The sequence below is a fragment of the Ambystoma mexicanum genome, chromosome 4p, assembly GCF_040938575.1.
Source record: "Ambystoma mexicanum isolate Mex_15411 chromosome 4p, UKY_AmexF1_1, whole genome shotgun sequence".
Lineage (NCBI taxonomy): Eukaryota > Metazoa > Chordata > Amphibia > Caudata > Ambystomatidae > Ambystoma > Ambystoma mexicanum.
In genome coordinates this window covers 502,728,152-503,304,867 of record NC_090927.1, presented here as the reverse complement: position 1 = coordinate 503,304,867, position 576,716 = coordinate 502,728,152, and the positions used below count along the sequence as shown (strand labels likewise).

Below are 576,716 nucleotides of genomic sequence, written 5' to 3'. Positions count from 1 at the left end.
AGGGAGACACCTGCCAAAGAGAGAGATCTAACCCCACACTATGCTTAGAGAAACATCTGATCTGCAGAGATGTGGAACTAGAGGACTAAAGGGCTATAGCAGGTAGGCATTTAGGGAGAAAGAGTTGGATGGAGCTTGGTCTCAGGCCCCAGACAGCCTTTAGAATGATGACCAGGGTCTTTACTTTGATCCTTGCAGCCACCAGGAGCCAATTGAGAGATTGAAGGGCTGGAAAGAAGCAGTCCCTGGGCTTGAGGCCAAGGATAAGTCTTGCAGTCCTGTTCTGGATTAGTTGAAGGGGCAAAGAGTAAAGAGGTAGATTGAGGAAGAGGCTGTTGCAGTAGTCCAGCCTAGAGAGAACCAGAACTCTGGAGACACTGAGTTTCTGGGGGAAGGAAAGGAAGGGGAGGAGGTTAAGCTGAAATTGGGCCTTCCTGGCATGGTCCGTGATGTGAGGGGAGAAGGAGAGTGAGAGGAGCCAAAGATAATACCAAGGTTTTTGCCTTGCTAGATGGTGAGGGGACTGTAAGAAAGGCATGGTATTAAACAGTGAAGACAGACATAATTGATCACAGTTCAAGGGTGTAACTTCAGTGGGTTGAATGAACGCCTATCTAACCCTAAATCTAAGGATGGGAGCAAGCTACAACCATCAACGTAAAAATAACACAGTCCTAGTGGAGTCTTGTCAAAATAAAAAGGGCCTATACTAATAAACCTATTGCCAATCCTTACTTCTAAATACAAATGGTGTGGGAAAATGAAGTATGCAAAAGAAAAATAGTTCAAAAAACAATGTCAGAACAGCTGGATGATTAGCTTCCCTTCCATGAATTTTCAGCACGGGGCAAGGTGGAACACTGAAGCTTAGGACAAACTCTAGCTTCTCCAGCATGAGGATGCAGTTCAGGATACAAATATCCAGGCCTTCTGCGCCAAAGTCTCTATCCCTTCAAAAGTTTCTTATTCTCAGAATACCTGGCGTAGCAGCCAAAATATCACAGTTCTCTCCTCTTCAAGATTTCCTCCTTCACAAAGTCTTTGGGTGTACTGTTCACCCTGAGTCTCCCTGAGTCGAGCTCGGACCCCCTTTTATACACTTTCGCCGTTGGTCTCCCTCAGTCGGGCTCGGGCCACACACTATAACTTTTACTGTTATTCTCATGGAATCAAAGACTTTTGAATGTGCAAAGGATTTTACCATAGACCCAGCAGCTTGTTTGTCTCCTCCCCCCCTCCCTCACCTGTTTTTTCCTCCCTCTCCCCCACAAGCCCTATCTGAAATGTCATCAGGCCTAGTACGATAGTTGCTTGTTTTGTTCTTCCTTCTTCCTGTTCTCCCCCCCACCCCCCAGCTATTATTAAATTCCGGCACTACCAGAATTGTCGTCAGGCCTAGTAAAGTAGCCGCTTCCCACCCCCCTCCCCTCCTTATCATTGTCAAAAGCTCTTGCACTTTCTGAAATGTCACCAGGCCGGGTATGATAGTTAGTTTCAAGGACTTGTAAGAATGTCACTGTATTCTCCCTTGTTCCCTCCCTGCCTTGAAGCACTTTGAAACACATTGTATATAGGTGCTATATAAATAAACAATCAATGAAGCAATGACCACTTTGATGTTCTTGCTTAACAATGTCCTCTACTTTACTTTCCTTTGATTCCAGCCACTTCTCTGTGGCTTAAACCCCCACTAGAGACTTTTGATTGAGCTCCTTCGCGGTGTCGGACCACTCCATTGTCTGGGGCTTTACTGCAACAATTCACATCAAAGTTAAAACAGTCCTCAGCAATTAAGCTTTACTCATGTCTTTCATTACACGCGGCAAAGTTAATCTCTCTGTATACAATGTTGCTGCTTGCAACCTTCGCTTCAACACAGTCCCGTCTGGCATCGGTTCCCCAACTCACCGGCTGTGTTGATTTCTTTGATCGAGGAGCCAAGGACAATAACACAGGGACTTCTGCTCCTCCCCGACTTGGTCAGTCCTGAAGAAGGGCCCTGGGTATCTTTGACACACAATGCAGCATTCTTCGGTCTTATTTCCTTGCTTCATGCAAATGGCTTTGAAGTCCTCTGGAGAATAACGCTTTCTCTCCGAAAGTGTCAAAGGCCTTTCCCTCCTCACTTTCCCTTCTCAGTCTCCTGCATTTCTCCTGTGACTTAGCTGCTGCCTGGAAAATTCTGCTCCTCTGTGTGCTTTGCCTCGCTCACAGTGTGCTCTCGTGTTCCACCTTTTATCTATGTGGGGAAGCTTAAAGGAAGTCAGGTGTGAGTTGTCTAAAGTAATTGCCTGACTTTGCCTGACCATAGCAGTGGGACATGGTTTATAGTCATAAAATTGAAAACCAAAATGTCGAAAGTCAAAAAATCGAAAAAATAATGTTGAAAAAAAAGTCAAATTTCTTTTTTGTTATGTTTTTTTATCCGAAATGGGGGGGTTCCCCTCCAAACCCCCCCCCTTTTTTTTTTTCTTTTACCTTTTTTTTTTTTACATGCGGGACCCAAAAAATAAATATAAATAAAAAAAATAAATCATTCGACTTTTTTTTTGACATTATTTTTTCGATTTTTGTGTAATTCGACATTTTTTTTCTCGATGTTATGACTGCACACCGTGGGACATATCTGGTGCATTGCTCGGGTATGAGTCTGTTTTCTCCCAGAGCGGGCTCTGTGTATGAAAGTGTTTGTGTAAGGTAGGAGGGGGGGGTAAAGTTCCCAGGTATCCTACCTGGTAGGATGGGGTGAAGGTGTTACGGGGGGTATACTGCATCTTGCAATAAGGAGTCCCACTCCCCGAAGACCCCTCACCCAGGTGATCCTTCCACACTGGTCTATCCCCACAGTCTGGATCCAAAGGCGATGGCCGTGCCCTGGCCACCTCAGAGAGATATCCCCATGGACTAGCGGGTGAGACACCCTCCGGTTTCTGAAAGCACCCAAGGGGGGCAGCTAGAGAGTGGGAGGGAAGCAGGGAGCATGGGTCCCTGCTCCGATGAGAAGGACCTCAGTCTTACTGGCAAGAAGACAGAGATCATTAGCTGTGCACCATGCCTAAATGGCTTTCAGACAGACAGGAATAAGAGAGGAGGAGGAGGAGGTAGAGGGCGGAAGCTTGAAGGGGAACTGAGTGTCATCAGCATAACACTGGAAATGAAGAGAGGAGTGGGCCAGGGGGACAAGTTAAATGTTGAAGAGCCGCAGCGATAGAATATAGCCCTAATGGACACTGCAGGTAGAGAGTGAGGTGGAGGAGAGGAAGGGGCCAAGTTGCACCTGGAAACGTCGATTAGAAAGGAAGGAGGTAAACCATTCCAGTGCAAGGTCCGAGATACCAAGGGTGTGGTGGAGCCATTTTAACCGGGTGGCATGATTGACCGCATCAAAGGGAGAAGAGAGATCAAGGGGGATGAGAACAGAAGGAGAGTTGGAATCTTTTGAGAACAGGTCTTCCAGGGTGTTCAGGAGAGCAATTTCCATGCCTCTGGATGCTATGAAGCCAGCCTAGTGGTCATGGAGAGAGCCAACAGATTCAGTGTGATGGATCAGTTGGGAGAAAACCAACTTTTGCAAGACTTTGCCCAGGAAGAGGGTAGTGGAGATAGGACAGTAGTTAGCCGGGCAGTAGGGGTCAGCATGCTGCTTTTTTAGCAGAGGGTGCACAAGGGAGTGCTTGAGGGAAAGTGGGAAAGAACCAGTGGCAAAGGAATGGTTACAGAAATCGGACAAGGCGGGAGCGAGAGCAGAGATGTCCTTGATAGTTCTGGAGGAGCAGAGGAATACCTGTTTGGAGGAGACTTTCATAGAGCGGACAACTTTAGAGACCTTTTCCTGTGTTGTGGGCGAGGAGGAGGAGGGTATAGGGGCGGGAAACAGGGGCACCAAGGGAAGCCGAGGGAGGACAGAGAATAGGTGGGGGAGTAAGAGAGGGTAGAGGAGAGCGAGTACATGATGTCCTGGGTTTTGGCAGTGAAATGGGAGGCCAGTGCAGTATAGTGGGCATGGGATTTGAGAAGAGGTGGAGACTGCAATAGGATTGGTGAATTACTTACAGATTTTTGAGTTCAGCCATATTGTTGGTGGCCCCAGAGATGCGGGCTTGGATATGGGCCGTCTTCTTGGAGTGGATGGAGAGATGGTATTGACTTTGTAGCAGGCCACAGGCCAGTTTGTGAGAGGATGTGTTTGAAGCTTGCCACTTTCGTTCATAAACTCTGCACTTGTGTTTTAGAGAGGCTAGGTCGGTTTCATGCCAGCTGTTGTATTTGGAGGTAGGCTTCATACAGATCCTCATGATGGGGGCGAGGGTGTCAAGGGTGTTGGAGATGGAGAGGTGAAGGTTATAAAGGGCTGTGTCAGTTGGAGAGTCAATGGCGGTGGTGGGAGGTGGGTTGAAAGTGGTGGCGAAAGCAGCAACTGACACTCGCTTCACTGGTCGAATGACGGAGAACAAGACTGGCAGTGCGTGCAGAGGCTTGGCCAGGGAGTCCAGGTGCTCCAGATGAGAGGAGAAGAGGGGAAGGTCAGACCTGGAGAGAAGTGTGGTGTGAGGGTTGGAGATAGGGATGTCAGTTGAGATGAATGCATCCAAGGTGTGTCCAGCTAAGTGGGTCGGACCAGAGGGAAGAATGGTGAGAGAAAGAGAATCAGAGGTCGGCCAAGAGTACAGTGGCAGCTTCATGGGAATCAAGATCACCAAGGAAGAGAAGTGTGGAGGTAGAGGTCGTGAGAGAGGAGGTGAGGTCATTCCATTCAGGGAGGAAAAGGGAGAGTGGGCCAGGGGGCTTTTAGATGGTGGCAAGAGTATGCGAGAAGGTAGGATAGATGCCAAGCCTGCAGATGAGGGGTTCAAAGGAGGAATATGATTGAATGGGTATGCTGGTAGCAGGGACCCACACAGGGAAGACCAAGGCCACTACACCACCAGTCAAGTTGGGCATGGGTTTGGAGAACATCTTGTAGCCCTCAGGTAGAAGAGTGTCAAGAGCAGTGACAGAGCTGTTATTGAATCACATCTCAGTGAGGGCGAGAACATCAAGGTCAAAGGCTTAATGAAGGCAACAGGAAAAGTATTTACTGGCAGAGCGAGCATTGAGAGCAGCTAAATGAAACTAATTTCCCCTGTTGAAGGTTTTCCTAAGAGGGTTTCAGGGATGTGGTCCACTCATCCGTGGTGGAGAAAGGGCCAGGGGGTTGGCAGAGGGAGGAATGGCAGGAGAAGGGAAGAAATTAATGAGAGACAGAATACCGCTATCAAGAAGGAGGAGGTTGGGTCGAGAGACCTGGGTCATGACAGTGCCATTTTAAAAGACATTAATGATACGCCAGGGTGGGAAGTGTACCAAGAAAACGTCCAATCTGGTTCCACCATTAATGGGCGAGGAAGCCAAAGGAAAGAGGATAAAGATGACATGAGGTGTCCATACCTCTGGAGAAGGGGAAACAAAGAGGATGTCAGTAATAGTCTGCATTGAGGAAGCATTGCCGTTGGTGTCAGCAATTGGCAGGCCTGGGTGGGAGACCAGGAGTGTTATTTTAAACTTTTTCTTTCTAGACATTAAGAGAGAAGTAGGATGGGTCATAGAGCAGCAATTAGGATAGATAGGAGAGATGGAGAGCACTGTGGTAGCAAGGGGGGAAGGGAGAATGGACAGAAGAATGGACAACGCATGAGGAAGTCACCAGACGGCCTAGCAGCAGATCAGGGAGGACAATTCAGATGAGGAGTAAGTCAGGCATCAGGGGGGTAAGCAGTCCAAGTAATAGTAGAAAGGCCTCATAATTTAAAAAAAGCAGCAGTGTCTACAGAAAGTATTTGGATGTGACTTTCAAAATAAAGGTAAAAAGACCTACGTTTGAACACAGCCAGTAGAATTGAAAACACCTAGATTTGATTTTCAAAATAAAGGTTAAAGTCCTAACATTTGAACACAGCCATTTGGAAAAATTCTAACATTTGAACACAGCCAGTAGAGTTCAAAACACCTACCACAATATGGTTATGCCTGTGCCGCCAAGCATAGGTTAACAGTAATTTCTGGCTGTGATAAACTACTGAAACTTCATCCGATATTAGTGCAGGAGCGTTTTTGGAAATAATGATACCGAAAGAAGAAGTAACAGACATCTGGCAAATAGCACCTCACCATAGAAAATGATATGAGTGGTATGCTATCCATCTAAAATGGCAATTTCCAAGGAATCTGTGGAATCCACTGGAAGGAAAGGAAGTTATGGACACTTGAGGAAACCCAATGTCATGGTCTAGGAGCTCACTATCCTAACACAGAGGGTTTCCAAGGAGGCACCCAGGCCAGTGGGTCACCTGATGGCCATACCCACACCTATCAAACATGCCCAGCTTTGGGAGAGCGTACATGACAAAGTTGCAGCTGTGTCTGTTTACCCCTGTATCACCAAAGACATTAAAAAGGGGAGGGATGACCTGAAGAGTGGGGTATGCAGCATCATATCAATTCACAGACAGAAATGCAAGGCCATTGAAGGGGGCTGAGTGCCAGACCCAAGCATGCACACTTGGGAGGCAAAGGCTGCCACCATGATGGCTATCCTGTGAACCAGTGACAGAGAGAATGAGGAAGGACTAGATGTTGGAGTTGGCGTTTGTAAGGAAGACATGGTATCAACAGTAAGACAGACACAAGTGACTACAGTTCAAACGTGTTTATTGAACTTCAACAAGGGTGTGATAAATGCCTATCTAATCCTAAATCTACAGATGGGAGCAAGCTATGATCATCAAATAATAATAATGCAGTCCTAGTGGTGTCTTGTCAAAATAAAAATGCCTATACTAAAAAACCTATTGCAAATCTTTACCTCAAAATACAAAAAGCTTGGGCGGGTAATGTTACAAAAAGAAAGATGTGTTCAAAATGATAGGTCAGGATGGTCAGTCCGTTGGCCTCCCTTCACCACGTTTTTAGCACTGGGCAAGGCAGTTCAATCGAGCGTAGCACAGTGTCTGGATTCTTTAGCACGAAGATGTAGTTCAATCATTAACATGGGGATCGTCTGTATGCAAGTCTCTTTACACCTCAAAGTCTCTTCATTCAGAGGGTCTGATGCAACCAAACAAAAATGATAAGTTCCTTTCCTCTTTGGAGTTCTACAAGTATTCACTTTACATGATTCACTATTCATCCGGATCACCCTCAGTCGGGCTCAGAACTCTTGAGTACACTGTTCGCAGGATATTCTTTGGGCGACTCACAGTTCACCCTGGACCCCCTCAGCCGGGCTCAGATCTCCTTTTAAACACAATTAGTCTCCGTCAGCCGGGCTCGGACCAATTTTAATCAAGTATCGAAGACTTTTGAATGAGCACTGGGTTTAGTTTGACCCGTTGCAGGACCACTTAGATTTTACAATTCCTTCTCTTTATAATTGTCCCCTTTGGGTTTGGATACCTAACAGAGACTTTCGAATGAGCACGCATGTGGTGCCGGACCACTCTTTTTACGGTATCTATCTCTACTTCAAAGTTCAGTCACTCATTTAGTGCATTAATTATGTTCGTATCACTTGCCACATATGCTTCATGCACTGTCCTCTTTAAATTCCTTCATGCAATGTTGCTGTTTACAACCTTGGGTTCCGGACAGCCCGAGTTAGTATCAGTCTCCCAAACTCACCGGCTGTGCTGCCTTCACTGGCTTTTCTTACTTGTAGGAGCCAAGGACAGTACCACAGCGACAAACGCTTCTCCCCGCCTTGACTATCAACGTGGGAGAGTCTCGATGCCTCCGACACACAATGTAGGAGTCTTCAGCTTTGATTCCAGGTCTTGCGTTTTCTATTCTCAAAGGCTCATAAAAGTTAATCATTTGGTGAAAAGGTCAAGGGCACTTCCTTTGTATTCCTCTTTGGCCTCACCGTCTTTTGCCTTGTATTAAACTGCCATCTTGAAACTGCTGCTTCCTTGTGTGCTTTCCCTCGCTCAGAGTGTGCTCCTGTGCTCTTCCTGTGCTCTGCCTTTTATCCATTTGGGGAAGTGTGATGGAAGTCAGGTGTGTGTACTGATCAGTAATTGCCAGACAGACAGTTTCAAAATGGCATACAAATCAATTAATAAAGTGAACCAACAATAGACTGGAGAAGGAAAACAAGCTGGTTAAGCAATTGGCAGAATACTGGGCCCCTACCACTAAGCACAGTTCTGTGTCAGGATCCCCCCATCTGGGCAACCTTTGAATAATATAATAAACCACCAGCCCAGTCCATATATTGTTCAGCAGTCTTATTTCCCTCTAAAAATGTTCTTCTACCCCAATGTACATGGTTTAGCAGATTTTGACGTTGAGTGGTCTACAGATCCTTCTTGAGTGAACTGCCTTTAAGGAAGAAAAGGGTGAACAATGGCATTGAGGCAGCAGCTTCGGTCCTGGCAGTGATCGTCGATGATCGATCGTAGACGTCTTGGGAAGATGAGGCGTGCGTTGCACCTCGACGATGATAGTTAATTGCTGCAAAGAGTCAATGAAGAACTTTGGCCCAGCAAGGGCGTCGGGTCGTAGGCATCTTTGTGGTCTTCAGGTGGCGGGAAACCCACCAGCGGATTTTCCTAAGTTTGTCGACGACCTTGACTTTCTCCGGCGAGACAAAGCGGTCGACGGTGATGAGCAAGGGAGTCCTTGATTCAAAGTGTTTTTAGGCAATGGAGCGTATCGGCTCCGGTCAGCGGCGGCACGGCGTCAAGCTGTCCCTGCTTCTGGGCAAAACGGCTTTGACGGGCCTCCAGTGGTTACGGCGATCCTCCGAACCCTGGACGACAGCAATGGACTTCGATGGTCTCGATGTCTGGGCGCTTCTCTTCAGTTTCCTCAGCGGTCCCCATCTCCGGTCAACAGTCTTTCGAAGGGTTGCTTCCAAGGCGCTTCGGCAAACGTTAGCGGTCTGCACAATGTTCCCTCGTAGCTCGGGAAGAGGTCTCTTAGCCAAGTCCTCTTTTGGATCAGTCCTCAACGGTACGGCAGCTTTCAGATTGCTTCGAAGGTAACATCAGTCAACCTTCTTCTCCTGACTAGGCTTCGAGAATAAGCATCAAGTTTCGACTTCATCTTCTGAACAATGTCCATCAGTGAGAGGTCCCGAGATATACTGTTTGGTCTCTCATTCACTCTGCTGGGTCACACTCAGGCAACCAATCATTCAGAAGGGCATTCAGGCAGGCAGGTAGCCAGTTAGGCTCACAGTGCATTCAGGCCATTCTTCTCCATCCAGACACTCAGAACAAGGAATGTGGATTGGGACAAGTAACCAGCCATTCAGCACTCCACACTGCATTCATACCAGTTTCGGGCAGGGCTGTCTCAGTCTTTGTGTTCCATACCAGAAACCAGGCACCCACAACATGAAATGCATATTGGTCACACACTCCATTCACCCAGGTCCCACCCAAAGGGTGTACCCAAAACATACATTTATTGGGAAGGCTTCAGCGAATCTGGCTTGGACTTCCCCACAATACCATATATGGAACTTCCACCCAAAAACCAGTCAGTGGAAGGGTCAGAGTCAGGGCTTCCCAGGACTTTGGGAAAATAAGGTAACAGGCAATAGAAAGGAAGAGGCCACAGGGACCATCTTGTCTCCTATCAAGAATCAACTGATTCCAATGGCAGGGACTGGGTATCCCAAAATGGAGGATACTCAGAGCACCTGTCAAATTCAGCCTGGAGCTGCCACCAGCCCATACCCTGCTCTGTGGGCCACACACAGGTGTGCCATAAGGGTATCCCACATGGACTCCTGTGCAGAAAATAACATAGACAAGGACTACAGGACAAAGACATGGAGACCCTGTCCTTCCAATGCATTTCCAGCATCACAGTCGCCCAACCCAGACTGGGGTTAGGGTGTTCTAATCGACCACGAGATTCACACCCTCATCCAGTTGGTCAACATACCTTCTGAAAAGGCCATCCGCCTTATCATGACTCTTCCCTGGCCTATGCTCAATGGTGAAGACTAGACTTTGCAGCCTAATGGGCCACCTGAGCAGTTTCAGGTTTCACCCTTCATCTGCATAAGCCATTTTAAGGGTTTATGGTCTGTTTGGACCTTGAATGTAGACCCCGTAAGTTAGGTCCTAAAACGCCAAAGGCTCCAAACTATGCTAAAACATTCCTTTTCAACAGTAACCCACCTAAGTTCTCTACCCTTGAGTTGTCTACTGATGAATATGATAGGATGGTCTCTCCCTTTGTCATCTAACTGGGACAAGACAGCTCCAATTACGGTGTTGCAGGCATCTGTCTAAACGATAAAGGGCTTGCTGTAATCAAGCGCACACAACACAGGTGCCCTACACAGACATTCCTTCAAGCCATCAAAGGCCTTCTGACAGTCTTTGGTCCAATTAACTTTCTTCAGTTGTTTGGGTGAAGTCAGAGCTGTCAGAGGGGCGCTATGGCTCCATAGTCCGCCATAAAGTTACGGTAATACCTAGAGAGGCCCAAAAAGGCTCTCACCTGGGTTTGAGTAGTGGGAGTCTCCCAGTCATGTACATCCTGTAACATACTGGGGGGAGGTTGGATTCAACCCCCTCCTACCTCATGACCAAGATACGTGACTTTCCCCTGAGCTATCTGGCACTTGGTGGCCTTGATAGTGAGGTTAGCCCTTTTTAAGGCCTGCGCCACCTTATCCAAATGAGTCTTATGCTCTTCCCAGGTGGAACTATCGACAGCAATGTCGTCTAAGTAGGCCACACAAAAGACCTCCAGCCCACTGAACGCATGATTGACTAATCTTTGGAAGGTGGCAGGTGCATTCTTCAACCCAAAAGGCATGACTCTAAAGTGGTAGAGCCCCTCAGGTGTTGAGAATGCAGTCTTTTCCTTGGCATGGTCCGTCAGAGCTATTTGCCAATAGCCTGAGGTAAGCTCAAAGGTGTTCCCAAATTTGGCAGCACCTATGGTGTCCACGAGCTCATCAACCCTGGACAATGGGTGCGCATCAGTTTTGGTGACGGCATTGACCCCTCTGTAGTCCAACAGAACGGCCAATCCTTGGTACCTGCCTGAGAACTTGCCTTGGGGACAAGGACCACTGGACTGGACCAGGGACTGGTTGTGGGTTCAATAACACCCAGAACATCTTGGCGACCTCAGCCTGCATGTGGTTCTTTACAGTGTCTGACATCCTGTAGCTTCTGTTTTTGACAGGCACAGTGTCACCAGTGTCAATTTCGTGTCTGCACCATGGGGTGAGACCTGGTGTCAGTGAAAACAGAGCGGCATACTGCCGGAGCAAAGTCCTGCAGGCCCTCTGCTGCTCAGGTGTAAGATATGGAGAGAGATGCACTCCCTCCACTGAGCCATCCTGAGGGCTGCTATGCAGCAAATCAGGAAGGGACTCACTCACATCTTCTTCTTGCCCTGAAGCTAGCAAGAGACATGAGACTTCTGCTCGCCTATGGAAAGGCTTGAGCCTGTTGACGTGGAATACTTGAGGGGCTAAGCCAAGGACTCCCATGTCAACCAGATAATTGACTTTGCCCATCTTGGAAATTATCCTGAAGGATCCAGTCCACTAATCTGCCAAAGCTCGAGGCTTGGTAGGCTCCATCACAAGGATCTCCTGTCCTGGAGTCCAATCTACTTGTTATGCTTTAAGGTCATGCTAGTATTTGTTCAATTCCTGGCTGGCCTTAAGATTCACTGTCGCCTGGCCCATCATCTGTGTCATCTTCCACCTGAGGCCTAACAAATAGTCCCTCACTTGTTTGGCAGGACCTGGAGGGGTAGCTTCCAAACCTTCGCTGATCAAGGGAAGGGGCCCCCTCACGGGATGTCCAAAGAGTAACTCAAAGGGGCTGAAACCAACACCCCCTTGAGGTACTTCTCTGTAAGCAAACAGCAGGCATGGTAGGAGAAGATCCTATTTCCTCCTTAGGGGCTCCTCCAAAGCACCCAGCATGCCCTTGAGAGCTTTGTTAAATCTCTCAGCCAGACCATTGGTATGGGGATGGTATGAGGTGTAGAACTTGTAGGTTACTCCACACTCTTTCCACATCGTTTTCATGTAACTCAACATGAAGTTGGATCCTCTGTCATAGACAACCACTTTAGGAAATCCAACTCTGGTAGAAATGCCCAGGAGAGCCCTGTAAACCACCTTGGCAGTAACAGTCCGAAGAGGTATAGCCTCAGGGTACCTGGTGGCATGATCTATCAAGACCAGGATGAACCGATGTCCACCTGAAGTGGGAGGGTCAAGGGGGCTGACAGTGTCGATGCCCACCCTCTCAAAGGGTGTGCCAACCACTGGCAATGGTTGCACTGGGCTAATGACACTGCCCCCCATTTTTCCAGACAACTGACAAGTGAGGCAGGTCCTGCAGTGGGACTCCACTTCTGCTCCCATCCAGGGCCAGTAGAAATGGGCAGAGAGCCTTTGCTTTGTCTTCTTGGTCCCAAGATGACCAGCCATGGACATCTCATGCGCCAACTGTAGTAGGAAGGACCTGTAAACCTGGGGTACCACTATCCTCTTGAGGGCACCAGGTTCAGGTTTAGTGGGCTCATTGCAAAGGAGCTCACCCTCCCAATAAATCCAGTTAGACCTAGGCGCTTCACCTTGTGCATGGGCCATGGCCTGTTTCCTCAGACCCGAGAGAGAGAGAGAGAGAGAGAGAGAGAGAGAGTGGCACTCTCTCTGACTCTTACAGAAGTTGCCCCTAGAGGGCCCATCTCCAGCCAGCAGGCATTGATGGTCGGGGTGATCCTTTGGGTTGAGCACCTCTCCCGTGGGATTGTAGCCAGTACTTCTGCATACTGGTCCCAGGCCCCAAGGGACACTAGGGAAATCTCTACAGGAGCACCAAATGTGATTCGTGTAGAGGAGGGGGGGACAGTGTCCTCCACCTCAGGCATGGGGTAAGGGTAGATCAGGCTGACAGCCTGGACTCCAAGTGCCTTACCTTTACACTTGGGGTCACCCTGTTACGGATTTCAATCAGGCAATATACCCTGGTCTCAGCCTAGTATGCAGTGCACAAATGAAATACTTATTTTATTATGTCTATAGGTTTGAATATTCTGAGTGATATACCACTCATATCACATCCCTTCTCAAAATACCCCCAGGTCACAATGGACCAGGAATCAGGCTGGTTGGTAAAAGTAATATTTATTTATTTATTTATTTATTTATTTAAAATTCAAATCAAAAATGTTTTAATATATGGGGCAGCAATCACCAATGTGGTGACAATACAAATAAAAAGGTATGTAAGGCAGTTAAATTCACTTTTAGCAACACAGAATATAAAACATTAGAGAAAAGACAATTTTGGCTTGTTTGGAAGATAGCACTTAGGTTAGGATTTCCCCCTGCAAAATTATCAACCCACAAATAAGCAATTCTAAACAGATGTGAGGAAGCAGCAGGCATTCAGGAATAAAGAACAGTCACCAGAATTTGAACATAACCTTCCCTCCTCAAACAAGAGAGAAAAACAGTTTTAAAATGACATTTGAAAATGGCTTATCAAAACACTGAAAAGTGTGCAAAAATCATTAAATCAATATACATTTCTATGGGAGCAACATGGGAAAGATGCTAACAATAACAATAAGCTATAGTCTTTATTTTTTTAACTTTATTTTTGTTATTTTCCAAACAAAAACATACAAATCCCACAACAGTGGGTAAACAGTAACAGTTTGTCTCTAGATTCCTTTGCCTGGTCCATCTCCTCCCCTTCCCCCGCTCTACACTGATTTTAGGCCATTTACAAGTAGCGTGATCGATGTGGTGTAGTTCTTTTACCTTACGAAAGTTCATTATGTGACCGCTTCCTCTTCGCTATTCTGATGTTTGTGAAGTAGGGTTAGTTGGTATAGATAGCAAGTATGAAACATAGGGACCCCATATATCGGGGCGTTGTGCATGTAGGGGCAGGGTTTTAATAAATTCTGATCCACTTCCTGGCAATACAGTATATCCTTTTCCCAACCTCCCTGGCTGGGGGCAGACCCCCGTCCCCATGTCATTGCAATCTTCCTACATGCGAGTACCAGCAGGACCTCTGCAAGCTTCCTCTTTACCGCTGGCAGCTGCTTTGTCAGTCCTAAAAGGGCGACGGCTGGTGTGGGAGGCGGCTCCTCCCCGATGATCGTGGCCGTTATTTGGAGAACTTGGGACCAGAACCGGGCCACCGCGGGGCAGCTCCAGGCGAGATGGAGAAAGTCAGCCGCCAGCGTCCCGCATCTTTCACATGCAGCTTGGAAATTTGATAGTTGTCTACATTTCTTAACTGGTGTGTAGTAGGTTTGGTGAAGGAAGTTGAAGTGTACCTGCTTAAGATGAGTGTTTAGTGACATCTTTTGTGTCTGACGAAGGATATATGACCAGTCCTCATCAGCTATCGTGGTTTTCAGTGTTTTTTCCCAGCGGGTCTTCGTGCGGTCACCCAAATTTGTGGTGTCAGTTAGTAGGGCCGTATAGATTTGGGACACCAGTCTACCCTCGCCTTCCACCCGGATCATGCCGTGTAGGAGGTCCCATGTGGGTGGTTGTTGTGGGAATGATGGGGACAGTGTTTGCAGTGCATGTCGAAGTCTGAAGTACACGAAGATGTCAGGGGGTGCGTTACCTCCTTTCTCCTTGGCCAACTGGGGTGACATAAACACGGATTCTTGGAATATATCCCCCATGTTCCTAATGCCCAATTTATCCACCCATTGATGGAAGACTTTTTCTGAGGTGAGAGGGACACCTGGTATGAATTTGATTGGTAGTATGGGAGAGAACCTAATTTGAGTCCCGTATTTCTGCGCAATCCTCTTCCAGATTGCATATGTGGACAGGATTATATTCATCGTGTTATGTGGTACTGTCATATGACCGATGATAACTGCCCTTAACAGGTAGGGGGATGCCAGGGCGCGTTCTACCTGCACGTGGGGGCGAATGAAGTGTGTAGCGTACCAGTGACTCAGGTACTGTACCTGGGCTGCCCAGTAGTATCGTTCTAAATTGGGGAGCGCAAGGCCCCCTTGGGGTGTTGGCATTATGAGTGTCGTGTATGCTACTCGTGCAGGTTTACCCTGCCATAGAAGTTCTAAAATTAAGCTCTTGACCCTTTTGAAAAAAGAGAGCGGTAATAATATAGGTAAGTTAGCAAACAAATAAAGGAATTTCGGGAGAATCACCATCTTAATGAGCGAGGCTCTGCCCCAATGCGTCAATGGGAGGGTTTTCCATCTGGCTAATCGCTCCTGAAGTGTACCTATTGCTACTCCATAGTTGTCCCTAAATACATTGTGATGATTGAGGGACATAAAGATTCTGAGATATTGCACGTGGGACTGTTCCCATTTGAACCCGTAGTCATCACTAAAATAGTTGGTTTTCTGTGTAAGGGGGAATACTACCAATTTGGACTGATTAATCTTCAGGCCTGACATGGTCACAAACTTAATGACTTCACGCATAATGGCATTCAGGTTCTCCTGGGGATCTTGGACACAGAGTATGACGTCATCAGCATACAGGGAGACTACCAATTTATGGGGTCCTAGTGTAAGGCCCTTGTGCAGTTGCCTGGCGCAAAGGCCGGAAGCTAAGGGTTCCATGATTAGTGCGAAAATTAGGGCTGAAAGTGGGCATCCCTGTCTAGTTCCCCGCTGTAAATAGATGGGAGCTGACTTTGTGGTACCTAAGGTGATGGTAGATTGTGGGTTGTGGTATAGTAAGGAAATGAGTTTGACAAAGTAGTTCCCCAGGCCTAGGCCTTGTATTACCACGAATAGGTATGGCCACTCGACTGAGTCAAAGGCTTTTTCTGCGTCTAGCAGAACTGCCACAGCCTGACTCGCTGGGTCAAGAGCCTCAATGACTCCAAATAGCCTTCTGATGCCGAACGATGTGTTCCGTCCAGGCACAAACCCTGACTGATCGCCTAGTACCAAAGCTGGCATAAGGGGCAATAGTCTGGTTGCTAGTATTCTCGCTAATATTTTGTTATCGAGATTTATTAATGAAATTGGCCTATAAGAGGCACATTCCTCGGGGGGCTTGCCGTCTTTGTGTAGAAGGATCTTGGGCCTCATTACGAGTCCGGCGGCTCGGTTACCGCCGGACTCGTATTACCATTCCTCCTCCGTGTCTCCCGGAATTACCAGGGCATTACGGCCCTAGTGTCCCGGGAATTCCGGAGGTTGAATTCGGTAAATACCCATTCCCATTGAGTCCAATAGGACTCAATGGGAATGGGGAAGTGGAAACACCGGCACCATCTCGTGATGGTGCTGGTGTTTCCACGTCCGCCTGCAGGTGGGAGGTGTTAAACCTGCCAGGTCAGACCTGGCGGGAATGCCACCTCCCGCATGCAGGACTCGAGATCGGGCATTCCGGAATTAACAGTGGCGGCGGGTTTACCACCACTGTTATTTCTGGACCGCCCGACCCATAATGAGGCCCAATGTTTGCCTCACGAAGGGTCAGTGGCAGTTCCCCCGTTTCTAACGCCTCCACGTAGACCTGAAGCAAAAGTGGGGCCACTATGGTTGCGAAGGCTTTATAAAATTCCCCTGTGAGGCCATCGGGACCGGGGGCTTTCGTGCTAGGAAGTTTTTTTATGGCGTCTAAGATCTCTTCCAGCGGAATAGGTGTGTTCAAAGGCTCACAGAGACTTTGTTCTATCCAATAGAGTTCTATATTGTTTAAGTAGGCCTGGAGCATGTCAGGGTGTGTGGTGAGCTGGGAGCTATGAAGGTTTTGGTAGGTTGAATGGAAGGTGTCGACGATTTCTTCTTGTGTGTACGGCAGTGTGCCGTGAGCATTACGTATTCTTTCTACGTTGGTAGGTTTCCTATCAGCTCCTATAAGGCGCGCTAGAAGGGCGCCTGATTTCTGACCCTCACCGTATTGTCAAATCTGGTGTCTGTGGCCGAGGAATTTAAGTCCCCTTTCCGACGTGGATTCGAATTTCATGAGTTCTTCCATGAGGCTAGTTCTGGTGTGTGGATTATTCGAGTTTGCGTATTCGGATTCAAGTTCTTTTAGGCGGGTTTCGCTGGCATCTAGTTTGCGTCTGATCAACCTGAGGATCCCATTCTCTTTTGCTACACATACTCCCCTGATATAGCATTTTAATGTCTCCCATAGTGTTCCCGCTGAGGTGACGGAGTCTTGGTTGCACTCTAGAAATGTGGTGCTCTCCTGTCGAAGCTCGGTTGCGAACACCACATCAGATAATGATCCCGATTTGAATCGCCAGTGGGGAGGACTCCGCTTATTGTTGAGAAGGTCGAATTCCAGTGTTACCATTGAGTGGTCAGAGAAGGTTCTGGGAAGTATTTGGCTCGTTTTCCACTGGAAGGGACCCCCCCATGGACACCAGGAGATAATCAATGAATGAGCTGGTGTTGTGGACTGCCGAGTGGAATGTATAGTCCTTAGCCTCCCAGTTAGATTGTCTCCATATGTCTATCAGGTTGTGCGCTTGACAGATTTTCTTGACCTGGAGGCTTGCTTTGGATGGTTTCTAGTGTACGCTGTTTGACCTGTCCATTTGAGCTTCCTGCGTTGTATTTAAGTCAGCGTCCCAGATGATGGTGGTAGGGTTGAGTCTGCTGAGGCGAGATTGGATCCAGTTGAAGTTGTCCGGGCCATCTACATCGGGCCGCATGAATTTGCGAAGACCACCCACCATGATTCCTCTTACCAGGAGTGCTCTACCTTCTGTGTCCTTTTCGGCACCTATTAGACTAAAGTTGGCTTTTTTGTCTATCAGGATAGCCACCCCCTCGCATATGAAGAGTACGAGGAGAAGTACTGGTGGCACCCCCATTCGCGGGCCCACCGGTTTTCCGACTCGGAGGAAGGTGAGTCTCTTGAATTAGGGCCACTTCTATCTTATGCCTCTAGAGGTATTGTAGTATCTTGCAGGTTTTTACTGGTTTATTGCCCCCTCTAATTTTCCAAGTGGCTACTGTGAATTTACCGGTTTGTCATCAGAATGTCGCTGATCTGGGGCTCTGATGATTGCCGTGGTTGATGTAAGCTTGAGGCAGAGCGCAGGGAGCGCATTGTCAATCTGGATTCTTGGTGTGCATCATTACGGCTTTTGGTTAACAAGGCACCTAGAGTGGCGAGGTACTGGGTCCCAGAGGCGTATTCCCACTTTACTTGCAAAAAAAGAATAAAAACAGGCTCGAGCAACCCCCTACTGGCCCGAGAAGAGACCCATCCCCCGAACTATAATTTGTAACAAGGCAGCGCTTGAGGCGCTAATGGCTTTTCAAGAAATTACACTCCTCTGTTTTTATCGGTTTTGTGTACCATTGGTGGTAGGTGATAGATTTGCAGGTAAACTGTTTTCATTCGTGGTACGGCCGCACGACGGGTTCCTTCTCCCCAGATCTCTTGGCAGCGCCCGTGAATTATTGTTGGGGGGGTCTGCAGCCAATTTTGTCGAGGAAGATGTTGGCCACCTCCGGCGAAGCAAAGAAGTGGGTCTTCCCTTCATGTTGAATCCGAAGTTTAGCCAGGAAATCAGACCAGTTTATTGTCTTGCAGCCTGCCTTTGACCCCTGCAAAGGATCTTTTCTGTGTCTGGACTGCCGGGGAGAGGTCAGGGTAGATTTGAATGGTGTCGCCGTAAAGCTGTAGGTCTCCCTTCTTCCTGGCGAGGCGCAGGATTGTGTCACAGTCCTTGTAATTAAGCAGTTTGGCGATAATTGGTCTTGGGGCTGTTCCTGGAATTGGTCTGGAGCTTGGTATTCTATTGGCCCTTTCCACCACAAATAGTTTAGACATCGCCTCGCTTCCAAAGAGTTCGATACAAATCTTTTCCACGTGGTTCTCCATTTTTACTTGCAGTTGTTGCTCTCTGACCCCGACTGATCTGATGTTATTTCTTCGAGAGCGACCCTCTAAATCTTCGTTCTTGGCACTTACTGCCTTCATCTGGCTTTCTAATGTGGAGACCCTAGCCATCATTGCGGTCGAATTGTCGTCTAGATCAGAGACTCTTTGTTCAACCGCATCCAGCCTGTCCTCATGCTTGTCTAGGCGATGCTGGAGCCGGTCCACTTTAGAGGACAGGGTGTCAGTTTTTTTGCCTATTTCGGATTTTAACTCAAGTAGGATCTCCCTAATGTCGAATGGTTTGAGGGGCTGGGGGGGGGGGGGAGTCTCTTTTTGATGTTCGGTTTGTGTTGGGGAGCCAGGCGCACTGTTTGATTTGGGTGTTTTGGAGTCGGAACCTCATTCAAAATTAAGTTTCCGCAGTGATTTGTCTGCTTTTCCTATGTTGGAAGCTGGGGTGGGGTCAGGAGTTGGGTGCCAAGGGTGCACACCTCTATTGGGCTTGGGAGCGTGTCTGGGCCAATCTGGTTGTCTTTGATGTCTCCGCCCGTGTTCGGGACCTGATAAGGTGGAAGCTGGTAAATACTGGACTTTTCCGGAGTACCAGGTATGGTCTGTCGTTTGATCGCCCTGCCTGTTATTGGTAGTAGTATGCGGCCGCCCTGGGCCCCCACTGTGACTGGCGGCAGTCAAATGTCCTTTTAACTCTACCTCCCTGGCCCAGGGGGGGACCTCACTTCCCGGCAGCAGATTATGGAGTCTGGTGTTCAGCGTTATGGTGGGCCTCAGTTTTGTTTGTAATGTAGGCCGTGGAGTTCGTGCGGGCGCCCTGCGGTTTCTAGCGCTGTACAGCATGACCGGGCGGTGCTCTGCTGTATTTTGCCTGGGTCTCGGCCAGCCACCTCGCCGCGGTGTATAGGCCCCCTCGGGTGCCCCACGCTCGAGGGCCACCGTCCGATCCAGTGCGTCGCGCACTGCACTTATTCAGGGTTGTGGGGGGGCCCAGTAGTCACCCGTAGATATGCCGCCTCTAAGCCTTCCAAGTGCTGAGCGCCGCAATTCTACCTGATGGGAGGAGACAAGCAGGGGGACCATTTACCAGCCACCCCCTTGTGTCCTTACTGCAGCAGCTGGAGCCGGTCTCAGCGATTTTCGGAGTTCGTTGTTGTCCATACTTCTTCTCCCCAGCCAGGCTCTTCCCACACCTCCGCCCCAGCTCTGCGGGAGGTTCCGATCCCCCTATGCTCCTCTCACAGGTACCGGGTCTTCGAGCTCCATGCAGTTCGGGAAAGCAGCGTCCGGGTTTCTGCCGCACGATCTTATTACTCTGTCTGGGGATCGTTGTTTGGAATTATCAGGTTGCTGACGCGTGGCTCTGGCACTGCGTTTGGGGCCTTCACTCTCTGTCCCTTGCCCGTGTCGAGACGCCCGTCTCTGGGACCCGGCTGCTCGTGAACCCGACACCCCCTCACTACAGAGTCTTTGGAATGCGTTTTGGGTCTGCATCCATCCGATGGTGCGGCGATTATTCAGGATTTATGAGGAGCGCTGTGGAGCTCAGAAGAGAACCTCCATCTTGGTCAGCCCTCTAGCGCCCCCTAATCATAAGCTATAATATGAGAAAAAGTAAATACTTTGGATCTTAATGGAAGTTTGGAAATAATTTAAAACAACAATCACACGTGTAAAACTTTGCAGAAATGCGAATTCCTGCCTAAATTTTACTAAACGGTTTTTAAGAAACGGATGCGGTTTGTGTTGGGATGTAGCTACTGGTCTTATGTATTAGTCAGAGTTGAAATGAAGTCTCTAGCTATTAAATTGAGGGAGTTATGCAATGTTGAATGAGAGGTGTTTTTAGGAAAATAGAACAGAGAAAAACAGAAAATCGGTTTTAAAATGACATTCATTTTACTTAAACTAGATTTAATGGCTAAGAAAAAGAGAATGCCACCCGTGAATCTCCACAGTTACACGGCCGTTGTAACCCTTCACGTGGTGGATACCCCGTTTTCTTTGTGGAACGTACTTTATTTAATCCAAATCACTAATGGCTTATGTTCTAGTAAAACAAAAATGAAGAGAAAATCGGCGCTAACACTAATCACAGACAGGGTTGCAAGAATGGTTGTGACAATATTACAGGTTCTTAAGGTAAAGATAAGATGGTTTAGAGATTGGGATAGGACAAGGCAAGGCAAGATATGCTATGGTTTACTATGATTCCTATTAATACTTACAATCCACTTTAATTTAAGATTTTGGACCGTCAAGGGTTCTGGTCATCACACGGATCGGGTGTAATAAAGGAGAGCAGGGCACTTCTGGCGGAATAGGTCAGCTGCGCGGTTCTGGTCACCTGGAATGGCACCTCGGACTGGAGACTGCACTGGACTGCACTGGTTACTGGAGACCGGAGATCAGTGGGATGGCAAGTTTGGAGCAGGCAAGCATTTAGTGGTAGCAAGCCAGACTGGATCAAAATGCTTCCCCTAGGTTTTTGGGATGGCTTCAGAATTTGGGCCTATCTGAAAAGGATTTCAGCAATGCAGAGGCCTTGGCTTTGCAAAGTAATCTGGAATCAGGAGTAAAGATGGAGAATTCAGGAACAAGGCGCCACACAGAAAATCAGGATTAAGTCAGGAATCAGTGTCCTTGTGTGCTGTGAGGTTCCCTTATTTATCATGCCAAATGACATCACTAAAGTTTATGGTAGGGGCTGACTTATTTTCCACACCCCCACTGCTGGGATTGGTCAAGAGCACAGTTTCCGCCTTGCTTTTCGCTGATTGGATGACAGAAAAAGGATGTCATGTTTATGGGATGATTTTTTACAATGACTAGAACTTCCCCTAGCCACTGGAACCAAAATTTAACTTTCCCACAAATACATATTTATGTAGTTATGCCCTCTAAGAAAATCAGATACATAAGTTACATATTTTGTGGGTCACATTTCAATCCAACTCCCAAGTCTGTGGGACTTGGTTTAGTCTTTCTGTTGAATTTTGGCAATTTTATCCATCAAAGGTTTGGCCACCCATTCCCCAATTCTGTACATATATGCGCAATTACCCCTATAATATCTGTACACAATGTTATGTTTGCAACATGAATACTTTCTGCGCAATTGGTTATTCTTTATAACTTCTGTTCCTTACGCAGCAAGAAATTCTACCAAGTTTTCAAATGAATAGCATAAATTCAGATTTAGATGTATGCACTTTTCATATTTTTTCTCATTCTTGCTGCCAAGTTAAATGTCTTGAAGTTCAATGGCAAAATAAGCATTTTAAACCCAAAAGTCACATGTCTGTTTTTTTTCTTTTTCCCAAGTGTAAGCAAATGTCAAATCCTTTGAATTTGAATGAGGGGCCTCTCCCTTGAGAGTTAAGCTTCCTGCCCCTCTCACTGGAAGGGTGAGTGTCCAAGCCTTCTATTGTCTTTGCCTGGGGCAAAGACGAATGTCTAATGCAGTCCCTTTGTCTTGAGTATTCAAGGCCTCCCAGCAGCAATTAGCCTTTCCTGTGCCAGCAGTGGAGGTGTCAACCTTTCTCAGGGCTAAGAACTGACAAAGCAGGTTTTTTATATAGTTGATTAACTCAGGCTGGGTTTAGCTTTAAGTTTCACCTTTTAAATCTTTCCTTTAAACATATAAAATTAAAACAGTTTATAGGTGGATTTTTAACATTAGCAAATCCTTTGACATTCTTAAATAATTAAGCCTATACACAAGAATATACTTTAAAAACAGGCGATGTTGCTCTTCATTCATGAAAAAGCAAATTACACTTAATTCTTTAAATCCGGTTTTCATCTGCAGCAAATACATATTTTATTCAGTTCTAGTTCTTCCCTTGAATGCTGGAGTTGTTTGCAGCATGACTAAATGTATCCAGCATTTGTTTATAGTCTTTCTCTACACAGCTGATCTTGATACTTGTTGCAAAGAAATAGCTGCGTTTTTCCCATGGAAAATTAAAACAAGGGTTTCTGGTTTGCTTCTTGAAAGATACTCTGTAGGAGCTGTCATTCAAATGAGGCTCGGTTCCTCTGAGACTCAATGAATGATCCTGAGCATTGCAGAGCCCTTTAATCTCAATGATTCAGTAGTAATTAATGGATCTGGTGCCAAAAACAGCACTTTTTAAGATTAGGAAAATTAAATTTTAAAAGGCATTTTGGGGTTTTCAGCACAATGATGCTGTTTCATTCACTTTACTCCATGCTGACTGTGGCAGAGCCCACTGGCATGCTCCTGCAGTGAGGACTCTGTTTTCACCCCATATGAACTGTGTGTGGCTGGGTGTGCAGCCTTTTTCTGGTTGTGACACAAACGCAGTTCTAAAGATTTTGGCACGCACAGGGGTCAGCGCAGTTATTTTGGGCAGTTTCCTTCACCATTGCAGTAAAGTGATGTAGTGAGGCACATTGGAGTGGGTCAAAATATCCCACAACCCTTCTTGTGGTCCAGAACCCCACAGTCCCAACAAGTGCCAGCAATGCGGGGTACAGTACTGGAGCCACTGGGAGCCTGCTTTCCAGCAGGAGGACCACTACTCTTACTCCCTCCCACATTGGACTTATCGCCAGTAGATCTTTGGGTCTTAGGAGGGGTAGGTTTTGGTTTACCCGACTGTGACTGCTTTTGGGTCTCCTCAGACGTCTGAGAGGCCCCCCTTATCTTTGTCCTTGTCCTTCCCACTGGGTTCCTTAGGGGACAACCGCTGGGAGACCCACTTGTCAGCCAGCCTGGCCAGCTTAATGGGATCTAAAATGTTCTGGTCAGCAACATACTGACTCAGCTTTGGGGAACATGCTTCAGAAAAATGCTCAAAAAACAGGTGGGACAATTCAACAGATGTTTTCACCTTGTAACCATCAATCCACCCCATCATGTTCATATGTGCAGCACCCACCCAGTCAATCCAAGACACATTCTCTCTTTCCTTATATTCCCTGAACCTTTTAAGATACTGGGTAGGTGTCTTGCCAAACTTGGCAATCAAAGCAGATTTCATATACTCATACTGACCCCTTTCTTCCACACTCAGTTTCAGAATACCGTCATAACCAGTCTGAGGCACTCTACTTAACAAACACTTAGCCCAATCTCTTTTATCAACATCATGGATTCCACAAGCCATTTCAAACACTTCAATCCACTGGAGGATATCAGAACCCTCCACATACACACCAACAAAATCTTTCAACTTGGTGGCAGGGGACCTGATACTCTCAACTGGTTTGGCTGAAGTCTCCACTCTAGCTTTCTCCAACTGGATCCTTTAACATCCAGTGTCCCTATCTTTGAGTATCACTTCCTATGCCAACTCCTCTTTCTTAAGTTCAGCTTCTGTTTCCAACTTTGTTTATTCAAAGGCCAACTTCATCCTTAATATTTCAAGTTCCAAGGGATTCCCTGAAGAAACATTGCTGGGGTTCAGAATAGAGGCAGCCGGAGTGGAGGCACAGAAACAGATTCAGTAACAACCCCAGGGGCAGGGGCCTCAAGGGTTATACCCCCCTTTCAAGAGCTTCACAATCAGTCTGGTAGTCCACCAGGGCAGCTATCAGCTCAGCCCTAGAGTTATCCTCAAAGTCTAATTCCCTGGCTTCACAAGTACTCTGGAGAGCCTCTAAGCTCATCCTAGTCAATTTACCATTTGCAAAAGATTCCATTGCTTGTAATGTAGTTATCTTAGTACACAACTAACCCTCAGTTTAACAAAGTGTGGATATTTTGTAAGTGGCAAGGTTACACACTGATTCTTAAAACCATAAGCATCCCACCACTGCCACCAGTGTAAAGACTGGAGGGGGGTATCTGTACTCCTGCTCTCTATATGGCAGAGTAGAAGCACAGAGCACCCCAGCCAAGATTCTCTATTTGGTAACGTTGGACGAGCAATTAAGTCTTAAACTCTCAGGGGGTGATGCAGGCTGGTTCCTAAGTACAGTGTAGTCCCCAAGCACCCACAAAGGAATGTCCACACACCATGTTAGTGAAAACGCAGTTCTTTATATAAATAAGGCTTTGATGATGTACACATACAATAACACACTTCGTGCTCATGTAATTCTAAAATTATAAATATATACAGGGTCTATGTGGTGCTAGAATGACTTCTTTGATTCCATTAAAATGCATCAACTGTAGACAGTTTCAAAATGGCATACAAATCAATTAATAAAGTGAACCAACAATAGACTGGAGGAGAAAAACAAGCTTGTTAAGCAATTGGCAGAATACTGGGCCCCTACCACTAGTAACAGTTCTGTGTGAGGATCCCCTCACCTGGGCAACCTATAAATAATATAATAAACCAACCCCACCCATATATGGTTCAGCAGAGTCTTCTTTCCCTCTAAAAATGTTATACTACCCCAATGTACCTGGTTTAGCAGAGTTTGACGTCGGCTCATCGACGGATCCTTCTTGAGCGAATTCCCTTTAAGGCAGGAGGCACAGATCTTCGAGATCCCTTGAAGAAACGGGTGAACAATGGCATTGAGGCAGCAGCTTCGGTCCTGGCGGTGCTCGTCGACAATTGATTGTGGATGTCCAGGGAAGATGAGGCATGCGGTGCACCTCAGCAATGATAGTTTGTTGCTGCAAAGAGTCAATGAAGAACTTTGGCCCAGCAAGGGTGTCGGATTGTCTGCATCTTTGTGGTCCTCGGGTGGCAGGAAACCCACCAGCAGATTCTCTTCGGCTCGTCTGCGACCTTGACTTTATCCGGCGGGACAAATCGGTCGACGGTGATGAGCAAGGGCGTCCTTCATTCAAAGTGTTCTTAGGCAATGGAGCGTTGAGGCTCTGGTCGTCGGCGGCACAGCATCAAGCTGTCCCCGCTTCTGGACAACACAGCTTCAACTGGCCTCCAGCGGTTACGACGATCCTCTGAACCCCGGTCGATGGCAATGGACTTCGATGGCCTCCATGTCCGGGTGCTTCTCTACAGTTTCCTCAGCGGTTCCTGTCTCTGGTCGACAGTCTTTCGAAGGCTTGCTTCCAAGGTGCTTCAGCGAAGGTTAGCGGTCTGCACGATGTTCCCTTATAGCTCGAGAAGAGGTCTCCTAGCCAGGTCCTCTCTTGGATCAGTCCTCGACAGCAAGGCAGCTTTCAGATTGCTTCGAAGGTAACAGCAGTCCACCGTCTTCTTCTTCCGGCTCGGTTTTCGTGAACAAGCATCACGTTTCGACTTCAGTTTCTGAACAATTTCCATCAATGAGAGGTCCCCAGATGTACTGTTTAGTCTCTCATTCACTCTGCTGGGTCACACTCAGGCAACCAATCATTCAGAAGGGCATTCAGACAGGCAGGCAGGTAGCCAATCAGGCGCACAGTGCATTCAGGCCATTCTTTTCCATCCATACACTCACAACAAGGAATGTGGATTGGGACAAGTACCCAGCTATGCAGCACTCCACACTGCATTCATACCAGTTTCGGGCAGGGCTGTCTCAGTCTTTGTGTCACATACCAGAAACCAGACACTCATAACATGAAGTGCATATTGGTCACACACTCCATTCACCCAGGTCCCCACAGCATAGAGTTATTGGGAAGGCTCCAGCCAGTCTGGCCTGGACTTCCCCACAATATCATATATGGTACTTCCACCCAACAGCCAGTCAGGTGAAGGGACAGAGTCAGTGTTTCCCAGGACTTTGGGAAAACAAGGTAACAGGCAATAGAAAGCAAGAGGCCACAGGGGCCATCTTGTCTCCTCTCAGGAATCAACTGATTCCAATGGCAGGGACTGGGTATCCCAAAATGGAGGATACTCAGAGCACCTGTCAAATTCAGCCTGGAGCTGCCACCAGCCCATACCCTGCTCTGTGGGCCACACACAGGTGTGCCATAAGGGTATCCCACATGGACTCCTGTGCAGAAAATAACATAGAACACACATAATAAAAGTACTACAGAACAAAGACATGGAGACCCTGTCCTTCCAATGCATTTCCAGCATCACAGTCGCCCAACCCAGACTGAGGTTAGGGTGTTCTAATCGACCACGAGATTCACACCCTCATCCAGTTGGTCAACATACCTTCTGAAAAGGCCATCTGCATTATCACGACTCTTCCCTGGCCTATGCTCAATGGTGAAGACTAGACTTTGCAGCCTAATGGGCCACCTGAGCAGTTTCGGGTTTCACCCTTCATCTGCATAAGCCATTTTAAGGGTTTATGGTCTGTTTGGACCTTTAAGGTAGACCCCGTAAGTTAGGGCCTAAAACGCCAAAGGCTACAAACTATGCTAAAACATTCCTTTTCAACAGTAACCCACCTACGTTCTCTACCCTTGAGTTGTCTACTGATGAATATGATAGGATGTTCTCTCCCTTTGTCATCTAACTGGGACAAGACAGCTCCAATTACGGTGTTGCAGGCATCAGTCTGAACGATAAAGGGCTTGCTGTAATCAAGCACACACAACACAGGTGCCCTACACAGACATTCCTTCAAGCCATCAAAGGCCTTCTGACAGTCTTTGGTCCAATTAACCTTCTTCAGTGGTTTGGGTGAAGTCAGAGCTTTCAGAGGGGCCGCTATGGCTCCATAGTCCGCCATAAAGTTACGGTAATACCTAGAGAGGCCCAAAAAGGCTCTCACCTGGGTTTGAGTAGTGGGAGTCTCCCAGTCATGTACATCCTGTAACTTACTGGGGAGAGGTTGGATTCAACTCCCTCCTACCTCATGACCAAAATACGTGACTTGGGCCTGGGTATCCCAAAATGGAGGATACTCAGAGCACCTGTCAAACTTTGCTCTGTGTGCCACACACAGGTGCCCAAAAACATACACTAGGGGTACAGGGTTGTGCCCCCACCCATGAGTGCTGTAAGGGTATCCCAATGGTCTGTTCATCATGACCAAAAGAGTATGAGATGCACTGCCAGGAGGCCTACATGGCCTCCTGTGCAGAAAATAACACAGAACACACATGATAAAAGTACTAAAGGACAAGGACATGTTGGCCCTTCCCTCCAATGCATTTCCAGGATCACGGTTCAATCCCTAAGTATCCTACCTGTTAGGATGGGGTAAAGGTGTTATAAGGAAGGGGATACCCCATCTCACTGTCCGGTGTCCCCCTTCTACTCCCCGAAGACCCCATCCAGGTCATCCTCCCGCACTGGTCCACCCCAAGGAACTGGATCCAAAAGCGATGCCCATATCCTGGCCATCTGGATGACAGATCCCCGCAGACTAGCGGGTGAGGCACCTTCAGGTTTCTCATATAGCCTCCCTCTATGTGCGGTGGATATGACTGGTCTTTGTCCAGGTTCTTCAAGGACTCTCTGACAAACTGGTCTGTAGGGATTGACTCTGGTCTAATGAGTTCCTTAGGTCCTGAGGGAGGTTCATGGGATTCCGCTTTATCCCAGTCCCATATTGAAGAGTTTTGGGAATAGTAATTAATGGCAGCAGTCTTGGGGTTAAAACTCTCTGAAGGGAGGCAGGGGTTTCTGCAAAAGAGTGGAAAATGTAGGGAAATCCGGTCCCACAATGACTTCTTCAGGGAGCCCAGGAAAAATGCTGAAGATATCAGACATGACTTGCCCATGATGTTAATATACACATGTATCTTGTGGTATATTTTGTTATCCCTGTGTACATAGGTAACTCTAACTAGGGCAGCATTCTCAAGGTCTGTTGTTGTGACTAAGTCAGCCCTTATGGCTTTTTGCTTGCTACCTCCAGTCCATTAACGCTTTAACTTGTTTCCCATTTACCCAGGCCTTTTCATATGTGAAGTCAGTAGAAGACTGACATAAATATATGCTGAAGGTTTCCAGATCCTCTTCTGGTTGTTCCCACCCTTCATACTTTAAACAGCGTATTTCCATAGGCTCTGCTTTTAAAATGTTCGGGCAGTGTCTGGACAGATTACCGGTTTCTCTACATGAGAAGAGGATAATGGGGTTGGGGGATTCTTTTATGTTATTCCCTTTTACTTTCTTCTCTACTTCTAGAGTCAGGTCTTTTGGCTTCCATTTTTTCCTTTGGTATCCATTCTTTGATTTTATAGGACCTACCCGGTTTATCTACTACCTGGTGGTTAGGTTTGTAATCTTTCCACTTTCCATTCCTCACCTGAACGTACTGAGTGGAAGTGTTTGGCTGCATCAAACTGATTTTGGGCAGTTTCAGTGGACATGGCTAGGGTAGGTTGATTTAATTGTAATACTGCTTTTTTGCAGAAAAGTGGGTAAAGAATTTATTTGTGAATTGTTCTAAAGTAATCATTTCTACCAATGCTTCCATGGTTTTGTTATTAATCCAAAGAGCGATGGTGTTTTTAACACGTTCTCCCATTTCAAGGGGGGGTTTCTCCAGGATTTAACCGAATGGCCCTCAATTTTTGCCGATAGTAGTTACAAGGTTGTCTATTCTTTTCAACAGCCCTTCTTTTATTAATATAAAGGTGGCTCCCTGTTAGGGAGAATTCTCCTTCTAGGGCTAATTTCCCTCACTTAGTGAGTCCTCCAGCAGCTTTGCTGGATTTCTGGAGTTTATTTTTTCCACCTGGTAAGAGTGTATATCTTTTTCTCACTCTTACATGTGTTTTGGCCTATGTGATTTTACTCATTGTGTGATCTTGGGCACTGGAGCACACCACTCCAGGAGCCCCTGTTCTTGTATGGGTTACACCGCACCCTCAGTGTAGTAACCCAGGGTTGTCTTTTAGACTTCCCTCTGACTCCATTTCGCTGGGGCTGACTACTGTCCCCCAGAGAAAGGTAAAGTTGCCATTTACTTTACATAGTCATTTTTACCACAGTCCCAGTACACCCCATTTTACATGGAGTACTGGAAAGGGCTAATCTGTACCCCTTTTCTGTCTGTACCTCCCTGAGCATTGTTACGCTCTTTTAACATTTAGACTTGGCTGGTGGCAGTGGTATCTACCCTAACTTTTCTACCACGATTATATTAGATAAACGTGGTAGTGTTCTTGGCTATTATATTAGCCTCGAACATAAACCCGCTTGACCAAATCGTCTTTCTTTTGGCTCCGATTGGGTTTATTCACCATTTCTTTTTGTTAAAGTCCTTCTTGTGTTTTACTTTGCGCGGCAAACTAGGTTCGCCTTCTTTGTAAACCGTCTTTTGGCAGGCTTCTGGGTGTCTAGGTGGGCTGAATGTGAGGGAGGGGTGTAGTCACCCCCTGCACAGGGTATCCTAGGAAACCCAAGTCGCATGATTGGCTGAGGTGGTTGTCCCGGCTGGACAACCCTCCTGCTGCGTGATTGACAGCCAGGCTGTGTGAATGGGGGTTGTTGCGCATAAAAGGCAGGTCTCTTGGGCTAGTAGTCAGAGTTGCCTCTGGAGCTACAAGGAATCGAAGAGCAGCAGAGAGAACAACGGCTGCTGCAACTACCCTGTCCCGGTCAAACCCTGCTGCAGTCCTAAGCTATCTACCCTTCGACGACTAAGAGGAGATCCAGTCTGGAGTTTTCTTCCCTTGTGCCTGGAGGGGATAAACAGCTCATCTTCTTCAGCCAGAGATCTCCGCCGTGGTCGAGATCGCTGCACACTGCCGTAGTGGTCCGGATAGCCACCTGCCGAGCCTCTCCTGTTTTTATGGAGCGCACCTTTTATTCGTTGTCACTGCTGCTGCAAGAATCGTGGGTCTGCGGGAAACCAACAGGAACAACTGCCAGGGCACCAGCTGCATCATTGGAATAAGGTACTGCGCTCTACTCGAGGAAACTGCGTGAACCCCCTTTTCTTCATCCTCAAAGCTCGTCCTTCTCTTCCCTCCTTCTTATAACTTTTGCTTCCGAACATTGACAATATCAAAGTACTTTTGGGCTATGCTGAATCGTGAACTGTCGAACGGTGTGATCGTCGGCAACAGGTCTCCGGTGTCACTTAACCCTGGCTCCAACCCTTTGACTTTTGAACTCCTGTTTCTGAGTGTTTCTCGATACTGTCTGCCTAACCTAAATATTGGCTGTGATTTTTGCCTCCAACTCCCTCTGGTTATCTCGGGTGCTAAGTGTGTTTTTGCCCCGGTAGCATTTCATGTCACGGATACGCATTTATTGAGTAGACCGAACTGTCAAAAAGTGATCGCAACCGTATCCACGGTATCGTGTTTTGTTCATAATACCGGTTCATTCAAACACAGGGTACTTACCTTGAGACATACTGTACAAAGTTAATTGGTTAGTTGTAGTATATATAACGTGTGGTTTTGTTTAAAGTTCAATAGAAGTGGTGTGTTTATAACTGATGGTTTAAAAGTAAATGTACTTATATTTTTTACCTGAAACCTTGAGTCAGTGTTTGCTTGACCCACATTAATTGTGGTCCCTTTGTGAAATCTCTGCTACTGCTCATATACTCTTGAGATAGGTCTGGCTGCTCTGCTACTGCTACCACTATAACTTAGTAGTACAGGCTTGTACCAAAGGTAAAACTTGTATTGCCACCTGTAGTCTTAATTGTGTGTAGTGGTCCCTAAGGGCACTGCACAGGATTCTGCCTAACACTCCCTGGGCAAGATTAAGTAGTTGGTAGGCGGTCTGTAGTTCACCTTTCAACAGAGGCCCTAAGTAACATCTTTTCAGATTTTCCTCTAATCCTAACTGCTCAGCTAATCATTCAGATTTCAGAAAGAAGTTCCCTAGATATTTGCATTCTAAGTGTGGTTGAAGTATCCCCTGGGGTAATAGGCGTCTGGCTTGCAACTCGACTCATTTCATCACGTTTTCTTGGGGCCTAACTTTGGCCTGAATTTTATGGGTAGTCAACTGTGCCATGACTGCTGCTAGGTCAGCCATTTCGTCCCGAGGGGTAATGGTTCCTTCCGTGTTTTTTCCTGAATCAGAAAAAAAACAGGGTTTACCTCCTAGGATAGGGTTTCGAAGTTGTCTGAACCGTCTGAGTCTGATTCTGCCTAAGGGACTGATTTGGATGGGTTGATCTCTAGCCCTGGTGGAGCTGGGACTGATGGTAACTTGGTACCAAAAGAAAAGGCTTGGGGGAGGGAGGTCTAATTAAGGTATAAGCTGTCCGTGTTTTTAATATTATTCAAACCCACTGTTGAATATTATAATGAGAGAGTGTGAGGGTGTCTAACAACACTTGAGCTTTAAAAAACAAGTCTTGTTGGACATTTGGGATGTGCAGCTGAGCGAATAAAACCTCTTTGAGAGTGGATACACGATTAGAGTCGAGGAGTTAAGCTATTCTATTTTCCTCTTCTGGTGGTATAACAATTATCAGCATGAATTCTCAATCTTTATCAATTGAATCAGATCCAACCCCCGTCACCATCTGTAAGGAAGGCATTGTATCAACAGAAAGACAGACACAAGTGACCACAGTTCAAGGGTGTTTATTGAACTTCAACAAGGGTGTGATGAACGCCTATTTTATCACAAATTTACAGATGGGAGCAAGCTACAACCATCAAATAATAATAACGCCATCCTAGTGGTGTCTTGTCAAAATAAAACGGTCTATGCTAAAAAACCTATTGCCAATCCTTTCCTCTAAATACAAACAGCGTGGGGGATAATGTTACAAAAAGAAAGAAGTGTTCAAACGGAAAGGTCCGGATGTTTCCCACATTTTTTAGCACTGGATAAGGCGGTTCACTTAAGTGTAGCACAGTCTCTGGCTTCTTTAGCACGAGGATATAGTTCAATCATTAACATCGACACTGTCTGTATGCAAGTCTCTTTACTCCTCAAAATCTATTCATTCAGAGGGCATGATGAAACCAAACAAAAATTATAAGTTCCGTTCTTCTTTGGATTTCTACAAGTATTCACTTTCGGTGATTCACTATTCACCCGGATCCCCCTCAGTCTGCTCAGATCTTTTGAGTACAATGTTCTTTCCCTTTTGATCCCCCTCAGTCGGGCTCAGATCTCTTTAATACTATGTTCGCAGGATATTCTTTCGGGTGACTCACAGTTCACCCCGGATGCCCCTCAGCTGGGGTCAGATCCCCTTTTAAACACAATTAGTCTCCCTCAGCCGGGCTTAGACCAATTTCAATCAAGTATCGAAGACCTTCGAATGTGCACAGGGTTTAGCTTGACCGGTTGCAGGACCACTTTGGTTTTACAATTCCTTCTCTTTACATTTGTCCCCTTTGGGTTTGGATACCTAACAGAGACTTTCAAATGAGCACTCGTGTGGTGACAGACCGCTCTGTTTATGTATCTATCTCCGCTTGAAAGTTCAGTTACTCATTTAGTGCATTAATTATGTTCACATCACTTGCCACATATGCTTCATGCACTGTCCTTCCCATATTCCTTCCTACAATATTGCAGCTTGCAACCTTGTGTTCCAGACAGCCCGGGTTGGTATCAGTCTCGCCTCCCCCCCCCACCCTTCACTGGCTTTTCTTTCTTGTAGGAGATAAGGACAGTAACACAGCGGCAAACACTTCTCCCTACCTTGACTATCGACGCGGGAGAGCCGGGTATCTCCGACACACAATGCAGGAGATTGCAGCTTTCATTCCAGGTCTTACATTTTCTATTCTCGAAGACTCAGAAAAGTTACGATCTTTCGGTGAAAAGGTCAAGGGCACTTCCTTTGTATTCCTCTTTGGTCTCGCTGTCTTTCGCCTTGTATTAAACTGCCATCTTGGAACTGCTGCTTCTTCGTGTGCTTTGCCTCCCTCAGAGTGTGCTTGCATGATCCGCCTTTTATCCAAGTGGGGAAGTGTGCTGGAAGTCAGGTGTGTGTAATGATAAGTAATTGACTGACGCTGCTTGACCATCGTGTTGGGAAATATCAGGTATACGGCTCAGGTGTTAGTTCATTTTCCTTTACAGTGAGTTGTCTGTGAGAAAGTGTGGGGTAAAGGTGTTATAGGGATGGGGATACTGCGTCTCAACATCTGGTTTTCCAATGCCACTCCCCGAAGACCCCCATCCAGGTGATCCTCTGGCACTGACCACCCACAGGAACTGGATCCAAAAGCGATGGCCCTCTCCTGGCCACCTGGATGACCTATCCCCAGGGACTAGCAGGTAAGACACTGTCATGTTTCTCACACATTAAATCATTTCTTGTAAATTACCTACCTTATGGCCTGGAATGCAAAGCCTCATTTATTGTGAAGTGGAGGACCACATTGGCAAATAGAATAGGATCAGATCACTTCTCAGAAAAGATTGACACAAACATGTATGCAACTCCAACAACATACACCCATCACCTTATCCCACAGACCCCTGGTCCAGGAGTCATCAGCCTGTGCGCCAAACCTTGCATTCATACACTCGACCAGTATTCAATCCACAAATGATTCCCAAGCACATAGACAGGGATATGACATGGGAACACCGCCCAAAAACGGACGAAAAGGGGCAGTAATTCCACCAAAAACACAGTGCAGTTAGGTCCACCTAAAAGGTGGAGGTAAATGCATACAGATGATGGAAATTAAGCCACAAGTGCACCATATCCACTCAGGAAGGGTACATAAGGCCCACACCTTCCCCAAACACACTACCAACATCATGTTGCCACTGTCAGTGGTGAATTCGAACATGCAGCTGCTCCTGCTCAACACTGAGCTGCACAGGATGGAAGAGCAGAACAGGGTACAGGGTCCAGAGAGGAGTAGGTGATGATGCCATTTGAGGCCAGCACCCAGACCCTGGGTCAGGCCTTCACCCTGTACCTTGACTGACAACTAGCTAATCACCCTGTACCAACTGAAAAGGAAGATCATTGCTGAGCTGCTCACCCTGATCCAAAATGACAGAGAGCAGGATCAACATTAGAACAGCCTTCCCCTGCTGCTGAAACTTGTGTCAGTCCTGCTTTTCTTGGCAACTGGCACCTTCCAGCACACCGTGGCATACTTGCCAACATTCTGTGACCAAAAAGATGTAGGATTTTTCAAGTTTCAAAATTAATAATTCGCATAAAAATGACATCACAGGAAAATACAAAACATGCATTGTTGGCACCATTGAAGCATTCTAAAATACACAATACCGGCAAGAGTGCAGTACAGAGTCATGTAGCTGTCAAGTCAGTGGATTGGTCTGAGCCCAATCAAAGTAATCACCTACTAGCCTGCCTTAGAGTCACATAAAGTACCTGGCAGTGTAAAAAGCAGTAGGATCTGTCACCCAAATCTGTAGGTGGTAGGACTGCTTACAAAGCTGTAGCCTACTGCCTAAATCTGTAGGGTTGGCAAGTATGCCGTGGGCATGCTGCATGGCATGTCCCAGCCCAAATTTTCTAATGTGCTTGCGCAGGTGCTGGAAGCACTCCTGCACCATGTCTCTCGGCACATCTCCCTGCCCACCACCCTGGAACTTGAGAATGCCATGAAGGCATGTTTTTATGGAGCAGCCCACATGCCCAACATGATTGCCGCTCTGAACTGCAACCATGTGGTGTTGGTGGCCCCCCAGGCATCTGAAGAGGTATACCACAACAGTAAGCAGTATCACTCCATACATGTCCAGATCACTTGCAATCCTAACCATCTCATTACACACTGCTGTCCCTGCTTCCTTGGTTCCACCCACAATGACATGGTCCTGCGGAATAGCACACTGCCTGGATACATGGAGAGGCACAGAGGGCAACGAACATGGACATTAGATGAGTACAAGTGCCATCACACAAACTGATCTCACAGCACCAGTGAAATGCCCTGTGAGAGGGGGGCATTACCACAACTGCACAATGCATGCCCTGTCAAAGCCCTGTACATGCAGGACCTGCCATTTTACCCCGCACATGACAGCCTACATCCCACAGGCCCAAGCATGCATATCTGTGCATGTTGCCTGTTGGCCTGCCAAGGTCGGTCGTTGTTGTGGATGCTCTGGGGGTTCACTTGCCAACATGGACTATCATGGCACACATGGGTGCTTCCCATGTTTCGGCATGTACATTTCACCTACAGTGCATGTTGTGAGAAATCGGACGGTACTCTCACATCTACTCCCCATGGATCTTCTGTTCAAGTGGCCAGGGAAGGGCCATCGCTTTTGGATCCCGACCCTGGGGTTCGGCTGGCGAGGGAGGATCATCTGGGCGGAAGGTCCTTGGGCATTTGGGAAAGATTACCAGAAGGCGAGACATGGTATCCCCCATTTGCATGACAGTGACATAATTCACCCTCTCTCAGCTTTCATAGGATATTGTAACTCTTATCCTATTGATTCCCCTGAAGTGAAGTCCAGCACTGGGAAGAATAAGAACATCCCAAGAGTAATTCAGGTTACCCATGGAAAGTACCATTATGGTATTGGGACGAAGAAGAGGAAGCCTAAGAATGCAGATCTAAAGGCCAGGCACGTTCCAATAATTGACCTAATGGGAGTCAGGCAAATACGGAAAGTGGTGTACACATGAAAGCCCTTGAAGGGGCACAGGTGTATATAAACAGAGACCTGAGAGAAGGAAGAAAGCAGAAAGCAAGCAGAGAGAAGGTAGAAGGAGAGGCGAGTGCTGCAGTCCGGAGGGGCACAGGAGGCCAAGACACTGGAAGGAGACATTGCCAGGTGGAGTGTTGATGTGTGACGAGGGAGCAGTGTCTCCAATGAGCCGGAGTGAAAGAGGGAAGGGATCTGTGGAAAGTGGTGGTCCCCTTCGCTGTGCTTAACGATTGCTCGCTCACCTGGGAGGAAACGTCCTCCAGGAGTGCCTGAGGGGCAAGCAGTAAGACCCTAACCTCAAGTATCAAGAAGCTGTTGAACGGAGAAGAGAATGCAGCAACCAGCCAGTTTCATAGAACTGTATTGAAACCCGGCACACATATAAAAGCAAAGAACTTTAAAGGTATTACATTGTACCGGAGTGGTTGCATGCAGTCGGCATGTTGTCGAAAGCCTCCGATAGAACTCACTTGAAAAGGCTTGAAGTTCTGAAAACTACTATAGTGAAAGAAACAATGTTGCTGGGAAACAGAACACTAGTAGAGTAAATGCGCAGCAGAGGGGAGCTAGCGAAGTGGGAGCAAAATGTTGAAGAAGCTCCTTTAACATTCTTACACTAAACCAGAAGAGTGAAGGCTTTTGTAGATAGCCAAGGAGGAATATTAGAGGAACAGAAAAGCCCAAAAGTTACTAAACAACAAATAGCCTACCATTTTTTGAACAACTGTGAATTTGTGAGCATGAAAGAATCGCTGAGGTGCCTGAACGTAGTGCAAACCACACTGTTTGCGTGACCTGTAATGGGTGGGCCATGTGGCCAGTTGACTGCAACTAGACCATGGGAAGGAATTCCAGCTTATTCAGATGAAGGCTGGTAGCTTGGGGAAGGGAGCCTGTAAGCTACTAAGAGATATTTGTTTTGTGTGACTTCAGACTGGAATCCAAGCCATCTAAACAATCCAGTCTGCCTCTCTGTGGCATCTAACAACTTCGCCAAACTCTTTAAAATCTGCAAGGAGATGGCCAATACTGCTGCAGTCTCTACCTCTTCCGTCCCCTCCCAGCCCCTTTGCACGGATCTGGCTTCTCATTTCATCTCTAAAACTCAGGACATCCTGTCCTCTGTCTCTTCCTCTCCATCTGCCCACTCTACTCCCTGCTCTTCCTCTGGCCCTTTTTTTTCGGCCACCTCTCCTCCCTCCTCTGCCTTTCCCCTGTTCTCTCAGATGAGGTTTCTAGACAAGTCCGATCTATGAATGTCTCGTCAAAAAAGGGTTCACCCCTGCTCCTCCAAAACCATCAAGGACCACATTGACACCTTGGCCCCTGCTTGGTCTGACTTCTGGAACCACTCCTTCGCCACTTGAGTCTTCCCTTCCCCCCTGAAGCACTCCCTTGTGCACCCTCTTCTTAAGAAACCCTCTGCCGACCCGTCCTGCACGGCTAACTATCACCCAATCTCAATCACTCCATTCCTGGTCAAACCCCTGGAAAAGCTGGCAATCGCCCAGCTAAATCTTCACACTGAATCTGTTGGTTGTCTCCATGACCATCAGTCTGGCTTCAGAGTTGCCAGAAGCACGGAAACTGCTCTCCTGAACATCTGTGAAGACCTGCTCTGCAACCTCGATTCCAACACCCCCTGTGTCCTCATCTTACGTGATCTCTCTTCTGCCTTTGACATGGTCAACCATGCCATCCTGCTCAACCGCCTCTGTGATAACCTGGGTCACCTCTTCCTCTCTGGTCGACCCTCCCAGGTCCAATTTGGGTCCTTCTCCTCTATCTCTATCTCTACCTGTGGTGTTCCCCAGGGGTCTAACCTCTCTCCCTGGCTGTTCAACCAATACCGCACACTTCTTGCCCACCGCATTGCTGCTTTCTGCCCCAAATTTCAGTGCTCTGCGGATGACACTCAACTCATTTTCAGACTCCCTTCCGCCACTTCTTCTCCTTCTCTCATCTTTGTCTGTCTGCTATCCAGGAGTGGTGTGCCACCAATGATATCTGCCGTAATGCCAGTCAGACAGAGATTCTCATCATTGGCACACCTGCTCCCTCCTTTCCTGTCACTCTCTGGCCGGCCTCCCTTGGCCCTCTTCCTGCCCCCACCTGTGAGGCTAAAAACCTTGGGGTCATCTTCGACTCCACACTCTCCTAGTCTCCTCACATCTCTGACATCTCTAGGAAGTTACACTACCAGCTGCACCTCCACAGAAGTATTCTTCCTTTCCTCTCCTTCCCCCAGAAGCTCACTGTCTCCAGAGCTCTGGCTCTCTCTAGGCTGGACTACTGCAACAAACTCTTTCGAAATCTGCCTGCTTCTACTCTCCGCCTTCGGCAACTCATCCATAACAGGACTGCAAGACTTGTCTTTGGCCTCAAGCCCAGGGATCGTATCTCTCTAAGACTGATATCTCTGCACTGGTTCCCAGTGGCTGCGAGGATTAAGTTCAAAACCCTCTGCATTGTCCACAAGGCCTTCTGGGGACTGGGGTCTCAATACCTTCAACTCTCTCTTCCTAAATATCTCCCTTCTCGAGCTCTTCGCTCATCCGCCTCCAACTCCCTCAGGGTCAGTCGCTTCCGAGCAAGGAGTTCATGGTAGATCTCTTTCTTTGGCTGGGGCCTCCCGCTAGAACAGCCTCCCTGCCTCTCAGAAACTTGAGGAGAACCATCTCTGGTTGTGTAAGCACCTCAAAACCTTCCTCTTTGCTTCTGCTTTCTCTCCTCCTCTCCCCTGCTGAACCCCTGGATGAAACTGAACCTGCACTGGTCACCTGGCCACCCTCTGATCTCGGGCTCAGGTCCCCTCCCCTGCCAGTTGCACACCTGCACTGCCTTCCTGGAAACCCCCGCACTTGAGGACTGTTTTCTGTATCCTTACAGTCCCCTACCAGCACTTGACACCTGATGTCTGCACTTACCCCTGCACTTGCCAGCAGATGGCCGCACTTTTTACTTATTGCTCTTATTTATTCTATTTATTTGTTGCTGTCGATCCGATGTAGTGCACTGCTCTTTCACCCTTTGCCCCCGGACTTTTCCCCTTTCCCAAATCCCCTGCACTTACGCGATCTCAATGTCACCTGGCCTAGTAAGATTATTGTCTGTCTACTCTCTGTTCCCCCTCCCTTGCCTCATCGCGACTTAAAACACTTGTGTATAGGCGCATTATTAATGCCATACCATATCATATTACATCATCCAGATAAAAGCTGGAAGCTTGGGGAAGGGAACCCCTAAGCTCTTTTGTATTTGTGAACTATGATTTGAAGCTTGGGGGGTGTGGCTAACCAGCCATGGAATAGAACGTGTCTCCTTGCGCCGCTCCTGCCGATCCGACAATGATTCTTGAAACTACACATCAAATTAACCCAGGTGTTCCAGAAATGAAGGATTGAGCAACAGAACTAACGCAATGCAATAACCTTTACAGGCGAGTGCATTGAGCCCGGCATCCAGGAGAAAATAGAATGTAAAGCGGGCGGCCATGTGGAAACATTGTCACCAAGATGGCAGACAACAAAGGGATTGTGCCCGCAGCCTCAGAGGAGACCGAGGGAAGCTGAGCTGCTGGGCAGAGCAAGAGCGGTGAGCCGCTGCAGAACGCGCAAAACTTTGCCTTTGCAGCTTGCTCCTGCTGCTTCCTTATGGCAACAATGTGGCGGAACTCCGGAGCCTGAGCGTGTGAGCTGATCGGCATAGAGGCAAAAGTTGCCATGTCACGAAGATGGGCGGCTGGTGCCTACGCGGCTCCTTGCCGCTCACGAAGGATACTGCGAAAGACACAGACTGCAGGCGGCAGCGAGGTCTGTGTGTGAAATGCTAGCCGCTTATGGAACATTGCAGCGGAGCGCCGGCTGACTACAGAATGTAGTAAAAGATAACGAAGCACCCGCAAGGGTAAAGTGAATATGCTAGCCGCGAGCGGCTTATGGATAATTGCAGCGGAGCCCCGGCTGACTACAGAACAAAGTAAAAGATAATGAAGCACCGCGAGCGTGAAGCGAATAGGTGCTGGAAGTGAGCTGGGCACAAACAAAGGATGGTGGCGAACCGCATTGGATAAATTATAATAAACATCCTGGATGTGTAGTGAAGCACAAAACTCTTACTTACTCTGCAGCCCTATTGCAATGGTAGTTGGGAGCTGTGTCCCTATGGACAGTTGTGACACTTTAGCACCTGCAGGCTGCCGGAAGCCTGCTCCTCGTTGTGAGGGGGCCTAGGAACCATATTACCACGGTGGGCAGTGAGAGCACCTAGAACTTGCACGAGGAGACTGGTAGTGCACCCAAGCACTGCCAGGTAAAATGGATGTTCATGTGTACTGCCATTTCGGTAGCAAGAGCAGCCCATGTGCTGGCTCCTCCTGGACATTTTCCGGATGCTATGATAGTTTTGAGAGAGGTGGCGGGTATTGAAGCGCACCGGTAGCATTGGACATGGTAGCGCAGGAAGAGGAGCACCCAGCGACCTAAGGAAATAAGCAAAAGGAGGGCCGGCTACAGCAGCCAGAGAAGATACGTGGGAGGACACCGCCCACTCAAGGGTTTGGGAGATGTAGCCAAGCCTGTACGACACAGGAAGGACCACAGCGGAAATAAGCAGTGGCGTGAAGAGCACAGGGAACCCAAGAGATGGGTGGTCATGCTGGTAGTAGAAAGTAGTCTCCAGGAAGCAGTAAGATAATTGGAAACGTGGGAGGACACAACCCACCCGAACACACAGCTTAACAAACACAAACTTATACAGGGGCTCCTCAAGGAAAACTGCCCTGGGCCTGGAGTGACACAGAGAAGCAGGATTGATACGCCATAGACCAAGTAACCTCAGACACATAAATGAGAGATGGCGGGGTGAGGAACCGTGAGCAAGAGCAAAAACAAACAATCCACCATGGAAGCATTTGCATTTGCCAAGACGCAGCAGTCTCCTGCGGCGACAACGCACATTGGCGCGACGGCGCCTGCGGAGAGCGCCTTAGCGGTGAAAACCACCAGAATCTGGTGGCTATAACTGAGCTGAGTGACTCGTGGGGGATAGCGATGGCGGACCTGCGAACATCCTTGGAGGCCAAAATTGACGCAGTAGGCATAGAAGTCACCCTGCAGCGACAAGATGTTAGGACGCTGGCAGAGAGAACGAACAGCCTGGAGAGTGCAGTGAAAACCAACACAGACACTAGCACCAGCAATACAAAGGAGGTTCACATACTGAAGCAACAGGTGGCTAACCTGGAGAACCGTGCGGAGGAAGCTGAAGGGAGGGCAAGAAGGAACAATATCCGCGTGGTCGGACTACCGGATGGGGAGGAAGGCCAAGACCCTACACACTATGTGGAGAACTTGATCCTGCAAGAAATTGGGGCCAACAAACTCTCACAGGGATTCACAGTGGAGCGAGCACATAGAGCCTTCATGAGGAAACCGAAGCCTGGGGCCCCCCTCGTGCGATAATCGCAAAGATACTGAACTATAAAGATTGCGAGAAGATTTTGGAGTTCTTTCGTGAAGGGGGAACGATCGAAAGGGCCTCGAACACCATCACAGCGTATCCTGACTACACAATGTTGGTCCAGAGGCAACGGTACAGCTATATGGCAATCAAGAGGAGGTTACGCATGGCTGGAATCAAATACATGCTCCTGTACCCCGCGAAACTGAAAGTGTTGCACAAAAGCAGAATGTTCTTTTTTGACACCCCAGAAGAAGCAGCGGCATGGCTGGATCTACAAGGTTGCCCGGAACGAGACGCGGAGAAGGCCCAGGAGGAGCACATAAGTGATTGGGATATTATATGCATATTGAAATGACGCAGTGCGTGTACCCCAGTAGAAACTATGATAGTGATAAGATAAAGGGGTGCGAACGAGTAATGCTGATGTTTGGCAGGGATATCTGTGACTTTGTTGAACTTAAAGGACTAGAATATAGAAGATTGAGTACATAAGTAATCGAGAAGCAATGTGTGGTTGAATTAAAGCGAACAGGAGCGGCAGGACGTGAACATCGGTCGCCAACCAAAATTAAAGAGATTCGCAATGCAATGCAAGGGAGGCGGGGGTGGCCGGACACCAAACTTCCTCCCCGTCTGCCTGTGATAGCCCCAATTGAAAATATTGTTTTAAGGGAACACCGGTCGCTGACCAAAGTTAAGAGGATTCATAATACAGGAGCTAAAACACGTACCGTGTTTAATATGTTTCAAGCCAAATTGAATAACAAACCAGAAGAATTGGTGTGCAAAATTAAAAAAACAAAGAATCAAATGAAAGCTATTTCTCAACCAAAATAAGTGTTAAACAATTTGTTAAACACGTCTTACCATCTGCATGCACACGAAGTGGGGGAAATAACATTGTTCTTAATAAATATAAACATATCGCCAAAAAAAACCTCAAGGCCTCCAAGGAAAAGAGACCATGGCTTCCAAATTATGCCCCCTTGAATGCCTTGATAGCGGCCATTGCAGGGATGGGGCGGCAGGATAAGAGCGAACAACGAACCTCTAATTTGTAATCTGGTGGAACCGAGACACCATGTAAAATAACCAACACACCAGATGCGCTGCACCCACAGAATGTGAAGGAGATAGTCTCCCACGCGGCGGCTAGTATCACATCCAAAGTTAGCCCACCTCAATCTGAGAATGGTCCCCACATCAAGGACCCGAATATTGCTAGAGAGATTCTACCGCAGATTAAAGCAGTGATTCAATCGTTGATTGAAGAATTTTTCACATCACAAAATCGGAATACGCTAAGGCCTGAGGAAAGGTTTATACCTAGAGGCGCCAGGTTCGCGCAGCTTAGCGAGCGTGACTACTTTAACTTCCCATCTAAATACCAAACAGTCCCTTGGCATAGAGTAACCTGTTTTGCCGCCCAAAGCAGGCTAAAATAATTATTGTTTCATAATGAAATGCCGGCCAACTCCATTTCTGGCTTATGATCTAAACAGAGTTATAGTACTAGCCATTTTTGAAGAAGTTTTTAGTTTCCAGGACATCTCTTCAGCTGACATCACGTAAGTCGAATTCTTAAATGATAACAACCTCACTATAGTGAGAATTTGGCTAGCTTCGAATTTCGGGAGAAATGTTATTTGGCTAGCAAAAATTGACCTGTTTACGTTGGTTTTGTTTTGGCGCAAGACCCCACTCAATTTAAAGGGGAAGCATGGAACGGACCTTCGAAGAGGGTGCAGCCAGGCAACCCCAAAAGAATACCTCAAATTTATAAACCAAACCATGATATTGAAAGTGCGAATCCAAAAACCACCAAAATGATACATCTCTGTAACTAAGTGAAAGTCAGACTACAAAAGTAGTCTCTCTCAAGCTGGAATACATGCAGGTCCACTCACTTATTTGGCCCAAGTGCTTCGATTCTTTTATCATTTCAAATAATAGCATTACAAGAAACCTGGTTAATTAAGCAACCAATGCGGAATGGGTATGAAATCATTCTCCACTCAGCCAAGTCTAATGGTAAAGGTCGTCCATCCTCGGGCTTGCTGGTTGCGGTGGCTAGTAATAAGGGTTTCGAGATTTTTCCTTGGATAGCTCCCAATTTTTACCTAGAGATGGTAAGAATCAACTATCAAGGGCGGGGGCGTGGCTTGGGCAGCCATGGGATAGGGAGCGGTATCCATGATCCGAGAGCTATATCCTTAAAGCTGGGTAATTAACAGGAAGAAACCACTGAAAAAAGACACAGCGGAGTCTAAACATCTGAGGGTCCATGGGCCGTGACCGTGTAAGGAACTGGACCGCATACCAGCTGGAAGGAGGACCGGAGAGAGAGCCACGCCAATCCACAATGCCGGGCAAGACTCATGAAGCATCCCGACGGTGAGCAGGTGAAGGTGCCGCAGAAGGGGCGCAGGAGGCGGGGCGCATCCCAGCGCTGGTAGGTAGCAAGAAACCATAAGAAGGGGGAATTTACCTTCCATCGACACAAGAAAGAAAGGAGTGAAGAGACCATCACCCCTGATGTTTGTCCTGAAGAAGGTCGATTGAATATCCTGCCACTATTGACAGCCTATATGAATTATCTTTGGACTTGTGTATAGACTGAGAATTCATTTTGAAATACCACTAATTATTAAAATTGGGTATGTTGAGTGAGAGGGAGCACTATATGAGTTATGATCTTCCCCCTCATTGACTAGTGTGAGTAAGTGGACCTTTGTTGGTATATATGTGGATGAAAGGTGGAAGAGTTTCTTGGTAATATGAGTTATGATATTGTGTATTTTATATTATTTTGAATAGCAATTGCATTGAATATATTTTTTTTAAGTAAATTATATGAGTAATGTAGTAATCTAGCCTCACCATTACGGTTCAACTGTTTTGATTTACAAATTGATTCTGTGCCATGATAATTCATGTCGATTCTATAAAAACATAGATGAAGAAGAAACACTGTAACATTTATCAGTGGATTGTGAAGCATTCACAGTAATGCGTATACAATATTTAAAAGTGTCTGTTAAAGAGTTTAGAGATTTATCGGCAGATCTGCTATGGCAATTAATATTCTGTGGGCGTATGACATCACTCAGAATTGGTTTAGTTCGATTGTTATACGCATTGAAGCGGGACGATAATAACTTAAGCAATTCATCGAAATGCAAATGATACAGGAAAATCTTTCTTTTCCCTCTTAGTTTTCTTTGGTTTTCTTCTTAGATAGTGTTCTTATTTGTTACATTTATAAGATGAAAGTTTTTTATTTATATAGATAGGCATGTCAATCAATTTATTGTATGTAAGAGTATATGTCATGCCTACATTTATGTGTTTTTATGTGTTTGTTCTTTTCAGAATGTTTGAAAATGTTTCTATTTGGTTTTATTTTTCCTGTTTCTGATGAACAAAACATGACATTGTAAAGTTGATTCATTCAGCTAAATCAATTCAACAAAAAAAAGGCTCCACTGCTGCTGGACTTCGCTTTTTCAATTTATTTATCGGTTGTTTTTTACTACTTTTCTTTTTTCCTTTTGCTGCCTCTGTTTTTGCTGGGAGAAAGTCTACCCTGTCGTCTTCATGCTTTCATCTTTCTTTTTTTTTTGTAAACATTTCACAAATCTTCCGGTCAGATTTATCATCAGCTTATCTCTTTGTTTTTTCCGTGTCATGTTGCATCCCCCTGGGCTCTATTGCAGTTTCTTCGAGGTGGTTTAGGTGTTGTTCATTTATTTGTTCTCTGTTTTTTCCCTTTGGCACTCCTTCCTTGGGGGGAGCTAAAACATTCGGTTGGTGTACGGAAGTAGCTTCCCCCTGCGGCCCGGAGGCGAGAGCTTGTTCGGCCCTCTGTAATATATTTGTTATATCTTTTGTACAATGGTTGGTTTGTTTGTAATTTAGGGCAGAACCTCCTCTAGATCTTATGGTCAGCTCTGCATTTTCACAGCTTCCAGGCACGATAAAGTTGACTACTTTTGCATTTATGTCAGATTGATCCTGAGTTCAAATTCTGGGGGCAGAGTTCCTGCTCCCACTTATAGTCGTGATAGTCTCCTGTCACTTTTTTCTTTCATGATTGGATCTAATATGTCGTGGAGTAATTTTGCCACTCCTGCCAAACTGTTTTCCATATTACTTTGGATGGCGGTTAGAAAGCCTTCCACAAAGATCATTTTTGTATGGACCATCGCCAACATTGTGGTGTGGTCCTTTAATGTTCCTTCCATAGACTCATGTAACTTCATGAATGGGGCTAAGATAGAAACTAAAGTTGAGACAAGATGAATCTCATTGGGCCTGATTCATGGAAGTGTTTTATAATGGCGCATTCCCATAGAAAAATGTTCCCTGAATCAGGCCCTTTGTCTTTTAGAGGATTCTTTCATTAATTAGCATTTCTCTCTCGGTTCACAGTTACCATCATTTTCTCTTAGGGTTTGCATACTTTGGGTCTTGTTTCCTTCCAATAGAATGTTTTTTTTAAAAATCTGACGAACTGCCTTTGTTATATTTCAATAGCCTTTACGTTTTCAATTTCCATGTTGATTGAATTTCCCAATAGGATGTGATCCGGTATTTCTATTTCGTTCACTGATCTTCGTAATGTCGTTTCATCCTTCCCACATTTCCCGTTCGTTGGTCGGGGTGTGTTAAAATAGAATCGTCACCCCGTAGGTCATCCCCTATGGCCAATCTGGCAGGTTTCCAGATGTTTGATTCTCGTGTAAAGTGGTTGAATAAATTCTTAGCTGGTGTAGCAGATTTTTCATCTCTAGCCCACAAGCTAGTCTTTCCTTCTATGTTCCTCATGACATTCTCGTCCGGGTTTTTATTCCATTTTGATTTTTTTCTGCATGGGTTTAATACAGATGATGTTACGGGCTTCTCATGTGGCCCCGTGTGTTCAGAAGTGCCGGTCGCGGTTCTCCTTTCCCCTTCCATGCAGTTTTTCCTTTTTGCTATGGCTCTTGCCTCAGCGAACATATTCAACAGTGTACTGATGATGGGCTCAAGAGAATTTCTCAAGTGCCTGTCTGTAACTCCTTCCTGCTCGTGGCTCTCTGTTGGTTGTTGTGGTTGCTGTGTTTGAGCCACCACCGCTGTTTCCTCCGCTAGGGTTTCTTTTCTTACCCCTATTTGCTCGTCTTCAGCTTTATTATGTGCATTTAATTTCTCATGGAAGAGCGGATCGCATTGTGCGCCCTTACAGGCGCATCCCCTTGGTCCCTGCACCTGCACCGGGTCTTCACAATTCTCTCCTTCTATCATTTCCTTTGGGGGAAGGTTATCGTTAAATAGAGCAGTGCTCACCCCAACTTCTACTATGATGTTAAAGGGGCAGCCAATATTTGGTAAACTGCTGCTTGCCCTTTTATCCCCATTGACTTAATTTTCTTTAGTTTTATCAGTCATTTTTTTGCTCACAATGGTGCCCGCCTCTCCTCCGCCTCCGTTGTGGGTTGTCGGGTGTATTAATAGGAATAAGGTGGCAAGGGGGGGAACTGGCTTGTATCGTCGGTTCACAGTGTTTACCATTCCCCACCTCCCTTCACCCCTCATCTGCTTACTCCCTCACAGTAGTAAATGCAGCGTGCCAGACTTGCCTGGTAGGATCAAGAGGAACTAACCTCGCAATCTCCTGTCAGGCCGTCAGGTTGTCAATCTAAGACACACTCAATAGCTCTTACAAGGGGGGGGATTCAAATGCCACAACGTTTCAACATTTCAAACCAGTAAAATATAAGGAGGTCTGTGGTCTTGTGATAAGCTTATCATGCTTTGTTCCTCATTCAATTAAAGCACGCTTGAAAGGTCTTAATTCATTTGATCTGGTGATCAGCAGTTGGGGGTATAACAGGGTAATGTAGCAACAGGGGATATAACAGCTTTGCAAAGCTGCTGCTCACTGCTCGCCTCGACCCGCTCAAGGCTCAAGACTCAAGGCTTTGCACTCCGCTGCAACCAGCACACTACATCAAGTACCTTGATTACCTTAATTCAATTGAGGATCTCTGGGCCGTTGACCGCAGCATAGGAGCACAGGTTCACAGAGTCTCAACGCACGGCTTCTGTCCTCCGTCCTTGGACGTCCGAAGGAGCTCTTCCGACGAGGCTTGCAAGCTTCACAGGGAGTTATAGGGGGTTAGAGCAAAGTACCACAAGTCAAGCCGCACTGTGCACAGTAGCACTTACAGGCACCCTATATTCCGAGAGTTCCCCAGTCAATTTACTGGGTAGGGACCTGCTCAGTACGTTTTTTTTTTATATACATTTTATTGATTTTTACAACAAACAAAACATAACCAACACACCCGACATTTCCGGTTACAAGATTATTAGCATACATTTACATATTATTTATTACTGTCTTCCCCACTCCCTCCCCTTTAACTCGAGCTTCCACCTCAGTTCCTCGGATTTCTCTTCTCTTCGGGTTAATCCTCTTCACCGTTCTCGGACGTGTCATTTTCACTGGATTCTGCATGGGAGGATCCCGACAATGTGGCTACCATTTGTCTCCATGCTATTAGAGGTCCTACTTCATCATCCCCCCTCTGCTAGCTGCCTCATGCCATGCTACTGTCTCGGCATCTGCCCATTTCAGGAGATCGTTCCACCATACCTCTAATCTGGGTCTGTGAGCTGCTTTCCAGCCCATGGCTATTCTCCTTTTGGCCAAAATGTAGGCCAGGTCCTTGAGTTTGCAAACATGTTTCAGGTTGCGTGGTCTGGTAAATCCCCCCATCATGCAGGCCCATACAGATTCCACATCTAGCTTAATTCCCTTTTCAGATAGTCGTAGCTTGACTTCCTCCCAGAATTTTTCCACCTCTGGGCACGCCCAGAACATATGGATCATATTGGCATCCACCTCCCCGCACTTGGGGCATTTTTGTACTTCTGTGCTCCCGAATCTGGCGATCTTTTGGGGGGTCATGTATGTCCTATCTGTGACATATAACTGAATCTGCTGCAGCCTCACATTCCTAGACACCTTTTTATGATATCTCTGGGCTCTTTCCCACTACCCGTCTTGCATAGGTTCTCCCGCTTCCTCCTCCCTGTCTCGTCTCAGTTGGAGCAACTCCTTACCCACTCTGGACATCACCAGTTCATAGATCCGGGATATTTCGTGCCCTCCCTCCAAGATATCATACATTGTTTCTATGGCAGTGTCAGGTTGTTCTGCTAGTGCTACCTCAGACCACGTTTCCTTCACTCGTTTGATTATTTTAGTATATGTGATATATTGCCCCGTATGTACCCCAGTTTCATCCACTATCGTTTGGAAGTCCAGTGCTTCCCCTCTTGCCATATATCTCCTAAGGTCGCTAGGCCCACCGGCTCCCAGTGTTTGCAGATCCCTTTCCTCAGTTGCTCGTCCACCCCGCATAGCGCCACTAGTGGCGCCTCTGGGGAGCATGGGGTCGGTTTCCCACGTCTTGGCATTTTTTGCGCCATTTCTTCCAGCCCAGTTCCAGCAATCTCGATCGCCCACACAGCTCTGGTTTGGGTAGCCATATCAGTTCTTTTAGGAAGTAAGGGTCGCATTCACCCCTCAGCAGTCTAGATTCTGCTGTCTCATCTTCTGACAGCCACCTAGCAACATATTGTAGCTGCCCTGCCAAGTGGTATATCTCAAAGTTTGGCAGGTTTATACCTACTCTGTCATAGGTATTCTGCAATTTCCATAGGGCTACTCTGTTTCTAGAGTTGTGCCATAGGAAACCTCTACATAGGCTCTGGAGTTTAATAAAAAAGTGTTTGGGCAACATGTGTGGGATATTTGTGAAGAAGTGTAGTAGCCTAGGCAGGACCACCATCTTGAGCAAGGCCACCCTTCCCTCCATGGCTAGAGGGAGCTTTGCCCAGAACCCCATGCTGTTCTTGATACCTTCCACTGCCCTCTCCATGTTGTGTTTGTGCTCGTCTATGATCGTGTGGTATATATTTATCCCCAGGTATCTGAATTTTTCTGGTCTGCCAGGGTATCTGCAAGATAGGACCTGCTCAGTAAGTTAAACATGACTATTTTCTTCACAGATCATGGAGTAGTCTGTTCCACGCCTGGGATGTGTGCTGTACCGGTGATGTTGATAATCCACATGATGACAAGAGAGGTGGTAGTCTCTGGGATTCCTGTGGACCCGGAAATGTTTATCTATGGTATCACTGGGAAGGCGGTGGCCCAGATTGCCAGACAATGCTGGCGAGTGCCCACTGATTTTATTTTTTGCCCAGTTATGTCGCCTGAGGTGGTGGCAGGAATGATACTATCTCTGAACCTACAGGAGTTGTTGGTTTTGGATAGAATTATCGTCCTATTAGCCATAGACAGGGATGGGTGTGAGTGGCGCACACTGCTCTGTGTAGACCAAACAGTGCAGCTAAAGGAGGTGATGGGTGATGAACTGTTTGAGAATAACAACAAAGAGGGGGAAATAATACTGGAGATTTGCATCCCATGTGACGTAATGATACAGTATCGAAGAGTGAAGTACCCTTTAATGGCTGCAGTAACTCCATGCCCATTTTTCGAGGAAGATTTACAGCACGTGCTCTCTCAGTTGTGGACTACAAATCCACATGACGTAGGATTATTGAAAGATATAACACTTGTGCATATAACCCTGAAGCCAGGTGCCGTGTTACCCATGGTAAGACAATATCCACTGTCAAAAGAGGCAGTAGAGGGCATTAGAAAAACAATACAGGCCCTACTGGACCAGGGGATTATTGTGCCATCTACGTACCCGTGCAATATGGCAATAAATCTGGTTAAAAAATTAACAAGGGGCAATTGGAGAATGATACAAGACTTGCGGCCCCCTAAATTATGTGGTACAGAGTTTCCACAAGTCCCGAATCCTGTGACAATTTTATGTAGCATCCACACAAAAAAGCCACATACTTCACTGTAGTGGACTTAAATGCATTCTTCTCAATTCCACCTCATCCGGAAGTCGAGGTACCTTATGGCATTTATGCAATGTCAGATGAGATTTGCACACACTAGATTACCTCAAGGGTACTGTGAGAGCCTGAGTATATTTGACAGAATACTGCATGCCGATCTTTGGAACATTCAGGTGCTTAGCATGATTATCCAGTACGTGGACAATCTGCTAGTGTGTAGTGACAGTGAATAGCATTGCCAGAGGGATACCATGCAATTGTTAGTTTGTAAGGGGTACAAGGTCGATAACGCAAAATTACAATAGTGCCAGCAGGAAGTAATCTATTTGGGGCAGTTTATATTGGCAAATGGGAAAAGCATACTACCCAACAGGGAAGCGTTGGTACGTGCCACCCCCAGACCCACCTCAGTTATAGGGATGCAGATGTTTCTGGGCCTGTTTAGTGCAGGGCCTGGATTCCGGATTATGTGGCATACATAAGGCCACTTTTACAGGCTCTGAGGGAAGCACAAAAGACAAAGGACCACAGGTTACAGTGGACGGTAGAAATGATCAAACAGTTTGATGACTTAAAAGATGTCATTAGTTCGGCACCCATACTGGCAACCCTGGATTGCACACAGGAATTCTATTTGTTTTCACATTCTGAAGGTCAGTTTATGACAGCAGTGTTGTTGCAAAAAGCACTATGGGCCAAAAGCCATTGACCTATTATAGTGGCACTCTGGATGCAGTGATGCAAGGGCATTTCGCGTGCGAACAAACATTAGCAGCTGCTGCCTTTGCTATAGAGGGAAGTTCTCCGATCATGATGGCGTGTTCAGTAAGGTTGTATGTGGAACATTCTTTGTTTGCCATTTTAGAAAATCTACCCTGACTACACAGAGGTCATCGGCATATGAGATCATTATCTCTAAACCTCATATTCATGTGGTTAGGTGTAAGACAGTGAATCCGGCCACCTTTTTAACAGATATGTCTACTGCAGAGGACCTGACTGCACACTATTGTCCCACAAATTGAGGGGGGGAAGAGGGTGATTCCTCCAAAGCAAGGGATTGTGCACTGACAGAGGGTGAGATACTTTTCGTTGATGAGTCATTTACAATTGACCAGGAGGATGGGCAGAGATGTACAGGGGCTGCAGTGGTACAACTTGAGGGAGGGGAGTACAAGACGGTGGTCATAAGAAGGTTACCAACACACTATTCTGCATAAAGCGGCAGAACTTGTGGCGCCCATTGACTGAGAGCGTCGCGTGGGTGTCATGTTACGATATATTCTGACTCGGCGTATGTGACCACAACAGTACACACCGCTCTCCCTGTTGGAAGAGGAGGTGTTTCGGAGGGCGGATGTGTCTCCAGTGCAGCATTAGAGCTATTAGAGATGCTCATAGAAGCGTTATCACAGCCATCTGTTGTGGTGGTCGACAAGTGTGCCGCCCATACTCACCGGACAGACAAAATCTCAAAGGGGAACGCAGCCAATGTGGCAGCAAAAATGGCGGCGTATCTGTCAAATGAAATATCCATTGAGTATGTTGTGACTGTCCCACCGACAAACGAGTGTCCAGTGGCTTATACCACATTGCCCATTTCCCAGGTTATTGAACTACAAGGAAGGGTGCCCGAGAGGGAGAAGGAGTTGTGGGTACGGAGAGGGTGTAGACAGTCTCAGATAGATCTGTTATGGAGGCAAGAGAGCTCTGGGAAGACAGTGATGCCCCAGGAATTGCTAGAAGTAGCATTTGAACAATTGCACTACCCGTCTCACAGTTGGAAATAACATATAGCCGCAGACTTACAGGAGGACTGGTTCATACCAAATATCCAGGGGAGCATCACAGGTATCGTTGTCCGTTGCACCACATGTCAAAGTTTTAGTACAGGGATGACACTACAAACGTTATGGGGCACGTTGCCCCGTCTACTGGGCCATTGCGTGGATTACATATAGATTAAACTGATATGGGTGAGCGTTGTAATGGATTTAGGTACCTCATTGTAGTGGTCTGTCCTTTCTCAAGGTAGGTGGAAGCAGGACCCTGTGCACATCTGGACGCCAAGTGTGCTGCAAGTTTTCTGGTGCGGGAAGTTTTCCCAAGCTGGGGTGTTTGTGAGGTTTTGAGGTCAGAAAATGGCAAACACTTCTTTAATGAGTTATTCCATTATATTATAGATATTTATGCTCCATTACTCACGAGGATAGTTAATGCCTCTTTTCATGACAAAGCAGTGCCACCTAGCATTAAGACAGTAACCATCACCCCCCTGGTGAAGAAACCTAATTTAGATCAAAGAGATCCAGGTAACTAAAGACCTATAACTAAATGTAACTTCATCTTTAAGGTGATGGACAAGGTAGCCACAGCTCAATTGCAGTCCTACGTCGAGGTAAATGAGAGCCTCCACCATCAACAGTCTGGCTTCCGTGCAGCACACAACACAGAAACTGCTATGCCGGACTTACAGACACACATGCTGAGCATTAAAGATAAGGGAAAGACAGGACTCCTCATTCTCCTTGACTTAAGCACAGCATTTGATGATGATCTTTTTTTTTTTTACTTTTATTTACTGGTGAACGTTCCAGGCAGATACACACAGCAAGCATTGCTTAATCAATTACATAGAAACAGTTCATCACACAGTTATGGATAGTACATACAAGTATGTTTGCTTAACACAGGCTAGTTAGATGACTTCATATTTTAGATTAGTCCTGCAAGGCCGGCGATACGGGGGACTCAGGTTCTCCTTTGGCGTGTCTGTTATGGTAACTGCAAAATGCCATCCACATATTTTTAGGGCGATAATGCGCGGGGAGCGAGTTGACGTATTCCTCTTCACAGGTCTGTGTCCAGGTGAGTGCATTCAGCCACATTTTAAAGGTCGGGGGAGAAGGGCATTTCCAACATTGCAGTATGCATTTCTTGGCCACCATGCTCCTTACATTAAAAAATGTAGACATTTCCTTGGCATCATCCTTGCTCCATACCCCGAACAACACACCAATCGGATCTGGGTCGACTTCAGTTCCCACAACCTCAGAGAGAGATCCAAGGACCTCTCTCCACAACTTATTTAGTGTGTTACATGACCAGAACATGTGCATATGGTGTGTGCTTTCAAAGCGGCATCTGGACAGGCGTGTATCTGGCTCTGGCTGAACTTAGTCAGTTTATGTGAAGTGTAATATAATCTGTTCAGCAGCTTGTATTGCATGCAGCGAAGCCTAAAGGTAAGTGAAATGCTGTGCGTATGGCAGCACAGTTTCTTCCACAAGCCATCCGCAATCTCGAGGCCAAGCTCACCAGCCCATTCATTGTTAGAGGGTTGGTCTGGAGATTTTGCAAACAGTATTTTATATAGAGCGGATACTACCCCCGGCTATTACTAGAATTGGCTATGTAATATATCTCGGGTGTATCTGGGGGCTCGTCCGGATAGAATGACCACATCGTACAAACTGCAGCTCAAAGTCTGTAGTATCGCAGCATTTCCAGTGCTGATCCGGATTGACCACGACGCCACGTCTGTGGAGTGATAAATTTCCCTTCAGGAAATAGATCAGTCATTGCTTGATATCCCAATTCTAGCCAACGCTGAGAGAGGAACTTGTCATGCGTGGGTTTGAGCCCGGGAAACTCCCAAATGGGGAGCCATTTGTAGTAGGGGCGCACTTCAGGCATCTCTTCAAGTAATCAATCCTGGACATTACATTAAAGAGCGGTCTGATGTTAAGGGCCGTCGACCGCCCAGGGACAAAACCGCTCTGGTCCTCGTGAACGAGATGTGGCATGATCGGGAGGAATCTGTTCGCTATTGTCTTGGCGAATATCTTTGTGTCTATGTTCATAAGCGATAGGGGTCTATAGGATTCACAGTTGTCGCTGGGCTTGCCGGGTTTAAGAAGGACGGTTAGAATTGCTTCACACAGAGAAGGGGGGAGAGTAGATTTGCGAAGTGATTCGGCCCAGACCTCAAACAGCCTCCGCACTAGAAGTGCCAAATGCTCCTGGTAAAATTCTGAAGTAAGTCCATCCGGCCCAGGGGCCTTACCCCTTGGAAGATCAACGATGGGCTTGACTATCTTGTCCAATGTGATCGGGGTGTCGAGCTGTTCCCTAGTGGATTGGGCTATGTACGTCATGGGAATTTGGTCGAGGAGTTCACGCATATCTTGTATACTGTGCTCATGGAGTGGCGTGTACAGGTCGGTGTAGAATTTAGAGAACATTTCAAGTATTTGTTGATCTGACCATTGTTGGATGCCCTGTGTATCCCTGATGCATTCAATCTGGGTTCCAACCCCCTCCGCCCGTACCAGTCTGGCAAGTGTCCTCCCCGGTCTGTCGCCTTCTACATATTTCCTCGCCGGGCGGTTGAAGTATCGTATCTCCCGCAGGGCGTGTGACTCAAACGCTTCCAGTTCCTCCCTTATCTGTGCTAGTTTAGGGGGGGTAGCTGCTGTCACGCATTCTCATTCCAGGTCCTTAAATTTGGACTCGGAGCGGTACAAATCATTCCTTATGGCTTTTAATATTCCTGCTTCCCTTGAAATGGACATGCCCCTTATGTACACTTTGAAGGCCTCCCTCCCTTGTTGTGCATTGTATTCGAAGAAGGTCTTTATATCTGAGAGGATCTCTGCCTTGAACACTATGGCCCTCATTACGACCTTGGCGGAGAACCATGGTGCTATTAGCACCATGGTCCATGCCGCTAAGGTTGCAATTCCGCCATGGTGGTTGGCGGACTTACCGCCCCATTCCGACCTTGGCGGGGCAGTAAGTCCCCAATCCCCATTTACCCTTCCCCATTCCCATTTTTGCCCCATAGGGCATAATGGGAGTGGGGAAGGCGTTAATTACGCCACCGTAAATTACGGTGGCGTAATTAACTCCATGGTCCCTTAGCGCCATGGATTTTAACACCTGCTAAAAGCAGGTGTTAAATCCGCCATGGCGCTAAGGGAACTCGTACTCAGGCGGTAAGGGTCGGCGCTGTTAACGCTGGCGTAAACCCCTTACCGCCTGGGTCGTAATGAGGCCCCATGTCCCGCAGTGATTCCGACTTGAAGCGCTAGGTGGTTCCGGCAGGTGGGGCGGACCTCAGCTCCGCCAACACCATCACTGGGGCATGGTCACATAGCGTGCAAGTGAGTATCTGAGTATCCACTACCTTGCCTATTAGTCCGCCTGTAGATAGAAACAGGTCGATCCTGGATGAGCTATCGTCCACCGACGAGTAATAGGTGTATTCTCGCACTTGGGGGTGGAGGGTCTTCCAAACGTCCCGCATGCCCCGTGATGTAATGTGTATGTGTAATCTCCGAGCTGCACGGGAGAGGGCCCTACGCTCTGCCCCCGTCCTATCAAGCTCATTGTCCAATATCAAATTCATGTCTCCCCCCCAAATGATTGGAACCCCAACGTATCCCATAAGTAAGGTAACCACAGTTTCGAAAAATTCAGGGGTATCAACATTTGGACCATATGTGTTGTCCACTAGGTACTTCCCGTTCTCTATTGCACCGTGTAGGATGACATATCTGCCCTCAGAGTCTATATGGTTCTTCTACAAAACAAATTTAAAAGATTTCTGCAAGGCGGCCCAGGGCATGGGTTTCTTGTAATAGGAGTATCTTCACCCTGTCTCTCTGAGCATAAGCTGGAATTCTGCAGGCCTTCGTGAAGTTGCCTATCCCACGGACTTTCTATGTCATTAGCCAATAAGCCATGTCGCTACTTCATGGGACATCCCAACAATCACGCCACCGTGCATATAGCACTGCGTAAACAGTGGCACCATGTTGCTCGCTTGTCATGTACAATGCCTCGTCCCTTCCGCCATTTTTGATATAACATTCCCCAACATTTCCACCCCCCACCCTCACTGCCCTTACCCAACCAGCAGTGTATCTTCCCCCCCTCTCAGACCACATTCTTGTGAGCCGCCCCCAACTTGGCCCACACGAATCACGGGCCCAATAGGGGCTTGTGCACAACAGAACCATCAGAGTAACCATTGCAGCCACAGTGGGGTGCCCTGCTGCCGTGTGACCAAAATCTTAGGATACGTGGTGTATACCACTTCATGTTGTATATTGTGGCGATTTGCATTCCCACATTGCAAAGTGAATGTTTGAAAACAGGATAGCAATCCTCAGAGGCACAGACATTAAGTGGAGCGCTCGCTCTGGCAAAACTTTACAGTCAACTCAAAATATGACGAGTGAAAGGTAAGAGCAAGTACCTTGTATCATCTGAAGGGTAGAGGGATTACAGAAGCCTACAAAGAGGCATTGCAAAGTGCGCAGCTACTTCCGCTCATTAGTGCAATGTTCAATATAACAGGCAGATTACAGTTGCCTGAGGTACTAGCAACACAACGCGCGGTGAGCTCGCTCCACAGCGAAGAAGGGAGACAGTTCAGGGTTATCCAGTAGGTCTTTAAGCAGATTTTCAGTTGCCAGTTCCATACGTCCCTTAAGTGCATTCTCTGGGACCCCAATAAAACAAATGTTGTTCCTGTGCGATCTGGACTCCAAATCGTCACATTTTGCTTTGACAAGTTTCATTTCACGGGCTAGGATGGCCACTGTGTCCTGCAGTACATTTATTTATTTATTTGCATTTTTAAAGCTCTCACTCAGCCTGTGGGTGTGGAGGTGCTGTTACAGGAATATGTCTTAGTTGCGTATTTATAACAAGCTTAATAGCCAGGTTTTTAAGGGCGGATCTGGGGATCGAACCTGTGTTGCTTTGTGTCGTCTTGTATCCAAGGCAAGAATGTTGCAGCTGAGCTATCCTCCCGGGACGTACATGTATTCCATCCTCGTTCGCCCCGATTCTGGTTTCAGCCTCGGTGATTCTGGTGCCTTGCTGATCCAGTTTGGACTTGAGTGACGCCACATTTGCATTTATGTCATCCAGCTTTTCATGGAAGGATGCAAAATTCTTGGCCATGGATTCCATCATACTGGTTAAGTCGGGAAGTGGGATGTCCACCGGCATGGCCGCGTCTTCCTGACTGGTCGAGGATTGTCCCTGTTCGGACCTAGGTGTTGCCTTGGCGAATTCATCCATGGCGCCGACCTTGTTTGCTCCACGGGATCTATTAGACATTATGCAGGTAGGTAAGTGTCTTCCTCAAGATAGTCGGGTGGTATCTGGCCTCCGTTGGTTCACACGGTCATGATGATCGTGTAGTATCTCTGACCCGGAGTTTACAGCTGATGTAGCAGTACCTATTGGGTCCCCCAGCGCAGGTCGGGAGTGCTTGTTCGCCTCGGGTTCCTCAGCTGGTGCCACAGTATAGTCAAGATAGAGGGAGGTTGTGTAGAGTTCCGCAAGGACGTCCTCATGAGGGCCGGAAGTCCGCTAGGCGATAAATCGGAAGCTAGGGGTGTAGGAGGGAACGTCGGGCCATGTGTTGCCCTCCCAGCACCCACGCGCCTTGCCCGCCCGAGCCCCTTAAGACTGGTGGCAGCAAACCATCCAAGTGGCGGGGCACCCCATCGGTATCACAGACGCAGAGGGAGCTATCCATTCAATGTGGACCCTGGTGTCAAACGTGAGCGTGTCCAATGTGTGCATCAGTTGGCAGTGGATATTTTGCATGGATGAGTGGAATCCAGGTCCAATGAGTTCGGCCAGGCCGTGGGTGACACAGGGATATAACCGCAGTGGTGCCCAGATGTAGGTCCAGGGGGCGTGGATAACAGGGGCAGCACTAGGTGGTCGGTGTCTAGGAGTAGAACCTCAGCTGTGATGGTGGTGGAGCGGCCTGCTATGGTTGCCCACCCCCAGCATTTAATTTTTGTCCGTCCCTCCAGCAACTGGTGCCGCACCAGCAAGCTGGATTGTGATAATGGGGCAGTGAAAACGAATATAGTTGGAGTCCAGACTGCTAGTTTGGGTTGGCATTGCTTAGTGTACCGTAGGTAGGGATCTGCACTCAAGGGCCGGAATCCCGGCTATGGCAGCAAGTCAGGCCTGCACTGGGCCAATGTTTCTGCTGAGCAGCAGGTTGCCTCCTCGTTAGCAGGATGAGGTCCTCAGTTCACCACGGTGGCTACCATGGTCCGGCCCTAGCCCAGAGGCCAGACCATGGGCCACCCGGGTCGCGCCTCAGCTGGTACACTTACTTGCTGTGTCCCTGGATCATCTTGTACCTCCTCTCCAGTCGTGAGCTGCTGCATTGCGTGGGTGGTAGCATGAGTCTTTCAGGCACCTCAAGGGCCGCACCTCCGCTCCCTCTCATCTGCAGCTGCAGCGCAGTGGCCGAGCTTGGGCAAAGGCGCAGAGCTCACCCTACACCATTTGTGGCAAGGCAGGGATCAAGGCCGCCCCACGGCCTAGAGGCCTCCCGATGGTTAAGGCTGTGCGGCTAGATCCAGGGTATTGGTGCAACAATGAGGTGTAGGTGACCAGGCGTCACAGGACTCTTCACAGGCGGGCCGAAGATGGCTCCATGCAGTCACAGCGTTGGGGTCCCTCCTCCTCTAGGCGCCTGTGGGAACCAAGATGACGGACACCAATGGTGCCTGTGTAGCCGGTGGGATTCAGACCGTTCTCGCAGCCCCCAGCATGAGCAGCAGAGCCGGCGGGGGTCGGGCGAACAGCTAGGTGCGCCACTCCCAGACCGCTCACCAACCCAGGGCTGAAGGCATATTCCAGCTGCAGTGTGGGTGCAGTCAGTCCAGGCCTCCAAGACGCTCCACAGACCCCCCTGCTCCAGGTCCCCAGCTCGGGCCACCTCCAGCCCAGGCAGCACAGCAGCAAGGAAGCCTAAGACCCCACACGGCCATGGGGTAGCAGGCACCAGGTCATGGTGTCAAGCGCAACCCGCTGCCCAGCCCAGACAACGTAGCGCTCTCTCAGGACAGTGCACGCCGCAGCCCCCAGGGCAGTCACAGGCAACTCACTGCCGCATGTAGTGTAGTCAGCCAGTTCTTCACACCAACATAACCATTCTGCCCAGGATTTGGATCGAGGATGGCCCACGCCCTCATTGATATGTGTTCTGCTCCCCAAGATCAGTAGCTCAGGGAAACCGCCATTCGAAGCAGAATTCCGTCGGTGGTACACAGAGCTGAAAGGCTAGGCACCATCTTTAGGCTGCTCAACAGCGCTGCCCCAGCATTTGATCTTCTTGATCATGAACTGATCCAAAGTGCATTGGAAAAGGTTGCTAATTGCTCAAAGGAGGCAATCGGCTGGTTAACATAATTTCGAACTGAAAGGAAATCCAAGGTGCACTGGGGAGACAAATTCTCCTATGGAGCTCACATGTTTTGTGGCGTGCCACAAGGAACTAGTTCATCTCCACAACTCTTTAATTCATACCTATGGTTACTCAGTGAAGTCCGTGATATCACCAATGCCTACTTTGCTAATTACGCTGACGACACTCAGCTGGTGGTGGAGTTAACTGGTGACTATATGAAGGACGTGACACAGTAAAGGCACTGTATAATACCTTCAAATCATGAATGGATCACAATTGGATGTGCCTTAACGGCAATAAAACCAAGCTGATGGTTTTTGGGTCTCACCAAGCTCGTGCCAAACTAAACCTACTATACAAGTCCTTCTTTATCAAGGACATTCCAATACAGGTAGTGATAAAGTAAAGACACTGGGAATGATATTGAAAGCCTCTATGAGTGCTGAATCCCAGGCCGTGCATGTGAGTAAAAATTGCTCACACTACCTCAGGCTCCTAAGAGCGATTAAACCCTACCTGAGCGAAGAGAACTGCGCTACTGTCCGGTGTCTTTTTTTTCGCACCCCGATGCCTGCAGGCTTTCGGGACGTACAAACAGATAAATAAAATAAAAATAAACACGTCACAGAGCTACTTGGCATCAAGCATCGGATGTGCTTGATTTTTCACCCACATGTCAATGGCAATGTGGAGAGGAGAAACGGCCTACTTAAGAACAAATTGTCTAATCTAAATTGTGCACCACATTAAAGGAAAACTGGGTGTACTGTCTGTCACTGGCCCTTTTTAGTTTGCACACACAGCCAAGTAAAGACCATCATTTGTTACCTCACGAGGTGGTCACTGTTTGGCGAATGCATACCCCCATAACCCCTGTGAGAAGGGTTTGTGATGCACATAGGACTGCAGCAGTGTTAGGAGAGGAATTCAGGGAGTATTTGATAACACTAACTCATGCCATTAAATGTGTCTCCCGACAGATTGAACCTCCTAGGTTAGTGACTACAGAGACGCCCGAGGCTGCACAGACAAAGGGGACAGATCCGGAGCATATAACAACTAGACCAATATTGCCGGGGGATTACGTCTACATTCGCAATTTTGTGCGTTGTTGAACAATCCTCAGTTTCAGGGACCGTACGAGGTGGCGTTTTGTACCCCTTTCGCAGTCAAAGTGAAGGAGCTGAGCTACTGAGTCGACCTCTCTGACGTTCATAGAGCACCTCCAGAGATCAAAGTGGCGTGGCGCATCAGTTGTCTTAAAGAAAAGGATGATCGTACCTGTTCCCCGAGTACCTTACTGGCCTATCTAGAGGAGACACGGGTGTGGTGGCACGTCCAAGTGGCAGGCCAAAGCTCAGCTGCTAGCTCTGTACTTTTCTTTTTCTGGGAGCGCTTTCTCTAACCCTCTCTCTTTTTCTCTCTCCTTCTCTCTCTCTCTCTCTCTGCCTACCTCTCCTCACTTTCCCTCTTTCTCTACTGCTCTCTTTTTCCCCTCTTGTTTCTTTTCCTTTTATGTGCAGTGTACGTCATGTATGTCTCTTCCTTTTTTCGCTGTCTTGTGTGTCTGTGCTTCTATTTCAGGAAAGAAGATGATGGACGCAACTAATGTACATAGCTTGTTAAGTAGGGACCCAAGGCGTAGAGACACGAATGAAAGATTGTGGACATATATCTATTATTTTGGGTCAGCAATTGCTGGTGGATTGTGTCTTATTGCTAGTACTATTGGGAGTGTATTGGAGGAAGGGTATTATAAGAGGAGGACCTATAAAATGGTGGGAATGGGGGAAATAGGATTGTATATACGATACATGTAAATGTTAATACCACGAGTAGGGTTGCATATATTAGGGAATCATACAATTACTACGCTGGGTTTACTACGCTGGCCGAAAATGCTGACTTTGTTATTTTTTTTTAACCCCATTTCTCAGAATATATGTGTGGGAGATGGAGTAAAGTAAATAATTAATGTTGGGGGGAGTATGGGGATTGCAGGGAGTATCCCCCCGCATATATAGTCTGTGAAAAGGGGGTCGAAAAAAAGTCGGCATTTTCAGCCGGCGCAGTAAACTGGGTCGCAATAATCACATAGATCCTACATCAGTACTAACGTGAATATGAATAATAATATTGGAAACAGATTCAATGACTCCACTATGCAGGTTACCTCTGCGAAGGGACCAGAGAACAAGGTGTTTACAATACGTAGGGGATTGTCTGCCACTATGGAAAGATCTGTGGCATTTTGGACAGTACTACTAAAGCAGCCATCCTCGAGAATGTGTATAGACTAATGAAGAGAGAAGTACGATGAAAGTATGGTAAATATCAAGGGTTGGGTGGTGATGTGATTGGGGATATACAACACCCCAAATTCTCTGATTCATGGTACTCTGATATGAGCGGTGTGGGGAGAAATGCTGTGAATTGGTGCTTTTATGTGTGTTCACTCATTGCACACATGTCCTGGGGCTCCCAAGTTGTTAGTGCCACAAGCAGTCCCAATTATGGAGGCACAAGGCATGGTTCATCTTGCGCTATGCAGAATGAAAGGAACGTTCCAGGCACATGGTGTGGAACTGCAAATGGTGGGTCCAGATTTTGTAAAATGCACCAATGACCCAAGAAACATCAAGTTTGTGGAGTTCCCGTATCTGATGGTGAAGTGGCGGAAGTATATCAATAATAATTGGCAGGACAGCACACTACTTTGCTTGTCAGAAGGACAGGTAACGTATAGGAAGGAAAGTATAGCACGAGAGGTGAACTTCTGTGCACAAATCTGGACAGAGCATATCCAAAGCTGATGTGAATTGCAACAATGGAAAAGCCAGTGCAAGTGCGCAAGGAAGAAAAATATAGACTCTGTTTCTGCAGCAAGGGTACAGTCTTTGTCTGCACAAATGAACATTGTAATAAAACTCTCTTGAGCTGATGAAAGGAACGGCAGCGCTGACTTATTACTGCTGGATCAGTGGTCGACAGGCTTAGCTGCACCTCCCAGCGTCATGGAGGGGCTGTTGTTTGCTGGTAACATTGCATTCAGCGTTATTAGTAATCCCAGAAGAACACATGAATGGGGGAGTGCTGTCTGCAAGGGGGCCAACGAGCTCCCCCACAGTGCAAACTGAAGATAAGAGCTTGGTGCCCACGCAAGAGCCCCCCCATCCGGCTAGGAAAACGGTTTCAACAACCACAAAGGATGAAAAGATCAAACTATATTTCTGAAGACTCTTCCAAACTGCTTGATGAAATGCCAGAGGAATATAGGCTTGTTACTTCAGCAGAATCCTTTTTCGCCTCTTTACTTTTGCCAGGAGTGCAGACTGCAGCTAATGCCAAATGACTGCAAATCGTGAGGTGGGAACTAGTCCAGCTCTCAAATGATACAGAGAATGGGTTCAATGTGATCACGTTCGAGCTGTGGCATTAAGACTTATGACAATGCAGAACCGATATGTGCTGGATATGCTAACAGCAATGGAGAGTGTTTTTTTTTTTTAAATGTGGCGATTCATGTTGCATGTTCGTACCTCCAGAAGACGCGGAAAAATGAATCATTATCCCACATCATTGCAGCTGTCCATGGCCTGGGTGTTCGCGTGAAGCAGGAGGGAGGAATTCAGGACAGCGATTGGCTGACAATGACATTTAACTGGGCTCCATTGTGGCTTGGAGCAATCGTGAAAATGTTAATGCCCATCATTGTGTTTATCCTGGTCATCTTTTGCACTTGTCAGCTGTTTTTTTTTTGATGCTGTGCTTCTGTGGCACCGGGTAGCGCAAGAATGATGTTATCAATTGGGGTTTTCGAAAGCACCTTGCAAAACAAAAAACATTGAGGTATAGACTGATGTCCCACAGGGTGGCCCGAAGTATGAAATGTTCTCCATCCCATTTGCAGATAAAGTTGATCCTCTATACCACTGTCTTTTTCCCACCCCCTAATCCAGAGAATTACACAGAGGTTTGGGGTGGACCTGGCAGGACTTTTTGGGGGGGATGGATTTACATGACTTGCTCACCTGAAGAGTACGCGCGAGGGGGGGAGTTTGTGATCAGTGTGCAGGGCATAGGTGCCAGTAAAGAGGAATAAGCCATATGTAGATAGAGAAACTGAGGAGTGGAAGTGCAGAACTAGTACAGAATTTGTTACTGTAGAAGTAACAAAAAGGGGGAACGTTCGGAAGGAGGCAGCACTGTCCCCCATCTCCTCCAGGTGTTTTAAAGTAAGGCAAGATACATTTGAGGTACTTTGATGGGCCAGGTGTTAGGGGGGACAGTGAAAGGGACGCCTTCCCATCCAGCAAAACCCTATGCTAATATAATCAATTATAGTGCATTCATATGTTGTGGCCGGTATCACTATTTTGCGTAGATATTAATAATCCTAGATAGTAGAGAAGGCTTGCTCTGTAAATGCGGCAGTACATGCACTAGGTCCAAATTCACGAGGTTAGAGAAATCTCCAGTCATGATTTGTATTGTGAGGTGCTGGGAGGGATAAATTATAGTTCAAAATGAGGGCGGAGTCCTGGAACCTCCTGTGTGTCCGTCTAAAGGCCTGCCAAGTGCAAAGCATGAGTGATAAGTAAGCTGTATAATAGGAGTATAATTCATTTGTTTTCTGACCTTCAACGTGAGAAGATGAGCCCTGCAGCACCCACGTGATGGAAGACAGACGGACTGGGCTGGGACCAATAAACTGCCAACCCATATGGATAAGGGCAGCACTTGTACATGCTCCATCCAATCAACCACGCAGGTTTTTGCTATATGTTGTGTCACTATGACTCTGTGTACCTTTAAAAGTTTCTGCTTGTACATCTCTTTGGCAGAACATTCTTTTCAGCAAAGTTCTTTGTTGTTGCTCTCATCGGCACATGAGATTAAACTTGTTATCCTTATAAGATCGACTTGGGCCTTTCTTCCCTAGCGGGTTGTATTCTCTCTGGCGTGAGCAATTAGGGGCTTGCTTTCAGGTCCATATTGACCCTTAACTAACCATGTTAAAGTCCTGGATGGCCTTTACCTCTCACTGTATGGTTTAGCCCATGCTTGCCTATAGAGGAATTTTACTTCTTTATCTGTGATCTTGTAAGTCTCACCAAATGTTGCTTATATGTTTGCCAGCAGTAAAGTGTCACTAGGCTCTGCATAGGCTACCTCCAGCTCGCTGCTCCATCTCTAGCATATAGTATCTACCCCAAATAGACTTTAACACACCTGCCTCATTAGAGCGTCTGATGCCACATTTGAACACTTTGAAGCTCTCCCATATTATTATCTTCAACCTTAGTGAGCCCTCATTACATTAAAAAAATTACCCAATTTCTTTTTGAAGGGTGTTGCAAAATGCCAAGTCAGAGAGACTCCTTGGCACAGTACCCGGGAACCACCACCAGAGAATGGTCTGACAATGTGCCAGACAATAGCTGACAGCCTATGACCCAACTCTTTGCATATGCTGACATCAAGAATAAGTCGTTTTGTGACCAAGCATCATGAACTGCTGACCAAACAAAAAAACTCCTTCTCACAATGTCGTATGCACCATACAGCTACCAAATCTAGCTGACTCCTATTGGACAATTGGTCCTGAGCCAAACCAGATAAAGTGTGTGAAGCAGACATGGATCTATCCATATCAACTTTCAATACAGTATTCAAATTACCTCAACAGACAATAATGAAATCCATGAAATCCATCAACTGTTTTGTAACCCAATTGTAAAACACTGGGGAGCAAACTTGAGAGAATACACCTTAACTGGCTGGAGTTTATGTGCCCAGATTGCCACCAAGAGTGTCACCAGGGGCAACCTTCCCTGATCATCTGTTTGCACCATGTGAACCTTAAAATTCTGTGTCCAATTATGGCTTCTCAAAATGCCTGAGAGGAGAGGAGAAGTATCTTGGACATTCCCATTTCCCTGCAAAGATGCCATGACAATGGACTGCCAAATATGTTTCCTAAAGCGGAGCAATGTTAGCATGGTGTCTTTGCATACAAGCTAAGACCTTCCTAGCCTTGATCAAATGATCCAAGTCCTGAACATTTCAAAACATAATCCTAAGAGTTGGTGACCTCTTCCCATGCACATACTGAAACCAGCCATGTCTGACATCTGTCCTCCCATCCTCCTATCCCACCGCAACCAGTAACATACCATTAATAAACCTATTTCACTGCAAAACAAACGGGCCCCAACTAATCCCCTGACAACCCTCCACCCTCACTGAAGAAGCAAACTGGTCCGTGACCATGACTCCCTCCATCCTCCCTAGCAACATCTATAGTCAGACAAAAATCAAGTGGAGCCCACTGGCAACTGACTAGAGACACGTAGGCATCCCAGCCAAAATATTCAATAGTTAAGAATAATGCAGCACCTGATTTTCATATGGTTACCAACAGCATCACTCGGATCATTCCTACTTGTATTCCTACATGTAGACATCCCACAAAGTGCCATCCCTTCAGGATTCGCCCCCAAGAATCAACCAGAACTCCCCATCTTACAATCTCAGTTCCCAGAGCATGGGAAGCACTTTTGGCAAGCCGATGAATTCTGATCCCTCCTTCCCAAGGGGCGGGGGTTATCCCAGAACTCCAATGCTGCTTACCGCATAAGAAAGAAGAGGGTTGAACCATCATTCACAAAATGCAACTTACCCAGAAACATCACAGCATACTGGATTTGCTTGTCCTTCAGCTTTTTTTAAAACCAAGAAATGACTTTTTCATCTGACTGGACTGAGATTTAAAAATATGGAAAGAAAGAAATCACAGGGAGGGTGCTTGAGATCCCAGCTAAGATGACTGCTCATTAGTGAGCTCTGCAATAACCCTCATAAATCCGGAGTATCTTTCCTGGCATCGGCCATGAAACGATAAAATCCTCAGAGAATTCGAGAATGGACACTGTGAGGGACCAGGGGTGAGCATCCCCCGTTTGTAGCAGATGTGGTGATAGTGGGTGGCAGGGTCAGGTCCTCCGGCAGGAGCATCGGATGAGTTGGCACTGCTGGACAGGAAGTCTACCCCGGGTTTTGATCAGTGTCGGCTGGAGGCTGTGGAAGTGGAGTGAAGGGCCGGTGAAACTGCTCAGAACTGGCCTGGCCTGAGATTGAGGCAACTGGCTGCTCCCACACCTTTACTGAGAGTGTGGCTGCGGGCGCCCAACTCCTTGGCGGTGAAGCGAGAAGAGTGACACAAAGACACTGACGGGGTGAGCAGCGAGCCTGGGCTGCTGGCTGGAACTTCTTACCCACCCGGATGCCTGTGTGTGGGAGAGACCTGGCTCTGGCGTGGAGCACAGGTTGCCAGGAGTGAGAGCAGCGGACACAGTCAGGGTAGGGTTGTGAAGGAGTGGATAAGGCCAGGACCTGGGGTCCATCGCCCCAGTGAAAATCAACGTAACACACTGATGATGCCCTGCAGCAGATGGTGGGGCCTGACCTCCAATTTCCGTGGCCCTACAGCCATTGAGCCCTGGTATAGCTGAAGAAGACAGTGGAAGGACATGAACAGTGGTATCCTAGTACCAGGGTCTCTGGGATGCGGTGGAGGGATCTATGTGATTATTGCCACGGACGAAAATGCCGACTTTTTTTTTAGACTCCATGCAGGCCACCCATATTAATATTATATTCTATACCCCCCCATATATATATATAGGTGGTGTAAGTGGGGTCCATAAAAAGAAGTCCGCATTTTTGGCCGTCGTAATTGTGAGGGCGACATTTTGGTACGATTTACGGTAGAGCGCAAGGTGATATGAGTGGAGTGAGCGTGAACACAGGTATATGCAGTGAGGAGAATAATGACCTAGTGGAGTGCGGGGCCTGCCAGCTGCTGGAAGAAGAGGGGGCTGAGATCATTCTGGGAGTCACTAGAATCCCTGAGGTGTACGCCAGAGATCACTAGTGTGGTGTTCTATGGTGTAGGAATACATGGAGCGGAATTGTCTGCACAGAGGCACCAAAGGTTAGTGAACGGATTGATTCTGAAGGGTAACTGGGCACCCAAGTATATTTTTCATAGGCCTGTGTGGCGTCCTCTGGATCAGGGGACAGCAGGTGACATCTGAGGAGCTGGTGGTGGATGGCACAGGGGGCTCTTTAACAGGGCTAACCGGATACAATAAGGGTGAGCCAGGCTCTATTCCCACTGTTTGGGGGAATCCAACCTGTGTCCTTCAGATGCTCATATACCCTTGGCACAATAGGAAAAGCAGACAAACATCAGTCCAAGCTCCCCTTTGAGATATTGAGTTCAAGCAGAAAAGGGAAGACAAGTGAGACAGCGGCCTCAGACTGACCCAACGGACAATCCAATCCAAATCTGAATGCAATGAATGACATCAAGGACATGTTTGTACAACTGCAGGCCGGCAAATTGGACTGGAAGAACATGGACGAACATGGCGACTGTCTTGACGAAGCATAGATGAGGAAATCAGCAGTGGAGGATGTGTCCACGAAAACGTCTGGGGACATGATTCGGGTCAGGAAAGCTTTGAAAGAGTTGGCAGATAAGTAGGAGTACCTGGATTCACGATCAAGGCACAATAACCTGAGAATTGTGGGAGTGCCGAAGTCAACTGAGGGAGGGTCAATGGAGCTGCTGGTGAAATCCATTTTACAGAAAGCTTTGGGACTGGAGGGCTTTTCTGCTGCCTTGTGTTGGAGCGGGCGCATTGCATACCGGGGAAGGGGCCTGTTCCTGGACCCCCGGCCAGACCTATCATAGTGCGCCTGCTGAGCTATAGGGACGGGGAGTTTGCCCTCAGGCACTCCTGTGAAAAAGGGTTGCTGACGTACATTTTTCCTGACTTCTCTAACAGAGTGCATGCCTCCAGAAAGTGCCTATTCCTAGCGAAACTGCGGGTGGTGTATAAGGGGAAGACACTGTTTTTTCAATCTCCGGACAAAGCTGGGAACTTCCTTGACTCTCTCCCGCGGAGATCTCCATTACTGGGGAGAGACTGCTATCTCTCAAGTTCATGAAAAGGATTGATGTGACGTGTACTGGCTCCTGTGAGATGACGGCATCTGTACACATGTGTGTTCATGGCTGATAGCAACAAATTATCTGTTTATGAGGGGGCTGGGGCCCAAGCCACCGCTGAGGCTAATGCACATACCTGGTGGAGGTGTTTGGGGCTAAAAGATTTAATAGAATATTGAGGTTGCTGGTGGCGTGGGCAGAGGGCGGTAGGGAGATGACAGGTTGTGGGTATGTTTACAGTGTTATTGTATGTTCAGGCAGCATGTGTGGCAGACATGAAGCATTCATTTTATGCTGATTAGTTATATTAACAGGGTCAGGCATAGTGGATGGTCGAATACACATGGGGGAGCCAGCTGGAAAGTAATCGGGGATTAATGGGCGAGAAGGCTAAAGGAGTCCATTTTATTACTTGGAAGATCACAGGTCTCAACTGCCCATCAAAGGCAAGACAGGATTTGTTAAATTTTGCCAGGTACCTCACAGAGATCACGTTTGTGCAAGAAACCCACCTGACATCCACTAGTGAGTCCAAATTTGCTGGCAAGGGCATGTCATTGAAATTTTGACTCTTACTCAGCGTATGCAAGGGGAGTGCGCACCATAAATCCTTGGGTTTTCGGCTCCTGGAGGTAGTGAGCGAGGAGTCGGGTAGAGCCCTGCTATTAATGGGGGCGATTCACAATTGCACTATAACATTGGTCAACTACTATGGTCCCAATACGGATGCAACTGACACGTTGGAATGGATAGAATGTCAACTACTTAAATACACTGACAACATGATAGTGTGGGCAGGGGACTTTAACACTGTCTTAGACCCTGTTTTAGATCAAGTGGGGTGTGTAGGTCAATCTCCAGGAGCACGGAAAAACTACATCAGCTTTTCACACAGCATGGCCTAATAGATGTTTGGAGAGATAGGCAGCAAAGACCGCAAGAATTTACCTTTAGGTCTTTGGTCCATGGTACATTCATCGTAGCTGTATACACCTGTTGGTTTTTCGTGCGCCCTTTTTATGCATTGTTTTTAGTGACGCTTACACCAGCTTTCGCGTGGCGGACGTGTTTCCGGATTTGCGCATATTTTTCCGCGCGTCGTTGAGCCCTGTTCGATTCCATGAATATGCGTTGTTAGCGCGCGTGTGGGCGTTCCAAGTATTTTACATGGTACTTCCCACGTAACGCCCACATTTACGCTTGCTGTTCCCCATTCCAGGTGTTCCTCCGCCTTTATGGGTGACCGCGCAAGGCGGTATACGCCTTTGCTGGAAGTCTCACGAAAGGCATTCGTGGTGTCGCAGTGTTGTGTTGGATCCGCTGGGATTCAGCGCAAGTCTCGGGTAAGCCCCGCGCATTGTGTTTCATGAATCGCAAGCTCCCCTTTTTTGGCGCAAATTAATTCCATGAATCGGGCCCAATTTTTTGCGGTGTGCAACACTTGTAGTTAGTATTTTATTCTGTCTTATTAGGAGAGTACACCAGGCAGAGACCCTTGTGGTATTAGTCCTGGAAGGTGAGTGGACCAGGTGGACGTCCTTTAAAAACTGTGGTGTGGTTAAAAGTCAATCTTGAAGAAGAAGTGGCAGGACCACTAATATGTTTTATAAGCTGATACAGAATCACCCTGACAAATTAATATTGCTGTGTGAACTGCTGAAGAAACATCTAACATTGTTAAAACAAGTGCTTGGTGCACTGTTGCAGAAGTATCTTTACAAAGACATTTTTGTTAATCCTGATGAACAATGAAACATCTTGTTGATGAGAAGTTGTTCTGAGTTATTTTGTCTCAAGTGGAAGGAAGAACATCTTGTTGATAAGAAGAAGTTGTTTTGAGCTATTTGTCACAAGTAGAAAAAGGCACACCTTATTGAAAATGTTTCTGCTGTTCGTGCATTCATGATGGAGCTTTTTATTTTACTGTCAAGTTGGAACCAAAAGAACTGAAGTGGAACTTTGTTAATAGGCAGGATTTCATTATCCTTTTTTGAACTGTTGAATGTAATCCTGCTGGAATCTGGGGAAGGGTAATTCACCTAGATTAAAGGAGAGACAGTTATCAGAATGTGAACATAACTGGTATATTTGTTTGTTTGAACTGCCAAGTGTGAGGGACAGACACCTTTTGTTGGAGTGTTTCCTTTCGGATTTTTTAGGAACGGAAATCCTCATCATGGTAGGGCTAGTGAGGTGTGTATCCAGCCTTTTGAGTTAATAAAAGGGCATCTTTTGAAAAATATTCACAACGTTGTCCACCTCACATTTCTGACCCCTCACACTACTTCACCCAGTGTGTTGTCAACCAATCAATGGAGCCAATGTATCTTATGAGCCAGTGGATCCCTTTGCACTGTAATTATTAAGGAAATAGCTCTAACCTGTTCCTATATCCCATACTTTCTCAGCCTATCACTACTCCTCTATTTGTCCACTTAGCTCAAGCTCCACTTGAAATCTCTCTGCTGTTCTCGGCACTTGCTGTGCTTCCTCCCACTGCTTCTGATCCAGCGCCTTACTTTCCTCTATCAATGGAAATTCCTTCCCAACAAATTAAAAACGCCAACTGCATCCATGCATTGAAATTCCACCCCCTTCTCGAAATGCACCTTCATTCCCCCAAATCATCTCTCCCCACTGCATTTTCTTGAATATGTCAGTTACATGTTTGTACTTTCTCTGGCGATGTACTGCCCCTCACCAGTAGGTGTATACGCCATGCTAATATCCTACTATAAAGGACCTGTATCCACAATTGCACTGATTACTCACTTTCACGTGTCTTTCTCTGAAATGCATGGTTCCAAATAAATAAACAACTGCACATACAAATAAAAACCAAGCCCAGGCAGTGTTATGATATGTGAATGCCTTGATCTTGAAAATGAGTCAGGAGAATGCACGTGCACAGGTGTCGTCGCCAACAGTGCTGGTTTTTCCCAGGATTCAGTTGGAGTATTTGTCATCTATTGGCTTAGGATATGTGGAAACCAGAGATTACCTTAGATAATATCTGACCTTGAATACAAGGATCAGATGACACCTGTGCCCAAAAGTGACACGGTACTGTAAAATCTTTTGTGTATTTAATCAAATATATAGTTAAAGTGCATCCCCAAATTTAACACCCCCTGGTATGCAATCCCACTATGCAATTCTGGGACAAATAACAGGCTGTATTTAGGGGTAAAACTCAAATTTATTTTAATAAAAAATCCATGGTGGTTCCCAAGCTTTATGCAGGGGAAATAACCACAGTAATATATGTGTACAATGGTAGCTGGTTTACATAAATAACAATTGTTGTGCCTGTGCAAGTTTCACTAAAATATAGTGCACACAATCAATCACACAATAGACCTAATTATAATTTGTCTCTATATCTGTGATAAAACAGTCCAATTTCTTTTTTCTTTTTTAAAGGTACACACATTTTATTTTTTCATCACTTTATGTACTTTGGAAAATGCATTTGATTTGTTATATCAATAACAAATGTTTGTGAAATATTGCATGCTGCAATACCGGAAATGTGAATATTTCCAAAAGATGGCACTTCTTAGAAAAATCAAACACTACATATTCTTACTGTTCCTTCCCCATCTACCAATACAAGCAACTGATGTAATGTCCAAAGGTCTGACAGTCCAATTTCTAACACCACAGTCTAAGTCTATAATTACATCTCTGCATATCAGCCAGTGGGTTCAACTACTTCAAATAATGCTTACATTGAGCAAGTCTTCTTTGATAAATGGCATATCAAAATGTTATGTCCTTCAATATCTATAGCAAGTGTAGGTATCAGGCAATGGGCACACAGAAATACGACATTGAGTTTGGGGATGCTCTGCAATCAATTTTGAATGCACAGCCCATTGATTTAGCTACACTATGTAGCCACCCAACATCATGATTTTCTGAAATGACAACAATATCCCCCCGATTCCCTGGGATGATTTGGGTGTATATAGTTTCGGGCCCTCTCACTTCTACCCAAAATCATAGGTGACATTTAAACTATTCACTTGAAGATGCATTTTTCCTGTGGGAATGGAAATGCCCTGGCTAAGCTGCCTTCCATCTCTGTATGTCTCGTTTTAGATGACTAGGCCTTCACAGGTCTTTATTTATCAATCCATTACTAAGCATTTTGCACGTGTCGATAGCGCCAGTCTTTTATTATGCCCATGAAATGACACGAGTCAATTTATTTAACAATGATGTACACAATTCTGCAATCTCTGCAATGCTCTCTGTTTTACATTGCACACACAGCTGTGATGAATCCTGTGGAGTCATCACTGATTCCCCCACAAGGATCTCCCCCTATTTAGCCCGGGGACAGCAGTCGCTACCTGATTCGGACCCTGGAGGTGGTATTATGAGGGAGGATCACATGGCAGGAGACGGTTGTGGGGGAAAGGTGGTGACCTCATCAAGAGAGACATAGGGCCTCATTACGACCCAGGCGGTAAGTTACCGCCTGGGCCGTGACTTTACCACCATGGCGTAAACTACGTTTACGCCATGGTGGTTGGCGGATTTACCACCCCATTCCAACCTTGGCGGGGCGGTAAATCCCCATTTTCCCATTTACCCTTCCCCATTCCCATTTTGCCCCATAGGGCATAATGGGAGTGGGGAAGGCGTTAATTACGCCACCGTAAATTACGGTGGCGTAATTAACTCCATGGTCCCTTAGCACCATGGATTTTAACACCTGCTAAAAGCAGGTGTTAAAATCTCCATGGCGCTAAGGGACCTCGTACTCAGGCGGTAAGGGTCGGCGCTGTTTACGCCGCCGTAAAACCCTTACCGCCTGAGTCGTAATGAGGCCCATAGTATTCTTCCCTTTCTAGAGAGGAAGCCCTCATAATTCCTAAATTCTCGATCACTTGTTGTCACTGTATAAATCCCTCTCATTATAAAACCCAGAAACCCCTTCCTAATTATTACTCTAGTCAAGATACCATTCAGACCTCACATACACATAACAAACACTTAACATCTCCTATCGCTAAGGTTTTTCGAAGTAAAGGTTCTAAACAATATCACTTTCAAAATCATAGAAATTCTATGGACTCCAACTACCATAAAGCCTCTAGGACTGAGACGAGGAAGAGGAAGAAGGAGTTGTTACAGATTGAGAGAAACACCAAGCTGAATATGCAGACTAGTTGTTTTGATGAATTAAGAGCAAGCAGGACATTTAAAGATGTTATCTGCACTCGAGAGGAAGGCAGCGCCAGATGGAGAAGTGGCACAAGAAACGATCGTGCTGGAGGTGATCGAGAAAGCAGACAATTCCAGACGCAGCTCGCAGTTGCAAGAGCTACATACCGGCATTGTGCGAGACAAGGAGAGCTGCTGTGGGCATCATCGAAGGACATTCGGAGCACCGGCAGAAGCAGCAGAGCTACCAGAGATGCAGATGTGCTAAGAAGCAGCAGTCTACTCTCCCAGTCGCAGAGAGAAGCCGGCGGGTGAGCGTGGAGCTGCCGCGAGAGCTGGTGAAAGGCCTGCAGTGCAAAGGAGGCCGTCCCAGAGAGGAAGCTTCATCGCAATGACGTATTACGTAATATAAAATATCCTAATAGTCAAATTCTTACGGCATGTAATGTGCGTTCGTTTCCAGGCCAAATTCCACAATTAATGTCTATTGGTTCACAATTACTAAGCAGCAAAAAGTACCGTATTCATTTAGGGGCCGATTCATGGAACAAACGTGCGCCAAAAGTATTGGTGCAAGCTGACGCATGCGATTCATGGAAGTCCCTGCGCGTGTCTCCCTCTGGATGTGCGCCAAACCCGTGCGTAGCGCACACGGGCGCACACGTCATTGCAACATCCCGAACGCCGTGCGCGACGCGCACAGGAAAAGCGCACAACTTCGGCGCACACACCAAAAAGGGGGCGGGACACAGGGCGTAACACGCGGAATGGGGAACAACGCATGAAAAAGAAGGCGTAACTGGGGAAGTACTGCAGGGAAATACATGGAACACCCACACGCATGCGAACTACACGTATTTATGGAATCGAATATGGGAAACCCGCGCACGCTAAAAGACGTGCATAGGCATCAACATGTCCGCCACATGAAGGCAGGCGGAAGCGTCCCCGCGCACAGTATAAAAGTGCACGCAAACAACAAACACGTATATCCAGCTACGATGAATGCCCTGTTTGTTGCAGCACTGATCGTGGGACACCGCAGGAGGAGGAGAATAGCCATGTCCCGCATTTTTTTTCCCCAAAACTAGCCTTTTTGGGCTGCCTGACGACCAGGTCTATGGCAGGTATAGGTTTCCACACTGTATCATCCTAGACCTGGTCAGGGAGTGGGAAGATGACCTTACATCACCCACCCTGTGCTCCCAAGCATTGAGCCCCTTGGAGAAGGTGCTCAATGTCCTGCATTTTTTGCCCACTGGGTCATTTCAGCTGACACTTGCCATAGTGGGGGGGGGGGTCTCACAGGCCACGCAGTCACGCTGCCTACACCAGGTGTTGGCAATCATCACTGCGCGCCCCTCAGTCCGCAGGCACATATACATGCCTAGAACACCTGCAGACAGGCAGGCCGTGGTCCAGGAATTTTACAGGTTGGCACACTTCCCCAAAGTGCTCGGTGCCATAGATTGCACCCATGTGGCCCTACGGCCACCTAGGGCCACTGAGCACATCTATCGAAACCGCAAGCAGTGGCATTCCATCAACCTGCAGGTCCTATGCGATGCAAAGGGAATCATCAACTATGTCTATGCAAACTACCCTGGCTCTACCACAGACAGTTTCATATACAGAATGTCCGCCCTGAGCCGGGCCCTGGAAGCTGGGCAGCATGGCGACACATGGCTCCTAGGTGAGTACAAATGCCTGTGCACATGCATGCATGTCACACACAGCCAAATACACAAACTCCAATAATCACAACCATTATCACCTCCCCAGGGGACAGTCCCTACCCTCTGAGCAACCATATGATGACACCAATCCGGAACCCCACCACACCACCCCAGGTAAGATACAACGCTGCCCATATTGCAACCAGGGGCATAGTGGAGCGCACATTCGGAGTGCTCAAGTCACGCTTTCGCTCCCTTGATCGCTCTGGCCGCCAGCTACTATATGCACCCCCAGTAGTGTGCAGGATCATTGTGGAAGCATGTGTCCTGCACAATGTTGCAACACGGCAGGAGGTACCGGTGGACATGGTGGGGCCCCCACATCCCCGACCACAGGCACAGGCGCTGCCCATGGTGACAATCGATGATGACAAAGAGACAGTCAACTGTCACAACCTTACCACCCTGAGAATGTTGCCACGGAAGTGCTACATTGTGTGCATCCCTAGCTACTGAAACATAACCAATCCTGTGTGACCAAAAGGAACACATGCAAGGTGTGTATCACCACCCCCCGCAAAACAGACCATCACAATCCCTGGTATGTCTCCCAAACCCTCCCAACCCACATCACCCTTGTCTGCCACACCATGACATGGCAAGGCCAACACATGACCAATAAGATACGAAGTGACATGTCATAAATAAAAACCGGCACAAGACAATGATGCCTGACATGCAATCAGATGAAATGACTGACCAACAACCTCCCCTACATACAGAGTCAGACACAAATGCTTTCCACCAGTCGTAGCATGAACACAACACTGAATGCCTGTTCACATGCACATTGGGCATGCCAAAATCCCTAGTCCCAAACCAGTGTGCTGTGTGTGTCTCCTGCATCACACTGCTCAGCACACAGCACATTGAGCAGCCATTGTGTTGCAGATACACCTTGAGCATCACATGAAAATGACAAATCAAATCATTAACCAAATGACGCATGTACAGGATACCCAAATGGTAATAGATCATGTGCTGCAGGGACACAGCGGGCCCGAGAATGCAATCTGTGTGCACCTGTGGCCATGGAAGGGTGGTTGTATGTGTGGTGGATCATTGTGCAACTGTGTGTGTCATTAGGGACATGCACTCAATATATGCATGTGAAATAAAGTGATCCTCAGTGTCCTGTACACATCACATGTGAACATTGCTCATGTGAACACCCCAGCATGTCAAACCACACCAATCCCCTGACACCTGAAAAGTAAAGACAACACAGGAACAGGCATTGACCAGCATAACACATCATGTACATAGTACCCCACAATTACAATGTCAGAGTGCCCAAAACACTCCAGCCCAAGCCAACTATCCAACAACAAAAGGCCCTCCCTCATTTACACATCACTGTGACCTTCTGAACAACTGTGTCTGGGGTATGTAGCCTTCTTCCTTCAAGTCTACCTGGCTACAGGATCACCCTACCCCTTGGTCTCCATGTTCCACCTTGCGTTTAAATAGGGTCCAGCCCCCTCAGAGGCCACCTGGACTGGTAAATATACCAAATCGCAGAGAACTCCAAGGAGCCAAACCCACAAACCAGGGAAAAAGCCTGTAGGCACCAAAAAACCCAGGAAGAGTCTCCTGTAGATGACTTGAAGTAGCAGGAAATGTCAAAGCACATGTACAAGCACAATGATAGAACAACCAAGGTAGCACAGTTGAACAATGGTCCTACAGGATGTGTACCATTTACGGTACATAACATACAATGAGGATGCAAGAACTGATGGGTAGTGTCACAGCTCCGGTGTCCAGGCGCAGGAGTGGCACGAACCAACCACCCACTCCATGGTCTGGGCGCCTGCAAGGCCAAACTTACACAGGCCTCTGAGACCCCGGCGGGGAAGGAGGGTCAGGGTTTTGCTGTTTGGACAGGCATTGGTATGCAGGATAACTGGAAAGAGGGGCAGGAGAGGGGAGTCGAATTGGCAAGGGAAAGTAGTCAAAGTACTAAAAACTACAATTCACAATAACACAAACTCAATCTGAGAAAACACGTTCATCATGCACATTGTACCAAATTAGTCAAATGCAAGCCAAAGAGAGACTTACACACACACACACCACCATCCATGCCCCAAAGTAAGTGACTCCTCCACAAACAAACACTCCTGCCTGCTGCTTTGTACTCATACGTTAGCTTGGCCCCCTCATGGTTCATACACTGTCAATGCAGTAAGGCAGGCTCATGTGGGCGCGCGGGAAATGGAAGACCGATGCGTCAAGAATCACACATGATGCAATGGTTCCTGGGTGAGGTGCTACACTCGTATAGCGAGGGGAATCTTCAGAACAAGTTGTGTTCTGGCAGCCGCCGGTTTCAATAGGTAGTGCAGGTGGCAATTTGCACATGCAAATGATATGCCCTGCACACAAGTCTGTGCCTCGCAGAGTGTTCCTGTGCGCTTTATCAGTTTCTGGCCTTGCCTGCTGGGCCTAGAGACCCAAGCTACTCCTCACTGATGACGCCCAACAAGGCTGAAACATGTCTGGGGATGCTTGTGGTCTCGTGCAAAAGGGATGTGACCTAGCAGTTCGGGCTGGACTACCCCTTTGGGGGTGGGACCAAACCTGATTTGCATTTGGTTTTTCCCCTTTTGTAATGGCTTGGCAGGCGAAGAGCGATGGTCTGGAGGGTTGCCCAGAGCAATGCCAGAGGTCAAGATGTATTCTAAACCTTCCAGCCATCAACTCTTTTGTTTTGCTATTGTCACCCTGAGTGGGAAGGGTATGCCCAGACGTGGGTCCCTTGCCTGCTGGACCTACAGACCCAAGCTACTCCTCACTGATGACGCCCAACAAGGCTGAAACATGTCTGGGGATGCTTGTGGTCTCGTGCAAAAGAGATGTGATCTAGCAGTTGGGGCTGGACTACCCCTTTGGGGGTGGGACCAAGCTTGATTTACATATGGGTTTTCCCCTTTTGTAATGGCTTGGCAGGCGAAGAACGATGGTCTGGAGGGTTGCCCAGAGCAATGCCAGAGGTCAAGATTTATTCTAAACCTTCCAGCCATCAACTCTTTTGTTTTGCTATTGTCACCCCGAGTGGGAAGGGTATGCCCAGACGTGGGTCCCTTGCATGCTGGGCCTAGAGACCCAAGCTACTCCTCACTGATGACACCCAACAAGGCTGAAACATGTCTGGGGATGCTTGTGGTCTCGTGCAAAAAGGATGTGACCGAGCAGTTCGGGCTGGACTACCCCTTTGGGGGTGGGACCAAGCCTGATTTGCATATGGTTTTTCCCCTTTTGTAATGGCTTGGCACATGGGGCCTGGTGGGGGTAGTACCACAGGTGCAAGTGGTGCAGTCCAGGGCCAGGGGCAGGAGGCAGCACAGGTCACCGCGGAGGGGCCTGTGCATGTCACTGTTCCTGACCCTGTGACTGCACCACCATGCACCAGCCCAGCAGGGATGCCCCGTCCCAGGCCCGTCCATAGGCATGGGGGAGGCCCATGTCATCTGGCACTCCACTACCTACGGACAAGGAAACCCATGACCGTACAGCGTCCGTCCTGATTGGTGTCGCGTTGCGCCGCGTGTCATTCGTGATGACGTGCGTGCTTCCTGGGGGGACCACGCACGCCATCACAAAGAGCTGCGTGGCAACGGGGCACAGTTGGGAGGGGCCATGGTCGGAGGGTTCCTACATGTGTCGAGCACTCTGGCGGCCCTCTCCTCCTCTGTGGAGACTATGAGCAGTCGTTCTCCCTGTCGTCTTCCGGCCCAGATTCCACCAGACCCCCCTGTGGACCTGGCCCGACCAACACAGCCAGCTTGGTTGAGATCACATCCCTGCCACAGTCAGGAATCAGAGATCCAGCATGTGTGGACACCCCACCAACTGGAGACTAGCAGATGGAGGATGTGCCGGCATCATCGGGCAGGGCACATGGACAGCAGCAGCAGGCTCAAGGTGGGAGCGATGATGGCTCGGGCCATCAACATCAGAAGGGCAGGCATCGGCCGGAGGGCAGGAGGACCCTGGAATGGCAGTGTCTTCCGTGTGGCAGCGGTTGGGCCAGCGGATAGATGCAGAGCGGCGGGGGGCGGAAGAGGCACGGCTCACCATGGTCAGGGCAGAGTTCTCCATGCGCAGGGCATCGAGGCAGGCTGAGTGCCTCAAGGCAATTCACAGGGAGTTGGAACTGGCCATGACTGCATCCCTGCAATACCTTGGGGCCAGGGCAGAGGCCCGCCTCCAGGACATCGACATGGGGTTCGATGATGCCCTGGCCCGGGACATCACAGAGCAAGCCCTAGGACTTGCCCGCCGCCATTGTATATAGTTAGTTAGTGTTAGGTTTCCTTTCGGTTTTTCTTTCTGTTGGGGCGCTTGGACAATGCCCCACCTTTTTGTATATAGTTCTTCATTAGGTAGGGTTTTTTGTAGGTTTCATTTCAATGGTTGGGCTCATGGACCCTGGATTTGTACTTTGTAAATAGTTCTACACTGGATTTCACTTCTTATTTTTTATTTTTCCATGGATCAATGGTTTTGTCTTGTTTTTTCACTTTGGATTTGTTTTGCCGGACTGACACTTTGGGGGTGCAGGGACATGAGTCGGGGCCTGCTGGCAGGTGCCTGTCACTACTTGAGTGGGTGGGGGGACATGAGTCGGGGCATGCTGGCAGGTGCCTGTCACTGCTGGGTGGGTGAGTGGGTGGGAGAACATGAGTCGGGGCCTGCTGGCAGGTGCCTCTCACTGCTGTCTGGATGAGTGGGTGGGGGGACATGAGTCGGGGCCTGCTGGCAGGTGCCTCTCACTGCTGGGTGGGTGAGTGGGTGGGTGGACATGAGTCGGGCTTGCTGGCAGGTGCCTCTCACTGCTGGGTGGGTGAGTGGGTGGGGGGACATCAGTCGGGGCCTGCTGGCAGGTGCCTGTCACTGCTGGGTGGGTGAGTGGGGGTGCAGGGACATGAGTCGGGGCCTGCTGGCAGGTGCCTGTCACTGCTGGGTGGGTGAGTGGGGGTGCATGGACACGAGTCGGGGCCTGTTGGCAGATGCCTGTCACTGCTGGGTCGGTGAGTGGGTGGGGGGACATGAGTCGGGGCCTGCTGGCAGGTGCCTGTCACTGCTGGGTAGGTGAGTGGGTGGGAGGACATGAGTCAGGGCCTGCTGGCAGGTGCCTCTCACTGCTGTGTGGATGAGTGGGTGGGGGGACATGATTCGGGGCCTGCTGGCAGGTGCCTCTCACTGCTGGGTGGGTGAGTGGGTGGGGGGACATGAGTCGGGGCCTGCTGGCAGGTGCCTCTCACTGCTGGGTGGGTGAGTGGGTGGGGGGACATGAGTCGGGGCTGCTGGCAGGTGCCTGTCACTGCTGGGTGGGTGGGTGAGTGGTGGGGGGACATGAGTCGGGGCCTGCTGGCAGGTGCCTGTCACTGCTGGGTGGGTGAGTGGGGGTGCAGGGACATGAGTCAGGGCCTGTAGGCAGGTGCCTGTCACAGCTGGGTGGGTGAGTGGGGGTGCATGGACATGAGTCGGGGCCTGTTGGCAGGTGCCTGTCACTGCTGGGTGGGTGAGTGGGTGGGGGGACATGAGTTGGGACTTGCTGGCAGGTGCCTGTCACTGCTGGGTGGGTGAGGGTGCAGGGGGACATGTGTCCGTGCTCACTTGTGCATGGTGACATGTGGGCTGGCTGGGGGGCATGGCCAGGGTGGACGGGCTGCCTGCGGGGCATGGCCATGGGTGCAAGGTAGTCCCCTGTGTTGTGGGCTGCCTGCAGGGCCTGGGGAGAGGGGAGTGGGCACACCTGGGAGGACACACACTGCCAATTCGCGTTGGGGCATCCCAGGAATACACGTTCCCCTCCCGTGGCAGTGAAAACACGTGTAAAACTCCCCGCACATCCCTCTGAATACACGTAACGCGCTCGGCCAAGGCCTATCACATGTAATACGTCCCGCGCACCCCTCAGAATACGCGTACCCCGCTCGCACAAGGCCTATCGCGTGTAAAACATCCTGCGCACTCCTCAGAATACACGTACCCCTCTCGCACAAGGCCTATTGCGTGTGATACTTCACGCGCACCCCCCAAATACACGTATCCCACTTGCACAAGGCCTATCGTGTGTAAAACGTCCTGCGCACCCCCAGAATACAAGTACCCCTCCTGCGGCAGCAAAACACATGTAAAACTCCATGCGCACTCCTCAGAATACACGTACCCCACTCGCACAAGGCCTATCGCGTGTAACACATCCCGCGCAGCCCCAGGATACACGTACCCCGCTCGCACTAGGCCTATTTTGTTTGTGATACTTCACGCGCTCCCCCGAAATACATGTACCCCCTCACACTAGGCCTATCAAGTGTAACACGTCCCGCGCACCCCCAGAATACACGTACCCCGCTTGCACTAGGCCTATCGCGTGTAAAACGTCCAGCGCACCCCAGAATACACGTACCCCCCCGCAGCAGCAAAAACGCGTGTCAAACTCCACACGCCCCCCTCAGAATACACATACCCCGCTCGCACAAGGCCTATCATGTGTAACACGTCCCGCGTATCCCCAGAATACACGTACCCTGCTCGCACTAGGCCTATCGCGTGTAAAACGTCCCGCGCACCCCAGAATACACATACCCCTCCTGCGGCAGCGAAAACACTTGTCAAACTCTACATGCACCCCTCAGAATACACGTACCCCGCTTGCACAAGGCCTATCACATGTAAGACTCCCCGCACACCCCTCAGAATACACGTACCCCTCCCGCGGCAGCGAAAACGTGCGTGAAACTCCCTGCGCACCCCTCAGAATACACGTACCCCGCTCGCACAAGGCCTATGTCGTGTGATACTTCACACACACCCCCAAATACACGCAGGCACCCCATGCACCCTGGGCATTCCCCACAGGCATCCCACGCCACAGGGGGGTGATTTTTCTACGCTATTTACCTGGCGCGAGCGGGGTTCGTGTATTCAGAGGGGTGAGCTGGGAGTTTTACAAACATTTTCTCTGCCGCGGGAGGGGTATGTGTATTCTGAGGGGTACGCGGGGAGTTTTACACTCGTTTTCATGGTTGGGGGCTGTATGCTGGTCCACTGGCCTTTGCACCTTGTACTGGATTTGTGTGCTGGTCATGGTGCACGGGGCGGGGTTGGGGGCGATTCTGGCGCTGCTGCAGGGTCGCTGCACCACTCTGCGCCATGGCTGCTTATGGATGTTGAAATCCATGAATACGCTGTGTGCTGAAATGGGTTTTGACGCACACGGGTGGCGCAGACTGCCGCACGCGCACACTGTGTGCCAGCCGCATGCACCACTTGTGCGCCGAATTCTATGAATTACCCCCTTAGACTTTTTTACATGGAGGTTTTTTTTATTTTCCTCCTTTCTCATTTTCTTTAATTCATCTTCATTTCTCAGATTTAAGAGTCATAATTTTCCTCAACATCTTTCTATACATACATAACGTTTAAAGGAGGCAACATAAAATCTGTGACTTCTGTGAACAAAAAAAGGAAGAAGCGTGCTTTGTAGCTCAAAAATTAGATAGACTATACAAAATATGTACTAAAGCAGATGGACACAGCTCACAGTGTGTGCAAAGGACATGAAAAAAACAATAATGCATACCATGGGGACAGTAATAACCATTGACAAATAATGTGGTCCATGTGTCCATATTATGAACTAGTTACTACTACTTGTTCATGTAGATTTGTGCTCCCAACACATTTCTTCTGGGAGCTTTATGGGTCATCGCAATGACGTGCCATGGGTTAGGAGCGCTGCAAAATACCGGAGAGTCTGCTCAGAGCCATTGGGGACCCTAGGGCGTAACGACAGGCATGTTAGCCAATAAAACCAATATGAATATTTGAATATCGAACAAATAAAGCTCAAAAGCAGAACTTGAACAAGTTCCCACATATGAGATGTCAATGAGGGGGACAGCTGGAGCAAGTGTAACCCTAAACAAATGAATGCTAAATAAATAAATACAGCAGCAGATCTTGAACACGTCCCCATGTATGAGATGTCAATGTGGGGAAAGTTGGAACAAGTAATACCTCAAGCAAACAAAAGTAGAAACACAGTGAAGTAATAACTGTGCTATACTAAAGGTCAGTGAAATTGAGAAGAAGTCCTGGTGAAAGGAACACATCAGGCAGTTAACATTTTAGGGAAAGATACCTGGCAGGGGAATATACCAGGGGATCTACAAGACCCCAGAAAGGGATTCCTGGCAGGATAGTATATAAGCTAATCCACTTAAAGTATATGGAAATATAAGACATTGTGACAAGATACCTGGCAGGGCAGTATACCATGGCATCTGAAGAACCTGCTGGAGGATTCCTGGCAGGGGAATATACCAGGAGATCCATTAAAGTTGTATAAAGAAACGTACTTGCTTTACAAAACACATGGTAAAGAAGCATACCAGAGACTCACAGAAGCACATGGAAAAGATCCTGATGAGTAAATGCATCAGGCATTCAAAGTTGTAAAGTTGAACAAAGACGTTTTCATTTTGAGAACAAATTATCTGTCAGAGGGGTATACCAGGAGACTTGAAGAGTTAACAGGATGATTCCTGATGGAGGAGCATATCAAGTAATCAGCCAAAATACAAAATAGGTTAAAGAAACCCTTATATGGAATTTCTCATCTGAATAAGATCTTCCTTTTGTGATCTCAGTGCAAAGAAACCTAGGAAGAGCTAAATGTTCTGGAAAATATTGTGAAGAGGAAGTGCCAAGTGTCATCCACATTCCAGTCACCCCCTTCGTAGTACCCAGTACTTTCACGCCAAAGTATGTGATGTATGAAGAACAAACCCGCAAAGGGCAGCGGTTGGGCTCTGGCCAGTGCCTATTAGAATAACAGCACCTATTGAAGTACCGACACCTAAGAAAACCTGGACAGTAAGGTACCCATTGAGAAAACCATATCTACAGTCAAGACAAAATGATGATTGTCAGAATGGAATACCCAAAGAAGCCAAGATAATAAAGGAAGACGAATGGTGACGCATAAGACATCGGACGGACACACCGTCTCTAGTCTTATAGATGATATAAAACTAGAGAATGCTGATGGAAAACGGATTCAAAAGGAGATATTATGGATAAATGACATCTTAAACCCAAGATGAAGAAACGTATGCCATATACACGATGAAGATATTCAGTTAGTTTAAGCGTGTACAGATGCAAGAAACCGCAAGAAGCAAAGAAATCGTGAAGCTTGCTTATGCTTAATAGTAAATAGATTGCAGCAAGCGCCAACATGTACATATATATATATATATATATATATATATATATATATATATATATATATATATATATATATATACCTCAAAAACACTTTATACATGAGTATAAATCCACTACGCACATGAGCAGTATCAAACAAAGGTTACTAAAGGTCTTGAGAGGAGAGTGTTGCAGCAAACAAATCGAGAATTAAGACGGAGCGAAACTCAGCTGAAGGTAACTATGCCAAGAAGCCAAGGTCGTATCTGGTTGGAAAAGGCTGACAGTGGATACAATTAAAGAGGAAAGAACAGAGTATCCTGTTCAGAAAGGTCAAGATAAGCCACAGATGGTAGAAGACTGGCAGAATTAAATCAAATACACGAAAATACATGAAGAAGAGGCCAATTTCATGGTGTCCTAGTCACATGACAAGGCAGGCTGGAAGAGTGAGACTTTCACACCTACGCATGAATCTCCGCCATGCCCATACTCCTTAAAAAGTCTCAGACCAAGAAGCAGACTCGAGGCCAAACTACAAAGCAGTAATTCACACATTACCACTGGTGATGATTGATTGTAACAAAAAGGGAAGGAAGCTGGGGTGCAGACTAACTCCCTGTACCTGGCTGGTCTTTCTGCATGCTGCTAGACGCAAGTGGAAAAGTATGAGTGGGGTTGATGTGATGCCAACCCAATCATAGTGGACCGTGTAATCTAGAGTGCTATAGAGAGTAGAGCCAATGGGACGTCATACTTTTAGTGACGTTCATATTGGCCATTTTGAAGGGAGGGCTTAGTTGCCTCACCTGACATTGATTATCCAATCCCCTCTCCCCGTTACCACATACAGATATAGTACCTATGATAAAGTTATCTTCCTATGACCATTCACGTTGCATGTTAGGTTTTTAAGATTGCACGTCAATGATGATGAGTTTTTGCTATAAATACTGTGTTTTTTTCTGAAATTAAGTGGAGTTGGAAGAGAGAGAGAAGATCGAGCGTTTGCTGATGTTCATTCTACTTCCTGTTTTATGTACTTGTCATTAAACGTACTCCCTTTGCCAAACTATTGAGTTGTCATAGTTATTTGATGCATGAGTATGAATCTGCATCCCCATCTATCTCGAGGGTAATGCTACTCATTTTAAAGGTCTGGCTGGAGACCATCCAGTTCAATTGTTTGGAGAAGAACCTTCTGAACTGAGTATAAAGAACCAAAGGAACTGTTGTTTGAAATAAACTTTTTTGCCATCCTTAAGATACTGTGATTTGAAAGAAACACTTTTGCCATCCTCAAGAAACTGTTGTTTGAAAAAGACACGTTTGCCATCCTCAAGAAACTGTTGTTTGAAAGAGACAATTTTCCATCCTACCTAAATATCCAGAAGAAGGGAACTACCCTCTGGATCCAAGGAATTCTCCTTGGAAAACACTACTACTGTTGGATTTGTTTAGTTGTTTTAATTATGAACACTCTTTGCCAAGCCTAAATCAGAGATATTTCCTTGCACCCTTAGTTGATCATTTATAGTGTGCGGGTCTGATTAGTATGTTTTGGATACAAGGACAGTTTATATATTTGACAACTAGACCGATCTTTAGATTTGGTTTCCTAGGTAGAGAAACTCTATTTAGGATAGCGACAGACAGGCCTTCATCCTTTTTGCTTTAATAAAGATTGCTGATAGTGAGAATATTACAACTTTGTGGCCGCCTCTCATTTCTGACCCCTCACACAGCATACAATGACGAACATACTATTTGTTCTTATGTAAATATAATCCCTCTCAACTTTAAATACAGTGACAGCAGGATATAATTCAGCGCTGTGCGCAGAAGAAATTGTATGTGTTCTACAATAAATCAGATTTCACTTGACTTTAATATAGTCAAAAATCAATGTTGCATTTCACACTGAAATGTGAAAACATTCTATTTGAAATTAATTCCCCATACCCCTTAGTGACAATCCCTCTCAGTCACCTGCTTCCATGACTTAGTAGAGATATAGCTATTGAGGTCCTATATCTAATTACATTTGTGGAATCTTCTGACTCCCTTTTGAATAATTCTTCAATGCACAGAGCCAGCAAGGACAATCAACTGTTTCTAGTCAATTTCATGTCATTTAGGCCCCTCTGTTTGTTACTCTCCCCCTAGAAAACCAGGTCTGCGTCAGGTAAAATCAATAGCAGGCGTCTTAATGGATAGGGCCCCATCACCTCAAGATAACATCCAAGCTCAGCAATTATACATATTGTAAGAGATGTTCCCTTTTTATATGCCTTCAAATTTCTCTCTTAAATTGTTGTGTGTTTCTGCTTATATATTGGGTAATATCCCTACACTATGTCATTGTGACAACACACTTTTTATTTGCTTAAGTCTTTGCATTAGTTTGCTCAATAGGCAGACAATCCCAGAGAGTACACCCCTTAATATTAATAGATTGATCGTATTTCTGAACATTTGTCAGGGAAATGTCTGTATACTTTGGACAATTTTGATCCCAAATTCATATTTGTTCTATTTCTTCTTGTAGCAAAATATCACATTGATAAACTATGGATTTCTAGATTTCTACAATCCTCGTGGTTCCAAGGACATGCAACATGAATTTGGGTGATAACATATGACTTAGTTATTAAAATGTATGATGGTATTATGAATACATCTACAAATATCATGTTATGACTCATTTCTATAGCAGAGAATCTCATGGGTTCAAAATACATTTCCTTTCAGCTTGATCAAAGTCATATGGTTGTGGAGTCAGATCCAAAATAGTTTTTGTTTAAGTACATGAATAATGCAAATTGAAATTCCCCATTAAATGTAATGTTTGTGTCAGCACAATACCATGTGAGCAATTCTCAGAGGTTCCTTTGTAAAACCTTCAGTCATTGATTAATAGACATGCCTACTTTCCAGGCGAATAGGCTATCCCTTCCTCACCTCCTCTTCTTCTCTTCTCTCCTGTCTACCTTCCTTACTCTGCTTCCGCTCGTAACCTTGGTGACAATTTCCACCCTTCACACCACTGCTTGCTCTTCGTCTACAAACATGCCACTGCAGCCTCAATATCAGAAACATATGTCATCTTCCTGTCAATACTGCTAGACAGCTAATCTCCTCCTTAGTTCTTTCAAGATATGACTACTGTGCCAGTCACCTTTAGGGCCTTCCCAACTATGCTTTTTCACCTGTGGCCAAAGTTCTCAACTTTGCGGTCCAAACACTTTTCAGCCTTTTTTGCTTTACCTCTTCCTTCTCTGCCCATTGCCAAATTGGCTGACTATCTATGAAACAAAGGGCTAGGTATAAACTTCTTCTCATCATCTTCCAAACTATCCATGGTCTCTACACCCTACCTATGTGCTCATCTCACTCCGTACTATTCTCTTTGCTCGTTAAGATCATTCTCACTCACTTTCTTTCTCAAGAATCTGTTTCCTAGCTCTATACGCTACAGCATCACCCTATTTTCGTCTCTCCCAACCCTTCGTGGACACACCTACAACACTTTTCCATCACCCCTCCATCCTTAATTCAGCACTTTCTCCAACATCCCATTCCTATGTCATTTTGTCCTGTCCTTATCCCTGGTTTATGTTTTCACCTTCCCCTGCAACATCTGGTCTTCAAGTAATATTCTCTCAGCCGATTGTAAAGTTCCCATGTCCTCCACTCTGTTATCAATGGCAAATTCTGCACGTGTGTTTGTGCCAAAAATGCATTGCTTTCTCTGTGATTTATATTAATAAATAACTAACTAAATGAATACATTCTTTGAGTTGCCATAAGTACTGCAGCTTCTTGATGTTATGGGGCAAACTAACTTGAAAGCAAAGCTATATGCCATGTGCTCAGTTTAAATGTTGTCTCTTGATAGGACGATAGGTTGTAGTCAAACTGGATTGTTTTTTTCCAAGACTATTACTCTTGAGATGGGCCTATGTGTGTTGAGGCATCTCATTACTTAGAGGCTCTGAAAAGATGGGTTTTTGTTAAAGGGAATGTAATGTTTCTTTTATGGCTTTAATTATGTAGGTCTGTTCCTCTTAAGAGGACCAGCAGATCTCCTGGGACTTCAACCCTACCCCAATTAACAATGTATACAGGGGTAAACAAAATAGGTGTGTTGTAAGATCTCCAGGAAGTATCAGCAAATCTTACATTGCCAAAACCACACTAGAACACATATTTGGCATGCAGATTTAAACACTAATGTATTCCATGTGTGAAGTCTCACATATAACTATCACACATGGTGTATTTACAATAGGCATCTATTTGCATTTACATATGCATCAGTCTTTTTTGGGCATATATTCTTAACAGGATAGTCTATTCAATGTTGCGTATTGTTGGGAAAAGAAACTCATTGGGCCTCATTACGACTTTGGAGGTAGCCATGGCGCTATTGGCGCCATGGCTGCCTTCAAAATCGGGTCTGGGTTCCCTGAATGGGAAATTACTGGGCCATTCCGATTTCGGAGGGCCCGGTAATTCCTCCTTCAGGGAACCCGGGCCCGGACCTTCCCCATTCCCATTGAGCCCCCATAGGGCTCAATGGGAATGGGTTCGGGAGCTAACAACGGGCCGATTACGACCAGCCCGTTGTTATCTCCATGGTCCCCTCGTGGAACCCACTCTGGACGTCTGGTTAAACCAGACGTCCAGAGCCGGTCCCGCGAGGGGACCTCGTAATATTGTGGAATGGGTTTAACGGCGCCGGCACCATTAGCAGCGCCGTTAAACCCATTCCGCAATAGTTATAATGAGGCCCATGGTATTTTGTCTCATGAAATTACAAGTGAATGCATTAAACTCTTTTTAAAACTTAACAATGTTTTCATGTGTAATGATGTTTCTTTTATGCTTGGTCACATTTCTGACACAGTATGTAGAACCTGACACTGGTTTTCCTTATCCTTTCTCACATTTTGCTTCCATTATTTCTATGGAGAAATGCTATTATTGATTAGGTGCAATGCTGCCTTGTATTTCACAGACTCTGCATGTCTTATTTGTAAAGTTCTATACAGTACATTGTACTGTAATGCAGTAAGGTCCAATTTTCCAGATGAAAGTAGAAAGTTTTATTTTGAACAGATGCTATCAGCATTTCTTGTTGTCAATTTAATGTTTGTTAAAACCTAGTCATTGGGCCTAGTCATTTTTGCTTGTGCAGTTCCAATATTGATTTACAGTTTGTGGGGAGAAGCAGCATAATTTATCTCATGCTCTCTCAGGTGAGTGGGTACCTATCTGCATTTTAAAGTAGTACCTTTTTGTAGTGTTTGAAGAAAAACACAGCACATGTGAATGAAGAAAGGTACCATTGAGAAATCTTGCGATTTAGACTCATCCAATCTCCATTTTCCCTGATAGTACGAATTATTGTGATTAATTTGGTCAACCAGGTATTAACTGATCTTTATTGATCAGAACATTTTTGGTTTGTAAGCCTTGCGGATTTACCATGCATATTTGGTGATGGCCTAATGATTCTATATGGTCGTTATCTGCAATGAGTTTAAAACTTAAGATACTGTCATACTGTCATACTTGATTTTAAAACAATAATTCTTGCAAATCCAGAAGAAGCTTACCACGATTAATTGCAACTACAATATTACTACACCTTGCTTCAGACATTGGTCAAATCTTGTAAATAGTCTGGCTTTCTGTAAAATCTCCAACACCCAAGGCATTATTAAAATAAAATGTAAAATGTCAAAGGAAATTTCACAGGCTAATGTGGGCCCTGAATATTATCTAAGGAATCCTAAATTAACAGTCTTTAGTAAATGAATCAGTTGATCCAACCTGCGTGAATGGGACATTTTTAGTTTGTGTGAAATTATGGGTGAAGGCACCATTTTTAAATGTGTGTGAATTTATAGTAAGTAGATCATACAAAGCATTCACTAATCACAGGCAGTGTATGATGTGCCTCAGTAGGTGAAGCTTGCCTCGATCAAACCATTGCTTATTTCCTGTCCCTAACACAATGTTCATCAATCCTCTCACCTTCTACACCTCATAGGAAATGCTCTTGCCTTAACAACTTGATTTTAATAGTTGCATATGAAAATGTTAAATGAAATAAATAATGTGTGCAATTCAAGTTCACCATCAGAACGCAGTAGATTACCATATTGTGAAGGGTTCTGCAACTGTTTTCAATTTCTCATTTTCATGAATGCACAGTGCATTTGGAAGTGCATTTTACAGTTACACATTGTTGAAATCCTGAATTTTAAAGTATGAAATTTAGCTAAATGTTTCACTTTACTGTTTACACAATAAAGATACTTATATGTGTTCTATATACTTTTTGTACAGGCTCCATCTGTAGAAAACATTGTCGTCCATTCCGCAGAAGGATGCTGCTGTACGCCCATCTGTGATGAGAGAAGACATACAAGAAAAGAGAAATGTTGTAAAAAACAAAGCATGAAAAAAAGACAGAGTAGAGCAGAAGTGATGGCCTATGAAGATAAAGAGTGTAATGAAGTGAAGACAGAAACCTTGGTACGTAAGCCATTCACTTAGGAATCTTTTTTGGAAATGAAACAGAAGGCCAAACCAAGAGTATAGGTGAAAGTATAGTGCCCTGCATGCCATGTGGTATTTTGGGGCATTATTACTGGTTTTGTATTCATTGGTGTCATTGTCAATGTGATGCTTTGGACAGGAGGTTCTTTTAGGGAGCACAAGAGTGCCAGAACCAGCAAGATAATGTGTGGGGCAGGCACTGATACATTTAGGGTAGGGGTGGATGACAGTACTTGTAACATTTTATGTTATGCTCTTTCAAGTAAGCTGCCAATGGTGGGCCATGGACATTCTCTTACCTTGTGTCTGGTAGTAGACTCACGTACATAAGGGCGGTCGTCCCTGAAACCATCTTGGTTTTGAGAACACAAAACAACAAGGTGACCAGGGGGACAGTAACTCCAAGGCAAAACCCTGGACACCACTGAGATGGTGATAGCCTCAGACCTCAGACCTCCTAGCCACACACAACATCCACCAATATGCCAACGACCTACAGCTGTACTTCAAAATTGACTCCATCAAGGACATCCATAGGTTAAAAACGTGCCTCTCTCTGATCCAGTTGTGAATGTCCTGTGCATACTTTAAGCTTAACCCCTCCAAGACCGAATTCCTACGCCACACCTGCCAGGTCCCAGGTCGCACGCAGAGGTAGCACACACTCGTGCCTCCCACCAGGGGTCTTTTGGCTTCTGCGCTAGTGCTTACACAGATTGGCTGCAACCCCATGAGGAAACAGGATTAGGGTCCATGGATTTGATGGGTAGGTGGTTTTAGGGTAACTGGGTAGAGGGTAAGGAAGAGGTTATGGATGGGTATGGGGAAGTTGGGGAAGGTGTGCTCCTTGGCTCTTGCTTTGCACGTTGTGCTCCTGTCATGCGCTCATACATTCAGCATACACATGCACACGTGTCAGCCTAACCAGTGGCTCTGTAAACAATGCAGTATGATGCACAGAGATGCTTTGGTAATGCACCCCCTGACACACACATACCCCAATAACCCAGTTGCGTCACTGGGCAACCACTAACATCCCAGTTGCTTCACTTGCTACTTGATAGCCATCAACATACTAGCAGAACAGATATGCATGAAGAGATTAGAATGAATGCACTCAGCTTTGTTGCTCTGACTTTGCCCCCGTTCTGTTATACAAGATCTGCGTTGTCTCTGCAAGCAGATCTGTGAGCACCGAGCCGGCATCTATGAGTCTGCAGAAAATAACACAATAAGACACTGCGGGATGTTCGTGTGCAATCGAGCGATTGCTCACTAAGCTGTGGTTAATGCAGTCAAAACCCGATGTACGGGTAATTAGTTACAATCGCGTACAAGTACAAAGTTCCCACGTTAGCATGACTGGTTTCCCCATGTAATCCAAGTTAGTGCCCCCATGCAGTTAGAAGGGTTCCCATGGAGTGACTAAACGGTTGTGCCGTGGTACTTAGCTTTTGCCCTGCGGGACCTGTATGTAGGATCAGGCAGGTTGCAACCCTGCAGCAGGAAATGAGTTGAGGGCTGTGGCAAGAGCTGGGGCTGAAGCACAGCGATCTGTAGGACCTGATGTCCAAGTCACACTGTGAATATTTCCCAGGTTTGTTTTTAGCCTCCACCAAGTCACAACCACTGTCAGTGGTTGTGACTTGGTGGAGGCAAAAAACAAACCTAGCTGCACCCGGAACAACCCCTGTTTTTTTAACTTTCCCACACTCTGTCTAGTACCAAGTATCTTTTAGACAAATGTTATGGGTTGTTATTTGTTTGTCTTCACTTAAAAAGCTCAACCAGATAGGTAGTGGCAGTTACATTTCCTCCCTGGCATTCCTTCTGTGGTTTGAGCCATTAGTTCTTAAGCGAGTTACCCTAGGACCATTCAGCCGTTCTACGGTATATTAAATCATTATGTATCCGAAGTAGAAGGCTGACTTTTTTGCCTTCGGTGTTAACCCTTTTAACACTCTTCCGCCCATATCCACCCCTTAGGATACCAGTGGCCTGGGACAGACAGGGGTATAACAATTTTCGGATAGTTATTTTTCTTCAAAAATGATTTCTCTTTATCTTCTTTTCTTGTCCCTTTTAGATTTTTTTGGGACTAGGTAGGGACAGTGAGCTATTCGATCTATCCTCCTGTCTTTGACACTGACCCTGTAACTCCCAGGCCACTGTATTTCTGAGACCTTTTGGTATAGGGATCATTCACTGCATTTTTACAAAATCACACACAGTTGTGTGTTGCCCTCCGTTTTGTGATAATACACCTGCCTGTTAGGGCATCACCCTGTATACTGTTTTTTCAGTGCCCCCTGCTTTGTGACTATGTGGTGCAGTTGGTCCCTGGTGTTTTTGCCGTCTCCTTTGCCTGCCCTTCCCGTTGCTGCCCTTCCCGTTGCTGCCCGGTGCTGGGGAGGTGGCCGATGGTGTGGATCTGGAGGTCTGGCCATGGGAGGCTGATGACCCTTCCCCCTCCTCCTCCTCCTGAGTTGGCTGCGACCCTGTTGAGTGAACAATGACATGCTGTCAGTCAACATGCATACTGGTTCGTTGGCTTGTTAGACACACATGGTACATCTGAAGGACATCCCACACATGTGGATTGTAGCGCATGGTTGTTTGCAGGCCATTGCCTATGACCACAACAAGGTGGGTGTAGTGGCTGCTGAGGGTGTACACCCCACTGACAGGTGACCTTTTCCTCTTGTTCTGCCAAGGTGGCCATTCTATGAGCTGGGCTGTAGGGGTCCATTATGTCATTTGGCCGTTCTCAGCACACACGTGTTTTTTGCCGGGTGGAATTACCGTTATCGTCAATGGTGTGTGCACTCTCCCAACAGGTTGTAATGAAGCAGTAATTCCACTAGACACCACAGCGGTAACGGTAATTACGCTCAGCAGAATTACCACTGTATTACCGCCAAACTCATAATTACCTTTGCCTACTCGATATCAAGGCTCTGCACATTCAGCATCTTCACACACTGCCAGCCCTGAATTTACTATGATTGGTGGGTCTCATGGCATCCTGCATTCATCTGATGCCTGAGGCCCAAATGAGAATGAGGTCACTTCAGTGGGCCCCCCAATCTCAGTGGTCACAGTTCTCAGGTAGCAGGACAGACCTACTTCTGGTCCTGACAAGGGTCATGCATGACCTCCTGTGGTAGGCCCGCAAAGAGAACTTGATGGTGGGAGAAGCTTTCAGTCAATCATGGCTGGGGGTGACTGTGGTTACAGACACTTTCCTGAAGGGCTTGGGCCCACACCTGAAAAAGCTGATGGTGAGCGTGTTGTGGTTCCCTACAGAGGGCTATCAGAATGTTGCTGATGGCCTTCTGCCCACGTTATAGTGGGAAGACAATCCTGATCATGATGGACAAATGTTGGCCATGCACTAAATCACCAAGAGAGGACTTGTAGGGTCACTCACCCTGTGCAGGGAGGCATGCAGCTAATTTTTGTTACAAATCGTGATCTCCTTTTTCGCACTTCACCTTGCAGGAATGGAGAACATGACTGCGGACACCATGAGTATGCATGGCCCTGTCTCCCATGATTGGAAGTTGTGTCAGGAAGTTCTTCTGAAGATATTCGTCCTCTAGAGAACCTCACAAGTGGATCTGTTTGTTTCTAGTTCCAACAGGAAGTGCAAGCTGGGGGATGCGTTTGTGGTGGACTGGAACTTTCCACCTCCATATGCATTCCTGTCGATCCCCTTCATCCTGCAAGTCCTCAGGATTTTGAGGAGATGTGGGGCAACCATGATCCTGATTGCTGTGGTTTGGGCCAGGAAGATGTAGTTCCCATACACCTCTAGACATGCCCATCTGCCCTCCTCATCGTCTTCCTCAGAGAGTTAACCTACTTTCCTAGGAAGGATGCCTGGTTCTCCACACAGCATCAACACCCTCAACCATCATGCCTGGTTACTGAGAGGTTGAGATACAGAAGCTGGGATCTCCCTGAAGATGTTATGGAGGTGTTTCTCTCAGCCAGAAGACTGCCAACAAAGGCTCTGTGCAACTGCTGATGGAAGAAACGTTGCAGCTGGTGCTGAACTAAGGAAATTGATCCTTCTTTGTGCGATACTGTCAGAAGGCGTATTCACCCCTGGTCAGTATGGGATAGATGGAAGCGCTACGCCCCAACCAACAGATGTGTTTCCAGATCCCTCCAGTCTTGCCAACCGCAAGATCGTCGTGATGTTGGGAACATCACGGCACGTACCGGGAGGAGGTGCCTCTCTCCATTCACAACAAATAATGCTTTGAACTTGTTAGCCATGCGTCACAACTGTCCTCCACTGCACCGGCGCTCGTTTCCCATTTCTCTCTATTCCCAATTCTCCGATCCACTCTGCATTCTATCCTTTTGCTCTTCATCCAAGCTAACTGTTCTTTGCCATCCTCCCTTCTTGGCGTCCTACTGCAGCAAATTCAGTCTTCTGATCATGGGAGTGAAACCTTGCTGCTGCTGCTGCTGTTTCCCTTGTACCCAGCTTTTCCGGTAGTCTGGGCACTCTGTGCAGTCAGATATCCCTAGCTGTTAGAGAGGACAGGCCCTATCCATATGAGACAAGGACATCTCACAAACCACAGGTGCGGCAGTGCGTTGAAAAATACATGCAAGGTACTGTCTTTCCTTTTGAACTTTGCCCATCAGTGGTTACTGGTCACTACAGTCTAGGGATATTTAGCTGAAGCTCTCCAGCTTCGAGCGCATGCCAGAGCAAAGCTTACACTTTACGCTGTCTATTGCTATCCAACTTCTAAAAGGACTAACAAATACACCCCCCACCTCCTGACCCCTTTGTGGTGCTGGACTGGGACCTAAATGTAGTATTGGCTTTCCTAATGGGAGCCCCTTTAAGCCGCTACATTCAGGCACCTCACATGGAAAACTGTATTTTTAGTAACAATCACTACCAAGTCCTTATTAAAGGTCCTACCGGACATACGCCGCTTCAAAACTTAAAGGACCAGAAAACAAGCCTCTGTCTATGCCTCTAGACTATGGAACCTCCTCCTCGTCAGCATCAGACTCGCCCCCACGCTCCTACAATTCAGAAAAGAACTCAAGACCCACCTCTTCAAGAGTCTCTCCTCCACAACACTTCGGCCATCACGCCGCCCCTCTCCTCCCTGCTACCTCGTACAGCTATACCCCTCCTCTGTCCCCCTCTGTATCCTACCGCCCGCTGTACATATGTTCAGTTGTTACTGTTGAAAAGTGCTCTGTTAGCCATCTCTAATATGGTACACCCCTGTAAAGCACTCGGTTATGTATCGGTATTGGTGTTTGGTGTATACCTCTGTAAAGCGTTCCATTGCTTCTCAAAGCTAGGTTCATGCTCAATAAATATCATAATAATAATAATAACAATAACAATAATAATATCATAATAAATGGCATAAAAAATTGAAAGTTTTGCTGTAATGAAAATCTAAAGTTCTGAACATTTTCCAGTGAGTTCAGATTTAAATGTTTTTTTTTGTTGCATTTCTGACATGCAACTATTGCCAAAGGTGGTTAGTACTAAATGGATTTCCCGGGGTATATGCTATCAAGATTTCTCTTCCCTGTGAGTTTGTTTTGGAGCAAGTTAATTTGTGTTTCTCTCCATTTTGGGCCCGAACACTGTCCTCAGACTTTGGGACTTAAGTCTGCTTAGTGCTATCCATATAGCAAGTTGTCTACCTGTGGACCTAACAATGCAACTGCGGCTCAGGGAAATGGTTGGATAATGGTGTTTAATATGCATATTATTCCCAGGGGAGCTCAGCAACCACCTAAAAGGATCCCTGTGTCTCCAACACCCCAGAAATACTAAAAGGGTTGCTGGCAGCTCCAAATGACTGCTCGGGCATCAGCCTCATGGTTGCGTCCTCTGCAGGGAACCTATATACGGAAAGCCATCCTAACCTAGAAGTGTCTTCACGGTCACCCACATATCCCTACTATATAACTGGCTATTTGGAGCTAGGAGACCTTTCATTGCTGATGATATGGCGCACTGGTGCTTACGTTGTTGGTTTGTAGCCTGAAAGATTCCCGACCCACTGCTAGGTGCTCTGAGGTGGACCTACTGTGCCATAAAGCACATTTCAAGCAACAAGCGTTTCGGAGCCTTATAGTAACAGACATATAAAACATGCAGCCCCTTATGCAGGAACCATAAGCTGTGCATCAATTCCACTTGCAGACAATATTGTATCTGAATATTCCCCATCTTTCTGAGTGACAGGCATGAAACATATCCTAGCATGTGTTCGCAGATCCATAGAAGCCTATGCTACCGTTAAATCTCTAACCACAATCACCTTTTACAAAGTCAAGTCCAGACTTAGTCACATCTGGCCTCCTAACTATGAAAGGTACTCCTGTGTTCAAGAGTCACTATGATGTAAATGGGCGTCTGGAGCATATCTTGAGCCTATCATGCAACCAAACGACATAAGCCTTTTGACAATTTGGCAGGACAACACCTGGATATTGACAGCGTGATAATTACTATTACTGTATGCAGTGATTTCAGACATTCAATGTATTTATTTTTATTTATAGAGTATTTATAAGGCGCACTGTATAGCAAAAAAAATGTAGACGCCACAAGGCAACAAGTGAGGAGGGACAGGGGATGTGAAACAACAGTAACGGTCCCATTAGGCCTTGTAACATTCGGATCGTGTAAGTGAAGAAAACAAAGTGCAGGGGGTGGGGAGAGGAAAGGTTCAGGAGGGTCAGAGGGGCATAATGCAAGGGCATAAGATGCAGGGAGTATGGGGGTGGAAATGGCCTGGCCCAGGGGCCAGACAAGTACTCAGGGGGAAAGGGGGATGAGTGCAAGGGGGGTGGATGTGGAGGACCACCATCTAAGTGCGATGGAGTGGGGGGTGGACCACACTCAGGGTGGTCAGGGACTGGACCCAGGAGGGAAGTGCTGGTAGGGTGGTGCTGGTTGAAGACTGGTCAGGGAGGGTCTGGAGCTCTATATGACTCATGAGTGAACCAGGCGGCCAGTCGAAACAGCAGGAGGGGCAATTAGTAAGGGAGGGGGACATGTGGAGAAGAGAAGGGTCTTAAAGCTTTCAGAACTTACGGAGGTCTGGATCAAGTCTGAGAGGGGCAGGGAGGCCATTCCAGAGGGAGGCACCTGCCAAAGAGAGAGATCTACCCCCACACTATGCTTAGAGACACATCTGATCTGCAGAGATGTGGAACTAGAGGACCAAAGGGCTATAGCAGGTAGGTATTTAGGGAGAAAGAGTTGGATGGAGCTTGGTCTCAGGCCCCAGACAGCCTTTAGAATGATGACCAGGGTCTTTACTTTGATCCTTGCAGCCACCAGGAGCCAATTGAGAGATTGAAGGGCTGTAAAGAAGCAGTCCCTGGGCTTGAGGCCAAGGATAAGTCTTGCAGTCCTGTTTTGGATTAGTTGAAGGGGCAAAGAGTGAAGAGGTAGATTGAGGAAGAGGCTGTTGCAGTAGTCCAGCCTAGAGAGAACCAGAACTCTGGAGACACTGAGTTTCTGGGGGAAGGAAAGGAAGGGCAGGAGGTTAAGCTGAAAGTGGGCCTTCCTGGCATGGTCCGTGATGTGAGGGGAGAAGGAGAGTGAGAGGAGCCAAAGATAATACCAAGGTTTTTGCCTTGCTAGATGGTGAGGGGACTGTAAGAAAGGCATGGTATCAAACAGTGAAGACAGACACAATTGATCACAGTTCAAGGGTGTAACTTCAGTGGGTTGAATGAACGCCTATCTAACCCTAAATCTAAGGATGGGAGCAAGCTACAACCATCAACGTAAAAATAACACAGTCCTAGTGGAGTCTTGTCAAAATAAAAAGGGCCTATACTAATAAACCTATTGCCAATCCTTACTTCTAAATACAAATGGTGTGGGAAAATGAAGTATGCAAAAGAAAAATAGTTCAAAAAACAATGTCAGAACAGCTGGATGATTAGCTTCCCTTCCATGAATTTTCAGCAAGGGGCAAGGTGGAACACTGAAGCTTAGGATAAACTCTCGCTTCTCCAGCATGAGGATGCAGTTCAGGATACAAATATCCAGGCCTTCTGCGCCAAAGTCTCTATCCCTTCAAAAGTTTCTTATTCTCAGAATACCTGGCGTAGCAGCCAAAATATCACAGTTCTCTCCTCTTCAAGATTTCCTCCTTCACAAAGTCTTTGGGTGTACTGTTCACTCTGAGTCTCCCTGAGTCGAGCTCGGACCCCCTTTTATACACTTTCGCCGTCGGTCTCCCTCAGTCGGGCTCGGGCCACACACTATAACTTTTACTGTTATTCTCATGGAATCAAAGACTTTCGAATGTGCAAAGGATTTTACCATAGACCCAGCAGCTTGTTTGTCTCCTCCCCCCCTCCCTCACCTGTTTTTTCCTCCCTCTCCCCCACAAGCCCTATCTGAAATGTCATCAGGCCTAGTACGATAGTTGCTTGTTTTGTTCTTCCTTCTTCCTGTTCTCTCCCCCACCCCCCAGCTATTATTAAATTCCGGCACTACCAGAATTGTCGTCAGGCCTAGTAAGGTAGCCGCTTCCCACCCCCCTCCCCTCCTTATCATTGTCAAAAGCTCTTGCACTTTCTGAAATGTCACCAGGCCGGGTATGATAGTTAGTTTCAAAGACTTGTAAGAATGTCACTGTATTCTCCCTTGTTCCCTCCCTGCCTTGAAGCACTTTGAAACACATTGTATATAGGTGCTATATAAATAAACAATCAATGAAGCAATGACCACTTTGATGTTCTTGCTTCACAATTTCCTCTACTTTACTTTCCTTTGATTCCAGCCACTTCTCTGTGGCTTAAACCCCCACTAGAGACTTTTGATTGAGCGCCTTTGCGGTGTCGGACCACTCCATTGTCTGGGGATTTACTGCAACAATTCACATCAAAGTTAAAACAGTCCTCCGCAATTAAGCTTTACTCATGTCTTTCATTACACGCGGCAAAGTTAATCTCTCTGTATACAATGTTGCTGCTTGCAACCTTCACTTCAACACAGTCCGGTCTGGCGTCGGTTCCCCAACTCACCGGCTGTGTTGATTTCTTTGATCGAGGAGCCAAGGACTATAACACAGGGACTTCTGCTCCTCCCCGACTTGGTCAGTCCTGAAGAAGGGCCCTGGGTATCTTTGACACACAATGCAGGATTCTTCAGTCTTATTTCCTTGCTTCATGCAAATGGCTTTGAAGTCCTCTGGAGAATAACACTTTCTCTCCGAAAGTGTCAAGGGCCTTTCCCTCCTCACTTTCCCTTCTCAGTCTCCTGCATTTCTCCTGTGACTTAGCTGCTGCCTGGAAAATACTGCTCCTCTGTGTGCTTTGCCTCGCTCACAGTGTGCTCTCGTGTTCCACCTTTTATCCATGTGGGGAAGATTAATGTAAGTCAGGTGTGAGTTGTCTAAAGTAGTTGCCTGACTTTACTTGACCATAGCAGTGGGACATGGTTTATAGTCATAAAATTGAAAACCAAAATGTCGAAAGTCAAAAAATCGAAAAAATAATGTTGAAAAAAAAGTCAAATTTCTTTTTTGTTATGTTTTTTATCCGAAATGGGGGGGTTCCACCCCAAACCCCCCCCCCTTTTTTTTTTCTTTTACCTTTTTTTTTTACATGCGGGACCCAAAAAATAAATATAAATAAAACAAATAAATCATTCGACTTTTTTTTCGACATTATTTTTTCGATTTTTGTGTAATTCGACATTTTTTTTCTCGATGTTATGACTGCACACCGTGGGACATATCTGGTGCATTGCTCGGGTATGAGTCTGTTTTCTCCCAGAGCGGGCTCTGTGTATGAAAGTGTTTGTGTAAGGTAGGAGGGGGGGTAAAGTTCCCAGGTATCCTACCTGGTAGGATGGGGTGAAGGTGTTACGGGGGTATACTGCATCTTGCAATAAGGAGTCCCACTCCCCGAAGACCCCTGACCCAGGTGATCCTTCCACACTGGTCTATCCCCACAGTCTGGATCCAAAGGCGATGGCCGTGCCCTGGCCACCTCAGAGAGATATCCCCATGGACTAGCGGGTGAGACACCCTCCGGTTTCTGAAAGCACCCAAGGGGGGCAGCTAGAGAGTGGGAGGGAAGCAGGGAGCATGGGTCCCTGCTCCGATGAGAAGGACCTCAGTCTTACTGGCAAGAAGACAGAGATCATTAGCTGTGCACCATGCCTAAATGGCATTCAGACAGACAGGAATAAGAGAGGAGGAGGAGGAGGTAGAGGGCGGAAGCTTGAAGGGGAACTGAGTGTCATCAGCATAACACTGGAAATGAGGAGAGGAGGAAATCAAGTGGGCCAGGGGGACAAGGTAAATGTTGAAGAGCCGCAGCGATAGAATATAGCCCTGATGGACACTGCAGGTAGAGAGTGAGGTGGAGAAGAGGAAGGGGCCAAGTTGCACCTGGAAAGGTCGATTAGAAAGGAAGGAGGTAAACCATTCCAGTGCAAGGTCCGAGATACCAAGGGTGTGGTGGAGCCATTTTAACCGGGTGGCATGATTGACCGCATCAAAGGGAGAAGAGAGATCAAGGGGGATGAGAACAGAAGGAGAGTTGGAATCTTTTGAGAACAGGTCTTCCAGGGTGTTCAGGAGAGCAATTTCCATGCATCTGGATGCTATGAAGCCAGCCTAGTGGTCATGGAGAGAGCCAACAGATTCAGTGTGATGGATCAGTTGGGAGAAAACCAACTTGTGCAAGACTTTGCCCAGGAAGAGGGTAGTGGAGATAGGACAGTAGTTAGCCGGGCAGTAGGGGTCAGCATGCTGCTTTTTTAGCAGAGGGTGCACAAGGGAGTGCTTGAGGGAAAGTGGGAAAGAGCCAGTGACAAAGGAATGGTTACAGAAATCGGACAAGGCGGGAGCGAGAGCAGAGATGTCCTTGATAGTTCTGGAGGAACAGAGGAATACCTGTTTGGAGGAGACTTTCATAGAGCGGACAACTTTAGAGACCTTTTCCTGAGTTGTGGGCGAGGAGGAGGAGGGTATAGGGGCGGGAAACAGGGGCACCAAAGGAAGCCGAGGGAGGACCGAGAGTAGGTGGGGGAGTAAGAGAGGGTAGAGGAGAGTGAGTACATGATGTCCTGGGTTTTGGTAGTGAAATGGGAGGCCAGTGCAGTATAGTGGGCATGGGATTTGAGAAGAGGTGGAGACTGCAATAGGATTGGTGAATTACTTACAGATTTTTGAGTTCAGCCATATTGTTGGTGGCCCCAGAGATGCGGGCTTGGATATGGGCCGTCTTTTGGAGTGGATGGAGAGATGGTATTGACTTTGTAGCAGGCCACAGGCCAGTTTGTGAGAGGATGTGTTTGAAGCTTGCCACTTTCGTTCAGAAACTCTGCACTTGTGTTTTAGAGAGGCTAGGTCGGTTTCATACCAGCTGTTGTATTTGGAGGTAGGCTTCATACAGATCCTCATGATGGGGGCGAGGCTGTCAAGGGTGTTGGAGATGGAGAGGTGAAGGTTATAAAGGGCTGTGTCAGTTGGAGAGTCAATGGCGGTGGTGGGAGGTGGGTTGAAAGTGGTGGCGAAAGCAGCAACTGACACTCGCTTCACTGGTCGAATGACGGAGAACGAGACTGGCAGTGCGTGCAGAGGCTTGGCCAGGGAGCCCTGGTGCTCCAGATGAGAGGAGAAGAGGGGAAGGTCAGACCTGGCGAGAAGTGTGGTGTGAGGGTTGGAGATACGGATGTCAGTTGAGATGAATGCATCCAAGGTGTGTCCAGCTAAGTGGGTCGGACCAGAGGGAAGAATGGTGAGAGAAAGAGAATCAGAGGTCAGCCAAGAGTACAGTGGCAGCTTCATGGGAATCAAGATCACCAAGGAAGAGAAGTGTGGAGGTAGAGGTCGTGAGAGAGGAGGTGAGGTCATTCCATTCAGGGAGGAAAAGGGAGAGTGGGCCAGGGGGCTTTTAGATGGTGGCAAGAGTATGCGAGAAGGTAGGATAGATGCCAAGCCTGCAGATGAGGGGTTCAAAGGAGGAATATGATTGAATGATTATGCTGGTAGCAGGGACCCACACAGGGAAGACCAAGGCCACTCCACCACCAGTCAAGTTGGGCATGGGTTTGGAGAACATCTTGTAGCCCTCAGGTAGAAGAGTGTCAAGAGCAGTGACAGAGCTGTTATTGAATCACATCTCAGTGAGGGTGAGAACATCAAGGTCAAAGTCTTAATGAAGGCAACAGGAAAAGTATTTACTGGCAGAGCGAGCATTGAGAGCAGCTAAATGAAACTAATTTCCCCTGTTGAAAGTTTTCCTAAGAGGGTTTCAGGGATGTGATCCACTCATCCGTGGTGGAGAAAGGGCCAGGGGGTTGGCAGAGGGAGGAATGGCAGGAGAAGGGAAGAAATTAATGAGAGACAGAATACCACTATCAAGAAGGAGGAGGTTGGGTCGAGAGACCTGGGTCATGACAGTGCCATTTTAAAAGACATTAATGATACACCAGGGTGGGAAGTGTACCAAGAAAACGTCCAATCTGGTTCCACCATTAATGGGCGAGGAAGACAAAGGAAAGAGGATAAAGATGACATGAGGTGTCCATACCTCTGGAGAAGGGGAAACAAAGAGGATGTCAGTAATAGTCTGCATTGAGGAAGCATTGCCGTTGGTGTCAGCAATTGGCAGGCCCGGGTTGGAGACCAGGAGTGCTATTTTAAACTTTTTCTTTCTAGACATTAAGAGAGAGGTAGGATGGGTGATAGAGTAGCAATTAGGATAGATAGGAGAGATGGAGAGCACTGTGGTAGCAAGGGGGGAAGGGAGAATGGACAGAAGAATGGACAACGCATGAGGAAGTCACCAGACGGCCTAGCAGCAGATCAGGGAGGACAATTCAGATGAGGAGTAAGTCAAGCATCAGGGGGTAAGCAGTCCAAGTAACAGTAGAAAGGCCTCACAATTTAAAAAAAGCAGCAGTGTCTACAGAAAGTATTTGGATGTGACTTTCAAAATAAAGGTAAAAAGACCTACGTTTGAACACAGCCAGTAGAATTGAAAACACCTAGATTTGATTTTCAAAATAAAGGTTAAAGTCCTAACATTTGAATACAGCAATTTGGAAAAATTCTAACATTTGAATACAGCCAGTAGAGTTCAAAACACCTACCACAATATGGTTATGCCTGTGCCGCCAAGCATAGGTTAACAGTAATTTCTGGCTGTGATAAACTACTGAAACTTCATCCGATATTAGTGCAGGAGCGTTTTTGGAAATAATGATACCGAAAGAAGAAGTAACAGACATCTGGCAAATAGCACCTCACCATAGAAAATTATATGCGTGGTATGCTATCCATCTAAAATGGCAATTTCCAAGGAATCTGTGGAATCCACTGGAAGGAAAGGAAGTGATGGACACTTGAGGAAACCCAATGTCATGGTCTAGGAGCTCACTATCCTAACACAGAGTGTTTCCAAGGAGGCACCCAGGCCAGTGGGTCACCTGATGGCCAAACCCACACCTACCAAACATGCCCAGCTTTGGGAGAGCGTACATGACAAAGTTGCAGCTGTGTCTGTTTACCCCTGTATCACCAAAGACATTAAAAAGGGGAGGGATGACCTGAAGAGTGGGGTATGCAGCATCATATCAATTCACAGACAGAAATGCAAGGCCATTGAAGGGGGCTGAGTGCCAGACCCAAGCATGCACACTTGGGAGGCAAAGGCTGCCACCATGATGGCTATCCTGTGAACCAGTGACAGAGAGAATGAGGAAGGACTAGATGTTGGAGTTGGCGTTTGTAAGGAAGACATGGTATCAACAGTAAGACAGACACAAGTGACTACAGTTCAAACGTGTTTATTGAACTTAAACAAGGGTGTGATAAAGCCTATCCAATCCTAAATCTACAGATGGGAGCAAGCTATGACCATCAAATAATAATAATGCAGTCCTAGTGGTGTCTTGTCAAAATAAAAATGCCTATACTAAAAAGCCTATTGCAAATCTTTACCTCAAAATACAAAAAGCTTGGGCGCGTAATGTTACAAAAAGAAAGATGTGTTCAAAATGATAGGTCAGGATGGTAAGTCCGTTTGCCTCCCTTCACCACGTTTTTAGCACTGGGCAAGGCAGTTCAATCGAGCGTAGCACAGTGTCTGGCTTCTTTAGCACAAAGATGTAGTTCAATCATTAACATGGGGACCGTCTGTATGCAAGTCTCTTTACACCTCAAAGTCTCTTCATTCAGAGGGTCTGATGCAACCAAACAAAAATGATAAGTTCCTTTCCTCTTTGGAGTTCTACAAGTATTCACTTTACGTGATTCACTATTCATCCGGATCACCCTCAGTCGGGCTCAGAACTCTTGAGTACACTGTTCGCAGGATATTCTTTGGGCGACTCACAGTTCACCCTGGACCCCCTCAGCCAGGCTCAGATCTCCTTTTAAACACAATTAGTCTCCGTCAGCCGGGCTCGGACCAATTTTAATCAAGTATCGAAGACTTTTGAATGAGCACTGGGTTTAGTTTGACCCGTTGCAGGACCACTTAGATTTTACAATTCCTTCTCTTTATATTTGTCCCCTTTGGGTTTGGATACCTAACAGAGACTTTCGAATGAGCACTCATGTGGTGCCGGACCACTCTGTTTACGGTATCTATCTCTACTTCAAAGTTCAGTCACTCATTTAGTGCATTAATTATGTTCGTATCACTTGCCACATATGCTTCATGCACTGTCCTCTTTAAATTCCTTCATGCAATGTTGCTGTTTACAACCTTGGGTTCCGGACAGCCCGAGTTAGTATCAGTCTCCCAAACTCACCGGCTGTGCTGCCTTCACTGGCTTTTCTTACTTGTAGGAGCCATGGACAGTACCACAGCGGCAAACGCTTCTCCCCGCCTTGACTATCAACGTGGGAGAGTCTCGATGCCTCCGACACACAATGTAGGAGTCTTCAGCTTTGATTCCAGGTCTTGCGTTTTCTATTCTCAAAGGCTCATAAAAGTTAATCATTTGGTGAAAAGGTCAAGGGCACTTCCTTTGTATTCCTCTTTGGCCTCACCGTCTTTTGCCTTGTATTAAACTGCCATCTTGGAACTGCTGCTTCCTTGTGTGCTTTCCCTCGCTCAGAGTGTGCTCCTGTGCTCTTCCTGTGCTCTGCCTTTTATCCGTTTGGGGAAGTGTGATGGAAGTCAGGTGTGTGTACTGATCAGTAATTGCCAGACAGACAGTTTCAAAATGGCATACAAATCAATTAATAAAGTGAACCAACAAAAGACTGGAGAAGGAAAACAAGCTGGTTAAGCAATTGGCAGAATACTGGGCCCCTACCACTAAGCACAGTTCTGTGTCAGGATCCCCCCATCTGGGCAACCTTTGAATAATATAATAAACCACCAGCCCAGTCCATATATTGTTCAGCAGTCTTATTTCCCTCTAAAAATGTTCTTCTACCCCAATGTACATGGTTTAGCAGATTTTGATGTTGAGTCGTCTACAGATCCTTCTTGAGTGAACTGCCTTTAAGGAAGAAAAGGGTGAACAATGGCATTGAGGCAGCAGCTTCGGTTCTGGCAGTGATCATCGATGATCGATCGTAGACGTCTTGGGAAGATGAGGCGTGCGTTGCACCTCGACGATGATAGTTAATTGCTGCAAAGAGTCAATGAAGAACTTTGGCCCAGCAAGGGTGTCGGGTCGTAGGCATCTTTGTGGTCTTCAGGTGGCGGGAAACCCACCAGCGGATTCTCCTAAGTTTGTCGACGACCTTGACTTTCTCCGGCGAGACAAAGCGGTCGACGGTGATGAGCAAGGGAGTCCTTGATTCAAAGTGTTTTTAGGCAATGGAGCGTAGCGGCTCCGGTCGGCGGCGGCACGGCGTCAAGCTGTCCCTGCTTCTGGGCAAAACGGCTTTGACGGGCCTCCAGTGGTTACGGCGATCCTCCGAACCCTGGTCGACAGCAATGGACTTCGATGGCCTCGATGTCTGGGTGCTTCTCTTCAGATTCCTCAGCGGTCCCCATCTCCGGTCAACAGTCTTTCGAAGGCTTGCTTCCAAGGCGCTTCGGCAAAGGTTAGCGGTCTTCACAATGTTCCCTCGTAGCTCGGGAAGAGGTCTCTTAGCCAAGTCCTCTTTTGGATCAGTCCTCAACGGTACGGCAGCTTTCAGATTGTTTCGAAGGTAACATCAGTCAACCTTCTTCTCCCGACTAGGCTTCGAGAATAAGCATCAAGTTTCGACTTCATCTTCTGAACAATGTCCATCAGTGAGAGGTCCCGAGATATACTGTTTGGTCTCTCATTCACTCTGTTGGGTCACACTCAGGCAACCAATCATTCAGAAGGGCATTCAGGCAGGCAGGTAGCCAGTTAGGCTCACAGTGCATTCAGGCCATTCTTCTCCATCCAGACACTCAGAACAAGGAATGTGGATTGGGACAAGTAACCAGCCATTCAGCACTCCACACTGCATTCATACCAGTTTCGGGCAGGGCTGTCTCAGTCTTTGTGTTCCATACCAGAAACCAGGCACCCACAAAATGAAATGCATATTGGTCACACACTCCATTCACCCAGGTCCCACCCAAAGGGTGTACCCAAAACATACATTTATTGGGAAGGCTTCAGCGAATCTGGCTTGGACTTCCCCACAATACCATATATGGAACTTCCACCCAAAAACCAGTCAGTGGAAGGGTCAGAGTCAGGGCTTCCCAGGACTTTGGGAAAATAAGGTAACAGGCAATAGAAAGGAAGAGGCCACAGGGACCATCTTGTCTCCTATCAAGAATCAACTGATTCCAATGGCAGGGACTGGGTATCCCAAAATGGAGGATACTCAGAGCATCTGTCAAATTCAGCCTGGAGCTGCCACCAGCCCATACCCTGCTCTGTGGGCCACACACAGGTGTGCCATAAGGGTATCCCACATGGACTCCTGTGCAGAAAATAACATAGACAAGGACTACAGGACAAAGACATGGAGACCCTGTCCTTCCAATGCATTTCCAGCATCACAGTCGCCCAACCCAGACTGAGGTTAGGGTGTTCTAATCGACCACGAGATTCACACCCTCATCCAGTTGGTCAACATACCTTCTGAAAAGGCCATCCGCATTATCATGACTCTTCCCTGGCCTATGCTCAATGGTGAAGACTAGACTTTGCAGCCTAATGGGCCACCTGAGCAGTTTCGGGTTTCAGCCTTCATCTGCATAAGCCATTTTAAGGGTTTATGGTCTGTTTGGACCTTGAATGTAGACCCCGTAAGTTAGGGCCTAAAACGCCAAAGGCTCCAAACTACGCTAAAACATTCCTTTTCAACAGTAACCCACCTAAGTTCTCTACCCTTGAGTTGTCTACTGATGAATATGATAGGATAGTCTCTCCCTTTGTCATCTAACTGGGACAAGACAGCTCCAATTACGGTGTTGCAGGCATCAGTCTGAACGATAAAGGGCTTGCTGTAATCAAGCGCACACAACACAGGTGCCCTACACAGACATTCCTTCAAGCCATCAAAGGCCTTCTGACAGTCTTTTGGTCCAATTAACCTTCTTCAGTTGTTTGGGTGAAGTCAGAGCTGTCAGAGGGGCGCTATGGCTCCATAGTCCGCCATAAAGTTACGGTAATACCTAGAGAGGCCCAAAAAGGCTCTCACCTGGGTTTGAGTAGTGGGAGTCTCCCAGTCATGTACATCCTGTAACTTACTGGGGAGAGGTTGGATTCAACCCCCTCCTACCTCATGACCAAGATACGTGACTTTCCCCTGAGCTATCTGGCACTTGGTGGCCTTGATAGTGAGGTTAGCCCTTTTTAAGGCCTGCGCCACCTTATCCAAATGAGTCTTATGCTCTTCCCAGGTGGAACTATAGACAACAATGTCGTCTAAGTAGGCCACACAAAAGACCTCCAGCCCACTGAGCGCATGATTGACTAATATTTGGAAGGTGGCAGGTGCATTCTTCAACCCAAAAGGCATGACTCTAAAGTGGTAGAGCCCCTCAGGTGTTGAGAATGCAGTCTTTTCCTTGGCATGGTCCGTCAGAGCTATTTGCCAATAGCCTGAGGTAAGCTCAAAGGTGCTCCCAAATTTGGCAGCACCTATGGTGTCCACGAGCTCATCAACCCTGGACAATGGGTGCGCATCAGTTTTGGTGACGGCATTGACCCCTCTGTAGTCCAACAGAACGGCCAATCCTTGGTACCTGCCTGAGAACTTGCCTTGGGGACAAGGACCACTGGACTGGACCAGGGACTGGTTGTGGGTTCAATAACAACCAGAACATCTTGGCGACCTCAGCCTGCATGTGGTTCTTCACAGTGTCTGACATCCTGTAGCTTCTGCTTTTGATAGGCACAGTGTCACCAGTGTCAATTTCGTGTCTGCACCATGGGGTGAGACCTGGTGTTAGTGAAAACAGAGCGGCATACTGCCGGAGCAAAGTCCTGCAGGCCCTCTGCTGCTCAGGTGTAAGATATGGAGAGAGATGCACTCCCTCCACTGAGCCATCCTGAGGGCTGCTATGCAGCAAATCAGGAAGGGACTCACTCACATCTTCTTCTTGCCCTGAAGCTAGCAAGAGACATGAGACTTCTGCTCGCCTATGGAAAGGCTTGAGCCTGTTGACGTGGAATACTTGAGGGGCTAAGTCAAGGACTCCCATGTCAACCAGTTAATTGACTTTGCCCATCTTGGAAATTATCCTGAAGGATCCAGTCCACTAATCTGCCGAAGCTCGAGGCTTGGTAGGCTCCATCACAAGGATCTCCTGTCCTGGAGTCCAATCTACATGTGATGCTTTAAGGTCATGCTAGTATTTGTTCAATTCCTGGCTGGCCTTAAGATTCACTGTCGCCTGGCCCATCATCTGTGTCATCTTCCACCTGAGGCCTAACAAATAGTCCCTCACTTGTTTGGCAGGACCTGGAGGGGTAGCTTCCAAACCTTCGCTGATCAAGGGAAGGGGCCCCCTCACGGGATGTCCAAAGAGTAACTCAAAGGGGCTGAAACCAACACCCTCTTGAGGTACTTCTCTGTAAGCAAACAGCAGGCATGGTAGGAGAAGATCCTATTTCCTCCTTAGGGGCTCCTCCAAAGCACCCAGCATGCCCTTGAGAGCTTTGTTAAATCTCTCAGCCAGACCATTGGTCTGGGGATGGTATGAGGTGTAGAACCTGTAGGTTACTCCACACTCTTTCCACATCGTTTTCATGTAACTCAACATGAAGTTGGATCCTCTGTCATAGACAACCACTTTAGGAAATCCAACTCTGGTAGAAATGCCCAGGAGAGCCCTGTAAACCACCTTGGCAGTAACAGTCCGAAGAGGTATAGCCTCAGGGTACCTGGTGGCATGATCTATCAAGACCAGGATGAACCGATGTCCACCTGAAGTGGGAGGGTCAAGGGGGCCGACAGTGTCGATGCCCACCCTCTCAAAGGGTCTGCCAACCACTGGCAATGGTTGCATTGGGCTAATGACACTGCCCCCCATTTTGCCAGACAACTGACAAGTGAGACAGGTCCTGCAGTGGGACTCCACTTCTGCTCCCATCCAGGGCCAGTAGAAATGGGCAGAGAGCCTTTGCTTTGTCTTCTTGGTCCCAAGATGACCAGCCATGGACCTCTCATGTGCCAACTGCAGTAGGAAGGACCTGTAAACCTGGGGTACCACTATCCTCTTGAGGGCACCAGGTTCAGGTTTAGTGGGCTCATTGCAAAGGGGCTCACCCTCCCAATAAATCCAGTTAGACCTAGACGCTTCACCTTGTGCATGGGCCATGGCCTGTTTCCTCAGACCCGAGAGAGAGAGAGAGAGAGAGAGAGAGAGAGAGAGAGAGAGAGAGAGAGAGGCACTCTCTCTGACTCTTACAGAAGTTGCCCCTAGAGGGCCCATCTCCAGCCAGCAGGCATTGGTGGTCGGGGTGATCCTTTGGGTTGAGTGCCTCTCCCGTGGGATTGTAGCCAGTACTTCTGCATACTGGTCCCAGGCCCCAAGGGACACTAGGGAAATCTCTACAGGAGCACCAAATGTGATTTGTGTAGAGGAGGGGGGACAGTGTCCTCCACCTCAGGCATGGGGTAAGGGTAGGTCAGGCTGACAGCCTGGACTCCAAGTGCCTTACCTTTACACTTGGGGTCACCCTGTTACGGATTTCAATCAGGCAATATACCCTGGTCTCAGCCTAGTATGCAGTGCACAAATGAAATACTTATTTTATTATGTCTATAGGTTTGAATATTCTGAGTGATATACCACTCATATCACACCCATTCTCAAAATACCCCCAGGTCACAATGGACCAGGAATCAGGCTGGTTGGTAAAAGTAATATTTATTTATTTATTTATTTAAAATTCAAATCAAACATGTTTTAATATATGGGGCAACAATCACCAATGTGGTGACAATACAAATAAAAAGGAATGTAAGGCAGTTAAATTCACTTTTAGCAACACAGAATATAAAACATTAGAGAAAAGACAATTTTGGCTTGTTTGGAAGATAGCACTTACGTTAGGATTTCCCCCTGCAAAATTATCAACCCACAAATAAGCAATTCTAAACAGATGTGAGGAAGCAGCAGGCATTCAGGAATAAAGAACAGTCACCAGAATTTGAACATAACCTTCCCTCCTCAAACAAGAGAGAAAAACAGTTTTAAAATGACATTTGAAAATGGCTTATCAAAACACTGAAAAGTGTGCAAAAATCATTAAATCAATATACATTTCTATGGGAGCAATATGGGAAAGATGCTAACAATAACAATAAGCTATAGTCTTTATTTTTTTAACTTTATTTTTCTTATTTTCCAAACAAAAACATACAAATCCCACAACAGTGGATAAACAGTAACAGTGTGTCTCTAGATTCCTTTGCCTGGTCCATCTCCTCCCCTTCCCCTGCTCTACACTGATGTTAGGCCATTTACAAGTAGCGTGATCGATGTGGTGTAGTTCTTTTACCTTACGAAAGTTCATTATGTGACCGCTTCCTCTTCGCTATTCTGATGTTTGTGAAGTAGGGTTAGTTGGTATAGATAGCAAGTATGAAACATAGGGAACCCATATATCGGGGAGTTGTGCATGTAGGGGCAGGGTTTTAATAAATTTTGATCCACTTCCTGGCAATACAGTATATCCTTTTCCCAACCTCCCTGGCTGGGGGCAGACCCCCGTCCCCATGTCATTGCAATCTTCCTACATGCGAGTACCAGCAGGACCTCTGCAAGCTTCCTCGTTACCGCTGGCAGCTGCTTCGTCAGTCCTAAAAGGGCGACGGCTGGTGTGGGAGGCGGCTCCTCCCCGATGATCGTGGCCGTTATTTGGAGAACTTGGGACCAGAACCGGGCCACCGCGGGGCAACTCCAGGCGAGATGGAGAAAGTCAGCCGCCAGCGTCCCGCATCTTTCACATGCAGCTTGGAAATTTGATTGTTGTCTACATTTTTTAGCTGGTGTGTAGTAGGTTTGGTGAAGGAAGTTGAAGTGTACCTGCTTAAGATGAGTGTTTAGTGACATCTTTTGTGTCTGACGAAGGATATATGACCAGTCCTCATCAGCTATCGTGGTTTTCAGTTTTTTTTCCCAGCGGGTCTTCGTGCAGTCACCCAAATGTGTGGTGTCAGTTAGTAGGGCCGTATAGATTTGGGACACCAATCTACCCTCGCCTTCCACCCGGATCATGCCGTGTAGGAGGTCCCATGTGGGTGGTTGTTGTGGGAATGATGGGAACAGTGTTTGCAGTGCATGTCGAAGTCTGAAGTACACGAAGATGTCAAGGGGTGCGTTACCTCCTTTCTCCTTGGCCAACTGGGGTGACATAAACACGCATTCTTGAAATATATCCCCCATGTTCCTAATGCCCAATTTATCCACCCATTGATGGAAGACTTTTTCTGAGGTGAGAGGGACACCTGGTATGAATTTGATTGGTAGTATGGGAGAGAACCTAATATGAGTCCCGTATTTCTGCGCAATCCTCTTCCAGATTGCATATGTGGACAGGATTATATTCATCGTGTTATGTGGTACTGTCATATGACCGATGATAACTGCCCTTAACAGGTAGGGGGATGCCAGGGCGCGTTCTACCAGCACGTGGGGGCGAATGAAGTGTGTAGCAGCGTACCAGTGACTCAGGTACTGTCCCTGGGCTGCCCAGTAGTATCGTTCTAAATTGGGGAGCGCAAGGCCCCCTTGGGGTGTTGGCATTATGAGTGTCGTGTATGCTACTTGTGCAGGTTTACCCTGCCATAGAAGTTCTAAAATTAAGCTCTTGACCATTTTGAAAAAAGAGAGCGGTAATAATATAGGTATGTTAGCAAACAAGTAAAGGAATTTCGGGAGAATCACCATCTTAATGAGCGAGGCTCTGCCCCATAGCGTCAATGGGAGGGTTTTCCATCTGGCTAATCGCTCCTGAAGTGTACCTATTGCTACTCCATAGTTGTCCCTAAATACATTGTGATGATTGAGGGACATAAAGATTCCGAGATATTGCACGTGGGACTGTTCCCATTTGAACCCGTAGTCATCACTAAAATAGTTGGCTTTCTGTGTAAGGGGGAATACTACCGATTTGGACTGATTAATCTTCAAGCCTGACATGGTCACAAACTTAATGACTTCACGCATAATGGCATTCAGGTTCTCCTGGGGATCTTGGACACAGAGTATGACGTCATCAGCATACAGGGAGACTACCAATTTATGGGGTCCTAGTGTAAGGCCCTTGTGCAGTTGCCTGGCGCAAAGGCCGGAAGCTAGGGGTTCCATGATTAGTGCGAAAATTAGGGCTGAAAGTGGGCATACCTGTCTAGTTCCCCGCTGTCAATAGATGGGAGCTGACTTTGTGGTACCTAAGGTGATGGTAGATTGTGGGTTATGGTATAGTAAGGAAATGAGTTTGACAAAGTAGTTCCCCAGGCCTAGGTGTTGTATTACCACGAATAGGTATGGCCACTCGACTGAGTCAAAGGTTTTTTCTGCGTCTAGCAGAACTGCCACAGCCTGACTCGCTGGGTCAAGAGCCTCAATGACTCCAAATAGCCTTCTGATGCCGAACGATGTGTTCCGTCCAGGCACAAACCCTGACTGATCGCCTAGTACCAAAGCTGGCATAAGGGGCAATAGTCTGGTTGCTAGTATTCTCGCTAATATTTTGTTATCGAGATTTATTAATGAAATTGGCCTATAGGAGGCACATTCCTCGGGGGGCTTGCCGTCTTTGTGTAGAAGGATCTTGGGCCTCATTACGAGTCCGGCGGCTCGGTTACCGCCGGACTCGTATTACCATTCCTCCTCCGTGTCTCCCGGAATTACCAGGGCATTACGGCCCTAGTGTCCCGGGAATTCCGGAGGTGGAATTCGGTAAATCCCCATTCCCATTGAGTCCAACAGGACTCAATGGGAATGGGGAAGTGGAAACACCGGCACCATCTCGTGATGGTGCTGGTGTTTCCACGTCCGCCTGCAGGTGGGAGGTGTTAAACCTGCCAGGTCAGACCTGGCGGGAATGCCACCTCCCGCCTGCAGGACTCCAGATCGGGCGGTCCGGAATTAACAGTGGCGGCGGGTTTACCGCCACTGTTATTTCTGGACCGCCCGACCCATAATGAGGCCCAATGTTTGCCTCACAAAGGGTCAGTGGCAGTTCCCCCTTTTCTAACGCCTCCACGTAGACCTGAAGCAAAAGCGGGGCCACTATGGTTGCGAAGGCTTTATAAAATTCCCCTGTGAGGCCATCGGGACCGGGGGCTTTCGTGCTAGGAAGTTTTTGTATGGCCTCTAAGATCTCTTCCAGCGGAATAGGTGTGTTCAAAGGCTCACAGAGACTTTGTTCTATCCAATAGAGTTCTATATTGTTTAAGTAGGCCTGGAGCATGTCAGGGTGTGTGGTGAGCTGGGAGCTATGAAGGTTTTGGTAGGTTGAATGGAAGGTGTCGACGATTTCTTCTTGTGTGTACGGCAGTGGGCCGTGAGCATTACTTATTCTTTCTACGTTGGTAGGTTTCCTATCAGCTCCTATCAGGCGCGCTAGAAGGGCACCTGATTTCTGACCCTGACCGTATTGTCAAATCTGGTGTCTGTGGCCGAGAATTTTAAGTCCCCTTTCCGACGTGGATTCGAATTTCCTGAGTTCTTCCATGAGGCTAGTTCTGGTGTGTGGATTATTCGAGTTTGCGTATTCGGATTCAAGTTCTTTTAGGCGGGTTTCGCTGGCATCTAGTTCGCGTCTGATCAACCTGAGGATCCCATTCTCTTTTGCTACACATACTCCCCTGATATAGCATTTTAATGTCTCCCATAGTGTTCCCGCTGAGGTGACGGAGTCTCGGTTGCACTCTAGAAATGTGGTGCTCTCCTGTCGAAGCACGGTTGCGAACACCACATATATAATGATCCCGATTTGAATCGCCAGTGGGGAGGACTCCGCTTATTGTTGAGAAGGTCGAATTCCAGTGTTACCATTGAGTGGTCAGAGAAGGTTCTGGGAAGTATTTGGCTCGTTCGTTTTCCACTGGAAGGGACCCCCCATGGACACCAGGAGATAATCAATGAATGAGCTGGTGTTGTGGACTGCCGAGTGGAATGTATAGTCCTTAGCCTCCCAGTTAGATTGTCTCCATATGTCTATCAGGTCGTGCGCTTGACAGATTTTCTTGACCTGGAGGCTTGCTTTGGATGGTTTCTAGTGTACGCTGTTTGACCTGTCCATTTGAGCTTCCAGCGTTGTATTTAAGTCAGCGTCCCAGATGATGGTGGTAGGGTTGAGTGTGCTGAGGCGAGATTGGATCCAGTTGAAGTTGTCCGGGCCATCTACATCGGGCCGCATGAATTTGCGAAGACCACCCACCATGATTCCTCTTACCAGGAGTGCTCTACCTTCCGTGTCCTTTTCGGCACCTATTAGACTAAAGTTGGCTTTTTTGTCTATCAGGATAGCCACCCCCTCGCATATGAAGAGTACGAGGAGAAGTACTGGTGGCACCCCCATTCGCGGGCCCACCGGTTTTCCGACTCGGAGGAAGGTAAGTCTCTTGAATTAGGGCCACTTCTATCTTATGCCTCTAGAGGTATTGTAGTATCTTGCAGGTTTTTACTGGTTTATTGCCCCCTCTAATGTTCCAAGTGGCTACTGTGAATTTACCGGTTTGTCATCAGAATGTCGCTGATCTGGGGCTCTGATGATTGCCATGGTTGATGTAAGCTTGAGGCAGAGCGCAGGGAGCGCATTGTCAATCTGGATTCTTGGTGTGCATCATTACGGCTTTTGGTTAACAAGGCACCTAGAGTGGCGAGGTACTGGGTCCCAGAGGCGTATTCCCACTTTACTTGCAAAAAAAAAATAAAAACAGGCTCGAGCAACCCCCTACTGGCCCGAGAAGAGACCCATCCCCCAAACTATAATTTGTAACAAGGCAGCGCTTGAGGCGCTAATGGCTTTTCAAGAAATTACACTCCTCTGTTTTTATCGGTTTTGTGTACCATTGGTGGTAGGTGATAGATTTGCAGGTAGACTGTTTTCATTCGTGGTACGGCCTCACGACGGGTTCCTTCTCCCCAGATCTCTTGGCAGCGCCCGTGAATTATTGTTGGGGGGGTCTGCAGCCAATTTTGTCGAGGAAGATGTTGGCCTCCTCCGGCGAAGCAAAGAAGTGGGTCTTCCCTTCATGTTGAATCCTAAGTTTAGCCGGGAAGATCAGACCAGTTTATTGTCTTGCAGCCTGCCTTTGACCCCTGCAAAGGATCTTTTCTGTGTCTGGACTGCCGGGGAGAAGTCAGGGTAGATTTGAATGGTGTCGCCGTAAAGCTGTAGGTCTCCCTTCTTCCTGGCGAGGCGCAGGATTGTGTCACAGTCCTTGTAATTAAGCAGTTTGGTGATAATTGGTCTTGGGGCTGTTCCTGGAATTGGTCTGGAGCTTGGTATTCTATTGGCCCTTTCCACCACAAATAGTTTAGACATCGCCTCGCTTCCAAAGAGTTCGATACAAATCTTTTCCATGTGGTTCTCCATTTTTACTTGCAGTTGTTGCTCTCTGACCCCGACTGATCTGATGTTATTTCTTCGAGAGCGACCCTCTAAATCTTTGTTCTTGGCACTTACTGCCTTCATCTGGCTTTCTAATGTGGAGACCCTAGCCATCATCGCGGTCGAATTGTCGTCTAGATCAGAGACTCTTTGTTCAACCGCATCCAGCCTGTCCTCATGCTTGTCTAGGCGATGCTGGAGCCGGTCCACTTTAGAGGACAGGGTGTCAGTTTTACAGTCTAAATTGCCTATTTCGGATTTTAACTCAAGTAGTGTCTCCCTAATGTCGAATGGTTCGAGGGGCTGGGGGGGGGGGTCTCTTCTTGATGTTCGGTTTGTGTTGGGGAGCCAGGCGCACTGTTTGATTTGGGTGTTTTGGAGTCGGAACCTCATTCAAAATTAAGTTTCCGCAGTGATTTGTCTGCTTTTCCTATGTTGGAAGCTGGGGTGGGGTCAGGAGTTGGGTGCCAAGGGTGCACACCTCTATTGGGCTTGGGAGCGTGTCTGGGCCAATCTGGTTGTCTTTGATGTCTCCGCCCGTGTTCGGGACCTGATAAGGTGGAAGCTGGTAAATACTGGACTTTTCCGGAGTACCAGGTATGGCCTGTCGTTTGATTGCCCTGCCTGTTATTGGTAGTAGTATGCGGCCGCCCTGGGCCCCCACTGTGACTGGCGGCAGTCAAATGTCCTTTTAACTCTACCTCCCTGGCCCAGGGGGGGACCTCACTTCCCGGCAGCAGATTATGGAGTCTGGTGTTCAGCGTTATGGTGGGCCTCAGTTTTGTTTGTAACGTAGGCCGTGGAGTTCGTGCGGGCGCCCTGCGGTTTCTAGCGCTGTAGAGCATGACCGGGCGGTGCTCTGCTGTATTTTGCCTGGGTCTCGGCCAGCCACCTCGCCGCGGTGTATAGGCCCCCTCGGGTGCCCCACGCTCGAGGGCCACCGTCCGATCCAGTGCGTCGCGCACTGCACTTATTCAGGGTTGTGGGGGGGCCAGTAGTCACCCGTAGATATGCCGCCTCTAAGCCTTCCCAGTGCTGAGCGCCGCAATTCTACCTGATGGGAGGAGACAAGCAGGGGGACCATTTACCAGCCACCCCCCTGTGTCCTTCCTGCAGCAGCTGGAGCCGGTCTCAGCGATTTTCGGAGTTCGTTGTTGTCCATACTTCTTCTCCCCAGCCAGGCTCCTCCCGCACCTCCGCCCCAGCTCTGCGGGAGGTTCCGATCCCCCTATGCTCCCCTCACAGGTACTGGGTCTTCGAGCTCCAGGCAGTTCGGGAAAGCAGCGTCCGGGTTTCTGCCGCACGATCTTATTACTCTGTCTGGGGATTGTTGTTTGGAATTGTCAGGTTGCTGACGCGTGGCTCTGGCACTGCGTTTGGGGCCTTTGCTCCGTGTCGCTTGCCCGTGTCGAGACGCCCGTCTCTGGGACCCGGCTGCTCGTGAAGCCGACACCCCCTCACTACAGAGTCTTTGGAATGCGTTTTGGGTCTGTATCCATCCGATGGTGCGGCGATTATTCAGGATTTATGAGGAGCGCTGTGGAGCTCAGAAGAGAACCTCCATCTTGGTCAGCCCTCTAGCGCCCCCTAATCATAAGCTATAATATGAGAAAAAGTAAATACTTTGGATCTTAATGGAAGTTTGGAAATAATTTAAAACAACAATCACACGTGTAAAACTTTGCAGAAATGCAAATTCCTGCCTACATTTTACTAAACGGTTTTTAAGAAACAGATGCGGTTTGTGTTGGGATGTAGCTACTGGTCTTATGTATTAGTCAGAGTTGAAATGAAGTCTCTAGCTATTAAATTGAGGGAGTTATGCAATGTTGAATGAGAGGTGTTTTTAGGAAAATAGAACAGAGAAAAACAGAAAACCGGTTTTAAAATGACAGATTAATTTTACTTAAACTAGATTTAATGGCTAAGAAAAAGAGAATGCCACCCGTGAATCTCCACAGTTACACGGCCGTTGTAACCCTTCACGTGGTGGATACCCCGTTTTCTTTATGGAACGTACTTTATTTAATCCAAATCACTAATGGCTTATGTTCTAGTAAAACAAAAATGAAGAGAAAATCGGCGCTAACACTAATCACAGACAGGGTTGCAAGAATGGTTGTGACAATATTACAGGTTCTTAAGGTAAAGATAAGATGGTTTAGAAATTGGGATAGGACACGGCAAGGCAAGATATGCTATGGTTTACTATGATTCCTATTAATACTTACAGTCCACTTTAATTTAAGATTTTGGACCGTCAAGGGTTCTGGTCATCACACGGATCGGGTGTAATTAAGGACAGCAGGGCACTTCTGGCGGAATAGGTCAGCTGCGCGGTTCTGGTCACCTGGACTGGCACCTCGGACTGGAGACTGCACTGGACTGCACTGGTTACTGGAGACCGGAGATCAGTGGGATGGCAAGTTTGGAGCAGGCAAGCATTTAGTGGTAGCAAGCCAGACTGGATCAAAATGCTTCCCTTAGGTTTTTGGGATGGCTTCAGAATTTGGGCCTATCTGAAAAGGTTTCAGCAATGCAGAGGCCTTGGCTTTGCAAAGTAATCTGGAATCAGGAGTAAAGATGGAGAATTCAGGAACAAGGCGCCACACAGAAAATCAGGATTAAGTCAGGAATCAGTGTCCTTGTGTGCTGTGAGGTTCCCTTATTTATCATGCCAAATGACATCACTAAAGTTTATGGTAGGGGCTGACTTATTTTCCACACCCCCACTGCTGGGATTGGTCAAGAGCACAGTTTCCGCCTTGCTTTTCGCTGATTGGATGACAGAAAAAGGATGTCATGTTTATGGGATGATTTTTTACAATGACTAGAACCTCCCCTAGCCACTGGAACCAACATTTTACTTTCCCACAAATACATATTTATGTAGTTATGCCCTCTAAGAAAATCAGATACATAAGTTACATATTTCGTGGGTCACATTTCAATCCAACTCCCAAGTCTGTGGGACCTGGTTTAGTCTTTCTGTTGAATTTTGGCAATTTTATCCATGAAAGGTTTGGCCACCCATTCCCCAATTCTGTACATATATGCGCAATTACCCCTATAATATGTGTACACAATGTTATGTTTGCAGCATGAATACTTTCTGCACAATTGGTTATTCTTTATAATTTCTGTTCCTTACGCAGCAAGAAATTCTACCAAGTTTTCAAATGAATAGCATAAATTCAGATTTAGATGTATGCACTTTTCATATTTTTTCTCATTCTTGCTGCCAAGTTAAATGTCTTGAAGTTCAATGGCAAAATAAGCATTTTAAACCCAGAAGTCACATGTCTGTTTTTTTTCTTTTTCCCAAGTGTAAGCAAATGTCAAATCCTTTGAATTTCAATGAGGGGCCTCTCCCTTGAGAGTGAAGCTTCCTGCCCCTCCCACTGGAAGGGTGAGTGTCCAAGCTTCTATTGTCTTTGCCTGGGGCAAAGACGAATGTCTAATGCAGTCCCTTTGTCCTGAGTATTCAAGGCCTCCCAGCAGCAATTAGCCTTTCCTGTGCCAGCAGTGGAGGTGTCAACCTTTCTCAGGGCTAAGAACCGACAGAGCAGGTTTTTTTTATATAGTTGATTAACTCAGACTGGGTTTAGCTTTAAGTTTCACCTTTTAAATCTTTCCTTTAAACATATAAAATTAAAACAGTTTATAGGTGGATTTTTAACATTAGCAAATCCTTTGACATTCTTAAATAATTAAGCCTATACACAAGAATATACTTTAAAAACAGGCGATGTTGCTCTTCATTCATGAAAAAGCACATTACACTTAATTCTTTAAATCCGGTTTTCATCTGCAGCAAATACATATTTTATTCAGTTCTAGTTCTTCACTTGAATGCTGGAGTTGTTTGCAGCATGACTAAATGTATCCAGCATTTGTTTATAGTCTTTCTCTACACAGCTGATCTTGATACTTGTTGCAAAGAAATAGCTGCGTTTTTCCCATGGAAAATGAAAACAAGGGTTTCTGGTTTGCTTCTTGAAAGATACTCTGTAGGAGCTGTCATTCAAATGAGGCTCGGTTCCTCTGAGACTCAATGAATGATCCTGAGCATTGCAGAGCCCTTTAATCTCAATGATTCAGTAGTAATTAATGGATCTGGTGCCAAAAACAGCACTTTTTAAGATTAGGAAAATTAAATTTTAAAAGGCATTTTGCGGTTTTCAGCACAATGATGCTGTTTCATTCACTTTACTCCATGCTGACTGTGGCAGAGCCCACTGGCATGCTCCTGCAGTGAGGACTCTGTTTTCACCCCATATGAACTGTGTGTGGCTGGGTGTGCAGCCTTTTTCTGGTTGTGACACAAACGCAGTTCTAAAGATTTTGGCACGCACAGGAGTCAGCGCGGTTATTTTGGGCAGTTTCCTTCACCATTGCAGTAAAGTGATGTAGTGAGGCACATTGGAGTGGGTCAAAATATCCCACAACCCTTCTTGTGGTCCAGAACCCCACAGTCCCAACAAGTGCCAGCAATGCGGGGTACAGTACTGGAGCCACTGGGAGCCTGCTTTCCAGCAGGAGGACCACTACGCTTACTCCCTCCCACATTGAACTTATCGCCAGTAGATCTTTGGGTCTTAGGAGGGGTAGGTTTTGGTTTACCCGACTGTGACTGCTTTTGGGTCTCCTCAGACGTCTGAGAGGCCCCCCTTATCTTTGTCCTTGTCCTTCCCACTGGGTTCCTTAGGGGACAACCGCTGGGAGACCCACTTGTCAGCCAGCCTGGCCAGCTTAATGGGATCTAAAATGTTCTGGTCAGCAACATACTGACGCAGCTTTGGGGAACATGCTTCAGAAAAATGCTCAAAAAACAGGTGGGACAATTCAACAGATGTTTTCACCTTGTAACCATCAATCCACCCCATCATGTTCATATGTGCAGCACTCACTCAGTCAATCCAAGACACATTCTCTCTTTCCTTATATTCCCTGAACCTTTTAAGATACTGGGTAGGTGTCTTGCCAAACTTGGCAATCAAAGCAGATTTCATGCACTCATACTGACCCCTTTCTTCCACACTCAGTTTCAGAATACAGTCATAACCAGTCTGAGGCACTCTACTTAACAAACACTTAGCCCAATCTCTTTTATCAACATCATGGATTCCACAAGCCATTTCAAACACTTCAATCCACTGGAGGATATCAGAACCCTCCACATACACACCAACAAAATCTTTCATAAACTTGGTGGCAGGGGACCTGATACTCTCAACTGGTTTGGCTGAAGTCTCCACTCTAGCTTTCTCCAACTGGATCCTTTGACATCCAGTGTCCCTATCTTTGAGTATCACTTCCTATGCCAACTCCTCTTTCTTAAGTTCAGCTTCTGTTTCCAACTTTTTTTATTCAAAGGCCAACTTCATCCTTAATATTTCAAGTTCCAAGGGATTCCCTGAAGAAACATTGCTGGGGTTCGGAATAGAGGCAGCAGGAGTGGAGGCACAGAAACAGATTCAGTAACAACCCCAGGGGCAGGGGCCTCAAGGGTTATACCCCCCTTTCAAGAGCTTCACAATCAGTCTGGTAGTCCACCAGGGCAGCTATCAGCTCAGCCCTAGAGTTATCCTCAAAGTCTAATTCCCTGGCTTCACAAGTACTCTGGAGAGCCTCTAAGCTCATCCTAGTCAATTTACCATTTGCAAAAGATTCCATTGCTTGTAATGTAGTTATCTTAGTACACAACTAACCCTCAGTTTAACAAAGTGTGGATATTTTGTAAGTGGCAAGGTTACACACTGATTCTTAAAACCATAAGCATCCCACCACTGCCACCAGTGTAAAGACTGGAGGGGGGTATCTGTACTCCTGCTCTCTATATGGCAGAGTAGAAGCACAGAGCACCCCAGCCAAGATTCTCTATTTGGTAACATTGGACGAGCAATCAAGTCCTAAACTCTCAGGGGGTGATGCAGGCTGGTTCCTAAGTACAGTGTAGTCCCCAAGCACCCACAAAGGAATGTCCACACACCATGTTAGTGAAAATGCAATTCTTTATATAAATAAGGCTTTGATTATGTACACATACAATAACACACTTCGTGCTCAGGCAATTCTAAAATTATAAATATATACAGGGTCTATGTGGTGCTAGAATGACTTCTTTGATTCCATTAAAATGCATCAACTGTAGACAGTTTCAAAATGGCATACAAATCAATTAATAAAGTGAACCAACAATAGACTGGAGGAGAAAAACAAGCTTGTTAAGGAATTTGCAGAATACTGGGCCCCTACCACTAGTAACAGTTCTGTGTGAGGATCCCCTCACCTGGGCAACCTATAAATAATATAATAAACCAACCCCACCCATATATTGTTCAGCAGAGTCTTCTTTCCCTCTAAAAATTATTTTCTACTACCCCAATGTACCTGGTTTAGCAGAGTTTGACGTCGGCTCATCGACGGATCCTTCTTGAGCGAATTCCCTTTAAGGCAGGAGGCACAGATCTTCGAGACCCCTTGAAGAAACGGGTGAACAATGGCGTTGAGGCAGCAGCTTCGGTCCTGGCGGTGCTCGTCGACAATTGATTGTGGATGTTCAGTGAAGATGAGGCATGCGGTGCACCTCAGCAATGATAGTTTGTTGCTGCAAAGAGTCAATGAAGAACTTTGGCCCAGCAAGGGTGTCGGATTGTCTGCATCTTTGTGGTCCTCGGGTGGCAGGAAACCCACCAGCAGATTCTCTTCGGCTCGTCTGCGACCTTGACTTTATCCGGCGGGACAAATCGGTCGACGGTGATGAGCAAGTGCGTCCTTCATTCAAAGTGTTCTTAGGCAATGGAGCGTTGAGGCTCTGGTCGTCGGCGGCACAGCATCAAGCTGTCCCCGCTTCTGGACAACACAGCTTCAACTGGCCTCCAGCGGTTACGACGATCCTCTGAACCCTGGTCGATGGCAATGGACTTCGATGGCCTCCATGTCCGGGTGCTTCTCTTCAGTTTCCTCAGCGGTTCCTGTCTCTGGTCGACAGTCTTTCGAAGGCTTGCTTCCAAGGTGCTTCAGCGAAGGTTAGCGGTCTGCACGATGTTCCCTTATAGCTCGAGAAGAGGTCTCCTAGCCAGGTCCTCTCTTGGATCAGTCCTCGACAGCAAGGCAGCTTTCAGATTGCTTCGAAGGTAACAGCAGTCCACCGTCTTCTTCTTCCGGCTCGGTTTCGTGAACAAGCATCACGTTTCGACTTCAGTTTCTGAACAATTTCCATCAATGAGAGGTCACCAGATGTACTGTTTGGTCTCTCATTCACTCTGCTGGGTCACCCTCAGACAACCAATCATTCAGAAGGGCATTCAGATAGGCAGGCAGGCAGCCAATCAGGCTCACAGTGCATTCAGGCCATTCTTTTCCATCCAGACACTCATAACAAGGAATGTGGATTGGGACAAGTACCCAGCTATGCAGCACTCCACACTGCATTCATACCAGTTTCGGGCAGGGCTGTCTCAGTCTTTGTGTCACATACCAGAAACCAGACACTCATAACATGAAGTGCATATTGGTCACACACTCCATTCACCCAGGTCCCCACAGCATAGAGTTATTGGGAAGGCTCCAGCCAGTCTGGCCTGGACTTCCCCACAATATCATATATGGTACTTCCACCCAACAACCAGTCAGGTGAAGGGACAGAGTCAGTGTTTCCCAGGACTTTGGAAAAACAAGGTAACAGGCAATAGAAAGCAAGAGGCCACAGGGGCCATCGTGTCTCCTCTCAGGAATCAACTGATTCCAATGGCAGGGACTGGGTATCCCAAAATGGAGGATACTCAGAGCACCTGTCAAATTCAGCCTGGAGCTGCCACCAGCCCATACCCTGCTCTGTGGGCCACACACAGGTGTGCCATAAGGGTATCCCACAAGGACTCCTGTGCAGAAAATAACATAGAACACACATAATAAAAGGACTACAGAACAAAGACATGGAGACCCTGTCCTTCCAATGCATTTCCAGCATCACAGTCGCCCAACCCAGACTGAGGTTGGGGTGTTCTAATCGACCACGAGATTCACACCCTCATCCAGTTGGTCAACATACCTTCTGAAAAGGCCATCCGCATTATCATGACTCTTCCCTGGCCTATGCTCAATGGTGAAGACTAGACTTTGCAGCCTAATGGGCCACCTGAGCAGTTTCGGGTTTCACCCTTCATCTGCATAAGCCATTTTAAGGGTTTATGGTCTGTTTGGACCTTGAAGGTAGACCCCGTAAGTTAGGGCCTAAAACTCCAAAGGCTACAAACTATGCTAAACCATTCCTTTTCAACAGTAACCCACCTAAGTTCTCTACCCTTGAGTTGTCTACTGATGAATATGATAGGATGTTCTCTCCCTTTGCCATCTAACTGGGACAAGACAGCTCCAATTACGGTGTTGCAGGCATCAGTCTGAACGATAAAGGGCTTGCTGTAATCAAGCACACAAAACACAGGTGCCCTACACAGACATTCCTTCAAGCCATCAAAGGGCTTCTGACAATCTTTGGTCCAATTAACCTTCTTCAAGTGTTGGGGTGAAGTCAGAGCTTTCAGAGGGGCCGCTATGGCTCCATAGACCGCCATAAAGTTACGGTAATACCTAGAGAGGCCCAAAAAGGCTCTCACCTGGGTTTGAGTAGTGGGAGTCTCCCAGTCATGTACATCCTGTAACTTACTGGGGAGAGGTTGGATTCAACCCCCTCCTACCTCATGACCAAGATACGTGACTTGGGCCTGGGTATCCCAAAATGGAGGATACTCAGAGCACCTGTCAAACTTTGCTCTGTGTGCCACACACAGGTGCCCAAAAACATACACTAGGGGTACAGGGTTGTGCCCCCACCCATGAGTGCTGTAAGGGTATCCCAATGGTCTGTTCATCATGACCAAAAGAGTATGAGATGCACTGCCAGGAGGCCTACATGGCCTCCTGTGCAGAAAATAACACAGAACACACATGATAAAAGTACTAAAGGACAAGGACATGTTGGCCCTTCCCTCCAATGCATTTCCAGGATCACGGTTCAATCCCTAAGTATCCTACCTGTTAGGATGGGGTAAAGGTGTTATAAGGAAGGGGATACCCCATCTCACTGTCCGGTGTCCCCCTTCTACTCCCCGAAGACCCCATCCAGGTCATCCTCCCGCACTGGTCCACCCCAAGGAACTGGATCCAAAAGCGATGCCCATATCCTGGCCATCTGGATGACAGATCCCCGCAGACTAGCGGGTGAGGCACCTTCAGGTTTCTCATATAGCCTCCCTCTATGTGCGGTGGATATGACTGGTCTTTGTCCAGGTTCTTCAAGGACTCTCTGACAAACTGGTCTGTAGGGATTGACTCTGGTCTAATGAGTTCCTTAGGTCCTGAGGGAGGTTCATGGGATTCCGCTTTATCCCAGTCCCATATTGAAGAGTTTTGGGAATAGTAATTAATGGCAGCAGTCTTGGGGTTAAAACTCTCTGAAGGGAGGCAGGGGTTTCTGCAAAAGAGTGGAAAATGTAGGGAAATCCGGTCCCACAATGACTTCTTCAGGGAGCCCAGGAAAAATGCTGAAGATATCAGACATGACTTGCCCATGATGTTAATGTACACATGTATCTTGTGGTATATTTTGTTATCCCTGTGTACATAGGTAACTCTAACTAGGGCAGCATTCCCAAGGTCTGTTGTTGTGACTAAGTCAGCCCTTATGGCTTTTTGCTTGCTACCTCCAGTCCATTAACGCTTTAACTTGTTTCCCATTTACCCAGGCCTTTTCATATGTGAAGTCAGTAGAAGACTGACATAAACATATGCTGAAGGTTTCCAGATCCTCTTCGGGTTGTTCCCACTCTTCATCCTTTAAACAGCCTATTTCCATAGGCTCTTCTTTTAAAATGTTCGGGCAGTGTCTGGACAGATGACCGGTTTCTCTACATGAGAAGAGGATAATGGGGTTGGGGGATTCTTTTATGTTATTCCCTTTTACTTTCTTCTCTACTTCTAGAGTCAGGTCTTTTGGCTTCCATTTTTTCCTTTGGTATCCATTCTTTGATTTTATAGGACCTACCCTGTTTATCTACTACCTGGTGGTTAGGTTTGTAATCTTTCCACTTTCCATTCCTCACCTGAATGTACTGAGTGGAAGTGTTTGGCTGCATCAAAGTGATTTTGGGCAGTTTCAGTGGACATGGCTAGGGTAGGTTGATTTAATTGTAATACTGCTTTTTTGCAGAAAAGTGGGTAAAGAATTTGTGAATTGTTCTAAAGTAATCATTTCTACCAATGCTTCCATGGTTTTGTTATTAATCCAAAGAGCGATGGTGTTTTTAACACGTTCTCCCATTTCAAGGGGGGGTTTCTCCAGGATTTAACCTAATGGTCCTCAATTTTTGCCGATAGTAGTTACAAGTTTGTCCTATTCTTTTCAACAGCCCTTCTTTTATTAATATAAAGGTGGCTCCCTGTTAGGGAGAATTCTCCTTTTAGGTCTAATTTCCCTCACCTAGTGAGTCCTCCAGCAGCTTTGCTGGATTTCTGGAGTTTATTTTTTCCACCTGGTAAGAGTGTATATCTTTTTCCCACTCGTACATGTGTTTTGGCCTATGTGTTTTTACTCATTGTGTGATCTTGGGCACTGGAGCACACCACTCCAGGAGCCCCTGTTCTTGTATGGGTTACACTGCACCCTCAGTGTAGTAACCCAGGGTTGTCTTTTAGACTTCCCTCTGACTCCATTTCGCTGGGGCTGACTACTGTCCCCCAGAGAAAGGTAACGTTGCCATTTACTTTACATAGTCATTTTTACCACAGTCCCAGTACACCCCATTTTACATGGAGTACTGGAAAGGGCTAATCTGTACCCCTTTTCTGTCTGTACCTCCCTGAGCATTTTTACGCTCTTTTAACATTTAGACTTGGCTGGTGGCAGTGGTATCTACCCTAACTTTTCTACCACGATTATATTAGATAAACGTGGTAGTGTTCTTGGCTATTATATTAGCCTCGAACATAAACCCGCTTGACCAAATCGTCTTTCTTTTGGCTCCGATTGGGTTTATTCACCATTTCTTTTTGTTAAAGTCCTTCTTGTGTTTTACTTTGCGCGGCAAACTAGGTTCGCCTTCTTTGTTCACCGTCTTTTGGCAGGCTTCTGGGTGTCTAGGTGGGCTGAATGTGAGGGAGGGGTGTAGTCACCCCCTGCACAGGGTATCCTAGGAAACCCAAGTCGCATGATTGACTGAGGTGGTTGTCCCGGCTGGACAACCCTCCTGCTGCGTGATTGACAGCCAGGCTGTGTGAATGGGGGTTGTTGCGCATAAAAGGCAGGCCTCTTGGGCTAGTAGTCAGAGTCGCCTCTGGAGCTACAAGGAATCGAAGAGCAGCAGAGAGAACAACTGCTGCTGCAACTACCCTGTCCCGGTGAAACCCTGCTGCAGTCCTGAGCTATCTACCGTTCGACGACTAAGAGGAGATTCAGTCTGGAGTTTTCTTCCCTTGAGCCTGGAGGGGATAAACAGCTCATCTTCTTCAGCCAGAGATCTCCGCCGTGGTCGAGATCGCTGCACACTGCTGTAGTGGTCCGGATAGCCACCTGCCGAGCCTCTCCTGTTTTTATGGAGCGCACCTTTTATTCGTTGTCACTGCTGCCGGCTTCATCCCTGTGTGGTGCAGACCCCCTTCAGACGTCCTCCTTCACAACGAAGCTCCAAGAATCATGGGTCTGCGGGAAACCAACAGGAACAACTGCCAGGGCACCAGCTGCATCATTGGAATAAGGTACTGTGCTCTACTCGAGGAAACTGCGTGAACCCCCTTTTCTTCATCCTCAAAGCTCGTCCTTGTCTTCCCTCCTTCTTATAACTTTTGCTTCCGAACATTGACAATATCAAAGTACTTTTGGGCTATGCTGAATCGTGAACTGTCGAACGGTGTGATCGTCGGCAACAGGTCTCCGGTGTCACTTAACCCTGGCTCCAACCCTTTGACTTTTGAACTCCTGTTTCTGAGTGTTTCTCGATACTGTCTGCCTAACCTAAATATTGGCTGTGATTTTTGCCTCCAACTCCCTCTGGTTATCTCGGGTGCTAAGTGTGTTTTTGCCCCGGTAGCATTTCATGTCACGGATACGCATTTATTGAGTAGACCGAACTGTCAAAAAGTGATCGCAACCGTATCCACGGTATCGTGTTTTGTTCATAATACCGGTTCATTCAAACACAGGGTACTTACCTTGAGACATACTGTACAAAGTTAATTGGTTAGTTGTAGTATATATAATGTGTGGTTTTGTTTAAAGTTTAATAGAAGTGGTGTGTTTATAACTGATGGTTTAAAAGTAAATGTACTTATATTTTTTACCTGAAACCTTGAGTCAGTGTTTGCTTGACCCACAGTAATTGTGGTCCCTTTGTGAAATCTCTGCTACTGCTCATATACTCTTGAGATAGATCTGGCTGCTCTGTTACTGCTACCACTATAACTTAGTAGTACAGGCTTGTACCAAAGGTAAAACTTGTATTGCCACCTGTAGTCTTAATTGTGTGTAGTGGTCCCTAAGGGCACTGCACAGGATTCTGCCTAACACTCCCTGGGCAAGATTAAGTAGTTGGTAGGCGGTCTGTAGTTCACCTTTCAACAGAGGCCCTAAGTAACATCTTTTCAGATTTTCCTCTAATCCTAACTGCTCAGCTAATCATTCAGATTTCAGAAAGATGTTCCCTAGATATTTGCATTCTAAGTGTGGTTGAAGTATCCCCTGGGGTAATAGGCGTCTGGCTTGCAACTCGACACATTTCATCACGTTTTCTTGGGGCCTAACTTTGGCCTGAATTTTATGGGTAGTCAACTGTGCCATGACTGCTGCTAGGTCAGCCATTTCGTCCCGAGGGGTAATGGTTCCTTCCGTGTTTTTTCCTGAATCAGAAAAAAAAACAGGGTTCACCTCCTAGGATAGGGCTTCGAAGTTGTCTGAACCTTCTGAGTCTGATTCTGCCTAAGGGACTGATTTGGATGGGTTGATCTCTAGCCCTGGTGGAGCTGGGACTGATGGTAACTTGGTACCAAAAGAAAAGGCTTGGGGGAGGGAGGTCTAATTAAGGTATAAGCTGTCCGTGTTTTTAATATTATTCAATCCCACTGTTTAATATTATAATGAGAGAGTGTGAGGGTGTCTAACAACACTTGAGCTTTAAAAAACAAGTCTTGTTGGACATTTGGGATGTGCAGCTGAGCGAATAAAACCTCTTTGAGAGTGGATACACGATTAGAGTCGAGGAGTTAAGCTATTCTATTTTCCCCTTCTGGTGGTATAACAATTATCAGCATGAATTCTCAATCTTTATCAATTGAATCAGATCCCACCCCCGTCACCATCTGTAAGGAAGGCATGGTATCAACAGAAAGACAGACACAAGTGACCATAGTTCAAGGGTGTTTATAGAACTTCAACAAGGGCGTGTTGAACGCCTATTTTATCACAAATTTACAGATGGGAGCAAGCTACAACCATCAAATAATAATAACGCCATCCTAGTGGTGGCTTGTCAAAATAAAACGGTCTATGCTAAAAAACCTATTGCCAATCCTTTCCTCTAAATACAAACAGCGTGGGGGATAATGTTACAAAAAGAAAGAAGTGTTCAAACGGAAAGGTCTGGATGTTTCCCACATTTTTTAGCACTGGATAAGGCGGTTCACTTAAGTGTAGCACAGTCTCTGGCTTCTTTAGCACGAGGATATAGTTCAATCATTAACATCGAGACTGCCTGTATGCAAGTCTCTTTACTCCTCAAAATCTCTTCATTCAGAGGGCATGATGAAACCAAACAAAAATGAAAAGTTCCGTTCTTCTTTGGATTTCTACAAGTATTCACTTTCGGTGATTCACTATTCACCCGGATCCCCCTCAGTCTGCTCAGATCTTTTGAGTACAATGTTCTTTCCCTTTTGATCCCCCTCAGTCGGGCTCAGATCTCTTTAATACTATGTTCGCAGGATATTTTTTCGGGTGACTCACAGTTCACCCCGGATGCCCCTCAGCTGGGCTCAGATCCTCTTTTAAACACAATTAGTCTCCCTCAGCCGGTCTTAGACCAATTTCAATCAAGTATCGAAGACCTCTGAATGTGCACAGGGTTTAGCTTGACCCGTTGCAGGACCACTTTGGTTTTACAATTCCTTTATTTTATTTATTACATTTGTTATACGCCCAGACCCGGAGGTATCACGGCGTAGTTACAGACAATGGGATAATGCAATCTTAGAATAAACATAGAGGTGTAAAAGTATAACAATCAAAAATGTACAATAATAGGAATCAATAATATACACTAATATACAAAGCAGTCAGGTAAAATAGTTGATTGGAGGGGATTAGTGCACTGGTTCAGTTAGAACTTGTTGAAGAGCCAAGTCTTCAAAAGGCTTTTGAATTTGGGGAATGAGGTTTCATTCATAATGTGGGTAGGTAGCGCATTCCAATGTCTGGGGGCCAGTGTTTTGAAGCTGCTGCCCCCTGCTTTCTCTCTTTTGTATCTGGGGGTTTCAAGGAAGGCGTTTTTGTTGGACCTGAGGAGTCTGGTCTGGGGCTTCATCATGACTGTGTTGTTGAGGTATTTGGGCGCTTTGTTAGCCCTGCATTTGTGGGTGATGCTCAGGGTTTTAAATAGAATTCTGGCTTGTATGGGGAGCCAGTGGTGGTCTCTTCTGGTGTTGGATATATGTTCAGATTTTTTGATGCCTAGAGCTGCTCTGAGGGCTTTGTTTTGCATGAGTTGAAGTTTAGCTATGTTGGCTTTGGAGGTGCCAAGGAATAGGATATTACAATAGTCTAGCTTAGACAGTATGAGTGCTCTGGCTAGAGTAACACAGTTGTTGGTAGAGAGGAATTTACGGCTGAGGGAGATGAGTTTAGAGGTGTAGGAAGTGGATGAGGCTAATGTGTTTACTTGTTTAGACATGGAAAGTGTGGCATCTAAGTACACGCCGAGGGTCTTGACTTGTTTAAGAACAGGGATTATGGTTCCATCGATGGTGAATGATTTAAAGGCGGGCTCAAGGGTGTTGATTTTGCTGGAAGAGCCTAGTATGAGGAGCTTGGTTTTGTCGTCGTTGAGACAGAGGCTGTTGTTAGCCATCCAGTTTTGGATGAGTGAGTAGATTTGGTTAACCAGGAGGGAGTCTTGTTCATGGTTGCCTGTGAGAGGAATGAGGATTTGGGTGTCATCGGCGAAGTTAGTATAGATGACACCCAGAGCATCCAAGGCTGCAAATAATAGCTTGGTGTAGGCATTATACAGAGTGGGGGATAGGCAGGAGCCTTGCGGTACACCTGCAGGGACAGACACTGGGTCTGCTGATTCTTTGCCGATGGATACTCTGGAAGTTCTGTCAGCCAAGAAGGATTTGATCCAGTTGGTAGCGTTCTGAGCTAGGTTGAAGTTATTTGCTAGAGTGTTACAGAGTTTGTCGTGGTCAACCAGATCGAAGGCCGCCGAGAGGTCCAAGAGCATCAGAAGGCAGAGTTTACCTGCTTCTCTGGTGGCATCCATTTGGATCTTCAGATCAAGGAGGGCTGTCTCTATGCTATGGTTGGGACGGAAACCTGACTGGCGGTCTCCTAGTAGGTGATGTTGTTCCAGGTGATTCTGAATTTGGCAGTAGGCTATTTTGTCGATTATTTTTAGGAGAAATGGGACCGTTGTAATGGGTCGGTAGTTAGTGGGTATTGTTGGATCCAGGGAAGGTTTTTTTAGAAGTGGTGTCACCCAAGCTTTTTTGATGCTGGTGGGGACTGTGTTTGTTAGGAAGGAGGCGTTAATGAATTCAGTGATGATAGGTGAGAGAGTGGGGGCGCATAGTTTCACTAGATGGGATGGGAATTGGTCTTCCTTGCAGTTGGAGGCTTTGAGTTTCATTATAGTGTCGAAAACTTCTTTGTTAGTCACTGGTGAGAATTGGAATGGGGGACCAGTAGTGGCGTTTGAGATGGTCGTTGATATGGTGGGTGGAGTTTTGTCAGTTAGGTGTGTTTTTTTACTATCGATTTTGTTTTGTAGTAGGAGGATTTTGGATGAGAGTGCGTTTTGAATGGTGGTGCACCAGTCTTTGCTAGCGTTTGAAGGTGCTGAGATTTGACAGGGGTTTTCGAGCTCTCTAAGAATGGTAAAGAGTTCTTTGCTGTCTGAGGACGCGTTAGCAATGCAGAGGTTGAAGGCATTGGCTTTTTGAGTGATTATTGCTGATTTGTAAGTTTTGTTGGCTTCAGCGAAGGCTGATGCCGATTCTGGGGTGTTGTTTTTCTTATGGAGGTGTTCAAGTGATCTTTTAGTGCGTTTTAAGGCTATAAGTTCTTCATTAAACCAAAAGCAGGAGCGTTTATCAGGTCTACGGGTTTTAGTGGTGATGGGTGCAAGTAGGTCGATGGTTTGGGTGAGGCATTGTTGGTATTGTTCTGCTAGATAGGAGGGGTTGTTGGTGCCTAGAACCATATGGGCAAAGGAGGCACACAGGGCTGGAGTGAGTTTGTCGGAAGCTTTTTGATATTTCTAGTCTCAAATGTTTCTGGTTTTTTAGGGGTGATGTGTTCGGTACTGGCATTGTCTATGGTGAAGTTAATTGCATAGTGGTCTGACCAATTGAGTGGTAGGATGGAGTCAATGGTGACTAGAGAATTAAGGGTGAGAAGCCAGTCTAGGGTTCTTCCTTTTGAGTGGGTGGGTTTATCTACCAGTTGTATGAAGTTCATCTCTGACATGGCTGTATAAAATGTAGATGCTTCTGAGGAGAGGGGGTCATTGTATCCTAGGTTAAAGTCACCGAGGACTATGCATTTGGTTTTAGGCTTGATGAGGGGCGTTAGGAGTAGTGGGATGTCCAAGTCAGGGTGTGTGTTTTTGTTGGGTGATCTGTACACCACTGGTAGGTTGGTGGTGCTTTTGGGGTTGGAGGTATACTTGACTAGTAGGAGTTCATAACCTTGTATCTGTTCTATTGGGCATGCTCTGATTTTCAGGGTGGTTTTGGCTATTATGGCAACTCCGCCTCCTTGGGTATTTATCCTGTCTGTTCTCAGGATGCTGAATCCTGGGGGAATAGCAAGGGCTAGAAGTGGTCCTGCTGCTGGGTGAAGCCAGGTTTCAGTGACCACCAGCATATCAAGGTGTTGGTCTACAATGAGGTCATGGATATCTATAGCATGGGCACCTAGTGAGCGGGCATTGATGAGTGTAGTTTTGAGGGTGGAGGTAGGGGCAGGGGGTGGTGTGCTATCTTTGATGGGGGAAGAGTCAGCGGTTTTGTTATTGGTTAGGTGTTTGAGTGATGCGTTGTGGAATCTTATGTGTTGGGAGTTGGTGGGCGTGGTGTTTGGTTTGATCAGTGTATTGGGTGAAGTGGTGAGGGAGTTAGCTCGTAGGGACATTTGGGTTCTAGACATGAGTCTATTGAGTCTTTCGATGCCCAGGATGGGTGTGGTTGTGTCATTAATGCAGATGGGTATGGTGTGATTGTATGTAGGCGGGTTGGGACTAAGGCACGGGATGTCTGAGGCTGCTGCCTTCTTGATGGTGATGGGCATGGTGTGGGCCTGAGGAGATGGTATGGGGAAAGGGGGGAGTGTGGGGAGGAAAGGGGTGGGGCAGAGGATGGGGAAGTGGCGTGGACAACCTGGTCTAACTAATCCATCGCCAACCTTGATGAAGTGTCCTCTGGTGCATGGTGTGACATTAGGGACTATGCAAAAAGGGAACATGATGAATGTGAGGAGTGCTAGCATTATATTAGTGGGTGCTGGGTGGGTAGAGCTAGAGTTCAGTGAGCTGTCTAGGCACCTGGACCGGGAGTAATAAACCAGTGCAGGCAGGCAGTGCTCTAATGCAAACACAGCATCAGCCTGGGTAGCTAGTAGGGTGCGCGGGCAGTGGGTCATCTAAATTTGATTATAGTAATCAGGGCGCAAGCGGGGTGCACAGGCAGTGGGTCACCTAGATTCGATATTGGCAATTCAGGCACAAAACATAGCAGGGTGCCCAGGCAGTGGGTCACCTAGATTCGATATTGGCAATTCAGGTACAAAACATAGCAGGGTGCACAGGCAGTGGGTCACCTAGATTTGAAATTGGCAATTCAGGCACAAAACATAGCAGGGTGCACAGGCAGTGGGTCACCTAGATTTGATATTGGCAATTCAGGTACAAAACATAGCAGGGTGCACAGGCAGTGGGTCACCTAGATTTGATATTGGCAATTCAGGTACCAAACATAGCAGGGTGCGCAGGCAATGGGTCACTAGCAGAATGCATAGGGGGTGAATGAGTAACCTAGAGTCGAGTTTAGTTAGTATAGTGAGGAGTTGCATTATGTGTGGGAACAAGGAGGTATAGGGTTCCAACTAATAGTCGATTATGCGGCACGGTAGCAATAGTAGCTTACCTAGAGCAGGGAGGGCAGAGGTGCGGGTCCCATGCTCCTTTGTGCTGATCCAAGGCTGATTTTCCACACTGTCGGGAGTGGGGCTGGTTCCGGGAGCGCCGCAGAGCGCAAACAGGAGCAAACAGGCTCGACTGGCCTTAAGAGGCCTTCGGATGGCCGCCGGCTCTTCCGCCTGCCGGCGGATGTTTGTATTTAAATAAGAATACAAACACGCGTTGCCTAGCAACGTGGAGGCGTCTCAGCCTCGTGGTGGCTGCAGGTGGGGGGGGCAGGCTGCTGCGTGGATGCAGCGTGCTCCGTGCAGGGACCTCCTCGCTGGGTCCTCGTCGCTGTGTCCTCGTCGCTGGGTCCTCGTTCCTGGTGGGTGGGTGTGGGGGCTCCTGCCCTCTCCACTGGTGGGGAGGTAGTTACATTTACATTTGTCCCCTTTGGGTTTGGATACCTAACAGAGACTTTCAAATGAGCACTCCTGTGGTGACAGACCGCTCTGTTTATGTATCTATCTCCGCTTGAAAGTTCAGTTACTCATTTAGTGCATTAATTATGTTCACATCACTTGCCACATATGCTTCATGCACTGTCCTTCCCATATTCCTTCCTACAATATTGCTGCTTGCAACCTTGTGTTCCAGACAGCCCGGGTTGGTATCAGTCTCCACCCCCCCACCCTTCACTGGCTTTTCTTTCTTGTAGGAGATAAGGACAGTAACACAGCGGCAAACACTTCTCCCTACCTTGACTATTGACGCGGGAGAGCCGGGTACCTCCGACACACAATGCAGGAGATTGCAGCTTTCATTCCAGGTCTTACATTTTCTATTCTCGAAGACTCAGAAAAGTTACGATCTTTCGGTGAAAAGGTCAAGGGCACTTCCTTTGTATTCCTCTTTGGTCTCGCTGTCTTTCGCCTTGTATTAAACTGGAACTGCTGCTTCTTCGTGTGCTTTGCCTCCCTCAGAGTGTGCTTGCATGATCCGCCTTTTATCCATGTGGGGAAGTGTGCTGGAAGTCAGGTGTGTGTAATGATAAGTAATTGACTGACACTGCTTGACCATCGTGTTGGGAAATATCAGGTATACGGCTCAGGTGATAGTTCATTTTCCTTTACAGTGAGTTGTCTGTGAGAAAGTGTTTGTGTTGGAAAAGGGGAAAATGGGGTTGAATTGCTAAGTATCCTTCCTGATAGTATGGGGTAAAGGTGTTATAGGGATGGGGATACTGCGTCTCAACATCTGGTTTTCCAATGCCACTCCCCGAAGACCCCCATCTAGGTGATCCTCTGGCACTGACCACCCACAGGAACTGGATCCAAAAGCGATGGCCCTCTCCTGGCCACCTGGATGACCTATCCCCAGGGTCTAGCAGGTAAGACACTGTCATGTTTCTCACACATTAAATCATTTCTTGTAAATTACCTACCTTATGGCCTGGAATGCAAAGCCTCATTTATTGTGAAGTGGAGGACCACATTGGAAAATAGAATAGGATCAGATCACTTCTCAGAAAAGATTGACACAAACATGTATGCAACTCCAACAACATACACCCATCACCTTATCCCACAGACCCCTGGTCCAGGAGTCATCAGCCTGTGCGCCAAACCTTGCATTCATACACTCGACCAGTAGTCAATCCACAAATGATTCCCAAGCACATAGACAGGGATATGACATGGGAACACCGCCCAAAAACGGACGAAAAGGGGCAGTAATTCCACCAAAAACACAGTGCAGTTACGTCCACCTAAAAGGTGGAGGTAAATGCATACAGATGATGGAAATTAAGCCACAAGTGCACCATATCCACTCAGGAAGGGTACATAAGGCCCACACCTTCCCCAAACACACTACCAACATCATGTTGCCACTATCAGTGGTGAATTCGAACATGCAGCTGCTCCTGCTCAACACTGAGCTGCACAGGATGGAAGAGCAGAACAGGGTACAGGGTTCAGAGAGGAGTAGGTGATGATGCCATTTGAGGCCAGCACCCAGACCCTGGGTCAGGCCTTCACCCTGTACCTTGACTGACAACTAGCTAATCACCCTGTACCAACTGAAAAGGAAGATCATTGCTGAGCTGCTCACCCTGATCCAAAATGACAGAGAGCAGGATCAACATTAGAACAGCCTTACCCCTGCTGCTGAAACTTGTGTCAGTCCTGCTTTTCTTGGCAACTGGCACCTTCCAGCACACCGTGGCATACTTGCCAACATTCTGTGACCAAAAAGATGTAGGATTTTTCAAGTTTCAAAATTAATAATTCGCATAAAATTGACATCACAGGAAAATACAAAACATACATTGTTGGCACCATTGAAGCATTCTAAAATACACAATACCGGCAAGAGTGCAGTACAGAGTCATGTAGCTGTCAAGTCAGTGGATTGGTCTGAGCCCAATCAAAGTAATCACCTACCAGCCTGCCTTAGAGTCACATAAAGTACCTGGCAGTGTAAAAAGCAGTAGGATCTGTCACCCAAATCTGTAGGTGGTAGGACTGCTTACAAAGCTGTAGCCTACTGCCTAAATCTGTAGGGTTGGCAAGTATGCCGTGGGCATGCTGCATGGCATGTCCCAGCCCACATTTTCTAATGTGCTTGCGCAGGTGCTGGAAGCACTCCTGCACCATGTGTCTCGGCACATCTCCCTGCCCACCACCCTGGAACTTGAGAATGCCATGAAGGCATGTTTTTATGCAGCAGCCCACGTGCCCAACATGATTGCCGCTCTGAACTGCAACCATGTGGTGTTGGTGGCCCCCCAGGCATCTGAAGAGGTATACCACAACAGTAAGCAGTATCACTCCATACATGTCCAGATCACTTGCAATCCTAACCATCTCATTACACACTGCTGTCCCTGCTTCCTTGGTTCCACCCACAATGACATGGTCCTGCGGAATAGCACACTACCTGGATACATGGAGAGGCACAGAGGGCAACGAACATGGACATTAGATGAGTACAAGTGCCATCACACAAACTGATCTCACAGCACCAGTGAAAAACCCTGTGATAGGGGGGCATTACCACAACTGCACAAGGCATGCCCTGTCAAAGCCCTGTACATGCAGGACCTGCCATTTTACCCCGCACATGACAGCCTACATCCCACAGGCCCAAGCATGCATATCTGTGCATGTTGCCTGTTGGCCTGCCAAGGTCGGTCGTTGTTGTGGATGCTCTGGGGGTTCACTTGCCAACATGGACTATCATGGCGCACATGGGTGCTTCTCATGTTCCGGCATGTACATTTCACCTACAGTGCATGTTGTGAGAAATCGGACGGTACTCTCACATCTACTCCCCATGGATCTTCTGTTCAAGTGGCCAGGGAAGGGCCATCGCTTTTGGATCCCGACCCTGGGGTTCGGCTGGCGAGGGAGGATCATCTGGGCGGAAGGTCCTTGGGCATTTGGGAAAGAGTACCAGAAGGCGAGACATGGTATCCACCATTTGCATGACAGTGACATAATTCACCCTCTCTCAGCTTTCATAGGATATTGTAACTCTTATCCTATTGATTCCCCTGAAGTGAAGTCCAGCACTGGGAAGAATAAGAACATCCCAAGAGTAATTCAGGTTACCCATGGAAAGTACCATTATGGTATTGGGACGAAGAAGAGGAAGCCTAAGAATGCAGATCTAAAGGCCAGGCACGTTCCAATAATTGACCTAATGGGAGTCAGGAAAATAAGGAAAGTGGTGTACACATGAAAGCAGGATCAACATTAGAAGGGGCACCTGTGCTCCTTGAAGGGGCACAGGTGTATATAAACAGAGACCTGAGAGAAGGAAGAAAGCAGAAAGCAAGCAGAGAGAAGGTAGAAGGAGAGGCGAGTGCTGCAGTCTGAGGGGCACAGGAGGCCAAGACACTGGAAGGAGACATTGCCAGGTGGAGTGTTGATGTGTGACGAGGGAGCAGTGTCTCCAAGGAGCCGGAGTGAAAGAGGGAAGGGATCTGTGGAAAGTGGTGGTCGCCTTCGCTGTGCTTAACGATTGCTCGCTCACCTGGGAGGAAACGTCCTCCAGGAGTGCCTGAGGGGCAAGCAGTAAGACCCTAACCTCAAGTATCAAGAAGCTGTTGAACGGAGAAGAGAATGCAGCAATCAGACAGTTTCATAGAACTGTATTGAACCCCGGCACACATATAAAAGCAAAGAACTTTAAAGGTATTACATTGTACCGGAGTGGTTGCGTGCAGTCGGCATGTTGTCGAAAGCCTCCGATAGAACTCACTTGAAAAGGCTTGAAGTTCTGAACGCTACTATAGTGAAAGAAACAATGTTGCTGGGAAACAGAACACTAGTAGAGTAAATGCGCAGCAGAGGGGAGCTAGCGAAGTGGGAGCAAAATGTTGAAGAAGCTCCTTTAACATTCTTACACTAAACCAGAAGAGTGAAGGCTTTTGTAGATAGCCAAGGAAGAATATTAGAGGAACAGAAAAGCCCAAAAGTTACTAAACAACAAATAGCCTACCATTTTTTGAACTACTGTGAATTTGTGAGCATGAAAGAATCGCTGAGGTGCCTGAACGTAGTGCAAACCACACTGTTTGCATGACCTGTAATGGGTGGGCCATGTGGCCAGTTGACTGCAACTAGACCATGGGAAGGAATTCCAGCTTATTCAGATGAAGGCTGGTAGCTTGGGGAAGGGAGCCTGTAAGCTACTAAGAGATATTTGTTTTGTGTGACTTCAGACTGGAATCCAAGCCATCTAAACAATCCAGTCTGCCTCTCTGCGGCATCTAACAACTTCGCCAAACTCTTTAAAATCTGCAAGGAGATGGCCAATACTGCTGCAGTCTCTACCTCTTCCGTCCCCTCCCAGCCCCTTTGCACGGATCTGGCTTCTCATTTCATCTCTAAAACTCAGGACATCCTGTCCTCTGTCTCTTCCTCTCCACCTGCCCACTCTACTCCCTGCTCTTCCTCTGGCCCTTTTTTTTCAGCCACCTCTCCTTCCTCCTCTGCCTTTCCCCTGTTCTCTCAGATGAGGTTTCTAGACAAGTCCGATCTATGAATGTCTCGTCAAAAAAGGGTTCACCCCTGCTCCTCCAAAACCATCAAGGACCACATTGACACCTTGGCCCCTGCTTGGTCTGACTTCTGCAACCACTCCTTCGCCACTTGAGTCTTCCCTTCCCCCCTGAAGCACTCCCTTGTGCACCCTCTTCTTAAGAAACCCTCTGCCGACCCGTCCTGCCCGACTAACTATCAACCAATCTCCATCACTCCATTCCTGGTCAAACCCCTGGAAAAGCTGGCAATCGCCCAGCTAAATCTTCACACTGAATCTGTTGGTTGTCTCCATGACCATCAGTCTGGCTTCAGAGTTGCCAGAAGCACGGAAACTGCTCTCCTGAACATCTGTGAAGACCTGCTCTGCAACCTCGATTCCAACACCCCCTGTGTCCTCATCTTACTTGATCTCTCTTCTGCCTTTGACATGGTCAACCATGCCATCCTGCTCAACCGCCTCCATGATAACCTGGGTCACCTCTTCCTCTCTGCTCGACCCTCCCAGGTCCAATTTGGGTCCTTCTTCTCCTCTATCTCTATCTCTACCTGTGGTGTTCCCCAGGGGTCTAACCTCTCTCCCTGGCTGTTCAACCAATACCGGACACTTCTTGCCCACCGCATTGCTGCTTTCTGCCCCAAATTTCAGTGCTCTGCGGATGACACTGAACTCATTTTCAGGCTCCCTTCAGCCACTTCTTCTCCTTCTCTCATCTTTGACTGTCTGTCTGCTATCCAGGAGTTGTGTGCCACCAATGATATCTGCTGTAATGCCAGTCAGACGGAGATTCTCATCATTGGCACACCTGCTCCCTCCTTTCCTGTCACTCTCTGGCCGGCCTCTCTTGGCCCTCTTCCTGCCCCCACCTGTGAGGCTAAAAACCTTGGGGTCATCTTCGACTCCACACTCTCCTAGTCTCCTCACATCTCTGACATCTCTAAGAAGTTACACTACCAGCTGCACCTCCACAGAAGTATTCTTCCTTTCCTCTCCTTCCCCCAGAAGCTCACTGTCTCCAGAGCTCTGGCTCTCTCTAGGCTGGACTACTGCAACAAACTCTTTCGAAATCTGCCTGCTTCTACTCTCCGCCTTTGGCAACTCATCCATAACAGGACTGCAAGACTTGTCTTTGGCCTCAAGCCCAGGGATCGTATCTCTCTAAGACTGATATCTCTGCACTGGTTCCCAGTGGCTGCGAGGATTAAGTTCAAAACCCTCTGCATTGTCCACAAGGCCTTCTGGGGACTGGGGTCTCAATACCATCAACTCTCTCTTCCTAAATATCTCCCTTCTCGAGCTCTTCGCTCATCCGCCTCCAACTCCCTCAGGGTCAGTCGCTTCCGAGCAAGGAGTTGATGGTAGATCTCTTTCTTTGGCTGGGGCCTCCCGCTAGAACAGCCTCCCTGCCTCTCAGAAACTTGAGGAGAACCATCTCTGGTTGTGAAAGCACCTCAAAACCTTCCTCTTTGCTTCTGCTTTCTCTCCTCCTCTCCCCTGCTGGACCCCTGGATGAAACTGAACCTGCACTGGTCACCTGGCCACCCTCTGATCTCGGGCTCAGGTCCCCTCCCCTGCCAGTTGCACACCTGCACTGTCTTCCTGGCAACCCCCGCACTTGAGGACTGTTTTCTGTATCCTTACAGTCCCCTACCAGCACTTGACACCTGATGTCTGCACTTACTCCTGCACTTGCCAGCAGATGGCCGCACTTTTTACTTATTGCTCTTATTTATTCTATTTATTTGTTGCTGTCGATCCGATGTAGTGCACTGCTCTTTCACCCTTTGCTCCCGGACTTTTCCCCTTTCCCAAATCCCCTGCACTTACGCGATCTCAATGTCACCTGGCCTAGTAAGATCATTGTCTGTCTACTCTCTGTTCCCCCTCCCTTGCCTCATCGCGCCTTAAAACACTTGTGTAGAGGCGCATTATTAATGCCATACCATATCATATTACATCATCCAGATAAAAGCTGGAAGCTTGGGGAAGGGAACCCCTAAGCTCTTTTGTATTTGTGAACTATCATTTGAAGCTTGGGGGGTGTGGCTAACCAGCCATGGAATAGGACGTGTCTCCTTGCGCCGCTCCTGCCGATCCGACAATGATTCTTGAAACTACACATCAAATTATCCCAGGTGTTCCAGAAATGAAGGATTGAGCAACAGAACTAACGCACTGCAATAACCTTTACAGGCGAGTGCATTGAGCCCGGCATCCAGGAGAAAATAGAATGTAAAGTGGGCGGCCATGTGGAAACATTGTCACCAAGATGGCAGACAACAAAGGGATTGTGCCCGCAGCCTCGGAGGAGACCGAGGGAAGCTGAGCTGCTGGGCAGAGCAAGAGCGGTGAGCCGCTGGAGAACGCGTGACACTTTGCCTTTGCAGCTTGCTCCTGCTGCTTCCTTATGGCAACAATGTGGCGGAACTCCGGAGCCTGAGCGTGTGAGCTGATCGGCATAGAGGCAAAAGTTGCCATGTCACGAAGATGGGCGGCTGGTGTTTACGCGGCTCCTTGCCGCTCACGAAGGATACTGCGAAAGACACAGACTGCAGGCGGCAGCGAGGTCTGTGTGTGAAATGCTAGCCGCTTATGGAACATTGAAGCAGAGCCCCGGCTGACTACAGAATGTAGTAAAAGATAACGAAGCACCCGCAAGGGTAAAGTGAATATGCTAGCCGCGAGCGGCTTATGGATAATTGCAGCGGAGCCCCGGCTGACTACAGAACAAAGTAAAAGATAATGAAGCACCGCAAGCGTGAAGCAAATAGGTGCTGGAAGTGAGCTGGGCACAAACAAAGGATGGTGGCGAACCGCATTGGATAAATTATAATAAACATCCTGGATGTCTAGTGAAGCACAAAACTCTTACTTACTCTGCAGCCCTATTGCAATGGTAGTTGGGAGCTGTGTCCCTATGGACAGTTGTGACACTTTAGCACCTGCAGGCTGCCGGAAGCCTGCTCCTCGTTGTGAGGGGGCCTAGGAACCATATTACCACGGTGGGCAGTGAGAGCACCTAGAACTTGCACGAGGAGACTGGTAGTGCACCCAAGCACTGCCAGGTAAAATGGATATTCAGGTGTACTGCCATTTCGGTAGCAAGAGCAGTCCATGTGCTGGCTCCTCCTGGACATTTGCCGGATGCTATGATAGTTTTGAGAGAGGTGGCGGGTATTGAAGCGCACAGGTAGCATTGGACATATTTACTGGTAGCGCAGGAAGAGGAGCACCCAGCGACCTAAGGAAATAAGCAAAAGGAGGGCCGGCTACAGCAGCCAGAGAAGATACGTGGGAGGACACCGCCCACTCAAGGGTTTGGGAGATGTAGCCAAGCCTGTACGACACAGGAAGGACCACAGCGGAAATAAGCAGTGGCGTGAAGAGCACAGGGAACCCAAGAGATGGGTGGTCATGCTGGTAGTAGAAAGTAGTCTCCAGGAAGCAGTAAGATAATTGGAAACGTGGGAGGACACAACCCACCCAAACACACAGCTTAACAAACACAAACTTATACAGGGGCTCCTCAAGGAAAACTGCCCTGGGCCTGGAGTGACACACTGGTGTTACATCACGACAGAGAAGCAGGATTGATACGCCATAGACCAAGTAACCTCAGACACATAAATGAGAGATGGCGGGGTGAGGAACCGTGAGCAAGAGCAAAAACAAACAATCCACCATGGAAGCATTTGCATTTGCCAAGACGCAGCAGTCTCCTGCGGCGACAACGCACATTGGCGCGACGGCGCCTGCGGAGAGCGCCTTAGCGGTGAAAACCACCAGAATCTGGTGGCTATAACTGAGCTGAGTGACTCGTGGGGGATAGCGATGGCGGACCTGCGAACATCCTTGGAGGCCAAAATTGACGCAGTAGGCATAGAAGTCACCCTGCAGCGACAAGATGTTAGGACGCTGGCAGAGAGAACGAGCAGCCTGGAGAGTGCAGTGAAAACCGACACAGACACTAGCACCAGCAATACAAAGGAGGTTCACATACTGAAGCAACAGGTGGCTAACCTGGAGAACCGTGCGGAGGAAGCTGAAGGGAGGGCAAGAAGGAACAATATCCGCGTGGTCGGACTACCGGATGGGGAGGAAGGCCAAGACCCTACAGACTATGTGGAGAACTTGATCCTGCAAGAAATTGGGGCCAACAAACTCTCACAGGGATTCACAGTGGAGCGAGCACATAGAGCCTTCATGAGGAAACCGAAGCCTGGGGCCCCCCTCGTGCGATAATCGCAAAGATACTGAACTATAAAGATTGCAAGAAGATTTTGGAGTTCTTTCGTGAAGGGGGAACGATCGAAAGAGCCTCGAACACCATCACAGCGTATCCTGACTACACAATGTTGGTCTAGAGGCAACGGTACAGCTATATGGCAATCAAGAGGAGGTTACGCATGGCTGGAATCAAATACATGCTCTTGTACCCCGCGAAACTGAAAGTGTTGCACAAAAGCAGAATGTTCTTTTTTGAGACCCCAGAAGAAGCAGCGGCATGGCTGGATCTACAAGGTTGCCTGGAACGAGACGCGGAGAAGGCCCAGGAGGAGCACATAAGTGATTGGGATATTATATGCATATTGAAATGACGCAGTGCGGGTACCCCAGTAGAGACTATGGTAGTGATAAGATAAAGGGGTGCGAACGAGTAATGCTGATATTTGGCAGGGATATCTGTGACTTTGTTGAACTTAAAGGACTATAATATAGAAGATTGAGTACATAAGTAATAGAGAAGCAATGTGTGGTTGAATTAAAGCGAACAGGAGCGGCAGGACGTGAACATCGGTCGCCAACCAAAATTAAAGAGATTCGCAATGCAATGCAAGGGAGGCGGGGGTGGCCGGACACCAAACTGCCTCCCCGTCTGCCTGTGCTAGCCCCAATTGAAAATATTGTTTTAAGGGAACACCGGTCGCTGACCAAAGTTAAGAGGATTCATAATACAGGAGCTAAAACACATACCGTGTTTAATATGTTTCAAGCCAAATTGAATAACAAACCAGAAGAATTGGTGTGCAAAATTAAAAAAACAAAGAATCAAATGAAAGCTATTTCTCAACCAAAAGCTATTTCTCAACCAAAATAATTTGTTAAACATGTCTTACCATCTGCATGCACACGAAGTGGGGGAAATAACATTGTTCTTAATAAATATTAACATATTGCCAAAAAAAACCTCAAGGCCTCCAAGGAAAAGAGACCATGGGTTCCAAATTATGCCCCCTTGAATGCCTTGATAGCGGCCATTGCAGGGTTGGGGTCGGCAGGATAAGAGCGAACAACGAACCTCTAATTTGTAATCTGGTGCAACCGAGACACCATGTAAAATAACCAACACACCGGATGCGCTGCACCCACAGAATGTGAAGGAGATAGTCTCCCACGCGGCGGCTAGTATCAAATCCAAAGTTAGCCCACCTCAATCGGAGAATGGTCCCCACATCAAGGACCCGAATATTGCTAGAGAGATTCTACCGCAGATTAAAGCAGTGATTCAATCGTTGATTGAAGAATTTTTCACATCACAAAATCAGAATACGCTAAGGCCTGAGGAAAGGTTTATACCTAGAGGCGCCAGGTTCGCACAGCTTAGCGAGTGTGACTACTTTAACTTCCCATCTAAATACCAAACAGTCCCTTGGCATAGAGTAACCTGTTTTGCTGCCCAAAGCAGGCTAAAATAATTATTGTTTAATAATGAAATGACGGCCAGCTCCATTTCTGGCTTATGATCTAAACAGAGTTATAGTACTAGCCATTTTTGAAGAAGTTTTCAGTTTCCAGGACATCTCTTCAGCTGACATCACGTAAGTCGAATTCTTAAATGATAACAACCTCACTATAGTGAGAATTTGGCTAGCTTCGAATTTCGGGAGAAATGTTATTTGGCTAGCAAAAATTGACCTGTTTACGTTGGTTTTGTTTTGGCGGAAGACCCCACTCAATTTAAAGGGGAAGCATGGAACGGACCTTCGAAGAGGGTGCAACCAGGCAACCCCAAAAGAATACCTTAAATTTATAAACCAAACCATGATATTGAAAGTGCGAATCAAAAAACCACCAAAATGATACATCTCTGTAACTAAGTGAAAGTCACACTACAAAAGTAGTCTCTCTCAAGCTGGAATACATGCAGGTCCACTCACTTATTTGGCCCAAGTGCTTCGATTCTTTTATCATTTCAAATAATAGCATTACAAGAAACCTGGTTAATTAAGCAACCGATGTGGAATGGGTATGAAATCATTCTCCACTCAGCCAAGTCTAATGGTAAAGGTCGTCCATCCTCGGGCTTGCTGGTTGCGGTGGCTAGTAATAAGGGTTTCGAGATTTTTCCTTGGATAGCTCCCAATTTTTACCTACAGATGGTAAGAATCAAATATCAAGGGCGGGGGCGTGGCTTGGGCAGCCATGGGATAGGGAGCGGTATCCAGGAGCTACCGCATGATCCGAGAGCTAGATCCTTAAAGCTGAGTAATTAACAGGAAGAAACCACTGAAAAAAGACACAGCGGTGTCTAAACATCTGAGGGTCCATGGGCCGTGACTGTGTAAGGAACTGGACCGTATACCAGCTGGAAGGAGGACCGGAGAGAGAGCCACGCCAATCCACAATGCCGGGCAAGACTCATGAAGCATCCCGACGGTGACCAGGTGAAGGTGCCGCAGAAGGGGCACAGGAGGCGGGGCGCATCCCAGCGCTGGTAGGTAGCAAGAAACCATAAGAAGGGGGAATTTACCTTCCATCGACACAAGAAAGAAAGGAGTGAAGAGACCATCACCCCTGATGTTTGTCCTGAAGAGGGTCGATTGAATATCCTGCCACTATTGACAGCCTATATGAATTATCTTTGGACTTGTGTATAGACTGAGAATTCATTTTGAAATACCACTAATTATTAAAATTGGGTATGTAGAGTGAGAGGGAGGACTATATGAGTTATGATCTTCCCCCTCATTGACTAGTGTGAGTAAGTGGACCTTTGTTGATATATATGTGGATGAAAGGTGGAAGAGTTTCTTGGTAATATGAGTTATGATATTGTGTATTTTATATTATTTTGAATAGCAATTGCATTGAATATATTTTTTTAAGTAAATTATATGAGCAATGTGGTAATCTAGCCTCACCATTACGGTTCAACTGTTTTGATTTACAAATTGATTCTGTGCCATGATAACACATGTCGATTCTATAAAAACATAGATGAAGAAGAAACACTGCAACATTTATCAGTGGATTGTGAAGCATTCACAGTAATGCGTATACAATATTTAAAAGTGTCTGTTAAAGAGTTTAGCGATTTAGCGGCAGATCTGCTATGGCAATTAATATTCTGTGGGCGTATGACATCACTCAGAATTGGTTTAGTTCGATTGTTATGCGCATTGAAGCTGGACGATAATAACTTAAGCAATTCATCGAAATGCAAATGATACAGGAAAATCTTTCTTTTCCCTCTTAGTTTTCTTTGGTTTTCTTCTTAGATAGTGTTCTTATTTGTTACATTTATAAGATGAAAGTTTTTCATTTATATAGATAGGCATGCCAATCAATTTATTGTATGTAAGAGTATATGTCATGCCTACTTTTATGTGTTTTTATGTGTTTGTTCTTTTCAGAATGTTTGAAAATGTTTCTATTTGGTTTTATTTTTCCTGTTTCTGATGAACAAAACATGATAGAGCATTGTAAAGTTGATTCATTCAGCTAAATCAATTCAACAAAAAAAAGGCTCCACTGCTGCTGGACTTCGCTTTTTCAATTTATTTATCGGTTGTTTTTTACTACTTTTCTTTTTTCCTTTTGCTGCCTCTGTTTTTGCTGGGAGAAAGACTACCCCTGTCGTCTTCGTGCTTTCATCTTTCTTTTTTTTTTGTAAACATTTCACAAATCTTCCGGTCAGATTTATCATCAGCTTATCTCTTTGTTATTTCCGTGTCATGTTGCATCCCCCTGGGGTCTATTGCAGTTTCTTCGAGGTGGTTTAGGTGTTGTTCATTTATTTGTTCTCTGTTTTTTCCCTTTGGCACTCCTTCCTTGGGGGGAGCTAAAACGTTCGGTTGTTCGGAAGTAGCTTCCCCCTGCGGCCCGGAGGCGAGAGCTTGTTCGGCCCTCTGTAATATATTTGTTATATCTTTTGTACAATGGTTGGTTTCTTTGTAATTTAGGGCAGAACCTCCTCTAGATCTTATGGGCCCTCATTACGACCCTGGCGGATTTTTTCCGCCATCGACGGACTTTCCGGCCATGGCGTAAAGTCCGTTTACGCCATGGCGGATGGTGGATTTACCGCCCCATTCCGAGGTCGGCGGGGCGGTAAGTCCCCATTGACCCATTTACCCTTCCCCATTCCCATTTCGGCCCCATAGGGTATAATGGGAGTGGGGAAGGAGTTAATTACGCCACCGTAAATTACGGTGGCGTAATTAACACCAAGGTCCCATAGCGCCATGGATTTTTACGCCCGCAAAAAGCGGGCGGAAAAATGACCATGGCACTATGGGAACTCGTAGTTGGCGGTAAGGGGTCGGCGCAGCTAACGCTGGCGCAAACCCCTTACCGCCAGGGTCGTAATGAGGGCCATGGTCAGCTCTGCATTTTCACAGCTTCCAGGCACGATAAAGTTGACTACTTTTGCATTTATGTCAGATTGATCCTGAGTTCAAATTCTGGGGGCAGAGTTCCTGCTCCCACTTATAGTCGTGATAGTCTCCTGTCACTTTTTTCTTTCATGATTGGATCTAATATGTCGTGGAGTAATTTTGCCACTCCTGCCAAACTGTTTTCCATATTACTTTGGATGACGGTTAGAAAGCCTTCCACAAAGATCATTTTTGTATGGACCATCGCCAACATTGTGGTGTGGTCCTTTAATGTTTCTTCCATAGACTCATGTAACTTCATGAATGGGGCTAAGATAGAAACTAAAGTTGAGACAAGATGAATCTCTTTGGGCCTGATTCATGGAAGTGTTTTATAATGGCGCATTCCCATAGAAAAATGTTCCCTGAATCAGGCCCTTTGTCTTTTAGAGGATTAATTCATTAATTAGCATTTCTCTCTCGGTTCACAGTTACCACCATTTTCTTTTAGGGTTTGCGTACTTTGGGTCTTGTTTCCTTCCAATAGAATGTTTTTTTTAAAAATCTGACGAACTGCCTTTGTTATATTTCAATAGCCTTTACGTTTTCAATTTCCATGTTGATTGAATTTCCCAATAGGATGTGATCCGGTATTTCTATTTCGTTCACTGATCTTCGTAATGTTGTTTCATCCTTCCCACATTTCCCGTTCGTTGGTCGGGGTGTGTTAAAATAGAATCGTCACCCCTTTAGGTCATCCCCTATGGCCAATCTGGCAGGTTTCCAGATGTTTGATTCTCGTGTAAAGTGGTTGAATAAATTCTTAGCTGGTGTAGCAGATTTTTCATCTCTAGCCCACAAGCTAGTCTTTCCCTCTATGTTCCTCATAACATTCTCGTCCGGGTTTTTATTCCATTTTGATTTTTTTCTGCATGGGTTTAATACAGATGATGTTACGGGCTTCTCATGTGGCCCCGTGTGTTCAGAAGTGCCGGTCGCGGTTCTCCTTTCCCCTTCCATGCAGTTTTTCCTTTTTGCTATGGCTCTTGCCTGAGCAAACATATTCAACAGTGTACTGATGATGGGCTCGAGAGAATTCCTCAAGTGCCTGTCTGTAACTCCTTCCGGCTCGTGGCTCTCTGTTGGTTGTTGTGGTTGCTGTGTTTGAGCCACCGCCGCTGTTTCCTCCGGTAGGGTTTCTTTTCTTACCCCTATTTGCTCGTCTTCAGCTTTATTATGTGCATTTAATTTCTCATGGAAGAGCGGATCGCATTGTGCGCCCTTACAGGCGCATCCCCTTGGTCCCTGCACCTGCACCGGGTCTTCACAATTCTCTCCTTCTATCATTTCCTTAGGGGGAAGGTTATCGTTAAATAGAGCAGTGCTCACCCCAACTTCTACTATGATGTTAAAGGGGCAGCCAATATTTGGTAAACTGCTGCTTGCCCTTTTATCCCCGTTGACTTCATTTTCTTTAGTCTTATCAGTCATTTTTTCGCTCACAATGGTGCCCGCCTCTCCTCCGCCTCCGTTGTGGGTTGTCGGGTGTATTAATAGGAATAAGGTGCAAAGGGGGGGAACTGGCTTGTATCGTCGGTTCACAGTGTTTACCATTCCCCACCTCCCTTCACCCGTCATCTGCTTACTCCCTCACAGTAGTAAATGCAGCGTGCCAGACTTGCCTGGTAGGATCAAGAGGAACTAACCTCGCAATCTCCTGTCAGGCCGTCAGGTTGTCAATCTAAGACACACTCAATACCTCTTACAAGGGGGGGGATTCAAATGCCACAACGTTTCAACATTTCAAACCAGTAAAATATAAGGAGGTCTGTGGTCTTGTGATAAGCTTATCACGCTTTGTTCTTCATTCAATTCAAGCACACTTGAAAGGTCTTAATTCGTTTGATCTGGTGATCAGCAGTTGGGGGTATAACAGGGTAATGTAGCAATAGGGGATATAACAGCTTTGCAAAGCTGCTGCTCACTGCTCGCCTCGACCCGCTCAAGGCTCAAGACACAAGGCTTTGCACTCCGCTGCAACCAGCACACTACATCAAGTACCTTGATTACCTTAATTCAATTAAGGATCTCTGGGCCGTTGACCGCAGCATAGGAGCACAGGGTCACAGAGTCTCAATGCACGGCTTCTGTCCTCCGTCCTTGGACGTCCGAAGGAGCTCTTCCGACGAGGCTTGCAAGCTTCACAGGGAGTTATAGGGGGTTAGAGCAAAGTACCACAAGTCAAGCCGCACTGTGCACAGTAGCACTTACAGGCACCCTATATTCCGAGAGTTCCCCAGTCAATTTACTGGGTAGGGACCTGCTCAGTACGTTTTTTTTAATATACATTTTATTGATTTTTACAACAAACAAAACATAACCAACACACCCGACATTTCCGGTTACAAGATTATTAGCATACATTTACATATTATTTATTATATTCTTCCCCACTCCCTCCCCTTTAACTCGAGCTTCCACCTCAGTTCCTCGGATTTCTCTTCTCTTCGGGTTAATCCTCTTCACCGTTCTCGGACGTGTAATGTTCACTGGATTCTGCATGGGAGGATCCCGACAATGTGGCTACCATTTGTCTCCATGCTATTAGAGGTCCCACTTCATCATCCCCCCTCTGCTAGCTGCCTCATGCCATGCTACTGTCTCGGCATCTGCCCATTTCAGGAGATCGTTCCACCATACCTCTAATCTGGGTCTGTGAGCTGCTTTCCAGCCCATGGCTATTCTCCTTTTGGCCAAAATGTAGGCCAGGTCCTTGAGTTTGCAAACATGTTTCAGGTTGCGTGGTCTGGTAAATCCCCCCATCATGCAGGCCCATACAGATTCCACATCTAGCTTAATTCCCTTTTCAGATAGTCGTAGCTTGACTTCCTCCCAGAATTTTTCCACCTCTGGGCACGCCCAGAACATATGGATCATATTGGCATCCACCTCCCCGCACTTGGGGCATTTTTGTACTTCTGTGCTCCCGAATCTGGCGATCTTTTGGGGGGTCATGTATGTCCTATCTGTGACATATAACTGAATCTGCTGCAGCCTCACATTCCTAGACATCTTTTTATGATATCTCTGGGCTCTTTCCCACTGCCCGTCTTGCATAGGTTCTCCCGCTTCCTCCTCCCTGTCTCGTCTCAGTTGGAGCAACTCCTTACCCACTCTGGACATCACCAGTTCATAGATCCGGGATATTTCGTGCCCTCCCTCCAAGATATCATACATCGTTTCTATGGCAGTGTCAGGTTGTTCTGCTAGTGCTACCTCAGAACACGTTTCCTTCACTCGTTTGATTATTTTAGTATATGTGATATATTGCCCCGTATGTACCCCAGTTTCATCCACTATCGTTTGGAAGTCCAGTGCTTCCCCTCTTGCCATATATCTCCTAAGGTCGCTAGGCCCACCGGCTCCCAGTGTTTGCAGATCCCTTTCCTCAGTTGCTCGTCCACCCCGCATAGCGCCACTAGTGGCGCCTCTGGGGAGCATGGGGTCGGTTTCCCACGTCTCGGCATGTTTTGCGCCATTTCTTCCAGCCCAGTTCCAGCAATCTCGATCGCTCACACAGCTCTGGTTTGGGTAGCCATATCAGTTCTTTTAGGAAATAAGGGTCGCATTCACCCCTCAGCAGTCTAGATTCTGCTGTCTCATCTTCTGACAGCCACCTAGCAACATATTGTAGCTGCCCTGCCAAGTGGTATATCTCAAAGTTTGGCAGGTTTATACCTACTCTGTTATAGGTATTCTGCAATTTCCATAGGGCTACTCTGTTTCTAGAGTTGTGCCATAGGAAACCTCTACATAGGCTCTGGAGTTTAATAAAAAAGTGTTTGGGCAACATGTGTGGGATATTTGCGAAGAAGTGTAGTAGCCTAGGCAGGACCACCATCTTGAGCAAGGCCACCCTTCCCTCCATGGCTAGGGGGAGCTTTGCCCAGAACCCCATGCTGTTCTTGATACCTTCCACTGCCCTCTCCATGTTGTGTTTGTGCTCGTCTACGATCGTGTGGTATATATTTATCCCCAAGGTATCTGAATGTTCTGGTCTGCCAGGGTATCTGCAAGATAGGACCTGCTCAGTAAGTTAAACATGACTATTTTCTTCACAGATCATAGAGTAGTCCTTCCACGCCTGGGATGTGTGCTGTACCGGTGATGTTGATAATCCACATGATGACAAGAGAGGTGGTAGTCTCTGGGATTCCTGTGGACCCGGAAATGTTTATCTATGGTATCACTGGGAAGGCGGTGGCCCAGATTGCCAGACAATGCTGGCGAGTGCCCACTGATTTTATTTTTTGCCCAGTTATGTCGCCTGAGGTGGTGGCAGGAAAGATACTATCTCTGAACCTACAGGGGTTGTTGGTTTTGGATAGAATTATCGTCCTATTAGCCATAGACAGGGATGGATGTGAGTGGCGCACACTGCTCTGTGTAGACCAAACAGTGCAGCTAAAGGAGGTGATGGATGATGAACTGTTTGAGAATAACAACAAAGAGGGGGACATAATACTGGAGATTTGCATCCCATGTGACGTAATGATACAGTATCGAAGAGTGAAGTACCCTTTAATGGCTGCAGTAACTCCATGCCCATTTTTCGAGGAAGATTTACAGCACGTGCTCTCTCAGTTGTGGACTACAAATCCACATGACGTACGATTATTGAAAGATATAACACTTGTGCATATAACCCTGAAGCCAGGTGCTGTGTTGCCCATGGTAAGACAATATCCACTGTCAAAAGAGGCAGTAGAGGGCATTAGAAAAACAATACAGGCCCTACTGGACCAGGGGACTATTGTGCCATCTACGTCCCCGTGCAATATGGCAATAAATGTGGTTAAAAAATTAACAAGGGGCAATTGGAGAATGATACAAGACTTGCGCCCCCCTAAATTATGTGGTACAGAGTTTCCACAAGTCCCGAATCCTGTGACAATTTTATGTAGCATCCACACAAAAAAGCCACATATTTCACTGTAGTGGACTTAAATGCATTCTTCTCAATTCCACCTCATCCGGAAGTCGAGGTACCTTATGGCATTTATGCAATGTCAGATGAGACTTGCACACACTAGATTACCTCAAGGGTACTGTGAGAGCCTGAGTATATTTGACAGAATACTGCATGCCGATCTTTGGAACATTCAGGTGCTTAGCATGATTATCCAGTACGTGGACAATCTGCTAGTGTGTAGTGACAGTGAATAGCATTGCCAGAGGGATACCATGCAATTGTTAGTTTGTAAGGGGTACAAGGTCGATTACGCAAAATTACAATAGTGCCAGCAGGAAGTAATCTATTTGGGGCAGTATATATTGGCAAATGGGAAAAGCATACTACCCAACAGGGAAGCGTTGGTACGTGCCACCCCCAGACCCACCTCAGTTATAGGGATGCAGATGTTTCTGGGCCTGTTTAGTGCAGGGCCTGGATTCTGGATTATGTGGCATACATAAGGCCACTTTTACAGGCTCTGAGGGAAGCACAAAAGACAAAGGACCACAGGTTACAGTGGACGGTAGAAATGATCAAACAGTTTGATGACTTAAAAGATGTCATTAGTTCGGCACCCGTACTGGCAACCCTGGATTGCACACAGGAATTCTATTTGTTTTCACATTCTGAAGGTCAGTTTATGACAGCAGTGTTGATGCAAAAAGCACTATGGGCCAAAAGCCATTGGCCTATTATAGTGGCACTCTGGATGCAGTGATGCAAGGGCATTTCGCGTGCAAACAAACATTAGCAGCTGCTGCCTTTGCTATAGAGGGAAGTTCTCCGATCATGATGGCGTGTTCAGTAAGGTTGTATGTGGAACATTCTTTGTTTGCCATTTTAGAAAATCTACCCTGACTACACAGAGGTCATCGGCATATGAGATCATTATCTCTAAACCTCATATTCATGTGGTTAGGTGTAAGACAGTGAATCCGGCCACCTTTTTAACAGATATGTCTACTGCAGAGGACCTGACTGCACACTATTGTCCCACATATGAGGGGGGGGAAGAGGGTGATTCCTCCAAAGCAAGGGATTGTGCACTGACAGAGGGTGAGATACTTTTCGTTGATGAGTCATTTACAATTGACCAGGAGGATGGGCAGAGATGTACAGGGGCTGCAGTGGTACAACTTGAGGGAGGGGAGTACAAGACGGTGGTCATAAGAAGGTTACCAACACACTATTCTGCATAAAGCGGCAGAACTTGTGGCGCCCATTGACTGAGAGCGTTGCGTGGGTGTCATGTTACGATGTATTCTGACTCGGCGTATGTGACCACAACAGTACACACCGCTCTCCCTGTTGGAAGAGGAGGTGTTTCGGAGGGCGGATGTGTCTCCAGTGCAGCATTAGAGCTATTAGAGATGCTCATAGAAGGGTTATCACAGCCATCTGTTGTGGTGGTCGACAAGTGTGCCACCCATACTCACCGGACAGACAAAATCTCAAAGGGGAACGCAGCCAATGTGGCAGCAAAAATGGCGGCGTATCTGTCAGATGAAATATACATTGAGTATGTTGTGACTGTCCCACCGACAAACGAGCGTCTAGTGGCTTATACCACATTGCCCATTTCCCAGGTTATTGAACTACAAGGAAGGGTGCCCGAGAGGGAGAAGGAGTTGTGGGTACGGAGAGGGTGTAGACAGTCTCAGATAGATCTGCTATGGAGGCAAGAGAGCTCATGGAAGACAGTGATGCCCCAGGAATTGCTATAAGTAGCATTTGAACAATTGCACTACCCGTCTCACAGTTGGAAATAACATACAGCAGCAGACTTACAGGAGGACTGGTTCATACCAAATATCCAGGGGAGCATCACAGGTATGGTTGTCCGTTGCACCACATGTCTTAGTTTTAGTACAGGGATGACACTACAAACGTTACGGGGCACGTTGCCCTGTCTACTGGGCCATTGCGTGGATTACATATAGATTAAACTGATATGGGTGAGCGTTGTAATGGATTTAGGTACCTCATTGTAGTGGTCTGTCCTTTCTCAAGGTAGGTGGAAGCAGGACCCTGTGCACATCTGGACGCCAAGTGTGCTGCAAGTTTTCTGGTGCGGGAAGTTTTCCCAAGCTGGGGTGTTTGTGAGGTTTTGAGGTCAGAAAATGGCAAACACTTCTTTAATGAGTTATTCCATTATATTATAGATATTTATGCTCCATTACTCACGAGGATAGTTAATGCCTCTTTTCATGACAAAGCAGTGCCACCTAGCATTAAGACAGTAACCATCACCCCCCTGGTGAAGAAACCTAATTTAGATCAAAGAGATCCAGGTAACTAAAGACCTATAACTAATTGTAACTTCATCTTTAAGGTGATGGACAAGGTAGCCACAGCTCAATTGCAGTCCTACGTCGAGGTAAATGAGAGCCTCCACCATCAACAGTCCGGCTTCCGTGCAGCACACAACACAGAAACTGCTATGCCGGACTTACAGACACACATGCTGAGCATTAAAGATAAGGGAAAGACAGGACTCCTCATTCTCCTTGACTTAAGCACAGCATTTGATGATGATCTTTTTTTTTTTACTTTTATTTACTGGCGAACGTTCGAGGCAGATACACACAGCAAGCATTGCTTAATCAATTACATAGAAACAGTTCATTACACAGTTATGGATAGTGCATACAAGTATGTTTGCTTAACACAGGCTAGTTAGATGACTTCATATTTTAGATTAGTCCTGCAAGGCCGGCGATACGGGGGACTCGGGTTCTCCTTTGGCGTGTCTGTTATGGTAACTGCAAAATGCCATCCACACATTTTTAGGGCGATAATGCGCGGGGAGCGAGTTGACGTATTCCTCTTCACAGGGCTGTGTCCAGGTGAGTGCATTCAGCCACATTTTAAAGGTCGGGGTAGAAGGGCATTTCCAACATTGCAGTATGCATTTCTTGGCCACCATGCTCCTTACATTAAAAAACGTAGACATTTCCTTGGCATCATCCTTGCTCCATACCCCGAACAACACACCAATCGGATCTGGGTCGACTTCAGTTCCCACAACCTCAGAGAGAGATCCAAGGACCTCCCTCCACAATTTATTGAGTGTGTTACATGACCAGAACATGTGCATATGGTGTGTGCTTTCAAAGCGGCATTTAGGACAGGCGTGTATCTGGCTCTGGCTGAACTTAGTCAGTTTATGTGGAGTGTAATATAATCTGTTCAGCAGCTTGTATTGCATTCAGTGAAGCCTAAAGGTAAGTGAAATGCTGTGCGTATGGCAGCACAGTTTCTTCCTCAAGCCATCCGCAATCTCGAGGCCAAGCTCACCAGCCCATTCATTGTTAGAGGGTTGGTCTGGAGATTTTGCTAACAGTATTTTATATAGAGCGGATACTACCCCCGGCTATTACTAGAATTGGCTATGTAATATATCTCGGGTGTATCTGGGGGCTCGTCCGGATAGAATGACCACATCGTACAAACTGCAGCTCGAAGTCTGTAGTATAGCAGCATTTCCAGTGCTGATCCGGATTGACCACGACGCCACGTCTGTGGAGTGATAAATTTCCCTTCAGGAAATAGATCAGTCATTGCTTGATATCCCAATTCTAGCCAACGCTGAGAGAGGAACTTGTCATGCGTGGGTTTGAGCCCGGGAAACTCCCAAATGGGGAGCCATTTGTAGTAGGGGCGAACTTCAGACATCTCTTCAAGTAATCAATCCTGGACATTACATTAAAGAGCGGTCTGATGTTAAGGGCCGTCGACCGCCCAGGGACAAAACCGCTCTGGTCCTCGTGAACGAGATGTGGCATGATCGGGAGAAATCTGTTCGCTATTGTCTTGGCGAATATCTTTGTGTCTAGGTTCATAAGCGATAGGGGTCTATAGGATTCACAGTTGTCGCTGGGCTTGCCGGGTTTAAGAGGGACGGTTAGAATTGCTTCACACAGAGAAGGGGGGAGAGTAGATTTGCGAAGTGATTCGGCCCAGACCTCAAACAGCCTCCGCGCTAGAAGTGCCAAATGCTCCTGGTAAAATTCTGAAGTAAGTCCATCCGGCCCGGGGGCCTTACCCCTTGGAAGATCAACGATGGGCTTGACTATCTTGTCCAATGTGATCGGGGTGTCGAGCTGTTCCCTAGTGGATTGGGCTATGTACGTCATGGGAATTTGGTCGAGGAGTTCACGCACATCTTGTATACTGTGCTCATGGAGTGGCGTGTACAGGTCGGTATAGAATTTAGAGAACATTTCAAGTATTTGTTGATCTGACCATTGTTGGATGCCCTGTGTATCCCTGATGCATTCAATCTGGGTTCCAACCCCCTCCGCCCGTACCAGTCTGGCAAGTGTCCTCCCCGGTCTGTCGCCTTCTACATATTTCCTCACCGCGCGAGGGCGGTTGAAGTATCGTATCTCCCGCAGGGCGTGTGACTCAAACGCTTTTAGTTCCTCCCTTATCTGTGCTAGTTTAGGGGGGTAGCTGCTGTCACGCATTCTCATTCCAGGTCCTTAAATTTGGACTAGGAGTGGTACAAATCATTCCTTATGGCTTTTAATATTCCTGCTTCCCTTGAAATGGACATGCCTCTTATGTACACTTTGAAGGCCTCCCTCCCTTGTTGTGCATTGTATTCGAAGAAGGTCTTTATATCTGAGAGGATCTCTGCCTTGAACACTATGTCCCGCAGTGATTCCGACTTGAAGCGCTAGGTGGTTCGGGCAGGTGGGGCGGACCTCAGCTCCACCAACACCATCACTGGGGCATGGTCAGATAGCGTGCAAGTGAGTATCTGAGTATCCACTACCTTGCCTATTAGTCCGCCTGTAGATAGAAACAGGTCGATCCTGGATGAGCTATCGTCCACCGACGAGTAATAGGTGTATTCTCGCACTTGGGGGTGGAGGGTCTTCCAAACGTCCCGCATGCCCCGTGATGTAATGTGTGTGTGTAATCTCCGAGCTGCACGGGAGAGGGCCCTAGGCTCTGCCTCCGTCCTATCAAGCTCATTGTCCAATATCAAATTCATGTCTCCCCCGCAAATGATTGGAACCCCAACGTATCCCATAAGTAAGGTAACCACAGTGTCGAAAAATTCAGGGGTATCAACATTTGGACCATATGTGTTGTCCACTAGGTACTTCCCGTTCTCTATTACACCGTGTAGGATGACATATCTGCCCTCAGAGTCTATATGGTTCTTCTACAAAACAAATTTAAAAGATTTCTGCAAGGCGGCCCAGGGCATGGGTTTCTTGTAATAGGAGTATTTTCACCCTGTCTCTCTGAGCATAAGCTGGAATTCTGCAGGCCTTCGTGAAGTTGCCTATCCCACGGACTTTCTATGTCATTAGCCAATAAGCCATGTCGCTACTTCATGGGACATCCCAACAATCATGCCTCTGTGCATATAGCACTGCATAAACAGTGGCATCATGTTGCTCGCTTGTCATGTACAATGCCTCGTCCCTTCCGCCATTTTTGATATAACATTCCCCAACATTTCCACCCCCCACCCTCACTGCCCTTACCCAACCAGCAGTGTATCTTCCCCCCCTCTCAGACCACATTCTTGTGAGCCGCCCCCAACTTGGCCCACACAAATCACGGGCCCAATAGGGGCTTGTGCACAACAGAACCATCAGAGTAACCATTGCAGCCACAGTGGGGTGCCCTGCTGCCGTGTGACCAAAATCTTAGGATACGTGGTGTATACCACTTCATGTTGTATATTGTGGCGATTTGCATTCCCACATTGCAAAGTGAATGTTTGAAAACAGGATAGCAATCCTCAGAGGCACAGACATTAAGTGGAGCGCTCGCTCTGGCAAAACTTTACAGTCAACTCAAAATATGACGAGTGAAAGGTATGAGCAAGTGCCTTGTATCATCTGAAGGGTAGAGGGATTACAGAAGCCTACAATGAGGCATTGCAAAGTGCGCAGCTACTTCGGCTCATTAGTGCAATATTCAATATAACAGGCAAATTACAGTTGCCTGAGGTACTAGCAACACAACACGCGGTGAGCTCTCTCCACAGCGAAGAAGGGAGACAGTTCAGGGTTATCCAGTAGGTCTTTAAGCAGATTGTCAGTTGCCAGTTCCATACGTCCCTTAAGTGCATTCTCTGGGACCCCAATAAAACAAATGTTGTTCCTGTGCGATCTGGACTCCAAATCGTCACATTTTGCTTTGACAAGTTTCATATCACGGGCAAGGATGGCCACTGTGTCCTGCAGTACGTTTATTTATTTATTTGCATTTTTAAAGCTCTCACTCAGCCTGTGGGTGTCGATACGCTGTTACAGGAATATGTCTTATTTGCGTATTTATAACACGCTTAATAGCCAGGTTTTTAAGTGCGGATCTGGGGATCGAACCTGTGTTGCTTTGTGTCTTCTTGTATCCAAGACAAGAATGTTGCCGCTGAGCTATCCTCCCGGGACGTACATGTATTCCATCCTCGTTCGCCCCGATTCTGGTTTCAGCCTCGGTGATTCTGGTGCCTTGCTGATCCAGTTTGGACTTCAGTGACGCCACATTTGCATTTATGTCACCCAGCTTTTCATGGAAGGATGCAAAATTCTTGGCCATGGATTCCATCATACTGGTTAAGTCGGGAAGTGGGATGTCCACCGGCATGGCCGCGTCTTCCTGACTGGTCAAGGATTGTCCCTGTTCGGTCCTAGGTCTTGCCTTGGCGAATTCATCCATGGCGCCGAACTTGTTTGCTCCACGGGATCTATTAGACATTATGCAGGTAGGTAAGTGTCTTGCTCAAGATAGTCGGGTGGTATCTGACCTCCGTTGGTTCACACGGTCATGATGATCGTGTAGTATCTCTGACCCGGAGTTTACAGCTGATGTAGCAGTACCTATTGGGTCCCCCAGCGCAGGTCGGGAGTGCTTGTTCACCTCTGGGTCCTCAGCTGGCGCCACAGTATAGTCAAGATAGAGGGAGGTTGTGTAGAGTTCCGCAAGGACGTCCTCATGAGGGCCGGAAGTCCGCTAGGCGATAAATCGGAAGCTAGGGGTGTAGGAGGGAACGTCGGGCCATGTGTTGCCCTCCCAGCACCCACGCGCCTTGCCCGCCCGAGCCCCTTAAGACTGGTGGCAGCAAACCATCCAAGTGGCGGGGCACCCCATCGGTATCACAGACGTAGAGGGAGCTATCCATTCAATGTGGACCCTGGTGTCAAACGTGAGCGTGTCCAATGTGTGCATCAGTTGGCAGTGGATATTTTGCATGGATGTGTGGAATCCAGGTCCAATGAGTTCGGCCAGGCCGTGGTTGACACAGGGATATAACCGCAGTGGTGCCCAGATGTAGGTCCAGGGGGCGTGGATAACAGGGGCAGCACTAGGTGGTCGGTGTCTAGGAGTAGAACCTCAGCTGTGATGGTGGTGGAGCGGCCTGCTATGGTTGCCCCCCCCCCCCAGCATTTAATTTTTGTCCGTCCCTCCGGCAACTGGTGCCGCACCAGCAAGCTTGATTGTGATAATGGGGCAGTGAAAACGAATATAGTTGGAGTCCAGACTGCTAGTTTGGGTTGGCATTGCTTAGTGTACCGTAGGTAGGGATCTGCACTCAAGGGCCGGAATACCGGCTATGGCAGCAAGTCAGGCCTGCACTGGGCCAATGTTTCTGCTGAGCAGCAGGTTGCCTCCTCGTTAGCAGGATGAGGTCCTCAGTTCACCACGGTGGCTACCATGGTCCGGCCCTAGCCCAGAGGCCAGACCATGGGCCACCCGGGTCGCGCCCCAGCTGGTACACTTACTTGCTGTGTCCCTGGATCATCTTGTACCTCCTCTCCAGTCGTCAGCTGCTGGATTGCGTGGGTGGTAGCATGAGTCTTTCAGGCACCTCAAGGGCCGCACCTCCGCTCCCTCTCATCTGCAACTGCAGCGCAGTGGCCGAGCTCGGGCAAAGGCGCGGAGCTCACCCTACACCATTTGTGGCAAGGCAGGGATCAAGGCCGCCCCACGACCTAGAGGCCTCCCGATGGTTAAGGCTGTGCGGCTAGATCCAGGGTATTGGTGCAGCAATGAGGTGTAGGTGACCAGGCGTCACAGGACTCTTCACAGGCGGGCCGAAGATGGCTCCATGCAGTCACAGCGTTGGGGTCCCTCCTCCTCTAGGCGCCTGTGGGAACCAAGATGACGGACACTAATGGTGCCTGTGTAGCCGGTGGGATTCAGACCGCTCTCGCAGCCCCCAGCATGAGCAGCAGAGCCGGCGGGGGTCGGGCGAACAGCTAGGTGCGCCACTCCCAGACCGCTCACCAACCCAGGGCTGAAGGCATATTCCAGCTGCAGTGTGGGCGCAGTCAGTCCAGGCCTCCAAGACGCTCCACAGACCCCCCTCCTCCAGGTCCCCAGCTCGGGCCACCTCCAGGCACAGCAGCAAGGAAGCCTAAGACCCCACACGGGCCATGGGGTAGCAGGCACCAGGTCATGGTGTCAAGCGCAACCCGCTGCCCAGCCCAGACAACGTAGCGCTCTCTCAGGACAGTGCACGCCGCAGCCCCCAGGGCAGTCACAGGCCTCTCACTGCCGCATGTAGTGTAGTCAGCCAGTTCTTCACACCAACATAACCATTCTGCCCAGGATTTGTATCGAGGATGGCCCACGCCCTCATTGATATGTGTTCTGCTCCCCGAGATTAGTAGCTCAGGGAAACCGCCATTCGAAGCAGAATTCCGTCAGAGGTACACAGAGCTGAAAGGCTAGGCACCATCTTTAGGCTGCTCAACAGCGCTGCCCCAGCATTTGATCTTCTTGATCATGAACTGATCCAACGTGCATTGGAAAAGGTTGCTAATTGCTCAAAGGAGGCAATCGGCTGGTTAACATAATTTCGAACTGAAAGGAAATCCAAGGTGCACTGGGGAGACAAATTCTCCTATGGAACTCACATGTTTTGTGGCGTGCCACAAGGAACTAGTTCATCTCCACAACTCTTTAATTTATACCTATGGTTACTCAGTGAAGTCCGTGATATCACCAATGCCTACTTTGCTAATTACGCTGACGACACTCAGCTGGTGGTGGAGTTAAATGGTGACTATATGAAGGACGTGACACAGTAAAGGCACTGTATAATACCTTGAAATCATGAATGGATCACAATTGGATGTGCCTTAACGGCAATAAAACCAAGCTGATGGTTTTTGGGTCTCACCAAGCTCGTGCCAAACTAAACCTACTATACAAGTCCTTCTTTATCAAGGACATTCCAATACAGGTAGTGATAAAGTAAAGACACTGGGAATGATATTGAAAGCCTCTATGAGTGCTGAATCCCAGGCCGTGCATGTGAGTAAAAATTGCTCACACTACCTCAGGCTCCTAAGAGCGATTAAACCCTACCTGAGCGAAGAGAACTGCGCTACTGTCCGGTGTCTTTTTTTTTGCACCCCGATGCCTGCAGGCTTTCGGGACGTACAAACAGATAAATAAAATAAAAATAAACACGTCACAGCGCTACTTGGCATCAAGCATCAGATGTGCTTGATTTTTCACCCACATTTCAATGGCAATGTAGAGAGGAGAAACGGCCTACTTAAGAACAAATTGTCTAATCTAAATTGTGCACCACATTAAAGGAAAACTGGGTGTACTGTCTGTCCCTGGCCCTTTTTAGTTTACACACACAGCCAAGTAAAGACCATCATTTGTTACCTCACGAGGTGGTCACTGTTTGGCGAATGCATACCCCATACCCCCTGTGAGAAGGGTTTGTGATGCACATAGGACTGCAGCAGTGTTAGGAGAGGAATTCAGGGAGTATTTGATAACACTAACTCATGCCATTAAATGTGTCTCCCGACAGATTGAACCTCCTAGGTTAGTGACTACAGAGACGCCCGAGGCTGCACAGACAAAGGGGACAGATCCGGAGCATATAACAACTAGACGACTATTGCCGGGGGATTACGTCTACATTCGCAATTTTGTGCATTGTTGAACAATCCTCAGTTTCAGGGACCGTACGAGGTGGCGTTTTGTACCCCTTTCGCAGTCAAAGTGAAGGAGCTGAGCTACTGAGTCCACCTCTCTGACGTTAATAGGGCACCTCCAGAGATCAAAGTGGCGTGGCGCATCAGTTGTCTTAAAGAAAAGGATGATTGTACCTGTACCCCGAGTACCTTACTGGCCTATCTAGAGGAGACACGGGTGTGGTGGCACGTCCAAGTGGCAGGCCAACGCTCAGCTGCTAGCTCTTTACTTTTCTTTTTCTGGGAGCGCTTTCTCTAACCCTCTCTCTTTTTCTCTCTCCTTCTCTCTCTCTCTCTGCCTACCTCTCCTCACTTTCCCTCTTTCTCTACTGCTCTCGCTCTCTTTTTCCCCTCTTGTTTCTTTTCCTTTTGTGTGCAGTGTACGTCATGTATGTCTCTTCCTTTTTTCGCTGTCTTGTGTGTCTGTGCTTCTATTTCAGGAAAGAAGATGATGGACGCAACTAATGTACATAGCTTGTTAAGTAGGGACCCAAGGCGTAGAGACACGAATGAAAGATTGTGGACATATATCTATTATTTTGGGTTAGCAATTGCTGGTGGATTGTGTCTTATTTCTAGTATAATGGGAGTGTATTGGAGGAAGGGTATTATAAGAGGAGGACCTATAAAATGGTGGGAATGGGGGAAATAGGATTGTATATACGATACATGTAAATGTTAATACCACGAGTAGGGTTGCATATATCAGGGAATCATACAATTACTACGCTGGGTTTACTGCGCTGGCCGAAAATGCTGACTTTGTTATTTTATTTTACCCCATTTCTCAGAATATATGTGTGGGAGATGGAGTAAAGTAAATAATTAATGTTGGGGGGAGTATGGGGATTGCAGGGAGTATCCCCCCGCATATATAGTCTGTGAAAAGGGGGTCGAAAAAAAGTCGGCATTTTCAGCCGGCGCAGTAAACTGGGTCGCAATAATCACATAGATCCTACATCAGTACTAACGTGAATATGAATAATAATATTGGAAACAGATTCAATGACTCCACTATGCAGGTTACCTCTGTGAAGGGACCAGAGAACAAGTTGTTTACAATACGTAGGGGATTGTCTGCCACTATGGAAAGATCTGTGGCATTTCGGACAGTACTACTAAAGCAGCCATCCTCGAGAATGTGCATAGACTAATGAAGAGAGAAGTACGATGAAAGTATGGTAAATATCAGGGGTTGGGTGGTGATGTGATTGAGGATATACAACACCCCAAATTCTCTTATTCATGGTACTCTGATATGAGCGATGTGGGGAGAAATGCTGTGAATTGGTGCTTTTATGTGTGTTCACTCGTTGCACACATGTCCCGGGGCTCCCAAGTTGTTAGTGCCACAAGCAGTCCCAATTATGGAGGCACAAGGCATGGTTCATCTTGCGCTATGCAGAATGAAAGGAACGTTCCAGGCACATGGTGTGGAACTGCAAATGGTGGGTCCAGATTTTGTAAAATGCACCAATGACCCAAGAAACATCAAGTTTGTGGAGTTCCCGTATCTGATGGTGAAGTGGCGGAAGTATATCAATAATAATTGGCAGGACAACACACTACTTTGCTTGTCAGAAGGACAGGTAACGTATAGGAAGGAAAGTATAGCACGAGAGGTCAACTTCTGTGCAGAAATCTGGACAGAGCATATCCAAAGCTGATGTGAATTGCAACAATGGAAAAACCAGTGCAAGTGCGCAAGGAAGAAAAATATAGACTCTGTTTCTTCAGCAAGGGTACAGTCTTTGTCTGCACAAATGAACATTGTAATAAAACTCTCTTGATCTGATGAAAGGAACGGCAGCGCTGATTGATTACTGCTGGATCTGTGGTCGACAGGCTTACCTGCACCTCCCAGCGTCATGGAGGGGCTGTTGTTTGCTGGTAACATTGCATTCAGTGCTATTAGTAATCCCAGAAGAACACATGAATGGGGGAGTGCTGTCTGCAAGGGGGCCAACGAGCTCCCGCACAGTGCAAACTGAAGATAAGAGCTTGGTGCCCACGCAAGAGCCCCCCCATCCGGCTAGGAAAACGGTTTCAACAACCACAAAGGATGAAAAGATCAAACTATATTTCTGAAGACTCTTCCAAACTGCTTGATGAAATGCCAGAGGAATATAGGCTTGTTACTTCAGCAGAATCCTTTTTCGCCTCTTTACTTTTGCCAGGAGTGCAGACTGCAGCTAATGCCAAATGACTGCAAATCGTGAGGTGGGAACTAGTCCAGCTCTCAAATGATACAGAGAATGGGTTCAATGTGATCAAGTTCGAGCTGTGGCATTATGACTTATGACAATGCAGAACCGATATGTGCTGGATATGCTAACAGCAATGGAGAGTGGTTTTTTTTTTTTTAAATGTGGCGATTCATGTTGCATGTTCGTACCTCCAGAAGACGCGGAAAAATGAATCATTATCCCACATCATTGCAGCTGTCCATGGCCTGGGTGTTCGCGTGAAGCAGGAGGGAGGAATTCAGGACAGCGATTGGCTGACAATGACATTTAACTGGGCTCCATTGTGGCTTGGAGCAATCGTGAAAATGTTAATGCCCATCATTGTGTTTATCCTGGTCATCTTTTGCACTTGTCAGCTGTTTTTTTTATGCTGTGCTTCTGTGGCACCTGATAGCGCAAGAATGATGTTATCAATTGGGGTTTTCGAAAGCACCTTGCAAAACAAAAAACATTGAGGTACAGACTGATGTCCCACAGGGTGGCCCGAAGTATGAAATGTTCTCCATCCCATATGCAGATAAAGTTGATCCTCTATACCACTGTCTTTTTCCCACCCCCTAATCCAGAGAATTACACAGAGGTTTGGGGTGGACCTGACAGGACTTTTTGGGGGGGATGGATTTACATGACTTGCTCACCTGAAGAGTACGCACGTGGGGGGGAGTTTGTGATCAGTGTGCAGGGCATAGGTGCCAGTAAAGAGGAATACGCCATATGTAGATAGAGAAACTGAGGAGTGGAAGCGCAGAACTAGTATAGAATTCGTTACTGTAGAAGTAACAAAAAGGGGGAACGTTCGGAAGGAGGCAGCACTGTCCCCCATCACCTCCAGGTGTTTTAAAGTAAGGCAAGATACATTTGAGGTACTGTGATGGGCCAGGAGTTAGGGGGGACAGTGAAAGGGACGCCTTCCCATCCAGCAAAACCCTATGCTAATATAATCAATTATAGTGCATTCATATGTTGTGGCCGGTATCACTATTTTGCGTAGATATTAATAATCCTAGATAGTAGAGAAGGCTTGCTCTGTAAATGCGGCAGTACATGCACTAGGTCCAAATTCACGAGGTTAGAGAAATCTCCAGTCATGATTTGTATTGTGAGGTGCTGGGAGGGATAAATTATAGTTCAAAATGAGGGCGGAGTCCTGGAACCTCCTGTGTGTCCGTCTAAAGGCCTGCCAAGTGCAAAGCATGAGTGATAAGTAAGCTGTATAATAGGAGTATAATTCATTTGTTTTCTGACCTTCAACGTGAGAAGATGAGCCCTGCAGCACCCACGTGATGGAAGACAGACGGACTGGGCTGGGACCAATAAACTGCCAACCCATATGGATAAGGGCAGCACTTGTACATGCTCCATCCAATCAACCACGCAGGTTTTTGCTATATGTTGTGTCACTATGACTCTGTGTACCTTTAAAAGTTTCTGCTTGTACATCTCTTTGGCAGAACATTCTTTTCAGCAAAGTTCTTTGTTGTTGCTCTCATCGGCACATGAGATTAAACTTGTTATCCTTATAAGATCGACTTGGGCCTTTCTTCCCTAGCGGGTTGTATTCTCTCTGGTGTGAGCAATTAGGGGCTTGCTTTCAGGTCCATATTGACCCTTAACTAACCTCGTTAAAGTCCTGGATGGCCTTTACCTCTCACTGTATCGTTTAGCCCATGTTTGCCTATAGAGGAATTTTACTTCTTTGTCTGTGATCTTGTAAGTCTCACCAAATGTTGCTTATATGTTTGCCAGCAGTAAAGTGTCACTAGGCTCTGCATAGGCTACCTCCAGCTCGCTGCTCCAGCTCTAGCATATAGTATCTACCCCAAATAGACTTTAACACACCTGCCTCATTAGAGCGTCTGATGCCACATTTGAACACTTTGAAGCTCTCCCATATTATTATCTTCAACCTTAGTGAGCCCTCATTACATTAAAAAAATTGCCCAATTTCTTTTTGAAGGGTGTTGCAAAATGCCAAGTCAGAGAGACTCCTTGGCACAGTACCCGGGAACCACCACCAGAGAATGGTCTGACAATGTGCCAGACAATAGCTGACAGCCTATGACCCAACTCTTTGCATATGCTGACATCAAGAATAAGTCGTTTTGTGACCCTGCATCATGAGCTGCTGACCAAACAAAAAAACTCCTTCTCACAATGTCGTATGCACCATACAGCTACCAAATCTAGCTGACTCCTATTGGACAATTGGTCCTGAGCCAAACCAGATAAAGTGTGTGAAGCAGACATGGATCTATCCATATCAACTTTCAATACAGTATTCAAATTACCTCAACAGACAATAATGGAATCCATGAAATCCATCAACTGTTTTGTAATCCAATTGTAAAACACTGGGGAGCAAACCTGAGAGAATACACCTTAACTGGCTGGAGTTTATGTGCCCAGATTGCCACCAAGAGTGTCACCAGGGGCAACCTTCCCTGATCATCTGTTTGCACCATGTGAACCTTAAAATTCTGTGTCCAACTATGGCTTCTCAAAATGCATGAGAGGAGAGGAGAAGTATCTTGGACATTCCCATTTCCCTGCAAAGATGCCATGACAATGGACTGCCAAATATGTTTCCTAAAGCGGAGCAATGTTAGCATGGTGTCTTTGCATACAAGCTAAGACCTTCCTATCCTTGATCAAATGATCCAAGTCCTGAACATTTCAAAACATAATCCTAAGAGTTGGTGACCTCTTCCCATGCACATACTGAAACCAGCCATGTCTGACATCTGTCCTCCCATCCTCCTATCCCACCGCAACCAGTAACATACCATTAATAAACCTATTTCACTGCAAAACAAACGGGCCCCAACTAACCCCCTGACAACCCTCCACCCTCACTGAAGAAGCAAACTGGTCCGTGACCATGACTCCCTCCATCCTCCCTAGCAACATCTATAGTCAGATAAAAATCAAGTGGAGCCCACTGGCAACTGACTAGAGACACGTAGGCATCCCAGCCAAAATATTCAATATTTAAGAATAATGCAGCACCTGATTTTCATATGGTTACCAACAGCATCACTCGGATCATTCCTACATGTATTCCTACATGTAGACATCCCACAAAGTGCCATCCCCTCAAGATTCGCCCCCAAGAATCAACCAGAACTCCCCATCTTACAATCTCAGTTCCCAGAGCATGGGAAGCACTTTTGGCAAGCCGATGAATTCTGATCCCTCCTTCCCAAGGGGCGGGGGTTATCCCAGAACTCCAATGCTGCTTCCCGCATAAGAAAGAAGAGGGTTGAACCATCATTCACAAAATGCAACTTACCCAGAAACATCACAGCATACTGGATTTGCTTGTCCGTCAGCTTTTTTTAAAACCAAGAAATGACTTTTTCATCTGACTGGACTGAGATTTAAAAATATGGAAAGAAAGAAATCACAGGGAGGGTGCTTGAGAGCCCAGCTAAGATGGCTGCTCATTAGTGAGCTCTGCAATAACCCTCATAAATCCGGAGTATATTTCCTGGCATCGGCCATGAAACAATAAAATCCTCAGAGAATTCGAGAACGGACACTGTGAGGGACCAGGGGTGAGCATCCCCCGTTTGTAGCAGATGTGGTGATAGTGGGTGGCAGGGTCAGGTCCTCCGGCAGGAGCATCGGATGAGTTGGCACTGCTGGACAGGAAGTCTACCCCGGGTTTTGATCAGCGTCGGCTGGAGGCTGTGGAAGTGGAGTGAAGGGCCGGTGAAACTGCTCAGAACTGGCCTGGCCTGAGATTGAGGCAACTGGCTGCTCCCACACCTTTACTGAGAGTGTTGCTGTGGGCGCCCAACTCCTTGGCGGTGAAGCGAGGAGAGTGACACAAAGACACTGACGGGGTGAACAGCGAGCCTGGGCTGCTGGCTGGAACTTCTTACTCACCCGAATGCCTGTGTGTGGGAGAGACCTGGCTCTGGCGTGGAGAACAGGTTGCCAGGAGTGAGAGCAGCGGACACCGTCAGGGTAGGGTAGTGAAGGAGTGGATAAGGCCAGGACCTGGGGTCCATCGCCCCAGTGAGAATCAACGTAACACACTGATGATGCCCTGCAGCAGATGGTGGGGCCTGAACTCCAATTTCGGTGGCCCTACAGCCATTGAGCCCTGGTATAGCTGAAGAAGACAGTGGAAGGACATGAACAGTGGTATCCTATTACCAGGGTCGCTGGGATGCGGTGGAGGGATCTACGTGATTATTGCAACGGACGAAAATGCTTTTTTTTTAGACCCCATGCAGGCCACCCATATTAATATTATATTCTATACCCCCCCACATATATATAGGTGGTGTAAGGGGGGTCCATAAAAAGAAGTCCACATTTTCGGCCGTCATAATTGTGAGGGCGACATTTTGGTACGATTTACGGTGGAGCACAAGGTGATATGAGTGCAGGGCCTGCCAGCTGCTGGAAGAAGAGGGGGCTGAGATCATTCTGGGAGTCACTAGAATCCCTGAGGTGTACGCCAGAGATCACTAGTGTGGTGTTCTATGGTGTAGGAATACATGGAGCGGAATTGTCTGCACTGAGGCACCAAAGGTTAGTGAACGGATTGATTCTGAAGGGTAACTGGGCACCAAAGTATATTTTTAATAGGCCTGTGTGGCGTCCTCCGGATCAGGGGACAGCAGGTGACATCTGAGGAGCTGGTGGTGGATGGCACAGGGGGCTCTTTAACAGGGCTAACCGGATACAATAAGGGTGAGCCAGGCTCTATTCCCACTGTTTGGGGGAATCCAACCTGTGTCCTTCAGATGCTCATATACCCTTGGCACAATAGGAAAAGCAGACAAACATCAGTCCAAGCTCCCCTTTGAGATACTGAGTTCAAGCAGAAAAGGGAAGACAAGTGAGACAGCGGCCTCAGACCGACCCAACGGACAATCCAACCCAAATCTGAATGCAATGAATGACATCAAGGACATGTTTGTACAACTGCAGGCCGGCAAATTGGACTGGAAGAACATGGACGAACATGGGGACTGTCTTGACGAAGCATAGATGAGGAAATCAGCAGTGCAGGATGTGTCCACGAAAACGTCTGGGGACATGATTCGGGTCAGGAAAGCTTTGAAAGAGTTGGCAGATAAGTAGGAGTACCTGGATTCACGATCAAGGCACAATAACCTGAGAATTGTGGGAGTGCCGAAGTCAACTGAGGGAGGGTCAATGGAGCTGCTGGTGAAATCCATTTTACAGAAAGCTTTGGGACTGGAGGGCTTTTCTGCTGCCTTGTGTTGGAGCGGGCGCATTGCATACCGAGGAAGGGGCCTGTTCCTGGACCCCCGGCCAGACCTATCATAGTGCGCCTGCTGAACTATAGGGACAGGGAGTTTGCCCTCAGGCACTCCTGTGAAAAAGGGTTGTTGACGTACATTTTTCCTGACTTCTCTAACAGAGTGCATGCCTCCAGAAAGTGCCTATTCCTAGCGAAACTGCGGGTGGAGTATAAGGGGAAGACACTGTTTTTTCAATCCCCGGACAAAGCTGGGAACTTCCTTGACTCTCTCCCGCAGAGATCTCCATCACTGGGGAGAGACTGCTATCTCTCAAGTTCATGAAAAGGATTGAGCTGACATGTACTGGCTCCTGTGAGATGACGGCATCTGCACACATGTGTGTTCATGGCTGATAGCAACAAATTATCTGTTTATGAGTGAGCTGGGGCCCAAGCACCCGCTGAGGCTAATGCGCATACCTGGTGGGGGTGTTTGGGGCTAAAAGCTTTAATGGAATATTATGGTTGCTTGTGGTGTGGGCAGAGGGCGGTAGGGAGATGACAGGTTGTGGGGATGTTTACAGTGTTATTGTATGTTCAGGCAGCATGTGTGGCAGACATGAAGCATTCATTTTATGCTGATTAGTTATATTAACGGGGTCAGGCATAGTGGATGGTCGAATACACATGGGGGAGCAAGTTGGAAAGTAATCAGGGATTAATGGGCGAGAAGGCTAAAGGAGTCCATTTTATTACTTGGAAGATCAGAGGTCTCAACTGCCCATCAAAGGCAAGACAGGATTTGTTATATTTTGCCAGGTACCTCACAGAGATCACGTTTGTGCAAGAAACCCACCTGACATGCACTAATGAGTCCAAATTTGCTGGCAAGGGCATGTCATTGAAATTTTGACTCTTACTCAGCGTATGCAAGGGGAGTGCGCACCATAAGTCCCTGGGTTTTCGGCTCCTGGAGGTAGTGAGCGAGGAGTCGGGTAGAGCCCTGCTATTAATGGGGGCGATTCACAATTGCTCTATAACATTGGTCAACTACTATGGTCCCAATACGGATGCAACTGACACGTTGGAATGGATAGAATGTCAACTACTTAAATACACTGACAACATGATAGTGTGGGCATGGGACTTTAACACTGTCTTAAACCCAGTTTTAGATCAAGTGGGGTGTGTAGGTCAATCTCCAGGAGCACAGAAAAACGACATCAGCTTTTCACACAGCATGGCCTAATAGATGTTTGGAGAGATAGGCAGCAAAGACCGCAAGAATTTACCTTTAGGTCTTTGGTCCATGGTACATTCACTGTAGCTGTATACACGTGTTGGTTTTTCATGCGCCCTTTTTATGCATTGTTTTTAGTGACGCTTACACCAGCTTTCGCGTGGCGGACGTGTTTCCGGATTTGCGCATATTTTTCCGCGCATCGTTGAGCCCTGTTCGATTCCATGAATATGCGTTGTTAGCGCGCGTGTGGGCGTTCCAAATATTTTACGTGGTACTTCCCACGTAACGCCCACATTTACGGTTGTTGTTCCCCATTCCACGTGTTCCTCCCCCTTTATGGGTGACTGCGCAAGGCGGTATGAGCCTTTGCTGGAAGTCTCACGCAAGGCGTTCGTGGTGTCGCAGTGTTGTGTTGGATCCGCTGGGATTCAGCGCCAGTCTCGGGTAAGCCCCGCACATTGTGTTTCATGAATCGCAAGCTCCCCTTTTTTGGCGCAAATTAATTCCATGAATCGGGCCCAATGTGTTGCGGTGTGCAACACTTGTAGTTAGTATTTTATTCTGTCTTATTAGGAGAGTACACCAGGGCAGAGACCCTTGTGGTATTAGGCCTGGCAGGTGAGTGGACCAGGTGGACGTCCTTTAAAAACTGTGGTGTGGTTAAAAGTCAGACTTGAAGAAGAAGTGGCAGGACCACTAATATGTTTTATAAGCTGATACAGAATCACCCTGACAAATTAATATTGCTGTGTGAACTGCTGAAGAAACATCTAACATTGTTAAAACAAGTGCTTGGTGCACTGTTGCAGAAGTATCTTTACAAAGATATTTTTGTTGATCCTGATGAACAATGAAACATCTTGTTGATGAGAAGAAGTTCTTCTGAGTTATTTTGTCTCAAGTGGAAGGAAGAACATCTTGTTGATGAGAAGAAGTTGTTTTGAGCTATTTTTCACAAGTAGAAAAAGGCACACCTTATTGAAAATGTTTCTGCTGTTTGTGCATTCATGATGGAGCTTTTTATTTTACTGTCAAGTTGGAACCAAAAGAACTGAAGTGGAACTTTGTTAATAGGCAGGATTTCATTATCCTTTTTTGAACTGTTGAATGTAATCCTGCTGGAATCTGGGGAAGGGTAATTCACCTAGATTAAAGGAGAGACAGTTATCAGAATGTGAACATAACTGGTATATTTGTTTGTTTGAACTGCCAAGTGTGAGGGACAGACACCTTTTGTTGGAGTGTTTCCTTTCAGATTTTTTAGGAACGGAAATCCTCATCATGGTAGGGCTATTGAGGTGTGTATCCAGCCTTTTGAGTTAATAAAAGGGCACCTTTTGAAAAATATTCACAAAGTTGTCCACCTCACATTTCTGACCCCTCACACTACCTCATCCAGTGTGTTGTCAACCAATCAATAGAGCCAATGTATCTTATGAGCCAGTGGATCCCTTTGCACTGTAATTATTAAGGAAATAGCTCTAACCTGTTCCTGTATCCCATACTTTCTCAGCCTATCACTACTCCTCTATTTGTCCACTTAGCTCAAGCTCCACTTGAAATCTCTCTGCTGTTCGCGGCACTTGCTGTGCTTCCTCCCACTGCTTCTGATCCAGCGCCTTACTTTCCTCCATCAATGGAAATTCCTTCCCAACAAATTAAAAACTCCAACTGCATCCATGCATTGAAATTCCACCCCCTTCTCGAAATGCACCTTCATTCCCCCAAATCATCTCTCCCCACTGCATTTTCTTGAATATGTCAGTTACATGTTTGTACTTTCTCTGGCGATGTACTGCCCCTCACCGGTAGGTGTATACGCCATGCTAATATCCTACTATAAAGGACCTGTATCCACAATTGCACTGATTACTCACTTTCACGTGTTTTTCTCTGAAATGCATGGTTCCAAATAAATAAACAACTACACATACAAATAAAAACCAAGCCCAGGCAGTGTTATGATATGTGAATGCCTTGATCTTGAAAATGAGTCAGGAGAATGCACGTGCACAGGTGTCGTCGCCAACAGTGCTGGTTTTTCCCAGGATTCAGTTGGAGTATTTGTCATCTATTGGCTTAGAATATGTGGAAACCAGAGATTGCCTTAGATAATATCTGACCTTGAATACAAGGATCAGATGACACCTGTGCCCAAATGTGACACGGTACTGTAAAATCTTTTGTGTATTTAATCAAATATATAGTTAAAGTGCATCCCCAAATTTAACACCCCCTGGTATGCAATCCCACTATGCAATTCTGGGACAAATAACAGGCTGTATTTAGGGGTAAAACTCAAATTTATTTTAATAAAAAATCCATGGTGGTTCCCAAGCTTTATGCAGGGGAAATAACCACAGTAATATATGTGTACAATGGTAGCTGGTTTACATAAATAACAATTGTTGTGCCTGTGCAGGTTTCACTAAAATAAAGTGCACACAAGCAATCACACAATAGACCTAATTATAATTTGTCTCTATATCTGTGATAAGACAGTCCAATTTCCTTTTTTTTTAAAGGTACACACATTTTATTTTTTCATCACTTTATGTACTTTGGAAAATGCATTTGATTTGTTATATCAATAACAAATGTTTGTGAAATATTGCATGCTGCAATACCGGAAATGTGAATATTTCTAAATGATGGCACTTCTTAGAAAAATAAAACACTTCATATTCTTACTGTTCCTTCCCCATCTACCAATACAAGCAACGGATGTAATTTCCAAAGGTCTGACAGTCCAATTTCTAACACCACAGTCTAAGTCTATAATTACATCTCTGCATATCAGCCAGTGGGTTCAACTACTTCAAATAATGCTTACATTGAGCAAGTCTTCTTTGATAAATGGCATATCAAAATGTTATGTCCTTCAATATCTACAGCAAGTGTAGGTATCAGGCAATGGGCACACAGAAATACGACATTGAGTTTGGGGATGCTCTGCAATCAATTTTGAATGCACAGCCCATTGATTTAGCTACACTATGCCACCCAACATCATGATTTTCTGAAATGACAACAATATCCCCCCGATTCCCTGGGATGATATGGGTGTATATAGTTTGGGGCCGTCTCACTTCTACCCAAAATCATAGGTGACATTTAAACTATTCACTTGAAGATGCATATTTCCTGTGGGAATGGAAATGCCCTGGCTAAGCTCCCTTCCATCTCTGTATGTCTCGTTTTAGATGACTAGGCCTTCACAGGTCTTTATTTATCAATCCATTACTAAGCATTTTGCACGTGTCGATAGCGCCAGTCTTTTATTATGCCCATGAAATGACAAGTTTCAATTTATTTAACAATGATGTACACAATTCTGCAATCTCTGCAATGCTCTCTGTTTTACATTGCACACACAGCTGTGATGAATCCTGTGGAGTCATCACTGATTCCCCCACAAGGATCTCCTCCTATTTAGCCTGGGGACAGCAGTCGCTACCTGATTCGGACCCTGGAGGTGGTATTATGAGGGAGGATCACATGGGAGGAGACGGTTGTGGGGGAAAGGTGGTGACCTCATCAAGAGAGACATAGTATTCTTCCCTTTCTAGAGAGGAAGGCCTCATAATTCCTAAATTCTCGATCACTTGTTGTCACTGTATAAATCCCTCTCATTATAAAACCCAGAAACCCCTTCCTAAATATTACTCTAGTCAAGATACCATTCAGACCTCACATACACATAACAAACACTTAACATCTCCTATCGCTAAGGTTTTTCGAAGTTAAGGTTCTAAACAATATCACTTTAAAAATCATAGAAATTCTATGGACTCCAACTACCATAAAGCCTCTAGGACTGAGACGAGGAAGAGGAAGAAGGAGTTGATACAGATTGAGAGAAACACCAAGCTGAATATGCAGAGTAGTTGTTTTGATGAATTAAGAGCAAGCAGGACATTTAAAGATGTTATCTGCACTCGAGAGGAAGGCTGCGCCAGATGGAGAAGTGGCACAAGAAAGGATCGTGCTGGAGGTGATCGAGAAAGCAGACAATTCCAGACGCAGCTCGCAATTGCAAGATCTACATACCGGCATTGTGCGAGACAAGGAGAGCTGCTGTGGGCATCATCGAAGGACCTTCGGAGCACCGGCAGCAGCAGCAGAGCTACCAGAGATGCAGATGTGCTGAGAAGCAGCAGCCTACTCTCCCAGTCGAAGAGAGAAGCCGGCGGGTGAGCGTGGAGCTGCCGCGAGAGCTGGTGAAAGGCCTGCAGTGCAAAGGAGGCCGTCCCAGAGAGGAAGCTTAATCGCAATGACGTATTACGTAATATAAAATATCCTAATAGTCAAATTCTTACGGCATGTAATGTGCGTTCATTTCCAGGCCAAATTCCACAATGAATGTCTATTGGTTCACAATTACTAAGCAGCAAAAAGTACCGTATTCATTTAGGTGCCAATTCATGGAACAAACGTGCGCCAAAAATATTGGCGCAAGCTGACGCATGCGATTCATGGAAGTCCCTGCGCGTGTCTCCCTCTGGATGTGCGCCAAACCCGTGCGTAGCGCACACGGGCGCACACGTCATTGCAACATCCCGAACGCCGTGCGCGACGCGCACAGGAAAAGCACACAACGTCGGCGCACACACCAAAAAGGGGGCGGGACACAGGGCGTAATACGCGGAATGGGGAACAACGCATGAAAAAGAAGGCGTAACTGGGGAAGAACTGCAGGGAAAAACACGGAACACCGACACGCATGCAAACTACACGTATTCATGGAATCGAATACGGGAAACCCGCGCACGCTAAAAGACGTGCATAGGCATCAACACGTCCGCCACATGAAGGCAGGCGGAAGCGTCCCCGCACACAGTATAAAAGTGCACGCAAACAACAAACACGTATATCCAGCTACGATGAATGCCCCGTTTGTCGCAGCACTGATCGTGGGACACCGCAGGAGGAGGAGAATAGCCAGGTCCCGCATTTTTTTTCCCCAAAACTAGCCCTTTTGGGCTGCCTGACGACCAGGTCTATGGCAGGTATAGGTTTCCACACTGTATCATCCTAGACCTGGTCAGGGAGTGGGAAGATGACCTTACATCACCCACCCTGTGCTCCCAAGCATTGAGCCCCTTGGAGAAGGTGCTCAATGTCCTGCCTTTTTTGCCCACTGGGTCATTTCAGCTGACACTTGCCATAGTGGGGGGGGGGGTCTCACAGGCCACGCAGTCACGCTGCCTACACCAGGTGTTGGCAATCATCACTGCGCGCCCCTCAGTCCGCAGGCACATATACATGCCTAGAACACCTGCAGAAAGGCAGGCCGTGGTCCAGGAATTTTACAGGTTGGCACACTTCCCCAAAGTGCTCGGTGCCATAGATTGCACCCATGTGGCCCTACGGCCACCTAGGGCCACTGAGCACATCTATCGAAACCGCAAGCAGTGGCATTCCACAAACCTGCAGGTCCTATGCGATGCAAAGGGAATCATCAACTCTGTCTATGCAAACTACCCTGGCTCTACCACAGACAGTTTCATATACAGAATGTCCGCCCTGAGCCGGGCCCTGGAAGCTGGGCAGCATGGCGACACATGGCTCCTAGGTGAGTACAAATGCCTGTGCACATGCATGCATGTGACACACAGCCAAATACACAAACTCCAATAATCACAACCATTATCACCTCCCCAGGGGACAGTCCCTACCCTCTGAGCAACCATATGATGACACCAATCCGGAACTCCACCACACCACCCCAGGTAAGCTACAACGCTGCCCATATTGCAACCAGGGGCATAGTGGAGCGCACATTCGGAGTGCTCAAGTCACACTTACGCTCCCTTGATCGCTCTGGCCGCCAGCTACTATATGCACCCCCAGTAGTGTGCAGGATCATTGTGGCAGCATGTGTCCTGCACAATGTTGCAACACGGCAGGAGGTACCGGTGGACATGGTGGGGCCCCCACATCCCCGACCACAGGCACAGGCGCTGCCCATGTGAGGGGAAAGGGCACATGGCGAGGCAGCCCAGACCCATCTTGTGGCCACATTTTCCACCTAATCTCACACCCCTACGGAGTGCACACAGGCCTGGCACATACCAGGTGACAATCGATGATGACAAAGAGACAGTCAACTGTCACAACCTTACCACCCTGAGAATGTTGCCACGGAAGTGCTACATTGTGTGCATCCCTAGCTACTGAAACATAACCAATCCTGTGTGTCCAAAAGGAACACATGCAAGTTGTGTATCACCACCCCCCGCAAAACAGGCCATCACAATCCCTGGTATGTCTCCCAAACCCTCCCAACCCACATCACCCTTGTCTGCCACACCATGACATGGCAAGGCCAACACATGACCAATAAGATACGAAGTGACATGTCATAAATAAAAACCGGCACAAGACAATGATGCCTGACATGCAATCAGATGAAATGACTGACCAACAACCTCCCACACATACAAAGTCAGACACAAATGCTTTCCACCAGTCGTAGCATGAACACAACACTGAATGCCTGTTCACATGCACATTGGGCATGCCAAAATCCCCAGTCCCAAACCAGTGTGCTGTGTGTGTCTCCTGCATCACACTGCTCAGCACACAGCATATTGAGCAGCCATTGTGTTGCAGATACACCTTGAGCGTCACATGAAAATGACAAATCAAATCAATAACCAAATGACGCATTTACAGGATACCCAAATGGTAATAGATCATGTGTTGCAGGGACACAGCTGGCCCGAGAATGCAATCTGTGTGCACCTGTGGCCATGGAAGGGTGGTTGTATGTGTGGTGGATCATTGTGCAACTGTGTGTGTCATTAGGGACATGCACTCAATATATGCATGTGAAATAAAGTGACCCTCAGTGTCCTGTACACATCACATGTGAACATTGCTCATGTGAACACCCCAGCATGTCAAACCACACCAATCCCCTGACACCTGAAAAGTAAAGACAACACAGGAACAGGCATTGACCAGCATAACACATCATGTACATAGTACCCCACAATTACAATGTCAGAGTGCCCAAAACACTCCAGCCCAAGCCAACTGTCCAACAACAAAAGGCCCTCCCTCATTTACACATCACCGTGACCTTCTGAACAACTGTGTCTGGGGTATGTAGCCTTCTTCCTTCAAGTCTACCTGGCTACAGGATCACCCTACCCCTTGGTCTCCATGTTCCAGCTTGCGTGTAAATAGGGTCCAGCCCCCTCAGAGGCCACCTGGACTGGTAAATATACCAAACCGCAGAGAACTCCAAGGAGCCAAACCCACAAACCAGGGAAAAAGCCTGTAGGCACCAAAAAACCCAGGAAGCGTCTCCAGTAGATGACTTGAAGTAGCAGGAAATGTCAAAGCACATGTACAAGTACAATGATAGAACAACCAAGGTAGCACAGTTGAACGATGGTCCTACAGGATGGTACCATTTACGGTACATAACATACAATGAGGATGCAACAACTGATGGGTAGTGTCACAGCTCCGGTGTCCAGGCGCAGGAGTGGCACGAACCAACCACCCACTCCCTGGTCTGGGCGCCTGCAAGGCCAAACATACACAGGCCTCTGAGACCCCGGCGGGGAAGGAGGGTCAGGGATTTGCTGTTTGGACAGGCATTGTTATACAGGATAACCGGAAAGAGGGGCAGGAGAGGGGAGTCGGATTGGCAAGGGAAAGTAGTCAAAGTACTAAAAACTACAATTCACAATAACACAAACTCAATCTGAGAAAACATGTTCATCATGCACATTGTACTAATTTAGTCAAATGCAAGCCAAAGAGAGACTTACACACACACACAACACCATCCATGCCCCAAAGTAAGTGACTCCTCCACAAACAAACACTCCTGTCTGCTGCTTTGTACCCATACGTTAGCTTGGCCCCCTCATGGTTCATACACTGGCAATGCAGTAAGGCAGGCTCATGTGGGCGCGCGGGAAATGGAAGACCGATGCGTCAAGAATCACACATGATGCAATGGTCCCTGGGTGAGGTGCTACACTCGTATAGCGAGGTGCAACTTCAGAACAAGTTGTGTTCTGGCAGCCGCCGGTTTCAATAGGTAGTGCAGGTGGCAATTTGCACATGCAAATGATATGCCCTGCACACAAGTCTGTGCCTCGCAGGGTGTTCCTGTGCGCTTTATCAGTTTCTGGCCTTGCCTGCTGTGCCTAGAGACCCAAGCTACTCCTCACTGATGACGCCCAAGAAGGCTGAAACATGTCTGGGGATGCTTGTGGTCTCGTGCAAAAGTAATGTGACCTAGCAGTTCGGGCTGGACTACCCCTTTGGGGGTGGGATCAAGCCTGATTTGCATATGGTTTTTCCCCTTTTGTAATGGCTTGGCAGGCGAAGAACGATGGTCTGGAGGGTTGCCCAGAGCAATGCCAGAGGTCAAGATTTATTCTAAACCTTCCAGCCATCAACTCTTTTGTTTTGCTATTGTCACCCCGAGTGGGAAGGGTATGCCCAGACGTGGGTCCCTTGCCTGCTGGGCCTAGAGACCCAAGCTACTCCTCACTGATGACGCCCAACAAGGCTGAAACATGTCTGGGGATGCTTGTGGTCTCGTGCAAAAGGGATGTGACCTAGCAGTTCGGCTGGACTACCCCTTTGGGGGTGGGACCAAGCCTGATTTGCATATGGTTTTTCCCCTTTTGTAATGGCTTGGCAGGCGAAGAACGATGGTCTGGAGGGTTGCCCAGAGCAATGCCAGAGGTCAAGATTTATTCTAAACCTTCCAGCCATCAACTCTTTTGTTTTGCTATTGTCACCCCGAGTGGGAAGGGTATGCCCAGACGTGGGTCCCTTGCGTGCTGGGCCTAGAGACCCAAGCTACTCCTCACTGATGACACCCAACAAGGCTGAAACATGTCTGGGGATGCTTGTGGTCTCGTGCAAAAAGGATGTGACCTAGCAGTTCGGGCTGGACTACCCCTTTGGGGGTGGGACCAAGCCTGATTTGCAGATGGTTTTTCCCCTTTTGTAATGGCTTGGCAGGCGAAGAACGATGGTCTGGAGGGTTGCCCAGAGCAATGCCAGAGGTCAAGATTTATTCTAAACCTTCCAGCCATCAACTCTTTTGTTTTGCTATTGTCACCCCGAGTGGGAAGGGTATGCCCAGACGTGGTTCCCTTGCCTGCTGGGCCTAGAGCCCCAAGCTACTCCTCACTGATGACGCCCAACAAGGCTGAAACATGTCTGGGGATGCTTGTGGTCTCGTGCAAAAAGGATGTGACCTAGCAGTTCGGGCTGGACTACCCCTTTGTGGGTGGGACCAAGGTTGATTTGCATATGGTTTTTCCCCTTTTGTAATGGCTTGGCAGGCAAAGAATGATGGTCTGGAGGGTTGCCCAGAGCAATGCCAGAGGTCAAGATTTATTCTAAACCTTCCAGCCGTCAACTCTTTTGTTTTGCTATTGTCACCCCGAGTGGGAAGGGTATGCCCAGACGTGATTCCCTTGCCTGCTGGGCCTAGAGCCCCAAGCTACTCCTCACTGATGACGCCCAACAAGGCTGAAACATGTCTGGGGATGCTTGTGGTCTCGTGCAAAAAGGATGTGACCTAGCAGTTCGGGCTGGACTACCCCTTTGGGGGTGGGACCAAGCCTGATTTGCATATGGTTTTTCCCCTTTTGTAATGGCTTGGCACATGGGGCCTGGTGGGGGTAGTACCACAGGTGCAAGTGGTGCAGTCCAGGGCCAGGGGCAGGAGGCAGCACAGGTCACCGCGGAGGGGCCTGTGCATGTCACTGTTCCTGACCCTGTGACTGCACCACCATGCACCAGCCCAGCAGGGATGCCCCCTCCCAGGCCCGTCCATAGGTAGGGGGGAGGCCCATGTCATCTGGCACTCCACTACCTACGGACGAGGAAACCCATGACCGTACGGGGTCCGTTCTGATTGGTGTCGCGTTGCGCACGCGTATCATTCGTGATGACGTGCGTGCTTCCTGGGGGGACCACGCACGCCATCACGAAGAGCTGCGTGGCAACGTGGCACAGTTGGGAGGGGCCATGGTCGGAGAGTTCCTACATGTGTCGAGCACTCTGGCGGCCCTCTCCTCCTCTGTGGAGACTATGCGCAGTCGTTCTCCCTGTCGTCTTCCGGCCCAGATTCCACCAGGGCCCCCTGTGGACCTGGCCCGACCAACACAGCCAGCTTGGTGGAGATCACATCCCTGCCACAGTCAGGAGTCAGAGGTCCAGCAGGTGTGGACACCACCAACTGGAGACCAGCAGATGTGCCGGCATCATCGGGCAGGGCACATGGACAGCAGCAGCAGGCTCAAGGTGGGAGCGATGATGGCTCGGGGCCATCAACATCAGAGGGGCAGGCATCGGCCGGAGGGCAGGAGGACCCTGGAATGGGAGTGTCTTCCGTGTGGCAGCGGTTGGGCCAGCGGATAGATGCAGAGCGGCGGGGGGCGGAAGAGGCACGGCTCACCATGGTCAGGGCGGAGTTCTCCATGCGCAGGGCGTCGAGGCAGGCTGAGTGCCTCAAGGCAATTCGCAGGGAGTTGGAACTGGCCATGACTGCATCCCTGCGATACCTTGGGGCCAGGGCAGAGGCCCACCTCCAGGACATCGACATGGGGTTCGATGATGCCCTGGCCCGGGACATCACAGAGCAAGCCCTAGGACTTGCCCGCCGCCATTGTATATAGTTAGTTAGTGTTAGCTTTCCTTTCTGTTTTTCTTTCTGTTGGGGCGCTTGGACAATGCCCCACCTTTTTGTATATAGTTCTTCATTAGGTAGGGTTTTTTGTAGGTTTCATTTCAATGGTTGGGATCATGGACCCTGGATTTGTACTTTGTAAATAGTTATACACTGGATTTTACTCCTTATTTTTTATTTTTCCATGGATCAATGGTTTTGTCTTGTTTTTTCACTTTGGATTTGTTTTGCGGGACTGACACTTTGGCGGTGCAGGGACATGAGTCGGGGCCTGCTGGCAGGTGCCTGTCACTACTTGAGTGGGTGGGGGGACATGAGTCGGGGCATGCTGGCAGGTGCCTGTCACTGCTGGGTGGGTGAGTGGGTGGGAGAACATTAGTCGGGGCCTGCTGGCAGGTGCCTCTCACTGCTGTGTGGATGAGTGGGTGGGGGGACATGAGTCGGGGCCTGCTGGCAGGTGCCTCTCACTGCTGGGTGGGTGAGTGGGTGGGGGGACATGAGTTGGGGCCTGCTGGCAGGTGCCTCTCACTGCTGGGTGGGTGGGTGAGTGGGTGGGGGGACATCAGTCGGGGCCTGCTAGCAGGTACCTGTCACTGCTGGGATGGGTGAGTGGGGGTGCAGGGACATGAGTCGGGGCCTGCTGGCAGGTGCCTGTCACTGCTGGGTGGGTGAGTGGGGGTGCATGGACACGAGTCGGGGCCTGTTGGCAGATGCCTGTCACTGCTGGGTCGGTGAGTGGGTGGGGGGACATGAGTCGGGGCCTGCTGGCAGGTGCCTGTCACTGCTGGGTGGGTGAGGGTGCAGGGGGACATGTGATGGACCCTGGATTTGTACTTTGTAAATAGTTCTACACTGGATTTCACTCCTTATTTTTTATTTTTCCATGGATCAATGGTTTTGTCTTGTTTTTTCACTTTGGATTTGTTTTGCCGGACTGACACTTTGGGGGTGCAGGGACATGAGTCGGGGCCTGCTGGCAGGTGCCTGTCACTACTTGAGTGGGTGGGGGGACATGAGTCGGGGCATGCTGGCAGGTACCTGTCACTGCTGGGTGGGTGAGTGGGTGGGAGGACATGAGTCGGGGCCTGCTGGCAGGTGCCTCTCACTGCTGTGTGGATGAGTGGGTGGGGGGACATGAGTCGGGGCCTGCTGGCAGGTGCCTCTCACTGCTGGGTGGGTGAGTGGGTGGGGGGACATGAGTCGGGGCCTGCTGGCAGGTGCCTCTCACTGCTGGTTGGGTGAGTGGGTGGGGGCACATGAGTCGGGGCCTGCTGGCAGGTGCCTGTCACTGCTGGGTGGGTGGGTGAGTGGGTGGGGGGACATGAGTCGGGGCCTGCTGGCAGGTGCCTGTCACTGCTGGGTGGGTGAGTGGGGGTGCAGGGACATGAGTCGGGGCCTGTAGGCCGGTGCCTGTCACAGCTGGGTGGGTGAGTGGGGGTGCATGGACATGAGTTGGGGCCTGTTGGCAGGTGCCTCTCACTGCTGGGTGGGTGAGTGGGTGGGGGGACATGAGTTGGGGCTTGCTGGCAGGTGCCTGTCACTGCTGGGTGGGTGAGAGTGCAGGGGGACATGTGTCCGTGCTCACTTGTGCATGGTGACATGTGGGCTGGCTGGGTGGCATGGCCAGGGTGGACGGGCTGCCTGCGGGGCATGGCCATGGGTGCAGGGTAGTCCCTTGTGTTGTGGGCTACCTGCAGGGCCTGGGGAGGGGGGAGTGGCCACACCTGGGAGGACACACACTGCCAATTCGCGTTGGGGCATCCCAGGAATACACGTTCCCCTCCCGTGGCAGTGAAAACACATGTAAAACTCCCCGCACATCCCTCTGAATACACGTAACCCGCTCGGCCAAGGCCTATCGCGTGTAATACGTCCCGCGCACCCCTCAGAATACGCGTACCCCGCTCGCACAAGGCCTATCACATGTAAAACATCCCGCGCACCCCTCAGAATACACGTACCCCTCTCGCACAAGGCCTATTGCGTGTGATACTTCACGCGCATCCCCGAAATACACGTATCCCACTTGCACAAGGCCTATCGTGTGTAAAACGTTCTGCGCACCCCCAGAATACAAGTACCCCTCCCGCGGCAGCAAAAACACATGTAAAACTCCACGCGCACTCCTCAGAATACACGTACCCCACTCGCACAAGGCCTATCGCGTGTAACACATCCCGCGCAGCCCCAGGATACACGTACCTCGCTCGCACTAGGCCTATTTCGTTTGTGATACTTCACGCGCTCCCCCGAAATACACATACCCCCTCACACTAGGCCTATCACGTGTAACACATCCCGCGTATCCCCAGAATACACGTACCCTGCTTGCACTAGGCCTATCGCGTGTAAAACATCCTGCGCACCCCAGAATACACGTACCCCTCCTGCGGCAGCGAAAACACATGTCAAACTCCACACGCACCCCTCAGAATACACGTACCCTGCTTGCCCAAGGCCTATCGCGTGTAAGACTCCCCGCGCACCCCTCAGAATACACGTACACCTGCCGCGGCAGCGAAAACTTGTGTGAAACTCCCTGCGCACCCCTCAGAATACACGTACCCCGCTCGCACAAGGCCTATGTCGTGTGATACTTCACACGCACCCCCCAAATACACGCAGGCACCCCATGCACCCTGGGCATGCCCCACAGGCATCCCACGCCACAGGGGGGTGATTTTTCTACGCTATTTACCTGGTGCGAGCGGGGTTCGTGCATTCAGAGGTGTGAGCTGGGAGTTTTACAAACGTTTTCTCTGCCGCGGGAGGGGTATGTGTATTCTGAGGGGTACGCGGGGAGTTTTACACTCGTTTTCGTGGTTGGGGGCTGTATGCTGGTCCACTGGCCTTTGCGCCTTGTACTGGATTTGTGTGCTGGTCATGGTGCACGGGGCGGGGTTGGGGGCTGCTGCAGGGTCGCTGCGCCACTCTGCGCCATGGCTGCTTATGGATGTTGAAATCCATGAATACGCTGTGTGCTGAAATGGGTTTTGGCGCACACGGGTGGCGCAGACTGCCGCACGCGCACACTGTGCGCCAGCCGCGTGCACCACTTGTGCACCGATTTCTATGAATTACCCCCTTAGACTTTTTTACATGGAGGTTTTTTTTATTTTCCTCCTTTCTCATTTTCTTTAATTCATCTTCATTTCTCAGATTTAAGAGTCATAATTTTCCTCAACATCTTTCTATACATAGTGACAAAAAACATACAACAATATACAAAACGTTTAAAGGAGGCAACATAAAATCTGTGACTTCTGTGAACAAAAAAAGGAAGAAGCGTGCTTTGTAGCTCAAAAATTAGATAGACTATACAAAGTATGTACTAAAGCAGATGGACACATCTCACAGTGTGTGCAAAGGACATGAAAAAAACAATAATGCATACCATGGGGACAGTAATAACCATTGACAATAATGTGGTCCATGCGTCCATATTATGAACTAGTTACTACTACTTGTTCATGTAGATTTGTGCTCTCAACACATTTCTTCTGGGAGCTTTATGGGTCATCGCAATGACGTGCCATGGGTTAGGAGCGCTGCAAAATACCGGAGAGTCTGCCCAGAGCCATTGGGGACCCTGGGGCGTACCGACAGGCATGTAAGCCAATAAGACCAATATGAAAATTTGAATATCGAACAAATAAAGCTCAAAAGCAGAACTTGAACAAGTTCCCACATATGAGATGTCAATGAGGGGGACAGCTGGAGCAAGTGTAACCCTAAACAAATGAATGCTAAATAAATAAATACAGCAGCAGATCTTGAACACGTCCCCATGTATGAGATGTCAATGTGGGGAAAGTTGGAACAAGTAATACCTCAAGCAAACAAAAGTAGAAACACAGTGAAGTAATAACTGTGCTATACTAAAGGTCAGTGAAATTGAGAAGAAGTCCTGGTGAAAGGAACACATCAGGCAGTTAACATTTTGGGGAAAGATACCTGGCAGGGGAATATACCAGGGGATCTACAAGACCCCAGAAAGGGATTGCTGGCAGGATAGTATATCAGCTAATCCACTTAAAGTATATGGAAATATAAGACATTGTGACAAGATACCTGGCAGGGCAGTATACCATGGCATCTGAAGAACCTGCTGGAGAATTCCTGGCAGGGGTATATACCAGGAGATCCATTAAAGTTGTATAAAGAAACGTACTTGCTTTACAAAGCACATGGTAAAGAAGTATACCAGAGACTCACAGAAGCACATGGTAAAGATCCTGATGAGTAAATGCATCAGGCATTCAAAGTTGTAAAGTTGAACAAAGACATTTTCATTTTGAGAACAAATTATCTGTCAGAGGGGTATACCAGGAGACTTGAAGAGTTAACAGGATGATTCCTGATGGAGGAGCATATCAAGTAATCAGCCAAAATACAAAATAGGTTAAAGAAACCCTTATATGGAATTTCTCATCTGAATAAGATCTTCCTTTTGTGATCTCAGTGCAAAGAAACCTAGGAAAAGGTAAATGTTCTGGAAAATATTGTGAAGAGGAAGTGCCAAGTGTCATCCACATTCCAGTCACCCCCTTCGTAGTACCCAGTACTTTCACGCCAAAGTATGTGATGTATGAAGAACAAACCAGCAAAGAGCAGCGGTTGGGCTCTGCCCAGTGCCTAATAGAATAACAGCACCTATTGAAGTACCGACACCTAAGAAAACCTGGACAGTAAGGTACCCATTGAGAAAACGATATCTACAGTCAAGACAAAATGATGGTTGTCAGAATGGAATACCCAAAGAAGCCAAGATAATAAAGGAAGACGAATGGTGACGCATAAGACATCGGACGGACACACCGTCTCTAGTCTTATAGATGATATAAGACTAGAGAATGCTGATGGAAAACTAATTCAAAAGGAGATATTATGGATAAATGACATCTTAAACCCAAGATGAAGAAACGTATGCCATATACACGATGAAGATATTCAGTTAGTTTAAGCGTGTACAGACGCAAGAAACCGCAAGAAGCAAAGAAATCGTGAAGCTTGCTTATGCTTAATAGTAAATAGATTGCAGCAAGCGCCAACATGTACATATATATATATATATATATATACCTCAAAAACACTTTATACATGAGTATAAATCCACTACGCACATGAGCAGTATCAAACAAAGGTTACTAAAGGTCTTGAGAGGAGAGTGTTGCATCAAACAAATCGAGAATTAAGACAGAGCGAAACTCAGCTGAAGGTAACTATGCCAAGAAGCCAAGGTCGTATCTGGTTGGAAAAGGCTGACAGTGGATACAATTAAAGAGGAAAGAACAGAGTATCCTGTTCAGAAAGGTCAAGATAGACTGGCAGAATTAAATCAAATACACGAAAATACATGAAGAAGAGGCCAATTTCATGGTGTCCTAGTCACGTGACAAGGCAGGCTGGAAGAGTGAGACTTTCACACCTACGCATGGATCTCCGCCATGCCCATACTCCTTAAAAAGTCTCAGACCAAGAAGCAGACTCGAGGCCAAACTACAAAGCAGTAATTGACACATTACCACTGGTGATGATTGATTGTAACATAATGGGAAGGAAGCTGGGGTACAGACTAACTCCCTGCACCTGGCTGGTCTTTCTGCATGCTGCTAGACGTAAGTGGAAAAGTATGAGTGGGGTTGATGTGATGCCAACCCAATCATAGTGGACCGTGTAATCTAGAGTGCTATAGAGAGTAGAGCCAATGGGACGTCGTACTTTTAGTGACGTTCATATTGGCCATTTTGAAGGGAGGGCTTAGTTGCCTCACCTGACATTGATTATCCAATCCCCTGTCCCCGTTACCACATACAGATATAGTACGTATGATAAAGTTACCTTCCTATAACCAATCGCGTTGCATGTTAGGTTTTTAAGATTGCACGTCAATGATGATGAGTTTTTGCTATAAATACTGTGTTTTTTCTGAAATTAAGTGGCGTTGGAAGAGAGAGAGAAGATCAAGCGGTTGCTGATTTTCATTTTGCTTCCCGTTTTATGTACTTGTCATTAAACGGACTCCCTTTGCCAAACTATTGAGTTGTCATAGTTATTTGATGCATGAGTATGAATCTGCATCCCCATCTATCTCGAGGGTACTGCTACTCATTTTAAAGGTTTGGCTGGAGACCATCCAGTTCAATTGTTTGGAGAAGAACCTTCTGAACTGAGTATAAAGAACCAAAGGAACTGTTGTTTGAAAGAAACTTTTTTGCCATCCTTAAGATACTGTGATTTGAAAGAAACACTTTTGCCATCCTCAAGAAACTGTTGTTTGAAAAAGACACGTTTGCCATACTCAAGAAACTGTTGTTTGAAAGAGACAATATTCCATCCTACCTAAATATCCAGAAGAAGGGAACTACCCTCTGGATCCAAGGAATTCTCCTTGGAAAACACTACTACTGTTGGATTTGTTTAGTTGTTTTAATTATGAACACTTTTTGCCAAGCGTAAATCAGAGATATTTCCTTGCACCCTTAGTTGATCATTTATAGTGTGAGGGTCTGAATAGTATGTTTTGGATACAAGGACAGTTTATATATTTGACAACAAGACCGATCTTTAGATTTGGCTTCCTAGGTAGAGAAACTCTATTTAGGATAGCGACAGAGAGGCCTTCATCCTTTTTGCTTTAATAAAGATTGCTGATAGTGAGAATATTACAACTTTGTGGCCGCCTCTAATTTCTGACCCCTCACACAGCATACAATGACGAACATACTATTTGTTCTTATGTAAATATAATCCCTCTCAACTTTAAATACAGTGACAGCAGGATATAATTCAGCGCTGTGCGCAGAAGAAATGGTATGTGTTCCACAATAAATCAGATTTCACTTGACTTTAATATAGTCAAAAATCAATGTTGCATTTCACACTGAAATGTGAAAACATTCTATTTGAAATTAATTCCCCACACCCCTTAGTGACAATCCCTCTCAGTCACCTGCTTCCATGACTTAGCAGAGATATAGTTATTGAGGTCCTATATCTAATTACATTTGTGGAATCTTCCGACTCCCTTTTGAATAATTCTTCAATGCACAGAGCCAGCAAGGACCATCAATTGTTTCTAGTCAATTTCATGTCATTTAGGCCCCTCTGTTCGTTACTCTCCCTCTAGAAAACCAGGTCTGCGTCAGGTAAAATCAATAGCAGGCATCTTAATGGATAGGGCCCCATCACCTCAAGATAACATCCAAGCTCAGCAATTATACATATTGTAAGAGATGTTCCCTTTTTATATGCCTTCAAATTTCTAGAGAGCTCTCTTAAATTGTTGTGTGTTTCTGCTTATATATTGGGTAATATCCCCATACTATGTCATTGTGACAACACACTTTTTATTTGCTTAAGTCTTTGCATTAGTTTGCTCAATAGGCAGACAATCCCAGAGAGTACACCCCTTAATATTAATAGATTGATCGTATTTCTGAACATTTGTCAGGGAAATGTCTGTATACTTTGGACAATTTTGATCCCAAATTCATATTTGTTCTATTTCTTCTTGTAGCAAAATATCACATTGATAAACTATGGATTTCTAGATTTCTACAATCCTCGTGGTTCCAGGGACATGCAACATGAATTTGGGTGATAACATATGATTTAGTTATTAAAATGTATGATGGTATTATGAATACATCTACAAATATCATGTTATGACTCATTTCTATAGCAGAGAATCTCATGGGTTCAAAATACATTTCCTTTCAGCTTGATCAAAGTCATATGGTTGTGGAGTCAGATCCAAAATAGTTTTTGTTTAAGTACATGAATAATGCAAATTGAAATTCCCCATTAAATGTAATGTTTGTGTCAGCACAATACCATGTGAGCAATTCTCAGAGGTTCCTTTGTAAAACCTTCAGTCATTGATTAATAGACATGCCTACTTTCCAGGCGAATAGGCTATCCCTTCCTCACCTCCTCTTCTTCTCTTCTCTCCTGTCTACCTTCCTTACTCTGCTTCCGCTCGTAACCTTGGTGTCAACTTACACCCTTCACACCACTGCTTGCTCTTCGTCTGCAAACATGCCACTGCAGCCTCAATATCAGAAACATATGTCATCTTCCTGTCAATACTGCTAGACAGCTAATCTCCTCCTTAGTACTTTCAAGATATGGCTACTGTGCCAGTCACCTTTAGGGCCTTCCCAACTATGCTTTTTCACCTGTGGCTAAAGTTCTCAACTTTGCGGTCCACACACTTTTCAGCCTTTTTTGCTTTACCTCTTCCTTCTCTGCCCATTGCCAAATTGGCTGACTATCTATGAAACAAAGGGCTAGGTATAAACTTCTTCTCATCATCTTCCAAACTATCCATGGTCTCTACACCCTACCTATGTGCTCATCTCACTCCGTACTATTCTCTTTGCTCGTGAAGATCATTCTCCCTTCAACTCCTTGCCACCACCTGAGCCCCATGTGCTCCCTCTTGTTTCTGTTGTCTCTCTCTCCTCACTCCCCTACTCTGGCATGTTCTTCCTCTCCCTTCCCGTACAACTCCAACCCTACTACTGTTTAAATCCAACATCAAAGCTCACTTTCTTTCTCAAGAACCTGTTTCCTAGCTCTATACACTACAGCATCACCCTATTTTCGTCTCTCCCTACCCTTCGTGGACACACCTACAACACTTTTCCATCACCCCTCCATCCTTAATTCAGCACTTTCTCCAACATCCCGTTCCTATGTCATTTTGTCCTGTCCTTATCCCTGGTTTATGTTTCCACCTTCCCCTGCAACATCTGGTCTTCAAGTAACATTCTCTCAGCCGATTGTAAAGTTCCCATGTCCTCCACTCTGTTATCAATGGCAAATTCTGTATGTGTGTTTGTGCCAAAAATGCATTGCTTTCTCTGTGATTTATATTAATAAATAACTAACTAAATAAATACATTCTTTGAGTTGCCATAAGTACTGCAGCTTCTTGATGTTATGGGGCAAACTAACTTGAAAGCAGAGCTATATGCCATGTGCTCAGTTTAAATGTTGTCTCTTGATAGGACATAGGTTGTAGTCAAACTGGATTGTTTGACTTTTTTTTCCAAGACTATTTCTCTTGAGATGGGCCTATGTGTGTTGAGGCATCTCATTACTTAGAGGCTCTGAAAAGATGGGTTTTTGTTATAGGGAATGTAATGTTTCTTTTATGGCTTTAATTATGTAGGTCTGTTCCTCTTAAGATGACCAGCAGATCTCCTGGGACTTCCACCCTACCCCATTTAACAATGTATGCAGGGGTAAACAAAATAGGTGTGTTGTAAGATCTCCAGGAAGTATCAGCAAATCTTGCATTGCCAAAACCACACTAGAACACATAATTGGCATGCAGATTTAAACACTAATGTATTCAATGTGTGAAGTCTCACATATAACTATCACTCATGGTGTATTTACAATAGGCATCTATTTGCATTTACATATGCATCATTCTTTTTTGGGCATATATTCTTAACAGGATAGTCTATTCAATGTTGTGTATTGTTGGGAAAAGAAACTCATGGGGCCTCATTACGACTTTGGAGGTAGCCATGGCGCTATTGGCGCCATGGCTGCCTTCAAAATCTGGTCCGGGTTCCCTGAATGGGAAATTACTGGGCCATTCCGAGTTCGGAGGGCCCTGTAATTCTTCCTTCAGGGAACCCGGGCCCGGACCTTCCCCATTCCCATTGAGCCCCTATAGGGCTCAATGGGAATGGGTGCTGGAGCTAACAACGGCCCGATTACGACCAACCCGTTGTTATCTCCCTGGTCCCCGAGCGGAACCCACTCTGGACGTCTGGTTAAACCAGACGTCCAGAGCCGGTCCCGCGAGGGGGCCTCGTAATATTGTGGAATGGGTTTAACGGCGCCGGCACCATTAGCAGCGCTGTTAAACCCATTCCGCAATAGTTATAACGAGGCCCATGGTATTTTGTCTCATGAAATTACAAGTGAATGCATTAAACTCTTTTTAAAACTTAACAATGTTTTCATGGGTAATGATGTTTCTTTTATGCTTGGTCACATTTCTGACACAGTATGTAGAACCTGACACTGGTTTTCGTTATCCTTTCTCACATTTTGCTTCCATTATTTCTATGGAGTAATGCTATTATTGATTAGGTGCAATGCTGCCTTGTATTTCACAGACTCTGCATGTCTTATTTGTAAAGTTCTATACAGTACAGTGTACTGTAATGCAGTAAGGTACAATTTTCCAGATGAAAGTAGAAAGTTTTATTTTGAACAGATGCTATCAGCATTTCTTGTTGTCAATTTATTTTTTTTTAAAACCTAGTCATTGGGCCTAGTCATTTTTGCTTGTGCAGTTCCAATATTGATTTACAGTTTGTGGGGAGAAGCAGCATAATTTATCTCATGCTCTCTCAGGTGAGTGGGTACCTATCTGCATTTTAAAGTAGTACCTTTTTGTAGTGTTTGAAGAAAAACACAGCACATGTGAATGAAGAAAGGTACCATTGAGAAATCTTGCGATTTAGACTCATCCAATCTCCATTTTCCCTGATAGTACGAATTATTGTGATTAATTTGGTCAACCAGGTATTAACTGATCTTTATTGATCAGAACATTTTTGGTTTGTAAGCCTTGCGGATTTACCATGCATATTTGGTGATGGCCTAATGATTCTATATGGTCGTTATCTGCAATGAGTTTAAAACTTAAGATACTGTCATACTGTCATACTTGATTTTAAAACAATAATTCTTGCAAATCCAGAAGAAGCTTACCACGATTAATTGCAACTACAATATTACTACACCTTGCTTCAGACATTGGTCAAATCTTGTAAATAGTCTGGCTTTCTGTAAAATCTCCAACACCCAAGGCATTATTAAAATAAAATGTAAAATGTCAAAGGAAATTTCACAGGCTAATGTGGGCCCTGAATATTATCTAAGGAATCCTAAATTAACAGTCTTTAGTAAATGAATCAGTTGATCCAACCTGCGTGAATGGGACATTTTTAGTTTGTGTGAAATTATGGGTGAAGGCACCATTTTTAAATGTGTGTGAATTTATAGTAAGTAGATCATACAAAGCATTCACTAATCACAGGCAGTGTATGATGTGCCTCAGTAGGTGAAGCTTGCCTCGATCAAACCATTGCTTATTTCCTGTCCCTAACACAATGTTCATCAATCCTCTCACCTTCTACACCTCATAGGAAATGCTCTTGCCTTAACAACTTGATTTTAATAGTTGCATATGAAAATGTTAAATGAAATAAACAATGTGTGCAATTCAAGTTCACCATCAGAACGCAGTAGATTACCATATTGTGAAGGGTTCTGCAACTGTTTTCAATTTCTCATTTTCATGAATGCACAGTGCATTTGGAAGTGCATTTTACAGTTACACATTGTTGAAATCCTGAATTTTAAAGTATGAAATTTAGCTAAATGTTTCACTTTACTGTTTACACAATAAAGATACTTATATGTGTTCTATATACTTTTTGTACAGGCTCCATCTGTAGAAAACATTGTCGTCCATTCCGCAGAAGGATGCTGCTGTACGCCCATCTGTGATGAGAGAAGACATACAAGAAAAGAGAAATGTTGTAAAAAACAAAGCATGAAAAAAAGACAGAGTAGAGCAGAAGTGATGGCCTATGAAGATAAAGAGTGTAATGAAGTGAAGACAGAAACCTTGGTACGTAAGCCATTCACTTAGGAATCTTTTTTGGAAATGAAACAGAAGGCCAAACCAAGAGTATAGGTGAAAGTATAGTGCCCTGCATGCCATGTGGTATTTTGGGGCATTATTACTGGTTTTGTATTCATTGGTGTCATTGTCAATGTGATGCTTTGGACAGGAGGTTCTTTTAGGGAGCACAAGAGTGCCAGAACCAGCAAGATAATGTGTGGGGCAGGCACTGATACATTTAGGGTAGGGGTGGATGACAGTACTTGTAACATTTTATGTTATGCTCTTTCAAGTAAGCTGCCAATGGTGGGCCATGGACATTCTCTTACCTTGTGTCTGGTAGTAGACTCACGTACATAAGGGCGGTCGTCCCTGAAACCATCTTGGTTTTGAGAACACAAAACAACAAGGTGACCAGGGGGACAGTAACTCCAAGGCAAAACCCTGGACACCACTGAGATGGTGATAGCCTCAGACCTCAGACCTCCTAGCCACACACAACATCCACCAATATGCCAACGACCTACAGCTGTACTTCAAAATTGACTCCATCAAGGACATCCATAGGTTAAAAACGTGCCTCTCTCTGATCCAGTTGTGGATGTCCTGTGCATACTTTAAGCTTAACCCCTCCAAGACCGAATTCCTACGCCACACCTGCCAGGTCCCAGGTCGCACGCAGAGGTAGCACACACTCGTGCCTCCCACCAGGGGTCTTTTGGCTTCTGCGCTAGTGCTTACACAGATTGGCTGCAACCCCATGAGGAAACAGGATTAGGGTCCATGGATTTGATGGGTAGGTGGTTTTAGGGTAACTGGGTAGAGGGTAAGGAAGAGGTTATGGATGGGTATGGGGAAGTTGGGGAAGGTGTGCTCCTTGGCTCTTGCTTTGCACGTTGTGCTCCTGTCATGCGCTCATACATTCAGCATACACATGCACACGTGTCAGCCTAACCAGTGGCTCTGTAAACAATGCAGTATGATGCACAGAGATGCTTTGGTAATGCACCCCCTGACACACACATACCCCAATAACCCAGTTGCGTCACTGGGCAACCACTAACATCCCAGTTGCTTCACTTGCTACCTGATAGCCATCAACATACTAGCAGAATAGATATGCATGAAGAGATTAGAATGAATGCACTCAGCTTTGTTGCTCTGACTTTGCCCCCGTTCTGTTATATAAGATCTGCGTTGTCTCTGCAAGCAGATCTGTGAGCGCCGAGCCGGCATCTATGAGTCTGCAGAAAATAACACAATAAGACACTGCGGGATGTTCGTGTGCAATCGAGCGATTGCTCACTAAGCTGTGGTTAATGCAGTCAAAACCCGATGTATGGGTAATTAGTTACAATCGCGTACAAGTACAAAGTTCCCACGTTAGCATGACTGGTTTCCCCATGTAATCCAAGTTAGTGCCCCCATGCAGTTAGAAGGGTTCCCATGGAGTGACTAAACGGTTGTGCCGTGGTACTTAGCTTTTGCCCTGCGGGACCTGTATGTAGGATCAGGCAGGTTGCAACCCTGCAGCAGGAAATGAGTTGAGGGCTGTGGCAAGAGCTGGGGCTGAAGCACAGCGATCTGTAGGACCTGATGTCCAAGTCACACTGTGAATATTTCCCAGGTTTGTTTTTAGCCTCCACCAAGTCACAACCACTGTCAGTGGTTGTGACATGGTGGAGGCAAAAATCAAACCTAGCTGCACCCGGAACAACCCTTGTTTTTTAACTTTCCCACACTCTGTCTAATACCAAGTATCTTTTAGACGGATGTTGTGGGTTGTTATTTGTTTGTCTTCACTTAAAAAGCTCACCCAGATAGGTAGTGGCAGTTACATTTCCTCCCTGGCATTCCTTCTGTGGTTTGAGCCATTAGTTCTTAACCGAGTTACCCTAGGACCATTCAGCCATTCTACGGTATATTAAATCATTATGTATCCGAAGTAGAAGGCTGACTTTTTTGCCTTCGGTGTTAACCCTTTTAACACTCTTCCGCCCATATCCACCCATTAGGATACCAGTGGCCTGGGACAGACAGGGGTATAACAATTTTCAGATAGTTATTTTTCTTCAAAAATTATTTCTCTTTATCTTCTTTTCTTGTCCCTTTTAGATTTTTTTGGGACTAGGTAGGGACAGTGAGCTATTCAATCTATCCTCCTGTCTTTGACACTGACCCTGTAACTCCCAGGCCACTGCATTTCTGAGACCTTATGGTATAGGGAACCTTCACTGCATTTTTACAAAATCAAACACAGTTGTGTGTTGCCCTCCGTTTTGTGATAATACACCTACCTGTTAGGGCATCACCCTGTATACTGTTTTTTCAGTGCCCCCTGCTTTGTGACTATGTGGTGCAGTTGGACCCTGGTGTTGATTGCCGTCTCCTTTGCCTGCCCTTCCCGTTGCTGCCCTTCCTGTTGCTGCCCGGTGCTGGGGAGGTGGCCGATGGTGTGGACCTGGAGGCCCGGCCATGGGAGGCTGATGACCCTTCCCCCTCCTCCTCCTCCTGAGTTGGCTGCGACCCTGTTGAGTGAACAATGACATGCTGTCAGTCAACATGCATACTGGTTCGTTGGCTTGTTAGACACACATGGTACATCTGAAGGACATCCCACACATGTGGATTGTAGCGCATGGTTGTTTGCAGGCCATTGCCTATGACCACAACATGGTGGGTGTAGTGGCTGCTGAGGGTGTACACCCCATTGACTGGGGACCTTTTCCTCTTGTGCTGCCAAGGTGGCCATTCTATGAGCTGGTCTGTAGGGGTCCATTATGTCATTTGGCCGTTCTCAGCACACATGAGTGCTGCACAGGGTTGGCCATAGCTATGATGCCACCCAGGGCGATGTAACCGTGTTTTTTGCCGGGTGGAATTACCGGTCCGTCAATGGTGTGTGCACTCTCCCAACAGGTTGTAATGAGGCAGTAATTCCACTAGACACCACAGCGGTAACGGTAATTACGCTCAGCAGAATTACCACTGTATTACCGCCAAACTCATAATTACCTTTGCCTACTCGATATCAAGGCTCTGCACATTCAGCATCTTCACACACTGCCAGCCCTGAATTTACTATGATTGGTGGGTCTCATGGCATCCTGCATTCATCTGATGCCTGAGGCCCAAATGAGAATGAGGTCACTTCAGTGGGCCCCCCAATCTCAGTGGTCACAGTTCTCAGGTAGCAGGACAGACCTACTTCTGGTCCTGACAAGGGTCATGCATGACCTCCTGTGGTAGGCCCGCAAAGAGAACTTGATGGTGGGAGAACCTTTCAGTCAATCATGGCTGGGAGTGACTGTGGTTACAGGCACTTTCCTGAAGGGCTTGGGCCCACACCTGAAAAAGCTGATGGTGAGCGCGTTGTGGTTCCCTACAGAGGGCTATCAGAATGTTGCTGATGGCCTTTTGCCCACGTTATAGGGGGAAGACCATCATGATGGACAAATGTTGGCCATGCACTAAATCACCAAGAGAGGACTTGTAGGGTCACTCACCCTGTGCAGGGTGGCATACAGCTACTTTTTGTTACAAATCGTGATCTCCTTTTTCGCACTTCACCTTGCAGGAATGGAGAACATGACTGCGGACACCATGAGTATGCATGGCCCTGTCTCCCATGATTGGAAGTTGTGTCAGGAAGTTCATCTGAAGATATTCGCCCTGTAGAGAACCTCACAAGTGGATCTGTTTGTTTCTAGTTCCAACAGGAAGTGCAAGCTGGGGGATGCATTTGTGGTGGACTGGAACTTTCCACCTCCATTTGCATTCCTGTCGATCCCCTTCATCCTGCAAATCCTCAGGATTTTGAGGAGATGTGGGGCAACCAAGATCCTGATTGCTGTGGTTTGGGCCAGGAGGATGTGGTTCCCATACACCTCTAGACATGCCCACCTGCTCCTCATCGTCTTCCTCAGAGAGTTAACCTACTTTCCCAGGAAGGATGCCTGGTTCTCCACACAGCATCAACACCCTCAACCATCATGCCTGGTTACTGAGAGGTTGAGATACAGAGTCTCGGATCTCCCTGAAGATGTTATGGAGGTGTTTCTCTCAGCCAGAAGACTGCCAACAAAGGCTCTGTGCAACTGCTGATGGAAGAAACATTGCAGCTGGTGCTGAACTAAGGAAATTGATCCTTCTTTGTGCGATACTGTCAGAAGGCGTATTCACCCCTGGTCAGTATGGGATAGATGGAAGCGCTACGCCCCAACCAACAGACGTGTTCCAGATCCCTCTAGTCTTGCCAACCGCAAGATCGTCGTGATGTTGGGAACATCACGGCACGTACCGGGAGGAGGTGCCTCTCTCCATTCACAACAAATAATGCTTTGAACGTGTTAGCTGTGCGTCACAACTTTCCTCCACTGCACCGGCACTCGTTTTCCATTTCTCTCTATTCCCAATTCTCCGATCCACTCTGCATTCTATCCTTTTGCTCTTCATCCAAGCTAACTGTTCTTTGCCATCCTCCCGTCTTGGCGTCATACTGCAGCAAATTCAGTCTTCTGATCATGGGAGTGAAACCTTGCTGCTGCTGCTGTTTCCCTTGTACCCAGCCTTTCCGGTAGTCTGGGCACTCTGTGCAGTCAGATATCCCTAGCTGTTAGAGAGGACAGGCCCTATCTATATGAGACAAGGACATCTCACAAACCACAGGTGCGGTAGTGCGTTGAAAAATACATGCAAGGTACTGTCTTTCCTTTTGAACTTTGCCCATCAGTGGTTGCTGGTCACTACAGTCTAGGGATATTTAGCTGAAGCTCTCCAGCTTCGAGCGCATGCCAGAGCAAAGCTTACACTTTACGCTGTCTATTGCTATCCAATTTCTAAAAGGACTAACAAATACTCCCCCCACCTTCCGACCCCTTTGTGGTGCTGGACTGGGACCTAAATGTAGTATTGGCTTTCCTAATGGGAGCCCCTTTAAGCCGCTACATTCAGGCACCTCACATGGAAAACTGTATTTTTAGTAACAATCACTACCAAGTCCTTATTAAAGGTCCTACCTGACGTACGCCGCTTCAAAACTTAAAGGACCAGAAAACAAGCCTCTGTCTATGCCTCTAGACAATGGAACCTCCTCCTCGTCAGCATCAGACTCGCCCCCACGCTCCTACAATTCAGAAAAGAACTCAAGACCCACCTCTTCAAGGAGTCTCTCCTCCACAACACTTCGGCCATCACACGCCCCTCTCCTCCCTGCTACTTCGTACAGCTATACCCCTCCTCTGTCCCCCTCTGTATCCTACCGCCCGCTGTACATATGTTCAGTTGTTACTGTTGAAAAGTGCTCTGTTAGCCATCTCTAATATGGTACACCCCTGTAAAGCACTCGGTTATGTATCGGTATTGGTGTTTGGTGTATACCTCTGTAAAGCGTTCCATTGCTTCTCAAAGCTAGGTTCATGCTCAATAAATATCATAATAATAATAATAACAATAACAATAATAATATCATAATAAATGGCATAAAAAATGAAAGTTTTGCTGTAATGAAAATCTAAAGTTCTGAACATTTTCCAGTGAGTTCAGATTTAAATGGTTTTTTTTTTGCATTTCTGACATGCAACTATTGCCAAAGGTGGTTAGTACTAAATGGATTTCCCGGTGTATATGCTATCAAGATCAACATTTCTCTTCCCTGTGAGTTTGTTTTGGAGCAAGTTAATTTGTGTTTCTCTCCATTTTGGGCCTGAACAGTGTCCTCGGACATTGGGCCTTAAGCCTGCTTAGTGCTATCCATATAGCAAGTTGTCTACCTGTGGACCTAACAATGCAACTGCGGCTCAGGGAAATGGTTGGATAATGGTGTTTAATATGCATATTATTCCCAGGGGAGCTCAGCAACCACCTAAAGGGATCCCTGTGTCTCCAACACCCCAGAAATACTAAAAGGGTTGCTGGCAGCTCCAAATGACTGCTCGGGCATCAGCCTCATGGTTGCATCCTCTGCAGGGAACCTATATACGGAAAGCCATCCTAACCTAGAAGTGTCTTCAGGGTCACCCACATATCCCTACTATATAACTGGCTATTTGGAGCTAGGAGACCTTTCATTGCTGATGATATGGCGCACTGGTGCTTACGTTGTTGGTTTGTAGCCTGAAAGATTCCCGACCCACTGCTAGGTGCTCTGAGGTGGACCTACTGTGCCATAAAGCACATTTCAAGCTAGAAGCGTTTCGGAGCCTTATAGTAACAGACATATAAAACATGCAGCCCCTTATGCAGGAACCCTAAGCTGTGCATCAATTCCACTTGCAGACAATATTTTATCTGAATATTCCCCATCTTTCTGAGTGACAGGCATGAAACATATCCTAGCATGTGTCCGCAGATCCATAGAAGCCTATGCTACCGTTAAATCTCTAACCACAATCACCTTTTACAAAGTCAAGTCCAGACTTAGTCACATCTGGCCTCCTAACTATGAAAGGTACTCCTGTGTTCAAGAGTCACTATGATGTAAATGGGCGTCTGGAGCACATCTTGAGCCTATCATGCAACCAAACGACATAAGCCTTTTGACAATTTGGCAGGACAACACCTGGATATTGACAGCGTGATAATTACTATTACTGTATGCAGTGATTTCAGACATTCAATTTATTTATTTTTATTTATAGAGTATTTATAAGGCGCACTGTACAGCAAAAAAAATGTAGGCGCCACAGGGAGGAGGGACAGGGGATGTGAAACAACAGTAACGGTCCCATTAGGCCTTGTAACATTCGGATCGTGCAAGTGAAGAAAACAAAGTGCAGGGGGTGGGGAGAGGAAAGGTTCAGGGGGGTCATAGGGGCATAATGCAAGGGCATAAGATGCAGGAAGTATGGGGGTGGAAATGGCCTGGCCCAGGGGCCAGGCAAGTACTCAGGGGGCAAGGGGGATGAGTGCAAGGGGGATGGATGTGGAGGGCCACCATCTAAGTGCGATGGAGTGGGAGGTGGACCACACTCAGGGTGGTCAGGGACTGGACCCAGGAGGGAAGTGCTGGTAGGGTGGTGCTGGTTGAAGACTGGTCAGGGAGGGTCTGGAGCTCTATATAGGACTCATGAGTGAACCAGGCGCCCACGCGAAATGGCAGGAGGGGCAATTAGTACGGGAGGGGGAGATGTGGAGAAGTGAAGGGTCTTAAAGCTTTCAGAATTTACGGAGGTCTGGATCAAGTCTGAGAGGGGCAGGGAGGCGATTCCAGAGGGAGACACCTGCCAAAGAGAGAGTTCTACCCCCACACTATGCTTAGAGAAACCTCTGATCTGCAGAGATGTGGAACTAGAGGACCAAAGGGCTATAGCAGGTAGGTATTTAGGGAGAAAGAGTTGGATGGAGCTTGGTCCCAGGCCCCAGACATCCTTTAGAATGATGACCAGGTTCTTTACTTTGATCCTTGCAGCCACCAGGAGCCAATTGAGAGATTGAAGGGCTGGAAAGATGCAGTCCCTCGGCTTGAGGCCAAGGATAAGCATTGTAGTCCTGTTCTGGATTAGTTGAAGGGGCAAAGAGTGAAGAGGTAGATTGAGGAAGAGGCTGTTGCAGTAGTCCAGCCTAGAGAGAACCAGAGCTCTGGAGACACTGAGTTTCTGGGGGAAGGAAAGGAAGAGGAGGAGGTTAAGCTGAAAGTGGGCCTTCCTGGCATGGTCCGTGATGTGAGGGGAGAAGGAGAGTGAGAGGAGCCAAAGATAATACCAAGGTTTTTGCCTTGCTAGATGGTGAGGGGACTGTAAGAAAGGCATGGTATCAAACAGTGAAGACAGACACAATTGATCACAGTTCAAGGGTGTAACTTCAGTGGGTTGAATGAACGCCTATCTAACCCTAAATCTAAGGATGGGAGCAAGCTACAACCATCAACGTAAAAATAACACAGTCCTAGTGGAGTCTTGTCAAAATAAAAAGGGCCTATACTAATAAACCTATTGCCAATCCTTACTTCTAAATACAAATAGTGTGGGAAAATGATGTATGCAAAAGAAAAATAGTTCAAAAAACAATGTCAGAACAGCTGGATGATTAGCTTCCCTTCCATGAATTTTCAGCACGGGGCAAGGTGGAACATTGAAGCTTAGGACAAACTCTAGCTTCTCCAGCATGAGGATGCAGTTCAGGATACAAAAATCCAGGCCTTCTGCGCCAAAGTCTATGGGCCTCATTACACGGAAGGCGGTGAGCCATGGCCCTATTAGCGCCATGGCTCATGCCGGTAAAATACCAGCACCGCCTTGGCGGAAAGGGGATTTACCGCCCCATTCCAAGGTTGGTGGGGCGGTAAATCCCCCTTCCGCCATTGCCCTTCCCCATTCCCATTTCTGCCCCATAGGGCTCTATGGGAATGGGGAAGGCGCTAATTACGGCACCGCAATTTTGCGGTGCCGTAATTAGCTCCGAGGTCCCTTAGCGGGTTGGTTTTTAATGCCTGCAAAAAGCAGGCGTTAAAGCACCAACCCGCTAAGGCACCTCGTAGTAAGGCGATAATGGTTAACGGTCACCGTTACCATTAACGGTGGCCGTTAACCATTACCGCCTTCCGTGTAATGAGGCCCTATATCCCTTAAAAAGTTTCTTATTCTCAGAATACCTGGCGTAGCAGCCAAAATATCACAGTTCTCTCCTCTTCAAGATTTCCTCCTTCACAAAGTCTTTGGGTGTACTGTTCACCCTGAGTCTCCCTGAGTCGAACTCGGACCCCCTTTTATACACTTTCGCCGTTGGTCTCCTTCAGTCGGGCTCGAGCCACACACTATAACCTTTACTGTTATTCTCATGGAATCAAAGACTTTCGAATGTGCAAAGGATTTTACCATAGACCCAGCAGCTTGTTTGTCTCCTCCCCCTCTCCCTCACCTGTTTTTTCCTCCCTCTCCCCCACAAGCCCTATCTGAAATGTCATCAGGCCTAGTACGATAGTTGCTTGTTTTGTTCTTCCTTCTTCCTGTTCTCCCTCCACCCCCCAGCTATTATTAAATTCCGGCACTACCAGAATTGTCGTCAGGCCTAGTAAGGTAGCCGCTTCCCATCCCCCTCCCCTCCTTATCATTGTCAAGAGCTCTTGCACTTTCTGAAATGTCACCAGGCCGGGTATGATAGTTAGTTTCAAGGACTTGTAAGAATGTCACTGTATTCTCCCTTGTTCCCTCCCTGCCTTGAAGCACTTTGAAACACATTGTGTATAGGTGCTATATAAATAAACAATCAATGAAGCAATGCCCACTTTGATGTTCTTGCTTCACAATTTCCTCTACTTTACTTTCCTTTGATTCCAGCCACTTCTCTGTGGCTTAAACCCCCACTAGAGACTTTTGATTGAGCACCTTTGCGGTGTCGGACCACTCCATTGTCTGGGGCTTTACTGAAACAATTCACATCAAAGTTAAAACAGTCCTCAGCAATTAAGCTTTACTCATGTCTTTCATTACACGCGGCAAAGTTAATCTCTCTGTATACAATGTTGCTGCTTGCAACCTTCGCTTCAACACAGTCCGGTCTGGCATCGGTTCCCCAACTCACCGGCTGTGTTGATTTCTTTGATCGAGGAGCCAAAGACGATAACACAGGGACTTCTGCTCCTCCCCGACTTCTTCAGTCTTATTTCCTTGCTTCATGCAAATGGCTTTGAAGTCCTCTGGAGAATAACATTTTCTCTCCGAAAGAGTCAAGAGCCTTTCCCTCCTCACTTTCCCTTCAGTCTCCTGCATTTCTCCTGTGACTCAGCTGCTGCCTGGAAAATACTGCTCCTCTGTGTGCTTTACCTCGCTCACAGTGTGCTCTCGTGTTCCACCTTTTATCCATGTGGGGAAGCTTAATGGAAGTCAGGTGTGAGTTGTCTAAAGTAATTGCCTGACTTTGCCTGACCATAGCAGTGGGACATGGTTTATAGTCATAAAATTGAAAACCAAAATGTCGAAAGCCAAAAAATCGAAAAAATAATGTTGAAAAAAGTCACATTTCTTTTTTGTTATGTTTTTTATCCGAAATGGGGGGTTCCCCCTAAACCCCCCCTTTTTTATTTTTCTTTTACCTTTTTTTTACATGCGGGACCCAAAAAATAAATATAAATAAAAAAATAAATCATTCGACTTTTTTTTCGACATTATTTTTTCGATTTTTGTGTAATTCGACATTTTTTTTCTCAATGTTATGACTGCACACCGTGGGACATATCTGGTGCATTGCTAGGGGATGAGTCTGTTTTCTCCCAGAGCGGGCTCTGTGTATGAAAGTGTTTGTGTAAGGTAGGAGGGGGGGGTAAAGTTCCCAGGTATCCTACCTGGTAGGATGGGGTGAAGGTGTTACGGGGGGTATACTGCATCTTGCAATAAGGAGTCCCACTCCCCGAAGACCCCTCACCCAGGTGATCCTTCCACACTGGTCTATCCCCACGGTCTGGATCCAAAGGCGATGGCCGTGCCCTGGCCACCTCAGAGAGATATCCCCATAGACTAGCGGGTGAGACACCCTCTGGTTTCTGAAAGCACCCAAGGGGGGCAGCTAGAGAGTGGGAAGGAAGCAGGGAGCATGGGTCCCTGCTCCGATGAGAAGGACCTCAGTCTTACTGGCAAGAAGACAGAGATCATTAGCTGTGCACCAGGCCTAAATGGCATTCAGACAGACAGGAATAAGAGAGGAGGAGGAGGAGGTAGAGGGCGGAAGCTTGAAGGGGAACTGAGTGCCATCAGCATAACACTGGAAATGAGGAGAGGAGGAAATCAAGTGGGCCAGGGGGACAAGGTAAATTTTGAAGAGCCGCAGCGATAGAATATAGCCCTGATGGACACTGCAGGTAGAGAGTGAGGTGGAGGAGAGGAAGAGGCCAAGTTGCACCTGGAAAGGTCGATTAGAAAGGAAGGAGGTAAACCATTCCAGTGCAAGGTCCGAGATACCAAGGGTGTGGTGGAGCCATTTTAACCGGGTGGCATGATTGACCGCATCAAAGGGAGAAGAGAGATCAAGGGGGATGAGAACAGAAGGAGAGTTGGAATCCTTTGAAAACAGGTCTTCCAGGGTGTTCAGGAGAGCAATTTCCATGCCTCTGGATGCTATGAAGCCAGCCAAGTGGTCATGGAGAGAGCCAACAGATTCAGTGTGATGGATCAGTTGGGAGAAAACCAACTTTTGCAAGACTTTGCCCAGGAAGAGGGTAGTGGAGATAGGACAGTAGTTAGCCGGGCAGTAGGGGTCAGCATGCTGCTTTTTTAGCAGAGGGTGCACAAGGGAGGGCTTGAGGGAAAGTGGGAAAGAGCCAGTGGCAAAGGAATGGTTACAGAAATCGGACAAGGCGGGAGCGAGAGCAGAGATGTCCTTGATAGTTCTGGAGGAGCAGAGGAATACCTGTTTGGAGGAGACTTTCATAGAGCGGACAACTTTAGAGACCTTTTCCTGTGTTGTGGGCGAGGAGGAGGAGGGTATAGGGGAGGGAAACAGGGGCACCAAGGGAAGCCGAGGGAGGACTGAGAGTAGGTGGGGGAGTAAGAGAGGGTAGAGGAGAGTGAGTACATGATGTCCTGGGTTTTGGTAGTGAAATGGGAGGCCAGTGCAGTATAGTGGGCATGGGATTTGAGAAGAGGTGGAGACTGCAATAGGATTGGTGAATTACTTACACATTTTTGAGTTCAGCCATATTGTTGGTGGCCCCAGAGATGCGGGCTTGGATATGGGCCGTCTTCTTGGAGTGGATGGAGAGATGGTATTGACTTTGTAGCAGGCCACAGGCCAGTTTGTGAGAGGATGTGTTTGAAGCTTGCCACTTTCGTTCAGCAACTCTGAACTTGTGTTTTAGAGAGGCTAGGTCGGTTTCATAACAGCTGTTGTATTTGGAGGTAGGCTTCATACAGATCCTCATGATGGGGGCGAGGGTGTCAAGGGTGTTGGAAATGGAGAGGTGAAGGTTATAAAGGGCTGTGTCAGTTGGAGAGTCAATGGCGGTGGTGGGAGGTGGGTTGAAAGTGGTGGCGAAAGCAGCAACTGACACTTGCTTCATTGGTCGAATGACGGAGAACGAGACTGACAGTGCGTGCAGAGGCTTGGCCAGGGAGCCCAGGTGCTCCAGATGAGAGGAGAAGAGGGGAAGGCCAGACCTGGAGAGAAGTGTGGTGTGAGGGTTGGAGATAGGGATGTCAGTTGAGATGAATGCATCCAAGGTGTGTCCAGCTAAGTGGGTCGGACCAGAGGGAAGAATGGTGAGAGAAAGAGAATCAGAGGTCGGCCAAGAGTACAGTGGCAGCTTCATGGGAATCAAGATCACCAAGGAAGAGAAGTGTGGAGGTAGAGGTCGTGAGAGAGGAGGTGAGGTCATTCCATTCAGGGAGGAAAAGGGAGAGTGGGCCTGGGGGCTTTTAGATGGTGGCAAGAGTATGCGAGAAGGTAGGCTAGATGCCAAGCCTGCAGATGAGGGGTTCAAAGGAGGAATATGATTGAATGGGTATGCTGGTAGCAGGGACCCACACAGGGAAGACCAAGGCCACTCCACCACCAGTCAAGTTGGGCATGGGTTTGGAGAACATCTTGTAGCCCTCAGGTAGAAGAGTGTCAAGAGCAGTGACAGAGCTGTTATTGAATCACGTCTCAGTGAGGGCGAGAACATCAAGGTCAAAGTCTTAAAGAAGGCGACAGGAAAAGTATTTACTGGCAGAGCGAGCATTGAGAGCAGCTAAATGAAACTAATTTCCCCTGTGAAGGTTTTCCTAGGAGGGATTCAGGGATGTGGTCCACTCATCCGTGGTGGAGAAAGGGCCAGGGGGTTGGCAGAGGGAGGAATGGCAGGAGAAGGGAAGAAATTAATGAGAGACAGAATACCGCTATCAAGAAGGAGGAGGTTGGGTCGAGAGACCTGGGTCATGACAGTGCCATTTTAAAAGACATTAATGATACACCAGGGTGGGAAGTGTACCAAGAAAACGTCCAATCTGGTTCCACCATTAATGGGCGAGGAAGATAAAGGAAAGAGGATAAAGACGACATGAGGTGTCCATACCTCTGGAGAAGGGGAAACAAAGAGGATGTCAGTAATAGTCTGCATTGAGGAAGCATTGCCGTTGGTGTCAGCAATTGGCAGGCCTGGGTTGGAGACCAGGAGTGCTATTTTAAACTTTTTCTTTCTAGACATTAAGAGAGAGGTAGGATGGGTGATAGAGTAGCAATTAGGATAGATAGGAGAGATGGAGAGCACTGTGGTAGCAAGGGGGGAAGGGAGAATGGACAGAAGAATGGACAACGCATGAGGAAGTCACCAGACGGCCTAGCAGCAGATCAGGGAGGACAATTCAGATGAGGAGTAAGTCAAGCATCAGGGGGGTAAGCAGTCCAAGTAACAGTAGAAAGGCCTCACAATTTTAAAAAAAGCAGCAGTGTCTTCAGAAAGTATTTGGATGTGACTTTCAAAATAAAGGTAAAAAGACCTACCTTTGAACACAGCCAGTAGAATTGAAAACACCTAGATTTGATTTTCAAAATAAAGGTTAAAGTCCTAACATTTGAACACAGCCATTTGGAAAAATTCTAACATTTGAACACAGCCAGTAGAGTTCAAAACACCTACCACAATATGGTTATGCCTGTGCCGCCAAGCATAGATTAACAGTAATTTCTGGCTGTGATAAACTACTGAAACTTCATCCCATATTAGTGCAGGAGCGTTTTTGGAAATAATGGTACCGAAAGAAGAAGTAACAGACATCTGGCAAATAGCACCTCACCATAGAAAATGATATGCGTGGTATGCTATCCATCTAAAATGGCAATTTCCAAGGAATCTGTGGAATCCACTGGAAGGAAAGGAAGTGATGGACACTTGAGGAAACCCAATGTCATGGTCTAGGAGCTCACTATCCTAACACAGAGGGTTTCCAAGGAGGCACCCAGGCCAGTGGGTCACCTGATGGCCAAACCCACACCTACCAAACATGCCCAGCTTTGGGAGAGCGTACATGACAAAGTTGCAGCTGTGTCTGTTTACCCCTGTATCACCAAAGACATTAAAAAGGGGAGGGATGACCTGAAGAGTGGGGTATGCAGCATCATATCAATTCACAGACAGAAATGCAAGGCCATTGAAGGGGGCTGAGTGCCAGACCCAAGCATGCACACTTGGGAGGCAAAGGCTGCCACCACGATGGCTATCCTGTGAACCAGTGACAGAGAGAATGAGGAAGGACTAGATGTTGGAGTTGGCGTTTGTAAGGAAGATATGGTATCAACAGTAAGACAGACACAAGTGACTACAGTTCAAACGTGTTTATTGAACTTCAACAAGGGTGTGATAAATGCCTATCCAATCCTAAATCTACAGATGGGAGCAAGCTATGACCATCAAATAATAATAATGCAGTCCTAGTGGTGTTTTGTCAAAATAAAAATGCCTATACTAAAAAACCTATTGCAAATCTTTACCTCAAAATACAAAAAGCTTGGGGGGGTAATGTTACAAAAAGAAAGATGTGTTCAAAATGATAGGTCAGGATGGTCATTCCGTTGGCCTCCCTTCACCACGTTTTTAGCACTGGACAAGGCAGTTCAATCGAGCGTAGCACAGTGTCTGGCTTCTTTAGCACGAAGATGTAGTTCAATCATTAACATAGGGACCGTCTGTATGCAAGTCTCTTTACACCTCAAAATCTCTTCATTCAGAGGGTCTGATGCAACCAAACAAAAATGATAAGTTCCTTTCCTCTTTGGAGTTCTACAAGTATTCACTTTACGTGATTCACTATTCATACGGATCACCCTCAGTCGGGCTCAGAACTCAAGGGCCTTTCCCTCCTCACTTTCCCTTCAGTCTCCTGCATTTCTCCTGTGACTCAGCTGCTGCCTGGAAAATACTGCTCCTCTGTGTGCTTTGCCTCGCTCACAGTGTGCTCTCGTGTTCCACCTTTTATCCATGTGGGGAAGCTTAATGGAAGTCAGGTGTGAGTTGTCTAAAGTAATTGCCTGACTTTGCCTGACCATAGCAGTGGGACATGGTTTATAGTCATAAAATTGAAAACCAAAATGTCGAAAGTCAAAAAATCGAAAAAATAATGTTGAAAAAAGTCACATTTCTTTTTTGTTATGTTTTTTATCCGAAATGGGGGGGTTCCCCCTAAGCCCCCCCTTTTTTTATTTTTCTTTTACCTTTTTTTTTACATGCGGGACCCAAAAAATAAATATAAATAAAAAAATAAATCATTCGACTTTTTTTTCGACATTATTTTTTCGATTTTTGTGTAATTCGACATTTTTTTTCTCAATGTTATGACTGCGCACCGTGGGACATATCTGGTGCATTGCTCGGGGATGAGTCTGTTTTCTCCCAGAGCGGGCTCTGTGTATGAAAGTGTTTGTGTAAGGTAGGAGGGGGGGGTAAAGTTCCCAGGTATCCTACCTGGTAGGATGGGGTGAAGGTGTTACGGGGGGTATACTGCATCTTGCAATAAGGAGTCCCACTCCCCGAAGACCCCTCACCCAGGTGATCCTTCCACACTGGTCTATCCCCACGGTCTGGATCCAAAGGCGATGGCCGTGCCCTGGCCACCTCAGAGAGATATCCCCATGGACTAGCGGGTGAGACACCCTCCGGTTTCTGAAAGCACCCAAGGGGGGCAGCTAGAGAGTGGAAGGAAGCAGGGAGCATGGGTCCCTGCTCCGATGAGAAGGACCTCAGTCTTACTGGCAAGAAGACAGAGATCATTAGCTGTGCACCATGCCTAAATGGCATTCAGACAGACAGGAATAAGAGAGGAGGAGGAGGAGGTAGAGGGCGGAAGCTTGAAGGGGAACTGAGTGCCATCAGCATAACACTGGAAATGAGGAGAGGAGGAAATCAAGTGGGCCAGGGGGACAAGGTAAATTTTGAAGAGCCGCAGCGATAGAATATAGCCCTGATGGACACTGCAGGTAGAGAGTGAGGTGGAGGAGAGGAAGAGGCCAAGTTGCACCTGGAAAGGTCGATTAGAAAGGAAGGAGGTAAACCATTCCAGTGCAAGGTCCGAGATACCAAGGGTGTGGTGGAGCCATTTTAACCGGGTGGCATGATTGACCGCATCAAAGGGAGAAGAGAGATCAAGGGGGATGAGAACAGAAGGAGAGTTGGAATCCTTTGAAAACAGGTCTTCCAGGGTGTTCAGGAGAGCAATTTCCATGCCTCTGGATGCTATGAAGCCAGCCAAGTGGTCATGGAGAGAGCCAACAGATTCAGTGTGATGGATCAGTTGGGAGAAAACCAACTTTTGCAAGACTTTGCCCAGGAAGAGGGTAGTGGAGATAGGACAGTAGTTAGCCGGGCAGTAGGGGTCAGCATGCTGCTTTTTTAGCAGAGGGTGCACAAGGGAGGGCTTGAGGGAAAGTGGGAAAGAGCCAGTGGCAAAGGAATGGTTACAGAAATCGGACAAGGCGGGAGCGAGAGCAGAGATGTCCTTGATAGTTCTGGAGGAGCAGAGGAATACCTGTTTGGAGGAGACTTTCATAGAGCGGACAACTTTAGAGACCTTTTCCTGTGTTGTGGGCGAGGAGGAGGAGGGTATAGGGGAGGGAAACAGGGGCACCAAGGGAAGCCGAGGGAGGACTGAGAGTAGGTGGGGGAGTAAGAGAGGGTAGAGGAGAGTGAGTACATGATGTCCTGGGTTTTGGTAGTGAAATGGGAGGCCAGTGCAGTATAGTGGGCATGGGATTTGAGAAGAGGTGGAGACTGCAATAGGATTGGTGAATTACTTACACATTTTTGAGTTCAGCCATATTGTTGGTGGCCCCAGAGATGCGGGCTTGGATATGGGCCGTCTTCTTGGAGTGGATGGAGAGATGGTATTGACTTTGTAGCAGGCCACAGGCCAGTTTGTGAGAGGATGTGTTTGAAGCTTGCCACTTTCGTTCAGCAACTCTGAACTTGTGTTTTAGAGAGGCTAGGTCGGTTTCATACCAGCTGTTGTATTTGGAGGTAGGCTTCATACAGATCCTCATGATGGGGGCGAGGGTGTCAAGGGTGTTGGAAATGGAGAGGTGAAGGTTATAAAGGGCTGTGTCAGTTGGAGAGTCAATGGCGGTGGTGGGAGGTGGGTTGAAAGTGGTGGCGAAAGCAGCAACTGACACTTGCTTCATTGGTCGAATGACGGAGAACGAGACTGACAGTGCGTGCAGAGGCTTGGCCAGGGAGCCCAGGTGCTCCAGATGAGAGGAGAAGAGGGGAAGGCCAGACCTGGAGAGAAGTGTGGTGTGAGGGTTGGAGATAGGGATGTCAGTTGAGATGAATGCATCCAAGGTGTGTCCAGCTAAGTGGGTCGGACCAGAGGGAAGAATGGTGAGAGAAAGAGAATCAGAGGTCGGCCAAGAGTACAGTGGCAGCTTCATGGGAATCAAGATCACCAAGGAAGAGAAGTGTGGAGGTAGAGGTCGTGAGAGAGGAGGTGAGGTCATTCCATTCAGGGAGGAAAAGGGAGAGTGGGCCTGGGGGCTTTTAGATGGTGGCAAGAGTATGCGAGAAGGTAGGATAGATGCCAAGCCTGCAGATGAGGGGTTCAAAGGAGGAATATGATTGAATGGGTATGCTGGTAGCAGGGACCCACACAGGGAAGACCAAGGCCACTCCACCACCAGTCAAGTTGGGCATGGGTTTGGAGAACATCTTGTAGCCCTCAGGTAGAAGAGTGTCAAGAGCAGTGACAGAGCTGTTATTGAATCACGTCTCAGTGAGGGCGAGAACATCAGGGTCAAAGTCTTAAAGAAGGCGACAGGAAAAGTATTTACTGGCAGAGCGAGCATTGAGAGCAGCTAAATGAAACTAATTTCCCCTGTGAAGGTTTTCCTAGGAGGGATTCAGGGATGTGGTCCACTCATCCGTGGTGGAGAAAGGGCCAGGGGGTTGGCAGAGGGAGGAATGGCAGGAGAAGGGAAGAAATTAATGAGAGACAGAATACCGCTATCAAGAAGGAGGAGGTTGGGTCGAGAGACCTGGGTCATGACAGTGCCATTTTAAAAGACATTAATGATACACCAGGGTGGGAAGTGTACCAAGAAAACGTCCAATCTGGTTCCACCATTAATGGGCGAGGAAGATAAAGGAAAGAGGATAAAGACGACATGAGGTGTCCATACCTCTGGAGAAGGGGAAACAAAGAGGATGTCAGTAATAGTCTGCATTGAGGAAGCATTGCCGTTGGTGTCAGCAATTGGCAGGCCTGGGTTGGAGACCAGGAGTGCTATTTTAAACTTTTTCTTTCTAGACATTAAGAGAGAGGTAGGATGGGTGATAGAGTAGCAATTAGGATAGATAGGAGAGATGGAGAGCACTGTGGTAGCAAGGGGGGAAGGGAGAATGGACAGAAGAATGGACAACGCATGATTAAGTCACCAGACGGCCTAGCAGCAGATCAGGGAGGACAATTCAGATGAGGAGTAAGTCAAGCATCAGGGGGGTAAGCAGTCCAAGTAACAGTAGAAAGGCCTCACAATTTAAAAAAAGCAGCAGTGTCTTCAGAAAGTATTTGGATGTGACTTTCAAAATAAAGGTAAAAAGACCTACGTTTGAACACAGCCAGTAGAATTGAAAACACCTAGATTTGATTTTCAAAATAAAGGTTAAAGTCCTAACATTTGAACACAGCCATTTGGAAAAATTCTAACATTTGAACACAGCCAGTAGAGTTCAAAACACCTACCACAATATGGTTATGCCTGTGCCGCCAAGCATAGGTTAACAGTAATTTCTGGCTGTGATAAACTACTGAAACTTCATCCCATATTAGTGCAGGAGCGTTTTTGGAAATAATGGTACCGAAAGAAGAAGTAACAGACATCTGGCAAATAGCACCTCACCATAGAAAATGATATGCGTGGTATGATATCCATCTAAAATGGCAATTTCCAAGGAATCTGTGGAATCCACTGGAAGGAAAGGAAGTGATGGACACTTGAGGAAACCCAATGTCATGGTCTAGGAGCTCACTATCCTAACACAGAGGGTTTCCAAGGAGGCACCCAGGCCAGTGGGTCACCTGATGGCCAAACCCACACCTACCAAACATGCCCAGCTTTGGGAGAGCGTACATGACAAAGTTGCAGCTGTGTCTGTTTACCCCTGTATCACCAAAGACATTAAAAAGGGGAGGGATGACCTGAAGAGTGGGGTATGCAGCATCATATCAATTCACAGACAGAAATGCAAGGCCATTGAAGGGGGCTGAGTGCCAGACCCAAGCATGCACACTTGGGAGGCAAAGGCTGCCACCACGATGGCTATCCTGTGAACCAGTGACAGAGAGAATGAGGAAGGACTAGATGTTGGAGTTGGCGTTTGTAAGGAAGATATGGTATCAACAGTAAGACAGACACAAGTGACTACAGTTCAAACGTGTTTATTGAACTTCAACAAGGGTGTGATAAATGCCTATCCAATCCTAAATCTACAGATGGGAGCAAGCTATGACCATCAAATAATAATAATGCAGTCCTAGTGGTGTTTTGTCAAAATAAAAATGCCTATACTAAAAAACCTATTGCAAATCTTTACCTCAAAATACAAAAAGCTTGGGGGGGTAATGTTACAAAAAGAAAGATGTGTTCAAAATGATAGGTCAGGATGGTCATTCCGTTGGCCTCCCTTCACCACGTTTTTAGCACTGGACAAGGCAGTTCAATCGAGCGTAGCACAGTGTCTGGCTTCTTTAGCACGAAGATGTAGTTCAATCATTAACATAGGGACCGTCTGTATGCAAGTCTCTTTACACCTCAAAATCTCTTCATTCAGAGGGTCTGATGCAACCAAACAAAAATGATAAGTTCCTTTCCTCTTTGGAGTTCTACAAGTATTCACTTTACGTGATTCACTATTCATACGGATCACCCTCAGTCGGGCTCAGAACTCAAGGACCTTTCCCTCCTCACTTTCCCTTCAGTCTCCTGCATTTCTCCTGTGACTCAGCTGCTGCCTGGAAAATACTGCTCCTCTGTGTGCTTTGCCTCGCTCACAGTGTGCTCTCGTGTTCCACCTTTTATCCATGTGGGGAAGCTTAATGGAAGTCAGGTGTGAGTTGTCTAAAGTAATTGCCTGACTTTGCCTGACCATAGCAGTGGGACATGGTTTATAGTCATAAAATTGAAAACCAAAATGTCGAAAGTCAAAAAATCGAAAAAATAATGTTGAAAAAAGTCATATTTCTTTTTTGTTATGTTTTTTATCCGAAATGGGGGGGTTCCCCCTAAGCCCCCCCTTTTTTTATTTTTCTTTTACCTTTTTTTTTACATGCGGGACCCAAAAAATAAATATAAATAAAAAAATAAATCATTCGACTTTTTTTTCGACATTATTTTTTCGATTTTTGTGTAATTCGACATTTTTTTTCTCAATGCTATGACTGCGCACCGTGGGACATATCTGGTGCATTGCTCGGGGATGAGTCTGTTTTCTCCCAGAGCGGGCTCTGTGTATGAAAGTGTTTGTGTAAGGTACACTGTTCGCAGGATATTCTTTGGGCGACTCACAGTTCACCATGGACCCCCTCAGCCAGGCTCAGATCTCCTTTTAAACACAATTAGTCTCCGTCAGCCGGGCTCGGACCAATTTTAATCAAGTATCGAAGACTTTTGAATGAGCACTGGGTTTAGCTTGACCCGTTGCAGGCCCACTTAGATTTTACAATTCCTTCTCTTTACATTTGTCCCCTTTGGGTTTGGATACCTAACAAAGACTTTCGAATGAGCACGCATGTGGTGCCGGACAACTATGTTTACGGTATCTATCTCTGCTTCAAAGTTCAGTCACTCATTTAGTGCATTAATTATGTTCGTATCACTTGCCACATATGCTTCATGCACTGTCCTCTTTAAATTCCTTCATGCAATGTTGCCGTTTACAACCTTGGGTTCCGGACAGCCCAAGATAGTATCAGTCTCCCAAACTCACCGGCTGTGATGCCTTCACTGGCTTTTCTTACTTGTAGGAGCCAAGGACAGTACCACAGCGACAAACGCTTCTCCCCGCCTTGACTATCAACGTGGGAGAGTCTCGAAGCCTCCGACACACAATGTAGGAGTCTTCAGCTTTGATTCCAGGTCTTGCGTTTTCTATTCTCAAACGCTCATAAAATTTAATCATTTGGTGAAAAGGTCAAGGGCACTTCCTTTGTATTCCTCTTTGGCCTCACCGTCTTTTGCCTTGTATTAAACTGCCATCTTGGAACTGCTGCTTCCTTGTGTGCTTTCCCTCGCTCAGAGTGTGCTCCTGTGCTCTTCCTGTGCTCTGCCTTTTATGCATTTGGGGAAGTGTGATGGAAGTGAGGTGTGTGTACTGATCAGTAATTGCCAGACAGACAGTTTCAAAATGGCATACAAATCAATTAATAAAGTGAACCAACAATAGACTGGAGAAGGAAAACAAGCTGGTTAAGCAATTGGCAGAATACTGGGCCCCTACCACTAAGCACAGTTCTGTGTCAGGATCCCCCCATCTGGGCAGCCTTTGAATAATATAATAAACCACCAGCCCAGCACATATATTGTTCAGCAGAGTCTTATTTCCCTCTAAAAATGTTCTACTACCCCAATGTACATGGTTTAGCAGATTTTGACGTTGAGTCGTCTACAGATCCTTCTTGAGTGAACTGCCTTTAAGGAAGAAAAGGGTGAACAATGGCATTGAGGCAGCAGCTTCGGTCCTGGCAGTGATCGTCGATGATCGATCGTAGACGTCTTGGGAAGATGAGGCGTGCGTTGCACCTCGACGATGATAGTTAATTGCTGCAAAGAGTCAATGAAGAACTTTGGCCCAGCAAGGGCGTCGGGTCGTAGGCATCTTTGTGGTCTTCAGGTGGCGGGAAACCCACCAGCGGATTCTCCTAAGTTTGTCGATGACCGTGACTTTCTCCGGCGAGACAAAGCGGTCGATGGTGATGATCAAGGGAGTCCTTGATTCAAAGTGTTTTAGCAATGGTCAGCGGCGGCACGGCGTCAAGCTGTCCCTGCTTCTGGGCAAAACGGCTTTGACGGGACTCCAGTGGTTACGGCGATCCTCCGAACCCTGGTCGACAGCAATGGACTTCGATGGCCTCGATGTCTGGGTGCTTCTCTTCAGTTTCCTCAGCGGTCCCCATCTCCGGTCAACAGTCTTTCGAAGGCTTGCTTCCAAGGCGCTTCGGCAAAGGTTAGCGGTCTGCACAATGTTCCCTCGTAGCTCGGGAAGAGGTCTCTTAGCCAGGTCCTCTTTTGGATCAGTCCTCAACGGTACGGCAGCTTTCAGATTGCTTCAAAGGTAACATCAGTCAACCTTCTTCTCCCGACTAGGCTTCGAGAATAAGCATCAAGTTTCGACTTCATCTTCTGAACAATGTCAATCAGTGAGAGGTCCCGAGATATACTGTTTGGTCTCTCATTCACTCTGCTGGGTCACACTCAGGCGACCAATCATTCAGAAGGGCATTCAGGCAGGCAGGTAGCCAGTTAGGCTCACAGTGCATTCAGGCCATTCTTCTCCATCCAGACACTCAGAACAAGGAATGTGGATTGGGACAAGTAACCAGCCATTCAGCACTCCACACTGCATTCATACCAGTTTCGGGCAGGGCTGTCTCAGTCTTTGTGTTCCATACCAGAAACCAGGCACCCACAACATGAAATGCATATTGGTCACACACTCCATTCACCCAGGTCCCACCCAAAGGGTGTACCCAAAACATAAATTTATTGGGAAGGCTTCAGCGAATCTGGCCTGGACTTCCCCACAATAACATATATGGAACTTCCACCCCAAAACCAGTCAGTGGAAGGGTCAGAGTCAGGGCTTCCCAGGACTTTGGGAAAATAAGTTAACGGGCAATAGAAAGGAAGAGGCCACAGGGACCATCTTGTCCCCTATCAAGAATCAACTGATTCCAGTGGCAGGGACTGGGTATCCCAAAATGGAGGATACTCAGAGCACCTGTCAAATTCAGCCTGGAGCTGCCACCAGCCCATACCCTGCTCTGTGGGGCACACACAGGTGTGCCATAAGGGTATCCCACATGGACTCCTGTGCAGAAAATAACATAGAACACACATAATAAAAGGACTACAGGACAAAGACATGGAGACCCTGTCCTTCCAATGCATTTCCAGCATCACAGTCGCCCAACCCAGACTGAGGTTAGGGTGTTCTAATCGACCACGAGATTCACACCCTCATCCAGTTGGTCAACATACCTTCTGAAAAGGCCATCCACATTATCATGACTCTTCCCTGGCCTATGCTGAATGGTGAAGACTAGACTTTGCAGCCTAATGGGCCACCTGAGCAGTTTCGGGTTTCACCTTTCAAGCCATTTTAAGGGTTTATGGTCTGTTTGGACCTTGAATGTAGACCCCGTAAGTTAGGGCCTAAAACGCCAAAGGCTCCAAACTATGCTAAAACATTCCTTTTCAACAGTAACCCACCTAAGTTCTCTACCCTTGAGTTGTCTACTGATGAATATGATAGGATAGTCTCTCCCTTTGTCATCTAACTGGGACAAGACAGCTCCAATTACGGTGTTGCAGGCATCAGTTTGAACGATAAAGGGCTTGCTGTAATCAAGCGCACACAACACAGGTGCCCTACACAGACATTCCTTCAAGCCATCAAAGGCCTTCTGACAGACTTTGGTCCAATTAACCTTCTTCAGTTGTTTGGGTGAAGTCAGAGCTTTCAGAGTGGCCGCTATGGCTCCATAGTCCGCCATAAAGTTACATTAATACCTAGAGAGGCCCAAAAAGGCTCTCGCCTGGGTTTGAGTAGTGGGAGTCTCCCAGTCATGTACATCCTGTAACTTACTGGGGAGAGGTTGGATTCAACCCCCTCCTACCTCATGACCAAGATATGTGACTTTCCCCAGAGCTATCTGGCACTTGGAGGCCTTGATAGTGAGGTTAGCCCTTTTTAAGGCCTGCGCCACCTTATCCAAATGAGTCTCATGCTCTTCCCAGGTGGAACTATAGACAGCAATGTCATCTAAGTAGGCCACACAAAAGACCTCCAGCCCACTGAGCGCATGATTGACTAATCTTTGGAAGGTGGCAGGTGCATTCTTCAACCCAAAAGGCATGCCTCTAAAGTGGTAGAGCCCCTCAGGTGTTGAGAATACTGTATTTTCCTTGGCATGGTCCGTCAGAGCTATATGCCAATAGCCTGAGGTAAGGTCAAAGGTGCTCCCAAATTTGGCAGCACCTATGGTGTCCACGAGCTCATCAACCCTGGACAATGGGTGCGCATCAGTTTTGGTGACGGCATTGACCCCTCTGTAGTCCAACAGAACGGGCAATCCTTGGTACCTGCCTGGGAACTTGCCTTGGGGACAAGGACCGCTGGACTGGACCAGGGACTGGTTGTGGGTTCAATAACACCCAGAACATCTTGGCGACCTCAGCCTGCATGTGGTTCTTCAGTGTCTGACATCCTGTAGCATCTGCTTTTGACAGGCACAGTGTCACCAGTGTCAATTTCGTGTCTGCACCACGGGGTGAGACCTGGTGTCAGTGAAAACAGAGCGGCATACTGCTGGAGCAAAGTCCTGCAGGCCCTCTGCTGCTCAGGTGTAAGATATGGAGAGAGATGCACTCCCTCCACTTAGCCATCCTGAGGGCTGCTATGCAGCAAATCATGAAGGGGCTCACTCACATCTTCTTCTTGCCCTGAAGCTAGCAAGAGACATGAGTCTTCTGCTCGCCTATGGAAAGGCTTGAGCCTGTTGACGTGGAATACTTGAGGGGCTAAGCCAAGGACTCCCATGTCAACCAGATAATTGACTTTGCCCATCTTGGAAATTATCCTGAAGGATCCAGTCCACTAATCTGCCAAAGCTCGAGGCTTGGTAGGCTCCATCAAATGGATCTCCTGTCCTGGAGTCCAATCTACTTGTGATGCTTTAAGGTCATGCCAGTATTTGCTCAATTCCTGGCTGGTCTTAAGATTCACTGTCGCCTGGCCCATCCTCTGTGTCATCTTCCACCTGAGGCCTAACAAATAATCCCTCATTTGTTTGGCAGGACCTGGAGGGGTAGCTTCCAAACCTTCGCTGATCAAGGGAAGGGGCCCCCTCACGGGATGTCCAAAGAGTAACTCAAAGGGGCTGAAACCAACACCCTCTTGAGGTACTTCTCTGTAAGCAAACAGCAGGCATGGTAGGAGAAGATCCTATTTCCTCCTTAGGGGCTCCTCCAAAGCACCTAGCATGCCCTTGAGAGCTTTGTTATATCTCTCAGCCAGACCATTGGTCTGGGGATGGTATGAGGTGTAGAACTTGTAGGTTACTGCACACCCTTTCCACATCGTTTTCATGTAACTCAACATGAAGTTGGATCCTCTGTCATAGACAACCACTTTAGGAAATCCAACTCTGGTAGAAATGCCCAGGAGAGCCCTGTAAACCACCTTGGCAGTAACAGTCCGAAGAGGTATAGCCTCAGGGTACCTGGTGGCATGATCTATCAAGACCAGGATGAACCGATGTCCACCTGAAGTGGGAGGGTCAAGGGGGCCGACAGTGTCGATGCCCACCCTCTCAAAGGGTGTGCCAACCACTGGCAATGGTTGCAGTGGGCTAATGACACTGCCCCCCATTTTGCCAGACAACTGACAAGTGAGGCAGGTCCTGCAGTGGGACTCCACTTCTGCTCCCATCCAGGGCCAGTAGAAATGGGCAGAGAGCCTTTGCTTTGTCTTCTTGGTCCCAAGATGACCAGCCATGGACATCTCATGCGCCAACTGCAGTAGGAAGGACCTGTAAACCTGGGGTACCACTATCCTCTTGAGGGCACCAGGTTCAGGTTTAGTGGGCTCATTGCAAAGGAGCTCACCCTCCCAATAAATCCAGTTAGACCTAGGCGCTTCACCTTGTGCATGGGCCATGGCCTGTTTCCTCAGACCCTTGAGAGAGACAGAGAGAGAGAGAGAGAGTAGCACTCTCTCTGACTCTTACAGAAGTTGCCCCTAGAGGGCCCATCTCCAGCCAGCAGGCATTGATGGTCGGGGTGATCCTTTGGGTTGAGCACCTCTCACGTGGGATTGTAGTCAGTACTTCTGCATACTGGTCCCAGGCCCCAAGGGACACTAGGGAAATCTCTACAGGAGCACCAAATGTGATTCGTGTAGAGGAGGGGGGGACAGTGTCCTCCACCTCAGGCATGGGGCAAGGGTAGGTCAGGCTGACAGCCTGGACTCCAAGTGCCTTACCTTTACACTTGGGGTCACCCTGTTACGGATTGCAATCAGGCAATGTACCCTGGTCTCAGCCTAGTATGCAGTGCACAAATGAAATACTTATTTTATTATGTCTATAGGTTTGAATATTCTGAGTGATATACCACTCATATCACACCCCTTCTCAAAATACCCCCAGGTCACAATGGACCAGGAATCAGGCTGGTTTGTAAAAGTAATATTTATTTATTTATTTATTTAAAATTCAAATCAAACATGTTTTAATATATGGGGCAGCAATCACCAATGTGGTGACAATACAAATAAAAAGGTAATGTAAGGCAGTTAAATTCACTTTTAGCAACACAGAATATAAAACATTAGAGAAAAGACAATTTTTGGCTTGTTTGGAAGATAGCACTTAGGTTAGGATTTCCCCCTTCAAAATTCTCAACCCACAATAAGCAATTCTAAACAGATGTGAGGAAGCAGCAGGCATTCAGGAATAAAGAACAGTCACCAGAATTTGAATATAACCTTCCCTCCTCAAACAAGAGAGAAAAACAGTTTTAAAATGACATTTGAAAATGGCTTATCAAAACACTGAAAAGTGTGCAAAAATCATTAAATCAATATACATTTCTATGGGAGCAACATGGGAAAGATGCTAACAATAACAATAAGCTTTAGTCTTTTTTTTAACTTTATTTTTGTTATTTTCCAAACAAAAACATACAAATCCCACAACAGTGGGTAAACAGTAACAGTTTGTCTCTAGATTCCTTTGCCTGGTCCACCTCCTCCCCTTCCCCCGCTCTACACTGATGTTAGGCCGTTTACAAGTAGCGTGATCGATGTGGTGTAGTTCTTTTACCTTACGAAAGTTCATTATGTGACCGCTTCCTCTTCGCTATTCTGATGTTTGTGAAGTAGGGTTAGTTGGTATAGATAGCAAGTATGAAACATAGGGACCCCATATATCGGGGCGTTGTGCATGTAGGGGCAGGGTTTTAATAAATTCTGATCCACTTCCTGGCAATACAGTATATCCTTTTCCCAACCTCCCTGGCTGGGGGCAGGCCCCCGTCACCATGTCATTGCAATCTTCCTACATGCGAGTACCAGCAGGACCTCTGCAAGCTTCCTCGTTACCGCTGGCAGCTGCTTCGTCAGTCCTAAAAGGGCAACGGCTGGTGTGGGAGGCGGCTCCTCCCCGATGATCGTGGCCGTTATTTGGAGAACTTTGGACCAGAACCGGGCCACCGCGGGGCAGCTCCAGGCGAGATGGAGAAAGTCAGCAGCCAGCGTCCCGCATCTTTTACATGCAGCTTGGAAATTTGGTTGTTGTCTACATTTTTTAGTTGGTGTGTAGTAGGTTTGGTGAAGGAAGTTGAAGTGTACCTGCTTAAGATGAGTGTTTAGTGACATCTTTTGTGTCTGACGAAGGATATATGACCAGTCTTCATCAGCTATCGTGGTTTTCAGTGTTTTTTCCCAGCGGGTCTTCGTGCGGTCACCCAAATGTGTGGTGTCAGTTAGTAGGGCCGTATAGATTTGGGACACCAGTCTACCCTCGCCTTCCACCCGGATCATGAGGTGTAGGAGGTCCCATGTGGGTGGTTATTGTGGGAATGATGGGAACAGTGTTTGCAGTGCATGTCGAAGTCTGAAGTACATGAAGATGTCAAGGGGTGTGTTACCTCCTTTCTCCTTGGCCAACTGGGGTGACATAAACACACATTCTTGGAATATATCCCCCATGTTCCTAATGCCCAATTTATCCACCCATTGATGGAAGACTTTTTCTGAGGTGAGAGGGACACCTGGTATGAATTTGATTGGTAGTATGGGAGAGAACCTAATTTGAGTCCCGTATTTCTGCGCAATCCTCTTCCAGATTGCATATGTGGACAGGACTATATTCATCGTGTTATGTGGTACTGTCATATGACCGATAATAACTGCCCTTAACAGGTAGGGGGATGCCAGGGCGCGTTCTACCTGCACGTGGGGGCGAATGAAGTGTGTAGCGTACCAGTGACTCAGGTACTGTCCCTGGGCTGCCCAGTAGTATTGTTCTAAATTGGGGAGCGCAAGGCCCCCTTGGGGTGTTGGCATTATGAGTGTCGTGTATGCTACTCGTGCAGGTTTACCCTGCCATAGAAGTTCGAAAGTTAAGCTCTTGACCCTTTTGAAAAAAGAGAGCAGTAATAATATAGGTAAGTTAGCAAACAAGTAAAGGAATTTCGGGAGAATCACCATCTTAATGAGCGAGGCTCTGCCCCATAGCGTCAATGGGAGGGTTTTCCATCTGACTAATCGCTCCTGAAGTGTACCTATTGCTACTCCATAGTTGTCCCTAAATACATTGTGATGATTGAGGGACATAAAGATTCCGAGATATTGCACGTGGGACTGTTCCCATTTGAACCCGTAGTCATCACTAAAATAGTTGGTTTTCTGTGTAAGGGGGAATACTACCGATTTGGACTGATTAATCTTCAGGCCTGACATGGTCACGAACTTAATGACTTCACGCATAATGGCATTCAGGTTCTCCTGGGGATCTTGGATACAGAGTATGACGTCATCAGCATACAGGGAGACTACCAATTTATGGGGTCCTAGTGTAAGGCCCTTGTGCAGTTGCCTGGCGCAAAGGCCGGAAGCTAGGGGTTCCATGATTAGTGCGAAAATTAGGGCTGAAAGTGGGCATCCCTGTCTAGTTCCCCGCTGTAAATAGATGGGAGCTGACTTTGTGGTACCTAGGGTGATGGTAGATTGTGGGTTATGGTATAGTAAGGAAATGAGTTTGACAAAGTAGTTCCCCAGGCCTAGGCGTTGTATTACCACAAATAGGTATGGCCACTCGACTGAGTCAAAGGCTTTTTCTGCGTCTAGCAGAACTGCCACAGCCTGACTCGCTGGGTCAAGAGCCTCAATGACTCCAAATAGCCTTCTGATGCCGAACGATGTGTTCCGTCCAGGCACAAACCCTGACTGATCGCCTAGTACCAAAGCTGGCATAAGGGGCAATAGTCTGGTTGCTAGTATTCTCGCTAATATTTTGTTATCGAGATTTATTAATGAATTTGGTCTATAGGAGGCACATTCCTCGGGAGGCTTGCCGTCTTTGTGTAGAAGGATCTTGGGCCTCATTACGAGTCCGGCGGCTCGGTTACCGCCGGACTCGTATTACCATTCCTCCTCCGTGACTCCCGGAATTACCAGGGCATTACGGCCCTAGTTTCCCGGGAATTCCGGAGGTGGAATTCGGTAAATCCCCATTCCCATTGAGTCCAATAGGACTCAATGGGAATGGGGAAGTAGAAACACCGGCAACATCTCGTGATGGTGCTGGTGTTTCCACGTCCGCCTGCAGGTGGGAGGTGTTAAACCCGCCAGGTCAGACCTGGCGGGAATGCCACCTCCCGCCTGCAGGACTCGAGATCGGGCGGTCCGGAATTAACAGTGGCGGCGGGTTTACCGCCACTGTTATTTCCGGACCGCCCGACCCGTAATGAGGCCCAATGTTTGCCTCACGAAGGGTCAGTGGCAGTTCCCCCTTTTCTAACGCCTCCACGTAGACCTGAAGCAAAAGCGGGGCCACTATGGTTGCAAAGGCTTTATAAAATTCCCCTGTGAGCCCATCGGGACCGGGGGCTTTCGTGCTAGGAAGTTTTTTTATGGCCTCTAAGATCTCTTCCAGCGGAATAGGTGTGTTCAAAGGCTCACGGAGACCTTGTTCTATCCAATGGAGTTCTATATTGTTTAAGTAGGCCTGGAGCATGTCAGGGTGTGTGGTGAGCTGGGAGCTATGAAGGTTTTGGTAGGTTGAATGGAAGGTGTCGACGATTTCTTCTTGTGTGTACGCCAGTGTGCCGTGAGCATTGCATATTCTTTCTACGTTGGTAGGTTTCCTATCAGCTCATCAGGCGCGCTAGAAGGGGGCCTGATTTCTGACCCTCACCGTATTGTCAAATCTGGTGTCTGTGGCCGAGGAATTTAAGTCCCCTTTCCGACGTGGATTCGAATTTCATGAGTTCTTCCATGAGGCTAGTTCTGGTGTGTGGATTATTCGAGTTTGCGTATTCGGATTCAAGTTCTTTTAGGCGGGTTTTGCTGGCATCTAGTTCGCGTCTGATCAACCTGAGGATCCCATTCTCTTTTGCTATACATACTCCCCTGATTTTAATGTCTCCCATAGTGTTCCCGCTGAGGTGACGGAGTCTCGGTTGCACTCTAGAAATGTGGTGCTCTCCTGTCGAAGCTCGGTTGCGAACACCACATCAGATAATGATCCCGATTTGAATCGCCAGTGGGGAGGACCCGCTTATTGTTGAGAAGGTTGAATTCCAGTGTTACCATTGAGTGGTCAGAGAAGGTTCTGGGAAGTATTTGGCTCGTTTTCCACTGGAAGGGACCCCCCATGGACACCAGGAGATAATCAATGAATGAGCTGGTGTTGTGGAATGTATATTCCTTAGCCTCCCAGTTAGATTGTCTCCATATGTCTATCAGGTTGTGCGCTTGACAGATTTTCTTGACCCGGAGGCTTGCTTTGGATGATTTCTAGTGTACGCTGTTTGACCTGTCCATTTGAGCTTCCAGCGTTGTATTTAAGTCAGCGTCCCAGATGATGTTGGTAGGGTTGAGTCTGCTGAGGCGAGATTGGATCCAGTTGAAGTTGTCCGGGCCATCTACATCGGGGCCGCATGAATTTGCAAAGACCACCCACCATGATTCCTCTTACCAGGAGTGCTCTACCTTCCGTGTCCTTTTTGGCACCTATTAGACTAAAGTTGGCTTTTTTGTCTATCAGGATAGCCACCCCCTTGCATAAGAAGAGTACGAGGAGAAGTACTGGTGGCACCCCCATTCGCGGGCCCACCGGTTTTCCGACTCAGAGGAAGGTGAGTTTCTTGAATTAGGGCCACTTCTATCTTATGCCTCTTGAGGTATTGTAGTATCTTGCAGGTTTTTACTGGTGTATTGCCCCCTCTAATGTGCCAAGTGGCTACTTTGAATTTACCGGTTTGTCATCAGAATGTCGCTGATCTGGGGCTCTGATGATTGCCGTGGTTGATGTAAGCTTGAGGCAGAGCACAGGGAGCGCATTGTCACATCTGGATTCTTGGTGTGCATCATTACGGCTTTTGGTTAACAAGGTACCTAGAGTGGCGAGGTACCGGGTCCCAGAGGCGTATTCCCACTTTACTTGCAAAAAAAGAATAAAAACAGGCTCGAGCAACCCCCTACTGGCCCGAGAAGAGACCCATCCCCCAAACTATAACTTGGAACAAGGCAGCACTTGAGGCGCTAATGGCTTTTCAAGAAATTACGCTCCTCTGTTTTTATCGGTTTTGTGTACCATTGGTGGTAGGTGATAGATTTGCAGGTAGACTGTTTTCATTCGTGGTACGGCCTCACGACGGGTTCCTTCTCCCCAGATCTCTTGGCAGCGCCCGTGAATTATTGTTGGGGGGTCTGCAGCCAATTTTGTCGAGGAAGATGTTGGCCTCCTCCGGCGAAGCAAAGAAGTGGGTCTTCCCTTCATGTTGAATCCGAAGTTTAGCCGGGAAGATCAGACCAGTTTATTGTCTTGCAGCCTGCCTTTGACCCCTGCAAAGGATCTTTTCTGTGTCTGGACTGCCGGGGAGAAGTCAAGGTAGATTTGAATGGTGTCGCCGTAAAGCCGTAGGTCTCCCTTCTTCCTGGCGAGGTGCAGGATTGTGTCACAGTCCTTGTAATTAAGCAGTTTGGCGATAATTGGTCTTGGGGCTGTTCCTGGAATTGGTCTCCAGCTTGGTATTCTATTGGCCCTTTCCACCACAAATAATTTAGACATTGCCTCGCTTCCAAATAGTTCGATACAAATCTTTTCCACGTGGTTCTCCATTTTTACTTGCAGTTGTTGCTCTCCGACCCCGACTGATCTGATGTTATTTCTTCGAGAGCGACCCTCTAAATCTTCGTTCTTGGCACTTACTGCCTTCATCTGGCTTTCTAATGTGGAGACCCTAGCCATCATCCCGGTCGAATTGTCGTCTAGATCAGAGACTCTTTGTTCAACTGCATCCAGCCTGTCCTCATGCTTGTCTAGGCGATGCTGGAGCCGGTCCACTTTAGAGGACAGGGTGTCAGTTTTACAGTCTAAATTGCCTATTTCGGATTTTAAATCAAGTAGGATCTCCCTAATGTCGAATGGTTCGAGGGGCTGGGGGGGCGGTCTCTTCTTGATGTTCGGTTTGTGTTGGGGAGCCAGGCGCACTGTTTGATTTGGGCGTTTTGGAGTCGGAACCTCGTTCAAAATTAAGTTTCCGCAGTGATTTGTCTGCTTTTCCTATGTTGGAAGCTGGGGTGGGGTCAGGAGTTGGGTGCCAAGGGTGCTCACCTCTATGGGGCTTGAGAGTGTGGCTGGGCCAATCTGGTTGTCTTTGATGTCTTCGCCCGTGTTCGGGGCCTGATAAGGTGGAAGCTGGTAAATACTGGACTTTTCCGGAGTACCAGGTATGGTCTGTCGTTTGATCGCCCTGCCTGCTATTGGTAGAAGTATGCGGCCGCCCTGGGTCCCCACTGCGAATGTCCTTTTAACTCTACCTCCCTGGCCCAGGGGGGACCTCACTTCCCGGCAGCAGATTATGGAGTCTGGTGTTCAGCGTTATGGTGGGCCTCAGTTTTGTTTGTAACGTAGGCCGTGGAGTTCGTGCGGGCGCCCTGCGGTTTCTAGCGCTGTAAAGCATGACCGGGCGGTGCTCTGCTGTATTTTGCCTGGGTCTCGGCCAGCCACCTCGCCGCAGTGTATGGGCCCCCTCGGGTGCCCCACGCTCCGAGGGCCGCCGTCCGATCCAGTGCGTCGCGCACTGCACTTATTCAGGGTTGTGGGGGGGCCCAGTAGTCACCCGTAGATATGCCGCCTCTAAGCCTTCCCAGTGCTGAGCGCCGCAATTCTACCTGATGGGAGGAGACAAGTAGGGGGACCATTTACCAGCCACCCCCCTGTGTCCTTACTGCAGCAGCTGGAGCCGGTCTCAGCGATTTTCGGAGTTCGTTGTTGTCCATACTTCTTCTCCCCAGCCAGGCTCCTCCTGCACCTCCGCCCCAGCTCTGCGGGAGGTTCCGATCCCCCTATGCTGCCCTCACAGGTACCGGGTCTTCCAGCTCCAGGCAGTTCGGGAAAGCAGCGTCCGGGTTTCTGCCGCACGATCTTCTTACTCTGTCTGGGGATCGTTGTTTGGAATTATCAGGTTGCTGACGCGCGGCTCTGGCACTGCGTTTGGGGCCTTCGCTCCGTGTCCCTTGCCTGTGTCGAGACGCCCGTCTCTGGGACCCGGCTGCTCGTGAAGCCGACACCCCCTCACTACAGAGTCTTTGGAATGCGTTTTGGGTCTGTATCCATCCGATGGTGCGGCGATTATTCAGGATTTATGAGGAGCGCTGTGGAGCTCAGAAGAGAACCTCCATCTTGGTCAGCCCTCTAGCGCCCCCTAATCATAAGCTATAATATGAGAAAAAGTAAATACTTTGGATCTTAATGGAAGTTTGGAAATAATTTAAAACAACAATCACAGGTGTAAAACTTCACAGAAATGCGAATTCCTGCCTAAATTTTACTAAACGGTTTTTAAAAAAACGGATGCGGTTTGTGTTGGGATGTAGCTACTGGTCTTATGTATTAGTCAGAGTTGCAATGAAGTCTCTAGCTATTCAATTGAGGGAGTTAGGCAATGTTGAATGAGAGGTGTTTTTAGGAAAATAGAACAGAGAAAAACAAAAAATCGGTTTTAAAATGACAGATTAATTTTACTTAAACTAGATTTAATGGCTAAGAAAAAGAGAATGCCACCCGTGAATCTCCACAGTTACACGGCCGTTGTAACCCTTCATGTGGTGGATACCCCGTTTTCTTTATGGAACGTACTTTATTTAATCAAAATCACTAATGGCTTATGTTCTAGTAAAACAAAAATGAAGAGAAAATCGTCGCTAACACTAATCACAGACAGGGTTGCAAGAATGGTTGTGACAATATTACAGGTTCTTAAGGTAAAGATAAGATGGTTTAGAGATTGGGATAGGACAAGGCAAGGCAAGATATGCTATGGTTTACTATGATTCCTATTAATACTTACAGTCCACTTTAATTTAAGATTTTGGACCGTCAAGGGTTCTGGTCATCACACGGATCGGGCGTAATAAAGAACAGCAGGGCACTTCTGGCGGAATAGGTCAGCTGGGCGGTTCTTGTCACCTGGACTGGCACCTCGGACTGGAGACTGCACTGGACTGCACTGGTTACTGGAGACCAGAGATCAGTGGGATGGAAAGTTTGGAGCAGGCAAGCATTTAGTGGTAGCAAGCCAGACTGGATCAAAATGCTTCCCTTAGGTTTTTGGGATGGCTTCAGAATTTGGGCCTAGCTGAAAAGGAGTTCAGCAATGCAGAGGCCTTGGCTTTGCAAAGTAATCTGGAATCAGGAGTAAAGATGGAGAATTCAGGAACAAGGCGTCACACAGAAAATCAGGATGAAGTCAGGAATCAGTGTCCTTGTGTGCTGTGAGGTTCCCTTATTTATCATGCCAAATGACATCACTAAAGTTTATGGTAGGGGCTGACTTATTTTCCACACCCCCACTGCTGGGATTGGTCAAGAGCACAGTTCCCGCCTTGCTTTTCGCTGATTGGATGACAAAACGGATGTCATGTTTATGGGATGATTTTTTACAGTGACTAGAACCTCTACTAGCCACTGGAACCAAAATTTAACTTTCCCACAAATACATATATATGTAGTTATGCCCTCTAAGAAAATCAGATACATAAGTTACATATTTCGTGGGTCACATTTCAATCCAACTCCCAAGTCTGTGGGACCTGGTTTAGTCTTTCTGTTGAATTTTGGCAATTTTATCCATGAAAGGTTTGGCCTACCATTCCCCAATTCTGTATATATATGCGCAATTACCCCTATAATATGTGTACACAATGTTATGTTTGCAACATGAATACTTTCTGCGCAATTGGTTATTCTTTATAACTTCTGTTCCTTAAGCAGCATGAAATTCTACCAAGTTTTCAAATGAATAGCATAAATTCAGATTTAGATGTATGCACTTTTCATATTTTTTCTCATTCTTGCTGCCAAGTTAAATGTCTTGAAGTTCAATGGCAAAATAAGCATTTTAAACCCAAAAGTCACATGTCTGTTTTTTTTCTTTTTCCCAAGTATAAGCAAATTTCAAATCCTTTGAATTTGAATGAGGGGCCTCTCCCTTGAGAGTGAAGCTTCCTGCCCCTCCCACTGGAAGGGTGAGTGTCCACGCCTTCTATTGTCTTTGCCTGGGGCAAAGACGAATGTCTAATGCAGTCCCTTTGTCCTGAGTATTCAAGGCCTCCCAGCAGCAATTAGCCTTTCCTGTGCCAGCAGTGGAGGTCTCAACCTTTCTCAGGGCTAAGAACTGACAGAGCAGGTTTTTTTTTATATAGTTGATTAACTCAGACTTGGTTTAGCTTTAAGTTTCACCTTTTAAATCTTTCCTTTAAACATATAAAATTAAAACAGTTTATAGGTGGATTTTTAACATTAGCAAATCCTTTGACATTCTTAAATAATTAAGCCTATACACAAGAATATACTTTAAAAACAGGCGATGTTGCTCTTCATTCATGAAAAAGCACATTAAACTTATTTCTTTAAATACGGTTTCCATCTGCAGCAAATACATATTTTATTCAGTTCTAGTTCTTCCCTTGAATGCTTGAGTTGTTTGCAGCATGACTAAATGTATCCAGCATTTGTTTATAGTCTTTCTCTACACAGCTGATCTTGATACTTGTTGCAAAGAAATAGCCGCGTTTTTCCCATGGAAAATGAAAACAAGGGTTTCTGGTTTGCTTCTTGAAAGATACTCTGTAGGAGCTGTCATTCAAATGAGGCTTGGTTCCTCTGAGACTCAATGAATGATCCTGAGCATTGCAGAGCCCTTTAATCTCAATGATTCAGTAGTAATTGATGGATCCGGTGCCAAAAACAGCACTTTTTAAGATTAGGAAAATTAAATTTTAAAAGGCATTTTGGGGTTTTCAGCACAATGATGCTGTTTCATTCACTTTACTCCATGCTGACTGTGGCAGACCCCACTGGCATTCTCCAGCAGTGAGGACTTTGTTTTCACCCCATCTGAACTGTGTGTGGCTGGGTGTGCAGCCTTTTTCTGTTTGTGACACAAACGCAGTTCTAAAGATTTTGGCACGCACAGGAGTCAGCGCCGTTATTTTGGGCAGTTTCCTTCACCATTGCAGTAAAGTGATGTAGTGAGGCACATTGGAGTGGGTCAAAATATCCCACAACCCTTCTTTTGGTCCAGAACCCCACAGTCCCAACATGTGCCAGCAATGCGGGGTACAGTACTGGAGCCACTGGGAGCCTGCTTTCCAGCAGGAGGACCACTACTCTTACTCCCTCCCACATTGGACTTATCGCCAGTAGATCTTTGGGTCTTAGGAGGGGAAGGGTTTGGTTTACCCGACTGTGACTGCTTTTGGGTCTCCTCAGACTTCTGAGAGGCCCCCCTTATCTTTGTCCTTGTCCTTCCCACTGGGTTCCTTAGGGGACAACCGCTGGGAGACCCACTTGTCAGCCAGCCTGGCCAGCTTCATGGGATCTAAAATGTTCTGGTCAGCAACATACTGACGCAGCTTTGGGGAACATGCTTCAGAAAAATGCTCAAAAAACAAGTGGGACAATTCAACAGATGTTTTCACCTTGTAACCATCAATCCACCCCATCATGTTCATATGTGTAGCACCCACCCAGTCAATCCAAGACACATTCTCTCTTTTCTTATATTCCCTGAACCTTTTAAGATACTGGGTAGGTGTCTTGCCAAACTTGGCAATCAGAGCAGATTTCATGCACTCATACTGACCCCTTTCTTCCACACTCAGTTTCAGAATACAGTCATAACCAGTCTGAGGCACTCTACTTAACAAACACTTAGCCCAATCTCTTTTATCAACATCAGGGATTCCACAAACCATTTCAAACACTTCAATCCACTGGAGGATATCAGAACCCTCCACATACACACCAACAAAATCTTTCATAAACTTGGTGGCAGGGGACCTGATACTCTCAACTGGTTTGGCTGAAGTCTCCACTCTAGCTTTCTCCAACTGGATCCTTTGACATCCAGTGTCCCTATCTTTGAGTATCACTTCCTATGCCAACTCCTCTTTCTTAAGTTCAGCTTCTGTTTCCAACTTTTTTCATTCAAAGGACAACTTCATCCTTAATATTTCAAGTTCCAAGGGATTCCCTGAAGAAACATTGCTGGGGTTTGGAATAGAGGCAGCAGGAGTGGAGGCACAGAAACAGATTCAGTAACAACCCCAGGGGCAGGGGCCTCAAGGGTTATACCCCCCCTTCAAGAGCTTCACAATCAGTCTGGTAGTCCACCAGGGCAGCTATCAGCTCAGCCCTAGAATTATCCTCAAAGTCTAATTCCCTGGCTTCACAAGTACTCTGGAGAGCCTCTAAGCTCATCCTAGTCAATTTACCATTTGCAAAAGATTCCATTGCTTGTAATGTAGTTATCTTAGTACACAACTAACCCTCAGTTTAACAAAGTGTGGATATTTTGTAAGTGGCAAGGTTACACACTGATTCTTAAAACCATAAGCATCCCACCACTGCCACCAGTGTAAAGACTGGAGGGGGGTATCTGTACTCCTGCTCTCTATATGGCAGAGTAGAAGCACAGAGCACCCCAGCCAAGATTCTCTATTTGGTAACGTTGGACGAGCAATCAAGTCTTAAACTCTCAGGGGGTGATGCAGGCTGTTTCCTAAGTACAGTGTAGTCCCCAAGCACCCACAAAGGAATGTCCACACACCATGTTAATGAAAATGCAGTTCTTTATATAAATAAGGCTTTGATTATGTACACATACAATAACACACTTCGTGCTCAGGCAATTCTAAAATGATAAATATATACAGGGGCTATGTGGTGCTAGAATGACTTCTTTGATTCCATTAAAATGCATCAACTGTAGACAGTTTCAAAATGGCATACAAATCAATTAATAAAGTGAACCAACAATAGACTGGAGGAGAAAAACAAGCTTGTTAAGCAATTGGCAGAATACTGGGCCCCTACCACTAGTAACAGTTCTGTGTGAGGATCCCCTCACCTGGGCAACCTATAAATAATATAATAAACCAACCCCGCCCATATTGTTCAGCAGAGTCTTCTTTCCCTCTAAAAATGTTCTACTACCTCAATGTACCTGGTTTAGCAGAGTTTGACGTCGGCTCATCGACGGATCCTTCTTGAGTGAATTCCCTTTAAGGCAGGGGGCACAGAGCTTCGAGATCCCTTGAAGAAACGGGTGAACAATGGCGTTGAGGCAGCAGCTTCGGTCCTGGCGGTGCTCGTCGACAATTGATTGTGGATGTCCAGGGAAGATGAGGCATGCGGTGCACCTCAGCAATGATAGTTTGTTGCCGCAAAGAGTCAATGAAGAACTTTGGCCCAGCAAGGGTGTCGGGTTGTCTGCATCTTTGTGGTCCTCGGGTGGCAGGAAACCCACCAGCAGATTCTCTTCGGCTCGTCGGCGACCTTGACTTTATCCGGCGGGACAAATCGGTCGACGGTGATGAGCAAGGGCATCCTTCATTCAATGTGTTCTTAGGCAATGGAGCGTTGAGGCTGTGGTCATCGGCGGCACAGCATCAAGCTGTCCCCGCTTCTGGACAACACAGCTTCAACTGGCCTCCAGCGGTTACGACGATCCTCTGAACCCTGGTCGATGGCAATGGACTTCGATGGCCTCCATGTCCGGGTGCTTCTCTTCAGTTTCCTCAGCGGTTCCTGTCTCTGGTTGACAGTCTTTCGAAGGCTGGCTTCCACGGTGCTTCAGCGAAGGTTAGCGGTCTGCACGATGTTCCCTTATAGCTCGAGAAGAGGTCTCCTAGCCAGGTCCTCTCTTGGATCAGTCCTCGACGGCAAGGCAGCTTTCAGATTGCTTCGAAGGTAACAGCAGTCCACCGTCTTCTTCTTCCGGCTCGGTTTTGTGAACAAGCATCACGTTTCGACTTCAGTTTCTGAACAATTTCCATCAATGAGAGGTCCCCAGATGTACTGTTTGGTCTCTCATTCACTCTGCTGGGTCACACTCAGGCAACCAATCATTCAGAAGAGCATTCAGACAGGCAGGCAGGCAGCCAATCAGGCTCACAGTGCATTCAGGCCATTCTTTTCCATCCAGACACTCACAACAAGGAATGTGGATTGGGACAAGTTTCCAGCTATGCAGCACTCCACACTGCATTCATACCAGTTTCGGGCAGGGCTGTCTCAGTCTTTGTGTCACATACCAGAAACCAGACACTCATAACATGACGTGCATATTGGTCACACACTCCATTCACCCAGGTCCCCACAGCATAGAGTTATTGGGAAGGCTCCAGCCAGTCTGGCCTGGACTTCCCCACAATATCACATATGGTACTTCCACCCAACAGCCAGTCAGGTGAAGGGACAGAGTCAGTGTTTCCCAGGACTTTGGGAAAACAAGGTAACAGGCAATAGAAAGCAAGAGGCCACAGGGGCCATCTTGTCTCCTCTCAGGAATCAACTGATTCCAATGGCAGGGACTGGGTATCCCAAAATGGAGGATACTCAGAGCACCTGTCATATTCAGCCTGGAGCTGCCACCAGCCCATACCCTGCTCTGTGGGCCACACACAGGTGTGCCATAAGGGTATCCCACATGGACTCCTGTGCAGAAAATAACATAGAACACACATAATAAAAGGACTACAGGACAAAGACATGGAGACCCTGTCCTTCCAATGCATTTCCAGCATCACAGTCGCCCAACCCAGACTGAGGTTAGGGTGTTCTAATCGACCACGAGATTCACACCCTCATCCAGTTGGTCAACATACCTTCTGAAAAGGCCATCCGCATTATCATGACTCTTCCCTGGCCTATGCTCAATGGTGAAGACTAGACCTTGCAGCCTAATGGGCCACCTGAGCAGTTTCGGGTTTCACCCTTCATCTGCATAAGCCATTTTAAGGGTTTATGGTCTGTTTGGACCTTGAAGGTGGACCCCGTAAATTAGGGCCTAAAACACCAAAGGCTACAAACTATGCTAAAACATTGCTTTTCAACAGTAACCCACCTAAGTTCTCTACCCTTGAGTTGTCTACTGATGAATATGATAGGATGTTCTCTCCCTTTGTCATCTAACTGGGACAAGACAGCCTCAATTACGGTGTTGCAGGCATCAGTCTGAACGATAAAGGGCTTGCTGTAATCAAGCACACACAACACAGGTGCCCTACACAGACATTCCTTCAAGCCATCAAAGGCCTTTTGACAGTCTTTGGTCCAATTAACCTTCTTCAGTTGTTTGGGTGAAGTCAGAGCTGTCAGCGGGGCCGCTATGGCTCCATAGTCCGCCATAAAGTTACGGTAATACCTAGAGAGGCCCAAAAAGGCTCTTACCTGGGTTTGAGTAGTGGGAGTCTCCCAGTCATGTATATCCTGTAACTTACTGGGGAGAGGTTGGATTCAACCCCCTCCTACCTCATGACCAAGATACGTGACTTGGGCCTGGGTATCCCAAAATGGAGGATACTCAGAGCACCTGTCAAACCTTGCTCTGTGTGCCACACACAGGTGCCCAAAAACATACACTAGGGGTACAGGGTTGTGCCCCCACCCATGAGTGCTGTAAGGGTATCCCAATGGTCTGTTCATCATGACCAAAAGTGTCTGGAATGCACTGCCAGGAGGCCTACATGGCCTCCTGTGCAGAAAATAACACAAAACACACATGATAAAAGTACTAAAGGACAAGGACATGCTGGCCCTTCCCTCCAATGCATTTCCAGGATCACAGTTCAATCCCTAAGTATCCTGCCTGGTAGGATGGGGTAAAGGTGTTATAAGGAAGGGGATTCCGCGTCTCACTGTCCGGTGTCCCCCTTCTACTCCCCGAAGACCCCATCCAGGTCATCCTCCCGCACTGGTCCACCCCAAGGAACTGGATCCAAAAGCGATGGCCATATCCTGGCCATCTGGATGACAGATCCCCGGAGACTAGCGGGTGAGGCACCTTCAGGTTTCTCACATAGCCTCCCTCTATGTGAGGTGGATATGACTGGTCTTTGTCCAGGTTCTTCAAGGACTCTCTGACAAACTGGTCTGTAGGGGTTGACTCTGGTCTAATGAGTTCCTTAGGTCCTGGGGGAGGTTCATGGGATTCCGCTTTATCCCAGTCCCATATTGAAGAGTTTTGGGAATAGTAATTAATGGCAGCAGTCTTGGGGTTAAAACTCTCTGAAGGGAGGCAGGGGTTTCTGCAAAAGAGTGGAAAATGTAGGGAAATCCGGTCCCACAATGACTTCTTCAGGGAGCCCAGGAAAAAATGCTGAAGATATCAGACATGACTTGCCCCTGATGTTAATGTACACATGTATCTTGTGGTATATTTTGTTATCCCTGTGTACATAGGTAACTCTAACTAGGGCAGCATTCTCAAGGTCTGTTGTTGAGACTAAGTCAGCCCTTATGGCTTTTTGCTTGCTACCTCCAGTCCATTAACGCTTTAATTTGTTTCCCATTTACCCAGGCCTTTTCATATGTGAAGTCAGTAGAAGACTGACATAAACATATGCTGAAGGTTTCCAGATCCTCTTTGGGTTGTTCCCACTCTTCATCCTTTAAACATCCTATTTCTATAGGCTCTTCTTTTAAAATGTTCGGGCAGTGTCTGGACAGATGACCGGTTTCTCTACATGAGAAGAGGATAATGGGTTTGGGGGGATTCTTTTATGTTATTCCCTTTTACTTTCTTCTCTACTTCTAGAGTCAGGTCTTTTGGCTTCCATTTTTTCCTTTGGTATCCATTCTTTGATTTTATAGGACCTACCCTGTTTATCTACTACCTGGTGGTTAGGTTTGTAATCTTTCCACTTTCCATTCCTCACCTGAATGTACTGAGTGGAAGTGTTTGGCTGCATCAAAGTGATTTTGGGCAGTTTCAGTGGACATGGCTAGGGTAGGTTGATTTCATTGTAATACTGCTTTTTTGCAGAAAAGTGGGTAAATAATTGGTGAATTGTTCTAAAGTAATAATTTCTACCAATGCTTCCATGGTTTTGTTATTAATCCAAAGAGCGATGGTGTTTTTAACACGTTCTCCCATTTCAAGGGGGGGTTTCTCCAGGATTTAACCTAATGGCCCTCAACTTTTGCCGATAGTAGTTACAAGTTTGTCCTATTCTTTTCAACAGCCCTTCTTTTATTAATATAAAGGTGGCTCCCCTTTAGGGAGAATTCTCCTTCTAGGGCTAATTTCCCTCACCTAGTGAGTCCTCCAGCAGCTTTGCTGGATTTCTGGAGTTTATTTTTTCCACCTGTTAAGAGTGTATATCTTTTTCTCACTCTTACATGTGTTTTGGCCTATGTGTTTTTACTCATTGTGTGATCTTGGGCACTGGAGCACACCACTCCAGGTGCCCCTGTTCTTGTATGGGTTACACCGCACCCTCAGTGTAGTAACCCAGGGTTGTCTTTTAGACTTCCCTCTGACTCCATTTCGCTGGGGCTGACTACTGTCCCCCAGAGAAAGGTAAAGTTGCCATTTACTTTACATAGTCATTTTTACCACAGTCCCAGTACACCCCATTTTACATGGAGTACTGGAAAGGGCTAATCTGTACCCCTTTTCTGTCTGTACCTCCCTGAGCATTGTTACACTCTTTTAACATTTAGACTTGGCTGGTGGCAGTGGTATCTACCCTAACTTTTCTACCACGATTATATTAGATAAACGTGGTACTGTTCTTGGCTATTATATTAGCCTCGAACATAAACCCGCTTGACCAAATCGTCTTTCTTTTGGCTCCGATTGGGTTTATTCGCCATTTCTTTTTGTTAAAGTTCTTCTTGTGTTTTACTTTGCGCGGCAAACTAGGTTTGCCTTCTTTGTTCACCGTCTTTTGGCAGGCTTCTGGGTGTCTAGGTGGGCTGAATGTGAGGGATGGGTGTAGTCACCCCCTGCACAGGGTATCCTAGGAAACCCAAGTCGCATGATTGGCTGAGGTGGTTGTCCCGGCTGGACAACCCTCCTGCTGCGTGATTGACATCCAGGCTGTGTGAATGGGGGTTGTTGCACATAAAAGGCAGGTCTCTTGGGCTAGTAGTCAGAGTCGCCTATGGAACTACAAGAAATCGAAGAGAAGCGGAGAGAACAACGGCTGCTGCAACTACCCTGTCCCGGTGAAACCCTGCTGCAGTCCTGAGCTATCTACCCTTCGACGACCAAGAGGAGATCCAGTCCCGAGTTTTCTTCCCTTGAGCCTGGAGGGGATAAACAGCTCATCTTCTTCAGCCAAAGATCTCCGCCGTGGTCGAGATCGCTGCACACTGCTGTAGTGGTCCGGATAGCCACCTGCCGAGCCTCTCCTGTTTTTATGGAGCGCACCTTTTATTCATTGTCGCTGCTGCCGGCTTCATCCCTGTGTGGTGCAGACCCCCTTCAGACGTCCTCCTTCACAACGAAGCTCCAAGAATCGTGGGTCTGCGGGAAACCAACAGGGACAACTGCCAGGGCACCAGCTGCATCATTGGAATAAGGTACTGTGCTCTACTCGTGAACCCCCTTTTCTTCATCCTCAAAGCTCGTCCTTGTCTTCCCTCCTTCTTATAACTTTTGCTTCCGAACATTGACAATATCAAAGTACTTTTGGGCTATGCTGAATCGTGAACTGTCGAACGGTGTGATCGTCGGCAACAGGTCTCCGGTGTCACTTAACCCCGGCTCCGACCCTTTGACTTTTGAACTCCTGTTTCTGAGTGTTTCTTGATACTGTCTGCCTAACCTAAATATTGGCTGTGATTTTTGCCTCCAACTCCCTCTGGTTATCTCGGGTGCTAAGTGTGTTTTTGCCCCGGTAGCATTTCATGTCACGGATACGCGTTTATTGAGTAGACCGAACTGTCAAAAAGTGATCGCAACCGTATCCACGGTATCGTGTTTTGTTCATAATACCGGTTCATTCAAACACAGGGTACTTACCTTGAGACATACTGTACAAAGTTAATTGGTTAGTTGTAGTTTTGTTTAAAGTTTAATAGAAGTGGTGTGTTTATAACTGATGGTTTAAAAATAAATGTACTTATATTTTTTACCTGAAACCTTGAGTCAGTGTTTGCTTGACCCACAGTAATTGTGGTCCCTTTGTGAAATCTCTGCTACTGCTCATATACTCTTGAGATAGGTCTGGCTGCTCTGCTACTGCTACCACTATAACTTAGTAGTACAGGCTTGTACCAAGGGTAAAACTTCTATTGCCACCTGTAGTCTTAATTGTGTGTAGTGGTCCCTATGGGCACTGCACAGGATTCTGCCTAACACACCCTGGGCAATATTAAGTAGTTGGTAGGCGGTCTGTAGTTCACCTTTCAACAGAGGCCCTAAGTAACATCTTTTCAGATTGTCCTCTAATCCTAACTGCTCAGCTAATCATTCAGAATTCAGAAAGAAGTTCCCTAGATCTTCGCATTCTAAGTGTGGTTGAAGTATCCCGTGGGGTAATAGGGGTCTGGCTTGCAACTCGACAAATTTCATCACGTTTTCTTGGGGCCTAACTTTGGCCTGAATGTTATGGGTAGTCAACTGTGCCATGACTGCTGCTAGATCAGCCATTTCATCCCGAGGGGTAATGGTTCCTTCCGTGTTTTTTCCTGAATCAGAAAAAAAAACAGGGTTCACCTCCTAGGATAGGGTTTCGAAGTTGTCTGAACCTTCTGAGTCTGATTCTGCCTAAGGGACTGATTTGGATGGGTTGATCTCTAGCCCTGGTGGAGCTGGGACTGATGGTAACTTGGTACCAAAAGAAAAGGCTTGGGGGGGGGAGGTCTAATGAAGGTATAAGCTGTCCGTGTTTTTAATATTATTCAATCCCACTGTTGAATATTATAATGAGAGAGTGTGAGGGTGTCTAACAACACTTGAGCTTTAAAAAACAAGTCTTGTTGGACATTTGGGATGTGCAGCTGAGCGAATAAAACCTCTTTGAGAGTGGATACACGATTAGAGTCGAGGAGTTAAGCTATTCTATTTTCCCCTTCTCGTGGTCCAACAATTATCAGCATGAATTCTCAATCTTTATCAATTGAATCAGATCCCACCCCGTCACCATCTGTAAGGAAGGCATGGTATCAACAGAAAGGGCCTCATTACACGGAAGGCGGTGAGCCATGGCGCTATTAGCGCCATGGCTCATGCCGGTAAAATACTGGCACCGCCTTGGCGGAAAGGGGATTTACTGCCCCATTCCAAGGTTGGAGGGGCGGTAAATCCCCCTTCCGCCATTGCCCTTCCCCATTCCCATTTCTGCCCCATAGGGCTCTATGGGAATGGGGAAGGCGCTAATTACGGCACCGCAATTTTGCGGTGCCGTAATTAGCTCCGAGGTCCCTTAGCGGGTTGGTTTTTAACGCCTGCAAAAAGCAGGCGTTAAAACACCAGCCCGCTAAGGGACCTCGTAGTAAGGCGGTAATGGTTAACGGTCACTGTTACCATTAACGGTGGCCGTTAACCATTACCGCCTTCCGTGTAATGAGGCCCAAAGACAGACACAAGTGACCACAGTTCAAGGGTGTTTATTGAACTTCAACAAGGGTGTGATGAACGCCTATTTTATCACAAATTTACAGATGGGAGCAAGCTACAACCATCAAATAATAATAACGCCATCCTAGTGGTGTCTTGTCAAAATAAAACGGTCTATGCTAAAAAATCTATTGCCAATCCTTTCCTCTAAATACAAACAGCGTGGGGGATAATGTTACAAAAAGAAAGAAGTGTTCAAACGGAAAGGTCTGGATGTTTCCCACATTTTTTAGCACTGGATAAGGCGGTTCACTTAAGTGTAGCACAGTCTCTGGCTTCTTTAGCACGAGGATATAGTTCAATCATTAATATCGAGACTGCCTGTATGCAAGTCTCTTTACTCCTCAAAATCTCTTCATTCAGAGGGCATGATGAAACCAAACAAAAATGATAAGTTCCGTTCTTCTTTGGATTTCTACAAGTATTCACTTTCGGTGATTCACTATTCACCCGGATCCCCCTCAGTCTGCTCAGATCTTTTGAGTACAATGTTCATTCCCTTTTGAGCCCCCTCAATCAGGCTCAGATCTCTTTAATACTATGTTCGCAGGATATTCTTTCGGGTGACTCACAGTTCACCCCGGATGCCCCTCAGCTGGGCTCAGATCCCCTTTTAAACACAATTAGTCTCCCTCAGCCGGGCTTAGACCAATTTCAATCAAGTATCGAAGACCTTCGAATGTGCACAGGGTTTAGCTTGACCAGTTGCAGGACCACTTTGGTTTTACAATTCCCTCTCTTTACATTTGTCCCCTTTGGGTTTGGATACCTAACAGAGACTTTCAAATGAGCACTTGTGTGGTGACAGACCGCTCTGTTTACGTATCTATCTCCGCTTCAAAGTTCAGTTAATCATTTAGTGCATTCATTATGTTCACATCACTTGCCACATATGCTTCATGCACTGTCCTTCCCATATTCCTTCCTACAACGTTGCTGCTTGCAACCTTGTGTTCCAGACAGCCCGGGTTGGTATCTGTCTCCCCCCCCCCCCCACCCTTCACTGGCTTTTCTTTCTTGTAGGAGATAAGGACAGTAACACAGCGGCAATTACTTCTCCCTACCTTGACTATCGACGCGGGAGAGCCGGGTACCTCCGACACACAATGCAGGAGATTGCAGCTTTCATTCCAGGTCTTACATTTTCTATTCTCGAAGACTCAGAAAAGTTACGATCTTTCGGTGAAAAGGTCAAGGGCACTTCCTTTGTATTCCTCTTTGGTCTTGCTGTCTTTCGCCTTGTATTAAACTGCCATCTTGGAACTGCTGCTTCTTCGTGTGCTTTGCCTCCCTCAGAGTGTGCTTGCATGATCCGCCTTTTATCCATGTGGGGAAGTGTGCTGGAAGTCAGGTGTGTGCAATGATAAGTAATTGACTGACGCTGCTTGACCATCGTGTTGGGAAATATCAGGTATACGGCTCAGGTGTTCATTTTCCTTCACAGTGAGTTGTCTGTGAGAAAGTGTTTGTGTTGGAAAAGTGGAAAATGGGGTTGAATTGCTAAGTATCCTTCCTGATAGTTTGCGGTAAAGGTGTTATAGGGATGGGGATACTGCGTCTCAACATCTGGTTTTCCAATGCCACTCCCCGAAGACCCCCATCCAGGTGATCCTCTGGCACTGACCACCCACAGGAACTGGATCCAAAAGCGATGGCCCTCTCCTGGCCACCTGGATGACCTATCCCCAGGGACTAGCAGGTAAGACACTGTCATGTTTCTCACACATTAAATCATTTCTTGTAAATTACCTACCTTATGGCCTGGAATGCAAAGCCTCATTTATTGTGAAGTGGAGGACCACATTGGCAAATAGAATAGGATCAGATCACTTCTCAGAAAAGATTGACACAAACATGTATGCAACTCCAACAACATACACCCATCACCTTATCCCACAGACCCCTGGTCCAGGAGTCATCAGCCTGTGCATTCATACACTCGACCAGTAGTCAATCCACAAATGATTCCCAAGCACATAGACAGTGATATGACATGGGAACACCGCCCAAAAACGGACGAAAAGGGGCAGTAATTCCACCAAAAACACAGTGCAGTTACGTCCACCTAAAAGGTGGAGGTAAATGCATACAGATGATGGAAATTAAGCCACAAGTGCACCATATCCACTCAGGAAGGGTACATAAGGCCCACACCTTCCCCAAACACACTACCAACATCATGTTGCCACTATCAGTGGTGAATTCGAGCATGCAGCTGCTCCTGCTCAACACTGAGCTGCACAGGATGGAAGAGCAGAACAGGGTACAGGGTTCAGAGAGGAGTAGGTGATGATGCCATTTGAGGCCAGCACCCAGACCCTGGGTCAGGCCTTCACCCTGTACCTTGACTGACAACTAGCTAATCACCCTGTACCAACTGAAAAGGAAGATCATTGCTGAGCTGTTCACCCTGATCCAAAATGACAGAGAGCAGGATCAAAATTAGAACAGCCTTACCCCTGCTGCTGAAACTTGTGTCAGTCCTGCTTTTCCTGGCAACTGGCACCTTCCAGCACACCGTGGCATACTTGCCAACATTCTGTGACCAAAAAGATGTAGGATTTTTCAAGTTTCAAAATTAATAATTCGCATAAAAATGACATCACAGGAAAATACAAAACATACATTGTTGGCACCATTGAAGCATTCTAAAATACACAACCCATCAAACAGCACAACATGGAAAGATGTTCAAATGTTAAAAATGAATAATTCTGAATGGTAAGTTAACATCAAATTCAATTACAGAGGAGGTAATCACACAGAGCTGGTAGGCAACATTTGCCAGTGCTCTGTAGTAGCAGCCTGGGCAATACATATGTATTCCTGCAGTGCAAGATGAACACCGAATGACATGGAGACTGATACCCCCCCAGTCTGATAGGCAGATGCTGTGTGATGGTGTTACGCTCTGCCACTTGCCTTCACTAGTGGTTCACCTAAGGTTTTTACCGGCAAAAGTGCAGTACAGAGTCATGTAGCTGTCAAGTCAGTGGATTGGTCTGAGCCCAATCAAAGTAATCACCTACCAGCCTGCCTTAGAGTCACATAAAGTACCTGGCACTGTAAAAAGCAGTAGGATCTGTCACCCAAATCTGTAGGTGGTAGGACTGCTTACAAAGCTGTAGCCTACTGCCTAAATCTGTAGGGTTGGCAAGTATGCCGTGGGCATGCTGCATGGCATGTACCAGCCCACATTTTCTAATGTGCTTGCGCAGGTGCTGGAAGCACTCCTGCACCATGTCTCTCGGCACATCTCCCTGCCCACCACCCTGGAACTTGAGAATGCCATGAAGGCATGTTTTTATGCAGCAGCCCACATGCCCAACATGATTGCCGCTCTGAACTGCAACCATGTGGTGTTGGTGGCCCCCCAGGCATCTGAAGAGGTATACCAGAACAGTAAGCAGTATCACTCCATACATGTCCAGATCACTTGCAATCCTAACCACCTCATTACACACTGTTGTCCCTGCTTCCTTGGTTCCACCCACAATGACATGGTCCTGCGGAATAGCACACTGCCTGGATACATGGAGAGGCACAGAGGGCAACGAACATGGACATTGGACGAGTACAAGTGCCATCACACAAACTGATCTCACAGCACCAGTGAAATGCCCTGTGAGAGGGGGGCATTACCACAACTGCACAATGCATGCCCTGTCAAAGCCCTGTACATGCAGGACCTGCCATTTTACCCCGCACATGACAGCCTACATCCCACAGGCCCAAGCATGTATATCTGTGCATGTTGCCTGTTGGCCTGCCAAGGTCGGTCGTTGTTGTGGATGCTCTGGGGGTTCACTTGTCAACATGGACTATCATGGCACACATGGGTGCTTCTCATGTTTCGGCATGTACATTTCACCTACAGTGCATGTTGTGAGAAATCGGACGGTACTCTCACATCTACTCCCCATGGATCTGTCATGATGCCTACCCCCGGAGCATCAGGCCAGGCCCAGCACCCCCAGAAGCAGGCATCATGCCCTCGGGTAAAAGCCCAGCGGCCCCTTATAGGGACTCTTTGGACTCAGTCCTGGCGCCTTTGGCGCCAGGCTCATGTTGGACATCAGTCCTATCGCCATAGGCGCCAGGCTCATAAAGGGAGGTGTTTTATGCACTTACCTGATGCAGACCATGCTGCACGTTTCAGGCCTCCCTGAGACCTGAAAGGGACTATTTTTTCATAGGGACTATTTTTTCACTCGGGTGTGGCCATGGAAGGATACATACCTAGTTGGGGAAGGGTACATACCTGGGACTTCTTTGGAGGCTATTTAAGCCACGCCCAGACAGCAGCTCATGCTTCGCGTTGTTCTGCTTCCTGCAGCTTAACGCTCACCGTGTCTGCTCCTGCTCCTGGACTACAGCCACGCCCGTCTTGAACCTGGAAGACCTGAAAGGAAGGAAGAGAAGAGAAAGGTGAAAACCAAGGATTATTTCAAGCTTCTTACCTGCATCTGGAATCTTCTCGCCAGCATCCCTGAAGGAAGACTTCAATTTAAAAGCATTGCGTTGCTCGCTGCAGCGCCACGCTTCACTCACCTGTCCTGTCCTCGAGACATCTCCCGGCTCCATCGCGGCTGTCAGCATTGGACGCCACATCTCTGCACCTAGGGGAGAGAGGAAGAAACAAAAGGTGAGCAGAAGGACACACAGAAGGAAAGCCTGATTAACAGCCATAATACTTACCGGCTTTTCTTCCACATTTCGGGTCGGCGCCGCCCCGTTGGCAGGTACCGTAACCCGGCCCCTATGGGGAAAGGACTAGAGACATTTCAGAGGAATGATAAGGACATCTAGAGGGATCGCCCTCATTACTACTCACCTCGGCAGGTTAACCCCTTGACACATCGCCTTCATTCTGCACCTGAAATAAAGGACAGATCACAGGTGAGAAAGACAGCATAAAGGGGGCCTCACTTGAACTTTGAACTTTCATACTTACGGCGCAATTCTCAGGAAAGTCAAGTGGATTTTGCCAGCGCCATTCTGAAAACCAGTGAAGTAACTGGACGAACGCGCGCCCCTGCACCAGAAGCAGGATGGAGAGTTCAACCTTCCAAACCATAAGGTGAGCTTAAACCGGGTTTGGAGGAATAGAGAGGAACGGAGGGGGGAAGGGGGGAGCTAGCACACCATTCTGCAGACTGTTAATCCCCTTTCTCATCTGCAGAAGGATATTCCTACAGGCCAAGGAAGCACGATTTGGAGGTCCTGTCCAATCGGTGTTCCGGGTCCTGTGCATCACGCTAGAAGAGGCCGCAGTAATCCAGACTAGATCAGCACCCCCGTGGGAACCAGGTGGGCGTTACAGATCTTCTGTTCAAGTGGCCAGGGAAGGGCCATCGCTTTTGGATCCCGAAACTGGGGAGGGAGGATCATCTGGGCGGAAGGTCCTTGGGTATTTGGGAAAGAGTACCAGAGGGCGAGACATGGTATCCCCCATTTGCATGACAGTGACATAATTCACCCTCTCTCAGCTTTCATAGGATATTGTAACTCTTATCCTATTGATTCCCCTGAAGTGAAGTCCAGCACTGGGAAGAATAAGAACATCCCAAGAGTAATTCAGGTTACCCATGGAAAGTACCATTATGGTATTGGGACGAAGAAGAGGAAGCCTAACAATGCAGATCTAAAGGCCAGGCACGTTCCAATAATTGACCTAATGGGAGTCAGGCAAATAAGGAAAGTGGTGCACACATGAAAGCCTTTGAAGGGGCACAGGTGTATATAAACAGAGATCTGAGAGAAGGAAGAAAGCAGAGAGAAGGTAGAAGGAGAGGCGAGTGCTGCAGTCCGGAGGGGCACAGGAGGCCAAGACACTGGAAGGAGACATTGCCAGGTGGAGTGTTGATGTGTGACGAGGGAGCAGTGTCTCCAAGGAGCCGGAGTGAAAGAGGGAAGGGATCTGTGGAAAGTGGTGGTCCCCTTCGCCGTGCTTAACGATTGCTCGCTCACCTGGGAGAAAACCTCCTCCAGGAGTGCCTGAGGGGCAAGCAGTAAGACCCTGACCTCAAGTATCAAGAAGCTGTTGAAGGGAGAAGAGAATGCAGCAACCAGCCAGTTTCATAGAACTGTATTGGAACCCGGCACACATATAAAAGCAAAGAACTTTAAAGGTATTACATTGTACCTGAGTGGTTGCGTGCAGTCGGCATGTTGTCGAAAGCCTCCGATAGAACTCACTTGAAAAGGCTTGAAGTTCTGAACGCTACTATAGTGAAAGAAACAATGTTGCTGGGAAAAAGAAAACTAGTAGAGTAAATGCGCAGCAGAGGGGAGCTAGCGAAGCGGGAGCAAAATGTTGAAGAAGCTCCTTTAACATTCTTACACTAAACCAGAAGAGTGAAGGCTTTTGTAGATAGCCAAGGAAGAATATTAGAGGAACAGAAAAGCACAAAAGTTACTAAACAACAAATAGCCTACCATTTTTTGAACTACTGTGAATTTGTGAGCATGAAAGAATCGCTGAGGTGCCTGAACGTAGTGCAAACCACACTGTTTGCATGACCTGTAATGGGTGGGCCATGTGGCCAGTTGACTGCAACTAGACCATGGGAAGGAATTCCAGCTTATTCAGATGAAGGCTGGTAGCTTGGGGAAGGGAGCCTGTAAGCTACTAAGAGATATTTGTTTTGTGTGACTTCAGAGTGGAATCCAAGCCATCTAAACAATCCAGTCTGCCTCTCTGCGGCATCTAACAACTTCGCCAAACTCTTTAAAATCTGCAAGGAGATGGCCAATACTGCTGCAGTCTCTACCTCTTCCGTCCCCTCCCAGCCCCTTTGCACAGATCTGGCTTCTCATTTCATCTCTAAAACTCAGGACATCCTGTCCTCTGTCTTTTCTTCTCCACCTGCCCACTCTACTCCCTGCTCTTCCTCTGGCCCTTTTTTTTCGGCCACCTCTCCTCCCTCCTCTGCCTTTCCCCTGTTCTCTCATATGAGGTTTCTAGACAAGTCCGATCTATGAACGTCTCGTCAAAAAAAGGGTTCACCAAAACCATCAAGGACCACATTGACACCTTGGCCCCTGCTTGGTCTGACTTCTGCAACCACTCCTTCGCCACTTGAGTCTTCCCTTCCCCCCTGAAGTACTCCCTTGTACACCCTCTTCTTAAGAAACCCTCTGCCGACCCGTCCTGCCCGGCTAACTATCACCCAATCTCCATCACTCCATTCCTGGTCAAACCCCTTGAAAAGCTGGCAATCGCCCAGCTAAATCTTCACACTGAATCTGTTGGTTGTCTCCATGACCATCAGTCTGGCTTCAGAGTTGCCAGAAGCACGGAAACTGCTCTCCTGAACATCTGTGAAGACCTGCTCTCCAACCTCGATTCCAACACCCCCTGTGTCCTCATCATACTTGATCTCTCTTCTGCCAATGACACGGCCAACCATGCCACCCTGCTCAACCGCCTCCATGATAACCTGGGTCACCTCTTCCTCTCTGATCGACCCTGCCAGGTCCAATTTGGGTCCTTCTTCTCCGCTATCTCTATCTCTACCTGTGGTGTTCCCCAGGGGTCTAACCTCTCTCCCTGGCTGTTCAACCAATACTGGACACTTCTTGCCCACCGCATTGCTGCTTTCTGCCCTAAATTTCAGTGCTATGCGGATGACACTCAACTCATTTTCAGGCTCCCTTCCGCCACTTCTTCTCCTTCTCTCATCTTTGACTGTCTGTCTGCTATCCAGGAGTGGTGTGCCACCAATGATATCTGACGTAATGCCAGTCAGACTGAGATTCTCATCATTGGCACACCTGCTCCCTCCTTTCCTGTCACTCTCTGGCCGGCCTCTCTTGGCCCTCTTCCTGCCCCCACCTGTGAGGCTAAAAACCTTGGGGTCATCTTCGACTCCACACTCTCCTAGTCTCCTCACATCTCTGACATCTCTAAGAAGTTACACTACCAGCTGCACCTCCTCAGAAGTATTCTTCCTTTCCTCTCCTTCCCCCAGAAGCTCACTGTCTCCAGAGATCTGGTTCTCTCTAGGCTGGACTACTGCAACGACCTCTTTCTAAATCTGCCTGCTTCTACTCTTCGCCTTCTGCAACTCATCCATAACAGGACTGCAAGACTTGTCTTTGCCCTCAAGCCCAGGGATCGTATCTCTCCAAGACTGAAATCTCTGCACTGGTTCCCAGTTGCTGCGAGGATTAAGTTCAAAACCCTCTGCATTGTCCACAAGGCCTTCTGGGGACTGTGGTCTCAATACCTTCAACTCTCTCTTCCTAAATATCTCCCTTCTCGAGCTCTTCGCTCATCCGCCTCCAACTCCCTCAGGGTCAGTCGCTTCCGAGCAAGGAGTTGATGGTAGATCTCTTTCTTTGGCTGGGGCCTCCCGCTAGAACAGCCTCCCTGCCTCTCAGAAACTTGAGGAGAACCATCTCTGGTTGTGTAAGCACCTCAAAAATGTCCTCTTTGCTTCTGCTTTCTCTCCTCCTCTCCCCTGCTGAACCCCTGGATGAAACTGAACCTGCACTGGTCACCTGGCCACCCTCTGATCACGGGCTCAGGTCCCCTCCCCTGCCAGTTGCACACCTGCACTGTCTTCCTGGAAACCCCCGCACTTGAGGACTGTTTTCTGTATCCTTACAGTCCCCTACCAGCACTTGACACCTGATGTCTGCACTTACCCCTGCACTTGCCAGCAGATGGCCGCACTTTTTACTTATTGCTCTTATTTATTCTATTTATTTGTTACTGTCGATCCCATGTAGTGCACTGCTCCTTCACCCTTTGCCCCCGGACTTTTCCCCTTTCCCAAATCCCCTGCACTTCCGCGATCTCAATGTCACCTGGCCTAGTAAGATCATTGTCTGTCTACTCTCTGTTCCCCCTCCCTTGCCTCATCGCGCCTTATAACACTTGTGTATAGGCGCATTATTAATGCCATACCATATCATATTACATCATCCAGATAAAGGCTGGAAGGTTGGGGAAGGGAACCCCTAAGATCTTTTGTATTTGTGAACTATGATTTGAAGCTTGGGGGGTGCGGCTAACCAGCCATGGAATAGGACGTGTCTCCTTGCGCCGCTCCTGCCGATCCGAGAATGATTCTTGAAATTACACATCAAATTAACCCAGGTGTTCCCGAAATGAAGGATTGAGCAACAGAACTAACGCACTGCAATAACCTTTACAGGCGAGTGCATTGAGCCCGGCATCCAGGAGAAAATAGAAAGTAAAGCGGGCGGCCATGTGGAAACATTGTCACCAAGATGGTAGACAACAAAGGGATTGTGCCCGCAGCCTCGGAGGAGACCAAGGAAAGCTGAGCTGCTTGGCAGAGCAAGAGCGGTAAGCCGCTGCAGAACGCGCGACACTTTACCTTTGCAGCTTGCTTCTGCTGCTTCTTTATGGCAACAATGTGGTGGAACTCCGGAGCCTGAGCGTGTGAGCTGATCGGCATAGAGGCAAAAGTTGCCGTGTCACGAAGATGGGCGGCTGGTGCCTACGCGGCTCCTTGCCGCTCACGAAGGATACTGCGAAAGACACAGACTGCAGGCGGCAGCGAGGTCTGTGTGTGAAATGTTTGCCGCTTATGGAACATTGCAGCGGAGCCCCGGCTGACTACAGAATGTAGTAAAAGATAACGAAGCACCCGCAAGGGTAAAGTGAATATGCTAGCCGCGAGCGGCTTATGGATAATTGCAGCGGAGCCCTGGCTGACTACAGAACAAAGTAAAAGATAATGAAGCACCGCTAGCGTGAAGCGAATAGGTGCTGGAAGTGAGCTGGGCACAAACAAAGGATGGTGGCGAACCGCATTGGATAAATTATAATAAACATCCTGGATGTGTAGTGAAGCACAAAACTCTTACTTACTCTGCAGCCCTATTGCAATGGTAGTTGGGAGCTGTGTCCCTATGGACAGTTGTGACACTTTAGCACCTGGAGGGTGCCGGAAGCCTGCTCCTCGTTGTGAGGGGGCCTAGGAACCATGTTACCACGGTGGGCAGTGAGAGCACCTAGAACTTGCACGAGGAGACTGATAGTGCACCCAAGAACTGCCAGGTAAAATGGATATTCAGGTGTACTGCCATTTCGGTAGCAAGAGCAGCCCATGTGCTGGCTCCTCCTGGACATTTGTCGGATGCTATGATAGTTTTGAGACAGGTGGCAGGTATTGAAGCGCACAGGTGGCATTGGACATATTTACTGGTCGCGCAGGAAGAGGAGCACCCAGCGACCTAAGGAAATAAGCAAAAGGAGGGCCGGCTACAGCAGCCAGAGAAGATACGTGGGAGGACACCGCCCACTCAAGGGTTTGGGAGATGTAGCCAAGCCTGTACGACACTGTAACGCTCACCTGATTCCCGAAGAGGCGCCGGTCTTGACTGGGCGTATACTGTATCTTCAAAGGTGATGTGTAACACACGGCTGGCTCTTTGGGCTGGACCTCTGTGCACTGTATGTCTGGCTCGAAGGGTAAGTTGTCTGCAGATAGAAAATGTGGGATTACTGAACTGGGTTATTGAATGTCTCTCTCTTCTTCCCTTTCTCTTCTCCTGTAGAACCCCAAAGGTTAACGCTCTCACCTTAGGTAAGTGAACGCCGTGCTCTCCATCTGCCTCGAGGCAGGGTGCTGTAACCAGTTTCTTCACTGGATAAGGGGAGCAGGCCTCTTGACTTCAGAGGACTGCTGTCCGTCGTTTACTGCACGAACGGTAAGTTTCGAGTAATTCTAATGTCTTTAAAGTCTTTAGTAATGATGTCTCTTGTTTTGCAGGGTTCCGGCGATGGCGGATGGCGGGCTGAAGTGAGTTGAAGATGGAGCCCGTGTGATGAATAGAAGCGCCTGGAAGCACGTAAGTAAGCGCTTGTTGCCTGCTTCACGATGCGCTCTAACTGTCTTTTTATTTTGCAGGTACAAGTTCGGGGCGGCTGCAGGGTGCCGGAATACCCACTGGGTTAGATGTGGAAAGGAGTAATGGCACGTGAGTATTAAAGTTCCCCAATGTCTTTAAACGCACCTTGTTTTGTCTTTCAGATGTGGGATGCAGCGCCGAAGGCCTCCGGAGCGTGCAAAGAGCTGGTAAGCTTTTGTCTTTCAGATGCCGGAATGCAGTGTGAAGACCTCCGGAGCGCACGAAGAGTAGGTAAGCCTTTGTCTTTCAGATGCCAGAATGCAGCGCGAGGCGTTGGTGACAGCCGATGGACCAGGTAAGTGAAGAGCTGTCACTGAAGACCGCAATGCTAACCTGTTCTTTCTTGTCTTTATAGGTGTTGCTGAAGACTGGATTCAGGATGGTAAGCCTTTTCCTTAGGCCCAGGATCAGATGCAGAAGACAAGATGAGCGTTCTGCTGCTGAGGATGCAGAATAACGCAAAGCAAGATTCATCCATCGGGTGTGGTTGAAATAGCCTCCTGTAGTGCTTAGGTGTCTCCTTCCACAGCCACGCCTAGGTAAGAAAAGAGTTCCTGCTTTCCAGAAGAGTTCCAGTGTTCTGAATCTAGGGAGTGGCTCCTGCCCCACCCAACAGGAAAAGTAGTTCCAAACAGAAGAGGATCAGAGACTCAACTGGCAGGCAAGTAAGCAGCATGGTCTGCTGCAGGTAAGTCCACCCAAGCATTATGAGCCCGGCGCTTCCAGCGCTGGGACTGGGCATATTTATGAGCCTGGTGCCACTGGCGCCAGGACTGGGTCCAAAAGGTCCCAATTGGGACTGGTTGGCACTCGGAACCTGGGTTATGGATCTGCTTCCAAGGGAGTTGGGAAAACCCTGACCTTTTGGAAGCAGAGATCATGACAGTACCCCCCCTCAAGGCCCCTCCCAAACTGGGCTTCTCCGGGGGTTTTGGCTTGTCAGGAAATGTTCGGTGAAATCTTTTTATTAGGCGAGGAGCGTGGACATATTCAGCAGGTTCCCAGGATCTCTCTTGGGGGCCGTAGCCTTTCCAGTCAATTAGGTAGAATAGTTTAGATCTGGAGATCTTGGAGTCCAGAATGCTTTTGACTTCAAACTTGAGTTCTCCATCAACTAGGATAGGTTTTGGAGATTTGGTTAGTCGGGTTTGAGGTTGCACGGGTTTTAATAGAGAGACGCGGAAGACCGGATGTATCTTCATGTGCGGGGGCAAGTCCAACTTGACCGCTACTGGGTTTACTATGGTAGTGATGGAATAGGGACCAAGGTATCTTGGGTTGAATGTGCGTGGCCCTTTTAGAGGTAGATATTTGGTGGATAACCAGACTTGATCCCCTACTTGATATTGAGGGGCTTCCTTCCGATGTTGATCTGCTCCTTTCTTGTATTGTTCTTTAGCCCTTTGAAGGTGAGAAACAGCTTCCTTAAAGGCTTGGGTGATTGTAGAATGCAGGTAGTCTACTGCTGGTGTTTCAAGATCTCGGAGGACATACAACTCCGAGGTTCGAGGGTGACTGCCGTACAAAAGAAAAAACGGAGTTTTCCCAGTTCCCGAATGGACAGAGTTATTGTAGGCATATTCGGCTATCCAAAGGATGTCTTTCCAAGTTTTTCCAGTTTGTTGCAGCATGCAGCGTAAATACTGTTCCAGAGTTTGATTGGTCCTCTCGGTTTGTCCGTCGGTCTGAGGGTGGTGACTGGTCGGTAGTCTCACATCAATTTGAGCCGACCGACAGCAACTTCGCCAAAAATGAGAAATAAATTGACTACCTCGATCCGAAATTAGAACCGAAGGAAAACCGTGCAGTCGGACGATGTTTTCGAGAAATTCTCAGGCCAGAGTTGCTGCTGTTGGCAAGCCTTTGAGCGGAATGAAATGCGCCATCTTGGAGAATAAGTCCACGATTACTAGAATCGTATTGTATCCGGAGCATGGAGGTAGATCGGTGATGAAGTCCATAGAAAGCGTATGCCAAGGGCGAGGTGGGATGTCAATAGGGCGTAAGAGGCCTGCTGGTCTTTCCTTTTGACTCTTGTTTTGGGCGCATACTCCACAGGACATTATAAAGTCTCTGATATCTTTTTTCCAAGACGGCCACCAGAAGTAGCGCTTGATCTTTTCTGAGGTCTTGGCCATACCGGGATGTCCTTCCATTAAAGAATCGTGATAACAAGAGATTACTTTTTTCTGTAAATCTGTGCTGGGTAGGTATAATCGTTCTTGGAAATACAATAAGTTGTCCTTTACTGCAAAGTCCTTTCCCTGCAGATGCCAATTCTGTATGTCTGCTGGAGTTACAAGTTGCCTGGCTTTATCCTTAACTTCCTCTATGGATTCTGTGGCGATTACACCCAGAATTCTTTGTTCGGGAATGATTGGTACAGGTTTAGGGTTGATCAAGTGTTCTTCCACTCCCATCCGAGAAAGGGCATCAGCTTTACCGTTTTTTGTACCAGGTCGATAGGTAATTATGAAGTCAAACTCGGCAAAGAATAATGCCCAACGGAGTTGTCTAGAGGATTGGGCTTTTGCGGTTTTCAAATATTGCAGGTTTCGGTGATCCGTAATCACAGTAACGGTGTGTCGGGCCCCCAGCAGATAATGCCGCCAAGCCTTAAAGGCAGACTTGATAGCCAGAAGTTCCTTGTCAGTAATCGTGTAATTGATTTCAGGAGGCGAGAATTTGCGGGACCAAAATGCCACGGGATGCAACTGATTGGTTACCGGGTCCTTTTGTGATAGAACTGCCCCCATGGCAAGGCTTGAAGCATCAGTTTCCACGATGTAGGGGAGTTCGGGGCGAGGGTGTTTTAAGATTGGTGCAGAGATAAATTTAGTCTTCAAATCCTGGAAAGCTTGTTCCGCCTCGGTAGACCATTCAAAACGTTTGTTTTTCTTTAACAAGGCAGTGATGGGCTGGACTATTCGAGAGAATTCGGGGATAAACCTGCGGTAAAAGTTAGCGAAGCCTAACATGCTTTGCACACCTTTTACGGAGGATGGTGATGGCCATTTGAGAACTGCATCGACCTTCTTTGAATCCATACGCACTCCGCCAGGTGATAATATGAATCCCAAGAATTCAACTTCAGTCACGTTGAAAACACATTTTTCCAATTTAGCGAAATGTTTGTGTTGACGCAATCTTTCGAGGACCATTTTCACGTGTTTCCGATGTTCAGATTCCGATGAAGAATAAACGAGGATGTCGTCAATGTAAACAACAACACACACATCTATGAGCTCTCTGAGGACATCGTTCATAAAATATTGAAAGGCGGCCGGGGCATTACAAAGTCCGAAGGGCATGACCTGATATTCAAATAGTCCATACTTGGTCCGGAAGGCCGTCTTCCATTCATCGCCCTCTTTTACTCGTACCAAGTGGTAAGCTCCTCTAAGATCCAGCTTTGTATATATGCATGCTTTTCTGACTTGGTCCAGGAGTTCAGGGATCAAAGGTAACGGATATCTATTCTTAACGGTGATCTGGTTCAGGGATCGATAATCTATACAAGTTCTAAGGTCTCCTTCCTTTTTTTGAAGAAGCAGGGGACTTGGAAGGACGAATAAACCCATTTGCCAGGTATTGATCCAGGTATTGTCGAAGGTGAAGGTTCTCAGGCTCGGTGAGGGCATAAATTCTACTACAAGGAGGAGTAGATCCAGGTATCAGGTCGATCTGGCAGTCATAAAACCTATGAGGAGGTAGAGAGTTAGCCTGATCCTTCCGGAAAAACATCTTGGTATTCTAGGTATTCGGGAGGTAACTGGGGAGTCTCTGAAGAAATTGCTGCCAGTGCAACACCAGGTGGAGGGTGACAAGTAGAGACACATTCTGGAAACTGGACCGCTCTTGCTCGCCAATCGATCAGAGGATTGTGTTTCTCTAACCAAGGTATTCCTAGAATAATCTGAAACTGAGGGGCCTTGATCACATCGAACACGATCTTCTCATGGTGTCCATCTTGACTTACTAGCGTCACTTCTTGAGTGGTATGCGTTACTGGCCCAGAGGCTATCTCCGTACCATCCACCGTAGTAATGACGTCCTTTACAGCCTTGGGACAAAGAGTTAGATTCATCCTCAAAACCATTTCATGATCCACATAATTGCCGATGGCACCACTGTCGACGTAAGCTTCAATTGCATGTAATCGATCCGGATTATCAGGGCTAATGAGGACCATAGGTATCACGAAATGCGAGGTCACGGAACTGGTTTTCACGCTCGGCAAGAGGACCTCTATTCTTGTCGGGCGAGGTCGTTTCCCTGCTCAGAGTTTGTAACTTTGGTAACTGCAGCTCCTACTGCCTTCTTGGCAGGTTTCACCGGACAGTCTCGAAGAAAGTGCCCTGAGTTTCCGCAATAGAGGCATAATTGCAACTGTTTTCTCCTTTCCCGCTCCTTTTGTGTTAGAGGACCTTTCAGACCCCCTATTTGCATGGGTTGCCCGGAGTCTACACCTTTGGAAGGAGTTGGCGGTTTGGAAAATACTCGAGCATCAAACTTGGAACGATCGGCCTTCCTGTTCTGCAGTCTGTGATCTATTTGAACGACTAAGTCTATATAGTCCGAACAATCTTGTGGGGGATTCACTACTTGGGCTAACACATCTTGGAGCTCTCCGCGTAGACCTCTATAAAATAGCGTAATCCTTTTGTCCTCAGGCCAGTGAGTTTCCACTATCAGTCTGTTGAAAGACGAAATATAAGCCAAAAGGTCTTGATTACCTTGTCGCAACGAAAGAAGCTCATTGTCCAAGGCCTGCCCCTGTGAATGTCTTGCGAACAGTTTTTCCATACTGAGCTGAAAAGCTTGAAAATCATGGAGGACCGGATCATCTTGATTTACTAGAGGGATCGACCAGTCTGCCGCATTGCCACTAAGGTACGAAAGCACGAAAGCTACTTTAGCTTGATCAGTTGGAAAGGCTGCTGGCCGGCATAAGAAATGCAACCCGCACTGATTGATAAATACTGCAAACCTCTTTGGGTCACCAGAAAATCGTTCGGGCGGAGCCAGAGGTACATTCCCAGGTAGGTTGATCCGCACTGGATTCATAGAGGATGTAGAAGGAAGATTTCCCCCAGATGCGGGTAACGGGGTCTGTCCGGCTTGTGACTGTAGCAATTGTCTAGCGAGATCATCTGTTCGCTCCTTAGAAATAATCAGTTCCCTTCTTAGAGCGTTCGTTTCCTGACGGGCTGCATGCACTTCTGCCCTTAGTTCCCCAAGTAACTGGGCTAGCTGGTCGGTATCCGAGGTTTCCATAGCGCCTGGACGGGAGTTTTGGTGGGTGGCTTTGCGTTCTGTAACGCTCACCTGATTCCCGTAGAGGCGCCGGTCTTGACTGGGCGTATACCGTATCTTCAAAGGTGATGTGTAACACACGGCTGGCTCTTTGGGCTGGACCTCTGTGCACTGTATGTCTGGCTCGAAGGGTAAGTTGTCTGCAGATAGAAAATGTGGGATTAATGAACTGGGTTATTGAATGTCTCTCTCTTCTTCCCTTTCTCTTCTCCTGTAGAACCCCAAAGGTTAACGGTCTCACCTTAGGTAAGTGAACGCCGTGCTCTCCATCTGCCTCGAGGCAGGGTGCTGTAACCAGTTTCTTCACTGGATAAGGGGAGCAGGCCTCTTGACTTCAGAGGACTGCTGTCCGTCGTTTACTGCACGAACGGTAAGTTTCGAGTAATTCTAATGTATTTAAAGTCTTTAGTAATGATGTCTCTTGTTTTGCAGGGTTCCGGCGATGGCGGATGGCGGGCTGAAGTGAGTTGAAGATGGAGCCCGTGTGATGAATAGAAGCGCCTGGAAGCACGTAAGTAAGCGCTTGTTGCCTGCTTCACAATGCGCTCTAACTGTCTTTTTATTTTGCAGGTACAAGTTCGGGGCGGCTGCAGAGTGCCGGAATACCCACTGGGTTAGATGTGGAAAGGAGTAATGGCACGTGAGTATTAAAGTTCCCCAATGTCTTTAAACGCACCTTGTTTTGTCTTTCAGATGCGGGATGCAGCGCCGAAGGCCTCCGGAGCGTGCAAAGAGTTGGTAAGCTTTTGTCTTTCAGATGCCGGAATGCAGTGTGAAGACCTCCGGAGCGCACGAAGAGTAGGTAAGCCTTTGTCTTTCAGATGCCGGAATGCAGCGCGAGGCGTTGGTGACAGCCGATGGACCAGGTAAGTGAAGAGCTGTCACTGAAGACCGTAATGCTAACCTGTTCTTTCTTGTCTTTATAGGTGTTGCTGAAGACTGGATTCAGGATGGTAAGCCTTTTTCCTTAGGCCCAGGATCAGATGCAGAAGACACGATGAGCGTTCTGCTGCTGAGGATGCAGAATAACGCAAAGCAAGATTCATCCATTGGGTGTGGTTTAAATAGCCTCCTGTAGTGCTTAGGTGTCTCCTTCCACAGCCACGCCTAGGTAAGAAAAGAGTTCCTGCTTTCCAGAAGAGTTCCAGTGTTCTGAATCTAGGGAGTGGCTCCTGCCCCACCCAACAGGAAAAGTAGTTCCAAACAGAAGAGGATCAGAGACTCAACTGGCAGGCAAGTAAGCAGCATGGTCTGCTGCAGGTAAGTCCACCCAAGCATTATGAGCCCGGCGCTTCCAGCGCTGGGACTGGGCATATTTATGAGCCTGGTGCCACTGGCGCCAGGACTGGGTCCAAAAGGTCCCAATTGGGACTGGTTGGCACTCGGAACCTGGGTTATGGATCTGCTTCCAAGGGAGTTGGGAAAACCCTGACCTTTTGGAAGCAGAGATCATGACAGACACAGGAAGGACCACAGCGGAAATAAGCAGTGGCATGAGGAGCACAGGGAACCCAAGAGATGGGTGGTCATGCTGGTAGTAGAAAGTAGTCTCCAGGAAGCAGTAAGATAATTGGAAACGTGGGAGGACACAACCCACCCGAAGACACAGCTTAACAAACACAAACCTATACAGGGGCTCCTCAAGGAAAACTGCCCTGGGCCTGGAGTGACACACTGGTGTTGCATCACGACAGAGAAGCAGGATTGATACGCCATAGACCAAGTAACCTCAGACACATAAATGAGAGATGGCGGGGCGAGGAACCGTGAGCAAGAGCAAAAACAAACAATCCACCATGGAAGCATTTGCATTTGCCAAGACGCAGCAGTCTCCTGCGGCGACAACGCACATTGGCGCGATGGTGCCTGCGGAGAGCGCCTTAGCGGTGAAAACCACCAGATACTGGTGGCTATAACTGAGCTGAGTGACTCGTGGGGGATAGCGATGGCAAACCTGTGAACATCCTTGGAGGCCAAAATTGACGCAGTAGGCATAGAAGTCACCCTGCTGCGACAAGATGTTAGGACGCTGGCAGAGAGAACGAGCAGCCTGGAGAGTGCGGTGAAAACCAACACAGACACTAGCACCAGCAATACAAAGGAGGTTCACATACTGAAGCAACAGGTGGCTAACCTGGAGAACCGTGTGGAGGAAGCTGAAGGGAGGGCAAGAAGGAACAATATCCGCGTGGTCGGACTACCGGAGGGGGAGGAAGGCCAAGACCCTACAGACTATGTGGAGAACTTGATCCTGCAAGAAATTGGGGCCAACAAACTCTCGCAGGGATTCACGGTGGAGCGAGCACATAGAGCCTTCATGAGGAAACCAGAGCCTGGGGCCCCCCTCGTGCGATAATCGCAAAGATACTGAACTATAAAGATTGCGAGAAGATTTTGGAGTTCTTTCGTGAAGGAGGAACGCTCAAAAGGGCCTCGAACACCATCACAGCGTATCCTGACTACACAATGTTGGTCCAGAGGCAACGGTACAGCTATATGGCAATCAAGAGGAGGTTACGCATGGCTGGAATCAAATACATGCTCCTGTACCCCGTGAAACTGAAAGTGTTGCACAAAAGCAGAATGTTCTTTTTTGAGACCCCAGAAGAAGCAGCGGCATGGCTGGATCTACAAGGTTGCCCGGAACGAGACGCGGAGAAGGCCCAGGAGGAGCAGATAAGTGATTGGGATATTATATGCATATTGAAATGACGCAGTGCGGGTACCCCAATAGAGACTATGATAGTGATAAGATAAAGGGGTGCGAACGAGTAATGCTGATATTTGGCAGGGATATCTGTGACTTTGTTGAACTTAAAGGACTAGAATATAGAAGATTGAGTACATAAGTAAATTGAGAAGCAATGTGTGGTTGAATTAAAGCGAACAGGAGCGGCAGGACGAAGGCACCCTACACCCCTAGTAGTAGTAGTAGCAGTCGTAGGATAGCCATTAGGGCGACCTCACCCTGCTGAGCTGCGAGTACAGGCTATTGCAAGAAAGAGCTAGATGCAGGCGTACCTGAGATCCATGGATGGAGCTGGGCAACAGTTGGGGGGGTGATGTTGGGGATGGGAAGGGAGGTGGGAGGGGGGTTATCGGGGAGTTTGGTGTGTTTTTGGTTAAGGGGAGTTTAAACTGGGGAACAAGCCTATATAGAATGAGATGGAACTTAGATTTAGACTGCATCGGTGGGGGGCGGAGAGGAACTCTAATAGGCCATGGGGGACCTTAAAATAATTACCTGGAATGTTAGGGGGCTCAATAGTTATTAAAAGAGGAACAAAGTAATGCTGTACCTGCGTAGGCAAAAGATAGACATTGCACTGCTGCAGGAGACTCACCTGACACAGGAGAAGATGGATATGATTGCTAAAAAATGGAAGGGAGTTGTGGTGGGCTCATCATATTCTGCTTACGCTAGAGGAGTGCTTACCTGGGTGGTGCCGCATGTCCCATTTCAGTGGCTGCAGGAGATAGCTGAGGCGGATGGGATGATGGCTAGACTGAGGGGATTGGTGGAAAATAGGGAGATAAGCATTGTAAATCCGTACGTCACGAACCAGAACACAGCGGCGTACATCAGAACATTGTGTACTAATCTTAGCATGTGTATGGGGAGCGCGTTGATTTGGGGAGGGGACTTTAACTGTGTACTTAACCCAAGGGTAGATAGATCGGATGGGAAGATGGATAGACCCGCCCTAGCTTCTAAAGCGCTGCAGACTTTGCTGGGTGATTTTGGTTTAGAAGATGCATGGAGAATGAGACACCCCCAGGAAAGGCAATATTCGCATTATTCTGCACTGCAGCAGTTACACATGAGGCTGGACTATGTCTTTACTACGCCTGAGGTAATAACAGAGATTACAGAAATAGAGTATAAAGCAAGGCTCCTTTCGGACCACTCGCCTCTGATCCTCAGATGGCAATACTGCCCCCCGAGAGCAAGGATTCCGACAAGGCGCCTACGGGCGGAGGCACTGAGAGACCCCTTTTTTAGGGAAGATATGAGGGAGGAGATTATAAACTATTTTGAGACAAATACTGGTAGTCTGGACTCAGCAGGAACACTGTGGGAAGCCTTTAAGGTGGTGATGAGAGGGGTAGCCATAGCAAAATCCAAAGGTCTGCAAGGTGGGATTCTGGCTGACCTACGGGAAACGGAAGACAAACTAGAAAAGGCATTGAGAGGTGGAAGTGGGACTAAGGAGGAAATGGAATTGATACTCACGCTGCAGCAGAAATGTGCAGAGTACTGGGATATATTATGTAACCTCAACTATAAAAAATATGTAGAGAGACAGCATGCGGGAGGAGATAAACCAGGAAGGCTCTTGGCGTGGCTATATAAGAGCGAAACTCCTAGATCCATGATTGAAACAATAACAAGGGAAGATGGCAGTGTAGCAGACACTCAAGAGGGAGTCAACCAGGAGTTTGCAGACTATTATAGGTTATTATATGGAGACGATGGTAAGAGTAGTTGCGCGGCGATAATTGAACATTGGAGGATATAGGATTGCCAAAGATAAGTGCGGAGGAGAGAGAGGAGCTAGACACACCGATTACCTTGGAGGAGCAAGGGGAAGTGGTGAGACAGTTGCCCACTAGTAAGACCCCTGGGGCAGATGGATTCCCAAGTGAATTTTATAAAGTATATAAGGAAGAGGTGCTTCCCCCTCTGTTAGAAATGCTAAATGAAGCGTTTGAGCTGGGAAGATTGCCAGAGTCACTTAGAGAAGCGATTATAATAACACTTCCCAAACCTAACAAGCCTGGGCATAGCTGCGGCTCCTGTAGACCCTTGTCGATGTTGAATCAAGACAGCAAGATACTGACGGCTGTTTTGGCAAACAGACTGAAGAGGGTTATTAGTAAACTAATACACCCCGATCAGACGGGTTATGTCCCAAACAGGAATATATCTAACCATCATAGACGACTCCAACGAGTTATTGAGTTTGGGAAGGAAAACAAAGGTGAAATGGCAATTGTGTCCTTGGACGCAATAAAGGCCTTTGATTCGGTCAATGCCATGGCTGCTGACGGCCCTGGAGTGCTATGGGTTGGGGCCTGGATATGTACGGTGGGTGAAAATAGTGTATAGTGAACTGCTGGCTAGAGTCAAAACGGGAACAGTGATATCGGAAAGATGGCAGCTTTGCAGGGGTACTAGACAAGGATGTCCGTGGTTTCCAATGCTCTATATATTGGCCCTGGAACCCCTAGCAATATACCTGAGACAGCAATAATATTATAGGCATTGAGGTGAAAGGGGAATGACATCTGATCTCCCTATATGCAGATGATATGCTGCTGTACTTGCGGCACCCGGAAGAAAATATCCAATATATTTCAGAAGTGATGGAGATATATGCGGGGTTGTCTGGTATAGCGGTGAACCCTCAGAAGTTCAGCATGTTCCCATTGGGTGGATACAAAGGGATTCTATTGGAGCAGTTACCGGTATTACAGATACCATGGGCGGTTAGTACATTTTGGTATTTAGGGATAGATATATACCATACAGTGGAAGAAGAGCATAGGCGCAACACGGAGGTGGCCATTACAAAAATTTAAAACAGCATGCGATTCTGGGTGAATTTGCCCTTAGCAGTGATGGGACGTGGGGCAATGCTGAAGATGGTGGTCCTACCTAGGCTCCTGCGTTATTTTGGAAATATACCATACCTAATATCCAAGATGTTCTTCACCAAATGTGAACAGTATGTGCAGGGATTCCCTGTGGCATGGCACGCGACACAGAGTGGCGCTATGGAAGCTACAGAATTTTTACGAGAAAGGGGGGATAAAACTGCCTAACTATGAGGTTTATTATGTAGCGAGCCAACTACATTATGTTGCCAAATGGCTCTCTGACAAAGGGACCTCCAAATCCAGGCTGTTTGGATAAGATTGTGCTCCATTTTACTTGAAAGAGATGATGTGGTTATCCAAGGCGGAAATGAAAGGGAGTCCCAAGATGATGATACTGGGGTAGAAGATGTGGTGTAGGGCATGCCAGATGATGGAGAACCTGTCTCCATGCTCACCGCAGGTACCACTAGTTGCATTAACAGGAGGTGAGGAACAACTAAGGGTGATAATTAGGAACCACTGGGAACCGGTTGGGTTGGCGACAATGGGAGATATCTGTCGAGAGGGATCTATAATAGACTTTGAGGGGCTGAGGGAGTTAATTGGGTTACACACAGGCCAATATATTACGTATTATAGAATGGTGCAGAAAATTAAGAGAATGTGGCCCGAAGTTATATTGGAGGAAGAGCCAGATGCTACCATAGACATAATATACAACATAGCGGAGGGGGGACATGAGCTATCTAGAATTTACAAGATAATGATGTCTAAGGTAGGGAAGGAGGTCACACAATTGAGACAAGATTGGGAAGCGGAAGTGGGAGCCCCGATGGAGGACGGGTTGTGGGAACGGGTTCAGGGGTACCCTAAGAAGGTATCGAGGAATGCGAGATTAAAACAGATACAACTGTATATTACGCATAGGGCGTATATGACACCCCAGAGGATATTGAGGTTTGAAAATGCAGGACGGCAAGCATGCCCTAACTGTGATGAGGGGAAAGCGGGTATGGTGCATATGTTTTGGTCATGCCCGGTCATTGAACGCTTCTGGAGCGAAGTGGGGCAGAAAGTAGCGGAGAAGGGGGTTCAAGATTATATTGGATACAGTGTGGGCCTGTTTGTTTGAAACTAATAAAATTGTTTTTAAAATAAACTATGATTTGAAGCTTGGTGAAGATCCCTGAGTCCCTTTGGAACTTTGTTGATTGTGCATTAGAACTTACAGCTTGGGGAAAGATCCCTTGGCTCCTTAAAGATATTGGGCCTCATTACGAGATTGGAGGTAGCCATGGCCTCCAAACTCTGGTCCGGGTTCCTTGAATGAGGAATTACCGGGCCATTCCAACCTTGGAGGACCCGGTAATTCCTCATTCAATGTACACCCATCCCCATTCCCATTCGAGCCCCCATAAGGCTCAATGGGAATTGGGGTTGCCAGGGCAACTCAGTCCAGGGTGCCTAATCCCCCTCCCACATATCCTGTTGATCCCAGACAGAGTGGCACCATTTGGAGGGCTTCGGTGGAGAAGCCTGCCAAAAAGTGGAACAAAGGGCTCGACTTGGGTTAGAGTTTCAGAGGGGAACACAAATGCCATTTTAAAACCGAGTCCTGGCAAAAAGACCCAACCGGGGAATAAATATTAAATAAATAACCCAGCGGTATCTTTAACATTGCACCAAAAAGTGGTGCGTTTAAAATGAATGGGAAATTCCCATAGGAAATATTCCGGTGGAATATTTTGCGTGGTATCCACTGCTACCAGCCAGAAACTCGACAACGGGGGACTGGACAGTGCCCCCTTGTAAAACAGACCCAGGGGCAATCGAATTACCCCTACCAGTACTTCCACGATATGATGGTTTGTACTGGTTCTGTTCACAATTTAAGACTAGTAAAGCCAATGGTGACTTTACATGCCCTGGGAGACAGTAGTCAGTCCCAGGGTATGGAGTCTATGTTTGGGGGTCACTATGACACCCCTGTGTTACTGCACTGAGGGTGCTGTGTAACACATATACCAAAAACACATGCAGCCCTATGGAGTAAAAGACACCATAGCCCATAAAACACATTACATAGTCAAAGGACATTCTCAAATCATGCCTAAGAATGGGAAAAAAAGAGTCTCACTCTTAGCAGGATAAAAAAATAAACCCCAAAAATCCAGCAAAGCTGCTGGGGGACTAGGTTTGGGAAATTAGCCTTAACAGAGAATTCTCCCTAACACTTGCCTTTCCCTTCTCCTGCGTATTTTATAACAAGGCCGACTAGGCCCAGGCCTGGGGCAGCAGATTGCCAGAGGAGCGGCATTTTATTGCTTGTCAAATATTCAGACAATTTTGTTTTTCTAAATCGGGCTGATCCACAACACTGTGAATAAATCTGAGCTGTTAGCAGTCATTCCACTCTGACAGCTAAAGTCTTTGGAGGTCATTACAACCCCGGCGTTAAGGGTTAACGATGGCGTTAACCCTTAACGCCGGATTCCCACTTTAACGCCTGCTTTTGGCAGGCGTTAAAGTCCATGGCGCTAACCCGCCATGGTGCTAATTACGCTGCCGTAATTTACGGCGGCGTAATTAGCGCCTTCCCCACTCCCATTATGCCCTATGGGGCAAAAATGGGAATGGGGAAGGGAAAATGGGAAATGGGGATTTACCGCCCCACTCACCTTGGAATGGGGCGGTAAATCCGCCATCCACCATGGTGTAAACATAGTTTACACCATGGTGGTAAAGTTGGTGCACTTAGCACCAAGGTTGTAATGACCACCTTTGATGGCCAAACTTGTATATATGCTTGATATTTACAGAAGCTTTAATGTTGGGTGACGTCTGTTTAAAAAAATAAATAAGAAAAAAAGGAAATGCGTACCAAACTCAGCATGCTTTAGGTATTTAGTGATTCTGTCATACAACTCTCACAGGTAATAGAAAAATCAGGCCAAATCCCCAAATTTTTTGTTTACGAGGGACCAATTCTCAAAAAGGGATGAGTAAACGTATGAAAACAGGGGTGCCTCGAAAGGCATTGAGAATTGATTACCCCCTCACTACTTCGGCTCTAGGAAGGGATTGAACAGTTATGGTCACACACAATCCAACATACAACAAGATATTTACAGACAATCAACAGTGCATGGTATTGTATTCATAAATCACAGAACACCCTACTCTTTTACACTCCTTTCTGGAGTGGTTGAATAATCATAATCAACACATTAAGTTGATTATGATTATGAAAATCTACCGGTTGGCCAATTTCTCAGAGTTAGGAGAAACTGCTCTGAGTTCGGAGATTTTATCCGAGAAGGTAAAGACCTCAAACAACGGCTTATTACCTGCGGTTATCCCAAGAAATGTATCAACAGAGCTTATAAGAGAGCCAAACATGCGAATAGGGATAGATGCCTCCATCCAGAGCCAAAAACTGTTGAGGAAAGAATCACAGGCGTAAGTACCTTTAGCCCAATCAGCAATGCTTTACGCAGAACCATAAAAAAACAGTGGCATATTCTGTCCACTGAAGATTTTTGTCCGGCACAACCAAGGTTTGCCTTCAAACGCCAGAAGAATTTTAGTTACATCCTGGTTCACACTTCCCCGAAAGAATAAACTTCTTTCAAACAAACCACACTTTGGAACCTCCCACCAGTTCTCGGTCATTACAAATGTGGCCATTGCTCAGTTTGTCCTTTAACCACTAACTGTACAACACTAGAACTTAATGGCAGAACATGGAACCTTCGTTCTTTTTCTAACTGTGCCTCGGACTAGTTGATTTATGGTATAAAATGCCCGTGTAACTTATTATACATAGTCAAAACAAGCAGAGCGATAAGACAAAGAATATGTGAGCATAGGTCTTGTCTTAAAAACCAGACCGATAAAAAACCACTTGTTGCGCATTATATAACAGCCAACCATAAGTACACAGATCTTCAGTGGTTTGTAATTCAAAAAATACCTCCTTTTAGAGGTGGCAACAGAGATCTATCACTAAGTTTAGCAGAACAAAGATGGATTTATAATCTTAATACAGTAAATCAAGGCTTGAACTCTTCGGTCGAATGGAACAGCTGGCTTTCATGAGTTCCGTTCTTGTATAATATATCTGTTTTGACACCAGCAGTACCATCTTTCTCTATAGTCTCTGTAGGAATCTGCCGCTACACGTCTTCAGCAACGGACACTAGTGAGTACACTATGCTAATTACCCAGGCATAACATAGCTATTTAGTCATACATTTCATAATATTGTGTTCATCTCATTTCGTGAGACCCTCACATTACATAGCGATCTGGCATTTGGTCTCCTTCTTGTGTCTTGTGCTTTAAGACAACATTTGCGTCTGTGTTACGAAACTTATACTCTTCATATGGATATTTTAGACTACATATGTAATTTTGCCCCAGGTGAACATGCAGCAACTTGGTTTTGGCAATATTAATACCCCAGTCGTACTATATATTCACAATACTGTGTCATATACCTTTAAGAAAAAAAGCTCTGCGGTTGACCAGAAAATCACGTGATTCTAAGGCCCCTTGACGCAGGGCTCACGCCCGAATGCCAATACGCATTTATACCGGGTTTATCTCCGTCCTCTTCCAACCGGAGTGGAGCTGGTAGTCGCACCAGACGATGTCTCTCACGCTCCCGTGTCATAGAGGTAAGCTCCTTTCCTCCGCCTGGATCCGTTTCTTTTGCGTTTGTGGTCTTCTTTGCTTAGATCCTTGAACAAACCATTTCTCTTTCACTTGTGTTTACAATAAGTGAAGACACATCATTCTTGAACTTACCCTCGGCAAATTATACTGGCATTTTGCACGGCGAGCTTTTGCTGCCGCGTCCTTTTTCGATTCAGCCTGCCTTTCTAATGAACACCACGAAAAACGCTAGGAGCTACCGTATCTTTCTCTGAAACAGAAACTCAGCTCCCTAAGGTACTTACACTGAGGCTCTTTAGATGGAGGGTTTTCTATGTAATCCTTAATTCTCTGTGCACATGACGCGTTTTCTTTTGCTTACTCCACCTGTTGTTCTATTGTATTCACTCCATTTAGGGAACAATCGCATCGTTATCTGCAACAGAACAGCATTGCTGGGCCCCCTATCCTTCGTATCTGCGCCTGGTTTTGCAGCACATGCAGAAATAAACTACCAGCACTCATCAAATAGCGCTGATTCCTCAAAACTATTAGTAAGTTTTCCTTAGGATATTTATCTTTGTAACTTGTCCTTTGTACCTTGATGTATTCCGAGCTTGCCCAACACTTAGGGTGATGCATGAACCTGGTATAATTAATGTGGACTACTCAAATATATTATTGAACCAATTAACCAACCTTTAAGTTTTTTCAAACAACTTCTTTGTACCCAAAAATAAAATGAAAATTGAATTCTCCGTTATGAATAGGTTAAGGAGCTTTTTGCCAGAGAATTTATGTTCTTTGCTACCAACGTGTTTCTAGATGTAAGCTTTGCACATTGCAAAACGGCTGATTCTTGCACCGTTATTTAGCACACTCGACCTAGTGATAACAAGTAAGAGATTGAACGTTATTATGTGTCACCTTTTGTCATGTCATTTGTTTGTTTGATTTTGAAATTGTTTTCTTTGACCTCATCTTTTAGAAGATAACCAACATATTATTAGTATATTGGTTTCCATTCGTTTGTCTATAATAGAACAGTGTCATATTTTGCTGATATAACCTAAAGGCACATCTGCTGTAAAAATGAACTTGTTAAATAGCTTTGGGTTTTGTGGTTTGATTTCTTGACTCACAAGTTAATCAATTATGTATACATTTTTGTAGATTTATGATGTCCTATTTACATCGTTCATAGGGCCTTTTGTGAAGAAATCATCTGTCCTGAAGATGGCCGCAGTACCGACTTATGTATGGACACTTGAGATAATGTCCAATCCATCTTTTGGCCGAAACATGTCGACACCTTACATCTCAAACAATGTCTAAACTTAGGCGTTTTATGCAATAATTTTTAGGATTATAAGGTGTATTGATTTACCCATTCCTTTCTTTTTCTTTTCCTATGCCTTCTCCTTTTTTTAGTTGTAATAACTAGACACAGCTTCTTCTGTTCTTTCTTTGGATACATTGATGTATGAACTGTTTTTTAGCCTTTTTTAACATTTATATGATTTAAATTATATTTCAATCTTGTCCTTTGTGTTTTGGGCTAATTTTGGTTTTCTGTGATTTATGAATACCATGCACTGTTGATTATCTGTAAATATCTTGTTGTATGTTGGATTGTGTGTGACCATAACTGTTCAATCCCTTCCTAGAGCCGAAGTAGTGAGGGATAATCAATTCTCAGTGCCTTTCGAGGCACCCCTGTTTTCATACAACTCTCACAGACATATATGACAGATATAAAGCTCTTTGGGGATTCTTATCTTCCCAAAAGGCTCTTTAATATGCAAAACAGCCAGAACTTCATTGGTTTTATTGGTGCCACTTCACATTATCTCTGGGGTTCTTTCTAATCAATTTACATATACACTATGTTAAGCAATCACTTTTATATACAAATACACTACATGCTTTTTTTAAACAGTTGCAAAAATGAAGGGGTTTTCTTCAAAAAAGTAAAGGTTAAAAATGATGCATCATTTTTCTATATTTAATGCATGCCTACGTTTAAGTCTAGCACAGAGTTTCCACAAGTGGCACTAAAATGATGTTCAGAAGCAAGCAGTAATTTCCCTCCCCGCCCCCACATTTCAGAGTTCTGTGGCAGGTGCAACCATGAAATAGATCATGAAAATGGCAAAGAGTAAATCTGAATGCGCAAGAGCATCAAGAAACCTGTCAAAGGAAGGGTGAGAACAAAAACTGTGTGCCAAAGGTACACACTGTTTCACAGCTGTAAAGCTGTCTTGTAAAGATATACATTCAGCCATCTTTATGGAAGCTGCTCGTGCTAAGCAGGCAAATGGCATCCCTGCTGGGTTTATTATGTGTCTTTGATGACATTCTGCTGCACGCTCAGTACTACTAGGAGAACCAACTGCAAAGTATGTCACACAATGCATAACTGTGATGTTTATAAGTAATCTTTACATTATATTTTAAATGCAAGGTAATACTTTTACTGTGAAACAGTACTTTAAATGACAGTAGGACATCTATATCTATACCCACAAATCTCTAAATGTTCATATGTTGTGTACAGTCCAACCAACTCTACGGAGTTAACAAACATTTTAAATTACCTTAAATGTAAGCTAGCAAGACCCATAGCCTAAACCACACCCATAAAGGTAATATTGTGCTGGAACGCCCAATCCGTTGCTCAATTTTACTCTTGGAGTTAACTTTGTCTTCAAGTTTCTAATGCGCTCAACCTCCTGTTATCGTGGTGGTGTGGATGTGACAAATAGTCTGTCATACAGAATACACTGTCCAAAAAAATATTCATGTGGTAACAAAATGTATTGATTCATGTGTCAATCTTATGAGCCTAAAGTAAACGGAGCCAAAGTACAATAGGTCTAAGCCGACGTTCACTGATCCAACACGTGTTTCGAGAACTACTTCTCTTCTTCAGGGCGCTGAGTATAAATGGTATAGCTCTACATAACCGACCATAACAATATTTTTTATGAGTGATTTTAGTACTGTGTGTAATTTGTACACGATTTTTATGTTACTGGCATCTGCCAGTTAGTTTACAACTGCTGTTAACATAATCACACACCACATTGTAATGGAAAAAAGAAAACCATATGGATGATTAAGCAAATATTAGATAAATATTAGATAAGGTTATTAACTTATTCTGTGAACATCACTAATGGTCAGTTTAATAAACTTAAATGTACGATTTACCTCAGTGGTGAAAAAAGTTGCTTTCCCTTTGATTCCCCATAGCCATGCTGTGTCCGAGTGCTACCAGAGCATGTATTAGCATATCCATGTAGGTGAACCCCTACGGTGGGTATTTGTCAGCTTACGTTTAAACATGCCAAATTATTAACAGTGAAGGTGCACCTTTAGCTTTAACCTAGGTGTTCTAACCGCCACCATCCAAGATCGCTATGAAATATCCAAGAGTGTTGAATAGAATGCAAGTTGTACTAACCATGCGTTGGGAGATGCCACGTTAATGTATCAAGAGTCCGAATTTCTTCAGATTAGTAGATTGCTTCTGAACATTAGCCTGCTGCACGAAAAATAATAAAAGAGCATAGCTTTCGATGTGCTAAATTACCTGTATATAGGGTTCTAAGGAAGCTAGCATAGTTGATTTATGTCACTCATGTTTGTGCGAAGTGATGAGTGCTTATTTTCATTTGCATGTTCTTATTTGAGAAACTGATCCATAAGGAGCTTATTATCATTTGCGTATATCAAGTTATCGAAGTGGATCCATGAGGTACTGTTCAGTGCGTGAAGGTATCTGTCCAATTATAGTATTCAAAGTACACAGTCCATGGCTCATACACCTGCTAACGTTGAGCGGAAAATATCTAAATGTGTATAATGTGAACTAAAACCTGTGCAACAGCGTTATTGCACGCTGGTTTTGTAGACCATCTCAATTTAAGTTTATCATACATCGCAACCAAAGTTAGTGTACTTCTGCGAACAATAAATAATTCCAAGCTATAATGAGAAGATTTAAGCCTTGTTGGTTTTGCTTAACTACCTGATGGACAGCCCAGTTTCCTAGTGTCTCTTCCTCACTATACAAGCGTGCCTGACACAAGCACATGATATATTTCTTTTTGGGTTGTCATGGGGATGCATATGGTGAAGAACGAGGAAGTTCTCTCAGCATATGTGTTCTTCCCTGCTTTAATCAGCAGACGCCATCTTAGTACCCTCGCGTTTAATATTGTCTCATGCGATATGAAGTGCCTGCATCTATTTCTTCATGATGAAGTGATACTTTAATTCTTGTCTTTTTCTAAACTCTATGAGACATTAGTATTATTATTAATTGTGAAAAGCAGATCAAGCATATGGCGAAATCTGGTGAACTTGTGTCAAATTCAAAATGGGTGTCACTATTAATGGAGATAGTGTAGTTCTACTCATACTGATGCCATGTGGACTAATGACAACATAGAGGAATACTTAACATAGCATATTAAATATAGCTCTCATTACTGTTATTGGAGAATAAAAAATCCTATTCATATTGTTAGGATCCAAGCTGGTGACGCCTTTCTAGGATATAGCCTTGGATTAGTCCCAAATAACAGTTGGGCGATACAAATTAATAATGGGAGGACAGCTAGATGGTTCAGGTAGGTTGACATTGTTTTTTATTCAAGAATTTTCATAGCAAGCCCATACATGCCAACATTGCGACATACCTGGCAGGGAGATTTCCTCAAGGAAATCAGGAGACATGCATTTTCCCATAGGAATACATTGGGGCTACGGTTATTTTAGGCAGGAGACCGTGAAAAATAGCAATATTTTTCACTGAAAAATTGGGACTCTCCCGCCTAAATCGGGAGGGTTGGCATGTATGCAAGCCCCCAACACGACCTCCCACTTCAGCTCCTACTCTCAACTGATTAGCTCAGAACAGAGAGCTTTGTTTGCCCATATACATTTTACCCCAATGTTCCACCCTGAAAGCTATGACATCCTTACATTCCATCCTGGGATTCCCAAGCCTTTAAAACATATCTCCTTTCCTTTTCTCAACATCTCCAAGCTTTCACAATTTGCCCCCCTCTTAGTCTCACAGCACCATCCATTATACATGCCAAGCCTCCCGATTTAGGCAGGAGACTCCCGATTTTTGAATGAATAATCGGGCTATTTTTTACTGTCTCCCGCCTAAAATAATTATAACTCCAATGCAATCCTATGGGAAAAATACTTTCTCCCGATTGCTGTCGTGAAATCTCCCTCCTAGGGCCTGACGAATGTTTGCATGTCTGCCATCCATAACCTTTTCCACCTGCACAGGCTCTGAATATAATGCGTCCCCTTTCTTCCTCACAACCCCATTCTTAATTGGCACCCAGTCCCCACACTGTACCTTGACGTTACTTCCACTCCTGTTCTCAGACTCTTTCTCAAACCATTTATCTTTCTCTTGGTCAAGCTTCCTTTTCAAAACCCCCACCACACAATCTGTTTCTCTAGCTCTTCCCTACCGGGGAGGCACAACTACACCCCAGCATCATCTCAAATGAACTAACATCAGTAACACCGCTAGTAGACATTCCCATGGCATAGATCCTGTCCTGAATCACAAACGTCTTGTCCTTTCTACATACACCCGCCATCCGTATAGGCTCCATAATACACCTATTCATTCTCTCCACTGTGCCATTACTTTCAGGGTGATGTAATGCTGTTTGCTTGTGCTGAATACCACATTTATTCACATACGCTTGAAAAACAACCACTACAAATTACGTTCCATTGTCGGTCAACAGACTGCAAGGCAATACTTCCCTTGAAAATATCTCCTGTAAAAGTCCAACCACCACTTCTCCAGTAGCTTCCATTACAACTTTATATTCCGCCCATCTAGACAGTTGGTCCACCAGAACTAAGACAAAGTTTCCTAGACCACTTCCCAAATCTACAGGTCCGAGGACATCCATGACTAATTCTTCCCATATACCCTTAGGCACCTCCATTTTCACCAAAGGCTGCCCATCGGCACACTCACCCTTCCCTGTCTGACTCCACTTAACACAAACTCTCAACCTCCTTTCCACTTCATGGTCAAAACCCAGCCACCAATACTCACTTCTGAGAACAGCTCTGGTGCATACCACTCCCTGGTGGCCTTGATGTGCCAAATCAACAACCTTTTTGCATAACGATCGGGGAACTATCACACCTTCCTATTGATGTAATATTCCTCCCACAAAGCTCAACTCCTCAAAGACTTTTCAAAAGCTCCTCTCATCCTGAGACAGTCCTAATCTTCTTGGCCACTCTGTCCCCATATATTCCTTTACATGAAGCAATGCCTCATCACCTCCAACCATTCCTTGATTACAAAAACCAAGTCAGTAACCTTCTCTTTGTAATCTTCCTCTGTCTGACCACCCAATCTTGATAAATGATCAGATAAGACATTATCGTGGCCAGAAATTACTTCCATGTTAAACGTACGACTTTGCATCCTGTTGACCCAGCTTGCCACCCTTCGGGACACCTTACTCAAACCTTTAGACTCAAAAATGCTTTTCAGTGGTTTATGGTCCGTCCTAATGACAAACTGAGCACCCCACACAAAAATGGCACATTTCTCAACTGCCCAATGACATCCTAGCCCCTCCATTTCCAAAACAGATTAGTTTTTCTCTGGCCCTCTGAACACATTGAGGCATGTGCCACAATCTCTTGAGAACCGTTTTCATTGTACTTTGGCAATACTGCTCCAAGCCCATTATCACTTGCATCCACAGTGATGATACTTTACCTTCTAGTATCAAAACTCTTCAGCGCCTTTGCCAAATAAATGTCCTCCTTTATCCTTGAGAATTCCTCCCCACAAAACTTGTTCCGCTTAAAGCCAACACCCCTTTGAAGCAACCTCCTCTTCTCCTTCACTTTGTCAGCAAAATCATGGACACGTTTTTGATAAAACTCTACCATCCTCAAAAAGATACAAGCTCTCCCTTTGACTTGAGAGTCCCAACTTTCTTTATTGTATTTACCATCTCACTCTTGGGCTTCACTCCTGATCCAGATATCTCAAGACCCAGGTAGTCTATTCTCTCCCTTCCAAATACCACATTTCTCCTGCCTCAAGGTAATACCCCTCTCTTCCAAAATACTCAACAAGTGTCCAAAGATGGCATCATGCTCCTTTTCATCTTTTCCAGATACAAGACATCACCTTGAAAACAAAACACACCACTCATTCCTTTGAACAATCTATCCATCACCTTTTGGAAGACAGAGGAAGCCGACACCAGATCAAATGGCATTCTCCTGAACTGAAAACTTCTGTTGTGTGTTATAATAATAATAATATTTTATTGTGACATGATCCATAATTTCGACTTTAGACAACATATAAAATGCTTAACATATAACAAATCAGAAAAATAAATACAGTATGTGTGAAATGCAGTAAAATGCAATGTAACAAACGTAATTCCCAGTATCCAAATGGGATAAAATAAAATAAGATAATGATAAAACTAACACTAAAAATAAAAATAAAACTAAGATACAATAAAATACAGTACAATTTAGCTTCAAATCAATGCTCAATGCCCAAATTCATCAGACATTTGAATGGAGGAATACAGGCAACTCAGGTAGAAAGGCAAAGTCTGAAGGCACTGTGACGTCACCGCACCAAGGGGTACCAAAAGATACCAAAAAGAGATACCCCCTGGTGCAGGAATCACAGTATCATTATTCCGGTAATAAGGTCTGAACGTGCTGCTATACCCTACCTAAATAAGGCAAGCTGCACTGAGATGGAGCATGAATTCAGACAATAGTTCCAAAAAGAGTGTGCAGTAATTGCCTCATAAGAGTGGACCAATCTGCCCAGCATACACATACATAAGGGCCCCAGATCAGCGCATTGGGAAAGGACATGCTTAGCTGTCTCCAATGGGCCAGGTTTGCCGCAAATTCGACATGTCCTATGTTCCAAGAATACCCCCAGTCGGTGGCCTAGAACAGCCATTACAGGTAGTTGGATTGTGTGCAGTTTTAAAAGAAACTGCCTAAATTCAGGGGTCGGGCATAGCAGCAAATAGGGTTGTACCTTACGATAACGATGTACTACGTGAGACACTGCCTCATACCCTTTTAACTTAGAGAGATGGGTATAATTTTTACACCAGTCCCATCTGTTGAATTTGTGTTCAAAAGATTTTTTCAAGTGCGCATACAGGAGATCTCTCTTTTTGTCAAAGGGCCAATCAATCTCTGAGAAAATGGTTTCATTCAGAGTTTTATAATTAGACCCTCGTAGGACCATCTCAGTCCGACTTATTATCTCCAACCAGTGCAAGTAACTTGCAGGTAAGGTTGACACAGGATTTTAGATAGAAAGACCCTCTGGCTCGGAGGGCCATGCCCCTCAATAATGTTAGGCCTAACTCTAGGCGGAGGTACTCCATATGGCACAAGGGACCTAATCCCAAAACTGTTCACCAGTAGTGGCCCTAGAGTTTGTATAGCCAGGTTAAATCCTGAATGGCCAATGCATCCAGGACATAGAGAATGGCCAGGACAAAGCATTGCTGGTAAAGCTTAAATATCCCGGCTATACTATAGCCTGCAGTGCCCCTGGCGAACTTACAGGCTTGTAAAGTGAGTAATTTAACTCGTCTCTTTTTATTGAGAATTATCAGTTCGTAATTGGGGCAAGCATCAAACTCCAAGCCTAAATAAGGGTAGGATTGGGTATAGTCGATCGTGCCCATGGAAGTATCAATTCTAGTCCTGCTGACCTTATTTCTTGCAATCAGTATTATGTTAGTTTTTTCCAGGTTGATGGTCAAACCCAACAGGATGCATAGCGGGCCAGCTCATTAAGTATATTCTTTATCCCAGATATAGTCCTGTTGAATAGTATTAAATCGTCAGCGTAAAGCATACCCACAATAGGCCGATCTCCTATTTTAGGTGGGCAATTCGATTTAATAGCCATTCGGGGAAGGAGGTCAGCAATGTACAAACTATAGAGCATAGGGGCCGCCACACACCCTTGCTTGACCCCCAGATTTATACATATAGGGTCAGACACTTCCCCATTGTTCAATCTAACGCTGGCTTAGTTGTCACCATGCATCAGGATTAGGATGTGTAAGAGCCAGCTGTGGCAATTCAAGACTCTGAGCTTTGCCCACAGCGTGTACTTGTTCACCTGATCAAAAACGCTGCGGAAATCAATAAAGGCAATGTATAAGCTGGCCTCCTTTCTGCTGAGTGTGGTATTATTCAGCTGGTCCAAACACTCTGATGTTATGTGTGGTGGCAAAACCAGGCCTGAAGCCTGTCTGCGCAAAGCTAAGGACCTGGTTAGTCGTGGCCCAGGTTTCCAATTCCATGAGTACAAGTGTCATAAAGATCTTGCTTGTAACGTTCAACATGGACAGCAGTCAGTAATTGGACACATTGGACCGATCCCCCTTTTTATACACTGGAATAAGTACCGACTGCCGCCATGTTGCCGGTACAGAGCAAGACCTACATACTCGAGAAAAGAGGGTTAATAACACCTGTGCCCAGTTGTTCGGGTCCGTTCGGCCCCAGCACATTGGATGACTTAAGTTTCAGTATAATATGCTTCACGATTCTATGACTCAGTGGTAGGGGCCAAAAATCTGGCAGGGGGTTAGTCATAAACGGGCACGGCAGATTGATAAAATTGTAAAATGTGGCCCTTATGTGCTTGACTCATTATTCCCCGGATATGGCATTAAGAACTCAATATTGTTCACCCCCAGCTTGGGCCAAAATACGCCATATTTTACGGCTATCCCTGCTACACATTACCTCTACAAACCTCTGCCACGTCACTTTTTGTTGGCACTGCCGGTAATGGCATAGCCAAGAGCAAAATTTCTGCTTTATGGCTTTCATGCCGAAAAAGGTCTTAAGCATATCAGCAGGGTTAGTATCAGCCAGCCTATGTCCTCTAATGGCATGGTGCATGAGGCATTTTTGGTCTCGAATATTGATATCAAAGGTGTTACCCCCCCATCTTCCACCTTATACTGGGTGCGGAAACTGCCTGAGTTAGATGTCGTATCCATCCTTCAATTGCCTCCTGGTTTTTACCCCTCAGTGCAAGGTCTACCCCGAAATCTTCCGGAAAGGTGATAGAAATCATTAATTCGATGTTCTTCTGAGTCCATCGGATCCTATTCCCTATATGATTAAGTATCACACCCCCTGCCCCCCACCAATCATCAGGGTAAGGGTGGCACGGTCACTATAGGTGTTCAGGGAGACTTGTAATTGAAGAAATGGATCTAATAGGCACTCAGATACTGATGTAATCCTGCATTGCACACTTTTCCCCCACTAACCAAGACACTTGCCCCGGTTGGCCACCTGTAGTTTGCCCATTTAATATGGAACAATTACATTCTTTCAAGAAATCCAGCCACTACCTCTCCTTGCCATTAGATTTACCTGTGGTCATGATGCAGTGCTCAAAGACATTTCCATATGACCCACACCCAGCCGGGTCCATACATTTAGCATTCAAGTCTAGTCTCCACAAATAACCACAGGGGTACCCTCCACCCCTATATGCCGAGTGGAGAGAATGGAGTCCAATCGATATGATATGGTATGATATGGCATTTATAACGCGCCTATACAAAAGTGTTTCAAGGCGCGACGAGGCAAGGGAGGGGGAACAGGGGGAAGACAGACAACAATCCTAGTAGGTCAGTGTCATTCAGATCGCGCAAGTGCGAGGGAAGGGCGGAGGGGACAGTGCAGTCCATGGGAAAAGAATAAATAGCAATATGTGACAGTAGGCCAGCAGGTGGCAAGTGCAGGGGTAAGTGTAGGTATCAGGTGTCAAGTGCTGGTAGTGGGACTGTAGGGATACAGAAAACAGTCACCAAGTGCAGGGGTTGCCAGGAAGGCAGTGCAGGTGTGCGACTGGTGGGGGAGGGGACCTGGGCACTGAGTTCAGAGGGTGTGCAGGTAACTAGCGCCGATTCAGTCAGGAAGTCAGCAGGGGAGAGGAGGAGAAAAAGCAGAAGCAAAGAGAAAGGTTTTGATGTGCTTCCGGAGCCGGAGATGATTCTCCTCAAGTTTCAGGGAGGATGTTCCAGATGGAGGCCCCAGCTGAGGAAAGAGATCTCCCACCAACTCGTTGCTTAGAGAAGCGACTGACCCTGAGGGAGTTGGAGGCGGATGAGCGAAGAGCTCTAGAAGGGAGATATTTAGGGAGAGAGAGTTGAAGGTATTGAGGCCCAAAACCCCAGAAGGCCTTGTGGACAATGCAGAGGGATTTGTACTTGATCTTCACAGCCACTGGGAGCCAGTGCAGAGATTTCAGTCCCGGAGAGATACGATCCCTGGGCTTGAGGCCAAGGACAAGTCTCGTAGTCCTGTCCTGGATGAGTTAGAGAGTAGAAGCAGGCAGATTTAGAAAGAGGCTGTCGCAATAGTCCAGCCTAGAGAGAACCAGAGCTCGGGAGACGGTGAGCGTCTGCGGGTAGGAGAGGAAAGGAAGAATACCTCTGAGGAGGTACAGCTGGTAGTGTGACTTCTTAGAGACGTCAGAGATGTGAGGATGTGAGGAGAGAAGGAAAGTGTGGAGTCGAAGATGACACCAAGGTTTTTTCCCTCACAGGTGGGAGCAGGAGGATGGCCAAGAGAGGCCGGCCATAGAGTGACAAGAAAGGAAGGAGTGGGTGTGTTAATGACTCAAATCAAGCATTCCCACTAAGTCAGTGCCTTGTCTGGGATTGCTCAAGGGAAGCCCTTATTTATATATTTTTATGACAAGTTATAATCTGGATGATGAACCCTTGTATAACGCCCCTCTCTTAGAATCCCCCCTGACCCCACTGAGCCAAGAAGTAGGTTTGTTTTGCAAATTAAAAGATTTATTTGAAAAATTAAACAATAGATATATATCACACTTTTATAATAAATTCATATTTGATATCACACTTAGACATATGACAGTGGGTGATCAACAATGGATGATGTGATACTAGCGCACTGGTTTAATTACTTAGGAGTAGTATATAGGATAAAGTAGCTGAGAGTGCTTTATATGGTACAAGGAAATGCAAGGTGGAAAAGAAGCAACACAGGAATAAACTTGATATGATTTCAACAAAAGGTAATAGAATCACTTTTCCCCTTTTGGCAATTCACCCCCCCTCTATGCAATGTAAGGAGGTGGAAGTAACACACACAGTCTTCAGGAATACAATCACAGTACAATACAAATTCAGTTCCCCCCTAGCAAGCTTAGAGAAACAGGGAGGATTTTAAACACAGGCAAAATACTTTCAATGTGGTAAACAAAGAAGGGAAAAATATGCTAAAATGATTTTAATTCCCTCTAGAGGTTCAGGGTGAGTGAGAGATACTTTAAATCAGTTCAGGCCAGCCCTATCAATGATTCAGGGATGGTTACCAGGTTGAAAACGGAATTCCGTAATGGAAGCAAAAGACGAATATTTTTGTGGCTGAAATTAAGCAAAATGTCAAATCGCGGCAATTTAGTTCATGCGTCGAGCGCAATTACGGAGGAAGTATAAGGAAAAGCAAGTCGGTTTAACGCTTGTTAGAAAGTTTAGAATCTCAGCTTTAAAATAAAAGTAAAAGCACGCTTCTATCACAAACGGTTCAAGAGATCCGGACGATTTTGTGAAGGTAGTTTTTCAGAAATGAAATTTTAAAGTTTCAGAATGACAGATGACAGTTTTGCAGCTTTGAATCAAAAGAAGGGACACGATTTCTATGATGCAGTTCCCAATAGGTTAAAATAGTTTGAATTCGATTATTTTAAACTAAGAGATTGGTTTTGCACAGTTCTGGCCGAGTACTCACACTATATTAGGGACAGGAATGCGACTTCGTCACGGATCGGGTCAGGATTGGCTGCGGTTCTCTCGCCACTGGGTACTGGTTCTGCGCACAGCGATTTGGGTCAGCTCTCAACGATCTGGTCTGGGTCTGGTCTCTCTGGATCTCTGGTCTCTCTGGATAATTCTGCCTTTTGGGTCTGCTACTGGTTCTGGCAAAAGTTCTTGGCAAAGAATTCAAACAGCTCGCCCGGCTGTTGAATAGTTTGCAAATGATTTGGAGGCCTGCTGAAAAACGATTCAGCTTGTGGATTCAGGCCCCTCTGCTACAAGTTCTGGAGTTAAGTTCTGGTCTCTGGAGATTGATGGATTTGAAGTCTGGAGTCTCCCGGTAAAGCGTCCCGCAAGAAAGTGGAAAGTGAATGTCCTGTCTGGCTTCCAGTGGCTCTTTCTATGTCTTTAGAAAGTGGGTGTGTGCGTAGCATAACTGAGCCTGCCCCTCTCAACTTATCATTGGCCCAGTTCTCCTTTCTCCCTTGATTGGGGGAACTGAGTTGTGAGTCAGAGTGATGAGGTAGGTTTATGGTCAGAGGATCCTCCCCTTGTCAAATTGCACACAAATCTATTTCTGATCCAAATACATATTTCCCAGCTACACAAGTGTTTGACATTACATGTAAATATTACAGATTACTTATGGTACATTCTGTTCCAACTCTGATGTTTCTAAGAGCTTGCATTCAAAAATGACAACTTATTTTCGTTTTTAGTTGGTTTACCAATATCGGACGTTTACCAAAAATGGCACACATGTACACCGCCTTTCTACACATATTCCAGTAACTTTTCATTTTTCTAGCATGAATCCCGTGTCTGCAATCTCCATAATTCATGGGGTTTTGCCTCGGAACATGGTACAGAGTTCTAACACCTTTTAAAATGTGCACAGATAAATCACAAGAATGATGATGTTATTTATATAATTTTTACAAGGCTGCACTATGAATTATCCATCTTTTTAAAATTATGATCTGGCCCAGAGGGGTGTGGTTTTCCAAAGCACATGGTGGAATTTCTGGTTTATCCACTTCCCCCAAGCTCAGCTTGCTCACAGATGCAGTGCCCCCCCGTTTCCTTCTAAGAGGAAGCCATTTACGACCCCCCTAATTTAACATTTGCCTGGGCCAAGGACAGTGCTTTGTTTAGTTTCCTGCAGTCCCCAGGTGCCACTCCCCTAATTCAATCAAAGAGTTGTCATCTCCTTTTGGCAGGGGCAGCAGAATGCAGCCAGGCCTGGGAACACAGCTGCTGATCAAGTTTCAACTCCTGTCGGGGGTAGTTGCCGGGCAGAATTCACTCTCTTCAAGCCAGGCTTCAGCCAAATGTCACTTTTGTTCCCAGTTTTCTACATTCAAACCAAACTTGCAATTTTTACACATGCTGCTAGAACACTGATTCTAAGTTCAAAACTATAACATTTAACAGTTGCAAACTATGTGACACTCCACAGTAGGTCACTCATTTATTTTAAACATTTATATGTTAGCGTCTTTCAGTCCAATTTAACTTAGGCTGCTGACATCCACAGCTCAGCCAGTTTCATTATGAACATTATTTTAGGCTATTTCTCTTTCCAGATTTTGTATGCACACAAGTCTACCTTCTGCCAAATGTCTGCTGGTGTTCAGTGAGATTTTTGAATATCTTGCAATGTTTAAAATAGGCATTTTTAGCTTGCATTTCAGAGAAACAAAGGTGATTTCAAAACGCTTTCTGAGCTAACCGGCACTGCTGTTTTTCCTTTGGCACACATTTCACCCATGGCACTCCTGGCCCATCACGCTCGCACTGGTGGGTGGCAGGTCAGGGGACCATTTTGTTGTGCACAAAGACTGCGCGGTTCTCCCGGATTCTGGCGCAAATGTGGGCTTTTCCGCCCTCTTGGATTTCCTAAGCCCACAGCACCAAATGTTGCAGCATAATAGTCCAAACGTGGGTCAATACCCCTGAGAGGTGTGCCAATCAGGAGAATCTCGGCCTTACTGGCATTGAGGCAGAGATCATTGGCGGCACAACACCTGGATGGCGGACAGTCAGACAGAGATGAGTGAGGGACAAGAGGTGGCTGAGGGATAGCCTGAGTGTCATCAGCATAGCACTGGAAGTTGGGGCAGAGCGCCGCAATGCGGTGGGCAAGAAGTGCCAAGTATTGGTTGAAAAGCCAGGGAGAGAGGTTAGACCCCTGGGGAACACCACAGGTAGAGATAGAGATAGAGGAGACGAAGGACCCAAGTTGAACCTGAGAGGGTCGATCAGAGAGGAAAGAAGTCAGCCATGCTAGGGCCTGACTAGTGATCCCCAGGTTATCACGGAGACGGTTGAGCACGATGGCATGGTTGACTGTGTCAAAGGCAGAAGAGAGATCAAGTAAGATGAGGACACCGGGGATGTTGGAATCGAGGTTGGAGAGCAGGTCTTCATGACTGTTCAAGTGAGCAGTTTCCGTGCTTCTGGCAGCTCTGAAGCCAGACTGATGATCATGGAGACAACCAACAGATTCAGTGAGAAGATTGAGCTGGGAGGGCCAGCTTTTCCAAGAGTTTGCCCAGGAAAGGCATGATGGAGATTGGGCGACAGTTGGCATGGCAGGAAGGGTCGGCAGTGGGTTTCTTAAGAAGAGGGTGCACAAGGGAGTGCTTCAGGGGGGAAGGGAAGACTCAAGTGGCAAAGGAGTGGTTGCAAAAGTTGGCCAGGGCAGGAGCCAGGGAGTCAATGTGGTCCTTGATGGTTTTGGAGGAACCGGGATGAACCTGTTTTGACAAGACTTTCATAGATCAGACTTGTCTAGAAACCTCGTCTGGGGAGAACAGGGGAAAGGCAGGGAAGGAGGGAGGAGAGGTGGCTGAGGAAGGGCCAGAGGAAGAGCAGGGAGGAAGGGGAGAGGAGGAAAGTGAGGACAGGATATCCTGAGTTTTAGTGATGAAATGAGAGGCCAGTGTCATGCAGAGGGCCTGGGAGGGGACAGGAGAGGTATAGACTGCGGCAGGATTGGCCAGTTCCTTGCAGATTTTAAAGAGTTCATCTGAGTTGTTAGATGCCGCAGAGACGCAAGCTTGTATGTGAGCTCTCTTCTTGGTGAGAACAGAGAGCCGGTATTGCCTTTAGAGCAGGCGGCAGACCAGTTTGTCAGAGGATGTACATGAAGCACACCATTTCCTCTCAGCCACCCTGCACTTGCGTTTAAGGGTGACGAGGTCTGAGCCGTGCCAGGAGTTGCACTTGGCTTTGGGCTTCAGGCGGATCCTCATGACAGGGGCAAGAACATCGAGAGTATCAGATATAGCAGAGTGGAGCATGGAGAGGACTGTGTCAGGGTGTGAGTCAGCCAAAGGGAGAGAGTCTGTGAGAAAGTGGTGGCGAAAGCCTCAACTGACACCCGCTTTATGGGTCGAATGACTGAGAAGATGGGTGGCAGTGATGGAGTTGGCTTGGCTTGAGGTGTAGAGAGGGTGAGCTGGGTGGAAAGGAGAAAGTGACCACTCCAGGAGAGAGGAGTGGTGAGAGGGATAGAAAGGGGAAGTTCTGAGGAGATCAGAACATCCAGGGTATGCCCTGCAGAGTGAGTCTGGCCAGAGGGGAGAATAGCAAGTGAGAGAGAGTCACAAGGGTTGCGAAAGAGTGCAGAGGAAGGACAGGAAGAATCCAGGTGGATGTTGAAGTCTCCAAGAAGGAGGAGTTGAGTGGTCGAGACCAGCAGGGAAGAGGAGAGGTCTGCTCACTCAGAGAGGAAGGAAGTGATCGGACCAGGTGGCCGGTAGATAGTAGCCACAGTAAGGGAATGGCTAGGAGAGAGAGAGAGCCTGCAGATGAGGTACTCGAAAGAGGAGTAGGCCTGCGTAGGAATGACAGAGGCAGGAATCCACTCAGGGAAGGTCAGGCTACACCCCCTCTGGATCATTTGGACCTGGGCGTGGAGAGGATCTTGTAGCCTTCGGGGAGGAGAGTGTCAAAGCTTGTGACAGAGCTGGCCGTGTACCATGTCTCGGTGCGACCAAAGACATCGAGGTCTAGTTCCTGCTGAAGGTGGCAGATGTTGGAGGAGTGTTTGACAGCTGAGCGAGAGTTAAGAGTGGCAATATGGAGAGGGTTGCCGTCCTTGAAAGACTTCCGGGGAGGGGTACAAATCAGAGGTATGCCCTGCAGAGGTGTAGAGGAAGCCTGGGGGGGGGGCAGAAGAGCAAGGAGGAGAAGGCAATGTAGCCAAGGAGGAGACAGCAGGGTGAGGCAAGGAAGCCATGGAGGAAGAGAGGGGACACCAGGAGAAGAAAGGAAACTGATAAGGCGCGGGAAGCTTCTATCAAAGAGGAGAAGGTTGGCCTGAGGTCCTTGGACCAAGATGATACCATTCACATACATATTAATGATGACCTTAGAGGAGTGGAAGGAGACCAGGATGGCCTCCCACCGGGTGCCACCATTAATGGAAGAAGAAGGGAAAGGAGAGAGCACAGAGACCATATGTAGGGTCCATTGGTCTGGTGAGAGTACCACAAAGAGGATGTCGGTGAAAGTTTGCCTGGAGGAGGCACTGGTATAGGTGTCAGCAATAGGGAGGCCTGGGTTGGAGACCAGGATGTCCTTTTTACACTTCTTCCTGCCACATTTAGTGAGGAGAGCGGGATAGTCGATAGAGAAGCAGTTACAGAAGATAGGAGAGACTGAGAGCACCATAGAGTAGGGGGAGGAGAGAAAGGAAGGGAGAGGGAGGCGAGAACACTAGGGAGGGACAATGGGCAGGATGCAAGCAGAGGAGACAGTCAGGCGACACAGGATGAACAGTAGGACAGGACGACAATCAGATTTTAAATACTCTTACAGTGCAATTTTAAAACAGGAGAAAAACACGTCTAAGTTTGAGAATCCTAATAAGGGAAAAAGGCCTAGGTTTCACAATGCAATTTTAAATACTCTCACAGTGCAATTATAAAACAGGAGAAAAACACATCTAAGTTTGAGAAACCTAATTGGGGGAAAAGGCCAAGGTTTCACAATGCAAGTTTAAATACTCTCACAGTGCAATTTTAAAACAGGAGAAAAACACATCTAAGTTTGAGAAACCTAATAGGGGAAAAAGGCCTAGGTTTCACAATGCAATTTTAAATACTCTCACAGTGCAATTTTAGAAACGCCCTGCAAGGTAGACAGGGGTATGATGGGTAGAGTGCGGGTCACCCCTGGCGGATGGCTGGCCACTGGCTTCACCTGCCGACACCTGCAGACACAGCCAGGAGCCGCTTCAATAGGAGCCGCCCTTTGCCAAGAGGCCCTTAGTCACAGGGGGGCTGCCAGGCGGGGGGCTGCCCTAGGTGGGTCAATAAGAGCAGCCAGCCTGCCAATCAGCGGGTGTGGGCTTGCAGGGAGGGGGGATGGAAGGCAAGGGGAAGTGGATGCAGGGGAGGGAGGGTGGGAAGAGGAACACAGAGAGTGCTCGTAGCGGGAAATCAGGCAGCAAACAGAGAAAATAAAAACAAATCCAGAAGGGGCTTTGCAACCCTTTCCCCACCTGTGGGCAGCACAAAGAAACTAACGAGTAATTGATCACTTATAGTCTCAGTAAGACTAATACCAGGGGGGTCGTAAACATTGACTATCAAAATATCCTTATAACCACCCCAGCCACACGGGGGAGATATTTCAATAGCCAATATGTTACCTCCTGGGATACCCTGATTAATTATTCTCGGGTTAAGGTAGGACTTGGCACTGATCAGTAGGCCCCCAGCAGGTCGACCCCGCTCACCCTTAGTGGCCACAGTCTGAAATATGACATAGCCGTCAAACTTAATGACAAAAGTATGGCAAAAGTAACCCACGTCTCTTGAAGAAGGAAGAGCTCACTAGATACAAGCACTTCACGAGAACCTCCCTCGTTGAGCCAATGGTTGAACCCCCTCATGATCCAACTATGGATGGTGGTATTTCACTCTGAGGGCTTCTTATGTGGGATCATTCCCACCCTTGGTCATCGCTGAACTTGACCGATGATTGAACTTGCTTTTTTGTTGGAGTCCTAGTCTGACAACAATTACACTTGGAGCAGCCGTCTAAGCTGGATTTCGTGGGCTGGGGAGCATCCAAAATTTAGCTATAATGGGCAAAGAAGACTGGTGCTGTAGTATGAGAGACGCTGTTTCAGGTAGGCAGCAATGGATGTTTCGTGGTTTTAGTCCCAGGGAAGCGCAGTGGTTCAATGAAGTTGAAATCACACGAATTCAGAATCCGGAGAGAAGAAATCTTATAAAACAATGCCAAAAGTGTTGAACGATTCAGTGGGCGACTGGGTTTAGAGCCATGGCGAGATGATACGTTTTTTTTCATCTATTTCGGGAGGAGGTACCACCTTTAAGTTAACTTCTTGTGTAGAGACTGGTGGCTCAGGGTGCAGTCGATTATGGTCCCTTTGTGCATTTACCGGGCTAGCCGATGGGATGGGGGCTATGCTCCCTGTAGTAGGCCCATTTAATTCTGCCATCAGAGGGGGGCGGTATCCGGAGCCTCTTCAAGTAGCCAGCTTGTCAAAGTGCCCAGCGTCTGTGCCAACCTCCTTTTACGACCGGCTGCCCTTTTCCATTGTTTCTTGGATATATTATTACATCCTGGTCGTAAAGAAGAATTCAATGGTTGGGATTCTACAAGCGGATTTTCCTCCAATGGGGGTAGGCCAAGTTTAGGCTGAGTTAGGGCCTTTGACCGTAATCTTCTTGCCATCTCTGCTGTTTCCTAGACCGATGGCCAGTGGCAGGGATCACCTCCGTGTTGTATTTACTCGAGGGTATCGTGTTGTATTTACTCGAGGGTATAGTCTAAACAACCCTGCCTCTGTCCTTGTTTGAGGTTGCCTCGCAAGAGGGTGCTTTCGATAAGGCTTGATTGCCTGTGCGGGACGCTTAGTCCCATAAGTCAATTATGGGGATCATTTCGGTTGGTTTTTGGAGGTCATCATTTTATACATTGAAGCTATACTAGCCCCCTGGATCGTCAGATCTTTGTGCACCACGCCACAGAGTTTCAGCAACATTTTCATTGCAAAATTTAATATTCCATGGCGCTGAGCCGTACTTGTTGTATCATGGGTGCCATAGCCTTTCTCGGCCGAGCCAGATAATGTAGCTGCCGATGCATACAGCAAATTCGGGCTCGCAGAAATTCGAGGGGCCAAAGGTGGTATTGTATGGTCCCGGCCCACCTGGAGTGGGGGAGCAGCCCAAGAGGACAAAGAAGCAGTATGATTTTTTTTTTTTAACTTTTTTATTTTAAAATGTTATATACAAAACCATAAAATCACAGGATACTCCAGAAGACAATTATTCCAAATTCATGAAAACAGTATACGAAACAACTATATACATTACAAGATAAACCCCCAATCAAATTCCAACAACTCATATTCACCCCCTTTACACCTCTATATACACAAGTACAACACCAAGTCTAACATAGCTGAAGAAATTTACCCCAGATCCTCTCAAATAAACTCATTTTCCCTTCTCTTCTGTAAAGTGACTTTTCCATAGCTGCCAAATCTTCCATCTCAATCATCCACGTCTCAACATTCAGAGTCAAAATAGTCTTCCAGTTTCGCAAAACAATCTTCTTACCAATCATCGCCCCACGGAACAACCACTTCTTCTGACTCAAAGTAAGTTCCTCCAGAGACTCATCATCCCCCAAAATCATCATTTTGAAGTCCAAGGCAGGTAAATTCTCAATCACCTCACCACATACTCGACCAACCTCATTCCAGAAAACAAAGGTTATGGCAGAGAAAGTCACAAGTCCACAGCGCTTGTAAAGTAATTAGAAGGATTAAACATCAAGGCTGCGGGTATCTGGGCGGTGTGGGTGTACTGCTAATACACATCCACTGGAGAAATTGAAGAAAAACGAGATGGTTCCCAGTCTCACTGCGCCAAGAAGTTGAAATTCATTGTTTGTTCAAAAAGTAGCCTGACACGTGTTTCAAGCTGTGTACAGCTTTTCATCAGAGGCTTAGGTTACAGCAATTAGTGCTCCAAGTTTAAAGTAGGACAGTGCCAGATATAATTCTCAATTCGCCTCGCAATTGCGGAAAGCGTGGTCAGCGAACGTTTCAGTCTGCTCACATTGGGCTTGCACGTGAACAACCTTACCAACCTACAGTCCCACAACATATGCTCCAACGTACCTTCCGAATGAATACACGTCCAACAATCCAAACTCTTCGACATCCCCCTACCCGCCATTCTCTCTGGCGTCAAAAAAACCCGATTAAGTATCTTTATCTGTCTCGACTTCTCCGTAAGCCCCAAAGAACACAACTTAACATTTTCACACATCCGGCACCACAAATCCTCAGAAATACCCGAGCCTATCCTCCTACCCCACTCCTCCCTTAATAAGTCATTACCACTGTAATGCGACACAATCTCCTTATACACTCGACTTGCCAGTAAACAAACTCAGATCAATTCTCCTTTCAAAATCCACCACCCTAATCGCCTTTTTTAGCTTCACATAATCAGAGATCCTAAAATTATCAATGTCAAAGCGCTGTTGCAATTCCCTTGCCGTCATCCAAACACGTCTTTAAACAAATCAGCCACCCACCGCACTCCACCCAAAAACCAATCCACCCAAAAAACTACATTACCATTAATCCTAGTAGCAGGATTAAGCACAACGATGCACCAGGGTCTCTAAATGCATCCACCTTCAAGCATTTGCAAATACTTTTCCATGAACATCGCAAATTCTCAACCAGCGGATCTTTTCCACAATTATTTCTTGAAACCGAAGTCAAGACTGCACGTGGTGTCAGTGGTCCAACAAAACTAGTCTCAGTCTCGACCCATACATCTCGTTGCTCATCCACAAAAGGTACCAAAAAATCCGACATGAAGGCCAAGTGGTATGCCCTGAAATTAGGAACCCCTAAACCACCCTCATTCAAAGGCAGTTGCAATTTCTACAACTTTAATTTTGGTGGCTCTTATCCCACAAACATTCTTGAAGCATCCTGTCTAAATCCTTCCAAAACGAAGATGGTAACACCAAAGGAAGCATACTCATAACATAATTAATTTTTGGGGCCGAGACCATCTTTAGGGCATTCAGCTTGCCCCAAAGCGAGAGATTCAACAAACTCCATCTATCCAGCTCAACCCTCAACCCACTACACACAGATTTAGTATTTTCCAAGATCAAATCTCTAATTACAGGAGACAACCACACCCCCAAATACAGCATCCTATCAGGACACCACCGAAATCCCAGGTCCACCATAAATCTCCTGTCCACAAGATGTGTCAACAGCATAACCTCCTATTTGGTCCAGTTAATCTTAAATCCTGAGCATAGTTGAAAATTAGCCATCAACCTCATAAGCGCCGGAACAGACCTCTCCAGATCAACCAGAACCAACATATCATCCGCAAACATCCAAATCTTTTGTTTCAATCCCCAACTCGTAAGCCCCACCACCTCGTCCGCTTCCCTAATAGCCTCAGCCAATGGTTCCATGGCAATCACAAATAATAGCGGCGACAAAGGACACCCTTGTCTAGTCCCCCTCTCCAGCACGAACTTCCCAGATCGCAAACCATTAGTGATAACCTCAGCAGTCGGTGCAGCGTATAGCAGCCTAATCCAAGAAACACATTTCTCACCAAAGCCCATTCTGGACAAAACAGAAAAGAGAAAATCCCAATGTATTCTGTCGAAGGCTTTCTCAGCATCCAGCGACAACATAGCACAATCTCCCTGATATCCCTCCGACTTTGAAATAGTATTCAATATCTTTCTAATGTTACTAGATGTCTTCCTGCCTTTTACACATCCTGACTGGTCAACATGTATCAGTTTCGGGAGCAAATTTTCAATCCGAATCGCCAGCAATTTCGCCAGAATTTTGTTATCAACATTCAAAATACTAATAGGTCTATAACTCGCAGGCTGAGTTACATCCTTCCCCTTGTTTAGAAAGACCAAAATCATGGCATGTCTAGTAGAATCAGGAAGGATACCAACATTAAACGATTCCAAATACATATCCCTCAAGAGCCTAAGTGCTGATTGCGGCAACAAACGATAAAATTCAACTGGGAACCCATCAGGACCAGGGGATTTCCCCACATTTAATTTACCAATAGCTGTTTCAATCTCTTCAACCGTAACATTCGCCTCTAGTGACTCCGAATCACATACTCCGATCCTCGAGAAATCCAAACCATCCATCAAAGCCTCACCCCTCCCGGTCACCTCTGGCTCATTTTTGTACAGATTCACATAAAAGTCCTGAAAAACCTTATTTATTTCACCAGGATGATATGTAACTCTGCCAACCCCATCACAAATCGCCAGAATGGCCCTTTCAATCTCCTTCTTCCTCAGCCTATAAGCCAACCACCTATCACATTTCTCGCCCTTCTCGTAGTAAGCACATTTAAGAAAAAAGTTATTTCGTTCTGCACGCTCATCAATCAACAACTTCAACTCCCTCTTCGTCTCTTTCAATTCTGCCAGCACTTCAGCTCCAACCGGGCCTGCCATAACTCTCTTCGACAGGTCCTTCAACTTTCCCGCCATCAATGCCTCCCTGTCATCAGCCTGCCTTTTTAGTCCACTAGAAACAGCAATCAAGTGCCCTCTCATTGTGCACTTCAGAGCCTCCCAAACCATACCAGGACAAACTTCCCCCGTATGATTAACTTCCACAAAACAATCAATCTTCTTCCGCAACAAATCCACCACATCATCACTGCGTAACAAGCCAACATTCATCCTCCAGGAATTACGCCCCTTCAAGGCATACCTCAACTGCAACTGCATAATCACAAGTGCATGGTCAGATAGCAATATTCCGCCTATTTCGCTAGTCTTATAGGATTCTGTCATCTTTCCGGCCGTTAAAAACATGTCCAGCCTGGAATATACTGAATGCGCACCCGAAAATAACTATATTTTCGAGAGGTCGGATGCTCCATCCGCCAGCCATCCTTTAGATCATGTTCCAAAAGTAAATCCTCCAATGCCAGGTGTTGCCTGTCAACTCCCCCCTTAGCTGATTGCCACTCCTGTCCATACTGGAATCTAATACAATATTAAAGTCACCACCCAAGACAATGTTCCGTGACCCCATGTCTTGTAAGGTCTGTGCCACTTTTCTAAAGAAAGTCCCGTCATCCACCGACGGCGCATAAATATTACAGATCGTCACTAATCGACCCTGTACATCCAATAGCAGAGCCTCCATCCCCCCCTCTCTATCCGTCATCTCTTTAAAAACATTAATAGGTGTGTTCCTTCTAATCAATACTGCCACCCCGCTAGATCTTGAATTAAAAGAGGCACCATAAACTTTCCCAACCCAGCCCTTCCGTAGTCTTTCAACCTCCTCTTTCATCAAATGAGTCTCCTGTAGGAAACATACATCCGCCTTCATTTCATCCAAATAATGCAACACTTTCATCCTCTTTTTAACATTATTCAAACCATTTACATTCCATGTCACCAGTCTCAAATCATCACCCATCTTCAGCACACCAATCCAATCCCAACACAAATCCAAAGACCCTATTAACAACTCAAAGTGTCCTGGAAAACTATGTACACCCACACCCCATAAACCCAACCCACCCCTTCTGAAACCGATGCAGAGAGCAAACCACAACGCAACAAAACAAGTCAAAAAATACATTCTAAAGTCCCAGTGTCCCGGCCCACCCCCAATCAAATTGAACCCTAATACCAAATCAGTAAAATCAAGCCAAATACGCTAAAAAATCCTCCGTCCCCCACCACTGATGCACACACCCCTATTATTCCCAATACCTCATAATAGACTATCGCAGCTGACCCCCCACAAACTACAAACAAACATATAGGTATACACAGTCCTCAACCGAACACCAAAACGCCCCATCACAACCCACCTCCTGCACATCCCATGAGCACAAAATACCTGATAAAGCAAGGCAGCACGAACAGCCGCACCAAGCAAGCCATCTCCCATAGTCATAATCCATCAACCCCCCCCCCGAGATGAAACACATCATAAACCCCACATCCCCACCACGCCCCCATCCCCGATAACACACTACTTAGACTCTGACAAACCAGAAACAATGAAGCAAAACCAGACCTTCGCCATATCTCAATGTCTTGACACAATTAAACACCAAGGTATATCAGCTACAAAAATACATTGCCAAGACATATTCAAAGCCAAGTAAGAAAGACACGATAGAGCCCACACCATGGGGACCATGATATATAATTACCACCCCTGGCAGATCCTCCACAGATGATTTACAATGAGACGCAAATACCATAGAAACAAAAATAAAAAGACATAGAAAGAATACAGTCCCAAAATTACCCAAGGCAAAACACCCACACCATGACCGGTAAACATAGTAATCTTAGAAATGTATCCAACATATAACTTGACATATCCCCCCCCCCCCCCACCACCATGGGCTCAATTAATAGCAGTGACGATAAACCTGAGTCTAAAAAAAAAAAAGAAAACACTGATCTAGAAGCACAGAATTGACCACAAGGACCCAATACAAAACCACTGGCATTAAACCAAAACTTCTAAGCCAAAACAACATCATCAACTCGCTGGATCCCCAATGCATGCATTTTAAATGAGAACATTTCGTTCTGGATTGTAGCTTAAAATAGCAGGAATCAGTGAATAACTAAGGGGTTATGTCCCGCAGGACCCCAATGCATGCATTTTAAATGAAAACATTTTGTTCTGGATTGTATTTTAAAATAGCAGGAATCAGTGAATAATTATGGGGTTATGCCAGATCTGGCGCGGAAGTCGAAAACAGCACTCTAAAAAGGCAAATTCATCTTCAATATCCAAACGCTGGCAGGGGTGATGATGATGCCCAGGGGCGATGTCAAAAATAGCTACTCCAGACATACTGATGGCACCATCCGCTAGGCTTGCATTCTGGGGCGCGTAGACAATGAAAGTCAGCAGTATGATTAACAACCACACTAGGGTAATCCAGACGTGGACCCCTTGCTCACTATTCTTAGAGAGGCACAGATCCACCCTACTGATGAGGTCCAACCAGACCGAAACACATGTCTGGGGTTTCTGTTGGTACTCTTGTTCAGAGGAGAATTGCCTTGCATTTCGGTGCTGGACTGCCCCAGGGCAGGACAAAGACTGATATGTTTGGGGTATTTCTTCTCTGTGAAAGATAGTGAGCTAAAGACTCTGGGTAAGTCTCTCGCAACCAGGACTAATGTCTGGCAGAGGGACTCCCAGGACCCCCCTTGTTAATTTGCATATTTAAGTAACTTTGGGTCTCACCCTAAGTTACTAGGGTAATCCAGACGTGGACCCCTTGCTCACTATTCTTAGAGAGGCACAGATCCACCCTACTGATGAGGTCCAACCAGACTGAAACACGTGTCTGGGGTTTCTGTTGGTACTCTTGTTCAGAGGAGAATTGCCTTGCATTTCGGTGCTGGACTGCCCCAGGGCAAGACAAAGACTGATATGTTTGGGATATTTCTTCTCTGTGAAAGATAGTGAGCTAAAGACTCTGGGTAAGTCTCTCGCAACCAGGACTAATGTCTGGCAGAGGGACTCCCAGGACCCCCCTTGTTAATTTGCATATTTAAGTAACTTTGGGTCTCACCCTAAGTTACTAGGGTAATCCAGACGTGGACCCCTTGCTCACTATTCTTAGAGAGGCACAGATCCACCCTACTGATGAGGTCCAACCAGACCGAAACACGTGTCTGGGGTTTCTGTTGGTACTCTTGTTCAGAGGAGAATTGCCTTGCATTTCGGTGCTGGACTGCCCCAGGGCAGGACAAAGACTGATATGTTTGGGATATTTCTTCTCTGTGAAAGATAGTGAGCTAAAGACTCTGGGTAAGTCTCTCGCAACCAGGACTAATGTCTGGCAGAGGGACTCCCAGGACCCCCCTTGTTAATTTGCATATTTAAGTAACTTTGGGTCTCACCCTAAGTTACTAGGGTAATCCAGACGTGGACCCCTTGCTCACTATTCTTAGAGAGGCACAGATCCACCCTACTGATGAGGTCCAACCGGACCGAAACACGTGTCTGGGGTTTCTGTTGGTACTCTTGTTCAGAGGAGAATTGCCTTGCATTTAGGTGCTGGACTGCCCCAGGGCAGGACAAAGACTGATATGTTTGGGATATTTCTTCTCTGTGAAAGATAGTGAGCTAAAGACTCTGGGTAAGTCTCTCGCAACCAGGACTAATGTCTGGCAGAGGGACTCCCAGGACCCCCCTTGTTAATTTGCATATTTAAGTAACTTTGGGTCTCACCCTAAGTTACTAGGGTAATCCAGACGTGGACCCCTTGCTCACTCTTCTTAGAGAGGCACAGATCCACCCTACTGATGAGGTCCAACCAGACCGAAACATGTGTCTGGGGTGTCTGTTGGTACTCTTGTTCAGAGAAGAATTGCCTTGCATTTCGGTGCTGGACTGCCCCAGGGCAGGACAAAGACTGATATGTTTGGGATATTTCTTCTCTGTGAAAGATAGTGAGCTAAAGACTCTGGGTAAGTCTCTCGCAACCAGGACTAATGTCTGGCAGAGGGACTCCCAGGACCCCCCTTGTTAATTTGTATGATTAACAACCACAGGCACCTGAGTCCCAAGGTGTATTGCCAGGGAATCGCCCGGAAGCAAGTTTGTGTGAGGGTACGCATCTGCATTCTCTAAGACTGCACCAACCGGATGGCCCGTCCTGTTTGAATCTTCTCTCTCCCGTCCCACTAGGGGGAGGCTGCATGCTCTTGCAATGCATAGCATAATTGCAGGAGAGAATCATGGTCCAAGTGCAACGGGTGGTAGCTGGTTTCGACTTCTGCCTTTTTGTGCCGCCTGCAAGTCCTTACTAATGGCCTCATTACCTTCTCTTGGCTTGGGCTGTGCCGGTACATCCAGACAAGCTGCAGGCTGCTTTCCTGACCGCAGCCCATTGGATTTCTTTACACAAGAAGCCGCCGCCTTACTGCAGCTTTGTGCCTTTCCAGGCATATCCAACTTCCTTTGAGATGTTACTGTCCACTAATCGTAGGGAAGTGTAACTAGTCCAGGTCCACTTCCGTATCGTTATACGGTAGTAGATGGTATAGTCAGTGGGCTATTATAGATCCTTTCTACCGCACCCCCACTGGCTAGATTGACACTTTTACAAACAGAAGCGGTGGATCACACTTTAAATTTTGACATTCCGTGTGTTTTTCACTTTAAGAGCGAGTCTTATTGAGTGATTAAACCAATCCTTAACAAGGCGTTAGAGGCACAATATCGCAATCAGTAAGGAAGAAATGTCAGTTTGAAGAAATTTCGCACAGTACCTGAAAGAGGTTTTGTTACCTCCGCAGGCACAGCAGGAACATGGAAACACACTGCACTGTGTGTTACAAACACTGTAAATCTTCTGCTCTCCTCATCAAACTCCATTTGATGATAAACTGACACCATATCTAACTTGCAAGCATTTAGTTCATATTTGGTAACAGGTGTCTCTCCACCACAACATATTTATTCACTTCCCTTAAGTCAACACACAAGCAAAGCTCACCCAAAGGTTTTTTACCACTACAAGTTGCACCACCCCCGATGTGTACAAATTCTCTAGCTCCTTTTTCACACCATCTCTTAGACTCAAAGGAACAGGCACACAACCCTTCTTCAAGATAATCTTGTTTCATTCCTTTCACTTTTCCTACTCTTTCCTTGAACACATTTCTATATTTCTGACACACAGAATCTGTTACATGCATTCAGGCCAACACAGTAGCGTTGCTGTCTTCTTGGTTACATAGACCTTTCCTTGGGCACATCTCCCTTTAAAATTAAGCTCTGCATCAGAATATCTCAACAGTTCAATTTTGTCTAAATTATAATCATCCAGGCACAGATCCGGGCACGTTAAATTGCTTATATTACAAGCTGCATCTCGTTCGAAAACATCTCTTGATATAAGGGAGATCCTTACACAGAATCTGCCATCATAGACACAGGCACACCATTCACATGCATCACAGCATAGAGACTGTCACAATCCTCTTCCTCCACACCAAGATTAGCGTTAACAGTAATGGGGCCAGATTACAGAAAACTGGTGCAAGTGCAAAGTTTACATGGAATTAGTACTAGGGCAAAGTTTGCCCTATTTTTAAAAACACTGGGACACATCAAAAAACCGTTGCACCTCGACAAATGCAATTTGGCATATAAAAGCACCAAGGCTAAAACGGCCCTAGCACTAAAAAGATACATGTTTGATGCATTTTTGCATGAGGGCAAAGTTTGCCCTAGTGCTAATACTATTCCATATTAGCACTAGGGCAAACTTTGCCCTGGTGCAAAAATGTAGTGAAAATGCATCTTTTTTGCACTATTCCAATTTTTGCACTGGTGCTTATACCATGCCAAACTGCACTTGTCGAGGTGCAATGGTTTTTTAATGTGTCCCAGTGTTTTTAAAAATAAGGCAAGCTTTGCCCTAGTACTAATACCGTGCAAACTTTGCACTGGACCGGTGCAAGGTTTCTGTAATATGGCCCATGGTCTCTATGTGGGAATCTTCATCATCGGCGGAGGATCCTTGATCTTCAACACTTTTCTCTGAACATTTTTGCAACAGCTTGCAAAATGCCCCCTCTTCTTGCATTTTGCGCATACCGCTTTCCTCCCAAGACATATCAGCGATGCTGCAAAGTGCGACCCACTAGCTCAGCGAAAGCACAACCATTCTTTTCCTTTTTGGCTTTTGGCATGTGCCGAATTATTTTCAACCGTGCCTTTCTCCTTGTCTCTTTGAGCCTTCTACCAGCTTTGCTACATACGCCAAGGAATGGCCCACTCTGCGAGCAATTTACAAAGCTTTACCAGCCTTCAGCAGGCCCGGCTCCAGCGGGGGGCAGAGGGGCCAGGCCCCCCAAGAAGAAAGGACGCCTCTGCTCAGCCTGCACTACCGTTTTCTTTTCATGTACCATTTTATTTTCATTCACGTTAAACGTTACGTGAATGAAAAGAAAATGGTACATGATGATGCACGCAGCGTGCACGGGAAGTTTAAGCCATACAGGCATGCTGGTGCTGCTATAATTAGATGCAGCCAGGCTGGAGCAGTAAATCACAGGGCACTCGGCCACACGCATGCAGGGCAAAACACTGTAGCAACTTGCAAGGCTGCTGGTGCTGGATCTGCGCACAGGCTGCCTTGGCCAGGCATACGCCTGCGCATTGATTGAGCAGTGACTTTCTAATTTCACGTGCCCTCTCTATGCGCAGGTGTGGGCCAAGCCCAAACACCCTTCCTTTGCTGGCACAAAATCGTACTACAGTGCAGTTGGCCTAGCACAGGGGTGGACACGCTCACGCTGCTGTTCTACATGCCAACATTCTGTGACCAAAAGTCTGTAGGAATCTTAAAGTTTCAAAAATAGTCTACGAGGAGGTAATGATAGGAATAGGGCACGTCAGCAGCCCATTGTCATTGAATGAGCCCGCCGCCGCGGGTGCATTCAATGACAATGAGGCACCTGCCATGCCTTCTGCCACCACGCCAGCTCGCGGGAGCCCTTGAAAGATTCCCCCGAGCTGGTGTGGTGGGAGGCTAATGGCGCCTTTTGTAAAAAGGCACCCGTGGCGGAGGGGCCTATTTAGCCCGCCGCTGTGGGCGCCTCTTACATCAAAAGCCTGCATGCCGCGCCTTCTCCCGCTATGCCAGCTCGGTGGACCCCTTGAAAGACTCCCCTGAGCTGACGTGGTGGGGGATAATAGCGCCTTTTGTCAAAGGCACCCGCGGCAGAGGGGCGCATTTAGCCCGCTGCCGTGAGCGCCTTTTACATCAAAAGCCTGCATGCTGCACCTACTACCACTACGCCAGCTTGGGGGAGCCCTTCAAAGACTCCCACGAGCTGGCGTGTTGGGGGGATAATGGCGCCTTTTGTCAAAGGCACCCGCGGCAGAGAGGCGCATTTAGCCCGCTGCCGTGGGTGCCTTTTAAATCAAAAGCCTGCATGCCGCGCCTTCACTCGCTATGCCAGCTCGGGGAAGGCTTTGAAAGACTCCCCCGAGCTGGTGTGGTGGGGGTTAATGGCACCCTGGTGGGCATGGCACCCGGGGCGGTCGCCCGGCTCACCCCCCCTAAGGTCGGCTCTGCACCAGAGGATGCTGATTGTTAAGACGGATTTCTGAACTCTGTCCTGGTGGCGCAGAAGTTCAGAAGGCCAACCTAATTACTTGGAACAGGGTAACCTCTGGACAAGCCAGACCAATCAAGGTAGCGATCGCGGCGGTCAAGACTAGGTCTCAAGAGGGGTGAGGGTGACTGAAAGCCCGCAGTGAGCACACAAAGCAAGAGCGCTTACAAACTACTCCAAACAGTTGTTATATCAAAAATAGATGCACATTTATTTTAAGGCCTTTAAAATAATGACCGTAGCGAGAAAATCACAATATCACAATATTAAACCAACACATACCATATCAACACAATATATATACAAATACACAGTCGCAAGCGTTTAAAGCACGAAATATGTAGTCCACCTGAAAGGAAAGGAAAACAGGCAGTGCGATAACGCTTTAGACTCAGTTCGCCTTCAGAGGCACCTAACTAGATGGAAGTCCGAGCCCTGCGAAGAGTGGAGCCTTGTGCTCAAAGTACCTGCCACGCCGGTGCCAACGGGCAAAAGGGGAAGCTCTTCGGAGGAAGTCAGGCAGTTCGGGTTAGTGCACAGCAGAAGGAGAACAGGTTCCGCAACTCAAGCGCAGCCTCCACAGCGGGCAGAAGCAGAGCGCGAGTACGGCCAAAAGGGTGCTGTTTTTACACAGCAGGGAAAAGCAATGGGATACTGCAGGAGGGCGACCAGATCCTAGCTAAACTACTCACCGGTCCCCGAAGCAAGCAGACCCAGGCTTCTCCACGTTAGTTTCAGCAGCTGGCAGGTTCAGAAGAGCAGGGAACGCCTCGTAGTCGTGTAGAGCAAAAAGACGTCCCAATCGACGAAACCAGCACAGTTTGTTGCCGCAGCAGGACAACGGAGCGGCCGTGTGTATCTGAGCCAAATGTACACTCCTCCCTTCAGACTTGGGAACGCCAAGTGTACGAAGCGTGGGAGAGTGACAAGGACTCGAAATACAACACAACCTGGCTGCGGTTACAGAGCAGGACTCCCTTGTAAGCTGGTCAGTCAACTGGATGGCCCAGAGACACTTCCGAAGGCTTACTTGGCAGGAGATGATGAAGTGCCGGGAATAGCTGTTCCTGCTATTCCAAAGGTCGAAGCACCAGTACAGGCCTTCTGGTTCGATCCAAGGAGGAAAGGGTTTCACAGGACGACAGCAGTGCAAAGGAGGATTCCTTCAGCGGGTCACCAGCGATTCCTCGGTCCAGCCTCTTGGTTGCAGGATACTTGGCTCCTGTATTCCTTCGTTCGTGAGAACTCAGGAGATCGACATGGTAGTGGTGTTTCCAGCCCCCTCTTATCCACGGTTCCCTTCGCGCCAAAACGGAGGGGAGCCAATGGGAGATCCGCACATCAACACACATACCATACGTGGACCAATCACGGACCACGGTGGTCCCAGGCATTCACACTACCCTAGACTCTCTGGCACCCAGGATGTGTATTGGGACCAGACATCCCAGCCCACACCCTGGAGGCACACAAACGACATGTAGAAGCCCGCGAAAGCAACCACGTTTCACGGGAAAGTACATGCCCAAATAAGGAAGGCCCCGGGTCGCCCGACCTGGGGAAGGTGAAGGGAGCAAGACGGTCAGTGGACAAGACAAAGGAGCCTCGTGGTCTGGCCATTTTGGGAGCCAGGCCACCATTTTGGGTTCAGTGCGAAAAACGTGCTCAGAACGCCAAAAGGAGCTCAAAATAAACAAAACGATCGCTGCCACCATTCCAGTCCCTGAATGACTTGCACCGATCAAAATACCATCCTAAAAGAGTATCTAGGGCCTGTAGAAGGCTAGAGACCCAAGAGAGCTGTAACTTAGCTTACAGTGCCCTCTTGTGTCATGTTGCACTAAAGCCGCAACACGATAAAAGAAACTACGGGAAACAGCGTTCCCCGGTACTGACTGTCTTAAGGGCATGTCAGTTTCCCCATAAGAAAAGGAGCGAAAGCCCAGAGGAGTGCGGCAGAAGGCTGCACTTCTCTGGCAAAGTAAAGAACAAGGTGAAAAACAACAGCAAAAAGTTTAGGGGTTGCCACATGGAAGGAAAATTACTTACAATTACAAAATCTTTCCTAACACTGATCATGCTGTGCCGGGCCTCAGGCAGCCAAGCCCAAAAAAAAATAAAAAAACATTTAAAACAAAGGAATTGGTAGGGTTGGCAAGTATGCAGTATGCCATGGCACAATTCCAGAGCCCACATTTTGCAGTCAGATAATAGGGGCCACCCTTCCCGACTGCCTACCGTCATCTCAAAGACACCCCAAACCGAGCACCAATCAGGCTTAAATGGGATTATGATACAATGCAGCCTGCCAGGCACAATGAACTTGCAGCTGTAGACCCGACCAGACACCGTATCACAACCACAGTATTACCATGCTGGCAGGCACCAGTAGAAAAGGGACTAAACCATGCGGAAGACCAGTCTTGGCCCGTTGTTCTGAGCTTTTGATCTCTGACAATGTTGTTAGTTGGAGCACATGAGGGACGCCAAGCTACAAACACCCCGCTGGGTCAACTCCAGGCGTGCAGCTAGACCTAAACTACACGGGGCGGGGTAATGGTTAAAATGCTAGGGCAGGGACTACCTTTGGAGACTTGCCAACCTACTTTTGTGGGGGCGCTCCCCCCTTAAGGAATGTTTCTGGGAATAAGTGTCAAGTTGGCAGGGAATGGTGCAGGTTGCTGGCATTGGCCATAAGCATGAAAATATATGGAGACAAAATGCATATTTCTCCACCCTGCTAGTGGTCGCCCCTCACCATCTACTTAGTCCAGAGGACACAGAACACACAACAATCGCCTGCTCCTGCTCAGATGATGTTACACAAAAGAGAAATCCTGCTCCCTATTTTTTTATTATTTTTTTAAAAAGAATTTAAATTCAAAAATCGGTATTTGTTGCCACTAAATCGGTAGGCGGTAGGACTGCTTAAAAAGCGGTATCCTACCGCCTAAATCGGTAGGGTTGGCAAGTGGCACTGGTAGAGGACTTAGGACTGACAGTCTGACAGGTACATCAGAGAAAAAAAATGCCTGTCATTAATCTTACGTGCTTTCCGTGCTTCACTTTGCGATTGGGTGCGCCTGGGTCTGCTGCATTACACACAAGACCTCATCGATTCATGGCTGTGCCCACTTGCACTTGGTTGGCACACACTTCATATAGGCTGTGCAAGGGGTGGACTGGCAAGCAAAAGAGGCCCTGGAAATAATGTTCAAAGTGGCCCCAAATTACACATTTTCAGCAAGCCCACCCGTTTTCCTTTGAGAGAATGTGGAAATGCCACACAAAAGAAGCGCAGTGTGATGTGGCCTACCAGGGAATCTCCAGAGTTCCCTATAGGCCAGTCCATCTGTGGTGAGCGAGGAGGGAGCGCCACTGATGTGAGGGGGAAATTATAGCGTGAGGCTCAGGAGGGTTGCATGGGGGACGAGGAGGGGCAAGGGCAGCCACTCTGGAGGGGAACTGGTGGTGTGTACGAGGGTGGTTGGTGGAGATATTAAAATCCAGGCAGGCATAGAGAGCAAGTGGCGTGGCAAAAGGAATGCGCCCACATTCAGTGCACCCCCTGCAGGGCTGCTCCTGCACACACTATTGAACCAGCGATGCATGCCTCAACTGTTGGATTATCGTAGCCTGACTCCAATGGCCAGTGTCATGGTGGACTCCATCACTTGGCTCTGGCCATTGAATTGATATTGCATTCTGGGACTTGTAGTTTGGCTTTCTCAATCTAAACATGAGACTACAAGACCCGACATGTAAAGTGTTGGTGGCTGTAGCACGGGATGACCATGTCACTCATGCCATGTATGTAGCGATGAATGTTGAAAACAGCTGGCGAAATCTTCCCAACTTTCCGTGGGGATATTGAGCATGGCAGTTGCAGAAAGGTGGGGATCAGAAGTCAAACAGCTAAAAGACATCGCAACGACGTGCTGCACGGATTGCACAGTGCATTAAGCGCTTGCTGCTGTGCTGAATTGCCATCTGCAGGACGCTGATTGGAATACTGTCTGCGCCGATACTCCCTGTGCCAACATCCATACAGAAAGTGTCCCCCCCCATAAAACAGGGTGCTACTTGCAATGCTAAAAAAACAACAGAAATGGATGTAAAAAGTGCTATAAGAAAACACGCTGTTATTATCTTTGGTGTAAACCCCCAGATAGCAGCGCAGGAGGTCACAGGAAGGCCTTGTGAAGGGGGTGTAAGCTCCAAGGTTAGAAAGAGATTTCTGGATTCTTAAGTGAACAAGGGCAGAGCCAGCTGAAGATGTGTGGGAGCCCATTTTAACATGATGGCTGGGGCACCCCTATTTAGAGTGAAAACAGCCTGGGCAGTGACCCCTCACTCGCAAACAAAATAATGAATAGTCATTTTGTAACCTGCACTCTTCACTCCATAGATTCCATCTCGACGCACACAGCTGTAGGAGTGAGCGGGCTCGGCCCTGGCAACCCTTAGCACTTGCCCGTGCCCATTGCTATGCTGCTGTTGGAAGTTGCTCTCAACACGTCATTAACTCATGTTGTGCTAGGCTGGAAAGGGCACTGGGGACAGCTGGTGCCAATAAACCCCCCTCTTTCTCTGGGCCACTGTGTCATTGATAGCGTTCGTCATGGCAACCACGCAGGCTCCCAGTATTGCTGGAAACGCGTGCACCTGCTCGTACCTTTTGGGGCGCCGTGAATCAGTGCTGCACAGGGCTTTGTGTGCCCATTACGTGAGTTCCTTTAAAACCTTTGCGGTTTTGGGCTTTTCCCGGCCTGGGCCATTGTGTGCACTCCCGGCCCGAAGCCTGTGGATGGCATGGTCATCCCGAGCTTTGAATTAGGGCCTAGTGTATTGTGTATTGGAGCAGACCCGGTGACAGCCACATTGAGGGGGCGCTGGAGGGAAAGGTCAGCTCTCCCTGAACGCAGGGTGTGGGCGGTCCAAGGAGAAGACGGATGCTGATGCGGCTGAGGCTCACAGCAGCAGACCCTGGAGGGGGTCATTCTCTGCTTCCACAGGCCCTGGCTGGCACCACACTGCTGAGGGTATATGTAATCCTAACACCACCAGGTCTCGCAGAGGGCCTTGTCTGCTCCACAGAACTTGGCACCACACTGCTGAGGGTATATATAATCCTAACACCACCAGGACTCGGAAAGGGCATGGTCTGCTCCACAAAACTTGGCACCACACTGCTGAGGGTATATATAATCCTAACATCACCAGGTCTCGGAGAGGGCCTTTTCTGCTCCACAGAACTTGGTACCACATTGCTGAGGGTATATATAATCCTAACACCACCAGGACTCGGAAAGGGCAGGGTTTGCTCCACAAAACTTGGCACCACACTGCTGAGGGTATATATAATCCTAACACCACCAGATCTCGCCTTCCGAGATGCATGCTCATCGCAATAAAAACAGCTGTGTGGAACATTTCCAAGTTTAATCCAAGAAAAAACTGTTTCATTTCGGCTTTAGTTGACACCTGGTCGGGAATTGAATAGGAAATATTGCACAAATATATTTTAAAGGCATGCACTTTTACTTTGAAAAAAAGATTATTTTGAATTAAAAGCAGCAAGCAGGACACGCTTTTCACGTATTGGAACTTTTTAAGAGGGTGCAAAATCCAATGCAAAGCAAACGGTCCTTGGAAATTCCAATATACCGTAATTGGGACTATGGAAGGGTTTTCACCACAGTGAGGGAACATGCTCACACAGACTAAATTAAATCACCCTTGGGTGTCGTGCTACCAGCTTCAGTGAGAACGAAGGACAGACTGGTCTGGCAGGGAACAAGGTTGGAAAGCCTGATGCTCTCAATGCCGGGCACTGTAGCTCTGCTGCCCTTCTGGGCTTTTGTATTTGCAGCAGGAGGTAGGCAGTGAGACATGGTAGTGGGCTAGTGGCTCGTAGTTTGTTTGTTGTTGTTGCTTTCTTGGCTGTGTAGGGTTAGAAAGCGAAAGGGAGAGGTGCCATGCTTCTTGGGGAGAGATACACCACATGTCAGAATGAGGTGCAGGGAGAGTTATATTGCATGAGGAAGACAGCAATGTGTGGTGGGGTTGGGAGTGAGGAAGAAAATGGGAGGAGGGGCCGTGGGAGAGTGGTGCACTTGACAGTAGGGTGCATGGGACGGTTGTAGTCATAGAGGGAGAAGTACACTTAGAATGAGCAGCTTAAGTAATAGTGAGGGAGGTTCAGAGAGCGTGGTCTATGAGAATTATAGCAGGACCTGGAGACAGGGTGTGGACGAGAGAGCTCAGCTGTTTAGGAGAGAACCGTGCACTGTAGAAGTGAGAGTGTGGAAGTATATAGGGAGAACCCAGTGTTGGTTGCTTAGGGGAAGAAAGGAATATGCTGTCTGTGAAAGTGCTAGTGTGAGAGGGGTACCGAGACAGGGACTATGCCTTTAAATGCCTTGTTGTGCTTTCTATGCATTGCCAGCCTGTTTCATGCACATTACTCTATCAAACTGTGCCATGCTATGCACAGCCCTGCTTGAATGCCGCGTTAAGACTTGCCAAACGTTGTTATGTCATATTGGTACCTGTTATCAATGGTCGACGTGGGGACTAGCCTTTGGGAGCGGTGCTCCTCTACTTTTTTTTTCTCTGTTTTACTGTTTCTATACTTTTATTTTTTAAAGAAACAGTTCCGGAGGGTTTAGTATTCAAATAAAAGTGTGGGGAGAAGTTGAAACTGGAACTTCAGTGCACTGCAATTAATGTTCCCTTAAATAGCAGGTATGCTTGTTTGGGGGTTTGGACTGCACATGGGAGGGGGTGTGGCAGGTCAGCAGGGAACATAGTTCCACTCCTTCTTTTCGGACACTTCCGACTACTGGGCGCAGATTGCCGGTTAACATATTGGCATACACTGTGGCCACAGTTTCCTTGCATCTGTTCCTTTCATTGGATTCCTGTTAAAACAAGCATTTGCAACTCCAACAACATTGGACCTGGCATAGGTATTAGATAAGCATGTTCCAGGCAATGTCATACTATGCTCATGTACTAAGACGATTTACCTGCCAGCTGGTGCCGTATTATGAACAGGCACTACCATCATGGCATTGTCTGCAAAATGCCCATGTCATGCCTGCAAAAATGCTAAAACTGTTTGCTGCTTTGCCAATGCGTGTTCATACCCAATTGTTTTTTTGTATTGGTTCAATAAGTCCCAGGTGTTAAAGACAGCAGCATCTCCAAAGAGCCAGAGAGAAGGATGGAAATCTTCTTGTGTCTGTGAATGGGCGATAGGGTATGGCCCAATATCAATGCACAATGTAAAAGCTGCTGCTGGGAGCACAGTCCATATAAGGCCCTGTATTCAGAAAGTCTAATCATGGGAGTTGTATTACTAAACATCAGCAGTGCTGCAGGTTGCTAATCATTCAGTGCAAAGCTTCATTCATGCAACGAGGGGATCAATTTTAATAACAAAACCCAGGCCTCTTAGTTGGGTAAGTAGCAGGAAGGTGTTCATGTAACACATGGCTCTATTTTAGTTGCACCTTCTCTTTCGCATAACGTTTTCAATGATCTTTCCAGAATCTCAAGAGAGCAAAGCATTTTTTACTTTTGAGGAACAAAACAAACTGCTTGCCATAAAAGGGCAGGTGCTGTGGCCTGCAGACATTTCTAATCAGGTCACTCTGGAGTCCATTTTACTGTGCTTATTTCATAACAAATCATCTTTTTTGTTTTGTTATGTATTGCAGTTTTTTTACTCTAGCTCGAGCCGAGCATCATGGACAAATTCGTCATTAGAAGAGGTTCTGTAGAAGCCACCCACAGTGCATCACATTTTCCATCAAGTTCTCTGTCCGTGCCACCCTCTTTTTGTGCAAAAGAGATGAAACGGCCTGATCAGCCAAGCACTATTGACTAAGCACAGCATCAATCATGTGCTAACACAGACAATATTATTGATTTGAATAGGGAAAACCATCCCAGCCTTTACTGCAGTCCTATCCAAAAAGTAAATTTGGTAACCGTGAAAGAGCATTCAGTTCAGAATGGTACAAAACCTGAAAATGGCTGGAGTATTCTGTAAGCAAGGATGCTTGCTTTTGTTTTCCTTGTTGTGTGTTTACCACTGGGCAGAATGACAAGGACATTGCCTTTACTGTAACTGGTTTTCACAATTGGAAACATGCCTTGGAATCTGGCAAAGGTTTTGCAAAACATGTTTAAAGCCAAACACACATCCATGCTGCTCTTGCTTTGGCAGAAAGTGCAAAAAGAATGCAAAAAGGAAACACAATTTCCTTTTTATTAGATACAAAAGTAATTGAAAACAAAAACAGTTGCAGAAAGGTGGGGATCAGAAGTCAAACAGCTAAAAGACATCGCAACGACGTGCTGCACGGATTGCACAGTGCATTAAGCGCTTGCTGCTGTGCTGAATTGCCATCTGCAGGACGCTGATTGGAATACTGTCTGCGCCGATACTCCCTGTGCCAACATCCATACAGAAAGTGCCCCCCCCCCATAAAACAGGGTGCTACTTGCAATGCTAAAAAAACAACAGAAATGGATGTAAAAAGAGCTATAAGAAAACACGCTGTTATTATCTTTGGTGTAAACCCCCAGATAGCAGCGCAGGAGGTCACAGGAAGGCCTTGTGAAGGGGGTGTAAGCTCCAAGGTTAGAAAGAGATTTCTGGATTCTTAAGTGAACAAGGGCAGAGCCAGCTGAAGATGTGTGGGAGCCCATTTTAACATGATGGTTGGGGCACCCCTATTTAGAGTGAAAACAGCCTGGGCAGTGACCCCACACTCGCAAACAAAATAATGAATAGTCATTTTGTAACCTGCACTCTTCACTCCATAGATTCCATCTCGACGCACACAGCTGTAGGAGTGAGCGGGCTCGGCCCTGGCAACCCTTAGCACTTGCCCGTGCCCGTTGCTATGCTGATGTTGGAAGTTGCTCTCAACACGTCATTAACTCATGTCGTGCTAGGCTGGAAAGGGCACTGGGGACAGCTGGTGCCAATAAACCCCCCTCTTTCTCTGGGCCACTGTGTCATTGATAGCGTTCGTCATGGCAACCACGCAGGCTCCCAGTATTCCTGGAAACGCGTGCACCTGCTCGTACCTTTTGGGGCGCCGTGAATCACCGCTGCACAGGGCTTTGTGTGCCCATTACGTGAGTTTCTTTAAAACCTTTGCGGTTTTGGGCTTTTCCCGGCCTGGGCCATTGTGTGCACTCCCGGCCCGAAGCCTGTGGATGGCATGGTCATCCCAAGCTTTGAATTAGGGCCTAGTGTATTGTGTATTGGAGCAGACCTGGTGACAGCCACATTGAGGGGGCGCTGGAGGGAAAGGTCAGCTCTCCCTGAACGCAGGGTGTGGGCGGTCCAAGGAGAAGACGGATGCTGATGCGGCTGAGGCTCACAGCAGCAGACCCTGGAGGGGGTCATTCTCTGCTTCCACAGGCCCTGGCTGGCACCACACTGCTGAGGGTATATGTAATCCTAACACCAGCAGGTCTCTGAGAGGGCCTTGTCTGCTCCACAGAACTTGGCACCACACTGCTGAGGGTATATATAATCCTAACACCATCAGGACTCGGAAAGGGCATGGACTGCTCCACAAAACTTGGCACCACACTGCTGAGGGTATATATAATCCTAACATCACCAGGTCTCGGAGAGGGCCTTTTCTGCTCCACAGAACTTGGTACCACACTGCTGAGGGTATATATAATCCTAACACCACCAGGACTCGGAAAGGGCAGGGTTTGCTCCACAAAACTTGGCACCACACTGCTGAGGGTATATATAATCCTAACACCACCAGATCTCGCCTTCCGAGATGCATGCTCATCGCAATAAAAACAGCTGTGTGGAACATTTCCAAGTTTAATCCAAGAAAAAACTGTTTCATTTCGGCTTTAGTTGACACCTGGTCGGGAATTGAATAGGAAATATTGCACAAATATATTTTAAAGGCATGCACTTTTACTTTGAAAAAAAGATTATTTTGAATTAAAAGCAGCAAGCAGGACACGCTTTTCACGTATTGGAACTTTTTAAGAGGGTGCAAAATCCGATGGTCCTTGGAAATTCCAATATACCGTAATTTGGACTATGGAAGGGTTTTCACCACAGTGAGGGAACATGCTCACACAGACTAAATTAAATCACCCTTGGGTGTCGTGCTACCAGCTTCAGTGAGAACGAAGGACAGACTGGTCTGGCAGGGAACAAGGTTGGAAAGCCTGATGCTCTCAATGCCGGGCACTGTAGCTCTGCTGCCCTTCTGGGCTTTTGTATTTGCAGCAGGAGGTAGGCAGTGAGACATGGTAGTGGGCTAGTGGCTCGTAGTTTGTTTGTTGTTGTTGCTTTCTTGGCTGTGTAGGGTTAGAAAGCGAAAGGGAGAGGTGCCATGCTTCTTGGGGAGAGATACACCACATGTCAGAATGAGGTGCAGGGAGAGTTATATTGCATGAGGAAGACAGCAATGTGTGGTGGGGTTGGGAGTGAGGAAGAAAAATGGGAGGAGGCGCCGTGGTAGAGTGGTGCACTTGACAGTAGGGTGCATGGGACGGTTGTAGTCATAGAGGGAGAAGTACACTGAGAAAGAGCAGCTTAAGTAATAGTGAGGGAGGTTCAGAGAGCGTGGTCTATGAGAATTATAGCTAGCAGCAGTGGAGTTGCTAGGTCTGGAAAAGACCCGGGGCTAAGCTGATGTCGGAACTGTTGGGACTGGGGGCTAGCTAGTCTAGTGGCTGTAGCTCCTGAGATTCTATCCGGGGCTACAACCAAAAGATCAGGGGCTATAGCCCCCTTAGCCCCCCCCTAGCAACGCCCCTGGCTAGCAGGACCTGGAGACAGGGTGTGGACAAGAGAGCTCAGCTGTTTAGGAGAGAACCGTGCACTGTAGAAGTGAGAGTGTGGAAGTATATAGGGAGAACCCAGTGTTGGTTGCTTAGGGGAAGAAAGGAATATGCTGTCTGTGAAAGTGCTAGTGTGAGAGGGGTACCGAGACAGGGACTATGCCTTTAAATGCCTTGTTGTGCTTTCTATGCATTGCCAGCCTGTTTCATGCACATTACTCTATAAAACTGTGCCATGCTATGCACAGCCCTGCTTGAATGCCGCGTTAAGACTTGCCATACGTTGTTATGTCATATTGGTACCTGTTATCAATGGTCGACGTGGGGACTAGCCTTTGGGAGCGGTGCTCCTCTACTTTTTTTTCTATGTTTTACTGTTTCTATACTTTTATTTTTTAAAGAAACAGTTCCGGAGGGTTTAGTTTTCAAATAAAAGTGTGGGGATAAGTTGAAACTGGAACTTCAGTGCACTGCAATTAATGTTCCCTTAAATAGCAGGTATGCTTGTTTGGGGGTTTGGACTGCACATGGGAGGGGGTGTGGCAGGTCAGCAGGGAACATAGTTCCACTCCTTCTTTTCGGACACTTTCGACTACTGGGCGCAGATTGCCGGTTAACATATTGGCATACACTGTGGCCACAGTTTCCTTGCATCTGTTCCTTTCATTGGATTCCTGTTAAAACAAGCATTTGCAACTCCAACAACATTGGACCTGACATAGGTATTAGATAAGCATGTTCCAGGCAATGTCATACTATGCTCATGTACTAAGACGATTTACCTGCCAGCTGGTGCCGTATTATGAACAGGCACTACCATCATGGCATTGTCTGCAAAATGCCCATGTCATGCCTGCAAAAATGCTAAAACTGTTTGCTGCTTTGCCAATGCGTGTTCATACCCAATTATTTTTTTGTATTGTTTCAATAAGTCCCAGGTGTTAAAGACAGCAGCATCTCCAAAGAGCCAGAGAGAAGGATGGAAATCTTCTGGTGTCTGTGAATGGGTGATAAGGTATGGCCCAATATCAATGCACAATGTAAAAGCTGCTGCTGGGAGCACAGTCCATATAAGGCCTTGTATTCAGAAAGTCTAATCATGGGAGTTGTATTACTAAACATCAGCAGAGCTGCAGGTTGCTAATCATTCAGTGCAAAGCTTCACTCATGCAACGAGGGGATCAATTTTAATAACAAAACCCAGGCCTCTTAGTTGGGTAAGTAGCAGGAAGGTGTTCATGTAACACATGGCTCTATTTTAGTTGCACCTTCTCTTTCGCATAACGTTTTCAATGATCTTTCCAGAATCTCAAGAGAGCAAAGCATTTTTTACTTTTGAGGAACAAAACAAACTGCTTGCCATAAAAGGGCAGGTGCTGTGGCCTGCAGACATTTCTAATCAGGTCACTCTGGAGTCCATTTTACTGTGCTTATTTCATAACAAATCATCTTTTTTGTTTTGTTATGTATTGCAGTTTTTTTACTCTAGCTCAAGCCGAGCATCATGGACAAATTTGTCATTAGAAGAGGTTCTGTAGAAGCCACCCACAGTGCATCACATTTTCCATCAAGTTCTCTGTCCGTGCCACCCTCTTTTTGTGCAAAAGAGATGAAACGGCCTGATCAGCCAAGCACTATTGACTAAGCACAGCATCAATCATGTGCTAACACAGACAATATTATTGATTTGAATAGGGAAAACCATCCCAGCCTTTACTGCAGTCCTATCCAAAAAGTAAATTTGGTAACCGTGAAAGAGCATTCAGTTCAGAATGGTACAAAACCTGAAAATGGCTGGAGTATTCTGTAAGCAAGGATGCTTGCTTTTGTTTTCCTTGTTGTGTGTTTACGACTTGGCAGAATGACAAGGACATTGCCTTTACTGTAACTGGTTTTCACAATTGGAAACATGCCTTGGAATCTGGCAAAGGTTTTGCAAAACATGTTTTAAGCCAAACACACATCCATGGTGCTCTTGCTTTGGCAGAAAGTGCAAAAAGAATGCAAAAAGGAGACACAATTTCCTTTTTATTAGATACAAAAGTAATTGAAAACAATAGGTATTACTTAAGAGCATTGGAGAAGTGATTCAGTTTCTTGTTAATGAACTTCCTCTTCGTGGTGACACAGAAGATGTGCTGGATTTCTCAGGTGGCTTGTTTTTAAAGCTGTTTCAGTACACTTTGAAAAAAGATAAAAAGCTGGCTGATATTGCTCAATCCGTTCCCAAAAATGCCAGATATACCTCAAAAGATATTCAAAATGAAGTAATAAATACTTTAAAAAGCATGGTCCTCTCTAAAATTGAGCAAAGGTATGACAATTGTGATTCAAAGAGTGTTTGTATCAAAAGTGATGGTACTCGTGACAAATGCACCATTGAAACTGTTTCACTTATAGTACATTTTGTAAGTAAAGCCAAGCCAGAAGAGCATTTAATCAGCCTTTTACAGTTAGAAAAGCTGGATGCAGAGCACATTGCCGAACAGATATTAAGCCACCTGACAAAATGCACATTTAAACCAGAGCACATTATAACTCAATGCTATGATGGAGCGTCAGTGATGAGTGGCTGTAATGGGGGAGTTCAGGCTGTCATACAGAGGCGGTTAAATCGATGTATACCCTATGTTCACTGCTATAATCATCAGCTTGTTGTTATACATGCAATTCAGAGTGAACCAAGTGCAAAACGTTTCTTTGATTTATGTAATCTTTTGCATACTTTCTTTCCTCGCCATTACGTAAGCCAACGATCTAATGGGCCAGCTCTTAAGAGATTGCTTGAAATCAGATGGACTAGCAATTATGAGGTAACCAAATGTGTAGTTGAAAACATAGATAAAATTTCTGATCTTTTATCAGAAATATATAATGATGACAGTGCTTCATCTGAATTGCGTGCTGAGTCACGTGACATATTATCTCACATACGAAGAGAAAATGTAAATATTGTTGGTACATTTTTATTAAACTTGCTGTGAATCCTGAAACCAGCCAACTCTGCATTCCAAATAGCGCAAACAAATCTTTCAGTTGCTGTAGAGATTGTGCAATCTACACTTGAGGCTCTAAAAGTATGCGCGCTGATCCAATGTTTTATATTAAATATTGCTCTCCTTCTACTGCTGAAAATATTTCAGGTGATGTCACAGATTTAGACAATGGACCAAAAAGACAAAGAACCCTAAATTGCCGATTTGCAGATTCTGTGGTATGTACCACAGTTGGACAATCTGAAAATGACAATGATTCATCAATTACAGAACAAAGGCTAAGGAAAACACTGCTACACATTCTTGACAGAGCAATTGCTGAAATGGAAACCAGATTCTCCCAGAAAAACACTATGCTAATAGAAGCCATTGCTGCTCTGGTTCCCTCATCACAGCATTTTCTGGATGTCAGTGTATGTTCACCTCTTTTAGACCTAAACAAATCAGCAAATCCACTTTGGAGGCAGAACTGGTAGTGGCAAAACCATTTCTGCAACAGCAGGTTCAAATATTGCCACAATTTGTGAAGTGGTAAACAATTATGCAGACTTTTTTTCCAGGACTGCATGAAATATATGTATCTGCACTTGTCATATGCATTTCAAGTGCTTCCTGTGAGAACCCATTTTCTACTATGTCCCGTGTAGTCACAGCCTTTCGGCGCTCAATGCTTCATGATCGTAAAGAAAATCTGACCATATTAGCACACGAGAAAGAACTGACGGAAAATCTTTGCATGGATGACTTTGTAAGGGAATTTTCAAAGATAAAGAGAAAATTACCCCTTTAAATCAGTTGCCAAAGGACTATTCTCATTTGTCAAGAATACAGTTTTTTTGCATGGATGGCTTTGTAAGGGAGTTTCAAAAGTTAAAGAGAAAATTACCCCTTTAGTTTCAACCAGTTGTCAAAGGACTATTCTCATTTGTCGAGAATACAGTTTTCTGGAGAAAAAAATGAATGTCTTGCTCATTTTTTCCTCTATTGTTTTTTTCAAAGTATTTTTGTTTTTGGGGAGTACACCTTAAGTCTAACCTAATTAATCATAAATATGTATGCAGTTTGAATTCTACAAATGAAAAAAAATTGAAAGAACACAGATAGGCTGCTTGGTTAAAAAGGCCAGGGGCAAAACCAACGGTTTGAGCTTTTGGTTAGATATGTGGTGGCATTTGCTAGGCACTGATATTATGGTGGTACTACCTGGCCATAGGTTTGCAACAGTGCCGGGAAAATGATGTGATTACCTAGACATTTGATAGGAGTGCTTGGCAAATTCCAATGTAATACCTATACATAAGCCAACTGGCTTTGTCAATGCTTGTTTTTAACAGGACTTCAGTGCAAGGAACAGATAATAATCAAATAGCTAATAGCACACCTGGTTAAGACATGTTTTTACACCATTAGCCATTTACTTCTGCAATAAACGCTCAGCAGACTGCTTAGAAATAACTCTGGCAGACAACAGTGTGATATTTCAGATTGCTAGAGTGATCTCAAAGAGATCTCAAGGGGATGTGTTTTGGGTGGCTAGGGGCAGGTAGTGGGTATGGCCCTGGGCAGTCCATGGGTGTGTAAATAACCAAACAGCTGCAAGTTATGTGTCCTTTCTCACTTGCCAACTCCCACTTTGCTATACTCGAATACAATAGTTTTGGATTAAAGGTGTCACTGAAGCGCCACCTAATAGCCCAAACTAAAAATACAATGGCTAAGATGTGCAGGTATGGACTTTGTAGAGCTCTTAATTTTACACAAGCTGCATGCAGAGTGCCAACCTAATAACAATGCTTGATGACTGCCCTAATTGAAGATGCCAAGAATGTGACTTTCACAATGTATCTCCTATACTTATGGGTGTCGGGCATCCTGCCTTTCCTGAAAATGTGTCACGACAAGAATGATAACTTTGTTCCTCTTCACTCTAAGGGTACCTCTCATAATGATTCCTACCTAATCAGAATGTATTCTTTGTACTTGGGAGGGTTTAGCCGCTTGCCCTGCCTGACAGGGACTAGGGCAAGATGGTGAGTATGGGCCGTGTTTCAGTACTTTCTGTCATACGTACTTACGGGGGGGTTTCTGACCAAGTGTGGAATACTGCCCGGCCAGAGGATGTCATAGCTGGGACTGTTTATAAAGTCCTGATCTTTATTAGCTCATGCAGTTTGGGTAACTGTCCATAGTGTCTGTATGGAAACAGAATCTAACCCATGTATTGTTTGTGCCAGAGGTTTGGAAGGCTATATAAAGTAGCTCCGGGGTGGGTTAGGCTACTCTCAGACCAACTGGAAATTGCCCCCCCCCCAATAACACCTCTAGCCCACCTAAATCATACATTCTGGAGCCGGGCCTGCAGCCTTGCATCTTCTCCCGACTCCTTTTCCTCTACAAACTAAGGTCTGGATATCCTGAGTGGAAGCAAAATATGACAACCTCCAGTCAAGGAAAGCACTCTCAGACCACTACGGTGATGATTTGACACATAATAAAAAGCCTTGTAATATAACACAACCTAATTTAGGGTATGCAGTAGGGGGAAAAAACAGAAAAGGCAGAAGTCTTGGTTTTTCGTACCAAACCTTACAATAATTGTCCCTTTTTTGAATAGTCTAATAAAGCTAAAAACGTATTTTTTCGAAGAGCTGTATTATCAGTGCTTTCACTGACATCAAACGGAAACTGTTGTACAATATAAAAATGGTTATTGGAAATGTCATATTCAAAATTCACTTTTGCATGTGTCATCACTGTTAAATATAGTTGGCAATGACAGGAGACGTTTTGCATGACATATCTCATGATGCATATATCTATATTTGACAAGGTATGTATATTAAAAGTTAATGGTGTTGTTAAAAGAAATAAGAATTCGACAACGAAGACCAGGGGCCAGATATTCAAACATTTGCACCAGTTCTTAAAAGTGAACAAATGCTTTGATAATATAGAATGGAGCAAACAGGTTTTGTCTTGATCTGTATTATCGATAAACATTTACATTGTATTCATACTGTTTTGGTGGACTATGTTTGCTGCAGAACATAAAAAGAAATCTATTTGCTACGTTTCTTTTTATGTTACTCATCAAGCATAGTAAATACAATATTCTGTTCCTTTTTGCCCTTATGAAAACATGCTTAGATAATGCAACTGGGGCTAAATCTGTTTGTTCCTTTCCCAATTATCTAAGCAGTAAAATCGGTGCTAAATTCCTTTGTTCCATTTTTTTTGCACCAGTGCAAAGCTTTGATAATCTGCCCCCAGATTACGCCTAGAAACACTTGTGTACAGACATGCTATAAATGGCATATTATATTATGTCATGGCAGGCCACTATGCAATGACTCGTGGCAGTCTAGCATCTGAGTGGCCAAGAAAAAGCTTTACAGCCCAATGAATGTACTTTTCTCCTGATCTATGAACGATTACCGAGTTTTATGAGAATTTCGAGGAAAAAATCTTGGCCGATTTTACTGCTTTTTTTAACCACAGGGAGACCCCCTGCAGTACTCCTTTGACCTCTAATCCTGCTATTTCTATATAATGTACCCCAACTTACTATCTACATGTTTTTGGTAAAAATGCAGCATACATCTGTGAAATTCCCATTCGGCAAAGGTGGGGAATACTCTTTTCTCCTGAGTGTCAGGACTGATGGTTCCTCAGGTGATGCGGGTCCCATTATCATTTCCCGTCCCTAAGCAGTGCTCCTGGATCCTCACTGCTCATGCACATGATATGGAATGCTTCTGCCTTGAAGTCTGCACGAGAGGGCTAGAGGGCTCTATACTGAGGTATGTGACTACTGCCAAAATGAGTGATTCTAAGCCTCCAAAAAAGACAACGATAACTTTGCACATAATAGAGTCCAATTGTAAGGGTTCTAATTCTATAGTGATTGTGCAGGGGGGAAAAGAGAAGCCACATCGTTCCTATCACAGAGCTTTTCCATGTATCCTTGCCCTGCGCCCAGTGTGTACATTTCACAAAGGGAAGCATAAAAGGCAGCCTTTTTCAAGCAGTTCACGCCTTCATTGCAAGCTTGCTGATTGGGTAGAGCTCGAAACAGTGGCATGAGCAAAGGAGACGCATGCAATGCAGGCTTCCCTTGGTGGTAACAGCCTCCATTTCATATTCAATCATCAGAAATGCAAATGTTAAATGAAACTGGCAACGTGCTCAATGCAAGTGCAGCATCAGAGGGCTGTAGATAGCCGAATTGAGAAGGCCTCTGCAACGGTTTTCAGGTTCTCGTTTTCACGACTGCACAGTGCGTTTTTAATATTTATTTTAAAATAACACGTACTTTAAATAGTGAAAAGAAATGCATGCGTAACAATTAATTGATAACTTTACACATTGTTCTCTATGACCGACCATGAGTTTATTTCTCTCCATACACAGGCTGCTCCCGCAGAAGACATTATAGTCCAGTCCAGGGAAGGAAGCTGCTGTACTCCCATCTGTGATTCGAGAAGACATTCTGCTAAATGTCCCAAAAAATCGAAATGCCATAAAGAACGCACGAAAAGTCATAATAAATCAGAAGAAAAGGCCCATGGTGATAAAGATGGCAATGAAGTAGAAACAGAAACCTTAGTGGGTAAACCTAAGCATTGGAAAAAACCAGTAGCGAAGAAACAGATGGTGAAACCCGGTGTATTTTGTCCACGAAACAATGACAGCAAAAGCAGACCGGTTGGTATTTAAGCTTCATTTGTTCTGTTTATGAATTCATAGGTGTTATGAGCAGGTCACTTCCAAATACAAAGAACCACATGTGGTGCTCTTGTTTGAATGTAAACGTGATGGAACATTGAATATCTCACTTGATACATTATCAGTTCAGTCAGAAGCATTAACCATTGTGAATTCCTGGGGTGCCTACTCACCAAGTAGTGCTTCCCAGCTGTGTCTGCCCTTAATACCCCAATATAAAATTGGTCATCTACGTATGCTTAACATCAGTTGAATGAACTTGCAGTATTTAAATTTGAGGCCTGATTCAGCACCTTACCAATGTGCGCGTGTTTCTGGGGTACTTTCTGTTGATGTGGCATGGAGTATATGAGTCCCTGGAAGAAAGAGATGAGGAATTTCAGAGGAATTTCATGATAAGCTGTAATATATTTTTAGTAAGATAAGGCAAACAGTGACTACATATATTTAGCTGATGTATGATTTTGTGAACATTGGGGGAATACCTCGAGTAATTCTTTTTTTTTTAAGAATGTCCATAATTTGCTATAGTCAAAGAGGGGGCAAGTTATTGCGTCATGGTTGGTGGTAGAAAGAAGAGCAAAGCTGGTCCCTTTCTGGCTACACTGAGCTTTGTGTTCATTCTCTGCTTGGCACTCGGTGACAGTGTGGTTTTATTAGCGGTTAGGGATCCCCATAATCTCCAGGATGGCCCTTGAGTATGTGTATGGGAGATTCCCAGGTGCACCGCACTGCAGCTCCAATGCATAGCACGGTGCCATTCCATGGGCACTACATCTTCCAGAATAGTTTTATGTCAGGGTCAGAGTAGCAGGACACCAGAAGCCCAGGCAATGTTTTACTCGGAGGAAGTCCCCTTTAAAGAGCCAAAAGAGAAACTTGGGTTCAGTTAGAGCACATCCCTCATGCCTAAGAACACATACAGGTCCCTTTAATACAGTTTTTAATGGACTAGAATTCTAGGATCACTCCACTAATGCCCACAAAGTATTTTATTTGTATTCTAAGCATCCGATGGCGCTAGTAGCTATCTTGCAACGGCCTTTTGGAGTCTGCTGCGTCGGCAGCCCTAAAATGGCTACCGCTATAAATATAGCAGTAGTCGTGACTACTGGATAGCGTTGCTGGAGGCCCTGCTAGTTTCTGGATTTGGGTTCCTTTCGGATGTAAGGTAAGACATTTCTGTCCTTTCTCTATGCAAACCCGTCACATTTATTCACACATGGCCACGCTCCCGGTGGACCGCCTTTTGGCAAGAGGACCCATTATGGCATTTTTACACATGCTGAGACTCGCTCACCATCTTAACAGAGTTCTCTTCGCTTGTGCTTATTTCTTTGTTACGACAGGCGTGATCTCTTGGACGTACAAGTAGCTATACGCAAATCCCTACTGACTGAGCTGCTTTGATAGCAAGAACAAGGTAAGACGCTGCAATAGCTCTTATTGCCACACTAAGTTAGTAACAAACAGTGTCCCCCATACAATATATAAAAACCCTCAGTCCTTTCCTACAGATTGGACCTGAGACAAGGACCATTTACTGTCCCACCCTGGACCACTGACTAAGACTAGATGGGCCGCAACTCCCTTCCGTGGTTCCAACCGGACACAGTAAGACTTGCATTTTTGTCTCCATTCAATCACGCATTAATTGTGACTGATCAAATAATCATATAACCTTTGCCTGGAACCCCACACACCCTCCTGACACGCTTCTCTGTCCCATTTTCTCGACAGAGCCCATAGGAAACTCCCACCATTCAATACTTCGTCCTGATGAAGGCCCGCACAAGAATGGCTACAAATCCAGCTCTTTAAGGCCGAAACACTGTCGTGTTGACTATATTATTTTATGTATCAGTGTCTAATCCCTTCACTGTTTTACTATTGTGCATCAAAGCACTGTGTACAGTTTTGTTTTGTCTATTATGTATTACTCATGCGTACCTTCTATGGTGTCAGGGTATGTACTTCTGTTTTGAATCACGATCCAAGGTATCAATCTTGGGTGAACACTATTTGTATCATTTGTTGAATTTCTTTTGTAAAAATTGAGTTTTCCTGTGATATTCCTTTGAAGATGCATATCATGTTGCGATATATATTAAAAATGTTGCATTAACAATGATCATTGTAGAAACTTGTTAATTGATCACAGGAGTGGTGTTTTTGGGTTCTGTGACCCTGTTCATTTGTTTTTTTGAATATTCAACTACCTTGGTAGAACAGGGTCATAACCGGGAGACCTATATATTGTTATGGCTTCCAGACATATCCAAATGACAACAACATTCAGTTCATCAACATCCACTTTGAGAAACTTGCAGAAATGAAAAGAATAGGGTGATCAACAGCACGATTCCTTATTTTCAAAGACATGTAGGTATGCAGAGAACAATTCTCTCTCTCTCTTGCATATGCTGTCACTATTCACAAATCGCAAGGTCTAACCCTAGAGCATTGATTGACATTGGCAGCACAGTCTTTAAAGAATGTATGAGTTATGTAGCACTTTCACATATACGTACACTCGAGGGACTATTCCTAGTCTATTTTGATGCAAAGTCAAGGCTGACATTCCTAGCATCCTAGAGTACAACAGACTACGTGCACTCTACACACCCCATCTAGATATGTACCCTGTTCCTCAAAAAGCTAACGTTTTAAAAAGAAAATTAATGCAAACAGAACTTGTAAAAGATCTCCCAACAATACCACCAATGAAACAAAAAAGAACTACTACTCCATCAAGCAGTTCAACCACAAAACTGTCTAGTGCAAATACAACTGCACATCCATCAGAAGATAAAAGGAGAAATATTTCTTCTGAAAAAACAAGTGGAGGTCCAGCAAACGACACAGAGACAGGACTCTCTGGTCCATTTAAATTTTCCAGCACAACTGGTATGAATTGCTATGCAAATGTAGCAATCAATCTTCTCTTCCAATTGCCACCAAATGTTCAAAACATTTACTTGAATGGCTCAGACCAGTTGTGTTTGCAAATGCTCGTCATTCATAGAAATGCCACAAATAATCCTGACAACACTTACAGGCCGATTCATGGAATTAAAGTGCACTGAAAATTCCGCGCAAGTGTGCGGAACCGTGCGAATCGCAGTGCAAGTGCACATCGATTCATGGAAGTTCGTGCGCAAGTAAAATCTGGGATGTGCGCTGAAAATCTGCGTGGCGCACGCCGGCGCACAGGTCATCTAACGGCGTGCGCTGTGGCCACAGCGAAAGCGCACATAGCGCGGCGCACATAACAAAAGTAGGCGTAACATGGGGCGTGACACGCGGAATGGGGAACAACGCGTGAAAATGTGGGCGTCTCGGGGAAAGTACAGGAGGCAAGTGCGCGGAATGCCCACACGCTCGCCTACAACACGTATTCATGGAATCGAATAGGGCAAACCAGCGCACGGCGAAGACGCGCACAGGCCTAAACACGTCTGCCACACGAAGGCAGGCGGTAGCGTCCCTGCGCATGAAAAAAATGTGCGCCAAAATGTGCGCTAACAAAAAGCACGTATATACAGCTCTGATGATTGTCCCATACTGTGGCCCTCAAGGACAAATGACGTGCAAAGGGGTACGCGACAAACACGAACACCTGCTGTGTCAAAAATAGCGTGTGCGTGTATTTCGGTGGTGCGCGGGAAGTTTCACACGCGATTGGCCTTGGGCGATCGGGGTGCGTGTATTCCTGGGGTTCGCGTGAAGTTTCACACGCGATTGGCCTGGGTACGTGTAAATCTGGGTTGTGCGGGAAGTTTCACACGCGATTGGCCTTGGGCGAGCGGGGTATGTGTATTTCGGGGGTGCGCGGAAAGTTTCACAGCGACAGGCCCTGTGCGAGTGGGGTACGTGTATATCTGGGGTGCATGGGAGTCCTACACGTGAATTGGCAGTGTAGGTCCTCCCAGGTGTTCCCTCTACACCCTCCACGGCCCCTGCAGGCAGCCCTCACCACAGGGGACTACTCTGCACCCCTGGTCATGTCCCGCAGGCAGCCCATCCACCATGGGAATGCCCCCCAGCCAAGCCACATGTCACCTTGCACTACTGATCACCAACGCATGACCCCCTCCACCCCCACCCCCCAGCAGTGCAGGGCACCTGCCAGCAGGCCCCCACTCATGTCCCACTCATGTCCCCTTGCACCCCCACCCCCCAGCAGTGCAGGGCACCTGCCAGCAGGCCCCCACTCATGTCCCCTTGCACACCCACCCCCCAGCACTGAGGGGCACCTGCCAACAGGCCCCCACTCATGTCCCTTTGCACCCCCACCCCCCAGCAGTGCAGGGCACCTGCCAGCAGGCCCCCACTCATGTCCTCTTGCAAACCCACCCCCCAGCACTGAGGGGCACCTGCCATCAGGCCCCCACTCATGTCCCCTTGCACACCCACCCCCCAGCATTGAGGGGCACCTGCCAGCAGGCCCCCACTCATGTCCTCTTGCACACCCACCCCCCAGCACTGAGGGGCACCTGCCAGCAGGCCCCCACTCATGTCCCCTTGCACACCCACCCCCCAGCACTGAGGGGTACTGCTAAGCGGACACCGGTGCAGTTCCCTCTGGGACCACTGCAAAAGATTTAGGCCTACAGGTGTTTGGCAGTAAACCCATTTGGTAGCTGTCTGTACCACACAGATTCACTTGGTAGCTGTGGCTGAGCAGTCGGACTTCCGTCGAGAAGAGTTAGGCAGTATGTGGAGTATACAAAATAGGGCAATTTACACAGTAGAACAAGCAGACACGGAACAGAGCTTGGGTGTAAAGATATATAATTATTTATTTTAAAAACACACATCTATGAAGAACACACTGGCACTAATACGGCAAACAACTTCAATTACAATTACTATAAGTATATCAATCCCCTAACAATATTTCGACAAGTCTAGGTTCAACGGCACCACTTATTTGCAGACAGAGGTGAATGTTTTAACCTAGATGGCAATCTAATATTCAAGAGAAAAGGCAGGGTATGAAACCAACTCGGTACCAACACTTTTACGAAGCAAATGCAAGGCAAGTAAGGCAGGGTATACTGTGGATCACAAAGTTCAGAGGCCAGGCCCACTCGGAGAGAGGCAAGGCTATATGTCCCAAAAAGTATCACAGTGGAAATGCACTTCGAGTCTTTGTAGCAAATTGTCACAGGAAGGTTGGACCAGTTTAGAACAAAAAGTTAAGAAGGTCTGTAGCCGACCCAAGGGAAAGGTAGAGATTTAAGACACCCCAAGCTAACCGTCACAAGGGAAGCCAGGCGGACACAGTACCTTGTAAGTGCAGAGACAGCTCCGGCGGGGGCAGTTGTTCCTGGTGGTGGATGCAAGTCGGGGCTTTGCCAAGAGATGAGATGGTCTCGTCGTCGAAGGAAAGTTGAAGATCGTTGCACCACCAGGGAAGAGACCAGCCGCGGAGTGCTCCGTCACAAGGTACCACCTTTTGGTCGCGGTACGGGCTAGTGGCTATCCGGTTGCTGGGGTGCTCAGCACGGGCAATTCGACCACTACGCCCTGGAAGCGAAGAAAAAGCAAAGGGACTGGTTGTTCCCACCAGTCAGGGGAAGAAGACTCTCCAGCCGGGAGATCTCCTCTGTCAGAGGTGTCGTCGTTGCAGGTTGGCTCAGCTTTACCCTCGTCGGATTCTTAGGTCCTGTGGCGACTTCTCAAGATCCAGTCCCAAAAGCCCTGCTTTTATGCAGAAAACCCCCATTCATTCAGCCTAGCTGTCAATCAGAACACGCTAAGTGGTGAGCGGGGTGGCTCACCACTTGGGCCAATCACACCAGAGTGCGACTGGAGTTGGCAAGGCAACTCCGTCCAGGGTGCCTAAACCCCCTCCCACACCCCCTGTAGTAGCCAGACAGAATGGCACCACTTTGGAGGGCTTCTGTGCAGAAGCCTGCCAAAAGTGGAACAAAGGGCTCAACCTTTGGTTCAGAGTTACAGACGCCATTTCAAAAACCGAGTTCTGGCAGAAAATACCAACCGGTAGATTTATTTAAGACAAATAAACCGGCGGTATGCTAGAGACTAACAGGAAAAAGTATTAGCCTCCAACAATGGGAAGAATCCCATAGAATTATATTCGGGGTCGAATATAACAAGTAGTTTCCACTGCCACCAGCCAAAACTCGACGAGGGGGGACGGGACAGTGCCCCCTCGAACAACAGACCCAGGGGTAATCGAATTACCCCTACCAGTATGTCCACAATAGGATGGTTTGTACTAGTTCTGTTAGTAAATTTAGGTCTAGTAAAGCCAATGGTGACTTTACATGCCCTGGGAGACAGTAGTCAGTCCCAGGGTATGGAGTCTATGGTGGGGATCCTCTAGGACACCCCAGTGTTACGGCACGGAGGGTGCGTAGTAACACACATAGCAAAACACATGAGACCCTATGGAGTAAAAGACCCCATAGCCCATAGAACACATTGACATTCAAAAGAATTAACCACATTCATGTCCAAGAGTGGGAGAAAAGAGTGTCACCCTTGGCAGGATGGAAAAAACAAACTCCAGAAATCCAGCCTAACAGAGAATTCTCCCTAACAGGCACCTGCCAGCAGGCCCCCACTCATGTCCCCTTGCACACCCACCCCCCTGCACTGAGGGGCACCTGCCAGCAGGCCCCCGCTCATGTCCCACTCATGTCCCCTTGCACCCCCACCCCCAGCAGTGCAGGGCACCTGCCAACAGGCCCCCACTCATGTCCCCTTGTACCCCCACCCCCCAGAACTGAGGGGTACCTGCCAGCAGGCCCCCACTCATGTCCCACTCATGTCCCTTGCACCCCCACCCCCCAGCAGTGCAGGGCACCTGCCAGCAGGCCCCCACTCATGTCCCCTTGCACCCCCACCCCCCAGCAGTGCAGGGCACCTGCCAGCAGGCCCCCACTCATGTCCCCTTGCGCACCCACCCCCAGCACTGAGGGACACCTGCCAACAGGCCCCCACTCATGTCCCACTCATGTCCCCTTGAACCCCTACCCCCCAGCAGTGCAGGGCACCTGCCAGCAGGCCCCCACTCATGTCCCCTTGCACCCCCACCCCCCAGCACTGAGGGGCACCTGCCAGCAGGCCCCCACTCATGTCCCCTTGCACACCCACCCCCCAGCACTCAGGGATACCTGCCAACAGGTCCCCACTCATGTCCCCTTGCACCCCCACCCCCCAGCAGTGCAGGCCACCTGCCAGCAGGCCCCCACTCATGTCCCCTTGCACCCCCACCCCCCAGCAGTGCAAGGCACCTGCCAGCAGTCCCCCACTCATGTCCCCTTGCACACCCACCCCCCAGCACTGAGGGGCACCTGCCAGCAGGCCCCCACTCATGTCCCCTTGCACACCCACCCCCCAGCACTGACGGGCACCTGCCAACAGGCCCCCACTCATGTCCCACTCATGTCCCCTTGCACCCCCATGCCCCAGCACTGAGGGGCACCTGCCAGCAGGCCCCACTCATGTCCCCTTGCACACCCACCCCCCAGCACTGAGGGGCACCTGCCAGCAGGCCCCCACTCATGTCCCCTTGCACACCCACCCCCCAGCACTGAGGGGCACCTGCCAGCAGGCCCCCACTCATGTCCCCTTGCACCTCCACCCCACAGCAGTGCAGGGCACCTGCCAGCAGGCCCTCACACATGTCCCCGTGCACACCTACCCCCCAGCACTGAGGGACACCTGCCAACAGGCCCCCACTCAAGTCCCACTCATGTCCCCTTGCACCCCCACCCTCCAGCAGGGCAGGGCACCTGCCAGCAGGCCCCCACTCATGTCCCCTTGCACCCCCACCCCCCAGCACTGAGGGGCACCTGCCAGCAGGCCCCCACTCATGTCCCACTCATGTCCCCTTGCACCCCACCCCCCAGCAGTGCAGGGCACCTGCCAGCAGGCCCCCACTCATGTCCCCTTGCACACCCACCCCCCAGCACTGAGGGGGACCTGCCAGCAGGCACCCACCCATGTCCCCTTGCACACCCACCCCCCAGCAGAGCAGGGCACCTGCCAGCAGGCCCCCACTCATTTCCCCTTGCACCCCCACCCTCCAGCAGTGCAGGGCACCTGCCAGCAGGCCCCCACTCATGTCCCCTTGCACACCCACCCCCCAGCACTGAGGGGAACCTGCCAGCAGGCCCCCACTCATGTCCCCTTGCACACCCATCCCCCAGCACTGAGGGGCACCTGCCAGCAGGCCCCCACTCATGTCCTACTCATGTCCCCTGGCACCCCCACCCCCCAGCACTGAGGGGCACCTGCCAGAAGGCCCCCACTCATGTCCCCTTGCACACCCACCCCCCAGCACTGAGGGGCACCTGCCAACAGGCCCCCACTCATGTCCCATGGCACCCCCACCCCCCAGCACTGAGGGGCACCTGCCAGAAGGCCCCCACTCATGTCCCCTTGCACACCCACCCCCCAGCACTGAGGGGCACCTGCCAGCAGGCCCCCACTCATGTCCCACTCATGTCCCCTTGCCCCACCACCCCCCAGCAGTGCAGGGCACCTGCCAGCAGGCCCCACTCATGTCCCCTTGCACCCCCACCCCCAGCAGTGCAGGGCACCTGCCAACAGGCCCCCACTCATGTCCCACTCATGTCCCCTTGCACCCCCACCCCCCAGCAGTGCAGGGCACCTGCCAGCAGGCCCCCACTCATGTCCCCTTGCACACCCACCCCCCAGCACTGAGGGGCACCTGCCAGCAGGCCCCGACTCATATCCCCTTGCACACCCACCCCCCAGCACTGAGGGGCACCTGCCAGCAGGCCCCCACTCATGTCCCCTTGCACAACTACCCCCCAGCACTGAGGGGAACCTGACAGCAGGCCCCCACTCATGTCCCCTTGCACCCCCACCCCCCAGCACTGAGGGGCACCTGCCAGCAGGCCCCCACTCATGTCCCACTCATGTCCCCTTGCACCCCACCCCCCAGCAGTGCAGGGCACCTGCCAGCAGGCCCCCACTCATGTCCCCTTGCACACCCACCCCCCAGCACTGAGGGGGACCTGCCGGCAGGCACCCACTCATGTCCCCTTGCACACCCACCCCCCAGCAGTGCAGGGCACCTGCCAGCAGGCCCCCACTCATGTCCCCTTGCACACCCACCCCCCAGCACTGAGGGGAACCTGCCAGCAGGCCCCCACTCATGTCCCCTTGCACACCCATCCCCCAGCACTGAGGGGCACCTGCCAACAGGCCCCCACTCATGTCCCATTCATGTCCCCTGGCACCCCCACCCCCCAGCACTGAGGGGCACCTGCCAGAAGGCCCCCACTCATGTCCCCGTGCACACCCACCCCCCAGCACTGAGGGGCACCTGCCAACAGGCCCCCACTCATGTCCCCTTGCACCCCCACCCCCCAGCAGTGCAGGGCACCTGCCAGCAGGCCCCCACTCATGTCCCCTTGCACCCCCACCCCCCAGCAGTGCAGGGCACCTGCCAGCAGGCCCCCACTCATGTCCCACTCATGTCCCCTTGCACCACCACCCCCCAGCAGTGCAGGGCACCTGCCAGCAGGCCCCCACTCATGTCCCCTTGCACCCCCACCCCCCAGCAGTGCAGGGCACCTGCCAACAGGCCCCCACTCATGTCCCACTCATGTTCCCTTGCACCCCCACCCCCCAGCAGTGCAGGGCACCTGCCAGCAGGCCCCCACTCATGTCCCCTTGCACACCCACCCCCCAGCACTGAGGGGCACCTGCCAGCAGGCCCCCACTCATGTCCCCTTGCACACCCACCCCCAGCACTGAGGGGCACCTGCCAGCAGGCCCCGACTCATGTCCCCTTGCACACCCACCCCCCAGCACTGAGGGGCACCTGCCAGCAGGCCCCCACTCATGTCCCCTTGCACACCCACCCCCCAGCACTGAGGGGCACCTGACAGCAGGCCCCCACTCATGTCCCTTTGCACACCCACCCCCCAGCACTGAGGGGCACCTGCCAACAGGCCCCCACTCATGTCCCACTCATGTCCCCTTGCACCCCCAGCACTGAGGGGCACCTGCCAGCAGGCCCCCACTCATGTCCCCTTGCACACCCACCCCCCAGCACTGAGGGGCACCTGCCAACAGGCCCCCACTCATGTCCCACTCATGTCCCCTTGCACCCCCACCCCCCAGCAGTGCAGGGCACCTGCCAGCAGGCCCCCACTCATGTCCCCTTGCACACCCACCCCCCAGCACTGAGGGGCACCTGCCAGCAGCCCCCCACTCATGTCCCCTTGCACACCCACCCCCAGCAGTGAAATGGCGATCTCATGACACAAACCAAAAGTCAACTATGTACATCAACACATGTCTGCCACACGAAGGCAGGCGGTAGCGTCCCTGCGCATTAAAAAATGTGCGCTAACAAAAAGCCTGTATATACAGCTCTGATGAATGTCCCATACTGTGGCCCTCTGGGACAAATGAGGTGCAAAGGGGTACGTGACAAACACGACACCCGCTGTGTCGAAAATAGCGTGTATTTCGGGGGTGCGCGGGAAGTTTCACACGCGATTGTGCCTGGGCGAACAGGGTTCGTGTACTTCAGGGGCTCGTGGGAAGTTTTACACGCGATTGTGCCTGGGTGAGCGGGGTACGTGTACTTCAGGGGCTCGCAGGAAGTTTTACACGCGATTGTGCCTGGGTGAGCGGGGTACGTGTACTTCAGGGGCTCGCGGGAAGTTTTACACGCGATTGTGCCTGGGTGAGCGGGGTACGTGTCCTTCAGGGGCTCGCGGGAAGTTTTACATGCGATTGTCCCTGGGCGAGTGGGGTACGTGTATTACTGGGGTGGGCGGGGAAGTACAGGAGGCAAATGCGTGGAACGCGCACACGCACGTGCCAAAAAAGACGCGCTAATCCGGAAACACATACGCCAGCAGGAAGCAGGCATACGTGGACCCGCGCAGCATAAAAGTGCGCGCAAACAACAAGCAAGCTCAGACGCCAGGATGAACATACCGTTCCTGGCAGCAGTGGTCGTGGGATACCACTGGAGGAGGAGGAGGATAGTCAGGCCCAGAATTTTCACACCCAGAACCAGCCTTTTTGGCATGCCTGATTACCACGTGTATGGGAGGTACAGGTTTCCATCTCACATATTACTCGACCTGGTCAGTGAGTGGAAGGATGACCTCACATCACCCACCCTCTGCTCCCAAGAACTCAGCCCCCTGGAGAAGGTCCTCAATGTACTGCACTTTTTGGCCACCGGATCATTTCAGCGGACAAGTGCCATAGTGGGGGGGGTCACAGGCCACGCAGTCACACTGCCTACACCAGGTCTTGGCCATCATGACTGCACGCCAATCAGTCCGCAGGCACATATACCTGCCCAGACCACCTGCAGAAAGGCAGGCTGCTGTCCAGGATTTCTACGGGGTGGCACAATTCCCCAAAGTCCTAGGTGCCATTGATTGCACCCATGTGGCTCTACGTCCCCCCAGGGCATCAGAGCACATCTATAGAAACCGCAAGCACTGGCATTCCATCAACGTCCAGGTAGTATGTGATGCCAAGGGAATCATCACCTCAGTATATGCCAACTATCCAGGGTCCGCCCACGACAGTTTCATTTACAGAATGTCAACCCTAAACCGGGACCTAGAAGCTGGGCGGCATGGTGATACATGGCTGCTCGGTGAGTATAAATGCCACAGCACATGCATGCATGCCAGATACTGAGTAATGTCACAACCCTACTAATGATACCCATCACCACCTCCCCAGGGGACAGTGCCTACCCTCTCATCACCCACATGATGACGCCAATTCAGAACCCCACCACGCCACCTGAGGTAAGATACAACACAGCCCATATTGCAACCCGGGGCATAGTGGAGCGCACATTCTGAGTGCTCAAGTCACGCTTTCGCTCCCTTGACCGTTCTGGCGGGCAGCTGTTATACGCTCCCCCAGTAGTGTGCAGGATCATAGTGGCAGCATGTGTCCTGCACAACGTTGCAACACGCCGGGGCCTGCCGGTGGACATGGTGGTGCCCCCACATCCCTAACCACATGCACGCCCGCTGCGCATGGGAGGGGAAAGGGCACCGGGTGAGGCAGCCCGAACGCAGCTGGTGGCTAATTACTTCACTTAGAATCACACCCCTGTGGAGTGCACACAGCCCTGCCACATACCAGCTGACAATCGATGATGACACAAGGGACAGTGAACTGTCACAACCATACTAGCCTGAGATTGGTCACCTGGAAGTGTCACAATGTGTGCATCCCTACCTACAGAAACACCACCAATGCTGTGTCATCAAAAGACACATACGCTGCTAAATGCATTACCCCCTTGAAAAATACAACATGAGAACAGTGCCATGTCACCCAACCCCTCCCCAGCACCACCACCCAACACACCATGGCATGTCATGCTATGTGAGAGCAAACAAAGCAATCCCGAAAACCTGACACAAGTGTCACAAAGTACAGTGTCCCTAATGGAAACTGGCCACACACAATATGCTCCCAGTAATGTTAAACTAACAACACACATGACCAAATACTTACCAACAATACAATGCAGCTACACAAGCTCAAACATAACTAAAACATGACAGTACTAAGTTAAAGTAGCCGTAGTCTTACAACCTGAATATGCCACCACATCGCCCCCTTCCAACTGTAGTCTTGCAGGCTTCAAAACTTGTCTGTGTACTGCATACAACATGTACTCCATCTCCAAAGTAGACGGCCTTGTGACGACATGAGGAATGAACCTGCAAATTCAGAGGGAGACATGGGCGCAGAAGCATACGTAATTCCAACATGCAGTGTACAATACAATAACAATATACACAAGGAATGTCTACACAGTATTGACTACAGACTGCCCACACAGCTCATGGGAGCCCAACATCACTGTGTACATCACTGTCACTTGGTCACACCCTTTGCAAGCCCATGGAAACGGGAAGCAGGAGGGGGGTGTGTCTCACGAACCCAAGCATCGAACACAAACTCAGGACAAGTCTGCATGTGCCCAGCCGGAATACAGTGGATGCCCACGTTAGCCACACAAGGCAATAAACTGTTAAAAAATAATAAAAAATAAAAAAGCAAAAATCTAAAAAGCAAAAATAAAAAATGGCCATGTGGGGCCCGGGGGCGGGGGGGGAGGCCACCCAGGAGGTCCTAGGACAGGGTGCGCACCAACAGCTGCCTGTGTGGATGTTGGGAAAAAAAAACACCTCCATGGACTCATGGCCTGCACGGCTATGCCAATGTGGGAGAACTGCTGCTGTCGCTCTCATTACCCTCTGCTGCTGCCGCAGGAGGTGGTGGTGCTATGGGAGGCAGCCCACGCAAAGCCCTGGTATGGTCCTCCATGGCAGCAAGCATGCGGGTGTGGAAGGTCTCGTTCTGGAGGATTATAGTGCGGCGATCCCCATGCAGCACCTGACGTGATGCCCGGATCTCCTCCCGAGTTGCCTGCATCTCAGCTGAGAGCGAACGTGTGAGCCGCTCCAGCAGCTGTTCTGTCCTCAAGTTAGTGGAAGTCTCAAGTCTCAAGGTCAACAAGAGTCTCCCTGAGGTGATGGAGTTCTACCCTCAGGGGTTCCCTGTGGCCCTGGGACTCTATTGATATCGATTGGCGTAGAGTCTCCAGTGCCGCCTGTCTGTCCCTGTTGGACGCCAACATGTCTTCCCTGTGTGATTGGCAAATGGAGTCTGTTGCCTGCTGTAGTAGCTCCATCTGCCTTTCAGGGGGACAACGGAAGTGGCCACCCTCACCATTGCTTGAGCCATCATCTCAACTGATGCTGCCTGTTGGGTTGCCATACCGTAAATGGATTGTTCCCATGCGGTATTGCCTGGTGGCATACGGCCACCACGTCGGTGGGCACCACACCTGTTTGGGGCAAGGCGATCTGCGCCTTGCTGTGCCGGTACTGCCTGAGGCTGCAGGACTGCATTCTCCCTCTGATCTGCTGGCCCAGGAATAGGATCAGATGTTGAGGAGTGTGACCCTGCATCCGTAACCGCCAAAGGCTGACTAACCAACACTGACATCCCCATAGAGGGTTCTACCCCTGGTGCAGGTGGGTTGGACAGAACAGAACCCCTTCCAGAAACACTTACCTGCAACGCCACATAGGTCTCATCATCCGAATCAACACCTGAATAGAGGTCTGGGGAGGTGCACCCAGAGACACCCCTGGACAGAATCGTCTGCAGCAAGAGTGGGTTCTCACCCACCACCACACCACGTCCCCCACTGGTGGCCGGTTGTGCCTCAGGTTCCTCCTGGGTCTGCACCATCTCCTCAACCTCAACAGCATCAAGTGCGTCATCCCCTGCAAAAACATGAAAGACAAAAAATGGAAACAGGCATTAGCACCATAGCACACAAATAGGCCTGACAAGCTACAGAACCAGTACATGATTTACACATGTCCCACATGACTATAACCCTCCCATGCATGCACTGTCACAGAGTTGGAAGGGGAGGCAAAAGTCTGACACTGATGAAACCAAGATGGAAGAGCAACACATTTGCTGCATGCTGGGTAGCACTGCCATCACACATTGGCCTGTGAGTGGCATGTCCTATACACGTAAATGACACATGCCATCACACAGATGGCATGTACCATAGCCATGGTACATTCCACAAGTACATCCATATGTCAGTGAATGAGTACTGTCACCCATCCATGTGAGATGGACATGAAGAGATGAAAAATGCCACATAGTGTGAAAAGATACGCCATGTGCCACACACTGCAACACATCCAGTGTACAAAAATACAGTGCAGGGCCATGTACACATCAATGGTTGTGCACTTCAACATGACAGGAAACAACTAGCATGTTCCACATTCAAACAGGCCCAAAAACATCATGTGATCAGGACAATACTCATTCAGCCTGAATGGCCAAATCATTCAACTACCAAGGTGACACATGTGGGCCAATGTGGGGTTCTTCAATGACAGAAGCATGTCACATATGTCACAATAGGGCTGAGGAATGTGTTGTAAAAGTGGGAGAATTGAAACAATCAGCCTGAAAGAACACTGAAAAATACAAACAATGTTGCTGCATGATGCCACCTCAAGGGCAACTGCCGTAATGTTGCGCAAAATTACTACTGTGGGCAGAAGGGATAGTGTCACACCCAAATTCAAGGCAGCAGAATGTTTTGGATGAAGCACATGGGTGACCCATACTACTCAGTAACACACACCCTCATCTGACAATTAGAACCCATCACCCAAACAACATACACATGCATTACACACACACGCATGGGCACTCACCGGACAATGTGTCATAATCGGGTAGTTCTCCCACACCTCGGATCTGTTCCTCTGTGACGAAGGTCCCAGCAACAGACTCATGTTCAGTGAGTTTGTTGTCCTCTTGTGGAGACCCACCGCCAGTCACCAGAGTAGCGGCATGACTTGAGGCCAGCTTGTCCTTTGCTCTGCGTTTCAGGTTGTTCCACCGCTTGTAGCAATCATCAGCTGAGCGCCTCACAAATCCAAGGGCACTTATGTGGTGGGCTATGGTCTGCCAGTGTGCCTTACATTGACCAGGTTTGGTCTTGGACCCTGCAGTCACCACCATTTCATGGCTATGTTGCAACACATAGCTCACAAGTGCATTAAGATCTGTGTCATTAAAGCAAGGCTTCCTTGACGTGCCGGAGTGTGTAGCCGTGCCTGGGGTCTCAGCCTGTCGTGCCAGAGCACCCTTCTTCCTCTTTTTAGAAGGTGGAGCGGAGCCTGAGTGGCTAACGCCGCTCTGGTCATTAGGGGCAGAATCACCGGTGGACTGGGTTGTTGGAGTGTGCAAATGCACATTGACCATAGGACTTGGTGCAGGCATTGTCTGAAGTGTGATGTTGGCAGTGGGAACATCAGTATGATGGGCCTGGACCGACACTGTCCTGGCTGGGAGAGTCAGAGCTGGGGCAGATGGAGCTGCAGCTGCCCCTGCAGCCTCACCACCCTGCATACTTGCCCCAGATCCACGTGGCTTGGTGACAACTTGCACCGCCACAGGTGGCTTAGACTTGCTGACCTGGAAGACAGCCAGGGAGTCATCCTGTGCCAGGTAAGGTGCCACAATGGGCTGGTCCAACAAGGGCTGAGCTGGGATGGTCTCAGCCACGTTTCCTTCAACCATGGGGGGGTTCATGGGTGTCCCTGATTGGTCCTCCACACATGGGGGTATAGGGGCACCCTGCAAATCCTGGCCACGTCCCCTACCGTGCCCACCACGTCCACCTTTTGAAGGTCAGTCACCTTTGCCTCCCTTACCGCTTGGTCGCCTCCCAACCATGGCACTGATGTTGTTGTGAGTATGGGAGGAGCAGTAAACTATTGTCCTGGGCAATTGGGGGTCAAAGTGGTAGGGTACTAGATGGAATTCGTACCCTAGTGCTCTAACAAGGCTGTCTGTGACCCCTGGGGAAGATGACGGGTCACGCAACGCACAGGCAGCCCAAAACAAAAATAAACGTGCACGCAACCCCTCGTAGACCACGTGCATGGAAAAATGAACCCGCACTACGCTGTGGCACCCAGAAACACAAAAATAAGCGTACGCCTGATACACGCAGCCTACAATGACCTCTGAAGGGGTACGCGACACACGGGGCAAGCACAGTTGCTAAGTACGTGCGGAACTCACTGTCTGCCTGGAAAAAGAACGTGAAAAATACGTGCTTATGCGCGGTGGCAACACCCCCGCCAAAAGAAGAATTGTACGCTGTCTGAGGAGACAGGACAAAAGGAGAAGTGAACACTGTTTGAGGAAACAGGCCCAAAAAAAGTAGAAAAATGAAAGCTGTCAGAGGTAACAGGGAGTACGAACTTGAAACGCTGTGAAGTAATCGCGTGTGAAACGACAAGAAGTACAGAATCCACAAACTCGCTCTCCACAATAAGCACGTACAAGGAAATGGCGTCCTACACGTACCTTTTAAACCGGCCCACACGTACACGTCACTTACGCATGTACGTGCCCTTTCCTCCAATTACACGCGCTGACACTCGGACGTGCAGCATTTCCACATGTGCTCTGTCATCACGTGCTATGAGGGAAACACCTGCGCGCGTCACGTCACAGACGCGCTTATGCGCTAAGGGCCTTTGGTCCAATGAAATTGCGTACGTGCGCTGACGCGCTTACACGCTAAAGGCCTTTCCTCGAATTACACGCTGACGTGCAAGATTTTCATGTGCCAAATCACTCTGTATCAAGCTGGCCACGTGTTCACACACGGAAGACCACGCTCCTGCCCAGAAGGCCGAATTACTGCCCCCCAGAGCCCGGAGCACGCTCCCACCTGCCATCTGCTGCCTGCACGTCAGCCAGGGGTGCTGTTGCTGTGACCACCCCTGCTGGAATCGAAGACTACCGACTGGGATTCCATCGCTCCACAGCCCAGCCCCAGGACCCACTTGCCCACCCACTCCTGCCTCTGGGGTTGCCATGTCCAGCACCACACCATCTGGCGGCACTTGCAACCCCCAGCCAGAGAGGCAGAGGGCCACCAGCTTCACTGCCACTGAAGTTGGTGTCCTGGTGGAGCAAGTCCTGGGGCAGTATGATGCCCTCTTCGGAAGGTCGCGCGCCGACAAGGAAGGACGGACCAGGATCTGGACGGACATCGTGACTGCCATCAACGAATTCCATCATGTCAAGAAGCGCTGGGAGGACTTCAGGTCCAGGACCCTCAACAAGGCCGGCGCATCTTGAAGGCAGCGGATGCTAAGGGACGCCGGGGCCACCTGTCGGAAGACCAAATGAGGGTCCTGGAACGCGTATGCCCAGCACTCCATGTCCAGGTCCTTGAGAGGCACACCCATCTGGAGTCGAGCGGTAAGTGTACATGCATACTGATTGGAAGCTGTGCGTGTGGTGGTGTGCCAGTAGTCTGCAGGTTGCACATGTGGTTTTGTAGGGCCATGTATGGATGTGTATGTAGAGGGCTGTGAGGCTGACACATGCGAGTCCTTTCATGTGTGAGACACATGGATGGTGTATTTGTGGGTAAGCATGCAGGCCAAATGCAGATGTGTGAGCACACATGTTTGAATGACTGTGTATGTCAGTTGTCAAGGTTGTGGTGTCACACATGGATGTTGGTTCCAGCTGCATGTATCTGCACTGTGTACATGTGCATGTATGTGTATCTGACAAGTGTGCAACTGTCATGCAACATGGATGCATGTGAGACTGATATGTAGAAGACTGATTGCCAGATGTGACATGGATGCCGGTCTCATCACTGCGACACTTGGTGGAGGTGTACACATGCATGTAAGTGTGGTGGCGTGTGTGCATGTCTAGTGCACTCCCTGTGTCTCATGTGATTTCTGGCTCACCTTTGCGATATGGCTGTGGAATAGCTCATGTGTGTGATTTGAAATGACATGTGTGTTGGGGATTGTGATGCCATGTCTGAAGTTTAACAATGACACTCGTGTGCAACTGTCATGTGTGTATGAGTCCATTGTACAGTGCCCTGATGCCTGTGTCCTATCTCTCCCTGTCTGCAGTGTCGACTGATGAAGAGGGCGGAGAGGGTGCTGTGGAGCACAGCGGAAGGGATCGCACCGCCAGCCGGAGACGCAAGGCCCGGCTCCCCTCCCAGGTTGTAATCTCGTCGGGGAGTGAGGAGTCCGGTGCCGCGTCCCAGGTCGCAGCTGCCGAGGGGAGGTCCAAGAGGCGGAGGTCGGAGTTGGACTCCTCGGCAGCAGAAGGGGCAGCTGAGACCCCACAGGGCCCGACAGAGGAAGATGGCACGGAGTCATCCAGGTTGGTGAGGGGTTTGGTGGAGGAGGAGGCCGTGCAAGCGACAGAGACGGGGTCTGGAGGTGCGGATTCCTCTGGTGCTAGTGGTGCAGTGCAGGGGCAGGGACAGGAGGCAGCACAGGCTGCCGCGGATGTGCCTGTGTGTAATCCTGCCCCCGATCCTGTGACTGCATCATCTTGCATCAGCAGGGATACCTACGTCCAGACCCGTTTTCAGGCAGTGGATGAGCTTACGACAACTGGCCTTCCTCTGCCTGCAGACGTGGCTATCCGGGACCGGGTTGAGCCTGTCCTGGGTGGTGTGGCGTTGCGTCAACGGGCCATGCGAGGCGAAATGCAGTCTTTTCATGGGGAGACTGCAAGACGTTTCGAATGGCTCGTTGACCACGTCGACCTACTGGGACAGGTCACCAGGGCCGGATTCCTCCGTTTGCTGGGCCTTGTTCCGACCCCCTCCCCAACTGAACCCCCTATGCGCCAGTCGTACTCCGTGCCATCTTCCCACCCATGTGTCACCTGGGTGCCCTGTGGAGCTGCCTCTGACCCTGCACCCAGGCTGGTGGAGGACACATCCCTGCCACAGTCGGGAGTCGGACGTCCAGCAGGGGTGGCCACCTCAACAACTGCACCCCAGCCGGAGGAGGAGGTGCAGGCAGCAAGAGCCAGGGCACGGGCAGAGGCACAGCAGCAGCAGCAACAAGGTGGGAGCCATGATGGCTCATGGCCTTCGTCATCGGAGGGGCAGGCATCGGCCAGAGGGCAGGAGGACCCAGGACGGGAAGTGTCTTCCATGTGGCAGCGGTTAGGCCATGCCATAGATGCGGAGCGGCAGCGGGCAGAAGAGGCACGGCTCACGATGGTCAGGGCGGAGAACTCCATGCGGAGGGCCCTGAGGCGGGCCGAGTGCCTCGAGGCAATTCGCAGGGAGTTGGAGGAGAACATGTCGTCGTTCCTGCGAACCCTCGGGGCCATGGAAGAGGACCGCCTCCGGGACATTGAGCTGGAGTTCGATGATGCCCTGGCCCGGGACATCCAAAAGTGAGCCGTTGGACTAGCCCGCTGCTCTTGTAAATAGTTAGTGTTAGGTTTCCTTTGGTTTTCTCTTTATTTTGGTTGCGCTTGGACAATGCACCACGTTTCTGTATATAGTTTTTCATTAGGTAGTATTTTTGATAGGTTTCATTGCACACCCACCCCCCCAGCACTGAGGGGCACCTGCCAACAGGCCCCCACTCATGTCCCCTTGCACCCCCACCCACCAGCAGTGCAGGGCACCTGCCAGCAGGCCCCCACTCACGTCCCCTTGCACCCCCACCCCCTAGCAGTGCAAGGCACCTGCCTGCAGGCCCCCACTCATGTCCCCTTGCACACCCACCCCCCAGCACTGAGGGGCACCTGCCAGCAGGCCCCCACTCATGTCCCCTTGCACACCCACCCCCCAGCACTGAGGGGCACCTACCAACAGGCCCCCACTCATGTCTCACTCATGTCCCCTTGCACCCCCACCCCCCAGCACTGATGGGTACCTGCCAGCAGGCCCCCACTCATGTCCCCTTGCACACCAACCCCCCAGCACTGAGGGGCACCTGCCAGCAGGCCCCCACTCATGTCCCCTTGCACACCTACCCCCAGCACTGAGAGGTACCTGCCAGCAGGCCCCCACTCATGTACCCTTGCACCCCCATCCCCCCAGCAGTGCAGGGCACCTGCTAGCAGGCCCCCACTCATGTCCCCTTGCACCCCCACCCCCCAGCAGTGCAGGGCACCTGCCAGCAGGCCCCCACTCATGTCCCCTTGCACACCTACCTCCCAGCACTGAGGGGCACCTGCCAACAGGTCCCCACTCATGTCCCCTTGCACCCCCACCCCCCAGCAGTACAGGGCACCTGCCAGCAGGCCCCTACTCATGTCCCCTTGCACCCCCACCCCCCAGCACTGAGGGGCACCTGCCAGCAGGCCCCCACTCATGTCCCACTCATGTCCCCTTGCACCCCCACCCCCCAGCAGTGCAGGGCACCTGCCAGCAGGCCCCCACTCATGTCCCCTTGCACACCCACCCCCCAGCACTGAGGGGCACCTGCCAGCAGGCCCCCACTCATGTCCCCTTGCACACCCACCCCCCAGCACTGAGGGGCACCTGCCAGCAGGCCCCCACTCATGTCCCCTTGCACACCCACCCCCCAGCAGTGCAGGGCACCTGCCAGCAGGCCCCCACTCATGTACCATTGCACACCCACCCCCCAGCACTGAGGGGCACCTGCCAGCAGGCCCCCTCTCATGTCCCCTTGCACACCCACCGCCCAGCACTGAGGGCCACCTGCCAACAGGCCCCCACTCATGTCCCACTCATGTCCCCTTGCGCCCCCACCCCCCAGCAGTGCAGGGCACCTGCCAGCAGGCCCCCACTCATGTCCCCTTGCACCCCCACCCCCCAGCAGTGCAGGGCACCTGCCAGCAGGCCCCACTCATGTCCCACTCATGTCCCCTTGCACCGCCACCCGCCAGCAGTGCAGGGCACCTGCCAGTAGGCCCCCACTCATGTCCCCTTGCACCCCCACCCCCCAGCAGTGTAGGGCACCTGCCAGCAGGCCCCCACTCATGTTCCCTTGCACACCCACCCCCCAGCACTGAGGGGCACCTGCCAACAGGCCCCCACTCATGTCCCACTCATGTCCCCTTGCACCCCCACCCCCCAGCACTGAGGGGCACCTGCCAACAGGTCCCCACTCATGTCCCACTCATGTCCCCTTGCACCCCCAGCCCCCAGCAGTACAGGGCACCTGCCAGAAGGCCCCTACTCATGTCCCCTTGCACCCCCAGCCCCCAGCACTGAGGGGCACCTGCCAGCAGGCCCCCACTCATGTCCCACTCATGTCCCCTTGCACCCCCACCCCCCAGCAGTGCAGGGCACCTGCCAGCAGGCCCCACTCATGTCCCCTTGCACACCCACCCCCCCAGCACTGAGGGGCACCTGCCAGCAGGCCCCCACTCATGTCCCCTTGCACACCCACCCCCCAGCACTGAGGGGCACCTGCCAACAGGCCCCCACTCATGTCCCCTTGCACCCCACCCCCCAGCAGTGCAGGGCACCTGCCAGCAGGCCCCCACTCATGTCCCCTTGCACACCCACCCCCCAGCACTGAGGGGCACCTGCCAGGAGGCCCCCACTCATGTCCCCTCGCACGCCCCACCCCAGCAGTGCAGGGCACCTGCCAGCAGTCCCCCACTCATGTCCCCTTGCACACCCACCCCCCAGCACTGAGGGGCACCTGCCAACAGGCCCCCACTCATGTCCCACTCATGTCCCCTTGCACCCCCACCCCCCAGCAGTGCAGGGCACCTGCCAGCAGGCCCCTACTCATGTCCCCTTGCACCCCCACCCCCCAGCACTGAGGGGCACCTGCCAGCAGGCCCCCACTCATGTCCCACTCATGTCCCCTTGCACCCCCACCCCCCAGCAGTGCAGGGCACCTGCCAGCAGGCCCCCACTCATGTCCCATTGCACACCCACCCCCCAGCACTGAGGGGCACCTGCCAGCAGGCCCCCACTCATGTCCCCTTGCACACCCACCCCCCAGCACTGAGGGGCACCTGCCAACAGGCCCCCACTCATTTCCCACTCATGTCCCCTTGCACCCCCAGCACTGAGGGGCACCTGCCAGCAGGCCCCCACTCATGTCCCCTTGCACACCCACCCCCCAGCACTGAGGGGCACCTGCCAACAGGCCCCCACTCATGTCCCACTCAAGTCCCCTTGCATCCCCACCCCCCAGCAGTGCAGGGCACCTGCCAGCAGGCCCCCACTCATGTCCCCTTGCACCCCCACCCCCAGCAGTGCAGGGCACCTGCCAGCAGGCCCCACTCATGTCCCCTTGCACCGCCACCCGCCAGCAGTGCAGGGCACCTGCCAGCAGGCCCCCACTCATGTCCCCTTGGACCCCCACCCCCCAGCAGTGCAGGGCACCTGCCAGCAGGCCCCCACTCATGTCCCCTTGCACACCCACCCCCCAGCACTGAGGGGCACCTGGCAACAGGCCCCCACTCATGTCCCACTCATGTCCCCTTGCACCCCCACCCCCCAGCAGTGCAGGGCACCTGCCAGCAGGCCCCCACTCATGTCCCCTTGCACACCCACCCCCCAGCACTGAGGGGCACCTGCCAGCAGGCCCCCACTCATGTCCCCTTGCACACCCACCCCCCAGCACTGAGGGGCACCTGCCAGCAGGCCCCCACTCATGTCCCCTTGCACACCCACCCCCCCAGCACTGAGGGGCACCTGCCAGCAGGCCCCCACTCATGTCCCCTTGCACACCCACCCCCCAGCACTGAGGGGCACCTGCCAGCAGCCCCCCACTCATGTCCCCTTGCACACCCACCCCCAGCAGTGAAATGGCGATCTCATGACACAAACCAAAAGTCAACTATGTACATCAACACATGTCCGCCACACGAAGGCAGGCGGTAGCGTCCCTGCGCATTAAAAAATGTGCGCTAACAAAAAGCCTGTATATACAGCTCTGATGAATGTCCCATACTGTGGCCCTCTGGGACAAATGAGGTGCAAAGGGGTACGCGAAAAACACGGACACCCGCTGTGTCAAAAATAGCGTGTATTTCGGGGGTGCACGGGAAGTTTCACACGCAATTGTGCCTGAGCGAGTGGGGTACGTGTACTTCAGCGGCTCGCGGGAAGTTTTACACGCGATTGTGCCTGGGTGAGCGGGGTACGTGTACTTCAGGGGCTCGCAGGAAGTTTTACACGCGGTTGTGCCTGGGTGAGCGGGGTACGTGTACTTAAGGGGCTCGCGGGAAGTTTTACATGCGATTGTGCCTGGGCGAGTAGGGTACGTGTATTACTGGGGTGGGCGGGGAATTACAGGAGGCAAATGCGCGGAACGCCCACACGCACGCGCCAAAAAAGACGCGCTAATCCGGAAACACCTACGCCAGCAGGAAGCAGGCATACGTCGACCCGCGGAGCCTAAAAGTGCGCGCAAACATCAAGCAAGCTCAGACGCCAGGATGAACATACTGTTCCTAGCAGCAGTGGTCGTGGGATACCGCAGGAGGAGGAGGAGGATAGTCAGGTCCAGAATTTTCACACCCAAAACCAGCCTTTTTTGCATGCCTGATGACCAGGTGTATGGGAGGTACAGGTTTCCACCTCACATAACACTCGGCCTGGTCAGTGAGTGGGAGCATGACCTCACATCACCCACCCTCTGCTCCCAAGAACTCAGCCCCTGGAGAAGGTCCTCAATGTACTGCACTTTTTGGCCACCGGATCATTTCAGCAGACAAGTGCCATAGTGGGGGTCGGGTGTCACAGGCCACGCAGTCACGCTGCCTACACCAGGTCTTGGCCATCATGACTGCACGCCAATTAGTCCGCAGGCACATATTCCTGCCCAGAACACCTGCAGAAAAGCAGGCTGCCGTTCAGGATTTCTACGGGGTGGCACAATTCCCCAAAGTCCTAGGTGCCATTGATTGCACCCATGTGGCTCTACGTCCCCCCAGGGCATCAGAGCATCAGCATCAGGGCTATCCAGGGTCCACCCACGACAGTTTCATTTACAGAATGTCAACCCTAAACCGGGACCTAGAAGCTGGGCGGCATGGCGATACATGGCTGCTCGGTGAGTATAAATGCCACAGCACATGCATGCATGCCAGATACTGAGTAATGTCACAACCCTACTAATGATACCCATCACCACCTCCCCAGGGGACAGTGCCTACCCTCTGAGCACCTACATGATAATGCCAATTCGGAACCCCACCACGCCACCCGAGTTAAGATACAACACAGCCCATATTGCAACCCGGGGCATAGTGGAGCGCACATTCGGAGAGCTCAAGTCACGCTTTCGCTCCCTTGACCGTTCTGGCGGGCAGCTGTTATACGCTCCCCCAGTAGTGTGCAGGATCATAGTGGCAGCATGTGTCCTGCACAACGTTGCAACACGCCGGGGCCTGCCGGTGGACATGGTGGTGCCCCCACATCCCCAACCACATGCACGCCCGCTGCGCATGGGAGGGGAAAGGGCACGGGGTGAGGCAGCCCGAACGCAGCTGGTGGCTAATTACTTCACTTAGAATCACACCCCTGTGGAGTGCACACAGCCCTGCCACATACCAGCTGACAATCGATGATGACACAAGGGACAGTGAACTGTCACAACCATACCAGCCTGAGATTGGTCACCTGGAAGTGTCACAATGTGTGCATCCCTACCTACAGAAACACCACCAATGCTGTGTCATCAGAAGACACATATGCTGCTAAATGCATTACCCCCTTGCAAAATACAACATGAGAACAGTGCCATGTCACCCAACCCCTCCCCAGCACCACCACCCAACACACCATGGCATGTCATGCTATGTGAGAGCAAACAAAGCAATCCCGAAAACCTGACACAAGTGTCACAAAGTACAGTGTCCCTAATGGAAACTGGCCACACACAATATGCTCCCAGTAATGTTGAACTAACAACACACATGACGAAATACTTACCAACAATACAATGCAGCTATACAAGCTCAAACATAACTAAAACTTGACAGTACTAAGTTAAAGTAGTCGTAGTCTTACAACCTGAATATGCCACCACATCGCCCCCTTCCAACTGTAGTCTTGCAGGCTTCAAAACTTGTCTGTGTACTGCATACAACATGAACTCCATCCCCAAAGTAGACGGCCTTGTGACGACATGAGGAATGAACCTGCAAATTCAGAGGGAGACATGGAAGCAGAAACATACGTAATTCCAACATGCAGTGGACAATACAACAACAATATACACAAGGAATGTCTACACAGTATTGACTACAGACTGCCCACACAGCTCATGGGAGCCCAACATCACTGTGTACATCACTGTCACTTGGTCAATCCCTTTGCAGGCCCATGGAAACGGGAAGCAGGAGGGGTGTGTGTCTCACGAACCCAAGCATCAAACCCAAACTCAGGACAAGCCTGCATGTGCCCAGCCGGAATACAGTGGATGCCCAAGGGAGCCACACAAGGCAACACACTGTTAAAAAATAATCAAAAATCAAAAAAGAAAAAATCAAAAATGGCCATGTGGGGCCTGGGGGGGGGGGGGCACCCAGGAGGTCCGAGGACAGGGAATGTGGGAGAACTGCTGCTGTCACTCTCATTACCCTCTGTTGCTGCCACAGGAGGTGGTGCTGCTATGGGAGGCAGCCCACGCAAAGCCCTGGTATGGTCCTCCATGGCAGCAAGCATGCGGGTGTGGAAGGTCTCGTTCTGGAGGATTATAGTGCGGCGATCCCCATGCAGCACCTGACGTGATGCCCGGATCTCCTCCCGAGTTGCCTGCATCTCAGCTGAGAGCGAACGTGTGAGCCGCTCCAGCTGCTGTTCTGTCCTCAAGCAAGTGGAAGTTTCAAGGTCAACAAGAGTCTCCCTGAGGTGATGGAGTTCTACCCTCAGGGCTTCCCTGTGGCCCTGGGACTCTATTGATATCGATTGGCGTAGAGTCTCCAGTGCCGCCCGTCTGTCCCTGTTGGATGCCAACATGTCCTCCCTGTGTGATTGGCAAATGGAGTCTGTTGCCTGCTGTAGTAGCTCCATCTGCCTTTCAGGGGGGACAATGGAAGTGGCCACCCTCTCCATTGCTTGAGCCATCATCTCAACTGATGCTGCCTGTTGGGTTGCCATACCGTAAATGGATTGTTCCCATGCAGTATTGCCTGGTGGCGTACGGCCACCGCGTCGGCGGGCACCACACCTGTTTGGGGCAAAGCGATCTGCGCCTTGCTGTGCCGGCACTGCCTGACGCTGCAGGACTGCATTCCCCCTCTGATCTGCTGGCCCAGGAACAGGATCAGATGTTGTGGAGTGTGACCCTGCACCCGTAACCGCCAAAGGCTGACTAACCAACACTGACATCCCCATAGAGGGTTCTATCCCTGGTGCAGGTGGGTTGGACAGAACAGAACCCCTTCCAGAAACACTTACCTGCGACGCCACATAGGTCTCATCATCCGAATCAACACCTGAATAGAGGCCTGGGGAGGTGCACCCAGAGACACCCCTGAACAGAATCGTCTGCAGCAAGAGTGGGTTCTCACCCACCACCACACCACGTCCCCCACTGGTGGCTGGTTGTGCCTCAGGTTCCTCCTGGGTCTGCACCATCTCCTCAACAGCATCAAGTGTATCATCCCCTGCAAAAACATGAAAGACAAAAAATTGAAACAGGCATTAGCACCATAGCACACAAATAGGCCTGACAAGCTACAGAACCAGTACATGATTTACACATGTCCCACATGACTATAACCCTCCCATGCATGCACTGTCACAGAGTTGGAAGGGGAGGCAAAAGTCTGACACTGATGACACCAAGATGGAAGAGCAACACATTTGCTGCATGCTGGGTAGCACTGCCATCACACATTGGCCTGTGAGTGGCATATCCTATACACGTAAATGACACATGCCATCACACAGATGGCATGTACCATAGCCATGGTACATTCCACAAGTACATCCATATGTCAGTGAATGAGTACTGTCACCCATCCATGTGAGATGGACATGAAGAGATGAAAAATGCCACATAGTGTGAAAAGATACGCCATGTGCCATACACTGCAACACATCCAGTGTACAAAAATACAGTGATTGCAGGGCCATGTACACATCAATGGTTGTGCACTTCAACATGACAGGAAACAACTAGCATGTTCCCCATTCAAACAGGCCCAAAAACATCATGTGATCAGGACAATACTCATTCAGCCTGAATGGCCAAATCATTCAACTACCAAGGTGACACATGTGGGCCAATGTGGGGTTCTTCAATGACAGAAGCATGTCACATATGTCACAATAGGGCTGAGGAATGTGTTGCAAAAGTGGGAGAATTGAAACAATCAGCCTGAAAGAACACTGAAAAATACAAACAATGTTGTTGCATGATGCCACCTCAAGGGCAACTGCCGTAATGCTGCTCTAAATTTCTACTGTGGGCAGAAGGGATAGTGTCACACCCAAATTCAAGGCCGCAGAATGTTTTGGATGAAGCACATGGGTGACCCATACTACTCAGTCACACACACCCTCACCCTCACCTGGCACTCAATCAGAACCCGTCACCCAAACAACATACACATGCATTACACACAAACGCATGGGCACTCACCGGACAATGTGTCATAATCGGGTAGTTCTCCCACACCTCGGATTTGTTCCTCTGTGACGAAGGTCCGAGCAACAGACTCATGTTCAGTGAGTTTGTTGTCCTCTTGTGGAGACCCACCGCCAGTCACCAGAGTAGCGGCATGACTTGAGGCCAGCTTGTCCTTTGCTCTGCGTTTCAGGTCGTTCCACTGCTTGTAGCAATCATCAGCTGAGCGTCTCACAAATCCAAGGGCACTTATGTGGTTGGCGATGGTCTGCCAGTGTGCCTTACGTTGACCAGGTGTGGTCTTGGACCCTGCAGTCACCACCATTTCGTGGCTATGTTGCAACACATAGCTCACAAGTGCATTAAGCTCTGCGTCATTAAAGCAAGGCTTCCTTGACGTGCCGGAGTGTGTAGCCGTGCCTGGGGTCTCAGCCTGTCGTGCCAGAGCACCCTTCTTCCTCTTTTTAGAAGGTGGAGCGGAGCCAGAGTGGCTAACGCCGCTCAGGTCAATAGGGGCAGAATCACCGGTGGACAGGGTTGTTGGAGTGTGCGAATGCACATTGACCATAGGACTTGGTGCAGGCATTGTCTGAAGTGTGATGTTGGCAGGGGGAACATCAGTATGATGGACCAGGACCGACACTGTCCTGGCTGGGAGAGTCAGAGCTGGGGCGGATGGAGCTGCAGCTGCCCCTGCAGCCTCACCATCCTGCACACTTGGGGCAGCAGATGACATAGCTGCCCCAGATCCACGTGGCTTGGTGACAACTTGCACCACCACACGTGGCTTAGACTTGCTGACCAGGTGCCACAATGGGCTGGTCCAACAAGGGCTGAGCTGGGATGGTCTCAGCCACGTTTCCCTTAACCATGGGCGGGGGTCATGGGTGTCCCTGATTGGACCTCCACACATGGGGGTATAGGGGCACCCTGCAAATCCTGGCTACGTCCCCTACCGCGCCCACCACGTCCACCTTTTGAAGGTCGGCCACCTTTGCCTCCCTTAGCGCTTGGTCGCCTCCCAACCATGGCACTGATGTTGTTGTGCGTATGGAAGGAGCAGTAAACTATTGTCCTGGGCAATTGGGGGTCAAAGTGGTAGGGTACTAGATGGAATTCGTACCCTAGTGCTCTAACAAGGCTGTCTGTGACCCCTGGGGGAAGATGACGGGTCACGCAACGCACAGGCAGCCAAAAAACAAAAATAAACGTGCACGCAACCTCTCGTACACCACATGCGTCGAAAAATGAACCCGCACTACGCTGTGGCACCCAGAAACACAAAAATAAGCGTACGCGTGATACACACAGCCTACAATGACCTCTGAAGGGGTACGCGACACACGGGGCAAGCACAGTTGCTAAGTACGTGCGGAACTCACTGTCTGCCTGGAAAAAGAAAGTGAAAAATACGCACGTGTGGGCGTTGGCAACACCCCCCGCCAAAAGAAAAATTGTACGCTGTCTGAGGAGACAGGACAAAAGGAGAAGTGAACACTGTTTGAGGAAACAGGCCCAAAAAAAGTAGAAAAATGAAAGCTGTCAGAGGTAACAGGGAGTACGAACTTGAAACGCTGTGAAGTAATCGCGTGTGAACCGACAAGAAGTACAGAATCCACAAACTCGCTCTCCACAAAAAGCATGTACAAGGAAATGGCGTCCTACATGTACCTTTTAAACCGGCCCACACGTACACGTCACTTACGCGTGTACGCGCCCTTTCCTCCAATTACACGCGCTGACACTCGGACGTGCAGCTTTTCCACGTGTGCTCTGTCATCATGTGCTATGAGGGAAACACCTGCGTGCGTCACGTCACAGACACGCTTACGCGCTAAGGGCCTTTCCTCGAATTACACGCTGACGTGCAAGATTTTCACATGCCAAATCACTCCGTATCAAGCTGGCCACGCGTTCACACATGGAAGACCACGCTCCTGCCCAGAAGGCCGAATTACTGCCCCCCAGAGCCCCGAGCACGCTCCCACCTGCCATCTGCTGCTGCCTGATTGCCTGCTGCCCACGTGCCCTGCCATTTGCTGCCTGCACGTCAGCCAGGGGTACTGTTGCTGTGACCACCCCTGCTGGAATTGAAGACTCCCGACTGGGATTCCATCGCTCCACAGCCCAGCCCCAGGACCCAGTTGCCCACCCACTCCTGCCTCTGGGGTTGCCTTGTCCAGCACTACACCATCTGGCGGCACTGGCAACCCCCAGCCAGAGAGGCAGAGGGCCACCAGCTTCACTGCCACCGAAGTTGGTGTCCTGGTGGAGCAAGTCCTGGAGCAGTATGATGCCCTCTTCGGAAGGTCGGGCACCGACAAGGAAGGACGGACCAGGATCTGGACGGACATCGTGACTGCCATCAACGCGGAGGGTGTGGCAGTCCGCGAATTCCATCATGTCAAGAAGCGCTGGGAGGACTTCAGGTCCAAGACCCTCAACAAGGCCCGGCGCCTCTTGAAGGCAGCGGATGCTAAGGGGCGCCGGGGCCACCTGTCGGAAGAACAAATGAGGGTCCTGGAACGCGTATGCCCAGCGCTCCACGTCCAGGTCCTTGAGAGGCACACCCATCTGGAGTCGAGCGGTAAGTGTACATGCATACTGATTGGAAGCTGTGCATGTGGTGGTGTGCCAGTAGTGTGCAGGTTGCACATGTGGTTTTGTAGGGCCATGTATGGATGTGTATGTACAGGGCCGTGAGGCTGACACATGCAAGTCCTTTCATGTGTGAGACACATGGATTGTGTATTTGTGGGTAAGCATGCAGGCCAAATGCCGATGTGTGAGCACACATGTTTGAATGACTGTGTATGTCAGTTGTCAAGGTTGTGGTGTCACACATGGATGTTGGTTTCAGCTGCATGTATCTGCACTGTGTACATGTGCATGTATGTGTATCTGACAAGTGTGCAACTGTCATGCAACATGGATGCATGTGAGACTGATATGTAGAAGACTGATTGCCAGATGTGACATGGATGCCAATCTCATCACTGCGACACTTGGTGGAGGTGTACACATGCATGTAAGTGTGGTGGCGTGTGTGCATGTCTAGTGCACTCCCTGTGTCGCATGTGATGTCTGGCTCACCTTTGCCTGCTCATGCTGTTGTATGTGTATGGATGGTGCTGGCTGTTGCGATATGGCTGTGGAATAGCTCATGTGTGTGATTTGAAATGACATGTGTGTTGGGGATTGTGATGCCATGTCTGAAGTTTGACAATGACACTCGTGTGCAATTGTCATGTGTGTATGAGTCCATTGTACAGTGTGTTAAGCAGAAACCTGTGCAGTTCCCTCTGGGACCACTGCAAAAGATTTAGGTCTACAGGTGTTTGGCAGTAAACCCACTTGGTAGCAGTCTGTACCACACAGATTCACTTGGTAGCTGTGGCTGAGCAGTCAGACTTCCCTCAAGAAGAGTTAGGCAGTATGTGGAGTATACAAGGTAGGGCAATTTACACAGTAGAACAAGCAGACACGGAACAGAGCTTTGGTGTAAAGATATATAATTATTTATTTTAAGAACACATCTACGAAAAACACACTGGCACTAATACGGCAAACAACTTCAATCACAATTACTATAAGTATATCAATCCCCTAACAATATTTCGACAAGTCTAGGTTCAACGGCACCACTTATTTGCAGACAGAGGTGAATGCTTTAACCTAGATGGCACTCTAATATTCGTTAGAACGGGAGAGAAAAGGCAGGGTATGAAACCAACTCGGTACCAACACTTTTACGAAGCAAATGCAAGGCAAGTAAGGCAGGGTCTACTGTGGATCACAAAGTTCAGAGGCCAGGCCCACTCGGAGAGAGGCAAGGCGATATGTCCCAAAAAGTATCACAGTGGAAATGCACTTCGAGTCTTTGTAGCAAAATTGTCACAGAAAGGTTGGACCAGTTTAGAACAGAAAGTTACGACTGTCTGGAGGCGACCCAGGGGGAATGTAGGGATTTAAGACCCTGCACGCTACCCGTCACAAGGGAAGCCAGGCGGACACAGTACCTTGTAAGTGAAGAGCCAGCTCCAGCGGGGGCAGTTGTTCCTGGTGGTGGATGCAAGTCAGGGCTTTGCCAAGAGATGAGATGGTCTCGTCGTCGAAGGAAAGTTGAAGATCGTTGCACCACCAGGGAAGAGACCAGCCGCAGAGTGCTACGTCACAAGGCACCACCTTTTGGTTGCGGTACGGGCTAGTGGCTATCCGGTTGCCGGGGTGCTCAGCACGGGCAATTTGACCACTACGCCTTGGAAGCGAAACAAAAGCAAAGGGACTGGTTGTTCCCACCAGTCAGGGGAAGAAGATTCTCCAGCGGGGAGATCTCCTCTGTCGTTGGGAAGTGGTGAGTCGGTTCAGCAGGGCTCCACCGGAGGTGTCGTCGTTGCAGGTCGGCTCAGCTTTACCCTCGTCGGATTCTTAGGTCCTGTGGCAACTTCTGAAGATCCAGTCCCAAAAGCCCTGCTTTTATGCAGAAAACCCCCATTCATTCAGCCTAGCTGTCAATCAAAACACGCTAAGTGGTGAGCGGGACGGCTCACCACTTGGGCCAATCACACCAGAGTGCGACTTGAGTTGGCAAGGCAACTCAGTCCAGGGTGCTAAACCCCCTCCCGCACCCCCTGTGGTACCCAGACAGAATGGCACCACTTTGGAGGGCCTCTGTGCAGAAGCCCGCCAAAAGTGGAACAAAGGGCTCAACCTTTGGTTCGGAGTTTCAGAGGCAAACACATACGCCATTTTAAAAACCGAGTTCTGGCAGAAAATACCAACCGGTAGATTTATTTAAGACAAATAAACCGGTGGTATGTTAGAGACTAACGTGAAAAAGTATTAGCCTCCAACAATGGGAAGAATCCCATAGAATTATATTCGGGGTCGAATATAACAAGTAGTTTCCACTGCCACCAGCCAAAACTCGACGAGGGGGGACGGGACAGTGCCCCCTCGAACAACAGACCCAGGGGTAATCGAATTACCCCTACCAGTACGTCCACAATAGGATGGTTTGTACTAGTTCTGTTAGTACATTTAGGTCTAGCAAAGCCAATGGTGACTTTACATGCCCTGGGAGACAGTAGTCAGTCCCAGGGTATGGAGTCTATGGTAGGGATCCTCTAGGACACCCCAGTGTTACGGCACGGAGGGGGCGGTGTAACACAGATAGTAAAACACATGAGACCCTATGGAGTAAAAGACCCCATAGCCCATAGAACACATTGACATTCAAAGGAATTAACCACATTCATGTCCAAGGGTGGGAGAAAAGAGTCTCACTCTTGGCAGGATGGAAAAAAAAAAACTCCAGAAACCCAGCAAAGCTGCTGGGGGACTCACTAGGTTAGGAAATTCAGCCTAAACAGAGAATTCTCCCTAACACAGTGCCCTGATGCCTGTGTACTATCTCTCCCTGTCTGCAGCGTCGACTGATGAAGAGGGCGGAGAGGGTGCTGTGGAGCACAGCGGCAGGGATCGCACCGCCAGCCGGAGATGCAAGGCCCGGCTCCCCTCCTAGGTTGTCATCTCGTCGGGGAGTGAGGAGTCCGGTGCCACGTCCCAGGTCGCAGCTGCCGAGGGGAGGTCCAAGAGGCAGAGGTTGGAGTTGGACTCCTCGGCAGCAGAAGAGGCAGCTGAGACCCCACAGGGCCCGACGGAGGAAGATGGCACAGAGTCATCCAGGTTGGTGGGGGGTTTGGTGGAGGAGGAGGCTGTGCAAGGGACAGAGACGGGGTCTGGAGGTGGGGATTCCACTGGTGCTAGTGGTGCAGTGCAGGGGCAGTGACAGGAGGCAGCACAGGCCGCCGCGGAGGTGCCTGTGTGTAATCCTGTCCCTGATCCTGTGACTGCATCATCTTGCACCAGCAGGGATACCTACGTCCAGACCCGTTTTCAGGCAGGGGATGAGCTTATGACAACTGGCCTTCCTCTGCCTGCGGACGTGGCTATCCGGGATCGGGTTGAGCCTGTCCTGGGTGGTGTGGCATTGCGTCAACGGGCCATGCGAGGCGAAATGCAGTCTTTTCATGAGGAGACTGCATGTCGTTTCGAATGGCTCATTGACCACGCCGACCTACTGGGACAGGTCACCAGGGCCGGATTCCTCCGTTTGCTGGGCCTTGTTCCGACCCCCTCCTCAACTGAACCCCCTATGCGCCAGTCGTACTCCATCTTCCCACCCATGTGTCACCTGGGTGCCCTGTGGAGCTGCCTCTGACCCTGCGGCCAGGCTGGTGGAGGACACATCCCTGCCACAGTCGGGAGTCGGACGTCCAGCATGGGTCGCCACCTCAACAACTGCACCCCAGCAGGAGGAGGATGTGCAGGCAGCAAGAGCCAGGGCACGGGCAGAGGCACAGCAGCAGCAGCAACAAGGTGGGAGCCATGATGGCTCGGGGCCTTCGTCATAGGAGGGGCAGGCATCGGCCAGAGGGCAGGAGGACCCAGGACGGGAAGTGTCTTCCGTGTGGTAGCGGTTAGGCCATGCCATAGATGCGGAGCGGCAGCGGGCAGAAGAGGCACGGCTCACAATGGTCAGGGCGGAGAACTCCATGCGGAGGGCCCTGAGGCGGGCCGAGTGCCTCGAGGCAATTCGCAGGGAGTTGGAGGAGAACATGTCGTCGTCCCTGCGAACCCTCGGGGCCATGGAAGAGGACCGCCTCCGGGACATTGAGCAGGAGTTCGATGATGCCCTGGCCCGGGACATCCAAAAGTGAGCCGTCGGACTAGCCCGCTGCCCTTGTAAATAGTTAGATAGTGTTAGGTTTCCTTTGGTTTTTTTCTTTATTTTGGTTGCGCTTGGACAATGCACCACATTTCTGTATATAGTTTTTCATTAGGTAGTATTTTTGATAGGTTTCATTTCTTCAGTTGGGATCATGGACCCTGGATTGTTCATCTTTATATAGTTCACTATTGGATTCATCTCTTTTTTTGGATTTCCCCATGGAGCAATGGTTTTCACTTTTGTTTTTCCCATGGATTTGCTTTGTTGGACTGTGACTTTGGACACCTTTCCTTTGGATTATGATTTCTTGTTTTTCATTATTTTACGGACATGCAGCTTTTCTTTTTTTATTCCCATTGTTCTTTGTTTGATTTTAATTCCATTCATGTTGCTTTTAATACATTTTTTGCTTCATACTTCGATGTGTGGTATTATCTCATTGGTTTCATGCATGTCATGATATGGGTTTTCACATTCACTTGCAACCATTGTGTGTGTGTGTGACGGACATGTGTTCATTTACATACTTGTCATTGGGGTTGTATCATGTAATTGCCTTTTCTATGTGGGTGGATGCAATACTTGGTTGGGTCTTTGGGCTGGGGAGGCTGGCCGTAAGGGCCATGATTGAGGATCGTCATGACCTGAGGGCAGGGGGACATGAGTGGGGGCCTGCTGGCAGGTGCCCTGCACTGCTGGGGGGTGGGGGTTCAAGGGGACATAAGTGGGACATGAGTGGGGGCCTGCTGGCAGGTGCCCTGCACTGCCGGGAGGTGGGTGTGCAAGGGGACATGAGTGGGGGCCTGCTGGCAGGTGCCCTGCACTGCTGGGGGGTGTGGCTGCAAGGGGACATGAGTGGGACATGAGTGGGGGGCTGCTGGCAGGTGCCCTGCACTGCTCTGGGGTGGGTGTGCAAGGGGACATGAGTGGGGACCTGCTGGACCTCCGACTCCCGACTGTGGCAGGGATGGGATCCCCACCGAGCTGGCTGCATTGGTCAGGGCAGGTCCACAGGGGGCCCTGGTGGCATCTGGGCCGGAAGACGGCATGGAGAACGACTGGCGCATAGTCTCCACAGAGGAGGAGAGGGCCGCCAGAGTGGCCGACACATGTACAAAACCCCCGACCATGGACACTCCCAACTGGGCCACGTTGGCACGCTGCTCTTCGTGATGATGTGCGTGCTCCCCCCGGGAAGCACGCACGTCATCACGAATGTCACACGTGCGCAACACGACACCAATCAGGAGTGTCAGATGACATGGACATCCCCCTACCTGCGGATGGGCCTGGGATGGGGCATCCCTGCTAGTGCATGGTGGTGCAGTCACAGGGTCAGGGACAGCGACATGCACAGGCCCCTCCGCGGTGACCTGTGCTGCCTCCTGCCCCTGGCCCTGGACTGCACCACTTGCACCAGTGGTAACACCCCCACCAGGCCCCATGTGCGGCTCAGTAGCGGCCTCCTCCGCCTCTGTGGAAACCACCAACCTGGTTGGCTCCACACCGTCTTCCGCCGTTGCAAACCCCTGTGGGGGCTCACCCACCCCTTCCGCTGCAGCTGTAGTGGCAGACGCAGCACCAGTCCCCTCACTCCCAGACAATGGTAAATTCTGGGAGGTTGACTGGGCCTTGCGTCGCCGGCCGGTGGGGGCATCCCTGCCGCTTTGCTCCACAGCGCCGTCTCCGCCCTATTCATCACTTGCCGCTGTGTAGAGGGAGACATAGAACATAAGCATCACAGTACTGTACAATGGTCTGCTAGACAGGAAGCAATAGCAGATGAGTGGCACTGTCAAACATCACTTCCATCATGTCCCTCCACAACACATGGGTCAGTGCAGGCAAAACACATGCAGTAACAGGCATGGTGCATGCTATGAACATTAGCATACATGTCCAAGGGACTCTTCAAACATACAATGCTGGTGTGAAACTCACATGCATCATGGGTCATGCCCATCACATGCACACACTTCACCCTAGTTTCATCCATCTGGCCTCGTACACCCCAGGCACAGTGGATACAAGGATGAGTAGGCTGCATCAGTGAATCTGAACATTGTCACAGACATGTGTCATGCATCCATGGCATTTCCAAGTCACAGACACGCAAGTCAGACACACAGACATGGACACCATACATGTCCATGACAGCAGCACCCATCTCTCACACCCCATCCATGTCCAATAACAGAGACAGCCATGCATTAATGTGTGCATTCCCCATGCTGCTCCGCATGTTGCATTTTAACACATGCATCAACCATGTGGTTCACACATTACTGGTCTCAAATGCATGACCATGATGTCCCTGCACACACACATACATACATGGCCTATGTCACACATACAGGCAAGTATCAGACAACCAGCACCCTGCAACATGCCCTGTCTCACACAGCAGTGCTTGACCACTTACCGCTCAACTCCGGATGGGTCTGCCTCCGAAGGTCTGGGCGTGGAGCGCTGGGCCTACGCGTTCCAGGACCCTCATCTGGATCGTACTCATGCTGCCCCGGACCTCCTCCACAAGGCGCCGGGCCTTGTTGAGGGTCCTGGACCTGAAGTCCTCCCAGCGCTTCTTGACATGATGGAATTCGCGGACTGTCACCCCCTCCGCGTTGATGGCAGTCATGATGTCCATCCAGATCTTGGTCCATCCTTCCTTGTCGGCGCGCAACCTTCCGAAGAGGGCATCATAATGCCCCAGGACATGCTCTACCAGGAGACCAACTTTGGTGGCAGTGAAGCTGGTGGCCCTCTGCCTCTCGGCTGGGGGTTGCCAGTGGTGCCAGATGGAGATGTGCTCTGCACTGCTTGGGGGTGGGTGTGCAAGGGGACATGAGTGGGGGCCTGCTGGCAGGTGCCCTGCACTGCTGGGGGGTCGGGGTGCAAGGGGACATGAGTGGGACATGAGTGGGGGCCTGCTGGCAGGTGCCCTGCACTGCTGGGGGGTGGGGGTGCAAGGGGGTAATGCGTTGGTGATCACTAGTGCAAGGTGACATGTGGCTTGGCTGGGGGGCATGCCCATGGTGGATGGGCTGCCTGCGGGACATGACCAGGGGTGCAGGGTAGTCCCCTGTGGTGTGGGCTGCCTGCAGGGGCTGTGGAGGGTGTAGAGGGACACCTGGGAGGACCCACATTGCCAATTCACGTGTAAGACTCCCCTGCACCCCCGAAATACACGTACCCCACTCGCACAGGGCCTATCGTGTGTGAAACTTCCCGCGAACCCCTGAGATACACGTACCCAGACCAATCGCATGTGAAACTTCCCACGCACCCCTGAAATACACGTACCCAGGCCAATTGCGTGTGAAACTTCCCGCGCACCCCTGAAATACATGTACCCAGGCCAATCACGTGTGAAACTTCCCGCGCACCCCTGAAATACACGTACCCAGGCCAATCGCGTGTGAAACTTCCCGCGCACCCCTGAAATACACGTACCCAGCCCAATCACGTGTGAAACTTCCCACGCACCCCTGAAATACACGTACCCAGCCCAATCGCGTGTGAAACTTCCCACACACCCCTGAAATACATGTATCCAGGCCAATCGCGTGTGAAACTTCCCGCGCACCCCTGAAATACACGTACCCAGGCCCAATCACGTGTGTAACTTCCCGCACACCCCTGAAATACACGTACACAGGCCAATCGCGAGTGAAACTTCCCGCGCACCCCTGAAATACACGTACTCAGGCCATTCACGTGTGAAACTTCCCATGCACCCCTGAGATACACGTACCCAGCCCAATCGCGTGTGAAACTTCCCGCGCACCCCCGTAATACACGTACCCCACTCACACAGGCCCTTTCGCGTGTGAAGGTTCCCGCAAACCCCGTAATACACGTACCCTGCTGAAATCACGTGTGAAACTTCCCGCGCACCCCTGAAATACATGTACACAGGCCAATCGCGTGTGAAACTTCCCGCGCACCCCTGAAATACACGTACCCAGGCCATTCCCGTGTGAAACTTCCGGCGCACCCCTGAAATACACATACCCAGCCCAATCACGTGTGAAACTTCCCGCGCACCCCCGTGATACACGTACCCCACTCGCACAGGCCCTTTCGCGTGTGAAAGTTCCCGCGAACCCCGTAATACACGTACCCTGCTGGAATTGCGTGTGAAAATTCCCGCGAACCCCAGTAATACACGTACCCCACTCGCACAGGCCCTTTCGCGTGTGAAACTTCACGCGCACCCCAGTAATACACGTTCCCCGCTTGGCGTTTGCTGTTTGGCACCCCTGTAAACTGGTCCAGGGTTAGCGCAGCCCTTTGCGCTGAATTGTGAATTTTGATGGCTTTTCCTTGCGCGAGGGCGTTCTTGGGGGCGTAACTGGCGCTGCTGCAGGGTCGCTGCGGCACTCGGCGCCATGGCTGGTTTTGGAGGCTAAAATCCATGAATACGCTGTGCGCGGAAATCGATTTTAGCACACGCGGCTGGCGCAGACATTTGCACGCGCACACTGTGCACCAGCCGTGTGCGCCACCTTTGTGCGAAATTCTATGAATTAGTTGGTTAGTGTCTCAGGAATAAGGCAAGAATTGGACTACTGTGCAGGAATGGTATAATTCACCATCAACACACAGAAAGATCCACAAGAATGTCTAATGTACTTACTGCAAGTACTGGAAATCAAAAACATACCTATAAATGAAATCTTCCAGATTTCATACATATGGAAACATACATGCAGTCTCTGCAACGGATCTGCGTGATTTTTCCGAAAAGATTGCATGAGAAATGTGTGAACCACAAAAGGTTTGTACATTTCCCATGCGAACATGCATTTAAAACCCCTACAAACCCACACCCCCACCCACACCCACACCCACAACACACCCATGACACACCCCCACCCACACCCCCAACATAACCAAACCCTACTTACCTTTCCTTCACACTGTGTCCCTGCGACACCAGTTCCCTTTCACTTCCGTGATCGGGAACCGGGTCCTTTTCTTTTTTCTTTTTTCAGAACCTGCAGTGGTTTCCCCCACAACCCCCGCTCACCATACTATAAAGTATAGTGAGCAGGGTATTGCAGGGGACACCCCCGCAACACCCGGCTTTTTCTTTCATTTGGTGGGGGGCTGGAGGGTTGGCTATGGCCAAGCACCCAAGAATCTGCCCACTGGCCTTCCTCGGCCCACATTGCCACAAAAGGCGAAGGGGGTATATCTCTTAACTGTGCTTGTTTTACTTTTGTGACTGTGTTGCCTCTTGGTTTTTTAGAAGGTTGAGGGATGAGTGGGCGGCTTTAGCCTTTACTCATCTATGTACTCCTGCAGGGCAGAAGTCAATTTGTCACAATGAAACCCTCAATTGAATACAAGGGAGTAACACTTTGGATAATCTTCAAAGTCATCTGGCCTAACTATAACATGTAATTATTTTCTTATCCAGTTTCAACTGGCCTGGAGTCCCTGAACTCTCAGCATACCTATGAGTGTGAGCGGAAATTAAAATGCAATTTGACTCTGTTTCTTTCCCTCCAGCTCTTTTCTGTTTCATTTATTCATTTATAGATGGAGAACTATCTTTTCAAAGTACATCACACAGCCATATGAAATTCAGTAGCATTTCCTTTCCTATCCTTGAGTTGTAAACACGATAGTTTGAATGAATTACTAACATGGCAGGATAAAGGAATAGATAGTATATTCTCACATTGACCAGGATACACCTTTTGTTGTAATGAAATCATCTTTGGATATGCTATTCAAAATCTGAAAGACATATGAAGAAATCCAATTATAAATGTTTGATTGAATGACTTCCGGTATTCTCTCCAAAATAACTACTTTAATTATGGGCCTGCCTTGTACATTTAGCCTGGTTCAGTCTTGGAAATGAAAAGGTAGTTCAGTTCAAACATTACAGTTATCTCTGCTGAAAGCTGTATCCCAAATACAGTCGGTCAGCAATCACATCAAATGTAAAGTTGGTATTATGTACTCCTCCCCATATGTGCTTGCAGTTGAAATAGGCCTTAACGAGAAAATAGAGGATTCGCTAATTGTGCTAACATTATATTGGAACCCCTTAAAAGTATCACTGGAGGACATGTTCGATGATCTAGATTCATGCCTTGAAAGTATCTCTATCCATAGGCCGCTATGTAAAATCATAATTGGTGGTGACTTTAACGCGATGTATATAACTGGAAATGGTGAAGTGAGTCGGGAACTAAGTGCTGGAAATCGTTTAGCGAAGATGCGAGGTAAAAGATGGATAGCATACTTTGATAGTTGGGAGATATCTTTCGTAAAATGCTCAGATGCATGTAATAATGGTATCCCTACATATTATCCCCACCAAAAATATTGCCGTACATATGGTTGTTTGTCTCGCCATAGGTGATATTTTTGTTGGGTATAATTTGTGGGAGCGGGGATTGTGGTGGTGTCCCCCGCACATTTAAAAATAATGCAGGGGTTGCGGGGGAGTCCCCCGCAGGGTCCATGCCTCAATATCGCCGCAAAAATATGGCAATATTTTTGTATTGCAATATTTGTGCGGGGATATTGACACATGGAACCGTAATAATTATACATGGAGTCGAGGGAATTCGGTCTCGATGATCGATTTCTTTGCAATCTCCAACAGACTGATGCATCTAGTGGAACTGGTATTGATCCATCCTATAACCTCAGGCGATCATGCACCTATCCAATTACACATGGTAATCCTCCTCGCCAGTCATAAAGTGAATAATCTACTCACTCTAACTGAAAATGATGGGCCTAAACTCTCAATCAGGTGGAATCCCGCCTTATGGTACAAAATTACTGAAATGATATAGTGTGAACTTGACAAATTTCCTGTCACATTAATCCAACACGGACCAATGTGTCATTTAGATGAAACCAAAATAAGTGCTATTGTTCCTCATGTTATAAATACTGTACGGGCAAAGGATGTAGCTAAACAAACATTATTTCCACTTCAATATGATCCTGAGATTCAATTACTAAAACACAACAAAAACAAAACATTTTGGGTTATCAAATCTTCTGTAAGTAATCTTCAGCAGTATTTGTACATTAAAAGGCGTATGCTTTTAACTTACAAAAATAAATTGAAATTCCTACGCATTACAAAACAAAATAACTTTAACTGCGAGTTTATAAGAAAGACATGTAATCACGATTCTAAAGCTATATGGGCTGTAATTCGCAATCCACATAACCCCTTAGTAGCAAGTAATGAGAACATCATACCCGCACAAACATGGGTAAAATACATATCTGAAAAATGTTCCTTGCCATTGCGTTTTGAAGGTATTGAAGTTGATCTGGACCTTCTCTTGAAGTGGCACTCCTTTCGTTGGACCAAGATCGATTTCATTTGGGCAATAAAGAAGCTTTCTCACTCGAAAGCCCCAGGCCCTGATGGGATCCCCCCATGTGCATACAAATTTGATCCCTTCTTATGGGCCGCTATTCTCCAGATCAAATTTGATCTAATTTTAAGAATAGGGAACACACCCGAACAATGGGGAACATACATAATAGTTCCTATATATAAAAAGGAGATTTGAGGGATCCCATCAATTATCGACCGATATCCCTAAATGATACCTGCGCAAAAATATTTGCGAGTCTAGTCCTCCATGAGATTGATAAATTTATATCACAGAACAACATCTTTTCTAAAGCCCAGATTGGATTTCGGAAGGACATGGGGACCACTCTCAATGCAACTTTGATGTCATACATTGTTGCTGGTACCAAGAAGAAGGGAGCGAACCCCATATACATAGCAAGCATAGATATGTCTTCTGCCTTTGATTCGGTGGTGACGGAGCATTTGTGGAGAAAAATGAAAAAAGTTGGGATCCCTGACACACTTATCTTTTGGATCATGAGGCTATATTCTTTCACCGCATCCATGATTCGAATGACCAGAAATGGAGCAACCACTGAGCCCATTAAAACATCCATTGGATTAAAGCAAGGATGCAACCTTGCTGCGACTCTTTTTAATTTGTATATAAGTGACTTAGAGAACCTATGGACAGCGTTGGGAATGTATCCCGTAAGATTAGGCAGTCTCAGATTACACTCGCTTGCTTTTGCCGACGATTTAATTATCATGCATACCACTCCATCAGGATTTCAAGTCAAGCTGTATGTATTTGAAAAATAAGCTTACGATTTGAACTTAACGCCCAATGTAGGGAAAACAAGCATCCTGGTCCTTCATGCAGGAAAATAATTGAAATCTTTCAAATGGAAATTAGGTGAGTTGGTGGTTCAGCAATTGCCTGAGATATGCTACCTAGGGTATCATTTGAGTAACAACTCTTCGATGTAATTATGGAAGGAAAGGGTTAACCAAAAGGCACTCCCTTTGGCGAGTCAGCTGAAAATAATCTTTATAAAATATTGTCGATTTTCTTTAACCCCTCTAAGGGACTTCCTAATAATGAAAGTTCAGGCGGTTCTAATCTATATATTAGATATGTGTCTGTTTGACTTGAGTGTATTCTTGGATTCGTTGCTGGGTTGGCTATTGAAAGGCGCTTTACATCTTGCTCTATCGATTCCAAACTGCATAATCCATCATGAGCTTGAATTCATATCACTATCATGTAGGGTTCTTTGGCGCTCTTTATGCAATTATGCAAAAATACTAAACCCTCCTAATAATTGTCTATACAATGAACTGCAATTTGTAATGGAAGCAAAAAGTGTACATTCAGTGAATGTATTTAAAAAACGAATGCAAGCTGTATTAGATTGTTTATTAGTATCCCAAGAGGATTTGTGTTTTAGACCTGCTCTTGTAAAAAAAGAAATAGTTCGAAAAAGATTGGATTGACACTGTCGACCAACTGAAACAATATGGTTCTTTTGTAGAATATGCCAAATTTACGCATAAGAGACTACCTTGCTCCCAATATATTTACATCTTTCCATGCATGTCTACAAGATCCTACTATATCCGCTTCTAACTGAACCAATTTAGAATTAAGGAACGGTGCTGTCATTGGGCAGGTCGGTCTCCAAGTATGCTTCTTAAGAACTGCAGATTTGCAGACTGCAATGAGCCACTTGAAACATCAAGACATCTAGGGGCCGATTCATGGAACAAACGTGCGCCGAAAATCTTGGCGCAAGCAGGCGCAAGCGCAAAAAAACAGTGCGATTCATGGAAGTCCCTGCGCGTGTTTACCTCGGGATGTGCGCCAAACCCGTGCATGGCTCACAAGTCACTGCAACATCCCGAAAGGCGTGCGCGACGCGCAGAGTGAAAGCGCACAACCTCGGCGCATACACCAGAAAGTGGGCGGGACACGGGGCGTAACGCGCGGAATGTGGAACAACACGCGAAAATAAGGGCGTAACTGGGGATGTACTGCAGGGAAGCAGATGGAACGCCCACACGCACTCGAACCACACGTATTCATGGAATCGAATAGGGCAAAGCCAAAGACACGCACAAGCTGAAACACGTCCGCCACATGAAGGCAGGCGGTAGAGTCCCTGCGCATTACAAAAGTGGCAACATACAGCAATTGGGCCTGTGCGAGTGGGGCACGTGTATTGCGGGGGTGCGCGGGAAGTTACACACGCGATTGAGCGGGGTACGTGTATTTCGGGGGTGCGTGGGAAGTTACACACGCGATTGAGCGGGGTACGTGTATTCCGGGGGTGCGCGGGAAGTTACACACGCGATTGAGCGGGGTACGTGTATTTCGGGGGCGCGCGGGAAGTTACACACGCGATTGAGCGGGGTACGTGTATTTCAGGGGTGCGCGGGAAGTAACACACGCGATTGAGCGGGGTACGTGTATTTCGGGGGTGCGCGGGAAGTTACACACGCGATTGAGCGGGGTACGTGTATTTCGGGGGTGCGCGGGAAGTTACACACGCGCTTGAGCGGGATACGTGTATTTCGGGGGTGCGCGGAAAGTTACACACGCGATTGAGCGGGGTACGTGTATTTCGGGGGTGCGTGGGAAGTTACACACGCGATCTCATCAGGGTACGTGTATTTCGGGGGTGCGCGGGAAGTTACACACGCGATCTCATCAGGGTACGTGTATTTCAGGGTGCGGGGGAAGTATCACACGCAACATCAGCAGGGTACGTGTATTCCAGGGGTGCGCGGGAAGTTCCACACGCAATTCCATCAGGGTACGTGTATTACAGGGGTGCGCGGGAAGTTCCACACGCAATCTCATCAGGGTACGTGTATTACAGGGGTGCGCGGGGAGCACCACACGTGAATTGCACGTGTGGGTCCTCCCAGGTGTTCCCTCTACACCCTCCACGGCCCCTGCAGGTGGCTCACACCACAGGGGCCTACCCCGCACATGTCCTGCAGGCACCCCATCCACCATGGCCATGCCCCCCAGCCAACCCACATGTCAACTTGCACTACTGCCCACCAACGCATGTCCCCCTGCACCCCCAGCCACCAGGGGCACCCTCCACCAGGCCCCCACCCATGTCTCCCACCCCCCCCAGCAGTGCAGGGGCACCCTCCACCAGGCCCCCACCCATGTCTCCCACCACCCCCACCCCCCAGCAGTGCAGGGGCACCCTCCACCAGGCCCCCACCCATGTCTCCCACCACCCCCACCCCCCAGCACTGTGGGGCACCTGCCAGTAGGCCCCCACCCATGTCCAACTCATGTTCCCCACCACTCCCACCCCCCAGCAGTGCAGGGGCACCCTCCACCAGGCCCCCCCCACCCATGTCTCCCACCACCCCCACCCTCCAGCAGTGCAGGGGCAGCCTCCACCAGGCCCCCACCCATGTCCAACTCATGTCTCCACCACCCCCACCCCCCAGCACTGTGGGGCACCTGCCAGCAGGCCCCCACCCATGTCTCCCACCACCCCCACCCCCCAGCAGTGCGGGTCACCCTCCACCAGGCCCCCACCCATGTCTCCCACCCCCCCACCCCCCAGCACTGTGGGGCACCTGCCAGCATGCCCCGACCCATGTCCAACTCATGTCTCCCACCACCCCCACCCCCCAGCCACCAGGGGCAGCCTCCACCAGGCCCCCACCCATGTCTCCCACCACCCCCACCCCCCAGCAGTGCAGGGGCACCCTCCACCAGGCCCCCACCCATGTCTCACACCACCCCCACCCCCCAGAAGTGCAGGGGCACCCTCCACCAGGCCCCGACCCATGTCTCCCACCACCCCCACCCCCAGCACTGTGGGGCACCTGCCAGCAGGCCCCCACCCATGTCTCCCACCACCCCCACCCCCCAGCAGTGCAGGGGCACCCGCCACCAGGCCTCCACCCATGTCTCCCAGCACCCCCACCCCCCAGCCACCAGGGGCAGCCTCCACCAGGCCCCCACCCATGTCTCCCACCACCCCCACCCCCCAGCAGTGCAGGGTCACCCTCCACCAGGCCCCCACCCATGTCTCCCACCCCCCCAACCCCCAGCACTGTGGGGCACCTGCCAGCAGGCCCCCACCCATGTCTCCCACCCCCCCACCCCCCAGCAGTGCAGGGGCACCCGCCACCAGGCCCCCACCCATGTCTCCCAGCACCCCCACCCCCCAGCAGTGCATGGTCACCCTCCACCAGGCGCCCACCCATGTCTCCCACCACCCCCACCCCCCAGCAGTGCAGGGGCACCCACCACCAGGCCCCCACCCATGTCTCCCATCACCCCCACCCCCCAGCAGTGCAGGGGCACCCACCACCAGGCCCCCACCCATGTCCCCCAGCACCCCCACCCCCCAGCCACCAGGGGTAGCCTCCACCAGGCCCCCACCCATGTCTCCCACCACCCCCACCCCCCAGCAGTGCAGGGTCACCCTCCACCAGGCCCCCACTCATGTCTCCCACCACCCCCACCCCCCAGCAGTGCAGGGGCACCCACCACCAGGCCCCCACCCATGTCTCCCAGCACCCCCACCCCCCAGCCACCAAGGGCAGCCTCCACGAGGCCCCCACCCATGTCTCCCACCACCACCACCCCCCAGCAGTGCAGGGTCACCCTCCACCAGGCCCCCACCCATGTCTCCCACCACCCCCACCCCCCAGCAGTGCAGGGGCATCCACCACCAGGCCCCCACCCATGTCTCCCACCACCCCCACCCCCCAGCCACCAGGGGCAGCCTCCACCAGGCCCCCACCCATGTCTCCCACCCCCCCACCCCCCAGCAGTGCAGGGGCACCCTCCACCAGGCCCCCACCCATGTCTCCCACCACCACCCCCACACCCCAGCAGTGCAGTTGCACCCTCCACCAGGCCCCCACCCATGTCTCCCACCACCCCCACCCCCCAGCAGTGCAGGGGCATCCACCACCAGGCCCCCACCCATGTCTCCAAGCACCCCCACCCCCCAGCCACCAGGGGCAGCCTCCACCAGGCCCCCACCCATGTCTCCCACCCCCCCAACCCCCCAGCACTGTGGGGCACCTGCCACCAGGCCCCCACCCATGTCTCCCACCACCCCCACCCCCCAGAAGTGCAGGGGCACCCACCACCAGGCCCCCACCCATGTCTCCCAGCACCCCCACCCCCCAGCCACCAGGGGCAGCCTCCACCAGGCCCCCACCCATGTCTCCCACCACCCCCACCCCCACCCCCCAGCACTGTGGGGCACCTGCCAGCAGGCCCCCACCCATGTCCAACTCATGTTCCCCAGCCAACATGTCATCACAATCTAGATCCCTGGTCCCTATGGTCAGCCTCCAAATGCAAAACACCCACCCGGGTATTGCATCCACCCACTCATAATTGGCAATTACATGACAGAACACCAATTGCAAGTTCCGAAACAAACACATTTCCCTCACATACACCCAATGGGTGTCAGTGAATCTCAAAACCCATATCATGAAATGCATGAAACCAATGAGATACCACACATTGAAGTTCACTAAAAAAAATATGTATTAAAGGAAACATAAATAGAATCAAAAATAAAGAAACAGAAATGTGAATGTACAAAAATGAAAAGAAGCATGTCCGTCAAAAAAAGCAAAACCAAAAATCAAATTACAAAGTAATGGTGTCCAAAGTCACTGTCCACAAAACAAAATCCAATGGGAAATAAAAAAGAAAGCCATTGCTCCATGGTTGAAATGTGAAAGAAAAATACAATCCAACAGTGAACTATGTACATGGGAACAAGCCAGGGTCCATTATCCCAACAAAAGAAAGGAAACCTATCTAACTACACTAACTAATAAAATAAACCATATACAAAAATGTGGGCAATGTCTGAAAGGTCCAAAATAAATCCCAAAAAAATGAAACCTAACACTACCTACATAACTATGTACAAGGGCAGCGGGCTAGTTTGACGGCTCACTTGTGGATGTCCCGGGCCAGGGCATCATCGAACTCCTGCTCAATGTCCCGGAGGCGGTCCTCCTCCATGGCCCCGAGGGTCCGCAGGGCCGTCGCCGTGTCCCCTCCAAACCCCTGCGGATTGCCACAAGGCACTCGGCCCGCCTCAGGGCCCTCCGCATGGAGTTCTCCGCCCTGACCATTGTGAGCCGTGCCTCTTCCGCCCGCTGCCGCTCTGCATCTATGGCGTGGCCCAACTGCTGCCACACGGAAGACACTCTCTGTCCTGGGTCCTCCTGACCTCCGGCCGATGCCTGCCCCTCCGATGTTGAAGGCTCCAAGCCTTCATGGCTCCCACTACGTTGCTGCTGCTGCTGTGCCTCTGCCCGTGCACTGCCTCCTGCTGCCTGCACATCCTCCGCCGGCTGGGGTGCAGTCGTTGATGTGGCCACCCCTGCTGGACGTCCGACTCCCGACTGTGGAAGGGATGCCTCCTCCACCAGCCTGGCCGCACCGTCAGAGGCAGCTCCACAGGGCACCCAGGTGACTGATGGGTGGGAAGATGGTACGGAGGACGACTGGCGCGTAGGGGGTTCAGTTGAGGAGGGGGTCGTAGTAAGCCCCAGCAAACTGAGGAATCCGGCCTGGGTGACCTGTCCCAGCAGGCTGACGTGGCCAACGAGTCATTCGAGATTACGTGCAGTCTCCTCATGAAAAGACTGCAGGTCACCTCGCATGGCCCGTTGACGCAACGCCACACCAGTCAGGACAGGCTCAACCCAGACCCGGATAGCCACGTCCGCAGGCAGAGGAAGGCCAGTTGAAGTGAGCTCATCCCCTGCCTGAAAACGGGTCTGGACGTAGGCATCCCTGCTGGTGCAAGATGATGCAGGGACAGGATCAGGGACAGGATTGCACACAGGCACCTCCGCGGTGGCCTGTGCTGCCTCCTGTCCCTGGTCCTGCATTGCACCACTAGCACCAGTGGGATCCCCACCTCCAGACCCCGTCTCTGGTGCTTGCACGGCCTCCTCCTCCACCACACGCCCCACCAACCTGGATGACTCCGTGGCATCTTCCCCAGTTGGGCCCTGTGTGGTCCCAGCTGCCCCTTCTGCTGCCGAGGAGTCCAACTCCAACCTCCGCCTCTTGGACCTCCCCCCGGCAGCTGCGGCCTGGGACGCGGCACCGGACTCCTCACTCCCCGACGAGATCACAACATGGGAGGGGAGCCGGGCCTTGCGTTTCCGGCTGGCGGTGGGATCCCCGCCGCTGTGCTCCACAGCACCTTCTCCGCCCTCTTCATAAGTTGACGCTGCAGACAGGGAGAAATAAAACACAGGCATCAGGGCACTGTACAATGGACACATACACACATGACAGTTGTACATGAGTGGCATTGGCAAACCTCAGACATGTCATCACAATCCCCAACACACATGTCATTTCAACTCGCGCACATGAGCCATACCACAGCCATATCGCAACTGCCAGCACCATCCATACACATACAACAGCATGAGCAGGCAAAGGTGAGCCAGACATCACATGCAACACAGGAAGTGCACCACACATGTACACACACCACCACACTTGCATGCATGTGTACACCTCTGCCAAGTGTCGCAGTGTTCAGATGGGCATCCATGTCACATCTGCCAATCAGGCTTCCACATACCGCTGTCACATGCATCCATGTTGCATCACTGTTGCACCCTTGTCAAATACACACACATGCACATGTACACAGTGCTGATACATACAGATGAAAACAACATACATGCGTGACATCACGGACATGTCTACTTACATACACATTCATCCAAACATGTGTGCCCACACAACTGCATTTGGCATGCAAGCCTACACACACAAGCACCATCCATGTCTCACACATTCCAGCCCTCGCATGTGTTAGCCCCACGCCCCTGTACACCCCCACCCATACTCGACCCCATACAAACAGATGTGCAACCTGCACACTACTGAAAAATCACCACACGCACTGCTCACAATCAGGATGCATATACACTTACCGCTCGACTCCAGACGGGTCTGCCTCTCAAGGACCAGGATGTGGAGCGCTGGGGATATGCGTTCCAGGACCCTCATCTGTTCTTCTGACAAGTGGCCCTGGCGCCCCTTGGCATCCGCTGCCTTCAAGAGGCGCCGGGCCTTGTTCAGGGTCCTGGACCTGAAGTCCTCCCAGCGCTTCTTGACATGTTGTAAGTCGTGGACTGCCACCCCCTCCGCGTTGATGGCAGTCACGATGTCAGTCCAGATCCGAGTCCGTCCTTCCTTGTCGGCGCGGGAACTTCCGAAGAGGGCATTATACTGCCCCAGGACTTGCTCCACCAGGACACCAACTTCGGTGGCACTGAAGCTGGTGCCCCTCTGCCTCTCTGGCCGGGGGTTGTCAGTGGTCTCAGATGGTGTTTGCCCCGACATGACAACCCCAGAGGCAGGAGTGGGTGGGCAACTGGGTCCTGGGGCTGGGCTGTGGAGTGATGGAATCCCAGTCGGGAGTCTTCGGTTCCAGTACGGGTGGTCACAGCAACAGCACCCCTGGCTGATGTGCAGGCAGCAAATGGCAGGGCACGTGGGCAGCAGGCAGTCAGGCAGCAGCAGATGGCAGGTGGGAGCGTGCTCGGGGCTCTGGGGGGCAGTAGTTCGGCCTTCTGGGCAGGAGCTTGGTCTTCCGTGTGCTTACGCGTGGCCAGCTTGATAAGGAGTGATTTGGCACGTGAAAAATCTGCACGTCAGCGTGTAATTCGAGGAAAGGCCCTTAGCGCGTATGCACGGCAGCACGCATATGCGATTTCATTGGACCAAAGGCCCTTAGCGCGTGAGCGCGTCTGTGATGTGACGCGCACGGGTGTTTCCCTCATTGCACGTGATGACAGAACACACGTGGATTTCCACCAATCGTGTGTGAAAGTTCCCGTGCACCCTGGAACACACGTACCCAGGCTAATCGTGTGTGGAACTTCCCGCGCACCCCGAAACACACGTAGCCAGGCCAATCGCGTGTACGCTCACTCCCCTCCGATCACACGCGATGACACTCGGACGTACAGTCTTACCACGTATCCGAATACGGGAAACCCGCGCACGGCAAAAGACATGCACAGGCGTCAACGCGTCCGCCCACACAAAGGCAGGCGGAAGCGTCCCCGCGCACAGCATAAAAAGGCGCGCAAACAACAAACACGTATATACAGCTACGATGAATGCCCCATTTGTCGCTGCACTGATCGTGGGACACCGCAGGAGGAGGAGAATAGCCAGGGCACGCATTTTCGCACCACGGACAAGCCTTTTTGGGATGCCTGACGACCAGGTCTACGGCAGATATAGGTTTCCACCCCATATCATCCTAGACCTGGTCAGGGAGTGGGAAGATGACCTTACATCCCCCACCCTTTGCTCCCAAGCATTGAGCCCCTTGGAGAAGCTGCTCAATGTCTTGCATTTTTTGGCCACTGGGTCATTTCAGCGGACCACTGCCATAGTGGGGGGGTCTCACAGGCCACGCAGTCACGCTGCCTACACCAGGTACTGGCAATCATGACAGCGCGCCCCTCAGTCCGCAGGCACATATACATGCCCAGAACACCCGCAGAAAGGCAGGCCGTTGTCCTGGATTTTTTCAGGGTGGCACACTTCCCCAAAGTGCTCGGTGCCATAGATTGCACCCATGTGGCCCTACGTCCACCTAGGGCCACTGAGCACATCTATCGATACCGCAAGCACTGGCATTCCATCAATGTACAGGTGGTATGCGATGCAAAGGGAATCATCACCTCTGTCTATGCAAACTACCCTGGCTCCACCCATGACAGTTTCATATAGAGAATGTCTGCCCTGAGCCGGGCCCTGGAAGCTGGGCAGCATGGCGACACATGGCTCCTAGGTCAGTACAAATGCCCTTGCACATGCATGCAAGTCACACACAGACAAATATCCAAACCCTAATAATCTCAACTATTATCACCTCCCCAGGGGACAGTGCCTACCCTCTGAGCAACCCCATGATGACGCCAATCCGGAACCCCACCACACCACCCCAGGTAAGATACAACGCCGCCCATATTGCAACCAGGGGCATAGTGGAGCGCACATTCGGAGTGCTCAAGTCACGTTTCCGCTCCCTTGACCGCTCTGGTGGGCAACTACTCTATGCACCACCAGTAGTGTGCAGGATCATTGTGGCAGCATGTGTCCTGCACAATGTTGCAACACGGCAGGGCGTCCCGGTGGACATGGTGGTGCCCCCACATCCCCAACCACAGGCACAGGTGCTGCCCATGGGAGGGGACAGGGCATGTGGCGAGGAAGCCCGGACCCAGCTTGTGGCCACATTTTTCACCTAAACTCCCACCCCTGCGGAGTGCCTACAGGCCTGGCACATACCAGGTGACAATCGATGATGACAAAGAGACAGTCAACTGTCACAACCCTACCACCCTGAGATAGTTGCCATGGAAGTGCCACATCGTCTGCATCCCTAGCTACTTAAACACAAGCTATCCTGTTTGACCAAAAGGCACACATATGACATATGACATGATATGGCCCATACACAAGTATTTCAAGGCGCGATGAGGCAGGGAGGGGGGAACAAGGGAAGACAGACAACGGTACTACTAGGCCAGGTGTCATTGAGATCGTGCAAGTGCAGGGGTAGGGGGAAGGGAAAAGTGCAAGGGGAAGGGTGGGGGGGAGTCCAGTACAGGGGAAGTAGCCCAAAAAAATAATACATAGGTTGGCTGGTGGCAACTGCAAAGGTAAGTGCAGACAAGTGCTGGGAAGGGAGGGCTGTAGGGATAGAGAGACAGTACTGCAGTGCAGGGGTTGCCAGGGAGGCAGTGCAAGTGGAGAGTGGCTGGGCCAGGGACCGAGGTCGGTGAGAGTGGCCCAGTTGCAGCTCCTGTGCAGTTCCAGTGAAGAATTCTGCAAGGAAGAGGCAGCGAGTAAGCAGAAGCAAAGAGGAAGGTCTTGAGGTGTTTCCAGAACTGGAGATGGTTCCCCTCAGGTTCAAGTCAGGCAGGAAGTCTGTTCCAGGGGGAGGGCCCTGCCGCGGAAAGAAATCAACCCTAGCTAGTTGCTCTGAGAAGCGGATGACCCTGACATGCAAGGTGTGCATCACACACACCTGCAAAACAGTCCAAGGCCATCACTGTCATGTCACTCAAACCCTCCCAAACCACAACATGACATGGCAAGCAATACCCATACACCAACACAGTAACGATAAGGTACACATTGCCATGTCGTAAATGTACAGTGGCATCAGACAATGATGCCTGACCTGGAATCAGATGAAATGACAGACCAACAAAATCTCCCACCCAAAATAAGTCATTTCCAAATGCATTACAACAGTCGTAGACGTAACATAACAATGAATGCCTGTCTACATGCACATTATGCATTGCAAAATCAACACTGCAGCTCATGTGTGCAGTGTCCTACTCCTGCAACACACTGCTCAGCGCACAGCACAGTGAACAGCCATTGTGTGTGATGCACACCCTGAGCATCACATCTAAATGACAGACCACATCAAACATCAAATTAGGCATGTACTGGATCCATAATCGGTCACAGAACATGTGCTGCAGGGACACAGTGGGCACCAGAAGGCAAACAGTGTACACGTGGATATGCAAGGGTGGGAGTACATGTAGTGCATCAGAGTGCAAGTGTGTGGTTCTGCAAGGACATGCACTCCACATATGCATGTGCACTCAAGTGACCATCAGTGTCCCCTACACATCACATGTGAACATTCACCATGTGTACACCCCAGCATGTCAAACCACAACCATCCCCTCGCACCTGAAAGGAAAACACAACACATGAACAGGCATTGATCAGCAGAACACAACATGTACATAGGATACCACCATTACAATGTCAGAGTTCCCATCACACTGCAGGGCAAGGCAACTATCAACAACAACCCCCTCCTCCCTCACAAATGACCATGACCCACTGAACAACTGCACCTGGGTCATGGAGCCTTCAACCCTTAATTCCACCTGGCCACAGGATCACCTTTACCCTTCGTCACCATCTCCCACCTTGTGTGTAAAAAGATGCCTGCACCCTCAGAATCCACACTCATTTCCAAAATAACAAAATCCAAGGCATAAAAACGAACCCGAACACCCTCCAGTAGATGACTTGACGTAGCAGTACCTCACAAAGGCCAAGTACTACCACAATGATGCAACAACCAAGGTAGCACAGTAAAACAATGTCACAACAGGATGTGAACCATGTGTGGTACATAACATAGGATGATGCATCATGAACGGATGTGTATTGTCACAGGTCCCGTGTACAGGCGTGGGAGTGTCACGAAACAACCACCCCCACCGTATCCCGGGTGCCTGCAAGGTCAAACTCACACAGGCCCCTGAGACCCTGGTGGGGAAGGAGGTTCAGGGATATGCAGTCAGGACAGGTGTTGGCACACTGGATAACTGGAATGAGTGGCAGGAGAGGGGAGGAGGAATGACACATGAAAGTAGGGAATGAACGAAAATGTACTACCTGCATGAACACATACACAATCCAAACAAACTTGGACATCATTGTCATGGCCTTCTGTAGTCCAGGCTTAGGAGTGGTACCAACCAACCACCCCCTCTAGGGTTTTGGCGCCTGCAAGTTCGGGGCTTACACAGGCATACGCAACCCCAGCGGGGAAAGAGGGTTAGGGAACGTTGCTTGGATAGGTACGGGAAGCAGGAACACCGGGTAGAGGGTACAGGGTTCAAAATTGCATAGGATTCCGGGTGATTAGGGGGAAAAAAACATACCAAATTGAATCACACATACATCCATGCATTAGTGCACCCCCCCAGCAAGCCTATGCAGAGCAGTTTGAAAGAAAAACAACAAGACACTTAGCTCTGGTTTTGAGTGCTGGCCTCCTGCCTGCGCACTCTCAGGTCCGGTTACAGGAGCACTGCAATGCTGCAAAGAGAGCCACAGTCAACAACCTGTACGTGCCAATTACACAAAAACACACCACCAAACATGCCCCATAGCAACAAACTACTCTACAAACAGACAATCTGGTGTAGATGCTTCGTACCCTTATATAACAGTACCCCTGTGACGGGTCATACACAGTCAATGCAGTAAGTCAGCTGCCGGTGGGTGCGTGGCAAATGGAACACCAATGTGTCACAATTCACACAACATGCAATGTTCCCTGGGTAAGCAGACAGACCCATGTAGCAAGCCATGACTTCAGAGCAAGTTGCGTACCACCATGACCGAAACAAAGTTGGCAGTGCATTTATCATAAAGTACATGGAAATGAAATGCACTGCACCCGAGTATGTCCCTTGCTGTATGTCCCTGTTAGCTGCCCCTTTCCATGTCTCGGAAGGCTACATGGTTGATACAAGTGCCTTAATGGACCTTTGGTGTACCGGAGGGTATGTGCCACTGCCCCTGCATGTGTCCCAGACAACCCTACTATCAACAGCCATCAGTCCACAAACACATCTGAGCTGCATTGTGTGCTTCAACACCAATATTCGTCTAAGCTCACCCTCAGTGCTGTGACTAAGCCTGCATGTGCAACTCGCGTGGTGCAAGCTTTGCTGTGTCGTGGCCCCCCTGTGATGCTCACCTTGCCTGGAGTTCCTTGGAACATGTCAGCAGTTCTAGGATGTGGGTCTGCAATCACTGTGCCTCTGCTTGTGCACACATGTGCATGTGGGCACTAACAAACGGGTCCAGAATTCCGTCGTCCAATGGGTCATGTCTGCTGGCAAAGGTGCTCTGGAGGCTCATCCCCCTGCAGAAAGGGCATGAAACACATGATTAATGCTTCAAAGTCATCTGTGTGTGTCTCATCAGGCATCTCATTACTTGACCATGTCAGAGAGTCACATCACAAATCACACCATCAGTCCGTCTTTCACATCCAAAGTGTGGTACACTATCTACAGCATGAATTGCAACAAGCACGTGTACAGGAAAGATATGAAACATACTACACAATGCATAGCAATCAATGTACACATTAATCATGACACACCCCATCTAGCAAAAGCCGAACAGTGGACAATGACACCAAAATCATCCCCACTAGGGGTGTCAACACAAGTCACACAGCACCAGACATGCCACAGATATGACAGTCCAAAGCCCTTGTGTAATATTCTGTAACACCGAACCATCCTTGCGAGCCCATGGATAAGGGAGGCAGGAGTGGCATATGTGAGTCAAGGACCCCAAGCAGCAAACACATACACAAGACAACCATGAAGAGCCCAGCTGGAACAGACAGTGGATGCCTTCAAAAGCCACAAAGCACCGCACCGTCACATGAAAGCACAATAGACTAGCAATTTTAAACTAAATCAACTATTAACTAATTACACTAACAATGGAAAACCTACATTACCTATTTAAACTAACTATCAAACAGAAACTTAAATAACTAAACTAAAAGAAAAATCAAAAATGGCCACATACGACCCGGGGGGCGGGGTGGCACCCAGGAGGGGGGAGGTACAGGGTGCTGCTCAACATCCACATGCGATGATGCTGAGCCAAAAAAAAACCTCCATGGGCTCAACGCCTGCACAGCCCGACCTATGTGGGAGATAGATGGTCGTCCGAGTCTGGCTCATCCTGTAAAGGAGGACGTGGCACAGTAGCCTGGCCACGCCTAGCCGCAGCTTGCCCCTCGTCGGTAGCAAGTCTGCCGGACGGGTGAGCCTGGTTCTGTGTGGCGATGTGACATAGGTCTGCATGCAGAACCTCACGTGATACACGTGCTTCCTCTTGCAAGGTAGCACGTGTAACATGGAGTTCCTCCTGCAAGGCCTGGCTGGACAACCGCTGCACCTCCCGGCAAGCCTGTAGCTCAGCCGAGATGGTACGCTCAAGCTGTGCAAACCTCTCCTCTGCCTGCTGCCTCTGGGACATCATAAGGACACCCAGAGTGGATCTGAGGGAAGCATACTCCTCCCTCAGGGCTTCCATGTGCGCCTCTGCGTGAGCAGCAATTGCTTGACGCAGAGATGACATTTCAGCCTGGCGTGCCCTGTCTGAGGCCGCCATGCCCAGCCTGAGCGAGCGGGCCGTGGACCGTGCCGCCTGCTGCTGGAGAAGCACCTGCCTAGCAGGGGGGAGCACAGATCGGGCCACACGCTCCATGCTCTCAGCGATGTTCTCCATTGCTGCCCCTTGCCGTTCGGAATTGGCAGTCATGTCTTGCTCCCACTCAGTATACAGCGGTTGCACGCGGCGACCGCGTTGCCGGGCTTGACCCCTGCGGGACCCAAGGACCGGGGGTCCTCGCTGTGTTGGCACCGCCTGCGGCTGCACGACTACATGCCCCCGTCGACGTGATGTCCCAGGCACATCAGTGACTGGTGTGGAGGGTGACCCTGCGTCCCGATCCACCACGGGCGGAGGAACCAAGACTGTCTGATCCCTCAGTGCAGGTGTCGCAGACAGAGGAGTGTCCACATCAGAATCACTCACCCCTGACACATGGACTTGATGCTCATCCAACTCAACATGGACGTCAGAGTCGTCATCAAGGCTGGACTCATAGGCAGCCAGAGACAATATAGACTGCAGCACTTGGGGGTTTTCGTGGCCTACCACCCCACGACCCCCACTAGTGCCGGGTTGATGTGGTGTTACCAACCATGTGTCTGGCATGACAACACCATCCTCCGCCTCCATTGCGTCATCACCTGAAAAATAGAGAGAAAAAAGGTCACTACACATGTCAGAAGCACACGTCACACACACACACCGACAGTAAAGGCATCCGGCAGACATGTGACACACAACATATGACCTGGCATGCATGCTGGGTCTACTTTGAATAGCTTCTGTGATCAGATCTGTTGAAAGGTGGCAGTTTCCATGGAAGTGGGTCTATGCAGTGCAGAAAATGTGTACGCCACTCACTACCTACATGTACAAGCACTCCATGGTGTGTGCCAGGAAATGTGAAGGCAGTGCAATGTCAAATTCACACATCACGTGCACTGTGCATTCAATGTGTACCATGTCTAGAAGCCAAGCACCCCTCCACCCCAGTACCAAAGCAGGGATGCCTAGCATGGTATCAAAAGGCTGACCATACACCTGTGTATTGACAGGCAGTGCTGACTGGCATCAACAGCTTAATGTGATTCAAATTACAACACTGCAAATGATGCTGGGACAGTAGGCAGGACACATGATGAAAACTCCGGAGGCCGCCCATGTGTGAAGAAGACACAACAAGAGTTGGACAGAGTCATTGGCCATTGAACAGGCTGAGGCCTGTGAGCCACACAGATTGTCAGAGCCTAAACATGTGTGCAACGCAGGACTGAGCCACAGTTGACATGGGGAGGCTGATGAGATGGCAGGCAATGTATGTAACCAAGGACTCATATTACAGTGATCATCCAGTCAAGGACACATAGGGGCATGCGTGCAATGCACATGGAGCATGAATGGGCACTCATGTCCCTGCGGGACATCTGACCCAGGCACAGTACAAGTGAGATACCCTGCATCGAGTACTAAGGCTGTACCACACGGCATATGTCTGGCAGTTTCTACGCTGGAAGTTAGCATCTACACAGGACACATGAACAAGAAACTACACATTGGCAAGATTGAAGCAGACCAGTGCAAAGGTGGAACTGGGGTGCAGAGTGGCGGAGGAGGGGCAAGGGAGCATGCCCACATGGAGTCCCGCATGCAGGCAGAGGAGACATGCATGACGGAAGCATTGCATTACTTACACATCAGAACTATGTACACGTCACATGTAGCAGCAATCATGCACAACACATCCCACAAGTGAAACACACACGTCCTCAACAAACACGCAACAACACTCACTGGACTGGGCATCAAAGTCCAGCATCTCTCCCACTCCTTCGACCAATTCAGGTGGTATGAACTCCGCAACGAGAGCCTCATGCGGAGTGAGTTCTTCCTCCTCTGGTGCAGGCCCACCGCCAGTCACCAGAGTCAAGTTGTAATTAGAGGCACGCTTAGCCTTAGTGCTGCGCTTGATGTCATTCCAACGCTTTTTGCACTCCTGCGCAGTGCGCACCTCATGGCCGAATGAACTGACATGTTCCGCAACATGCTTCCAGTGGGTGTCACGTTGGGCAGCTGTAGTCTGACTATTAGCACCCACTAGCATGTCACGGCTGTGGCCCCGCACGTAGTCCACGAGGAAGTCCAGTTCCTGCTTACAGAAAGGCTTCTTCCTCGACGTGCAGGAGGTCGTGGCTGTGTGTGGGGTCCCAGCCTGTGCTGCAGGTGCAACCTTCCTCCTCTTGGACTGTGGCGCAGACCCTGGCTGGCTAATGCCGCCCTGACCAGTATGGCCAGTGGGTTCGGTGGATTGAGCCAAGGGAGTGGCAGGTGGAGGGATGACCAAAGGCCTGACTTATGTCAGTGGCAGCTGGGTGCCCACTAATGGACGCTGCACAGCAACATCAGCTGTGGCAGGGTCATTGACCGCAACGGTCCTAGTTGGCAGACTCACAACCGGGGTGCTGTTGGGTGCATCTGCCCCTGCACTTGCCAACACCCGGCTGTTCGGGGCAGCAGATGACATGACTGCCCCAGGGACACGTGTCTTGGTCTGAGCAGCCCGGCGTGCCCCTATGGTTTCCCCCTTGGCCTGTTGGAGATCTACCAAGGGCTCTTCAAGTGCCAACGCAGCCTGCGCTGGCAGACCCTGAGCCTGGGTGGCGGTGTCCACAGCTGCACCTGCAGCTACCACTACCCTTGGGCCCATGGCAGTCGATGGAACGGACTGCCGGGTCGTATGGGTGCCAGTGCCAGATGCAGGAGCTGCATCCCCCGGAACCACAGGGGGTGTTGGCATGGCTGCACCGACACATGGCACAACATTGTGCTCAAGTGGCGCACGCCTGCCTCTCCCCCCTCTGTGGCTGCCCTGGACACCCTGGAGTCCCCCTACTCCCTGGTCACCGTGGCCACGTCCCCGACCACGCCCGCCACGAGGAGGACGCCCAGCTGAGGCGCCCCTCACCTTTGGTGGCCTCCCAACCATGGCACAGATGTAGTAGTGCTGGCACAGATGGAGTGGTGCCAATGGGAGGTGTACACCACAATTGACCTGGGCAATTGGGGTGAAGGGGGTGGGAAGCAAGATGTTAACAGCCCCCCTGCACCTGGAAGGCTGTATGTGACCCCGGTGATGTGGTGACAGGTCACGCAACGCTCAGGCACCCCAAAAGTGCAGTAAAACCGTGCAGGCAACCCTGCAGCCTACGTGCGTGGATTCAACCTCCCGCAGTACGCGGTGGCACCCAGTAACACGAATAACGCGTACGCGTGGGACACGCAGGCTACTATGACATCGAAAATGGGTGCGATACACAGGGGCACCCGCATTGGGAAAAAGAGCGTGTGCGACTCACCGTCTGACTAGCGCGATGCAGAAAAACATGCGTAGCCAATACCCCCGCCAAAAGAAGAGATACGTCCTTGATAGCTGTGAAGTTGTGATGGCGCGCGAAACAACAGGAAGCAGCAACACACGTCGGTCTCCACGAAAGGCACGTACAGCGAACTGCTGGGCCTGCTCACCTTTAACCCGTGCTGAGGGAAATGCACGCGCGCGTCACGTCACTTACGCGCATGGGCCCTTTCCTCGTATTACACGGGGACGTGCAGTTTTCCACGCGCGCTTACGCGCATGGGCCTTTTCCTCGTATTACACGCGGACGTGCAGTTTTTCACGCGCGCTTACGCGCATGGGCCCTTTCCTCGTATTACACGCGGACGTGCAGTTTTACGCGCGCTGAAATGCCCATGCACGTCTGTACGCGTCACATCACAGGGGCGCTTGCGCTTGTGGGGCCTTCTGTCCAATGAAAATGCGTATGCGTGCAGACGCGCTTACGCGCTAAGGGCCTTTCCTCGAATTACACGCTGACGTGCAGATTTTTCACGTGCCAAATCACGCCGTGTCAACCTGGCCACGCGTAAGCACACGGAAGACCACGCTCCTGCCCAGAAGGCCGAACTACTGCCCCCCAGAGCCCCGAGCATGCTCCCACCTGCCATCTGCTGCTGCCTGACTGCCTGCTGCCCACGTGCCCTGCCATTTGCTGCCTGCACATCAGCCAGGGGTGCTGTTGCTGTGACCACCCCTGCTGGAACCGAAGACTCCCGACTGGGATTCAATCGCTCCACAGCCCAGCCCCAGGACCCACTTGCCCACCCACTCCTGCCTCTGGGGTTGTCATGTCGGGGCAAACAACATCTGAGACCACTGACAACCCCCGGCCAGAGAGGCGGAGGGGCACCAGCTTCAGTGCCACCGAAGTTGGTGTCCTGGTGGAGCAAGTCCTGGGGCAGTATGATGCCCTCTTCGGAAGTTCCCGCGCCGACCAGGAAGGACGGACTCGGATCTGGACTGACATCGTGACTGCCATCAACGCGGAGGGGGTGGCAGTCCGCGACTTACAACATGTCAAGAAGCGCTGGGAGGACTTCAGGTCCAGGACCCTGAACAAGGCCCGGCGCCTCTTGAAGGCAGCGGATGCCAAGGGGCGCCGGGGCCACTTGTCGGAAGAACAGATGAGGGTCCTGGATCGCATATCCCCAGCGCTCCACGTCCAGGTCCTTGAGAGGCAGACCCGTCTGGAGTCGAGCGATAAGTGTACATGCATCCTGATTGTGAGCAGCGCGTGTGGTGATTTTTCAGTAGTGTGCAGGTTGCACATCTGTTTGTATGGGGTCGAGTATGGGTGGGGGTGTACAGGGCCGTGGGGCTAACACATGCGAGGGCTGGAATGTGTGAGACATGGATGGTGCTTGTGTGTGTAGGCTTGCATGCCAAATGCAGTTGTGTGGGCACACATGTTTGGATGAATGTGTATGTAAGTAGACATGTCCGTGATGTCACGCATGTATGTTGTTTTCATCTGTATGTATCAGCACTGTGTACATGTGCATGTGTGTGTATTTGACAAGGGTGCAACAGTGATGCAACATGGATGCATGTGACAGCGGCATGTGGAAGCCTGATCGGCAGATGTGACATGGATGCCCGTCTGAACACTGCGACACTTGGCAGAGGTGTACACATGCATGCAAGTGTGGTGGTGTGTGTACATGTGTGGTGCACTTCCTGTGTTGCATGTGATGTCTGGCTCACCTTTTCCTGCTCATGCTGTTGTATGTGTATGGATGGTGCTGGCAGTTGTGGTATGGCTCATGGGTGCGAGTTGAAATGACATGTGTGTTGGGGATTGTGATGACATGTCTGAGGTTTGCCAATGCCACTCATGTACAACTGTCATGTGTGTATGTGTCCATTGTACAGTGCCCTGATGCCTGTGTTTTATTTCTCCCTGTCTGCAGCGTCAACTGATGAAGAGGGCGGAGAAGGTGCTGTGGAGCACAGCGGCGGGGATCCCACCGCCAGCCGGAGACGCAAGGCCCGGCTCCCCTCCCATGTTGTGATCTCGTCGGGGAGTGAGGAGTCCGGTGCCGCGTCCCAGGCCGCAGAAGAGGCCGAGGTTGGAGTTGGACTCCTCGGCAGCAGAAGGGGCAGCTGGGACCCCACAGGGCCCAACTGGGGAAGATGCCACGGAGTCATCCAGGTTGGTGGGGGGTTTGGTGGAGGAGGAGGCCGTGCAAGCACCAGAGACGGGGTCTGGAGGTGGGGATCCCACTGGTGCTAGTGGTGCAGTGCAGGACCAGGGACAGGAGGCAGCACAGGCCGCCGCGGAGGTGCCTGTGTGCAATCCTGTCCCTGATCCTGTCCCTGCATCATCTTGCACCAGCAGGGATGCCTACGTCCAGACCGTTTTCAGGCAGGGGATGAGCTCACGTAAACTGGCCTTCCTCTGCCTGCGGACGTGGCTATCCGGGTCCGGGTTGAGCTTGTTCTGAGTGGTGTGGCGTTGTGTCAACGGGCCATGCGAGGTGACCTGCAGTCTTTTCATGAGGAGACTGCACGTCATCTCGAATAGCTCGTTGACCACGTCAGCCTGCTGGGACAGGTCACCCAGGCCGGATTCTTCCGTATGATGGGGCTTGCTACGACCCCCTCCTCAACTGGACCCCCTACGCGCCAGTCGTCCTCCGTGCCATCTTCCCACCCATCAGTCACCTGGGTGCCCTGTGGAGCTGCCTCTGACGGTGCGGCCAGGCTGGTGGAGGAGGCATCCCTGCCACAGTCGGGAGTCGGACGTCCAGCAGGGGTGTCCACATCAACGACTGCACCCCAGCCGGCGGAGATTGTGCAGGCAGCAGGAGGCACTGCACGGGCAGAGGCACAGCAGCAGCAGCAACGTGGTGGGAGCCATGAAGGCTCGGGGCCTTCAACATCGGAGGGGCAGGCATCGGCCGGAGGGCTCGAGGACCCAGGACAGAGAGTGTCTTCCGTGTGGCAGCGGTTGGGCCACGCCATAGATGCGGAGCGGCAGCGGGCGGAAGAGGCACGGCTCACAATGGTCAGGGCGGAGAACTCCATGCGGAGGGCCCTGAGGCGGGCCGAGTGCCTCGTGGCAATCCGCAGGGGTTTGGAGGTGGACACGGCGACGGCCCTGCGGACCCTCGGGGCCATGGAGGAGGACCGCCTCCGGGACATTGAGCAGGAGTTCGATGATGCCCTGGCCCGGGAAATCCACAAGTGAGCCGTCAAACTAGCCCGCTGCCCTTGTACATAGTTATGAAGGAAGTGTTAGGTTTCATTTTTGTTTGGATTTTATTTGGACCTTTCGGACATTGGCCACATTTTTGTATATAGTTTATTTTATTAGTTAGTGTAGTTAGATAGGTTTCATTTCTTTTGTTGGGATAATGGACCCTGGCTTGTTCCCATGTACATAGTTCACTGTTGGATTGTATTTTTCTTTCACATTTTAACCATGGAGCAATGGCTTTCTTTTTTATTTCCCATTGGATTTTGTTTTGTGGACAGTGACTTTGGACACCATTAATTTGGGATATGATTTTTGGTTTTGCTTTTTTTCACGGACATGCTTCTTTTGATTTTTGTACATTCACATTTTTGTTTCTTTATTTTTGATTCTATTTATGTTTGCTTTAATACATATTTTTTTATCATACTTCGATGTGTAGTATCATCTCATTGGTTTCATGCATTTCATGATATGGGTTTTGAGATTCACTGACACCCATTGGGTGTATGTGAGGGAAATGTGTTTGTTTCGGAACTTGCAATTGGTGTTCTGTGATGTAATTGCCAATTATGAGTGGGTGGATGCAATACTTGGGTGGGTCTTTTGCATTTGGAGGCTGACCATGGGGACCAGGGATCTAGATTGTGATGACATGTTGGCTGGGGAACATGAGTTGGACATGGGTGGGGGCCTGCTGGCAGGTGCCCCACAGTGCTGGGGGGTGGGGTTGGTGGGAGACATGGGTGGGGGCCTGGTGGAGGGTGCCCCTGCACTGCTGGGGGGTGGGGGTGGTGGGAGACATGGGTGGGGGCCTGGTGGAGGGTGCCCCTGCTCTGCTGGGGGGTGGGGGTGGTGGGAGACATGGGTGGGGGCCTGCTGGCAGGTGCCCCACAGTGCTGGGGGTTGGGGGTGCTGGGAGACATGGGTGGGGCCTGGTGGAGGGTGCCCCTGCACTGCTGGGGGGTGGGGGTGGTGGGAGACATGGGTGGGGCCTGGTGGAGGGTGCTCCTGCACTGCTGGGGGGTGGGGGTGGTGGGAGACATGGGTGGGGGCCTGGTGGAGGGTGCCCCTGCACTGCTGGGGGGTGGGGGTGGTGGGAGACATGAGTTGGACATGGGTGGGGGCCTGCTGGCAGGTGCCCCACAGTGCTGGGGGCTGGGGGTGGTGTGGAACATGAGTTGGACATGGGTGGGGGCCTGCTGGCAGGTGCCCCACAGTGCTGGCGGGTGGGGGTGGTGGGAGACATGAGTTGGACATGGGTGGGGGCCTGCTGGGAGGTGCCCCACAGTGCTGGGGGGTGGGTGGGGGTGGGAGGCATGGGTGGGGGCCTGGTGGAGGGTGCCCCTGCACTGCTGGGGGGTGGGGGTGGTGGGAGACATGGTTGGGGGCCTGGTGGAGGCTGCCCCTGCACTGCTGGGGGGTGGGGGTGGTGGGAGACATGGGTGGGGGCCTGGTGGAGGGTGACCCTGCACTGCTGGGGGGTGGGGGTGGTGGGAGACATGGGTGGGGGCCTGGTGGAGGCTGCCCCTGGTGGCTGGGGGGTGGGGGTGCTGGGAGACATGGGTGGGGGCCTGGCGGTGAGTGCCCCTGGTGGCGGGGGGTGGGGGTGCTGGGAGACATGGGTGGGGACCTGGTGGTGGGTGCCCCTGCACTGCTGGGGGGTGGGGGTGGTGGGAGACACGGGTGGGGGCCTGGTGGAGGGTGATCCTGCATGCTGGGGGGTGGGGGAGGTGGGAGACATGGGTGGGGGCCTGGTGGAGGGTGCCCCTGCACTGCTGGGGGGTGGGGGTGCTGGGAGACATGGGTGGGGGCCTGGTGGAGGGTGCCCCTGCACTGCTAGGGAGTGGGGGTGGTGTGAGACATGGGTGGGGGCCTGGTGGAGGGTGCCCCTGCACTGCTGGGGGGTGGGGGTGGTGGGAGACATGGGTCGGGGTCTGGTGGAGGCTGCCCCTGGTGGCTGGGTGGTGGGGGTGGTGGGAGACATGAGTTGTACATGGGTGGGGGCCTGCTGGCAGGTGCCCCACAGTGCTGGGGGGTGGGGGGGGTGGGGAACATGAGTTGCACATGGGTGGGGGCCTGCTGGCAGGTGCCCCACAGTGCTGGGGGGTGGGGGTGGTGGGAGACATGGGTGGGGGCCTGGTGGAGGCTGCCCCTGGTGGCTGGGGGGTGGGGGTGGTGGGAGACATGGGTGGGGGCCTGCTGGCAGGTGCCCCACAGTGCTGGGGGTTGGGGGTGCTGGGAGACATGGGTGGGGGCCTGGTGGAGGGTGCCCCTGCACTGCTGGGGGGTGGGGGTGGTGGGAGACATGGGTGGGGCCTGGTGGAGGGTGCTCCTGCACTGCTGGGGGGTGGGGGTGGTGGGAGACATGGGTGGGGGCCTGGTGGAGGGTGCCCCTGCACTGCTGGGGGGTGGGGGTGGTGGGAGACATGAGTTGGACATGGGTGGGGGCCTGCTGGCAGGTGCCCCACAGTGCTGGGGGCTGGGGGTGGTGTGGAACATGAGTTGGACATGGGTGGGGGCCTGCTGGCAGGTGCCCCACAGTGCTGGCGGGTGGGGGTGGTGGGAGACATGAGTTGGACATGGGTGGGGGCCTGCTGGGAGGTGCCCCACAGTGCTGGGGGGTGGGTGGGGGTGGGAGGCATGGGTGGGGGCCTGGTGGAGGGTGCCCCTGCACTGCTGGGGGGTGGGGGTGGTGGGAGACATGGTTGGGGGCCTGGTGGAGGCTGCCCCTGCACTGCTGGGGGGTGGGGGTGGTGGGAGACATGGGTGGGGGCCTGGTGGAGGGTGACCCTGCACTGCTGGGGGGTGGTGGTGGTGGGAGACATGGGTGGGGGCCTGGTGGAGGCTGCCCCTGGTGGCTGGGGGGTGGGGGTGCTGGGAGACATGGGTGGGGGCCTGGCGGTGAGTGCCCCTGGTGGCGGGGGGTGGGGGTGCTGGGAGACATGGGTGGGGACCTGGTGGTGGGTGCCCCTGCACTGCTGGGGGGTGGGGGTGGTGGGAGACACGGGTGGGGGCCTGGTGGAGGGTGATCCTGCATGCTGGGGGGTGGGGGAGGTGGGAGACATGGGTGGGGGCCTGGTGGAGGGTGCCCCTGCACTGCTGGGGGGTGGGGGTGCTGGGAGACATGGGTGGGGGCCTGGTGGAGGGTGCCCCTGCACTGCTAGGGAGTGGGGGTGGTGTGAGACATGGGTGGGGGCCTGGTGGAGGGTGCCCCTGCACTGCTGGGGGGTGGGGGTGGTGGGAGACATGGGTCGGGGTCTGGTGGAGGCTGCCCCTGGTGGCTGGGTGGTGGGGGTGGTGGGAGACATGAGTTGTACATGGGTGGGGGCCTGCTGGCAGGTGCCCCACAGTGCTGGGGGGTGGGGGGGGGGTGGGGAACATGAGTTGCACATGGGTGGGGGCCTGCTGGCAGGTGCCCCACAGTGCTGGGGGGTGGGGGTGGTGGGAGACATGGGTGGGGGCCTGGTGGAGGCTGCCCCTGGTGGCTGGGGGGTGGGGGTGGTGGGAGACATGGGTGGGGGCCTGGTGGAGGGTGCCCCTGCACTGCTGGGGGGTGGTGGGAGACATGGGTGGGGGCCTGGTGGAGGGTGCCCCTGCACTGCTGGGGGGTGGTGGGAGACATGGGTGGGGGCCTGGTGGATGTTGCCCCTGGTGGCTGGGGGTGCAGGGGGACATGCGTTGGTGGGCAGTAGTGCAAGTTGACATGTGGGTTGGCTGGGGGGCATGGCCATGGTGGATGGGGTGCCTGCAGGACATGTGCAGGGTAGACCCCTGTGGTGTGAGCCACCTGCAGGGGCCGTGGAGGGTGTAGAGGGAACACCTGGAAGGACCCACACGTGCAATTCACATGTGGTGCTCCCCGCACACCCCTCTAATACACGTACCCTGATGGAATCGCGTGTGGAACTTCCCGCGCACCCCTGAAATACGCGTACCCTGCTCGCACGGGCCCAATCGCGTGTGGAAATTCCCGCGCACCCCTGAAATACACGTACCCTGATGGAATCGCGTGTGGAACTTCCCGCGCACCCCTGGAATACACGTACCCTGCTGATGTCACGTGTGAAACTTCCCCCGCACCACGAAATACACGTACCCTGATGAAATCGCGTGTGGAAATTCCTGCGCACCCCTGAAATACACGTACCCTGCTGCAATCGCGTGTGGCACTTCCTGCGCACCCCTGAGATACGCGTACCGTGCTCGTATGGGCCCAATCGTGTGTGGAATTTCCCACGCACCCCTGAAATACACGTACCCTGCTGAAATCGCGTTTGGCACTTCCCACGCACCCCTGAGATACGCGTACCCTGCTCGCACTGGCCCAATCGCGTGTGGAAATTCCCGCGCACCCCTGAAATACACGTACCGTGCTGAAATCGCGTGTGAAACTTGCCCCGCACCCCGAAATACACGTACCCTGCTGAAATCGCGTGTGGACTTCCTGCGCACCCCTGAGATACGCGTACCCTGCTCGCACGGGCCCGATCGCGTGTGGAACTTCCCCTGCACCCCGAAATACACGTACCCTGCTGAAATTGCGTGTGGAACTTCCCGCGCACCCCTGAAATACACGTACCCTGCGGAAATCGCGTGTGGAACTTCCCGCGCACCCCTGAAATACGCGTACCCTGCTCGCACGGGGCCAATCGCGTGAGGTACTTCCCGCGCACCCCAGTGATACACGTAGCCCGCTTGCCATGCTGGTACAGGGTTAGCACAGCCCTTTGCGCTGGATTGGGTATATTGATGGCTTTTCCCTGCGCGAGAGGCGTTCTTGGGGGCGTAACTGGCGCTGCTGCAGGGTCGCTGCGCCACTGTGCGCCACGCCTGGTTTTGGTGGCTGGAATCCATGAATACGCTGTGCGCGGAAATGGATTTTAGCGCACGCGGCTGGCACAGGGATTCGCACGTGCACACTGTGCGCCAGCCGCGTGCGCCACTTGTGCGCTGAATTCTATGAATTACCCCCCTAGTCTTAAAGTGCCCTCAGTTCAAAATAGCGCATACTGAGTCTATAATGAAATTTGGGAATGCTGATTTATTTTTAATTTTTTAAATTTTTTTATTGATTTAGTTGAATGCCTCAACGTTTCAATATAAAACACATTTAACAAATACAAAATGTCTCAATTATATAATTCAGTACAAAATGGGACATAGAATCATTAGAAGAATAATTCAAAACAAAGTACAATCACATATATCAGTATGTAATAACAAATTATACAACTGAAATGTAGCAAGCTAAAACACTCTATAAATCAGGAGCTTTATAAATCTCGAATTTAAAAGATCATAATCATCTCACAGGTCTTGTGTATCAATGGTCTCTGGGGTGTCGAGAGTGTCTAATCACAGTGAATGTAAAAAGTGTACTGTTGCAAGCTGTAAAGTCAACGACGAAGAGCCAAAGATAAGGGCCCAGCATTGACTCTGGTCACAGAAGGCAAAAGTGGCGCAGTATTTATGAAAGTGTATTTGTCTTGTGGAGGACAACATGGGACATTGTGTAATGAGATGTTCCAAGGTTTCAGGAGTCCCCAATGTGTGACAAAAGTGGCATACATTTTGATCAGGTGGCACGATTTTTCTAGTGCACAATAGATCTTTCGTTTGCCATATATGAATTCGGAAGCGCAGGATCAATTGTCTGTAGTATGGAGAAGGAGCTTTGCACAAGTAACGTTCCATAGTGCCTCTTAATTTTGGTGGAAAACGATGGCTGATGGTATTTTTATATGTTAGACATTGCTGTTGGTTGTCAATCCAAGCCATTTGTGAGATTTTTTGATAAGCCTTATCAGGAGGTGTGATCAAGAGATCAATCTCAACATCAGCATGAACCAATATCTTGTATGTTGACATGAGCCATTCCCGAAGAAAGGAGTGTTCTGCGCTAAACATATAGGTTGAGAGCATTCTGAGTAGGGTGTCTGTCTGAGTTGATATGAGGCATTTTCTCAAAAGTGCATATTGTTTTCAATGATAGATCGAAGACAGCAAATTGGTTCCCAATTCGTAGCGTATCCACGAAATTGGGATGCATTGAGGTAGTCGGAGCACTTTATGCCAGAATTTGGCTTTCCATTTATCTAAGATGTACGAGGACATTGAGGGACCTGTTTCTAACCCATATAGAATTGCTGGTGAGACTTTCATTTTCCAAAAGATGACTGCCGGTGTAATGGAAAATTTGCCATATCTGGCCAGAAGAATGCAGGCCTGAGAAATGGATGATAGAAGTTTGGAGTCTACCAAATTTAGATGTTTTGTGGCTTTAGGAACTGGTTCAAAGATCATGCCCAAATATGTGTAAGCAGGTACAATTGAGATATTAACATTGTCAATGGACCAATGCTTTAATGTATAGGGATTGTGCATGACCACTTGTGTTTTGGATGTATTTACTTTAAGTTTGTTTTCTAAGATATAAGATTGAAAGGTTGATAATAGTGTTTGTAATCCTGCAGGAGTTTTGGAGATTAACACAATGTCATCGGCGTACATGAGTGCTTTTATCGGAACTCCATTTATTCTTGGAGAATCGGATATTGCAGCTTCAAATTTGAATTTGACATCTTGAATGAAATAATTGAAAATGGTGGAGGCCAAGAGACAGCCCTGGGCTGTAGGAATTGGTTTTGAAAGTAGCCCATTCAAGTTAAGTCTGATTTGTATCGAGGTGGAAGAGTGAAAATGATAAATTATATCAGATAAAGTGTTCGGACAATTATCTCTGGCAAGTTTGGTCATAAGTTTGACTCCAGAAATTGAGTCAAACGCTGAATGTAAGTCTACGAACGCAAAATAAATGTGTTGTTTCTGTGAGAGGTATTGGGCCTCATTACGAGGTGGGAGGTAAGGGATTAATCCCTTACCTCCCTACTACGAGTTCCCTTTGCGGGTCCTTCCCTAACGCCTGGTTTTTGCAGGCGTTAAGGACGGGACCCGCAAAGGGACTCTAGAGCTAATAACGGTACCGGAATTTGCGGTACCGTTATTAGCACCTTCCCCATTCCCATTGAGCCCTATGGGGACTCAAATGGGAATGGGGAATGGCCCTGGTGAATGGGGAATTACCGGTCCCTCCTACTTCGGAATGGACCGGTAATTGCTCCAGTCACCAGGGCAGAGTCGGAAGGGTTTTGGAAGCAGCAATGGAGCTAATTACGAGGTTGGAGGTAGCCATGGAGCTACTAGCTACTAGCTCCATGGCTACCTCCAACCTCGTAATGAGGCCCATTGTAATTTTAAAGCATTAAGAAGGAACAAATTGACTGCTGCACCCATGCCCGTATCAAAACCTGATTGGCATGGGTCCCGTAGTTGATAAAGTAGAGTCCAAGCGGAGAAATCACGCAAAACAAGTTTAGCGAAGCTTTTTCCCAGAGTGTCGAGTAGCACAATGGGTCTGTAGTTTTGTGGAGAGGAGCGGTCACCCTTTTTGAAAATGGGTACAATGATGGAGGTTTTCCAAGAGGCGGGTAAACTTTTTGTGTTTAGTATATGTTGGAAGAGGTGAGCTAGGATTTGTGCCCACTGCTCAGGATTGTTCTTTAGCATGATATTACTCAAGCCATCTGGCCCAGCTGCTCTCGAATTGTTGGGCAATTTGATATAAGATACTATGGTTTCGATGTCATAGTCAAGTGACCATTTGCACTTACTGTGCATGTGATAGTCCAAATTATCATACAAGGGATCAGCATTAAGTTGGAGAAGTGTGAGACCCATTGCTCTTCGTTCATTCCGTTAGTTCCGCTTGTGCAGCTAGTTGGTATGAGCAGTTTGTGTGATTTAATAGCTTCCAAATATCTGCAGAATACTTCGAGATAAGAGTATTAAGCATTTTCTCGCTGTCATGTTGAAAAAGACTAGCTCTATGAGAGCGTACCCAGTTCAGATATCTGGTTTTAGAATTTTTGAGAGCATCAAATCGGAGTATGTGGGAAGTTGAAATCAATGTTTTACGTTGTTTTCTATAGCTCGCTCTTCTGAGATATAATTCCTGATCAAAATCGTGTAGATGAGTAACAGGTTTGGACTTCACAATTTTGATGTTGTTCTTGAATTTCTGCAGAATGTGAGTGTAGTCTAACTTCATGTTAATTAGAGTCATATTCGCAATGGCATTATTAAAATCGCTGAGTTTGGTAGGGTTCCATGAAAAACGAGTTTTGCCCTGGTTGATCATTGATTATACCATTGTCTCTGGGAATGGGTGGACCAATCTGATCTCGAAAAAATAAGAGATAGTAATTTATGATCACTATGCATTTGAGATGTAACAGTTAACGTGTTAATGTCATGATATAGGTTGATGTCAGAATACATGTAATCCATTGTACTAACAATTCCATCTCTAAAGCAGGTAGTAGCAGCAGGTATATCTCCATGCACTCCCCCATTGATCATTTTAAGGTTACGTTCGAATATGAAGGAAGACCATGTCGAGGCCTCTTGGGCGGCAGCTTCATTTTTGGGATTGAGACAGTCTAAATTTAGGTCACCAACTAGTAGGGTGGCTGTGATATCTTTAGTGAGGGCAACAATCTCTAACATGTCTGATAGAGCTTCTAGAAACATGGAGTTTGTAATCTTAGCCGGGTTGCGGTAGATGTTGAATAACGCAATGTTTCCCGAAGAACTAGTTCACTTGACCAATTGAATAAATGATTTAAAACTAAGCCATGGTGCTAAGGAGAAGTTTGAAGAAGAACAAGCTGCCACCAATAGACCTGACATTGGACGTCCCTTGTCTCCTCTTATGGCTGGGATTAACGCAACAGTATGATTATCTCAGATTGGAGGGTGAATAAACTAGGTTTCCTGAAACACATAAATGTCAAATGGATTTACAATCAAGGCAATGGAATTCTGAAGATGTGCATGTCCTCTTGTGTTCCAGCTACATACTCTAACAGTGCTATTTTGAGGTTTACAAACCGGTTATGAAATGGTTGACTTTTTGATTGGTACATATGTACGTGTCTTAGTGACCAAATGGACAGACTTAGTTGAAGATTGATTCATCGGAGCAAATAGGGTTTGTGACCTATCAGGATCTTGAGAAATGAGGAACCCCATGTCAAACAACGGGAATTTTGCATTCCAGATGGTTTTAGCGACTATCGCTGATGGGATCCATAATCACACTGTGGTGAAATCACTGCCAGCAATAAACTCTACAATGTCAATGTCACTTGAAGTTATGTGTTCCAACTGATCGACGTCATTAAGGATGTTCAAAATGCACTGTCTGTCGAGGTCATAAAGAGGAAAATTATTTCCTCGGCATTTCATAATAAGCGAGTGACTATTCGATCATGGTTGTTTCGCAGACTGAGATGGTTTGAGGGTGTTAAAGCTGATCAGTATATTGGGATTCGAAACAGAAGGCATCGATGGCAGATGAGTGGACACTCTATCGTTCATGAAAGGTTCTGTTGATCTCAAGAGCCAAGGAGCAGAATTAGATTTTGTCGCATTGATGTTGTGTTCTAAACTTGAGTTTCTTATTGATGGTATAGACACGCGACTCTGAGCCGATGTGTCAATCTTAGGCTCCAGAGAATGATTATCCAATTGTGTATTTGATTGTCTTGCAAAAAAAGCATCTACCAGAGATTTTAGCTGTGATGCAGTCATGTTGGATTCTGCGGGTTCCTTATGTAATATTCTAAAATCCATCGGTTGTGAATTTTCTATTGTCGGCAAGGTTGTTGGGAGAGAAATTTCGGGGGCACTGAAAGTAGATGAGATACTTGGAACCATAGGTGGTAGCAATGGACATGGGACTGCTGGAGTTAGGTGTTTGGATTTGAGATATTCGTCAATCATTCCTCTCACATGGTCACGAGTTGGAGCATCAAAATTGCTTCTTGAAGAAGATGTTGCCACTGGAGTTGGCATGATGTTATGTTCATGGTTGCAGATTTGGGCAGGTGCCCCATGAGCATTAGGAACAGGCAAGACTTCACTTGTTGCAGAAGGCACAGTGCTAGGTGTAGCGTCCCCCAAGGCGTTGAGCAGTTTGTTCAGCGGAGAGTAATGCAAGCTATGAGCTTTTGGCTGGGCAATATCTTTGACTGCCTCGTCTGATGGAAATGATTTATCATTCTTGTTGGTGCATGCATCTGTGTACGAGGTTGATGAAACAGCTTTAAAGAACGTGGCAACTGAGTATTTAGGAATCTTCGGAAGGGCCATGTTCTTAGATTTCTTGATCAGAGATTGGCTTCTTTTTCTTTTGTCTTTTTTCTTGTGCATGAATTAATGGCAGATCAGGAAGAGTTGGAGCAGGCTGAGTGGGAGGATCAAGGTCAATGACAATGTCACTCGGTATATTTGCAGACTCTTGTGGGGGTACCTCTTGTTCAGCAGGTAAACTTACCCACAAGGTTTCACCCACTTTGGCATCCGAATTCGGCATTGGGCTAGCAATAGGACATATAATCTCATCAAAGGCGGGGACCGTCAGATAGATGACCACATGTTCTGCAATCATGGGTTGACACGGGCCCGCAGGAGAAACAGAGTTTTTCAGTGAAGTCATCCATTCATGTAGGGAGTTGATTTGTGTCGTCTGAAGGGATGCTTTTTCATCTAGTCATTCTAGAAGTTTAAACACACTCACAATTGTGGTGTAGATGGCAGCAAGCGTGATTTCCAGCATTGTGGAGGAGATGCTGGGGGGATTTTGATTTGCAGGGGGCTTAGAGCGGTTGCGAGGCGTAGGATGCACATACTGCGAGGTTTCATCAGAGGCACTACTTATGGATGAGACATCATGTTGTTGATCATGTTTCTCACTCGAGATGGATATAGGAGAGGCCCCTTGACTCAAGTGAATGGAAATATCATCCTCGTGCACGGATGCAAGCTGATTAGAACTCAGAGGTGGATTAGAGGACAGAGCTATTATAGGTTCTGTGGAAGTGAAAGTCCTAATACCATTTGAGGCGAGCCAAGTGGTATCAGATAACAATTGAGGCATTGGAATCACATTATGAGAGTGAAAATTGGTGAATCCAAAACGAGGAGGGTGCTCAGTGGCGCGGAGAGGAGAATGCAGAAAACCTGAAAGGCTGCTATTCAGTGTTGGCATGTGTGTGAATGGAGGCCCAGTTGAAACTATTACATTCATAGAGGCACATGTACATATGGCTATGCGTGCAGTGGAATTGTGATTAGGGTTAGAACAAGGTGAATTGAGAGTGTGTGCTCTGCACATAGCGTGCAGGTTGCCTGTGGTCGCCATTTTAGAGGAAATGCTGGCGTGATCAGGCATGCCTGACTTAAGAGAATGCAAATGATTAAACATAACAGGCTTTAAAGTAGAAACACTCAGCAAGTATGTATGGTATTTGCAATGTGTGCACTCTCCTAATGAGTCTAGAATAAAGGTAGAGTGAAGGCAATATAATCAAAAGGGTGAACTACTGCGCTCTGCTGCGCTAGGCGAAGCGGGCAAAACAGTACTTTCACCAAGGTACTTCGCTCAGGGTGCGCACACGCGGGTGCGCTGGCAAGCGCGCTTTTGAACCTGAATGCACAAGTCCAGCCCTCCTGTGGGCGTAACAAAACACTTGGAAAAAGTTCACTCTACAAACAAAACAAACAGAAAATGATCAGTCCTTCATTCGCTAAATGAGCGAAGTAGATGCGTGAGCTGGGATGGGCTAGCTTCAATACCTTCAGTCACCAAGTACAGCACTCAGAGACAGCATCGGCCAGAAATTCAGAAAAGCAGCGTCTCTGAGCGGGCAAAGTGGTACTTTCCCCAAGGTACTTCGCTCAGGGTGCGCGCACGCGGGTGCCCGGGCGAGCACACTGCTGAGCATGAATGCACAAGTCCAGCCGTCCTGTGGGCGTAACAAAACACTTGGAAAAAGTTCACTCTTCAGTCACCAAGTATTTATTTATTTATTACATTTGTATAGCGCACAGGCAGCCCAGGGGCATTGTGGAGCTGTTACTTGTAAGACTTAGTTACAATGGGTACAGGTTGTGCCTTGGGTTACAGTAAGGCAGGATCCTGTGTTAAGCGATAGGGAGTATCATACAACATAATACATAATACATGGTAGTCATGGGAGCTTGAACAGGTGGGGTTGGTTAGGTGAACAAGGTAGTTTTCATGGCTTTGCGGAAAGCAATCAGTGAAGGTTAAGCTCGCAGAGAGGTGGAAAGGGTGTTCCAATGTAAGGCAGCAAGGTAAGGGAAGCTGGCCCCACCTGCTCTAGCTCTTTTTACCATAGGTACGGAGAGCATATTGGCATAGAGTGTCCTGGTGGGTCTTGTGGAGGAGACTGGGTGGATTCTCTGGGATAGGTACGCTGGGGCAGAGAGGTGGACACATTTAGAGGTGATGCTTAGCGCTTTGAATATAATCCTTTCCTTTATGGGGAGCCAATGGGAAGCTTTTCTGGCAGCGGTGATGTGCTCTCTCTTGGCAATGCCTTGTGCAGCACGCAGGGCGCTATTCTGGATTACTTGCAGCTTCTCAAGGTTTTTGTTGGAAGTTCCTAGTAAGAGAACATTGCAGTAGTCTAGCCGGCAACCAGTTATGGCTCTGGCTATGTTGGTGCATATGTCTTTTGACAGAAAAGGCCTGACTGAGTTGAGAAGTTTTGCATGGTAAGCAGCAGAGGAGGCGATTGCATTTACTTGTCTGGTAATAGATAAGTTGGAGTCTAGATAGACGCCTAGCGTTTTTACCGTGTCCAGTACTGGGATTCTGATTGAGTCAATGGTAAAGTGGCTAAACTGGGTGTCAAGTTTCTTGAGGGTGTCAGGGGATCCTACGAGTAGGAGCTCAGTTTTGTCGGAGTTAAGGCAAAGGCCGTTGATAGCCATCAACATTTGGATTGTGTTATATATGTTGTTGAGAGTCGTGCAGTCAGTGTCATAGTCACCTGTTAATGTGAGAAGGATCTGAGTGTTGTCAGCGTAGTTAGTGTAAGAGATGCCCATGGCATCAAGGATGAGGAAGAGGGGGCGGGTTAAGATGTTATATAAGGTGGGAGAGAGGCAAGAGCCTTGGGGCACACCACATAGCATGATGGTGGGTGAGGCAGTGGCTAGGTCAGAAAAGACCTGCATGGTCCTGCCTTGGAGGAAGGAGGTGATCTATGTGGTGGCTTCTTGGGAGAAGTTGGCTGTGGAGGTGAGGTGATGGCAGAGGATGTCATGATCTACAAGATCAAAAGCTTCAGAGAGATCGAGGAGAAGGAGCAGGACAGGTTTGCCTTGGTCCCTTGCGTTATCCATTTGGTTTTTGAGGTCGAGTAGGGTGGTCTCCGTCCCGTGCCTGGGTCGAAAACCGGATTGTCTCAGTCCTAGGAGGTTGTGCTCTTCAAGGAAGTGCTGGACTTGCAGGTAGGCTGCTTTGTCTAGAATCTTGAGGAGGAATGGGACTGTGGTGATGGAACGGTAGTTGTTGGGGGAGGTAGGGTCAAGTGTAGGTTTTTTTATGAGGGATCGGGCCCATGCTTCCTTGAGGCATGAAGGGACTCTCCCTGTGGTGAAGGAAGCGTTGACGAAGGCTGTTAAGAAAGGAGCCAGGGTGTCTGCGCAGTCTCTGATGATGGAGGCGGGGCAGGGGTCACCTTTGCAATTAGAGGGTTTGATGTTTTTCATGATGTTGATCATGTCTTTTTCCTGGATGGTTTGAATGAGAAGCTAGGGGGGGCCTCTGTGGGTGAGGAGAGGGGGGGAGTAGGGGAGGGGTTGGGGGTAGGGAGCGCTAGTTTGGTGTTCAGAATTTTGGCTTGGAGTGAGCTAATCTTATTGCGCATGGCTGTTTGGATGTCATCACACCATGCTTTGTCTTTGGTGAAGTTTTGGGGGGTGGGTGTAAGGGTCTCAAGTTCCCTCAATATGGCGAACATTTCTTTGGTGTTTGATTTGGCCTCGGAGATTCTATCTTCAAATGATTTGGCTTTGGCTTTGATGATGGCTTTCTTATATTCAATTGCGAGAGATTTGAAGTTAAGTTTGTCTTTATCATCACGAGATGTTTGCCATTGAGCTAGTGCTGCTCGTTTGTCTGTGCGCAGTTTGAGGAGGTCTTGGGTGAACCAAGCATTGGTATGGCTAGTGGGTTTGGTTTTGCGTGGTTAAAGTGGGGCAATAGAGTTGATTGCTGCAGTGATGGCAGTGTCATAGTTTTTGGCAAGTGTTTCTGGGTCGTTGGAGAAGGGGGGTCTAAAGGCAGGTGCCTGTAGGACGGGTAAGAGTCTTACTTTGGTCAGTTGGCGGGCACTTCTTGTGAGGGCTGGTGGTAGGGTTTGGGAGGTGGGGTGGGGTTGTAGTGGTGGCGAAGTTGAAGGTGATGGTGTGGTGGTCGGGCCACAGGGTGGGGGTATTGCCTGTGACTGTGAGGGGGCAATTGCGATGGGTGATCTAATCTAATGATCTGCCTAGGGCGTGAGTGGGGTTGGTGATGGTGTTAGCGAATCCTAGAGTGGCTAAGGCTGTGTCAAGTGATTTGGCAGCAGGGTCTTAGGTGTCATTCAGGCCTAGGTTGATGTCACCGAGGAGAATGGCTTTGGATGACTTTTTTAGATTGTCATCCAAGAGGTGGGTGAGGAAGGCCTGGAAGTCCCCTAGGGGGCCTGGTGGCCGATAGATGAGGTGTAAGGTGATGGTGCAGTGGTGTGAGATGGTGAGTTTTAATTGAAGGTAGTCACTATTGTTGTTGATAGATTTGTCAACCTTTCGGATGGTGATGGAATCTTTGGCTAGAAGAGCGACACCGCCCCCTGTGGTCGGGCAATCTTGTCTAGTGATGGCATAACCTGGTGGGAGTGCGAGGGATAAAGCAGGGCCAGAGGCTTTGTGTAGCCAGGTCTCAGTGACCATTAGAAGATCTAGATCTAGGGTGGTGATGAGGTCGTGGATGTCTAGGGCATGAGCATTGATGGATCGGGCGTTGATGAGGGCACATTTGAGGTGGGGTTCAGGGGTGGCATTAACAGTAGTAGATTGCATGGCTTTGATAGAAGAATTGTGCATTGCGGTAATTACATTCAAAGTTGTGGGGGGCACATTTTCTAGGGTCCTAGACATAGGCAAGGTAGCATTTACAGCAGTAGATAGCATGGCTGTGGCAGAAGAATTGTGCATTGCGGTAATTACATTCAAAGTTCTGGGGGGCACATTTCCTAGGGTCCTAGACATAGGCAAGATAGAATTTACAGCAGTAGATTGCATGGCTGTGGTACAAGAATTGTGCATTGCAGTAATTACATTCAAAATTGTGGGGGGCACATTTTCAGGAGTCTCAGCCATTGTTGCAGATGCATTGTGGTAAGGGTAGTGCTTGCTGTGTGACCTCAGGTCCATTGTGTGGCGTAGCCTATGGAATTTGTAGCCTGCAAAGGATTGAACATCTAGGCTATTAGATGCTTTCAAGGTCCTTGACTGCAGGCGTGCGTTGCGTACGCTTGTGGGTGTAGGTATTGAGGGCAGTGCAGCTGTGCGGGTACGGGCCCGTAGACGCTGTAGTCTAGAGCCGAGTGTGTTGGGCTGCTTAGGAGTGCGCGTCTCCTTACTTTGAAGAGCTGGCAGAGTTCCACGGCAGACGGCAGGCTGCGAGAAGCGAAGAGCTGCTAAGAGGAGCTCTGGCCTTTTTCTGCGGCCTTCTTCTCCCGGCTTCGGCTCACGGCACCTTCCACCTCCATTTAAAGCAGGAGGGGAGGGGCAAGCAGGTCAGGGGAGCAAATCAGGATCCGGGCCTGCAGCGGTGATAGTTACGGGCTGCAGGGACGCTCTGGTCGTCATGGGCAAGTACAGCTTTCAGACAAAGCATCGGCCAGAAATTCAGAAAAGCAGCGTCTCTGAGCGGGCAAAGCAGTACTTTCCCCAAGGTACTTCGCTCAGGGTGCGCTGATTTTGTAGATTGCACTGTATTTTTATGGAAAGGATGATGAATGGGAATTACAACCCTTTAATCTTCGCTTTAGTCCATCTATTGAGAATTATTGAAAAAGATCTTGAATTGTACCAATAACCTCTAAGAAAAGAGTATGATGAACTTTGAATGGTATATTCCTGAATCCTTCTGAAAAACAACTACTCTGATTTTATGGATAATTATTATGGAAAAGAGTTTGATGAATTTGATGTTTTAGAGCTCTCAGATTTCATTTGGAAGTTTATACTCCTAGGCATTTTAAATACACTCCTTCTATAACTGTTTCTGTCTAAGCAACACAGTTTACTTCAGTAATAGCATTGTCGCTTATCAGCAAGGGTGTTGAAATATTTCAAAATTCTTGAAAACATTTGATTTTATCCAGTATCAAAACAAGTATGGTATTGGAGAAGAGTTACTTGAACAAATATGATATAAAAACAAACATGCATTCTATTGGGCCCACCTGTCAGAGTTCCACTTTCATATGGGGTTGAAAATGTATTGGCTATGTGCAGGGCATTTAAATGTAGGAATGGCTTATGGCTCTTACAGGTTTGAATAAGGAAAATAAAATTCTCAGGAATCGTGCACTCGTCTCTGAATAAATGTGTTCAATCTTCTCCGAATATATATGTGAAGCTTTCTCTGAACATGTGTATGTGACTTTCATTCTATACATGTCTGCAACTTTCAGTCTACATAAAGGTGTAGTTTTCAATCTATTCCTATTTATTTGCCTTCTGCCCTGCAAGGTTGGGCTAGAGATGTAACCTCCAGTACAATGTAAAATGTTAAAGCACCCTTTCCTTGTCACGTTACACATAGGTCTACCTACGCACTTCAAGATAAAGTACTGCAAGGGTTAACACACTTGCAGACAACTCTCACAGTTCCACAAAAAGGAGCCTTGCTGAATACTATAACTCACTGGATAACACAGATTTCAAACAATTCTAGTGCCACCAGGTAAGGCAGGCATCCCACAATCACATCGATGCATTCCATCTGCATTTGCCTCCACTTACAAACTTTCGTTCCACCTGCACCCTAGCGCAAATGATACAGGGCTGCTATTAAAACGAACAGAAGAGGGAAAAACTGTGAAGGACAGACCTCTCCCTGCGACGCTTCTTAGTACTGGGCCACTGCCATGAATTGACAGAAGTATGGACAGGTAGACGATTGAAGCCACTTTACAAACTGTAGACATAGCACAGGCCCACACTGCGGGAAGTGGCGAGTGTGGAAGAAACCAGGAAACAGCCAAAACAGATCCCAAAGAAAAGATACAGCGAGTATCACATGGAGAGGCTCCAGATCATGTGACTACAGTTGCGGGAATCTACTGCATAATCTGCCGCTGCCCCACCATTGGAGCTGAATGTTCAAAATGTGGTTGTCTCAATAATTTTTCCAAGGTATGCTAGTTAGGGAACTGTCCTACCCCAGCAAACGTTAGTGGAACTCGGAAGCAGAAAGTGACAATTGGACTTGACACTTGATGGAGAACTTGATGACTCGGACGAGGACCACAAGGTTTTTCTGATTTTACTCTGGGACACAATCTGTGTAGGCATCACTAACCACACTGCAGAATATTCTTCTTGGAGATGTAATGAGCAGCTAACAATTCTCTGTTGAAACCCCGCTGACAGGGATGCCCAGAACAAGCTTCCAACATGGTGACATAAGAGTCACGGGGAAGCTGTATGTGACATACCTACCTTCCTCACCTGTAACACTAAGAAAGATTTGAAACTCATCCGGTTTGCATTTGGGGTCCATGAACATGAGCTCGAAGAATTTCTTCAGGAGTATAACTATCGCAATGGAATCAAATGCCTACAATCCCACTGAGTATGCCTCCACATCTCCACATAGACAAAACGGTGTTGCTGTAGCCCTAAACCACAGGTGAGACCTCAACATCTCGTACCACCAAATCCTGTTGCATAGAGACACACGCTACAAAACATTTTTGTTTTTACATGGGCCTACACCGCTATGCATTTTTAAGCTTCAGTGTCTCTGCATCAGCAGAGGTATTTCAAAACACCAAAAGGGGTGTCACTGCTGGCATCCCTGGGACCATCATTGTCAGTTATGACATTTTGATAGTCACAAAAAGCCTGGCTGTGCACCATCTCCAGCTGCAAAGAATATTACAATGGCTGAAAGACCAGGGCCTCATGCTCATCTGCAGTAACTGCAAGTTCCACAGAGACAAACTAGAGTTAGTTGTATTTATATTTAAAAAAGATGGTGTCTTTACTGTTCCGCCAAATGCCAGCGACAGTAAAACCGCACATACCCCCCAAATCAATTATACACACAGAACTTTCTGGGCATGGTTAACTACTGTGGGATGTTTATTCCAAACCTTGCCTCAAACACTGAACCCTGTGAGGACTGGCCCAAGCAGCCGAACTTTGTGAAGGGGGTGAACATCAAGTCAGAGTATTTAAAGGGACCAAAGACGGCCTGGTTCCAGACACGACTATGGCATATTGTAACTTGAGGATGCAAACTGAGCTACTTGTTGATTCCAGCCCACATGGACTAGGCACAGTACTAACACAACACATGCAAGCCGGTGATATTGTCCCAGTGGCCTTCGTTGCAGAGCCTTGACACCCCCAGCAATGTGGTACTCCCAAATTAAGAAGAAAGCCATAGTGCTGTGTAGGGGAGGGTGCAATTTCTACATGTACCTCTATGACAGGCACTTCAAGGTATAGACAGCTAAAACAGGTCCCAAAGAAGAGGTACTGCGAACATCACATAGAGAGGCTACAGATCATGTGACAACTGTGGTGGGAATCAGATCTATGTGATCACAGCACCGGTTTTACTGCAACCACCGGAAATGCCTGATTTTTTATTTAGACACCCTTTTCACCTCATATATATACGGGGGGAGACCGCCTGCAGCCCCCCTACTACCGCATACATTCATGATATACTGTACCCATCCCCCCACATATATATGGGGGTCAAAATAAAGAAAGTCGACATTTTCGGTGGTCGCCCTATACACGGCACAGTAATTGTATGATTCCACTGGAATGTACTGCATAACAGCCTCAGTCCCATCATTGTAGCTGAATGTTCAAAATGTGGTTATCTCAATCATTTTTCCAAGGTAAGCCAGTCAGGGAACTGTTTTACCCCACCAAAAATGTGTGGACCTCGAAAGCAGAAAGTGTAACAAGTGAACTTGATGACTCAGACAAGGACCAGAAGGTTTTTCTGATCTCAGCTCTTGAATACAATCTGTTTAAGCATTGCTAACCACGCTGATGAATATTAATCTTGGAGACGTAATAAGTGTCTAACAATTCTCTGTTGAAACCCATGCCCCATATCAGGCCTACCACAGTGTGAATTTTTTCATACAACAGGGAGGAATCAATCCCCCTGGCAGGAATGGCCAGAACAAGCTTCGAACATAGGGACATAAGAGTCACTGGGAAGCTGTATGATATCTACCTTCCTCACCTGGAAGAGCACCTCAAAATAGTAGCAGCATGACTGCATTCAGGCCATAACACAGGCCTTAGGTACAGGCAAATGAAAATGATTTTTCTAATTCCAGTTACACAGAATGGAGGTGGCACGGCAAAACCTAAAAAATCTGTTCCTTAGAAAAGAGCAACATTCCTTATCTGGAGAAGGCCCGTTGCTGAGAAGAGCCCGAATTGTGAACCCTGCAACACTGTCTGCCAGTGTGGTCCACTTAGAACATCCGGTGCACCAAGGCCAAAAGAAGACGAAGAGCCATAGCTACAACACGGTGTGGTTCCCAGGGCGGGAGCAAGCGTCACAGATATTCCCATCAATTATGAGGGAGAGATACATTCTGTGGCAGGCAAATGGCACTTTCGCTCACCCAGCCACCATTCAATCCGTGCCGAGTGACAGCGCCCCTTTTAAAACACAACCCTGATTTTGGGTCACTACCCAATGGACAATACGCCCTGTTAGTCGAGAAAAGTTACAATGCAATTACTTGGTCCCAGGGTGATTTTCCTGTCTTTCAAATATTTAGTCGCTTGCCTATAACTGCAACTTTTGTGTCTGACCAAAAGTTCAAAATCATCCAAAGTTATTGTAGTTATCTTATGTCAAAGCGCCTATCATACGCATTTCCCAGATTGTATTGGTAAGTACCAATATATCCCAACAACAAAAAATGAAAAAGGATCGCTTATGTTTATGATGATTTTTGATTTTAAGTTTGTTAGATCAAATGCCTTTCCAATTTTATTAAAGTTAATTAATCTTGAAATATATAATATCCAAGTCTTTCAAAATTCTTCACAAAGCAAACAAAATTGTTGATGCCTGAAATTGATTCTGTCCTCTGAACTCTTGTGTTCACCTCGATCAAAAGTCTTTCAAATTTGTAATGCAAAAAATTCAATGAGGTTTTTTCACCTCTTTGAAATGTTTTCTTAAACACATGATTTTCCACTTTTTATGAAGCTAATTATTCTTCTAATGTAACCTCTTCAATGTTTTTTATCCAAACAAATGAGTTTCCATTTTTTATGTAGCTCATTATTCTTCAAATATATTATTTTTCACACCTCAACATATGATTTATTCACTCCTCTACATGTGTTTCTCCACCATTTGGATGGATCATTAGGAGGATTTATGTCCACATTGTGAGGTTACCTTCTAACATCCAGCCTAATCCACATTTTTATTTTTTCATGTTTTGCTGGTTGGCTCTCTATTTGATCTGATAATTTTCCAAGGTTCCTTTTATTGGGTTAGCTGGATATGACAGTCCATCCTCTCGAGTTCTTCGCAGAGAAACCACAACAACACTCTGGTAGTCATAGACAAATTCTTCCATCACCCGAGGTGGAAATAGTCAGCTCCACAGAAGCAATTGTGCTACTACCAAAGCTGGTGAATATACTTGTGACAGATGGACTAGCTATGTCACTGAAGCCAGATAACAGACCTCCATTTCAAAGGGGAGAAATGAAGTGCTTCCTAAAGAACCTCAACATTAAATATAGTTGGATAACCCTGTACTGGCCGCAAGCCAATGGGGACACAGAATACTTCATGCGTACCCTCAACAAGGTCCTGAGGATAGCAACGAAGCAAAGCGAGGACCTAGAGAGGGCTTCCATTTTCCAATTCCTGAGGGAATATCACACAATGCCTCACACATCTTTATAGCCACTATGGGCACCAGGTCAATATGTCACTGAGGAGAGTGCTATGCGCCAGGATGAACTCAACAATTCTGACAGCCGATGAAGTGTCACCAAGCCAGGTCGAGAGTGGGGGATGCAGTCCTTCTAAAGAACCCGAGCCCAAAGGAAAGTTTCAACAACCATTTAATCTGCACCCATTCACCATGACCGCCAAGGAGGGCTGCATGGTCACTGCACATTGCGGGATCATCACAAGTCACCAGGAACACATCACACTTTAAAGTGCTGGTCGAATGTCCAGAAGAGGACCCTCCCTTCTAGAAGTCCATGTAGAAGGCTCAAAGGCAGAAAGTGGGGGAGAGAAAAGGGAGCAGTGGGGCCACCAGAAAGTAAAGACCCCAAGTAAAAGGGAATCACTCTGAAGCTGGAGATACTGGTGATTCAGGATACACAGGCGAATCTCCAAAGCAAGCAAGAGCCGGAGGCGACCACCAGGCAAGCTCCTAGACTTTGTTATGGGGTGACCTGAATATTTGAACTGACATTGATGGGGCTTTAATTATGAGGGGAGAGATGTTTTGATGTTATGGGAACTTATTATGAAGCGCCTACACGCACGCACCCAAGCACCTCAACTCAACACACTAAAATAAAGGGATCTTCTTGTTGTGAAGTGCTCTGCTGGATGGATGGATGCAAGCTGATCTGGAATGCATGAGGTCAGAGTGAATGTTGGTAGGTAAGAATGCTGGTATATGAGTGAGGGAATACTGGTTTGCTGGGTTTCCAAACCAGGGAGTCAGAGATATGTAGCCTGTGTGGTGGGGTCCAGTGGGTTCATCTCCTGTATCTTAAAGAGTTAAGAGTAACTGTAATAAAGGACTTACCTGTAACATCCCTAAGGTGGCTGTGGATTATCCTTATTACACTGGCGATGAGTTGGTCTTCAAGCAGGACAAGGAAATGTACTCAAGTTTGCAGAAACTGGATGAAAAGACACCAAGTAAGCTGTTGCTGGGGGTACAGAAAGTGAGGACTCACTGCCCTCGAATTTAAAATCCCATCACCCAGGACAGAAGGAAATAGGGTGCTGGGTTGCTGTTTGGATTGTATAGGATTCACCCTACGAGTTTGAGGAAGGTGGCCAAAACTCAGGGGCACCTACAAACAAAAGGTAAACTGTAAGATGTATGGAAGGACTGGTGAGAGTGAGCAGTGAGTACTGCTGTACAAGATATTGTCTTGGAAGTCACATTGCCATTAGACAGTTACGCTGGTCAGGATTTGACTGGGGATCACCTAGGGCAGCCTGCAGATGCAAAACAAGTGGGATGAATAGGTTGTTGCCCCACTCAGAGATGCCCACAGGATCAAATTGAAAGGATGTGTACAGTTATAGATAAAATAGATACTTCTGATAGAAGATAGTGGAAGGAGAATGTGAGATGTGTCCAGTCATGAGGAAGCACTATGGTGTAATAGCATTGTATGGAGCGGTGGTACCTTGTGGGTAGGAGAGTGGCACTCATGACATTGGAGCCATATTATTGTAAGTGCAATGGCATACGAGGTGTTCCACGGCACCTCAGCTACATAATGGGCCAACTCACAAAATAAAGACTGCAAAATGAACAGAAGTCTGCAGTGCCAAGGTGTGGTCCACACAGTACGGGGTGATGGCGTGGTGGTGCGAGAGAGCGTTTGGCAGGCCTACGGCACCATTGGAAACTTTGCCGAAGGAACGGCGTGTGTTGGGATGGACTGTGCGTGTCCCATCCTTGGTCAGAGTAAAGAAATCTACCAGAGAGGCCACAAATTTAGAGGTGTACCGTTCTCAAGAGGCTGGACCGTCATGAATCCAAAAGGGGGGCATGTCAAGGAGTGTGAGCTGCACAAACCAAAAGGGTGGCACAATTACCAGGAGCCCGTGGGTGCTAGGGAAGTTAATGAACCAGCAAGATTGTGCTGCAGCGGGTGACTCCCTCCTGATGATTGGAAGAAGTGGTGTTACAGGAGGCGCCTCATTCATATTTATTAATATATGGATTGTGGTTTAGCTTGATGTGTAGAGCCTGGCTATTATAAAATAAGTACTAATATTCTGTAAAGGCGATTCTGCAAATCACATATCATGGACAAAAAGCTGTTGGATGAAAGTGGGAAGGTTGTGGTACACAATGTGATGTGGCATGTGAGTGCATGTGGTTAGATTACGAACTAGTTACGTTTATGGTGTAATGTTAACCTGTTCTAGGATTTGCAAAAGTAGTGTTGTATAGCAGCAATGGACTTCTAGAAAAATGTGTGCACTGCATAGTAGAAAATTGACTTATAGGAAAGTGTTGCTGTTCTTTTAAATTCATCCATGTCTATCTGAATGCCTTCAAGTCTTTTTTGTATGCTTTCAAAGGAACACTTTTCTTAATTTCTTCGTCAACCTTAGTTAAATCTATTTCAATTTTCTGGGCCACTTCCATGGCTGTATCAATGGGGATCAGCCAATCCCTTCTACACTTATTAGCAGTAGGCCGTACTTTACCCAAAAGGAATTATTGACCAAGAATAATCCTGGTTCGTTTCGAACCAATGAGCCCTGTGGCAAAGCTTTATTTTTAAGATACTCCAGCAATATTGCTGCATGTAACTCAGTCTGAATCAGACGTTTATGTAGTTGGGCTACCTCATCCGAATCATTGCTCGATTTCATTCAACTCTTCACCGTTTCATTCGTAAGCAGAGATGCTGCTGCCATTAGTTCATTTAAATAGTCATTACTAAATGCGAAACATTTCTCCTCCGCCATCCTTGAATTATAGCGTAACCACCAGCTAACACCCAATAAAGATTAGATTAACATTTTTGATAAATTACTGTCCTTGTGACTGATCCACAACACAACACAACACAACACGTATATACTGTGAGAGGACCACAGAGACAAAAAAAGTGTTGGGCAGGCATACCTGGGCCTACAACTACAAATATCTATAACAGAGCCGACCCAAAATATGGCATAGAAAATTCTACGTGTGCAATAAATATATTGTCATTTGCATATTTCTACAAGATGGCCCTGAATTTATGATAAATATATGTTTCAATGTGGATGGAACAAAATCCTTGATGAATGCTTCACCAATATAGTAGAGTTCTCCTAAATAAAATAACCTGCTTTGGTTTAAGAAAATTATACTCCTGATGAAAGTTCTAAACAAATTGGTTTTACAAACAGAAACATGTTCAATGGTTTTGAAAGCGATGTATATTAAGGATACTCTGTTGAAATAAATGAAAAACATGACTTGTATGAGAATATGTTGTGATGCACGTAGTAAATGGTTTCGATAAAAAACGGGACGTGTTGATGACGTGCATATATATGTCACTAGAGGAGGAATACAGGTTGTGAAATATAGGAGGAATGCTTGGATGTTTTAAAGTATCTTTCTTAATTTTTGTGGTATAAGTAAATGTGTTTGTAAAGAACAAAATGTTAATATTTGATGAAATTATGTTTAGTGATTTTTAAGAATCAGTGGTTTTCACACATTGCAGAATTTGCTATGACATATTTTGGGTAGGCTCTGTTATGGATATTACTAGTTGTAAACCCAGGTATGCTTGCACAATAGGTTTTTTTCCCGGGGTCTTCTAATGGTATACAAGGAAAAAGTAACCCATCATCTGTTATACTGTTAGTGCAACTCACTGAGGGGTTCGGTGAACATATAGGAATAGGGCTAAAGACAGAGGACTTTTTTAAGATCACAGAATTCCAAAATGACTTGTAATATCCTTCTCATGTGTGGTAGTGATTACTTTATTACGCACCAAGCTAAGTACCTGCGAAGTACCACTTGGCCGCGTTTTTCTGCCTCTTCTCCTCTGGATCCAGGATCTGTTTCTGTCTACACATTACGATCTCTATATTCTAGTGGCAAAAGAGGCACGCGCGCGCACCAAGCGAAATCCCAGCGAAGTACCGCTTGGCCGCGTTTTTCTGCCCGTTCTCCTCTGGATCGAGGATCTGTTGCTGTCTGTACATTACGGTATATGGACTTTTCCATACACTATCCACAAACTCAAGTGACTGTGTTTGGACTTATGAAACTAACGTAGTTGTATTTTTGTTTTACTAATTAGCTCTCTATATTCTTGTGGTTGATTATATTCCACACCGAAAGACATAAGCCCTGCCGCTTTTTGGCGTAAGGTTTAAAAAAAAAGGCACGCGCACCAAGCGAAGTACGGATGAAGTACCGCTTGCCTCCTTTGCTGCGTTCGTCGCGGCTTCGCGGCCGGGTGTCTTTGTCGGTACTTTCGCTTATTTGGGATTGTACTATTGGACTTGGGAGCCTCCATTTTATTGTGGCTTCGGTTTAAACCATGGCATTTTCACTAAAAATAGGTATGCCACTTATGATTGAGTTACATCCACAGGTGGATAAGTCCACCCCGCCGGTCCTATAAGCACAAAAGCGTTTTTTCCCTTATTCGTGCTCTACACCTAGCAGTGGACCGGCCTTCAAAATATCTAAGCCATTTTCTAAAACCAACAAGATCGACAAGAACTCTGATATCAGAGTCTTTTGTAAAGAACGTCACATACCCATATCCATGGGATCCGCTACCATAGTGCCATCGGCAACAAGAGTGGAAGTGGATTCACTATCGAATGGAATTGAGACCAGCGAATTAAAAGAGAATGCAGAAAAAAGATCAGTGTCGGTCTCAAGCGGCTCTTGGGAAGCACCCGCTAGCGTTCCCTGCATTGGCAACAAAAGTTGACGCTCTCTTGCCCTCAGTGAATGTAACTAAAATGCCTGCTAATCCGAATCATAACTCATTAACGGATAGTGTGATTTTGAACATTGCACCGACAGCAGCTAATCCTGTTGTTTCTCTGGCACCTATTGGTTCAATATCGAATGATATGGCAGTTATTGATCTGGAATCCAACAGTTCTTGTTTTTTGGTTCATGTGTTATCAGCAAATCTGTCTGGGTCCCCAGTCTTTTTTCCTGAGACTAGCCTTGTATATTCTGACCTAGCAGTATCGTTTATTGCTCCGACTCCGCGGAGGCCACAGAGCTCACATATGGGATCTAACTCTGGGGGCAACATGGCACCCGCTCAAAAACTGCTTGAAATAACACTAAATGGCATGAATATCGCGCTACAGTCTTTAGCAAATTTGTTTGGCACATTAGACGCAAAGTTAACGGCACAGACATCCCAAATTGAAAAAATTGTAATCTGGCAAGAGAAAGTTAATATATCACTGAGCCCTAAAGCAGGTACTGTTGGATTTCCTACTAATGCAAATGTACTTCATGCTACTGTATCAACACACAGTTCGCAATGTGCTGAAACCTCTTTTTTAAATGCCACTCCGGTGATGACTGGGCGCGTGTTACCGTGTTTTGACAAAGTCATAATTGATCCCCCAAATGGGGCCACAAGTTCGTCATTACAACATCCTTGTGTTGCTGTTGGCAGACAAAAGATGCCTATACAATCTTCTCTTCATCACAAAATAAGCAGAGAGCTTCTGCACAAACGGCTAAAGGGAAAAGTAGTGCTCAAAATAAACTGCCCAAGAATCAAAAGAACTCTATCTCCTCCTCCTCAACTACTAACCAATTTTTTTAAGTCAATTAATTTACCCAAAGAAAGCTCGATAATAGCGTTGAATGCTGTAACAAAACGATACCTGCATCAACAACAGGCCAAGGGCAATTCCAGCCTGGCCAGTTTGAATGCAAATATTCTTCCGTATGCGCCACTGGATGAGCTGATTCAAACAGTGCACGAAATGGATAACAACAAAACTGTAATAAAATCAGTGACTCATACCAAAAATAATTCATCTACAGATTCTAGATTGTCTGAGGACTCTGAGTCTCTAGCCCTCCACCGCCAGGAGATACGTAAGGCAGTTGATGGGCATTCCATACCATCATTGTTAGGCCCTTGTAGAACTAATTTCAATAGACAACAGTCCGAGGTAATTAATGATGCAACTCATGATTCGGCTGTCCATGCCGACCCTGGGCATCTGGTCGATGCTCTCATAGGCCAAAAGGGAATTTTACGACCTGATAATCAAAAAGCTTTGGCAGAGGTAAATAAACCGGATAAACAAGTACAAAAACTACATTTTGACTTACCATGCACTTTAGCGTTGTCTAGTGCATCTGCAAATACTCAACAAGATACTCAACAGGTGGGAAACCTGGCACTAGCTGCGATTGCTCCAGAGCTCCTCTGTCTAATTGAAAAAGCATTGCTAAATAGACAGGACACACATGGTCCGTCATTGAACACACAGGCGGATAATATCACCAAATCTACAAATGATAAAGGGTTAGTGATAAGGAGAGGAAAACACCTAGCGGCCTATTCATTAGTTCTGGCCTGTAGACCGTCGCCAGATACACAATATGATCTTAATCGGCGAACTGTGATGGCTATTTTATCTGACATTTCTTTGTTAGAGGATATAGCTTCCGCTGACATGGAACTGGTTGAATTTGTGAACAACTAAAATCTTAATTCTGTGAGGATATGGATGCATTCACGCATCATTCAGAACACCATATGGACTGCTAAAAATCAATTGTATTCGTTGGGGTTTGAGGTCTCAACTGAAGTATCCCCACTGTGTTGCATTAGTCCAAATTTGAATGAACAAGCCCCATACAAATCAAGAAATAGAATTATGAATTCCCGAAATCAAACATCCAATCTGCCCCCATGTGTAAATTGCACCAATGGCAAAAAGTAACTAGACCAGTCATTAAGGCAAAATGAATGTTCCCCCCTTAGTTGGAACACGAGGGGCTTTATGCACCTCTTAATCAATGACACAAATCATATTGGTAACTATGATGTGGCATTGCTACAGGAGACGTGGATGCTATCTCACCCTATATGGGATAATTATGACATCCATCTAAATCCCGCAATTAAAGTATCCCGTGGAAGACCATCTTCTGGACTCGTAATTGCCATTAAAACAAATTCGGGGATAAGTTCTGAATCTTGGGCAACTCCCAATGCCTATATGCAATTGGTGAAGTTCCATACTACTTTGTCTTCTTCTGCTTTGATTAATCTATATTGGAACCGAGTGGGGATTACCACTAGGTTTTTTGATGATTTAAATTGCTTGATGGATTTAATTGTTCTTGATACCTCTGTTGATCATGTGGTATTAGCGGGAGATCTCAATCTCAAATGTATGCAAAAGGATGGTATATCTGATAGAGTCAGGTTGCAATTATGGAGTTATTTTGTCAAGTCTCGTAGCGTGCTTATGTTGAATGGAGCTTATATATCTGATTCTCCTGCTCACCCGACATGGCGCAGAGGTAATGGTGCAGCAATATTGGATTATATCTATGTGAATGATACGTTTTTTTCCATTTGTCACTGATTATTGCTTTGTGGAAACTACTGAAAGTGATCATGACATTCTCACAATTAAATGGTCGTTTGACTTAGAGAGTATGAAGAGTAGCAAAATCTATACACAAGGACATGGGGCTGTTAATAACCAACGGAATAGACTATGATGGTCTGAGGGCATGGTTAAGGCTTTCGGTCATTTTCGCTCTCCTGAATTTCATAAAGTAAGTATGGGCAATGTATTACATAGCACAGTATATAATGATATGATGTAGATGTTTCAAAGTGACACGTGTAGTCTTTTGGGTCTAAACCAAAACCTCATGTACATAATCATGATGTCAAGATCAGGAAAAACCTGTATAGATCACAAAAACGGCAAGTACTAAAGTACCCACTTGAAATGAGGAAAAAATTACTAGTTCAAATTCGAACCAATTATAAGAACTGGTTGCGAACTCAAAGGTCCTTACTGTATCAGAGTGATGGAGCTAAAATGTTATGTGTATTGCAAACTAAATACACAGCAAACATACTGGCTATATTAAATTACTCCACTACTGGTCCTCAAAGCATTGTTCAATCTAACAGTGTAACAGAAGCAAATTGGATAGCGCATTATAATCAATTATATTCCATTCAGGGTCGGACTGGGACAAGAAATAGGCCCGGACAACAACAAAAAAGTGGCCCATCCCTCGCCTCAAAAAAGTGGCCCACCCCTTGCCTCAAAAAAGTGGCTCACCCCTCACCTCCAAAAAAGTGGCCCTCAAACCATCATCCGTGATTCGCGTCAATTCATGACTTTTACAGAAAATGCTACATATTGAGGGTTCATGTGTCTGTTTTGTAAGATGTTTACCGGCCTATGCTAATGCGCTTGCTCTTAAGTGCCACAGGTTCGCCGCATGCCCCACTTAGAGAAAAGGTACAATGCCGTTAATGCGATTCAGCAGAAGGCAGTATTTCATGGGATGGATGGGTTTTGGGGGGTGCAGGGTTGGGGAACGGGCAGCTATTAGGGGTAGTCGGGTCATCCCGGATTTTCATCATGAAAATCTTGCCACCCTACACTGTGCACCTCGACTACAAAAAATCGTACAGACTCCTCTCGTACCTTGCTCTGAATGAAATCTATAAAAGCAGAGGTACTTAGAAAACGGCAGGTTGACGTACTACATGGTCGATTTCAGCCACCATGTTGCACAGACATTCCTTCATTATAAAGGCTGGTGGCCTGGGATTTGGTGGCGATCAATGACTTTCTCTTGGCCTCCAGCCAGGTTAAAGCAATTATGATGTCCGGCTTTCATTTTAATGCGTCGGAGGCTTCCTCATTTTATGGCACAAACACCTGCTTCCCAATCCCCCCTTGAACCTCACCTCCCCCACACACCCAGCCCACAAGACTCTCCTCAACGTCCATCGCACGCAGTCTTTACCAGACCCGAGAGTTACCTCTCATTCCACCAGAAACCTCGAAAACAACCCTTCTTGTGCATATACTGTTTTTATTTTTCCAAGTATGCCAAATATTTTACCATTTGAGGCAAATGGTGAGATGTACAACTTGTCCATGTATGGTTGTTATTATGTTATGTCATGTTCCATCCCAGCCATCTTTTACCATCCGTGATAACTGCCTAAATGAAAGTTTGCTTTCCAATCTGTGCAGCTTTCTTTCCGTGTCTGAATCCCAATTTCATTTGAACAAAATACATATATTACTTTCTATGCAGCCCAGCGATCATTCGCATCCAGCCGCTCAGTTGTACTTCCATGCCTACTTTAACTTGCATCCTTCTTTTGTGCCTCTTGCTTTCACTCTCTGCTGTTCCCGCTCATCTTTTCCCCCAGTTGCAACCCCTCCCCACAGTAAAGTCATGGAAGCCTATGGTGGAAAAATAAAGCTCATAGGTGATCCCCTGACATCAGAATAGTCAAGCACTAGACACCAGGCATCAGCATATGTGCAACTTCTGCTCATAACATTCTTGTGTCTCTCGCCATCCAGAAATGTAAGGGACCACCATTAGAACTAACCCCGCCGCGTCCGTGAAAATGCACTGAGCTAGCTGGTGGTGGGCTCGCTGCCCCTGCCTCATCCTGTATTTGCCAAACCACTGCACTGTCTTTCTAGCTCTTAATATTGCAAATTCCTTGGCTAGGTGCAAACGATGGGCAAAGACGTTAGGGTGTTAAAGGCACTAGTAAGTACCATAGCAGCACACCACTGTCTTGTTTTTTTTTTTAATTAAGGTAACCGCGCTATTGCAGTATCCACGAGAGATAGATTGAGCCTTTAATAAGGAAATCACTTTTATTATTTTCTTCCCATAGAACTATGTGTGGGTTCTATGCAGTGCACATTCCAAGCATTGCTTATTAAGTGAGCTGAAAAACGTAACTCGAAGCAGCAGGTAGCAAGTAATTTTGTTTACACCAGTAGCCATTTTCAATTTCAGCTGCTTTTTAGAAAATGTGTCATGTCAGAGTTTAATCATGTAGCCATGCTTGAGCAGTTGCTAATCCGACTTCTGTCTCCATGTTGCGACAGGTGTAACTTTTTCATATAGACTCAAGATGGAGGGCAGGAATTGTGGATATATAATAGGAACAAGCAGCCATCCACACTACACCGAGGCACTGTGTGTACCTCAAACTGGCCCAGTGATTCGGGGGTGGATTTCAGACTCCATGCCCATCCAAACTTTGCTTGGCCTCTCTGCTGAGACTGACACCAGGGTTCCATGTTGTGCCAACGCCACCAGTGTTTAGAGGCAAAATTAAATGGAAAAGAACAAAAGAACACACATTCGTAGAATTATCTCAATGAAGGGTGAGCCATGTTGTTCTATGACCAAAATTACAGCAGTGTGGACAAGAATCGCAAACCAGAGGACCCACGCACAGTCAGCCCCCTTCTAAGAAAGGCAAAACATATGAACATGGCTTGCCAATACAATTGGGGCTCCTAATATTTAACATTCTCTAGACACTGAATGTGTTCATGAACATCATTGTGCAGCTTTCTCCTACCGAGCTGTGCTATCCTGCTCGGCTCGCACTGGTGCCCTGCCCGGGGCGCATGGAATGCTAAAGCACGCGCACCATGGCCCCTGAAGGTGCTGGGGGGGCGGGGGGATTACCAGGCCGCGGGATGCTTTCGGTGGAACATGCATGCAGGTGAATGATGGAAGTAGGTGTTACTACTTGATGTGTCATGTCAGAGTTTAATCAAATCAGCGCGAAAGCTTTCAGTGCACCAAAGAACATTTCTATGAATTAAACCAGTTCCCAAATGTAATAGTTGCCATAGATTGCACACATACCCCAATTAAGACCACTGTGAACAATGAGCACATTTATGTGAATCGAAAGAATTATCACTCCATAAATGCGCAGATGATTTTTTATGCGAAACATATATTAGTTACCAATGCTCTTTTCAAGATGCCAAGCTCCACATATGACAGCTACATTTTTAATCATAGTCAAATAAAGAGGCAACTCGAGACACCGGTGTTCGGTGATGGCTGGCTGCTAGTTAAGCTTAAGTAACATTATGGACCTGATTCACAGAAGCATTTTATAATGGAACAATCCCATAGGAATTACGCTCTGTGAATTAGGCCCATGTGTGGTTAGAATTCAGATCAAATGCGCGTTGCCGGTAGAGCCTCATTTGCAAGTGACATAGTGTTGGTTTATTTTCGGAGAATCAGCATGCAATTGTAGTCACCTGTTTTCCCTTTTCAAGGTGACAGCGGCTATGGGTTAAGGCCTTACCTGTTCACCCTAACTCCAACCCACAAATAGAGGGGAGAGCAAGTACAATGCTGCACATGGTAAAAGTCGGAATGACATTGAACAGAGATTTGGGATTCAAAAGCCTCAATTTAGGTGCCTCCATCATTCATGGGGTGCCCTTCAATATGATCCATAGTTTGTTTGCAAACTAGCATTGTCTCGCTGTATTCTTCACAACATAGCCATGCGAAGAGGCGGCCCTGAGTCACTACAGGTGATGATATGATGGGCCTTACGAGAATAGTACTAGTACTAGTCCTTACCTCAGTGGCTGGCTGGCTGTTGGGCTGCCCTGCTGTCTGTGGACTGTGGCCTGTGGCAGTGGCACTGGGCACTGTCTGCTGGCCGCCTCACCTGCTGCCTGGTGGTCCTCCTGTGTGTGGGAACTGGGCACTGGACTGTCGGCCTCCAATTTGTCTGGTGAGGTCCAGCTCAGTGGTGCCTGGTGGTGGTGGCTCTCTCTGTCTCTCTGCCAGAGCGCTGCCTGCTGCGCTGTGTCGGTGTGACTGCGGCGTGCCCAAATAAATCAGGGCCAGCCCAGGGTGGGCCAGAGAGGCAAGCGAGGCCCAAGGCAATTAGAAATAGCAGCAAATGGGTGGGCACTGCAGGGCAGCCTTCCCAGCCGAATTTTCATTCATTGGCTTTTCTGCGGTGCCGGCGGCCCCGGGCCCCAGCCCAGCCCTCAGGCACAAGTTGAAGACAGTTGCTTTCAACTTTGCAAAGAAGTGTTACTTAATTCCTGCAAAGTTGAAGCAATTGTCTGTGAAATGTGTCACTGTTCTGGCAGTGCCGGCCCCAGGCAGGCTCCCAGCTCAGCCCTCAGCCCTGCAGGCAGGCAGGCTGCCCCCCCAGGGTCAGGACTCGGAGGGAGGCAGGTGTTACAATTGCTTTATTGTGTGTTTGCAATTGCTTCAGCCTGCCTCCCTCCCACAGATCAAAGAAACGTTCTGGCCTGGCCATTGCAGGCCCGAGCGGAGCGCAAGCCGGCGAGCACACACGGCACCGGCCCCCTGCAGCCCCCGGTGGCCTACGACGCTGTGAATGAATTATGCATGCATGCATGATGCAGATGCAATCATCAAAGCAAGGTAACATCTAGTGTGTTACCTTGCTATGATGATTCTGCAGATGGCAGACAGTGCCACCACCGCGCGGCGCCGGCGCCTCCCCCTCCTGGCTCCCTGCCCTGCTGCACAGCACAGCCCAGCCCAGGCGGCCCAAGCCCCCCCCCATCTGACTTCCCGGCCGCGGGCGGCCTCCTGCTCTGACTCTGAGCCCCTGGAGCCATTAGCGAGCTGCTGCTCTGTGGTGCTCGGCACACACACACACACACACACTAGGCCGGCCCGGGGCCGCCGGGCCTGCCAAAAGAAACCGGTCCAGAGGTGGCTGCTGGAAAACCGGCCCCAGGGGACCCCAAAGTCTTTCGGCCATGGGCCGAAAGACCGAAAGGGCCAGTCCGAGCCTGATTCCATTGTGCCAGGTTGTGGCAATTTAGATTCTACTGTTGTGGAAAAAGCCTTTCACCTCGATTTCCAGCTGGATGATATTCATTTTTATATCGACAAAATAAGTCGCTTCAGATCCCCGGGTCCAGATGGTCTATCAAATCATATGTTCAAGCAGCATCCCGAGCTCTGGGTGACTATTCTGTTTGCTATATTTACATCTATAAACCAAACTCAAATGTTACCTCCATCCTGGAAGCATTCAGTCATATTGCCCATTCACCAAAAGGGTGATCAGAAACTTCCATCGAGCTATAGGCCGTTATCATTGCTAGACGCCCCAGGTAAAATCTTTAGCCCGGTCATCCTTAAAGAACTGAATGCCTGGACTCTAAGAACTAACCTGAGGGATCCTTTTCAGGCAGGATTTGTTGCGGCAGTAGGGACTTCACCTAATATCATTGCTCTTAATATGATTATAGCCCAATAGGCCCATCAGAAGCAACCGCTATACCTAGCATTTGTTGACTTTAGGGTGGCGTTTGACTCCATCGATCGTCTTCTCTTGTATAGAAAGTTAGCTCATCTCAAATGTCCACCCTCGTTGCTTGCATTGATTATGCACCTTCATTCCAACAGCACCATGCAAGTAAGGTTGTCCCATGATGGTCGTCTTTCCTCTGTATTTTCCCCCTTACGAGGACTTAAACAGGGGTGCATTTTGGCATCCACATTGTTTAATATGTTTATTTTGGATGTAGGTGAAACATTTGTGGATGCCATAGGGGATGCCCCGAAGCTCGGACTTCAGAAGATCATCTGGCTACTATATGCAGATAATTTAGTCCTTTTATCTCAGACACCGAGCGGGCTTCAGAACCTGTTGACCAAATTAGATGTCTATGCATGCGACAATAACTTGGTTATTAATACGGAAAAACTACAGATTCTTGTGTGTAATAGTGGCCCTAGATCTAGACGAACCAAATTCACGTGGAAACTGCAGAACACGGAACTATTGGTTGTCACTCACTATAAGTATTTAGGATTGTCCATCTCATGCAATATAGCAAATGACACGTATAGCATGGATTTGATCAACAAACTGCAAACGTTAATATCACAGGCTAAAATCCTTGTCTATAAATATGGGAAGTTTTCCTATAAACACATTCTTATTTTATGAGCAAAAGGTAATGCCCATATTACTTTATGGCTCAGAAACACAGGCTCCAAGCGAGCAGCCATGTTGGGACAGATTGGAATCCCGGTTCTGGAAGCAAGTTATGCGGTTACCAAGCTGTACCCCATTGCCGATTATACGTTTGAATTGGGCACATTGTCACTTTACTCGCGCATTGTGTGGCGTATGTGTACTCTACTGAGAAAGTGTTTGATGGGCATAAATGCATCAAATATGCTATGTGTAGTTGCACGTTATTTATTAGCATCAGATCATGGTTTTCCTCTCTCATGGCGCCAACACATCTTAAACGCTATGGCAGATGCCTCAGTTACTCTAGATCTACTTATACTGAACCCAGGGCGTGCCAAAATAAAAATCTTTCAGTTTGATTGGTGTAGCAATCAGACCAAATGTACTACATATAAAGATTTTGAAGTTTCCTTATTTGGTGTAAAACACTACTGTGAGACAGCAGATTATCTGTTGAAATGCCCCTCTCCGTATATTCAGAGAATACATGCGCTTTAGATTTAATCTCTGGCCCACAAATGATGTGATGGCTAGGCGGAGACAAATACAACCAAAGCAAAATTATTGGCGCTTCTGTGAAAATCCAAGAAACTCTACAACATCTTATAGTGACATGTCCTATGTTAGACGCTCAACGATTTACACACTTAAAAAAATGATTTGCTATATATGCCCAGTCGACGCAAACCAAATTTGGCAGATGATTTTTTCTAATACCACACAGGCGGTTAGAGTGGCGATAGTCCACTTCTTGGACTCGGTCCATCCACTAGTTGGAAATGAGGCAAATTAGTAAATGAACTCCATGTTGATTTATGAAACAAGGATCATGAATTATTGGAGTTATTTGTATCTGTTATATGTTTATGACCGTGTGATTTATTTTTTTGCTTTTGTTTTATCAAAGTTTTAAGAATTCTTTTAGCTTGTGATATCACTGTGATTGATATGATTTATAAACATGACTGAAAGAACTTGTTTAATTTATGTTAATTTGTAAAATCGCACAGTTATTTTAAAGTGTTGAAAAATGAATATTTGTTTAATGCTTGAAAGGTTGATTTATCAGATAACCAAATAAAAAAAACTGGGTGGAGCTCGGGTTTAGCAAATGGGGCAATACATGTACTGGTTCACCTTTCGGTTCAAACATTATGTTTTTAAAATGCCCTAATAGCATAATGCATAGCATAGCACATGTTGCTGTCACCTAACCAATGGCATGGCAGAATTTACAGTTTTATGGCCTTTGCCAAATGCAGACATGAGGGTAACACCAGGTGGGTGCTTCAGAGAAGATGCTGCTATGTCCCCACACGGAAAACAATACGTTGCTTACTGTGGTGCAGGATCCTACTCTAATGGGCTACAATCATGAATGTTCTTCGCAGGGAGATCACCCTCTTCCCTTCTTCTCGGTGCATTTGCCTACAATTGATATATTTTGTGCGGTCCTCTACTGCCACTTCTACTTCGACCAACACCAATAGGCTGTGCCCAAACTGGTGCTCCTTCAGCAGGAACGAAAAGGTATTTAAGGGCATCTGGACGTGGGGAGGGTTGCATGTATTTTAGTTTCATAATCTTTGCGATAAAGGTTTTATGTATTATGGTATGTGTATATTATTTAAGGCTATAGCTGTGAAAGACCTTAACATGCAAACAGATCATTGCTTCCCTTTTCTCCAAAGCATCTCCATAAAATGCACATGACAAGGTTTTATTCCAAGTCCTCCTTTTGCCCTCTTTAGGTCTGCTTTAGAGAGTCTTAGCACTGTGCAAGAACTCTTGCAGCTGTATGTAGAGTGATCACAATGCCAATCAACTGCTTTGCTTATGTGGTGATGAGCCTTTTCTGTCCTGGGAGAGAAATAATCCCATCATGTACAAGTAGAACGCCAGATATGTTTGTCCTCTTATACTTTTAAACTCGTGAAGTCTGCTGCCAGAGCTGCCTTTTATTGCTTTAGAAAATCGTGCTTGTGGTGTGGATCTATTTTTGTAGATGTAGGATTGCAGGTACCCCACGAGTGTGGAATGGGGATTATGGTTGTTAAGGCATTGTCAATCAACAGGGCGCAAAGACTGGCAGACAGGCGAGAGCCATAATGTGACCACGATATGAGTTTTTATCAGAGGAAGCATGACAACTAGTATTGTGCGTGGTTGACACACGGAATTTTGGGCGAAAACCTAATCCCCACGTAGCCTTATGACGGAAAACGTTTCCTCAGGTGCACATAATGGGGCTTTGCAAGACACCTCAGAGTTCTGTAGCCTTAAAAAATGTGTATTATTTATTGTACTGCATATTTATTTCAGGCACCTATCAACAAACGAAACAGATCTTGACTGATGTTGTGTAGGATTTGCATGATATGCCATGTCACTGCGAGATAGTAAAGATGCCCCTGAGTGACGCCTTGGTTGACATTTTGTTTATACAATTTGTAATATTGGTTTGAACACACTTTCTCAGGTGTCTGTTGAAACAAAAGAAGGAAGCGATGGTATGATTCCCTATGACGAGAGAAGAGATACAGAAAAAGCGTTTGCAAAGTGGAAAGATTATGAAGAAGAATACAAGGTGATACAGCTTGATCAAGGATCAGTTGCACCACATAAGGTACATAAAAACCAAAGGTCAAAAGGTAGTTGGGAAAACATGCTAAAATGAAAGCCTAAATGTGGTATTAATGCATAATTCATGAAGTTGGCCTGCTTCTAAGCGCTGTAAGTGAAATTGGCAGCAAGCATTCCATGAAAATAAATTAGGACTCACAGATAGTGTGCCTTTATTTAATGACTGTTTCATCAAACCAACATATTACATGGTGTGTTATTTTCATGGATATCTTATGATTATTAAATGATGCCATTTGCATAAAGGTCAACGTCCTGATTCCACTCTCAATTTCCCCATGTGATACCCCACCTCCTCATGATCCATCATTATATTCCTCCCCCTTTCTATTATGCATCACTCTGTCGCTTCCCAGCTACTTTTGCACTTTAGAAAGCCCCTCTTTTACTTACTTAAAGCAGACTTTAAGTCACCTATAGGGTCAGGAAACAGAGGGTGAGATTGCGGTTAAAATGGGTCATAGTAAAAGCTTGAGAGTGGGCAGGTAAAAACAATATATAACAGTCAAAGGTCAAGCGCTTTCAAACCTTTTAAGAAAAGGTAAATACATTCGGTTCAATGTAATAATAACCTATTCAAAGAACCTTGAGCTTAAAGCGAACAGGTAATACAAATAATGTTATACTAAAATGCTAAATGGTAAAATATAGAAAGTGAAAACAAGAAAGTAAGCATAACGAAATGCATCATGTTATTTGTTTTTTTCTGAAAAGGAAAATTCTGTCCAAAAAATGCATCTGATTTGAAAAATGTGTTTTGTTATAGAAATTAACCTCATCCACCCCTATAAACACAAGGTCATCTGGCCACAAAACATACTTTTGTCCGTGTAAGTATACTACTAGAATGGGGGAAGCCCCTGCTGCCCCTTAACCCATGAAACACCAAGCAATGTTCCAAGCCTCCATAGCCCTTCCCATCTGCTCTAAACCATGTTGGTTTTGGCCAGAAGTGTTTTTCTTTTTGTTTTCATCTATTTTAGATATCTGCATTAAAATCAGGTAAATGTGCCAACTTTTAAGTCCCTCAATTTAGAAATCAACTTATAAGGGACACAGCCTTTACCTGGGAGGAAATAGGAGCAGATGTGAATCCAGCAAACCCAAAGGAAGCTGTGCGGAGTGGACGTCACTGCACTCGTGCAGAGCAAACGCAGCCTGGAGGCAGGATCAAAACAGCTACATAGTGGGTCGAAAACCTGGGTAACCTGGCGAGCCGAGGTGTGTCAGACAACCACAGTTCCAAGGTCTCTGCTGGTGAGAGACCAAACCGCAACCTATGCGGAAGACACAGTGTACCATAGAGAAGGCAGCTGGGAGAAGGCAGTCTCAACAGGAAGTAGTCGTTCCATCAGAGGCAATTACCATGGACCCTTTTACTGCAATCATGCCCATCGGGTTGGGTTCGTATATCTGGGAGAGCTTGCCTTGTGCATGTCGATTCCTCACAATCACTTCATCCCCCGGCACCAGTTGATATGTCCAGAGCCATCACCTGACGTTCTCACTCTCATTCCGGGACCTCTTTTCCTCCTCCACTCGTTCACCTTCAATCATCCCCGATTCTCCCTCTCCTGCGTCTGGCAGAAAACTTCTCGGACATCTCCTGAATATCGCCTCCACTGGCGCTACTCCCATGGAGGAGTGGGGCGTCACCCGATATTTCGTTAAGAACTGATAAAGAGCCCTCTTGAGACACTGATCCTGGTCATGGGCAATGCAAAACGCCTTGTTCAGTGTCCTCATGAATCGCTATGCTTCTCCATTGGCTCTTGGCCACAGCAGTGTTATCTTCCGATGGAGTACGGAATACAGGAGTTGACTGAAACTTTCCTCTTGGAACAACAGCCCGTTGTCAGTGCACACCACCTGGGGAAAACCAAAAGTGACAAATATCTTTTCCAACACCATCGCTGTGTCGGCAAACAACACTGAATCCAGGAGTTCAACTTCTGGGTACCTGGACCACTGGTCCACTACCACAAGAAAATGTGTGTCGTGCCCCATGGACCCAAAATCTGCATGCACCACTTCCTATGGCTGTGTGCACTGAGGCATAGACTCAATCGTGGGCTCCTTTTTTACCGGGGCTGCCGGTTGGCACCACACACAGGCTGCCACCCACTCTTCGAACTTCCTCTCCAGGCTGGGAAACCAAACCTTCTGCCTCATGCAGGCCTTCTTTTTACCGGCACTTGATGTCCCTGGTGAGCGAGCTTGATCACCTGCTGGACCAGGCTCCCAGATATGACAGTTCTGTCCCGTCCCCACGTAACAGGAGACCCGAGTAAGCAAATGACAACTCGTCAAAGACCCCTAACAGCTGCTCCAATGTTGTGTGGGCCTCTTGAGTCCGTCTGCCAAGGCCTTCCAGAACAGTCTTCCATTCCCCTTTTTAAAGGGCCCCTTGGAGGAGGCCAAAACATTCGTCCTCTCCTGATGTTTTCTCTGACTCCCGGATTGGCATGGCATTTGGTGTGGCCGCAACGATGATAACTTGCACGTGTTCATCGGCATCTTCCACTGTGCACGTCCCACCATCCACTCTCATCGGGGGGCACCTCGACAGATAATCAGCTGCATTAATTGCACCCGGTCGGTATACCAGTGACACAACAGAGCCAACATCCACTGTTCAATTCTGGCCGGGGGCTTGGAAGACGATTCTGCCATGATTGTCAACAAAGGTTTGTGGTCTGTTTCCACCGTCACTGGTCAACCAAACACATACAGGCGAAAATGCTTACACCCCCAGAGCACTGCGAGAGCCTCCCGCTTGATCTGAGAGTACCTTTGCTCTGTGTCCGAGAGGGCGCGGCTGGCAAACTCAATTGGCCTCACTTCACCCTTGGCATCCATCTGAGTTAGGACCGCTCCCAGTCCAAACAGGCTTGTGTCAACCACGATTTCAGACAGCAGAGATGGGGAGAAAAATGCCATCATGTGCTCAGTTGTGAGTGCCATCTTCACATTCTCGAATCCAGCCTGCTCCAGAGGACCCCGATGCCAGGTTGTATCTTTTCTCATCAAGTTCCTCAGCGGCACCGACTGAATGGCTAGGTTCCTGATGAAATGCCTGCAGTACTTTACCATCCCCAGTAAACTGCACACTTCTGCAACCGTCTTTGGTGGCCTAGCCTTCATGAGATGTCTCACTTTCTGAGGGTCAGGCGATGCACTGCCTTCCTTGAACACAAAGCCAAAAAACTCAATGCTGGTCTTCAGAAACTCACACTTGTATCAGTGGAGCGTGAGACCCAGAGCCTGAATACGTTCCAATGTGCTGACCAAACCTGACATGTGTTCCACCTCTAACCTTGCAAACAATAAAATATCATCGCTTATTTTTATGCCCTCCCAAAGTCAGCCAAAGTGCCCCTTATGATGTTCTAGAACACCTAAGCCGCCACTGATACACAGAAACTGAGGCGCTTGTATCTGTACAGACCCTGGGGCGTCGTGAACGTGGTAACGTACCTGGAGTCGGGTGGCAACATGACTTAATGGTATCCAGCCCTCAAGTCAAGCTTCGAAAAGAATCTTCCCCCTTGCAGCTCAGATATGATGTTGTCGATTGTGGGGGTCAAATGTCTCTCCCTTTTTATTTCCATGTTGGGCAAATGCATGTCCACACATATCCTGACAGTCTGTTGCTTGGGCTTCCATGCAATCACAATGGGTGACACCCAGGGCCTTGGCCCTTCCACTTTCTCAATGATGTCCAAAGCAGTGAGATTGCCTAGCTCTTTTTCCACCAAGTCCCATAGGTGAAACAGGACCCGCTGGTGGTTCAGGGCATCAGGGCGGATAGAATCATCAATGTGCAATCTGACCGGTTCGCCCACCATCTGACCAACTCCAACAAACACCCCGGCAAACCTTTCCAGCACCTTCTGCATGTCCTCCATATACACACTCTACATGAAGCTCCCGATTCCCAGGGCGTCGGCCGCCGCGCAGCTCAGCAAAGTGTTTGCACTCGCGTCCTTGACAAAAAACCTGGCCCTAATAGAGCTGGAACCATGTTCCACCTTCAACACGAACACCCCCACCAGTGGGATTGGCTGGTCCCCTCCGAACGTAAAGATGCACCCTCTCAGGCGTACCAGCACCGGAGGGTCCTTCATTGCGTCAAAGTGTACCTTCGCCATGATGTTAACAGATGCCCTGTGTCCACCAACACTGGCACCGGTGATCCATCAACCCGTACCATACACTTCCGTTGCCTCTTGGGTTTCGCCCTCAGCACACTCACGCTCAATTGAAAAACACTTACTTTATCCTCATCTTCTTCACCATCCTGTCTAATCCCTTGCTCCTCCTTATCAATCAGATCAACATTTGGCAGTTGCTGCCTAAAAACTCCAGCGCTAACGGGGCCCCTCTGGACTACCACTAGAAGAGGCACTCTGCATATGCATGCATAGTGGTCAACATTGCCACACCCTCCACATTCCTTGCCATTTGCGGGGCACTCTGCTGGGTGTGGAAGGTCGTAGCCGCACTTCAGGCATGACTGGTGCACCCTGGCACTCCTTTCTCTTGACGGCGCCATGGGCCACCGGGCCCCTCTCATCCATTGGCCGCGATTTATGGCACATACCTCGTCAACCTTAAGTGAGCTTATCACAGCATCCACCTTCAAGGCTCGTGTTTCCGCCACCTTAAGGGATCATCCAAGCTCCAGGAGTTGGCCAAGGCTCCCTCAGCCCTTGACTGCGCAGCTTGCCCGATGCACACCTCTGGATTAACTGGTTGTGGATCATCTCCTGTTCATTGTCCCAGAAACACCTTCATTCCATGTGCCGCAACCGGCTATGAAAAGAGTTAAGGGACTCATTGTCATTCTGCTTTGCATTGCACTTCATGAACCTCTCATAGTCCATGTATGCGAGGGGTATGAAATTTTCATGCAGCGCATCCTTCGCCGCAGTCTATGAATCATCAGCTGGGTGCGAAGTCTTGAAGAACTGCTGCACTGCAAGGCAGTCAAACAAATCGTTTTGTTTTGTTTGTTTTGTTTTATTCGTATTTATATAGCGCACAACAGCCCGAGGACATCGTGGCACTAGTTACAGTAAAAAGCTTAGTTACTTAGTTACATGGTCATTAGCAATATATATACAGGTTGCAATATAGTTACATAGTCATTAGCAGTATATATATACAGGTTACAATGAGGTTCAAATGAGGGTTGCCACTTTGTTTTCATCTTCACTCTCCCCTGTGGCTCTGAAATATATGTCCAAGCGGTAGACCCACAAAGTCCACCTTGCGCCCAGGCTGGGTGCTGTCTCACACACATCAGATTCAGGCATTGGGACTAGAGCACTCTGCTGCTGCAGCATTTATGCTCCTTTTGCACAGCCTCCGTGGCCTCACCAGCAGCACCTCCTGGATTCTGGTCATCCACGATGTTGGTGAGCTCACAAGCACCCCTTTTTTACTAGGGGCAGCAACCTACACTGGAACCAGAAGAAAAAAACACCTGGCGTGTCCTCCACCACTATCAGCTCCACAGTCTCCCACCACAGCCAGTCCCTTCTCCACACAGAGCAGAGGAGCAGTGAAAAACAGGGCACCCAGAAAACATGGGGGAAAAACACCACAGAGATTGTCCCCTTTTAAGTCTTCCTCCAGCTGCACCCAGCCCAAATGAACATAGCACAAAAAAAGAACATAAAACCCCAGTCACATGTGCCTCTCACCTACTGTCTCCTAGATGAGGGATAAACACACCAGCGGTGTGTGTTCACCCATGTGCCCATGGGAATTTCAAATATTGAGCAATGGAGGCGCACAAGCACTCCCCTAGGGAGCTGCAACCTTCGTTACTACTACAACATAAGATGGCAGTCAAAAATGCAGCACACGTAGGGTTTGCTGCTGGCGATGAAGGTGACGATGAAAGCGCCACAAAAATGGAGGAGGCACCCCCGATAACCCGGGCAGTGTCTCTCACATGTCCTCCCCCCTCGCTGGAGAAGGGGGAGGCGCCGTGCACACCGCGGCAAAAGGAGGAAAAGCCAGCGAATCTGGCAAGCGCGGCAAAACACTAACGAAGCCCGTGAAAGGGCAAACAAAGGGAAGTGGGAGGGGTCTCCCCCTTTATAACAGACGGGATCTGCAAAGGAAGCAGCATTCAGACTCGTCGCGGAGGACTCGCACCCGGGAGATTCACGAAGGAGTTTTTTGTTGTTGGTCTACGGCGAGAAGAAGAGAGGCCAGCAGAAGGAGATTCCCAGGACGCCTAGCAGCTGGGAGCAGCACCACGGCAAGGACGAGAAGCTGCGGAACACTTGTCCGGAAGGAGGCGTAAGCTGAGGAGATCGAGCGGAGCTCGTGGGAGGAGGAGACGTGCAGCAGCCAACACACAGACCGGAACAGTGACGCTGGGGATCAACCATCGTGGGGCGAAGGTGAGCGGAGCGATCGGAGCTCGTAGGAGAAGAGGACGCGCATCAGCCAGCATGGGAGCAAGTGGATGGAGTCACTGGTTTGTCAGCCGGGTACAAGTGAATGCCCGGAGTCACCGCTGATGTTTCAAAATGAGGAGGACATTCAGGAACTTGAAGGAGAAGAACAAGAGGAGGAGGAAGAGGAGCCATCTGGGAAGAGGAAGCGAGTGATGACCCAAAGGGCTTTGGCAAGCAAGGAACAGGCAGCAAGGAACAAGAAAGCCAAAGTGACTGGGGCAAAAAACAAGGGAAGGACACAGGAGGTTGTGGAAGCACCAAGGAAGCAGGGAACACCCAGCAGGCCTGCAACCAGACCGGTGGCTGCGAGGGAAGATGGTCCCACGTCCATGGAGGCGGTAAAAGGTATGGTGATGCAATGTATGCAGGCCTGGGGGAGTGGGGCTAATGGTCAAGTGTTAAGCCGGAATATCAATGCGTTTAACCAGTTGGGAAATGGGGCGGCTGTATTACAGCAGAATGGTGTGGCAACAGGGTCGGGGGCTGGGAGCCCGGGGGTACCAGCAACCAGGCAACCCTTCTAACAGGGGGGTTCTGGGGCCAGGGAACCAAGGGCAGGGAGACTGGCCAACACAGGCGTGTCCCTCTACCATGGGTGTGCCAGTGTTAGGGAGCCAAGGGCTGGCCTTGTGGTCAGCACCTTCAGCGGTGAATGCGGGAGCACAGCAGCCGAATAGTCAAGGGGGCGGTGTGGTAGCGAATAACAGTATTGGAAACCCCCCTGCCACACAGGTTGCACAGATGCAACATCCCATATCACCAACGGGCACGGTTTCAGTGGTGGGGGGGGCCCGGTAATTCAGCCAGGTTTAGCTGCAGGGGGGGGCAGTACAGCCCGCCACATGGTGGGGACAGGGTATGGCTAACACGGTGTTACCTCCAGGGCCTAGTCCTTGTCCAATGGTCAATCAGGATGGAGTGTGGGGGACAATGACACAATATGGGAGGGTTATGCCAGGGTTTGCACCAGTTAGGGTGTCGGTTAATTCCATATCTTGGCACATACCATTGTCAATCAAGCAGAGGGTATGGAGGAAGGAATTCATTGAAATTCTGGAACTGGTGGGGATGGAGCCTCTAGGGAACGGGCTAAAGGAACTGTCAGAAAAAGAAAAGGAGAAGCGGGACAAGGAAACACCCAAGACAGAGGCCACCATGCGCAATTGGTTGAAAGCGTTTTTAGTTTACACTTCAATAATGTTTGAAAAATACCCTCAGGATGCCTTAGCTATGCTAGCCTATGGTCATTACATTCTTCACCCCCCCTTAAAAAGGGGGGGTGAAGGGTGGTTGCAGTACGATCGTGCATTCCGGTTAAAGATGCAGGTATGGCCGGCCCTGTCTTGGGATGAAATGGATGTGGGTGGTATTGTAGACAAACTGGTACTCACAGGAGAAGGGAGCGAGAAAGCCGTGGTTGAAAAGCCCCAGGCTTGGAGGGGAAGGGGGGGGTCCAATCGGCGCGGTAGGGCGTCTTTTCGTGGGCACTCCTCCTGGAACAGCAGAAGCAGCTACCAGGGGGAGCAAGCGGAATGCTGGAGGGTCAATTCAGAGGAAGGCTGCCCGTTTGATAAATCCTGCAAGTTTAGGCACCCCTGAGGAAGCTACGGCAAAGACCGCAGCACCACCTCCAGTGAAGGGAAATGCAGGAGCAGCCCGAAAGGGAAAGACAGGGTCAAAAAAGAATGAGGGGGGAGAAGTAGTTCTGAACCTGCCCTCAAAAGAACATGTAATGGTTTGATTAAAATCGGTTTGCCAACACCGATCAATTTGCAAGCAATGACTCCGTGGTTAAATGTCTATCATAACTTGAGTGACGCCAGAATGTTTTGGGAAGGTTTCAGGTGGGGGTTCAAGATCCCATGCGCAGAGGTAAAAAAGGGCGTGGAGGTGCTCAATCTGCGCTCCGCGTTGGGGATGCCTGAAGTGGTTGCGCAGAAGGTGGCCAAAGAGGTACTCTTGGGCAGGGTGGCGGGGCCTTTCAGGCAACCACCAATGCCAAACTTGGTGATATCACCACTAGGCTTGGTGCCCAAGAAAGAAGAGGGCCAGTACTGCTTGATCCATCATCTCTCCTTTCCCGAGGGGGATTCAGTCAATGACGGGATTAGTGAGGAAAGGGCCAGGGTGCAGTATACTTCCTTTGAGGATGCTGTTGAGATGGTTAATGCGGCAGGGAAGGGAGCCCTTACGGGAAAGTCTGACATTGAGTCAGCGTTTCGGTTACTACCCATCCATGCGGAAAGCCACCACTTGTTGGGTTTTAAGGTGGGGAATCTTTACTACTATGACAAGTGTCTACCAATGGGCTGCGCCATCTCCTGTGCCTATTTTGAAATGTTTAGCTCTTTTCTGGAGTTCACAGTGAAGCGAGACTGCCCAGCAGGGTCGTGGTGCATTATCTCGACGATTTCTTATTTATCGGGAAGGAGGGGTCTGCAGAGTGTAAAAACCTTATGGGCTCATTTCAGAGGTTGATTGAGGAAATGGGGGTCCCATTGGCAAAAGACAAAACGGTGGGCCCAGTCACTTGCCTTGCCTTTCTGGGAATTGAGATTGATTCTGTAAAAGGGGAATGCAGGTTACCACAGGACAAAGTGGTGAAACTGAAGGGGATTATCAAGGAACTAAGGGGGAAGAAGAAGGCGACCCTGAGGGAGCTCCAGGTCCTAGCAGGCTCCTTTAATTTGGCAGGAAAAGTCATCCCGGTGGGCAAGAGTTTCGCCAGGAGGGTGGAGCTGAAAGTAGTAGGTTTGCAGCATGCAAATCAGCACGTTAGGCTCGGGGCTGAGGTCCGGGGGGACCTTGACATGTGGGACTCCTTTTTGGACAACTTTAATGGGGTGTTAATATGGCGTAACACAGATGACTGTGAGGGCAGGCGTAAATTGTTTACGGACTCAGCAGGAGCTTGGGGGTTCGGGGCAATTCTGGACAACAAGTGGTGTGGGGAATGGCAGAAGAAAGGTGTCACCAAGGACATCACACTCTTGGAACTCTTCCCCATTGTGGTAGCCTTTAAGCTATGGGGGAGCAATTGGCAAACAGTAGAATCATGCTCTGGTCGGACAACTTAGCGGTGGTCCAAATCATTAACCAAGATTCCGCCAATTGCAGTAGGGTTTTGCGGCTTTTAAGGGAGCTGCAGCGATGCATGTTGGCACAAAATATATAGGTGCGAGCCAGGCACATTCCCGGGGTACTGAACACAGCGGCTGATGCTCTCTCTCGTTTGCAGTGGGGGAAATTCCAAGAGAGTTGCCCGGGAGCAGAGAAGGAGATGTCCCCATTCAAGGCTCAGTGGTGGGAAATGATTGGGGTAATCTGAGTACCCTCATCCAGACGGCTCTCGCACCTGGCACTACAAGAAGATATAAGGCTTGGTGGGAACGGTACCTGAATTTCAAACGAGAGGTACTGGGTGGAGATCAACAAGGATCGCCAGTAAGGGCCTTTGTTGGCTGGGGCTGGCGCGAAGGGAGATCCAGGTCTTGGATGGCTCACCACTTTGCGGCCATCGCCCACTTCTGCAAACTAAACGGGGAGAGTGACCCTACTAAAGAACACTATATTTGTATGGCGATGAAAAGATGGGCTAAGCAAGGGACAGCTAAAGGGGATGAAAGGAGGACCATAGATGTGATCAAGCTGCGGAAGGTGGTGGTGTATCTGGGTCAAATTTGCCATGGGGATTATGAAGCAGCATTATTCAGAGCTGCCTTTACCTTAGCCTTCTTTGGGGCATTCAGGGTGGGGGAGCTGGTACCAGAGAACAGTGGGGCGAAAGGGGCAAGGTTTTTACAGATACAAGATGTACAATGTTCAGAGCAGCAGGTGACTCTATGGCTGAAAAGCTCAAAGACTGACCAAGAAGGCAAGGGGTGTACGATATCATTGCAGCTCATTCCAGGAAGCGTGATATGTCCAGTCCAAGCAGTGTTGGGTTATCTCATACAAAGACCCCCATCCGTCAAAGAAGCCCCACTACTCATCCACCAGGATGGCTCAGCCTTAAGTCGCTTTCAATTTAAGATGGTGATGGAGTTGGCTTTAGAAGGAATCGGGGAGACAGTAGGGGTCTTTGGGACACATTCGTTTCGGATAGGAGCAGCCACCTCAGCTGCAGCAATGGGCATGGGTGAAGTGGCGATCAAGCAGATTGGGAGGTGGAGATCGGGCTGTTTCAGAAGATATATTAGACCTGAAAAAATGTGAGGTTTTCAGTGTTTTTCTCCTTCTTTTTCACCAGTGCCTGCCTGAAGAAGGAGGAGATCGGTATGGGTGGTAGGACACACTTTTGTGTCTAGAGCAGGGACAAGCTGGGCAGAGGAGCAAGAGAAACTGACGGCAGGCGAATTCAGGATAGGTTGGCATGGGGTGCCAGGTATGAAATGGGCTCATTTGCACAAGGATGGGGTACATTTGGCCCTGCTGGGCATGGGGGAGCTATAAGGGGAAGGGGAGCCACGGTGGGCGGTAACCCACTCGTGGCGTGGCGGTGTTTGGCCGGACAAACACATGAGACAGACTCCGGAGGAGCCAGGAGAAAGCAGGAAGGGTCTTCGCTCTTCTTAGACACAGCACCCCTTGGGAGCCTAAGCGGCAGGGCCGTTGGGAAGGAACAACTAAGGCTCAGCTTCCCCCAAGGAAACGGCACTCTCCCCACCCAGGAGCACCTGCAGGGGCAGGAGAGGCTCGGACGCAAAGGTTGGGAGAGTTGGGCCTACTCGGAACACTTGGGGAAGGAAAGGGGGAAGCCGTCCTTTTTGGACACGGAGCAGTCACCGCATCTTATGAGTCATGTTGCACAAATGTGTGCAGTGTTATTTTGGTTTGGTTTTTGTGGAATAAATCTGCGGCTCTTTATGCCAAAAACAATCAGGTCTCAGTTTACACTTTTCGGGGGGAAAAGGTAATGAGCTTGGGGTATGTTGGTTACCAATTGACAGATGCCAGGGTTAACATTCTTCCCCTCCTCGAGCCGTAGCTCAAATATCACCAATGCCTTGCCCAGAGGCCCGTGCAGGCATGGACAACTTCAATGTTGCCAATGTTATGAAGACACTTTGGGGTCATATGCACTGTGAGCCCTGCCCCACAGATTACACACAACAAGCTGCTTGCCGTCCGGGCTACATGTTTGCTCTACTAAACCATGTGACATGGCCCATTTATTAACTGGCACACGCAACAGAGTTATGTCAATCTGCCGCGTGTGCTCCTTAAAGTGACACCACAGCCACCACTGCAGTGTTATACTGGATCACACAGGCAGATACACAGGTTGAAAGCTCCAAGCCTTCAGAAACTGCAGGGGCCGTGTGTTGCCGCCTGCACCGCAGCACAGCACAGAGCTGCACAGGAGGACCACGGGCGACAGCACACCCATACTAAGCATACATGCCAACCCTCCCGATTTAGGCGGAAGACTCCCAATTTTTCAGTGAAAAATATTGCTATTTTTCACGGTCTCCCGCCTAAAATAACTATATCCCCATTGCATTCGTATGGGCAAATGTGTGTCTCCCGATTTCCCTGTGGAAATCTCCCTCCCAGGTGCGTCTGAATGTTGGCATGTATGACTAAGTGCGCTAAAGACTTCAATGGGCTCGGCCCCAAGCGGTAGATTTTCGACAGGCTCAGCAGAATTGAAAGTATTGGCTGCACTCACAGCAGCAACAGATGATAAACGACAGCAGCCTGTGATCAGCAGACCCAGCAAAACAGCAAAAACAGCCCGCTCGCGTCCCTTCTCCACTCCACTTCATGTGTGAGTGTGAGTGTTTATAGCCCCCAGGTGCAGCTGGTCTGTAGAGAGCACTCCTCCTCACAGGGATAGACCGTGAAAACAGCCCGCTCCCCTCTGCTCTGCTTCATGTGTGAGTGTTTGTTGCCCCCAGGTGCAGCTGGTCAGAAGAGAGACCCCCTCCTCACAGGGATACACATCAAAAGCATCCCACTTCCGGCCTGCTCTTCTCCGCAAGAGTTATAGACAGAAGGTGGTAAAACTCATTGCCAATTAGACTGAATAATGGAATTAATCAGCCATGCTATAAAAGGGAACTAGGCCCTGCAGTGAGCGTCACAAACCCGGCTACCATCGTGGAGGAAGTGTGAGGAGTGATACAGAGCCAGAGAGAGAGTAAGACCTGGATATTGGAGAGGTAATGGTACAGACTCGTAGTCAGTATTCGTTGTGTTACCTGCTGTAAGGGAAAAAAACTAAGTTTGTGATTGTTAAATAAAATGAGTGAATTTGATGTTTAATCTTTAAAATGATGCTCGAAAAAGATGTCTCTTTCCTGTTAATCAATTTTACTGAATCTCATGTAGGCCCAAGAGTGAAAGAGAGGAAAACTCATTATTTGAAATAGTAACATAAGGTGGCTAGGTTAGACAATCTTGTGTGCACAGAATTATGTACATATTTTCTTACCATTTGTGTGGTTCTCAAATGTAAACCAGGCTTTATTTATGAAGATATAGGATGCTTATAGGGCCTCATTATGGCGGTGCAGTAGAAAATGGTGGTAATGTTGTTACTGTTGCATTACCACACACTGCCATACTATAGGTTTGGTGGCAAGGTGATGAATTCACCTCCAGCAGTAATTCCACCACTATCCCCATGGAATCCTATGGACTCCACACATGGGGATTTACACTGCCGTACCACCACTTGTAATCTTGCAGTAAAAGTTGCAGTAACACAAATTCTGTTCAGCGGTATTTCATTGGATTTACCGCTGAAATATTGCCAAACTTGTAATGAGGCCCTTAGTTTATGCATCGCTCTGCGGGCAAAACAATATAAAGCTTGTGCCTGTTTCTGTGACCAAAAATAAATTTAAGGAACATTTGTAGGCAAACCTGTTTGTTATGAATCTTACCTTGAACTGCTTACTGACTGCGTGAATAGCAATGATCCGGCAGAAACAGAATTAGCTCTGGTTAGTGGTTATATGAACACAGGAGTTCAAATTTACAGCAACTGATGTAAACTTAAAAACTCGAGTTTTAATTGGGGTTACTGTGCCAGATGCTTAAGCTGCACCATCTTGGAGTAGCTGATAAACCGACATATCTTGTTATCTGCACTTATGGCTATATTTGCAAATGGGGAGGCTAGGTCGGAGAACAATGTACACATGTCTGTATATGAAATTTAAATTGCATTGTATCCAGCAAGCTATTGAACTATTGTATGATTGTAGCAAGAATGAGATTACATGGAATGCTTGGTGTAGTGTTGGATGCGATAATGAGCTCAACTTAATGCATAATTGAAAGATGTTTTAGCTCAATAAATTACATGTGCTTTAGTAACTGAGGCCATTGAATACATTCATTAAGCTCATAGATGTGAGATTTTAGCCTGTGTATCCAATGTTGCTTCAGCTGTAAGAGCCGGTTAACGGGAACACATGTTTAAATCATGCTGCAAAAGGTCAATGATAAACTACTTGATTTCATCTTCAAAATGCCTGTGCCCAATAAAGTGACGTACTAGCAAAGCTTGTATGGTGAAAGTGCAGATTTTGGATCTGTGTTCTGAGATTCAATTGAATGCAGTCCAACGATGTCCTCACTACTTTCCCTGAGGAGGCCTTCCCCTATGTGGCCAGGGGATGGCAGGGCTACCTGATCCTGACCCTGGGGGCAGCTATATGAAGGAGGACCACCTGGGGGGAGGTACACCTCAGGGAACAACAGGACATGGTTAGAGGAAACCACATTCCCCCTTCCCTTTCAGGGATGTTTCCTCTATTCCACACAGCTTAATGGCTTATTTCCATACTCTTCCACAACCTCTTACTAAGTCCACTTTGGGACATTAAAATCCTATCTAAGGGAGAATGTATTTGTGTAACAAAGTCCTGGCAGGAGAGTACACCAAGTGAAAATAGGTTAAGTGTTTAAAATATAAAGTCCTGACAGGAAAGTATACCAGGTGAAGATAAGTTAAGTGTTTAAAATGGTTCTATGTCTTTGCATCTGTTAGGCAGAATCCTCGGCAGTACCCTTAGGGAACACTACAGGTGATTAAGTCCACAAGTGGCAGTACAACTTCACCTTTGGTACAAGCCTGTACTACACAGTTATGGTGGTAGGAGTAGTGGAGTAGCCAGACTTATCTCAAGAGCAAATGTGCAGTAATAGGAATTTCACAAAAGGACTACAATTACTGTGACTCAAGCAAACACTGACTCAAGGTTTCTGGTTAAAAATATAAGTACATTTATTTTTAAATCATCTGTTCACACAACACTTCACTTCTATTAAACAAAGCTACACTCTTAAATATACTACACACAACCAATTCCCTTGGTTTAGGACAATTCAAGGTAAGCACCTTAGGATTTGACAGACCGGGGTTGTGAAACAAAAGACGTTACCAGGGGTTAAGAAGCACTCACTTGGGGGGCGTGGCCAACAGCGCGATGAGGAGGACGTAGGTCTTCGTCGCTCCCGCAAACCGCCACAGTAATCCTGTTAAAATCGCCTGTTGCCGCTAACTGTGGTGTGTAAAAGTAACGCCTATTCACAGCGGGCATCATCGTGGCCATCTGGACTGCGGGACAGAAGGAATCGGCTGCTGGGTGCGGAGCAGTGCCGAAGCAAAGTTGGGTGCGGGGCCGAATGGTGTGCTTCCATGATGGCCGCCTAGGCACAGCGATCCTATGCTTGGCGCTGACGGTGTGGAGCGGCGCTGTCTCCCCCTTCGCTAGGTCCCCTCTGAAACCTGCACGGAGGAGTGTTTCTTCTGCCCGAGGACTGCTCTGGCCGGCTGCCGGCCCGTACCCCGGGCGAGGGAGTGAGCGGGAGGAGTTGCGTGTCTCCGGCGGACTCGGAGCGGTGGCCGCCTTGCAAGTGAGATCCCGCCCCGGCTCTGTGGGGCTGTTTGCTGGCTTCGATCTGCGCAGGAGGGACTGAGGTGTGGCCCCACGGGTGAGTGTCCTTGCCGGCCCGTGTGCCCGAACACCGGCGGGCCCCCTCTCCCCCTCCTCCCCGGGACACGAACGGCCTTCAGCGGGTGGCTGTGCTGCCTTACAGTGGAGCCGGAGCTGGGCGAGATACGAGCAGCTCCCCGGTCCTTGGCCTGTGCCGGACCCGGCTCGGGGCGTCATACGGCAGTGGTGCCCCTTCAGGGACCAGAGTACCGCCACAGCACGGAGGAACTCGGAGACCAGCAGCGCCCTGCAATAGGGGAAACAATAGCACAGACTCATCGAGGAGATCCCATATGGCTCTAAATTTTCCTTTTTTTGGCGAGACACTAACCTGCCTTGTGCCCCATGAACTGCCTTGTCTGGGGCGCCCTGCAAGCTGTACTCCGCGCCACTAACTAGTATCCACAGCACTAACCCCCCTCTGAGAAGAGTGAGGGGGCCACAACACCCTCACCACTGGGTCTACAATCGACGCTCGAACAATTGCAACCACAGCAGGTACCCAAGGAGGGGGTCACTATAACCTTATAACACGCAGTGAGTGGATTGCGGGACAGTGAATCACCGGGTGGGCCCGGAGGTGCCGAGGGGAGGATAGTGGTGATGGGTCCAGACCTCAACAGAAACACAGCTCGCTGTACACGACACTGCAAATACCCTAAAGCTCCAGAACACCAAGCCGCCTCCACGGATCACCACGGCCTGAATTGGCGGTGGTGTGTAACGCCACTTGCATAACCAATGGACTCTGCACCCCGAACACGTCACCTCTTGTCCTGCTGTGGCACACGTACGCGATGGAGCCCTAATCGCACACGCTGGGCGGTGCAGCTAACTGCGCCTCAGACCAAGTAACACCTGAGTGCCCAGGGGCAGTGGGCATAACCCATGGACAACACACTGATCCTCTTGGACAAAATCTAACACCCCTAAGATCGAAGGAGGCAGGAAGAGGGCCCGGTACTGCAGCAACTAATAAAATGGGCAATTTCGCTGGTCCACCACTACGGGGCTGGGTGGTGTGACCGACCCAGCCAACACCCACTGAGATCCCGACAGGAGTGCAGCTGTAAAACCACGGCTGCCAGGCCAGACGGCGACCATGGGCAAAGAAAAGACGAGGAAGTCCACTATGCAGAATAGGATTGAGCCATGCACTGTCCCTTCGTCACAGATTGCGGACCCTCCACCGCAGCACTCTGATGATACGGACACTGAACACAGGCTTTCTCTTAAAGACGTTATGGCCACCATTGCGGATTCTCGCTCATCTATGGAGCAAAAGATAGACCGAATAAGCCTAGATGTCCCCCACCTCAGACATGATCTGCAGAAACTGTCTGCACGCACTGGGGAAGCAGAGCAGCGCATTTCGACTACGGAAGACGGCCTTCGCAATGTGCAACACCAACTCCACAGAGTCTCGGCCACACTCCTGGAAGCTAGGGTGGAGGAGGGCGAAGGAAGATCCAGGCGGAACAACGTCTGCATTCTTGGTATTCCCGAAAAAGAAGAGGGACCCTGTATGGAACTCTTTCTGGAACAACTACTAACAGACCTATTCGACCCGCAGTCCTTCTCAAAATTCTTCTCTGTTGAGAGGGAACATCGTATTCCCGCAGGTAGGCCAATGCCCGGCGCTCCTCCATGCACTGTAATAGCGAGGTTCTTAAATTACCGGGATCAGGATGCTCTGCTGCAGCTTGCAAGATCTAAGGGCACGATCACCTTCAATGGGTCTAGACTGGCCTTCTTTCCCGACTACACGAAGGAGGTACAGAAGGCGAGGCAATCCTTTGGGGAGCTTAAAAGGCAATTGCAGGCACTGGGAGTCAAATACGGGCTGCTCTTCCCCGCACAATTGAAAATTTACCATAAAGGCACAACGGTCCACTTTGATAATCCCAGTGAGGCATGGCGCTGGGCGGAGCAGCACATTGAGGGGGACTGGTCCACACCCTGAGGCAATAGAAATGGAAATCCCAGGTCACCACCGGACCAGCGCCGCAGGCCGGACCAACTACCGCTGGCGGACCCACCAATGAATGGGGGAGACAAACTCCCGCCCTGATTCTTGTCGAGGGCCCAGCCTGACGCCTGGCATGCAACCTCTTTTGGACAATACCACAGTTGGGCCTTGTGGGGCCACCAAGGGCGGCTCGTATACTTGTAATGCGGTAAGCGGGAGGTTGCTACTCTCCCACTGGGGCTTTCAAGGGGGAAGAAAACGTAAACCCCCCTCCCCAAGTTTTCTAGTTGAACTTTAACAAGGGCTGTTTAAGCTGACGCTCTACCTTTTTTGATTGTCAGCAATGTTTGGGCGACAGGTACTTCGTGTTGGGGAGGAGTATAGGGTCGGGGTGAGAGGGGTTTATTGGGAAGAATTTGTTATTTACCCCAAGATAAACCTACCGCGGTATTTATTAGGGGATGGTTTGGTTCCTGGCCAGTTGAGACCGCATCACACACAAGTAGCACTTCCACCATCAATCTTTGTCTATCTTGCACCATGCCGCCATGCACAGCGCATGCTGTCTTCCCGCCCCTCCAGCAATCCTGTTAGATGCCATCTTACCAATCTCACTCGTCCATAACCACGCGCCCCAAATCCCTTAGGGTCCTCACCTGGAATGTGAACGGGTTGGGTTCCACGATTAAAAGGCACCTGGTTAAGCAGCTACTCTTCAGACACTCCCCCGATGTGGCCCTGCTTACTGAAACGCACCTTGCCGGGACACAGTGCAAATTTTTTCTCCGAACCAACCATAGGACTGCTTGTCACACAGGATATTCCATGGGGTCCAGATGCACTCTTATTCTTGTACACAAACGTGTCCCGTTTGCCATGCAGGTACTAGAACAGGACTCTCAGGGACGCTACGTGACGGCGCTGTGGACACTCTGGGTTGAAACATTTGGGTTGCTCCTTAAAGTGACACCACAGCCACCACTGCAGTGTTATACTGGATCACACAGGCCAATACACAGGTTGAAAGCTCCAAGCCTTCAGAAACTGCAGGGGCCGTGTGTTGCCGCCTGCACCGCAGCACAGCACAGAGCTGCACAGGAGGACCACGGGCGACAGCACACCCATACTAAGCATACATGCCAACCCTCCCGATTTAGGCGGAAGACTCCCAATTTTTCAGTGAAAAATATTGCTATTTTTCACGGTCTCCCGCCTAAAATAACTATATCCCCATTGCATTCGTATGGGCAAATGTGTGTCTCCCGATTTCCCTGTGGAAATCTCCCTCCCAGGTGCGTCTGAATGTTGGCATGTATGACTAAGTGCGCTAAAAACTTCAATGGGCTCGGCCCCAAGCGGTAGATTTTCGACAGGCTCAGCAGAATTGAAAGTATTGGCTGCACTCACAGCAGCAACAGATGATAAACGACAGCAGCCTGTGATCAGCAGACCCAGCAAAACAGCAAAAACAGCCCGCTCGCGTCCCTTCTCCACTCCACTTCATGTGTGAGTGTGAGTGTTTATAGCCCCCAGGTGCAGCTGGTCTGTAGAGAGCACTCCTCCTCACAGGGATAGACCGTGAAAACAGCCCGCTCCCCTCTGCTCTGCTTCATGTGTGAGTGTTTGTTGCCCCCAGGTGCAGCTGGTCAGAAGAGAGACCCCCTCCTCACAGGGATACACATCAAAAGCATCCCACTTCCGGCCTGCTCTTTTCCGCAAGAGTTATAGACAGAAGGTGGTAAAACTCATTGCCAATTAGACTGAATAATGGAATTAATCAGCCATGCTATAAAAGGGAACTAGGCCCTGCAGTGAGCGTCACAAACCCGGCTACCATCGTGGAGGAAGTGTGAGGAGTGATACAGAGCCAGAGAGAGAGTAAGACCTGGATATTGGAGAGGTAATGGTACAGACTCGTAGTCAGTATTCGTTGTGTTACCTGCTGTAAGGGAAAAAAACTAAGTTTGTGATTGTTAAATAAAATGAGTGAATTTGATGTTTAATCTTTAAAATGATGCTCGAAAAAGATGTCTCTTTCCTGTTAATCAATTTTACTGAATCTCATGTAGGTCCAAGAGTCAAAGAGAGGAAAACTCATTATTTGAAATAGTAACATAAGGTGGCTAGGTTAGACAATCTTGTGTGCACAGAATTATGTACATATTTTCTTACCATTTGTGTGGTTCTCAAATGTAAACCAGGCTTTATTTATGAAGATATAGGATGCTTATAGGGCCTCATTATGGCGGTGCAGTAGAAAATGGTGGTAATGTTGTTACTGTTGCATTACCACACCGCCATACTATAGGTTTGGTGGCAAGGTGATGAATTCACCTCCAGCAGTAATTCCACCACTATCCCCATGGAATCCTATGGACTCCACACATGGGGATTTACACTGCCGTACCACCACTTGTAATCTTGCAGTAAAAGTTGCAGTAACACAAATTCTGTTCAGCGGTATTTCATTGGATTTACCGCTGAAATATTGCCAAACTTGTAATGAGGCCCTTAGTTTATGCATCGCTCTGCGGGCAAAACAATATAAAGCTTGTGCCTGTTTCTGTGACCAAAAATAAATTTAAGGAACATTTGTAGGCAAACCTGTTTGTTATGAATCTTACCTTGAACTGCTTACTGACTGCGTGAATAGCAATGATCCGGCAGAAACAGAATTAGCTCTGGTTAGTGGTTATATGAACACAGGAGTTCAAATTTACAGCAACTGATGTAAACTTAAAAACTCGAGTTTTAATTGGGGTTACTGTGCCAGATGCTTAAGCTGCACCATCTTGGAGTAGCTGATAAACCGACATATCTTGTTATCTGCATTTATGGCTATATTTGCAAATGGGGAGGCTAGGTCGGAGAACAATGTACACATGTCTGTATATGACATTTAAATTGCATTGTATCCAGCAAGCTATTGAACTATTGTATGATTGTAGCAAGAATAAGATTACATGGAATGCTTGGTGTAGTGTTGGATGCGATAATGAGCTCAACTTAATGCATAATCGAAAGATGTTTTAGCTCAATAAATTACATGTGCTTTAGTAACTGAGGCCATTGAATACATTCATTAAGCTCATAGATGTGAGATTTTAGCCTGTGTGTCCAATGTTGCTTCAGCTGTAAGAGCCGGTTAACGGGAACACATGTTTAAATCATGCTGCAAAAGGTCAATGATAAACTACTTGATTTCATCTTCAAAATGCCTGTGCCCAATAAAGTGACGTACTAGCAAAGCTTGTATGGTGAAAGTGCAGATTTTGGATCTGTGTTCTGAGATTCAATTGAATGCAGTCCAACGATGTCCTCACTACTTTCCCTGAGGAGGCCTTCCCCTATGTGGCCAGGGGATGGCAGGGCTACCTGATCCTGACCCTGGGGGCAGCTATATGAAGGAGGACCACCTGGGGGGAGGTACACCTCAGGGAACAACAGGACATGGTTAGAGGAAACCACATACCCCCTTCCCTTTCAGGGATGTTTCCTCTATTCCACAGAGCTTAATGGCTTATTTCCATACTCTTCCACAACCTCTTACTAAGTCCACTTTGGGACATTAAAATCCTATCTAAGGAGGAATGTATTTGTGTAACAAAGTCCTGGCAGGAGAGTACACCAAGTGAAAATAGGTTAAGTGTTTAAAATATAAAGTCCTGACAGGAAAGTATACCAGGTGAAGATAAGTTAAGTGTTTAAAATGGTTCTATGTCTTTGCATCTGTTAGGCAGAATCCTCGGCAGTACCCTTACGGAACACTACAGGTGATTAAGTCCACAAGTGGCAGTACAACTTCACCTTTGGTACAAGCCTGTACTACACAGTTATGGTGGTAGGAGTAGTGGAGTAGCCAGACTTATCTCAAGAGCAAATGTGCAGTAATAGGAATTTCACAAAAGGACTACAATTACTGTGACTCAAGCAAACACTGACTCAAGGTTTCTGGTTAAAAATATAAGTACATTTATTTTTAAATCATCTGTTCACACAACACTTCACTTCTATTAAACAAAGCTACACTCTTAAATATACTACACACAACCAATTCCCTTGGTTTAGGACAATTCAAGGTAAGCACCTTAGGATTTGACAGACCGGGGTTGTGAAACAAAAGACGTTACCAGGGGTTAAGAAGCACTCACTTGGGGGGCGTGGCCAACAGCGCGATGAGGAGGACGTAGGTCTTCATCGCTCCCGCAAACCGCCACAGTAATCCTGTTAAAATCGCCTGTTGCCGCTAACTGTGGTGTGTAAAAGTAACCCCTATTCACAGCGGGCATCATCGTGGCCATCTGGACTGCGGGACAGAAGGAATCGGCTGCTGGGTGCGGAGCAGTGCCGAAGCAAAGTTGGGTGCGGGGCCGAATGGTGTGCTTCCATGATGGCCGCCTAGGCACAGCGATCCTATGCTTGGCGCTGACGGTGTGGAGCGGCGCTGTCTCCGCCTTCGCTAGGTCCCCTCTGAAACCTGCACGGAGGAGTGTTTCTTCTGCCCGAGGACTGCTCTGGCCGGCTGCCGGCCCGCTACCTCGGGCGAGGGAGTGAGCGGGAGGAGTTGCGTGTCTCCGGCGGACTCGGAGCGGTGGCCGCCTTGCAAGTGAGATCCCGCCCCGGCTCTGTGGGGCTGTTTGCTGGCTTCGATCTGCGCAGGAGGGACTGAGGTGTGGCCCCACGGGTGAGTGTCCTTGCCGGCCCGTGTGCCCGAACACCGGCGGGCCCCCTCTCCCCGGGACACGAACGGCCTTCAGCGGGTGGCTGTGCTGCCTTACAGTGGAGCCGGAGCTGGGCGAGATACGAGCAGCTCCCCGGTCCTTGGCCTGTGCCGGACCCGGCTCGGGGCGTCATACGGCGGTGGTGCCCCTTCAGGGACCAGAGTACCGCCACAGCACGGAGGAACTCGGAGACCAGCAGCGCCCTGCAATAGGGGAAACAATAGCACAGACTCATCGAGGAGATCCCATATGGCTCTAAATTTTCCTTTTTTTGGCGAGACACTAACCTGCCTTGTGCCCCATGAACTGCCTTGTCTGGGGCGCCCTGCAAGCTGTACTCCGCGCCACTAACTAGTATCCACAGCACTAACCCCCCTCTGAGAAGAGTGAGGGGGCCACAACACCCTCACCACTGGGTCTACAATCGACGCTCGAACAATTGCAACCACAGCAGGTACCCAAGGAGGGGGTCACTATAACCTTATAACACGCAGTGAGTGGATTGCGGGACAGTGAATCACCGGGTGGGCCCGGAGGTGCCGAGGGGAGGATAGTGGTGATGGGTCCAGACCTCAACAGAAACACAGCTCGCTGTACACGACACTGCAAATACCCTAAAGCTCCAGAACACCAAGCCGCCTCCACGGATCACCACGGCCTGAATTGGCGGTGGTGTGTAACGCCACTTGCATAACCAATGGACTCTGCACCCCGAACACGTCACCTCTTGTCCTGCTGTGGCACACGTACGCGATGGAGCCCTAATCGCACACGCTGGGCGGTGCAGCTAACTGCGCCTCAGACCAAGTAACGCCTGAGTGCCCTGGGGCAGTGGCCATAACCCATGGACAACACACTGATCCTCTTGGACAAAATCTAACACCCCTAAGATCGAAGGAGGCAGGAAGAGGGCCCGGTACTGCAGCAACTAATAAAATGGGCAATTTCGCTGGTCCACCACTACGGGGCTGGGTGGTGTGACCGACCCAGCCAACACCCACTGAGATCCCGACAGGAGTGCAGCTGTAAAACCACGGCTGCCAGGCCAGGCGGCGACCATGGGCAAAGAAAAGACGAGGAAGTCCACTATGCAGAATAGGATTGAGCCATGCACTGTCCCTTCGTCACAGATTGCGGACCCTCCACCGCAGCACTCTGATGATACGGACACTGAACACAGGCTTTCTCTTAAAGACGTTATGGCCACCATTGCGGATTCTCGCTCATCTATGGAGCAAAAGATAGACCGAATAAGCCTAGATGTCCCCCACCTCAGACATGATCTGCAGAAACTGTCTGCACGCACTGGGGAAGCAGAGCAGCGCATTTCGACTACGGAAGACGGCCTTCGCAATGTGCAACACCAACTCCACAGAGTCTCGGCCACACTCCTGGAAGCTAGGGTGGAGGAGGGCGAAGGAAGATCCAGGCGGAACAACGTCTGCATTCTTGGTATTCCCGAAAAAGAAGAGGGACCCTGTATGGAACTCTTTCTGGAACAACTACTAACAGACCTATTCGACCCGCAGTCCTTCTCAAAATTCTTCTCTGTTGAGAGGGAACATCGTATTCCCGCAGGTAGGCCAATGCCCGGCGCTCCTCCACGCACTGTAATAGCGAGGTTCTTAAATTACCGGGATCAGGATGCTCTGCTGCAGCTTGCAAGATCTAAGGGCACGATCACCTTCAATGGGTCTAGACTGGCCTTCTTTCCCGACTACACGAAGGAGGTACAGAAGGCGAGGCAATCCTTTGGGGAGCTTAAAAGGCAATTGCAGGCACTGGGAGTCAAATACGGGCTGCTCTTCCCCGCACAATTGAAAATTTACCATAAAGGCACAACGGTCCACTTTGATAATCCCAGTGAGGCATGGCGCTGGGCGGAGCAGCACATTGAGGGGGACTGGTCCACACCCTGAGGCAATAGAAATGGAAATCCCAGGTCACCACCGGACCAGCGCCGCAGGCCGGACCAACTACCGCTGGCGGACCCACCAATGAATGGGGGAGACAAACTCCCACCCTGATTCTTGTCGAGGGCCCAGCCTGACGCCTGGCATGCAACCTCTTTTGGACAATACCACAGTTGGGCCTTGTGGGGCCACCAAGGGCGGCTCGTATACTTGTAATGCGGTAAGCGGGAGGTTGCTACTCTCCCACTGGGGCTTTCAAGGGGGAAGAAAACGTAATCCCCCCTCCCCAAGTTTTCTAGTTGAACTTTAACAAGGGCTGTTTAAGCTGACGCTCTACCTTTTTTGATTGTCAGCAATGTTTGGGCGACAGGTACTTCGTGTTGGGGAGGAGTATAGGGTCGGGGTGAGAGGGGTTTATTGGGAAGAATTTGTTATTTACCCCAAGATAAACCTACCGCGGTATTTATTAGGGGATGGTTTGGTTCCTGGCCAGTTGAGACCGCATCACACACAAGTAGCACTTCCACCATCAATCTTTGTCTATCTTGCACCATGCCGCCATGCACCGCGCATGCTGTCTTCCCGCCCCTCCAGCAATCCTGTTAGATGCCATCTTACCAATCTCACTCGTCCATAACCACGCGCCCCAAATCCCTTAGGGTCCTCACCTGGAATGTGAACGGGTTGGGTTCCACGATTAAAAGGCACCTGGTTAAGCAGCTAATCTTCAGACACTCCCCCGATGTGGCCCTGCTTACTGAAACGCACCTTGCCGGGACACAGTGCAAATTTTTTCTCCGAACCAACCATAGGACTGCTTGTCACACAGGATATTCCATGGGGTCCAGATGCACTCTTATTCTTGTACACAAACGTGTCCCGTTTGCCATGCAGGTACTAGAACAGGACTCTCAGGGACGCTACGTGACGGCGCTGTGGACACTCTTGGTTGAAACATTTGGGTTAGTCTCGATCTATTCCCCACCTGGACTGGGGCAGGAACTTCTCGATGACCTGACCACCTTTATGGGCAAACACCAACCTGACAAGTGGTTCCTGGGTGGCTATTTTGACGATGTCATGTGTAACACCTTAGACCGCTCCCACCTTAGACAACTCAATCCGCACCTTACCACAAAGCTGTCCAACTTTGTGTCTGCCCTGGGTCTCTGCGACGTATGGTGGGAACTGCAACTGGGGACCAGAGGGTACTCGTTTCACTCCGGGGCCCACGCCTCCCTCTCCAGGCTTGATTACCTATTCGTACCCCACACAGATCTCTTTAGAATACTCTCGGCGGACCTGCTCCCCTGGGGAATTTTGGATGACTCACCTCTGCTGGTAGAGTCGTGACTGCAGGGAATAAACCCCCCTAGAACGTGGCGGCTGAATACCTATTATCTGGGCCTCCCGGAAATAGTTGACCGCCTTACGGAAGTCTCGAATGAATAATTTGAGATTAATGACACTGGCGATAATAACCCGATAGTGTTATGGGAGGTCTATAAGACCGTGCTGCGGGGAGAGATAATCTCCTGGACGGCAAATAGGAGAAGGGAGAGGCTCCGGAAGATAACTGAGGCAGAAACGGAGGTAACTCCCCAAGAGAATGAACACACCCTTAATCCTACCCCACAGACCCACACGTCCCTTAAACGCGCCACTGAATAGCTCCGAAACCTTATGTTAGATAATGCCAAACAGGCTCACTTGGAATCCAAGGCTAGGGTATATGAGCTGGGGGATAAAGCCGGGAAGATGCTGGCGTGGCTGGAGAAAAGGGATAAGGGACAGCGCTGTGTTCGGGAGATCATCACCCTGCAGGGTGAGACATGCCGGTCAGACGCTGAGATAGCTAAGGCTTTTGCCCAATTCTATGCCAAATTATACCAAGCCCCAACTCTACCCCTGGACCCGACCCTCCTAGACGGCATGGTAATCCCCACACTGTCGGCTCAACAAAGGGAGATGCTGGACTCTGAGCTTTCAGAGGATGAAATAATAGAAGCCCTTGGACAACTGCAGCCGGGGAAAACCCCGGGCCCCAATGGGTTCCCGGTTGAAACCTGGCAGAAACTAGGGGGTAATAACACAGCGCCTCCCCTGCATCGGATGCTGTTAGCTGCCCAGGAAAAGGGTGCCCTTCCAGATGATCTATGCAAGGCAACCATAGTGGTTATCCCCAAGCCTGATAAACCCCAGGAGCAATGTGCCTCTTATAGGCCGATCTTGCTGATTCACGGCGAAGCCAAGGTCCTGGCCAAACTCCTAGCCAAACGGCTCAAACTGGTGGTGGACACGCTGATACACCCGCAAATCAATCCGAATGAATTTGCGTCGACTCCACCTGGCACTCGAACGGGCCCCTATTCTTGATGCCCCGCTCGCCTTGTTGGCAATAGATTTTGAAAAGGAATTTGACTCGATCCGGTGGGACAGCCTCTGGGAAATCATGACTCGTATGGGGTTTGGAGAGAGCTTTCTAGGTTGGGTAAAACTATTATAATCAAACATCCAGGCAGAAGTCAAAGTGAATGGGTGGACCTCCCGATCCTTCCCCCTAGGCAGAGGCACGCGGCAAGGGTTCCCCCTCTCCCCCTCCTCTTCGCCCTTGTGATTGAACCGCCAGCACTGTGGCTTCGCCAGAGCAGGGCATGGACGGGATTCAGATGGCCCGAGGGGCACGAGGACCGTGCCTCTCTATGCTGATGACCTACTGCTATACCTGGCCGAACCGGTCCGGAATTGCCCCATACTAACCCAGATGCTCATCACCTACGGGGTATTTAGCGGATTGAGAATTAACTGGAGGAAATCTGTACTTTTTCCAGTGAAGTGGGGGAGAGCGGGTCAACTCCATGAGATGTCCATACCGGTTTGATAGACAGGGCTTTCAATACCTGGGGATCTGGATAACATCTGACCTAACCAAATATGTAATACATAACCTCCAACCGATTATAGACAGGTTCGCTAGGGACGTTCACCACTGGAAGCTTCTCCCTTTGACCCTCATGGGGCACGTCACACTCTTCAAAATTATGTCACTTCCAAGATTCTTGTATGTTCTGCAGAACGCCCCACTCATGATCTCCACCTCCGAATTCACCCGCACTGAAACCCTCCTCAGGGAACTCATATGAGGGGGAGGCCAGTCACGCGTGGCATTAAGCACGCTACAGAGGTCGGTTTGGGAGGGGGGATCGGCATGCCCCACCTCCAGACCTAATACTGGGCTTCACAACTGGCGGTAGTCAATGATCCGCTTCATGGAGACCGGGCACTACCTCACATCCGGGCTGAAGTGGAACCTATGCAGGGCACAGACCCATTGCAGGTACTATACCAGTCCCCATGGAGACCCCCCCACCCACAATCAAGGCCCACATCACTACCATCTGGAGACAGGCACACGTGTTTGTTGGGTGGGGAGATAAAATAACTGTAGCGCAACCTCCATGGCGAAATAGTTACCTTGAGCAAATTGGGAAACTTGAACCATGGCTGCGATGGGTGAGGGCGGGAATCCTGAAGGTGGGAGATATCCTCAGAGATGGGAAAGTGACCTTGTTTGAGGACATGCAGTGCAAATTCCAATTGCCCACAACCGAACGATATCACTTTATGCAGCTGACCCATGCCCTGCGGACCAATATACCTCTAGAAGGCACGGTCCGCGACTATACACCGATAGAACGCAATATGATCCCCGCGTATATCCCAAGTAAATGCACATCGACTCTCTACAACGCCATCACATCATTCGCTACCCCCGAGTTATCGAGACTAAAGACCAAATGGGAAAGAGATGTGGGTGAGATAGACCCAGAGGACTGGATCCAGGTCCTAATGCATCTGCGAGAGGTGGCCATCTCCTCTAGGCTCAGACTGGTGCAACTCAAAATCCTGCATAGTGTACACTACCCTCGAACCGTTTTATATGGTTGGAAGAGGGCAACAAATCCAAACTGCCTCCGCTGTGGGGAGGAGGAAGGCACCTTCTATCATATCCTGTGGTAATGCCCCCGGATCCGCACCTACTGGAATGCCTGTTGCACGGAATTATTCAAGGCACTCACCTGTCCTATTGAGCTGGACCTGAGAGTTCTAATTCTGGGCGTACCTGACATGCCTGATTTTGGCAAATGGGAAAAACTGTTATCGAACACTGCGGCGGCCTTGATGAAGCGCAATATTGCGCAAAAGTGGGGCGTGCCTGACCCCCCGACACTTGAACAAAGGATACTCGATATGGAATCATGTGCCATGATGGAGCACCGGGTTTATGGCGCACGAGGATGGACCAAGGCATCCAAAATATGGGGGAAGTGGGAAGAGACTGGACCTTAATAACCAGAGACAATGGTGATTACAACGGTAATGGATGGTTGCGGGGAGGGGGAGAGCAGGTCATGGTGGTTTGTGTTACTTAAAACACTATGTGAAATTGCGATTGGAGGTGCTGTTCTGGAGTGCTTCTAAATGTTTAGTTTTTTTATTTTTATTTTATGGGTGTTCTGTTATCACCCCCTTGTTTGGTGGTTGTCTCGTTTATGTCATAAAACACAATAAAATGTTTTTTCAAAAAAAGAAGCGCTCATTTTTTGACAGTAATGACAGTTCGGTCTTATGAAAGAAAAGCGTACCCGCGGGAAGAAATGTAACCGTAGTCAAACACACTTAGCACTTTGAATAAAAACCAAGGCAAAGGGGATAAAAATCATAGGCAATACTTTTGTCAAGGCACTAGAATCAGAGGACTAGTTCAAAATTGCAGATAAAGTCAATAGGCATGCGCAAGTGTCAAATGGAGCAGGGCTGTGTTGTCGAGGATCACACGTTGAGAACAGTTCGAGATTAGCAATGCCAGGAGTACTTGGATATTGTCAAAGGGAGGCAAAGTTATAAGAGGGAAGGAAGAAAGGACAAACCTTCGGTGAGAAAAAGGGTTCACCCTGATTTCTCAAGGTCGGACATAGAGAACGACCAAATGTGCACAGTACATTATTCGTATGAAGAAAACTGGTGCCACAGCAGTTGTTCCTGGTATTTCCTGCAGAAACACGGTTCCTGAAGCTTCAGTCGTGGGGACAAGAGGAGGATGTCTGGAGCAATCTGCACTACCCAGGGATGAGGTCAGCAGAAGCAAAAGCAACAGTGAATAAAATGTGCGCTCCTTTAAAACCGGAGAGGGCTCTTCTGATGGCTATCTGGACCACTACAGCTTCGTGCAGCGATTTCAACCCAGGAGAGGATTCTCTGGCTGTAGAATGGTGAGCTGGTTGATCCCACCAGGCTCAAGGGAAGGGGGTTGCAGCAGCCGCCTTCTTCTCCGCTTCTCTTCGGTTCTTATAGTTGATTTCCAGCCCAAGAGTCCTGCCTTTTATGCGAAAATCCCCCATTCACACAGCCTGGCTGTCAATCACACAGCAGGGGGGTTGTCCAGCCCGGACAGCGCCTCCAGCCAATGGACACAAAGTGTGACTTGGGTCTCCAAGGGTTACTAAACCCCTCCCTCACATTCAGCCCACCTAGAAAACCAGACGCCAAAGGAGGGCTTCTTCGTAGAAGCCCGCCAAAGGACAGCAAAGAAAGAAGGCAAACTTGGTTTGCCGCACAAAGTAAAACACAAGAAGGATATTAATACAAGGAAATGGCGACTAAACCCGACCAGAGCCAAAAGAAAGAGTATTTGGTCAAGCGGGTTTATGTTCGAGGCTAATATAATAGCCTAAAACAATACCACGTTTATATAGTATAATCACGGTAGAAAAGATAGGGTAGATACCACTGCCACCAGCCAAGTCTTAGGGCCTCATTACCCGGTAGGCGGTGAGCCATGGCGCTATTAGAGCCATGGCTCATGCCGGTAAAATATCGGCACCGCCTTGGCGGAAAGGGGATTTACCGCCCCATTCCAAGGTTGGAGGGGCGGTAAATCCCCTTTCCGCCATTGCCCTTCCCCATTCCCATTTCTACCCCATAGGGCTCTATGGGAATGGGGAAGGCGCTAATTACGGCACTGCAATTTTGCGGTGCCGTAATTAGCTCAGAGGTCCCTTAGCGGGTTGTATTTTAACGCCTGCTAAAAGCAGGCGTTAAATCCCCCAACCCGCAAAGGGACCTCGTAGTAAGGTGGTAGGGATTTACCGGTACCGGTATTTTACCGGTACCGGTAAATCCCTACCGCCATCCGTGTAATGAGGCCCTTAGTGTTAAGGGAGCAAAACAAAGGCTCCAGGAAGTACAGACAAAAAGGGGTTAGAGTTATCCCTTTCCAATACTCCATGTAAGATGGGGTGTACTGGGTCTGCAGGTTAAATAACTACATAAAGTAAATGGCAACTTTACCTGTTTCTGGGGGACAGTAGTCAGCCCCAGACAAATGGAGTCAGTGGGAAGTCTCAAAGACAACCCTGTATCACTGCACTGAAGGAGCTGTGTAGCACACACAAAACAGTTGGGCTCATGGAGTGGTGAGGCTCCAGAGCCCAATATCACACAATAAGTCGAAATACACATGTAAGAGTGGGAAAGAGGTTCACACTCTGACCTGGTGGAACAAATAAATCCCAGAATTCCAGCAAAGCTGCTGAGGGACTCACTAGGTGAGGGAAATTAGGCATGAATGAGAATTCTCCCTAACTGCATCGCCAGGGTTTTTTTCAAGGAGTTTTTTGCCACTGTTTTTTGGCTGAAAAAACTCATTGACATTTTCCCCCCAATTACACTCTTCCCAGTTTTTTCTTCCTATTCTGCACACCCCCTACACTTTTACCCCGCCCCATATTTTTCAATTAGTTTTTTGTCCAGAAATCGGAAGCAAAATCTCTGAAAAAATATCTGGTGATGAATGAACGTCGTACTGTTTCAAATAAAAAGTCCTGGCAGTACAGTATACCAGGTGAAGATAAGTTGAGTGTTTAATATACCAGGTGAAGACAAATGTGTGTACAAATTGTGATGGGTCTTACGGAACGACCATGCTTTTTAGACTATGAGAATTGTTGAGAGAAGGATCGCAAGAAGGGCAATATCATTGTGGTAGTGAATTGTGAAGAAAGTGATTAAAGAAACAGAAAAGTTCTTGGAAAGAAGTGTACCCTTTGCAATATGAGCTGAAGAGAGAAAGCTTGCCGCAGGGAGCAATTTCCCTGAAGAAAATTAGTACTCTGAGGGGAGAGCGAAATTCTCTTGGAAAGTTGGTGATTCTGTTCGGAACTTATTGTTATATTACAAAGAGTCTGAAGAAGGAGGTCCTTTCGTAGAACTGTGAACATTGTCTGTGTGAAAAACTTTTTCTTGGATTTGAACTTTTGTGTTGAACTTTGAGCAGCTGAACACTTTAAGAAAGCAAGAGACATTACCCTTTTTACCTTGGAGTTACTTTAGAGTGTGAGGGACAGAATAGGATTACAGACACAGGACATACTTTCTGTTTGGACATCTTCACATTTGACAGACCCATTGGTTTTGGTTGAGGTAGGGAAAATCCTCCTAGATTTGGGATAGTGAGGTATTTTCCAACCTCCATTTGTTAATTTTTTAATATATATTATATTGGTTTTACATATTTTACGATTATCAACAACAACTTGCCCCCCAACTCCCTCGCCCCCTGCCCCCTCGGGTGATGGTCTCTGATTCTTCATATCACGGTGTGAATCGGTTCACAAAATGTCTAGGATTCTGATGTTGTGCGGGCACCGTTGGAGCATATAGTCACTTTGCAGATAGAATAAGATGCTGCTCCAATCCAAGCGGAGGGTTTCCGGGGTCACTCCCCTCTGCTGTGTTTTTGTGTAGACCCTTTGGTTTGGATCCCACATGGCTGCCATTCATACCTTCTCATCCAGGTTGTCTGACCCTTGTATCATTTTCCCCGTCTAACTTTTTAAATCTCCCAGAATTGTTGAATGGTTGGGCAACTTCACCAAATGTGGTTCCAATCTCCTGTTGTAGTCCACCCTCGCCAACATGTGTTGCTTGTGGTAGGGTACATAGCATTGAGTATCTCCGGGGTTTAGTGCCATTGAATAATAACTTTCTGCCACATTTCTCTCAACTGTATGGAGCGTGTCAGCTTAGGGATTTTATTACAACGTCTACCCATTGGTTCCTTGTTATGGGCTCTCCTACTGTCTTCCCCCACCTTTTCAGGTAGTTCCATTGAATTTCTTCTCCTTGGTCGTTCAAAAGTTTGTATAGGTTGCAGACCAACTTATGGGAGCATGTGTCTTTTGTCATATAGACTTCAAATGGGGTCAATTGTCTGGTGGCCGCCCTTTTGTTGGGGAGAGACAGGAGACAATGGCTTCAGCTGTGTGTATTCGAATTTCTTCCATGGACTTTATCCCCACCATTTGTTTTCATTCTTGAAATGCCGTGGTGGATTGGCCCTTGTACATATCATGTATTTTGTTGCATTCTACTTGTGCCCAGATGAGGTATGATTTCTGGTCCATCCCTGGCTGGAAGTCAGGGTTTCCGAACATTGGGGTGAAGGGTGATGGGAATGGCGTTAAAGTCCCTCTTTTGACCTCAGTGTCCCAGGCTTCAAACCCTGCTCCCACCACTTCAATTTTTCAGTGTTCGGGTGTCTGCAGCGTTTATTTAGCCATAGTAGATTGGAGAGGGGGAACCCGCCACAGCCCTATCTTGTTTTGCCCAGACATGTTGAGAAGGTTGAGCCACCCATTCCTCTCCATTGAGCAACTTCGTAATATCTTTGAAAGTGGCAGAGCGTGATCCCCCCCTTTCTGAGCTGTTAAGGTTGACATTGCTAATCTAGGCGTTTTGTGTTGCCATATGAAGGTGGACACCATTTTGTTCAGTGCTCTGAAGAATGTTCTTGGAATTTTTACTGGGAGTAGTTGGAAGTAATAGAGCAGTTTTGGGAGGACTGACATTTATATGACCATCAATCTCCCCCACCAGGAGATGTTGAGAGGATTGCATTTCCCTAGATCTGTTTTTAATTTCCCTAAAATGTTCAGGTAGTTAGCATTGTATAACTGTCCAACTGAAGATATTAGTCTAATCCCTAGCTACGTGATGCCTTCCGTGGCTTTGTTCAGTTGGCTAGTTTGGGCCACTGAGTCCACTGTTACTGGATATGCAGTCAGGCTCAGGATTTCTGATTTGTGCTTGTTGATCTTTAGGCCGGAGATGGATCCAAATTGGTCTAATTCTTTCAGGAGCGCAGGGAGTTCGACAAGGCTAGCGGCATATCGTCCGCAAAGGCCATTGTTTTATATTCCTCCCCTCCCATTGTCATTCCTTTAATGTGATGTGCCTCTCGAATTCTAATCAGTAATTGCTCCAGAAAAAAAGCATATAGCAGAGGTTAGAGTGAGCATCCCTGCTTTGTGCCTCTAGTCAGGGGTACCTGACTCGATGGGGTGCCGTTTAGCTAAATCCTCATCGAGGGAGTTTTATTTTTAGCTTTGATCATCTGCATATAGGTTGGCCCGAAGCCCACGTATTCCATTGTGTGGAAGAGCTGCGTCCATTCAACTCTGTCAACCCTTTCTCCACATCCAGTGATACGAGAATAGCAGGGGTACAGGAGTGTTCTACTTTTACAATCAGGTGGCTCGCCCTACATGTGTTGTATGCAGTTTATCTCCTGGGAATTAATCCTGATTGGTCTGGGCCTATGATTGTGGGGAGCAGCCGGGTAAGTCTTTCCACCAGAATGTTTGTGTACAGCTTGGCATCCAGATTAATTAGAGCTATTGGGCGATATGAACCAGGTTTGGGGAAGCTGACCAGTTTTGCTTCATTCGTTGAGTTTTTTATGTTTCCTTGTGTCCTAAAGCTGTTAAACAAATTTGTCAGTTTTGGGGCCAGTTCCTCTTGATACTTTTTGTAAAGGGCTTCAGGATAGCCGTCTGGGCCCGGTGCTTTATTTCTAGGGAGTTTTTTGATTGCTTGTATGACCTCCTCTACTTGTATGGCTTTGTCCAATGTAATTTTGTCTGCTTCTGATATCTGGGGTAGAGTGAGGTTTTCTAGGTAGGCATTCTGTTTATCTGTCCTTGGTTTATCTGATTTGTAAAGTGTCTGGTAGTAGGCTCTCATTATTTCCCCCATTTCTTCATTGGTTGTTTTCAGCTGACCGTGTTTGTCCATTAGTTTCAGTATGGCTGTCTTACGCCCCTTTTCGCAAAGCTGCCTCGCCAGTAATTTGTCTACCTTGTTGAAGCTGATGTAGTACCTATGTTTCATTCTTAACAGCGCTAACTCTGCTTTCTTATTTTGTAACATCCCCAATTGGCCTTGTATGTGTTTCAGGGCTAATTTCGCCCTCCTGCTGGGGCTGTTTGCTAATTCATTTGTACTTCCTTTAGCTTCCACTCCAGTTCTTCCTCCCATCTGCTTCGTTGTTTGCCTCTTTGTGCCTTTAAGGTTATTAGATTGCCCCTTAGTACTGCCTTGAAGGCATCCCATACCCCAACCCCTGGCCCTGTTGATGTTGAGGGAAATTGGTCCAGTTTCTATATCAGCCGCTTCTCCAGCATTGGATCTTTCATAGATTCAGATGCTTGAATATTCCCCGTCGTCAGACTAGGAATCCTCGGTGATAAATTAAATAATAATAATAATAATAATAATTTTTTTTTTTTTAATACACTGCCACCTAGCAGTGCATGTACATAGCCCATTATAGCCTATGAGCCACTTCATTGTGTAGTCCCTCCACCTCACTTTGGTCCTTTATGGCCCCAGCCAATGAGGTGGCAGGGCTTAAGCTCCGCCCCCGGCAGCCATCTTCAGATTTTTCACCGCAGTCTATCAGACACAGGGAATCCTCAAGCTCTCTGAGCTTTTTCAAATTCTTTCTACTTTTGTGTGGAATATATTTGTAAAATATATTCCATCTTGTTCCCCTTCTTAGGGGCTTTCTTTCCAATTAACCTTGGTGGCAAAACTTGTTGTTTTCCTCTCAAAATCGTCGACTGATCTTCTCTTCAGAAATGGAGGCATCTCAGGCTGTCAGGGAGCCTTCCCTGTTCAGGGACTGCACGAGGTGCAAGAAGAAATTGGTTTACTACAAGGACCCCCACGAGCATTGCATTTATTGTCTGTACCCACATGACATTAAGAAATGCGAGATTTGTAAAACCTTTTCCACCAAGACCCTTCATGACAGGCATAGAAGACTCCTTTCATACCTGGAATCCAGGGATCAAACTTCGGACGAAGAGTCTGTCAGAACAGCTCCTGTCCAATCCAGCACTCCATCTGAGAGGCAAACTTCAAAGAGAAGGGCCTCTTCAGTGGAAAGGAGTTCCTCTCCCAAATCCAAAAAGAGGAAGCCGGAATTGATACCCTTTCTGCCTCCAGTTGACCTATCAAGCCAGAAAAAGTGAGCAAAATCTGCCTCCAGAGGTAAGGAGGAGTTTGCAAAAAACGGGGGGGGGCAGTCGTCGGCGGGTAAACCGCCCACGAATGAAGGGAAAGGTAAAGGCCCGTCATCGGCCATACCGTCGACGAAACCAGCGTCGACGACGACGACGCTTAAGACATCGTCGACAGTTAGATCATCGTCATCGGACATGTCGACCGCGAAGCAATCGTCGACGAGCAAGAAACACCACTCGTCCACGAAGCATTCATCCATGACGCAGTCGTCAACGGAACACACTCCACATTCGTCAACGAAGCCCTCAGTCGACAGCGAAGCCTTCGTCGACGGGACAATCTCAGTCGTCGACGGGAAAATCTCAGTCGGCGGCGAAGCCCTCGTCGACGGGAAAATCTCAGTCGTCGACGAGGATAACATCATCCATAACGCCTTCAGAGACACCGCAAATTTCGGCAGTTACAGAGGAATTACTGCCTCTCACTCTTGAAGCTCCTGTCATTACAAGCAATATCATTGAGAAGAATACTGTAACTGAACCTCTGGTGCAGCAATTTTCACCTTTGGGGCACATGGCAGAACTTCCGGATATAATTCTTCAGGAAGAATTCTCTGATGCGGAAGTGGTGGAAGAGTCCATCGGTCCCTTACCGAAACAATACAGCCCTCCTTGGCACCCGTCCACGGGAGAATCCGAATATCCTCATGACCCGGTGCTCATGTTATCCGTGCAGAGGATTGTAGAAGAATTTTACAAACGGCAAAGGGAGAAGCAAATTCCGATTAATCCCATTCCTAGAGAGTCATCCCCGATTCCAGGCACATCGGGTTGCTCTCCTTACAGGAGTAGACCACAAAAACGGATGAGATCACCTGCTCGAAGACCGAGGAGCAGCACCCACAGTGCTTCACCTACAAGAGTCCCGTCACCACAGTCATCGCACAGACCGCGATCTCCGGACGTAGATCCCACCATGGTACCGTCCACCATCTCGGTATCAGACTGGCAGGAGGATCCTTTTGGTGAATTTTCGGAACCAGAAGAAGGAGAAATAACTCAGGAGCCAGACGCACCCAGTGATTGGGATGACTACGTCGTCGAGAAGCCCAGGAGGAGAGACTCGCCGGGCAAGGCCTCACCACCGGATGATCTCGTCTCTTTCCACACCATAATAGGTAAAGCCGCAGAACTTTTTAAAATTCAGGTTTCTTCGGAGGAAAGGCAATCAGTGCTCTATGAGCACAGGGACAAACGAAGGAGGACAGTGACCACAATTCCCCTCCTCGATACCATCTGGGATTCCGGATCCAAGATCCTATCTACGCCCTTATCGACTCCGGCGTTGGTGTCCAGGCCAGAAAAGAAATATAAAGCTCCGGATTCGGCACCGCTTTGTTTAAGGGGTCATACGAAACCAGACTCAGTTATTACAGTGGCGGCCAGAAAGAAACTCGCCAACCCCTCCTCACCGTTGTCGGCACCACCGGATAAGGACGGACGTAAATTGGAAGCCATGGGCAGGAAAGTATCATCTTCTGCATCACTTACAATCAGAGCGGGTAATGCACTGGCCATGACCGCAAGATTCGATCGCGAGCTCTGGCTCCGCATGTCTAACTTGGCGAAACAATTACCACCGGAGCTCCAGGAGGAGGCAAAATCCATAATCGCGGATGGTGAAGCAACATCGGATCACATGATCGACGCAGCAGTTGATGTGGCCGAATCAGGCTTCAGGCAGATGGCACACGGCACAGTGCTCAGAAGGCAGGCCTGGATGAAGGCTACTAACTTTAGACCTGAAGTTCAGGCGCAGATACTAGACATGCCATTTGATGGCCAAGATCTCTTTGGGAAAAAGATAGACGACCATTTGAAGGCAATCAAGACAGACACTGACACAGCCAGAGCCATCAGTTCTTTAAAGGACAAAAGTAAGGACCATCGGTCTTTTCGTCCCTTTAGAGGTTCATCTTCCAAGTTCAGAGGATACAGTCGTTCCTCCTATGGTCAAAAAGCACAAGGCGGCACGTACCAAGCCAATAAATATCAGTCATCCAACAGATACGCCCATAGAGGCAGACGTGGCTCCGCCCAAGGGAAGTCGCAAGGCAAGCAGAACTGATGACCAAACTCCCCCCCCTTCGCCACGCCCCGGTGGGGGGAAGGGTGAGCCAGTTTTTCCAGCGCTGGCGGTCAATTACATCGGACAAATGGGTATTACAGGTGATCCGAAAGGGTCACACCTTGGAATTTCTGGACCAACCTCCTTCCCTGCCTCCAACTCCCCGCAGAGTGCATATGCTAAGACAGGTCATGTCCGAAGTGCAAAAACTGCTCCAGAAGGCAGCAGTAGAACCAGTACCCTATTCTCAGAGGGGAAAAGGTTTCTACTCCCGATTCTTCCTCGTCAGAAAGAAAAACGGTCAATGGAGGCCCATCTTGGACCTGAGGGCTCTCAACAAGTTCATCAAGCGCATAACTTTCAAGATGGTAGCTCACAAGGGGTGCTACCTTGGTTAAACAAGCACGACTTCTTGGCCACTTTAGACTTGGAGGATGCATACTTCCACATTCCGATCCATCAAGCACACAGGCAGTTCCTCAGGTTCACAGTGGGAGGGCTCCACTTTCAGTTTCAAGTGCTTCCGTTCGGTCTAAAATCGGCGCCAAGAGTTTTCACGAAATGCCTGGCACCGGTAGCGGCAAGTCTCAGGAGAGCAGGAACGGACGTTTTTCCATACCTGGACGATTGGCTGATAAAGGCAAGTTCAGCTGCAAAGGCTCGTTCGGCAGTGTCGAGGACGGTCAACCTCCTAAAAGAGCTAGGTTTCTCCATCAACCAGACAAAGTCCTGCCTCGTTCCCAGCAAGGTAGCTCTCTTCCTGGGAGCCGAGCTCGACTCCAGCATTCCCAGAGTGAGACCATCCACAGAGAGAATAGCAGCGATTCTACGCTTAACTTCGAACTTCCTACAGAAAGAGACAACATCTGTACGCTCTTACAAATCCCTATTGGGCATGATGTCATCATGCATATTCCTCATACCGAACTGCAGGCTTCGCATGAGGCCGGTTCAGGAAGCTCTGGACCACCAATGGAAACAAGCTTTCTGATGCTGGGAAGACATTGTCCAGATTCCATCGACGTTGCACAAGGCCCTTCCCTTCGATGGTGGAACGCTCCGAGGAATCTTCTACAGGGAATGCCATTTCAAGTACCGACATCGACCCTCCTGCTGCGGACGGACGCTTCCTTATCAGGCTGGGGCGCTCATCTTGCGGACCTCCAAACCAAGGGATCTTGGTCGGCACAAGAGTCCCAGCTCCACATCAACGTGTTGGAGCTCAGGGCCGTAAGGTTGGCGCTGAAAGCTTTCCTACCGGTTATAGCTGGTCAAGTTCTTACAGTCCAGACAGACAACACGACCTCCATGCACTATACAGACAAGCAGGGAGGCACGAGGTCTCAGATTCTGTCGCAAGAAGCCCAACAGCTATGGGCATGGGCCTTGCGCTACGGGATACAGATCAGGGCAGAGCACCTTCCAGGAGTGGACAATGTCCTAGCGGACAGATTAAGCAGAGAATACACAGCGTCACACGAGTGGGAGTTGGACGACAGAGAAACCCGACGGATATTTGCCTTATGGGGCCATCCGCAGATCGACCTTTTTGCCACCAGGAACAACAAAAAATGCAAGAGATTTGCGTCAAGATACCCCGAGCACCAATCGCTGGGAGACGCGTTCTCAGTGGATTGGTCGGGGAAGCTCCTCTACGCCTTCCCACCCATTCCCCTCATGTCGAGGGTACTTCGCAGGGTGAAAGAACAGGATTGTTCCTTGATTCTTTTTGCACCCGATTGGGCACGGCAAGTCTGGTACCCGACGCTGAGACATCTATCCTGCAAAACCCCGATTCGTCTCAAATCATCAATATCTACTGACACAACGACCCGAGGAGCCTGTCCCTCAAAGCATGGTTCCTGAGCAGCGTAAACTGATGCACCTAAAGTTACCATCAGAATGCTGGGATATCATCAGGGCCGCTAGAGCCCCGTCCACGCAACTCACCTACACCAGAAAATGGACCAGGTTTTCCAAATGGTGCGAGACCTCTGCGATCGATCCCCTCACGGCCTCGGTTGATCAAATTCTGCCTTACTTGTTGCACCTGGCTAAATCAGGGCTCTCACTGTCCTCTATCAAGGTCCATCTGTCAGCCATAGCGGCCTACACAGTAACCGCGGAGACGCAAGCCTTACTCTCCTTACCAGCGATCAAGATCTTCCTGAAAGGACTGATGCGTACTTATCCGCCTACACCAGTTCCGGACTGGAGCCTCAACACCGTCTTAACAGCCCTCATGCAACCTCCCTTCGAGCCCATACATAGATGCGATATGAAATTCTTGTCCTGGAAGACATCCTTCCTGGTAGCCATCACATCGGCCAGAAGGATCAGTGAGTTGCAAGCTTTGTCTTCGGAACCTCCGTTTACCTTGTTCCAGAAGGACCGCGTCATCTTAAGGCCTCACCCGAAGTTCCTCCCCAAGGTACTATCGGAGATGTCGTTCACTGAGCGCATTGTTTTACCAACCTTCTTCCAGAATCACGCTTCGGAAGCGGAAAGGACATTACACTCTCTAGACGTTTCTAGGGTGTTGAAGTTTTACTTGCAAAGAACCAAGGAGTTCCGCTCCTCAAACCGGCTATTCATTTCCTTCTCTGGCCGTACCAAGGGCCAACATATATCCAAACAAAGCCTGGCACGCTGGGTATCGTCCTGCATCACCCACTGTCATCAGTTGAAAGGCGACCCTTTAACTAGACCGCCGTCTGCGCACTCCACCAGAGGAAGGGCGGCGTCAACAGCATTCCACGCAGGGGTGGCCTTGAAAGACATATGCAGAGCTGCCACGTGGAGCACTCTGCATACTTTCGCGAAACACTACTGCCTGACTGAAGATACCAACAAAGAAACTGCAGTTGGACAGGCAGTGCTCCGCCATCTCTTTGTATAAGGTAGGACCAGCCTCCTTTCCCACCTTTCCCGAAGTATGTAACCGTTGTGTTGCTGCATGGTAAAGGTTTGATCAGAAATATGTTTTTCTGTAATTATGCATATCTGTTTATAATGGTGGCATGTTTTAACTGCTTGGTATTCTATTCAAGCATCTGAATCTATGAAAGATCCAATGCTGGAGAAGTCTTAATTACTTACCTGTAACTGTATTTCTCCAGCATTGGTATCTTTCATAGATTCACATGCGCCCGCCCGCCTCCCCTGAGAGGCTGCTCCTATGCTCGGCATCCATCATACTGTAATCTCTACGGTTCAAAATCTGAAGATGGCTGCCGGGGGCGGAGCTTAAGCCCTGCCACCTCATTGGCTGGGGCCATAAAGGACCAAAGTGAGGTGGAGGGACTACACAATGAAGTGGCTCGTAGGCTATAATGGGCTATGTACATGCACTGCTAGGTGGCAGTGTATTAAAAAAAAAAAATGTATTATTATTATTATTATTATTTAATTTATCACCGAGGATTCCCAGTCTGACGACGGGGAATATTCAAGCATGTGAATCTATGAAAGATACCAATGCTGGAGAAATACAGTTACAGGTAAGTAACTAAGACTTTTCCCACTAGGCCCGTGAATGCCCAGATATAGTCAATTCTAGATTGGGAGTTGTTTATATGTGAGAAGTGGGTAAATCCCTGTGTTTCCCCTTTCCTGGCACACCAGATGTCGTGGAGCGCTAGAGTTTCAAAAGTTTTCCTCAGTGCTTTTGAGGGTGCAATCGTACCTTTCATGTCTTAGAAATTCGATCTAATCTGCGGTCCCATGCTAGGTTGAGATCGCCCCCTAATATGATTTCCCCTGTGGAAAATTCCTATAGTGTCGTGAGGGTCCCTCTCAGGAAGCCACATTGCCCCGTGTTGGGTGCGTGTTGGGTGCGTATATCGAATCCAATGTGAGATGTATGCCTCCTAACTTTACGTTTAGGAAGTGGTAGCGCTCTCCTTGTCTGCCATTGTGTTCTGCATTTATGCATTACGCCTATCTTGTATGGCTATGAGGACGCCCACTCTCTTCTCCTCCGCTTTAGCCTGATATGTTTGTGAGGCCCCCCTAATTTTGACCTGTGTTTTGTCTTTCTTCTTTATATGGGTTTCCTGGTACATGATAATGTTTGCCTGCAATCTCATAGACTGTCGCTCTAGTTTTTTTCTTTTGAATGGGTTATTCATCCCCCTGACATTATTTGTCAGGATCTTTATCTGTTTTGGGTTCTCGCTATCCATGATCCTCTGGTTCAGTTCCTACGCTCCCTTGGTGCCACCCCAGATTGGTGCTTTTTCTGCCTCGTTCCTTTCCCACCACCCTTTTCCTCTTATCCATCCCCCTTGATGTGCCCCCTCTCCACTCACTACTCCACCTTCCCTTTCCCCCTGAGGGGGGGCTAGGTTCCTTAGAGCGCACGGTTGAAGCTTGTAGCATGTTTCCTCTTTATTGGTGTCTCATTCCTGGCTCCTCACAATGGTCCTGCAAATATACCAGAGGTTACATGGGCAAGAGATGATGTTTCTCGATTGGCAAGTGCCTAAATCTTACATCTGCCATATGAAGTTGTCAAATGCAAACTCTTATTTTTGGTTGTGAACCTACCAACCGAACAATGGCTACAAGGAAACTGACCAGAAACTAGTAGTAATGTATGAGCCAGATATTGCTTTATTTAGTTTACTAGAGGAGTAACTTTATATCTTTTGTGAGCACATGATTATCCTTCATATTCTTGTCTCTTCTAAGGGAAACAATACGTTTAGAGCCTGTAATTTTAGTAAGGGAAATGTTCTTACAATAGTGTCTGATCAATTGTTTTAGTCTGGGGTGTACCTTGATAATGTTATTACACAAACAGGGCCAATGGAAGGATTTTTTGCCACCCTATGCAAATGTTAATTTTACTGCCTCCCAATACCAACCCCATGTGTCTTTACTATATCATCCCCATATGCCAGATGTGTGCTTACTTCTTTACATGCATGTCCTGCTGACCGCTGTTAGGGAGAATGGCTAATTTCCCTTACCTACTGAGTCCCCCAGCAGCTTTGCTGGATTTCTAGGATTTATTTTTTTCACCTGGTAAGAGTGTGAGCCTTTTTTTCCCACTCTTACATGTGTTTTGCTATGTGTGTTTAACATTTATGTGTTCATAGACTGTGGAGCTTCACCTACTCCATGGGCATCATCGTTTTACTGTGTGTCACACAGCACCTTTAGTGCAGTGACACAGGGTTGTCTTTTTAGACTTCCCAACTCAGACTCCATTTTCTGGGACTGACTACTGTCTCCCAGAACATGTAAAGTTGCCATTGACTTTATTAGTCTTTTTAAATCCCGAGACCCAGTACAAACTATCTTACATAGAGTTCTGGAAAGGGTTAATAGTTATCCCTTTTTGTCTGTTTCTCATGGAACATTATTTCGTTGCCTTTTCATTAAGATTTGGCTGGTGGCAGTGGTATCTACCCTATTCTTCCTACCGTGGTTATTTTAAATAGCCTTGGTATTGTTTTAGGCTATTTTAGTAGCCTCGAACTTAAACCTGCTGGACCACATTTACTTTTATATGGTTCCGGCTGGGTTTATTCACCATTTCTTTTTGTAAAAGTCTTTCTCGTGTTTTACTCTGTGTGCCAAACCAGGTTTGGTTCCTTTGTTCGCCGTCCTTTGGCGGGCTTCTGCACAGAAGCCCCTCCTTAGGCGTCTGAATGTCTGAGGGGGACAGAATGTGAGGGAGGGGTTTGAGACTCCCTGTACATGGTCTCCTTGGAGACCCATGTTGCACTCTGTGTGATTGGCTGAGGTGACTGTCCTGCCGGGACAGCCACCCTGCTGTGTGATTGACAGCCAGGCTGTTTGAATGGGGGAAAACTGCATAAAAAGCAGGTCTTTGGGACTTAGAAGGCAGAGTCGCCACTGGATCGAGAGAACCGAAGAGAAGCTGACAGAAGAGGACCTCTACCACAACTGAACCTCCCGGCGAAGCCCTGCTGCGGGTCCGAATCTCCAAAATTCGACGACAGGGAAGATCTGCAAGGAATCTTCTCCCCTTGAGCTGGTGGGACCAACCAGTTCACCAAACTGCAAGCCAGGTCTCCCTCCTCTGGTCGAATTTGCTGTGAACAGCTACAGTGTACCGGATAGCCAGCAGGATCGGACCCTGCATGGGTTTTAAGGAGCACACCTTTTATTTGTTGCTTTGCTCTGCTGCTGGTTTCTTCCCTGGGCAGTGCAGGACCCTCCACTCTTCCTACTTTGTGTCAGTCCGACAGTCACTTCAGGAACCGATAGCCTGCAAGACCTACCAGCAACGTCCGCCTTAGTTACAGCCTTCTTCTCCATTTAAGGTACTGTTCAAATCCATACGTTCGGTCCGTCCGACCGCAGTAAAAGTGCTTGAAATCTTTTGCCAATCCGAGGGCTTGTTGTTCTCTATTCTTTAAAGTAACTTTTCCTCTGACCAACTTCGTTCTGAACTCTTGGCAAAGACTTAACCGCGAACTACTCTGAACAAAGTGATCCTCTGCAAAGACTTTGGTCCATTGACCTTGGCCCAGGCCTCTTGATTTGATTTCCTCACTGTAGTTACTTTTTCTAGATTGCCCTGCTTACTTACTTGTTGGTGCTGCTCAACTTTTGTCTAACTTTGTCTTTCCCTCCCTTTTAAATTACTGGAGTGCCATTTTGCTCACACTTCATTTTGAGCTTAAATTATCCAGAATCTATTGGGTGTGGTGTAGTGTATTAAGATTGTGATTTTTCAAATGCTTGATAATAGGGAAATGTTTTATAACTGATGTGTATATTCTTTTACTGAGTAACCCTGAGTCAGTGTTTGTTTGAACCATAGTAATTGATTGCTGTCCTTTGTGTAACTATTGATACTACTCACTTTACTCTTGAGATAAGTCTGGCTGCTCAGCCATCGCTACCACTTTACTGTTTAGTACAGGCTTGTGCCAAAGGTGAATTTGTACTGTCACTTGTAGTCTTAATTGTGTGTGGTGTTCCCAAATGGCCCGCATATGATTCTGCCTAACAACCACATTCACAGGCTACCATTTTTCAATCATGTTTTAGGTCTTCTTTTAATAAATAGTGATATTAAATCAATATCTTTTACCACACTATCTATAACAGAGGTTGAATATGAAACAATGAACAAATCAGGCAAGATAGGAATACATATAGCTGACAGATTAGGACAAATCTATGATATCAGGTATAATTAGTAAGAATGCCAGTAGGGGATCCCCATTCCACAATCCCTGAACTGCCACCTTACACACACACACACACACACATACACACACCCACACACACCCACACACACAACCTCTCTCTTTGGGTCACTTTAATGACATACAGTAGCAATCTATTCAAAAGTTGTTGGAGAGAGGCTATTACTTCCTTCCACCAACCACACTGACTCTCCAAAGGCACCCCCTGATTTGGAGGTGGAGCTACTGTTAGCTTTGCATGCTGTATCTCTTCCTCTGCCCTCCTCCAACCCCATTCATGTTGTCCGTAATTAAAGTGAGTGGCAAAAACTGCATCTCAAATCAATACATGTAAGCTGCTGTGGGTGGCTGCCAGTAGCTTTTTGCTGCCACCTCTAACTGAAGATGGTGGCAGCCACTGTGCACCCTCCTTCTAGGCTTCAGAGATGGCACAGAAGTGCTCTTTGCCTGGCTGTATATTCACAGCTGATGGGAGGGAATTCCATTGAGCTCTCAGATCTGGGAGAGTTTGAGTGGAGCTGCCTCTGCAAAGGGCTGCTGTTAGCGCAGGATGCAAAAATAGAGTTGTGACTCTGCCTCCCATCCTGGCCACCGGGAGGTGGAGTGGAGACGTGGCCGAAGCTCTTCCTCCAAATTCCCCATTCAGGCATTTAACTGCACTCTGCAGCTTGGAATTCTAACCAATTTTACTGCCCTAATGTACTTTTAAAGGTACCATTTCCCGCAAACTACACAGGAAAGCCCGCACTGCTACTACTCAGTTTGTTTTGTAAAGTCGTTAGTTGTGTTTAGTGAGGGTGGGCTAAACCATTTCCTTCATCGTTAAGAGGCCTTGGCACAAGCTGCACAAGGTGTATTCACACACAGAAAAGACAACACAGGTAGTAGAAGCAGAAGTCAAATGCTCCTGACACACAGGAATGATAGAATATGGTTAACAACAGAGCAAGTGACCACCACACAAAACATGGGCACATGCCAATGAGAAGCATACCAGAGGAAGGACACGGACCAGAGGACATGATTTGAGTGTTTATTTATTTAAAATAAAAGAAAAAGCCTCACTGGCCCTACTACTAAAAGGGAGTTCCCTTCCTAATCAAACTAAACTAAGGTACTTGTCTGTGGTCCAAAACAAAAATAGTCCTCAGTCCAAACCTATCTACTAAAGTGGCCCTACCACTAAGCAAAACGTAAAAGAAATATAAGGAGTGCCATGTCCTTTTGGATCTTCCATCCTGGGTTTTGATCCAACACAAATAGTTAACAGAATTTCCTCTCAAAGAAAACAGTTCTTGTCACTCTATCAAAATGTTCCTCAAAGATTCCCAAAGTTCAACGTAGTGTCAAGTTCATGGAAAAACAAAGTGTCCAATCTTCTTTATACAGAGGAATATTTCCCTTATTCCCTTCCACCAACTTGGTCGGTCTCTCCACACTTCCACCAACTTCTCGGTGCTCTTGTGCTCCTGCGAGGTACTTTTCTCACTCTGCTTATTTTGCCGCTGTGGGTCATCTGGGTTCCTCATACCCAATACATCACTTAGTTTGCTAGGGTCCCTGTGTGCCTTTTGTGGGTTTATTCTACTTGGGTTTCTCAAGCTATCCCAACCCTTTAAACCATGTTGCTCCCTCAGGACCCTGTGAGTCTTGGATGGTTTAAGGAAGTCCTTCTTCACTTGTTCTTCTGGTTCTTTTCCTCCCTCTGGCAACTCGCATAGCTGCTTGCTCTAGGGAGGTTCCGTCTTGGAAACAGTGGCCGCGTTCTCCGCAGGTTGCTGCTTCTCACTGCTGGATGCTGGCGATTTTCAGGTTCTGCCGTTCTCTTTTCTCACTCGTTTTTCGCTGGCTCTCATGCTGAGAGTGGAGGATACAATCCTCCCTTTGTCTCTAGGCTCAGCATTGGTTAGCGGGCTTGTTCCGCAGAAACCTGTGCAGTTCCCTTGGGGACCACTGCAAAAGATTTAGGACTACAGGTGTTGGCAGTAAACCCACTTGGTAGCAGTCTGTACCACCCAGATGTACCTGGTAGCTATGGCTGAGCAGTCAGACTTCCCTCAAGAAGAGTTAGGCAGTATGTAAAGTATACACAATAGGCACTCAGATACAATAGCACAAGCAAACACTGACCAGAGCTTTGGTATCAAGGTATATCATTATTTATTTAAAAACACACTTATTGAAACACTCCAGCACTAATATTGTAAATCACTCTAAATACAGTTACTATTATTACATATACATCCCTTATTCCTTATCAGACAAGTCTTAGTTAACACCACTTATTTCCAGACAGAGGTGAGCGCTTAACTATGGATGGCGCTCCAATAAGTTAACGAAAAAGGGAGGGAAAAGGCAGAATGTAGGACAATACACCACACTAATACTTAGGAACTCTTAAGCAAGGCCGGAAAGTCAAAAGTTACTTGTGAGCCAAAGTCCAGAGGCCGGGCCCACTCTTGGAGAGAGCAGGGCACAAATGTACCCAAGATCACACAATGACAACAGGCTTAAAAAGTCTTGCAGGGAGTTCAGAGAGTTTTTAGTTAGGCTCAGAAAAGTTTAGCCAGGGTGTCGCAGGCTAACCCAGGTTCGAAAGCCAGGGGCTAAATCTACCCCATACAGTCGGTTGCAAGGGAAGCCAGGCGGAACACGGTACCTTAGGTGGAAAGGATCCTCCAGCGGGGGCAGTTGTTCCTGGCAGCGGTTGCAAGTCACGGCGTCGTCCAGAGGAAGAGAAGATCTCGATGTGGAGGAAAGATGAAGGTCGTTGCACTGCCAGCGAAGAAACCAGCCGCAGAGTTTTCCGGTTAAAGGTACTACCCTTTGATTCGCGGTAGTGGTAAAACGTGGTATCCCGGTTGCCGGGGTGCTTGGCACAGGCAAGGCGGCCACGAGTTGATCCAGGAAGCGAAAAAGGAAGCAGACTGGTTATCCCCACCAGTCGAAGGAAGAGGACTCTCCGGGCTGGAGATCTCCTTTGTCGTTGGGAAAAGTGGTGAGACGGTTCAGCAGGGCTCCACCGGTGGTGTCGTCGTAGCAGGTCGGCTCAGCTTCTCCCTCGTCGGATTCTTAGGTACTGTGGCGACTTCTGAAGTTCCAGTCCCCAAAGCCCTGCTTTTATGCAGAAAACCCCCATTCACTCAGCCTAGCTGTCACTCAAACATGCCAAGTGGTGAGCCGGCCGGCTCACCACTAGGGCCAATCAGGACGCAGTGCGACTTGAGTTGCCTAGGCAACTCAGTCCAGGGTGCCTAAATCCCCCTCCACCCCTCCTAAGTACCCCAGACAGAGTGGCACCACTTTGGAGGGCTTCTGTGGAGAAGCCCGCCAAAAAGTGGAACAAAGGGCTCAACTTGGGTTGGAGTCACAGAAGCGAACACAAACGCCATTTTAGAACCGAGTTCTGGCAAAGAAATACCAACTGGGGAATTAATATTAATTAAATAAACCGGCGGTATGTTCGAGGTATGAGAATTAAATAATTAAAGTTGGTAGCCTCGAACAATGGGAAAATCCCATAGGAATATATTTGCGGTCGAATATAAAAAGTAGTTTCCACTGCCACCAGCCAAAACTCGATCAGGGGGGACGGAGACGTGCCCCCTCGACTAACAGACCCCGGGGCAGTCAAATTGCCCCGGCCAGTACGTCCACAATATGATGGTTTGTACTGGTTCTGTTCAGAATTTGAGACTAGTAAAGTCAATGGTGACTTTACATGCCCTGGGAGACAGTAGTCAGTCCCAGAGTATGGAGTCTATACTGGGGGGTCACTATGACACCCCTGTGTTACTGCACTGAGGGTGCTGTGTAACACACATCACAAAGACACATGAAGCCCTATGGAGTAAAAGACCCATAGCCCATTTAACACATCTAGAGTCAAAGAAACACACTCAAATCATGCCCAAGAGTGAGGGTAAAAGAGTCTCACTCTTGGCAGGAGAAAAAAATAAACCCCAAAAATCCAGCAAAGCTGCTGCGGGACTCACTAGGTTAGGAAATTCAGCCTAAACAGAGAATTCTCCCTAACAGGGCTCCATGCCTACCACATCCTGTATGTTGTCCTCTCTCCAGGTTTGGTGTGCTCAGCCTCAGCTTCTCTGCCATTGCTTGTTTCCTCGTCTGGTATGTCACATTTCAGACGGGCGTCTGCTTCCTTCAGCGCTGCAGCAGGCTCTACTGGTCTGCGCGGCTCCTCTCCTTGCCAACACTCTCGTATCCGGGAGTCGCTTTGGTGTTGGTAATCTCCTCCTCAATTCAATGGTCATTGACTCTGTATTCTCACTCCTGTAATGAGAAGGGTCATGTTTTTCATTACAAGTTGTCAAGCAGGAGGAAAGCATTACCTTTAGAATCGCTGGTAATTTGCACATTTCACACTTTAAAACATTTCCAAAATGTACCGTATTCTCACAAAACAATAGTTTTAGGTCATAGCAGGGGATGTTGAAGGGGGGAAGGGGTCTGACCAGGATCACAAACCTTGGCTCAAATAGTTGGATTTCAAGGTCTACACAGTAATAATGTCTTGTAGAGTTTACTTACAAAAAACACAAATTTCTAATTAAAGCCATATGACAGCATGTATATCCGTATAGCAACATCTTAAGCCGAAAGAATATCATTATGGTTTTAATGTTAAACTATAACTCCCAGAATGCAAGTTAATGCCAACCTGAAAAATCTAGTTAATCCCACTATACTTTCAGTGATTTAAAACATGTAATAAAATAAGGTCATAGCAGGGGATGTTGAAGGGGGGAAGAGGTCTGACCAGGATCACAAACCTTGGCTCAAATAGTTGGATTTCAAGGTCTACACAGTAATAATGTCTTGTAGAGTTTACTTACAAAAAACACAAATTTCTAATTAAAGCCATGTGACAGCATGTATATCCGTATAGCAACATCTTAAGCCGAAAGAATATCATTATGGTTTTAATGTTAAACTATAACTCCCAGAATGCAAGTTAATGCCAACCTGAAAAATCTAGTTAATCCCACTATACTTTCAGTGATTTAAAACATGTAATAAAATAAGTTGTGAAATAAACAAAGATAGATATGTGTGCTCCTTTCACATCCATCCCACTACTAGCCTATGCCAGCAGATGCTGCAGCGCTAAACATGTGACATGGAACAGTAGCAGTGTGATGGGAAGTTGTGGGCTGATCTAGCACTGAGCCGGGCCGCTGGCACCGCAGCGCTGCCGGTGCTGGCATTAGTGATCCAGGATTCTTTGGGCACTGGCACTTCTTTTTTTTACAAATTAAACACTGGATTCAGGATCATAGTGCATCGTGAATTGTAAGTTCGGATCACTACTGTTAAGCCACTAATGGAATTTCACAAGGGTATTAACAGTCACTTCCAGATTGTGAGAATTTCGTCAATAAATCTTCTCCATAGTACTAATGAAGGTCTATATGGATTCTTATTGGTGTGGATATGTAGATCCTCAAAAGATGCCACAATAACAAAAGTAAGAAAGCTCTACAGATCGTTTAAATTGAGCACGAGAATTGAACTGACTCACTAACGGTAGCACTTTCACAAAATGTGCAATGTTTTGAAGATTGGTATTGTTAGAAGGCTGAAGCATTAGTAACTTTTTTTGGTGGGATAAATACATTTTTGTATTTCTTAAATGTGTACGTTGAATAACACATGATATATTTTTATGAAAGAGCTTTGAACATACAACCTTTAAATGTGCGTGAACAAGTTGGGATGAATGTTGAAAGAGGAACAGGTGAGAATAGGCATGAGTACCTTCCTTTAGGTGCTTTGGTTTGATTATTGTAATCCCTGTTGCGGGAGGTACTGACCTGAGTCCCCACCTTTTAACAATACGCAGTGTGACACTTTTTCAAACATCATATTGCAGGGAGTGAGTCCAGCAGTGTCAGTATTTATATACTGTATTTGTTGAAAAGCAGATACATATTAACTAGTGTCTAGTTCTGTATACACTGTAGCAAGCTACATGTCTTTTTTTAAAAACTGATCATGTTTCAATGAATTGCCTGCTCTCTCTTTTTTAGGCTCCTATTTTGTGGTGTCGTCACGGCACCCATGTCACACGGGGAGGAGCAAGGGGTGAGGGGGAAGGGGAGGAGCAAGGAAGAGGGGAAAGGCGCCAGTGACAGCAGGCACTTGAGGAATAAAGAAGTGTTGTACCCCAGCTTGTATCTGTCTCTCCTTGAGTGAATGCAGAGTGACTGACAGTGCAGCGTGAGTTGGTCCACTTACCGGACAGCACATTGGCGACGAAGCGGATCCACATCACCACCAAGCCTGCCACCTCGGAGGCCTCCGCGCTCATGCCACGCCACTTGGCGCCACTGGAGACGCAGGCCCCTTGCACCAAAAGAAATCCCAGAAGGAGGTGGATCCGAGTGCGAAGGCTCCCCACCAACTGGACATCCCCTGCGCGAGCCCCTGTCGGAACCGCACGCGCACAACATCCGCGGGTGGAACAAAAGCTCCCCGCGTAGAGTCATCCGGGCGGTCGAGAGCAAGGTCCTCCCGCCGACGGCAACAACGCGAGTCCGGCCGGGACTGCGCATATACTAATATCCACGGGTGGAGCAGCAGCTCCCCGCTCACACCAATCCGGGCGGTCGAGGAGCACTGGCCTCCTGCCAATGCAACGAGCGTGAAATCAACTCCAACGAGCGGTGGAGGCGTGGCCCTCACGCTCCAATGTCAACCAGGAATTAAGGGGTAAGAGAACGCGTGCTCCCTCTCACCCCCACCTGTTCACAAGTGAGCCCGCATTTGACCTGCGTTTTGAAGCAGATTCGCACCGTGAACGCCGCACAGGCCCACCAACACACGGCGCAGTGCCCCCACCTGGCACCTGGGCCCCATCACACACAGAGGAGAGGAGGAAAATCCCGCACCTTCGCAGTCACGCAGCGTGAAGGCCACACAGGCCCACCAGCTCATGACGCAGCACCCCACCTGGCACCTGGGCCACACCGCACACAGGAGAGGGGAGAAATCCTCCCACAACAAGTCAGCCACAAACATCACGGGCACAAAAGAAAGGCGTGACAAGCCCAACCATCCAGGCCAAACGAGCTGACCACCAAGGGACCCTTAAACCAACGACTGAAGGAAAAAGACAAAACAACATCCCATAAGCATTTCAGAAGAGGAGTCACTGACAGTTCCAATGACTCCTGCCAGACCAGCGCACAGAAAAATTATGGCCAGCCTTCTGTCCCAATTACCATCCAACTTCTGTCATGGGCGCTACTCCCGAGGGCCCAGGACTGGCCCAGCGCCCTCGGAAGCAGACCCGTCTTCCACTACTCCGGACCCAGCAGACCCCTACAGGGGCCCTTTGGACCGTGTCCTGGTGCCTTTGGCGCCAGGCTCATGAAGGGTTTCAGTCCCGGCGCCATAGGCGCCGGGCTCATATTGATAAACAGTGTAATAATGCTTGGGTGGACTTAGCTGAGGCAGACCATGCTGCATATTTACCCAGAACAATCCAGTCTGGTTGAAGTCCCCAGCCATCAGGGCTGGCAGGAACTATTCCCTCCATTCAGGAACTCTTTTCTTACCTGGGTGGAACCGGTGGAAGAACACACACTGGAAGCACTTCTCTGCTATTTAAACCACGCCCGATGGAAAACACGTGCTTCGCGTTATTCTGCAGCAGCAGCAGGACGCTCACCGAGTCGGCTCCTGCATTCCAGGTCCAGAGTCATCTTCAGCTTCCGCGCAGCAACCTGTGGATGAAGAAAGACACAGAACAATACTTACCAGATCCCGGAATCCAGTCACCGGCAAAACCTGCAAAGAATAAACATAAGGTTAGAAAAGTGACACTCGCTCGCAGCTGCGCCCGCTTACCTGATCCATCCGTGATTGCAACGGAGCTAACCGCGGCCTTCTCTTCGGCAGCTTCTCTGCACCTGAAAGGCAAAGGACATAATTAAAAAGGGGTTCGGGTGAAGGCAGTCGCATTCATCTTAACTTACCAGTTTTTGCACGCGCAGTAGCGGCCGCATCAACCTCAGCATCCCGGCACCTGAAAAACAGGAAAAAGACAGTATTTGAGGTGCCATTAAAAGCGGCCAACGATCATTATACTTACGTGCACCGGCACGTGCAGTGGCAACGGATATAAAGCCCGCAGCATCCCGGCACTTGAAAACTAGAAAAAGGACATTATTAGAGGTGCCATTAAAAGCGGCCAACGAACATTATACTTACGTGCATCGGCACGTGCAGCGGCAACGGAAAACTACACCCACAGCATCCCGAAGCCTGAAACAAAGGAAAAGGGACATTATTGAGTTGCCCATCTTTTAAAGCCTAAAGACTACAGTATACTTACAGGCATCCGCTTGTGCAGTAACGGCGGCATCGCTCTTCGGCATCCCAGCACCAGTGCCACAACTAAGGCCGCAAAAGACTTGAGCCTCAACACTGAACTCATCCAGTGACGTAACTGGAATCCACGCACCCCTGCACCAGACGCAGGATGGAGAGCTCAGCATGGGAGAAGAAATCCCATCAAACGGTGATTAACCCTTTTTCTTCGACCTGCAGAAAACTTACCCTGCAAGTCAGACATTCGATAAGAGGAAGCCCAGTCCTGAGAGTCGTCCGAGCTCTACGCTTCTCAATTGAAGAAACGATAGCAGCCCAGCCGGGATCAGCGCCTCTGTGGGAATCAGGTGAGCGTTACAGAACGCGAAGCCCACCAATAACCTCCTACCCAGGCGCTATGGAACCTTCCGACACAGACCAACTGGCCCAGTTATTAGGGGAATTAAGAGCTGAAGTTCATGCTGCCCGCCAGGAAACGAATGCCCTTAGGAGGGAATTGATAATATCAAAAGAACGAACTGATGATCTCGCCAGACAGTTATTACAGACACAAGCGGGGCAAACCCCGCTACCTAATTCAGGAGGGAGCTATATCCCAGCGGCTTCAGCCAATCCTGTTCAAATCAACCTACCCGGAAATGTGCCATTGGCACTGCCTGAACGCTTCTCTGGTGACCCTAAAAGGTTTGCAGTGTTTATAAATCAATGCCGATTGCACTTTCTTTGTAGACCTGCAGCCTTTCCGACTGACCAGACTAAGGTAGCCTTTGTGCTTTCGTATCTTAGCGGCAGTGCCGCTAATTGGTCGATCCCTCTGGTTACACAGGATGACCCGATCCTTCGTGATTTCCCGACCTTCCAGGCAAATATGGAAAGACTTTTTGCAAGGCATTCCCAGGGGCAGGCCCTGGACAACGAACTCCTTTCCCTACGACAGGGCAATCAAGATCTTTTGGCCTACATTGCATCATTCAATAGGCTAATCATGGAAACCAGATGGCCTGAGGACAAAAGAATCACGCTTTTTCACAGGGGTTTGCGTGGCGAACTCAAAGACGTCCTTGCCCAGGTAGTGAATCCTCCTCAGGATTGTTCAGAGTACATTGATTTGGTGGTCCAATTGGATCACAGACTACAAAACAGAAAGACGGATCGATACAGGTTTGAAATACGAGTGTTCCCTAAGCCTCAAAGTCACACCAAAGGAGTTGAAGCCGTCGAACCTATGCAAATTGGGGTTATAAAGGGTCCCCTAACCCAGAAAGAACGCGACAGGAGACGACAAATGCAACTATGTCTCTATTGTGGAAATTCAGGACATTTTCTTCGAGATTGCCCGGCGAAACCACCTAAGAAGTGAGTGGGAGCTTCTGATAAGAGTTTTGAAAAGCCTGAGCCAGGAAACGACCTCGCCCGACAAGTGTAGAGGTCTGCTTGCCGAGCGTAAAAAACAGTTCTTTGACCTCGCACTTCATAATGCCAATGGTCCTCGTAAACCCAGAGCAACCGGATCGTTTGCATGCAATTAAGGCATACATTGATAGCGGAGCTGTTGGAAATTATGTGGACCGCGAATTGGCTTCCAGGATGAACTTACCTCTTTGTCCAAAGGTGGTTAAAGACGTCATTACCACGGTGGATGGGACGGAAATCGCCTCCGGACCAGTGACCCATACCACTATTGAAGTGACGATACTAGGCCAAGACGGGCATCAGGAGATAATTGTGTTCGACGTGATCAAGGCTCCTCAATTCCAAGTAATTCTAGGGATTCCTTGGTTGGAGAAACACAATCCTCAGATTGATTGGCAAGCAAAGACGATAAAGTTCCCAGAGTGCACACCAACTTGTTATCCACGACCCAACATTGGCCTAGCGTCAGTGACGGCTGACGGTCCACAATTACCTCTAGAGTATCAAGAGTTCCAAGATGTTTTTCAAAAGGAACAGGCTAACACCTTGCCACCCCACAGATCATACGATTGTCAGATAGATTTGCTACCCGGTGCAACTCCCCCTTGCAGTAGGATTTACGCCCTTACCGAGCCTGAGAACCTTCATCTGCGACAGTATTTAGACCAGTACCTGGCCAATGGCTTTATCCGTCCGTCGAAGTCCCCTGCATCCTCGGCTCTGTTCTTCGTACCAAAAAAATAAGGTGACCTCAGAACCTGTATAGATTATCGTGCTCTGAACCAGATAACAGTAAAAAACCGGTACCCCTTACCTCTGATCCCGGAACTCCTTGACCAGGTAAAAAACGCCTGTATTTATACTAAGCTTGATCTCCGGGGAGCTTACCACTTGGTACGGGTCAAGGAAGGAGATGAATGGAAGAAGGCCTTTCGCACTAAGTATGGGCTATTTGAATACCAAGTGATGCCCTTTGGACTATGCAATGCACCGGCCGCCTTCCAATATTTTATGAATGATGTCCTCAGAGAGCTCATTGATGTCTGCATTGTCGTCTACATAGATGACATTCTTGTGTACTCATCTTCAGAAGCTGACCATCGAAATCATGTTAGGGCGGTCCTTGAAAAACTTCGCCAACATAAACTTTTTGCCAAGCTCGGAAAATGTGTTTTTCATGTCACTGAGGTCGAATTTTTGGGATTTATTCTGACACCCAAAGGAGTCCACATGGACTCGAGAAAAGTAGACGCTATCCTCAAATGGCCGTCTCCTACTTCCGTGAAAGGTGTTCAAAGCATGCTAGGCTTTGCCAATTTTTACCGTAGATTTATTCCAGAGTTTTCACGAGTGGTACAACCCATCACCGCCCTCTTAAGAAAAAATAAACGCTTTGAATGGTCCGCAGAAGCAGAACAAGCCTTTCAAGAGCTAAAGGCTAAATTCACCTCGGCGCCAATACTGAAACACCCACGCCCGGACCTCCCTTACATCGTTGAAACCGACGCCTCCAGCTTAGCAATGGGAGCAGTCCTATCACAAAGAGATCCAGAGACTAACCAACTGCATCTTGTGGCATTCTGGTCTCGGAAGTTCTCGGCGCCTGAGATCAACTACACCATCACAGACAAAGAGCTTCTAGTGATTAAATCAGCCTTTAAGGCATGGCGGCATTATCTCCTCGGGGCCAGACACACCGTCACAGTGATCACCGATCATTGAAATCTGCAGTATCTGAAAACCGCCAAGGCTCAATCCTCCAGACAGCTTCGCTGGGCTCTATTCTTTGCTGAATCTGACTTTGTGATCACTTATCGCCCCGGGAACAAGAACGGCAAAGCGGATGCTCTTTCCCGAATTGGAATGGGAGATAACGTTGCCAATCCAGAACCTGTACCAATAATTCCTGAACAAAGGATCGTGGGTCTGAATTCTTCACAATCCATTGAGGATATTGAAGAAAAAACTAAACAACTTGTAACCTCACCAGACTTACTGAACTGGTTACAAAAAGGAAAAGATTTCACCGTAAGCAATGACTTGCCTTATTTCCAAGGACGATTGTTCCTACCACACGCCGATTTACAAAGACAGGTAATCTCCTGCTATCATGATTCATTAATTGAGGGTCACCCTGGCATTGCCAAAACCACAGAAAAGGTGAAGAGACACTTCTGGTGGCCTTCGTGGAGAAAAGACATAAAGGAATTTGTGATGTCCTGCGGTGTGTGCGCTCAAAACAAGGGTCAGAAGAAGAGGCTGACTGGTCTTCTGCAACCATTAGACATCCCACCATGTCCCTGGCATACCCTTTCCATGGACTTCATCACAGACTTACCCTCCTGTTCCGGGTACAACACCATTCTTGTTATTGTGGACCTGTTTTCTAAAATGGCCCACTTCATTCCGCTAAAAGGCTTACCTTCAGCATCAGTCCTAGCCAAAGTATTTCTTGAAAACATCGTCCGGCTACACGGCTTCCCGTCAGTACTAATCTCAGATAGGGGGAGCCAGTTTATTTCCCACTTTTGGCGTAGCTGTTGTCGATTAGCTCAAATCGATGTAAGACTTTCGACCAGCCATCATCCCCAGACCGACAGGCAAACCGAGAGAACAAACCAGACTCTCGAGCAATATTTGCGATGCATGCTACAACAGTCGTAGAGTAACTGGAAGGACATCCTTTGGATAGCTGAATATGCTTACAACAATTCAGTTCATTCGGGTACCGGTAAGAGTCCCTTCTACATCTTGTATGGGATTCATCCTCGAAACTAAACCTTGATCCACCTCAAGATCTTGGAACACCCGCCGTGGATCAATTGCACACCGTTATTACCCAAGCTTTTAAGGAAGCGACTGCACATCTACAACAAGCTAAAGAGAGGTACAAAAAAGGAGCAGATCAACACCGAAGCAATGCCCCTCAATACCAGGTTGGGGATCAAGTCTGGCTGTCCAGCAAACATTTATCGCTTAAAGGGCCTCGCACCTTCAACCCCAAATACCTGGGACCATATCCAATTATGGCCATAATTAATCCAGTGGCCGTTAAATTAGAATTGCCAACCCATATGAGAATACATCCTGTATTTCACGTATCTCTTTTGAAACCCATGCAACCTGGAACCAGATTGACCAATCCTCTTGAACCCATTCAAGTGAATGGGGAGCCCGAATTTGAAGTAAAAGACATTTTGGACTCTAAAATCATCAGATCGAAGCTATTCTACCTAATCGACTGGAAAGGCTACGGACCTCAGGAAAGGTCATGGGAACCCTATGACCACGTCCATGATCCTCGTCTAGTCCAGAAATTTCACTGAGCCTTTCCCAATAAACCAAAACCCCCGGGGAGGACAAGTTTGGGAGGGGCCTTGAGGGGGGGTGCGTCATGGGCGCTACTCCCAAGGGGCCAGGAGTGGCCCAGTGCCCTCGGAAGCAGACCCGTCTTCCACTACTCCGGACCCAGCACACCCCTACAGGGGCCCTTTGGACCGTGTCCTGGCGCCTTTGGCGCCAGGCTCATGAAGGGTTTCAGTCTCGGCGCCATAGGCGCCGGGCTCATATTGATAAACAGTGTAATAATGCTTGGGTGGACTTACCTGAGGCAGACCATGCTGCATATTTACCCAGAGCAATCCAGTCTGGTCGAAGTCCCCAGCCATCAGGGCTGGGAGGAACTATTCCCTCCATTCAGGAACTCTTTTCTTACCTGGGTTGAACCGGTGGAAGAACACACACTGAAACACTTCTCTGCTATTTAAACCACGCCCGATGGAAAACACGTGCTTCGCGTTATTCTGCAGCAGCAGCAGGACGCTCACCGAGTCGGCTCCTGCATTCCAGGTCCAGAGTCATCTTCAGCTTCCGCGCAGCAACCTGTGGATGAAGAAAGACAAAGAACAATACTTACCAGATCCCGGAATCCAGTCACCGGCAAAACCTGCAAAGAATAAACATAAGGTTAGAAAAGTGCAACTTGCTCGCAGCCGCGGCCGCTTACCTGATCCATCCGTGATTGCAACGGAGCTAACCGCGGCCTTCTCTTCGGCAGCTTCTCTGCACCTGAAAGCAAAGGACATAATTAAAAAGGGGTTCGGGTGAAGGCAGTCGCATTCATCTTAACTTACCAGTTCTTGCACGCGCAGTAGCGGCCCCATCAACCTCAGCATCCCGGCACCTGAAAAACAGGAAAAAGACATTATTTGAGGTGTCATTAAAAGCGGCCAACGATCATTATACTTACGTGCATCGGCACGTGCAGTGGCAACGGATATAAAGCCCGCAGCATCCCGGCACCTGAAAACTAGAAAAAGGACATTATTAGAGGTGCCATTAAAAGCGGCCAACGAACATTATACTTACGTGCATCGGCACGTGCAGCGGCAACAGAAAACTACGCCCACAGCATCCCGAGGCCTGAAACAAAGGAAAAGGGACATTATTGAGGTGCCCATCTTTTAAAGTATACTTACAGGCATCCGCTCGTGCAGTAACGGCGGCATCGCTCTTCGGCATCCCAGCACCAGTGCCACAACTAAGGCCGCAAAAGACTTGAGCCTCAACATTGAACTCATCCAGTGACGTAACTGGAATCCACGCACCCCTGCACCAGACGCAGGATGGCGAGCTCAGCATTTATACGCCTAAGGTGAGAGCTCGCCGAGACAAGTAGAAAGCGAGGCTGTGGGAGAAACTGGCGATTGGTGGGAGAAGAAATCCCATGAAATGGTGATTAACCCTTTTTCTTCCACCTGCAGAAAACTTACCCTGGAAGTCAGACATTCAATAAGAGGAAGCCCAGTCCTGAGAGTCGTCCGAGCTCTACGCTTCTCAATTGAAGAAACGATAGCAGCCCAGCCGGGATCAGCGCCTCTGTGGGAATCAGGTGAGCGTTACAACTTCGACCTCACTGACACCAGCACCCTTGGGTCCCGATGGAAAAGGTGGCTGAGAGACTTTGAAGTGTGCCTAAAAGCGGCTGGACCACTAGAAGATGAACAGAAACATAGCCTGTTAAACCATGCAGTGGGGTCAAATGCGCGGGACATTCTAGACGAGATATCAGAAAACACCATTTACACCTATGCCACCCTGAAGACAGCCCTCACGGACTACTTCACACCCCACACAAACATAGACTATGAAAGACATGTCTTTTACACCACAAAACAAAACAGGGGAGACCATGGATGCGTTTTTAATGAGGCTCAGGCTGAGAATGAAACACTGTGATTTCAACAACTACTCGAACGATGAAGCCCTTAGATCACAGATCATAGGAGGGTGCAAAATCCGTGACTTCTGAAAACGACTGCTGCACAAACCGCGCAACTTGGAGGAAATACTATGCCTGGCTCGCTCGGATGCTGCTCTTGCAGTACAAGTGGAAGGCCTCGATGACATAAAGATCACGCACGGGAAGCATGAAAGTCTTAACAAGCTAGAAAGCGCAGCAAGAAACAACGGCAACCCCTTTTTGCTACAGGTGTGGGCATGAGTATCCACATGAAGGACTAAGCCCTGCCATGGGTCGAACATGCTCTGCATGCGGTGGAGAAAATCACTACAAAGCTGTATGTCTGATCTTCCGCAGCAAAATGAAAAGGGCAGGGAGAAACGGAAAGTTAACACCGGAACTGGAGCAAAGCCAGTCGACCCAACACTGAGCGACATACCAACCCCATGACCTGGCTTGCCACCGACAATACGATGAACAACCCGAAAGAAGGCAAGACAAAAGAGAATGGAGAGAAAGCAAGACCACACCATCCAAGCCAAGAAGGAGACCCAGGCGTTACGTCAGATGCCTCATAGAACAATCGCCATCTGACTGTGCGTCAGGTGCGTCGTCGGAAGAAAACGCCTGCAGACAGGAGAAGCACCAAGAAGTACTGAGGAAAAAGGGGTACCTGTATGCTCTAGGAAATAACAAGGCGAAAAAACACAGCCCCATACTCAGGATACAAATCAACCAAACAGCTGCCGAATTCTTAATAGACACGGGGGCAACGTGAATGTAATCAGCGAAGAAGTATACAAACGCATACCAAATGCCCCTCGCCTACAACCAGCACAAGCCCTCATCCTCAAGGATTCTTCGTGGTGTCATGCCGCTACAAAGACCACGCGAAAAACATCCCCATGCATGTTCTAGAAGCTGCCACTGACAGTGGATGCATCCCAAGCTATCAAGCGGACATAGTAATGGGGCTGATCAACATACTGTATCGACTCATGGTACACAAATACCTGGACCCGACTGCAAGCATTCAGCAGGTTTTTCCCTCACTGTTCAAAGGCCTGGGCAAACTGAAAAATAAACAAATCGAGCTACACACCAACACCAACGTTCCACCAGTAGCCCAACACTAGAGGGGAATCCAGATCAACATTCAAAAACAAGTTGAAAACGAGCTGACCAAATTATTGGAGGCAGACATCATAGAGCCGGCCGAAGGTCCCACGCCATGGGTCTCCCCCATAGTACCAATGCCCAAAAGAGACTCGCCCAACATCCGAATATGTGTGGACATGAGAAAACCAAACAAAACCATCTTAAGGGAGCGCCATCAAGCCTCCCGCATTACTGACATGGTACATCTCTTAAATGGAGCGACAGTCTTCTCCAAACTGGACCTAAACAAAGGTTATCACCAGCTAGAACTCAGCAAGAGGTCCCGCTACATAACAACCTTCGTCACACACCTTGGGCTGTTCCGATACAAGCGATTAAGCTTTGGGGTATCATCAGCGGCAGAAATCTTTCAGGCGGAAATACATAACGTCATCAAACATGTGCCCAACTGCCTGAACTACAGCGACGACATCTTGGTTTTCGGCCAAACGCAAGAACAACATGACGACATGCTAATGAGAGTATGCATGGCCTTGGAGGAAGCCCAACTGAATTTCGGAAAAAAGGACACTTCGGTTCTTTAGACACATATTCTCGGAGAAGGGCATGACACCAGACCCAGAGAAGGTTAGTGCACTCAGGGAAGCTGAGCTGCCCACCACCACCTCAGACCTCAGATCCTTCCTGGGTCTTGCAAGCTACTGCACGAGATATATCCGAGACTTTGCATGTGTCAGCGAGCCCCTCAGGGCCCTCACCAAACTCAACACCAAATGTGTCTGGTCACCTCAGTGTCAGGAAGCTTTTGAGGCCATCAAGGATGTCACCTCTGACGCCAGGAACATGGCGTATTTTGACCCAAGAAAAACCGCAGAACTCATCGTGGGCGCCAGTCCGGTAGGCCTTGGAGCTATTGGGCCTCATTACGAGTAGGGCGGTAAGGGATACCGGACACCGGTAAGGAGACCGGTGCCGGTAATCCCTTACCGCCCTACTACGATTTCATTTAGCGGGTCCCCCCTCTAACGCCTGGTCTGACCAGGCGTTATGGACGGGACCCGTTAAGGGAATTCAGAGCCAATAACAGTACTGCAATTTGCAGTACCGTTATTAGCGCCTTCCCCATTCCCATTGAGCCCTATGGGGGTTCATATGGGAATGGGGAATAGCTTTTTCAATGGGGACTTACCGGTCCCGCAAAGGTCGGACTACACCGATAAGTCCCCATTGAACCACGACAGAGTCGGTACCGATATGGGAGGTAGTCATGGCGCAAATAGCACCATGACTACCACCATACTCGGAATGAGGCCCATTCTCACGCAACTGGATGACAAAGAAGGACATGAAAAACACATTGGGCCTCATTACGAGTAGGGCAGTAAGGGATACCGGGCACCGGTAAGGAGACCGGTGCCAGTAATCCCTTACCGCCCTACTACGAGTTCCCTTAGTGGGTCCCTCCTTTAATGCCTGGTCTGACCAGGTGTTATAGACGGGACCCGTTAAGGGAATTCAGAGCCAATAACGGTACCGAAATTTGCAGTACCGTTATTAGCGACTTCCTCATTCCCATTGAGCTCTATGGGGGCTCAAATGAGAATGGGGAATGGCTTTTTCAATGGGGACTTACCAGTCCCGCAGAGGTCGGACTACACCGGTAAGTCCCCATTTACCCAAGCCTGAGTCGGTACCGGTATGGGAGGTAGTCATGGCGCAAATAGCGCCATGACTACCACCATACTCGGAATGAGGCCCATTGTATCATATTGTCAAACGGGAAATCATATTGTGCCTCCTTTTCATTTATATTGCCCTAACCCCAGTCGCTCTGCGAAGAAAACCACGTTGCATTCCGATTTTGGATTGACTTCGCTGCCATTTTAGAATCATCCGCCATTTTGATTTCTGTTTGTATGATTCTCTGTTCTAAAATGGTGGACAGTTCTGTTAATGTTTAGACTGACCAAGAGCCGACTGTTTAGGTTAGGTAATGAGGCCCTGTACTGAGCATGAACTGTTGTCTCAGGATTGTCTACGCTAACAAGCCTCATCCACGAATACACATCGGCGACAATGAAGAGCAAACGCCAAGCGTGGACACAGGCCGAACTCAATTGTAACATAGTTATAAAAGATGCTTGTTGTAGGATGTGTGAACATACACTATCATTGTATCACCAGGGAAATGCAACTCATGTAATCCTTCTGCATATTATTGTATAAGCTGTAATTGAACTAGTCACGAACTCTAGACCGCAGATTATTAACATGTATAGGGGCTGGACAGTGTGTAGAAAATGTATAAAAACATGAATGTCTAGATGTCCAGCTCTCTCTCGCTTCACTCTGACGGGCTGGTACTCATTGCGGGGTGTTGAGAGCCAGATAGCTATCTGTTTCTATGTTCTTTGTAAACTGTACAGTAGAAATAAAGATCTGTGAATCTTTATAGCCCGTGTTTGGTGTATTTCCTTTTGTGGTACTCAGCCTCGTTATTTTCTTGTTTTTACAGATGGCGCCCGAATAGGGACTCTCAAGATTAATGCCACCTCGTCGAAGAGTTTGACGCGGCTGTCGGACCGGGATCGGATGGTGAGAAAGGGGGCCCCTTTTTGGATGAGACACGATACCTCAACAGTACTGTACGATCCGATCCCTGGACGGTGAGCCCCCGGTCCGAAACGGCATCTTGACGAGGGTCCATATATCGAGGCGGGCAGTTTTGCGGAAATCAGCAACCATGAGGGTCTTTTGTTGTCCTTAGTAATCCGATCGGACCTCCCTTAGTTCTTTGATCAGGTGAGTCGTCCCTTGATTCCTAAGCATCCTGATATTTGATTTGATTTGGCGCATTGTCCTCACGAGAACAATTATTGACCAGGTAACACCATCTGATATGCCTGAGAAATTGTCTGCCTATTTCAGGGCATTATTCCGCAGAGACAGACAATCTTTGGAATTTGGCCGTCCGGCACCACAGGAGGGGTCGCCAGCATGTACTATGTACTGTAAGCACAGTATAGATAGTATAGTGTTTAATGATATTTGGCACAGACAAACTAGACATGCTTCTGAACTTCAGTGGACAATCAATGGTAGATTTGAGATTTCTCGTATAGAATATTTAGAATCTATATTGTTAAAGAAAACAGCTAGACCTGCAGCGTTTGATGTATTGCAAAATTGGAATAGAGAAGCATTGCAGCAGCTTAAAAGTAGAGAGAAACATGCGCGCCGACATATGTCAAACACAGAGAAAATGTTATTGTATGATCAACAAAAACAGTCAGAGTCGGTTAGAAATATGTATAGAGCCTTTCAACTTGGTATTCAGAAAATATATCCGTCTAAGGATTTTCATGCGTCAGATGAATTAATTGACAAGCTTCTGAATGAACGAAGGCCTGACGCCACTGCGCCTCCTCCGTATGTATCTATTCCTGTTGCTTTACTACTTCCTGCTGTTGTTCCTCTTCCCGTAGTAATTCCTTATCCTCCTGTTGTTCCTCCTATTGCTCCTCTACCTCCAGTTATTGCTCCTCCTCCTATTATTGCTCCTCTACCTGTACCTCCACCTTTGCCTACTGCCGTGAGTTTGGTAGATTTGTCTCTTCCACCAGTGATAGCAGCTTTGTTACCGATTGTACAAGATTTGTCTGCTCTTTCTCTTCCAAGTGGTTCTGTTCCTCTTGTAGTTGATAAGGGAGCGGAATCTAAGATTGTAACTCGTAATACAGTGTCTAAGGAAAGAAAGCAAGATTTGAATGAATGGGCTAGACAGTGCATGGAGAAGGGTGAACAATCTGATGTTCTTGCTACACTCTCTAATCTAGAAGGTTTACTTGAGAAAAATGTCTTTATTGAAGGGCTGGGAATTCATTTATCTGTAATGTGGAACAGACTGAATGATGTAGATCTCCCGCAAGGGTTGAGGGATCTGAATGTTTTAGCATATTCAAGAGATACTGCAGAGAAATTATTTGAGCATGTCGAGAGGGTTTTTGAGTATAGAAGGGAGTTAGAAAGGTTACGGAATGATGAAATAGATGGTGATAGTTTGGGCGCTATGTTTGTACAGAAACGGTTCCTTCCTCTTTGTAAATCAATGAGTGAAGAAATGCGAATTTGCACAAGAGATGCACTTAGATGGATTTTAGACATGTCGATATCTCCTGTAGAAGTATATGACACGTATAGCCAGTATACACCAGAAATGCAGAGGAAAGTGATACAAGTTATGGTAGAATACCTACAGGATAAATGCATAAAAGGAAAGATTTGTTGTCCCGCAGAGTTATTGAATATCTATAAGAGAGCTTTTTCGTCTGACACTTCTGTAGTTTCTTTAGCGCTCGATTTGGCTCTGCTGCTCAGTAAGCGTTTGCTGTTGCCTACTTCTCAGTTGCCTATGAGAGAGGTTCCTCTGACATTTGTCCCTAAAGTTGAGGTTCCGGCTGATGCCGCATCGGGTGCAGCCGCCTATGACATTGCTTCACATTATGTATCGCAGTTTGTTCACGTCCCATTCTCAAGACAGGAGGTGAATACTATTAGACAATCTATTCCAGATATTAGGAAGAATCCGACAGGGTTCTATAAAGAGATAGAATCTGTCTTGCAGTCGCCAGTGTTCACTTTGGGTGATATAGATTTGTTATTTCCTGTGCTCCTACCTGCCAACTTGTGGAAACAGATTAGGACGGTAGACAATGTAGCAGGATTAGGGGACACGTGGGATAATTTGGCTAGACAAGATAGAGATAGACCAGCTGGTGAGAGACCACCACAGGTAATACTGACTTTGCCTGATAGAATAGTGACAAAACTGAAAGCCTTAATTCCTGAGAGAAGGATTGTCTGGGAAAAACGTACCGCTTGTGTCCAAGGAAAGTCTGAAGGTGCTACCAAATTCTTCAATCGGTTTTGACAAGTATTTTCAGATTTCAGTGGACAAGATTTAAGCACGGAGTCTGGAAAACGATTATTTATGGACAAATGTGTGCGTGGATTGGTACCTGACGTTCAGTCGCAAATTATGACTTCTGAGAGCGCTTGGAAAGCTAAGTCTAAATCTAAACTATTGCATATGGCTCAGTATTATGAAAATCGAGTTAATAATGAGAAAGAAAGAATTGAAAAGAAAAAGGGAGACTTGAAAACTAAGGTGTTGTTACAACAAATTGTTAGAGGCTCTATAGGGGGTGGTACACAGTGTAGGGGGCAGTATGTTCCGCAAGGTAATGTGCTGTTGGGTCCTGTACACGCGAACAAATGTGCCTATTGCAGACAAAAGGGTCACTGGCGAGCACAATGCCCGATCCTCCAGCAGAGGTCGAATAATACATTTGGTATAATGGGTAGACGATCCAGAGGCCGCCCTGGGGTAGAGGTCCTGGCAGAAGTCAGTTTTCTCAGAATCCTCAGTCTTTTTCGTGAGACAATCAGTCACTGAGTGTGGATAATAGAAATATTTTTGATCATCGTTCTGCTTATCTCTCTGAAGACCTTCCCTTTGATGATATATTGTTTCGCTAGGATTGCCCGAAGCAGGGTTTGGAACCGGCGCCTATTCCTGTTAATCAGAAAGGTCCCTACGTTGAAATGATAGTGGGAAATAGGTAAAAGCTATTTTTGATAGATACAGGAGCACAGAAATGTTCCATTGACCATTCACGGGTTCCAGACATTCCACTGTCAGGGCAAACCAATGTTTTAGTACGGTTTTCTGGTACGCCAGTGGTTAGTCCGGTTTCTCTGCCAGTACCGATTTCACTGGGTCCATTCACGGATCACTGTCCATTTCTTTTGACATCAAACTGTGGTGAGAATTTGCTGGGGTTGAATCTGTTGAAAGAATTAAACTCGGTAATTCATTGTTCTCTGGATGGAGTGCGTTTGACGATTTCACCACAGCAATTTGCTGCCTCACAGTTTCTGACCAGACCTTTGCTGCCGGAATTTAGTGACGTTCTGGAGTGTTTATGGGAGATTGATGACAATGATGTCAGTGTTTTACAGATTGAGCCTGTTAAAATTATTTTGAAAACAGGAGTAAAGTTGACACGTATTCCACAGTATAAGATTTCGGTTGATGGTGAGCAAGCATTGAAGTGTATAGTTTCCGATTTTGTGCACCGTGGGGTAATTGAAGAAATTGCAGGTAGTTTGTGCAATAATCTGTTTTTACTGGTGTACAAGAAAGGAGATAATGCAATTCCTTCTCGTTTTATTATTGATTTACGCGCTGTCAACAAGATTGTTACTCCACAATTTCCTATTGTGCCTGATGTAACAACAATAATAACATTGATTCCAGCTTGTGCTACTCACTTTAGTTTTGTAGATTTTAGGAATGCCTTCTTTAGCATTCCTATACACACAGATATCAGATACCTGTTCGCGTTCACCCTAGGGGACGCTCGTTTACATTCACCCGTGCACCACAGGGGTACACGGAAAGTCCGAGCATTTACAGTAGGGCTTTGAAGGAGCAGCTTGATACACTTGAGTTGTCTGCTACTTGTACATTGCTTCAGTACGTCGACAAACTTCTGTTAGCTGCAGATTCAGAGAGTGCATGTAAGGAGGGCACTGTGTTGTTGCTTATTCACCTAGCAAAGCATGGACATACAGCTTCACTGAAAAAGTTTCAATATTGTCAACAGGAGGTCGCCTATTTAGGCTTTCTCCTGTCAAAGGAGGGAAGAAGATTGACGCCTGAACGGATTAAAATAATTTCTAGCATGTCTGTCCCAAATACAAAGAAGGAAGTCAGAGCCTTGATAGGAATGGCTTCTTACTGTAGGCAGTGGATCCCAAACTTTTCACTAGTGATCAAACCAATGTTGGCTTTGACGAAGAAGGGCATTTCTTTGCCATTGCTGTGGAACTTGGAACACCAGAAAGCTTTTGATTTGCTCAAGACTGCACTGTGTTCAGCACCAGTTTTGGGCACACCAAATTACGAAAAGGCCTTTGAGTTGTATATGCATGAACGTGATGGATGTGCTTTGGCTGTGTTAACGCAGGAACATGTGAGGAAGAATAGGCCGTGCGGCTACTTTTCTTCCACCTTCAATCCTGTCGCATGTGCTTTGCCAAGATGTTTGAGAGCTGTCGCTGCTGCTGCTGTGTCTGTAAAACAGAGCGAGGGTATGGTCCTAGGCCACGCTTTAACTTTGTTGGCACCTCACTCTGTAGATGTTCTATTAAATAGAACGCAAATGCAACACCTCACCTCTGCACGATTAACGAGATATGAATTGATCTTGTTTGCTCTGCATATTAAAATAAAGAGGTATTTTCTATTGAATCGGGCTGAACTATTACCCGTTCAGCAAGATATTGCTTGCAGTGATGAAATGTCACATGACTTATTTTATACCACAGAGCAAGAAACTAAAGGCAGGATTGATTTGAAAGACACACCATTGAACGATCCACAAGGGGAGCTGTTTTGTGATGGCTCCCGTTAGGGAGAATTCTCATTCTATGGCTAATTTCCCTTACCTATAGAGTCCCCCAGCAGCTTTGTTGTATTTGAAGGGTTTGTTTTTTTCTCCTGCTAAGAGTGAGACTCTTTTTCCCACTCTTAGGCATTTTTGCTACGTGTGTTCTAGGCTATTTTTGTGTTTAATTTCTATTGGGTTTTTTCTCACCTCCATAGGAACTATCTTTATTCACATGTATTACACAGCACCCTCCGTGCAGTGACACAGGGGTGTCATAGTGACCCCCAAACATAGACTCCATACCCTGGGGCTGACTACTGTCTCCCAGGGCATGTAAAGTCCCAATTGACTTTACTAGTCATTTTTTATGAACTAAACCAGTACAAACCATCTTACAATGGAAGTACTGGAAAGGGTTAATAGATTTTCCCTTGTGTTCATTTTAGAGAGGGTACCGTACAGTCTCTCTATCAAAAGTTTCTGGCTGGTGGCAGTGGTTACTACCGTAAATATTCGACCGCAAATATTTTCCTATGGGATTTTCCCATTGTTCCATGCTACCACATTTTCTGACAGCCTCTAACATACCGCTGGTGTATTTTAATATTAACTTTACTCCGGTAGGTTTTATTTGCCAGAACTTTAATATAAATTCTTTCTCGTGTCTTTCTCTAAACTCCTAACCCAGGTCGGGGATCCTTTGTTCGTCCTTTTGGCGGGGTTCTGCCAAGAAGCCCTATTTCGGCGCCACTGAGTCTGGGGTGGGTCCATGTGTGGGAGGGGGAGTAGGACCCGTGGACAGGGTTGCCTCAGCAACCCAAGTCGCACTCTATCCTGATAGGTAGGAGGGTCTCCCGCCAAGATGACCAATCCACTTTGTGAGTGAGAGCCAGGCTGTATGAATGGGGATCTTTTTGCATAAAAGCAGGGTCCTGAGGACTGGAAGAGCAAGACGTCGCCACTGGAACTAAGAAGCCAAAGAGGAGAGAAGCCAAAGACATCTGCAATGACTGAACCACCGGTGAAGCCCTGCAGTAACGTCTCACCACTTTTCTCCACACGACGAGAGAAGATCTTCATCTGAAAGAGCCTTCTTCCCTCGAGCTGGTGGGGCCAAACAGTTTGCCCATCGCCCTCCTGGACCTGCCTTGGTCGAATCGTCAGTACCCTGTACTCGGAGGCCGGATAGCCAGGCACTAGTCCACCCAGACCGTGAATTAAAGGAGCGTACCTTTTATTAGATGGCCAGCACCGCGGCTGGTTTCATCCGTGGGTAGTGCAGTAACTCGAACCTTCCTCCACGACGAGAGCCTCTCTTCCTCTGCTGGATCCCCCGAACTGCAGCAACTACCAGGAACAACCGCCACCGCAGGAGCCACTTCTTCATTTTAAATTTACATAGTTCCGCCAGGCCGCCCTTTCTGCGCAGTAGAGCTAAAGGTGTTTTAAATCCTTTACCTACCTGTTGGGTTGGCCGCTCCTCTCTCTTAACATTGTCTTTCACCTTCTGCATCCACCTTTTCAAAATCGTTTACCAAAGACTTGACTGCAGCTACAAGAACATTTTGCTCCTGGGCCCTTGCCCTGTACCACTGACTCTGGCACAGGCCTACTGACTCTGGCTAAATTTGTTAGAACCGCCTTCTCTAGATTGCGTCTCAACCAGAACTGTGTTGGTGCCCCTACTTCTTCTAACCACCCTTTCCTCCCCACTTGTAAACCTTGTGAAATGCCATTTTGCTCAGTTTTCATTTAAGTATTTTCTATACTGATGCACTGCCTTGCTTAAACTGGTTCACAAACTTATGGGAAGCGTTGCTAGGGTGTGTAAGAAGATATTTCTGTATAACTTGTGCTTTCCCTCCCTTGTGAGAAATTGCTAGAGTGCCATTTGTATTTGGTTTGCACTGTGCCGTTTTGCTCAGTTTTCACTCTTGCTCAAACTTGTCTACAATTTAACTAGGGAGTTGTGTATACTTTCTTTGACCGAATTTAACTTGCTTTAAGAACTGTGATAGATGTGTTTAATTAGAAGTGTATAAAATAAATATATATATATTATTTTTACTACAAAGCTTTGTTCAGTGTTTCCTTGGTCCATAGTACTGGGGGCCTATTGTGTAAACCCTGATTACTGCTAATCTCCCTCTTCAGATAAGTCTGACTGCTCAGCCACATCTACCAACTAAATCTTTGTGGTACAGACTGATACCAAAGGAGAATTATTGCTCTCACCTGTAGTCCTAATCTTCTGTAGTGCTCCCTAAGGGAACTGCACAGGATTCTGCCTAGCAGCTCCTGCTTCAAACTTCCAGATGGTACATTCACTGCTGCTTATGCCATCACTACACTAAGCACGATTGTGGAAACCAAAATAATTTCGCATAACTCTGCGCATGCCGCAGAGATTATTGCATTGACTCGAGCTTGTGAACTTTCCGAAGGGCTTAGAGTAAACATATATAATGAGAGCCAGTATGCTTTTGGGGTGCTTCACAACTTCGGTAGACTTTGGGCAGAACAAGGTTTTTTGACCTCACATGAAACGAAGATCTAATATGGCACCTTGATAGTCCAGCTACTCTCAGCGCTTGCACTTCCCACTCAGCTAGCAATTATGAAGTGCTCGGCACATCAGAAAATTACAGATGATGTAGGAAAAGGAAATGCTTTCACTGATCAGATAGCCAAACAAACTGCGACTGACCTCTACTCAGATGTGTACACTACAAGGGAAGCCACAAATGTCTGTACTATAGATGAAGGTATTGAGTCTCTAAAGAATATCCAAGCCGATGCCACTCTAGAAGAAACTAAGCAATGGACTGAGGGCTTGGCGAGGTTGGATGATGATAAGTGTTGGGTAGATAATTTGGAGGGAAAATGGATGCTGCCAGATGCATACATTACTATGATGGTTACAGTGGCTCATGGTCCCACCCATATATGTGTGAGGAAAATTTGCAAAATGTTAGAAACTGTCTGGGTAAATGTTAACATCCCGAAAAACTGCTGAGCGTTTTGTCCAGAGTTTATGGTCTGCCTACAGCACAATATGGAGAAGGGTACATCAACACCAACGGGTAGTTTTGGTCCACCTTCTGTCCCTTTGAAATGATTCACTTTGACTTTATTGAAATGGAGCGTTGTAATAATTTCAAGTTCATTTTGGTTGTTATTTGTACCTTCAGTAAATGGGTTGAAGCCTTCCTTGTAAAAGATGCCACAGCAATGACAACGGCGAAAACCATGATTAAGGAATATTTTCCTAGGTTTGGTTTGCCAAGGGTCATCTGGTTGGACAACGGTCCACATTTTATCGCTGCTGTAATTCTACAGATATGTGTGGGATTACAGATCAATAAACGGTTGCATTCGGCTAGACACACACAGAGTGCTGGATTGGTAGAGAGACACAATGGAATCTTAAAGAACAAGCCCGCTAGACGTGTGCCACCACCAATTTGAAGTGGTCAGACGCCTTACCGATAGTGTTACTGTCCATGCGCACAACCCCACAGGCTAGGACTGGGCTCTCCCTGTACGAGGTGGTGATGGGTAGGCCAGCTAACATTTGTTATCTTCCTAAACCAAGGGCTTTGAGGGATATTGAGCATGTGCTTCTTTCTGAGTATTGTGAACAGTGACTAAAAATCTGTATTTGGTTCATCAACAGGTGCGAGAAGCCCTCCCAGCTAAATACGAGGGGCCAGGTCATAGCATCCGACCTGGAGAGTGGGTGCTCACCAAAGCATTTGATAGAGCATCCTGTCTCGCACCGAGGTGGAGAGGACCCCACCAGGTCCTATTGGCCACACAGACTGCCGTATGAGTGACTGGGAGAAGCATTGGATCCAAGCCTCACACGTCAAGAGGATACCTTTCCCTTTGCCACACGACAGAGAAGATAAGGAGAAACTTACTTGCTCTGCTCCCAACGATCATTCAGCATTGGGCAGTATTGAGAGTGCTTCTGAGACATTCCCTGAGCCCGCGGGGCCTGGGGAAACTGCTGCTTCATCTCCACATTCTCTTGCAGATCCTTTTGCATCTTCGTTTGGTTCTGCTGCAAATTCATCACTTCTATCAGGAAGCAACAACATACTGTTCGACTGTTCGCAGATCACACAGTACCAGGAGTCACAAGGTACAATCTGCATCCACGGAACTAGACTTACTGCATGGTTCGGCTGTGCCAACAGGAAATAAATACAGGGCTTATCCTTCGCCCCATCTTTTGTATCTGAAGGAAAATAGGTGGCTGGGGATAGGGAAAGACTAAGAAAACTTGTGATCAGGAGATCACCAGCAAACAGACTGCAGAGTTTTCGTTTCAAAGGAACAATGCCTGTTATCGACCCTACTCGTGCGACGCAAACAGTTGTGTGTGTGGCCAACAACACAATGGACGATCAAATACATGGTCTTGTAACACGTATTGTTTTCTTGTAATTATGTTAACCGGTTTCACAATATTAGTTGCCTTAGGATTTTGGTATATGGAAGCAGTAAGCCCATTTGAAACATTCTTGCCTACTGAGGATGGTCCTACCGTTACTACACCTTTTGTGCATCTGCACACTCTATCTCCTAGAGACTCTCAACATAGACAGAGCTATCATAACAATACATTGCTGCTTATAATGAACGCAACTCATGCTATTTTGAATAGGCTAATTGTTGGATCTGCTCCCATCTACCGCAACATGGGGAAAAAGGGTTGGGCTGGTATATTCATCCTTTGCCTTTAACTACTGCATGTTATGCTTCTCTACGGGTACTATTCTTTGGCCGATGGAATGATAGCATCTCGGGGAAATTTGATGGGATGAATTTGAATGAATTTGAAAGGCGAGTCCTAACGCCTCTAGGATGCTCACTCTTCGTAAATAGGAGCAAGCTTAATGTTGCTTCTATTAGGCCTTCTGATAGACTGTCCCAACCTTTTCAGTCCTTGATTTCTTTTAAGATGGCTCCTATAGGCAATAGGGATGCCACGCCACCTTCTTACACTGTTAACCATAGCCCCAACTCAGTTTCTTTCTGCATACAGAGGAATGGTACTCAGTCAATGGCCGATTTCAAGGGTTGCACTAGTGTTGCAAACTTGACCATTGAGGACAGACCTTTGTATGTAGGCAAACCTGTCTACTTTGCGGTAATGAGGCTTATCCATGGCTACCTAGGGATTGGCAGGGAACTTGCTATTTGGGACTTCTGCTACCTGGGGTATATGTAGCTAGTACCACTGAAATCTCTAGGGCTCGTCCAAGGCAGGATGAGAATGGTGATACTTTGTCACAAGTTCTGGGCGATGTAGTGAAATCCTTTGTACCCTTTTGGGGACAGATTATGAATTCCAAGGATATCAGGAGACTAGCAAGAGTACTGGAGAAAACCATCAACCGGACCACTGACATACTCTATAACATGACTCTAGAGCAAAAGGCAATTAGATTAGTGGCATTACAAAACCGGATGTTATTAAACGTCATCCTGGCTGAGTATGGTGGAGTATGCAAATAAGTGGGGTCTGCTTGCTGCATTTTCGTACCAGATTCCTCCCCAACTATCTTTAAGGCAATACAAAATTTGCACGTCCTAAGTTCAGAAGTGCATGTTCCAGAGGGAGACTGGGATCTTAGTGCTTGGTTCTGGGACTTCGTACGATCTTGGGGATGTAAGCTTCTCTCGGTCTTATTGATAATTCTGGGTATTCTGTTGTTCTGCTGTTGCTGTATACAATGTCTTCCTGCCATATGTTCATTGTTAGGGGGATGTTGTGCACAGACTATGGGAACGTTAGGACCGAAGGTACACTCACCGAAAAGAATGACCAATGAATTTGTGATGAAGGAAATTTCTGGCGCAGATCTTATGGCAATTGATATAGCTTATGAATGTGATTCAGGATGTATGGACATTGAGACGTGGAGTTACTCGTAAATCGACTAGTCTTAGTTTAGCGCTTGACTTAGGCAAAAGGAGGGTTTGTCAAACGGGAAATCATATTGTGCCTCCTTTTCATTTATATTGGCCTAAGCCCAGTCCCTCTGCGAAGAAAACCGCGTTGCAAAGTTCTGATTTTGGCTTGACTTTGCCACCATTTCAGAATCATCCACCATTTTGATTTCTGTTTGTATGATTCTCTGTTCTAAAATGGTGGACGGTGTTTCTAACTTGCAACCAAGCTGTTGACCTTTGAGTTCTGTTAATGTTTAGACTGACCAAGAGCCGACTGTTTAGGTTAGGTAATGAGGCCTTGTACTGAACATGAACTTTTGTCCCAGGATTGTCTGCGCTAACAAGCCTCATCCACGAATACACATCGGTAACAATGAAGAGCAAACGCCAAGCGTGGACACAGGCCGAACTCAATTGTTACATAGTTATAAAAGATGCTTGTTGTAGGATTTGTGAACATACACTGTCATTGTATCACCACGGAAATGCAAACTTATGTAATCCTTCTGCATATTATTGTATAAGCTGTATGTGAACTAGGCACAAACACTAGACCGCAGATTATTAACATGTAGAGGCGCTGGACAATGTGTAGAAAATGTACAAAAACATGAATTTCTAGATGTCCAGCTCTCTCTCGCTTCACTCTGACGGGCTGGTACTCATTGCGGGGTGTTGAGAGCCAGATAGCTATCTGTTTCTATGCTCTTTGTAAACTGTACAGTAGAATTAAAGATCTGTGAATCTTTATAGCCCGTGTTTGGTGAATTTTCTTTTGGGGTACTCAGCCCCAATATTTCGTTTTTTTTACAATATGCCAGCTGAAGTCTCTCCAAGACCGAACAAGCCTATTCTCAGGCTGAGAAGCAAAGATTAGCAGTGGTCTGGGCCTGCAAACACTTTCACCTGTTTTTATACGGGAAGCCATTTGTTGTAGTCACGGATCACCAAGCATTGATCTTCATATACGGCAACCCACATGCCAAGATGCCTCCCAGAATAGCTAGGTGGGCACTTTGCCTCCAGGACTACCAGTTCACCAGAACACACAGGCCGGGAAAAGAGCAAAACCCTGCTGACTTCCTCTCCAGCCGCCCGCGAGAGAAATGCGGACCAGAGCTATCCATAGCAGACCAATATATGAGATATGTCATCCAGAGCAACACGCCCCAGGGTCTCAACATGGATCAGATAACTCGTGAATCCAACGCCGACTAAGGAATACAAATTATACTGAGATGCCTGGAAACGGGGCGATGGAAACAAGCAAAGCAACTCAAGGAAACCGTAAGTGAAGATACAAGACAAGACATCACATGCTTCCTAACAGTAAAAGAGGAACTTGCAAAGTCGGAAGGGGGTCTGCTGCTAAAGGGCACCAAGCTCGTGATTCCATGAAACCTGCAACGGAAAGTCCTGGAACTTGCCCATGAAGGACACAGGGGCATTATGTCCACAAAAAGAATGTTAAGACAAAAACTGTGGTTCCCGCAGCTAGACACCCTAGTGGAAGAACTACTCCAGAACTGCCCCACGTGCGCAATTATAAAACCACACACTACACCTAAACCATTGTGCTTGACGGCACTGCCTGAAAGAACATGGGAGGAAATAGCAGTCGACCACTTTGGACCCATGGAAGGGGGAGAGTAGATATTAGTGGCAGTTGACGAGTATTCACCATACCCTGACTTACAAATAGTACCGTCCACGTCAGCGCATCACACCATTCCAGCACTGGACAGGATGTTTGTAACATACAGAGTTCCCAAGGTGGTGAAATCCGACAATGGCCTCCCCTTCACCGGGCAGGACTTCCAAACATTTGCTGAGTACATGGGATTCCGCCATAGAAAAATAACACCTTTGTGTCCACAGGCAAATGGCACCTCCCTTACGCACAAAGCATTACACAATGCTGCCCCCAGCTACCTCATCAACAAATTGTCTCGAAGAACCTCCAGCAGGCCCACCAGAGCTGTCAATACAAACTGCCTGCTGGTACCAAGATTCGAATCCTCCAAAATTGGCGGCAAAAGCTTCCCTGTGAAGCCTGCTAAACTCTGGAACTCATTGCCACATGAGCTGAGAGCTGATCAACCCTACCCACATTTCAGAAAGAACCTCATCACCCACCTCAATCTGACCGAAGACTAGTCCCAATTCAAACCACTGCACAATAGTACACTTTACCTCCCTAGACCAGACTGTAAACTACTGTATATTACGTTGTAAATAACTTTTCTTTTTTTAAATCTACCACTCGCATATTCTGAGCCCCACCTCCCAATATTGCAAACCTTTTGTATACCACTATACACTATGATGTAAATAACTTGTTCTTTGAAATCCATTAATTGCACATTCTGAGCCCTACCTATTTTGTATTGCACTCATCAATTTATACTGTTTGCCATTATGTAACCTTGTATGCCTTGCATAACCTTTGCGGCGCCCTGCATTATAAATTCAATAAACAAACAAACAAACGGTGGAAAGATTTATGAGCAATGTCAAGCACACAACACAAATCGTACGGATCACAGGGGAACCCATTGAGAAACTCCTATGCCAACTCAAGCGAGACTACCGAAATACACCACATAGCACCACTGGGAAAACACCATCAGAGGTGATGTTTGGATAAACAATTAGAACACGGTTGCCACACGTGGTGGCTGATGCAGACCAATATGAGAATGACTCTGAAATGAGAAGGAAGGACACCCTCATGAAAGAAGGTATGAAAAGGGCCGCCGACACCACTCGAAGGGCCAAAGAAAATGACCTGCTACCGGGGGACATAGTAGTGGTCCGGCAACCACAAAATCGCAAGAACGTGGCTCCATTCAATGAAGAAAAAGGGATCGCTCATCACCGCAGAAGGAGACCGAAGATCCACGATGAGGAACTCTTCCCATTTCAGGCGGATGCCAGGAATCACACCCACGGCTGACATGAGCCTCAATGATACCCACCGCAATTGGGACGCCCCATACGAAGGGGACAGGGAAGACTCCGAAAATTACATGTCCCCAGAGGTTGCCCCAAGTCAATCCGCAAGATTGGAAATTCAACCCCAGAGATTCCGAGAGAAACCTCACCGCCTCATCGAGGAAATGAACTGAAGGCAGGACTCTGTGTTTAGTAACAGGAGGGTGTGATGTCGTCACGGCACCCATGTCACATGGGGAGGAGCAATGAGGAGGGGAAGGGGAGGAGCAAGGAAGAGGGGAAAGGCACCAGTGACAAGCAGGAACTTGAGGAATAAAGAAGTGTTGCACCCCAGCTCGTATCTGTCTCTCCTTGAGTGAATGCAGAGTGACTGAGGCGTGAGGGGGTCCACTTACCAGACAGCACATATTTTAGCATTATTTGTAAAAGTAACCCCTTTGTTTTGGGTGCCGTCATTTATTATCCGTGGCTAGATTGTGGTACTTCACTTTGTCAGGGGATGCATTCGCAATGATACATTGAAAAACAAAGAGCTTTACGGGCTGATTCGTGGAATAAATGTGCGCCGAAAAGGGGAGTGTAAGCGGTAAGATTGCAGCGCAAATGTGAAAATCGCAGTGCACGCGTGCGAAAGCCGTGCACATGGATTCATGGAATTAAGTGCGCGTGTAAATCGTGGGTGGTGCACGCGGGCTCACACGTCATTAAACGGCGTGCGCTACGCGCACAGGGAAAGTGCACAGAGCACAGCGCACACAACAAAAGTGGGCAGAACACGGGGTGTAACACGTGGAATGGGAATCAACCCGCAAAAATGGGGGCGTTACGGGGGAAGTACAGGAGGTAAATGCTCGCAACGCCCACACGCCTGCCAACAACACATATTCATGGAATCGAACAGGGGAAAGGCGTGCACCAAAAAAGACACGCTAATCCGGAAACATGTACACCAGCAGGAAGCAGGCATAAGCGGCCCCGTGCAGCATAAAAGTGCACGCTAACAACAAACAAGCTCAGACTTTACGATGAATATACCGTCCCTCGCAGCAGTGGTCGTCGAACACCGCAGGAGAAGGATAGCCAGGCCCTGCATTTTTTTTTTAACCCAGGACCAGCCTTTTTGGGATGCCTGATGACCAGGTGTATGGGAGGTACAGGTTTCCACCACACATAATCCTAGAACTGGTCAGGGAGTGGGAGGATGACCTCACATCACCCACCCTGTGCTCCCAAGCACTGAGCCCCTTGGAAAAGGTGCTCAATGTACTGTACTTCTTGGCTACTGGGTCATTTCAGCGGACAAGTGCCATAGTTGGGGGTGTGTCACAGGCCACGCAGTCACGCTGCCTACACCAGGTGCTGACCATCATGACTACACACCCCTCAGTGCGCAGGCACATATACATGCCCAGAAAACCTGCAGAAAAGCAGGCCGTGGTCCAGGACTTTTACGGTGTGGCACACTTCACCAAAGTGCTAGGTGCCATTGATTGCACCCATGTGGCTCTTCGTCCTCCCAGGGCCACTGAGCACATATATCGAAAACACAAGCACTGGCATTCAATCAACGTGCCGGTTGTATGTGATGCCAAGGGAATAATCACTTCAGTATATGCCAATTATCCAGGGTCAAGCCATGATAGTTTCATTTTCGGAATGCCACCCCTAAACCGGGACCTGGAAGCTGGGTGGCATGGCGACACATGGCTAATTGGTGAGTATGAATGCCTCTGCACATTATCACCTCCCAAGAGGACAGTGCCTACCCTCTGAGCACCTACATGATGACGCCAATTCGGAACCCCACCACACCACCCGAGGTAAAATACATCACAGCCCATATTGCAACCCGGGGCATAGTGGAGCGCACATTCGGAGTGCTCAAGTCACACTTTCGCTCCCTTGACTGCTCTGGTGGGCAGCTGCTATACCCGCCCCCACTAGTGTGCAGGATCATAGTGGCAGCATGTGTTCTGCACAACGTTGCAACATGCTGGTGGACATGGTGGCGCCCCCACATCTCCAACCACATGCACGGCCGCTGCGCATGGGAGGTGAAAGGGCACGTGGTGAGGCAGCCCGTACCCAACTTGTGGCAAATTACTTCACCTAAAATCACACCCCTGCGGAGTGCACACAGCCCTGGCACATACCAGGTGACAATCAGTGATGATGGCAAAAGGGACAGTCAACTGTCACAACCATACCAGCCTGAGATTGTTCACCTGGAAGTGTTACATTGTGGGCATCCCTACCTGCTCAAAGACACCCAGTGCTGTGTCACAAAAAGACACACATTCATGCAGAAGCAAAATACCACATCAAAATAGTGCCATGTCACCCAGCCCCTCCCCATCTCAGCTACCCAACACACCATGGCATGGCATGCAATGTGAAAGCAACTAAATGAATGCACAACACATGACACAAGTGTCACAAAGTGCAATGTTCCAAATGTAAACAGTCCACAGACAATATGATCTCAGTAATCAATAAGAAACACCACACATGAAAAAATACTTACCAGCAACACAAAACATCAGTACAGGAAGAAAGCGTGGCAATATAAGACAGGAAAAAAATCAAAGTAGTGCAAGTCTCACAACCTGACCAAGGCAGCAGATCGACCCCTTCCAACTGCAGAGTGTAGCTGTCAGGCAAATGTGTCAGTGTACTGCATACAACATGAACTGCATCTGCAAAGGAGACGGCCTTGTGAAGACATGAAGAACCTACATGTAAATAAGGAGGAAGACATGGATGCACAAGCACATATCAATACACCATGCATTGTAGAATCCAACAACAATCCCCACTAGGAATGTACACACAGTTTTGACTACAGACTGCCCACACAACTCATGGGAGCCCAATGTCACTGTGTAATTTACTATCACTTGGTCACACCCTTTGCAAGCCCATGGAATGGGGAAGCAGGAGGGGTGTGTGTGTCGGGAAACCAAGCATCTAACCCAAAGACAGGCCAAGCCTGCATGTGCCCAGCTGGAATACACAGTTGATGCCCACGGGAGCCACAGAAAGCAACACACTGTAAAAAAAAAAGTTACAAAAAATAAAATGGCCATGTGTGGACCAGGGGGTGGGGGGATGTTGGAGAAAAAAAATATCTCCATGGGCTCATGGCCTGCACGGCTACTCTACAGTGGGAGAACTGCCGTCGCTCTCATCACCCTCTGCTGCTACATCAGGAGGTGGCCGTGATATGGGAGGCAGCCCACGCAAAGCCCTGGCATGGTCCTCCATAGCAGAAATCATGTGGGTCTGGAAGGTTTAGTTCTGCAGGATGATGGTACGGAGATCCCCATGCAGCACCTCACGGGTTGCCTGCATTTCTGCCTGCATGGCCTCGCGTGATGCCCGGATCTCTGCACGGGTTGCCTGGAGCTCAGCTGAGAGTGAACGTGTGAGCTGCTCCAGCTGCTGTTCTGACCTAAAATTCCGGGAAGCCTCAAGTTCACCCAGAGTATCTCTGAGGAACCCGTGTTCTAACCTCAGGGCTTCCCTGTGGGCCTGTGACTCTACAGATATGGCTTCGCGCAGAGCCTCCAGTCCAGCCTGTCGGTCCCTGTTGGACACCAACATGTCCTCCCTGTGTGAGTGGCAAATGGAGTCTGTTGCCTGCTGCTGCAGCTCCACCTGCCTCTCAGGGGGGAGATGGAAGTGGCCACCCTATCCATTGCCTAAGCCATAATTTTACACAATGCTCCCTGTTGTGCTGCAATACTGTAGATGGAGTTCTCCCACACCGTATTGCCTGGTGGCGCAATGCCACCGCGTTGACGGGCACCACACCTGTTTGGGGCAAGGCGATCTGCACCTTGCTGTGCTGGCACTGCCTCAGGCTGCAGGACTGCATTCCTCCTTTGATCTGTTGGCCCAGGAACACAAGCAAATATTGTGGAGTGTGACCCTGCATCCGTAACCGCCACAGGCGGACTTTCCAACACTGACATCCCCATAGAGGGGTCTACCCCCGGTGCAGGTGGGTTGGACAGAACAGCATCCCTACCAGAAACACTCACCTGTGATGGCACATATGTCTCACAGTCCGATTCAGCACCTGATTCATAGAGGTCTCCGGAGGTGTACCCAGAGACACCCGTGGACAGTTTGGTCTGCAGGAGGATTGGGTTTTCACCCACCACCACCCCACGTGCTCCACTGGTGCCCGGTTGTGGCTGAGATCCCTCCTGGGTGTGCACCATCCCCTCCTCGTTAACAGCATCAAGTGCCTCATCACCTGCAAAAACATGAAAGACAACAAATGGAAACAGGCATGAGCACCATAGCACACACATTGGCCTGACGAGACAGAGATCCAGTACATAAATTGCACATGTCCCACATGAATATAACTCTGGCATGCATGCACTGTCCATGAGTTGGAAGGGAAGGCAAAAAGCACACACTGAGGACTCCAAGATGAAAAAGCAACACATGTGCAGCATGCTGGATCGCAGTGGCAGCACACATTAGTCTGTGAGTGGCATGTCCAATACACATACATGACACATGCCATCACACAGATGTCACGTAGCATAGCCATGGTATATTTGACAACTACAGCCATATGGTAGTGAATGAGTACTGTCACCCATCCATGTGAGATGGAGATGATGAGATGAAACATGCAGAACAGTGTGACAAAATACGCATGTGCCACACGCTGAAACACATCCAGTATTCAATTATACAGTGATTGCAGGCAGATGGATACATCAATGGTTGGTCACTTCAACATGACAGAAGACAACCGTCATATCCTACATTCTAACAGGGCACAAAAATGATTGTGTGCAAGCCATTACTCAATCAGCCTGAATGGTTAAAGCATTCCCATAACAAGGCAATAAATATGGGCCATTATGGGGTGTAATCTATGACAGAAGCATGTCACATATGTGGCAGTAGGGCAGAAAAATGCATTGTGAAAATGGCAAGGATTGAAACAATCAGGCTGAATGAACAGGAAAACATTTTGAACAATGTTGTTACAAGATGACAGTTGAAGGGCAACTGCAGTAATCTGGTGTAAATTGTCTAATGTGGTCAGAAGGGATACTGTCATACCCAAAACCGCCGGGGAATGGTTTGGAGGAAGCACATGGGTGATCCATAACAGTCATGACTACACACCCTCACCTGGCACTCAATCAGAACACATCACCCAAGCAACATACAGCTGGATTACACACACATGCATGGGCACTCACCGGACAATTCTTCAAGATCTGGTAGGTCTCCCACACCTCGGATCTGTGACAAAGGTTCCAGCGACAGATTCATGTTCAGTGAGTTGGTCGTCCTCTGGTGGAGACCCACCGCCAGTCACCAGAATAGAGGCATGATTGGAAGCCAGCTTGTTCTTTGCTCTGCGTTTCAGGTCATTTCACTGCTTGTAGCAATCATCAGCTGTGCGCCTCACAAATCCAAGGGCACTAATGTGGTCCGTGATGGTCTGCCAGTGGGCCCTACATTGAGCAGGCGTGGTCTTGCACCCTGCAGTCACCACCATTTCGTGGCTATGTGCCAACACATAGGCCATAAGTGCATCTAGTTCGGCGTCATTGAAGCTAGGCTTCTTTGATGTGCCGGAGTGTGTAGCCGTCTCTGGGGTCCCAGTCTGTATTGCAAGAGCACCCTTCTTCGTCTTGGAAGGTGGTGCAGATCCTGAGTGGCTTACGCCGCTCTGGTTGGTAGGGGCAGAAGCGCAGGTGGACTGGGTACTGTAAGTTTGCGAAGGCACAATAACCAAAGGTCTCGGTGCAGGCATTGCCTGCGGGGTGATGTTGGCAGGACCAACGTCGGTGTGATGGACATGGACCGACAGTGTCCCAGCTGGGAGACTCGGAGCTGGGGTGGATTGAGCTGCAGCTGACCCTGCAGCCTCCTCACCCTGGCTACTTGGGGCAGCAGATGACATTGCTGCCCCAGATCCACGTGGCCTGGTGACAGCAACTTTCACCACCACACGTGGCTTAGACTTGGTGACCTGGGAGTCCTGGGAGTCATCCTGTGCCGGTTCAGATGACAATATGGGCCGGTTTAAGAAGGGCTGAGCTGGGATGGTGTCAGCTACATTTCCCACAACCATTGGGGGGGGCATAGGTGGCCCCGATTGGTCCTCCACACACTGGCCTCTTGGGGCACCCTGCACATCCTGGCCACGTCCCCTAACGCGTCCCTCCCTTACTACTTGGTTGCCTCCCAACCATGGCACTGATGTTGTTGTGCGTATGGGAGTTGCAGTAAACAATTGTCCTGGGCAATTGGGGTGAAAGGGGTAGGGTACTAGATGGAATTCGTACCCTAGTGCTCTAGCAAGGCTGTCTGTGACCCCTGGGGGAAGATGACGGGTCATGCAACACACAGGCACCCCAAAAACAAAAATAAACGTGCATGCAACCCCTGGTAGACCACGTGTGTGGAAAAATGAACCTGCACTACACTGCGGCACCCAGAAACACAAATATAAGTGTACGTGTGTTACACGCAGCTTACAATGACCTCTGAAGGGGTACGCGACACACGGGGGCCACCACAGTTGGTAAATACGTGCGCGACTCACCGACTGCCAGGAAAAAGAATGTGAATGAGACGGTCGTGTGCGCGTTGGCAATACCCCCGCCAAAAGAAGAAATGAACGCAGTCTGAGGAAACAGGGAGTACGAACTGGAACCGTTGTGAAGTAATCGTGTTTGAACCGACAAGAAGTACAAGAATCACCCACTCGCTCTCCACAAAAAGCATGTACAAGAAAATGGCGTCCTACACGTACCTTTTAAGCCAGCCCACACGTGCAATGTCACTTAGGCGCTAAGGCCCTTTCCTCCAATCACACGCAGTGACACGCGGACGTTCAGTTTTTTCACGTGTACAATAAACATGCCCCCGTGTTGTGGGAAACGCCCGTGCGTGTAACGTCACAGGTGCGCTTACGCGCTAAGTGCCTTTCCTCGAATTACATGCTAACGTGCTGTTTTTTCACGTGCCAAATCACTCCGTATCAAGCTGGCCACGCAACAACACACGGAAGACCACGCTGCTGCCCAGAAGGCCGAATTACTGCCCCCCAGAGCCCCGAGCACACTCCCACCTGCCATCTGCTGCTGCCTGCCTGCCTGCTGGCCACGTGCCCTGCTATTTGGTACCTGCACGTCAGCCATCTGCAGGGGTCCAGTTGCTGTGACCACCCCTGCTGGAACAGAAGACTCCTGACTGGAGTACCATCTTGCTCCACAGCCAAGCCCCAGGACCCAGTTGCCCACCCACACCTGCCTCGGGGGTTGCCATGTAGGACACAACACCATCTGGCACCACTGGCAACCCCCAGCCAGAGAGGCAGAGGGCTACCAGCTTCACTGCTGCAGAAGTTGGTATCCTGGTGGAGCAAGTCCTGGGGCATTATGATGCCCTCTTTGGAAGTTCACGCGCTGACAATGAAGGACGGAAGAGGATCTGGACGGACATCGTGGCCGCCATCAATGTGGAGGAGGTGGCAGCCCGCGACTTGCAACATGTCCGGAAGTGCTGGGAGGATTTCCGGTCCAGGACCCTCAGCAAGGCCTGGCGTCTCCTGAAGGCAAAGCATGCAAAGGGACGCCGGGTTCGCCTTACCAACATGTAGATGAGGGTCCTGGAATGTATAGACCCAGCGCTCCACCTCCAGGTCCTGGGGAGGCAGACCTGTCCGGAGTCGAGCGGTAAGTGTGCATGCGTACTGATTGGATGTTGTGCATGTTGAGGTGTGGCAGGTGTGTGCAGGTTGCACATATGTCTTGGAAGGCCCATGAATGGATGTGTATGTACAGGGACATGAGCCTGCCGCATGAGAGTCCAGTCATGTGTGAGGCACATCAACGGTGTATATGTACAAAAGCATTATGGCCAAATGCATGTTGGGGTGCACACATGTTTACATATCTGTGTATGTACCATGGCATGGTTGGGGTGTGACACATGGATGTGGGTGCCACCTTCACGTACGTGCATGGTGTACATGTGTGTGTGTGTGAGGGTATTTGACATGTGTACCACTGTGATACACCATGGATGCATGTGACACTGACATGTAGGAGGCCGATTGGCAGATGTGACATGGATGCCGAGAATTTCACTGCAACAGGTGGTGTAGATGTACATATGCATGTACGTCTGGTGGCGTGTGTGCATGTGTTTGCCAATCCCTGTGTTGCATGTGACGTCAGGCTAACCTTCGGATGGTCATGGTGTTGTATGTGTATGGATGGTGCTGGCTGCTGCAACATTCCTGTTCATTTGCGCATGTGTGTCGCTAGAAATGATAAGTGTGTTGGGGAGTGTGATGCCATGTGTGAAGTTTGAGACTGCCACTCATCTGCAACTGTCATGTGTGTATCAGGCCATTGTACAGTGCCCTGATGCCTGTGTTCTGTCTCTACCTGTCTGCAGCGTCAACTGATGAAGGGGGCGGATAAGATGCTGTGGAGCACACAAGCAGGTATCCCACCGCCAGCCGGAGAGGCAAGGTCCAGCTCCCCTCCCTGGTTGCCATCTCGTCGGGGAGTGAGGAGTCTGGTGCCGCCTCTGCGGCCGCAGCTGCCGGGGGCAAGTCCAAGAGGCGGAGGTCGGAGGTGGACTCCTCGGCAGCAGAAGGGGCAGCTGAGACCTCACAGGGGCCTACGGAGGATGATGGCACAGAGTCATCCAGGTTGGTGGGGGGTTTGCTTGAGGAGGAGGCCCTGGAAGTCACACACACACGGGGCCTGGAGGGGGGATTCCACTGGTGTCAGTGGTGAAGTCCAGGGGCAGGGCCAGGAGGCAGCACAGGCCACTGCAGAGGTGCCTGTGTGTAATCCTGTTCCCAATCCTGTGACTGCATCATCCGGCACCAGCAGGGATGCATTCGTCCAGACTCGTTTTCAGGGAGGAGATAGCCGCACAACCACTGGCCTTCCTCTGCCGCAGACGTGGCAATCCGGGATCCGGGTTCCAGATTGAGCCTGTCCTGGGTGTGGTGGTGTTGCGTGTTCATGACATTTGGAATGACGTGCGGGGTTCTTGCGAGGACAGCGCACGTCATTTCGAATGTCTCGAAGACCACGTCAACCTACTGGGCGGGGTCACCAGTGCTGGGTTTCTCCATGTGCTGGAGCTTCTGCTGACCCCCTCCTCAATTAAACACCCTATGCGCCGGTCGTCCCTGTGCCATCTTCCTGCCCAAGTGTCACCCGGGCACCCTGTGGAGCTGTCCCTGACCCAGTGGCCAGGCTGGTGGAGGACACATCCCTGCCACAGTCGGGAGTCGAAGGTCCAGCAGGAGTGGCCACCCCAACAACTGGACCTCAGCAGGTGGATACATGCAGGCAACAACGGGCAGGGCACATGCATGGCAGCATCAGGCTCAAGTTGGGAGCGATGATGTCTCGGGGCCAACAACATCAGAGGGGCAGGCATCGGCCGGAGGGCAGGAGGATCCTGGATTGCAAGTGTCTTCCGTGTGGCAGCGGTTGGGCCAGGCCATAGATGCGGAGCGGGGGCGGGCGGAAGAGGCACGGCTCACAATGGTCAGGGTGGAGAACTCCATGCGCAGGATGCTGCGGCGGGCCGAGTGCCTTGAGGCAATTCACAGGGAGTTGGAGTTGAACATGGCTTCGTCCCTGCGAAACCTCTGGGACATGGAAGAGGCCCGCCTCCAGGACATAGACCAGGAGTTCAATGATGCCCTGGCCCGGGAAATCGGAAAGTGAGCTGTCGGACTAGCCTGCCCCCATTGTATATAGTTTGTAGTGTTAGGTTTCATTTTCATTTTCCTTTATTTTGGGGTGATTGGACTATGCCCCACACTTTTGTATATAGTTCTTTTCTTAGGTCGTTTTTTGGATAGGTTTAATTTCTTTCGTTGGGCTCATGGACCCTCGATGAAATCAGTGTACATAGTTGAACAGTGGATTTATGAGAGGATTTAATTTTTTTAATCACCATGGATCAATGGATTTTACAGTTTACGTTTCCTTTGGATTTCATTTGGTGGGCCGAGAGATTGGACACATTTTGTTTTTGAACACTTTGGATTGGTTCTTCATACGTTTTTTAATTCTGTTTTGGAGATACATTTCATTTCATGTTTGAAATATTTTTTATGCTTTCATTTCATTTCATTCATTTTGTTTATAATACATTTTTATTTCTTACTTCCATGTGTGGTATTCGCTCATTGGGTTACTGCAAGTGAAAAAGTGGATTTAGCCAATCACTGGCACCCAGTGTGTGTGTGTGAGGGACATGTATTGATGTGCATAGTTGACTTTCAGTTTGTGTCATGGAATAGGCATTTCAGGGTGGGGTGGATTGAGGACTTGATTGTCTCTCAAGACTGGGGTGGCGTGCTGTGGGATTTTGGTGGACATGAGGCCCATGATTGTGCATTGTGCATCTTTATGACGTGTTGGGGGGGACATGAGGCGGGGCCTGCTGGCAGGTGACCATCAATGCTGGGTGGGTGGGGGCACAGGGGGCCATGAGTCGGGGCCTGCTGGCAGGTGCCCGTCAATGCTGGGTGGGTGGGGGTGCAGGGAGACATGAGTGGGGCCTGCTGGCAGGTGCCCGTCAATGCTGAGTGGGTGGGGCTGCAGAGGGACATGAGTTGGGGCCTGCTGGCAGGTGCCCGTCAATGCTGGGTGGGTGGGGGTGCAGGGGGACATGAGTCAGGCCTGCTGGACTGCTGGGTGGGTGGGGGTGCAGGGGGACATGAGTCAGGGCCTGCTGGCAGGTGACCGTCAATGCTGGGTGGGCGGGGGTGCAGGGGGACATGAGCCGGGGCCTGCTGGCAGGTGCCCGTCAATGCTGGGTCGGTGGGGGTGCAGGGGGACATGAGTCGGGGCCTGCTGGCAGGTGCCCGTCAATGCTATGTGGGTGGGGGTGCAGGGGGACATGAGTCGGGGCCTGCTGGCAGGTGCCCGTCAATGCTGGGTGGGTGGGGCTGCAGGGGGACATGAGTCGGGGCCTTCTGGCAGGTGCCCGTCAATGCTGGGTGGGTGGGGGTGCAGAGGGACATGAGTCGGGGCCTGCTGGCAGGTGCCCGTCAATGCTGGGTGGGTGGGGTGCAGAGGGACATGAGTCGGGGCCTGCTGGCAGGTGCCCGTCAATGCTATGTGGGTGGGGGTGCAGGGGGATATGAGTCGGGGCCTGCTGGCAGGTGACCGTCAATGCTGGGTGGGTGGGGGTGCAGAGGGACATGAGTTGGTGATCACTAGTGCAAGGTGACATGTGGGCTGGCTGGGGGGCATGCCCATGGTGGATGGGCTGCCTGCGGGACATGACCAGTGGTGCAGTGTAGTCCCCTGTGGTGTGGGCTGCCTGCAGGGGCTGGGGAGGGGGTAGAGGGCACACCTGGGAGGACCCACACTGCCAATTCACGTGTGTAACACCCCGCGCACCCCACTAAATTCACGTACCCCGCTTTGCAAGCGAAATCGCATGTGAAAGTACCCGCGCACCCCTCAGAATACATGTACCCCGCTCTGCAAGCAAAATCGCGTGTGAAAGTACCCACGCACGCCACTGGATACAGGTACCCCACTCTGCAAGCTAAATCGCGTGTGAAAGTTCCCGCGCAATCCAGAAATACACGTACCCCGCTCGCCCAAGGCCTATCGCGTGTGCGACTCCCCGGGCACCCCACTGGATACACGTACCCCGCTCTGCAAGTGAAATCGTGCATGAAAGTTCCCGCGTACCCCAGAAATACACGTACCCCGCTCGCCCAAGGCCTATCGCGTGTGAGACTCCCTGCGCACCCCACTGGATACACGTACCCCGCTCTGCAAGTGGAATCGCGTGTGGAAGTACCCGCGCACCCCTCAGAATACACATACCCCACTCAGACAGCGAAATCGCGTGTGAAAGTACCCACGAACCCCTCAGAGTACACGTACCCCGCTCAGACAGCGAAATCATGTGTGAAAGTACCCGTGCACCCCTCAGAATGCACGTACCCTGCTCAGACAGCGAAATCGTGTCTGAAAGTTCCCACGCACCCCAGAAATACACGTACCCCACTCGCCCAAGGCCTATCGCGTGTGAAACTTCCCGCGCCCCGCAGGAATACTCGTTCCCCGCTCGCGCGATTGCAGTGTAGCGGTCCTGTTAGCTGATCCAGGGTTAGCGCGGCTTTTTGCTCTGCATTGGGGATTTCAATGGTTTTTCCTTGCGCAAGGGGCGTTCTTGGGGGCGTAACTGGCGCTGCGGGATGTTCTCTGCGCCAGCGCTCAAAATGCCTTGGCAATTCCATGAATACGCGGTGAGCCAGAATGCTGTTTAGCGCACACGGCTGGCGCACGCTGGCACACGCTCCCGCTCTGCGCTGCCTCTGCGCTGAAATCTATGAATTACCATGCTAATGTGCCTGACCTTGTACTCCCCCCAACCACTTGGTACCCCCAATGTCCCGATTATTGTTCATGGCTCGCACCCGGTGCACTCCACTCTTCGACCTTCAATAGGCGAAAGTGCTTCTAAGGTTCACGTCTCGCATTTCACTTGTTGCACAGAGAATGGACATAGATGGGTTATGTCCAGTTTGCTGTATGTACTGTGACTAGTTACTGGAACCGAAATGGACGGCAATAATGAACTGTATATTTTGCACTCATTCAGAGCCTGGGCACTACAATAGATGACCCTGTACTCAACACACGGCTTATACTAAGGTGTCAACATCATGTAAATGCACAATACTGTGATGGGACTTGGTGTCGAGTTGGCTGAGCTCTTGCCAAATAGGCTATTGTCATGACATGTTGGGTGCATTGTCTACGTTATTACAGCCAGGTGGGTTGGTGACCGCTAAAATACTCATAATGAATCACAATCGATGAAATGACCTCACACTACGTTTCTGTCGTAAGATGTCTGCGACATTTAGCCACCCTGGTGTGTCGTGGTGCCGGGTGGCGCCCTGTGATACTCAGAGGTAAAGAAGTGTTGGTGAGTTTGTGGATTACTGTAAGGGCATTGAAAACAATTGAAACCTCTATCCACTAGTCATAGAAGGCTAATACTTTCACATGATTTCTCCCAACAATAGTTTTGGTATTCCGGGCCCTTGGGCAGATGCTGCACTATCCAGTTCCCAACTATTTGTTTCCCAGCATGTGATGATTCTTCAGCCACCAATAGGAGCCAGCGTGATAGTTATTTCAGCTGATGGTGGAAACCCAAGCTATCCAGAAGCTGTTCTCACTGTAATAACCAGCACTGCTATCAGACCGCACTGAGCATCATCACTGGCTCTTCAGCATCTGTTGCAGCGTACTCACTACAGTGTCATGAAGTGAGCAGTGGATACTGTAGTCCTGTCTTACATTCTGTTATGTTCCTGTAATGAAAAGCATTAGGAAATGACTTAAGAATGGCTTTGGTCGATTGCTGTCCTGATATATGTTTTATTGATATTCTGTCCGTTTGATGTTCATGTAGTAGTAGTGATATTTTTAATGTGAACACTCGCCCATTTAGCCTCTTTCACGCTTAAGAATACTAAGAAAATAAATGAATGTTTGCCGCGACAGGCGATTCTGCCGTTCACCCGCACCCACTTCAAGTTTTAGCTTGGACACCTTGGCCTGGAGCAAAATGCTCTGGGACGATCGGGCATGACCTCAGAAAAATGCGGGTGGGGCGACTGGCCGACGTGTTGAGGAGATCCCATTGAATGCATGTGGATGCAGGGGGGTGTTGGCTCTGACACATGGCCAAAACAGTGCGACACTTTGCAAACATCATATTGCATTATGGTACATGTGCTCTACAGCATTTGTTCTTTTGAAATAGGGACAGAGGTCCAAGTACTTATTCATTACAGTTTCAGCTTTACCACAATCCAGCGCAGTTGCTCTACAGTAAATTGTCTAAAAAATAAAAAGAAAATACTGTTCGGAAAGGGCACCATATCGCTCACAGTACATTTCCTACTAGAACAAGGCACACCCCACCAAATCCTGCCTCCATCACAAATGCACGCATGGTGACTACGTGTGCCCACTGTACGTACTGAACAGTAGCAGGTCCCTATGACGCTATGGCCCTCTCTGTGAATTATCCATCCAAGTACGTAACCTAACATAGAAAAGTAATAGCAGTGGGGGGCATGGTGACCTGGGTCACCCACTTTATGAGGTGCCTGCCCAAATGATTGTCAACCAGCACCATTGAACCCTTGCTCCCAAATCTATTGCAGGGAACAAGGCAGCTCTATCTTGGAGCCGCTGCCACTGCCATCATGCAGAGTGTTGGGAGTCTGAACACTGATGTGCTTGAATGGGTGCCCCCTTCACATTCTCCTCCTACTTGCACTGCACCTGTTGCCAGCCCTGGAGACCAGGTGTCAACTTATAAAGATGGGGGCTGGGCATTGGGAGTATGGTTGCATTAGAGAGGAGAATGCACTTGGGGGCGAGAGGGCACTGGCTCAGACACATGGCCATTACAGTCGGACACTTTTGAAAACTTCATACTGCTCTGTGTACATGTGCTATTCAGTGCCTGTCATTTTGGAATGGGTACACGTGGCGCAGGGATGCATGCATTACAATGTCAATAGGAAGAGAGCATTACCACACACAAAGCAATCCAGTTGCTAGGCCTAATACAGCATAGAGTTCAGTACCGCTATATACAGTGTACAGTATCTCCCCTCTTTTATCAAAAACAGGCCCCTCTACCAAATCCTTTGCCCAGCACAGCATTTACACGCTATACTTACCGTACAGTAGCTTGTCCCTATCACACATTAATATAAAATCAAAAGAAGAAAAGTGATAGTGCCCGGGGGATCAAGTACTGCATCTGGGTCATCCAATTTATGAAGCGCTCACCCAATTGTTTGGGGAACATCAGCCTCAAACCATTGCCCCCAACTCTATTGCTGGGAACAAGGCAGCCAGCCGTATGGAGCCGCCACCATGTCCATTAATCAGAGCCTTAGGCGCTGTGCTTGAATGGACCTGCTGTTACTTTCCTACACCTCTCAATGCCCATGCATGCATGGGTGGCTCGGGCATGGAAAGGAGCCCCCCGTGATGCAATCAAAGGTTGTGTCCAGCCTCCATCGCTGCCATATTGTGGCCAAAGCATCGCTGAAACAGGCTCCCGATGAGGCTATTTCAGCCAATAAAAAGAGCAGGATAATAAGACTGCTACTGTTTTATTTGGCCTTGTTCGTTCTCAGTAGATGGGATCTCACATTTTTAGAAGTTAATGCAAAATACAACTATGGTGCTGAATTTGTGTTCACCCAGGGGAGTCGAAAAAGAAACCATGGAGTTGTGTTCCCTCCATGCTCCCTGCTATTCCCCCAACAGCTCACTTGCTTAGCCTTTGCTTCACACCCAGGCCCTGCAAGGCTGCTCTGCCCTTCGCTCTGCCTAACACAGCATTGAGCGACGGGTCTGTTTTGAGTTTTTGTTTTGGTAAAATGTTTCAAATGGTCAGTATACTAATGTTAGTGTTGTGTATTATTTATCTGATTTCAAAGGTCTCCCGTATCAGGAGCATGCTCAGTATGCACGTGTGACATGTAAGTGTGACACAGCAGAGCTTAACACCTCTACACTGGAATGTTAGTGAAACAACTAATGATTTCACTATGTTTGAACAGGTTCCAGCAAAATCAACTGTGCTATATTCCCAAAAAGAAAACAAACATTTTTGCAAATATGATGAGAGACGAGACACTGAAAAAGCTTTTCAAAAGTTTAAAGATTATCGTGAGCAGTACAAGAAAGAACAACATGAAGGTGAAGATGCCATGCGGGACGTCCAGGTAAATGAAAACGTAATACAGACTTGGCACAGTTGACCGCCCTAGCATGTAACATGAATATCTAACTTTCCATTCTACCTAACGAAGAATACAGCCTGCCTGCACGGGCGTTGCTAGGGGGTGGGGGGAAAAGAGGGCTATAGCCCCTGATCTTTTGGTTGTAGCCCCGGATAAAATCTCAGGAGCTACAGCCAAAAGACTAGCTATCCCCAAGTCCCAACAGTTCCGACATCAGCTTAGCCCCAGGTCTTTTCCAGACCTAGCAACTCCCCTGCCTGTCTGTGAAAGATGCCCTCGCCATCCTGCGGTTTGAAGGTGGGGGTCTTTGTGTTGCTGACAAATGAGTAATAGCCAATGTATGTTCTTCACACCTGAACTTTGTAGATTTTCAAAATTTGTTTCCCACCCCACTAAGGTCTTCTTCCAATCTCCATTGTCACTCCATTGCTACTCAGCTAGGTTGGTGTATGACAACACCAAATGTAAATACACCTTAGGGTCTTCTGGTGTGTCCAAAAGGCTTTTTTTATGGTATGGTCAGTCTCTATTGAAATAATCCTTTCTCGAAACCTATGGCTTCTTTTCAGAAGTATTTGGCTGTTCTATGTACACGCTGTGTCAGAGTTCTGTGGACAAGTATACTCAGTGAAGGCATTATGCGTGGACTGGAAACCAAATCTGTAAGGAGGACTTGGGGAGGCTCTCCTACCAAGAAAGGGTGGAAACCAGGGACGTCGTTTCACTGAAATGCCAGGGGTAGCGGAAGTGACATCACATGACCCTTAAACTCTGATGACATCACGACCTCACCCTGCATTGGCCACATCCGAGGAGCTTCAATTTGTAAAAAAGAAAAAAAACCTTTTTACATTTTCTTTTTTTAGGGTTAGCAAGGGAGACCACAGCAGTCGCAGGTGTGACCCCCTAAATGATGTTCCTGGTGGAAACATGGGTTCAAATGGTTGATTAAAAAACGTATTTGTACATATGTGAGGATTAAAAGGGGGTGCAACATATCAAAAGCCTAAGATATCAAATATATATGTTAAGAGGGAGGACACACATTTGTAACCCATTCTTTACTCCTAAGGATAGAGGGGAATGGAGAGAGGGGCAATGCAAGGGGCAAGATGACTTGGAGACACAGAAAGAGGATCTCAAAAACAGACAGCATCACTCTTAGTTTTTGTTGAGGTAGCATTCACCACTGTTCAGAAGCAGAGGGGAGATGGAATGGCTTTCTAAATGCATTGCAATAATGTTTATGGAGAAGAAGTGTTCAGAAGTGTGGCATGTTAACAGGAGCGTAAGTCATATTCTTAGTGTCTGTAAGTCCTTTCCTGACCATCAACATTCTTCATCATTGAGAGAACATGAATAATGACTGACAGTTAAGCAGCGTGTGTTTCAAGAGAAGCAGTATCTCCCCACCCTGTCATGCTTGTGAATGTGAAGCACCAGCGTGTCCTCAAAGAGACCCTTTTTTTTGGGGTGGAAGTTAGAGATTTTCATGCTGCACACTTCAGCCACTACAGGAGCAGAATGACAGGTTTCTTGTCCTGTGTTGTTGAGCAGAATACGCAAGGACCGCCCTTTTATTCTTGGTGTCGTAGGGCTTCCTACCCTCTAAATGTGTTCTGGAAAATTGGCCCCATCTGTATTTTGGCTTTTTAGGGCGAGTATAAAGATTCTGTCTGCATCCAGGGGGGTCGAGACTAGTGTTTCTTAGTATGTCACAGTGCTTCTTATTATGTGCATAGGTGCCCATAAATAGGTCTCTGCTAGTTTAGGCCAAACCTTGGTTTTTAAGGAAGTCCATTTGAGACCAAAGTGCCCTCCTGACCATTCCTCTTGATGCCCAAGAATCCAGAGTATCACATGCCACCTCTAGGTCGCCTACAGCATCATACAGTGATATACAGTTTGCAATGCAATTCTCTGAATCCAAACTCATGCGGCTGGTGCTTGTTATGTCCGTTACAAAGAGATTGGCCTGGAGATACCTCATGTTTATATGCTTTTGACTCTGCTACTGCCACACTCAGGCCCTCTAGAACGGTCTCCGAATACAGAGATTCACCACTGTCACACTAACATGTTTGTCTCCATGAGCAGACCCTGAGCTAAGGCTTCTCTGCAATGTAGGGCATTGCACCGTTCTTGGAAAACAGAACCAACAGCCTCCATCACCCACAGAATCAAAAATGTCTGCATGTTATTCTTTCGATAGTTATGTACTGCTTGCTGGCATACCCAAAGTCTAATGTGGCATGTGTTCATTTATATATATATATATATATATATATTTTTAAAATATGTTTATTTTAAACCAAGGCAGAGTCTCAGTAATACAAAATAAGCTGGCTTTATACACAAGTTCCAAAGCAGTAAACATTTTCTCCGAACCCCTCAACTTCCTCACCTGTTATCAGTGCTTCTAGGTTTTCCCTGGCTGATTTGTTTAGTTGAGGAAGGGCCGCTTCTTGCAGATATTTTCTTTGTTTAGTCTGATCTCGCAGTGGCGCCATCATGACCTGTACCATGTGGTCCAAGGCTAGCTGTTGTTTTTTAGATTATGCATATTGTATTACTCCGCGTGGATCTCGGAGCCCTATAATAGTGCTGCTGCGTTTTGTCTTAGCTGGTTTGGCCACCAGCAGCTTGTTTGCCTTGTTGTTCTTCACGTAATAAAATTGTTTAGATTTGGTCAGAAGCTGTGCTGTGTGTTCGGCGTAATGAGCCTCTAGTTTTTTCCTGGCAATACGGATGGCTTGCTGTATTTTGGGGGACCAGCCTTTTTCTTTGTGGGCTTCTTCCGCTGTTCTAAGCTCCTCTTCAAGGGCCAGGCAAGCCTGACCTCTGTTTCGATGGAATGCTACCCCTTGTGCGATCAACTCTCCTCTGACCACCGCTTTCAGGGCGTCCTAAGTGTTGGCCAGGGAGGTGTCTTTGGCCGGATTTTCCCTGAGAAAGTTTGTGATTGTAGTGGCGATCTTGTCTTGCAGGGGCATTTCGTTGAGGATCGTAGAGGGTCCATCTGCGTGGTGCATTGGGCTTAGGTTCATGTGCCCGAATCTCAAGGATTACCGGGGCGTGGTCAGACAGAATCTCGAAAAGGTTCGGTGCACATAAGAGTAGGAGGAGTAAGCTTTTTCAGTAGGGTGAAGTACTCACCACGAGTCCACTACTTCCAGGGATCTAAACATATTCAAAACAAACAGCCTATGTATCTGGCATATGTCGAATTTAAGGCGGCTTTCGATTCAATTTCTAGGAACTTATTATTGACTAAGCTGAGAAATGCTGGATGTCCTCTTTCCTTATTGTCTCTCGTAACTCAACTACACTCACAAACCACCATTCAGGTGAGATTGACGGGAAACTATCTCCTCCCATAAAAACTAACTGATTAAAACAGGGATGCGTACTAGCATCAACTCTTTTTAATTTCTTAGTAGCAGACATGTGTAACACCTTTACAACTGTTATCTCTGATCCACCGCATTTTGGCACTGCATCTGTTGCATGGATCTTTTACGCAGATGACTTGGTTTTAATATCGAAGACACAGCGAGGGCTGCAAAATGTATTATCTGCCTTGGAGTTGTATATGAAAAGAATGTATTGAAGGTTAATGTGTCAAAAACCAAAAATCCTATGTTATAAACCCAATTGTCGAACTAAAGGAAAGTCACTAAAATGGCTGTTGAATGGTGAAAAGCTTGAGGTGGTTGACGAATATAAATATCTAGGGATTAATATCAATAACCATGCTTCTGATCTACCCTATTTACAAGAACTAAATCAAAAGATCAGAACGTCTTCATCTCAAGCTCGTTTAATTAAAACACTATATGCCAAGTTTTCATATCTTCCTATTATATTGTTTTACATTCAAAAAGCCTCTGCCATTGCATTGTACGGAGCAGAAACCAAACATTTCAAACCTGAGTCCTTTTGGTCTAAACTAGAGGGCACGTATTGGAAGGCTGTTTTGGGTTTACCAAAAATCCTCCCTATGTGCATTCTGAGATACGACTGGGAACTCCATCACTCCATGCAATGTGCAACTGGAAAATATGTGCACTATAGAGGAAGTGTATTATGGCTGATAAACCTAAAACTCTCTGGGGAAAATTGTCAGGATACATTCTTAATTCAGCCCATAAATTTGCTTGTGAATGGAGAGCACATGCTGTCCTTATATTAAACAAAGCTGGTATCACTGCAGACTTGCTGACTGAAAATCCCACTCGAGCAAAGAACAAACTGCTGCAAAATGACTGGATACGCACACTCGAAAGATGCAAACCATATGAGAGTTTCCAACAGCATCCGTTCATAGAAAAGAAATTTCGAACTCCAGAGACTTCTCTCCTGAAATGTCCTGCTCCAAATTTTAGGAATTCATTTTTGCGCTATTGTCTTAATCTTTGTAACACCAAGCATATTCAAGCAAGACATGATCAAATTCCCAAAAACAATGATATATGCAGATTTTGTTCAGTGGAGTAACGATCAGAAACTCTGCAACACTTGTTAACAGAGTGTCTTGCAGTGGTGAACTTACAGAATATGTATTTGAAAGCATACCTCGTGAATATCAAAATTTGACAGCAGAAGGTCTTTGGTAAAAACTTTTTCAGACAAACTTAGTAAGAGTGCAGATTGCAACTGTTACATTTATACATTCTTTGCATCTTGAATAATCCTTGAGAGTGTCACAAAGACATATGTAATTTTTTTAAATTCCATTTTCGTTTTCAGTGATTATCGCAATGATGAATCTTTTGATAAATTCGAAAATGTATGAGTATATTGCACAGAGAACAACTGTGATCTACTAATTCTTAAAATAGTTATTTTAAGTCTGTGTTTTGTTACAAATCCTTTTAGACATTTTATTTGTACTTTTTTCTTTTCCCTTTGTCACAATTTCATTTTTTTATTATTCTTTTTAATAATATTTCAAGTATCATGTAAATATTGAAAGGTTAATCAAATCAGCCATAACAATAATACAAAAAATTCAAAAAAGGATGTGTCCAGCTGTGTCAAGTGGTCCATACAAATCTTTTGCCATTCGTCTAGAGGCCCGGAATAAATTAAATTTTTTGGTTGCATTAAAATTCGATAAGGAGGTGTCGATTCTTGGATGGAAATCTTCCTGAAAAGGGAAATACTTTTCCATAACAGTATTGAATGTAAGGACTGGAGGCCCAGTTCCCATCTAATAGCACTTATTGATACACTTAGGTAGATGCAGTACTACTTTCCAAAAGGATCCTTCAACTAGATTCAATGTAGACCACAACATGCTTAAAGCTGCTTCTCCACCATATGCCACAGATGGTACAACTTCCTTTTTTATAAAAGGTAATTATGGGTATCATTGTGAATGTCCAATAACGCATGTGCACTATCACCCCTTGTGTTGTAAGCAGTTTCATATTTGATTCGAGCGGTTTTATCCATGTTGCTTCTCCAAATGTCTTGTTGAATTGAACGCCCAGCTATCTGATGGAGTCAACTTGATCAAGAATGTCATGCCTTAGCTTCCATTTGAATGGAGATCTTTTTTCCCAGGTCAGTGTGAGAAGTTTATGATTTTGGATTTTTTGCTGTTCATCACTAGCTCATTACTTTGCATGTATTTTTTAAGTTGATTTAGTTTACGCTGAAGTCCAATTCGCATCTCGTCTATGAGAACCAAATTGTCAGCGTATATGATCCATGTGATGTGTTTGCCATTGATTTTGGGAGGGAAGTCATTCGCGTTCTTGAGTGCTATTAGAAAGTCCCCTAGTTAAAGGTTGAACAGTGTGGATTCTAGTGGACAACCTTCTTTAACACCTTTGTCTGTTTCAATTTTAGTTGATAGTTCTCCTAGGTTGTTTAGCCTTATTTGAATGGAGGTGTTGATATGAAAAGCATTGGTTGCCCGAAAGAGCTCCTCTGGACAATTCACATTTTGGGCCAGAGTTTAGTTCTGTTTACACTGTCAAGTGCCTGCTGTAGGTCATTGAATGTCAGATGTAGATTAGATTTGGTTTTAATAATTTGGATCTTTAATACGTTTATAATGAATATGTTCAGCTCTGTCCAAACCCCTTTTATAAAGCCTGTCTGTCTTAGGTCCATAATGTTTGATTTGTTGGCCCAATTTACAAGTCGTTTCTGTATGTTGGATGCAAGTAGTTTCCCAATTACATCCAACAATATAATGGGTCTATAGTTTCTTGGTTCCGCTTTGTCCCCTTGTTTGAATATAGGGACAATGATGGCTGTTATCCATGATGAAAGTAGCTCACCATTTTTGTTATTTGTTCAAACATTTTGGATATAATATGGGCCCAGGCTTCTGGGGCATTCTTTAAGATGTTGTTTGTTAGACCATCTGGTCCAGCTGCATTCGATGATTTCAGGTTGTTAATTGCATCACATATGTCCATTTTATCCATTTTTATTGGCCATGCAGTGTGAAATTTTTTACTGCCATTCACTATCTTTCTGTTTGGTTGTTTGAAAACTCTAGAAAAGTGCTCAGCCCATTGCCCTTCAGTAACTCTGCTACTCAGGATAGCCTGTTGATTAGAGGTTATCTGGTTTAGGAGTGACCAGGTGTCCCTTGAATTTGACTGCCAAATTGCCTTGAGCATTGCCTCACCTTGTTCTTGGTCACACATTATTCTAAACGCAATAACCCAATTTCGGGAGCACTATTTCCTTTTTTTGATAGCTTCAGTCATAAATGGTTTGTGCAACTTCTTTATCATGTTGAGATCGTCTCTCCACAGTTTTATTTGTTCTACTATGGCAGTACTATATTGGTGTTTAGGTTTCAAATGGGGATGTTTGCAACCAGTTTGAATCACCTCGTAGCATGCTAATAGCGGGAGATAGCATATCCCTGTGTTGCCTTGTTCTGAACGGTCCAAGTATGTTGCAGTTATCACAGTTATGTCCTCGTGGGTGATTTTTTAGCGATTTCTTTCCTTGGTTTACTGAGACCTTACCCATCAAATGGATTTTTGGGGTTTTACTCCATAACTTCCATGTCAAGCACAATGCATCATGGTCACTCTCATCCATAGATGTGATGTCTAAACGCTCAATGTTGTGCATGAAATTGCGCAAACTCCATATATAGTTTATGGTGGAAGAAATGTTATGTCTTTTCCATGTTGTTTTCCCTGGGATTTCCTCAGTGGTCTGTCCATTGAGCATATAACAATTTCTTTGGGTTAGCTCTTGATGCCACAGTTGACTTCTTTGAACAAAATTTGAAGCTGAAAAAGCCGTAAACATTTTAGGGTTTCCTCTTTGATTCAGACACTGTATATTCATTTCACCACATATGAGACAATGGGGATTTGTTAGATCCACTTGTCTAGTATGGTGTTTACAGTTAAGATGAATTTATTTGTCGTGATCATAGTTGGGTTCCAGTACATGTTTAGAATCACTGTATTCACCGGGTACTCGACATCACTATGCACATGTTGTAAAATTGTTAACTGGATGAAGGGGTTTGGGTTTTCGCTTTTCACAATCATCATGGCTGCAGTATGCTTTATCATCGCTGGCAGCCCTGTGTATGGTGGGATTTAGGAATGTTACGTATCCCTCTCTAGTTGGCTTTTCATGCAGTCATGTTTCTTGTAGGCATATCACGTTATGATCTTTCAGCTTTGATGATTTATCTCCAAACAAATGTTTGAACCCTCTGGTGTTCCACGACAGTAGGGTTCCTCATTTTTTGGTCCCTTTTTCTTCTAGCTAGTAATTTGTCCTGGCTGCCAAGACTCTGGGTAGCCAGTTCCAATTGTCAGCTTCATTTTCACTGTTGCTGATTGACTTTATTTGGGACACCTGACTGTTTTGGACCATTTAGTTATTGAACATGACATTCAGAGGTTCTTGTAGGCTGTCGTAGTAGGACGTTCTTCTCATCTCTTGTGTCTTCATTAGGGAATTTCTGCTTGTGATTGTGGGCTCTTCCTGGTTAGACGTGTAATGATTTTCTGTCGACGAGTTGTGTTTTCTTAGTTCAAAGACAAATGGCAGAATTGTCACCCTGGCGGACAGTAGCATTTCTTTTGACAGTTGCGATTTCATATGCAAAATTACCCAGTCGAGCCTAGACTCTTTTGCATATTATAAAATTGCAATATCATCAGAGGAGATGGTACACAGTGCAATAGTTGCATGACGTTTCTCCTGTTTAGATTCACTTAATTCTTTACAGTCAAAATATTTTCCAAATGAACTTTACTCAAATCAATTGCAGACCCTTTTGTGAGTCTCTCCGGTTGCATCAACTCGTGCCTTGTTTTTTGGTTTCTGTCATGTGGTTTTGTGGGGTTGAGAGCATTAACGCTACTCACTTTGTTGGTCTCCTGGTTCTTCCAGTGACTTGGTTTGAATATATCTTGTATCTGCCTTCGGTTTTGCGATAGTGTCAAAAAACTAGGAGAATTACTCCTCTGGCATTCTTTGTCTTCTTCGATATCTTGCACTCTCCATGTATTCTCTTTTTGCTTTTCTGGCGCTGATGAAGTTGAGATGCATGGAATTTTTTGTACATCCAATGTATTGGAGAGATCCTGATGACTTATGAGTGCGTCTTCATTCTCTTCCAAATATAGGGACAAATCCTGTAGTAAATCATAGTCTTCTATGCTGTATAACGTCACTTTTTCACGGGCGTTTACAGAGACTGCAGCCATCGTTGTGGTAGGTTATTGGCCGGTCTTTTGCATTGAGGACTTTAGGGATTTCTGGTGAACACCTCCTTTAATATTTTGATCTGGTTTATTATGTGGCTGGGGAGTGGGCACGTTTCCAAAAATGCTCTTGACCCATTTGTTTGTGGTTTTGGTCTTCCTCAAAAAATGTTTGATTTCATTTCAGTAATTTGCACTCCGTTTTCTTTGTGATGGTTTGTAATTTCCCTGTTACCAGATTGTGTTTGTTTTTTTTTAAAATGGCAAACACTTCATTGTCGGTGTGTCGCATTTCCATGTGGTTGCTGATATTAAAGGTGATGTTCTCTTTTGATGGACCCTTACTTGGATGATCACTGTGTTTCAAGCCTTCTTTGTTTTGTTAAATGCCTTTTGATTCACCTCTGCCACTTTGTCATGAATTACGTCAATCTTGGCAAACTCCTATCGTTCAAGTTTGGTCTGCTTTGTGTTGACATTTGCCTCTGCTCTACTTGAGATAGTTTGTTGTTCCATTGGGTGAGTTTGTTCCCTGTTTTTTTTTCTCTTGATTTTTGTAGTTCTTTTTTTTTTCCATGAATTCTTGTCTATGCATTCATTAAGCCATTATGCTACATTTTCTCTTGTGACATATTTGCGGTTAGTGGATTTGCATTTTTTCTAATCCATTTTAAGGATTCCAACAGGGCATACTGTTTTTATCTGTTCACCTTCAGCAATGTCGCTGAGTAGCGCTTGCAACCTAGCTAAAGTTTCAGCCTCCAGGTCAAGTCTCTTCTGCACATTCGTCTTAAAAGTTCCCAAGTATATGAGCTTGGAGTGCATCCTTCATGCTGCTATGTATGTCTTCACACAGCCTTAGAAAAGGAGCTAGCGAGATGCAAAGGGCATTCATTGCATTGTTGTGTATTTGCATCCCCGCAGCTGTTGATAGCTGCAACCTTTGTCTGTTTACTTCATTCCCTGAAGACTGATCAAATAATGGCGAGGAAGTCTGTGAGCACTGCACACTCAAGGAATGGGAATCTGTTAATTGCAATTCCACTTTGTGCATTTTGCTGTGATCTACTGGCGAATGTCCATCCGTATTTGCAGTTTCCGTCCCTCGTCCCAAACAGTTTGTATCACTATTTAAGTCACTCCATGATTTGAGAGACTTAAGTTGTTGTGGTTTTCCTTTATTTGCAGCAGTAGGAGTTGAAAAGTACTGGTTACCGTGTTTGTTCTGGTGTCTTTCATCGAAGGAAAATCACAAGGACTGCTTGCAGATCTGTTCTCTTATTTCTGCTACATCTTGTTTTAATCTTGCTACTAGTCACTCCTTGCACTCTGCATTCTCTTTGAAGTGAAGGTCCTTTCCTCCAACAGTCTCGTTTGCTTCTGCACATTCCAGGTTCTTCACAGTATTCACAATACTGCTGTTGGTTTTTATTATCGATCGTTCTAGCCGCATCACTGTGTGTTTTCGGACTATTCCCCAAACCACAGTCACCTGGGCATGTAAAGGTGTCATGGGCTTATTGAATGGTTTTGCACAATGACTTTGATCGATTCATTTGCATCTCCTATTGCTTGGACGACTTGCTCTCACACCCAGTCTATATTGTTTTAATTCAATGTCACATGGTCCTGCTCGATTTCTTTTGGCTTGGCCGCTGGACTAGGCATATGCTCGATCCTCGTTCGCTCAAATACATTATCAAACTCTAGCAATTCAGCTTCCGTGATATTGTGTTTGTTTGTGCTAGTTAGTATTGCAATTACAGTGATTGCGGTAATAATTCCCAGACGTGAGTTGGGTTGTGAAACAAGTGATACTGATGGAATTTTATTCACAGTTAATACCGCTGTCTCACTCACTTGGGATGTCTTGTCATGTTCACTCAATCTCTCGGTCGACGAGGCTGTCAGCAGTCATTAGTGCGGGGACCCATTTGTTCCATGGTGTTCACACTAAAAGAAACGAGTGAGTCCCAGCCCCATTAGTGTCCTGGGAGTGACTCGGGAGAGACTAGACTATCCTACCGGACTCACGTGCCGGTGTTATGCGCCCCCTTCTGGTTTTTTAGGCAGGGTCTGGGGCTTAAAGTTACAGTGAGCACACTCCAATGCAGGATACAGTAGCCAAAAAACAGAGCACTGTCTGGGGAGAGACTGGACTCTCCTGCCGGACTCACGCGCTGGGGCTACGGGCCCCCTTTTGGTTTAGTTTTGCATAGTTAAGTTCTGGTGGTGAGAATTTACTTGACCAAAAGGCCACGGGGTGTAAATGGCCTGTCTCTGGATCTCTTTGAGAGAGAACTGCTCCCATAGCTACGCTGGAAGCATTAGTTGCCACTACATAGGGGAGATCAGGGCGAGGATGTCGTAAAAGCGGCACAGAGGTGAATCTTTTCTTGAGTTCTTGAAAGGCCTGTTCCGCCTCTTCAGTCCATTGGAATTTTTTGTTGTTTATTCTCAGTAACAATGTGATTGGGTGGACTATCCGTGAGAAATCTGGAATAAATTGGCAATAAAAATTTGCAAAGTCAAGCATGCTTTGGGTTCCTTTAAGTGAAGAAGGTGACGGCCAATTAAGGATGGCATCTACTTTGTGTAAATCCATCTTGACTCGCTTTGGCGAGAGAACAAAACCGAGGAACTCAACTTCGGAGACATGGAAAGAGCACTTTTCGAGTTTAGCGTACTGTTTGTGCTGCCGAAGTTTTGCAAGGACTGAGCAAACATGTTCCACATGATCTCTTTCAGACATTGATTAAATCCCATAATACATCATTCATGAAGTATTGGAATGCTGCGGGAGCATTGCACAGCCCGAAAGGCATTACCTGATATTCGTATAGGCCGTACTTGGTGCGAAACGTGGTTTTCCATTCATCCCCTTTCTTAACACGTACAAGGTGGTATGCTCCTCTGAGGTCTAGTTTGGTGTAGATTCGGGCATCCTTGACTTGGTCCAACAGTTCCGGGATAAAGGGCAAAGGGTAGTGTTTTTTTACTGTGATTTGATTAAGTGTGTGGTAATCGATGCAAGTCCTCAAATCTCCTTTCTTCCTGGGTACGAAGAATAAGAGAGAGGCTGCAGGTGACTTTGACGGGCGGATAAAACCATTAGTCAGGTATTGATCCAGATAGGACTTCAAGTGGAGATTTACGGTTTCCGTAAGTGCATAAATTCGACCACAAGGAACCTGTGCGCCAGGTATCAGGCTGATCTGACAGTCATAGGGCCTATGTGGCAGTAATATGTTAGCCTGTTCCTTCTGAAAAACATCTTGATAATCCTGATATTCTTTTTGTAAGGTGTCCATTGGTTCCATGATCCCCGATGCTATTGCTTGAACAGATTTCAGATTTGGCTGTGCTATAGATTTCGGGTAGCAAGCGTGGTTGTATTCGTCAGAAAAGGTCAGTCTCTTTGCACGCCAGTCTATGTGGGGATTGTGAGTTACCTACCATGGCATCCCTAAGATCAACCGGAACTGAGGAGCTTTGATGAGGTCAAACGTGATTGCTTCTTGATGTGTCCATCCTGACACAGAAGGGTTAATTCTGATGTGCATTGGGTTACTGGTCCCGAAGCAATTTCTGTACCGTCAACAGTAGTTACCTTTTCAGTTGTTGGTTTTGTGCATAAGGGAAGTCCCATTTCTGTTGCCAGATCTCGATCTATGTAATTACCAACAGCTCTGCTGTCTATATATGCCTCTATGACATGCATCCGTGACGGTCGTTGGTGATTGATCAAGGTTACTGGTAGGGCAAAATTTGAGGTCTTTGACTCATCCTTCTGGCTCAACAAGTGGACCTCTATGCTTGCCGGGCCTGGTAGTTTTCCGATTCCTTTCCATCATCTTCTTTCTCTGTAGCGCCTACCACCTTCCTTGGAGGCTTCACTGGGCATTCTTTGAGGTAGTGACCCGATTTACCACAGTATAGGCCTAACTGAAGCTGTCTCCTCTTCTCTCTTTCACCCTTGGTTAAAAGGGGTTGTACTCCTCCAATCTGCATGGGTTCTGTGGTATTTTCTGATGGATGTTGAACATTATCTTTTGAACGTACGTGCATGGAACGATTTTTGAGTCTACTTCGGTCTGTTCTTCAATCCTGTAATCTGTGGTCCAACTGAACTACCAGGTTGATAAACTCTGCACAGTCTTTAGGTGGGTCTACCACTTGAGCAAGGACATCCTTCAGGTCTCCTCGTAGGCCTCGATGAAACAACGTGGTTCTTTTATCTTCTGGCCACACCGCTTCTACAACCAGTCTATTAAAGGTGACAATATAAGTCAGCAAATCTTGATTCCCTTGGCGGAGGGACAGGAGTTCGTTATCAAGAGCTTGTCCATGCAAGTGTTGAGCAAATAATTTTTCCATCTCCTGTTGAAAACCCCTTTAGTTCTGCAGTAATGGGTCATCCCGGCTCACTAAAGGTACCGACCAGTCCGCGGCACTTCCACTCAAATATGATAACATGAAGGCCACACTCACCTGGTCGTTTGGGAAAGTCCCAGGCCTACAAAGAAAATGGAGGCAGCACTGGTTCATGAATGTTGCTTACCTTCTGGGGTCTTCATTAAACTGTTCTGGTGGTGCCAGGGGTACTGCTCCCGGCAACTTTATCTGTACTGGATTGACTAATGATGGTGTAGCGACGGATGGGGCGAATCCGGGCAATGGAGCCTGCTCCGCTTGTGTTTGTAGTAGCTGTTTGTTTAGTTCATCAGTACGGTCTTTTGTGACTATTAACTCTCGTCTTAAGGCATTGGTTTCCTGCCGGGCTGCATGTCCCGCGGCGCGTAATTGTCCCAAAAGCTGGGCTAACGGATCAGTTTCAGATGTCTCCATGACGCCCAGGTGGATAAGGTTTAGAGGCTTTGTGTTCTGTTACACTCACCTGATATCCCTGAGGGGCTGCCCCTTTTGCTATTGCTCAAGGTGTTCATTCTTCAGAAGTTCTTTAGAAGCTGACCTGGGGGTGCTTAAGGGGCAGGAGGTAGAGCCCTGAAGCAAAGACCAGAATTCCGGGAGATCTGTGCTGCAGAAACTCGCATCAATGCAACCAGCTAGTTTCTAAGCTAACAGAAATCCGGTCTGCGAGTGTTTGATCTATCACGCAAGGATATTTTGCATCAGTGGGGTTGCATGAATGGAGAGACACATTTTCGAAGGTCTCTGATTTGAATCCTTGCAAACCAGTGAACAATAGGACTTGCCAATTAGTGAACAAGAGTGAATACTTTGTTACGGAATGGTTGTGTGCATATAAAAGCACGTTTTTGAAAGTCTCAGAGTGCTGGGCATATTAAAGGCAAACTACAAATGACAACAGAGTTACTTACAAGGAAATCTTTAAGCATGTTTTAATACCTCACTGAAAAGAAATCCTTACTAGAGAAGACTCGAAGCTTTACCACAAAACTTAATACATCATACGCCAATTCCAAAAGTGAACGAAACCTACAATGCAAACAATGTTCATGTATTTTATTTATTTTTGCAGAACAATTAAGTGTTTAGTCAAGGATACCAATGCCTAATGAGCCCTGATGTGAATACAACCTTAACCAGACCATTGAACCCAATGTGAAAAGTAACTCAAAGTGAATGGAACTTTGGGAAATAAACTGTAAAAAGGTGAATTTAACTAAACTACCAATTTCAACCACAGCACACATTGATAAGTGTCTCTCGGTAGAACAAAATAGGGATAAATGGGCGGTAGTCAAAGGAAGAGGGAGGAAGCCTTCAACATGTTCAGATATGTTGAGTAAAGTGAAGCTTCAATCTACATCCTTTAGCAGATGCCCAGCTTGAGCACTGGAAAAGATGTTACTCCCATTACAGAAAGAGATTCCTTTTTTATGGACTAAACACGTGGACAGACTTTTGTGTTCAAGATTTCCGAGGTGGATATGGCGAACATGGCCTCCGCTCAAGAAATAATAATCAATTAGCAGTTGTCTGTTAGGATAGTTGTTGGTGAAACACATCTGATGAGGTAAATTAAGTAAAAACAATGTGTACTTTACATATGTAAAAAACAGGTAAATTATCTACAAAAAGGCAAAGCTAAATCAATTGCAAGTATAACAGAATATTAGATCATTAAACCATTGAATTGCATAAGATCATAACCATTGGCCTTGAGGGGGACACTTTCAGTTTGTCAGGCCTGAGCATTCTAGTAAACCTTTTGAGCACTTCAGTGTTGGCACATGCAGTCAATTGTAAGTAAGTTTAATTGGTATAACAAAAAACATGCATAAATATTGCATTTGGCAAAATACAAGCTACGATGTTACTGTACATAGAAATATATTCATCAGTATTACAACAATTTAGATCTAACAAGAAAACATTTCAACATTTTAAATTAGCAAATAACATAGGCTTGGGCCTTTTGACCAAACTTGACAGACTTAAAAACATACACGGTGTCTCATTTTCCATGTGCATGTTATATATTGGCAAACTCCAAATTGCCCCAGGGATCATTTATGCTTCAACCTACAAATGAATCAGAAGCAACTGTACAAATCCCTTTCTATCTTAAAACTGGTAAAAACGACCTCTTGGCTAATAAGTTTCAGAATAGAATGGAAAATGTACTATAGTATCAATTTTCTGGCAGAGGGATCATCCAGGTTTTCCTTTCTTGATAATTTACATTTAAGTTAGCAATAGGCGAAGCCCTTAGGCACAACTTTAGATGATGGTGTAACTTGGGTTCCAATAAAGACCAAATACAGCTCCTTTCTAGACAGAGGTTTGGTTTACATTTAGTGTGTATCTGTAGCAAGATTACTTATCTTAGAAAGGTTGTTACCTTCTGACCTTGTCTACATTTTCCCTTTGGCTAGCTACCAGCCCTAGTTAAACCATCAGGGTGCAGAGGGAATTGTGGAAGGCTAGTCATATGACGTACTTCCTTTAAAGTTTTGATCTAGGAGGATCAGGACAATCCCTTAATGTTGTGCATGTCCTACCGCGCACAGAAATTTAATATTTTCTTAATCTAGATACCCAGTTAGATCCATAGAAGGTAAGGAATGTATCTCAGTTCAACCAATAATAGATCTATTACCAGGTTTTAATCTAATACATGCTGATGTAGTATACATAGGGAGCTGTAGTAGGGAGTGCTAACAAGTATTTTCACTAGCTCTAGAGTTCTTACCCAGCACCACACCAAAATACAGCTCTGTAAAGTGCAGAAGTCACAGCCTTGGCCTCTGTTTAAATGTTACATGGTAAGTCGCAGGGCATTTTTGTTTGCCTTGCTTGAGAACTTCCAATTGCCATTATGATGCTCTTTTTGCTGTATTTCTGTATGGCAGTATGCTGTACCAGACCAGGAAAGCAGCAATTTTAATAGTCATTTGTGAAAGGGCCTTCATTCCAAACATCTTTGCTATGAAAGTGGACAAAGGAAAGCAGCATCGGGGCCTGCACACCCTCCAAAAGGCTGCACACAGACAGACATGGTTTCTCCTGTTCCCAGTGTGTTCATTATTCATTTTGGTACCTGTGATCTTCTTTTCGATCTTTATCTGCATCCGTCTGACATACTGAATGTCACTGACTCATTGCTCTATTTTGTCTAGACTTTTCTCATAGCCTTCTCATCAACATTGTACCACCTGGAAACTTTATTAAACACCTCCACTAAAATTGTAGGTGTTCCACTTTGTCCAGGCCGGGTTCAGGCATTGAATTGGGTGGCATTTTTATGAGTGATGTCGGATCATACTTTGCCTTCATCAAAGACGCTGCTCTCAATCTTGGTGCCAGCTCATACCACTTTGAAGGCTTCAGGATTTTCTGGCTGAGGAGGTTTAGAAGAGTCATCTAGATTCTGTCTGCTTCTCTGTTTGGCCATGTCTGCTAGTGAAGTGGAAGCAGACTCTGGATGCAACATTATTTCTATGGCTCAATTACACAATTTGCACTGCAGTTCAATTTTATCTGAATCTGCCTCTGGGTTGCACAGCCAAGTGGTACAACCACCCACTTCTTGATTATCTTGGCACTCCATAATTGATCCCAAGGGAGGTGGTAGTGTTTTACATGAACTTGTACTGTGACGGTTGAGGGGTGTTGAGCTGAACCCATGGATTATATGTTCTTCAAAGAGGCATATCTACATGATATAGGATTTTAGTCTTTTTATGTAAAATGTGACACTTTTCTTTCTACTCCCTCATAGGGATTACATTTTCAAGTAAATGGTATAGCATTATTGCATTTTATCACTAGGCCACACCTCTCCGATGGATCAGTGTCCCTTCTAGATGTATGGGTCACGTAAAATAAGACATCAGTGCCATTCTGGCTTTTGAATATCTCTGTCTTTGATTTAGGGATTCTGGGCTTCTCTAAAAGAAAGGGCCTTCTGTACACCAGTTTGAAGTCTGTACCCAGAACCATAACTTCTGAAAGGTGTAACATCACAACTACTATCATAGGTACGGTTTAAAACCCTACCTCAAGGTTGACTTCACGTTTGGGGTACTCTAAAGTGTCTTAGTGATCAATCCAAAACCAGGGAATACATCTTCAGATGTACCAGTAGGAGCCCCTTGGTTTTTCATGTTCTCACTTTACGAAGTGCAGTCTAGTCTAAACCAACATAGACTGGTTGCACAATGCACCATCACATTGAATAGTTATTGTGAGACTTAGGCATACAAATCCTGAGCTTACTTGTTAAGATAGATACCCCACATATATTGCAAGATCTGTTAACACATGAATTTACCATATCCCCCACTTTCTAGTCATGAACCTATCTTTATACATTGGATGTGTTTCTTGAATGTATGGAATAGCTGTATTGAGACTACACACTTAAGTATCCACCAATTGTTCCTTTCTTTTCCATCTTATTATTGTATGCCTTATTGGATGTCCACAAAGGCACATAAGCATATACATCTCACATTTTGCTTTTATTTGTATACCTTACATGCATAATTATTAATCTTTTGGCTTATTCATGAACCAACTGTTCATCCAGAAACTGTTACCCTCCTATGAGATCCGGGATATCCTAAACCCTGCCAGTGAATCATCTCAATCCCATCTGTAAGGAAGGTTAGGTATCAAACAGTGAAGATAGGCACAAGTGATCACAGTGCAAGGGTGTTTATTGAACTTCAATGGGTTGGTTGAATGCCTATCTAATCCTAAATTCAAAGATGGGAGCAAGCTACGACCATCAAATAATAATAACACAGTCTTAGTGGAGTCTCTGTCAAAATAAAAGGGCCTATATTATTAAACCTATTGCCTATCCTTCTAAATGCAAATGGTGTGGGACAACAATGTAGGCAAAAGAAAAGTGTTCAAGAAATAATATGTCAGGATAGCTGAGCAGTTGGCTTCCCTTCCCCACGTTTTCAGCACTGGACAAGGCGGCATGTTTGAGCTTCACACACACTCTGGCTTCTTGGACACGATGAACAGTTCAAACTACAGGTATCAGCGTCTTCTCCCAAAGTCTCCCTCCCAATCACAGTCTCCTATTGCAGAGGGCCTAACATAACAAACAAACACCTAAGTTCCTTTCTAATCAGGATTCTCACATTGACATGGTTCACAATTGGTCACCCTTGTTCGGGCTCGGACCGGGATCTCCCTCGTTTGGGCTCAGGCCCCTTTGTATCAAAAAACCAAAGACTTTCAATTGTGCAATGGGTTTTGCTTAAAGCGTTTCAGAGCCACTTCACTCCATTTATCATTCTTTGTGTTTTACTTTCACTTCTGTCACTTCTCGGTTAAATACCTCACACAGAGACCTTCGATTGAGCACACTCGCCATGGCGGACCACTCTGTCACACATTGTTTATCTTCTTTGCTACAGTTCAAACATCCATCAGCCTTTAGGCTTTCCTCATGTCTTTCATCACACACGTTACCAATCTCTATCTTTTTGTTCTTTTTGCAATGTTGCCGCTTGCAACCTTGACTTCATCACAGACCGGTCTTGCATCGGTCTCCCCAACTCACATGCTGTGTGCTGATTCTTCCCGTCTGGATCAGCCATGCAGGAGGCTCACGGGTATCTCTGACAGACAATGCATGATTCTTCAGACTGGTTTCCTAGCCTCACGTTTTGTAATCCAAAGGTTTCGAGAAAGTATCAACTTTCTGCCGGAAAGGTCAAGGGTACCTGCCTCCTTCCGAACCCTTCTTGGTTTGCCATTTTTCTTCCCTCATTCAGCTGCTGTTGCGACACTGCTGTTCCTTCATGTTGTTTGCCTCGTTTAGAGTGTGCCTGCATGCTCTGCCTTTTATCCATGTGGGGAAGCTTAATGGAAGTCAGGTGTGAGAGTTTACTATTTATTGCCTGACCACAGTAGTGGGACATGTCAGGTACAATGCTCAGGTGTGAGTCTGTTTTCTCCCAGAGCGGGCTGTCCATGTGAAAGTGTTCATGTATGGAAAGGGGAGGTAGAGTTCCTAAATATCCTACTTTTAGGATGGGGTAACGGTGTTATAGGGAGAGCGATACCGCATCTCGCCATCAGGTGCCCCACTCCCACTCCCTGAAGACCACTCACCCAGGTGATTCTCCCGCACTGGTCCACCCCAGGGTCTGTATGCAAAGGTGATGGCCGTGCCCTGGCCACCTGAGAAAGAGACCACTGTGGACTAGCAGGTGAGAAACCTTCTGGTTTCTTACATATCTGACAATCAATTCCCCACCCATCTCCACCATGAGTTGTCTACCTTGCTTCTTGTATGTTTACCATGGGAAACACCTACTTCTACCCTTATCAGACCACTCTCGCACCGCCCAACACAAAATGTGGGGTTTTAATAGTCAAACACCTCTTTCTAACCTTAGAAACTCTAGTTTTATATATTTGAAAACATGAGGTATAATTCTTTGATCCTGTTGTCTGTTTACAGGACATATTTTATAGTTAATCCCACAGTCTTCCCTTCGAGTGTGCTTGGGCTAGTTTAGCAATCAAACTATACTTGTTTCATAATCAGAAAATCAAAAATAGATCTAATCTTTGTCAATCCCCTTTGAGTGAGCTAGGTCACCCTTATTTAACTTAATTGCTGCAATCAGTAAGTGGCTCTGATGCCACTTATTTGCTGCTGACCGTTGACAATATCTGAGCGAGTGAACAAAGATAATATACCATCATTTATTGTGGTTTATTCAAGACACAACCGGATTATATTAATGAAAGTTACCAATTTAAACAATAATGGGTAAAGAGGTGTTGTTATGCTGATGAGAATTGTCATGTAGTGGTGAGCAAAGTGTAGCCCTAATGTTTTGGTTCAGACATGAGATAACATGTGAAATGGGTTCTCAGCAGTAAGGGCTCCTCTCATTTTCCTCCAGGAATATTTCAATATGCAGGACAGAAACAAGGGAATGTGTTGATGGCTTGAACAGCATGTTGAATTGGTTAAGAGGTCAATGGAGCTACTGAGAACAATGTAGAAATACAGAATCGAGACTTGAACATGAAACTCTAAATCATTCTATAAAGGAACCAGCAAGACTCTGTTATCATCATTACAATCAACATTTTTTAGAACTTTTGTAAACCTATTTATACATGGAAGCCTGACCTTACATGTAGTGGAAATTGTCACAATTCTTACATTTTCAAGAATGAAAGAAATGTATTATAGATACCATATGCCAGCCCATTACGGTACATGACCCTTGATGAATTTCCATGCATTAATAGCGAAAGAAGGAGATAAACATGTGCATGTTGGGTTGAGAAGTAGATGGGATTTATACTATCTGGGTTGATATTTAGAAGGTTTGATTAATATGCACAGTGCATGGAACACATTATATGCTTTTTTTAAAAAAAAAATGTAAACACTTTATAATTTCCACAAAATATATTACAACCATGCATTGATTCCGAAGAATGAATAATTACAGTAAAAATACAAAAAGAAAACAAAACACACGCAACAAGAAAGGAAAGTAAAGATCCAACATATCAATTTGAAATCACATATAAATACCAAGCTTAGATTCACTAAAGTATCATCGAACAATACAGATCAACAAGAGAACAAGACAAATCAGGACAAAGGACAATACATAAAACACACTCCCCCATCCCAAACCCCCTTACTTAAAAGAAAAAATAAAGCCATTAATCTCATGCTATGACATCAAATCATCCACTCCAATAAAAATCATTGAAGGGTCCCCAAATGTCTTCATATACTGGAACTTTTTGCTGCCTAGAAAAGAAGCATTTCTCATACCTTGAAAGAATCTTCATATCACACAACCAACCCTCCACAATGCCTTTTGATTCAAGAAATAATTGCATTTTATGTATTGTGTATTTGTTGTCTTATATATATCACTGACCACTATATTGGTGTTGGATGCATTTTTGTGATTATAATATTACTAGTTCTCATTGTCTTTTTTTTATGGTGTGTGAGGAATATGTATAATGCATTTTTATAATAATGTGAACATTGATGGGTTTGGTTTTATATGTATATTTGATATTGCCTAGTGTATGGCTGTTGGCATCATGTTATGCAACATCGCAATAGATATCTTATTTTATTGTAGAACTTTTGAGCAATAACACTATGTGTGCATGGCTGTAGGTTGGATAGAATTGTATACTTTAACACTCCGCAGGTCGTTTTCTGTAGGGAATGCGTTAACAGCTCATTCAACCATGTAAATGCCAGGCCATCTTCTATTAAAAGACCCGTTCAACGTGACAAACCTTATTCACCATGCTTCCAAATCTTTTAAACTATCACTTTATCCTGTTATAAAAGAGCCAGAAGGTTCTTGGTTTTGTTATGCTCCACAATTCACCACTTTAAGAGGCCATCTTACTCTATCTGAACTCAGTGATCATGCTTTGCTTAGCTCAACACCATCCTCAGACAGTCGATTTTGATGCCAACTGCCATTATGGGGATTATGAGATGTGGATATAGATGGGAGGAAAGGATGAAACATTTATGTGGTCATATTGTAGGGTAATCTACCTTTCAGAATATGTGTTTTGAGAACACATCGCACAGGCCCTCCACATAATGATGCATTTTACCTGTGTTGGGACAAATGGTTGATAAATGTTTTGTGCTGGTCTCACAAGTGGGAGCATGGGGGAGGTGAGTGGGAGGTTGATCTGTTGATAAATGTATAGAATGAGTGGACAACAGTCGGCCACTGATTAATGGGTGTCACAGCCGTCAAAATATATCACACTGATTTTGCAGTGCATTTGTTACAGCAATATTGATATGTAATTGATCATTTTACTCTTTGTACGGTATAAAATAATATATAATGTAAAAAATCTTACTGAAATCTGAATGAAAGACAACTACATAAGCCTTAATCGCTCTAAAACAGAATTTTTATTTTTACACTCGGATCACATACAACTGAATTTGAATTCAGCGTACTCCCAAACTAAAATTTCCTCAGAATTGTTCAAAATAACAAATACGGTAAAATCTCTTGGGTTTTTTGCTGGATACCAACATGTCTTTGGACTCACAGATAAACTCTGTCTTAAGTTTCTCTTCTTACTGTCTGATGTTGCTAAAGCAAATTCACCATCTGCTCTCAGAACAGAATCGCACTTTAATTGCATGCTCATTTATTGGTGCAAATTTTGACTTCTGCAATCTCCTGCCCCTGGGGATAAACAAGACGAGCATTCAGCATCTGCAGGTTGCCCTTAATTCTGCAGGTAACATTTCTGCTGTTCTTAGGAATTTCCATTATTGGCCATGGTGAAATTTAAAGCAATGACCCTGATGTACAAAATTCTTCATGGCCGTTCCCCGCCCTACATTAAATGGATGAACTCTTGGTTCAAAGTAGCTCATTCATTTAGATCAGCAGACAATTGTTCTGCTATGGCAGCCCATTGTGGACATGAAAAAGCATTTTGCCACTCCTTTTGAGTGCTGGCACCATCCCTCTAAAACTCTCTGCCCTTAGGGATTCATAGCTCCACTTCCCCGTTGTCATTTAAAAGAAAACTAAAGACGTATCTTTTCAATTATTCTCCTTTCTCACCAGATTTTTCCCTACACAAGTATTCATACACTTATTTAAAAAAAAAAGGTTTGCCTCTAGTTTAAATTTGCATTTGGGTACTTTAGTGCTCAGAGCTTAAATACCTGTTTGGTCACTAGTGCGAATACAAATCAACTCAGATCAAATCAAATAGAATGTATTATTTGCATTGGCTGATTGAATGATTTAGTAATTCAATAAAGACTAGTTTCACTGATTGTCAGATAGACGTGTCATTGCTAAATTAATAAAAGAAGGCTATTTCGGTATGCACATTATCTGGCAAAATTGAAGAAACATTCAAACACTTGTAAAATAAATAGTACAGATAAATTCACCAGCTAAACTAATTGCACTTTGCCTAAAACTGTAGATTTTTGTTGGTATCAACTCCTCGTTTTGGTTTAATACAACTTCTATGGTGGGGAACTAACCATTTCCTGACAAAAGTGTCTTAAAAGACTAATATGAGTCAGGTTTACCGTTGAAAAGATGTAATCTAAGGACAAGATTCGTAATTCAAAAGTAGGTGATATGAACCTTTATAATATATTGAGTTTTATAAATATAATTCAATATAAGATTGGAGAAATAAATATATGTATATTTATATAAACTGTATAAATATAAAATTCTTTAATTGTATAATAACTGTATAAATGTAAAATGTTGTAATATGTATAATCAACCTGTACCATCCCCTGTAACTAAGTGCCCCTCAAGTAACAGCGCCTCGATGCCCAAGGGCTGTTTGTGCGCTATACAAATGTAAAAATAAATAAATAAATATTTGTATTTTATTTTATTTGTGCAACAATTTATACTATATATCCGCTGCCATTTTGCATGTCCCTTCTTCATGCTTTGCGTTACTTGCGTTTTTGTATATACCTAATTTAATTGCTATTTTATCTTGTTTTTAACAAAATTCAATAACATTTGTGATTATGCAAAAATTGATCCAGTCACTATATTTTAACAGGTTCCAAAAAAATAAGTTCTGCTTTCTCTAAAAGAAACGTATGGTGCTTGCGAATATAATGAGAGACAAGACAACAAAGAGCATTTTAAAAAGCTTAGAAGTTGTAGTGAGCAAAGCAAGAGCAACATAAATAAGAGGACTTCAAGGCTGGTAAGTAAATGAATAAATGAAGATGCTTTTGTTATCATACACATTTGCCAAAGTTAAAGATCTTATAGGTGTATTTTAAAATAATCTAACCTTCTTGACTTCCAGCACAAGAACCCTTTACTTTAAAATGTTACTGAAGACATTTAAAGTGCCTGATTCATCGAAGTGTTTTATAATGGCACAATCCCATAGGAAAATGTTCCATGAATCAGGCCCATAGGGATGTTCATTGCAAGGAATACTGTTATTGTGGCTCATATATTGTGCTTGACACTCAAGGATATCCTATTTTTTAAATTCTGTTTACGGTCTTCAGAGCTAACAGTTCAATGAAGCCAAGTAGTAGATCTATTGAAGCTTAATGCATTTCGGTTCTAAGACCTTCATCAGACGCATAAATGGCTAAGGAAAATAAAAATAACATGTTTTAATATTTGTTAATAGTAGGGCTCAATTTAAAATGACCAAAACCTGTTACACTTCAATAAAACTACTACTTGGCTTGTTTGATTTGTTAACTCTGAAGACAGTTAACAGAATGTATGTTTCCTGGATATTATACAACTGATACAAAGTTGACCAAAATGAACAACACACGTTTGTTATTAAAATAATGTTATTACTATTAAACATTTTTCATTGAATTCTCTATGAAACAATGATCTCATATTAAGTCTATATCCCAACATTCTTTACGAGAGTCGAGCATGGTGGTCTGTCCTAAAAATAGGATAGTAACACTATATGGGTTTGTTTGCCTCTTTTTTGTTGACGCAGGGTTTATCTGATGTAGGGACAATATGACATACAACAGGACTGGTCAAATCAACTACCCCTTTCTCAATCCGCTTGGTTCAAAATAACAGGTTTGGTATTTACTCAATTGTACATCAATTCAAAATAGACAGCATGGGTGCAGCAATTCTTAATAATACAAATGTTATTCATCAACAGATATAAAAAACATTAAGAACGTATGGAGTGCCTACATCAATTTGGCACTTTGATTTAATTTAATGTACGCACTAGTGCTTTCTGTGAGGTTAGTACGTGACAAGAATTGTTATTAATCAACAATATTCACTAGTTTATATATAAACATATTGATTAACAACAATGCACAGAACGAATTACAGTAATGTGGGCCGTTGTGTATGTGTTTCTGTGACTAATATCTGATGGTGTAGTTTGAAGGTTTATGCCTTAGTGACCATTTTTTATGAAATTATTCTTGCAGTCAACATATGATTTCAAATGTTGCATGGACCAGAGCTTGAAAAGCATTGCTGAGATTACCTTTAGCACCTCTTTGTGAATCACATTTACACATGAGCATCTGAATGATGCACCAGGATTTCCCAGATCTACTCCAGTTTTAAGGTTTATGTATTAGGTATGAGGTAGCAGGTGCAAATCAGAGATGATCATAGGCATCTTCTTGTTGCTCCTGTACAATTAATTGTCAAGAAGGCCCAATATTCTTTTAAGCGCCTAGATACCTTAGGGTTAAGTGTGCTCTATAAATAAATGAACGAAACTAAACTAAATGATATAATAAGGTGCATTACGCAATTTTGGAGATAGTCCAGTTGTAAAGTGGTAGTTCTACAGGTTTGTGTGCATGATTGTGTAAAAAGTGTATCTAAGTTATTTGTAATAGCAGAAGAACATTTGAAATGTCTTTAGTCCACTAATGTTCTACAATTGAATGTGATGAGCTCTTTTTCAATGGCTCTCAAATATTAAATCTTGGAAACATGGCTTGGCAAAATGAACCAACAGAAGTTCCCCAAAACAAAGTGAATGAATGAAAATAGTAACAGGAACTGAACAGCAATTTCTGTGAAAATGCACACAAAACTGAATACCGTATCCCGTTTGTTTGCTGACTTGCTTTTAATTGTGCGCACTTTATTCGTGCTCTTTTCATCTGAATGCTTTTGTCCACATTTGATTTATATCTATATATTTCTGAAGCGTGTGGTTCTGCTCAGAATCACATGCTTTGCATAGGCCAGCTAGCTTCTAGTGGTAGCCGCTGAATATTGCACATGAAGTAAGTTTTTGAAGTTTGAAAAGGGATGTCGACTAAGTGTGTTTGTCATCTTATCCCCAGTGTGACGTTGACTGTACCCATAATCCCTCACGTGTTGACGTCCCTCAGATTATTATTATTTTTTTTAGTTTATTACAAATTAAAAAAAACAGAAAATACATTGTCTTATACATCTATTAAAATGCATCATCAATAAAAAATGATAAACCACACCTTATTTACATTCAGCTAACATGGCGATTATGTAGAGCATAAGACATCTAGTCGTTAGTTAAGAGTCCTTGACAGCTCCATATACATAGGCTTAACCACTCAGTCATGTGCATTCGTCATTTTCAGCATCAATATTGGTTCTCAGACTTGTTGCTATGATGTCTAAGAAAGCGGTTGCTGCAAATATTAATTTATTATTTTCACCAACGTGCATGATGCTCCACCATTCTTCTGGATTGTACATGGCATGTTTGGCTATCTCTTGACCCATACATCTCGTTCTCAGATCACTAATGGTAGGACAAAACAACACCAGATGTTTCAGGGATTCCTCAAAGCTATTGCAAAAAGTTTGATCTTGAGCATAGTTCTTGCCTCTTTGGTACAGAATTTGTTTAGTTTCCCATGCATTTTACCTAATGTTCTGGAAAATCAGTCTCCTCCTTTTGCACAGGAATTGAATCAAGTACTTAGGAAGTTCATTCAATTTTTTTACTTCCAGAGGAGCGTTTTTCATTCTGGCATGTTGTATTCTCTTATCATAGGCATGAATCCAATCTTGTTGAAGGATTTTTTTTTTAACTGCATTTGGATTTTGCAGAAGTGTTTGTTTACCCGTGTTTAGCTGGGTTAGAATACTCTCACAAGCTGCTCTCCAGGAACTCAGGAGACCTTCAGTTGAACGTTCATTTGCATTTTATTAGGATACTGAATTGTGCGATATTATCAACTCCAGCAATTTTTCTAAGAAGAGTTAGCGAGTTCCATCTAACAGTCGCATACATAGACGATAAACTTAACTCATACCCTCATACAAGCAGTTGGAAAGCCCTTTGGCAATTTAAGAGTCCTTCGCCATATAACATCTTCGCATCTTGACCAGCATTCTTGATCAATACCGAACAAAGTCTCTGCTCCATATGTAAGCGCTGGAGTGATTTTGTTTCTGTAAAAACGTACGACTGGGAGCATTGAGAATTTCCCATATTTCGGATGAAGCTGAGCAGCTTGCGCAGCAAATTGATTACATTTCGACACCAGCTTCCTCACCATAGGTTCATCACAAATGCTTGCACTTATTGTAATGCCCAAGTATTTTGCCTCTGTAACAACTTTCAGGACATCCTTGCCCAGCTTCCAATTACATTTTTGGGAACCCTCTGGTTCATTGAATCCTTGTAGATTCTTTAATATCAGTATCTCAGTTTTCTGTACATTGATCTCGAGTTTGTTTTTTTAAATGTACTCCTTCAAAGCATTAATCTTCCTCTGTATACCAATTGGCGTTAGATCTAAAATCACGATATCATCTGCGTATGAGATCATATTAATATGTTCTTCAATGATCTTTGGAGGGAAAGAGTTTACATTCCACAGAGCTTCGCTCATCTCTGAAATGAAAAAGTTGAAAAGTGCGGCTCCTAAAGGTCATCCCTGCTTGACACCACGGGTAGTTGGGATATGACCTGTTATGTGCCCTTTTTGATCTAGGCGCACTTGGACAGAGGTCTCACTATAGAGAGCCTTTATTGCATAAACTAAACTGAGTGGACAACCTTTTTTCATCATTTTGTTCCACAGCATCTCCCTATCCACCTCATTGAAGGCGTGAGCCAAATCAATAAATGCGATGTAAATAGGGATTTATTTCTTTATCGCTTCCATTTTTAAAGTATTCAGAAGAAACAAATTAAGACTACAGTCCACCCCATTGACGAAGCAGGTTTGCCTCCAATCAGCTACTCCAGACTGTTTGATCCAAGTTCTTAGTTGATTCAACAGCTGGGTGGCAAAGAGATTATTTCTTTCCACCATCACGGTTCGATGTGTGTTCTCGCGGAGTCCTCTAGCTATGCTACTTCTGAGTTATTACAACTTTATTCATATTTTGACAGTTACTGCTCAATGCTACATCTCGACAGAAGACCAACTCGACGACCGAAACAGACAATCGTTGCGGCAACGGACTTCAGGCTACACCTCGCTTTGGCCTAGCAGTAGGGAGAGTGGGGTGACTGATTAATCTCTTTAAAAGCATGCATACCTCCATTTTCTACATTTACTGCTGGGGTCTGCTGTCCTTAATACTAATTTACACTATGGAGCGAACTCCATTTAAATTCTATCCAAATTGCAACAGAAAATATCTGTGGTAGGACACTCAGAGTGTGTAACCACTGTTTTCCTCATGATCATCAAGACCCGTTGCGCATCCCCTAAACTCTTTAGGCCCAAAACCCTAAAGGAGCATTGAACAAACTGGTGGGCAGCACATACCATGATGACCGAGTCAGAAACCGCAGATGGTCTCTTTGAGCCTGATCCAGAATGCCAGGCCTGTGAAGGCTCAAGTTTGGAGCCTGAAGACATCACAGTGGAACCATCAGGGTCCCGCACGTTGGTCCCCAGCCCCGAAAGGCAGTCTCAGCGCACTGCCATGGGGAAAGCCTCTGGCGATAAGGATGCACATGCATTCACACCCAAACATATACCCCAAGGCCATTGAAAAGATGGCCGCACACCGGCCACAGGCGCTTCGTAACTTACTGACTGTTTTGCTTCAAAGTGATGGAAAATGTTTCACAACCCCAGTGCACAAAATGAAGAAACCTTAAACACTGAAGGGGAATTATGTACACAAATACTCAGCTAAAATGTAAAATGGCTCTTTACTGCCCTTTATTCACAAAAAGCATACATGAATGAATAAATGCAGTAAAAATCATACATTTATGTTTAATTATTACACATATCAGGAATGTAAAAAGTTTAAAAAATACTTCACTGTTAAAACAACCACAAAAGAAATCCTCACCTCGCCAGGAATGCACTGAAAAGCCCCAAAATAGGCAGGCAGAGAGATCCTTGTGTCAGCGGGCATGGAAGCAGTTTGTCCACTCTTCCAGAGAAGCTTTCTGCCTGACTGCTCTGGTGCCTCTCATTTTAAACCATCCGCAAATGTGTGATGACATTTTCCAGAACATTCTGGCTTTCAAAGTCTCTACCTCTTGACAGTTCTCATTGGCGCTTAGCCTGAGTGACCCTAGGCAACCCCAAAAGGCAAAACACGTCCCTTTCTCATGAAAGCACAAAAACAGCCACATAATTATTCTTCAACCTTGCAAGATTCCCTCGCAGCATTATCAAATACCAGCTAGCACCTTCTTCAAAACAGTCCTTGAAGTAATGCTGAAGCAAGAAAACATGTTTGCCTGTGGAATAATGCAAACCATGTTATGAGTTCACATCAAATGCAGCTTTCACAGAGGCCTGAAGAAAATGTGTAGATTTCACTGAGGCCTGAAGAAAATGTGTAGATTTCACTGAGGCCTGAAGAAAATGTCCATTGTGGCTCTTTGAGCAACCAAAATGCACTGCGCACAGACACCATGTTTTAGTTAAAAGCATTACACCGATCCACTGCCTAAAAAGCCTGCTGCGGTTCCACAACCGCATTTACTGCAAGGCGACAAAGAAGGATCAGTGGCTATAGACATGCACAAGACCCACTCGGCATATGATTCAGAGGCATCGAAAAAATATAAAAGTCAGTTTTTTTGATAGAAAAGCACCACACAAAGTCCCATGGCCATAGGACCCAGACTCCTGCTGCTCATGAAGAGGCACACCAGTATGAAGAGTCCCATCCACCTCTTTCAATCTTTTCAGAAGAAAAGACCAAGAGAAGATCCAGAAGTTAATGGTTCTCCTTAGCAGAGACACCCAAGACAGGGACATGGACAAAAGAACGGTTTGAGAATATAATGGACAAAGTTTCTTCCTTTGTTGATTTCATGAACAAATACACATTTTGCCAGAAAATATAAGACCTAGAGAAGTCTTAACTCCTATTGACAGGTCAACCACAGTGCCCTCCGTCGCCCACACATACTTCCACACTCACAGCCCTAGATACCTCCCATTACTCACAACAGGGAGATAATCAACTGGATCAGGTAGATCAAGGCATCTAGTATGCAGATCAGGACGACCCTAGTCTGCTCCCTGACAATCTGTACCTAGACAATCATGATGAACCTGATGACACACTCGTTGAGACTCTAGATGTTACAGCGCCTGCTAGTGGACCTACATCTCCTATTGATGATCAGTTGCTGTACAACGATTTACTTGAAAGGGCTGCTCACCATTTGAAAATCCACACTGAAGAATCAGTTCCTGATAGTACTGATTTCATGGAGGTCATTCTAAATGAAAAGAATAACAAGAAAGTGTATGTTGTAAGACAGCTCAGGAGACTCTTGGTTCAAATGTTCAATATTAGAAAATAATCCAAATTCCCGAATCTATTAAGAGTCCAATAGTCATCCAAATAATGAGTTAGTGTTTAATTTCTGTTACAGCCAACACCTGTTTCGACCAATCGGTCGTCTTCAAGACTGTAGTGATCATTGAATATAACAACATTGAAAAATGAAACAATAATTCCATATATTAATTCATATACAGAAAAGACACAGTTGACAATGGAAACAGAGTGTATACAAAATGACAAATATGCAGGATACATAAATAAAGGTGTACATACCCAATAATGAGTCAATATCAGACAGGGTGGGCAAAAACAGAGGGATGAGATAAGGAAATGTCATTACATTCAAATCATTGTTATCCACTAAATCCCCAAATTCATCACCTTTAGTGTAGGTGTGGCATTTAATGGGGTTACTAGTCATCCAATGAGAGTCAATATAGGTTGTCAAATGAGAGAGCAAAATGTTTACAGCCCCGATGGGTATACTATGCTGCTGTCTTAGATTACATCTATCATGAAAGAAGTGCCAGTTTCTATCCCAATTGATCTTATGGGTCCCTATGAGAGACCAATGGGCTCACCTTGAGAGAAAACATATATATGTTCTCAGTCAAATAGTAGAACAGGTGTGAGGATGTGGATGTATTAAGTGAAAAGAACCCAAGATACCAAGAAAAAGTTAAACATGCAGGTAGCAGAGTGATGGTAGTGCTGCCAATATAAATGTGGTCACTCACTGAGTTAGTCAGAATGATTGCTCTAATGGATTGAAAGGGAAAGAAAAAGTAGGCGGGAAGCCATCTGATAAGTAACATAGAACATCCTAAGAAGAGGAATGGTGATGGTCTACTAGTTGAAATAAGCCCCAAAATGAGCAGATCCTTATCCTGGCTTTGCTGGTGTGCAACCTTAACATCCAGAAGTGCTGAGAGGAGACCTCTAAGCACAAGGGTCCATCCTCATGTGGAACAATTGGTCAACAAAAGGTAAATCGTCCTGAAGCATCATCAGATACCAAATTATTCCAAATGTGGGACCAAATGGTACCAGTGTGAAATAGAAATAATGGTTGTTTGAGGAATTCTTGATAGTGCTAGCCAATAGATCTTACCTTGAATGTAAAAGATTGAAAATGGAGTCTTAGATAAATTCTTATCGGATGAAAAATGGCATTGTTCCAATGTAAAAGGTTCTAATACCTAAGGACCAAATAATTTGGAATGTCATCTGTTGAGAATAAACTGGATCTAGAATTGGTTATGTTGGAGATAAAGTTAATAAAGCTGCTTACCTATAACATGGCTGTAAAGGGGCTCTATCCCACGTTCCTAGCTGTTGGCGTGATCCTATGCCATTTTGAAACCTATTTAAATGGTAAACTAACCGCTCTATGTCAGACGTGGCGTATGACATCATGCGCATGCGCAAAATGTTTAAACTAAGTTCTAAACTCAAGAAGAAGGGCGTGTGACATCGGATGTGCGACCGACGTCACCCGAAAGAAATTACTATTTTGCGCATGGGTGTCTAGATGTTCAAAGTGGACTTGACCAATGTTGGTAAGGCGGAATAAGATAGAAACGATAGAGCAACAAGTGTTCAGAATCCTAAAGGCAAACGGGAAGCAAATAATTAAGTGCATGAATCACATTTAGATTTAAAACTTAAATCTATTACCGCGTGAACCGCGTGATGTGAGATCCTGCATCATCTGACCCCACAGGCCACAGTGGCATACTACGTTAAAAGATGCATGAAGAAATTAGCCCAATTCCATGTGAAGTGGAAAGAAAATGAAGGATTCTCAAAGTCCAAAGTAACAGTTACAATTAACATTCCATTCAAAATATGAAATGCAAAAGAAGAAATTCCTAATCTCAAGAAGTCAATGCACGAGACACTGGTATTAAAGTGCCTATTGCACAGTCTCATTATATGCTGAAAAAATCCTTCTCTTAACGCGCTTGTCGCATAATCTGACAACCCACATAGCACTACCGTACGGACCCAAATGGCGTACTTAATTAAAGATGTAAATAGCATATAACCTAATTACATACATAATGTAATACAACTTGGGGCTTCCCAATGTCCAATGCAGCAATTGCAAAAACCATTCCATTCAAAATATAATTGCAAAAACCATTCCATTCAAAATATAACTATGCACAAAGGAACTTGTTGAACTCGGAATGTCAATATACAAAGCGCTAGATGACCTATGCGATGACACATAGATATATGTGTTCAATGGGCCTGCTGAATATCAAACGATTATTGAGTCTTGTGAATGAAAAATAACATCCATATAGTGGAAAAAGAGAAGTAGCGCTGAATGGTTTCTAGAAATGGATAGATTATGCATTATATGAATGTGTGCCTCATTACGACCGTGGTGGTACGGTATGGACGGTGCCAGTATGGCACTGGCACCGTCCATACCGTACAGCCTTATTCCGAGTTTCCCTCACGGGTCCCTGACAGCCCACCAGGTCTGACCTGGCGGGCTGTGCGGCACCCGCGAGGGAAACACATGGATGCATCGGCACCGTAATAAATGGTGCCGGTGCATCCATGCTCCTCATCCCCACTCTGCCCTATGGGGATGAGGAGCCCAGCATTATCTCCACCCACGAATGGGCAATTTCTGGCCCATTCAACTCGTAATGATCCGGTAATTGCCCATTCGTGGGTGGCGGTGGCGGATGCCAGTTCTGCGGCAGTCGTGCCTCTAATGCAGGCCCGGCTACCGGCCGAACTCGTAATGAGGCCCTATATATTTAATTAGGTTAAATGCTATTTACATCTTAATTAAGTATGCCATTTGGGCCCGTACGGGAGTGCTATGTGGGTTGTCAGATTATACGACACACGCGTTAAGAGAAGGATTTTTTCAGCATATAGTCAGATTGTGCAATAGGCACTATAATACCAGCGTCTTGTGCATTGACTTTTTGAGATTACACATTTCTTATTTTGCATTTCCATATTTTGAATGGAATGGTAATTGCAACTGTTACTTTGGACTTTGAGAATCCTTCGTTTTCTTTCCACTTCACACGGAATTGTGCTAATTTCTTCATGTAACTTTTAACGTATTGTGCCAATGTGGCTGGTGCGGTCGGGTGATGCGGGATCTCACATCATGCGGTTCTCGCGGTAATAGATTGGTTGTTTTGAGTTTTAAATCTAAATGTGCATCAAGCACTTTATTATTTGCTGCACGTATTGCTTTTAGGATTCTGAACACTTGTTGCTCTATCGTTTCTATCTTATTCCAGCTTACCAAAATTGGTCAATTCCACTTTGAACATCTAGACACCCATGAGCACATTAGTCATTGCTTTCGGGTGACGTCGGTCGCACGACCGACCTCACGCGCCCCTTCTTCTTGAGTTTAGAACTTAGTTTAAACATTTTGCGCATGCGCATGACATCATACGCCACGTATGACGTTGCACAGTTTGTTTACCATTTAAATAGGTTTCAAAATGGGGTAGGATACAGCCAGGTTATAGGTAATCAGCTTTATTAACTTTATATCAACATAACCAATTCTAGATCCAGTTTATTCTTGAAAGATGACATTCCAACTTCTTTGTTCCTTAGGTATTAGAACCTTTTACATTGGAACAATGTCATTTTTCATCCGATAAGAATTTATCTAAGACTCAATTTTCAAGCTTTTACATTCAAGGTAAGACCTATTGACTAGCACTATCAAGAATTCCTCAAACAGCCATTATTTCTATTTCACCTTCGTACGATTTGGTCCCACATTTGGAGTAACTTGGTAACTGATGATGTTTCAGGACGATTTACCGTTTGTTGACCAATTGTTCCACATGAGGATGGACCCTTGTCCTTAGAGGTCTCCTCTCCGCACTTCTTGATTTTAAGGGTGCACACCAGCAACTCCAGGGTAAGGATCTGCTCCTTTTGGGGCTTATTTCAACTTGTAGACTGTCACCATTCCTTTTCTTAGGATGTTCTATGTTACTTATCAGATGGCTTTCCGCCTTCTTTTTCTTTCCCTTTCAATCCATTAGAGAAATCATTCTGACTAACTCAGTGAATGACCACATTTAAATTGGTAGAACTACCATCACTCTGCTACCTGCATGTTTAACTTTTTCTTGGTATCCAGGGTTCTTTTCACTTAATGCATCCACATCCTCACACCTGTTCTACTATTTGACTGAGAACATATATACGTTTTCTCTCAAGGTGAGCCAATTGGTCTCTCATAGGGACCCATAAGATCCGTTGGGATAGAAACTGGCACTTCTTTCATGATACTTGTAATCTAAGACAGCAGCATAGTATATCCATCGGGGTTGTTAACATTTTGCTCTCTCATTTGACAACCTATATTGACTCTCATTAGATGACTAGTAACCCCATTAAATGCCACACCTACACTAAAGATGTTGAATTTGGGGATTTAGAGGATAACAATGATTTGAATGTAACTACATTTCCTTATCTCATCCCTCTGTTTTTGCCCACCCTGCTTGATATTGACTCAGTATTGGGTATGTACACCTTTATTTATGTAATCTGCATATTTGTCATTTTGTATACACTCTGTTTCCTTTGTCAACTGTGTCTTTTCTGTATATGAATTAATATATGGGATTATTGTTTTATTTTTCAATGTTGTTATATGTAATGATTACTACAGCCTTGAGGACGACCGATTGGTCGAAACACATGTCGGCTGTAACAGAAATGAAACACCACCTAATTATTTGGATGACTATTGGACTCTTAATAGATTTGGGAATTAAGATTATTTTCTAATATTGAACATCTGATGCAAGAGTCTCCTGCACTGTCTTACAACATACACTTTCTTGTTATTCGATATTCCTTCAAGGAGGCCTAGGGGAACCTTGTATGTTGTTTCTGCTGCAGCTGACTATTGATTTATCACTGAAGACTAGGGGTACCCCAGTCTGTTACTCCCCAAGGTGCTTGGTTTTTGTCGAAATGAAAAGAAGCCTGTCAGCCAGTCCATTCCCTTGCTCCAGTCCATTAAACAGAGACTCAATCCATCTCTTTCTACACCTTTGCTCACAAGAGAAGTGAACCAGAGAGCCGAAAAAATGTTCAAACCCTCACCCTCAGACACTTTATACACCGATGGACATGTGAAACCGGACTCCCTAGTAGTCACCACTACCAAAAAGAGATCTGTGTTCCACTTTCACCCTTAGGAGCACCCCCTAAGAAAGAGTGCAAATTCTTATACACTTTAGGCAAACATTTCCATCACAGGCACCTATATGACCAGAATTGCGAACAATACAACACTGTTTGTAAGCTACAACAACACTCAATGGGATGAGGTGCTGAAATCCCTAGACTCAGTGCCATAACCTGCAAGGTCACATCTGCTGGAAATCTCAACCGAGGGGAAGCAAATGGCGCAAAATATTCTAAATATTCTAATATTCTAAATGTCCTGGACTTAGCCGACACCTCAGGAAGAGTCATTGCTGAAGGAACCCTTCTAAAAAGGCAATCATAGCTATATGATTCCAGGGTTTAACCCAAAACTCAAGCGGCACTGATCCACACGCCTTTTGAAGATGCAGTCCTGTTCAGAAAGGCCATTGATGACCAACTCGAAACCACCAAAAAAGAACATGAGACTATAAAATCTCAAGGATAAATTACATATAAACCATATGTCCAGAGGGGTGTCTTCAACACCCGGCATACTTTTTGTAGCCAAGGGTTCAATATATCCAACCAACCAGGATTTGGGATGTCTGGCTCCTGTCTTTACAGTCCCCAGTCTACCTCCTATCAGTCTAACAACAGAGGGGGTTTTGCAGAGGAAAAGGGTGGGGCAGGGTTTTATTTATTTTATTTATTGTGCATTTGTAAGGTGTTTTTACATCAAGTGAATTGTTTCAAAGCGCCCACAGGGCAACAGGGAAGGGAACATGGGAGTGAAAGGCAAATATAACAATGACAGAGGTGTCCCTACTGGGCCTTGTAAGCATTTAGAGCTTGCAAGTGCAGAGGGAGAGGAGGGTGGGAGTTAAGTGCTAGTAGTAACAAGGGGGGCGGCGCTAGGCAGTAAGTTGAGAGCTGTTAGTTGACTGGCAGAGATCATTTGGTTAGTGGGTGACTGCCAATAATTATGTCAAGGCCTGTGATAGAACAGGTCAGTGGGCTCCTAAACCAAGTTCTGGGAGTGGGCGGAGGCTGAAAGCGATTGGGGTTGTGAGGCTAGGTGGACACATAAGGGCCCTGGTCACCAATCTCAGCGACTGTGGGATTTAGCAAGGGGGGAGTGGGAGGTGTAAAGGAAAGTCTTGAGGAGCTTCTGGAATTTTAGGAGATCCGATGCAAGACTAAGAGGAAGGGGGACGCTGTTCGATAAGAGGGAGCCAGCCGAGGAAAGAGATCGGCCACCAGCTCGCTCTTTAGCGAATCGCTTGATACACAGAGAGTTGGTGCCGGAGAAATGTAAAGATATGGAGGGAGTGTATTTAGTGAGAGCCAGTTGTAGATAGTGTGGTCCCCAGCCCCAGACAGCCTTATGGATGATGCAGATGGTCTCAATTTAATCCTTCCAGCAAATTGAAAAGTATTGCCATTATACTGTACCTTTTTCCCAAACCAGCGAACTATCGAAATCCTTGACTTAAGGTCAGGTAAAGGTATTGAACATGTATCTTGGGAAATGCGGGGGGGGTCCACGCCCCCTGTGCACTTGTGTAAGGCACTCCTGCCTTACAGAGAAAAAATGTGCAATGATGGAGAGGATAAGAGGGAGAAGGAACGAGAGGAGAAGCGCGAGAGAGAGAGGACAGGGAAAGGAGAAGGTAAGAGGGATTGGAGATGGAGGACAGGGAGCGAAGGAAGGAGGAGGAGAAGGAACGCATGGTAGGGAATGAGAGGATCAAAAGAGACGTCAAAGAAAGGAAGAGGGCAGAGCAGGAGCAGTGGGATAGAAGGTCAAGGGAAGTAGAAGAGATTGAAAGGTGACGAGAAGTAGCAGAGCAGGAAAACGCAAGTTAGCTGAGTGGGAACAAAGGAAGTTACAGTTTGATAGGTTGGGAAAAGAGCAAGTGTGCAGAGAGGAGGACGAGCGAGCAATAAGGACGGTAAAGACACAGGGAGCTCTAGAAAGGGGGGGGCGACAGACTCAAAGATAATAGATGGACAAAAGCAGACAGCACCAGCTCATGAGGCAGGGGCACTGTAGACAGGGAAGGAGCAGGTCTAGGGGCTTGGGCAAGGAGAAGCATGTACGATTTGAGGGACATCAACCTAAGTACAAGACCAAACACAGACTTGACATCGAGGAGACTGAGGTTCGCAGACAATTTTTGTAGCAACATAGATACAGGGTCTCACCCTGAGGACAGGTACAGTGGGGATGATAGTGGGGAGCAGTCCCGACCCCAGTCGATGGGGGCAGGAACAGGCAAGCGAGTGTCATGGGAGTTTAGGACACACACAGGGGGAGACGGAAGGGGCAGCTTGAATGAGCAGGCACCACCTGCGGATGACTTACACACCCTACACGACACCACTACATATATCGATAGGCTTTGAGACCTCCCAGGATGAAGGAAAGGGGAGACAACAATGGCTTGTTCAAGGGGACGATTGATGAGGAGGTATGACGACAGCAGGAGAGTGCCCATACTAGAGGCAATATATGTATTTGCAGGCATCAAGAGTGGGGATTGACAAGTCAGACTGACTAGAAGGATGCATAAAGAGGAGGCATCGTTGACACAGATGCCCTTACTAGAGAGAGGAGGGGTGTGACCTCAGTATGTACCATGGAAGCACACCGACATAGAGAATGTGCAGGCTACCATCATTGAGTACATGGCCTAGGAAGTGGATATAGGAGATGGAGAAAATGACAGTGGGGCATACGTTAGCTGGGGGTGACGCAAAGGGACTTTTAGTATCGATCTTAGGAGACGTAGCTGATGACGTATGGAAAAGGGGAGGGGTTCCCACCAGTAACGACACAAAACAAAGCACATCACAGTTCACAATTTGCAAATATCAGGACAGCAGTATGGCATGCATTGAGAACACAATTTATTTTTAAATTTGTTTATTGGCATTTTATAGTGGTATCAGTTACATGACATTCAAATGTGCCTCGCACATGTGGTAATAGCAATGCACTTTAACATAACATTGACATTATAACAAACAACATCAACTGTCTCCTTGTTCGTTCGTGTGTTCTAGTATCTCAGGTCCCGGGGTGGGGGTGGGAGGGGAGCGATCAGGGGGCATCAGAGGGGGTGGGGGGGTTCTTCAGGGGACCAACATTGTCTACGGTGGTTTCACCTTGGTTGCCCTTGTTTGTATTGCGATTGTGCTAGGCTTAAGGTCTTTAGTTCATGGGGGCTTATCATCGGAGGGATGAAACATATGTCTGGTGAGTTCTTTCCATGCCTCGAGCACCCTGATGGATTCATCGGTGGACCTGGCAACGCATTGCTCCCCGGCATTAGTCTCTCCTAACACCCACTGTTCCGTTTCGCTGTGCCATTTGTACTGTGGTCCCGCAGGTTTTTTCCAAGACATTGCAATGGTTCTTTTGGCCAGTATGCACAATATGTCCATGAGTCTTACTGTGTGCTTGAACTTGGCTAGTCTGGGGTAAGTTCCTAGTAGGCACTCTTCGGGTGTCCATTTGTATTTAGTCATGACTGCTTCCTCGCACGTCTGTTTTACTTTGTTCCACAGAGACCTTGTTTTGGGGCATTCCCACAGCATGTGGATCAGGTCAGCTTTGTCCCCCTACACCAAGTACAGTTTGGTTCTGCTTGCTTATTAAATTTAGCTATTCGACATGGGGTTAGGTACGTTCGGTGTAGCACATTCATCTGTATCTGTCAGAATCTGTGGTTTCTGGACACCTCTTTGGGAAGTGTGAGCTTCCTTTCTGTCATTTCTCTGCCAATGTCCACTTCCCATTTATTTTTCATTTCCATGCTTCGGGGATTGGGCGTGTCACTCAGGTGACCGTATATTTGGGATATCGGCCTGCAGCCCTCCCCCAGGTTGTAGAGCAGCAGTAAGAATGGATCTGTGTCAGGTTCTTCGGGCCATGTGTCCAATTTGTGTCGTGCTGTGGTGCGGACTCTTTGATACCACAGGAATTGACCTGTGTGGATGCCTTCCTTTTCTTGTAGTAGGGTAAACTCTTTGAAGGTGCCCTCATCATACAGGTCCACACAGGTGTAGGCCCCTCTCTTTCCCATAGTCTGATTTGTTTCAGGTCCGTGACCATTGTGCATAGGTCTGCGATCAGTGGTACTTCTGGGGTGTAGAAGTTCTGCGAGTGGGTAAGCGTTTTCGCTCTGTGCCAGACTTTTCTCCCCAGTTCAGTTAGGTAGGGTATGTTTCCCAGTAGTGGTGAGGGCGCCCAGACCAGTTCCTTCAGTTGGAACGGGAGGATCATGGCTTGCAGCAAGGGTGTTTCAGATGTGGGTTCGTCCGCTAACCATTTGGTCGTGAAGCTAAGTTGTGCTGCCAGGTAATATTTTTCCCCATAGGAACTCTTATTATTGTCTCAAGCAGTCGGAAAAAGGGTTTGTTAATATAGTAGTGTACATTCTGGAACCCGTAGAGGAACCGTGAGAGGACAATCATTTTGACTATCGAGGCCCTGCCCATTATCGATAGGGGGAGTTTCGCCCAAAAGGTCATTGATTTGCGCAGTGCTGGAAGTGCTGCTTTTGTGTTGTGTTCATGCATCAGTGTAGGGTTGTGCATTATTTGAACTCCGAGGTATCGGAATGAAGTGGTCTGCCATTCTATCCCCACTGCCGGAAGTGCCTCCATGTCCCCATGTCTCAGGGCCGCTAGGGGGAACAGGCAGGATTTCGATTTGCTGAATTGTATTCCAGAGACCTTAGAGTAATTGTCCAAGACTTTGAGCATGGTGGGCACGTTGAGGTGTGGTTTTTTGACCTACATGAGGACATCATCTGCGTAAAGCGATATGACGTGGTCCACACTTCCCAGCCTTATGCCTGCATCGAAAAATTGCTTCCTAAAGTAGATGGCTATGGGCTCCAGTCCCATTATGTCCCAATATGTACAGCATTGTGGATAGTGGGCAGCCCTGGCTGGTCCCTCTACATATGTCCCAGGCATCTGACACGCGTTTCCCGGATTTCACCCTTGCTCTTGGTTTAGTGTATAATATTTAAATCCATCTAGTGAACCCAGGTCCGAAGCCGATCTCCCCGAGTACCGCCACTAGCCACTCCCAGTATATGGAATCAAACACCTTTATGGCATCCAGGGATAGTAGTGCGTATGAATCCTTGTCTTTGTCTGTTTGCGCTATAATGTGTTGCAGCCTGCGTAAGTTCATGGATGTATTACGGCCCGGTACAAAGCCGCTTTGGTCAGTGTGTATTATATCTCCTATTATTCTGGACAGCCGCTTAGCTAATATCGTGGTTAAAATGTTCACATCGTAATTAAGCATCACGAGTGGGCGGTAGGAGTCACATTGGTCTGCCGGTTTGTTGGGCTTAAGGATCGGGACCACTAGCGTCTCTCTCATGCTCTCAGGTAGTATTCCTCTCTCGTATGCCTCTTGGTATACCTCATGTAACAGGGGTGTCAGAGAGGACTCATATGTTTTTATAGAACTCTGGAGGTAGTCCGTCAGTGGCAGATGCTATGTCTTCGGGCGTGATGTCTGCCTCTAGAGTGTTGGCCTGTTCAGGAGACAGCCTGGGGAACCCTATCTCTTCCAGTGTATCTGATATCTGGTCCTGGGGGACCTGGTCTTTGTGAGAGTATAGGTGTTTGTAAAAGTATTTAAAAGTATCATGTATGCTCTTCTGTGTGTGGTGTACGTTCCCCTCTTCATCTCGCAGTGAGGTGGTAGGGTGTCTGGGGTGCTCCTTTTGGCAGAGCCAGGCCAGTAACCTGCCCGGTCTGTCCGCCTCTACGTGTGACGTGTGCTCTATTTGTTTGGCGATGTAATCAAACTTTTCTAGCCTGTTCCACGCAGTTGCATTTTTCTCTCTAAGTTTCTTAAGTTCAGCTTCCCCCTGCTGGGTGCTTATGTGGATGGCTTCTAACCGTTCAATCTCCTTCTCCACGTGGTCCAATTCTTTTCTGAGTAGTTTCCTGATACCCCTGCCTTTGCAATGGTTTCTCTCCTTGTCACTATTTTTAGAGTGTCCCACACTGTGCTTATGTGTTCTACACTGCCTTTGTTAACTTCTATATAGTTATCAATAGAGTCTTGTAGTTCTTCTCTAAAGGCCGGGTCCTTCAGGGCTTCTACGAGCATTTTCCACATGGGGAATGGAGGTCTGGGGCCATTGTGGTTCCATGTCACTAAGAGTGGGGAGTGGTCTGAGATGGTTCTTCCCAGGTATTGTGCTCCTTCCACTTGGGGTAAGTGTTCCTTGCCTATGAGGATATAATCTAACCTCGTGTGTAGATTATGCGTGGGAAGAAAAGTATGAGTAACCTTGTGTAGTTGGGTGTGTTTCTCGCCATGGTCCAGCCTATCTATCATGGCGGCCAGTGCTGATGTTGCTGCCGATGGGCCTTTCATTTGGGGTATGGACCTGTCCATCGTTGAGTCATGTATGCAATTGTAATCACTCCCCCCACCCCCAGATAAACAGGCTGCTTCTGTGTTGTGCGATCCTGCGGGTACACTGAGTTAAAGTAAGCTGGTATATTGTTATTGGGGAGGTAAGAGTTTATGATGCATATTGCCGTCTGCTCAATGTGTCCCCACAGCATGACGAATCTGCCTTCCGGATCTATCTCCGCCTTAGTCAAGCGGAATGGGAGCTGTGGGTGGATCCAGGTGTAGGCTCCCCTAGCATATTTGGAGTAAGTAGTGCCAAATCCCTGTCCCCCCCAATGGTTTGGAGTTTGGGCACAGAGTCCGTTGTGCAGTGGGTCTCCTGTAGCAGTGCTATCATCACCCTTTTCCCATGTAAGTAGGCCTTAATTCTGTTTCTGCGGAGGTAAGTGCTCAGGCCTCTTACGTTCTATGTCATTATTCTATTGCTGTTGTGGTCATGGTGGTTTCAGAAGGGTATTGTTCTGCTTCCCCATCAGGGGAAAGGCTCCCCCTGCCCTGCAGTTCCCTCCCCCCCGCACCTCATGTATCGACTGGAGACTTATCAACAGTAGTAATGTTCATTCTAGTGAATGAGAACAGCGAACTATTCAACTTTGAACTGCCCCCAGCAGTTGCTTCCAACTTGCAGCGCTCAGGGGCACCCGAGCCTTTTGGACCTTTCCAGGCCTCCCGGTGCGGGTAGTGTGTTGGCAGTTGGCCTACACGGTTTCTGGAGGGGTGTGTCGACCTCATCGGCGCATATATGGGTCGGTGCGCTCCTGCCCGATGTTGCTTTCATAGTGCTGTGTTTCTTGTTGCGGTCCGGTGGTTCCTTCTTTAATTATGCAAGCGTCGGTCCCTTCCTGTTGCTTTAGATACTCAGTGGCCTGTGATCTCCTTCACTGTTCCTTCCTTATCAACTGCAAGATTGTTGTGTTCGAGCCACATATTCGCCGCCGCAGGAGTTTCTAGGAAGATGGCTTTTCCCTTATGCAGCACTTTGAGGCGCGATGGGTACATTAGCATGAACTTGAGGTTAAGTTTGCGTAGTCTTGCTTTCACTGGGATAAATGAATTCCTTGCCCATTGCACGGTGGGCGTATAGTCTGTATACATGACTATTTTGGCATCCTGCTTCTTGATCTCCCCTCCTTCTCTCGAGAACCGCAGTATTGTCTCTCTGTCCCAGAAATTTAGGACTTTTGCAATCATTGGGCACGGGTGCGAGCCCGGGGGAGGTCTTTTCTGCAGAGACCTGTGGGCTCGCTCTATCGAAAATCCCTGAGACAGTTTGCCTGCCCCTATTTCCTGCTGTAGCATTGTCTCTATGAACTCTGTCGGGTCAGGGCCTTCCATGCCTTCTGGGACCCCCAGAATCCGGATGTTGTTGTGGCGGGCTCGCCCTTCCGCGTCCTCTGACCTCTCTTCCAGCCACGCTACCTTCAGTTCAAGCTCCTGGGCCTTGGATTTGAGCTCCGTCGTGCTTCCGACGTTGTCCTCTAGTGTGGCCTCCGCTATGGTCACTCTTTCGGTGAGATTGCAGGCATATTGTCTTATTAGCTGCATGTCCGACTTGACTTCGTTTATTTTAGTTTTGATAGATGTGCTTAGTGCTGCTATGGCCTGCAGTACTTGCGTATTGGTAGGGTCGCTTTCCTGGGTCAGTATATCGTCTGTAGCCCCTGCGTCTTGTTGTTGTTTGAGCCTGACTGTTGTGAAGGAGTCCATTGTTACGGTTTTTGATTTGCCTTTAGGGTGTGACATCTCCTGTCTCGGGGTTCTCAGTCTGTCTCCTTTTGTAGTGGGTAGATGCCCGGTCACTGGCTGTGGGTTTAGTGGTGACCGTTTCTGAATTGAGTGGTTGTTAGATTGTTGGCCGCAGAAATATATATCGCCTCCTCGTTATTGTGCTTGCCTGCAGCAATATCAATTCAGAGTGGTGACGGCCCTGTCTGTTCTTTTGCGGCTGGTCAATCGTGGCGTCAGCCTCCTGATGGCTCAGACCTTATTTCGGTGGGTCTGAGGCGTATTGGCCTGTAGGCTTTTCCCCCTTGGGCCCGAAGCACTGCGAGAATGTTTGTTTACGATGTGTCCTCCCTTTTATGCCTCTGCTTCTTTTCGTGTTGGGTAGTTATGTTACTTGGCCCTTGCTCGTGGGCAGTCGTAATGCTGATGTTGTTAGGCCGTTTGTTGAATGGTGGCCTTGTTCATGGGGGCTTGGGGTTAAAATTGCGGTAGCTCAGGCAGTGTTCAATTTGGTCGTTTTGTGGTGTTTACCTTCTGTTCACGTTTTGCGATGTTATATCTGTGCCACTCCAGACCCTTCAGGGTGTTTTTGGGCACCTCTGTTCTGCTGCACGTGTAGTCTCTTCGTCTCCATGGGGGTGCTATAGCGGTGCCCAGTCCCAGCTGTCTGTGGAGGGCAGCAGTCCTCCTTGAGTCAACGTCTGGGTCTTCGGTTCAGTCCGCCTTCAGGCCGCCTCTTAGTTCTATAGTAGCTGCTCTGCACCCTCGGCGGGCCCGTCTAGTCGGCGGTCTTGGTGGGGTTCGCCTTCCGGTTTGCCTTGATTGAGCGCGATTTGGGTTACCCTTCTCCGCCTTGCTGTCGGGGGTCGGCTGGGCGGTGGCCGTTCTGTGCGGTCGCTTACCGCATTTGTGCTTCAGTGCCAGCCAGAAGCCCCGTCCTCATCCTTTCCCTCCTCAGTCTATGCGCTTCCCGCCGGAGCCGCCCGTCTCGGCTCGTGTTCCAGGGAGCCGGGCGCTGGTTTCTACCGGGGTGCCTGCAATGTGCAATGAAGGGTATGCCAGTTTAAACTTTCTCCTCTCTGCGGGCGTTCTGTTCCCCGTTGTCGCGGCTTACAACGGAGCCGCAGGTGCCGCCATCTTGCGTGTCTAGGGGGCTCCACTTTACCCTCTCCGACTGCCTGTTGTGTCAGTCCGATTTTTTGCGGGAGCAACGCAGAGTGTGGAGTAACGGTTCCCCTTCACGCTGCTTCCAAATTTATGGCCGTATTTCAAGTATATTTAGTGAACCATTCGTTCCGTTGCAGGATCCCGGGTAGGAGCGCTGGCGGATTCCGTCTTTACGCCATGCGTGTCGGCCACACCCCCCCTGCATTGAGAACACAATACCCAGACACGTCAGACATTGGGGCGATTACGCCACGAAAATGAGGCAAGATGAAGACCCCGTGCAGTACATTCAGGAGATTCAAGAGCTCTGGCCCCTTGAAACCCGAGATTTTTGGACAAAACAGTAGCAATATTTCGAATGGATTGTGTCCTCCCACGTATTCTTCATCTTGTGATAATCGTTATCTCCAGCTTTGCTGCTTCGGAAAAAAAAAATTCTCGGCAGAGGGCACTGTGCTCGAGGTCGTGGCGTTGATTGTCCCTCGACATACTCCGTACTCTGTCGACGTCACCGATGCTATAAGTAGCTTGAGCTGCGCCCGTTGCTTCAGTTCCGTTTTTCCGATCGCTTCGCTATCGAGAACGGCGCGCTTCTATTTTCTGTGAAGAAAATGTCATCATCTTCGACACCTTCGACACCCAGGACTGGGTTCAAGAAGTGTGCAGATGGTGGATCTAAGATGTCGATTACCGATCCACACCGGATTTGTCTCTGGTGTCTCGGTTCCAGTCACCGAACCGACGACTGCGGCTCTTGCCAATCGATGACCGAAAAAGCTCTTCGTGAGAGGAGAGGTAAACTGTCGGTGGGGAGGGAGGCCTCAAAAAAGGTTTCATCAAAAAAACATAAGAAAGCGACCGATTCTAAGGGATCAGATCACCATAGACACTCGAAGAGATCTCGATCTATAAGTAGATCGAGACATTCTTCGTCGTCATCGAAAAAAATGAAGAGGAGACATAGATCTCCCTCATCATCTTCTTCATCAGAGTGGACCGAAGTAATTCGTTGTCCGACTAAATTGGATTCTCCCAGTAAGTGGGAAGAATTCCGCAAAAAGATGATGGAGGTTTTCGAGAATGCGGCCTCGACCCCCTCGAAAGAACCTCGAAAAAGCCATACCCCTAAGGTCGCTCCGTTGGACGACAAAGGGAAGTCCAAGGCTACTATGGCTAAGACCACTAGCGTCAAGGAATACAAAAAACCTCGAGTCGATGTAAAACCGTCGAAGAAACCTCGAGAGTCGAGCACCTCTCTGGTGCCGGCCAAGAAACACAAATCGTCGAAGACTTCGACGACTTCATCGACGCCCTCGACGTCGATAATTTCGACACCAAAACCACATACGTCATCGACGCCATTATCGAAGTCATCTTCGAAAACTTCGAAGACTTCGAAGACACCCTCGAAAACTTCGAGGGATTTGCCATTTCCTTCGAAGCAGATGGAAGAGGAAGAAAGGAGATTCACTCCTTTGCCCAGATCAGACTTTTTCAAGTCTATGTCTGCAATTTATGAAGAGTCTGCTTCAGAAGTAGAAGATGAAGTTACTCCTTTGGGAGTTACTTGTGGGACAAGACAAGTTCCTGAAGAACTTATTGACCAGGAATCCAGAATGAGAGACCTGAGTTATACTCTACATTCTGCCAGTGGAATTGACACATCCCCAGAATTAGAGTTCGCCAAACCTGATCCTGCAGAGCATGCAGATGCTGGGTACAGGGGTCTTATGACCAGGGTAGTTGAATACATGGGTTGGGGTAATACTTCACCCATTTTTGAACAAGATGACATGACAGATATTATCGTCAAGGGACCTCAGAAGGATCCTGTTCTCCCTTTTCACAGGGCCCTTCAAAGGACTGTGGAGAAAAACTGGGAGAAACCAGAAACCATTGCTGCTGCAGACAGCACTTTTCCAAGAAAATACAGACCCGCTGGATCAGATCCAGAATATTTGAATAAACATCCGACTCCAGAGAGTTTAGTCATTCAAGTAGCATCCACTTCGAAACAAACTGCTTATCCAACTATCCCTCCAGATAGAGAGGATAAAAAAATTGACGCCTGGGTCCGTAAAGTTTTCACGTCAGGCAGTATGGCACTTAAGTCGGCAAATGTCACCTGTACCCTAGCCAGATTTACCCATACCCTGTGGGACTGTATTTCGGCGGCGGCTGATCATATTCCGGAAGGCGAGGAAAGGGAAGGCTTCCTGAATATAGTCAAAGACGGGAAGGAGGCAATGGGGGAATGCCTCCAGTCTGGACTGGATACTGCTGATAGTATCAGCAGATCCATGGCTGCAAGCGTTGTGCTACGCAGATTTGCGTGGTTGAGGAAGTCGGGATTTGCACCGGATGTGCAAGCTAGACTCCTCAACATGCCCTTTGATGGCTCGAGGCTCTTTGGCAGAAAGGCTGATGAAAGCCTTGAAAAACTTCAGACCTCGAAAGCGGCAGCTAAATCACTTAGCACCTCTTTGCGCCAGCCTCTAAAACCCTATTCCGGCTCATCTTCCTGGAGGGGTCGTTCTTTTCGATACTACTCCTCTTTTGGTAGAGGAAGAGGACAGGCCTCTCAAAGGGGCAAAAGGAACTTCCCTCATGGAACACGGGGAAGAGGTGCAAAATCAGCCTCAGGAGCGGCATCTGTACCCTCAGCCACTCCTGCAGCCACCTCCAAATCCCTCTGAGACCTTGTTACACAAAACACCAGTGGGAGGCAGGATCTCTCAACATCTGGCGGGGCATTACCTCAGATGCTTGGACATTGGAAACAGTAGCCCAAGGTTACTGTCTCCCCTTTCTAAAATGGCCTCAGAATCATCCACCGGGAGCCAATTCCGTCAAAATTCCGGATCCGCTCTGTTGCAGGAAATTTTAACCCTGCTAGAGAAAGGTGCCATAGAACTGGTACCTGTAGCGGAGAGGAACAGGGGTTGGTACTCCCCATATTTTCTCATCCCAAAAAAGGACGGAGGACTGAGACCCATCTTGGACTTGAGAAACTTGAACAAGTTCCTGAGGTAGGACAAGTTCAAGATGGTGACTCTTTCTCAGATCCTTCAGGCTCTCCAACTCCAAGATTGGTTGGTATCATTGGACCTTCAGGATGCTTACTTTCATGTGCCAATCCATCCAAAGCACAGAAAGTACCTGAGGTTCGCGATTGGCAATTCTCATTATCAGTTTCGAGTTCTGCCTTTTGGGTTGACCTCCGCCCCAAGGGTTTTCACCAAACTGTTGGCGGTTGTGGCAGCAAGTCTCAGGAAAGGAGGTATTCACAAATATCCCTACCTGGACGACTGGTTGATCAGAGCAAGTTCTCCAGAACAAGCTCAGGAACATCTTTCGATCACCTGCCACTTCCTCCACAAACTGGGCTTCTCCCTCATTTTCAAGAAGTTCCACATAATACCATCCCAGAAACTCCAGTTTATCGGAGCAGTCTTGGACACTTCATCGGGAAAAGCCTCGCCTCCCGAAGTGAGAGCTCTCCACATCCGGCAGATGGTAACAAAATTCCAGAATGCCCAACGTCTACCGGCCTTCGATTTTCTCAGGTTGCTCGGCCTCATGGCATCCTGCATTTTTCTTGTACCAGAGGCCAGATTGAGAATGAGATCCCTTCAATGGGCACTCAGAACTCAGTGGTCCCAGTTCTCAGGGAATATGTCGGATCTTCTGCAAGTCCCGAGCGCAGTTGCTCAGGATCTTCTATGGTGGGCTTGCAACAACAACATTCTCAAGGGAGAGTCTTTTTGGCAACCATGGCCGGAGATAACGGTAGTGACGGACGCCTCACTCACTGGGTGGGGAGCACACACCAACGATCTGACAATCAGCGGTCGTTGGTCTCCATCGGAGTCTAAACTACACATCAACCTATTAGAGCTGAGGGCAATCAGACTAGCTCTGAAGGCCTTTCTGCCCTCTGTACAGGGAAAGAATGTTCTGATAATGACGGACAACACAGTGGCCATGTACTATCTCAACAAGAGAGGAGGAGTAGGGTCACTGCCACTGTGCAGAGAGGCAATGCAGCTCTGGTTCTGGGCAATAAGAGAAGGAATCTCTCTATCGGCAATTCACCTAGCCGGAGAGAAGAACACGGCGGCAGACGCTCTGAGCAGGCAGAGCACGGTCTCTCACGAGTGGGAGCTGGCTCAGGAAGTCCTTCTGGAGATCTTAGCCCTTTGGGGAACCCCTCAAGTGGATCTGTTCGCCACCGTGATCAACCGGAAGTGCGATCAGTACTGCTCAAGGGAATTTCCTCAAAGAGGAACTCTGGGAGACGCATTCGTAGTGGAGTGGAAGTTTCCACTGCTGTACGCATTTCCCCCAGTCCCCGTGATTCCTCAAGTAATCAGGAGGTTGAGAAAGTTCAGGAAAACCATGATCCTAATTGCCCCGGATTGGGCCAGGAGGACCTGGTACCCGGACCTTCTAGACATGTCCATCTGCCCTCCAATACGTCTTCTGCAAAGAGAGGATCTTCTCTCGCAAGAGGAAGGTCGGGTTCTCCATCCAGAGGTCAAAACACTCAACCTTCACGCATGGCTTCTGAGAGGTTGAGATACAAGGATTGGGATCTTCCAGATGATGTAATGGAAATCTTGCTTTCAGCCAGAAGACCAGCAACAAAGTCTTTGTACCGATGTCGCTGGAATAGGTTTAGTAACTGGTGCAAAGACAAGGATGTGGACCCTTTTCAGTGTGGCACCCCAATGGTGCTTTCCTTTCTGCTACATCTAGCTAATCTGGGGCTCCAGATAGGAACAATAAAAGGATACCTTGCTGCGCTATACATTTTCAAGCGCTCCTCGGAAGAGGTTTCATATTTCAAAATACCGTTAATAGTTCAATTTTAAAGGGGCTCACTAATGTGTACCCTCCAGTCCCTTTTCATATACCAGCCTGGGACTTAAATTTAGTATTAAAATACCTTTTGAGCCTCTGCACTCATGTCCATTGAGGCTTTTGACTCTAAAAACTGTCCTACTTGTGGCCCTATCATCAGCCCGCAGGGTTAGCGAACTTCAGGCTCTCTCATGCAAACCACCATATACTATTTTTATAAAGATAAGGTAGTCCTTAAAGTTAAACCTTCATTTTTGCCAAAAGTAGTCTCGGACTTCCATTTGTCACAAAAAATAGTACTTCCTACGTTTTATCCTCCTCCTCATCTGGGCAAAGAAGAGGAGAGATTACACAGATTAGATCCCAAGAGGGCTCTTAGTTTTTACATATCTAGGATGGCTAAATTGAGACAAGATGACCAACTGTTTGTGGGTTACACTGGTCAAAAATGAGGCTTATCTGTAACGAAACAGACCATTTCCCGCTGGAACATATTAGCTATAGTTGAATGCTATAGATTAGCGGAAAAAGAACCACCAGATGGGCTTCGTGCCCATTCTACAAGGGGAATGGCTACTTCTGCGGCTCTAAAGAGGGGAGTCCCGGCAGCAGACATTTGCACAGCTGCAACCTGGAAAACAATACATACCTTTGTTAAACATTATTGTCTGGACACTGCCTCCTCTAACGAGGGTTTATTTGCAAAGGCAGTTTTGCATTCTGTCCACGAAAACTGAAATGGTACTCCAACCTCCAAAAATTGATACTGCTATGGGAGCCTATCACAAGATGAGGAATACGTGGGAGGACACAATCCATTCGAAGAACAAGTTACTTACCAACTGTAACGTTCTTTCGACTGGATGTTCCTCCCACATATTCCTCATCGACCCTCCCATCCAACCCCACAGTACAGTTTACGTGTTCTTACACTTTCCTCTCACGAAGAATGTATCGGTCATGGGACACGCCTGGGTGTTCCTCCTATATATATTTCATCGAAAAAACAGAACTGATGCAACGGGCGCGGCTTGAGCTACTTATACCATCGGTGACGTCAACAGAGTACGGAGTACGTCGAGGGACAATCGACGCCACGACCTCGAGCACAGCGCCCTCTGCCGAGAATTTTTTTTTTCCAAAGCAGCGAAGCTGGAGATAACGATTATCACAAGATGAGGAATACGTGGGAGGAACATCCAGTCGAAAGAACGTTACAGTTGGTAAGTAACTTCTTCTTTTATCACACACTGGTACAGGGGCAACCAGAACCTGTTCAGAAGAGTTTAAGAAAACTAGAAGGGATGGAAGCAATGGGATGAATACAACTCACAAATTTTCACCATTGCAGGTTATGGCAGGAGAAGATTAAGAAAAAGGAGGAAGACATGAAGATGGACGAAGTGAAATAGTTGCAGAAAAAACGATCGAAGTATGTGTCATGATTCCTGCCCCTCATGTCCCCAGCCCTCCAAGATGTCAGGCTGGAGCCAGGCCACAATCACCTACATGGCCTTCAAGGGCCTACCCATCCCTCCAAAGACCCACTTGGAGTCAGACTTGGTGCTTGTGGCACCAGACTCACTAACTCCCATAGGATAACATTGGGGATTGGACTTGTAGTGCATTGATGGGGACAAGATGGATGCCCCCACATTATACTTACCTGTCGGACTCTTGCCAGTGAAGTAACTAGGCAGCAATGAGCAATGAGCCTGCATCAATCAACGCACCCCTGCACTGAAAGCAGGACGGAGAGCACACTATCCAAGAAACTATCCAAGAAAACAAAGTGAGCTGTGGATCAAACGGAAGTTTTGGACCTTGGGGAAGAAGGGGTTCAAGCACACAGAGACAATAGGGAGTTAAACTCTACCAATCCTGTGTTTCAGGCCCAGTCTCCAGTCGAATAGCCTCCAGGGAAGGGTTCCAGGTCGTAAGAGGTCAGAACAGGCTGAGTGACGTCCCCGTGGATACCAGGTGAGTGTTGCAGTATACGATGGAATGGGTGGTCATAACCAGCCCCGTCACACAGGCACAGCAGCCGCTAGAGCCACAGCAGTTTGCAAAGCCCATGGGAGAATGGTTTGTGGGGTGGGTGGCCCACGGCAAGGTTTTTGAGAAAGGAGAGGCCAACAGAGAGGGCGTGGCTTTGGACCACAGATGCATCACAGCCAGGTGGGTTTTCTAGGGAAGTTTCGAGGATATGGGCACCAGATGCAGAAGAACCCAGGGGATTTCTCTGGGGGTTTCCAGTGGCATGGAAGGGAGCCACCACAGTGCTGAACCTGTGGGCAGACATGACATATTTCAAGAGTGTGTAGATACAGGGGGAGGCAGCAGAATTGGGGAGCACAGGGATAGCAGCCCTACCAAGGAGAACAGGACAATTAATATGCACTGGTCCAGCAACAGGAAGGACAGGTACAGGGCACATACCAACAGATGCCACAAGCACAAGTACAAGCCCCACAAACACCAATGAGGTACCATCGATGCCAGCACCAGGACCACAGTACAAGCGCCACAGAGTCGGGGGAACACACAACATTTCGCACAGATACAGAACAATGACGCACTAGCACACGTGGACACAGTGGCAACAGTTCCCATCAGACAACTGGGAGATACCAGGGTGGGGAAATACCCCTTTACTGGGAATGGGATGCCCCTGTACCCACAATAGGATAGCCCACAGATGAACATGATGTGTCCCATCCTGTCGACTAAGTCCTGCATTAGGGAAGGAGCATTTACATTGTCAGCCGATGCCATGAACACTCAACGATTTGCTGGGGCTCGGGAAGTGGTTCCTTTTGCAGACAATCTCTCACTTTCTATAGGAGATCACAATCTATCACTACCCTTGCTTTACTCTCGACAGCCACCTGTGAACATACTGGGACGAGACCTTATGAGCAGACTAAACATAACCATCTCGTTCATGGACAAGCGAACAACATGTTCCACACCAGTAATGCACATGCTCAATGTAAGACAGATTGTCCAAGGCTATTACGGATGCAAGGTACAGAGGGGGGTGCCAATGGACTCAGAAATATTCCAGTATGGAACTGACATTGTCATTGCATGGCTTCCAGCCATTGCAGGGAAGATGTGGCGAGTTCCAAACAAGTATCTGTTTAGGCCAGAGCTACCAATGGACGAGGCAGGGGGAACCATAGTGCCAATAGAAATAGAGGCAGTGGTTGCAAGAGAGGATTGGATTGCAGTACATGGGATGGATGACACAGGACGGGCGTGGAGAGCAGTGATCGCAGTGGCAGAAGTATGCAGGTTGACCACAGTGACAGACAAAGAGCTTTTCAGGGAAGAGAGGCTACAAATAGAGCTGGTGTTTAAAATGAGTGTGACTTACTGCCTACAAATCCACTACAGGGAAGTAACACGGAGAATGGCAATAGTGCTGGAGGCATCACCCACGTTCTGGGAGGAGGACATGACCAAGGTACCCAGCACTCTATGGACCACAAGTCCCTATGACGTGGGTCACATAAAGGGCATAGGCGGAGTGAAGATCAAGCTAAAAAGCCAGGAGCAATTTTACCCAGAGTGAAGCTGTACCTCCTAACCAAAGAAGCAAATGTGTGCATTTATGAGACAATCACAGCCCTGATTGAGAGAGGCATTCTTGTACCCTCAGAACCCCTGTGTAACACTACAGTGTACCCAGTGTGCAAGGCAAAAGGGGGGTCATGGCGTTTCATACAGGATTTAAGGCTTCTTAACCAAAAATTTAGAATCAGAGTATTCTTTAGTTGCAAATCCAGAGATAATTTTGTGCAGGATTCCAGCAGAAGCTGCCTGCTTCACGGTCATTGATTTGAAGAATGCACTCTTATCAGTACCACTACATCCAGACTCACAGGACTTGACCAGCTTTATGTATAGAAACCAGAAGGGGAAACGCACTCGTTTGCCACAGGTGTACTGCGAGTCACCATCTATCTTTAACAGAGTGATACAGATGGACTTGAGCAACATACAGATGGAAAGCACAGTTTTGCAATATGTAGATGACATTTAGATTTGCAGCACAACAGAAGATCAGTGTAGGAAGGGCTCAGTACACATGCAGACTGTGTTAGCTGACAAGGGATACAAGGTGGACATGGCCAAGTTACAGTACAGAAGGGCAGACAGGACTTCAGTACAACATCCACTCTTACTGGGCAGACTGATTGAAGTAATTGCTTATCCAACACAGGTAGAAATAGTGACAAAGGGGAAGATCCCATCTCAAGGGGAAACGAAGCAGCAGACTTTGAGGCCAAGTGCTCAGCATATTATGGGGAGCAATGGGAACTAGGAGGAGCTTCAAATGCGAGAGAGTGCACCAGAAATATGGTACTTAAAGAAGGGTACAATGTGCTGCCAGAAACACAGATTATGGCGTTGCAGGGAGTTGCACCCAAGGAAGAGAAGGAGCTGTGGATAAGGATGGGATGCTCAATGTCTCCAACAGATGCCCTCTGGTGGCAAGATAACTCAGGGAAAGTGGTAATGCCACTAGCATTGTTGAACACTGCATTGACACAATTCCACTATCCAACACACAAAGGGAAGGAGGTCATTGCCACACGCATTGGAGAAATATGGTTCTGTCCTAATTTAGTGGAACATGTAGCTAAATTTTGTGAGCAACTGTTTGACTTGCCAGCAGTTTAAAGCAGGGCATACATTGACAGTTCTGAGAGGAGCCATACGACCCCAGTAGGCCCAGTACAGCATTTACACATGGATTATGTCGGCATGATCCAGGTCTGTCAAGGATACAGCTACATGATGGTGGTTGTGTGTCCATTCTCCAGGTGGACTGGAAGGCTGAGGCTGGGCCCTGTTCACATGCTGATGCCCTTAGAGCGGCCAAGTTCCTAGTCAGGTAGGTTTTCCCAAGATGGGGCATGTGTGAGGTCCTGCGATCTGACAATGGGCCTCACTTCGCCAATGAAGTGTTTCAGCACAGCACAGCATTGTTGGGCATCCAGCACAAGTTTGCCTGTGTGTACCACCTGCAAGCAAATGGGTGTGTGAACGCTTGAACGGCCTCCTGAAAGAGTGCCTAGCCAAGACACATAAGAGTACAAAAAAACCTGACTGCACTGTTTATCTCTGTCACTGTTTGCATTGCGCAATAAGCCTTGGTCTGACCACCATTTAATGCTGCACAAGGTGGTAACGGGACAGTGCATGCATCTTCCTGTGGCTCCTCCCACAAGAGCACTGAAAGATTTTGAGAATAGTGCACATGTGTTAGGGCAGGAGATGAATGGCTATGTTACTTCTTTGGTGGCTAGTTCTTATTTCATCTCTCGCTAGAGACAATGAAACCGGGGAGGCCCAGGAGACAGCGAAGAGAGCAACTGCGACAAAGCACCACAAGAATCTGAGTTCAAAAACCATGTGAGTGTGGGGGACATCGTCCTACTCCGGAAATTTGTTAGGTGCTGGAATGTGCCCAGTTTCACCGGCCATCATATAGTGGAGAAAGTGATCGACCGTGCTATCAAATTCTAGGGGAAAACAGTTTGGGACCACTTGGCGGACATCCTTCTCTACAAAGTAGTGGCCTCACCTGGCAACAAGGTCTCCTTGACAGACAGGACCAACGTTCAGCACCTAGGAGAGCTACAAGCGTGTTCTGAACATACACGTCCAGTAGGAGGGCATCCAATGATCATGTGCTCCCGAGCAGCAGAAGTAGAGACTGGAATACTTGTTTACATAGATTAGGGTACACTGTCTGTTTGTTATTTTTCCTTTTTCACACACAATCTATGAGAAAGCCGATATAACTGTTACAGTTGTTTATATTCATATTGCCCTCTACTTGTTACCCAGATACTTTCTCCAACCAATTTATTCACGCTGTAAGAAGATTCTGAGCCCGATCCCCTGGAGTATACTATCTTGCCTTTATAGAGTATTTGGCCCAAACATACTCAAAGCTTGAGAATGGTGATCCCCCAGTACTTGCCACTCTGAGAGACCCATCCATAAGGACATTGTGGGAAGAGGTGTTTGCCTTTGCTATCAGTGATTACTTGGTCCATGGGGCTTAAGGGCATTTACAATACTAACAATTCTTTTGCGCATTTTAGGCAGGCAACTATATCTTCAAGCTGCAAGGATCAAGCAGTGTAAGTGACAATGAGGCAAACAATAAAGAACATTATTATTATGTTGTCTTTTATTACCATTATATTATGTTGATGGGGTTCATATTCTGGCAAATATATATTGTTGCTAGTACTACAGCTGTACCCTCTACTAACATTCCTCCAACACAAGCAGGTGTAACGACCATGTCGGGTGGACAGTAGAACACTGCTGAAAAGGTAAGGAGAGGTAAGCGCAGTGTTGACACAGGCATGAAAGGGGTTGGCATGTATCTCAAAGACACTGTTTGAGTGTCTAACAACATGTGGCACAAACACATGTCCAAAGTAAGTAAGGGAACCACTTGGGAGAGCTGTTATATCTGCTCCTTAATCCCCTATGCAATGAGTGCCTCCAGAACGTTCATAGCAACTAAAATACCATCAGCAACAGCACAAAGCCTAATGTATTTCTCAATGGTGCCAACTCAAGGAAGATTTTAAGGAAAGCCATCTATGCTGAGATGGATGTCTAGAGCAACGGTCTCCTATGAAGATAATTACATAAAGACATTAGATATGATGAACAAATATTGGCAATTAGATGAAGCTATACAGTACATAACTGATGGACCTAACAAGGGAGAAACAAAGACTATTACCCTGAAGGAACTACCATGTACCTGGACAAGAGTGAGGGAGATAGGAGGAGAACCTGGATACTGGGAAAGACCACAGATCTGTATGGCCAAGTATACACTAAGGATGGATGGCAGGATGGAGTGGTGGGAAGCAAGGCACCAACACTAGCACAGTCACCAGTGAACAAGGTACAGGAAGAACATGACAAGTGCCTGAAGGCATGGGAGGCGCGTGCCAAGCTACTTACATGGGTGGAAAATGAGGCTGGTGAAATGCTGATAATACTTCTGAATACACCAGCACTGTGCTACCAGAACAATGGCGAAGTTGAAGTTGGCGAGAATGTTGGGTGCAGAAGCATTGAACAACACGCAGCTATGGAGGCAGGAACAGAAGTACTGATGGATCATTACTCGGCTTGTGGATCGAAGGCATACAAGAATCTGCCATCTGACTGGGGAGGAGTTTGCTCGTTGGTTCACATCAACATGCCTTTGTTGGTCATGCCAAGGAAGAATGTGAAGCTTGACGACTTAAACTGGACAATAAGTAAAGAAAGAAGAGATTGATCGAAATAGCACCAACTGTCAATGCAGAGAAGGCAGAGAAGCAGGCAGGATTGAGCAGAGTAAAAAGAGGAGGACATTGCTTCCCAGGAACATCAGAAACAGCAACAGACAAAGTTTCAGCAGAGGACAGGCTGTTCAGCAGGATGCAAATGCTCTTCACATCAATAATACCATTTGTACAGATGTACACAAACGCAAAGTGGTTGCAAATCACTCACTGTGAGCAGATGGTGACTATTAATTCTACAGTGAATGGGTTCAACACAATAAAGGAAGAGCTCTGAGCAATAAGGTTGGTGGCACTTCAGAATAGGTATGTTCTGGATCTGCTGACAGCTATGGAAGTAGGAGTTTGTGCAAAGATAGGGAGTTTGTGTTGCACATTCATACCTGCCAATGATGAAGATAACAGAACTCTATCAGATGCGGTGGCACAACTGGCACGAATGCATGCCAAGATGGAAGATTAAGCAAGTGGGACAGGAAAGCACCAGAGCTGGATAGCGTAAATATGGTCATGGAGGCCATCATGGTTGTCATATGGACTAAAGGTGATAACGGAGCCCTCTTGCTCGCTGTAGCATCAATGTGTGGGATCAAAATCTGCATGCCCAGGTGCAAGAAAATGGCAGAGGAAGCTATTGGGACATAGATCCTGATGAATGTAAAAATAGGAGGAGCTAAGGATGAGATTGTGGCAGAAAGGGACAAGATAAGATAAAGAATTGCACAATGCCAACTGTTCCCAACTGAATCAATGAAATTGGACAACCCATTTGATGCAAAGTACTATGAAGGGAAGTGGGTTTGGTGCAACCCCGAAGGAGTGTGCTGTTACATGAACTCATCCGTTGATGACCACATGATTGAGAAATATGTCGAGAGGTATCCCCTCAGTCAGCCATACCGCTCAAGCGACATACAGATCTATCCATGTGTGGATGAAGAGCCACAAGCTATGATTAAGGACACCTGTATGGACAGCTTGGACTAGACACCAAGAACCCATGTTGCTGGCTTCGTTAGAGACACCACAACATAGCAGCGTTAGAAATGAAGCACGCATGCCATTCGCACTTCGAGGCACAAACACGCATTCAATACATGAACAACACGAGCGTACAGTTCTGTAGTTAGAGGACAGATACATATACGTGCACAAATAAAGGTTCATAACATTAACTACAGATACATATACATACTGTCATTGCTTTTATTATTTTGCCATTACCCAAATGCAGCAAGGCAGAAACCACAAGAGACGAGAGATCCTGAGCAGAGCTTGCAAATGCTTACATGCGAATAACCCTCTGCAACTGCAGGAGCACCTATGGGACCTGACAGAGCCAAGTGTGACTAACCCATGGAAATGTAGTAAAGCATGGACACCATAGAACCTGCATTATGAGGTTTAGGAAAATTACAGCAGGCCTGAGCTGATCTGATTCAGTCTGGACAGAGAGCAAGATGTGTGGGGCAGGACCGCAGCCAAGGCCAAGAGATACGGATGACATTCCAGTCCGCAAATGACAAAGGGACCAGCTGCCGAAAAGACTAATAAATCCTCATAATTCAGAGCTGCGCATTTCAAATTCGTGGTCTCTGAACATGTGATGCGGCCGAAGCAGACAATGGACAGCGAGCAACGGTGGGAAAGGAGAGCTGGTCCCAAGCCGCCAGACACAGACATCGACAAGTATGCAACAATATGCAACAAGTGTTGCGCCGATCAGGAGAGCACTCTCATTAGCTAAGGTGGTACACACAAGTTACAATGCAGACACATAGTCATTCTTATTACACAAAGGGACCAGCTCTAGCGAGCTGACAACCTTTGCGGATCCCAGGCCTGGGGGCGTCAGCTCTAGCCAATCACAGTTTAGTATCCTAGGGGTGGGTAGCAGCGGGCACGAACCAATGGTAAGTCCACAACACTGCAACAATGTTATAGTTAGTGACTTGTGGATGGACCAGGCCAGCCACATGACATGCGAGGGCCAGTAGAGTAACATCTATAATGTCCACTATAGGTGGTAGAATACTCAATAGCCAATCCCTTGGTTTGATAGGTTTTCTGGAGAAGGGCCCATTTTGTGACGTCATGCTGACGGAATTGGGTAGTAAAACCGGCCTGAAAGCTGAGGAATAGCGAGATGTGCATGGATTTTTTCTGTGCTGATCCCTGTTGGTTTTGCCTGCAATAATCCACAGCTTGGACTTGCCATTGACTGAGACCTCTGTGTAACCTGGGGGGGGGGGGGAGTTGGGTACTCCAAATCTGCAGACTTCCAGACCTCTGGCACAGTTGGGGGTCCGTCCCCAACAACCAGGTTCTGGATGTGCAAAGGACCAGGTGATATACGTTTGTGGGTAGCCAGAAAGGATGATCCAATGTATGAGTTTCTGCTCTTACTAATATGTCAGATACATTGTATACATTTCTTCATCAGATTGCGGAATATGCTGATTTTCCAGAATTATGTTTTTAAATGTGTTGCTTTGTGAGTCGTACGTGTGTACAAATACAAGGCGTCGTCGTTTTTAGAGGTGCTTAGAGGATTGGGCTGTAATGCTTGTTCACGAGTAAGAGGGACTATCCTGGCATTTGAAGAGTGTAGTTACTAAAGTGAATAAAATAACCCCTCTGTCTGAAAGCTTAGTTAATTTTACTGCTGGCTGTGACAAAGGCATTATCATAGCAGGTAATGCGAAATATACCTAATAATTGACTAAAAGGCAAGCCTTGTTTTAAGGATGGATGATGCAAGTAAGAGGCATAGTAACTGCGATCAGCTGTGATATAAAATGGGGTGAATTTAAATTGATGATTCGCAATCGCAATGTTTGTATCTAAAATCGATTGTGTGAGAAGATGAGTTTATGGTGAATTGTATTGTATCTGTGTTCAGCCAAGCCAAATATTGGAAAAATGTATCCGAGTGACCATTTCAAAGCAAAATAAATCACAAGTGTAACAGGGACAAAAACAATCACATGCTGTTTCCATTGGTGGTTTGTAAAGATGGATTGTTCCAATTGATGCATAACTATCTTGGAAATGCCAGGTGCGAAGACAGCGCCCATAGAAATGCCTCTTTTCTGCGGGTAATACAACTTGTTAAATCCGACACAATTATGATGAAACACAAATTGTAAAGCAGAAAGTAAAAAGCCTATAACTTCACCGTTGTTAATGATAGGGCTCCCTCTACTGGAATATTTGTGTTCAAACTAACGCTGTCCAATGTGATTTGTAATGTCTCCGTTCTGAATAACTAACGTTTCCAAACATTAACAACATCGCTGCAATCTGTGACAATCATTTGGCGTCCAGTTGCAGAGCAGCGTTAGCGTTCACATGTGTTTTTTCGGCGTATGGACATAGCAGGCCTCTGGGTACACGTGTGCGTTTATAACCTTTGAGGTCATGTTCATAACCGAAAGTGGAGGAATACACAATGCAGAGAATAGTGTTGGCGTTTACTGCTGTTGGCACCCAGGAGCAAGGAGGAGAGCACACATTTCACGGAAAGGTTCTAGAAGGTATGCATGTGTTCAAGAGAATGAGAAGAGGAATAGAGAAAGGGAGGAAACCATTAAGAGAGGTGCCATTGATGAGCAAGAGGACACATGAGTGAGAAAGGATGAGAGGGTAAAGGAAAAAGCGAGGGTGTGAAAGGAAAGTATGAAAGAAGAGTAGGGGCTACAAGCAATGTTGAGAATTGGAGAAGCTGGAATGAGGGTGCAAGCGGGAATATCTTCAAGGTTGTCAGGGTGAGGCGGAGAGTAAGGGCACGATTAGCAAGCATGCAAAGAGACTGGTACAGCACAGAAAGAGAGCGTGTGACAGCGCACACAGATTGTGACAGCGCACAGAGAGTGTTTTACAGCACATAGAAAGAGTGTGTGCCAGTGTGCAGAGAATGTGTGGCAGCGTGCGCAGAGGAGAGAGCGTGAGGCAGAGCACAGAGAGTGTGTTACAGTACAGACAGTGATTGTTTAACAGCATACAGCGAGAGAGTGTGTGACAGCGCAACAGAGGCCTTAATCTAGTTGGCTTTCTTCTTCCAGCACGCATACCGAATCGTTAGCTTATACGTTTTTCGTTGTCTGTGTTTTCCTGCCAAAGGAAGACCGTCATGGCACTATTCCATAGTCTGTAGTGGGGTTCATGTAATGGAAGCCATTGCGTTTTTTGTTTAAATACTTTATTTAAATCATCGGCAAACACATCAAGGTTGGTCCAGCAACTAAACCAAACACCAAGAAAGAAAGCAGAAAACGCACACGTACATGCGATATAACATCATACAGGAGTATGAACATAGCACCCAGCTGAGCAGATATAAAACATTAATCGTCAGAGTGTACATGGGGTGGTAATACACAAAAGTTCTGAAAGGGCACATAGAGCGTAGTCCTAGAATGCGATATTTGTCCACAACAAAACTGTGTCACTCCGTGGCAGGCAAATACTCCCAAAAGGGGATCCAAATGTCTTTGGGCCTGCACGATGCAAATACGGTAGCTACATACATTTCTTCCGTGTCAGCAGTGTAAATGAGGGCTCGCAACCATTCCGTATGATTTGAGGAGGTCTTATACTTCCAACAGCGAAGCCAACACCTTTTAGCAACTACACATGCCACATTGAAAAGTCGTCTGACCACCACCGACACCTTACCAATATGCCCCAAGAGATAACTTAACAAGGAATCTCAGGCATCTCACAGAGGGTATCAGCTACTTTCCTCCAAAAACAGGCAATAACCGGGCAGTGCCAGAACACATGCATAGTATAAGTCGGAGAATGGCCACACTTCATACGTTCATCATGCATATTCCCAGCGAATGTAGCGAGTTTCTCAGGTGTATAGTGAAGCTGGTTTAAAAACTTACATTGAATTAGTCTATAATGAACGCACAGAGACACCTCTTTGGTAAGCACACAGCATTTCTGCCATTGGACATCAATACATTGGATGCCAAAGTCCTGTTCCCATTTCTGCTGCATAGTGTTTTTCATGTTTTGAGGGTTGTTAGGAAAGATTTCATATATGTGCAATTTTCTCTCCATTTATGGACCCCCCCAAACTTTTTGCTTTTGTTTGGCTATCCTAACCTGACTTTTTCCAGTGGAGCCCAGCCTTCAGATGAATTCCCCTGGGCTTTTGCTCCCTTGTTATGGAGAAACTGGAACGTCCTTCAGACTGTCAGTACTGGGAAACTATGTTTCCTTTGATCTTTGACTATGTTGCCATTACTTGGTAACTTTTTAACAGTGTACAATGTACCTTCTAATACTGTGCGCTGGGGTGTGTTTTTGTTTTGTGGCCCTAGACACCCTCGAAAGATTTTTCAGTGATTGTACGGTGTGGCAGCACTTAATTTTCATAATGTTTTACTTCTTTTTACTGAGTAAAAGCGTGTTTAATGCGTTTGGCTCAACACTGTGGCCAAGTCGGAAAATGGCTGAGCCACAAAGCCTTTTGTGCTGTCACATGGACATTTTGTCCCTTGCCTTCACCCGGGTCGAGTAACCCGGGTTTTCCTCATTTGGGCATGCAGCCTCCCGTGAAAACCAGTCTCTTTCACGGGCTTCTGTCTGTCACATATGTGTGCCCAGGAAGGGGGCTGGGACTGTCTCGTCCCAATACACGCAACTGGTGCCAGGATGTCTGGAGTGCCTGAATGACTGAGACCACCATGGACCATGATTGGTCCAGGTCTGGGATGCCTGCAAGAGAGCAGATCTTCTATTGAAAGTCCTCGATTTTGGTGCAAAGTTAATCTTGGATAAGAAACGGGGATCTGCGGCCATTCCAGGTCGATCACCTGAGTTCTCACCAAACATGAAGAAACAGACTTGCATAACTGGCAGAGACGTTTTGTACGGTTTTGACTCCCTTCACCCCTCTGCTGTCCTGTCGGACCCCTGCTTTCTACTTCATTCAAGAAGGCCTGCCAAGGCGCTTCGCCACTTTGGAGTACTGGGAACAACTGCTCTCGGTGCCCCCCTGCTTACCCACTGAACGAGCCCCCTCGGAAGTGTTTCTTGGCCATCCAGCGAACTGTCCAGCTCTACCTCAGGGTACCCACAGCACCGCCACCCGAGCCTTGGGACATCGCTTCTTTGTGGTCCTGTGCTTTCTCTTTCTGAATTAAGAGAGTGCGTAACGCTGCCCGCATCCACGTTCCCTGCGTCACTACTTGGTGGCGACGGTCACTATTGTTTCCTTGCTGTTCTGCTCTTCTGTGCCCTGAAGCCTGCTGCACCACAATTTTCTTTATACCTCCTTTGGAAGTTGAGAAAAGGCAACTGTCTCATCACAGACGATCGTTCTCCACCGCAGCTGCTGAGAGCCGAGTGCCGCGAAACTACTAGCAACCTTGACTAAACTGGCAAAGTTTGGTCTGGAAGTTATTCGAAATTGGCTTCTCACCATTTGAACACTGCATTGCCGCGAAGGGCAGGGCCTACTGGAATAGTGGGAACCAATCCTTCATCGCCTCAAGCCCCTTCCTGACTTGCTACAGCCCTTGCAAGAAGACCTGCTTTTTGTTTCACCTGCACGATCGTGCGTTTTTACGCAAACTTTACTGTTGAGCACAAGGCTCCACTCTCCCTAGGGTTGTACTCGAAAGTTAGGGAAGGAACTCTGAAGAATTACCTAATGCCATCTGTGTGTTAACTTAACCCTCTCTTTACAGGTTGTGGTTGTATCTTTTCACTGAATTGCATTAGGAAACGCAATGTATATACATTGTATAGTTGAAGGATTTGTGTGATAACTGTTCTCTCATTGCTAAAGTTACTGTGTGTGCTCATTGTGGGCCTTCGATCACTCTCACCCCTCCTGAGACTTAGGGCCTCATTACGAGTAGGGCGGTACGGGATACCGGGCATTGTTAAGGAGACCGGTGCCGGTAATCCCTTACCGCCCTACTATGAGTTCCCTTAGCGGGTCCCTCCTTCAATGACTGGTTTTACCAGGCGTTATTGACGGGACCCGCTAAGGGATTTCAGAGCTAATAAAGGTACCGCAATTTGCGGTACCGTTATTAGCGCCTTCCCCCTTCCCATTGAGCCCTATGGGGGCTGAAATGGGAATGGGGAATGGCTTTTTCAATGGGGACTTACCGGTCCCGCAAAGGTCGGACTACACCGGTAAGTCCCCATTGAACGAGACTGGTGCCGGTACCGTTATTGGAGGCAGTCATGGCGCATGTAGCGCCATGACTATCTCCAATCTCGGAATGAGGCCCTTAGTCTTGACCGCCTGCCAAGTTACCTAGATTGGTCTGACTTTTCCAGAAGGTTCCCCTGTTTCACTAAACCAAGGGTTTCCACTGTTTCCACTAAACTTCTGCCCACCAGGTCATAGTTTAGAAAAACATCTTAACAAGCGTTCAGTACCAGGCCATATAGTCTAGTCACCCACCGTCTTGACACATCACACGTGACAATAGCATAAATTAACGGATGAGTTTCAGGCTGATGCAGAAACATCAACCACAGCTGTTTTTACAGTGACCCACAATACTGCA

General features: G+C 47.5%; 1 protein-coding gene across 1 annotated transcript; it reads left to right on the top strand.

Annotated features, from left to right (window-relative positions):
• The first annotated feature begins 195,249 nt into the window (after positions 1-195,249).
• On the top strand, positions 195,250-512,875 carry LOC138452841 (uncharacterized). Its single transcript, XM_069605185.1, has 6 exons — positions 195,250-195,420; positions 195,502-195,690; positions 317,333-317,626; positions 418,783-418,929; positions 511,821-511,985; positions 512,870-512,875. The coding sequence occupies exons 1-6, from the start codon at positions 195,250-195,252 to the stop codon at positions 512,873-512,875; spliced, it is 972 nt and encodes a 323-aa protein (XP_069461286.1).
• The last annotated feature ends 63,841 nt before the right edge of the window (positions 512,876-576,716 follow it).

Coding starts and splice junctions, on each gene's coding strand:
- LOC138452841 (XM_069605185.1), top strand. CDS start 195,250: ATGTTAAATGAAATAAACAATGTGTGCAATTCAAGTTCACCATCAGAA. Junction 195,421..195,501: donor TTGAAATCCTGAATTTTAAA/GTATGAAATTTA, acceptor CTTTTTGTACAG/GCTCCATCTGTAGAAAACAT. Junction 418,930..511,820: donor GATCAGTTGCACCACATAAG/GTACATAAAAAC, acceptor ATGTTTGAACAG/GTTCCAGCAAAATCAACTGT.